This window comes from Macaca fascicularis, chromosome 8 (assembly GCF_037993035.2).
Source record: "Macaca fascicularis isolate 582-1 chromosome 8, T2T-MFA8v1.1".
NCBI classification, from domain to species: Eukaryota; Metazoa; Chordata; class Mammalia; order Primates; family Cercopithecidae; genus Macaca; species Macaca fascicularis.
This window is the reverse complement of record NC_088382.1, coordinates 77349357-77913300: the sequence shown is the minus strand read 5'-3', so window position 1 is coordinate 77913300 and position 563944 is coordinate 77349357. Positions and strand designations below refer to the sequence as shown.

The following is a 563944-nucleotide window of genomic DNA, read 5'->3' as shown; positions in this document are numbered from 1 at the left end:
CCTCAGGTCTTGTTAAAATGAACATTACTGGATCCCACAAATTTGTTGAATGAGAATCCCAGAGATGTCTGCCCTAAATTCTCTTATCAAGGTCCTCAGATTGTTCTTAAACTCACTAACATTTGAGAACACCACCTAAAGACTTACAATTAAGTCAGGAAGAGGGTGAAAGTGACATGTAACTCTGTTTAAAAGGTAAGATGCAATGAATGCTTTGCAAAAAAACAAAAACAAAAACTAGTGTGATGGAAGCTAGCAGAAAAATATTCATTTTTAACTGTGTAAATTCAAATGTCTCTCGGAAGTGCTTGTGTAGGAATTCTTAAGATATTTAAAGTTTCTGAACACACTTCTACTCCTTGGTCTACTCCTCAATATCATTTATAATTAATGAACAACCTCAGGACACCATGTAGTGCTTTCTGCCAACCAGCTCTCAATGTCTTCTGTTGTGCTGGCTAGAGTTCTTAATTCCTCATCAAAGACCTAAGAGCATAAGAAAACAGGGCTGGAGTATCTGGAAACCTTCACTTTGATGGTAAATAAGGTCTTTCATAAACTCTGAATGTGCTATATCCCTCCCCACTTCCTCTATTGAAACTTTAGGCCCTGTCTGCCAGGAAAAGGAAAGCAACAACCAAAATGATGGACAGGATCCAGTTTTTTTCCTCAAATACTAATGAGGTTGAAGCATCCAGTGAAAAGGAGATGGGAGAAAAGAAAATAGAGGGGAGACTGAGTAGGAAACTAGCTCAGCCATTGAATGTATTCCATATGCATGAACTTGATGTGGTTAGAATCCATTATCATATGGGAGGTTAAGGCTGGAGAATCACTTGTGCCCAGGAGATCAAGGCCACAGTGAACTATGATCACACCACTGCACTTCAGCCTGGGTGACAGAGCAAGACCTTGTCTCCAAAAAGAAAATAATGATGATAATATGTTATCATAAGGTTCAAAGAGTCAAAGCACAGGGCACAGTAAGCTTCCTTTGGTCAGGCCCAGAGAAGGGCTACTCCGACACTAAAAGCCTAAAAAATACAAAGCTGCCTTTTTAGAAAAAGAGAACTCCTTGGTCATATTTCAGATAGAGGTCATTTTGGCCTTTCTGCCATTTCACTAGATCAAATTTGATGCTAAACTTCAGGAAAAGATACAGCACAGAAAAAAATAGAAGGTTGCTTTGTTACATGGCTGTCTGGCTAAATAGGGAACTCTAAGAGTCAGCTCTTTATCAGTAAATTATACAGTAAAGCTCTTTATACAGTAAAACTGATTCTGTCATTTTGTTTACTATTCTGGCCTATGATAGACAACTCTAGATCATACACACACACACACAAATGTATATATTTCCATACATATTTTATATATGATATCATATATGTTTATATATGTAAGTATACATATATGTGTATATATGATTATATATCATATACATATAATTATATAGAGAAGACTATCATAGACACATTGGAACTATATTAATACGTGTTTAAGACTCTTGGACAATAAGTCATTCTAAAAATATTTATTAATTTTGTTTACAGTTCATGCTTAATCCCCTGGTTACTTCCACTTAATTTTTTTGGAAATTTACTCATAACAAGCACAGGATGTTCTAGAGCATGTAATTAATTCTACCATGCCAGTATAACAAGTTTAGAATATGTATTGCTTAAAGCATGAAATGCAGTTTTCATAAACCATATTTTATTCTCTAATACAATGTTTTATGGCAAACTAAATCAATGTTTGGATAGTATTACTTTAGCAAGAATCTAAAGTTCTTAAAGATGCAATCATTTTCAGATCAGACTAGCTTTAGACCAAATCATCATCATAGCCATCATCTAACATGTAATGGATAATCACTTTCTCATTCTGAAAACTTAATCTACAATCATCACAGTAAAATAAACAGCCAATTTTTGTCTGTGAGTTGTCTCTGAAGAATATCATCCTTCCAGTGTCCATCTGCCTTCTAAGTCTTCGCTCCCCATCACTTCCTTAAAAAATCTGCAACCACACATGCCTTCAAGCTATTACTTCAAGCTATTACATTACTCTTCTTCCTGGAAAAAATTCGGAAGAGTTCTACTCATTGTCTGTGACAGGCAGAATAATGGCAGCCCAAAGATATTTGCATCTTCAGCCCAAGAACTATAAATGTCACTTTACATGGCAAAAGGCAATTACCTGCTGATATGACTAAGTTAGGGAACTGGAGAAAGGAGAGATTTTTCTGAATTATATGGGAGTTGGGGGTGGGCAGTATAAGCACATGAACCGTTAAAAGCAGAGAAGCTTTTCAGGTATGATTTCAGAGGGAGATGTGACTGGAGGAATGGTCAGAGAGATGCAACATTACTGACTTTGAAAATGGAGGAAGGGGCCATAAGTCAAGGATCATGGGTTGCCTCTAGAATCTGGAAAGGGTCCTCCAGAACCCCCCGAAGGAACGCAGTCCTGCTAACACTTTGATTTTAGCCCAGTAGGAACCTACAAAACAATAAGATAATAAGTGTGTTGTTGTTTTAAACTGCTGAATTTGTTATAATTTGTTACTACAGCAACAAAAAACTAATACATTGTCCTTACTTCTTTACCTCCCAATCTTTTCTCAATCCCTATAATGTGGCTACTCTCTCACTGCTGCAGTGACACTCATCTGATACAGATCACTAATGTCTTTATGTTTTTCATTCCAATGCATGCTTCTCATTTATTGTCTTATTTGACCTTCCGCAGCATTTAACAGTGTTGGTTCCTTCTCATCCTAGGAAAACTCTCTTCCTCTGCCTTCTAAGATGTCAATGTTCTTTCTTTGGATCCCTGTACCCTTTCCTAGCGGAGTTCTCTTTCTGGACCCATCTCTAAATCTTTAAATTCTTAAATTGTTTTCTACAAGTTGATGTTCTTTGGGGCTTGCTCCTCAGCCTTCTTTTTCTTAGTCTCTCTGGGTCATTTATTCAACATCTCCCATTCCCAATTAGTCAAGGATTGCCCCATTGGGCATTAATTGACTCCTGTACTTCCCTGTTACCCATGCATGAGTGCCAAGAGGCTTCCACAGATAAGATTTGAGTCAGGAAGCAAGAAGGGTAAAACACTCTTTGCTTGTTCTTGTATGCAGTTGTGGAAGCACCTGTGGAACTGGTCTCATGGTCATCAGGAATAAGAGAAAAGGTCAAGAGAGTTTTTCCTGGAATACAAGAAGGGGTCTGACCCTGCTCCAAATCCTTCAGAATAGAGGCAAATGTCTTGTATCACATGAGGACTCTCTGGCCTCATTCCATGCCACTTTCCACTTTGCAGTGTGCACCCCTGCCACCATAGAGCACTTTGACAAGTCTTACAATGTCAAGCTCCATAGTGCAGTCTTTTTCTCTTGACAAAGCACTGAGTACACTTTATCATGATTGCAGATCAATTGATGAGATTCTCTACAGACAGACAACAGCGTCTTGTAGGAAAGGACCCAGAGCCTTCCCAGAACCTGGCATGTGATTGTAATTCAATAAACACTTGCTAACTGAATATATGAATGAATTGATGGAAGAATAGAACACAATAGAACTCTGTTGGCCTTCTAGAGCTTAATCACTCTATCTCTAAACAAGGATAGGTCTGACTTTGTTTTTTGTTTTTCCTTTATCCATTCTTTAATAAGAGAAGCCAACATAAATATTTGTGTAGTTTCCTCAGAGAAAAATGTTCTATAAGTAAACAATCTTTGCTGTGGATTGTGAGCCTGTGTAGAGGAAAAGAGGAACCTACAAATATCATGTTTATTTTATTATATTCTCAAGGAAGTATCACTCATCTTACCTGAAATGTGCTAATCACGTAATCAAATCAATCTATCTTGCACCCAAACGAACCATAAAAAACAGAGTGAAAGAAATGTATGATAATAAGTTCAGGAGAACAATCACAATTGCCAAAGTACAAAAACAAGTTTACTGAAAACAGATATTAAATATATTAGACCTCTTTTAGTAATGGAGAATAATCTCTGTCTTCTGGAATACTTCAAGAGTCATGTAAGTATAAAAGAGAACCATGTAAAATAGCTTTCTTCTACCATTTTTTAAAAAAATAGACTTTATATTTTGAACAGTTTTAGCTTTACAGAACAACAGAGTGGAAAATACAGAGGTTCCATATGGACCCTCATGTGTCTCCACCTAGTTTCCCCTATTAATATTTTGCATTAATGTGATAAATTTGTTACAGTTGATGAGCCAACATTTATATAGTATTATTAACTAAAGTCTGTAATTTACGTTAGGATTCACTCTTTATGTTGTGCAGTCTATCGGTTTTGACAAATGTATAATGACATGTTTCCACCATTATAGTATCTTACAGAATGGTTACACTGTCCTAAAAATCTCCTATGTTCCACCTATTCAGTTTTACCTCCCCCGTCCAAGTCCCTGGCAACCACTGACCTTTTTATTGTCTCCTTAATCTTGCCCTTTTCAGCATGTCATGTAGCTGGAATCATAGAGTATGAAGCCAAGATAAAATATCTCTGTCTAGATTCTCCTTTTTTTATATGTGGATATCTAGTTTTCTAGGGCTATTGGTTGAAAAAAAAGTATCCTCTCTCTATTGAATTACCTTTACTACTTTTCTCAAAATCTATTGACCATATTTTTATGTGTCTATATCTGGCTCTCTATTCTATTCCATTGATCTAATTTATTCTTTTGCCAGTACCATACTATCGTGACTACTGTACATCTCTATAGAAAGCTTTATAGTATGTGTTAAGGCCAGGTAGTGTCAATGCTCTGACTTTGCTCTTCTCTTTCAATATTGAGTTGGCTATAATAAGCCTTTTGCCTCTCTAAATGAACTTTGGAATCAGTTTGCTGACATCCACAAAATAACTTGCTGGGATTCTGATTGGGATTGCATTGAACCTATAGATCAAATTGGGGGAACTGACATCCCGACAGTATTGAGTCTTCCTATGTATGTACATAGAATATCTCTCCATTTATTTAGATCTTTTTTCTTTCATCTAAGTTTTGTATTTTTCCTCTTTCATAACTTATACATATTTCCTTGAATTTCTACCTAAAGTATTTTTTTCTTTCTTTTTTGGTGCTAATGCAGTCTCATGTTTTTAATTCTAAATTCCAATTGTTCGTTGCTGCTATGGAAGAAAGCAATTGATTTTCTCATATTAACCTTGTATCTCACAAGCTTGCTGTAATTACTCATTAGTTCCAGGAGTCTTTTTTGTTAATTTGGGGGATTTTCTAAATAGACCATAATGTCTTTGGCAAACAAAGACAGTTTTATTTATGTCTTCTTTTCCAATCTTCTATTTTCATTTTATTTCTTTTTCTTGTCTTATTTGGTTAGTTAGCACTTGCAGTATGATGCTGAAAAGGAGACCTGAAAGCTGACATTATTACATTATTTCTGGTCTTAGTGAGAAAGCATCTAGTTTCTCACCATTAAGTATGATGTTAGCTGTAGGTTTTTGCAAATGTTCCTTAGCCAGTTGAGGAAGGTTGTGTCCATTTTTAGTTACAATTTTAATTCTGATGTTGATAACCTCATGCCAATGTATAATACACTTAAGCTACTATTTCTTGTTTTTGAAAATTTAGGCAATGTCTCTGGTCTGCACACCATACCCAATGAGACAATTAGCAATTCTGCCCGTCTCCCTGCCTCTCGCCACCTTCCACTTCTACCTTCTGAGTTGTATCTTTAGTAGCAGATTTGGTAATATTTAACTTGTAACCACAGGTAAGTCACCCATATTTCTTTCTAAAAGCTTAAAATTAATAAACAGCATATATATTATATAATTATTTTAATAATGTGAACTGCAGAAACAAATAATATAAGATTGCCTCTCATTCTCTCTGTGACCAAAGTCATAACCTTCACGACAGAGGGATCACTTCTAGATTAAATGGTTTGTGTTTCATAACACACCATCATTGCTGAAAGGCATGCATGACGTCTCTTAGTTTCCTTCATATTTGAACCATGACTTTGTTACACAGCCTGTTTGTTCATTTTCTGTTTTTGGTAGGGATCCTAAGTGGAAAGAAGAAATGTATATTGTTTCTTCATATACTTATTAACATTATCTAGCTCCTTAGGCTAAATTTCATTTGTTTTGGTTCTTCTGTTCTTCATTTTCCTCAGAGCGCTCTGATTCTGTTCCCAACCTGGAATGATTGCTTCAGAACCTGACAGATATTTGTCACCAGGGGATCGTTTTTCCAAAGCCTCTGGGTGAAATCTATCATCTTTTCCATCAGAAATCTTCTCTCTGAGGCCAGGCACGGTGGTTCATGCCTGTAATCCCAAAACTTTGGGAGGCCAAGGTGGGCAGATCACCTGAAGTCAGGAGTTGGAGACCAGCCTGGCCAACATGGTGAAACCCCATCTCTGCTAAAAATACAAAAATTAGCCGGGCTTAGTGGTGAGCACCTGTAATCCCAGCTACTCAGGAGACTGAGGCAGGAGAATTGCTGGATCCCTGGAGGTGGAGGTTGCAGTGAGCCGAGATCGCACCACTGCACTCCAGCCTGGGTGACTCCTTCTCAAAAAAACAAAAGAAAGAAAAGAAAAGAAAAGAGAGAAATCTCTCTGGATGTATTAATTTCCTGGGGCTGCTTTAACAAAATATCAATATCTTACAGTTCTGGAGGCTAGAAGTTCAAGATCAGGGTGTCCACAGTATGGGGGAGAATTCATTCATGCCTCTTTCCTATTTTCTAATAGCCTCATGTACTGCTTATCTCATAGATGGTGTTCTCCCTGGGTCTTCACGTCACCTTTCATCTACGCTGTCTGTCTCTCTGTTCAAATTTTCCCTTTTTATGAAGATACCATCATATTAAACTAGGGCTTGCCCTAATGACCTCATTTTAACTTGATAATCCGCAAAGACCTTATTTCCAAATAAAGTGGCATGCACAGGTACTGGAGGTTAGGACTTCAACATCTTTTGGGAAGACAGTTCGACCAACATCACTTGATATCTGCATTCATTTTTTTGAGTTATATCTCAGGTAACTTCCTAAAAAAGAGATATACATTTTCTGAGTCCTAGTGTGTCCAAAATATAATCATTTTGCCATCATGCCTTGTTGATATTCTGTGTAAGAATGCTAGGTTCAGAATTATTGCCTGTTAGAATTTTGAATTTTGAATGCATTGCTCATTCTTCTACCATTCAGTGTTGTTGATGAGAGTTAATGCTAGCCTTACTCTCCATCCTTTGTAAACGATCTGTTTTATCTATCTGAAAGTGTTCAGGAGTCTTTTCTTTATCTTTTGTGGTCAAAAAAAAAAGAGAGAGAGATTTCAGGACTATGTTTACATGAGTATTCTTTCAATTATTTAGAATCTTTCAAACAGAAAAGTGATCTCTTTTGACCTTTGGCCAAATTTTTATATTATATCTTTAAAATGTCTTCCCTTCTGTAATTGCATGGCCATTTCCCTGAACTACTATTAGTTGAGTTGCGCTTCTTAGAAATATTCTCTGCATCTCTTATCTAACTCAAGTGTTCAACATTTTTATTTTGTTTTTTTTTTTTTGTCTCTGTTTTCTCCAATCTCTTTGCTGTTCTTTCTCTATGTTTTGAGAGACTTACTTTATATTCAAACTCTTATTTGAAATTTTCATTTGGCATATGATTATATGTATAACAAATGTTCTAATTTGATCCCCAATTGTTTCTTTCTCACAGCACTGCTTTTGTACTTTGGGGACACTACCTTCTTAAATTTTTCTCTGAAATGTCTTTGTTTCTTCTAGAGACAGTTTTGTTTCTTAGTCTTATCCTTTCTTTAATGGGTTGATGGTCTTCAGACATCCATTCTATTTAAGAGAGAGGAATGGAATAATTTCTTTCTGTAGCAGAGATGTTTCCTCTATTGTTGTATGTGGGTCTGTTTTCCTGCTTAGTCTCTGTCATTGACAGGAAGGCTAAATGGGGACTTTATGTATGTGTCCAGGGCTTGTCTAGATGAAGTGAAGCCTTCAGGAGGAACAGGCAGGGAGCAGATCATTCGCTGTAGAAGTTCCAACTGCCAAAATGGAAGAACTTTACTCTGAGGTATGGCATGAAGTTCTAATGCTGCCTATGTAGATATTCACATTTCAGTAGAGGAGAAGCATTGGGTATTTTTGGAGATTGAAGCTTCATTCCTATGCTAAAGATCAGAAAACACAGAGAAGAGAAGCAAGGAAATGGATATGTCAGGAAGAGAGCAGTAAGCTGCCCTGCAGATAAGTTTCTCAATCGATCCACCCACCAACACTCCCCGCTGCAGGCCCCTCCTGTCATTCTGTTCTACCACTTCCTTGCTCTCTTTTCTTTGTCAGAAAGGCTTCATTGTCTTTTTATCTTGCAGATATTTGTAGACATTTCTTTGCTGCACAAGTTCTTTCTCTTTATGGCAATGAGTTTTCTCCTTTTATCTATTGGTGGTGGAGGGATGGTTTGAAGAGAGTCAGGAAAAACACATAACCTCAGCCAAGTATCTTGAACCATCCTCAACTAGAAATTTCAAACGTCATGTAATACAGCTGCCAGTGAAACATATAAATACCAAGATTTATGATTGCCAGAAAACAGGACCAGTGGTGTCTTCATATCTTAATTAATGACAGGTGCACTTACTCTTAAATGCAGGTACACATGAAGAAACGTGGTAGAACGGAACACCAGTTCTGAAGGGAAAGTAATGAAAACTGGAATACACTCTAGACCGGGGTATCCAATCTTTTGGTTTCCCTGGACCACACTTGCAGAAGAAGAATTGTCTTGGGCCACACGTAAAGCAGACTAACACTAATAGCTAATGAACTAAAAAACATCACCAACAAATCTCATAATGTTTTAAGAAAGTTTATGAATTTGTGTTGGGCCACATTCAAAACCATCCTGGGCTGCATGTGGCCCAGGGCCATGGGTTGGACAAGCTTGCTCTAGATGAAGGAATCCACATGATAATTTTTAAAAGATAATAGTGGATAATTTGTTGAGCAATCTATGTTAATTTCACTGCAGAACTTACCTCGATCAATCATTGTAGATAGTAGGTAATGTCCAGTAATAAATTATGGCACCTTGTGTCCTCACCCCTTTGTAATTTGACAATCCTGCTGTTTCTATTAAGAGATAGGGTCTATTTTTTCCATCCTTTTAAATCTTAGCTGGCCTTGGGAATTGCTTTTACTAACAGAATATAATAGAAGTGATGACATACAAGTTTCAGAGATTAAACCTTAAAACAAGTTGTAACTTTCACTTTTCCTCTCTAGAAAACCTGCAACCACCATGCTTAGGCAAAAGCCTAGTGAAGCTTACTAAAGGATAGCAAGCCACGTAAAGGAAGACCAAGATACTCCAACCAGCAGTCACCATCAATTGCCAGACATGGGAATGAGGCCATCGAGACCCTCCAGTTCCAACTGAGCTGTCAGATGACTGCAACTATGTGAATGACCTCAGGCTAGACCAGAAGAACCACTCACAGGGCCAACTCAAAAAACTGAGAGAAATAATGAATCATGGATGTTTTAAGACACTAAGTTTTGAGGACTTTGTTCTTGAGCAATGGTTTACTGAAACAACATCTAACAGAAGTTCTGAATTTTTGTTTCTATTTAGACAATTTTAATGATATGTGCTGATCCATTGAGCAATCACTGTGGCTAAATTCCATGCACTTATTGGCATAAGCCTGAGTTTTTGTGTATCCTTGAACTAACTGTTGTAGCAAGAGATTGCAATGAGGGGCTTAGGTAAAATCGGGTCCTATTCCTAGAGCTGAAAGTGAGTTTAATCCCACCCAAAATGAGGAGGGAGTGAAATGGATACTAGAGAGGCACAGGTTGGGGAGGGTAGCAACTGACCATGGAAAAGTCCCTTTCCCTGAGCATTATTCATCCCCTGCTTCTACTGAGGCCAATGCTGTCACCATGGAAGCAGCTTCTACCTTTGTCTCACCTGCCACCATGAGAATTACCACCTCTGACTCTGCCATAGTTGTGGCCAATATTTCAAGCTCCTTGCTTCCACATTACAAAGCTATTCCACATTTGAGTGACCATAATGTTTAACATGAGCTGCAGCTACTGCCAAAGTGCTGGACTGCTTTCAGTCTAAACTAAGCTGAGAACAGTGTGTCAAGAGGGTCTAACCAAATAAATAAATAAATAAATAAAGTTGGAAAGACAGAAGATATGACACAGCAATAAGGGACAAAATGAGAAAGAGGAAGGAAGTACTCAATCCTAGCTTGGTTGTACAGGTAGAGATCTCATGAATGGTCTAGGAAAGGCTACATGTTCCTTCCATGAAAACCAATGGCAGTTTTGGAGGTGGCAAGAACACCTTGGACTGCAAAATCAGCTATAAACGAGACATGTTGATGCACAGGAGAAGAGCCAGGGTTTTAGAAGTTCCAAACTTCCAAAGTTCCAGGACAACCACCACAGCTACCACACAGAATAATGTGTGGGCTTGTGTTACAGGTCACACATCCGGGTCTCTAAAGAGTGTCTCTTTAGATATAAGGATGTCCTTATCCCCTGGCATTCATGCATTCCTTGAGGGAGTACAGAGAAGGATTGCTCATTTTAACAACTGCCAAGCCCTAAGAGACTCTGTATATTCCAGTTGCTTAGATTTAGCTGCAACAAAAGTACAGTACTGCTCTGTAACTGCAGCCCAGCTCAGGTTAACCTGTGGATAGTGAGAAGAGTATCAAGGATGAGGGAAAGGGAGGGCATGCTCTCAGCAAGAAAACGGAAAAATATGCGTATCATGGATGGGATTCTGTCAGTGCTCACATCCTTTCCTCACACATTTGTATGTGTTCAAGCCATACAATACCAACTTAATGGATTCCACTTGATATTTTGCTTTTTAGGATTTTGCATCTATATTCATAAGAGCAGTGGCTAAGTAGTTTTCTGGGCTCCCTTTAACAAGCTCTGCCATAAAGGTTAAACTGGATTGTTAATATCAACAAGGAGATGTCTAGAAAAATCTGTGGTCTGGAACAGGTTAAATAACACTCAAATGACCTGTTTTGAAACACTAGCTAGGAGTCAGTGATTAAGCCATCCCATCCACACAAGGTGGCCTGGTACCTTTCAATAGTAGAGATTAACCTAATTAACAACCCCTTTTGATATTTTCTCCTTTTTGCTATAAAGATTTTGATAATTTATACTTTGTTTGGTATTCCTTTATTTCTTTCTAGTTTTTCAATTTGTTGCTATGTAAATTATATAAATATTATCATATTTTAATCTCTCCCACATCAGTGTAATGTCACCATTCTTACTGATAATATCTTATATATTTTCTGTGTCCTATTCTTCTTAACCATGTTTGTGAGAGAGTTCTAATTCACTGGTCTGTGCATGCCACCAGCTTTTGGAAATTTTAGTGTTTATAATTGTTTTCTCTTTATTTTTGTTTCTTATCTTTACTGATTTCCTCTTCCAATATTCCTCACATTTTCCTTGTTGCTGTTTTTCTAATTTTCTAAGATGAGTGCTACATTGCTTCATAATGAGGAATTATATTTATCATTTTTCTTTGATTATGAAGGCATTTAAAGGTACACCTGTTTATATGCACAGCTCTTTTATGCATCTCATTGGTTTTAACACTCTTCTTCTTACGACTTTCTTGAGAGTTTGCAATTTCTATTTTGATTTCTTAATTCCATGGCTATTTAGGAGTGTGTTTCTTAATTTCCAACTCATTCATCTTATTCATCTCATTTATTTATTTATTTATTTATTTATTTATTTATTTATTTGAGACAGAATCTTGCTCTGTTGCCCAGGCTGGAGTGCAGTGGTGCAATCTCGGCTCACTGCAAGCTCTGCCTCCCGGGTTCACGCCATTCTCCTGCCTCAGCCTCCCTAGTAGCTGGTTCTACAGGAGCCCCCCACCACGCCTGGCTAATTTTTTGTATTTTTAGTAGAGATGAGGTTTCACCGTGTTAGCCAGGATGGTCTTGATCTCCTGACCTCGTGATCCACCCGCCTTGGCCTCCCAAAGTGCTGAGATTTTGTTCATCTCTTTAATATTTATTTCTAATTTAAAAAATTATAATCAATGATATATACTTTTTAAAATATGTTAAATATTTATTTGTGGGCACCTCTATGATCACTTTTTATAAATGTGCATGATCATTTAGTGGGAAAATGGTATATTCTCAATTTTGAAAATGTAACATTACACATGAATAAAATTGAGGTTTTGTTGAATTGTGTAATTCCATCATATTCTTAATTAATTTTGGCCTTCCAAATTTATCCAGTTCTGAAAGAGCTATATTAAAATATTCACTATAATTAGTTATCATGATCTTGATCATGATCGATCTTGTTAAATTTATAATTGTTAGTATTTTATGTATTTAACTGCTACATTTTAGGTACAAGAAAGTTTATTGCTGTTTTATATTCTTTATAAATTATGTCCTTAATTATAACATTATAATTATAATCCTATGTTTTATAAGTATTTATGACATTTAAAATTTTTCATTTTAAATTCTACCAATCTGATATCAGCATTATCACACCCATGTTCTTTTATTTGTGTTTTCCTGACCTCTCTTTGCCCATCTGTTTATCTTCATTATTTTTTACTACTAGTTTTAAGAGTTCTTGAAATAAGCAAGCTCTGGGTTTGCTTTCTAATACAACCTAACGGGATCTGACTTTTAATAATAGAATTCAATCCTGTCATAAACAGTATATCAAAGTAATCAAGTAGAATTTATTTTATGAATGGAAGTGTGATTCAAAACCAAAATATTCCAATTAACATAACTCACTAATTAACAAATTAAAGAAGAAAAACTTTCTGATTATTTCAATAGATTCTGAAATGGCACTTGATAAAATGTAGGAACGATTTATAATAAAAACTCTCAAAAGGATTAAAAGAATTGGCTTCAATATGATAGAGGATAGGGACTCCAACCCACTCACAAATATTATTCCAAATGGTGAAACACTAAAGCCATTTTCATCAAGATGGGAACAAGAAATGAATGCTCTCTGTTGTCGTAATTAAGCAATATTGATTTAGTGGTTCTCGGGAATATATAATATTAAGATAAGGTAACTGCTATTGTCTGTTTGTATTCCCTCCAAATTCACATGTTGAAACCTAAGCCCCAAGGTCATGGTAATAAGAGTTGGGGTCTTTGGGAGGTGACTAGGTTATGAGGGAGCTCATGAATGGGATTAGTGCCCTCATGAAAGAGGCAGGAGGGAGTCTGTTTGCCTCTCAGCCCCACTCTGTGAGGACACAGTGAGAAGGCGCCATCTGTGAGAAACAGGACCTCACCAGACACCAAATCGGCTGGCACCTTGATCTTGAAATTCCCAGCCTCCAGAACAGTGAGCAATAAATTTATGCTGTTTGTAAATTACCCACTCTAAGGTATTTTGTTAATAGCAGCCCAAATGGACTAAGACAGAAATAAAATATCAGTAGACATTAAGAAGGGATGAAGAGATTAAACTATCTTTCTGCTGATATGATTGTATGCTATAATAGCATATGATTGTATACTATAATAAGGAGATTACTTTTTAAAGATAAATATGCAAAAATATAGCTTTATTGTATACTAGGAGTAAAGAGCAAGAAATAGAAATAGAAAATATACTTTATAATATGGTTCAAAATATATAATATGCAAAATTTATTTCTAACAAAATACTTATTTGAACATAATCATAAGTAGGCCAGAAGCAATGGCTCACACCTGTAATCCCAGCACTTTTTGAGGCCAAGGCAGGTGGATCACTTGAGGTTGGGAGTTCAAGACCAGCCTGTCCAACATGGTGAAACCCCATCTCTACTAAAAATACAAAAATTAGTCACGCATGGTGGCACATGCCTGCAATCCCAGGTACTTGTGATGCTGAGGCAGGAGAATTGCTTGAACCCAGGAGGCAGAGGCTGCAGTGAGCCGAGATCATACCACTGAACTCCAGCCTGGGTGACAGAGCAAGACTCTGTCTCAAAAAGGAAAGAAAAAAAAAAAGAATATAATCATAAGCTATTATTAATGATCACATAAAATCTTTAAAAGAGAGTCTTTATATCATAAAATACTTGATGGAAAGGGCAAAAGAGATTTGCCTTGCAAACACTACAACTTAATACAAAGCCACTCTAATCAAAAGAATATGACATTAGCAATAGGCAACTATATTAGAGTAATAGAATAAATAGCCAATAAAAATGTACATGTAGAAATTTAATAGCTAGCAAATGCAGTATTCAAAGACAGCGAGGAAATTACTTCCTCACTTCAGGCTATGATGGAATAAGGACTGGATTTAGTCTCTCATCTTAAACAACCAGATAAGCAGACCTGGTATATGAAACAACAGTTCTTAGATGTGTGATCCCCAAGAAGGGTGAAATAAACAACATGAGACCTCTGAGTTGAGGAAGCTTGGTACCCAAGTGCAACAATTCAGAAAAACAGGTTTAGATGGTTCCTACCGCCAAACCACTGGAACATCCTTACTTCTTCCGGGTTAAACAGTTTGAGGGGGCCCTTGGGCATGGCGACTCATGCCTGTAATCCCAGCACTTTGGGAAGCCAAGGCAGGCGGACCACCTGAGATTGGGGGTTCAAGACCAGCCTGACCAACATGGAGAAACCCCGTCTCTACTAAAACTACAAAATTAGCCGGGTGTGGTGGAGCATGCCTGTAACCCCAGCTACTCAGGAGGCTGAGGCAGGAGAATCGCTTGAACCCAGGAGGTGGAGGTTGCAGTGAGCTGAGATTGCACCATTGTACTCCAGCCTGGGCAACAAGAGTGAAACTCTGTCTCAAAACAAACAAACAAAAATAGTCTGAGGGGGCTAAGCACAGAGTGCTGTGAATACAGTGCTGGTCATCTCACTCCGACTTGGAAGTGGTTAAAGAAGGCTTCATAGAAGACATTTCTAAAAGTGTCCTGGATCATAAGAAAGGTTTCACTAAAGAAGGAAAAGGAAGGGAAAGGGAAGAATGGCCCAGTCAGGAACAACATCATGAGAAAAGGCCTGCAGACAAGAAAGTGTGCTGTGTACTTAGACAAAAAGTAGTTTGTTGTATGTGGGGAATGGGAGCTAGAAGGAGGGAAGATAAAGAGACTGAAGGTAAAGGAAAGAAAGAAAACTGATAGAAAAGGTTTCCTGAGAATAAATGAGATATAGAATCCAAAACACAGAGGGAGGAATTAGCAGATTATGAACACCTTTTCTGTTGTACCGGAAGAAAACAGTAGGCATGAACGTGGTGCAGGTGAGTCTGAACATGTTTGGGCAAAAGGGAGTTTCTTCTGATGCTTGCTCTGTGAGATAAAATGTGAATTCATCTGTTGGGTTGTAGTATCAGAGCTGAGGAAGGAGACAATTGAGGATCCAGACGAGACTATAAATCATAGCTTCATAGAGGCTGCAGCCTGGCTTGTGTGTGATTTGCTCAGCAATATTCCTGTGTTAGTCTGTTCTTGTGTTGCTATAAAGAAATACCTGAGACTGGGTAATTTATAGAGAAGAGAGGTTTAATTGGCTCATGGTTCTGTGGCTGTACAGGAAGCTTGGTGCCGGTATCTGCTCGACCTCTGATGACACCTCAGGAAGCTTACAATCATGGCAGAATGTGAAGGGAGAGCAGGTGTCTCACACGGCAGAGCGAGAGCAAGTGAGAGAGGAGGAGTTACTATACATTCTTAAACAATCAGATCCCACAAGAACCTACTATCATGAAGACAGCACCAAGCCACGAGGGATCTGCTCCCATGACCCAAACACCTCCCACTACGTCCCACCTTCAACACTGGGGACCATATTTCAACATGCGATTTAGAGGGGACAACATCCAAACCATATTAACTCCTGATACTCAGAGCAAACGAACCACAGAAGTGACACCTGAACACAGTAGAAACCCCATTCCCCACATTTCCCTATGCCACTTTCTCCTTCTTCAAGTGTCAAGGAACATCCATTGAGTTTCCAAGGGTTTGAGTGCTGTAATAAAGGAGGCAGAGAGACAGGTCAGTAATTCCCAAGGTTTTCACATGAAAGAGAACCTCAGATTCATCTACTGCGGTAGGCAGTGCTGGCTCAGAATGCTTCACCTCTCCCACATCCCTTAAATTGCCCATCACTCCTTCATGGAGAGAGATGATTTAACCTGGTGGATTCATTTTGAAAGTCTTGTTCATTTGTTGCTATTGAATACATTACATAGTACCCTTCTCTCTTCTGCGTATTTTAAAAACAATTTTATACCTATTTTTATAGTTTTTAGAATGTTCCTAAGTGTTAAAGTTAATAATGTGTCTGTATTTTCAGGAATCAATCTCTCATAGTTTGACTCATTAAAAGATTTGTGTAACTTACTGAGAAGAATATTGAAGGCAAGGATTATGTTGACTTCACTAAAACTTGTATTCTACAGGAGCATTAGGCAGCCAGCAGGTTGTTAGGGAAACTCTGAAAGAGAGAAAAAATCTAACCTGGATGTGGGCTTTTCCTAAGCATCTCACAGAATAAATGAAATAGACTGACCGGGCACAGTGGTTCACGCCTGTAATCCCAGCACTTTGGGAGGCCGAGGCAGGCGGATCACAAGGTCAGGAGATCGAGACCATCCTGGCTAACACGGTGAAACCCCATCTCTACTAAAAATACAAAAATTAGCCAGGTGTGGTGGCAGGCGCCTGTGGTACCAGCTACTCAGGAGCCTGAGGCAGGAGAATGGCGTGAACCCGGGAGGCGGAGCTTGCAGTGAGCCAAGATCGCGCCACTGCACTCCAGTCTGGGCGACAGAGGGAGACTCCACCTCAAAAAAAAAAAAAAAAAGGAAGAAAAAAGAAATAGACCATCCAGAAGGTTTAGACAGTATTTCATGTCCTCTATTCACACTTCACTTTTACACTGAAAACAGAGGCAGAGAATGATTGAGAAAACTGAAATAATAGACAAGAGGAAAACTGGAAAGGAAGTCTCCTCTTATTTTCCTGACATAAATATTTTTGTTCACCATTTTGAACAACACTTTGCAGTCAAAATTACAGCAGCTTCTCAATTGTCTGACTTATTTTAAATTTTCTAAGAAGCAGAATCAGAAACTGTTCAGGCCAATGGATAAAAAGGTTATTTTTTTTGTATGTGCTAAAATCAAAACTTATGAGACAAACACGGAGACAAGCAACAAGAATATGTGAAGTCTGGATAGTTCTGAAAAGTCTGGATGGTTTGGACTCCAAATCAGTTAGGAACTACTATCTATCGAGAATCTGTGGACATTCTATGGAATTCTTAAGAGTTCAACTTTTTTTAAGAGTGATCAGCAAATTTGAGAACTCTCATTAGACCTATCTTATGATTTTCCTAATTGAAAAGAATACTTTATTTTCACTTTTAACTAATGAATGATTAAATTCCATGTCCAGAGTTGTTTTCCAAGTTAAAAAAGGATCCTCAAGAGAAAGGAAATACCACATCATATTTGCATACTGAAAGATGAGACACGTAATCAGTTATTTGCAAATCAATAATTTAAAAGTCAATGGGCTGGGAATGGTGGCTCTCACAGCTGAACTGTAATCCCAGAACTTTGGGGGCTGAGGTGGGCAGATCGCTTGAACCTACAAGGTCAAGACCAGCCTGGGTGACATGGCAAAACCCTCTGCTACAAATATTACAAAAATTAGTCAGGCATGGTGGCACACACCTGTAGTCCCAGCTACTCGGGAGGCTGAGGCAGGAGGATCACCTAAGCTGGGGGTGTTCAAGGCTGCAGTGACCTGTAATCAGCCGGTGCTCTTCAGCCTGGGCAACTGAGCAAGACCCTGTCTCAAAAAAAAAAGTTACTCAACAGTCACTATTGTTCCTTAAAAGAATATACAATGTTCTTTCAAGATAGTCTTTACAGGACAATACATGTTTATTCAAAGTTTAGAGTTAATACCTCTAGTGTTCTTAAAACAGTGTGCCCAGTTCGTGTTTTAGCCCTATATAATGATTGGCAAATAAAATAAAATAAATATTTTTTATTTTTTAAAGCTAAGTATCCTTTTGTCTTATTTCCATGTCTCCTCAACTACAGACTCTAAAGATTTTTAAAATGCTGTTTTATTAAGTAAAGTGTTCTTACTGTGCTTTAAAATCGAAATATACCTCAACTGTAGTCACAAAAAAGATGTTTATGTTGACTTAAATCCCTAATCTTTATGAATAGAGGAAAGCATTTTTCACTTTAAATTTCCTTCCTGTAATTCAAAAAGGAGAGAACTATTTTTAATATGATTGACATGGTCTTTGAAATTTTAGTTTAAGGCATTAGAGAATATATCTGAGAGCTTCTTTTAAGGAATCTTTGAGAAATACCTAATACTTAGCACAAACCTCCCTTTCTTGTAAGAAGTTTGGAGAAGCTATAATCAGATTAGATGCCATGGAAAATTCATCGTTGATTTTGACCAGAAATTTCCAGTATGCCAATTTTCACAAGGAAGACTATTTTCATTAGACTCTAAGAAAAATTTGGGATGGATCAAGCGTGGGAGTTTCTAGTGTATGCTTGTTTGTTTTTAACTAAATATGAAGATGACTTAAGAAGTTGCTTCAGGCATTTTTTCCCGGGTTTCTCACTAAAGCGAGGATGAAAGCATATTTGGGAAGTCCAGATGATTCTTATTTTTCAAAAATTGAGTCAATTGGCACACAAGTCTCCTAGCCAAGAAAAAAAAAAAGTGTTCATGACACTGAAACTTGCCATTTTATTTCCATCTCTCACTCTCTTTCTGTATCATCCTTATCACAACCATGATCTCTATCATCCTGCAACTGCCCCAAACCTCTCATTCTTTGGCACATGCAGCTGACTTTTCCTCAGTTTTATGTAATGATTTACCTAACATGCTGTACGTTCACAGTCTCAAGGCAGGTCCCCAAGTTTTCCCATCCCATCTGATTCACCCTCTGTAGATTCTCCTCTACACAAATGTAAGGCCACCACTGTGGTCTTCTCAAGGGACCTCACCTGTCTTGCATCAACTGGTGTGGACTTCCTTGCCACACGTCTTCGTTTGTGACAAAGAAAATATTAATGGTTACCATATGTTTCAACCCCACACACGTATAGAAAAGATCAAAGAAAATAGCAGACCTTGCCTCAAATCAAAATGAAATGTATCAGTGGCAATATTGACCCCACTAAAGACAAAAACTGGATAAAACAGGCAACCTAGAAACCAAATTTGCCACTTAAATCTTAAAAGACTCTAGGGCCAAAGATTTATTAATATACATATGTACATAAGTAGCGTATTAATATACTTTCAAGTATAGTAGATATTTCATTCAGACTAGGTTGATGGTATCAACATATCTATTTGCAACTAATGTTTGTGTTTAACTCTAATATATTTGTTTTATGTCAGAAATGCAGTTAATTTAGAAGAGTCTTACTTCCTAATGAATGTCATTGTATTCGGCCTGGGTGGGTGGGTTGGTGTGTGTAGGGGTTTGTGTGTGTGTGTGTGTGTGTGTGTGTGTGTGTGTGTGTATAAAACTATGTTTGGCTGGGCACAGTGGTTCACGCCTATAATCCCAGCACTTTGGGAGGCTGAGGCAGGCGGATCATGAGGTCAGGAGATCAAGACCATCCTGATCCTGGCTAACATGGTGAAACTCCGTCTCTACTAAAAATACAAAAAATTAGCCAGGCGTGGTGGCAGGCACCTGTAGTTCCAGCTATTTGGGAGGCTGAGGCAGGAGAATGTCGTGAATCCAGAGGATGGAACTTGCAGTGATCATACACAACTAATCATATAGAACTTATCTATATGGTAAGTTCTATTATACACACACACACATTAGGAATGTAAGCCAAGAGGGGGGCGGAGCAAGATGGCCGAATAGGAACAGCTCCAGTCTCCAACTCCAGCGCGAGCGACACAGAAGACCAGTGATTTCTGCATTTTCAACTGAGGTACTGGGTTCATCTCACTGGGGAGTGCCGGACGATCGGTGCTGGTCAGCTGCTGCAGCCTGACCAGCGAGAGCTGAAGCAGGGTGAGGCATTGCCTCACCTGGGAAGCACAAGGGGGAGAGAATCCCTTTTCCTAGCCAGGGGAACTGAGACACACAACACCTGGAAAATCGGGTAACTCCCACCCCAATACTGCGCTTTAAGCAAACAGGCACACCAGGAGATCATATCCCACACCTGGCCGGGAGGGTCCCACACCCACGGAGCCTCCCTCATTGCTAGCACAGCAGTCTGTGATCTACCGGCAAGGCAGCAGCGAGGCTGGGGGAGGGGCACCCGCCATTGCTGAGGCTTAAGTAGGTAAACAAAGCTGCTGGGAAGCTTGAGCTGGGTGGAGCTCACAGCAGCTCAAGGAAACCTGCCTGTCTCTGTAGACTCCACCTCTGGGGACAGGGCAATAACAAACACAGCCGAAACCTCTGCAGACGCAAACGACTCTGTCTGACAGCTTTGAAGAGAGCAGTGGATCTCCCAACACGGAGGTTGAGATCTGAGAAGGGACAGACTCCCTGCTCAAGTGGGTCCCTGGGGACAGGGACCTGGGGACAGGGCAATAACAAACACAGCTGAAACCTCTGCAGACGCAAACGACTCTGTCTGACAGCTTTGAAGAGAGCAGTGGATCTCCCAACACGGAGGTTGAGATCTGAGAAGGGACAGACTCCCTGCTCAAGTGGGTCCCTGACCCCTGAGTAGCCTAACTGGGAGACATCCCCCACTAGGGGCAGTCTGACACCCCACACCTCACAGGGTTGAGTACACCCCTGAGAGGAAGCTTCCAAAGCAAGAATCAGACAGGTACACTCGCTGTTCAGAAATATTCTATCTTCTGCAGCCTCTGCTGCTGAAACCCAGGCAAACAGGATCTGGAGTGGACCTCAAGCAATCTCCGACAGACCTACAGCTGAGGGTCCTGACTATTAGAAGGAAAACTATCAAACAGGAAGGACACCTACACCAAAACCCCATCAGTACATCACCATCATCAAAGACCAGAGGCAGATAAAACCACAAAGATGGGGAAAAAGCAGGGCAGAAAAGCTGGAAATTCAAAAAATAAGAGCGCATCTCCCCCGGCAAAGGAGCGCAGCTCATCGCCAGCAACGGATCAAAGCTGGACGGAGAATGACTTTGACGAGATGAGAGAAGAAGGCTTCAGTCCATCAAATTTCTCAGAGCTAAAGGAGGAATTACGTACCCAGCGCAAAGAAACTAAAAATCTTGAAAAAAAAGTGGAAGAATTGATGGCTAGAGTAATTAATGCAGAGAAGGTCCTAAACGAAATGAAAGAGATGAAAACCATGACACGAGAAATACGTGACAAATGCACAAGCTTCAGTAACCGACTCGATCAACTGGAAGAAAGAGTATCTGCGATTGAGGATCAAATGAATGAAATGAAGCGAGAAGAGAAACCAAAAGAAAAAAGAAGAAAAAGAAATGAACAAAGCCTGCAAGAAGTATGGGATTATGTAAAAAGACCAAATCTACGTCTGATTGGGGTGCCTGAAAGTGAGGGGGAAAATGGAACCAAGTTGGAAAACACTCTTCAGGATATCATCCAGGAGAACTTCCCCAACCTAGTAGGGCAGGCCAACATTCAAATCCAGGAAATACAGAGAATGCCACAAAGATACTCCTCGAGAAGAGCAACTCCAAGACACATAATTGCCAGATTCACCAAAGTTGAAATGAAGGAAAAAATCTTAAGGGCAGCCAGAGAGAAAGGTCGGGTTACCCACAAAGGGAAGCCCATCAGACTAACAGCAGATCTCTCGGCAGAAACTCTCCAAGCCAGAAGAGAGTGGGGGCCAATATTCAACATTCTTAAAGAAAAGAATTTTCAACCCAGAATTTCATATCCAGCCAAACTAAGTTTCATAAGTGAAGGAGAAATAAAATCCTTTACAGATAAGCAAATGCTTAGAGATTTTGTCACCACTAGGCCTGCCTTACAAGAGACCCTGAAGGAAGCACTAAACATGGAAAGGAACAACCGGTACCAGCCATTGCAAAAACATGCCAAAATGTAAAGACCATCGAGGCTAGGAAGAAACTGCATCAACTAACGAGCAAAATAACCAGTTAATATCATAATGGCAGGATCAAGTTCACACATAACAATCTTAACCTTAAATGTAAATGGACTAAATGCTCCAATTAAAAGACACAGACTGGCAAACTGGATAAAGAGTCAAGACCCATCAGTCTGCTGTATTCAGGAGACCCATCTCACACGCAGAGACATACATAGGCTCAAAATAAAGGGATGGAGGAAGATTTACCAAGCAAATGGAGAACAAAAAAAAGCGGGGGTTGCAATACTAGTCTCTGATAAAACAGACTTTAAACCATCAAAGATCAAAAGAGACAAAGAAGGCCATTACATAATGGTAAAGGGATCAATTCAACAGGAAGAGCTAACTATCCTAAATATATATGCACCCAATACAGGAGCACCCAGATTCATCAAGCAAGTCCTTAGAGACTTACAAAGAGACTCAGACTCCCATACAATAATAATGGGAGACTTCAACACTCCACTGTCAACATTAGACAGATCAACGAGACAGAAAGTTAACAAGGATATCCAGGAATTGAACTCATCTCTGCAGCAAGCAGACCTAATAGACATCTATAGAATTCTCCACCCCAAATCAACAGAATATACATTCTTCTCAGCACCACATCGCACTTACTCCAAAATCGACCATGTAATTGGAAGTAAAGCACTCCTCAGCAAATGTACAAGAACAGAAATTATAACAAACTGTCTCTCAGACCACAGTGCAATCAAACTAGAACTCAGGACTAAGAAACTCAATCAAAACCGCTCAACTACATGGAAACTGAACAACCTGCTCCTGAATGACTACTGGGTACATAACAAAATGAAGGCAGAAATAAAGATGTTCTTTGAAACCAATGAGAACAAAGATACAACATACCAGAATCTCTGGGACACATTTAAAGCAGTGTGTAGAGGGAAATTTATAGCACTAAATGCCCACAAGAGAAACCAGGAAAGATCTAAAATTGACACTCTAACATCACAATTAAAAGAACTAGAGAAGCAAGAGCAAACACATTCGAAAGCTAGCAGAAGGCTAGAAATAACTAAGATCAGAGCAGAACTGAAGGAGATAGAGACACAAAAAACCCTCCAAAAAATCAATGAATCCAGGAGTTGGTTTTTTGAAAAGATCAACAAAATTGACAGACCACTAGCAAGACTAATAAAGAAGAAAAGAGAGAAGAATCAAATCGACGCAATTAAAAATGATAAAGGGGATATCACCACCGACCCCACAGAAATACAAATTACCATCAGAGAATACTATAAACACCTCTACGCAAATAAACTGGAAAATCTAGAAGAAATGGATAATTTCCTGGACACTTACACTCTTCCAAGACTAAACCAGGAAGAAGTTGAATCCCTGAATAGACCAATAGCAGGCTCTGAAATTGAGGCAATAATTAATAGCCTACCAACCAAAAAAAGTCCAGGACCAGATGGATTCACAGCTGAATTCTACCAGAGGTACAAGGAGGAGTTGGTACCATTCCTTCTGAAACTATTCCAATCAATAGAAAAAGAGGGAATCCTCCCTAACTCATTTTATGAGGCCAACATCATCCTGATACCAAAGCCTGGCAGAGACACAACAAAAAAAGAGAATTTTAGACCAATATCCCTGATGAACATCGATGCAAAAATCCTCAATAAAATACTGGCAAACCGGATTCAGCAACACATCAAAAAGCTTATCCACCATGATCAAGTGGGCTTCATCCCTGGGATGCAAGGCTGGTTCAACATTCGCAAATCAATAAACATAATCCAGCATATAAACAGAACCAAAGACAAGAACCACATGATTATCTCAATAGATGCAGAAAAGGCTTTTGACAAAATTCAACAGCCCTTCATGCTAAAAACGCTCAATAAATTCGGTATTGATGGAACGTACCTCAAAATAATAAGAGCTATTTATGACAAACCCACAGCCAATATCATACTGAATGGGCAAAAACTGGAAAAATTCCCTTTGAAAACTGGCACAAGACAGGGATGCCCTCTCTCACCACTCCTATTCAACATAGTGTTGGAAGTTCTGGCTAGGGCAATTAGGCAAGAGAAAGAAATCAAGGGTATTCAGTTAGGAAAAGAAGAAGTCAAACTGTCCCTGTTTGCAGATGACATGATTGTATATTTAGAAAACCCCATTGTCTCAGCCCAAAATCTCCTTAAGCTGATAAGCAACTTCAGCAAAGTCTCAGGATACAAAATTAATGTGCAAAAATCACAAGCATTCTTATACACCAGTAACAGACAAACAGAGAGCCAAATCAGGAATGAACTTCCATTCACAATTGCTTCAAAGAGAATCAAATACCTAGGAATCCAACTTACAAGGGATGTAAAGGACCTCTTCAAGGAGAACTACAAACCACTGCTCAGTGAAATCAAAGAGGACACAAACAAATGGAAGAACATACCATGCTCATGGATAGGAAGAATCAATATCGTGAAAATGGCCATACTGCCCAAGGTAATTTATAGATTCAATGCCATCCCCATCAAGCTACCAATGAGTTTCTTCACAGAATTGGAAAAAACTGCTTTAAAGTTCATATGGAACCAAAAAAGAGCCCGCATCTCCAAGACAATCCTAAGTCAAAAGAACAAAGCTGGAGGCATCACGCTACCTGACTTCAAACTATACTACAAGGCTACAGTAACCAAAACAGCATGGTACTGGTACCAAAACAGAGATATAGACCAATGGAACAGAACAGAGTCCTCAGAAATAATACCACACATCTACAGCCATCTGATCTTTGACAAACCTGAGAGAAACAAGAAATGGGGAAAGGATTCCCTATTTAATAAATGGTGCTGGGAAAATTGGCTAGCCATAAGTAGAAAGCTGAAACTGGATCCTTTCCTTACTCCTTATACGAAAATTAATTCAAGATGGATTAGAGACTTAAATGTTAGACCTAATACCATAAAAACCCTAGAGGAAAACCTAGGTAGTACCATTCAAGACATAGGCATGGGCAAAGACTTCATGTCTAAAACACCAAAAGCAACGGCAGCAAAAGCCAAAATTGACAAATGGGATCTCATTAAACTAAAGAGCTTCTGCACAGCAAAAGAAACTACCATCAGAGTGAACAGGCAACCTACAGAATGGGAGAAAATTTTTGCAATCTACTCATCTGACAAAGGGCTAATATCCAGAACCTACAAAGAACTCAAACAAATTTACAAGAAAAAAACAAACAACCCCATCAAAAAGTGGGCAAAGGATATGAACAGACACTTCTCAAAAGAAGACATTCATATAGCCAACAGACACATGAAAAAATGCTCATCATCACTGGCCATCAGAGAAATGCAAATCAAAACCACAATGAGATACCATCTCACACCAGTTAGAATGGCGATCATTAAAAAGTCAGGAAACAACAGGTGCTGGAGAGGATGTGGAGAAATAGGAACACTTTTACACTGTTGGTGGGATTGTAAACTAGTTCAACCATTATGGAAAACAGTATGGCGATTCCTCAAGGATCTAGAACTAGATGTACCATATGACCCAGCCATCCCATTACTGGGTATATACCCAAAGGATTATAAATTATGCTGCTATAAAGACACATGCACACGTATGTTTATTGCAGCACTATTCACAATAGCAAAGACTTGGAATCAACCCAAATGTCCATCAGTGACAGATTGGATTAAGAAAATGTGGCACATATACACCATGGAATACTATGCAGCCATCAAAAAGGATGAGTTTGTGTCCTTTGTAGGGACATGGATGCAGCTGGAAACCATCATTCTTAGCAAACTATCACAAGAACAGAAAACCAAACACCGCATGTTCTCACTCATAGGTGGGAACTGAACAATGAGATCACTTGGACTCAGGAAGGGGAACATCACACACAGGGGCCTATCATGGGGAGGGGGGAGGGGGGAGGGATTGCATTGGGAGTTATACCTGATGTAAATGACGAGTTGATGGGTGCAGCACACCAACATGGCACAAGTATACATATGTAACAAACCTGCACGTTATGCACATGTACCCTACAACTTAAAGTATAATAATAATAAATTAATTTAAAAAAAAAAAGGAATGTAAGCCAAGACAAATAATCTTACCTTCTAATTGGAATAAATAATAAAATATTTATGGCATTATTTTTTTACATAAACTTTGCACAGTTGTCATTCTCCTGTCTTAAGCAATGACAATCATTTCACCCCCCTCGTGTGAGCTTTTGCATGATTAAATCTTCATTTTAAGATGAGCCCAGTTGATTCAAACCTCAAGTGAATTGAATTATTTAGAAAAGTTGAACTTAGAAGTAAAGACTTCTTTCCTCCAGACTTCTGAATGTATACCCAGAATTAACATTAATGGGAATTCTCAGACTTTTCAAGTGGAGAAGAGCCCCCTGAAAAGACGGCAGGAGGATACACTCAGAAAATCTCAGTCATAGCCACTTTATATTGTTTTCTCCAATCAAAGGCTAAAATTGCATTTCTAAAATGATGGGTGTTGGGAATAAAAACATTTACATAGAATAGCTTAAAGCAAGTAGCTTAATTTGCAGAATGTAATAAATAGAACTAAGAATAAAATCATGTCTTTGTGGATACATGCACTATAAGGGAAATAAATGCATTAAAATTAAAATATCATTTTATGAAAATGAGATTTTCTAAACTGGTAAGTGTACTGTTCAAAGAAAAATGTTTCAAAGGCATGCTTCCCTACATGATTAAGATTCTTTCCAATTAAAAACCTCTGTCTTAAACTATTCTTCAAAGACATTGCTAGTCAGGAAATCCCCCTGGACTCCTTGGTGACACTTCTTATTTTTTTCAGTCATAGAAAATTACAATAACAAAATACAACAGAGCCCACACATATGTTAGCCACTTTTGCCGTAGGTCCTCAATTGATGCAAGATGTGCCCATTGGAAAAAGGGGGAGTGCCAAAGGAATGCAACCTGCAGACTCAAGCACTAACTCCAGAGAGAGAATGGTAAGTGGGAGCAAGAAAAGTGAAACAGCCAATGTGTATGCATTTTAAAGTTTATCTGTATAAGTATGTTTGTGTTATGGGTATATTTTATCTGGGCACAAAGATACTCAATAAATATTGGTTGAATGATCACTTTTTGTTCTACAAAAGAAACAGCCCTCAAGAGACAGAAGTGAAATAGTCACTTCTCAAAGAGTAGCTTTCCTATTAATGTAATCAGGATCAAAACAAAAGGCCTGTTTACTCAACTTTCTCAATATATGTGAATATATAAATTAATGTATTGAGAGAAGCATAATGCTTTCAATGATACCTTCATCATCAAACATTCCAAGTAGTAACAACAGATTCAAAGTATTAGATACATAATCTGTTCCAGATATTGTGGCAAGCACTGCATGGAATTCTAGCAGCAACCCCATATATTACTCCATTTTACAGATTAAAAAATTAAAGTTGTACCCAAGTTCCCAGAGTGAATTGATAGCAGAGATGGGTTTTATTCAGGTGTACCTGACCTGAAGGGATGTTTGTTCACCTATACAAAAAATTTTTAGAGTGGTCCCCTGACCAGAGGCAATAGCATTATCTGGGAACTTGTGAGAAATGCAAATTTCTAGGCCCTGTCCCAGATCCACTAAACAGAAATCTGAGGGTAGGGCCCAGCAATTGATTTCTTAACAAGATCTGTAGGAAATTTTAATGCCTGCTCAAATTTAAGAATAATTGCATATTCTACGCTACTTCTAACATATACTATCATGTTATGATTGAATATATATGAATATATTAGCCATGACTCAAACTCTCTAGAAATTGCACAGCTTAGTTATGGTTTGCAAAGCATTACAAATATCCTTATAAGTGGCAATACAATAATTTTAAGAGTATCAAATCTAGAACTGACTCCAATCATTTTTTTTAGCATTTCAAAAAGTGAAGAGATTGACTCTATATATTAGTCAGAATTGAATTGGAATATCCAGGATCTTTCTTTTTTTTTTTTCTTTTTTTTTTTTTTTGAGATAGAGTCTCTCTCTGTTGCCCAGGTTGGAGTGCAGTGGTGCAATCTTAGCTCAATGCAACCTCCATCTTCTGAGTTCAAGCAATTTTCATGCCTCAGCCTCCCAAGTAGCTGGAATTACAGGCATGCGCCACTGCGCCCAGCTAATTTTTTGTATTTTTGGTAGAGCTGGGGTTTCGCCATGTTGGTGAGGCTGGTCTTGAACTCCTGACCTCAGGTGATCTGCCTGCCTTGGTCTCCCAGTGCTGGGATTACAGGCGTGAGCCACCATGCCTGGCCCATGGATCTTTCATTTTTAAAGTATTATGAGATGGAAATGAAAGTTAAAAGATAATAAACATAATTCTGAAATTAAAATTTTTTTGTTGACCATTGTTAATTGAACTGTTGATTGACATATAGATATCAGCTTATGTATAGATGATTAAGTTTCCTTAGATTGATTGTAATCAGCCATAGTCATTATGTATAGTTAACCACTCTAAAATTTCTTAAACATATTTATCTATTTAATTTAAAATAAGTTATTTTTATATATTGTACAAAGAAATATCTATTCCTAGATTGGTAAAGAATAAACAGAAATATACATCTATGAGAAAAATAAATGGTGAATTTTTGAGAAATCATGTCATCTAGGACAACACCAGCATTTTATAAATAAGAAACACTAGGTCCAATGAGATAGCATGAATTTACTACAAGTAGCCTAATTATTACCTTGTACATGGTTGATACTTGTTACAGCTACTTTCCAAGGGCACCATGCAACTAATTTCTTCTCTCCCTGAATGCACATGCCATTTCTCAAATGAAGAAATGAGATGGATTTACTCTCCCTTTGTCTGAGGAAGCCTTTATTGCTCCTGCACTTTTCAAGGATATTTCCACTAGATATAGAATTGCTCTCAAGCACATTAAAGATGCTATTCCATTGTCTTCTTTCTTACATGGTTTCTGGTAAGAAACCTGCTGTAAGTTTTCTTATTGTTACTTGGTAGATGAGTCTTCTCTGATTGCTCCCAACATTTTCTCTTTGTGATTTTTGGCAGTTTAAATATGATGGCCTTGGCTTATTTTTGTTTGTTTGTTTGTTTGGGAGGTTTATTTACAAAGTCATTCTTCATAGATTTCTCTGAGCCTCTTAGATCTATGGTTTGATATCTGTAATTTTGAAAATATTCCAGACATGATTTCTTTAAATGTTTCTTATGCCCCACTCTCTCTTCCTTCTTCTTTTGGGATTCCAAGCATGCATATGTTATACCATTTAATATTATCACATGGCTATAAGATGCTCTGTTTGGGTCTTCACTTTTCTTTCTCTTTATGTTCCAGTTTGAATAATTTCTACTGACTGTCTTCAAGTTCACTTATTCTCTTCTGGACTATGTAAAGTCTACTAACAAGCCCATCAAAGTCACTTTTCATCTCTTTGACTGTTTTTTTTTTAACTTCCAGAATTTCCATTTGATTCTTTCTTATAGTCTGTATCTCTCTGCTGAAATTGCATATCTGACTTGGTATGTTTCTGTTTCATTAGAGCCTTTAACAAATTAATTTGTATTTATTCTAAATTCTCTCTCTCATAGCTCCAATATTTGTCTTATATGTGAGTCTGCTTGTGAGGACTGCTTTTTTTTTCTTTTCAGACAGTTTTTTTCCTTGCCATTTTGTATACCCCATAAGTTTCTTGTTGAAATCTGTCATGTTGTATAAGATACCAGATACTGAAGTAATTTTTGAAGTTTGCAGCTAAGCATGCCTTTCCTTCTGCTAAACTTTTAGAGTTGGAGTTTGTGTAATCTAGTCAGAAGCTGGGCTACATTTGACGTGTATTATTGTTATGGTTACCCTCAGTGAAGTAGAGCTTCAAATCCCCTCTAGTGATGTCTTCTGTTTATGGCATGGGTTAATTGGTCAGTGGGTTTTCTCAACACCTGCTCCCTACTTGTTCTTGAGTCTTCTCCTTGTACTGTGCTGTTATTTGTACTCAACACTTGTTAGTGTTATGATCAGGGCGGGGGTGGGGTGGGGCGGGGGTTCTTTCTAATGCAGTGATTAAGCCTCAGTCTTTGGCAGGTGGTGTGAACCTGGGTCTCAGGAGTATGCCCTTTGAAAGTATTCTTGCATCTTCTTCAGATGTAATGCTGGGCCTAGCACATATTTTTGCCCTTCTCCATTGGTATTTTTTCTTGTTTCCCTCTCTAACTACAGTGAGTTTTCATGTTACTGGGAGTACCCCTATGTTACAATTTTTATCACCCTTTTCCCTTTAGATTAAGGACTTTGTGCCATAAAGGATCTAGGGGAGATCTATCTGGGAAGAGCTGTGGCAGTAGTTGATGCTCCCTGCATCAGGAAGCACCTGAAGGAGTTTTTTTCAGGATTCCCCGGGTCTTCCCTATGAACACCTGGTAGAAATCTTGGAGGGAAAGCCTGCAAGAGGATGTGATTCCTCCATGCCTGTAATCTCCAGGGGCTTCATACTTCCATTCTAGCTAATACTTGACCTCCAGCAATTTATCGAAAGTAGCTAGCTGAATCTTCTTACCAGCTAATATGGTATTTGGTAGTGTGTGTCCCAGGTAAACAAATGCTCAAGTTTTAGTTCTCCCTGAAGGTACTCATCTCTCTCTAGATTTCAAGTAGTTGTTTTCCCACTGACCTCAGATCGCTAAAGGGTCCACAAAAATGTCATTAGTTTGCAATTTGTCCTGCTTTTGTCTTATTATAAGAGTGGAAGTGATGTCTTATTAAGCTCTCTAATCTCTGAAAGAAAATCCTCTTTTCCTTCCTTTAAAATGCTTTTTATTTGCTCTTATCTGTGATTGGCTGTGACCAATAGAATATAGTGGAAGTAATATCTTGAAGCTTTGAGACCAGACCTAAAAAAGAGTGGCAGCTTCCATTAACTGCCTCTCAAAGCCCTGAGCCACAATGTAAGAAATTTTACCTGCCCAGTGGAAAGAGAAGCCATATGTAGGAACCCTGTGGTGCCAAACATGTGAGTAAAGAAGCCATCTTGAATAATTCAGCCCTACCTGCCACATGCCTGTAACCTCATGGGTGACTTCAAACAAGACTAGTAGAACAACTGCCCAGTGGAGCCCTAGCCAACCCACAGAATCCTGAAAAACAAGATTACAGTTATTTTGAGCCACTAAGTTTTGGGGTGGCTTGTTATTCAGCAATAGATAGCTGAAGCAGTGCAGAGTAAATATTTATGGAATAAATAAATGAAAATGTTAGACATATTACCATATTACCAATCATAATTCTCTAAATACCATAGCTTTCTCCAAACAGCTTCAGGCAGCCAAGCATGTTAGGCAAAGGACCATTGAGAGAAAAAAATCAACACTAAGGACTAAGGGATCTTAAAAATGAACACCATGTGGTTATTTTTTTCCACTGGATCTGAATCACTTTAAAGGCTGCGCGTGGTGACTCACACCCGTAATCTCAGCACCTCGGGAGGCCAAGGTGGGTGGATCACCTCAGGTCAGTAGTTTGAGACCTACCTGGCTAACATGGCAAAACCCTGTCTCTACTAAAAATACAAAAATTAGCCAGGTGTGGTGGCAGGTGCCTGTAATCCCAGCTACTATGGAGGCTGAGCAGAAGAATCACTTGAATCTGGGAGGCAGAGGTTGCAGTGAGCCGAGATCATGCCACTGCACTCCAGCCTGGGCCACAGACAGAGCGAGACTCTGTCTCAAAAAAAAACAAAAACAAAAACAAAAACAAAAAACTTCATTTATTTACTTATTTTATTTTTTGCAGTTGGAAGACTTAATAGAGTGAAAACAGAGCTCCCATACAAAGGGAGGGGACCCAAAGAGGGTAGCCATTGCCGGCTCGAATGCCTGGGTTTGTATCCCGATCATTGTCCCTCCCACTGTGCTCTCAGATAATAGATGATTGGCTATTTTACCTCCTGTTTTTGCCTAATTTGCATTTTAGTGAACTCTCTTTACTACCTGATTGGTCGGGTGCGAGCTAAGTTGCAAGCCCCATGTTTAAAGGTGGATGCAGTTACCTTCCCAGCTAAGCTGAGGGATTCTTAGTCAGCCTAGAAATCCAGCTAGTGCTGTCTCTCAGTCCCGCCTCTCAATAGAAAAACCCAAGTGCTGTTGGGGAGGTGGCCAAGACCACTCTTAACTGCTTCCTGCTGAACTGGGGCATAGGAGGGAATGTGCAGTTGAGATTTCCTCGGGAGGGATGCCTCCAATGTCATTAACATTGGAGCATGGGCTAGGAGGCCAGTCCAGGGGTCCACAGTAGATCTTAGTCACGGACTGCATCTGGGGTTCCATTTGAAGAACGATTTGTAGTTTTACAGCTTCGATTCTGGGAAGAGACAAACTTAACAAGGAGGTTAAAGACACAGGGATTGAAATGTATGGCCTGCAGTGGAGGGGATTATTTCTTTGGCACACTTCATAGGCCCTGACTATCTGCTTGATAGTTTTGAAAAGGCCTGGTCCGGTAAATAATAATTTGGCCATCTGATGGATGCTATCAATGCCTAAGTGAAAGGTTTGGTGAAGGGTTTTAAGTAATTTCCATTGGTTAGCTGCAGGCAAAAGTATTTTTCCTTCTTCGGTGGCTAGCCATCCTGGGGGGAGATCTATATCCTCGTGAGGTTCCCCATTGTATTTCTTCTACTGAGTACTGGGACTTGGTTTCCTGGAGGGGATTACCCCGTACTGGGGGTCCTTCTATAAGCATTTCTAGTGGAGGGTCCTGCCTTGTGGCTCTTTTTGCTTCAATATCCGCTTGGCAGTTCCCTTCTATTTCCCTTTCCTTTCCTTCCTGATGACCCCGGCAGTGTAAGACTGCCACCTCTTTAGGTTTCTGTACTGCCAATAATAATCTCCTAATGGCTTCCTGACGTTTGATAGGTGTTCTCTCGGAAGTTAGCAATTCCCTTTCTCTCCATATTGCTGCATGGGCATGGAGGACTAGGTAAGCATACTTAGAGTCTGTACATGTATTTACCCATTTTCCCTTCTCCTAATTCTAGTGGCCCCAGTGAGGGCTATTAGTTCTGCTAGCTGAGCGCTAGTTCCTGGAGTGAGGGGATTACCAAGTATTCCATTATCACTGACCACTGCATACCCCGCTTTTCGAAGTCCTTTTTCTACAAAGGAACTTCCATCAGTATATAAGTTGAGGTCAGGATCAGTCAAGGAAACCTCTAGAAGGTCCCCTCGAGCGGCATAGATTTGAGCAATTACTTGTTGACAGTTATGTTCTATCTTTTCTTCATTGTCTGGAGGAAATGTGGCTAGGTTAAGAGTTGCACAAGTGTGCAGTCGTAGCACTGGCCCTTCAAGTAATAGAGCCTAATATTTAAGTAAACGGTTGTCTGACAGCCACAAGTCTCCTTTAGCAGTGAGTATGTCATTCACATCATGAGATGTCCACACAGTAAGATCTCTTAACGATGAGAGAATCTGTGTGTTATCTTGACCAAAGCATTCACTTGACAAAGTGCTGTCACATTAAACTTAAAGTTAGTTTGCCTGGAACTGAGAAGCCATTCTATTTGACTAGAACCGGAAAAACCCAAAACTGCACTGTAATACAAGCTCTTTAAAAACCAATCTTTATAAATCATGATTAAAATAAGATCTAAATAAATCATAATCATACCAAGGAAATCACACCAAAAGTGTATATAATATTCTCAAGGTATTTCCACACTTATTCCAATTGTAAATTACCCTATTTACTTAAAAAACAATTTATTTAAAATTTCAACCAGTCTGAAGAGAGTCAAAAAATAACTAAAAATGATGAAAACAGAGACATTTTTACCAACTCAGAAATCAAATTATGCCACACTACAATTAGTGCTGTTCTCTAACGATAGACTCTCTTAAAACTTAATTAAAGTTTAACAAAGAAGGACTAATGAGATAAATGAGTCAAAGGCTGGTCAGCACAAAGCATAAATAAATTCCAGGAATTTAGATAAATAGGGCAAATTTACAATTGGGATAAATTCAGAAATCTTTCTGAAGTATTATATTTGTTCCCTTATCAAGATTCCTTTAAAACACTTCCTCTTACAAATCTTTTACTCCTGATGATAAGGAGAAAAATTATAACCATAATCCTATTAATTTTATAAGATGATACTCCTATCTGCCCCAGGCCTAGGTAGATAAAAGTCAATGAAGCGTGCCTTCCAACAAGGACTGATTTCTAGGGCTACACATGAGGAACCACGTGCATACTTTATGACACTTGGAATTTAAAAAAAAAAATCACTTTAAATTTAACTTTCTAAATTTAATCTTTGACTTTCCAGGTTCCCCAGCTTAATTCAACCTGGCTGTCTAGGACAAGTATTGCAATTATCAGGATTGGCATGCAGCAATAGTGCTTTGCTTTAAGGAGATAAAAATACCATAAAACACATGTCTCTGTTTGTACCACAGTTAAAACAATGGTCAAAGCAGTAACAACAAGTGAATAGAGGCAACTGTGAGAATTTGTGCTTGGAATTTCCTGTGGAAGTTGTAGATTTTTTTTTCCTCTTTCTCTTTTTTGTTGGTAGTCAATGATTAAGACTTTGTTTATGTGCTATAATGCTTCCTGTACAGGTGTAGATTAAAGTTTAGGGAGGAACTTGAAGAGAATACGAACCTACCATTTGTTTTATTGTTACAGATGGTTGTGTTGTAGTTGAAATTTTAAGTTCTTTCTCAAAGAGAACAACGTAAGTGTAAATTGGATCACAGGACTCATTTTAGAGCTACAGTGGATTTTAAAAGAGGATAAAAGATAATGTATGACTTATTAAAATTTTACTATTTGCCAGACACTGTATATGGTGTAGCTCTTTCAATTCCATTATTCTCAAAAATAATGTTGCTCCCATTTAAAAATGCCAAGGCTGAGACTCAGAAATAAGGAATTTCTTTAAGTTCCTAAAACAAAATTGGTAGCCAAATTACAATAAGAAACCAATTGCTCCAAGGTTGATGTTTTATTCCGGGACACACTGTGGCAATTAGGTGGCTTACCTCATTCATTCATTCATTCATAAGGTAACTATTGCATGCCCACTATATTGTAGGCACTTTGTAAAGCTTTGTGTAGGCAATAGAGAATGATCGAGATGTAGTCTTTTCCTCAGAGAGCTTATGCTCCAATTTCTGTTAGTTTGGCCCAGTGAATTGTTTCTCCTTGGTCAGACCAACAACATTCATTCATTCATTCATTGAATAAAAATGTATTGAGAACCTGATCTGAGCCAGACCCTATTTTAAATACTTTATAAGTAGTAAATAAATTAAAATTTAAAAATCCCAAAACCTGCCCTCATGAACTTCACAAGAGACAGTTAACATGATAAATAAGTAAAATATGTAGAATATTATTTCATAATAATTACTAAGGAGAAATGAATAAATGAGGGGAGGGGGAAGGCATGCGAGGCTTGCAATAGCAAAAAGGATAGCAGGAGTAATCCACAATGAGGGGATGACAGTCTCATGAAGACCTTAAGAAAGTGAAGAAAGAAAGCATGAAGATATCTGGGCTAAGAAGAGCCTCGTAGGCAGATGTGGAGTGAGTGTTCGGGCCTGGAGGCAGGAGTTTGCATGTGGGAAGCCGGTACAAGGAAGGGAAGGACAGCAGGAGATGAGGCCAGGGCAAAAAAACAAGGCCTGTTGTGCAGGTCTCTGTGGATCAGACTGAGGGCTTAAGTAAGGTGGGGTGCCACTGGGAGGGTTTGAGAGGTGGGATGCATGACTTGGCATTTGTTTAACCATTGATTCAATACCATATGCTCATCCTGCAGCCCAAACCAAAGGCAATATGTTCCTTTACACTTGAAACACAACAAACGTAGTATGATATAGATTTTTAAGAATGATTTAGATTCAGCACAGATCATGCTGCCTGAAGAAAAGATACATTAACTTCTCTTGAATAAAGTATTTCCTGTATTATGTTCAACCTGCCCATAGCAAGTTGGAGGCTCTAGGCCAACGGCTACAACACCAAGTATCATTTTTAGCAACTGCTTTAGGGGGTGTGCATAGAGCTAGGGAAATAAGTGTTTTTCAAACTTTGTGAAAATGGGTCCTTTGGGCTCTTCCCCCACTTGCCCCAGGCAACCTATTTTTAAATAGTGAATCACTCAAAAAAATAATAGCCACAATAGACATTTCCCTACGGGAATAGGCCAGCCTGAAAATAGTTGATATTCTCACCAAAGGACTCTTCACATCTCCCAACAGCCTCACCACTGTGGTTACTGTGGAGGCTGCAGACCCCAGGTTTGGCTGGTGATAACAGCAGTTTAAGTGGCTTTCTTAAAGTTAGGCACTTAAGCGTTGGCAGAGGTAGAACTATACCTAATTAATAACATCTTTTGTTACTGAACATCTTCACCATGTCAGGCACTTTGCCAGGAGCTCTGATGTCCAGGGGCAGGAGAAGATGGATGTCCCAGCTCCAGAAGAGACCAAGAATTCATCTTTCCTCTGTCATTTTATTCCATTCAGGCCCTCAGTGGATTGCAGGAGCCCTCCCGCACTGGCGAGAGTGGATCATCTTTTCTCAGTCTACTGACTCAAATACCAATCTCTTTAGGAAACACCTCACAGACACACCCAGAAATAATGTCTCACCAGCTATGTGGGCATCCTCAGCCTATTCAATTGACATAGAAACTTCACCATTACTCCATCTCTGAAGCAGAGTTTAAGAAATTATTTCATAAGATGGGACTCTGACTCAACTCATCCCTAAGCATTTGCTAAGTATAAACCTGGAAACTGTTAAGATAGACCTTTCAGGCTTCTGTTTAGTCTTTTAGTTACCCATGGGTGGGCTATTTGGGATAGAATCTGGTAGAAATCACTCAATGATTTAAGGGAATTTCCTAGATCTTGATTATCTGTCAAGATTTTTTTTTCTGGAATACATTATTTTACTTACATAAAAAGACTATAGGCTTGGCAATGGGAGAGCATCCTTTCCAAATCCAGATAAATACATAAGTTCAGTTTCCCAGGCACAGTCCAAAAGACTTTGCATATTAACCATCAACATATATACATTAACTTGCATTAAGAAAAATACATAAAGAAGGTTTCATTTAACAATACCCTAGTTGGAGACACCATCCTAACCACACCCTCATTGTTCTCCAGAGTATGCTAAGTAACCAGAGATGCTAAGTATTTACTGGTATGCCATTTCAAATAATGCTTTGAAATAAAATCCCACATGCAGAAGACTGTGCTTTAGCAATATTGAAAGAAAGGGAAGACATACCAAAAAAAAAAAAAAAAAAAGACCTCTGCCTTTAAGAATTTTTTTCAATTTTGAAATCAAACCAAACGAACATCATATGCATACATGAAATAATGTCGATCATTCTAAATAACAATTAGAAGGTGATGAAAAGCAAGTAGGTAACTTATTCATCCAATAAACATTTGTTTGACACTTAACTGACCTATTTTGCTCCAGGCATTTGCTCAGCTGAGATAAAAGGGATTTTGTGAACTATATCTTACTGCCTGCCCTTAAAGTACTTGTCATCTCGGGAAAGGATGCAGAATGACAGATAAATGTGCAGGTGGCAAGGACTAGCATTTAAAGGTAGCACAGGGTTTGCATGGAGACACAAAGAAGAACTGTTGGACCTAGTTTGGGGGTTTACAGAACACTCAAAGGAGGTTATATCTCATACTGAAGGACAAGCAGGAGTTGGCCAGTGCTGATGATGTGGTGGGAAGGGTGAGAGCTATTCCAGAAGTGGGAAGAGACAGCATGCGTTAGAACTCCAAGGACTGAGATGACAGCAGTTGTTCTCAAGCTTGAGCTGCACCAGAACCCCCCGAAGGGCTTGTTAAAAAACTGATTTGGGGGCTTTATCCCAGAGTTCCTGATTCAGGTCTAGGGTAAGCCCCAAGAAATCTACATTGCTAACAAGTTCCCAGGTGTCACTGACTCTGCTAGCCAGGGGACCCCACCCTGAAGTCTCTGGATTAAAACACGGTGTGCGAAGTGAGTCACGGTACAAGTTGTGTCTGGAGCCATAAATTGGGCTTCTGTCCTTTCCCAAAGGAGCTGCAGGCAAAGAGATGGAAGGTAGAGAATGATGGGTTGAAATTTGAGTTTTAAGAAGACATTTCTGGATGATTGGAAGTAATGGAGAGGAGAATGGCAAGACTGAAGATTAATTTGGGCTTTTACAGTAATTCAGGAGGAAAATGTGGTCATCAGAGCAAGAAGACAGGGAATCTTCTGTTTGACATTATCAGAGAAACTAGTCAGAGCAATATGTAAAGCTGAGTCCAGAGGGCCAGAGAAGGGACTCAAAATACACCACCAAATTAAGGTTCCAAGAATAAAAAACCAGGCAGAGAAGCAAAGGGCAGATGGCACAAGTGATCCTGGAAGCAACCTGAACAGCCATTTTTGTCTGCTTTATTTCGGCATCCTTAGTGGGGGCAGCCATGTTTTTTTTTTAAAAAAAAAAAAAAAAAAAAAAAAGAAGGTGAGGGAGCAAAAGTTGGGGAGCAGTTTTTCTAGTATTTGGGCCCTTGGGAGTCTGACAGTTTTTGGTTTTTATAGTAGGCTTCTTTGAGTTCCAAATAAACTATAAAAAAAATTCCAGATCAGTCAATGAAACTGAACTAAAGCAAAATGACAAGCCGACTAGACTCGTACTTTATTTTTTATCTCATCTCCATGGGGATACTGGTATGATCAAAACTACCATTTCCTAATTCTTTCATACATTTAACTGTAGTTAGAGCATTTAGCCATAAATCGGGAGGAAAGTGAGATCTTAAACTAACAGGATATAGTGATTAAGAATGTCAAGGAACTGCTGCTCTCATTAATCATACTAAAATAACTTAAACCTCTAAAAATGAAACAATGGCCAAAGGTACTTTCCATTTAAAGAATTACTATTAGCTAGAGGAAATATGTCTTATTACTCTGTATTGATTTCCAAACAAGGACAATTACAAATTATACTAAAATAATCCCATGAGTCTACAACAGATGCAGGGAAACACACACACACACACACACACACACACACACACAAAAACATGCACACTTATATACACATTAAAGGAGTTTGTTGCAAATGTGTATTTTTTCTTATTGAAGGACAGATTAAGCATTCCACTAAAGAAATTACATTCTTAATACACTTTTTATCACTTACTCTCATATGTGCACTAAGTAACTTGCACAAAGATAAAACCTGGAAATACTTGGAAACTATAGAGGAATAGGCATTAAAAGCACATTTTTCAATCCACTTAATGCTTAAGACTGGAAATTTTTTGGGAGAGAGAGAAAAATACATCAATTTTCCAAAAGAAAAAAACAGTTGGCAAATTGAGAGAAAAACAATGTGGAATTGTCATTAATGCTAATGAGAGCTGCCTTCTCATCAAGAGAAAAATACAAATTCCGTCAGATGCTATGAGCTAAACTATCCAATCACCCTGATCATAGAAACAAACAGAACAACTTAAAAAGTCATCAAAAATGAAATAACAGCATGCCTCAAATAACACAACAGAGGTGCCCAAAAATAGCAAATCTCCATTTTCCTTTTTCTCTCCTTTTCTGTTTGCTTGCTTTTCTCTGGCCTGCAGTTGCAAACAAAGCCTGCTAAGGAGGCTGTTTTTCCACCAGCAGCGAGCTTTTGCTGGTGTTAGGCCACCTCCCGTCATTGCATTACCAGGCCCAGTCATTGATGCTTGCTCTAATCAGAGTTTTGTTCTCTCGCTGAGCTTCAGGACAAGATTCTACAGCTAGTCTGAGAACAGCAGCAAGCAATTAGAACAAATTCTTCACAAGCTCACTTCCCCTGCAAGGGCTGGAACGGTGCCCATTTCAGAGAAACCTCTCACTCAGCTTGCAAAGACTCAGACTCAGTAGATATGGGCTGGGTTTGGGGCAAAGAAAACTCAGTTCTTTGTAATAAATTCTTAGAATTATAGTGTTAAAAGATAAACTTAGGCACATTAAAATTTTAACAAATTCATTTGAACATTCAGTTATTTGTGAATGGGCAGCCCCAGACCAGGAGTAGTTCCATAATCCAAGTGTGTAGCAGAAGAAATTTTTATAAGGTGTTTGCGAAGCAAGACAAGAAAAATATAATTAATAGATTTAAAGTGAAGAGATCTAGTTAGAGATTAGTTTGGCATTTTTGGATTGGTTAAGTTTAAGTTCCACTTTACATTGAGTTGGGCTTTGGTTTGCTTACATGGGAACGCAAGATGCTAGAGCCATTTCAGCCTAGTGGCCTCTGAAATAATTTCAATGATAGATTTGGAAGCTACCTTAGAGAAATTCTGGCCCATATTACTAATTTGATATATTCCATGGCATTGTCAAACCATACAGTCTTGCAAGTTACTCCATGCCCATTTTTCCATGCCAATATGTAATCTCCACGAATCTTGTTCATATTCAGGTTGGCTCTGAGAAGTAAACTATGTCTGTGTCAATATCAGCTGTACTAAAACTAAAATTCACTGTATTCACTATATTCACAAGCTGACTACAATGTTTCATAGCACCCTGTACCACCATCACCTTCCAAGTGCAGAGGAAAATGTGTGCTTCAGTGGAAAACTATGTACTGTGTAGACCTTTAGCACAGTCTTCAGGGTTATCTGCCTGATTCCATGGGGACTGTGTGGTCTCCATTGCCTCTGAGCTATTTTTTTACAACTGTGAGTTGTAGAAAAGTGATAGCAATGTAAAAATTCTTGTCTATAGATACACAAATAAATTCGGTCCAGTGGAGAGAACTCCCTCCCCCACACCCTACTCTCAGAGGGCAGGGAAAAAACAAGGGGAGGAAGGCTGGGTTGCATTCATTTGCACATTTACTCCAATATTTCTTACCTATAAATGGCTCTGCTTTTTGACACCTTTGGACCAGTTATAACGTCTATTCAGTCTTGCATTTGATTAATGAGATAAATAAAAATTTTTGATATGTTTATATTATATTTGTGTAAGAATCATGCCAATACTTTAGAAAAACATATATTCTCTAACAACACTATGATTTTTAAGTAATTTCGGATCACAGTAATGGAAATTCATCAAATCCATTTTTTCAACTCTTATATTGTTTTCTTTGTACTGCAATAGTCTAGTTAAAAACAATAAATTGGCCAAAAAATGTTTGATTTCAGTTATGTTCTCATATTGTCTGTGTACTGAAAAAGTTTTTAAAGTGCTACCAAATAGGCTGATGAGAAACTAAACTCTGTGTGTGTGTGTGTGTGTGTGTGTGTGTGTGTGTGTGCATGTCTATTGGGGTAAAAGGAAAAAATCCATTACACACTAGATATTAAAAACACTAACACAGGAGCAGAGTGTGTATTTGCCATGTTGCAATGATCAGAATTCTGAAATACTCCATCTAAAGTATTAGAAAAGCTAAATTAGAAGAAAGTATTCATCACAAGAGAGACAGTATAAGACTCTGTTATCTTAAAAGAAGTTACTCCAATGCTATTAAAGATGATTTCCAACTTTATAAAGATTTAACACTATGAATATAGTTCAGCTTTCTTTCAATTTGTATAGCAAATAGGCTTCATGTTTAAGTACTTTGACGATCATGAATAAAAAAGTAAAAAGAGTGTTAGGCTTCTGCCACACTTAGTAATATTCTTAGATAAACTCATTTATTTGACAAACATGGGAAATTTATTATGTATAAGGCATCATGCTGAATATTATTAGTTTATCTAAGATTCATTTCTATGTGCATAGTTTTAGCCCAGTTGATACACTGCAGGGTACTGAGAGAGCCTCCTCCAACACTCAGCTGAGGTTGAAGAAGGCCCCCAGCAATTCTCCTCCTTATCAAAAATAGGGGTACATCTTGTCAAGTGGATGGTTATGCCAAGGATAAAACTAGATAACATATATAAAAAGTTGCAAAATCCTGTCCACATTTGAATTACTATTGTATCTAATTAGAAATGCATCCATTTTAGAAACACATCAGTACCAAGAAGAAGCTTTTGAACCTGACCTGGAATTGAATTATTGTTACTTTAATGGCTACCAGATATTTTCCATACATTATCCCATTTAATGATCACAGTAACCCTATGAGAAAAGCATAACCAAAACGAGTTTATGGGTGATAAAGTGAGAATCAGGAAAATTCAATCACCGCCTCCTATTTATTATGAATTAGCCACAATGAACAAGCGGCTGAATTACTATTTGAATATGGGCTTGCCTAGTTTCAAAGCACATGCCTTTCTACTGTTCTACACTGTTGGTTTTTACACTGTGTGATTTTAAACTGGTTAACTTTATTCCTCTAAGAAATCTTCTCCTATCTAGGATCAACTAAGTTGATTTCTTGTGTATCCTAATCAACTGGGACTTTCAGTCTGCTTGATTCAGTAGCAAACAGGACTCCTTCATAACCATAAACCAGGACTCCTTCACTCTATGGACATTTCTCAATACTCACACACACACAGGGATCTAAGAAATGTCATTCCTAGTTAGGTAAATGTTTCCTGAAGTAATAGAGTAGTCATACTGCCTGAACTTACCATCTGCTAGTCCATTCAACTGCAAAGTATTAAATTGCACTAAAAAGTTTGGAGAATTTTCTAGAGTAAATATTTTAACTAGTTCTTCCAACAGAGAGCTAATCTTGAATAAATAATGCCTGGAAAGGTAAAATGGTTATCAAGTATCTTGGCAATAAAAATAAGTCAAAAGACTAGAAATTTGTCCCCTCCTTATAAGGAAATAAGCAATGATCTAAGAAATAGCCTTTTGAAGCTAAAATAAGAACTTTATAAATAAACCAAAGATACTTCAAGTGCTGTCACACTGAATCCTGTGCAAGGCTGAATTATGAATCTTTCAAAATTCCTCAAAGAGCTCATGGTCTGTTAAAGAAGCCGCCTTTTTAATTATTTGCCCATGTGAGAATGTAATGGCAAGACATTGGTCCCCTTCTGTGAGTATTTCCCTGTAAAGAGAAAGGTTTCCCTGAAATAGGACGCCAAAACCTTCATTACATTTATTGGCATTTAAATTAATCTTTTGGGAAAAGATGGTCAGTAAAACCTCTGCAAATGTGAGTGCATGAGGGAGTGTGAAATAAGGACAGAAGAGGGGACCAAGCCAAAAGCAACTGCCACCTAGCGCTTCAGTTGAAATGCAGGAGAAACATTCAGAAGAGAAGGCTGGGCAGGAGTGCCCAGAGAAGTCAGAGTGAACCCAGAGGAGTGGGGGGTGTTGAAGCCACAGGAGTCAGGCTCTACAGAAGGAAAGGATGGCCTCCTGTGAGCAACCAGGTGAAATGAAAGCCCAAGAGTGTGCATGCATGTCAGCGAAGGTCGCTGGTGATCTTAGAGCCATTTTGGAGGAATCATGGGAATGGAAATCAGATGGTGGGTGTAGAGGAAGAAATGAGATGTGATAAAACAGAAGCAGGGAACGTAGAGGATGTTTTGTTAAGTTTGGCTGTGAAAAGTCAGACAAACATAGAAAGGTTGCAGGAAGGGAGTGTGGAGCTGAGGTGTTTTGGTTCTTTTTTAATAGGAAAGGTTAGAGCATATTTAAATGCTGATGGGATGGGTCAAAATTGAAAATATAAGAGAAGGAGGAAACAATGCATAGAATAAATTGTTTTAGAAGGTGAGAGAGGATGGCATCCCAACCACACATGGAGATGCCCTGATGAGAAACGGAGCATGAGGACAGGAGAGGGTGCAGGCAGAGGCTGATGGGTCTGTTGCTGGTAGAGGGAAAGGAGCAAGTTTCTTCAGGTAGCTTCTGCTTTTTAATCAGGAAAGTGGAGAGTATATCTGTCAAGAATACAGGAGCTAGAAGAGAATTAATTGTTTATTTTATTTATTCTTTATCACTGATTATCCCAACTATGTGCAGATTCCAACAATTAACTGTGCTGTTTAACAACATTTCCTGGTGATGCTTTAGTGGAATTTTTGTATTCTTTTCTCTCTCTCTCTCTCTTTTTTTTTTTCAAATGGATAAATCTTAAAATAGGGAGACTAGAAACTATGTTTGAAATAGCTCATTCTGCCTTACGAATAGATTTACTAACAGAGTCTAACTTCCAAGTCAAAAATTCAGACAGGGATCTTCAAAATAAATGGTGGGTTAGTTTAGAAAAGAGAATATCAATTAGCATAGACTTGGCCTGATAAATGCAGTGTGAAGAATCAGATCATTAAAAGAACATTCCCTAACACAGAAGATATAGAAAAGTAAAATTATGCCTTCTGTTTTTTTTTTTAATCGGCAAATGTCAACAGACATGAGTTACATTATGGAGACCGATTTGATCAGAAGCAGAGGGAAGCAATGTTAACTACAGAAAATCTCTGAACTAACACAGAGGAACCTTTTAAATTAATCTATGACAGTCAACAGAAAAAAAAAAGTCTAGTAAAAAAAAATGACAGTAAAGAATAAGAAGCAGGAAAAGGAAATTGCCCATCAGTTAAGGTATAATTTTGCTTCTCTGTTATGAGGGCTAGCTGCCAAGAGATGAAATTTCTAGCTATGAGAAAGAGAAACTAGATAATAAACAGGTAGAGAATAAAACATATGTATGCAAACATATACATATACAAATAATTATGCATATGAAAAGAAAAAATATAAAACTATATATAGTATGGAGTGGACAGAGGAACAAATCTAACACATATGTGTTATACAACACCAGGGTTTTTAAGTGATACTAAACATCATCACAAATAAGGAAACAATACACATTGTGCATAATAGAATCAGATTTTTCAAAAGCCTTATTTAGTAAGGAACTGGTTTCATTTTTCAAAACATGGAAACTCACAAAAACATACCATTCATTAGATGTCATTAATTTCACACGAAGTTTCCTGAAAGTAACTACAGGAAAACCAAGCTGTGGCTTATACTGAACATGCTTAGGTTAAAATAATGAGAAAAAACAGCCACTAAAGAAAAAGAAAAGATACACTCAAATATTTGTTATGTTAGCTATGTGTTGTTACAGGTGTAATCTACACATCAGTTGTGTTCTCCTGCACTCTTGAAACCTCAGCAGGTCTAGACCTGAACTCTCAGTTTGCACAGTATGGAAATCCAAAGCCTTCTCATCCTTGAAGAACAACCTTCATGAGGTCCAATCTGTTTCTGGGTTTTTACCTCTGGGCCTGATGTCTCTATTTAACATTGAGTTAATTAAGATGTAAAAATCATATCTGCCTTCAAGTCCACTTGCACATGTATTTGTGAGTGTGATATACTTTGGCATTTGGTACTGGATGGGCCATCTCACTGTAGCAATGCAGACAGTTGCCACTGAGCGTTCAGCAGTCCTCCTTGGAAACCTTTCAGCCACCCCATATTTTCCACTAGCTGCTCTGCCTCCTGTCATCCAGCATGTCAGAATTTCCTTTTTCTAACCCCCTCTCTCCTCTTTCTCCTCTTGGCCTCCCTCTCTACTCTACCCCTCCTTCTCAAAAACAAAAGAAATTCCTTTATAATTCTGATAGGAGCAATTTGACCATTCTCTTTTGTGGCTTTGGCTTTGTCAAACACCACACCCCACAGGGTCCCACCTTCTACCTAGTGGCTAATCAAGACATTTCCTCAAACAAAAATAGTTTCCTCCCCAAAAGCCATTCTGGTGCCAATTGTCAAAAAAAATACATTCAATACCTAAATTACACAAATGCTTTAAAGAGTAGATTCAGCACAAAAGAAAACAATATATTGATTGAAAAATCCATTTCATGTTATAATAATGTACAATGTTACCTGCAATTATTGAGACTAAAATCTTTCCTAGAATAGGTAGTGCCTATAAGAATTTTTCTGTTTTAGGAAATTCTCAGTGAGATTGGCAGTCATGTACAAGAAAGCTTTCAAAAAATTAAATGAAACTTGAGGGAAGACTGCATGTTGTGAGTGGGGCTAACTGCCATTGAGCATACACTTCCATCAGCTAGGAGTCCTCCTCCATCTGCCTCAGTAGAGCTTCAGAAACAAACAGCAACTTCCCCCACACCTGTGGGCTAAGGCAGGACCATAGCAAATTGCCTACCTTCCTGTTGTGGTGAGTTCTTCATGCCTTTTAATCCTGTTTGTCTCAGGTTTCCCAGCAGTGAAGGCACCTGACTCACTCCACATCCTGGCTTTGCTTGCTACACAATCAGGGCTTTCTCTTTGTCCCCTGGGTATTCTCGTCAGCTCTCCCCTCTGAGAGATGTGTTCTTCCCTAGATTCCAAGGCTTTCTAATGCTGTTCATAGTTTCCATGAATGCCATTCTGAGTCTAGCTTTTGTATATGACCGGATTTTTCTCTCTAGAATCATCTGGGATGATGATGATGATGATGATGATGATGATGAAGATGATGATGATGATTTTTGGGGAGGTGGAGGGACCTTATTTGCCTTTCTTTTCATTTGTCTGGCTGAACATCCAATGGGTCATTTTAATCCACAAACTCATGTCCTTCAATCCTAGGAATTTTTAAATGTTATTTCCTTCACATATTCTTCTCTCTGTTTTCTTTCTGGGACTATTATTATTTAGAAGATGGATATCCTACCCTGATCTTTGAAAATTGTTTTACCTTTCTTCTCCTATTTTCCGTTTCTTTTCCATCCATTTGCAGGATCTTCTTGACTTTACCTTCCAATGCTCCTGTTGATTCTTTTAGTTCCCCTGCAGTTTGACTGTCCAAGAACCCACTCTTGTGCTTTGATAATTCACTTTTTTATCACATTCTATTCTTGTTTTGTGGATGTGATATCTCCTAACTCTTTGAGAATATTATTAAAACATTTTTGGAGTTTCTTTATTGCTCTTGTAGTTTCTATTTTCCCTAAGTTTTTTATGTGTTTTTCTTTCTGTATTTTATGTGAAAAGCTCTATTTGCATGAAGAGGATTTGTCAATGGCAGATATCACTTGATGGTAAGCTAGCTTTTTCATTGAGGGATAAGCAAATATCCCAATCTTTTTGTCTTTTCCACAGATCAGTCAATTTTCCCTGAAAGGCATCTTCTGTTCTTCAACCTGGGTAGTATAAATGAGGCTGGAAGTATTCTCATTATTGTTTAGTAGAGAAATTTAACCTTTCGAGAGAGTAAAATTCCAGCCTTCTGTGGCGTGAAGATGGGCTACCCACTGGCTGAAGATTGGAGGACAAGATGCAAAGACCTGTTCATAGACACATTTTCATGGGTCTGGTACCCTGATGCCATCAGTTTTCAAGTCCTTCCAGGGTTCTGAGACATAAATCATCTTTCTTTTTCTCTACCTGCCCTTAACACTACGGTCTGCCCTTTTACCTTTTTCTAGACTGCTAATCAGTTACCCCGGTCCCTTCATTTTCCATCTTTCAAAAGCTTGTTGAAATCTCTCATCTACTGTTCTCTTCCGCTCAGTTCTTGTGAGCTCCTGAATTCATCCCTTAAAAAAAAAAAAAACCCTCTGTTACTTTTTTTTTTTTTTTTTTTTTTTTTTTTTGAGATGGATTCTCACTCTGTCGCCCAGGCTGGAGTGCAGTGGTGCAATCTTGGCTCACTGCAAGCTCCACCTCCCAGATTCATGCCATTCTCCTGCCTCAGCCTCCCAAGTAGCTGGGACTACAGGCACCCACCACCACACCCAGCTAATTTTTTGTATTTTTAGTAGAGACAAGGTTTGACCGTGTTAGCCAGGATGGTCTCGATCTCCTGACCTCGTAATCTGCCTGCCTCAGCCTCCCAAAGTGCTGGGATTACAGGCATGAGCCACCATGCCCAGCCAGTTACTGTCTTTTCAATGGTATTATGAAAGGAATCTGAAGTGACCACTTGTACTCAATATACCTTGTTAATCAGAAGTACAATTCTCTCTTTAATTTTTATAATCTGGCTTCTATTCTTATCACTTCAGTGAAATTACTCCTGCCAAGGTCACAACCAAGTTCCTTATTGCTGAATACATTGGAAATTGCCTTGATCCCATCCTTCTTGATGTTTTAGCATTTAATCAACTGATGACTCCTTGAAACTCTTTTTGGGGGTTGACTGATGCTTTCCTCTGACGTCATCCTCTGATCCTCAGTCTTCTTTGCTAGATCTTCCTCTTTTGTCTTCTCCTAAATGTCTTAAGTTCCTAAAATTTGTTCCTGGACCCCCTGCACATATTTTCCCCTGCTCTCTTCTTAAGATGTCTCATGTTGACCCTTTGCTTTCAGTACCATTTATTAAGCTGATGATTCCCAAATGTGTAGGTCCACTTCAGCCTGCCTCATGGGCTCCAACTCATGTAAAACAATAGCCACCACAACTAATGACTACTGTATACTTGCTATATATCAAGCACTGTTCTGATGTTTTATGAGCTATTTTAGTTGATTCTATCAATGACTTGATTTTGAAGTTCTTATTAATATCCACATTTTAGCAGATGGGGAAACGAGACATGAGGAGGTTCAATAAATGCCCATGGTAGTTAAGTCAATGTTCAACTTCAGGAAGTCTGACCCTGAAATTACCTCATTGTAACTGTACTCTGCTGCCTAACAGTTCTCTCCAACTGCCTGGTTAACAGGCATCCAAAGTGTATCTACTAAAAGTTAACTTCCCCATGCCCCCCTCTCTAAATAACTCTCTACTACTATTCTCTACCTTGTAGTAGTGGTTCATGCTGAAAACCTAAGAGCCTTTTCTAATTTCTCCCTTCTTTGTCTTCATTTCCACTGAATCCATCATACAAGTTCTACTGATTATATTCTTCAAAATGCCTCATATTGGCTCCCTCCTTTGTTTCCATAGTCATAACACACATCCATCTACCCTGCTGCCATAGTCTTCTGATAAGTTTCTTCTCCTGTGTTCTTAAATTTATTCTCTATGCAACCTACAGAATTATCTTTACAACCCCAAATTAAATCACACTTCAGCTTTCTAGCGCCTTCCCAGTGCTTACAATAAAATCCCAAGCCATTACCATGAACTACAGCACTCTACACAGTCTGATTTCCACCTATATTAGAACTCTAACTGATGCAATTGTCCTTCCTTCTGGTTCACCATGGTGCAGTCACATAGCCCTTCCTGAAGTAAGCTCACTCCTTTACATACTTTCTTTCCCTTACCAGCTAATCTAAAGTTTCCCCCACTTACCCACTCTGCCCCACTTCAGTTTTCTAATGTTTTATTAACAGTAATTACAAATAGTAATTATCTCATTCAGTTGCTTGATTACTTGACTGTCTTCCCCCACAAGAATGTAAGGTCTATGAGGAAAGAATTTTAATTTTTTTTAAAAAAAAGACTGTTAGAATAAAAATGGACACTTTAATAAAATAGAATATGAGTTTATTCTTGGGATGCCAAAGGGTACATCTCAGAGAGGCTAGAATGAGAGTTAAAGTTTTCAAATTACATATTTGAAGGCAATCAAAACTTGAGGAAAGAGACTTTGTCTGTGCCACTCAGTCAATTCTAGAAATTGCCCTAGACTGTGTCTAGAAATATCCTAGACCATGACAAAACAAGACTCATTAGATTTTGTAGAAGTCCTCTTATCTAATATGAACTATACCAGTACATGCAGAATAACAGATGTTTTTATATAGATACAAAAATATTTGTTACAAGCAATGCGTTTACATAATTATCAAGACTGAGATATCCCAAGATCTGCAATTGGCAAGCTGAAGACCCAGGAGAACTGATGATGTAGTTCCAGTCCAAAAATCAGCAGAGTTCTATTGTTTCCCCTGAAGTCCAAAGGCAGGAAAAAACCAATGTCCCAGCTCAAAAAGTCAGGCAAGAGGAGTCTCCTCTTACTCACAGAAGAGTCAGCCTTTATGTTCTATTCAAACCTTGAATAAGGCCACACACATTAGGGAAGGCAATTTACTCAGTTTGATTCAGATATTCATCTCACCTAAAAACACCCTCACCAAAACACCCAGAATAATGTTTGACCAAATATCTGGGCACCCCAAAACTCAGTCAACTTGACACATAAAATCAACTATCACAGTTGGTTAATCAAAAAATGTCCATCATATTAGACAATAATGAAAGAGACACATAGAGACCTTTAACTTTTTATTTTGCTTCAAATATTTAAATGCAAATTCATTTCCCAATCATTTATAGCAGGCTCAAAGCCTTTTCTTTGAGCATGAATCTAGTAATTGGAGTACCAGATCATCTTGCCACAAAACTATACTCGTAATTCATCTTCTACATTTCCAGTGTCTGTTTCCTAACATGAAAAAAGAACTTAGAGACAATTATAATACAATCTAAGAGCACAAGTTGTTCTAGGTTTTTAAAGTTATTTTTTCCAATTTCTTAATAGTTATTTGATTTGATTTCATTTTTAAAACGCAATTTGCTTTCTAAAGTATTTAATTGGGTTTTCACAGTGACAGCATTTTTAAAAACTTGACATAGTAGGTAGTTTTAAATTATTACAAGGACAAAGTTTGGGGTCAAACATAACTGAATCTAGGGAATCATACAACTCAGCTTGTGGGAGCACAGCACATGGGCAGAATACGGAGTTAGTGTACAATGGTGAAGGTTCAGTTTTCTGTGGGGAAAAACAGTTATGATTCACAGAGAGATGGGGTCGAGTCAGTTAGTCAGGACAATCAGCTCAGTGGAGCCTGCTCAAAGAGTTGTTCCCAATAATAGCCAGGCTAAAAGGATGTTAAATATTAACATCTGTTTGCCTCAAATTTATTCAGGAGTCCCCAAAGGACGCAGATTATCATGAAAACTAAAATAAACAAGAAGAGGAAGAGAAGCCACTTCCAGAACCTTCTAGAAGCTTTCTCTGTTCTATTTGGCTATATTTGCCACTTCCTATTTCCATGATTGCCTTCCAGTATGTAATTTGAAGACTTTGACTGTCATTCTAGCCTCTCTGAGATATACCTTTTGGCATCCCAAGAATAAACTCATATGTTATTTTATTAAAGTGTCCATTTTTATTCTAACAGTCTTTTAAAAAAATTAAAATTCTCCTTTAATCTACTTAGATGATAAAATAATCTGTGCTGCACAGTGAAAACAATTTATAGATGACCCCTTTGGTTAATAACATCATGCCAAGGCAAGTCCCATTTTTCACTTTTCTGTAATGATAAAATGTAATTTAACAATTTCATGTAATGAGATGACACTATAAAGAAATTTTATTACTTTTGTTAATTACCTCCATGACTTATTTGTAAATGTAAGTGACAAAAGTCTGTAAAAATTAAACTTAAGACATGTAAAAACTGGATTATTTAGTAACTTTATTTCTGAATAGCTAAAAAGATAATAATGTTCTGCCATTATTATCTAACCCAAGCCATCAGGGACTGCACTAAATGCTCTAACCACCAAGCAGTAACATTTGTGCTGGGTAACTTGTTGCATTTTCCTTTGGAAGTTGTAGTACATTGGAGGCAAAATAATGTGCTGTCTATGAAAGGGCTCTAGGGTCAAATTACCTGGGTTTGAATTTCAACTCTGCTTCTTCATGTTTCAATATGTGGAAATTATTTATTTAAGTTCCATAGGTATGTCTTGTCAAATGCTGGATCCTTGAAAATATCACTAGAATAATGTATTTATAAGGTAAATCTGAGTTTATTGTTTACCTCAGTAAGGCAGAATGCTACTTTGACAATGAATTAGTGGCATCTTGGAAAAGAGACAGAAAAGTTGTGATATTTATGAGGTTTTGGGGTTTGATTTAAGACAGGTCTTTCAATGCAAGGGGTATATGGGCTTGTTGGGAATTGAGTAAAAGTCACGATAGAACGCTTTAGGATTGGTGGGTGCTGCAAAATGAGGGCTTGGAGGTGTGGGTATCGAAGAGTCTTAGAGAGTGAAGAGTAGTTTGATCATATTTGTTGAAAAGTCAGCCAGGCGTGGTGGCTCATGCTTACAGTCCCAGCACTTTGGGAGCTGATGTGGGACGATCTCTTGAACCCAGGAGTTCGAGACCAGGCTGGGTAACATGGAGAGATCCAATCTCTACAAAAAAATACAAAAATTAGCCAGACATGGTGGTGTGCCCCTGTAGTCCAGACTACTTGGGGGGTTGAGGTGGGAGGATTGCCTGAGCCCAGGAGGTGGAGGCTGCAGTGAGCTGTGATTGTGCCACTGCATTCCGGCCTGGGTGACAGAGTGAAACCTTTTCTCAAAGAAGAAAAAAAAGAGAAAAGTCAACCAGTCCTGTGTTTATTAAAAATGATTTTTTTTCAGATGTTCCTGAAAGGAACATTAAAGTTATTTTTAGTTTTTATCTCCCTGGACAAATACTTCCTGGAATAGGAAAGTCATAGCAGTGAAGATAGTGGTGGAATACAATCATGATAATGTGGACAGTGAGCTCTGCTTGTTGGGGGAGAGGGTGGGGGAGATGATTTTGATTCTGTTTCTCATTTGCAAATGGGAATAATACCAGTGCATTTATGGGTGGTGGTACTAATAGAGAAGTACTAGCAAACCTTACAGGAGGAAAGTACATACAGTGGAAGGAGCAAGGGTTTGGAGTCAGTCAAATCTAAATATAAATCAGAGCTACAACTCAGCCACAAAGAAGAATGAAATCGTGTCTTTTGCAGCAATATGGATGAAACTGGAGGTGATTATCCTAAGTGAAATGATTAATAGACACAGAAAGTGAAATACTGCATGTTCTCACTTGTAAGTGGTAACCACATAATATGTGCATATGAACATAGAAAGTAGAATAATAGACACTGGAGACTCAGAAAGATGGGGTTGGAAAGGGGGTGAGAGATGAGAAATTACCTTTTGGGTCCAATGTACATTATTCAGATGATGATTACACTGAAAGCCCAGACTTCACTGTTATGCAATATATCTATATAATAAAATTGTACTCATACCCCATTAAATCTATACAAATTAAAACTAAAAAAATAAATCTGAGCTACAATTTTTTAGTAAGTATCATCCTGTTTTGTAACCTCTAGAATGAGAGCTCTTTCACAGGGGTGCTGCGAAAATTAATAAAATAATGAATGAGAAAATAATCTGTGGGAGATACGTGTTTCAGAAAGATACCTACAGCTCATTCCAGTGGGGGACTTGAAGAGGGTTTGAGGAAGGGACTAATTGCATAGGTTAAGGAACCAACAGAGAGGATGCTGAGGCAAAGCAGGAAGACCTGTTACCATTCCTAGGCCAGAAGGAGCAAGGGAAGGAACTGTCCTGGAGCCTGGTAAGAGCTGTAACACTGGATGGGAAGCCACTTGACTACCCGACAAGACCCGAGATCGCAGGTAAAGGAATGTGCACTCTGCAAAACCAGGAAGGGAGCAGCAGGAATAAATACCCTGGCCTCTTCCTCCTCCTGTTGTCCAATCGCCTGCATTGCATTCATCAAACCCAACTAAAAGCCGAAGGCAGATGAGCCTGGGTAACACACTCCTTCCAGATCAGCCTCCTGGGGCAGGGAGAATCACAAAGAGTACATCAGGAGACACACACACTGAGAATGACCCCGTCTCGTAAGTACTTTTAAAGTCTTAGTTCCTACTGTGATTAATTCAAGAATGAGGATACAGTTGAACTAGAGTATGCCAGTATAGTGCTGAGGACACCTCTATATGTCTTTTTGGAGGTGGAGGGCAGGGGGCTTTTAAGCACTAACCACGTAGAGTCTGTGGTGTAATAAGTGTGGCTAATGCAAGAATGTTGACTGACTGGGCTTGTTCACTCTAAAAGAGCACCAACATTATATCTGCTTCTTGGCATATTAGGATGTAAGAATATACAATGCCCGTTAGGTTCAGAAACACAAAGTCCATTCATAATGTCCATTCAGTTCTAGAAACTCCCCTTAGCAAAATATGCAGATGTTTCTTTTCACTTGGAACAAAAATGAATTGGTTGAATAGAAGGTAACTCACATTGTGGAATAAATTATATATTTATGTATAATTTTTATATATAATTTTATTAGCTATAATATATAATAATTTTATTATATATAAATTACATATGATATTATATATATAAATATATATAAAATGTAAGTAATCTATGAGTACTTCTATACATGGCAGTGATGTTAACCATCAATCTGTCATCATAGGACAAGCTGAAAGGCTTAGCCAGAAGCAGAGTAGAGGGCCTTTCTGGAGCCTCTTCCTTATGTCCGGGTTCTGTGTTAGCCTCAATCTCACTTATTTTGAACTTTAACCTGGTCCCCATTGAGTGGCCTTTTACTGATGCCAATACTTATGATTGAATGCAGGCCCTTCTCAAAGGCATGGAGTAGATAAGCCTTACTTCTCTTGCCATCTAAATTTCTTATGAATGTCCTAGAATGCTCACAAATGTCTTCTCCATATGCTTGTTTTTGCTGGATAACGAAGTATTAGACCACTACTCACTCCCACCACCCTGACAGCTTTAAGCAGGGAGAGGAATATCTTCCAGAATGAGTCCTATCTGATGGCCTTTCCCCTATTATTAAAATTTGCTTCCTTTTGTGGTTGGTTGTTTCTCATTGCAGAAATATCCCACACACTGGGATCAGAGCTTGACCTAACCCTCTGAACTGGGATGTTACTAGTCAAATGCTCCCCTTGTATCAGCTATTCTTAACCTTGTGATTATCTCACGTAGAAAATGTTGAATGGAGGATGTTCCCTATTAAGTAGATGATGGAAAGGGTTCCTTATGGATTATCACCCCTTTTCAGAAACCAGTCATGTACTTTTAGGGCATTTTACATCCCAGTGCTTCTCAGTGATACCTTTCCCATTACTTTATCCTCAAAACTCATTCTTTAATTAAACAACTTTTGAAAAATGACAATGAGTACTTTCCAGGGAACCCCTTTAAAAAGACAATACCAATTTGGGTGTGTAATTTCAGATATGCTTATTTTAAAAAACAAGTCCTATTTCTTTACAGTGCACCTGAGTTTCGTATCCTGCACTCTCTTTTGCACAAATCTATTCATCTTCTCTAGAGGATTGCAAACTCCTTCAAGGCTGGGGCTATACTTCACTTATTCCTTTTATTCTACCAATGTATTCCTTTCCTTAATAACTTTAATTGATTTGCAAAATGCTGCCGCCAAGTGAAGAGTCATTAAATGGGGAAAAAATTCCATTAAATTTAATGGGAAAAATTATGGTGCTTGTCATCAGAGCTCAAGATATCCAGACAATTTTCTTAGACAGAAAAATATATGAATTGGACAATAAAAACAAAGCCTTGCAATTAATAAATATTTTAAAGTAAATAAATACACATTGCATTTAAAATGTGGTGAAGGTTATTTGCTGATATGGTTTGACTGTGTCCCCACCCAAATCTCATCTTGAATTGTAATAATCCCTACTTGTCAAGGGTAGGGCCAGGTGGAGATAATTGAATCATAGGGGTGATTTCCCTCATACTGTTCCTGTGGTAGTGAATAAGTCTCACAAGATCTGATGGCTTTATAAATGGGGAGTTCCCCTGCCCAAGCCCTCTTCCCTGCCACCATGTAAGACATGACTTTGCTCCTCCTTTGCCTTCTGCCATGCTTGTGAGACCTCCCCAGTCATGTGGAACTGTGAGTCAATTAAACCTCTCTCCTTTATAAATTACCCAGTCTTGGATCTGTCTTTATTAGCAGCGTGCAAACAGACTAATACATTTGCCAAAGAAGATAAAAGACTAGGGGTGGTGAAGGAGGGGTGTCAGAAAGATATTCTTTGGAGGATGAATTCTTACTTATGTATCATTCTCTTCACCAATTTTTCAGCATTTTCCAGGCTCATGGTTGCCTTGCGTTCAAGTCTACACTTATAATTAGTTACAGCACAGAAACATATCTTTAGTGCAAACTAAAGTCTAACTAACCATGACAATGCTTTAAAATACTTCAAAGTAGCCCACACGAACAACATGCTGAAGAAGCTGCCTTCCCATCCCGTTTGCTTGTCTCATGTACACAAAGGAAAACATTTTGGGTGCATCCATCATGGTGTGCAAAGTAAATTTGTTCCATATGCTATTCACTGACTAAAATGTTGTTCTGAGTGAATTTTAAATGTGTCATTGCCTGAAATTATAATGTTGAAATACCACTTATAGCATATTTATTCATTTTGCTTCAGGGTAAAAATCTCTTTATCCTGGAAAAAATAAAGTCATTGTCTGAAAAGTAGTATAACTTTTCAAGATACTTTTTGTTGAAAAGTCACTAAGCACTCATTAGGTAAACTAAGTTGTAGCATATTACAAGTCATGTACTCAAATCGATGAATGGATGAATCAAGAATAAAACACCATTATTTTAGTTTTTTTTTTCTAAGACATCTTGTTATAGCATAAAACACTATTCTAATAACCTTATTAGAAGATCATTTAAATCAATGGTTTAACTAGTCAGTTTCCTACAATGAAGAAGTTGTTTTGGTTGCAACAGTCAAAATGTCTTCAAAATTTTTGACTTCCTATGTAGGCTATTTATCCCCATGTATTGAGGTGTTTTAGATTTCTAAGTCTAGAGTGGAGCCCTCACATTGGTTTTCAGCAATTTCCAAGCAGAAACTAGAGCAGCATAACATGAATACTTACAGATGTCAGAGGGTGAGGAGGGTCCTTATTTTATGAAGAAGTCAGAGCAAAGAAACAGTCTTGAAGAGCAAAAGACCCTCATAACCCAGCACACCACCATGCTCTGGCCACTTGAAATTATGTGAGAAGGGCACCAGCACCCACTCCCACCCATTCCATGTCAATCTTTGAAGAGCCCCTACTTTTTTGTACTCATTTATCTTTCTTTATCTGTCCTTCTTTTATGCTCACCTGTTGTGCTGAAGTAGAAGTCACCAGGTTCAAGAGACAGAAGAAGAGACCCAGAGCCAGCAAACAAAACATGGGGTTTCACTGGGAACTTACATACAGAGGAGAGAGTCCAGTGGTAGTGAGCTGGACAAGATACCCTCACACCCAGTGGGGGCAAGCTGGGCAGGAAAACCACACCTGCATACAGTTTACATGGCATTTTCACTTACCAGCCTCCTCTTAATGACCTCCACCTGGCAACTTTCATTTGACCCAAAACACATTTGACCCATCTGCTATAGAGCCTGAGTTCCACGACACAAGCTGGGGGCTAAGATGCTCATCATAGACAAGGAACAAATCTCTAGGCTGGTCATTCCCAGATTCCCTAGCTCGGAGCACACACTCAGGTGCATCGACCATACAGCGTTATTCTCAGGGCTTGCTTAAATTATTGCTATCAGCTGCGTTTACTTCATCACCCTAGCTGTTTTCGTTCTAACACTAATCAAAGTCACCTCCCTTTATATATGCTCGCCTAATTTCTCACATCATCAGTACTTTATCCTACTTGGCAGGTCTCTCTTCCTTTCTTTCCTTCAGGCCCTCGTCATGCCCTTTCCAAGACCATGGCAGGAGGACAAGCCTGTGAGACTACCTGGCGTTGTGATATGCCTATATGTGTTTCTCTGCATACACTTTTATCTCTAATGTACCACTTTATGAGGCCTTTATGTGATCACTCAGACCTGAACTTACAATTTCTTATTTCCAGCAAGAACGTTATTGCAAATGGCAAATAAGGATTTGTTAGCACCAAGAAGCACAGTCCCAGAGATTTTTTGAATGTCTGATCAATTGCCATGTAGGCCAAGAAAAACTTTAGCTATTGGCTATTTCTTACTATTTCTCCCACTTCCATTACCTTCCTTATCCTCCCCCAAGGTTATGATTACAAGACAAATTGAAACAAAGAAATCTAAGGATTTCAAATTTCCCTGAGAAACGGTATTATAGATTTATGAAGGTTTAATCCTAATCTGAATGGTCATCCAAACACAAAGTAGTTATTTGAAAGTAGTAGATCCTGTCACCGATTTCATACAGAAAAAAAGGAAGAAAAGTTGATCTAAGGTTTTTGCCTCCATGAGAGCTATTATATTTTATGAATATTGACTTGTTAACAAAGACAATAAAATTTAGAATCTAATAAAAGCATATATAAACATTTGTAAAGGGATTTAAAATTTTTCCTGTAGAATAACTTACATGAAGTTAATAGAAACCTTCCATCATCCCAAGTACCCTCTGGTGTGCGTATCTTAATCAGCTGTCCATATCAACAGGGCTCAAGTGAACCTTCTATGCCTCTTTCATATAAGTCTCTTTTAAGAATAGAAACCTACTAAACAAAGAATAAAATACTTCTTTCCTCTCCTGGTTCTTATAAAGTACTGATGTTTCGGCCGGGCGCGGTGGCTCAAGCCTGTAATCCCAGCACTTTGGGAGGCCGAGACGGGTGGATCACGAGGTCAGGAGATCGAGACCATCCTGGCTAACACGGTGAAACCCCGTCTCTACTAAAAAATACAAAAAACTAGCCGGGCGAGGTGGCGGGCGCCTGTAGTCCCAGCTATTCGGGAGGCTGAGGCAGGAGAATGGCGTAAACCCGGGAGGTGGAGCTTGCAGTGAGCTGAGTTCCGGCCACTGCACTCCAGCCCAGGAGACAGAGCAAGACTCCGTCTCAAAAAAAAAAAAAAGTACTGATGTTTCTATTTTGCCTATTACAATCACTCTTGCTAGGTGTGGTGGCTCATGCCTGTAATCCCAGTACTTTGGGGGGGGCGATGTGGGCAGATCACTTGAGGTCAGGAGTTCAAGACCAGCCTAGGCAACATGGCAAAACCCCATCTCTACAAAAAAAATACAAAAATTTGCTGGGCATGGTGGTGCATGCCTGTAGTCCTAGCTACTCCAGAGGCTGAGGTGGGAGGATGGCTTGAGCCTGGGAGGTGGAGGTTGCAATAAGCTGAGCTTGTACCACTGCACTCCAGCCTGGGCAACAGAATGAGACCCTGTCTCAAAAAAAAAAAAAAAAAAAAAAAAAAAAAAAAAAAAAAAAACACTCTCAAATTATTTTTCTGGGAATAAATACTCATTTCTGCTAGGCTTAAACTAAAACTCAAACCCACTTTTCAAATCCTGCTAGTCTACTTGGTATAGGTGAATGAAGTCACCTATTTATCTAGTACTTACTGCCATTTTACTCATTTTCAAGTGTACAATTCAGTGGTATTAACTACATCCATGATGTTGTGCAGCCATCACCATTATCACTGTATTTCCAAACGTTTTCTTTACTCCAAACAGAAATTCTGTAACCATTGGGTAATAACTCCCCATTTTTCACTCATACCAGCTCCTGGTAACCTCTAATCTACTTTCTGTCTCAAAGAATTTGCCTATTCTAGATATTTCATATAAGTGGAATATTTAGCTTTTTGAGAAATCATCAAACTCTTTTCCACAAAAGCTATGCCATTTTACATTTTTATTAGCAACACAGGGTTCCAATTGTTTCACATGCTTGTCAACACTTATAATTTTCCATTTCTTTGAAGTTATAGCCATCCTAGTAGGTATGAATTGGCATCACAAGGTGGTTTTGATTTTACATTTTTCTAATAATTAGTGACGTTGAGGGTCTTTTTATGTGCTTATCGCCCATTTGTATATATTATTTCAAGAAATGTCTATTCAAGTCCTTCACCCATTTTTAATTGGGTTGTCTTCCCATCGTTGAGTTTTGGGAGTTCTTTACATATTCTAGATATTAAACCCTTATAAGATAAATAATTTGAAAATATTTTCTCCCATTCTGTAGGTTATAGTTTCACTTTTTTTTTTTTTTTTTTTTTTTTAATTTATTTATTATTATTATACTTTAAGTTGTAGGGTACATGTGCATAACGTGCAGTTTTGTTACATATGTATACTTGTGCCATGTTGCTGTGCTGCACCCATCAACTCGTCATTTACATCAGGTATAACTCCCAATGCAATCCCTCCCCCCTCCCCCCTCCCCATGATAGGCCTCGGTGTGTGATGTTCCCCTTCCTGAGTCCGAGTGATCTCATTGTTCAGTTCCCACCTATGAGTGAGAACATGCGGTGTTTGGTTTTCTGTTCTTGTGATAGTTTGCTAAGAATGATGGATTCCAGCTGCATCCAAGTCCCTACAAAGGAGTCAAACTCATCCTTTTTTATGGCTGCATAGTATTCCATGGTGTATATGTGCCACATTTTCTTAATCCAATCTGTCACTGATGGACATTTGGGTTGATTCCAAGTCTTTGCTATTGTGAATAGTGCTGCAATAAACATACGTGTGCATGTGTCTTTATAGCAGCATAATTTATAATCCTTTGGGTATATACCCAGTAATGGGATGGCTGGGTCATATGGTACATCTAGTTCTAGATCCTTGAGGAATCGCCATACTGTTTTCCATAATGGTTGAACTAGCTTACAATCCCACCAACAGTGTAAAAGTGTTCCTATTTCTCCACATCCTCTCCAGCACCTGTTGTTTCCTGACTTTTTAATGATTGCCATTCTAACTGGTGTGAGATGGTATCTCATTGTGGTTTTGATTTGCATTTCTCTGATGGCCAGTGATGATGAGCATTTTTTCATGTGTCTGTTGGCTGTATGAATGTCTTCTTTTGAGAAATATCTGTTCATGTCCTTTGCCCACTTTTTGATGGGGTTGTTTGTTTTTTTCTTGTAAATTTGTTTGAGGCATGAAAGTTTTAAATTTATCTATTTTTTGTTTTCTTGCTTATGCATTAATGTCAGATCTAAAAATCCATTGTCAAAATCTAAGGTCATGAAGATTTATTTACTCCTACGTTTTCTTCTAAGAGTTTCTGGTTTTAGCTGTTATATTTCCATTGTTGGTCCATTGTTTGTTAACTTCATGTAAGTTGATAATAATGAGTTCTTGTTTTTTAATAGACAGGGTTTCACTATCATCCAGTCTGGAGTGCGGTGGTACAATCACAACTCACTACAACCTCACAGTGATCCTCTGCCTCAGTGTCCTGAGTAGCGAGGACTACAGGTCAACAACACCACACCTGACTAATTTTTAGAAGAAAATGTTTTTTAGAGGTGGAGTTTGCTATATTGTACAGGCTGGTCTCAAACTCCAGGCCTCAAGTGATCCTTCTACCTCAGCTTCCCAAAGGGCTGAGATTACAGGAACGAGCCATCATGCACATTCAGCTGTTTTGAGTTAATTTTTTTATATGTTATGAATTACCTATTTATTTTTGAAGATCATGTCTTAATATAGGTGGCTTGCTGACATGTGGAATATTGTAAGAATCTTCCAAACACATACAAATTTATCTCCATTCATTGGAGTATTGATGTTTGCTCTGAATTGGAATAATAAAAGAAGTAGAGAACAAAATTAATATTTCTTTTAATGTTTTAATGCAGAATACTAGATTCCTATGTAAAAGAAGAAAAAACATGGAAGTTTCAATCAGGTAAAATTTGTATTCCCTGTCATCTACAACACACTGCTTCTCCGTACATAAAATGCTTCCAGCTGAATAAAGGAAGGGAATTAGAGAGGAGAGTTTAGATAAGACAGACTCTAGAGAAAAATCTATGCTTACCTCCCAAACAGATTCATAGCAAAAGGAAGACATAGAATCCCATATTTAGGGGATCTGAAAGCAGAGGAGTGACTGTTATGCTTTTTACCTGGCTATACACGGAGGCTGTAAACCCCACTGACCAGTCCCTGCATCCTTGTGATGAAAAATGCTGGTGGAAATGGCCCTATAAGGCACCATATATATAGCCATATAGAGACAAATGAGCCAGAGAGGAACCTCAGAAATATTTACGTCATTTTACTCCCAGTGCTTGAGGAGCTGCCAAACTTCTCATATGAAACATTGTAAATTGCCCTAAGACTAGAGAGTTTCTGCTGCTATGACTTTAAAATCAAGGTCAAATCATAGTCAATTATATCTAGTACAATTACATATATCCAACAGAGAGATAATATATTTTGCAGGAATAAAGAAGACACAGTGAGCCCTATGTTCAGCCCTGCCTCACCTTATGGCTCACCAAAGTTCACCACTCCACCAGAATTTGGAGGGTTTTCCAATTTAAGTAATTCTATAGCAACTAGCAACTACATACAGTTGAATTTGTTTATAGGAAGTTGTATCAAGATGTTTTAGAAGAACACCAATATTTTATATGCTGCTTTTAGGAAGCTTTAAAATGATCATTTGAGACACTATTGCATGCAGATAAATTCTCTAGTCTGCTTGTGTATCTCCAGTGCAATTTAAAACACAGATGCAGGCAAGAGAGAAGGGCTGGAGGCTAACAGAATTTGGCAGCAGCCATAAGTCTCTCTTTTCCTGTAATAGCTTTGTAGATGTCAGCATGAAAGGACAAGACCTGGTCTCTGCTCTCACTTCAAAGGAGTCTAGGCATTAAATCTCCAACAGTCTCATGCCTTTAGCAGAAGGCTTGTGAAGACAGGAGCAACTGATGTGAATCCCTGGGGAGGAAAAGGTCATTTTCTAACACACAAACACAAATCATCCCGATGGATATTAATAAGTTGAGTATGAGGGGAAAGATGCTAAGATAATGTAGAAAATGCTACAACATATTGAGAAGGAGAATGGAATGTGGAGTTCAGTATTCCCTTTGGATGGAACTCCAGGGAAAACTCATAGGTAACATCTGTTTCTGTGCCCAGAGCCTAGAGTTATACTTTTAAGTTCAAAGACTCAGTTGACTAATCTTAAATCATTAATGGTTGCCTTTTTAAAAAGTACTTGTGCAGAAAATTACATAGTATTATAATAGTATTTGTTGGCAGTCAAGAAAAGGCAAAAGAGCTAAAGCAATCCCCACTGGTGGACTCTCACTTGAGCTTCCCCTTTGAATAGTCAGCAATGGAGAAAGCAGTTGACATTCAGCTCAATGAACACACATTGAGTATGTAGCATGATCTAGGCACTGATTAGTTTCTTTGAAAGGGAAGGGACCTACATACCCATAAAACACAGAGCTTCCCCCAAGTGACAAATCAAGAAGTCTAGAAGCATCTTAGACTTATGAGTACTTGTAAGTAAAGTTCCACAAGGCTGTTGGGGAGTCCTCAACCAAAGTCACCCATCAGAGGAGTCCCACATGTCCCAGGAATGTGGGATTTCTTATCATACTCAGTCACTGATGGAGAGCAGCACATGGGAAGTGTGGCTGTTGTGCAAACGTGGTGATGGATTTCGGAGCCAGGTAAAAGGTCTCTTGGTCAGTTACGCTCCCTGCTCTGACAGGCAAGTTCCCATCATGGTCACACCAGTGAGTCAGCTCCCTGGAATGTCAGTATAACACGTGTATGTTGGTGCATCATTTAGTATTATAAATTTGTTTGTTTAAATAAGAAGAAAATTAGTTCATGTGTTTACTTGATAGAGAAATGAGTGTTTTCGACCTCAAAAAGATGAAGTAATTTATTACTTAGAGAATCTTTGCACCTACTGGGCTCCTTTAACAACCACTGGATGGTTTTTAGTTCACAGAAAGTTGCCACTTCTCGGAAAATGGTAAAGGGGGAGAGAAAGATTTGCTGTTGTACTAATACAAAGAAGTAGCAGCTCTGTTCATTTCTTTTAGTTTTCTCTGACGTGAGCTTTTCTTCTTCATGGCAAATGATTGTTCTGCCTGAAGCTATTTGACACTAGGATGGGAACAGAAGGGTGGAGTAGCCATGTATGCAATATTCTTAGCATCTCTTTATTATAGTCTAATTCTTCACATCTGTCTCCTACAGAGAAACCTCTCCTTAAAATGGTAGCATCCACTTTACAAGTTAGGAAGAGTAAGAAGTGAGCAGCACATGGCGTTCTATTACGGCATTGCAATTTGCAGCAATGATTTCTTTGTTGTCTTGATATCAAAATTTCACTCTATCATGGTATAAATTGATCTTATCATTGTGACCCATGAACACTTACTGAATATTTATGATATGTTTACCAATGAGAATGTAAAGAGGTTTCAGACTCTTTATCTCAAGAGGCTTATCTATATTTAGGGGGAAAACGCATGTGTATGAAAGCTCTCCAGATAGTATAGTCTATCAAGCCTGGATTTTATTTATTTCACTTATAAGCTATAGAATTAACCTGTAATGCTTTACCGGAAGCGTAGCAGAAGACACAAGATCCCAGGTCAGAAATGAAGGACTTTGTGATTTACAGCACAGCAAGCAGCAGTGGAGCTTGGGGACCCACTGCTTTTCCCACAAGCAGAAAGTTAGCCTGATCTTTGTTGAAGGCGGATACATTACCTCATCTTGCAGGTAACCAGCTGCATAAATGAGTATGAGAAATGATGTGAGTATCAGGGCCTTGCAGCCTTAGCTTACCCAGCAGGACGTGGAGGAACTCAAGAGGCACAAGGAAGGCTGCCTCCTCCAACACAGGCAGAAAGTCAAATAATCATTACCAGTGACAGCACCACTGAAGTTTGGAAATCAGAAATAACAGGATGCTCATGACACAGGAGAAATGGATGGTTTTGTTGGTGAATATAAACCAAAAATAAAATTCTAAGCCCCTCAACCATCTGAATAGACCATTCCTTTTGGCTAGAGCACTCCAAAGTTAATCTGAAAAACTAATTCAGGTCATGATAGGAAGTGGAGGTCAGACATGCCTCATTAAACTCTCCTCCCTTTTGGAATTCAGGAAAAACTGGACCAGCATTAACATCAACACAGACCTTAAGTCTGATAAACATTTACAGTCTATTCTCTCTGAAGCCCTACTACCTGGAGGCTTCATCTGCATAGTAAAACCTTGATCTCAACAACCCCTTATCATAACCCAGACATTCCTTTCTATTGATAATAATTCCTTCAACCAATTGCCAATCAGAAAATTTAAAAATCTCTCCAGGATCTGGAACCCCCACCCCCACCTCCTCATGCTTTGAGTTGTCCTACCTTTCCAGGTCAAACCAATGTACATCTTACATGTATTGATTGATGACTTGTGTCTCCCTAAAATGCACAAAAGCAAGCTGTACCCCTACCATCTTGGGCACATGTCATCAGGACCTCCTGAGGTTGTGTCACAGTTGCGTCCTTAACCTTGGCAAAATAAACTTTCTAAATTGATTGAGACCTGCCTCACATACTTTTGGGTTCACGCTACAAAAAAGAAGAAAAGATTACTGCCTATAGTAAAATATTTATTATTAGCTTACCTCAACAGGCAGCAGTGGTTTGCTTATGAAAAAGAAAACACTAGGGTAGAAAGAGAGGGAACAGGCCTTTGGGAGTTTTAATACTTATTAACAATGATGAGACTGGATGAACTGCATTGCGAAGCACAATGTAAAACTATCATTCATTGTCAGTGATTTAAGGAAGGAATGTTAGATGCAGGAATCTGATTATAATTAAGTGAATTGAAATGTTATCTCCACCCAGAAATTTCTACATGTTTTCTATTGAATGCCCCTCCTAAGCCACAATAGAAACAGTAGAAACAATGCCCAGCATTTTAAGCTTCAATTAGCTGCATACTGGTTGATGGGAGTATGGGGATTTAAAATCCTTTATGCTTCCATTAGATAAAAATCTGTGACATGTAAGTCATGATTATTCATCAGCATGGGGCCAAGCCCTGCTCCACACCCTTGTCTGCTTGGCCCATTTTCCTCCATGAGCTCCAGAGCCACACAAGAGGTTGTAGCCAATAGTGACCTTTTGTACCAGAAGCTTCACTGATTCTAGCAGGAAACTGAGTTTCCTCCACTTGGTTCCAGAGGACACTGTACATGACCTTGAAGTATTTTGTGATCCTATTGTGTGGCCAACAGCAATGAAGCAGCAACATTTCCCAGAACAAAAGTAGATGACCTCAGGCAGAAACAAGACTGATGGGCAGTCGGGAAGCAGGCCTGGCCTCCCTGCTTTATAGAAGAGAAATGGAGCCATTATTACAGGCACTGACTCTCTAAACTTATAAATTCCTGGAAAAAGAACACTAAAAAGTAGAAGTTATTGGCTAGCCCCAAAGTATTATTTAATGTGGAAAAGAGGCCCAAGTAAAATATGTAAAAGTCAATGTTTTTTCCAAAGGTAGTGTCAGTCAACTTTCTTATTCATAGTTTACTTATAGTGTCTTTGATTATGAAAAAGGCTCTGTGCATGTGTGTGTGTGTGTGTGTATGTAATTCTAGAATCCATTTGTAACTTTTTAAATTAAAATCCCATTTTAGGAGGAGAAAATATAAACTTTCATCTCCATACAAAAGAAAAGAGCTTTGGGAGATCTCTGTTACTTAATTTGAGTAGCTTTTCTCCATTCTCTAAAATTGCCTCTTCCTTCCTCATATTTTCTCTAATTATCCCGGTTCCTGGTTTACAACCTGTGCTAGCTTACCTAAACACCTTCTTCTTCAGGGATTTTCAAGTATCTAATGATAAAATATTGTGACCCCTCTCAGCCATATTTGCACTTTAAAAGGGAAATTTTGTTTCCAAATACAAAGGGGTCTATTATTAACAGTGGATTTTTTAGGAATGAATGGATGACATTTGCAGCAACCTAGATGAGATTGGAGAATATTATTCTAAGTGAAGTAACTCAAGATGGAAAACCAAACATTGTATGTTCTCACTCATAAGTAGGAGCTAAGCTATGAGGATGCAAAGGCATAAGAATGATACAATGGACTTTGGGGACTCAGGGGAAAAGGGTGGGAAGGGGGTGATGGATAAAAGACTACAAATTGGGTTCAATACACACGCTCAGGTGACGGGTGCACCAAAATCTCACAAATCACCACTAAAGAACTTACTCATGTTACCAACCACCATCTTTTCCTCAATAACCTATGGAAATAAAAAATTTAAAATAAAAATAAAAGCTGTCCTTCCCAGGTTAAAACACACACACATGCGCATGCACGCACACACACACACACCAAAAAAACCCCAAACAAACAAACAAAAACCAGTGGATTTTTTTAAGGGTTATCTTTTGGGACAAGGAGAATCTTCTCCCATTTCTGGAGCTACAAAACATTTAACAAAATATCTAGTTTGCTTCTGTGTAAGTCTACCTCTGGTTCCCTTCACCAAACAGTATTTCTATGTCCAAACTCAGACTGTATTCTTGACTTTAGGCCTATTTGTGGACAATGCTAAATGCCCAGTGAGCAGTTTCCAGTCTCAGCAATAAACCAGATGTTTTGTCTGATATCAAACAACCAGAATTTATGTGAGAACACATAGATGTTTGATTGAATTTTTCATTTGTCATCCAGATATTTGGCACTAAATACAAACAGTCTTTAGAAATCACAGAAGGAATTCATTCTCCAGGCATTTCATATAATCTGTCCTACAATGTCGTCTTTCTGTTCTAAAAGAGTTTCTATGTCCATTGAAAGTGTCAGTAGCGTGGAGATCCGTCATAGTAGAGGCATTAGATATTTGGAAGGCTGCTTTGCTCTTTTGGGAAGTCAGTGCCAGTCAGGAGCTGGAGTTGCTCACTGCGCCACTCAGGGTAGGCTAGGTTGGCAGTGGTCACCAAAAATGTCCCAAATCTTAGTGACTGAAGCAGTAAGGGTTTATTTTTCACTTATGTTCCTGTCTGATGTGGGTATGGAGTAGTAGTAGGTAGGATGGAGGGATGGAGGGTGAGTCTCTGCTCAGTAGTTACTGTGGAACCCAGACTGAAGAAGCTTTGCTCTCAGCATAAATGGATTTCTGCATTTGCCCAGCAGGGGAAGAGCAGAGCTGGTCGGTGTCCTTCAGGCATTTTGTAAAACCTTGAGTTGGAAAGTTTTCTCACCAGAGCTAGTAACATGGACAACATGGACACATCTAACTTCAAGCAGTCAGGACAGCACCGTCCCCCAGAGTGTGCCCCAGCAAGGGAATGGGGACCAAAGAGGGGTGCACAGCATTAATGTCTATCACACACCCATGCACGTCTCAAGAGGAGAAAGTCACCAAAACAGGATTTCCTCAAAGCTAGGTTTCTTCTTAGGGCAAAATCAAACATTCCTTGGTTTCCTCAGCCTAAATACAGGGTAAAAATTTATCAATATTTTATTATATGTAATTATCTATGTTTTTACATTACATACATTTTATTATTACATTGATAGAGTCATGGGAAGTATGTGCTTTTTTTTTTTGGAATTTAAAAGTTTATTATCTCCTTCCCTTTGGGAAAAGCAAATACCTAAAGTTAAGGTGTCCCAGAAAGTTCTGCAAAATAGACACAGAGACAAATAATTAACATGTATAGTTGATATATCAACTCCATGAGAGAAGAAACAATATTTATTTTGTTTACGTCACCCTGAGGCTTATAATACCCACCCCTCAGAGGTCCGCACAATGCCAGTAACCTACATGCAATAAATATTTGTTATATATGAAACAATATATATTAAATCAAATAAAATGGAGATCTGTAATGAACAAGACAATGATTTAGGTCCCAGGACACTAGACAGAGGGTCTACCCAACACATCAACTGTACAATTTGAGGGGTGACAATTTCATGTCTTCCAAAACATTTCCCCACAAACAACTAATGATAAAGTATTCATCTTTCACTAGACCTAAAATTTTCAACTGTTAGTACAATTCTCATGAATTTGATAACAAAGGTGGGGAAATCGTCTGCATTCTATTTTGGCTTGAAATATTTCTTAGTTTAAAAAAATACCTAAAAAACACTGGCTGCATATGTGTTCTAACAGTAACAAATACTTCTGCGGTACTGATTTTGTGCAATGCACTCTTCTGAACACTTAACCTTATCCTACGTTAAATACTTTGAGACATCAGAACCCTTTAAGGTAAGTACTATTATTATTATTTTCATTTTAAAGATAAGGAAGCCGAGACAAGTGAGTGCAATTAACTTGTCCAAGATCACACAGCTCAGATGTGATGCCGTGATGCAGCTCTGATTAGAACCCAGACCCTCCAACTTCAAACTAAACTGTTGCTCTCGATTCTGTGTGGCGGCAATAAAGATGAAAAAGATCCTACCCTTGTCTCTGGAATAAACTCACATTAGAGCCACGGTGTGCAGGAACAAAACAAAGGTGCCTGCTTTTGTCACTTCCATTCAGCATAGTGTTGGAAATTCTAGAGAGGGTAGTAAGCACTAGACTCTCCCCTACACTGATCCCACGCTATTACCCCTCTTGTCCCCTAAATTTTTTCCCAACCTGTCCTCCACATGACTCACACATATGGTCCCCTACACTGTCTCCCACCCTCTCGCCTACAATGTGACTCCACACTGTCCCCTACACTGTCCCCTACATTGTGTAACCAATCTCCACAACTCCTTTTATCTTGCAAATCTGAAACTCTGTCTATTTGGTTCTTTTTATCCTTTCCATTTCTCTGTTGACTTTGTTCATTTATTCTGAACGCGTTTTCCTTGACCCCCATGAACATATTTATAATGGCTGCTTTCAAAGCCTTGTCTGCTAATTACAACATCTTGGAACGTTTTGAGATTAGTTTCTACTGCCTGCTTACTGTCTTGTGTATGGATTACATTTTCCTGTAGCTTCATACATCTCCTGATTTTTTTTTTTTTTTTTTTTTTTTTTTTTTTTTTTTTTTTTTTTTTTTGAGACGGAGTCTCGCTCTGTCGCCCAGGCTAGAGTGCAGTGGCCGGATCTCAGCTCACTGCAAGCTCCGCCTCCCAGGTTTACGCCATTCTCCTGCCTCAGCCTCCCGAGTAGCTGGGACTACAGGTGCCCGCCACCTCGACCGGCTAAGTTTTTTGTGTTTTTAGTAGGGACAGGGTTTCACCATGTCAGCCAGGATAGTCTCCACCTCCTGACCTCTTGATCTGCCCGCCTCGGCCTGCGAAAGTGCTGGGATTACAGGCATGAGCAACCACGCCCGGCCACATTTCCTGATTTTTTTAAGTGTGTGCTAGACCCTATGAATGACAGCTACAGAGACTGGATTCTGTTGTATTTTTTTGAATAGGGTTGATTTTTTCTAACAGTGAATTAACTCGGCTGGACTCAAACCCCAATCTCCAGCTTTCCTACAGTGGGCACAACTGAAATCCGCATTCGGTTCATTCAGAGTCCAACGATTGTTTTTATGCTTGTCCCCTGGGTTCTGCCCTGTATATATGTAGCTCAAAGATTCACCAATCATTTGCAGGCAACTTAACACACATATTTTTGGGATTCACCCCTTTGTGTTTCCCTCCCCTCCAAAATATCTCCCCTAAACCTCCAGCAAGACCCAAAAATCCTCTGACACAACAAGTAAGACTCTGGTTTTCTGCCTGCCTGGACCACATACAGATTGTCAAGTATTTGAAGCAAAAATTCAAATTTGTAAATATTTTCTGTTCTAATTCTCATCTCTCAAGGTTAGACTCCTTCACAATTTTATTTGTTTTTTGGAGATCAAAAAGCAATTATATATTGTATATATAAATTATATTTAATATATAACAGAAACATAATATATAATTATGTAAATTATATATGTAATATGTAATTTCATATATAATATATGCAAGATAGAATTTCATATATATAATATATACAGATACATCTCTGCATAGATACATAGAAATGACTATAGATACAGACATATTATTTGTCAACATTTTATCACTATTATCTGTAGGAGTGTTAGTCATCAAGCTACATCACCATTGTTGTGTTCAACAGGACACCAGAACCTGTTTCATTTGATTTCTGGATTTTACACAATTGGAATTATATAGGAAGTATACTTTTGCATCTGGCTTTATTTACACATTATGTTTGTGATAGTCATCAATGACACTAATGTAGGTATTGTTTGATCCATTTTAATTGCTGCATAGTATTCTATTATATGAACGTACTACACTTTATTCATTCTACTCTTGATAATCATCATTTGGATGTTTTAAATTAATAGGTTACTTTTAGAGCAGTTTTAGATTTACAGAAAAAAATGAGTGGAAAGTACAAAGGGTTTCCATATGCTTCTTCTCATTCCTCCTGTGGGTTCACTGTCATTAACATCTTGCAAAATATGGTAGATTTGTTACAGCTGATTAACAAATGTCAATGCATTATTATTAACCAAAACCCATAGTTTACATTAGAGTTCACTCCTTGCATTGTACATTCTACGAACTTTGAAAAATGTGCAATGACATGTATCCACCACTGCAGTATCATACAAAATAGTTCCACTGACTTAAATGTCCTACGTGCTCCACCATTGGTCTTTCTTTTCCTCCCTCTGAACTTCTGGCAACCACTGATCTTTTTACCATCTCCATAGTTTTGCCTTTTACAAAATATCAAATAGTTGGAATTATATACTATGTAGCTTGTCCAGGTTTGGGTAAATACTGAGGAGTACAGCTGCTGGATCATATGATGAGAATATAGTTACTTTTGTAAGAAACTGCCAAACTGTCCTCCAAGTGGGTATACTATTTTTGTATTCCCATCAGTAATACATGAGAGTTCCTGTTGTTTCACATACTTGCCAACATTTAGTGTTGTCAGTGCTTTGGATTTTACCCATTTTCATAAGCACGTGGTGATATCTCGTTGTTGTTTTAATTTGCAATTCCCTAGTGACATACCACCTTGAGCATTTTCATACATTGATTTGTCATCCATATGTCTTTGGTGAGGTATTAGTTCAGAACTTCTGTTCACTCTATAATTGGGTTTTCAATTTTCTTTTTCTTTTATTTTTATTTTTTGGAGATGGAGTCTTGCTCTGCTACCCAGGCTGGAGTGCAGTTGCATGATCTCGGCTCACTGCAACCTCTGCGTCCCGGGTTCAAGCGATTCTCCTGCCTCAGCCTCCCAAGTAACTGAGATTACAGGCATGTGCCATCACACCTGGCTAATTTTTGTATTTTTAGTAGAGACGGGGTTTCACCATGTTGACCAGGCTGGTCTCAAACTCCTGACCTCAGATAATCTGCCCACCTCAGCCTCCCAAAGTGTTGGGATTACCGGGGTGAGCCACCACACCCTGTCCCATTTTCTTATTGTTTCATTTTAACAGTTCTTTGTGTGTTTTGGATCCTGGTCTGTCTTGTCAGTTTGGACTATAATAAACATACCAGGTCAATAAGCATTTATTTCTAACAGTTCTGGATACTGGGAAGTCCAAGATCAAGGAGTCAGCAGAGCTAGTGTCTGGCAAGAGCCTGCTTCCTGGTTTGCAGTTAACTGTCTTCTTTTGGCAGATAGCAGAGAGAGAGAAAAAAATGCATACTCTTGTGTCTCTTCTTATAATAGCACTAATCTCTCTTCAAAAGGGCTCCATCCTCATGACCTAAGAACCCCACCAAAGGCTCCTCGCCTAAAACCATCACAGTGGGGTTAAGACTTCAACATACGAACTTTTGAAGGACACAAACATTCAGTCTATAACATTCCACCTCTAGCCCTCCAAAATTCATGACTTTCTCACTTTTAAAATACATTCTTTCCATCCCAACAACCCCAAAAGTCTTAATTCATTTCAACATCAACTCTAAATTGCAAAGTCGATTGTAAATATCCTCTAAACTAGAGATTTGTGATACTTAAGCTACATTCATCCTGTTGCAAAATTCCTCTCCATCTGTGGACCTGTGAAACCAAACAAGTTATGTGCCTCCAAGATACAGTGATGAGACAGGCATAGAATAAACATTCCATTCTCATTCTCATTTCAAAAGGGAAAATATGAAAGAAGGAAGTAGTGACAGGTCCCAAGCAAATCCAAAACCTACCAAGGCAAATCCCAAGAGATCTTTAAAAAGTCAAGAATAATTCTCTTTGGCTCAATACTCTGCCCTCCAAGCCTACTAGGACAGTGATCCTGCCCGCAGAGACCCACTGGGACAGCAGTCACACCCCATGGCTCTGTCAGGTGCCCTCATGACTCTCTTAGGTCGCAGTCCCACTCTTGGAAACCAAGGTGGATACAGCCTATTTCCATAGATCCACGCATTCTGGACTTGTGGTGGGAGTGGCAGCCCTATTGACCCCTGAATCACCTTGGGGGTTCTTTTTTAAAAAATTACAGATTCAAGGAGTACATATCCAAGTTTGTTACATAGGTATATTGCAGAACACTGGGATTTGGACTTCTAATGAATGCATTACCCAAATAGTGAAAATAGTACCCAATAGGTAGTTTTTCAACACTTGCCATTCTCCCATCCTTCCCCCTTTTTGGAGGCTCCAGTGTCTATTATTTCTATCTTTATTACCATATGTACTCATTATTTAGCTCCCACTTATAAGTGAGAACATTCAGTATTCGATTTTCAGTTTCTGAGTCATTTCATTTAGGATAATGGCCTCCAGCTTCATCTGTGTTGCTGTGAATGATATTATCTCTTCCTTTCTTTATATACATTTTTTTCAACTTTTATTTTAGAATTTTATTACCTATGTAATAAACGTAGGTATGTTGTGTGATGTTAAGTTTGGAGTATGAATGCATCCATCACCTAGGTTGTGAGCATAGTACCTGATAGTTTCTTTCAACCCATATCCTCCTTCCTCCCTCCTCCTTCTTGTATTCCCAGTATCTGTTGTTCCTATTTTTATGACCATGTATACCTAATGTTTAGCTCCCACTTATAAGTGAGAACATGCAGTGTTTGGTTTTCTGTTTCTGTGTTAGTTTGCTTAGCATAATGGTTTCCAGCTGCATTCACGTTGCTGCAAAGGACATAATTTCATACTTTTTGTTGCTGCATAGTATTCCATGGTGCAATGAAAGGAAAATGAAGTCTCAGGACCCCAATTTACTATGCCTACAGAAAAAAATTAAGCTGAAAACTAAATCATGCAAGAGACTGCCTTTCCTTTTGTTCTTAAGAAGATAACTGCAGATAAAAGGCCAGATGCATTTTATTAAAGGTCAGATACATGCTTGTACCTAGGCAAATACTTACAGGTAAAAGGTCAGATACAGATATGTTCACTTTGCCTTATGTGAAGTGTCAATTTACTGAGCATGAGATGAATGCATAATTGACTATTCCCCTGCCTTCTTTTCTCTTGCAACATGTGGATTCAGTAATGTGACTCTATCCTTCTCTTTCCCCTCTACCCTGATTTTCCTCTTGAAATACTGAAGCTCTCAAATCATCTTTGGAAAAAGGCATGGACCACAGACTGGTCCTATGGTTTTATGTTCCTTTTTTGGGGGGAGGGGGGCAATATCCTTAACTTTGGCTAAATAAACCTCTAACTTGATCAAGAACTGTTGCATATACTTTTTAGTTTACAGTGTATACATAACTCATTTTCTTTATCCAGTCCACCACGGATGGACACCTGGATTGATTCCATGACTTCTCTATTGTGAATAGTGCTGCAATAAACATGAGTGCCAGTGTCTTTTGTAAAATTATTTCTTTTCCTTTGGGTAGATACCCAGTAGTGGGATTGCTGGATTGAATGGCAGTTCTATTTTTAGTTCTTTGAAAAATCCCCAAACAGTTTTCCACTGTGGTTGAACTAATTTACATTCCCACCAACAGTGTATAAGTGTTCCTTTTTCTCTACAGCCTTGCTACCATCTGTTGTTTTTTGACTTTTTAATAAAAGCCATTCTGACTGGTGTGAGATGGTATCTCAATGTGGTTTTAATTTGCATTTCTCTGATGATTAGTGATTCTGAGCATTTTTTCAAATGTTTGTTGGCTGCTTGTATGTCTTCTTTTAATAAGTGTCTGTTCACGTCCTTTGCCCACTTTTTAATGGGATTATTTGGTTTTATTTCCTCTTGATTTGTTTAAGTTTCTTATAGATTCTGGGTATTAGTCATTTGTCAGATGCATAGTTTGCATATATTCTCTCTTACTCTGTAGCTTGTCTGTCTACCCTTCTTGGTGGTTCTTTTTGCTATGCATAAGCTATTTAGTTTAATTAAGTCTCATTTGTCTATTTTTTGTTTTGTTACAATTGCTTTTGAGGTGTTAATCACAAATTTTTTATCTAGGCCAATGTCTGGAGATTTTTCCCAGGTTTTCTTCTAGGACTTTTATAATTTCTGGTCTTACAGTTAAACCTTTAATCCATATTGAGTTAATTTTTATATGTTGAAAGTAAGGGGTCCAGTTTCATTCTTCTGAGTATAGCTAGCCAGTTTTCCCAGCACCATTAATTGAATATGGTGTCCTTTCCCCACTGTTTCTTTTGACTTTGTTGATCATCAGTTTGTTGTACAGCTGTGGTTTTATTTCTGACTTCTCTACTCTGTTCCATTGATCTATGTGTCTGTTTTTGTACCATGCTGTTTGGGTTACTATAGCCTTGAAGTGTAATTTGAAGTTGGGTGATGTGATGCCTTTGACTTTGTTTTTTGTGCTTAGGATTGCTCTGTCTGTTCTGACTCTTAGTTTGAGGTTGGGTAATGCATGCCTCTGGCTTTGTTCTTTGTGCTTAGGATTGCTCTCTCTGTTCTGGCTCTCTTTTTGTTCCATGTAAATTTTAGAATGGTTTTTCTAATTCCGTGGAAAGTGATGTTGGTAATTTGATAGAATTTTCATTGAAGTTGTAGATTGCTTTGGGAAGTATAGTCATTTTAATTATATTAATTCTTCCTATCCATGAACATGGTATGTTTTTCCATTCATTTGTGTCATCTACATCAGTATTTTGTAGTTCTCCTTGTAGAGCTCTTTCGCCTTCTCAGTTAAATATATTCCCAGGGTTTTTTATTTGTGTGTGTGACAATTGTAAATGGGGTTGAGTTCTTGATTTCATTCTTAGAGGGTTTTTGGTATATAAAAATGCAACTGATTTTTGTGCAGTAATTTTGAATCCTGAAACTTTACTCAAGTTGTCAGGGTTCTTCTCTGTCCTTTAAGGGTAGTTCACATTCACATCCTTCCTTCATTCCATCCCATTTTCTCTCTTTCCTTTAGTCTCAGCTTACAGTCTTTCTTCTGGCATACTTCCATCTCTATTTCTGACTTCTGTTGAAATGGCTGATTAAGTTCATGGTTCACAGATATGCTGATTGTATCAAATCATTGATCATCTTTGTGTTCCCTTCCAAATACACTTCTTTTTTTTTTTCTTTTTTCTTTTTTCTTTTTTTTTTTTTTATGGAGTTTCACTCTTGTTGCCCAGGCTAGAGTGCAATCTCAGTTCACTACAACCTCCACCTCCTGGGTTCAAGCAATTCTCTAGCCTCTGCCTCCCGAGTAGCTGGGATTACAGGCACCTGCCACCACACCCAGCTAATTTTTGTATTTTTAGTAGAGACAGGGTTTCACCATGTTGGTCAAGCTGGTCTTGAACTCCTGACTTCAGGTGATCTGCCTGCCTCGGCCTCCCAAAATGCTGGGAATACAGGCATGAGCCACAGCACCTGGCCCCAAACACATTTTTTAAATTTTTTCTTTTTTTTTTTTTTTTTGCAATATGAACATGGTGAAATTTTGCTTAATTTTAAGTTCTACTTCCTTTGCTTTAGCAATTTTGTCTTCAATTCATTTATCTTTTCTCACATTTTACTACAAGTAGCCAGGAGAAACCAAGCCACTCTTGCAACACTTTGCTTATAATCTCCTTAGCTAAATGTCCAATTTCATCACTCAAAAATTCTACTTTCCTCAAAACACTAGAACATGAAGACAATTTAACCAAGTGTTTGCCACTTTATAACAAGGGTCATCTTTTTTCCATTATCCAATAATATGTTATTCATTGATTAATGAGTTCCATGTGAGACCTCATCAGAATCACCCTTAACATGCATATTTCTGCCAACATTCTGTACCTGATTATCTATGTATTCTCTAAGTACCTATTTTCCCACCAATAAGTGTGATGTTAGCTGAAGACCTTTTGTAGACATTCTTTATTACATTGAGGAAATTTTCCTTTTATTTCTCGTTTGATGAAAGCTTTTTTTAATCATAAATCAGAGTTGAATTTTGTCAAACGCTTTTTCTGCATCTATTGATATGATTGTGTGATTTTCTTCATTAGCCTATTGATATTATGGGTTACATTAATTGATTTTTGAATAATGATCCAGCCTTGTAGGCCTGAGATAAATCCCAACTGGTCTTGGTGTATAAGTCTTTTTATACATTGTTGGATTTAATTTGCTTTAATAATATTTTGTTGAGGATTTTTGTATCTGTGTTCATGAAAGGCATTTGTCTGTAGTTTTTTATGGTATCATCTTTGTCTAATTTTAGTATTGGTGTAATGCTCCCCTCATTGAAAGAGTTAGAAAGTGTTTACTTTGCTTTTGTTTTCTGGCAGAGATTGTTGAGAATTCAGATAATTTCTTCCTGGAATGTCTGGTAAAATTCACCAATGAACCCATGTGGGGCTTGTGTTTTTTATTTGGGAAGGGTATTAATTTGATTTCTTTCATAGATACAGGTCTATTCAGGTTATCTATTTCTTCTTATGTGAATTTTGGTAGATTATGTTGTTCAAATAATTGATCGATTTCAGATGGTTATTAATTTTTTTATCCTTTTAACATCCATGGGATTAGCAGTAATCATTTCTCTTTCATTTCTGACCTCGGTATTTGTGTCTTTTCTCTTTTTTTAATTATCCTGATCAGAAATTTATCAACTTTATTAATATTTTCAAAGGGTCAGCTTTTGCTTCCCTTGATTTTTAATTTCCTATTTTCAATTTTACTGATGACTGCTCTAATTTTTATTATTTCTTTTCTTCTGTTTATTTTGGTTTTAACTTGCTCTTCTTTTTCTAGTTTCTTGAGGTAGAAGGCTAGATTATTGATTTTAGATTTTTTTCCTTTCTAATATATGCTTTCAATGCGATGTACTTTCATTTTCATCTAGTTCAAGATAATTTTTAATTCTTCTTGATACTTCTTTGATCCATGTGTTATTTATGAGTGTGATGTTTAATATCAAGTATCTGAGGATTTTCCAGCTCTCTTTCTGTTTTTTAATATCTACTTCAATTTCATTGAGATCTGAGAGCATATCTTGTATGCTTACTATTTGTTTAAATTTGTTGGCCAGATGCAGTGCCTCATGCCTGTAATCCCAGCACTTTGGGAAGCCAAGGCAGGTGGATTACTTGAGATCAGGAGTTCACAACCAGCCCAGTCAACATGGTAAAACTCATCTCTACTGAAAATACAGAAATTAGCAGAAGAATTGCTTGAACCTGGGAGGCAGTGGGAGAGACAGCCTCTTATTTTGACACATAAAAATGAGCCAAATGGTGTTGCCAGTACAGATGCAGCATAAGCTACATCTTCTTCCCTCATGGGGCCTAAAACCTAATTCAAGATTAACTAAAAAAAAAATCAGTGGGACAAGACAGTGCCTAATCAAGTAGGCCCAAAACATGTGCAAAGAAGGGGAAATCACAGAAGTAAAAAATTGAGGACCTAGTGGATGAATAAGATTTAGTAGAGCAGAGGACATGATGGCACCCCAACCATGGCAGGGCAATGAGCAGAGTCAATCAGAGACACTAGTGAGTTCATTCTAGACTTCACTCATGTTCATAATTTTGAACTATCACTCTGATGTTGGCAGAAATTGAGCTAAAATAGGGCACATGACTTATTTTAAAAATCAGTATGCTATAGTAACTCTGTAAAAGTATTTGACAGCACAACAGGGTGACTATAGTCAATAATTTAATTGTACATTTTTAAATAATTTAAAGAGTATAATTGGATTGTTTGTACCTCAAAGGATAAATGCTTGAGGGGATGGATACCCCATTCTCTATGATGTGCTTATTTTATATCACATGCCTGTATCAAAACATCTCACATACCCCATAAATACATACACCTATGTACCCACAATTTTTTTAAATTTTAAAAATAAAAAACTAATATTGCACTAGGTAGTGTACCCTAAAGTGTAAAAAATTACCTTCCATCAACTTATTTATGGGTTGTTTGGCAGCCATACATTTTATATAGAAACAATGTTCATCTGAGTATTGGATTTGGAAATTCAGATTAGGCCAAGTAAAGAGATCAGGCTGTCATGTAATGGAAACACAGCACTCTATTACCACAGAACTTTCCCATCACATAGAATGGGACCATTTTGGAAAGGTATGTTCTGACCTTGGAGTCTAGATAGCTGCACTAGAGACTTTCCCTCACTTTGACTTCTTAGCCAGGGCTCTCTCTCTGTCTAAGGCCAAGAGTGGTGAATTTTTACCATGGCTGCCCTTCATTGTAAAATTTGGCTGGTAAAGATTTATTAGCTCATGTCCTGGGAGGACTAGTGGGAAAAAAAAAAGAGTTCTTTACCACAGAACTGAACTCATTTGCAATAAGTAAACTTCCCCATTATTGACAGGTTCACAGTAGATGGTTCTAGACCCTAAGACTACAATAGGAAAGCACACCGGGGCAATGATTCAGAAGTTGTTCTTACTACAAAAGGATTCCATAATACTGTGAAAGCCACCCAGGTGGAGTGGTTCACACCAGTGCTTCAGGAGGCTGAGGCAGGAGGATTGCTTGAGACCAGGTGTTTGAGATGAGCTTGGACAACATAGCAAGACCCCATCTCTAAAAAAAAAAAAAAAAAAATTTTAATTAGCCAGACTTGGTGGTGCAAGCCTGTAGTCCTAGCTACCCAGAAAGCTGAGGCAGATGGATTGCTTGAGCCCAGGAGGTCAGGCTGCAATGAATTATGATCGGGTCACTGCACTCCAGCCTGGGTGACAAAGTGAGACCCTGTCTCTTAAAAGAAAAAAGTAGACTTAGTATATGTCATAGGTATGACTAAGAAATGGAGGCAGAGAATGCAAATTGTCATATGGGAACTCTTGGGAACAGAGCTCAGTTAAAACCTGGGTCTCCTGATTTCAAGATGTTATTCTTTCTTGGCATGGTATTGCCAATGAAGAGGCTGATTCAAGGCCCCCGATTAGTTTTGAAAAAGAGAGGATGCTCCTTTCTTTATATCACTCAGTTTTCCTGTCCAGCTTCATTCTGCAGCACTTTCACATCACCGCATATACCTCTCCCCAACTGAACTACTTTTTTAGTTTTTCAAATAATTCGTGCTTTGTCTCCCTGGAAGCATTCCACGTGTTACCTCAGCATGACTTTCTTGCTCCTGACCTCTGTCCTTCACCACCACTCCCCACACACCAGAAATACAGACTTCAAATATATCATTCATGCTCCAAACTCATGGGGCAGCAGAACTGCTCTGCAAGACCACACTATTATTTCTTAAACAGTCCTCCAATAGCTGTGCCCACACTGGACTGGATGGCTGAGAGGGAGGGAGACTGAGCAGTTTCTGCTGTAATGGACTGAAAGTTTGTGTCTCCCCAAAATTCATATCTTGAAACCCCAACCCCAAGCGTTGATGTATTTAAAGATGGAGCCTCAAAGGGAGTAATTAAAGTTAAATGAGGTCATAAGGTTGGTGCTCAATCCCATAGGGTTGGTATCTTTATTAGAGGAGATATCAGGGACCTCTTGCTCACTGCCCCCACCGCCCCACATTCACTGAGCAAAGGCCACATGAAGACATAGTGAGAAGGCAGCCATCAGCTCACCAGGAACCTCCTCTGCAGTACTTTGATCTGGAACTTTTACCTCCAGAACTGTGAGAAATACATTTCCATTCTTTAAGCCACCCAGCCTCTAGTATTTTGTTACGGCAGCCCAAGGAGACTAATGCTCCTGATAAAATTAAAATATTTTTTTCTTCTTAATTGATTCTCCCACAGTTTCCATGGAAAGAAGAACTTATGAATGCTGACCTGTGCTGGACTCCAGTATAAATGGGTATATAATTTAACTGCAACCAAAACAAAAGCTAATCATTTAGTTATTTTAGGACCTATTAAGACCAGTATTTTCAGGTGACCCAAAAAGACTAGAGAATTTTAAGAATTATTTGACTGCTTGAGAACATATTCCTTCTACTCACTGATCTCTGAAGAGGGTAAATTTCTCACTGAGGGTGGGGAAATTCAAAGCTCTAGCGTCAGTTATGCATCTTGTACCCTGAAAACCCTAACAGCTGCTCTTAACTTAATCTGCAATGTGACCTTCTCTGTGTGTTTCTTCTTTTCATTAACCAACTTCACTACATCGATTTCTTATTAGACAATAAAATAAATGTGAAATAATAACTATGGCACCATTAACACAGTGGCTGTTAAATGAAAGACAGTCAATAGTTTCTTTTCCTTGTTCTGAACTCAACTGACTATTAAGCAGGCATAGTTTGGGAGAGTTTGTTAATTGAGATTATCACTCCAACATGAGGAATCAGAGCTATGGAGCAGCTAATGCCACCTGCATTTGGCCTGAGCTCATTCACCATTATCATGATTATGTTTCTGTAAATCTATTTAGTATTTCCTGTGTGTAATGCCCTTAATACCGGGTTTGGCTGCAACCGTGGTTAGCCACATTAATTAGCTGAATTCAGAGAAGAGCACTTGGAGTGAGTTGTTTGAGGTTTATATGTAAATTAGTGCAAAGTGTATGTAAGTAGGTTTCTAATTCCAAATGCTGCCTCTTGAAAAAAGTCCACAACACAACTATGTGATCCCCACATTCACTGCTCTGACCATTTAATGACATTTGCACATGGAGACATCATTAATCATTACAGATCGAAGCACTGCTGCTATGAGGGCACACGCAGGGTCTCCCATGTGGCAAACATGCTCAGTCACGTGTTTCTAAAGGGAATGGAAGCTCTGACAACAATGGCAGGGTAGGGAGAAAAAAATAGGAGTCTGGCTGTTTCCTCAGCAACCCAACACCCATCCAACCTCTAGTCCCTGGTGCCAGTCAGAGAGGGAGAAACCCAACCTGTCCTAGATAAGGACCTACACCCACGTTGAGCCCTGGGGAAAGCTGCCACTTGGGTGAGGCTTCATCTGGAGACCATTATCCCAACTGCCATGTGCAAGATGTTAATGATTTAAATCAGGTTGCAGGAAATGAAAAGTGGCTCTTTCAAAAAATTGGAGGGGGTGGTGCACCAGCTTCAGAATCTGTGTGATCATTCTGTCAGGAATATATAAAATGTCTTTTCAGTTACCAGCACAGTAAGATGGGCTTACTTTGGGACTAAGCCCTGAATCTAGTGAGCTACACATCAGAAGAAATGGGAGGCAGAGTAAACTCACCACTGAGAGTCACATGAAAATAATACTGTACTTGATAATCTCAGATCATTCCCCTTTGGTTGTTCATTTATATTAGGATGAGTTAGGAGATAGGAAATTATGTCAAAAAATGTGAATGTGTAACCAGTCATAATGCATTACCAAATTGCCTTTAAAAACCTTGTCCTTATGAATGCTCCTATTGGTATATGAGAAGTATTGAGAAAGCACGTCTCTGATTTCCTCACTGACACTGAGTATTGTGAGTTTAAAAAAAATCTTTGCTAATTTCATGCTTAAAAATGTATATTTTTATGGTCATTACTTTCTTTGTTGTGTTAAAAGAGAAATGAAAGCATGTGAAAATGTTAGAGTTTATTAGAGCAAACAACAATTCATGAATCAGGCAGCACAACACTGCAGGTGGTTCAGGGTTCCAATGAAAGGGTAGAGGCCGGGGATCTTTTTTGGGGTGAATGCAGAAGCAAGGTAAAGAAAATATTTGATTGCTTGAAGAGAAGCAGTGGCCTTATTTAGTAAAATCCCCGGTTAGGGGTTAGCTAGTAATTTCTAATTGGCCTAGAATATGACGATTTACTGAGTTGGGTTCGGTTTGCTTACCTAAGAACCCAGGGTGCTGGAGGCCCCCTCAGTCTAATGGCATCCCAGTTAATTTTTTAAAATATTAGTGATGTTTAGAATCTTTAATAATAAAAGATGAATAAAATCTTTAATCTAATAAAAATATATTAGACATTTGTACTTCTTTTTGTAAACTGCCTATTCTTGACATTTTACGACTAGGATGTTCCTTGTTTTCTTACTAACTTGTCCATCACATGTATTGCAAATATTGGTTGATTTGTCTTTTATCCTTGCTTACAGTGTTTAATAATTAAAGAAAAGTAACCATTTAAAAAATTGTATTGCAAAGCACAAATCATGGCACCTTTCTAAACAAGTGGACAATTTTTTCATGGCTATCCTGAAACTGTATGCAAAATAGTTCTCCCTGATACTCACTTTTCAGGAAGCTCTTGCTTGAGTTGTAGGAGTACTGCACCTATAATAAGCTATAAGCGGAGCTCTTGCCCTTCAGCAACTGTGGTATCCTTTGTAGTCTTAAAGCTTGGAGCCTGGACACAGCCAAATCCAGCCCTGCACACAGTAGGCAGGCCAAGCAGTTGGAACTATTCTAGTCCCTGCCTGCTGCTGGATGACAGAGAAGATGCAGTACTCAGCAAACCCGCTAGGTGTACTTAGCATCAGGGAGCAAAAATATTAATAACATATTACTCTGGAAGTTTCCTTAGCTTTGATATTCAACCTGGAAACAGATTTGCTTCGAGTGCTCTGGCATCTAGTATATCAGCAATTTCTCTTCCGTTCGCCTGAGGAAAGCAAAACATTTAAAAAGCATCCACCAGACCTGCCATCTTACAAGGAGATGAGATAACCAAAAGGAACTGCTATGTTATATATCAATGGAGAAATCAGGCAACATTTCTTCCCCTCAATTATTCCTAAAAAAAAGTAGTGATCACCAGGTAAGGGAAGAGAAAGGTAGAATAGAGTATGTATTAGTTAGTAAAGAGGACAAAAATCCCAGAAGTAAAGCGTCAACCAGTTTCAAGCAGGCATAATGTATGCATTATCCCTGCTCTTTTCTGAATAATTTTACAGCCTGTACAATAGGAGCTGCTGTCATTGCAGAACGAGGGTCAGCTGTGGAAAGTCCTTGGTGCAGCCAGCTTCCTCCCAGCTCTTCCCTAAGGCCCAGCAGTAATTAGCCCTTCTTCCACTGGGTCATTGTACTCTGCCTTCTCAGTTGACTGGCAGAAAATCCTGGTAAGATTCCAGGTGGTAGCTGTTTTCCATCGTAGATGTTCATATCTTAACAGGAACTCATTATGAAAAGTCTCCAAGACTTAAAAGCATAAGTCTCTAATGGTATAATTTGGGTATAAGGAAAGCAGTGACAGGTATTTTCAGCATCTCTAAAATCACAATGTGAAAATAGCCTCATCTTCATAAGGCCAGCCCTTGGTATCTCTATTGTGCAAAGTAGGGTGAGTCCAAGATGGCATAAAAGACGGTTTGTATGCAACACTATCTTCAGTTCAACTGCCTCACTTTAAGTGACCCAGTGAGTCTTTAAAATAAGTATAGAACACAGAAAAGGAAAAAAAGTTATCAGATATGAAATTTTACAGATCAGAGGAAAATCTTCTAGAATTTCCACATCTTATATGTCCTATTCTATTTATATGACTATGTTATCAGCACTTCTATAATAAAGTTAGTTTCCAGCTTGAAAACCTTCAGCTACTTACATAAACAAGCAAATTCTGGAAACAGAATTTAGTTTTAGCTGATAAAAGTAATAACACATCAATGGCTTCCAAGGGAAAAGCTTTCAAACAAACCATTTTGGGTTGAGATTATAGAAGATGGTAGGTATCACCCTGAAATAGTAGAACTAATCCAGAACACTCCAGACTTTGATTAATGATTCAGGAGTTTAATCAGATGCCCAGGAATCAAACTCCCATCATCATCCCTGGAAGCATTTCTGAAACTTTCCCTTTGGACACAAAATGCCAGGCAAAAAATAAAAAATAAACAGCAGAGAAAGATTCATCCTGCTTGGGCAGACACTTAAAGCAAATTAGTGCCCATACCTCACATCTCTCAGAGCCGTACTATGAAGTTTTCACCAGAACCCTCCTTTGTCCCACTCAACAGGAGCCTTCTCCTTACTCCCCACCTCGTTAAAACAAAAATGAAACAGCCCAAGGACAGAGAAAGAATCAATGTGAAAACTTTAGTTCCTCATTTAAAACATGTAAAGGATTTAACTGGAAATTCAAACAAATACACTAACCTCCTGGTAAAAACACTACGCTTAAGAGAACATGCGCTATGCTTTATAATCATCACCAGCAAGAGCCACTGGTTAATGTGGTATATAATCACTTTTCCTATACCTACATAAGCATTATTTGTTTTATAAAATATAAATTATATTCTATACTTTCTACCCTACTTTTTAAATTATGTTATTATAATTATTTAACAATTCTTTGAAATAATTTTGATGGCTACAAAATATTAAATGAAACAAACATATGATTTATTTCACCATTTTCCTTTTGGACATTTTAGTTGTTCCCATGTAAGTTTACATTTATACAACTATTTGATGAATGTTTGTTTACCTCACCAGATTGCAAACCTTTTGTGTGTGTGGTCACCATTATATTCTCATTCCATAGGAGTACCTGAAGTACAGTCAGTAAGCTATAGCGTCAGCATCTGTAGAACAGATGCATTCTTGGCTCAAATCAGCCTCATCCACAAAACACTTGTAACCTCAGCCATACATAGTACTTCTGTCTTCTAAAATTTCACTCTAATTCTTTTATTTACAACTCCTTTACTGGAAAAGAGGAAACAAAATATTTATTGAGCACTCTTATGTGCCAGGCACTGTGCTAAACATATTCGAGAAAAAGTCCACACCAAAAAGGTGTACTGCAACTTTAAAGGATATAAGAAATTTCATGCCATGAAATTTTCAAACAAGAAACCTTTCAGAACTCTTCAGTAACCTCACTAATCTGGAAAGAGCTTCAGATTCCCACCCCACAAAAAAAGTATCTCAGCCCCTGTACCTGGGGACTGTCTGAGAGGACAGAAGCCCCGCACATACTGCAGCTTGGAGGACCTGACACACAGGCTGGTCCCGGCACAGGGAGGTGTGACCCAGCAGCTCAGGAGTGAGTGCTCTAAAGTGAGTTGTGAACAGTTCTGATTATCAAAGAGGGTGTCACCAGGACTTTACGACATTATCTGCAAAGAGATGGAGAAAAAATGTAAAGGAGAAAGCCTAAAGGATAAGCCATTAACTCATTCTGGAACTATTGAAGAAGGGAAAAGAAAGTAACATTGTAAGACGTTCCTGCCTTGTTAACCTATTTCACTTATTTTCCGAGATTCATATCTAAAATAAAGACATCATTCCCCTAAACTCTCAAATTGCAAGCGAGAAATAAAAGTGTAAATAATCATTCACTGAAATAAACAGAGGTCTCTATTTTCTTCTCTTTTGAATGATACTTTAAAAACTAATGAATGTCTCAGAAAATTTTTTACCTTCCTTATGGGAGACACAAAAACTGTAATCCTTCAACCTTAAGAGTTAACAAAAAAAAATGTAAAACGTTTACCCTCCTTCACACCATAAATTTTGAGTAGCTCTATTTTTTGGGTATCATAACACACATGTTTAAGCAGCTGAGCAGGTGTTTAATTAATCTTTACTAATGACTCCAGGTAAATGCAACCTCACTTTCTGAGGATAAGTGAACGTGTCTGAGGGATTTAGAGAGTGAGGGAGGAAAACATGGTAGCTGAGGTTCCAACATCCAATCAGATTTGATTTTAGAGACAATATAACCTTTCAAAAGTTAAGCAATTTATGGGCTGGGCACGGTGGTTCACACCTGTAATCCCAGCACTTTGGGAGGCCAAGGCGGGTAGATAATTTCAAGACCACCCTGGCCAACACGGTGAAACCCTGTCTCTACTAAAAGCAATAAAAAATACAAAAATTAGCCAGGCATGGTGGCATGCACCTGTAATCCCAGCTTCTTAGGAGGCTGAGGCAGGAGAATCGCTTGAACCCGGGAGTCGGAGGTTGCAGTGAACCGAGATCACGCCACTGCACTCCAGCCTAGGTGACGAGAGTAAAACTCTGCCTCTAAAAAAAAAAAAAAAAAAAAAAAAAAAAAAGCTAAGCAATTTATATGATATGTTACTATATGGATGAAAACGTGATACTAGGATATAAGCTAAACAAGGCAGGGACATAGGCAAATGGAGGTGAAGTAGATACAACAAATCTTAGTACATTTTGCTCTCTATTCATTTCCCTATCTGAATACTCTCACCCCATCCTCCCTGCTCTGACCTAACCTCCTCTCCTACAAGGCACAGAGGCCATGGTCAATGCTGCTTGGAGAGAAAAATAAATATAAGAACTACTCTTTTCAACACATCCCACATGCCGACCCCATCTCTCTTCCCAGTTTTTTTCCCTCTTCGTACATCCAAGTCCTACCCATCCTGGTAGATGTACCTTAAAGGTAACTTCTACAGACAATGCAAGAACACACTCAAACTGAATGCACTATCCTACATGATCTGTGAAGACTCTTCTACATATAGGATTTTAAATGTATATGATCATCATAAAAACTACAAATCAAATAGCTTTTAACACTTGGGAGATATATACTGATGTCAGGGTAGCAACTGGGGCAACTGCCACTTTGTACAGTGACTCAAGGGCAGAGGCTCTGTGGAATCAGGAGAAATCTATTACTTTCTTTCCTTTTGATGTCCATGAGTAAGTCAGTTCCTCCCTGAATGACCAGCACTGATAATCCTGGCATTTGTAATGTAAATGAGAGATGACACTTACGTAGCTTTCACTTTAAAACTTCAGCTCCCTTCTTTTGACTCTAAAATCCAAAATTCTGAGAAGGCACAATTCTCTCAAGTGTCAAGGGACCAAAATAGGTCAAATTCTTTTCCAACCAACCTCTTCTATCTCAATCAAGAATTCCTGTTTTCTCCCAATCAATAGACCAGCAATAAAAATGGCTGTTACCTTTAATATCCATGTGAGTCATTGTACTGCCTTAAGAGGTTAAAAGGATACAAAAGAATCAGAGAAGAAAAGGGCACATGCTTTTTTAGCTACAGCATGAAGCTGATACTTTGGAGAGCTGGAGGGCTTACAATTCCCAGCACAGAACAGATGAGCAGTGGCTTAAGTTAAAGGTCAACTAGAAAACTTTTACTCTCCATTTTTGCATCTTCCCATCAGCACATCTGCAACTGCCTCTTTCCAGCCTGCCTCTGGCTTGCGTTGATCTCTGGGAAGAATCAGCATAACTTCAGGGAGAGTTGGACCTATTAAACCAACCAGGCAGCATCCATGCTACATAAGTGCTGACATGGCATTTTTTAGCACTAGTTTGTCAAGATACCCAGGTGAAAACCTGCTCAAACCTTCCAGAAAACTGTGGACTTCGTGCCTTCTTACGAAGTATACAATGGATACATGTATTTTCTGTATTAATTTGACCTTGGGATCTATTTATCAAGCTGCACTAATTAATATCCCAAGCATCTTGAGTTCTACAGAGCATGTTCTGGCAAACACTGCTTTCTTCCTCTGTTGGCTGCCAACAGCCCAGAATATATTTCTTCTGCCCTATTTTCTAGATGAAAGGAATGCTGTTTTTGTCATATACACAGCTCTTTGTTCATTGCTGAAATGTACTCCTGAAATGTATATTCTACTGTCTTTCTCAGTGCCAGGTCTCTAAAGATCTGCCTCACTCTTATCCTTTCTTGGCCAGCCAACTTCCACTCATCCATTAAGACCATTCAATTATCACTTTATTTAGTGACACTTTCCACCGTCTACTTTCCACCAACCTAACCTCCCTCCTCTCCAGGCTGGATTAAGTGCCCCTCCTATTTACATATCACCACTAGTCATCTAATTAAAGAAATACATCTTTGTCATTGGCTTGGTGCTAGGCACTTAAAGGTGCTCAATAAATACTTGTGAATAAATCTCCAACTAGTATATTTGCTCCTTGAAGTCAAGTATTATAGTTTACCTATCTTTCTGGCTCTAGCACCATGCAAGCAGATAGTGGCTGCCAATAAATATATTTGTTTGACAAACATTTATTATTCATATTATACACTCATACAGCTCCTAACATCTCAAGAGTCAAAATACTGACTACTTGAGTAAATTAATTTGTTCATTAATAGAAAAGGATTGGAATAAGGAAAGGAACTCTTCCAGTTTAGTGGGTAGAGATGAACAAGAGATGCTCATTCTGAAGACATTGCTCTGCGTTTGCTATTTAACTCTTAAGAATTTTTGACACGAGGTAGGAGAGAAGTGAAGAGGCCACTTTGCTAGTCACCATCCTCTGGTTTATATTTAAATTGGGCTCCTTCTAAAGCTGTAATACCAGAGGGGTCAAGGTGTGTGCCAAAGACCTACAGACACCAAAGTCCAGGCTATATAGTATTAATATGTAATGTTCCATTCACCAGTAGCATTTTCAGCACTCTGGACAGCATCATTTTTCTTTCATGTTTTCGAGATAGAATTTGTACTTCAGAACTATGACCTGATTATGCAGAGGAGGACTTAGGGGACAGCACACAAATTAATTCACAAGGACCAGGGAAAAGTGCTACACAAAGCAGTTGGTTGTGTCATCTCTTTTATGACTTTGAATTATCCATTTAAGAGTCACAGTAAACCAACCTCAAAAGGATGCACGAACAAAACAAAACAAAAACAGGACTCTAGAGGTCCATAGACCTGAGCCAAGGGAGGTCTGATAGCACTGAGGTTGAGAGCACAAGCTCACAACATAAGCTCTGCCATTCACCAGTTCAGTGATTTTCAACAAGCTCCTTAACCTCCCTCACTATTCATTTTCAAATCTGTTAAGTGGCCTTGTGTGGCTAACATAAGCAGAATGGTATAGAAAGACTTTGGCCAGTAGTAGATGCTAATTTGTTGATGTTAATGTCATTGTTATAAAGCCAGCTGAAGGGAGTGACAACCTTATGTTCCCTAAGAACATAAATAAGAACCATTCAAATCAATAATTACCTCCCACAATCCACATTAAATACAACTCAGAAAAAAGATATTAAATACTTCACCATTAAAATTTTTATAAATTATGCTGCTATAAAGACACATGCACACGTATGTTTATTGCAGCACTATTCACAATAGCAAAGACTTGGAATCAACCCAAATGTCCATCAGTGACAGATTGGATTAAGAAAATGTGGCACATATACACCATGGAATACTATGCAGCCATCAAAAAGATGAGTTTGTGTCCTTTGTAGGGACATGGATGCAGCTGGAAACCATCATTCTTAGCAAACTATCACAAGAACAGAAAACCAAACACCGCATGTTCTCACTCATAGGTGGGAACTGAACAATGAGATCACTTGGACTCAGGAAGGGGAACATCACACACCGGGGCCTATCATGGGGAGGGGGGAGGGGGGAGGGATTGCATTGGGAGTTATACCTGATGTAAATGACGAGTTGATGGGTGCAGCACAGCAACATGGCACAAGTATACATATGTAACAAACCTGCACGTTATGCACATGTACCCTACAACTTAAAGTATAATAATAATAAATTAATTTAAAAAAAAATTTATTGTGTTTATTTCTATAGAACCACTTCCCTCCCCAACAAACATGGAATAAAAGAAAGAGAGGATCAGAGTATGGGAGAAGTGCCTCAGGAAATAGTCTATTCTCTTTCAGTTTCACCCAGGCTGGAGTGGAGGGGTGAGCCTGTACTTTCTAGCAAGCCTCTCCTCATGTCTCCCAGGTGGCTCACAGCACTCTTTTAAACTTAAAACCACAGTTATTTTGGACACAATGCTTTTGAATGCCATGGGGATGCCAAATACTTTGAACCCATGGAGGGAATGCCACAACAGTTTGCACACCATCATCCTCCACTGCTGGGATCCTCTTGGCCAGGCATGCCATGCACACACAGCTGATGGACTTCCCACACAGCTCTTTTCCACAGTTGTCTCCATCCAGCACTTGGTGCTTCTAGACTTTGTGGAACAGTCTCAGAGCCTAGATGCATTCTGCTGACTTGTGTTAATGATCTGCACAGCCCCCACTTTTGAAGTGCCAGGCCATCTTCACCTTGATAAAGATACTCTTGCTGTCTTGAGGAGCTGGTCATGGCCAATATGGGTCTCCTCCTGAGCAGAGACGGCTGAGAGGCCCTGCAGCAAGGTGAACTTGCTGCTAACAATACTAACAAACTAACAAAAGAAGAAAATGAGAACAAAGAACAAAGAAAAAAGTAAGAAAACAAAAGAAAAGAAAAAATGTGAAAAAGATAAAATGAGAAAAAAAGAATAAAGAAAGAAAATGAGTAGGCATTTGTATTCAATGACATGAGTAGGGTGGTCAAGTTTCAGGGAATGGTGCTAGTACTTCAAGGAGGGAACAGAGAAGCCCTTCAGTTATTCCTCCTCTAACACTCGTTCCTTCTTTATGTAAATCCAAATTTCTGTCCTCTATCACTTTCCTCCATCTCGGAAGAACTTTTTTAACCTTTTTTATTTGTGACGCAGATTGATGGGTGACAAATTCCCCTACTATTTCTTTGTCTAGGAAAGTTTTTATATCTTGTTCACTTTTGAAGCATAATTTTGCTGGATACAGAATTCTAGGTTGGTGGATTTTTTTTTTTTTTTTCTTGCTTGTCTGCATGGTTTCAGAAAAAAAGTCTGATATAATTCTCATCTTTGTCCCTGTACAGGTGAAGTATTTTTTCCTCCCTCTGGTTTCTTTCAAGATTTTCTCTTTTTCTTTGATTTTCTGTACTTTGACTATGACTAACTGTAGAGTGTTTTAGTATTTCCCTGCTTAATGTTCTTTCGGATTCCTGGGCCTGTGATTTTGTGTCTGTCATTAATTCTAGAACATTGTGGCCATTGTTACTTCAAATAATTCTTCTGTTTCTTTCTCTCTTCTGCTTTTCATATTGTCATTATGAATATGTCACACCTTTTAAAATTGTCCCACATTTCTTGGATATTCTGTTCTGTCTCTTCCATTCTTTTTTCTCTTTGCTTTTCAATTTGGGGAAGTTCCTATTGACATATCTTTGAGCTCACTGATTCTTTCCTCAGCTGTGTTCCATCTACTCATGAACCCATTAAAGGCATTCTTCATTTCTGTTACACTGTTTTTGATTTCTACCATTTCCTTTTGGTGCTTTCTTGGAGTTTCCATCTCTCTGTTTACATTACTTATCTGTTTTTGCATGTTGTGTACTTTTTCCTTTCAAGCCCTTAGTATATTAATCACAGCTATTTTAAATTCTCAGCCTGATAACTCCAAAATTACAGCTATGTCTGAGTCTGATTCTGATTTCTCTATCTTGTTGAGCTGTGTTTTTGCCTTGGATATTTTTGTTGAAAGCTGTTCATGACATACTGAGGTTTTATGCTTCTTCAGCTAGGAGTTAAACTGTGTTGATTCTTTGTCATAGCTATGGATGTTAAAGACCAACATTTTCTTTGGTGTCCTTATTTTTTCCTCCTCTGTTGTCTTTGGATTCTCCCTTGAGACTTCTTAAATAAGGACTGAGGCTTGCAGTTCTTTCAGTTTAATCTGCTATTACGCAGAAGCCCTATTGATGTGGTAGAAGGGTGAAGGGGGAGGGAAAGCATGATGCCATCCTATGATTAGGTTTCAGTCTTTTATGGAGCCTGTGCCCCTGTGACCTGCACAAGTGCCTTATAGTCATGCTGTACTCTTACAACAAGGCTTAGGTGAGACAGGAAGGCTAGAAGGGACTGGAGTTGGATGTTCTCACTTCCTTTCTCTTTCTGTTAGGTTCTGATAAAACCCAAGGTGGTTAGGCTCTGCTAAAGTAGTTTTCCTTAAGGGCACATTTTTGTTAAACTGAACACTGGATGTATTTCAGAATGGTTACTTTTCTTTATTTCCTGCAGGAAGCAGGAGGGAGTTTTCCTTTGATCTTTACCCTGAGCATCTGATGGGGCTGTTGGTGATAAAACTCATGAAGGTATGGGGTCCCCAAAGACTGGGCATACCTACCTCCCTGAATTTCCAACTCTCAAGCTTAGGCACACTGAGCTCTAGCAATTTATTGATTGCAAGTTAAGCTTTTATACCCTAGTACCAGCTCCAGTAGTGGTTTTTGCTCCTGGGCTTATATTCCTAGTAAACTATGATTCTCTGTACTCACCCATCTCTCTGATTTTGGGGGCAGTGGTTTGCCTTGTGACCTCAATCCTCTGATGGAGCTAAGAAAAGATGTTGGCTTTCAGTTTGTTCATCACTTTTCTTGTTCTAAGAATGGGAATGATTACTTCCAAGCTGGAAACCAGAAGTCTCATACAGATTTCTTCAAGGTTTTTTTTTTCTATGAAAAATAACAATGCTTCACACATTCTTTTATGTCTTTTGCTGTACATATACATGCATTTCAGTTACAACAGGAGTTAAATATCTGGGTCCTAGGATATGCCAATTTTTAGATCTAATGTACAATACCAAACAAAATACACTCCCTTCTACAATAAATGACAGCTTTCATTGCTCTATATCTTCACCAACACTTGGTATTGTCAGACTTTTAAGTTTTAGCTATTCTGTTCCATGTATGGTGGTATCTTATTGTGATTTTAATTTGCATTGGCATGATTATTAATGAAGTTGAAAACCATTTGGAGATCTTCTTTTGTAAATTACCTGTTCAAGTCTTCTACCTATTTTCTGTAGATATCTTTTGCTAATTGATTTACAGAAGTTCTTTACATATTCTGAATGTGAGCCCTTTACTTTTGTAACCAAATTATATATTTTTATGCCCCAAATTGCAAGAAGACAAATCAGAGAAAGTGACAGGTAAATTTCTCGATGTATCCACATCAAGAGCCACAGATTCACCAGAAACTTGTAAACATCAATTCACCTAGTTGACTTGAAATACCTACTGGAAAGGGGCTTTAAGTTGCTCATTGGTTTATTTTATTTATCAGTACACTGTAGAATCACTTACCAGACTCTGATGATAATTGACATTATTATTTTTAAATATGAGGACGGATTGCCACAATGAGAGTGAATATGCCTTTAGAAAATCTACTTCAGTCTTACAAATTAATAGTATGACAAATGTTTTCATTTCATTTCATAATGAATGTGTGATCCTGAGGCTGAATTCAATAACCACAGCATGCCTGAAGTTGCTCAGACACTTCACTACACCTGTTTTAACAGTGAGATAAATCTAATATAGCTGACTCCTTCTTGTTTCTAACCTTACAAGCTGTCTTTGCTCATTCCTGCACATGGGCCAAGGGAAGAATTCAGTTTACCATGTAACTTTAAAGCAAGGATAAAAATAGTTGCTTCCCAAAACTAACCCCCAGGAGATAAGGAAGTATGCCCACAAATAACTATACTATCTTAAAGATTTATAGGAACAAGGTGGATCTGAAAAACAGTTAACCACAAACAAAGAAGTTCTGCAACCTCCTCAGATCCTTGCTGATGCCCAGATGGGTGTGCTCACTAGTCACCTATGGACCTTAACCCCTCTCTGTTTTCCCTTCCCCTAACATAAAAGGAGCCTAAAAACCTATCAACTTAAGTGGGTTCTTTAGGACATTAGTTTGCCATCTTCTTGGTTTGCTGGCTCCCTGAAATAAAGATGCCCTCCTTTCCTTAACACCTTATCTGTTGACTTATGAGAGCCCTCATGCAGCGAGCAATATGAGCTTTGGACTCAATAACACTGTGAGTCAATCAATGTCTAAGGTTGAACTATCCATCAGACAATGGAACATAAGGGTGACTTCTAGGTGAATCTGACTATTGGTTCATTTTCCAGGGAAACAGAAGGTCAGAAGTGCCTTCCTCCTGGTGAAACTGCCCAAATATCACAGGGCACTCACATTCACTATTGGAGATTATAATACCATCTAAATTGGGAACAGTTAGGGGGTGTGTGTGTTTGTGTGTGTGTGTGTGTGTGTGCGTGTGTTGACTAATTCTGTGGAAAAATGGTTGTGGGGCCAACGATGTGGGGATAATTTGGTAGAGGCAACAGAATATACACATTGTGTCAGAATACAGAAGCAGAGTTGGATGATGGCTCAAAGGCTGTAATTCCATCTCCTGTTGTATTTATTAATTAATTTATTTTGTTATTTTTAAAAATTTTGTGGGTACATAGTAGGTTTACATATTTATGGGGTACATGAGATATTTTGATATAGACATGCAATGTGAAATAAGCACATCATGGGGAATGGGGCATCCATACCCTGAAACATGTATACTTTGAGTTACAAACAATCCAATTACATTGTTTGAGTTATTTAACAATATACAATTAAGTTACTATTGACTATTATCACCCTATTGTGCTATCAAATAGTAGGTCTTATTCATTCTTTCTATTCTTTTGGTACCCATTAACCATCCTCGCCTCCCCCTGAACCCTCCACTACCCTTCCCAGCCTCTGGTAACCATCCTTCTGCTGCATCTCCCATTTTAAATAAGGTGATATTACATGAATAGAAACTGTTCGGGTGGGGTCCAAGGTTTGACTTTTGGGCATAATACCTTTTCGGTTTCAAGATTAACGTGGTCTTCATCAGTTGTCCCTGATGCTCATTTGATGCCCTGGGTAATGGAGTCTCCCCACAGGAATCTAAGCCATCACCAGTTTTAAGGGATGAGCAGTAGATGTGGAGTGATATCTGCCATGCTTTCCAGAGATCTCCTGCTGAGGCGCCACTGCTTGAAGCACACCCTCCCTGGTGCCAAGTAACAACAGGATGGAGCATCCACTCACGGGCCTGTACTTTGGGTGTTTTAATGAGTTACAAAGAAACTGTTTGGTGAGCAGAAATGAATCTGCTACCAAAAAAAAGTCAAAGCTGGAAGCAGGGCAGGTCCTTTCATGCTAGCCTGGGGCTGAATAACTGGGAAGGACACAGGCTGAGTCAATAACAAGTCTTTTGTGATGGAAACTGGTAACTACTCAGGCCTATAGGGCCTGAGACTTCATCATACACCATGGGGTTTACGAAAGCTTGAAATCAACCTAATAATAAAGATGTGGACTGCTAGTTATTTGCTGTTTTTTTTTTTTTTTTTAAATCTTTTTAGTCAGGGGAAATGACAGTGTGGGGAGGAGGAAAAGGAAGAAACCCCAATGGGCAACAAGACCATTTAATATTAAAAACATCCTTATGGCATTATTCTGACCCACAGCTTGCTTGAAGTTGGAGTTAAATTGCCTTTTTGTTTGTTTGAGACAGGGTCTCACTCTATCACCCAGGTTGGAGTGCAGTGGCACAGTCACAGCTCACCGAAGCCTCGACCTCCTGAGCTCAAGCAGTGCTCCTACCTCAGCCTCCTGAGTAGCTGGGACTACAGGCACACAGCACCACACTCAGCTATTTTTTTTTTTTTTTTTTTTTTTTTTTTTTGTAGAGATGGAGTCTCACTATGTTGCCAAGGCTGTTCTCAAACTCCTGGCCTCAATTGATCCCCCAACCTTGGCCTCCTCAAACACTGGGATTACAGGAATGAGCCACTACATCCAACCAAATTGCCATTTGTAATGTTCAAATTACTTATTTGGTTGCAAAAAGTCTTTCATTTATACTTCATTTAGAAAACATTGAGGCAGGGTTTTAGGACTTAGTTTTAACCCCTGAGTCTACCCCTTGCTCTACTCTTCATCATCCTAAAAACATGGGAAACTGAAGTCAATAGAGTACATACTATTTAAGTTCCATGAGAGCAGAGACTACATTTCCCTTATTCACTGCTATATTTCCAGGGCTTAGTGCAGTGTCTCACACATAGTTCGTTCTGATAAATATCAATTGAATAAATTTCTATTTTCCCTATTCCCTTATGTCAAACTTCTAAAACAAAGTAATACTAATAGCTTCTAAGTAACTACAGATTCTGGTAAGCTTCATGCCCATTTCCCTTGCAATGTTACATATTTGTTTATAAAGCAGCAACTCATCTGTTTAGATTAAGGAAAACAAATGAAAATTATCTGCTGTGGGCTTATTTATTCATGTTCCAATGATATCAGACATCCTTATTTTGTAATCATAAATAATTCGGATAAAAGACACAGGGGCAGTATAGTCAGAGGCATGTGAACCAGAGCAACTCCATCTTGAATAGGGGGCTAAAATAAAGCTGAGACCTGTTGGTCTCATTCCTAGGAGGTTAGACGTTCTTAGTTACAGCATGAGACAGGAGGTTGGCAGGACTGGTATCACAAGCTACAGGTCATAAAGACCCTGCTGATAAAATAGGATGCAGTAAAGAAGCTAGCCAAAACCCACCAAAACCAAGATGGCCACAAAAGTGACATCTGGTCATCCTCACTGCTCATTATATGTTAATTATAATGCATTGGCATGCTAAAAGACACTCCCACCAGCACCAAAACAGTTTACAAACACCATAGTAACATGGGGAAGTTACCCTATATAGTCTAAAAAGGGGAGGAACCCTCAGTTCCTGAGTATAAATGAGTGTACTCAGTCCAGCAGCCCATGCTGCTACTCTGCCTATGGAGTAGCAATTCCTTTGTTTCTTTACTTTCTTTGTAAACTTGCTTTCACCTTATAGATTCACCCCAAATTCTTTCTTGCATAAGATCTAAGAACCCTCTCTTGGGTCTGGATGTGTTTGTTAATGCAGCCTTTAAAGATTTAATCAAAACATTTGTAGTGGGTCAAAAGGAACAAACCAGAGACCAGATTTCTGAATATTGGGGTGATGATGTGCTTCAGAGACCTAGATCAGAGTGGGCTTTAAAAAGAACACTCCTTGGAAAGGTCCACCTAACCTTTCAGGCTTCACTTTCTGCTTCTTGAATCAGGGAGGAGTGCCAAGCGGTGTGACTTGCGTGCATTCCACCCACACAGGCCTTCTAAGAAGGTGGACCATGTCTTCTCACCATCCTGGCTCAAGGAGGAGGTGCTTGCTTCAAGGACAGCTAATTTGTAAGGGGGTCACCATCTTAGCAGGTGGACTAGGGTCAGATCTCTGCCTGGCAGGAAGGAGATTAACTGTCTGAAAACTTCAGAGCCTATCTTTGTGGAGGTTTGAAATCAAGACCCAGAGAGACCATCAGCAGTTGCCGGTCTGGGCAGAGAACAAGCAGGCAGACAGAATAATGGCAGAAGTAATGAGTCAAGACAAACCATGAACAAGCAGAGGCTGGAGTAGCCCATTTTCCATAACAGCAGCCTGAGTTCCAGAAGTAGTCAATGTCTACTCATAAGGAGACAGCTAGGAGTTGTTCAATCACAGAGCTGCTGTCAGAATGCTGGACCCAGGTCTCCTTGAATGACCTTCCTTTAAGGCCCCAGAAGGTCTGGTAAGGAGTATTCCTGTTCTTTTCCCCTCCTATCTCTTTCGTTAACCTTGAAGAGCCTAATTAACACTTGTATAAGTTGGGATCTCCTCTGGCTTTAATATTCTAGAATTGCACTGAGTACAGTAAAAAACTCATTAATTCAGATGGCACAGTACGAATTCCTAATTAGTCTATTTGGACCAAGCTGAAGTTTATTTTTTCCTCAGCAAAATTTTATTAAGTTAGTTCAAACCACAAAGAAAAGGGGTAGAGAAATTGTTTAGAATGATTAATTTACTAGTTTAAAATTATTTTGTCTTTTTATTAAAAATGTATGACCCAAGGAACTTTAATTGGGTAGAACAAATAAATGTTCTTAACCTTCATGCTTTGTTTCAAATATTTATTGAACCTCTCTGTGGGCCAGACACTGTGCTAAGTTACCAGAACATAGAAATATAGAATCAATTATATATGGCATGCTATTGTATGTTAATTTTAAAAATAAAGTAAAAGGGCGACAGAAGAAATATCTTGGAATGTTGGTATTTGCCACCCACCAAATTGTGTGTGTATGTGTGTGTAATGGGCTTTGTCCTCAAGCAGCTTAGAGACTAGTGGGAATGCAGAAAAATCAATACATTTGTGTGATAAATGCTGAGACAGGGGTACATGCATGGTGTGTTAACAAGCATAGATGATGATTATCTCAGTCACCCTCATGGTGGGGGCACAGAGAAATTTCCTGGGGATGACTGGGGCTGAGACTTGAAGGATGAAGAGGAGAAAGCATCTCAGGAAAAGCATTTTCAGGCAACTACAAATAGGTCCGTGAGGCTAAAACCTGTGCTGCAAGAAGCACAGTGAACTCTCATTATTCATGGTAGCTACATCTTATAAACTTGCCGTGAGCACTAGGTGATCAGATACTGAACCATTGCTCCTAGAGGCCATGCAGCATTAGATTCCTATAAGCCTCTGGTTACAGCTTTATTAACCGAAATGCCATGTGTGTTTTATAGGCTACTTTGCCAGAGTCCTTGAAAAAAAGCCAGTCTCATCAGTATTGCAAACCTGTTCCACATGACACTTAGCAGTATTTTTAAAAGGCTTCTGCAGCCTCCTGATTCCTTTGGCCACACTTATCTCTGATGTGTATAACATGGAAATGGTATTCTATTTAACACAGTGCTGGAAGTCCACGCCAGAGCAACTAAGCAAGAAAAATAAATAAAAGGATCCAAATTGGAAAGGAATAAGTAAAATTATGTGTGCCCAGATAACATGACTTTATATATGTATAGAAAATGCTAAAAGTCTCACAAAAAAACTATTAGAAACAAAAAACAAATTCAGCCATGTTACAAGTTACAAAATTAACATGAAAAAATTATTTGCATTTTTATATACTATTAATGAACAATCGAAAAAAGAAATTAAGAAATAATCCTATTTAAAATAGCATCATAAAAATAAAATACTTAGGAATAACATTAATTAAGGAGATAAAAGACTTCTACACTGAAAACTACAAAATGTTGTTGGAAAAAAATAGAGAGGACATAAATAAATGGAAAAATAACCAGTGTTCATGGATCGAACAGCTTAATATTTGTAAGATGTCAATACTACCCAAAGTGATCTACAGATTCAATGCAATCCCTATAAAATCCCAATGACAATTTTTTGCAGAAATAGAAAAATCCATTCTAAATTTATGTGAAATCTCAAAGGACCCTAAATAGTCAAAACATTCTTGAAAAAGAACAAAGTTGGAGGTCTTACAATTCCTAATTTCAAAACTTATTACAAATCTACAGTAATCAAAATAGTGTCATACTGGCATAAAGATAGACATATAGACCAATGGAATAGAATAGAAAACCTGGAAATAAGTGTCACATATATGGTCAAATGATTTTTGACAGGGGAGCCAAGACTATTCAATGGGAAAACATTCTGCAACATGGATGAATCTTGAAGACATTATGCTCACTAAGCCAGTCACAAAAGGACAAATATGTATGTTTCTACTTATAGGGGGTACCTAGAATAGCCAAATTCATAGAGATGGAAAGTGGAATAGTGGTTACCAGGGGCTAGGAGGAAAGGGGATGGTTATTGCTTAAGGAGTACAACATTTCAGTTTTGTATGATGAAAAAGTACTGGAGATGGATGGATAGTGGTGATGGTTGCACAATATGAATGTACTTAATTCCACTGAACCTCTTAAAAGTGGTTAAAATGGTAAGTTTTACATATTTTGCCACAATAAACAAACAAATAAAGACAGTTGTCCATGTACATGATAGCGGCTCTCAAAGAATATTATTAATCAGAATTTATGTGTACACAGGTCCTTTCATTAATACCATGTGGGATGGTTAGTTCTGGGTGTCAACTTGGCTGGATACCTAAGTAGCTGGTAAAGCACTATTTCTTTGTGTATCTGTGAGAGTGTTTCCAGAGCAGATTGGCATGTGAATTGGTGGACTGAGTGGGGATGATCCTTTCTTAATGTGGGCAGGCATCATCTAATCAGCTGTGAGCCTGGATAAAACAAAAAGGTGGATGAAGGATTCATTTTAGCTCTCTCTCTCTCTCTTCTGAAACTGGATGCCCTTCTCCTAGCCTTGGACATCAGAACTCTCGGTTTTTGGGCATGTGGACAACAGACGCTCACCAGCAGTCTCCTGAGCTCTCTAGCCTTCAGCCTCAAACTGAGAGTTACATCATTGGCTTCTCTGGTTCTGAGGCCTTGGAACTTGTACTGAGCAATACTGAGGGCTTTCCTGGTTTTCCAGCTTGCAGGAAGCCTATCATGGGACCTCTCAGCCTCCATAATCATGTGAGCCAATTCCTCTAATGAATCTCCTCTCATCTATATATATCTATGTCTATCTGTCTATCTGTCTATCTATCTATCTATCTATCTATCTATCTATCTATCTATCTATCTATCCTATTGGTCTGCCTCTCCAGAGAACCCTTACTAATACACCACATAATGCTTTTTGCTACAGGAAAAGAGTATCATGAAACCCAAAGTTATGTTTTATTTATGTATTTATTGATGTATTTATTTCAGGATGAAGCAAACCTTTACTTTTACACACTTTGACAAATAGTTTTCACTAAACAATCTTTCCAGTGGAGAATAGAGAACATGAAATTTAGCCTCCAGACATCAGCAGTGGCTCTGCTCGGGCCTAGGATCCCCCTTGCCCAAGCAGTGAGGGGGAAGGGTGTACTTCCCTTCCCTTATTAGCTTATCCCGCAACATCTTGATGGCTCTCACACGTCCCATCATTTTCTGCTGAAGCATGCACTCTATGAAATCATCAGATTCTGTCTTACACTCTTTCTCTTCTCAGATACTTCCTATTCCATGTTCACATTCTATCCATTTTTTTCCCAAAAACATGGCACTGAGCAGGAATCTTGCAGGGTTTTGGATTTTCACCCATGGATCTATGCCAAGGCCCGTCCTTTTTGCACATCTAAGAAAGGCATGGTGTTCCACCGCAGTGCCCTTCATTCTTCTCTGGTTGCCACTTCGGGATGACTCCAAAGCTATATTTTAGAATCTTCTATTTCTTTGTTTTAAAAAAATGAGTATTTTATACTTCAGATTTTTTCCCCAGAAATTCCAAACTTTTAAGATAGTAAACCTTTATACAGTATAAGATTCCCATACAAATAGATTTTAAAAACTAAAATATATAGTATGTATGTAAATATATTTAAAAGGTAAATATTTACCTCCCTTCCCACCATCGAAGTCTTTATCCACCCTATTTGCAGATGTCTAAACAGTCCTCACATTCACTGGAAAAGTAAAAATCAATACCAATATTTTTCCTCCTGCTGGATCCAGAATTGAAATTCATTTTCTTTTTTCTGTAATATGATAGAAAACTCTCACTAGCACACAAAGCTACAGTGGAAGTTCATTGAAATGATAATCCCCTCTTAAGATATCAGAATAAGAAACCACCTCAAAATTCAACTTGAAATCAAAATATCCTGTTGTGCCAAACCCAAACTATACCGAGAGGGATGTTCAAAAGTTTAGATGATGTTCTATAGTCTTATTTTTATGTTCTTTGGTTATTGCTATTTTTACCCTGTGAGAGCTATTTTTCTGTACTCCCACACAGTTCAATTTTCAGCGACATTTCCAATCAAACCAAACTCAAGACAGGAAAGCATATATTAAGGTGTTCATTCTTGGGACTTCACACTACAAACCAAAATGGAGAACTAAATAAATAACAGAAAGTTGGTTCTAACTCACACAAGCCAACTGGGCTTTAAAACATTTGGATTTCCTTGAATATTTGCACTGAGCATGAGTTAGATACTGAAATAATTAATTAGTAGGAAAGGGCAGCAATACAGAGTTAACCATTTCTACTTTATATAGAAAAGTATGAGTCAGAGGAGCTGCCACACAACTTTCTTAATATCTTAACAGCGTAATAATAGATGCAATCATCTCTGTAAACTGTCATCCTTAGGTAATCCAAATAAGTTATTTCCCAGACATTTTTTTTCTTCAGTTATATCTGGAGCTCATCAAATGTGCAAAAAAAAAATTAAGGGTGTGCATCATAGGCTGGGTGCAGTGGCTCACATCTGTAATCCCACCACTTTGGGAGGCCAAGGTGGGTGGACTGCTTGAGGCCAGGAGATTAAGACCAGCCTGGCCAACATGGCAAAATCCTGTCTCTACTAAAAATACAAAAATTAGCCAGACACAGTGGAAGCACACCTGTAATCCCAACTACTCAGGAGTTTGAGGCATGAGAACTGTTTGAACCCGCAAGACTGAGTTTGCAGTGAGCCAAGATCATGCCACTGCATCTAGCCTGGGTGACAGAGCGAGACTTTGTCAAAAAAAAAAAAAAAAAGCAGGCATCAAAATGATTACTCATTTAAGCCAATTTAGGAAAAAAGTATAGGTTCTTCTTCATACTGTACAAGATTAATTGATCATAATGAAAGAGTTAAAGCTAAAATGAAATTATAGGGCCGGGCACGGTGGCTCACACCTGTAATCCCTGCACTTTGGGAGGCCGAGGTGGGTGGATCACAAGGTCAGGAGATTGAGACCATCCTGGCTAACACGGTGAAACCCCATCTCTACTAAAAATACAAAAAATTAGACGTGGTGGCGGGTGCCTGTAGTCCCAGCTACTCGGGAGGCTGAGGCAGAAGAATGGTGTGAACCCAGGAGGCAGAGCTTGCAGTGAGCCAAGATTGTGCCACTGCACTCGAGCCTGGGCGAGACTCCGTCTCAAAAAAAAAAAAAATGAAATTATAAAGGCACTATAGGACAACAAATACTCATGCATTGAGAACTGGCTAAGTATTGAAAACAGAAATTTAAAACAACCACAACAACAAAATCACAGATTTTTACTAGGAAGCACTCAAGTTGAAAAAAATAAATAACAACAAAAAATATAAACAGTGACCTTTGTGGGCTAAGCCCAGAGGAGGAAAAGGGTGCTGAGATTGTGGCTTGTAACCAAAATTTCTAGAGTCAGTTCCTGCAGCACTCACATTAAAATGTTTTAAATACTATTACTCAGAAATTTTACCTTATGCTCAGAAAAATATTCATTTAAGAAAAATTTATTACATGCTAATTACATGCCAGACGCCTGTGATAGACACAGAGCTGAGCTGCCAAGATGCCCCTGCAGGAGAGGACTTGTTGCCTCCAGCTGTCAGCCCCTGCAGCGGTGCCCTCAGCTGTAGAGCCACCCTGCCCAGGTCAGGCGACCTCAATGTCTGATATAGGTGGGTGGGAAAGTTCTGATCACTCATGTGGGATGATGCTGCCATGTTATTTTATGTCAAGAGCTAAGGCACTGGGGCCAGCACTGCAGCTCCACTCCTGACTTGGCTTGATCTTGCTTCTGCCTCTTCCCTTCCACTGGTGTTGGTCCAAAGGGCTTGATCTACTGAGCAACCTGCACAGAAACTCCCTCCAGCATCTGCTCCCTGACAACCCTGCCAGCAACAGTTCCATTCTAGATGTTGGGGATGCTATAGTGAACAAGATAAAGACCTCTCATCTTAAGCACTTACACCTGGTGTAGAGGAAACATAAAATAAAAAAATGAACAAGAAAAATGAACAGAATCATTGCAGAGAGTAATTGTGTAGAGAAGAAAATAAAAGAGCAGAATTCGAGAGAGTAACTAGGATTGTATGGGGACTATTTTTTTATTGAGAGGCCAGATAAGGAGGTAACATTTGAACAGAAAGCTGATGGGAGAGAAAGAGTCAGCCAGGAAGAGATACAGCAGCAAATATTAGAGGAAGTTGTAAGGACAAAGACACTACCATCCAAAAAACTAAAAATTTAAAGCTATTGGGAGAAAATGTCAAAAAATGTCTGCATGACCTTGAAATTGGAAAGGATGTTTTTAAACAAGTAATAAATTTACACCACACACAAAAAAATTAACTGCATTAAATTTTAAAACATCTTGTGAACCCCAAATATCTGAGACAGGTCTCAGTTAATTTAGAAAGTTTATTCTGTCAAGGTTGAGGACAAGCACCCTTCACACAGCTTCAGGAGGTCCTAATGACATGTGCCCAAGGTGGTCAGAGCACAATTTGGTTTTATACATTTGAAGCAGACATGAGACATCAATCAATATATGTCATATGTCCATTGGTTCCTGGAAAGGTGGGACAACTCAAGCAGGGAGGGGGCTACCAGGTGACATGTAGGTGAGAGACAAACAGTTGCATTCTTTTGAGTTTTTGATTAGAATTTCCAAAACAGGAAATAAGATATTCAGTTAGCTCAGTGAGCAAAGGGATCACTTTGAGTAGAATGGGAGGCAGGTTTGCCCTAAGCAGTTCCCAGCTTGACTTTTCTCTTTAGCTTAGTGATTTTGGGGCTCCTAGATTTTCCTTTCACAATTCCCCCCTTTTCTTTTTAAAAATTCTTTTGGAGAAAGCATTTTAGAAGAAAATGAGTCTCTGATCTCAGGTTTCATCTGATCCTTTATGGCTAGGATGAGTTATTCCTAGATGGGTAGATCCTGAGTTACTAGGAAAGCTCATTTTTAGCAAGTTGAGAAATCTCATGTCCTGTGAAGAGAAAACAGGGGAAGAAAGGGAGAAAAACAACAACAAACAAAAGAATAATCCTGCAAAATCAATACAGGCCACATTACTCTGAAATCCATACATCAGTAGGCAGGTTCAAAAGTGGCCCATGTATGTAAATAGGTTGCTGTCATTTTCTTCTGAAGTTTGAGTTGTCTAGATTCAGTTTGCAGGGGAAAAAAGGAAAAGGAACAAGAAAAAAAAAGTGAAAACATTATTTTGAAAACTTGTAGCCAGGAAAAATTAGAATTCAGTGCAAACCATAGAAAATAATAAAAACTGAAAAAATTAGGCCAAACTAGAATCAAAAATAGGTGTACTGTAGTTTTTGAAACATAATTTTTCTCTCTCCAGCTTCCCATTTTTACTAAAGACACATCATGATAGACTAATTTGCTTTATTATACTTGACCAGATTATTTGTATAAAGTGCAGCAAGAATAATTATTTTTCACATAGGCTTTATAAATTGGCTTTGATGGAACTTTGTTCCATAGAAGGAATCTCAGATAAGACTCTTCAAAAGCCAAGCCCAGCTATAGATTTGTTACCATCAAATACCAGGGAGTTTGGTGAATTCTTCTCCTCAAGATAACTTGGGGTTCCTGCACTTGTCAGGAAGTGATATTCTTTGCTTACTACAGGTCAGGAACCCTGTACAGAGACTGTATAGACAAGGTATGAGGCCAGTTTTCCTACTTATTGGTTCTATAAGTCAGGTTTGATTCCTTAAAGGAAAGCACACCATTCCAGTCAAAGTCTTGGTAAAATAACCAGTTTCTCCAACTGTGTCATGTTACAAATGAAAACAGATTCCTATTGCACTTATGCAAATAACTATATTGCCATAAATTAAGAATATTCACAAATAATTTCCAAATTCTGGAGAAATCAGGTAGAGAGAAACAAATACACTCCACATTTTGTTCATAGGAGCATACTTAATTGTTAAAAAGCTGTTAATAGCTCAAAAAAAAAGTTTCCTTCACTCTAAAAAACAAAACAAAGGATCAGCAACATTTTAAGCAAAAAGTCAAAAAGATCACTTCAGTCTTCTATTAGTTCAGTCCATGAAGCTAATTACTGTTCTGATATTCATGAACATTTCAGCTCTCCACGAATCCTGAAACTTTTTTCCTGTATTCTGCCATCACAATTTCCAAAGTTATCAGAAACCTGCATTCAAGAGCACCTGTTAGGGTTTTATAGCTGTATGTAAGATCATCTTCTAAACAGGACCAAAACAAGACAACAATTTTCTGTGGAGGACAAAACGTTTTAGGGCAGCCATAGTCAAAGACACAATTGACAAGGAGATTTGTTACCTCTGTGGCACACAATAATTTAACATAACAATTATAATTATTACTGATAATGTACACTAAGTCATATCAGAATTATAGGAGTTTACCATAATTTTAGAAAACATACCAAATAACATATGTATTTAAATACAGCCCAAAGAAAACCAAACACCATTTCATGTTTGACAATGCTTCCTGTACAACTTTTATCCCAAATAAGCCAAATATGTCATCTTTGGACTATAGGGAACCTATTAATAATATCTTAAAGGATTAATTAGGTCAGGAAAAGATATAATTTATCATTTGATTTTGGAACATTTGTCAAATATCAAAGGTTTATCATACTTGATGTCACAAAATAGGATCACAGATCATTGTAAAGTAAACCATTCACTTAACCAAAGTGATAACTCAAGGATTTCAAAAAAAGATGAAAACCTTCATTCTTTGAAAAGACAGACTTAATTTTCCAAACAATAAGCCCTAAAAAATGTATAAAGCCAATTAAATTTTTTCCAGAATTGTATAAACAATTTTAAAAATTTTTAATCTTGATCATAAGATATAACTTTCATAACCTTTATTAAGGAGTCAGTTAATGCTTCGAAACACCTTGTTAATCTAATACAGGAGCCCATATGCTTGTCTTGCATTGGTGTGTTTTTGACATTAATGGTTAATATATAAAGAAACTGAACTTATTTTATCTTTAAAAATATGCCCTTTCAATCTCACATACACAATAGTCCCTGGGCCTGAGGAGTTGAATAGCTTTAATTTCTGGCCCTGTGTCTCAGGAATGCAGTTTATTTTGATTGGCATCTTCTACCAGGCCTGAAGATGAAGCTTTAATTACTGTCAGTGTTTAAGATTTAGCAGGACTTGGTGTCCATTTTAGACATAGGAGTCAAAGCCCTGTAACTCAGTGTCACAAGGACTTTACAGGAAGATACATAGATGTAATAACCTTAATTTTTAAAAAAATGTTTTTGTTGTTGTTGTTGTTTTGTGTTTTTTTGAGATGGAGTTTCACTCTTTCTGTCCAGGCTGGAGTGCAATGGTGGGCTCTTGGCTCACTGCAACCTCCGCCTCCCAGGTTCAAATGATTCTCCTACCTCAGCCTCCCAAGTACCTGGGATTACAGGCAAAATAAAATCTTTTTTCATCTCTGTTTTTTCTAAGCAATGCAAGCTTAATAATAATGGCATAGGAATTATTTTTGATAAAATGTAAAACCTATTAGGCCAGTTACCAAAAGGCAAAAGAAAAGACCTTCTACAGTGCACAGAATATTATGTCAGAAGAAAGTATTTCCTTTAGACCCTTAAGAAAACATTGCTAGCATCAGGCCACAACAAACAGAACCTGAGAAAAAAAAAACGTGTATGAGCTGAAAATTAGTTGAAGGAGAGCATTACTATTTCATGCCTTTTAAAAAGGAAGAGAAAACCGATGCTTCTAATCCCAACACTTTGGGAGACCGAGGGAGGTGGACTCCTTGAGCTCAGGCGTTCAAGATCAGCCTGGGCAACATGGTGAAACCCTGTCTCTATCAAAAGAGAAAAGTCAGCATTACTATTTCATGCCTTTTAAAAGGGAAGAGAAAACCGATGCTTCTAATCCCAACCGGGGAAATCAGCCTGGGCAACATGGTGAAACCCTCTCTCTATCAAAAGAGAAAAGTCAGGCATGGCAGCATGTGCCTGTATTCCCAGATACTTGGGAGGCTGAGGCAGAAGGATAACTTGAGCCCAGGAGGTTGAGGCTGCAGTGAGTCATGATTGCGCCACTACACTCCAGCCTGGGTGACAGAGAGAGAGAGAGAGAGACCCTCTCTATAAATAAATAAATAAACTAACAAACAAACAAACTCCCTGAAATAACTTTTTATTTACAAAATTCTGCATGATATCATTTCAGAAGAATAGATATGCCACTAGGAGAATATTATGGTATATTTTGACAATATTATAAGAATTTTGAGTATAAAAATTATATTTTAATGTTTAATGTTATTCATTTAAATGTTAATCTGTTTCTTCTCTGTTTGAATAGCATTAAAAATAAAATTTACCTCCTACATTCTCTGCTGAGCAGATCTTTTAGAGCGACTTTTTCACCTCCTCCATTCAAACATGACTCAATCCATTTCTTGAAATTGAAGATGGCTTCCAAATACCACTATCATTTTCCTAGTCTAATTTTCATAGGCACTTCACAGAATGCTAATTAAGTCCCACTTACAATTTTTGTATTTATTTCATTCATTAATGCAGCCATACAATTTGTATTTGACCAAGTAACTGACAGACAAGAAGAGATGATTTCTTAATATATTATACCACAAATGTTTTTGTGAATTTTACTTTTTTATAATGATGGAAAGTTATTTCTGTGAAGTTCAGAAATTTGATAACAGTCATATTTGAAAATACATAAATGAATTATCTATGTGATGGGTGGGGGTGTTTTAGTGGCCAAGTTTTATACCACTGCTAAATCCTAACTGAATACAGTACACATTATCATGTTGGGTTGCCTAACATCAACTCCTCTATTCTTCTGGTGAAGCAGAATTGATGAATCTATCAAGACAAGATGCTTTGCCCTGCTCAACCTGTTATATTCTGAATATTTGTGTCCCTGCCCCCAAATTTATTTGTTGAAACTTAATCACCAATGTGATAGTATTAAGAGGTGGGGCCTTTAGAAACTGATCAAGTCATGAGGGTAGAGGCCTCATATATAGAATTAGTGACTTCATAAAAGAGCTGTGCCCTTCCTGCCATGCAAGAGTGCAGTATGAGGTACCATGTATGAAGCAGAGAGCACCCCTCACCAGACACTAAATGTGCTCGTGCCTTGATCTTGGACTTCCCAGCCTCTACAACTATGAGCAAGAAGTTTCTATTATTTATGAACTACCCGGTCTAAGGTATTTTGTTATAGCCACAGAAACAGACTAAGACACTGCCCAAGGCTTTTTATTTCCTAGGACTTCACATTTTTAGTAGAGAGACAAAAGGATTTGAAAAACTGTGGAGCTGACTTACTGAAATAATAGATGAGTCGCTGCTACTGGATGCCCAGAGCATCCTACTTTCTGCCCTTTCCGGGCCCAGCTCTTCAGCAAAGCTTTTGTTTAGTAAGTCATGCCAGATCCTTCCAAAGGTTAACTTTTCTTTATCAAAGTCAGTTTTTCCTGCTTTCCACCAAGAGCCCTAACTGGCACACAGGTTTCAACATGAGTGAGCTATCTAGGGTTACATAAAATGTCACCACTCCCTAAATAACCACAGTAGTCTTTGAGGGTGGGAATGGTATTTCTCATTCATGTATACTTAGTGCCTGAAACAAACTCCTGGAACCTCTCTAATTTATTTTTTCCAGATTTCCATGCCCACCTTTTGGCTTCTCTCAATTAAAGGTGATACATGTCTCCCACCTCCACCCTACCTTCATGCTTCAACTTCCCTGAATTCAGCAATTTTTAAACTGAGAAGTTGAAGAACCCAGACTGTTTTTCAGCAAATATTTGTTCATCAAAATTATTCTTTGGGGGCCATATTAAACTTATGGCCTTGTATTAATAAAATACATACCAACTAATTGAAAGAAAGTTGTCCCAGAAGAAAAACGTGTGCCAAAGTTCTTTTCACCTAGGATGGCAATCTATACAGAATGATAAATATTGACTTAGACAAAGAAAATTGAGTCTTTCTTAAATCTAAGTTAGCTTAAAAGAAAGTAAGAGGATTATTCTAAAATCATCGTGGGTATTGTCCACTACCAAAACGGCTTGAACAAGATATAGGAATAAATTGTTTCTTTAAGAGAATATATTATTTATCTGCAAAGTAAAAGTAAATATTCAGACGCAACATAAAGAAAAAAACAAAATTTCTCAACACCCCAAATAAGGAAAAAAAGTCATCAGTATCATCTTGGAGAACTGAAAACAATTTTGCGACATTTACTGGGGAGTGGGGATGGGATTTTGTTTGTGGTCATTATATTCATCATAGAAAAAAATGAAAAATATAGTAAAATACTAAGGACATAATCTTCCATGATTCGTAAATGGTTAAGACTCTCTTTCTACTGCAGGCAGCCGTAAAACCCAATTCAAATTGCTTTAGCATAAAGGGAATCTCTTGGCTCCTAGAACTGAAAAGAGCAGGGTTTGAACTAACTTCAGGTGCCACTTGATCTGAGGTCAAATGGTGTCACCAGCTCCAGATTTCTGTCTTGCCTCGTCTGACTCTGATGTCCATGAGGCTGGTTCCATTCCCAGTCAGACTGCTTTTTCAGGGTGGCTGGGCTCAGGACACATTAACCCAAAATATGGCACATTGGCATTTGAGAAAACAGCAGAAGCAGAAAGGTTTCTTTCATCTTCCCTTTGTTCTTCTCCTCTGAAGCAGGTCATAAGACCCTCATTCCAGGGTTGCCCTCCCTATACCTGGAGGAAACACACATCCTCACCTCTGAAGACATAGGGACACAGAGAAGAATCTGAGTAAGCAGGCCTTGCTAAGTCCCCCCAGTTTATTACCATTAGATCACATTTCGTTGGTCCACTCATACTTCACCACTGTGTATCTCTTTATTCAACCTAAGCATAAAAATACACAGGTTTTCCTAACTCTTTGTGTCTTAATTTCTAAAGGTTCTCATAAAGCTTATATTAAATAAATTTGTATGCTTTTCTCTTGTTAATCTTTTTTATAAGTGCCTCATCCATGAACCTAGTAATGGGTGAGGAAAGAAATCTTTTCTCCCCGACAGAGACTGCAGTGTGACTCTACTGCAACAATGCCAGTACTGCCTTACCTCCAGCTCCACATCCCATGGGAAAGGCTCTGCAGCCTTGATGGCTGAAACCAAAGCTTTGGCAATGAGATACGTTGGTTCAGGGCCTGGCCCTGAATCCTCCCCTAGCTCAGTATGCCAACAACACACTGGGGAAACCGGGGGTGGAGCCCACCTCCCAGACCACAAGGGCTGTAAGTAGTGGAGACCTTGATACCATTAGTGAGACTGGGGGCTAAAACCTGAAGGAGAAGGAATGGGGATGGGAGCCAAACCACAAATGTCTGCTACTATACCACCATCACTGGAGGATAACAACCATTGACATGTTGTCACATATATGTGCGTAAGAAATTAGAGCATTTATGTGCCCACCAAAAATGTACAACTATGGCATATCAATTTTAAAATGTTAGAAAGAAATTACAGCATTTAAAAATGGATGTACAGTCTTCTCCTTTTACTTTATAATGTGCAAAAGCCATTATTATGTGAGAAGAAAGTGCCTTTAATTTGAAAATTAGCACATAGTCCAAACATCATAGATTCAGTAGAGCCAAGTTAAAATTTAAAATCAAGGTCGGGAACATGTGAAAGACTTAGGAAAAAAAAGTTAAAAAAAAGAATTCGAGTTCATGAATTTTGCATCTGAGAGTCAGAGCTACTAATCTATCAAATACTTTGTTTATAGCATCGGAGCAAACTGTTCATCAGTAATTTTAACAAGTTTTTCTTCATTCAAGGGGTCAGTATAATGAAAACTAAAGTAGGGTTACAGACAGGCCAGAATGGAATGAGAGAATGAGCATGATGAGTTATCTGTATTCATTTTACATGACTGACACATTGAAAATTTTCCTCAGTCAAAAACAAATTCCATATGATATCATACTGGTCAGGGATGGTGGCAACTGATACTAAATATTACAGGAAAAAAGTTGGTTAGAAAAGTCAGTTTCATATTAAAATGGCAATGTAGCAAACATGCATGCATCTGGTTAAGATTTATTAAGAATAAAATATCTAACATAAGAGGAAGTTTCCACCAATGCTATTAACCGTGCATATTTGATTTCATCTTCAATGCCATGACTGTCAGACTGCATTTATTACTTAGAGGATCTCATTACTTTTCCTAGACTTCCTTCCTTTAATTGAATTTTGTGATCTTATAACCCATGACATGTAGCACTCACACCATACTACAGTGATATGTGCTAGACATATATGTATGACAAAGCTCTGTGATCAAAGAATAACAAGATCTGCCATCCTCCAGATACTGCAGTCAGGGTCAGTTCTTAACTGTTTCTCCTTGGGAACAGGGGTATGTTTACTGTTGCTATTACTAAGTATTTATGTGACAAATGAGATGCTCAAAGTCTCCAATTTTTTTGTGTCATCTTCTCAAAGGCTTGCCTCAATGGAATGCATTCCTATGCACATTTTGCAAAAGGACGACTAAGTCAACATCAATGGGCACATCAAAACCAGGAGGCAGCCATGACTTCAGGAGAAGGATCATGATTCCTTCCAAGAAATAACCATTGTGGACTTTGGGCAGGAGAGGGAGTTTTTAGCAGAAAACATGTTTGTTTTTGTTTCTGTTTTCTTTTAGAGAGATAACTTTGACAAAGTATCAGGGTGAATAGGTGTGTGAAGAGAGTGGATATAAACAAGGCAGACAAAACAGTTGGAGTGAACTACAATAGGTCAGGCTTGAGGGGACAAGGGCCAGATAACGGATTTAGCATTTGCAAGTACAAATGTAAAGCAAAATGGTGAAGAGATACATGGTCTGGAAGCACCAATGTAGACAAAGGTTTGAGCCTCTTCTTCCTGCCCAGTGAATCAGGGCAAGAGTCACAACTGAGTGGGACAAAGCAATGGCATCACCATGGGGAAGCCAGGATTCAGGTATGGGGATGGGGAATGAGGTCGAGAGCTTGAACATCTTATTTCAATAGGTTGGACAGAACAGAAAAGTCAAGGTCTGGAGCCAGAAATACCTACCTGGTGGCCAGACCGACTTTCCAAAATGGGAGTAAGTTTATTTAGGTAGATGGATTCCAGACAAGGTAATGACAATCAACAGATGGAAAGCTAGCCCAGGAGCTGACATCAGGCTGGCCTAAAGAAGTAAAAGAATATTATCAAAATTGGATGACCCAAAGGGTGAATGTGAGCCAGCAATTTGTAGAGATCCAGGCAACAGACAGCATTATGCACATCTGATGTTGCCCCTTCCAAGGAGTGAGAATTGACAGGGATGAGGCGTAACCTGTTCCAGGTGACCAGAACATTAGACAGGTTATTTGATACAGGGGCTCCAGCAAGAGGAACGGGTCATGAGGCTGGTGGAATGAGAGGACAAACAGAGAGCTGGGTGTTAACGCCCAACTATGAAAATTGAGACACAAAGTCAGAGTGAGGTTGACGTAGAGCAGAAGCACTTGAATATTGAAGACTAAGGACAAAAATTGGCCACAGTCTCCAGAGTCAGTGGTCTCTTCCATGGAGCGAGAAAGGAGTACAAAGCTAAAGAGACACTAGGGTGTTTTTTGAAGTATTTGAAGGAGTGGTTAAGATAAAGGATAGTTTGTTCAAGACAAATTGGGGCTTCTAGGCACACTGAAAAGAATCAGATGTGACAAATGTCTAGAGAGTAATTTGTGAAGAAAATATCATTTTCCCAATAGACACCTAAAAAGAAACTTCTCTTTTTCCCTTGGTCTATAACATAGCAAGCAAAAATAAGAAAGGAAGGAAGGAAGGGAGGAAGGAAGGAAGGTAAAAGGGGAGGAAGGGAGGAAGGAAGGAATGGAGGTAGGGAGGAAAGAAGGGAGGGAAGGAAAAGAAGAGAAGAGAGGAGAGGAGAGGGGAGGAGGGGAGAAGAGAGAAAAAAAGGGGGGGAGGGGAGGAAAGGGATTCTACAAGTAAGAGGCTCAAGGAACTTCATCCTTGATGTTATTATGTTATTACAATTATTGGTAGTAGTATATGGTGTCATTGGTATCATATTATTTCTCCTTATCACCAGGATTGCCCAGTTTTTTAATTGTACAATTGTTGTCATGTATAATCTTCTTGAAGACACTCATTAAAAGTTTCCATTTTAATTTGGACCAGTGATTTCCAGGCTTGCTGCACAGTAGCTGTCATCCTAGGTCTCTTTTTGTTGTACTTCTGGGTTACACCCAGTAACTCGGATCCCTTGTCTTTTTTTTTTTTTTTTTTTTTTTTGTATACATTTTTCATTTTTCTGGTAAATATCTTCTGGCACTTTTCTAAGAGTAGATGTATCAGTACTAAATTCTGAATTGTTACAAATACAAAACTGTTTCATTTTGCCCTCATCTTTGATTGGTGATTTGGTTAGAAACAAAAGATGGTATTAAAATTATTTCCCCTTGGCATTTGCATGGCATTACTACATGTTTTTAGTGTCACTGGTTCTTTCCAGCAGGTCTCACTTTGAAGATATCACTCCATTTTCTATAGAATCTAGTGGTAATGGTGACAAGTTTGATGCTGATATGATTCTTGTTCCTTTATAAATTACCTGTGTTTTGCTCCAAAACCTTTCATATGTTCATTTTACATTTCATGTGCTGGAATTTCACAAGGGTGGAGTTGAATGTGGCTCTTTCAAAATAATTATTATTATTTGTATTATTCATTCTTCCTGATGTTCAGGGGGTCCTTTCCACCTGCATGTGGGTCCTCATCTCTGGGAATGCCTGCTCCTATAATTTCTTTGAATTTTCTCTCCTTTTTCTGGAAATAATTAAATGGATTATTTAGACTCAACCACTTTCTCATCTTTTCTCTCTCATTTTCTATCGCTTGGTCATTTTGCTCTAAAATCTGAGACTTTCTAGACTTTTTCTGATGGTTCTTTGTGGTAATTTGTGTCTTTCTTATCTTTCTTTTAAGAAATAATTTCAAACTTAATAGAAAAGTTTGCGAGAACAGTATAACAAACATCTGCCTATCCTTTACCCAGCTTCACCAATTGTTAACATTTTGTCCCATTTGCTTTATCATTTGCATGTATGGACACGTGGTCTCTGTGTGCATGTATACATGTATGTATAAGTCAAGGAGAAAAGCCTGGGATACAGATCTTTCCCCAACAGCCCTCCAAAGGAACCAAGCTTGCCCACACTTTGATCTTGGACTTCCTGCCTCCAGAACTGTGAGACAGTACATTCTGTTGTTTATATCACCCAGTTTGTGGTACTTTGTTACAGCAGCCCCCACAAACTGACAAAGCACTCAGTGCTCATTTGCCCTTCGATGGTAGTCACTTTTGATCAAAGGTAATCAAAAGTGGAGACATATGGGTTCTTCACTGTATAATCACTGTTTCTCTCTGGCAACTAATAAGCCACATGTGGGGAGATAAATTTAACATCACATAAGCATCCTGTTCTTTGTTACAGCCGCATAGTACTCCATTGTGTTTATTCAAACAATCTTCTACATTTAGAACGCAAGGAATTCTCAATATTTACTGGAAGTTTTTTGGTTATCCACTCACATGCAATTTGACAACCATAATATTCTCTGTCACCTTGAAATGCTGAAATTATGAGTCTGTGTGATTTTATTTACTTTCATTGTTGATTTTACGTCATCTAGGGAAGGTATGGGAAAATTCAAAATTGAGTGGCCACACTTTGAAAACACACTAGTTGTGTTTTTAAATTTCAAAATTTATTTTTTAATCCTTTTTTATAGCAACCTATTCCTATTTTATGGATCAATATCTCTCCAAGTCTCTCAGAAGATATTACTAGCATATATGTTTTAATTTCCCTTCTGATTCTTTAATCTCGTTTTCTCCAGGGTCAATTATCTTTTCCTTTTGTACCTTTTTTTGCCCTTGAAAAAGGATGGTTGTTGATTGTCCATTCCCATTTGTGGATAAAGGACTGAGTTGCTTAATGGGTATATGGCACGGATGTCCTATGAATACATAAAGTCTCATTTCCCTACTACTCATCTGAATGGAAAGGCTGGCTGTAGTTTCTGTATACATGGTGCACCCATCAACTGGCAAGGCCTGCTTTAGGGTACACAGTGGGCACCCCAACTCCTATCCCTACCAACTCTAACAAAGAGGGTTTTCTTTAGGGGGGTGCCATACCCACACTCTGAACCCTAGGATTCCTCACTTATATTAGCTGACCTATTTTAGAGGCCATTGCTCCAGTTTTATCCTAGAAACAAATGTCATAATTCATTGAGGAGATGATGGTGAGGGGTGGGAGTGACAGCCCAAGCTCAAAACCAGTCTAGAAACACTGTCTAGATAACTCCTGAGTTAATCGCCTACCAATTCTTATTCTCTATTCTCATCACTCTTAGTCTGTAGTCTTCCTATGATCATGTCGCCAGCTTCTGCTTCCACCGTAGACACTTTGATGATGATTCTTTTGGAATTTGGCTCCTGCTTTAGTTTATCTTTCAGTGTTGTCCATTTGGTTTTCCATCTTCAGGAAACTGGTTGCAATCTCTGATCTCCACTGTTCTCACATCTCAGGGCTATCATGATTAATTCTGTTTTAAATTTCCTTGTAATCATTTCAGTGGAATATGTGAAGGGAAGAGAAGTCAATGTGGATATTCAGTTAGACAAGCTTGGCTAATGCTCTTTGTTAGAGCATGGATAGCACCATGAACTCCACATAGATTGTATAGGGTGAGACTGAACTGCATATGGCAAGGGTTAAAAAGCATGAAGGTTTGCACCCCGGGTAGGAACTGTGGTCAGTTGCCCTGGTCAGTCCAGAGGGTCCCAGTGAAATGTTTTGCATTCCAGCAAATTTACCCTATGTATATTACAACAATTAAAAACCACCATCCTAGAACAATAAAGGCTTAATATAATGATAGATCTGTAAGTAGATAAAAGGAAATCAGTCTGCTAATCGTCTCATTTTCTGATGTTTCCGTACACAGAGAACATCTGAAAATCTGCTTATCTCACTACACTAATAATATCCATCCTCCATCCTTGACCATTTCAGATACAGAGTCACCTGGACTGAATCAGCCTCAGGATTTATATACCAGGAAACACTAGGCTGCCTCTCCTATTTCTATACTACTTCTGCACATTTATTTTATAACAGTAGCAACAATAGTCCACTTTTAACATCTTTATTAGGTTAAAGAGAAGGCTATTTCTCAAAGAGCATTCATGATAATGGCATTCTACTTTTTGAAGTAAACTTTAAGGATTTCACCTGGAATCACTTCAACTTTTCAGCATTAGCTGTGAAAACAGAAAGATCCTAGAAGATGAATGCTATTTTTCTTAACACACCCAGAAAGGGAAGGAATTTTAACATTTGATAATGACCAACATTCATTTCATTACTGAACTGTCTTGCATTCATTCTACAAAAAGAACTGGAGAGACTGATCCCTCCTCCTCAGGTTCTCCTGTGGGATTTTTGACTCTCCCTGTTGCATTGTGCCTATTATAGTGATTGATCACCAATATTTTTCATTCTCTAGTTCACATTTTCATTTTCATATCCCTATATGAAGTTTCTAACTGTTCAGTTTATTTTCTCCTTTCTTCCTGAAGCTGGCCTTCTCTTGCTTTATAGATTTCTCATTAATGACCACATGTAAAAAGTTTGCTGCAGGGAATCTGAGCTCAGATTAAGGATGATTTGCTTTCTCATGAATCTGGTTCACATTCTCCTTAGTTGATGTCTTCTTTTTGATCTGCGATGTGTCATGTATTAACTTGGATTCACATTCATAGAGAAAAGACTTGTCACTGTCATCATCATGCTTTCAAAAATATGCAAAGGGAAGGAAATCAAGCATGGGTTTCTAATGCCATCTAAAATTCTGTCTGATTTCTCAGCTCTCTTGTCTTGCATACCTGTTCACCCGTCAGAGAGCATACTTTAAAGGTAAGTTTTCAAAAAGGCTTAAAGAACAGATTTAGAGATAAAGTTGATGGGAGCTTACCAAACTCCAGCAAAGATTTTGATATAAATAGAGTTTTCAAAATAACAATAAAGGGTATTTAGAATTTCAGCAGCAAAGTCTTATCACCATATCCCTAGAAGTTAAATCAAAGATTAAAAAAGTAGTAGCTCATGACGATGAAGACTTTTAAGAAGATTACTTTATTGAGTCTAGAGCCACCCACTCATTCTATTTGTACTCAATTTTATCCTAGAGTGGTTAAGAATGTGGGTTTTATATTCAGAGAAACTTGATTTCAAATACACCTCTAACATATTAATTATATTATTTGTAGCATGTTAATTTTTCTGAGCTTCATTTTTCTAAGGTATAAAAGGGGGATGATAATATCTACTTCATGGAGTGGATACAATGATTGAATTAGATAACTATGCAAAGTGCTTAGCAGAGAGTCTGACCTATAGGAAATAGAGAAAAATATTAGCAGGTGCAAAGAAATACTGTTTGAATAACATTTCTATCATATTACAAAATATAACTTGGAAATTGCTACCCTTATTTATTTGCCATTGCAACATCTTTATTTCATGAATGGAATGTATACCCTATCCTAATGTAACTTCTCTTTTTTTTTTTTTTTTGAGACAGTGTCTGGCTCTGTCGCCCAGGCTGGAATGCGGTGACTTGATCTCTGCTCACTGCAAGCTCCGCCTCCCGGGTTCAAGTCATTCTCCTGCCTCAGCCTCCCAAGTAGCTGGGACTACAGGCACCTGCCACCACGCCTGGCTAATTTTTTGTATTTTTAGTAGAGACGGGGTTTCACCGTGTTAGCCAGGATGGTCTCGATCTCCTGACCTGGTGATCCGCCCGCCTCGGCCTCCCAAAGTGCTGGGATTACAGGTGTGAGTCACCGCGCCTGGCCCCCTAATGTAACTTCTAAAAATTATATATATATATATATATAATTTATATAAATATATATATATGCCCTTTTGAAAGATTGACTATGCCTGTGAGAAAGTGTGGGGGGAAAACTCAGAGAAGAGGAGCAAAGCGGAAGCATGTGAGGAGGGGAGCGAGTGAGCCCAAAATCTGCAGAATGCTCTGGCATCGCCCCACCCTTCTGAAGCCTGGAGTGTCAGTACACAGGGAGTCCAGGGACAAAGCCTTGGGTCTTTGTAGAGAAGGGAGCTGGATCAAAGTTCATCTCACTTAATGTCAGGATCTTGGAGAAACATTCTCTCAGAAACAGGGCGAACTAGGAAAATAACATCCTTTCCACAAAAGCAGTTGGCAAGAAAGTTTTCTGTGTCGGCCTTGCTTCGAGGTAGAGGTTAAAAGACAAATCTTTCCTGAGTGTTCTTGATTACCAGCCAGATCTCCTGTGGGTGTAGAACCTGATTTACAGTATTTTCATGGCCCTAAAAACTACAAACCAAAAATTATAAAGTTTATAATGTTTGCAAGTTTATAGTGCCCCCAGGTACTGGTAGGAGTAAAAATAAATACTCCCTGACTGTTCCCACATGTTCGTGCCCAGATTTAAAGAATTCTCAGAAACATTTCCAACAAATACAAGTTCACAATAAAAATAATAATAAAATACACAAGACAATATGTCACTACAAGTGAGGCATAGAAAAAACAACCAGCAACAGAATCAGACACCAGAAACCTAAGACACTATAATTTCCAGGTACAGAACATAAAACACAAAATAATTATGATATGTCTATATATATCATATATATCTATAAAACAGGAGCAAGAGATTATAAAAAATGAACTGGCAAATTGTTTTAAAGAACCAAAGAGATGTTTTAGAAATAAATAACATAATAATTTAAATCTTAGAACTATTTGGAATGGTTAAACAGCATACATAAGATAAGAATGAGTACATTTGTAGATGTTGGACTAAACTACACAGAATGCAGAAAACACAGAAAGTAAATAAATGGAAAATACTAAAGGTATTAGGTTGGTGCAAAAGTAATTGCGGTTTTGGCTATTACTTTTAATGGCCAAAATTGCAATTACTTTTTTGTTGTTGTTTTTTTGTTTTTTGAGATGGAGTCTCGCTGTCACCCAGGCTGGAGTGCAGTGGGACGATCTCGGCTCACTGCAAGCTCCACCTCCCGGGTTCATGCCCTTCTCCTGCCTCAGCCTCCCAAGTAGCTGGGACTACAGGTGCCCACCACCACACTCAGCTAATTTTTTTGTATTTTTAGTAGAGACAGGGTTTCACCATGTTAGCCAGGATGGTCTTGATCTCCTGACCTCAAAACTGCAATTACTTTTGCACCAACCTGATAGGTACCTAGGAATTGGAAACCTAGCAAGCAGATATAATATTTATATCATTTGCACTACTCTTCCCACTGCATTCCAACCCTGATACAGAAGCAACTTCTTGCTGGTGCTCGGTGCTACATTGCCATCCTCCCTACAGCTTAGCATTCCATCACTTCTGTAACCAATTCCCTATATTAAATTCTTCGTAGTAAAAGATTAAAAGTGATTTCTTTTTTCCTTGTTGGACCCAGAATGATTAAAATGGCATTTTAATTTTAATTTTCAAATTTTAACTTTCTATATTAAGTATGTCTATTATAGAAATTTAAGAGCAAGTGGAAGGAAGGAAATAAATAGCTCCCAACCAATTGAAAAATGGGCAGGCAATAAAGAGAAAAAAAGAAACAGAAATACCAAAATAAAATAAAAATCACGAAATAAAATGGTAGGGATAAATACGTATATATTAAGTATTTTCAATAAATTGAAGTAGATTAATGGAAATAGTTGAAATCATCAGTTAATGGCACAAATGTTCATAAGAGGGTCAGAATTCAGCTACATGCAAAGAGGAAGAGATACATAAGATACTCCAAAAAGGGTTTAAAAATAAAAAGATGGAAGTAGCTATAAAAGTCAAATGCCAGCCAAAAGAAAATTTGGGTATACCAAACTAACATCATACAAAACAGAAATTAAGGCAAAAATGTTTTTACTCTTTATGATAAAAGTCTCAGCTCACTGGAAGGATGAAACAATTCTAAATTTACATATTTGCACTTAGGAGCACAACTTGAAAAATAATAAGTAGAAAATGACAGGAGAAACAGGCAAATCCACCATCACAGAAGGAAATGTATTGACAAATCTTTCCTAATGGATAGAACCAGAAGATTTTTCAAAAGGTAAAAATCACCATTTACCATCACGATTAACAAGCACACCCTAATAGATGTACACAGAACCTTAAACCAATAAGTGTAGAATATTCTTTTCTTTCTAATATACATCGAACATTCCCAAAACTCCTACTAATAGAGAACTCCTCCTTGAGTTATGTTGCAGCAGAAACACAGCTCTGGCCAGGATTCTATGGTTTCTACCAGCTTGCCTAGCTACTCTTGTACTCTGCAGACTGAAATGGCAATGCCACCCTGGAGCAGTCTAACTCGTTGAGCATTTTTCAAAACTGTTATTCACATCTAATTTCCCTGGGTCCCTGGTGTTCTCACAGGTGCCAAACAAAGCCTGCATCTGCTCCTGCATCCTCAAAGCTCCGCTTCAGAAAAGGCTAAAATTGTCTATTGTAAGAGATACCCAGGTGTCCTGGCCAGTGATCTCTTAATCATGGCAGACATTTCTAGAACGTGTCTACTCGTCCTTAAAATCTTTTAAATTTCCTACCTTAAAAGCTCAGTGGGAAAATAAGTTAAAGTCTGGTTTTCTGGTTAGTAATTTACTTTTCATACTGTCTCTAAAAATGTTTGTAAGCAGCAAATGAGGCTTTCTTTTTAAAAATTTAAATACATAGAGGCATGCAGTACATTTAAAATTGTTTTAAAGACTACAAGAATGTCCATATACTACCTGATGTTACAAGACATAAAAAGTCCTCCCAAGGATACTATGATCTGCTTGTGTGAATCAGGTTTTCACGGTCAAGGAAGTGATAAAGCCAAGAGCTTATTATAAAATGACAGACAATGTTGAACTTCACCTGATCCCTCTCCTTATGGAAAATAATTGAGACAGTTGAGAAACCCTCCACCCTTTGTGATCCTTTTATGTTGTTAGAAACAGCAAAATGACTAAGCAGCTAACCAGCCAACTCCAAAGAGCCACCATGTCCTCATATATTTCTAGATTAGACTTAACCTCCACTCCACTCTTCCTCAATGACTCCATTTCATAAAACCCCAAGTTTTCTTTCTCTTCTTTGAGACAGTCATCATTAATCAATGTTTTCCCTGTTGCAATAGCCTGAGTGAAATCATTCTTTAAATTGTCTAGTGCATTTTGTCTTTCACAGTTTGGTGCCATGACTCAGATAGGATTGGTCCTTACCTTCAGATCTCTGTCTGCTCCCACCAGGAAATAAGGTTTTTCAGAGCCCTGTGTGCTCTGTTCCTGAGTAGTGATAAGTGAGTGAAGCTCTTGGTCCTGTCTTCTGAACTCTTGTCCATCTGTAGCATTACAAGAATTCAATTTAACTCCTCTTGAGTATTCATTTTAAATCTGGTGTCAGCTTCTTTTGGTTTCATCATTGTGATCACTTGGTGATTTCTATAAATGTATTAATCATTTATAGGGATCCTGTTTCTCTTGGTTGAAAGGCAACAGAGAATCTGGTATATTAACTTTTTCTGTTTATCTTTTTGTCTGTTAGAGCTCAAATAAAGAATTTATACCTAGTGGGAAAAAACAGCTCAACAGATATGGACAAGTAAGATGTGTACTTTTGTGTTTATACTTAACAGATGGCTAAATTTTAAAAAATAAAGCTATAAACTTTCTATTTGTGTCTGTCTGCATGTTTATGTCTGTCATTCAGTAAGGTTGTTGTGTCTCATTGCACAAGTATGTAATATTTTATTCCTCTGATGGTAATAAATTAGACTATAAACTCTCTTGAAAGAGCCTTATTCTAATTAACTTAAAGATTTAAAAAACACTTATTAATGGGACATTCCTAAAATTACCATAAATTAAGAAAATTCACCCTCAAATATTTTCAATGTAAATAAAAAAGAACTGAAATTCCAGCTACTCAGGAGGCTGAGATGGGGGATTGCTTGAGTCCAGGAGTTCAAGACCAGCCTGGGCAATAGAGTGAGACCCCATCTCTCTATTAAAAAAGAAAAGAAATGAAGTATCCTTATAAAAATGAACTCAGAAATTTTTTAAGAATTCAAGTTCATATAATTTACATAAATATTTGGCAAACAAGACTGCTTTAATTGTTTTGAGTTAATTAAAAACAGCTATATATTATCCAATAGACCAGGTCGAAGGATAATATACATACAGACCTTTGTCTACTTAGGTATGTTTTTCCAAAACATGTAGTTTACTGATTGAATAATGTAGCATTACTTCTACTGAATGTTTAGGATTTAAAAATGTAAACTGAATCACTATTTTGACAGATTGTATTTCAACAGTGTTGTGGACACACTGCAAAGAGCGAATGGACACCCACCCAAAATGTGGTTCAGATCGCAGACTGATGATGTCACACAAACACCAAGAACGTATCAGAAGGTTTATTACTCATATAAAGAGGCTTTCTGGAGACAACAAGGAGGGAAGCCCTTCCAAATAGGCCTAAACTGACTTGGCAGAGGGCAAGGAAAGGAGACCAGTTTGAGGTTTTGATGGTGGTTAGGGGGTGGGCATGGAGCAATGTTTCCCACTTGCAAGCAGGGGCTTGATGGGCTTGAACTTCCCATCAGCACCAAGGAAGGAAGAACACAAGTTTTCTCTTCAGTTTGCTCACATGTGGGACAGATGAAGAGGGAGAGGTGAGGCTTAAAAGCTGTCAGCTGGCCAGGTGCAGTGGCTCATCCCTGTAATCCCAGCAGCACTTTGGGCGGCCAAGGTGGGTGGATCACTTGAGGTCAGGAGTTCAAGACCAGCCTGGCCAACATGGTGAAACACCATCTCTGCTACAAATACAAAAATTAGCCGGGTGTGGTGGTGTGTGCCTGTAATCCCAGCTACTCAGGAGGCTGAGGCAGGAGAATTGCTTTAACCCAGGAGGCAGAGGTTGCAATGAGCTGAGGCCATGCCACTGCACTCCAGCCTGGGGGCAGAAAAAAAAAAAAAGAAAAGTTGTCAGCAGTCAAATATTAATGTAGGCAGTCTCTTTATTACAAATAGCACTATGTTTTGTAGTATGTCAACTTGAAGATGATTTCCAAGATGTTTAGGTAACAAAATTTTGCACTGATACTACATTGAGTTAATCAATATTCACTAGAAGCCTAGGTCATTTTTAAGTAAGATAAAATGCTGAAATGTTAGTTACTAAGCACAATTTAAACTTATGTATTTTTGTCTCTTATTTTTGTGATACATAAAGGGTATGTATTTGGATCTATTAAAGAGAAGGTTCATTTTTGCTACTTTGATAAGTTGTAGTGTAAGAGATATATTTGTGTTAAGGAAATGAGCATAGTTCTGTCCTAAGTTCTGTTCTAAGAAATGACCGGCTAATAGCAGAGGACCACCCTGTGCTTGCAAGGTTAGAGATAGGACCTACTTCCTCCTTTCCTCAGTGACTCCCTTGTTTTATGAAATTCAAAGTTCTTTCTCTCTTCTGTGAGGTGTTCATTACTGAACATTCTCCCTGGTGCAATAGCCTGAGTAAAGCATTTCCTTAATGTCTAGTCCATTTTATCCTTCAGAAAAACAAAGTCATCCTGTAATTACTTGTTTTGTCAACTAACATTTGCTTCACTTGAAACCACTGCTCCTCAAGGGCTTGGTTAGTATTCTGGAGCATGAGGTCTGGAGTGAGTCTCAAACTCTGGCTCTACTGTTCATGCTGTGTAACCATGGGCAAGGGATATGACCTCTTTGTCTTAATCCACTCACCTATAAATGGGAATGATGGTGGTGGTGGTGGTGGTGGTGGAGACTACATCATAGGGTTGTTATGTAAAGTTCATAACAAGTGCCCCGTTGTTATTATTTGAAAAACACCTTAGGCTCATCAAGTCCTGATATTCTGAAGAGAGTTTATTTCTTATTCCATATCTCTAAACTGAAATTTCACACTCATTTTTTAACCCCAGAGCTTGCACAATGGCATACATCCTTGACCAATAATAAATATTGAACAAATCAATGGATAGATGCGTGAATAGATGGATGGATGGATAGATGGTTGGATGGATGGATGGATGGATGGATGGATGGATGGATGGATGGATGGATAGATGGATGAAGGAAGAAACTTTGGGAGAGGAGGCAACTATTATTATAAGCAAAAAAAAAAAAAAAAGATTGTTTTTAATTAAAGGTAGAATTTCTTTCCACAGTTAAATGAACAAGTTGAATTCCAAGCTGTATCTCACAGATGTTCGTTAATAGTCAGACATCAAATCAAATACATTTTATTAGGTATGTGTGATAGGGCTACACTGGCAGCTGATGTGATCCAGAACATTGCATCCAGTGTTCTGAGGTTAAGGAATGTGAGGCAGTGTGATCTAACTTCAATCAATGACAGCTATCTCTGGGAACTTGGTTTCTTTCCTTGGGGAAATAGAGTACAAATTAAAGTCTAGCCAGATTGAAATGCATCACTGTTCAACCAAGTGCAGAAACTTGAATTCACACTTTTTGATTTGTCAGTAAGACAGAAACACTTTCAACATACAATCAGCTCCATCATGCCTCACAGCAAATGGAAACACATAGACTTATCCAGACACTAAATGTGGGAAATCTTTTTAAACTTTAAAACAGACAGTAGAACTGTATGTCACTTTTAAAAATTAAGCTGTAATGTGATATTGGGCTTATATTCTGAAACAAATCAGTATTTCAGGCAACCAGCCATAATTCTTACGATATACTGCCCTCCAGTGGACTCCTGTCAGACATAACCTCTGAAAATTATTTTAAATAACCTTTACCTAAGCTTTCTTTTAGCTGTGATATTTAATCTTTGACATAAACTTTAAAAATCCTCTTGCAAATACTAAGCAATAATCTTCAAACCTTTTTTTCAAGAACAGTTTTGCATTTAAATTACCAGATGTCAAGTGGAATAATAGACACTGGAGACTCCAAAAGTAGGAGGGAGGTGAGAGATGAAAAATTGCCTACTGGGTGCAATGTTCACTATTCAGGTGATATGGGTGCACTAAAAGCCCAGACTTCACCACGATGCAATATATGCATGTAAGAAATCAGCACTTCTACCCTCTAAATCTATCAAAATAAAAAATAAAATAAAATAAATTCCCTCATGTCAAGGTAAAATACCTTGTTAATTTCCCCCAGAGCTTGACTCCCTCACTAGCTTGCCATAGTGCGTTTTTGTTTGTTTGCTTGCTTGATTGCTTGTTTTTGCACCTTTCTCATTAGTGGATTCAGAGCCTACGACTACTTTTTCCTTTTTTCTTTTTTTTTTTTTTTTTTTGACATGGTCTCACTTTGTCGTCCAGGCTGTAGTGCATTGGCAGTCTTGGCTCACTGCAACCTCTGCCTCCCAGGCTCAGGTGATCCCACCTCAGCCCCCCAGGTAGCTGGGATTACAGGTGCATGGCACCACACCTGGCTAATTTTTGTTTGTTTGGTTTGGTTTGGTTTTTTGTTTTTGAGACGGAGTCTTGCTCCATCCCCCAGGGTGGAATACAGCGAGGAGATCTTGGCTCACTGCAACCTCTGCCTCCTGGGTTCAAGGGATTCTACTGCCTCAGCCTCCCCAGTAGCTGGGATTACAGGGAGCATGCCATCATGCCTGGCTAATTTTTGTATTTTTGTAGAGATGGGGTCTCACCATGTTGCCCAGGCTGGTCTCAAACTTCTGACCTCAAGTGATCTTCCCGCCTTGGCTGCCCAAAGTGCTGGGATTACAGGCCTGAGCCACCATGCCCTGCCTGGAGCCTACTGCTACTTCTAACTAAATTCACTGTGTAAGAGAGAAATAATTTTGTGCCTCTACTGCCTTTCTTATTAGAAGAAACTCAAATAGCTTCTTTAAGTGCTACCTTGACACTCCTAGGTAAGCAAACAACAATTTCTTCTCGTTTGATAAATGACAGTCACAGATCAATGGTAAAGTTTAGAGCAAAACTTAGATGTTCCTATTTCTGGTAAGCCCTAGATGTGTAAGTTTCTGTGAACAGCAAGATGACTTCTGACACACCATGATTCTGACCTGCGCTACTCAGAATTTGGTTTGGTGAATTTTTTCCTGTCTTTTGTTGTCTACCTGGTTTCTTAACATCTCCATTTTAGTGTTTGAACACCACAACATTTTCTGTTGTTTTAAAGTAATATGTTTTGGCTGAACACGGTGGCTCACCCCTGTAATCCCAGCACTTTGGGAGGCTGACGTGAAAGGATCACTTGACCCCAGGAGTTCTAGACAATCCTGGGCAATATGGCAAAATTCCATCTCTGCAAAAAACACAAAAATTAGCCGGGCATAGTGGCACATGCCTGTAGTTCCAGCTACTTGGGAGGCTGAGGTGGTAGGACTGCCTGAACCCGGGAGATGAGGCTGTGGTGAGCTGTGATCGTGCCATTGCACTCCAGCCTGGGTGACAGAGTAAGACCCAGTCTCAATAAAATAAAATAAAATAAAATAAAATAAAATAAAACCTCAGTCTAGGGCTGTTCCTCCTCAGATAATCTTTTCCATTGTTCTCTGATGGACATTGTTTGACAAACATTCCATAAGGAATTGGAAATTTAGTGCATGTGATTTTTTTTCAGGGCAAGTATTTATAATAAATACTAACCAAACAACAGAACTCTTCTAGGTAACTAATTAGATAAAAAAGAAAATGACCAGAAAGACATTTCCGGAAGAAAGTTACTGTTTTTTTCCTTTAAAATAAGCATGACTGAAGTTAAGTTCAATTTAGTCCTCTTAAATGTACATATAAAGTGTTAAATCATTCAGTGGAAACTAGCGTTTTCCTAGGTAGTAGAAGACATTTTTAGAAGTGGAATTTTAAAATCTTGTTCTAGCAGTAATTCACCATCAGATTATTAGAAAATGAAAATGTGCTTGCTGGCTAATGAAATTTTGAAGTCCTTCAGTACTTCAAGTCACACTGTTTATTTTGAATGCACTTCTAAAATATTCCCTCCACACTCACAAAAATGAACATGGGGAATTGTTCATATTTGTTCCTTCACACTCATGAAAATGAACATGGGAAATTATCTGTTTAATTTATAATGAAATTATAATTATAAAAATATATAATTTATAAAATATATAATTTTTATATTATATAATTATAATTGTATATGGATAACATAATTATGGATAATATAAATATATGTAATATATATTATGCATAATATATAATAATATATAAAATATATTATATAAATATATAATTTTATATAATTGAAATTATAAAATTTCAATTACATTTTAAATATGCCCCAACTGAACCTTGAGATAAATCTCCTTTACAGAATGCTTTAATGAAAAAGACTAAGTTAATCAAGAGGAGCTTTAGAAAGTGATGAATTAAATTTGACTTTAGTGTAATTTTTATGTATTCAACATGTTTTCACTTATTCATCCTCTTGCTCTAAAAATATTCCTTGAGCATACCAGAAAGTATATAATATGTGATGAATTCGAACATGAACATAATAAGGTCCTGCTAAGCGTAAGTCCCACATTTAGTGGGAAAGTCAAATGAGTAGATAGATCATTAGAGGGCAGGTAAGTGTTGCAGGAAAGGCACACAGAAGTCATTGTGAGAACGTAGAAGGAGCATATAACTGAAAGTGGGGAAGCTTCAGAGAAGCAGCATTACTTGTGTCTTAACAGATGAATGAATAACATTCCATTGTGTATATAGTCCACATTTTCTTTATCCATTCATCTGTTGTTGGACACTTTTGAATGTTTTCAACACAAACAAATGATAAATGTATGAGGTGGTGAGTAAGCTAACTACCCTGAATTAATCATTATACAGCATAGACTACATCAAGACATCACATTGTACCCCATAAATATGCACAATTACAATGTGCCAATTATATATTTTTTCATTTTTAAAGATGGAGAAAAAAAAGATAAGTGAGTCTACTGAGTACACAAGCTACAATGAGGCTTTCTCGAATGCAGGTGCCACCACACACTAAACAGGCTGGCTTGTGAGGAAAACTGCAAATCCTTTCATTTGGCCTGAGCCTGGGCAGCCTATAGAGGGAGGTGGAGCTTCCAGGGTGGGCAGGGGCCAGACGTGAAGGGTCTTAGGTGTTTCCACAGCCACTTTGGAAAGTAATAGAAACAGTTGAAGAATCTTAAGCAGGATAATGGCATGGTCAGATTTAAATTTTAGAAAGCATACTCTGATAGTAATGTGGAAAAAAAAAACTGCCAGGGACATTTATTTCATTACTGGCAAGAAGCCAGTTAAGAGGCTATTGGGAGTAATCCAAGTAAAAGATGATGAGAAATGCAAGGTCAAGAAGACACTATATGCAGTGAAATGTCTTCAGATACATACATTAAATCTCTTTCCACATATATAAATTCTCTAAAGTTTTTGTATGAATCACATCAAATTGTGTTGCAGATGAAAAATTTTGCAAAAGTGAATTTCTAATCCGAAACACAACCACACATCATTAATAGAAGCAGTTGCTACTCACATTTGCTTAATTTTTCTTTCACTTTAGAGTATCAACCTGCATAACTATTTGTTTCTGCACATGTCTCTAACTCTTCTAATCTATTATACAATCAAATCTGAATCTTGCCTTCTCAAGTATATCCCATCCCCTCCCAGGTTATTTTAGTCACTTAAAAGCATTATTCATGGGCCAAAAGAAATCTCTAGAATAAAAATTAGTGAGAGAAAGAGTTGATAGAAAAAGTGACAAGCTACAATGACAGACACTTAGGATAATATGCTGGTACTTCCACAATGACTGAAGATGTTCTAGAACACAACACACTTGTTCTATATTAGACGGAGCTAATCAGAAAATCATTTATTAAAAATACCCCAATCTTGGGCCAAAAATAAAGTGAAAATGAGCCCAGTTTCAATGCTTAGATGAAGTTGTATTGAGAAAGAAAAGCCAAGCTCTTTGTGTTCTCCACCGCCGCTGAACTACATTCTAGTGGGGGTAAAACTAAACAAGAGCGCTCAGTTTACAGGAAAAAAGAGGCTACGCCTGGTTGTGTTATCATGACCTAGGTGCACTGAGGGCCTGTTTTACAGACTGGATGAGGAAGGCTGCCTATCCAGACACCCCTGGATGCAGAGTGCTGCTCAGCCACTTGCTGGCTTTGGGGACTTGAACACTACATAGCTTATCTAGACCAAATTTCTTCATCTGTAGCAGAGCTTCTTAACCTCGGCACTGTTGACATTTTGGGCTGGATAATTCTTATCATGCGGCATAATCTGGAACATAATCCCAGGTGAAGTCTACGCAGGAGATTCTCAGCATATTTCCTCTAGCATAAGGTAAAGCTCCTGCCTGCACACAGCCTCACCTCCACGCGTGACTGCTACACACACAGTTCCATGAAAACAAGCCAAATTTTGCAGGTAGACACCCTGCATCCAGACTACATGTGTGCCATAAAGAACAATATTTCCCAAAAAAGTAAAGTCTGCAAGAATGGCACTCTGGCCAAAACAAAAGGAATTCATATTACAAAGAGAACTCACAGGTTTTTACTCTGAAACATCTGCATTCAAGCCACTTCATAATTTTCCCAAAGAAGAGTAGAATGGATTATTTATATTTGTGTAACCAACGAGTCTATTTATTTTTGTCCACACAAAAAAGCACAGTCCGAATTCAAGCTTTTCTCTCTCACTAGACAGAAACTGTCAGCAGGGTTGAAATCAGAGTCTGCCAGAGCTTCTAGTCGTCAACTTTTCTCTGCATTCATTTGGTTCATTGGTTGATTTTTAGGAACTGACTTTTCATCTGGGCATCTGACTACAAATGTGAATTTTATCTTTTTTGATTTATGTCTAAATTATGTATTTATTCACTTATTTATTTTAATTAACAAAAATTACATGTATTTATCATGTATAATATGCTTTAAAATACATATACACTATGGTGAAGCCAAATCAAGCTAATTAACATATGCATTATTTCACACACTCATTTTTTGCAGCGAAAGCACAAAATCTATTTACTTAGCAATTTTCAAGAATGCAATCCGTTAACTACAGTCACCATATTGTACAATAGATCTCTGGAACTTACTCCTCTTAATTGCAATTTTGTGTTCTTTGTCCAATATCTCCCCAATCCCCACCCCACTCCCTGCACCAGTTCCTGGTAATCACCACTCTACTCTCTAATTGTGAGTTCAACTTTTTTAGATTTCACATATAAGTAAAATCATGCAGTATTTGTCTTTCTGTGACTGGCTTGTTTTACTTAACATAATCCTCTATGTTCATCCATGTTATCACAAATGACAGCATTCCCTTCTTTTTTAAGGCTGAATAGTACTCCATTCTGTCACATACCACATTTTCTTTATCCATTCATCCCTTGATAGATACTTAGATTGATTTTATATCTTAACTATTGTGAATAATGCTGCAGTCAACAGGGGAATGCAGATATATCTTTGACACACTGATTTCATTTCCTTTAGATACATACCTAGTAGTAGGATTGCTGGATCATATGATAGTTCTATTTTTAATTTGCTGAGGAACCCCTCTACTCCTTTCCATAATGGCTGTACTAATTTATATCCCCACCAACAATGTGCCAGTGTTCCCTTTTCTCCACATCTTTGTCAACACTTGTTATGTTTCATCTTTTTGACAATAGCCATTCTAGCAGGTGTGAGATGATAGTTTGTTTTAATTTACATTTCCCTGATGTTAGTGATGTTTAGCATTATTTTTAATATACCTGTTGGCCATGTTTACTTCTGTTGAGACGTGTCCATTCAGATCCTTTACCCATTTTTAATCAAGTTATTTGTTATCTTGCTATTTAGTTATTTGTGTTCCTTATGTATTTTGGATATTAACCCCTTGTCCAACATATGGTTTGCAAATATTTTCTCCCATCCCTTATAGTTTCCTCTACTGAGCAGAGCTTTTCATTTGATGTAATTCTATTTGTTTTTTTTTGTTTTTTTTGTTTTTTTTTTTTTTTTTTGCTTTTGTTGCCTATGCTTTTGGGGTCACATACAAAAAAATCATTGCCCAGACCAATGTAATGAATTTTTCTTTCTATGTTTTCTTCTAGTAGTTTTATAGTTTCAGCTCTTACATTAAAGTCTTTTATTCACTTCGAATTGACTTTTGTGTATCTTGAGAGATAGGGGGTCTAATTTCATTCTTCTGCATGTTGATATCCAGCTTTCCCAACACCGTTTATTAAAGAGAGTGTCTTTCCCTGTTATGTGTTCTTGGCACTTCTGTTAAAAATCAATTGATCATAAGTTTGTGAATTTATGTTAGGGTTCTCTATTCTATTCTACTGGTCTTTGTGCCTGTTTTTATACCAGTGCCATGTTATTTTGATTACCATGATTTTGTAGTCTAGTGTGAAGTCAGATAATATGATGCCTCCAGTTTAGTTCTTTTTCACAAGACTGTTTTGGCTATTTGGGGTCTTTTGTGATTCCATATAAGTTTTTAGGATAGTTTTTTTCTATTTCTATGAAAAATGTCATCGGAACTTTGATAGAGATTGAATCTGTAGGTCACTTCAGGTAGCATGGACATTTTAATAATATTACTTCTTCCAATCCATAATTATGGGATTTCTTACCATTTATCTGTGTTCTTCAGTTTCTTTCATCTATGTTTCATAATTTTCAGTGTACAGGTCTTTCACCTCCTGAGGGACTTATTCCTAAGTATCTTATTTTTTTGTAGCTATTGTAAATGGGATTGTTTTCTTGATTTCCTTCTTGGACAGAAACACTACGGGGTTTTCTATGTTTATTTTTTAAGTAACAAAATGTCTGGTTGTTTAATAAAATGTTTTTAGAAACTTACGATATAATTTTCAAAACCAAAGAATAAAAATATTAAATATATCACTTCATGGCACAGGACAACATAAATTTATTTCTGCAACACAGCAGGCAAACTTTTGTGCTAGAAACAGAGTGGAGAAAAATCTAAATTAAAGCAAAAAATCAGGAAATGGGTGTTCATAAATTTCTGGTTAACTGAGGCTGTTTATTGTAATAAACAGGGGGCTTTGAACATCAGATTTTGTTTGAAAAAATAAAAACTTTCTCAAATATCAGATATTTTCATCTCAGCAAATATTTTTTCCTTTGATAATTCATAATCCTGCTGTTCATTTGTCACATTTATGAATATCTGGTATGTTTATTTTATATCCTGCAAATGTACTAAATTTGTTTATTAGTTTTAACAGTTTTTTGGTGGACGTTTTAGGGGTTTCTCTATATAAGATTATATCACCTGCAAATAAAGACAATTTAACTTCTTTCTTTTCAATTTGGATGCCTTTTATTTCTTCCTCTTGCCTAATTGCTCTCAATGTGACTTCCAGTACTGTGTTGAATTAACGTGGCAAGTGCGGGCATCCTTGTTTGTTCATTTTTAAACATGAACTACTAATTTTAGCTTCTTTTTCAGTGTTGCAAGGTACAAAGCCAAATTTGATGGCCAATTGAATATAAGAAAGCTTCAAGCTCCACTGTTAGGAGATTTTTCCCTTACAGTCACATTTTTCCTACTTTTGCACAATTTGAAAACATCTTGAGCTTTTCTTTTCTTTCTTTCTTGTTTTTTTCCAAGATGGGTTCTCACTAGGCTGGAGTACAGTGGTGCAAGCACAGCTCACTGCAGCCTTGATATCTCAATCTCAAGCAATCCTCCCACTTCAGCCTCTCAAGCAGCTGGGACTACAGGCATGTGTCACCACACCCAGCTAATTTTTTGTGTTGTTTGTAGAGAAGAGTTTCACCATATTGCCTAGGCTGGTCTTGAATTCCTAAAGTCAAGCAATCCACCCACCTTGGCCTCTCAAAGTGTTAGTATTCCAGGCATGAGCCACGGCGCCTGGCTGAGCTTTTCTTTTATTAACACATCTTCTCTATCACTACCTTCCCTGGGAGAAAAATTGAACTACTGGAGCTACAAGATAACAAGACATATATATATACAATTTTTTTATCAAGAAAATATTTTATGATTTTTAATACTTAGCAACACTCTCAATTTCCAGTGTAAATTAGTTCAACCATTGTGAAAGACAGTGTGGTGATTCCTCAAAGACCTAAAGACAGAAATACTATTCAAATCAGCAGTCTCATTACCTGGTGACTACCCAAAGGAAGAACTCTTTCTGTCATAAAGATACATGCATGCCTATGTTCATTGCAGCACTATTCACAATAGCAAAGACATGGAATCAACCTAAATGCCCATCAATTGTAGACTGGATACAGAAAATGTGGCACATATATACCATGGAATACTATGCAGCCACAAAATAGAATGAATCATGTCCTTTGCAGGAACATGGATGAAGCTGAAGGCCATTTTCCTTAGCAAACTTAGCAAATGCAGGAACAGAAAACCAAATACCACATGTTCTCACTTACAAATGGAAGCTAAATGATGAGAACACATAGACAAACACAGGGGAATAACACACGCAGGGGCCTATCAGATGGTGAAGAGTGGGAAGAGGGAGAGGATCAGGAAAAATAATGGCTACTAGGCTTAATAATCTGTACAACAAACCCCCATGAGACAAGTTTGCCTATATAACAAACCTGCTCATGTACCCCTGAACTTAAAATAAAAGTTAAGTTAAAAAATAAATAAAATGCATTTTTAAATAAGATACACAAAATTTAAAGCAAAAAACCAAAAATGACTTGTGTGGTCAAAAATGCAGCTGAGGGATTCCAAAACTCCCCAAAAATGTTATCTGCTGTCAACTCTGAGTTTTTCAGATATTGCTTCAAGTATCGCGACAAAAGAAGTCAGCCCGAGCCCCCTTAAAAAAAGCTAAGCCATGTGGGAAGGAGAGAAGGTATTTAAACATCTCCTTTAGTGACATGCACCATTTCTCTAGGCAGAGCAACCTCAAACAGCTCCATGTGGTGTAATCAATTATGTAAATAAAAATTATTCAGGCCGGGCGCGGTGGCTCAAGCCTGTAATCCCAGCACTTTGGGAGGCCAAGACGGGCGGATCACAAGGTCAGGAGATCGAGACCATCCTGGCTGACCCGGTGAAACCCCGTCTCTACTAAAAAAAACTACAAAAAACTAGCCGGGCGAGGTGGCGGGCGCCTGTAGTCCCAGCTACTCGGGAGGCTGAGGCAGGAGAATGGCGGGAACCCGGGAGGCGGAGCTTGCAGTGAGCTGAGATCTGGCCACAGCACTCCAGCCTGGGCGACAGAGCGAGACTCCGTCTCAAAAAAAAAAAAAAAAAAAAAAAAAATTATTCAGAGAAGTATGGCTATACTTCTATCTGTACTCATCAAGAATAACAGTATTAATAATTATAACTCAAAGCCCACTCCAAACTTCACAAAACATTCTAATAGTCTCAGTAATTGTAATAGTCTCAAGGCCAAGTAACCCTTGCCTCCTCCCTTATTCTCATAACCATGTGCTGATTTTGCCAAAAATGGAAATGCTTCTTTTCCAACAAATCTAACCAATGCCCACCTTTGTGTATGAGGAATCAGCTACCAACATGGTAGGAATTTATGGGTACAAAGAAAAGTTTCCTCTTCCAAATCTTTCTGGTACCCTTGTCCCAGGAATTCAGGTTCTATTTCTTTGGCATAAGGGGTTTCTTCATAAACAAAGTGATGGTAACAATAGGTACTCACTCTGCCAACAAGACAGAGTGGAGATGCATTCAAAGGAGCAGAAACTTAATGGTGCTGGCCACTGACAAGAGAAGGAAGAATAAAACCTAAAACGAATGTGGACAAATGTTAAAGAACAGCTTGCTCACTACACAATTTTTCCAAGGGCCAACTCATTTCAAATCCTATAATTTACCTCTTCTTACCTATTGAAGTGAACATTGTGAGATTTCAAAAGATCTTCTTGGATAAGTAAACAGGCCACTCACCCTATTAACCATATTTACCCATCAGGTAAATTGCCAACTCTTCTATTCATTGCTTGTGAAGAATAATTAGAAAAATGTTATAGCCACCAGCAGCATTAAGGGCTTGAAGGTTCTGCAAAAGTAAACATGCCACTTGAAATGCCATAGAGCTTGGAGTATGTGCGATACCCTGATAAGGTTTCTAAATGTCATTGTTTATTACTGTTTTTCTACAAGGCAATATAGGAACAAAAAATCCTTTTATAAATATAAATGTACTTTCTCTAGGGATTTGGTTCAGGATCTATTTCACATTGAAGCTTGATTCAGAGACCGATATTATTTCCTAAAATTTTCAAGTAACGTGATCCCCAATATTTTACTTTTCAATCAAAATGCAAAATAATATTGTGTGTAGGAGATAAAAGACCCTAAGCCAATAAGATGGAGGATGTCAGTAGTAATGCGTATCAGCATTGTTCATCTACCAAGTGCTTTGTCATCATATCTGTGGCAGAGACTTTAGTTGTTTCTAATATTCATGATGTCCTTCTTATATAGTATTAATAAAATAACAAGTATTTTTAACTGAAGTCATAACTGCCCAGCAGAAGGTTATGTTTTCAAGGCTGCACTTGCAGCAAAAGTATGGGAACCTGGCTAACTTCTAGACATGGGAGCATGAATGGAAATGAGGTGTACAACTCCAGGTCTGGCCCTTAAAGGAAAAGCCACACCGCTCATTTCCCCTCATCCAGTTCCCACTGACTTGGATTTGGAAATACTCATCTTAGGCTCCATGTGGAAGCTGAATGTTGAAAACTGTCATGCAACAAGGTAGGAGTCTGGACTCTGAGGAAGGTAGACCCACCATGCCAAGCCTGAACTGCACATTAGGACTTTTGCATTACAAAGAAATCAACTTTAATCTTGATTAAGTGGCAATTATTTTGGATCTGCCATTAGCATTAACCCAAATTTCTCAATCCATCTTCACAGCAATCTTAAAAGGAAAATGTTATTTCCATGTTACAAATCAGGAAAAATTTAAAAGCCTGTTCTACTGCCAGAACCATTAGCTGACAACCCTAAGTTGAAAACTCAAAACCAACTTTCCACTATACCACTGAAACCTTTACTGGGCTGAAACAGTCTAACTCTAGGCCTAGGTTTTTACGACCTGGGAACATCTGTGTTTCTCTCATTTCAGCCTCAATTTTGTCACCTGTAAAGTCTTGTGCCACTCTAGGAATTTAAAGTAACATGGGATTAATACAGAAATGATCATTCTTACAAAAGTCTGAAAGCTCTGAAATTGCTGCCACTGGATTTTGGGTTTTAAGGTCACATCATCTTAGATGTCATCAGGAAATCGCTGCTTCTACTGTTAACCCTGCCGCCACCAAAACTTCACATCCATGGAGATGATTTGAAGGCAGGGTCCACCTAGAACTGCAGCTGCAAAAGAAGCTGGGATATGTCATTTTTACCCTTCTAACTCCTTCATGCAGGGGGAGATATACAGGGAAATGAGGATGAATGCACAGAGAGGATTGGAAAAGACAGTCTGTAAGAATCCTGGCCCCACTTCTTACTTGCTGTGTATCCTTAAGTAAGTAACTTAACCTATCTGTGCCTCAATTTCCTCATCTAAAAATAAGGATAGTGTGGTGTGCTCCTCTAGTCCCAGCTTCTTGGAAGGCTGAGATGGGAAGATCACCTGAGCCTGGGAGGTCAAGACTGCAGTGAGCTGTGATTGCGCCACTGCACTCCAGCCTGGGTGACAGAGTGAGAACTTGTCTCAAATAAATAAATAAATAAGGATAATAATAGTACCTACTGCACAGGGTTGTGGTGAAGATTAAAGGAGCGTAAAAATATGTGAAATGTTTAGACAGTGACTGGCACACAGTATTACAAGTGTTATCTGTTATAATTATTATCATTAACATTATTAAGCCTCTTCTAATTCCAAAATTCTCTTTGTTTTCCAGTGAGTCCAAAGGGTGAAGTACATAGGCGACGCACTTCAAACAACCTGAGCTAAAAGAATAAATGGTTACTGCTACATTTACCTTCAACTGAAGAAACTGTAAGAACAATCACCCAGCATGTCCTGGGGTGTCATCTGCATGGGGAATTCTTGACTGTCAGAGGAAGTCTGTGACTTATCTCTCTTTATTTATTACCTTCTCGATGCTGAGATTTCTAAGAGCCTCTCCGATAAAATTCACTCTCATTTTTCTAGTTATTTTTTAAATAAAATTGTGGCAGAGACTGGATAACTTTCAAGCACTAAGCATTCTCTCTCTCTTTATCCTGGTGATAAATTCCCTGGTATTGTGGCTGGATACATGGCTGTTTAGAATAAACACTGCATTTCAGCCTCCCCTGTAGCTAAGGTGAACATGGGACTAAGTTTTGGCCAGTGAGGCTGAAGAGAAGTGAAATGTCATTTTGTCCTTCAACAAAAGGTTGTATCTTTTCCTTCCCGTTCTGTCGATATGCTGCAGCCCACTAATACTGACTTACAAGGGACAAATGGTAAATATTCAGAAATTTTGTAAGCCAGCTAGCTGTTAACTGTTGGCAGTTTCACATCAGCCATGGCAGGAGTATTTAAAACATGAGAATCTGCAAACACTACAAATCTGGGCTTTTAAAAAATGTTCTTTTCTTTTATTTTTTCCAGAGTCTGTTTACCAGTCCACCATTGTCTGTGCCCTCCTAGAATTGAGACTCTTGAGTGAGATGTAGGCGTCCAGGTGATGAGGACACCTCGTACGATTTGCAAAGTAAGGAGGAGCCTGGGCTCCCAGAGCACAGCAGAGCCACCAAGCCAGCTTGGACTCTCCATGTGTGAGATGTAAGTTTCTATCTAGCCCAGTGGTACTTCGATGGGGACAATTTTGCCCTCTAAGGAGCATTTGACAATGTCGGGAGATATTTTTGGTTGTCAAAACCAGAGAGTGTGGTTGTTACTTGCATCTGTTGTCACCTCTGGAGGGTATCATTGCTTCTGGAGGGTATAGCAGCTATATTCATTGCTTCTGGAGGGTACAGCAGCTACATACTTACATATATATACACACACATATATACATAAACATATATATATGGCTGCATTTAATAATGTATTAATACACTATTTAATAATGTATGGCTGTATTTAATAATGTGTGGCTTATTTAAAATAAAATTGGAAAGAAATCATTTATATGATGGTGTTTCTTAGCATTTTCCGACTTTTAAAGCATTCATTCCTTGAAATCTCTGAGGCACTCTTCTGGGCAGTGGTAGAGTTAATTTACCAAGTGACTCGAGGGGTCCAAAGAGTTACTGCTCCTTCAGAAAATGAGTAACTCACTCCGCCCACCACCTAATATTGGGAGCAAGAGGTGAGAGTGTTAATATTTCCCCACCAAGAAAGTGATGGACTTCAATTGCTCCCCGTAATTTCCTCCGAAATTATGCCGAGGGTGTTATTGAACTTGACCAACAAGAGTTTCTCTGGTAACAAAGAAACAAAAATAAATTTTGCAGAAATGTCCACTGGGGAAATACAAATGTTGACAAAGATAAGGAAGCAGAAATTTTAGCTATCCATGGATATTTTGTTGAAATAAAAATGAAAATGCATATTCTATGAGACCAGAGTAAGCCCAAGAAAGAGAAAGCAGTCGTACTCTCTAGTTTTTATGTAGGAGAAATGGACAGAGTTCTGATCTCTCCAAGGTAAATGAATTATTTTGGCATTAAGTATAAACAAAAGTTTATCTCTGTTATTTTTATAATATATAATATGAATAATATATTTATAATATAAATTATGTAGATATGTATGCATATGTTTGTTCATACCTACTGATGAATTCTAAAATTTTAAATGTAATTATAATAAATCAATTTAACCTGATTTGTGCCTCTGATATTTTACCTAATCAAAGGATCACACTTTTGCACATAACAGTAATTTTTCTTCCCAGCTTTCCAGATTCACCCAGATTTCTCTCTTAAGTCTGTCTGATTTTTTTTCTGTCTGATTTTTTTGTTCTTTCTTCATCCTTTTCTTTCTTTCCCTCTAAAATTCATTCAAGTTTATGACTTTGTCTACCCCTTACCTCTTGAACAAAATGACTTCTGATGATTCTCCCTTGGATTCCTTCTGACATTTTATAAACACCTTATTTGTGTTCTGCCAGATACTCAAAATTATCAAGAATGCTTCTCCTCAAAAAACATTTAATATTTATCATCATGATCATTTTTAACCAGAAAACTTTTTTCCCTGCCCCTCAATTCAAATAATTTACCAATTCATCAAGTTTTAATACTATTATTAATCTAATCATCACCAAACATTTATTTATTGAATACATTCTATATGCAAATGCTCTCAAGGAAACAAAAATGAATCAGACAGATCCTCCCCTAAAGAGACTTACTGTCTGGTAAGGGAATATAGATGTTTTAAAGAAATCATATATTATTTATATTATGTTTCAAGAGGAAGTTGTTATGGTTTAATAAATCAGCATAATATTAAAGCAACACATGTGAGTCCATTATCCCTATCATATATTCATATATCCTCTTTTTATAGCTGAGTTCTTTTGTTGAAAGAGTTATTCATTTCTCATCTCTATAAGTGGCTTTGTCTATGGAGACAAATCAAGCACTACTACCAGGAAATCCCCAATTAGGGCTGCTGTTCTGCCATCCTGAGGCCCAATGGGTGTGATTAGGATGCCTTGGTCACTCAGAATCTTGCGTAAAAATATAACTGGAGAGACTGATGGTGGGAGAAAAGTGTCCATGGATACAGCCTAGAGCTTCGTAAAGAAGCACCTCTTCAACACTCTGATGTATCCCCCAAGGGTGCTGACTCTTCAAGGCACGTCCTCTGCTCCCTCACCGCTGTTTGCATCGCCAATCCCACCTCCAGAACACCAGCTTATATTTGCGTCAGTCCCTTCTAGGGCTTCTGCAGGCTATATGGCTGTCTCCACCCCCAGATGAAAGCCTCTATCTCTTCCTGGCTATTCACGCTGGGGAACATGCAATCAGATTTGTAAATTTAAAATGACATTATAGGCCGGGCGCAGTAGCTCATGCCTGTAATCTCAGCACTTTGAGAGGCCAAGGTAGGCAAATCACCTGAGGTCAGGAGTTCAAGACCAGCCTGACCAACATGGTTTCACCCCATCTCTACTAAAAATACAATAATTAGCCAGGCATTGTGGCACACGCCTGTAATCCCAGCTACTCGGGAGGCTGAGGCAGGAGACTCTCTTGAACCTGGTAGGCAGAGGTTGCAGTGAGCCAAGATCATGTCACTACACTCCAGCCTGGGCAACAAAGCAAGATTCTGTCTCGAAAAATAAAATAAAATGACATTATAAAGTTATATCAAGTGAACATTTTATTAATAATTTGACATGTGGTATAATTGTTGTGTAGTATGCAGTTACAACATCTGAGATCAATAACATCTATATTTTACAAATATTCACAAAATTTGCTCAGATGGCTAACTTCTTTTAAGACCTTGTTTTCTTCACTTCTTGACTTTAGATTCTCTTCCATAATCAAGAGTATGACCGACCATGTGAACCTAAAGCCTGCTCTGACAGTCTTGTATTTCTGAATTAAGAAATGTACATCTCAGTCACAATAGCCTTTCTCAAACTGTGAAGAATGAAATATGCATTACTTCCCTAGAATGGAAATAATCACCGCCCCCAGGTTCCCACAAATGTTCAGACTATATCTTACTTTTATGGCACCACTTTATCTTTCCAGCGTTTTACATGAGAAAAAAAGTTTTCTATTGCTGTAGGAAAAAAAACTCTTGTGTTTTTTCCTTTCATTTTTGCATTAATTTAAAATCCTAATTGGAATTTAAAAGAAGAATATAGTTTCAATACTGAAAATTGGATTCCAAATATGGCCACCGAAAAGGTTTGGGAATTCAAGAGTAGCCCAACGTGCCAAGCCTGGATGTGGGTCAGAATCATCTAGGGGGTTGGTTAAACTGTGCCTCATCCTCCTAGGTTCTGACTCAGTAGATTCAGGGACTGATCCAGCATCTGTCTGATAAAGGATGGTGTCCCCAGTACATACTCAGATGGCACAGTGAGAGAAGAATCAGTATGGGGATCAGTGAGCCCACAGGTGGTTCAAGCCACTCACATTCAACTGGTACCCACGATGAAAGATCACCAGCCAGTGGGATGAGTCATCTGAATGGTGTGCACTGTAAATACATCTTTATCTGCTTCTGGAATCACTGCTATTCCATTTCCCAATTTAAATGAGGAATGAGGTCTTCATGCAGAAGAATACCCTCTTGCTATAGAGCAAATGGGTTCTCCCTAAATTTGTATGTTGAAACCCTAATCCCCAATGTGATAGTATTTGGAGGTGGGATTTTGGGGGGTGTAGCTGAGGTCATGAAGGTAGAGGCTTCAGGATGGGATTAGTACCCTTATAAAAAGAGAACGAGAACAGAGAGCTAGCTCAGTCTCTCCACCGCAGGAGAACGGGGTAAGAAGGCAGACATCTGTAACCAGGAAGAGGGTTCTCACCAGAACCTGACCATGTGGGCATGCTGATCTCTGACTTCCAGGCTTTAGAACTGTGAAAACTAAACGTTTCTTGTTTAAGCCACCCAGTCTATGGTATCTTGTGATAATATCCCAAAATAACTAAGACACCCCTGATTGTGTCAGGGGTCTGCAGGAACCAGATGGCCACACTCAAACTGGGCAGTTGAGTTTAATAAAGGAATTATTTACAAAGGAATGGTCAGGATCTAGGGTGGTTACAAGGGATGTTGGTGAACAAAGGAATAACAAAGTAACAAAGAAGAGCATGGAACTAGGTCTGTAGGGACAGGGGAGATAGAGGTATGAAAAAGGCCACCTACTAAGAACCATGGCTTTCAGTAGAGAAATGCTACTCTCTACTGAAGGAGGGAGCCAAGGGGATCAAATCTGTCTCATTCATTGCAGAGATTATAATCCAAAAAGACTGAGATTCAATCATTAGCAAATATTTATATAGCACCAACTAGATGTCGGGCTCTGTTCTAGGTGTGTGGAAGATATTAATGAACAAAGATGACAAAGATTTATGTTCTTGGGAAGTTCAATTCTTATGAGTACAATTCATGTAAAAGTAAATGAATTTTATTATATGGTAGAGGGCAATAAATGCTATAGAAAAAAGTGGACGGGACGGGCGCAGTGGGTCACGCCTGTAATCCCAGCACTTTGGGAGGCCGAGGTGGGTGGATCACCTGTAGTCAGGAGTGATGACCAACCTGACCAACATGGTAAAACCCCTCTCTACAAAAAATACTAAAAAATACCACTAGGGGAAGCCAAGGCCTCTTTCTGATCTCCACTGTCACCTTCCAGAAGCCGAACCCAGCAGGAAGCCAGAGAACAAGGGAGCTCATGATGCAGTCCACACTCATCTCATGTCCTTATCCTCAGGCAATTCCTTCATTTAATTATCAGATTTCATTCTCTCTAGTCTATCCGAGGAAATTATTTCAATAACTCTCCCATAATTTTTTTACTCCCTCCTAGATCATCTCATGAGAAAACAAACATGAATAACTTTTCCAAGCATAAAAAAATAATTTTTCTCTTAACTTACCTTCTCCCATCAGCTGTACACTACAGTTCTGTTCCGTTTGCAGCAAAACTTTGTTGAAGAATTATCAATACCTGTTGCTTCCAATGCCTGTTCTCTGAATCCATTTCAATCAGGCTTTTGCTTCCCATGTTTCCATTAAAGTTTCTTTTTCCAGCTCGGGGCGGTGGCTCACGCCTATAATCCCAGCACTTTGGGAGGCCAAGGAAGGTGGATCATTTGAGGTCAGGAGTTCAAGACCAGCCTGGCCAACACAGTGAAACCCCATCTCTACTAAAAGTACAAAAATTAGCTGGGCCTGGTGATGCATGCTTCTCGGGAGGCTGAGGCAGGAAAATCGCTTGAACCTGGGAGATGGAGGCTGCAGTGAGCTGAGATTGCACCACTCTATGCCAGCCTGGAAGACGGAGTGAGACTCCGTCTAAAAAAAAATCAAAAATAAAAACAAAACTTCTTTTTCCTTTGGCCACTGGTTTTCATCTCATGTAATCTATTAGCAGCATTTCACACAGTTGATTACTCTCATTTTTGAAACACCCTTTTTCACTCATCTTCCGAGACATCACATTCTCTTCCTTTCTTTTCAACACCCTTGGTTGCTTCTCATCAGTCTTCTTTGCGGTTTCCGAGTCTTCTCCTTTGTCTTTTAATATTGCAATCACCCAGGACTCAATCTTTAGTCTTCTTTTCTTCTCAGTCTGCATTTGTTTCCTTGGAGATTCCATTCAGCTTATGGTGTTCAATGCCATCTGTATGCTGAGAGTTCCCACATTTAAATTTCTCACCAGACTCCTCTTTCTAACTCCAGACTCCTATATAAGACTGTGTTATAGGCATCTCAATCTCAATATACCCCATATTGAACTTCTAATCTTCATTCTCTCAAACCTGGTACAGCATTCCATGTCTCCCTTGATAAGAATTCCATTGTTCTCATTGATCTGGACAATATTCTTAAAGCATCCTTGACTCTTTTCTTCCTTCACTCAATTGGATCTATTAAGAATTCATATTGGTTCTGTCTGCAAAAATAGATATATCACTTTTCTACCTTCTCACTGCCTCCTCTGCTACCACTCTGATAAGAAACACCATAATCTCTTGCTGGATTATCCCAGTAACCTCCTAACTGGTCTCTCCCTATACCTTATTTTATGTTATTTTATGTTTTGGGGACAGCAGCTCACTCTGTTGCTCAGGCTGGAGTGCAGTGGTACAATCAAAGCTCACTGCAGCCTTGACCTCCCAGGCTCAAGTGGTCCTCCCACCTCAGCCTGCTGAGCAGCTGGGACAGGCATGCACCACCAAGCTCGGCTAATTTCTTAATTTATTTGTAAAGAGGGGATCTGGTTTTATTGTTCAGGCTGCACTCAAATTCCTGGTCTCCAGAGATCCTCTCACCTCGGCCTTTCAAAGTGCTGGGATTACAGGTGTGAGCCACGGCACCCAGCCTTCCTGTTTCTATTCTCCTGCTCTACAGTCTATCTTCAACATACTATCTAGAATGTACCTCACATCTCTGTAATATGTGTCCATTTCAAAAAACTCTTCACAGTGCCCTATAAAACCCCAAAGAGCTACTACCCCATTCCCAACATCTCTTTTACCTCTTCCTACCAACTCCCTGCCACTTATTGATCTCTGTGCTATTTCTCAAACAAGCCAGGCACAAACCCCGTGAAGACCCTGAAGATATTAGCATCAGCTGTTCCTTCCACCGAGCATGTTTTTCCTCAGGTGTGTGCTTGGTACCTGTTTCAAGATGTTAATCAAACCTTACTTCTTCCATGAGGCCTACCCTAAATACCCATTTAATACCACAAACTGCCTGTTAGCATCCCTGAACTGCTTTATCTCCCTCTACTTTTTTTTTTTTTTTTTTTTTTTTTTGAGATGGAGTTTTACTCTTGTCACCCAGGCTCGAGTGCAGTGGCGTGATCTCGGCTCACTTCAACCTCCTCCTCCCGGGTTCCAGCAACTCTCCTGCCTCAGCCTCCCAGTAGCTGGGATTACAGGTGCTCACTACCACACCTGGTGGTATTTTTTAGGTTTTTTTTTGTAGAGACAGGTTTCACTATGTTTGTCAGGCTGGTCTTGAACTCCTGGCTCCAGGTGATCCACCCACCTCAGCCTCCCAAAGTGCTGGGATTACAGACATGACCCACCGTGCCCGGCCTGTCTACTTTTTCCTATAGCATTTATTGTCCTCTATCATATAGTAGAATTCATTTACCTTTACATGAATTGTGCTCACAAGAATTTAACTTCCCAAGAATATAAATATTTGCTATCTTTGTTAACTAGTATATTCCACACACCTAGAACAGTGCCTGGCATCTAGTTGGTGCTGTATAAATATTTGCTAATGATTGAATCTCAGTCTTTTTGGACTAGAATCTCTGCAGTTAATTTAACTATTTTATACCTGGTTGGGAAAACCTGTCCCCACCTTACCAAACAATTACCAATTAATCATCACCAAAATAAAGTACCATCCTTTTTCTATTGGTTAATGTAAGGTCTCTGAACTTCTTTTCTCACAAACTCGGCTTTTCAAGTTTGCAGAAGTTGGCAGCATCACATAGTATTCTAGGCCACAGGTACAACTGTTTTGGGCTTTGGGGTTCTCCTTGCATTCTCACATGTCTCCCCAGCCTTAACTTAAAAATCCAATATAACAACGCATCTTCGGGTGCTTTGGGACTGTCCTAACCTAGAGTGAGAATATTACCTTCTACTTGTGAGGTATTCACATTAACATTCCTATCCAAGAATAAGTGGGGAGCAAGTGGCCTAGCAAGAAAGGCATCATCCACACCACTGGAGCCTGCCTCATATGAGCAAAACAGTCAGGAAGTTTTGCAGATGCCAAGTTCACCTGGGAAACTACAGTGGGTTTAGGGCCCAAAGCCTCAATGAAGAATCAAATGTTCCCCTGTGCATATCCTCCCTCAAGGACCCAGAAGAGGTGGCAGCAACCACTCTTGTCTCTTGATCCTGGTCACTGCCCAAAGGCGTCCTCTCTACCTTTCTCCCTTTTTTGTTTGTTTGTTTGCCTGCTTGTTTGTTTGTTTGTTTGTTTTTGAGATGGAGTCTCCCTCTGTCACCTAGGCTGGAGTGAAGTGGCGCAATCTTAGCTCACTGCAGCCTCCTCCTGCAGGGTTTAAGCATTCAAGCGATTCTCCTGCCTCAGTCTCCCAAGTAGCTGGTATTACAGGCGTGCACCACCATGCCCAGCTAATTTTTGTATTTTTAGTAAAGACGGGGTTTCACCATGTTGGCCAAGCAGGTCTCAAACTCCTGAACTCAAGTGATCCACCCACCTTGGTCCCTTTTAAACCTACTAGTGCATTGAGAAGCCAGGGCAGAACCAGGGCATTCCAGATTTGGGCTCTCTCACTCTCTTCACTTGGGTTCCCTTTGGACTTGTGCCTAACACATATTACTGCACAGTTTTTGAGAGCTGAATTGGAATGAAGGTAAGAATAGGAAACTATTAGCTAATTCGGAATGTGAGATTATCTTCAGATTTCAGTGACATGTGCTTTTTCTCTCCTGTTTTTGCGTTGGCCTTTACTATGGTTGGTTACAATTGTGAAAAATTGTATTAGACTGGTAGGGAAGAAAAAATATTAACCATTAAAACATCTATAATTTTCTGCTGAGGCAACACCGAAATCTTATTTCAGCTTTGAAAAAACAAGATCTCTAGTCCTGCCTGATACCGATCTTTCTGTTGAGAACGTAGGTTCGCACAACAACTTACTCTGGGTCAGACATTAATAATGTTTGTACTCATCTCCATCGACCTTTCACTTATTGTCCCCAGCAAGTTGTGACTTGGAAGACACTAATTTCCATCTCCACCCAGTCAATAAGAACCCCACTGCCCAAAGATAAAGATTTAAAACCAGGTACTATGTCCTGTATCAAAGATGTAACCAGGGCACTCAACTTAAAAGGTTTCATGAAATATCCATGCATAAAAATGCATAGCCAAGGTTTAAAGGAATAAGGGGGCGCTCCTGGTATTAAAAAAAAACTTGTCCCCCGGTGTTAAAAACCCTAAAGGACTCCCACACAGCCAAGTTCAAGAAAGCATTTTTCAATGTGTGCTTAGTATAGAGGCATTTAAAGCATCGATCTCATGCTATAATGCTCAACAGCTGCAGCGGTAACCTTCCATGTGTTCCATATGGAGCTGGGGTTATAATCAACTCCTTTTGGAAAGGTTCCCTCGGACTTCTTCTTTAATTAGGATTCAAATGTGCTGAAGGCCTACAGGAGATGCAAGAGACGCCTTTTATTTTAGTCATTATCATTTCTCTCAGGCAAGATCACCTTTCAGAAAAAGACCTTTAGACTCTCTCTAATCTTCACAAAAAGAGGTCCAGCCTGTTAAACTAATTTCCCTCTTTTTTTTAATCATCTGAAAATAACTTTAAGGCAGCGAACTTCAGCAGACTGGCAATTGTTCACTGCTGCACTAAAAGATAATGCTGGGATCAGTAGTGAGTGGTCTGGGGTATTTGTGAAAAAAAATCAAAGCATATTTCATTAGGAAAGGCGGACACAGGAACCTGAGAAGGAAAAGTGACAGGTCATTTTAATGAGACAATGTTCCCCCAAATGGACATAAGGCAATTATGTAAATTAATATACATTGAAGGCTTGAAAGATAACAGCAAAAAAGCTCCCAGAAATCACGTATGCATGCAAAAGCAGAATTCATAAAAGGAACACATAGATTAATTGACTACTATATATATAAACCTTCTATAAGACAGAACACGATAAGCAAATTTATAAGGCAAACAACAAACTTAGTGGGGTGACTGCAATATACATGTCAAACTGAGGGTTAATATTCTTAACATAGAAAAAGTTCTTAGAACTCAATAAGGAAAAAAAATATATAAAACACCTCAAGGCTGGGTGCAGTGGTTCACACCTGTAATCCCAGCACTTTGGGAGGCTGACGTGGGCGGATCACTTGAGGTCAGGAGTTCATGACCAGCCTGGCCATGATGGTGAAACCTTGTCTCTACTAAAAATGCAAACATTATCTAGGTGTGGTGGTGGGCATCTATAATTCCAGCTACTCAGGAGGCTGAGGCAGGAGAATCGCTTGAACCTGGGAGGTGGAGGTTGCAGTGAACTAAGATCACACCACTGCACTCCAGCCTGGGTGATAGAGTGAGACTTCATCTCAAAAGAAGAAAGAAATAAAACGCCTCAAAAGAAAACTTAGGAAAGCCAAAGAACAAAAACTTTACAAAAGAAGAAACACCAATTGTATTACTCAAGGTTCCCTAGAGGAACAGAACTAATAAAATTTATACATATATATATGGGAGTATACATATATATGGGAGTATGTCTAGATATATGGGAGTGTATGTATATATGGGAGTGTGCGTGTGGGTGTGGGTGTGTGTGTGTGTGTGTGTATATATATATATATATGGGAGTTTATTAAGTTTTAACTTACATGATCACAAGGTCCCACAATAGGCTGTCTGCAAGCTTGAGGAGCAAAGGGAGCCAGTCCAAGTCCCAAAACTGAAGAATTTGGAGTCTGATGTTTGAGGGCAGGAAGCATCCAACACAGGAGAAAGATGTAGGCTGGGAGGCTGGGCCCGTCTCACCTTTTCACATTTTTCTGCCGGCTTTATATTCGCTGGCAGCTGACTAGATGGTGCCCACCAGATTAAGGGTGGGTCTGCCTTCCCCAGCCCACTGACTCAAATGTTAATCTCCTTTGGCAACACCCTCACAGACACACCCAGGATCAAGACGTTGTATCCTTCAATCCAATCAAGTTGACACTCAGTATTAACCATCACAGCAATACATACAACAAAAAAGATAGACTTCATAATTAAACTCAAAGCAACAAGGAGAGATCAGTTTCTGCTATTAAATGCATGCAGAATTCAACACATTTTTTAAATACAGATACTTTGAGAAAAATTTTTTAAGAAGAGTTACTTCCAACATGGCAAGAGTATCAGGAAGAAAAAGTAGAGGGAAAATAAATTGTTACAAAAATGTAGAACAATCTGGCAGTAAATATTTATATGCAATAAATATTGCCAGATATCTCAAAAGTTTCACTGTTAGGAGCAATTCCCCCAGAGATGTATTCATTCATTCATTCACCTTGTAGAGGTGAGACAGAGCTTTTGTTTTTAATGTGATGAATCTGATTTTGTTTTTTTGTTTGTTTGTTTTTTGAGATGGGGTCTCCTTGTGTCACCCAGGCTGGAGTGCAGCGGCACCATCACAGCTCACTGCAACCTCCGCCTCCTGGGCTCAAGCAATCCTCCCACCTCAACCTCCTGAGTAGCTGGGACTACACGCGTGTGCCACCACTGCTGGCTAATTTTTGTACTTTTTATAGAGATGAGGTTTCACCATATTGCCCAGGCTGGTCTCAAACTCATGGACTCAAGCAATCCACCCACTTTGGCCTCTCAAAGTGCTGGGATTACAAGTGTGGGTCAGAATTTTAATATTACATTAGCAACAATGGAAGTTTAGACACCCACATTTAAGGCATCAATAGGCAGTAAAGTAGAAAGACAAGAATAATGTTTATTTATAAATATTTTATGTAAGGATTACCCTTTATTAAGTGTTTAGGATGAGGCAGGACCTGTACTAAAAATGCAGAGAAGAAAGCACACCCTCTTACAACAAGCACCCTCAGAATCCAGGGTCATCCTTTCACAGCCCCTTGTGATGAAGGCCACAGAACCTCTCTAGGTCCATAGAGAGAGTATAATATTCTGCAAACTCAGGAAGCTAGAAAACATCACATTTTTCCCCAACACAAAAAGTCAGAATCAGGAAGCTCTGGATTAAAACTTCCGAGTCAGAAATATGGGTTAGGGCCCAGCAATCTGTGTTTTTACTAGTCTTCCGGGTTATTCTGATGCCCTAAAGTTTGAGAACTACTGATCTATCCCATTATAATTTTTTTCTCCATCTTCAGCTGAGTCTGAGATATGTTCACAAGGCCATCATCTCACCAGCAACTTACAAAGAGCCCCCTACTTGTTTTTCTCTATTACATCTGTCTATGAGAGGCTCTATCTCACCTAAATAATACAATATGTTAAGTTACAGTAATGTTTATTCTGCCACAGCCGTGTGTGTGTGTGTGTGTGTGTGTGTGTGTGTGTGTTCGTGCGTGTCTACCCAAACATAGGGGAGTCAGCTGGAAAACTGAAGCGTGAGGCCCCTGAGATTTTAAAAGTGCCTTCTAACAACAACAAAAAAAAAGTGCGTTCTAATATAATGAGCATCTGATCAAGGAGTGACTACGTTGCATCAACACGATCTGTATGATTCTTCCCTATAGCTTATTCTTGTAGTCACACTTCATTCCAATTTTATAATCCCTAGTAATAATTCACTCAGCATCCATTTCTTTACATCTTTTTTTAATAGTACATTGAATGCATTCTCAAGCATTTGGTGTCAAGGTCTAGCTGCTCTATCTGGTCAGTGTTAGTCAAGCTTAGGTGTAATTTCCCAATCATCCCAAGTGTGCTTATTTTTTAGAGCCTAGTAACTAAAAGTCAGAAAGGTAAATGACCTTTGGGTCTTCATCCCACCATTGTGGCTGAATAGCATTTTCTAATGGGTTCTGCTGTAACGTTTGTATATGATACAGTCTTAGATGTCCTGGCCACCATTCAAAGCACTTGCTTTGCTCAGGGAAAAGAGCCCACATTTAATAGGAGTTGAAATAGTTTTCCAAAGGAGCTAACACCAAGACTGATACAACTTTGAGCTGCTGAAGTCTGCTTTTATCAAATGAATGCTATACAGTCTTTGCAATTAGATTCACAAGAAAATGAATTTACCCATGAGGATTTTTGCTTCCTTTCTAATGGCATTCTATCCAGAAAGCAATTTCCAATTGAGCTCCATAGCAAGTTGCCAGGGATGACATAACTCACGCCAGGGACTGTGGTGGCGCTCTGTCCTCAGCAAAGCACACACTGCTTCTTCAGCACAGGAATGCTTTCTGTTTCAACCTAGGAGCAAAGCCTGTGTCTCCGTGTGCTTTCCTCCCCAGGTCATAGAACCCGGAGCCATGGGGCTGCTTTCCAAACTGTCTCTCATGGCAAGAACTAAAATATTCGGCTTAAAAAATTATCCACAATCTCTACAGAATAGAATGGAATGGAATGGAATAGAATAGAATAGAATAGAATAGAATAGAATAGAATAGAATAGACATGCTTTGCAATAATGGACCAAATAATCCATTATTCCACAGATCAGTGGCTGAATAACACAGCTCAATCTGGCAATGTCTAAAGTGCAGCCACCAGGACTGCCAACAAGATGGTGGTTCAATGACGTCCACGGCTACTTGGCATCATTTGGTGGTTAAACTGCTGCACCCATGCAGTGTATTGAAATCTAGGCCATTTTCATGGTGTCCCCAGAATCCGCTATTCTTCCTCACCCCATTTCTCCGGTGGTCCAGCCACATCTCGCTGAGATTCCACAGGCTGAAATTCAATGGAATGCTGCTTTCACTTCCCCAAGCCTCAGTAGTAGAATTCCACAGATCAGAGATTCCATGGGAGGAAGCTCAGAGGCTGGGCTTGTTCTCTGCCCCATTTGAAGCCATCCTGGCAATTTTCAGTGTACCCTAATGTTCAGCCTTCACCCTCTAACCTTCCCACTGACCACACAGTCACATAACAAGTATGTGTATCTGACCCTAGGCCTTCAAATTCACAATAAAACATCGTAAGAATCTATGTGCCTGAATGTGCTCCAAGTACAGCATTTTCTTGCATATGGACTCAGTGTGCTTTGGCATTCACTGTTGTATGTGGTGTCATTACATTCCTGCTCTCGACCTACACTAAGGCATCCTCCATGGCACTATTTTCCCACCTTTGTCACACCATGACACCTTGCCAGGTGGAGGAGGGCAGCCCAAGCCCACCTCCTAGTGGTCATTCAAGGGTCGAGCCATCTGTCCCGGCATCTTGCCTTCCACCTCCAGTTGCTTTATTTGAACACATACAATTCCAGACACCAGCTGTCCTCATCTTCTGTGGTTTTCTAACCAACCATACCGGGAGACAAAACTTGGCAAAGAAAAAAGAAAGACTTCAGGCAGAACAGGACCATATCGAGATAAAGTTGTGAGGTTGACAAGGTCTCCCTTGGCTGCCTTTGCATTTCAGAATTCTCCTTCCATCCGGGCTGCCCACACAGCCTTGTGCTATTCTCCAGTAGCTGCAGGTTACCACTGTGGGGTCCTGCCTGCACTTGGCCTTCCTGAATAGCACCTGGTTCTCTGAATAATCCTCTTCTCTTCTCATAAACACAGTGAAATGTTATACATTCTATTTCATTCTTATCCCCGAGAATCTTGGTATGTTCTAGCTTCTCAGAAAAAAATCTATAATGCAATTAAGAAGTATTAATGAATGAATGTTCTGTCTCCCTGGAGAAGAGTTCATTTTCTTTTCCCATGTTTCTTAACTAACATCTACTAAGTACTTACTGTGAAGGAAACTCAATTTTACAAAAATGAGTAAGACAGGATCTCTGCATTTAAAGACTTTACACTATGGCTAAAAGGAAGGGTGCTAACCAAAAACACTATTAAATAAACTGTAACACAAGGTCATTAAGTGCTGTAATAAAAGTGTACAAAAACTAATATGCAGACTCTGAACAGGAAAAAGAATGAGGAGAAGGGACAAGAGCATTTGGAAGTGAAGCTAAAAATATATATATCTAAAGAACAGTTGTAAAAATCTTTGTGTCATTCTACTAAGTTAGACCTTTCTCTCTTCCTGAGAGTGTAAAATGTAAACAATCATTTTCTGAGGATAACTTGGCCTATGAGGTGACTGTAAGAGAAAGGTTTTAGGCATCTCGCTGGTGGAGAATATGCTTTGGGTCAGGGACTTCTGGCAGAGACCCCTATAGCACTGGTCTGGTTCCTCTACCATTCTGACACTGTTTGGGAAGGATTTTATTGTTTGGTTGGTTGTTTTTTAGAAATGGGGTCTCACTCCGACACCCAGGCTGGAGTACAGTGGCACAATCAGCTCACTGCAGCCTTGAGCTCCTGATCTCAAGTAATCCTCCCAGCTCAGTCTCCCAGTAGCTGAGACTAGAGGTGTGCCATGGCTCCTGGCTAAATTTTTATTTTGTATTTTGTAGAGACAGAGTCTGGCTATGTTGTTCTCAAATTCCTGGCCTCAAGTGGTCCTTCCACCTTGGCCTCCCAAAGTGCTGAGATGACAGAAGGAAGTCTTTTTTTTAAAATATCATTTTAAAATATCTTTCACTCTGTGTAGCCCTTTCCTCTCATCTGATTTTAAGAAAAAGACCAAATAAACATCAAGAAGAATGAGGGGCAATGTTATCTAAAAGAAGTTTGGGAGCACAATATTCTAACTTGTTTGGAAACAGCAATGTTACAATCCATCAATAACAATACTAAAAAAACAGAAATCTCAAATTAAATTGACAGATTATTAGAGATCGCATGAAAAATAATAAAAAATGCATGGAATAAAAGGTATGCAATAAAAACTATAATTTAGAAATTAGTAATAGATCTTTCTGTTTTCTTCATATAATGCTTGGAAACCCAGCATGTAAATGCGATAAAACATAGCATTTAACATTGTACATTTCCTTGTAAATTTTTAAAACCACTACCCACAATTTTGACAACCACAGCTATGCACCATGGGAAAATCTGAGCCAAAATATATGGGAATGTGAGCCAATAAGAGAGGGACAGACACAGACAGAGAGATTGGTGTATATTAAAGTCGTGAAGAAAAAAAAAATTGAGGATTTTCCAAAAGTGCGGAACTAAATTCAGTCCTACAGCTACATAAGGAAACTCTTAACTGTAATAGATATACCGTCCGGTATTTTGAAACCCTAAGTGGTCTCTCAGCATTATTTTGCATTTAGTCTCCTTTAACTATTAATCTGGAAATACCAGCCTCTACCAATGTGCCTTCCCTGTGCCCTCATTACTTTCTTCAGTATACATGAATTTCAAATTTTTGCTGAATGACTTCAAGTGCATTCTAAATAGGATTATACGCATTTGCACACACAAGAATGCTACTAAGCAGCCATGGGCAGGTCCCAATTTAAAACATGATTGCCTCCCAAAAATGTATTTGAAAGTTGGCTAACTGAAGGTATTTTCAGTTGACTCAGAAGGTATTTTCTTGTGGAAATACCATTTGAGAGACCAAATTGTCATTGACAGCATTAGATACACATTTACAGTTAGTTCCAGTTATATTAGAAGCAGCCATTCCTCTAATTGCTTCTTCTGGCTTTTGAGAGATCAAAATGTCATTAAGAAAAAAAATCAATACATTATTTGGTGCTAATGGTAAACAGTTTCCTGGACTGCCCACCAGAGTAAAGCCAGGCCACAACACACCTCAGCCGTAGTTCCAACAGCGCGGTCGAAACTGGCTCCAGGGAACAGGGCCTTTTTGGTAGAGTGGGAGGAAAGGACTATTGAGACAGGAAGACATTGGAAGGTCTGCTCCTCGCTCCTAGTCTCTTAAGTCTCTTATGGTATTTTGCAAAACAAAATACCATACACTGAGTGGTTTATACACAACAGAAATGTCTGTTGCACAGTTCTGGGACATCCAAAACCAGGTCACCAGCAGATTCGGTGTCTGGTGAGGGCCCTCTTCCTCGCAGACAGTTACCTTCTTACTCCAACCTCACATGGTTGAAGGAACTAGGAACCTCTCTCAGGCCTCTTTTATTTATTTATTTTTACATTTATTTTTATTGCATATCTTTGAGGTGTACATGTCTTAATAAACATGCTGAAATGACTATTACAGTCAAACAAATTACATGTCCATGCCCTTCCGCAGTTACGTGTGTGTGTGTGTGTGTGTGTATGTATCGTAGGAACACCTAAAATCTACTGTCTTCGCAAATGTTCAGTATACAATATCATTAACTATAAAGCTCATGCTGTCCATTACATCTCTAGACTTATTCATCCTACAGATCTGCATTTATACCCTTTGATCTACTTTTCCCCATTTTCTCCCCCTGGTAGCAACTATGGTTTTATTCTGTTTCTATTTATTCCACTTTTCAAAATTCCAAATATAAGGGAAATCATACAGTATTTTTCTTTCTGTGCCTGGCTTATTTCACTTAGCATAATGTCCCCTAGATTCATTCATGTTGTCATAAATGGCAGGATCTCCATTTTTAAGGATGAATCTTTTATATATATAAACATTTGTTGGCTGGGCATGGTGGCTCACGCCTGTAATCCCAACACTTTGGGAGGCCGAGGTGGGCGGATCTTTTGAGGTCAGCAGTTCAAAGTCAGCCTGGCCAACATGGTGAAACCCCGTCTCTACTAAAAATACAAAAATTAGCCAGGCACGGTGGTGCATGCCGATAATCCCAGCTACTCGGAAGGCTGAGGCAGGAGAATTGTTTGAACTGGGAAGCAGAAGTTGCAGTGAGCCGCGGTTGCACCACTGCGCTTAGCCTGGGTGACGGAGCAAGATTCCGTCTCAAAAAGAAAATTTGTTAACCTGCTCATCTGTTGATGGACGCTTAGGCTGTTTCCATAACTTGGCTATTGTGAAGTGCTGCAATGAATATGGGGGTGCAGCTATCTCTTCCATATGCTAATTTCATTTTCTTTGGTTATGTACCAAGCAGAAGAATTGCTGGGTTATATAACAGTTTCTATTTTTAATCTTCAAAGGAACCTCTATACTGTTTTCCATAATGAATGCTCCAATTTACAGTCCCACTAACAGTCTACAAGCGTTCCCTTTTCTCCACACCATTGTGGACACTTGTGATCTCTTGACTTTTTGACAATAGACATTCTAACAGGTATGAAATAATATCCCATTATGGTTTTGATTTGCATTTCCGTGATGACTGGTGACGTTGAGCACATTGATATAGTATGTGTTGGACATTTTTACATCTTCTGGGAAAATGTCTATTCAGGTCTTTTGCTCATTTTATTAATTGGGTTACCCATTCATGACCTTATCACCTTCCAAAGGCTTCACCTGTTATTGTAATCACCTTGGGGGTGAGGATTCCAATATGAATTTTGGAGGGACATAAACATTCAGACCATAGTATCTAGGATTCTTACATTACATATGAAATAGATTGAGTGTTTTGGCCATTCTCTTGCCTCTCATTTAGTATTCCCGCTCCTTGCTAGGGATCCTCTCCTCTGGGCCACCATGGGTCACCAGCTAGCTTCTATGGCACTCCCAGACCCCTTCCCTACCAGAAAAGTGCTCCAAGTTTCAAAAGTACCTTCGTTGCCTTCACCCCAACCCAACCCTCTGTCTGAATGCCGAGACCTTAGCAGGATCGGGGACAGCATTAGAGACACATTTACAGTTAGTTCCAGTTACATTAGGAACAGCTATTCCTCTAATTACTTCTTCTGCCTTTTGAGACATCAAATTGTCATTAAGAAAAAAATCAATACATTATCAAGTTCTTGGCAGTAAAATGACCCTGGCAGGTGTCTAGATAGCAAAGTCCCGGCAGCCATTATTTCTTGTTCCTGTGCCACCTTTAACACTTGTAAAAGCTGTCTATGGCTTATCTCTCCTTTTGTCTTTCCTTAAATGTTCTTCAGCATATTCTCTCTAAATACACAGTGCTTTTTAAAAATGAGAACTTCCTTCAAAGGAGGTGTCATTTGTCACTGTCCTATTCTAATCATGATGCTCATTGTATGAGTCCATGCTGCATGCTATCCTTGAAACAGGGTCGCACTCAGGCTGGAGTGCAGTGGTGTGATCACAGCTCACTGCAGCCTCCACCTCCCGGACTCAGGTGATCCTCCCACCTCAGCCTCCTGAGCAGCTGGGACTACAGGCATGCATGACCACACCCAGCTAATTTCTTAAAATTTTATGTAGAGATGGGGTCTCACTTTGTTGCTCAGGCTGGTCTCAAACTCCTGGGTTCAAGTGGCCCTCCCACCTGATTGCATGCAGGGTAAACTTAGGTCGAGAGAAGCAGATGAAGAACATGGATAGTGGGGAAGGCTCAGCTTAGTGCAAAGTCTGACTGATTGGTGGTGCAGGCTGGAGGATTGGCCAGCAGGTGGGACCTCACACATTCATTTGCACTCTCAACGTGCAGTCAGATGGGCCTGGGTTCAAATCTGAATTTTTCCACTCACTAGCTGTGTCTTGGGCAAGTTACTTTAACTTTAGTTTCTTTGCTTGAAAACAGAGAAAAAAATCTTCTTTAAAAAATCCTTGTGAAATAAAAAAAGAGAATCTATGACCATAGACATGAAAAAAAATCCTTGTGATAAAGTTGACTTTTGTAAGGATATTAAAATGCCTATTAATTCTCATACCCTTCTTATACACAGTCTGCCTTTGTCTGTTCATCAACTGAGTTCACAAGGATTGGTCCCAGCCCTTTTTTGTTGTTATTTTCTCTCAAATGTGTGACTCTTTTTGTTACTTAAATTTTAACAAATGTATTTTTATCTCTACAATGATTATTTGGAGCACACCATATGTCTTTCTTTCACATAATCCCTTACTTCTAACATGGCACTCATTGTAAAATGTCTTGAATTAAGTTTATAACAGTTTTTTGATGGGGATGGGAATGTACACATTCAGAAGATATAATGTACACCTTATCTGTACATTAAAAATTCCTAATTTTCAGAAAGGCTAAAAGTGAGATTTCTAAAACTCAAGTAAATCAATTTGTTTCTTCTCTATTTTGTTACCTATCAAGAAACAAGTTATATAAAGCAATGCAATGCTAGCCGAGTCCCTTTGCTCTTCAAATGTTTAAGTGAAACTGCAACTGCACAAATTTGAGAATTTGTACAAATCCGGATTCCCCTACAGTTTTGCAAATTCTCAACTTCTCAGCTTTTTTTAGGATTCCATCTGCAACCTGGGCATCCCAACAGGGCTGGGCTGTGTGCTCTGCTCCCTTTGACTCTGATATAAACAGGACAGGGCTCAACAGTCCTAAGAATTCTATATGGCTTGGATCTGTGTTGGATCGTAATCCCCAATATTGAATGGAGGTGGGGGCCTGATGGGAGGTGATTGGATCATGGGGGCAGTTTCTAATGAATAGTTTAGTACCATTCCTTGGTACTGCCCTCACAATAGTGAGTGAGTTCTGAGATCTGGTCGTTTGGAAGTGTGCAGCACCTCCCATCCTCACTCTTGCTCCTGCCCTCACTATGTGACATGCAAGCTTCTGCTTTATCTTCCGCCATGACTGTAAGCTTCCTGAGGCCTCTCCAAAAGCAGATGTCGCCATGCTTCCTGTACAGCCTGCAGAACTGTGAGCCAATTAAATCTCTTTTCTTATAAATTACCCAGTCTCAGATCTTTCTTTATAGTCATGCAAGAACAGTCTGACACAAATTCCACTCCGCAAAGTAAGCATGAGCAGCCCCCAAAGTTTCCCAAGCACATACAAAAATCATGTCACTATGCACCATAGGCATCCTTGTTTTCAAAACATCTGTCAGGCAGCCACCACTCTGGAGCTTCCCTTGTCCCAGACTTATCAGCTCCACAGGCTTCCTCCTGTTCTTCCTCTCTCCTCCTCCCTTCCACCAGTGAGGCTGTAGAATTCCTGCTGAGACTCAGGAGAGCATGTCCACTCTCCTGTTCAGGCTTGGTCCTGCCATTACTGGGACTGTCCTCTGTACCCAGCTCTTATTAAGACCTTCCAAGAAAGAATGATGTGCTCCCTAAGAAGTAATGCTCCTCTTCCCAGAAGCCTCCTAACCAAAAGGCCCATTGTGCCGAGAGGTGGCCCCAGTCTTGAAAACACGATCATGAAAATTGTTCGGAGACAGTGGATTCTCAAGTCCCAGATATCTAACAAACTTCACATATTTTGCTCTTCAAAATTGTACTAAAAATTAGTCTGTCTTTTTATATATTCTAGACTTTAGGTGACTCTACTTACTATGGCTATTTCAGATACAATTACATGTGAAGTTGTAGAAATGATGTGGATTTGGTCAAACCTGTGTTGGGTCCCAGTTCCGCCATTTAGCAAGTGACTCTAGTAGGTTTTTTAACTTTTTTTTTTTTTGGCTCATTTTAAAATTATTATTCTGAGCCTCAGTTTCCTTATCTCTCAAGTGGGAATAATAAATGTGGCCTCAGGTGGGTTTTTCCCTGGTTGTTTTTATTTTTTATTTGTTTTGTTTATGGGGAGAATGTTAGCCTTATTCCCTTGCTTCTCTCTTGTCATGTATTCTTCCCTATGTACTAAATGTAACAATATTGAAATTGTCTGTTCCTAAAGCCTAAATGGAAGCTATCAGTCCTTTTCATTTTCTAAAAAATTAATAAAATCAACATTAAATGATAGAAAGATGACAAGCTTAGGAGCCAGACAGATGGCCATGGGTTCTTTTATTTTCTTTAGATCTTTTTTCTTTTGGGCAAATAAAAATTGTATACATTTGTGGTATACAATGTGATATTTTGATACATGTATACATTGTGGAATGGTTAAATCAAGCTAACATATCCATCACCTCACACACTTACCCTTTTTTGAGGTGAGAACGTTTACAATCTACTCTCTTAACAATTTTCAAAGATACAATCTTTTTAAAGATACAATCTATTATCATTACCTCTAGTCACCATGCTTGGCCAGATGTGGGTTCAGAAGGTAACCTTGGATAGAGTCTTCTCTCTGTCAGTTTCTCCTCTATAAGTGGGGTTGATAACAGCCTTTGCCAAACGGGTATAAGGAGTGGAGATGCTGACATGGAACTCCAGCACACACTGAGTGACTGAGAGCCCAGAGATGGAGTGTGCCAGTCCCCACCTCACTTCCTGTCACATTCGGATGGAATGCCAAGCCCCCTCCCCTGCCATTCATGCAGGGACCATCACAGGGATGCCAGTGGGAAACTCATATACTTCTAAGGGACCCTCTGACTGTGCTTGGTAAAGAGAGGCACTGTGTCAACCACTGTGCTTGTCAATAAGGAGGAGCCACAGAAACAGCTGGCTCCGGAGCTTGCATTTCTAAGTAGGCCCTCCATCTGCAACCAAACATGTTTCTGTCCTCAGTCCTAACCCACGTGTCCCATGAGGCAGGGTCATGTGTTTCAAAGGATCTCTGCAGATGAGAGTCAGTGACCCAGTCTGCACTGCATCTGGTGTTATTTCCATGTCAGCATTCAGGAAGCCAGAGCTCCAGCCACGCCTGAGCAGTGTGGTGTATGGAATGAGCTCCTCCACCTGTAAGTTCAGTCATTTAGCGCCAACCACAGTGTCTAGCACAGAGTAGACACTCAATGATGTGTCTATAAATTAATGGCACAAGCACCACTGACTCCTGATTATGTTCCCCAGGAATGCCAAAATGTTCAGAAAGTGAAAGCAGTGAAGCAGTCAGTAATTAGAATTCCAAAAACTTTTAATGCCACACTTAAGCAAATCGAGCAGTTCCTCCTTATTTAGTCCTATTATAACCATCAACCACTTTGGTTATTTTTGTCTCTGGCTTAAACTCCCAGGCTGGTTATCCCACCAACTATCAGGTAAATTTAAAGATTCAACTGCGTACAATATTTAGGGGTCGTTTTTTAGAAGTAGTAAATTTCTTTCAATTATGATATTTGATTAAAGATACTAAAATTATCCATTTTCTGGTTGTTACCAGAGTTTTCTATAGTATATACCTTATAATTTTAAATATATAGGCCATGTATAGCCAAGTGAAAGCTAGAAGCAATATGCTGACTTTTAATTAAGTAACAATTTTAAAGTCATACATAAGACTCCAAATAAAATGCTTTATCCAAATAAAAATGGTATATATTATACTAAAGTTCAAACTTTAGAGCATTAATAATAGCCAGACTTTCTCATCTTTCTTGTCTCCAAATTCTCTAATATAATTATTTGCTGATACTAAAGCACACAGAATTTATTCAATATAAAGGCGTGAGTGCATTATTTTTGTCACTAGAGGGCAGGAAATTAAAGTACATTATTTCCAAAACCTCTTAGAGATAAAAATGCTGTATTCAGGGAATCGTGATGATTTTCTAAAAGAAGGAAAGAATTCAGGAAATAAATATTATCCTAGTGAATAATTCATGAGCAGTAATAAATGTAACAAATGGTCAACTCAATTGGTTTTGCCTTAATAATTTTTATAGGAAAGAAATATGAATTTTTATTGGAGGATAATCTTAAGAATAAATATTTTCCTAACACACAATACATCTCTTGTTTAAGAGTTTCAATTTGCTGTAAAAGAAAAACTCTCTTCTTGCTTTCTTCTGTGGCTATTCATGTGGGGTTTCTCAAAAATTTAACTAATCTGTTAACTCTTTAGCTAATTGTTTAAATTTTAAATAATGGAACTCCTTCTGTTGACTTTCAGTTACTTTCTAAGCAGCTTTCCAAGTGTTCTTCCATAACTGGCACTCAATGTATGCCTCCTTGCCCTAGATCTCCAGTTAAACCTCCTAAGAAGTTTTTCACACCTAACATTTCTGGAAGCACCCACTAAATGAACCAGATGGGGCTCAGTGGCTTTCTATACTCTTTGGATCCCAAACACATAGCTAGAATTAGACATTTAAATAACAAAATAATACAAAGAAAAATGACCAAAGGTTAATGCTGCGGACAGAGAATTCAAAGCAAGTAATCTTGGGAGTTAATGGTCCTTTTGTCTCAATGCTAGTGGGGTAGGCAGAATAATGTCCTCCTAGAACCTGTGAATATGTTACTTATATGGCAAAGGGATGTGCAGAGATGATTAAGGTGAAAAATCTGGAGATGGGGAGCATTTCTTCCAGATTGTCCAGTTGGACCTAATGAAATCACACAGCTCATAAAATCAGATGAAGGAAGCAGAAGAGGAGATAGATGAGATGGAAGAAGAAGAGATTGGAAGCATAAGAGGGAATTGACCCACCCTTCCTGGCTTTATAGATGTGGAAGTGTGGTTACCCTCAAGGAATGTGGGTGGCCTCTAGGACCTGTAAGGGGCCTGCAGCTGATGACAGCAAGAAAATGAGGACCAGGGTTCCATGGCTGTAAGGAACAGAATACTTCCAATGACCTGAATGAGCAAGGAAATAGATTCTTCCTTAGGGCCCCAGAGAGGGGCACAGCCTGCCCACACCTTGATTTTAGTCCTGTGAGACCCGTGTTGGACTTCTGGCCGGCAGAACTGCAGGACAATATTTTTGTGTTATTTAAGTGGCTAAATTTTGTGTTATGATACTCTAGGAAATGAATGTGCCTGACCATTAATGATGGGATGGGAGTTTCCCTTGCCTGGTCTCACCCACAACCTTGGCTTTGCACGCTGTTCCCAGCGTCTGGAACATACCCCCAAGTTTTTCTGTTTACTCACGACTCCACTAAGCTTTCCTGTAAACAATAGTGCATGAACTGAGTCCTGTGGGAGGAGTTAGCCAGAAGAAATGGGAGCTGTTCTGATCCTGCCCTGCCTAGGCTTTGAGGGCAGGGGGGCTCTTATCTAGAGAAATGCCCTCAAAGGGCAACCAGTAGGTGTGACATAGAGTTGGCCAGTGTTAGTGTCTACAGCCATCACCAAGAAATGTATCCACTGCCACTGCCTGCCCAAGGGCCTTCTAAGGTTGCAGAGGGTATCAGGAGGGAGGCCGCCCAGGCTGTTTTCCAGAAGAGGCCACAGAAGAAAGGGAGCCTATTCAGGGGCATTTAAAGAAATCTTTTGTGCCCAGGGGCTTCTTTTCATTACAGCAGGGAAGTATATTTCGATGACTTCTTAACCATTCACTGGACAGACTTGAGTGTGAGGGAGGTTTTAAGCCAGGCAGAAAGTTAATTTCGAATACTAGTTAATAAATCTATTTTTTATTTTCTTTTATTGCACAGAAGCTGGTAATCTAGGACCTACATGTGAACAATTTTATATGAATATTTTTTCTACTTGGTTTACTTGGGTTGGTACGATACATTATATGTAAGCTCCTTGAACACTGTGGATTACCCCTAATGTGTATGATTCCTTGAACACTGTGGATCACCCCTAATGTGTATGAATGTCTGAGGTTTTGTAAATTAAGGGATGTTTGTGTGAATAAAGTTACTTGATAGGGTCAAAAGAGCAAAAAAAGAAATAAAGAGAAAAAAAGAAATAGCTGTCTCAGGCAGAAGGGTCAGTGTTAATAAGGCACAGAGACAAGGAATTGAATGATGTGTGTGAAGGAACTGAAGGCTGCTTGCATGTTGAACCATAAAGTAAGGGAGCAAAAAGAATGAAGCTGAATGAACCAAACCAAAAAAAATTGCATGTTCAATGTCACTTCAACCTATAAGCAATAAAGAGTGATATGGTTTGGCTGTGTTCCCACCCAAATCTCATCTTGAATTGTAGTTCCCATAATCCCCACCTGTAGTGGGAGGGACCAGGTGGGGGTAATTGAATCATGGGCATGGCTTTCCCCATCCTGTTCTCATGATAGTGAGTTAGTTCTCATGAGATCTGATGGTTTTATAAGGGGCTTCTGTCTTCACTGGACACTCATCCTTTTCCTTGCTGCAGCCATGTGATAAAGGATGTGTTTGCTTCCCCTTCTGCCATAACTGTAAGTTTCCTGAGGCCTCCCAGCCCTGCAGAACTGTGATTCAATTAAACATCTTTCCTTTATAATTTACCCAGTCTCAGGTATATCTTGTTAGCAGCATGAGACCAGACAAATACAGGGAGCCATTCATGGACTTTTAGGCAGAGTTGAACAGGGTTTAAGCATGATGATCATAGGCAATCATTCTTGTAGCTGTAAGGAAGACAGAGGCATTGGAATGTCCCTGTAAAAGGCCAGGTAAGATAAGACAATGGTAGTAAGGATAAGGACAGCTGTTTGAGGATGAATCCAACTAGTATGTAGTTCATGAGATCAACAGAATAGTTAGTTATTATTGTAGTCTCCATTTCTTTTTTCAAATGAAGAAAACAAAGCCAGACAAATTATGTAACTTTCCCAAGATTGCCCACAAATATTCATGTAAGAGTTCGAATTCAGGAGATCTGGCTTCAGATTGTGTGCATTTCACTATGACATACGACAATAAGGAAAGGTGTAATAGAATAGGGGTCAGGAGAGAGAAACCATGAAGCACTTTGGGCATTCAGAGTAGAGAGAAAATAACTTTTGCTGATGGAATCAAAAAAGGGTTCTTGAGGAGGTAGCATTAGGTTAAGCCATAGTGGACACAAGATGCCTGGAGCATTGACAGAGAGGGGACGATGCTGAAGGAGGGAGGTGACTAAAGGTCCAGGGGTGAGCTTGTACATGGGAGGCACAAGGAAGAGCTGTGTCTGGTTTGGTGTAAAAGGAACAACAGCATGTAACAGGGCTGAAAGGGAGGTATGGCCAGAATTTGGAGGAAGCTAATTAGGCCTTTTTAAAGTAATCAAACAAAATCTGCAGAGGATTTTGAGCAGGGTTAAGATTATGATCAATGGTGTCTTTTTAGGGGGAATTCATTCAGCAGCAGTGTTTAGGGAGAGTTAAAATAGCATTTTGAGGCCAGGCGCAGTGGCTCACACCCATAATCCCAACATTTTGCGAGGCCAAGGTGGAAGTATTTTTTGAGGCCAGGAGTTTGAGACCAGCCTGGACAATATAGCAAGATCCCATTGCTACCAAAAATTAAAAATGTAGCCAGGCATGGTGGCACTCACTTGTAGTCTTAGCTACTTGGGAGGCTGAGGCAGGAAGAGTGCTTGAGCCCAGGAATTTTAGGTTACAGTGAGCTGTAATGGTGCCATCTCATTCCAACCTGGGTGACAGAGTGAGACCCTGTCCCCAAATAATCATCTCTCTTTAATGCTACCTGCCTCCCAACATTGCCCTGTCAGAAGTTATCCAAGAATTCTATATTGGTTTCCTATGATGCTATAACTAATTACTACGGACTTGGTAGCTTAGACAATACACATTTACTCTGTTAGAGTTCTTGAGGCTAGTAAGTCCAAAATCAAAGTGCCACCACATTCGGTATCTGGTGAAGACCTGATTTCTGGTTCATATATGGCCCCTTCTTGCTGTATCCTCACATGGTAGAAGGGGCAAAGAAGCTCTCTAGGGCCTGTTTTATCAGGGCACCAATCCCATTCATCCCTTTAATCCCTGTCACCTCCTAAAGGCCTCACCTCTTAATAGCATCACACTGGGGATTAGCAACATATAAATTTGGGGGGACACAAACATTCAGTCCATAGAAGCTACCATATTGATAAATCTCAGAAATGGAAAGGCAATTATCTAGCTTGGAAACCCAACTATCTGTCTATGAAGAGGTCTACAACTAGATGCCTTGAAGTCCTGAAATAAAACAGATGGCATCATCAGCTGGGGTTTTGAAGGAGATCGTTTTGGTGAAGGAATTGGTGTAGATAGGGTTAAGGGAACCACCAGGGGTGCTGAAGCACACTCAAGGGCTATCTATGACTGGAAACCATTACCACTGGTAGGCCTGAGGGAAGAAGGGGAAAAAGATGGGCCAGGTTGGTAGCTCACGCCTGTAATCCCAGCAATTTAGGAGGCTGAGGTTGAGATCACTTGAGATCAGGAGTTAGAGACCAGGCTGGGCAACATGGTGAGACTCCATCTCTACAAAAAAGTTAAAAATTAGCTGAGTGTGGTAGCATGTGCCTGTAGTCCCAGCTACTCAGAAAGCTGAAGTGGGAGGATCACCTGAGCTTAGGGAGGTCGAGGCTGCAGTGAACCGTGATCACACCACTGCACTCCAGCCTTGGTGACAGAGTGAGACCTTGTCTCAAAAAAAAAAAAAAAAAATGTTGAAGAGGGAGGCTTTTCTGGAATCAGGCATGACCAAGCCGTTGGGAGAACAGAGAATAATAATCATGCTCACCAATAACATACATTTTCTTAAGGCTTGGAGATGTCAAGAACTAAAACTAAGCCACATCACCCCTTTTCCCACCAGCCGTAATATATAATATCCTGCTTTGATCTCTAAGAGTTGGCTACAACCCCAAACACAGATGTTCTCTGGAGATCACTTTTGAAAGACTGCGTGCAGTAACACCCTCAATTTCATCCAAATGAATTAAGGTGTCTCTTAGCAGCCTTATGTTCATCAGAGCTCTGAGCTGGTTTGATACAAACTGGATAAGGTTAGAGGAACCTGAAACGTGTACAGTTCCATCTTGTCACCAACCCTATATGACATGCTGATCCTCATGTAGGCCCTGAGCAACAGTCTCACTCTATCTAGTGAGGATAAGAAATGGACCTTATGTCTCATTTCCAGGCCACAATGTCACGAGATTTTGTACAGCGTGTTGTCAAAAGTGAGTCTTGAGTGCAAAGACTGGGAGGAGGCTGGTCACTCCTCAGTGCAGCAGACAATTCCTGCAGGATTCAAACCCCAAAGACACTTCCCTGAAAGGTGATAGAAAAGCTGTAAACAGGAAACCAACACTTATACAAAAGGATTCCACATATTCTAAAAACCTAAAATATTGTTTTTATTGTCATTATTGTTACCTTCACTGAAACTCTTACAAGAAAATCATCGCACATGAACTTCACAGCTGAACAATTTTTTTGTTCTGTTTTTCAGTTCCTTTGTAGGGCCCAAAATAGGTAATTACGGAGGCAAATGAAACCCTTTGTACAATCCAAAGGTTTTGAGGGAGCCACCACCACCTACACACCAGGCAGCAGGTCCCATGGGAAACATTAAGTGTGAACCACATCTGAATGAAAGTGGAAACCGACAGCTTTAGTTCTGGCTTTGAAACATATGGTGCAATATATTATCAGCATGCACACTATAATTAAGGACACAGTTTCTTAATAATAATGCCTAAATGTGCCTGTCCTCGGCTATATATTGCCTTCTGGAATGGAATCGGATATGGTCAAGCTTTGGTCTTGGGACAACACTGAAGTTTGTTGACTGCAGTGATCAGGCTCCAAGTGATATGTGCCTCCCTCACCCACCGCCACCAGCCTTCAAGCAGCCAGCAGTATTTCCTTGCCCATGAGTTTCATATTTTGTGTTATATGACCCCATTATCTTGATCCCAAGCAAATGGGATCAGGGCCTGGAGTCTGAGTCAGTGACTTTTTTGTGGTCAGTAGCCTATGAGGTGGTATAGCCTGAGAATCTCTCAGAGGCACTCTGCACTGAGAGTGTCAACCCCATGCAATTAAATATTCTCTCTAGAGAAACCTCAATGGTGGCAGAAGCCGGGTAGCAGAAGCACCCAGGAGTAGGCACAAGCCGTGATGTAAAGAATAGTCGTGAAGAAGGCGGTGGGAAGTGGCAGAGAAGCTGTAGCTTGGCATGAAGCACTGCCATGGAAGCTGAGGCTCCAAATAATTCTGTAAGCAGAAAAGAGAGTAGGGAGCTGTGGATGCCCGATGCTGATGCAGCTACTGCAGCACGCTGAGCAGCCATGAATGACATTTCACCTCCTTAGTCCCTCTCTGTGAAATTGTGTTTCCCTATGTATCCTGATAAAAACTCCTCTCACTGAGGTAGCATGTGCACATCTCTGTGCCTTGCAACTGGGAAAAAATAAAATGAACACAGAAGACTTGGTGTTGAAACCACATTTGTACACATGAAAGTCATTCCCATCAGGAACATTCTTTTGGCACACATAGGACAGTGGGTAAGTACAGGCCTTGGAGAAATAAAGCGGCAAGCACCATGCTACAGTTTTGCCAAAGCAGTCAAATGCCTCCCGTGTGCCAGAAACTCTACCAGGACAAAATTGGTCACAATTTGGGGAAATTGTTGCAAGTAATTTGAAAGAAACATTAACTATTAAAGATTTTAATTCCTACTGAGCGTAACACTACAATATTTGTAGCAACACAACTGCATTGTGGGCTCCCTTAGTGCCAGAAATGCGTCCTATTGTTTATGCATGACCTTGCATACCTATTGGACTGTGTGACGCTGGTCACTTGACGTAAGCGTCTAGGTTGTCAAGGCACCTGGTCCAACATTTAGGTAGACATAGCCATGAAACAGCAATGCCTTGGGTTTATGGCTGTGTAGAATTCCCCACCTGGAAACTAATGAAAGGACAAAGAGTAATCTCTTTCTATTATAAATGTTTACATATATCTTATTATTAAGAGCAGCAAAAGATAGCTTCCACCAATTTCTTCATAGGAATAGCATTGTGGCTTGCAGTGGAGGTAGTTCTTTCTCAGAAGGCTGGCTAGTTGACTGGCTGCTTCCAAAATGGCAGTAAATTCTGATTAATTCCCCAACAGCACAAGATCTCCTCCTCAGTTTTGCAGACTCACATAGATGGATGTATAGAAACTAGAATGTCAGCTTATTAATTCACATTGGCAATGTAACCACCAGATGGTGGACATTTACATCTGCCTGAGCACGGCTCCAAATGATAGGTACATAGAAAGCCATATTCCAGGCAGTTCCTTAGTTTGAACAGATTGAAGGAACCATGGTACATTATACCTTTATGTTTTATGACATCTGTCGTCTCATCGCAGTCATATCCACAATGGGCAGGTCTTTACCAGGCATACACTGGACTCACACTGGCACCATGGGGCAAGCTTTCTTCTAAGCAGGGCTTGGATGAGCATGGCCACCAAGTTCTAGCCTTTTGAGGTCTCTTTTTATGTTATAGAGCCTGGAATTATTAACTTTGATGGCCACCTACCTCTTTGGCAGTCTGACAAAGCCCATAAATCCCTGCTTAGAATAATACTTTTAAATGCTTAAAATAATATGTAAGGTTGCAAATGAAACCAATCATAATGAAATGGTTCCATCCACTCGGTTTAAGGTCCCCTGAAAACTGGCCCATTCACACAGTCTTTCTCCAAATCAGGTAAATAAAATCGATCACATTTTTCTTACTAAACTAAACTCATATTTTTGCCCAGCCTCTTGGAGATTATTTCGGGATTGCCTTGGTTAGAATTTGGGAAATTTCCAACTCTTCTGTTCTGCCGCATAATCACAAACTGTTTCCTGATCATGCCAACACATGGCTCACACCAACACATGGCTGACAGAAAACATCATTTCTTCTATCTTCAATTCCTAGGTTCCTCACTATCACTCCCAAGTACTGATACACAGCAGAAAAAAAATTAAGAAGCAATGCTGTACAGTGATAACAGTCTAGATGGAACCTCCTCATCTTAACTTGCCTAATATTTACTAAATACCAACTGTATATTGAACATGACAGAGATCCACCCCTTGTTCTCTGGAGCATCCGGAGTCCAGACAGCACTTCTTCAATTCAATCTCATCCCCCAAGAGACTCTAGGCAAAACACTTAACTCTCTGGGCTTTAATTTTCTCCTGTGTAAAATATGTAAATAACAGCAATATCTCTACAGATGGTTGTGAATGAGATAAATGGAAGAATGTATGTGAAAATTGTGTGTATTACCAAATAGAACATTGAAAAATACAAACACCTAGATACTTTGAGAACATTTATCACACCTAACTTCCACTCCTGCTAATTACCACTACGCAGACCCCACATCCCCAACATTCTTCAAGGTAAGAGGCGTCAGGACCTTATCCTCTTTCAATTTGTCATACCATTTTTTCTGTTTTATGTCTTAAAGTATAATTTGCCATTAAAATAGCAGCATCTTAAAATATCCTTGGTCCTTCTAAGATATTTTAGACCAGAAAACCACTGTGGGTGGTTAAGCTCCATGACTTTAACTACCTGCTATTGACTTCTCAGAAACTGAGCTCCCCATTCTTACAGGTGATCAGGCAGGAGCTTACAGCATTTCCTGGGAGGGTCTGATCTGTGTGCCCTGCATGCCAGGAAGCCAACAACCTACACTCTCTTTGTTTTACAGATCTCCTAATGAGGACTTCTGAAACAGTCTGCCCGCCCTCTCTCCACAAAGCTGGTGTTAGACATTTTCCTCTTAGGTATCCTTTCATATTGCCTCTTTACTCAATCTGTTGGTGTCACAGATAGGTTACAAGCTGCACTCACATATACAAGGACAGGCAAAATATCCCAAGAACATTTCTTCCTATAAAACTGCTGAACATATACCAACTGTGTAAAAAATCATCACTGAAACCTAAGTCTTGATAAGCTCAGAAAGGACTGTGAGTCTCTTCCTATGCTCTCCATTTCAGACTTTTTTCTTTTACACCAGAAAAAGCTGGTTTTTCTCCCTCTCTCTAAAACATAAGAGAAAACTTATGTTTACACCTCATAGACATGGCAATCATCATACAGTCCTCACCACTGTCTTACTCATGGTGAGGAAAATCTCCCCTATTTGAAATAAATTCATAAGAAATAAATTCTGCTACATACAACATCAGATTCCCAGAAATGTCACATTTTCTAGAAATGTTGTTTAAAAGTTTTAAAAAAAAGACCTTTTTTTTTTTTCATGAGACCTTGACTACAACAGATCAGCACTTATGCCATGTTTCCTCACATTGTTATTGCTGAGCTCTAACCTTTCGGTTACCTCTCTGGCAGGTGTGTGCTGTGCTGGCCGTGCAACCATAAGGAAGATGTGATCCCTACCCTCAGGGAACTTACTATCTATCTGCAGCTTCCAACATTGACATCATGGCACACCCATTAAGAGGTAATTTGTTACCATCAATAGTACCATTACTAATCTACTGAAGTTAGTGCATGATTTTACTTTCCTCTTTGTCAACTGGATCACGTTTGAAATTGTTCCTAAAATACATGCAATCATTCTGATTTGCTTTCTTGAGTGGGAGACAATGGGGAGAGTTACAGTGACACCCAGATTTTGCTCGAGAGATATGTGAACATCACCTTTCATGAGTGTCACAGAAGAGGAAGAGGGGTTGAGAACAGCTTGCCTGGCACGTCCAATGATGTGTTGGCCTTGACAATCATGAGATTAAGATGTAGCTCCTACCCTTAAGGAGCTTATAATATAACTGGCAAGACAATTTAAACACAAATCTATCCGATACCCAATGGGTTAGATATAATTCAGAGCTAAATTATGGGATTTGGGTAATGGAAATGAAAGAAAGCAGAACTCAGTGAGGAATGACTTCATATAGGTCTTGGCACATTTTGTGAAGGTGGAGAGACTTCAAGGATGGGAAAACTTTGACTGGGCCATAGGCTCAACAGGTGAGAGTCACAGAGAAAAGAATATTGAAGAGGCGTGGGCTTCCTCCAAAGTGAGAATGACTGAGCCTACTCTTGCTGCTTTCAATAGTCTTTCCACATCTCCCACTAATCCACTCAGAGCTACAGCTCTCATTAGGTCAAATCTCAAATCTATCCATTTCTCCTCAACCCCACAGCCTTCACCTTAACTCAAGAATTCTTCAAGGCTCACCTCTTTTCCTGTAACAACTTCCTAATGGCTCTTCCTGACTCTACTCTTGGCTGGCTCATCCTCTACAGAATGACCCTCCCAATATCAAATTGACCACGAAACTAACTCCTCTACTTAAAACTGCTCCATGACTCTCCTCTTGCCTCTGGAGAAAGCTCAACATGAGGCTTATGATAGTGTAGTTTTCACTCACCTCTTCAGCCTCGTCTCTTGCCCTTCTCCACTCTGCATTCTCCTCCCCAGCCACAGACTTATTTGATATTTTCTGAGTGCACTATGTTTCCCACAAAACCCTACGCCTTTATATAAAGTACCTAGGTGTTTGTATTTCTCAGTGTATAAGCTGTTACTCCTACTTGGCATGCTCTTCTCTGAATCACTCCTCAACCTCCCATCTGCCACCTCACCCACCTGTTGGCTTTGTTTGGCCAATTCCTTTCTATGTCTTGAGTTCAGGTTGGGCTAGGTGTTCCTCCTATGGCTTCCCATGGAGCCTTATGTGCTCAGCACTATCCTGTACCTGTTTGATAAAAGGATTATAATTTCCCTCTGGACAGGAACAATGTCTTATCTATCATCATATCCCTATTGCTTTGCACAAAGCTTGTTACATGTTTGTTGCATGAATGAATGAAAGGAAAGGAAAAGCCATGATATGGGAAAAAAATGAAGCAGAAAATCGAGGCTCAATTAAATAAGTAGCATGAAGTCCTTATATATTCTTCAGCAGAAAAATATGATTCAAGTGGTTTTAGAAGGATGATTAGAAGGTTCATTCAAGAGAAATAGGTGATGCATAAGAATACTAGCTAGGAGAACATCATAATAATTGCATACTGATGTAATGACATTGGAAGTAATAATAGTAACAATCATGTCTCACATTTACTAGGCACTCAATAAATGCCAGGTACTGCTGTGTCTTAAATGTATTAACTTATGCTCACAACAACCCCTGCCTAGAAGATAAAGGGAGATTTCCAAGAAAGAAAAAATACATAGTTTTTATCTCATTCTACACATGAGGAAGACTAGGTACGGAGGGGTTAAGTAACTCACCCAAGATAGTAAAGCTACAAAGTGGCAGAGATTAGAAGCAACTTATAAAAATTATTTCAAAGGGAGAAGAAACACAACTTGAGAGCCAGGCTATTAGAAGATAATGGCATAGGAGAATCAAAAATAACTTTCAGGTTTCTAACCTAGAAAAACATGGAAGAAGTTGGGAAGATAAGTCAACTTGTTGGGAGATACAGTGATCATTGGGGATAGACTGGACTTAATGTCATGGCTAGACATCCTGGTCAAAATGACCCGTAAACAGTGATAATTACTCACGGCAGCCCCACACAAGCTTCCTGCAAGCCTATTGCCATAAACTTGCATGGGTTTGAGGAGTTGCAAACATGAACTTGAAATGATATTTTTTAAAGTATTGACTTAATGATGTTCAGTAGGTAAAGAGGAGTCAGTGAAGGGTTTTAAATAGCAGGGTGACATGGTTTTAGTTCACTTGGGTGACCAAGCGAAAGGTGGCTTTGAGGAGGACTTTCTGAAGTCAGGAGCACAGGTTAAGAGTTGAAAAGCTTTGTACACTTAAAAATGGCTAAAATGGTAAATTAAAAGTATGTTCATTTAACCACAATTTAAAAAAAAAAAAAGACTTGAGAGGTTGTTTCAGGGGTCCAGATAAGAAAGAATAAAGGCAGAAACTGGGACAAGGTCAAGGGAAACTTAAAGATTTATTTTGTCATCAATCCTCCCAGTTATTCTAGCTAGAAATATAGGAGTGATTTATTATTTAATACTTATTGATCTAGTGCTACATGCCTGGCACTGTGCTAAGACACAAAGATGGATAACAATCTGTGCTTAGATTGCATAATGCAGTCAATTGTCTAGTGAAGTAAACAGATCTCTCTCTATATATACAATATTCAGAATACACCATGTCAGAGCAGCATTAGAGACAAGTAAAAGCCATTATGGAAGCACGGTGGAGGGCACCCAACCCCTATAAGTTGGGAAAATAGTTGTTGAAGTGTTCTGAGACATAGTGGTCCCTGACTTGGATCTTAAACAGTGAAGAAGACCTTACCAAGTAAAGGAGAACTGGAGGAATCAAAGGCATTCCAAGTTTTTTTAAAAAGAGAGAGAAAAGAAAAGAAAAAAAGAGCACATGAGGTATTGTTAAGGCATTTTCTGGTAGGCATGGGGGTAAAGGAAGAGACTGAGGGGTCTGGCTCCTGAAGGTTCCAGCATACTTGCTGTTCTCATGACACAGCCATTCCCTTTTCCTGCTGTATTAGTTCGTTCTTGCACTGCTAATAAAGACATAACTGACACTGGGTAATTTTTCAAGGAAAGAGGTTTAATTGACTCACAGTCCCACATGGCTGGGGAGGCCTCACAATCGTGGCAGAAGGCAAAGGGGAAGCAAGAGACGTCTACATGGCAGCAGGCAAGAAAACCTTGTATGGGGAACTCCCCTTTATAAAGCCATCAGATCTCAGGAGACTTATTCACTGCCACAAGAATAGCATGGGAAAGACTGCTCCCATGATTCAATTATCTCCCGGCAGGTCCCTCCCATGACACATGGGAATTACAGGAGCTACAATTCAAGATGAGATCTGTGGGGGGACACAGCCAAACCGTATCACCTGCATAGGTGGTGATGGTGCCCAGAACCCTCATGACTCTGATGGAGAGGGCAGCACCATCAGGCAGGGTAGACAGCTTGTACCTTTGGGAGATGTTAGGAGACAGCCCCCATGACATGCTTTCATCCTCCCTCCAGAAGAGGGAGCAGGGAGGAGGCTTCTTCAGAAGATTCTGAGGATGGAGCAGGCCTTGGCAATAGTCATCACTGACATAAGATTGAGTAAGAGTGGAGAAATGGAAGTTTCCCAGAGCTAACTGTAGAGTTATGAATGAGTACCCATGAGGTACATCTTAGAGACTCCGAGGACAAACATAGGAGTCACCACCTGCAGGGGAAATGAAGTTCTAGGGATGTCTTCGATGGTGGCAAAAGTCAGAAAAATGTATTACATAGCACTTAAGAGCAGGTATCTGAAGTCAGACACTTATTTTAATATTCAGACTTTATCAGTTGATAACTGTCTGAGCTTGGCAGTGCTGTTAACCTCTCTGATCTTATGCTTCTTTTTCTACAAAATGGTGATAAAAATAGCACCTGCTTTACGGTGCTGCCACGAAGACTGAATGTGATGACACCATGTGCTTTGTCCAGTCCCTGACACATGAGAAGAGGCCCAGGATTTGTTACTACAACCATTACTACTCAAGATACTCCCATTTTATCCTCCCCAGTCAGAAGGACAAGACACTCAGAAATGTAGATCCCACTGGTATCATTTTCGAATTGATCATGTAAATCAGTATTTTTTAAGAGTTAGTTTTCTAGAAGGTTTTCATCCATAGAGTGAAGGACACCCACTAGTTACTCTTACATAGCTGAGTGTCTCTACATAAAGCAAAAAAAAGGAAAAAATGCTTACTATTTACTGGTAATACAAAATAAAATACGCCAAATATGGCTTCTTAGCACTAATTTTAGAGTGAACTAATTAATGAGACTTTCTCTCTTTCTGTCCTATAGTTTCCTTATTTAGTAAAAAATTAAGCAATCTTGTTATAAAATTAGTTCAATAGACAGAGTTGATGTCCTTGGAGATGACTTCAGGGGAAGGTCTGGTATTTCACACACAAGATGAAAGAGCACATAGCAGCTATTTCTGGAACTGAAAAAAGGGGCCATTAACACATTTCAGTGAGTTTTTCCCTTGGGAAATTGTGCCAGGTACACATTTTACATTTTCACTTACTAAGAAAATGAATATCTTAAAATACAAGAATGAATTTAACTCCAGTGTTATACACTAACAATCCCAAGTCACCCTTATCATATGAATGATTCAAAAGTTAAGTGAAATGAAGATTTCTACATTTTTTTAAAATAATTTCAGGCAGAAAAATGTTACTTGCCATCAGAAATGTATGAACCCTAATGAATAAAAATATAATTGACAGGGAAAACACAAAATTTGTCTAAGTGAAATTGAATCTGGTAATCATATTGTCAAACAATACTCCAAATTTTATATAGAAACTGACGCCTTAAAATAATTGAGAGTACAAAACTATCTGGCAATGTTAACTTCTGAAATGATCTTCAAACTGTGTAGAAAGGACTAATGTTGTTAAGCAGGAACTGAATCCCAAGATACAGAGGAAAGTAAAGTACTCAGTCACAGTAGATGGCATCAAACTTTCAGACCAAGATATATTATATCTCAGGATACAAAGGGAATGTGCAGGTGCAATCAGGGACCCAAATAGACGCCCCAGGAGAAATCAGAGAAATGAAAACAATATTAAGACTTGGAGTAAAATGCCTCTCTCTTCCAAAAGATAAGCTGTAGAAAATACCAAAGAATAAAACTTATATCTATATCTAGAAAAATTCTAAAATGGTTTATAGCTAGCCAATATTTAGGAAAGAAAGAGGTGGTCAAGAGGTTCCATATGTTCCAAGTGGGTTCACTAAGGAAAGGAATTGCCCGACTAACCATCAGTTTAGGGAGTTGTCATAGATACCACATAGGATTTTAGCAAAGCAGTTTAAAAGCTTTCAAAAGCTTTTCTACATGATCCAAGGATAAATATACTATATGAATCAAGGCCATATTTGCATGCCCATTGTAACCAGATTTGTAGATGGTTGAAAAATGTTAAATATGGATAAGAACCCACCTGAAAGGAGGTCTCTAGGGTTTTGAATCTAGTCTTGTTATTTCTTATAATGTTGTCAATGGCCTAAATCAATACCTAAAAAGGTACATAAATATCCACTGAATTTTAGAATAAAGATTTTAGTAGATTTTGCCTTTTCTTTCCCCAGACTGAGGAAAAAATTGGGGCCAAAATAAATAAGAGGAAATTTATGAAATTTACATAGAAACTTTTATGTATTGATTCAAAACACAAATACACAAGGCATTTTATTTCAGAATGACCCTGTGATGTGGGTATTATACTTGCATGTTGTAGGTGATAAAACTGAGGTTTGCCAAGTTAGTAACTTCCCCAAGTCATTTACAATCTCTTGCTTCCATCATCACGTCTCTTTCTACACAATCTGATCCTCCTGCAACCCTCTTATAAGGAAACTTGTGATTACTTCAGGCCCACTATTATAAACTAAATGTGTGTATCCCCCCAGAATCCATATGTTGAAGCTTAAATCCCTCAATGTTATGGTATTTAAAGGTGGAAACTTTGAGGACAATTAGGTCGTGAGGGTAGAGCCCTCTTGAATGGGATTAGTGCCCTTATAAAAAGAAACAAGAGAGGTAATCTTTACTTTTCCACCATGTGAGGACAGAACAAGAAAACAGCCATCTACACACCAGGAATAGTGTCTTCATCAAACACCAAATCTGCTGGCACCTTGATCTTGGACTCCCCACCATCGTAACTGTAAAATATTAATTTCTGTTTTTTAAGCCACCCAGTCTACAGGATTGGATTATAGCAGCCCAAACTTAGTAAGATGTCCACGCAAATAAATCAGGATGACCTCCCTACTCAAAATATTTAACTTAATCCCATCTGATATGGGTTGGATCTGTGTCCCTGTCCAAATCTCATGTCGAATTGTAATCCCCAGTGTTGGAGATGGGGCCTGATGGAAGGTGACTGTATCATGGGGACAGTTTCTCGTGGTTTAACACCATCCCCCATGGTGCTGTCATCACAATAGTGAGTTCTCATGAGATCTGGTCATTTAAAAGTGTGTGGCATCTCCTCCTTCTTGCTCTTGCTCCTATTCCAGTCATGTAAGATGTGCCTGCTTCCCTTTCACCTTCTGCCATGATTGTAAGTTGCCTGAAGCCTCCCCAGAAGTCAAGCAGATGCCAGCATCATGCTTCCTGTATAGCCTTTGTAACTCTAGCCAATTAAACCTCTTTTCTTTATAAATAACTCAGTCTTAGTTATTTCTTTACAGCAGTATGAGAACGGACTAATATATAATAGGCAAAGTTCCTTTTGTTATGTAAGGTCACATTCACAGGTCCCAGGGATTTGGATATGAACATCATTGGGAGACATTATTCAGCCAATCATACTGGTACAGAATGATCAGTGGTGTAAGCATTACAGATGAGGTCAGAGAAGTGACTAGGAACTCAACCACATGGGCCCTGAAGGTCACTATAAGAATCTTGGGTTTTATCATGAGTTAAGTGGAAAGACATGCAGAGAAATGACACAATTGAACTTGTATCTTTAAAGGACCACTATAGCCAATGCATTGAGAGGGGTCTACAGGGAGCCATGATATATGTAGGAAAAACAGTAAGAAGGCACCTACAGTGATCTAGGTGAGAAACGAAGGCAACTCGCACCAGGGTGGTATCAGTGGAGGTGGTCAGAAATCATTGGATTTGGAGATACCTTGAAGAGCAGAGCCAAAAGTATATTTCGACTGATTCAATGTGCTCAGAGAAAGAGTGGTCAAGGATGATTTCTTTTTAACCTGAGCAATTAATATAATGGAATTGCCACCAACTCAAATGGAAACTTCTGTAGAAAGAGTAGGTTTAGAGGCAGATGTTAGGATAGAACTGTGCATTCTGTTTGGGATATGTTAATGTTATCATTACTGTCAGACATCAAAGTAGAGCTATCAAATAGGAAGTTGGATTTAGGAATCTGGCGTTTAGGAAAAAATCATGAGCTAGAAATATAAATATGGGAACATGGGAATTGTCAGCATATCAGTGGTATTTTCAGCTATGAGACTGGATGAGATCATCAAGGGGATACATGTAAAAATAAATAAGAGATGATTAAGAAATGAGTTCTGGAGCATGTCCATGTTCAGAGGACAGGGAGAAGAAGGGGAGCTATAAATAGGGACCAAAAGAAAGTGACTGTGCACGAGCAGTTTCTTGGAAGACAAGTGAAAAAGTATACTAAGGATGATGAGTTATCCTCTCCAACACATGGGGTGAGCACTGAGAACTGGATTGACCAATCTCTGCGACCTGGAATAGTCTGATAACTCTGAGTAGTAAAAGCCAAGACAGCTTTGCCAGTGCTTCAGCTGGGGTCAAACCAGCTACAAGCAACACAATCTACATGCCATACAGGGCTTTACATAATCCATAAGCTGGGTTCCTTTACTTTCAGTCTACTGAAACCAATGGGCTATTTTCAGGGTTTATCTTATTTGGATTCTCAGTAAGGAAAATTTTAGTTGACCACTCCCAGCTTGAAATGCTCTCTCCCTTGGTGCTACCATTCTCTTTGTTAGAGAACCATGGTTTGGGCTGGGTGCAGTGGTTCATGCCTGTAATCCCAGCACTTTGGGAAGCTGAGGTGGGTGGATCACAAGGTCAGGAGACGGAGACCATCCTGGCCAACATGGTGAAACATGGTGGTGCATGGCTATAGTTCCAGCTACTTAGGAGGCTGAGGCAGGAGAATTGCTTGAACCCGGGAAGCGGAGGGTTGCAGTGAACCTAGATTGCACTGACACAGCGAGACTCCATCTAAAAAAAAAAAAAAAAAAAAAAAAAACATGGTTTGGGAAAATTACTAGAGCATTTTAGGCAAAGAAATGACATGACTGTATTTTACACTTTGGAAAAAAATCACTCTGAAGGTATGTTGAGCCATGCAGAGAAGTAGAGAAGTAGTATAGGAGGATCTCAGGGAAGAGACTGAAAGAAAGCAAGGCATGTGAGAGCCAGCTGCATGGAGATGGTTCAAGGATGAGAAGAAAAACAGTAGGTAAATGTGTTGGAAGTAGAGGGGATTAGACCAGAAAACCCAGTTTGATGTGAGGACAGTGGAGGATGTGAGTTCAAACATGACTACTAAACATATGAATAAATAGCAGATGATTGCGTCCATGGGAAACATTTTTAAGAAATAAGATTTCTGTGCCCCATTTTCAGAGACTCTGATTCAGTAGGTCTGAGGTGGAGCCTGGGATTCTGCATTTGTAGTGAACATCCCAAGTTAACCTGGTCCAGACATCTGTGCAACATACTCTGAGAAACACTCATACAGGCAATGCTTGAATCCATGATAGGATGTGCAATGCTCATTCTCTTAAGACAAATTTACTAGGCTGGGTGTGGTGGCTCATCACACCTGTAATCCCAGCACTTTGGGAGGCCGAGGCGGGTGGATTGCCTGAGGTCAGGAGTTTGAGACCAACTTGGGCAACATGGTGAAACCCCATCTCTACTAAAAATACAAAAATTAGCTGGGTGTGGTGGCACGTGCCTGTAGTCCCAGCTACTTGGGAGGCTGAAGCAGAAGAATCGCTTCAACCCAGGAGGCGAAGGTTGCAGTGAGCTGAGATCGCACCATTGCACTCCAGCTTGAGCGACAAGAGAAAAACTCCGTCTCCAAAAAAAAAAAAAAAAAAGAAAAGAAAAAGAAAAAAAAGACATATTTATTAAGCTCCTATAAGGTAGCACATACGGTGCTAATTGATGGAGATGCAAAAATAAAAACAAAAACGGACAAGGCACCTGTACTACAGACTGGTGGAAGGGACAGACATACAAATTTATCATTACAGACTCTGAGAAGTGCTTTAAGAAAAAGCAAAAAGCCTTGTGGGAATATAGAACAGGAGAACCAGAGATAGTTTCAGGAAATTAGGAAAAGCCTCTCAGAGGAGGCAGCATTTGGGCTGAGATCAAACAAACGCCTAGGAGTTAACTTGGAAGTTAAGTGGGCAAGGAGGTAAGATTATAAAGAGTGAGAAGGAAAGAGGGCTGAGGCAGAACTTCGGGAAAGCTATTGTCAGAAGTCAGGCAGCAGAAAAGGATAATGAGAAGGAACAACCAGAGAGACAGGAGGAAAACAGGGAGAGAATGATGTCATGGGACCTGCAGCAGAACATACAGAAAAAGAAAAGAGTGGCCAATAGTGTCTAGTCCCAAGGAGAGTCCAGTGAAGTCAGGACTGAAGAGTGACCTTATGCCAGGACACTGTGGGACTGCAGAAGAGAGGCAGAAAGGTGTGGAGGCTAGGAGGGTGGATTCTGAGGTCACCTGCTCCCAAATCCCAGCCCTACCACTTACTATCAGTGAGAACTTTAGGAAGTCTCCTCACATTTCTAGTTTCAGTGATCCCACTTGTAAAATCTAATATGGTGGGAGGCTCATTAGAACAGAGCTATTTATCTGGCTTATTCAATGGAGTATCTCCAATACCTAGTATATGCCCAATATATTGAAGATGATAAATATTTATTGAATGAATAAGTATAGTAATAGTAATACCTCACAGTGTAGCATTCAGTGAGTTAGTATGGATAAATCACTTAGAACAATGGTTTCCAAACTTTGCTATATTTGGGGATCATCTAAGAATCTTTACAACATAATGATACCTGGCTACCTCCCTACACACTGATTAAGAGTTCAAAAAACTCCTCAGGTGAATTCAATGTGCAGCAAACTTTGGGATCCATTAGTTTAGAGCAATGCGCAGCATATAGAAAGCATTTTCCAATAAACTTAAGTTGAGGAAGCTTGCAGGAAGAGACAGAATTCAAGGGGAGGGTGGAAATCAGTGTGCAACTGACAAATTACATGTACAATGTAATTGTGAACTGGTTGCTCATTATCCAAGGGTTACCCCTGCTAGTGTAATTGCAGACTTTTCCCCACTTGGTGCATTGAATTCTTTGGTCTTTCTACCAAAATTAAGTAGGTATTATTTCTGCTCAGCATCTGTTGGAAAGAAGCAAAGAAAGTGTCTATAAGAGTGAGACCTGTCTCTCCAAAAGGTGGGTAAGGCCAAAATACACACTGTAAAAAAAAAGAAAAGAAAAAGCCTGTGAAGTCACCTGCAGTCCCAGTGGTACTATGTACCAATGTTTCCCAAGCAGTTTTGAAAACGATTCCTACCATCACTTCAGACCAGCTGAAGAATTCAGATCACAGATAGGTGATCTGAATTATGTTTTCTGTAGTGGATGTAACCCTATCCAGACTGTATTTTCTCCCTTCTAGAAATCTTGCAGCTGTGAGATTAATGCCAAGTTGTGTGTTTCAAATACAATTCAATAAAGAAGGCTTCACTCAGATAACAAGAGGCTCTCTGAGATTATTTATACAACAGCTGCTAACTTTTGTGTTGAATTCTGCTTGGATATTTGATGCTTTCCTTTAATTCAGAAAAGCACTTAAAGCACTTAGAAAGGCACCGGATTGATTTTCAGTTCGGGAATCCCATGTTGGCAGAGCAAGTTAGACACAGTTCAATAAAATTTTGGGAGCAAATTTTCTGCTCTAGCAAGCAGGTAAAAAATGGAGTTAGAAATGCATTCTGGACAGACAAGAATTTGCTTATGATGGAATAAGGAGTTCACACTGAAGGAAACGTGGACAAAACTGAGAGGGAAGTCAGATGGAAGTAGAGATAGAGGATTTCAAGGTTAGTGGAGAAGGTCAAAGATTAGGAATCAGGGTGGCATTTGCAAAGGAAAAGTCCTGGAAAAAGGAGGAGAGAGGATGAGGAGGGTCCCAGATCAGGGAGAAGGGGTAGATAACATACTTAAAAATTATTCATTGGGAACATAAGAGAGAAGAAATGAACGAAACAGGCAAAGAAGAGGCTTCCCAAACAAGGGAGAAAATGAATAAGTAGGCCAGTTAACATGAAAAAGTCTGGGGCAGGGGCCAGGCACGGTGGTGTGGTGGTGTTAGGATTACACGCCTGTAATCCCAACACTTTGGGAGACCAAGGTGGGCGGATCACATGAGCCCAGGAGCTGGAGACCAGACTGGGTAATATGGAGAAATCCTGTTTCTAAAAAAAAAAAAAAAAAAAAAAAAAGAAAATGCAATAATTAGCCTAGCATAGTGGCACACACTTGTAGTCCCAGCTATTTGGGAGGCTGAGGCAGGAGGATCACTTGAGCCTGGGAGGCGGAGATTACGTAAACTGATATGGCGCCACTGTACCCCAGCCTGGGCAACAGAGCAAGACCCTGTCAGAGAAGAGAAGAGAAGAGAAGAAGAGAAGAAGCGAAGCTATTAGCATAAAACGCTTTTATCATTGCTACCTTTGAACAAATCTCTAAGTAAGCATTTTCAAAAGTTCTTAGTTTCAATTTCCAATAGAGTCAATATCAGTAGTTGTAACCCACATAAAAGAAAAGAAAAGAAAAGAAGGGAGGAGGGAGGGAGAGAGAGAGAGAGAAAGAGAAAGGAAGGAAGAAAGAAAGAAATGTTGATGTGTAAACAAGATGATAAGGGCAGTTAAGTCAGGAGCCTAGGAGAGCCTGGGTCATGTTCTGATTTGAAAGAGGAAGGAGAAGGAGGAAAGAGAATCGAACTCACTGTTCTCTGCCACCGTTGATGACTTTTCCATTTGTCCTGCCTGCAGCAAAAAGCAGAGTAAAACGAAAGCTATCTGTGGATGACAGAGATTTAAATAGTTGTGGTTAATTTATTACTGATAATTTTCAAATGTGAAAGTTCTGATAAGTACTCATATAAGAATAATGCAACTGACAAGCAAATTTGGTGGCATGAAAAACGAGGTAATAAAACCATTCCAATAAACTTAAATGCCTTAAAGGACCGTGATTAAACCTATTTTCAAAGAAGTCAGCAAAAGTTAAACTTAATTTATAAAATTAGATGAACATACCGTTTTTGTACTTTTTTTGTGTTTTTTTATTACACTTTAAGTTCTGGGGTACATGTGCAAAATGTGCAGTTTTGTTACATGGTATACACGTGCCATGGTGGTTTGCTGCACCCATCAACCTGTCATCTACAGTAGGTATTTCTCCTAATGCTATCCCTCCCCTATCCCCCCACCCCCGACAGGCCCCAGTGTGTGATGTTCCCCTCCCTGTGTCCTTGTGTTCTCATTGTTCAACTCCTACTTATGAGTGAGGACATGTGGTATTTGATTTTCTGTTCTTGTGTTACCTTGCTGAGAATTATGGTTTCCCACTTCATCCATGTCCCCGCAAAGTACATGAACTCATCCTTTTTTATGGCTTCATAGTATTCCATGGTGTATATGTGCCACATTTTCTTAATCCAGTCTATCATTGATGAACATTTGGGTTGGTTCAAAGTCTTTGCTATTATGAATAGTGCTGCAATAAACATATGTGTGCATGTGTTTTTATAGTAGAATGATTTATAATCCTTTGGGTATACACCCAATAATGGGATGGCTGGGTCAAATTATATTTCTAGTCTAGATCCTTGAGGAATTGCCACACTGTCTTCCACAATGGTTGAGCTAATTTACACTCCCACCAACAGTGTAAAAGTGTTCCTATTTCTCCACATCCTCTCCAACATCTGTTGTTTCCTGATGTTTTAATGATCGCCATTCTAACTGGTGTGAGATGGTATCTCATTGTGATTTTGATTTGCATTTCTCTGATGACCAGTGATGACGAGCATTTTTTCATGTGTCTGTTGGCTGCATTAATGTCTTCTTTTGAGAAGTGTCTGTTCATATCCTTTGCCCACTTTTTGATGGAGTTGTTTGTTTTTTTCTTGTAAATTTGTTTAAGTTCTTTGTAGATTCTGGATATTACTCCTTTGTCAGATGAATGGATTGCAAAAATTTTCTCCCATTCTATAGGTTGCCTGTTCACTCTGATGAGGTCCACTCCAGCCCCTGTTTGCCTGGGTATCACCAGTGGAGGCTGCAGAACAGCAAAGATTGTTCTTTCTTCTGGAAGCTTTGTCCCTGAGGGACACCTGCCAGATGCCAGCCAGAGCTCTCCTGTATGAGGTGTCTCTCAGCGCCTACTGGGAGGCATCTCCCAGTCAGGATACACGGGGGTCAGGGACCCACTTGAGGAGGCAGTCTGATCCTTAGCAGAGCTCGGATGCTGTGCTGGGAGGTTCACTGCTCTCTTCAGAGCCGTCAGGCAGGGAGGTTTAAGTCTGCTGAAGCTGCACCCACAGCTATCCTTTCCCCCAGGTGCTCTGTCCCAGGGAGATGGGGGTTTTATCTGTAAGTCCCCGACTGGAGCTGCTGCCTTTTTTTCAGAGATGCCCTGCCCAGAGAGGAGAAATCTGGCAATCTGGCCACAGGGGCCTTGCTGAGATGCCATGGGCTCCCCCCAGTTCTTACTTCCTGGTGGCTTTGTTTACACTGTTAGGTAAAACCGCCTACTCAAGCCTCAGCAATGGGGGATGCCCCTCCCCACACCAAGCTCCCAGTATGGATCGCAGTGTCCCAGGTGGATCGCAGACTGCTGCTGTGCTGGCAGCGAGAATTTCAAGTCAGTGGATCTTAGTTTACTGGGCTGCATGGGGATGGGACCCACCGAGCCAGACCACTTGGCTCCCTGGCTTTAGCCCCCTTTCCAATGGGGTGAACCGTACTGTCTCGCTGGCATTCCAGGTGCCACTGGGGTATGGAAAAAAAACTCCTGCAGCTAGTTTAGTGTCTGCCCAAATGGCCACCCAGTTTTGTGCTTGAAACGCAGGGCCCTGGTGGGGTAGGCACCAGAGGGGATCTCCTGGTCTGCAGGTTGCAAAGGCTGTGGGAAAAGTGCAGTATCTGGGCCGGAGTGCACAGTTCCTCAGGCTGATTCACTCAGGGCTTCCCTTGGGTAGGGGAGAAAATTCCCCGAACCCTTGCGCTTCCCTGGCGAGGCAATGCCACACCCTTCTCTGGCTCGCCCTCCTTGGGCTGCACCCACTGTCCAACCAGTCCCAATGAGATAAACCGGGTACCTCAATTGGAAACGCAGAAATCACCTGTCTTCTGTGTTGATCACGCTGGAAGCTGCAGACCAGAGCTGTTCCTATTCAGCCATCTTGCCAGCAATCTCCTCATACAGGAGAGCTCTGGCTGGCATCTGGCAGGTGCCCCTCTGGGAGGAAGCTTCCATTGGAAAGAACAGGCAGCAATCTTCGCTGTTCTGCAGCTTCCGCTGGTGATACCCAGGCAAACAGGGTCTGGAGTGGACCTCCAGCAAACTCCAGCAGACCTGCAGCAGGGAGGCCTGACTGTTAGAAGGAAAACTAACAAAACAGAATGGAAGAGCACGTTCACTTTATCTGAAGGTCACCAACATCAAAGACCAAGGTAGATAAATCCACAAAGATAGGGAGAAACCAGCACAAAAAGGCTGAAAATTCCAAAAACCAGAACGCCTCTTCTCCAAAGGATTGCAATTCCTCGCCAGCAAGGGAACAAAACTGGACGGAGAATGAGTTTGACGAATTGACAGAAATAGCCTTCAGAAGGTGGGTAATAACAAACTCCTCCGAGCTAAAGGGGCATGTTCTAACCCAATGCAAGGAAGTTAAGAACCTTGAAAAAGGGTTAGAGGAATTGCTAACTAGATTAACCAGTTTAGAGAAGGACATGAATGACCTGATGGAGCTGAAAAACACAGCACGAGAACTTCGTGAAGCATACACAAGTATCAATAGCCAAATTGATCAAGTGGAAGAAAGGATATCAGAGATTGAAGATCAACTTAATGAAATAAAGTGTGAAGACAACATTAGAGAAAAAAGAATAAAAGGGAACAAACAAAGCCTCCAAGAAATATGGGACTATGTGAAAAGACTAAATCTACATTTGATTGGTGTACCTGAAAGTGACGGGGAGAATGGAACCGAGTTGGAAAACACTCTTTAGGATATTATCCAGGAGAACTTCCCCAACTAGCAAAGACAGGCCAACATTCAAATTCAGGAAATACAGAGAACACCACAAAGATACTCCTCAAGAAGAGCAACCCCAAGACACATAATTATCAGATTCACCAAGGTTGAAATGAAGGAAAAAATGCTAAGGGCAGCCAGAGAGAAAGGTCGGGTAACCCACAAAGGGAAGCCCATCAGACTAACAGCGGATTTCTCTGCAGAAACCCTACAAACCAGAAGAGAGTGGGGGCCAGTATTCAACATTCTTAAAGAAAAGAATTTTCAACCCAGAATTTCATATCCAGGTGAACATACTTTTTACAGAGGAAATAATTTTGATATATAACATAATTCTGAGACATAATTCATAAAATATATCAACAATTTACAAAGCATAGGCTAAGAGCATCCCAAGGTTGTCAAGTAAAGAGATTTGGTAAGTTTGGATTACAGTTTAGATATCATATTTTTATAAAACTTTATGCATGCATCTGAGGTTCATCCCCATCTGAGAACCTCTGACCTAAAAAATAGTAGACTTAAATTAAGAATAAGCTTGTAGCCAATAAGCATTTAAACAATAACTAAAATTCATGACTGATAACACTTTACTATTGATGCCCAGTATCATCAGGCAAAATAGCACCAAGGCTCTGATAAATGGAAACATATCACAGACATCAAGAGCTTTGAAAAATCCCTTGGAACTTCACATGCAGAATTTCCACAATTTCTGAAATATTTATGTTGACAACATTTTACTTACGAGAATTCCACCTGGGAAGGAGAAGCATCTCTTTTGATTTGACAACTCTTCTCATGCAATACATCAATAGCAGTGTAGATTTTAAAAAACAAAAACAAACTAATTATTTCTAGTACTTTTCAAGGTGAAGAAACAAATCCTTGTGATTTTGCAAGGGTCCTCTGGGAAATCAGAAATACTGTTTTAAGTTCAATTCTGAAAGTTTTACTTTACAGTTTTTTCTATAATTGAGGGTCTAATTTTAGGGAGACAAAGATAAAAAATATTATCAGAGGAAATTAGGCACTTGATTAAGGTTAGATCATAAATGCCTGAAAAGTAATTATTACCTATTTAATTGAAAGAACAAAAAATTCAAAAATAAGCATTGACGGTAACATAATTATCAAAATGTTAGTTATTATAGAAGTGAGGATTCTTTGTTTTTCTCTTTTCTGTTGTTTTCTGAAGTAATGTAGGATGTAATAAAGTCAAGTTAAAGCACAGAAAGCCATTCTGATAAGACACAGAATCTTTGCTTTGTAGGAGGATGACACAAGAAGATTAACCCTTCATATTGTAAGCAAAAGCAAGAAGCAGTAAATCAAGGAAGCAAGCCCATCAACGCTGAACAAACTTTGCTAAACTACTAACACATTCCATAACCTTTCAGACACAGGGATTATAAACCAAGGCAAAGAAAATTTACATTCCAAGCTTTGCCTTTCATTGTGCTCTTTAATATTCTGGAACAAACTGGTGCTTTAAGACAGATCTCACAAGACCACAAGAACTAATTTCATAAGATGCTATTAGCATAGAATGCTTTTATCATTGCTACCTTTGAACATATCCCTAAGTGAGCATTTTCAAAAGTTCTTAGTTTCAATTTCCAAGAGTCAATATCAGTAGCTGTAACCCACATGAACAAAACTCCTCGGGGTTGTCAATAAGTTTTAAGAGTATAAATGGGTCTGAAGAACAGAAAAAAAGAAAAAGAGAAAAGAAAAAATAACAGAGAAGTACTATTTTAGGAGAAAACTATTCTTTTTCTTAAAAAACAGAAGTACATACAGAGTCATATTTTCTCTGTCATTATTGCTCCTAGTATATTCTCAACCACCAATACTAATTACAACTTAAGCAAAGTAAATAATTATTATTTCACAAATAACACTTGGGAGTAGATAATAGAGAACAGTCTGTAGCAAGCGTTCATTTTAGCAACAAGCAGAACTCATAAACACACATAACACAATTTTCTATGGCCACATACTTGCTGTAGCCCTCCATGCCCTCTGAAATTGGCAAAAATTAACCAAGGAGATAGCCTATCTGTAGTACATAAAAAGCAAAAGCCTGTAAACATAAAATTATGTTCATTAATAAATGTTTCAGTGTTCTATCTTACTTAGATGTAATTTATGTATCCAGTGATCATTCATTAATCAGTTTAAGGCTCTAAATTCCCTAAAGATCTTTTTTGATTTGAGATATAATTCGCCTACCATAAAAGTCACCATTTTAATGTGTAGAGTTCGTTGGTTTTTAGTACATTCATAAGGTTAAGCAACCACCACCATTATCCAATTCCAGAATATTTACATCACCCCAATTCCAGAATATTTACATCACCCCAAAGGGAAACCCTGTATTCATTAGCAGTCACTCCCCATCCCTCCTTTCCCCTTGGCAACTGCTAATATAATATAGTCTATATATATGTTTTTAACTATTCTAGACATTTTATGTCAAATCATATAATATGTGACCTTATGTCTGGCTCTTTGCACTCAGCATTTTTTCAAGGTTTATTCATGCTACTGCAAATGTCAATACTTCATTCCTTTTTCTAGCCAAATAATATTCCACTGCATGGATATGCCACTTTTATCTATTCATCAATTGATGGACATTTTGGTTTACTTCCACTCTTAGGCCATTATGAATAATGCTGCTATGAACGTTTGTGTGCAAGTTGTGATATAAACATATGTTTTGAATTTTCTTGGTGGAAGCTAGAAATGAAATTTCTAGATCATATGGCAACTCTACATTTAATTTTTGAAGGATTATAAAACTGTTTTTCACAGAAGCTACATCAGTTTATTTTCATATCAACAATGTCTGAGAGTTCTGATTTCTCCGCATTCTTGCTAACACTTGTTATTGTCTGTCTTTGATTGTAGCCATCTTAGTGTGTGTGAAGTGGCACCTCATTGTGGTTTTGGTTTGTGTTTCTCTAATGACTAATTTTGTTGAGCATCTTTTCATGTGCTTATTGGATAATTTGTATATTATCTTTGGAGAAATGTCTGTGTAGATACTTTGCCCACTTTTAAATTGGGTTATTTGTCCTCTTATTGTTAAGCTCCCTAAAGGTCTGAGAAATTATCTTCAAGCTGACATATGACAAAATATGACTCCTACGGAAATAAAGTGTTTTTCAGAATAAGGTTTCAATTAGTATTTATATTGTTTGAAACCAGTCAAGACACCTATATGAGTTTAGGAAAAGCATGCCCAAACAAGATTTTTTAAATGTAACTCTTATATTATTGGTAAACTAGTGAAAATTTTGCTATTTTTTATTATATAAAAATTATTAAACTTGTCTTATTTGCCAAAGACTTACCTTAATTGGATGAACTTGGATTCATAAAATATTTTTGAGTTATTTCCTACAAGAGTACTTTTTAAAAAATTATAGCACATTGAAAGTAGTCTTGGTTCAAGTTCCCTATTTTCTTGGAATTTTAGGGATATTCAGTGTACATTTATTTTTCTCTATAGGACAATTGGAACAGAGTTCCATCAGTAAGAGTCTCTTACATCTCATTTATTAGAACTCCCTGGGGAGAGAAAACCATTGCACAGTCGATGAGAGATAAAATCCTTTCCAGATTACAAACATGTATCACACAGACCCACAGATACCTTAAAGCTTCAATTCTGCCATTTTAGTCATAGATCAAGAGTAAATACACAAATACAGAAATTCACTAGTACAGATATCAAAAAGCTGTTCTCCTTTGTAGACGTGATATTCTGAAATAATCTGAATTCAAAATAGGCAAATAGACAAATACAAGAGAATCAAGATTTCTATCATCTCTCACTCAAGAGAGAATGGATCTCTATAAACCATAAATCCATTTAGAGAGCTTACCAAATGATTAGATCATAAACCAAATTCACAATCACTGCTTCCATCAATGGGGAATAATTTATTAGCTGTACACAAAGAGATAACAAAAACAGAAGACAAATTAGTGGAGAGGAAAATTAAAATTAGAAAACAGAAAATAAGCAAAGTTCTATTACCCCTTCAGATTCACCTCTATAAACCAAGAAAAGACGTCCCTGGGGAAAGGGAGCCTCTGACTTGCCCCGATTCTAGTGATGACTTTCATCCAACTCTGTCAGAGTAGGGCATCTCAGTGGAACCTCCAAAATGACTAAAGAATCTTTTTTTTAAGGTTCTCATACAAACAGAAAATGAACAGGCATCAAAGATTTTGTCTCACTATTAATTAAATGAGATAACTGGGGAAGATGTTACTACTAGTTCAAAAGAGAAGTCAAAGAACCGCAAATTTATATGGAGTAAAGAACTGGTGGAATTATTTTACAAATGGAAGCAAAGCTGACTTTTTTCACAGGGCAGCGGGGGAAGGTCATCCCTCTACCAGTCAGAAGTTATTCGGATGTCTATAAAAATAATAATCATTTAAAATGGGCAAGAATTACTTACACTCTAACTGGTTTCTTAAATTTATAGGACTGTAAAATAGTCTAGTTGAGACAAAGTTGCAGACAATCTCCATAGACTCCAGCATTCCATTGAAAAATAGGTTTGGTAATATTGTTTGTTTGTTTGTTTGCTTATTTCAAAGTCTTAAATCTCTTCTTGCAAGATCAAATACAAATACAAGTTCTTAAAATAATCTGGTAAATTCTTCTTCTACAGTCTTGAGAAGCATTTGACCTTTGACAGCAAATAAAATCTTTGCATTAAATAGATTAAATATTAAATAATTGCATTAAGTATTAAATAATTGTGCTGTCTCCATCATGTGTTTTCTCATGTGGCCCTTTAGGAAACTTACTTAATCACCTCCTCCTATGAGTGTTTTTCAATGTTAATTTGTATCTAAGATTTCTACAAGCTACGCCATTCTTCCAATTGGTACTTTTGCATAAAAGAAAATTCCTGTGTTTATTTTGTCTGTTTATATTCAATATAATTATGATCCACAGTTCCTAAAATTGTCTTTTGAATGTAAATACATTCCTTTAGCTATTGACTTTGTGATTTTATTATGTCTCTAAAAGTCAGCAAATTCTTTAGAAAATTTTAGTTTTGTATTTCTCCTTCATTTTCAATAAATTAATACCTCCTTGTGATACCTTGCAGCCAATCTCAATGTCTTCTACCATGTATTCTTCAGTTCAGACTGAAACAAATTCTCACATGATTTTTATTTTTCTATGTAGTTTTGAGGATGTAGAAATGGATGTCCCTCAGCACCAAGAGAACTTTTTCCTCCTTCCACCTTTATGATTTTCCAATATGTGCCACGGTGAAACATTTCTGCTTGTCTGGCTTCCCTCATTCTTGGTAACAGCTTTACTCTGTAAAGCGAATTTTCTCACCTATTCTTTTCATTATTGTTATATCTGAAATTTCCCCTCTACTTAGTCTTTTTTGCTTGCAATTGAATCTTTTCTATCATTAAACTGTTTTCATTCTTATTTGGTATTTTTCTCCATCATCTCTCACTGCCCTAGGTAAATGAATAAGAAAGTAGTTTTTCATTCATTTGCTTGAACAGTGTTTTTGACTTTAATCAAACTTCTAAAATCTCTGTCTTCTGCTCCATCCCTCTCATATTTCTCTTAATTTGCATTAAAATATTTAATATCACAAGTGGTAAAACATACACATCCTTTCCCTGTCACTAGATATAGTAATTTTTAAAAGCAATTTTAAAATTTTTAGGATATTTTTATCCATTATGTTTTCCCTATTTATTCCTCTATAAGAGTCTTGGGACCAGGTATCAGGAAAGATGGGAAAGTAGGAGGTAGAATGTGAGACAAAGGAGAAGGGAAAGAAGAAAAAACAAGTGATATAGACAGGAGACAGAGAAATACTGGAAGAGGGTGGTTCCCCGGCAAAGGCCCTATCCTCAAGCCTGGAGACCTGGGGCCCTAAATGGGGACAGGCATTCCTGTTTTCACGCCCAAAAGTTGCCTTTCGGCCCACCATGCCCCTATCCTGTACCCATATAAACCGTGAACCCCAGGCTCTAGAAGCAGACAAACAGACGAGGAGATGAGACAAGCAGACTAACAGTGGAATGTTTCAGCAGAGAAAGAGAGGAAGAACATCTGAACACTGTTCGGTGTCTTGTTCCAGTGTCTTCAGGGGAAGATCATCTTCCCATTCCATCCCCCATTTGGCCCCCATCCATCCCACTGAGAGCCACCTCTACCACTCAATAAAACTCTACATTCATCCTTCAAGCCCATGCATAACCCAATTCTTCTGGGATGCTGGGTAAGAGTTCAGGATACAGAAAGCTGCCACACTGGCCCTCTGCCCTTGCAAAAAGTCAGAGGGTCCATTGAGCTGGTTAAACCATCTGTGGATGGCAAGGCTAAGAGGGCGCTGTAACACTGAGGTCACAGGCACCCACCCCTAGACACTACCGTGGGGCCAGAGCCAAAGCACTTGCCCTGGCTCCTGCACCTGCCCGTCTGCGTGCTCCCCCTGCCATCAGGGTTTTAAGGAGCAGTGACAGAACAAGCGGGCCACACCCCTGTCACATGTCCTGTGAGATGGATCAAGGAACTCTCCCATTTCACAAGGACAGAGAGAAGATGGAAGCCTCCTGCTGCTTTGAGTCAGCAGGTAGATCTCTTTATTCCCACCTTCCTAAATTAAAGTACTTTAGTTTTGCTCTATAAAGTCTATAAAACTTCATCGTAACCTAACTATAAGGATGTAAATGTATAATAATTGGCTTGCCCATTAACAAGACTTACTCTTCCAATTGCTTTTACATCAGAGTGAGCCGAACTCTTCTTGTGAGACACCTGGCTGAAGACAAAGGTGCAGACCGGGGCTCTGGATGACAGCTCCCAGAAAGGGAAGAGGTCCTAGCAACTCTGGGCTGAAAGGTATGCCAAGGCTTTGTTAGCAGATGTCTGCCCCAGGCACTGTGGAGTACAAAGGACTGTAGAGTACAAAGGACCCAGCACTGCCCCAGGCACTGTGGAGTACAAAGACGGACATAATCCAGTGCTTGGCATGGAGGAGTTTTTCATAAATGGTAATACTGAATTGTGTCAACACAGTCAAACACAAGGGTGGATATGAATAAATGCTGTCCACTCAGAGAAGGGGTGACCATTGCAGATAGAAATGGACAGGAAGAGCTTCATGGGAGAGACTGACTTGAGCTGGGTCTGGTAGGGATGGAAGGATTTGGCCAGATAAAGACGGGAAGACTGGATGGAGATGGCCACTGGTATCAAGGAAACACTGTAAACAAACACAGAGGAAGGACATAGGTGGAGATGATACAGATTCTTTAGAGAATATTGAGGAAGATAAAAATGAAAATGTTTTCGGGGGCCTCGAATGCCAAGCTGAGGAGCCCGAATGCCACTCTTCATCCTTTCGAGATTCACTAGCAGACAGCTCCTGCTGTTCCCTGTGCCTGCAATGGTCTCATCCCATCCCTCACTCTCTGCATACCACCATCCTCCTCTGGGCATGACTGGCTTCTTGTCATCCTTGGTTTAGACATCCACTTCCTCCAAACACTCTACACATGCAATCCGTACCTGCCCTCTTAACTTTCTATCACAGCATCTTCTATTTGTTCCTGTAGGTTAATGGAATCACCAAATGTAACAAGGAGTTTATGTATCTACCCAGCCCCTCCACCAGCACTGAGTGTCACAAAGTCAGAAACCATATCTGCAGCAATAGATCAAGAAGAGAAGAAGGCAGGCAGAGGCCTCATAAAATGTCTACTATTTAAGCAGACAGAAATTAGAGAGGAACCCCAGGAAGGACAGGAACAGAAGAAGAGAATCTCGGAGCCCAAGGGAGAAGAGAGTTTCAAACAGCAACTGGCAAGCAGCCTCAGAAGCCATGGAGATGTGGAGTGGGGTGAGAACAAAGCATTTTTCCATTTAGAAATCACCACTGATATTTGAGAGAAAGTTTCAGCGGGGTGGTAGGGAGGCAAAGCCATGGTCAGGGTTCAAGAATGCACTTCTGAGAAGCCTGGGAAAAGAAAAAGAAAAAATAAGCCAGGCGGCTTGTGTTTAAGGATGGAAGACCTGTGGCTAGCTGACGAGAGACAGACTAAAGACACAGGATCAAGATGGGGTAGCTGATGGTGCCGAAGACAGTTGCGAGGGAATCGTCAGTAAGGTGTTGTTAAGGGAAGCTTGCCAAGACCGCATAGGGCAGTGGCCTACCTTCACATTTGCTGTTTCCTCGCCTGTTGGAATAGCGGCAGAAAGCCATAAAAGAGAAGTGACAGGTGATAAGGTCTATGCAAATAGGACGTTGAGGAATGATCACGAACTGCAACAGGAAGGTTGTCTGTACAACTTCTGTCTGAAGAAAGTGCTACCACACTGTTTATCTTCTCCAGATAACTTTAACAACATAAATCTAAGTAGCTCTGACTCATATACCTGAGAAAAGAATTTGCAAAATCTTCCTCCATGGTATCATAGAATTTCAGATCTGGAAGAGACATTAAAAATGATTATCATCAACAGCGGACTCGAATCAAGGATGATATTTTCTTTTCCCAATTGTAGTTTCATTTCTTTCTGTGCATGGTAATATTTCTTTTAATAAAGTTCACTCTTCCACTCAACTATGACAAAGGCATAGCCAATAAATAGAACTTCTTGTCTTCCCATCTCCAAATCCCTAACTGGTTTAATAATTCACTCCCTCTCAATGCCTTAAAAATGGAACTTTTATCTTTGAATTCATCTATAAAACTGTTCTCTCCTCCTCCCATTTGCTAAATGGACTCCATTTATCTCTCATTTTATGGGAGCTTATCTACTCCAAGAGAAGTTTGATCAGATAACCTGGTCCTTAGTAAAACAGAGAATGATTGCTAGGAATGGCTTCTATTGTTTGAGAACCTCTCTTTGATCTGAAATTTTTAGGAAGGTTACAGGATGTCACCGGCATTTCTGGCATTTTTGATGGTCCAGGAAATGATTCCTTTGGTCTCAGCGTCTGGAGAGCCTCTGCTGAACATGCTTGCAGGATCCAATCCTTCAGAATGATTTGAGGATGAGTTTAATTCCCAGTCAGAGACTGAACATTCCTAGTTTAATGTTGTGATATAATATGACAGATTTATACATTGTTCTGACATAGCGAAATGCAAAGAGATGAAGTGTTTTATTTACACAGTAACCTCTTGTTTCCACGGATCATTGGCTTTCCTGGGCTCATCTAAAAGGCCTCTGAGAACTGCTGTGAGTCTTGCAGAGCAGCCTGACCAGTTTAGGAAGACCAAAGTACGAGGCCAGGAAGTCAGGAAAGAAGGCAACATAAAAAAGAAATGAAAACAGACATGATCACCTGGGGAACTTCCACTCTCCAAAAGTGCCCATAGTGTTCTCTCCTCCCAAGGTGCTCTCTCCTCTATCCGGACATAGAAGCGTCTATGTTAATATTTGTGGAACGAATTTCTTCCCTGGTTCATCATTCATGCAACAGACGTTGTTGATCACTCCTTCAGTAAACATTGTATTCCCTCGAGGAGGTATAAGGAAGTGCACAGGAAGACCAAAAGGATACAGTCTGTATTCAAGGAGAAAGCTGCCTCATGAGGAAACAAGACAAGAAATTCGATGTGGTAATTCCTACAGTAGAGGACATGCCAGGACTTGTGAAGGACACAGACAAGGCATTAACCAGACTGATGCTGAGAAAGTTGCAGGAAACTTCAGAGCATCATTTCAAATGAAAACCATTTCAGCTGTGTCATGAACCTGACATTGAATCTGTCAAAGGAGTTTTGGTTCAACTCCCCAGGTAGAGAAGATGGGAAAGATTGGGTGTTCTCTCTTCTAACAGGGACTCTGGCTATATAGTATGAGAGGGTACAGGAGTTCTTGGCCATGACTCGTCAGGAAACCTGAAAAGTTTTGTGAGTGTGATGAAGAAATAGTGACTCACTCTTTTAGAGCACAACCAGGACTCGGCATGGAGGATAACAGGAGACACCCTAGGTAACACTATGCTTATTTGATAGGGCAAGGCACATTCCCTTAATGGGTTTGGTGGCGTATTCGAATAGGAGCTTTTGAAAAGCTTTCATTATCAACATGGGAAAAAAGAAAAGGAAATGGTTTTCTCTAAGGTTTGCTTGGAAGAAAAAGCAGACCTCATTCTAACGTGAAGTCTTGCTACTCCAAGTGTGGCTGAAGAGCCAGCAGCATCAGCATCACCTGGAAGCTTCTTTAGAAATGCAGGCTCTTGGCCAGGTGCAGTGGCTCACGCCTATAATCCCAGCACTTTGGGAGGCCGAGGCGAGCAGATTGCCTGAGGTCAGGAGTTCAAGACCAGCCTGACTGACATGGTAAAACCTCGTCTCTACTAAAAATACAAAAATTAGCCAGGCATGATGGCAGGCACCTGTAATCCCACTTACTCGGGAGGCTGAGGCAGGAGAATCGCTTGAACCCAGGAGGCGGAGGTTGCAGTGAGCCGAGATGGGGCCTTGGCACTCCATCCAGCCTGGGTAACAAGAGCGAAACTCTGTCAAAAAGGAAGGAAGGAGGGAAGGAGGGAAGGAGGGAAGACCCTAAGGCCTCTGTTGCAACCTACTGAGTCAGAGCTGCAGTTTAATGAGATCCCCAGGTGACTTCTATGCATGTGGAGCTCTGAGAAGCCCTGCTCCAGACCAGCATAGTGGTTGAATATTGGAATCATCTGAGGAGCTTTTTAAACCACTGATCCTGCCACCACAGTTTCTATTTTCAAGGTCTGGCTCCCTAAATGATTCTAAATGTGCAGCCAAGGTGGCAAAGCACTCGAAGGCCTCCTATTCCCCATGAGAACCTCTGAAACAGCAGCAGGTCTGGGTGCTGCTGATGCAGAATGAGTACCAAGAGCTCCCTGAAGCCCAGTAAAGCTGCTGCCCACTCCTATAAGTCAGGAGCAGGGAACTGAAGCCAGCTGTTTGGGTTTAGGTGCTATAGGTACCCCTGCACGCGTTCTCATCAAGATTATTGACTGTGCATTTCATTAGGTGGAATCCATTTGGGAATCTGTCATGAGAGATCAAAATATTAAGCTTGGAATGATCCGTGTCTGCTTGGTTAGCCCATCAGACAAACTGTTTGCAATTAGGTAGGATCCTCATGCTGAAGAAGGTAGTAGAGAACAAAAGCTTGCACAGAAAAGTTAGGAGCCTCAAGTTGGGAAAGCAAACAAACCAAAAGCAGAGAGGAGTCACCCAAAGGAAGCAGCACCCAGTGAATCCCCGCTGTGAGTCAGCACGAGGGAGGCCCAGCCCTTTCTAGGGGAACCTGATTAAAGATCAGGCTCAGCTGCTGCTGCTGCTGCTGCTTGTCCCAAGACCAAGCCGTAATAGCAACTTCCCTTCCTCAGCTGCCTAAACTTTTTTTTCTCTTGTAGCTGGAGAGAAGTGTCACATTTTGCTCACTCTCAGCCTTCCTCGCCCACCCCCTTCCCAGAGAACGTGTGTGGTGTGTAGGGGGTGCTGCGAGCCACCTCCAGCCTCGGGTGGCTGCTTAAGTAACTTTCAACTCCTCTCTTCTTAACACTATGAAGTGTCTCGGGAAGCACAGGGGCCGGGCAGCTGCTTTCCTGCCTCTTTGCTGGCTCTTTTTGAAGATTCTGCAACCGGGGCACAGCCACCTTTATAACAACTGCTATGCTGGGTAAGTGGAGCGACATTCATGCCCTACACAGCTTTGATTTGGATCTGGGGGCTGGTTTGTTCCAGAGTGTGCCTCACTTTTTCTGACTTGGGGGTCTCTGAGTGAATCTGCACACTTTCCCGGTCCCCTATATAAAATGTACACACAGCTCTCTGCTCTTGGCTGTAGCTCACTGAGAGAATGTGGTGGGCTCCAGCCTGGCTTTTTATACTTCTTATCATCTGCCAACCTCAGCTGTGGACCCAGGTTGAATGGGATTCTGTCTTTGGAGCAGCCGTGGTCGGTATTTGCAGTGTTTGCCTTGGTTGATGCTTGGTGATGCCGTTGTCCCACATGAATTATGACCTGAAAACTAAGCCTTTCCTTTACAACTGTATGTAGGAACAGTGGGTTGAAATTCATCAGTGATTAAGTTTAAGAACTGAGTGTGAATTTTTTTTTTTTAGCCTGTGCTTATTAGTCTGTAGAGTGGTTATTAGATTTTTAAATCTGAGCAATGCAAATGATTCAACTCAAAATAAGCAGAATAAAAGTAGTCAACTGTAAAATTATGGGTAGTTTTTCTGAAGGAAAAACATAGGAGTAAAACAATCAGTTTTGTCCCCCCTCTGTAGGTTAGCATGCTTTCTATATGCATTTCTTCAGGAGGCAGAGGGCTGGAAGCCGTGTGTTACTATGCACATTCTTATTATCCTGAAGGCTTGCTGTGGTATAGACAGCATGTGATTTGCTCACATATGCAGGGGGTCTTTCTTTGAATCTGGAAATTATGGCTTGCCTGCATTTTAGAGCTAGAAAAACCTTAAATAGTTCCTCTAGTTCAATTCCTTTTTACAGAGGAGTAAACTCAGTGTCTTAAATATTTTTAAATAGCCTACTATCATTCAAGGATCACCACCTGAGAAAAGTTTTCATGTAGATCTGGATGATGACAAGGTAGTGTACAGTGTCTTAAAACCAAGTTGTTCTTTTCAGAAATAGTGAAAAAGAATTTGTAAGTGTGACCCTGGTAAGAGAATCGCATTTCTCTTTCTCTCCCAAAGAATCTTGGCACTGCCTTTAGGGTTCCCCTGAATACAGTGCTTACAGAGGAAATTTTCGAAACATGTCCTCAGTTTTAGGGGAGGCAGGATGGGATAGAGATGCTGGTTGAGTTAGGGGCTATAGATGGTAATGTGATCATGGATTTTTCCATCCCAGTATTTCTGGGAGGAAACAGAAAGGAGTTAACATCCCAGGGCTGCCTTTTGGCCTGGACATACAAGATCTCGGCTTTACCTCCGATCATTTGTGACCCCTTTAGAGATCTGGAAAAAAGAAGCTCGTGTTTAAAGACTGATGGTGTAGGCTTGGGTTATTGGGGAGTTAACTCTGACTCTCCTGGCTGATGTCATGTCAGATGATAAACATATATCACAGATTTAGACACGTCTGTGTGACCTAGGCCCTCACTCCTCCACTCAGCTGTGGCTCTGTGCGTAATTATTTCAGCGTGTGGCACTCCTCCGTGATAAGTTACCAGGCCTGCTTCAGCTGAGCAGGTGTGCACCCTTCCCTAAGCACCACTTTGTAGAGGAAATGAGGCCAATGGTGGCACCCTTTTCGTATAGAATTTGTAGCGACTGGAACCCTTCAGGAAAAAGTTTCATTACCTTCTCTGTTTTCAGCAATGGATGTAATAATTGCTATTTTCTCTTCCGTTGCTACATAAGTTAATCCCAAGTGTATAAATTACCAGATGTCTAAAAGTAGGAGGGAAGAAAAAGATGAAAGAATGAAGTGAGTCTCACTCACCCGTTGCAATAGAAGCCTAGAGCTTCTTTAAAAGCAAAAATATTTCTGAGCATATTCACTGTTAAAAATGGGGAATTTTAACCTACGTTCGTTAGATATCATTTTCTCGTCACTAAAGACAGAAATGCTGCTCAGCTTTGAGAATGTTTTGCTTTGTTTACTCCGAAACTACTTTCTGCAAGTTTAGCCTTCTGGTGAACGAGAATCTGATGGGAGGACATGGTAGAAGAGTATTTAGCACTTTTTTTGGGCTGGTTTCATCCATCCAAAGTTATTCTGAGCCACCTCATTTTTATTCCTTAATAATTTTTCTTTTTTTTTTTTTGTTACTAATGAATGGGCAGCCCTATTTCTTGCATTCATGTAAAAATATTTTTGTAGGTCTTTGTAGAATCCAATAATATGTGATTATCATTTACAGGACCCTGAGCATGAATAAAAAATAGAACACACAGGGCAGGCCAGCATGCCTCCTGAGAGCAGCTAATGAGGCCAGTCCTTTAGACATAAACTAGTAACAATTGGATAGTGCCAAGTGTGTAACAGATGCTTAGTAAATGGCAAATTTAAGTGTCTCAGAAAAAAAAAAATTGCCTTGGAACGGGTAGGGGGAGATTCAGGGGGAGACAGGGATGATTAATGGTCATTTAAAAAGGTTAGAAAGAGTAAGAACTACTATTTGGTTGCACAACACGGTAACTATAGTCAATAATAATCTAATTGTACATTTTGAAATGACTAACAGTGTAACTGAATTGTTGTGACACACAGAATAAACGTTTGAGGGGATGGATACCCCATTCTCTATGATGTGCTTATTTCACATTGCATGCCAGTGCCAAAATATCTCATGTACCCCATAAATATATATGAGGTACATAGAAGTATATACATACTATGTACCCACAAAAATTAAAAACTTAAAAGTGTAGAAAGACTACAAGAAAAATCTGATGACAAAAGCTAGTGCCTTTTTTGATAACTATATTAAACACTTACAAGACAGATCTTTAAATGCATGGAAAAGGAATGAAGCGAAGTGGAAAATGACAACTTCAATTATATTTATTGGTACTTTATGCCAAGGGCTTCAGGGGTTACAAATACCAAGTCAGACATTTCGGGGATAAATAAATGTCCATCGGTAAGTGAGACGCCCATACAAGCAAACATCATTCTGTGTTCTTTTTTTTCTCCCTCATCTCCCTGTTTTCCCAAAAGCAGACCTGGTTATTATACTATGACACTGAAACCTGCATCACAGAAAATTAGGGTAGATTTTTAAAATAATGGTAAAAGAGAGATCTCAGACAGTAACAATAAATTCTGGCAAAACTCTAGTACTAACATAGCTATGATTTTTGAAAACTACTTATTGAGTGCCTTCTTCATGTGTCAACGTAGCATAAGTCTGAGCGTTAACTGCCCGGGTCTCATTTTTTGCTTTTCCACATTTAGTAGCTCTGTTATCTTAGACAAGTTATTTAACTTCTTTGAACCTCAGTTTCCTTATCTGGGACAATGGAGGTAATATTAGACCTTCCTCACCAAGTTGCTGGGAGGATTCAAGAATAGCATGGATATTGCATGGTTCTTGGCACTTAGTAAGAACTTAACAGGATGGTAAAATACTTACCGAGACTTAATATAAACATTTATAAAAATATTAATTCTAAGAACAACTTGATGCATTTGTTATCTTCATTTTACAAATAGGCTAAATGAAGTACAGTCCAGGTAGCCCAAGTTCAGGGCTAACTAACTCAAGAACACACTTGAGATTCTCACCCAGCTCTGCCTGACTCCACCACTGTACTTCTCACTCTGCTACTTATTCAGGCATAGAGAATTGCTTTTAAGAAAAACTGGAAGATTTAATCTTGTTTGGGGAACTGATAGTTTCAGAACAATAAAGGAAAAGAGATTATATAGGTAAAATTGGAGGTTTAATCTTGGTTACCTTCTCTAGGGTGGTGATGAGTCACTGATAGTGAATCATTATTAGAAAAGCATGCACGGCCCATAAGGGACAGAAAACAGAAGATGAAAGAACTTTCTATTGTCTCTCTCTCTCACACACACACAGAGAAAACAAAAGTGGCACAGAAAGTAGCTGTGATCATGTGCCTTTGTTCATTCAAGTATTTGGATGCCCATTGTGTGCTGAGAACTTGACCAACAGAGTGAATTCCCTCTAATAGCTTGCCGTATAGTAGAGAAAATTGCCCACACATCAAATTACTATATAATGTGTAAGTGCTGTATGGTAGCAGTCGCCGACCTTTTTGGCACCAGGGACTGGTTTTGTGGAAGATAATTTTTCTATGGACAGTGGCGGGGGGTGGTTTCAGAATGATTCAAGCACATTACATTTATTGCACACTTTTTTTCTATTGTTACTATGTTGTAATAGGTAATGAAATAATTATAGGACTCCCCATAACAAACAATCAGTGGAAGCCCTGAACTTGTTTTCCTGCAACTAGGCAGACCCATCTGGGGCTGATGTGAGACAGTGACAGATCATCAGGCATTAGATTTTTATAAGGAGCGTGCAACCTAGATCCCTCACATGGGCAGTTCACCATAGGATTCTTGCTCCTGTGAGAATCTAATGCTGCTGGTAATTGACAGGAAGCAGAGCTCAGGTGGAAATGCAAGCAATGGGGAGCAGCTGCAAATACAGATGAAGCTTTGCTGGATAGCCTGCTACTCACCTCCTGCTGTGTGACCTGGTTTCTAACAGGCCACCAACTGGAATCAGTCTGTGGCCAGGGGTTTTGGGACCCCTGCTGTATGGGATGAGCAGATTCCTGAGGGCTGACAGAAGAGCTCACTGAACCAAGAAGGAGAGGTGAACATCCTTTCTATGTCCTTGCCAATTCTGATTATCTAACCCTGCTGTATGTAGGCTGAGGGTGCAGAGAGAACTGGCTGCCTACCATCATGACTGCTTCTTGGAACCAAGTAATGCGCTCGTATTAATCTACTTGTACTGCATCTGCTTGCAAAGTTCCATGGACTCCTTTTTTCTCATGACAGCCCTGCATTTATTGAAGATGTCTCTTAGGTCTTGGAAGAGTTTCTTCCCCTTCTTTGTGTCTCAGGGAAGCCACTTTGATGAATGGCATACCCTTTTTTCCCATGACCATATGTATGAGCAGGGCTGGGTATCACCCACTTATGGTTATTTGTCCACAAGTCAATAGTCATCCATGGAAACAGGATGTGACTATTCACAGAAGTAGACTTGAAGTAAGATTATTTTTGAAAAGTAGTTTGGGGCCAGGCATGGTGGCTCACGTCTGTAATCCCAGCACTTTTGGAGGCTGAGGCAGGTGAATCACCTGAGGTCAAGTGTTCGAGACCATCCTGGCCAACAAGGCAAAACCCTGTCTCTACTAAAAATATAAAAATTAGCCGGGCATGGTAGCGTGCACCTGTAGTCTCCGCTACTCCGGAGGCTGTGGCAGGAGAATCGCTTGAACCTGGGAGGTGGCAGTTGTAGTGAGACAAGATCACGCCGTTGCACTCCAGCCTGGGCAACAGAGCAAGACTCCATCTCAAGAAAAAAGGAAAAAAAGTAGTTTGGTCCTTGAAATCCTATAAGCAAAGAGACTGCACATTGGATGTGGCATACTGAAGACAAAAGGATTGTGAGGAATAGTGACTCAGTAGAGCAGTTTCAACCCGAGACATCATACTTGTTTTCTACCCTACCTCTCTGGCTATTCCCCACCTCTCTCTCAAGAGCAGCTTTTTGTTCTTTTATGTCCTGATGTTGGCTTCCTTTGAGTGTTCTCTGAGCTTTAGAAACCTAGGTCTAGAGCACAAGAAATCAGAGCTAATCATGTGAATCTGAGTTGCCTTCTATACTGGTAGTTAAGGATCTTTTCAGATTTGAAGGACATAAGTCCCCCTTTTCCCAGGACTGGCCCGGGGTTGCCAGGGATTGTCTCAGTTTGCACGTGCTGTTCTGGTGTAGTCATCAGCAGTACCTCCTTCCCAGCTGAGAAGGGTCCTGATTTGATGGTAAATTGTTGATTTGACCTTTTATATTCTTCACTAAGTTTGCATCCTTAATGAGTTTTATTCCATGTCTTCAAATATGCCTCTTGTCTCACTCCTAAGGAAGAAATGCATCTCTAGTTCCTTCTGTTCCTATAAAAAGTATCCCATTTGTACTCTCCTCTCCCTTGTAAGGACCACCAGCCACATATAGGACTTTTTGTTTTAATCTCAGTCTGAGTTAAGGTAGTTTTCTCCTAACTGATCTGCCATTCTCTAATCCTTTCTCATACTGATGAGCTTATTAAAATAAGACTTTTCATCATGTCACTCCCTTGCTCAAAGACCTACTTTGGCTCCCCATTGTCAACTACATCAAAGGCAGAATCCTCTTCGTGGCTTTTAAGGCCTCTATCATCAAACTCTGGTTTTCCTGCCTCTCTCTCACTTATCCTCAGCCCTGAAACCAGATCTAGTCAGATCAGAGAAGTAGAGAGCTTCATTCAGCATTGCACACATTGAATAAACAAAGCAAGCAGGCCCCATTCATAGTAAGAGCCTAAAGCAGGAAAGGACCATGTCAGCTCATGAATGATAGGCTGAAATACGTGCTCTACATTTGGGGGCATTAGGACGTGTCCTTGGTTCTAAGGTTGGTTATGAACGTTTCCCCACAAGTTAGTGTGTAGTTAATGAAATAGTTCTCCCATGCCTTCTGGAACTTCCTTCTAGCTCTTGCCCCTTGTTAATGGTAGAATATTTTTAGTTTTCCTTATCCACTAGCTCAAAGTACAGCCACTAAGTGCTGATTGTTTATCAGCTCATTATACCCAAAGCTTTCTTCCCTGCAGTATGTTCTGCGTGTTGGGGTCTCCTGCTTTGCTTGTTAAAGACATGCAATACTGCAGTCTGACCCAAATTCACAGATAGCTAGTACTCCATGGGGGTCAGCATTTCCTCTGCCCACTGAGCTAATGGAAGGAGGATTGTTTCAAATGCTTCTGGGCTCCACTCTCCTTGAAGCCCAATCTGATAATGGACCCTTTATTTTATAGCATCAAGGTACTTTCTGGTTAATACCATTAAGCATAATCACTTCAAACCCCTGAAAAGCAGCAAAGGATGTTAATGTTTCATAACTTCACAGCCTATATTGTGTGAGCTACAAAAGCATTATTTTTTTGTCTTTGTAAATGGAATGACTGAACAGAAAAGAAAAATGCTTTTGGTGACTTGTTTTAGAGTTTTCATTATGATCAATCAGTAGATAACTGGTTTATTGGATTAGAATTTGCTTTGCTAGATTAATGGCTTCTCAACCTGCCTCTAGGTGTTAACTTCTTTATGATACAGTGGAATGCGGAATACAAAGCTTTAGGATCTTGTGCTGGGTAGTGTTGTAAATTTCCTAAAAAATTATTTTATGAAAGGTTGAAGCAAACTTCTAAGAGTTTCTCTTCAACATAATTATAACCTTTGTTCTTTTTTCCCCCAGTGTACTTTGAAAATAGTAAAACATTTTAGCATCAATTTTAGTAAGGATACTATTGGGTTGTTTTGTTTTGTTCTGTATTTTCTGTTTGTTTGTTTCTTAGATTTGCAATGACAAAGAATCCTAAACCTCCATGGCTTAAACAAGAAATCCATTTCTCTCTCATGTAAAACTCCAGAACAGCTATAGCTGGTTGTTGGTGCCAGAGAACCAGGCTGTTTCTGTCTTGTAGCTCTGCCATACTCAACATTCAACTTCCAAAGGAGGAGTCTTCCATGTCTCATAGTCCAGCCAGCAGGAAAGTGGAAAGAAAAGTCACTCTCCTGTAATGCCACAGACCAGAAGTTCAAACATCATTTCCTGCAGGCCAGAATCAACTAGACAGCCCTAGCTGCAAGGGAGGCTGTGAAATATAGCCTTTAGCCAGTGGGGCCAGATCCAGGAGAACATATTAGAGATAACTACAGCAGTCTCTCTGAGTGGTTACACTGATATCCAATGACTACCCTTCCGCTTGTTGTTTTCTTGAAATAACAGTCTCTCCAAGTGGATGTTTAGAATTTTGGACTTCCAGCTAATTAAAAGTTGCATTTTTCTTCTATAAATGGCATTTTTTAAAGTCATAGAAGGTCAGGACTGGAAGGGACAAAAAAATGTATCAATCCCTTTGTATAATATATGAGGAAGCAGAACTCCATAAAGGTAAAAGGATTGGCAGAGCTAGCATTAGAGTTAAGACTAAAACCCAGGCCACCTGAGTTCACAGCATCGTTTACGGTCGACAACACCACCTTTGGTGACTCCAGAAATCTTCTTACCCTTTCCTATTCTCTGGAGTCACTGGGAATGAAGTAAAGTGATTTGGCAAGGCTGAGAAGTGTTTAACAAGGGAGGATTTCATTTCATATCTATAAATATTTGCAAGGTGTCTGGCCGACTGCTAGTCTAGGACTACAGAGATGAAAGGGCAGCCCATGTGCACAGCATAATGAGTAACTCAGGCAGGTAAACAGTCCCAACCCTGGGATCCTTGTGCCTCCAGAGAAAACTCTTGATATCAGATATCAAGTGAGTGCAGGAGAGGGTCACCTAACCCAGACTGAAGAATGGACAGAAGGCTAGAGAAGTCATCTTAGATGTGACAATTGCAAAGGAAAAAAAAAATTTGAGTGGTTTATTAAATATGCAAGATATTTTGACTTTTTCTTTTAAATGGCTGGTACTGAAAGGACATGGTCCTGATCTCAGTCATCAAGAACAACTAGAAATTAGGTTAAGGCTTTCCAGATACAGGGAATATATTGGTTCAAAGAACTACAGGTGAGAGAGCTTGGTCAAGTCTAGAAAATCAGGGCAATTGAGTATGGCTATAATAGAAGGCATCTTTCTCTGAGGAAGTCAGGAGCAGGGAGGGAAGGCTGCAGAGGTAGGTGAGGTCCCATAACACATGGTTCAGATTTCTCCCAAAGTCAACAGCATGCTCATGAACAATTTTAAGCAGGGAATTTAGTTGATTCAATTTTTAAGAGAAAGTTCCCTCTGCCATCATTGAAATGGGAAGACTAGAGGGCTAAAGACTGGTGTCAAGATGACTGGGATGTTATGGTGACCTTAGCAATATGAGGCAGGGCCTGGTTAATGGCAGTGACACCGCAAGAAAAAGGAGGGAACCAATCAAATATTTAGGAGGTAGAATTTTCACAATTTTTCCACTATTTCACAGAGGGAATAGTGTAAATTGAATCTCAGAATCAAGTAAGTAGACTGAGCTCTTTGCAGAGAAGATAAGCACTTTTTTGGATATGTATTTGAGGTGCCTATAAAGTGCCCAGTTGGATAGATGGGTCTGAAGCTCAAGAGAGACCTCTAGGCTATGAAATAGATTCCAGAAACTGATGTGTCAATATGTCAATAGAATTTCTTGAAATATTTGGTACAGGATGGGGTACCCTGGAAGAACTCATTACATGAAAAGAGGGCCAAAGATTCAATAGAGCAGGAGGGGAAAGGCAGAGAAGAAAGTAGCAGAAAGGTCTAGAAACGGAGTAAGAAACACAGGAGATGTCAGTTAAAGGAAAATAAGAGATCCAAGAAGGGAGAGATTAGTCATATCAAGTGCTGCAGAGTCATATCCATTGGGCAGGCCATTCAGGACATCATTTGTATCTTCAAAAGTGCTTTTGGTGGAGTGGTGAATGGAAACTAGAGCAGGTAGGTTGAGAAAGGAATGGGTTGTCACAAAATTAGCAGTGAAAGGAGACCATAATTTCAAGAAGCTTGTCCATGAAGTGGAGGTGAGGGCAGTGTGAGGAGGTGATAGATTTAAAGAAGTGTTTTGCCATTTTGCTTTTACTCCTTAAGATAGGAAAGATATGCTCGTATTTTACACCAGGTGGTAGAAATAAGGAAAGGGAGAGACCAGTGATAAAGGAGAGACCACAGGAAAGTGATGGAGTCAGGTCTCCACAGACACTGAAAGCTGGCTGGCCTCTCCTTTCTCTGTAAAGTAGGAGGTGGGTCCTGGTCCCATGAAAAGAGAGGGGAGATGACTTGGGACCTTCAGAGGGATCACCAGCATCACTGAGGGGCCAGCTGATGATAAGGATGATGAGTCCATAGAGGAACCATAAACCCAGCTCCATGGGTTTTCTCCAGGATCATTTTTGAAGAATATTACCTGGAATGTGCTCCTGGAGGGAAAGGGGAGGGAAGGCTGCAGAGGAAGATGAGGTCCCGTAACATATGCTTCTGATTTCTCCCAAAGGTGACAGCATGCTCATGAACAACTTTAAGCCAAGAACTTAGTTGATTCAATTTTTAAGAGAAAGTTCCCTCTGCCATCATTGAGAAAGGAAGAGCAATTTCTGGAGCTCTATAAGGAAAGAGGGCAGAAATGTAGTAGCAATAGAAGAAAGAAAAGAAAAAGGCTGCCACTAATTTGTATTTCTCTAACAGTTAATAATATAGTACTTTGCAAATCAGAATATAATACAAGGTATTGGGTAATTTATGCTATTAGTGGGAAAGTCTCTCATGTAGACACATCCTGTCACAAAGTCGACAATTTTTTTCATTACCTTCTATCTTCCTAAGGAATTAAGTAAAAGACTGAAAGTGTCTTAGTGTCTTCTTAGCCAAATGAATGGGTCTATTCTCTTCCTCATTAAGTTATCAGAAAACTGGAGGTGCCATCTCCTCATCCATCTTCCCAGTTCCCTCATCCTTCCTCATTCCACAAACACTTACTGACCCAATACCAGGAAAGTAGCCATTATCACATCCTGTCATTTCTTATCCCCAAGGATGGTTAAGAATCTTTAAAGTAGCTGTACCAGGCAGGGTCTTGCAGAGGAAACGACAGTCTGTGTCTCCTGAGGGCTTATGTTTTAATCCACAGTCTAAACTGAAAAAGGGAGAGATTTAAAAAAAATGAACAAGTATTTAAAACCAATAAAAATGCAAGTATATTAGGTCAAAAATTCTTCCTGCTTTTTTCAACCTTTGTTTTCTTAACACACACTTCATGTATTTTTATAGCATTTCAATCTCAGCAACTGATAAAAGATAAAAGTTCTAGGGTACCACACTCTTTATCACTAGATGAGAACCCTGGTCTATGTTTGCACTTACAGAAGCTGGAACCATTTGCACATGTGACCTCATTGGTCATATTTTCATTTCCCCCATCTCCCTTTCAGAATGTCTTTATCTTACCAGACTAATTCATGAATCACCAACTTATCAACTAGGTTCCTTTTTCTGATTTTGTGACTGTAATGAGAACACAAGATTTATAATGAGATGATTGGGGTCTTATTATAACCTCTCCATCATGTTTGCATGGGATGTCTGATGATGTGATAGCAATATATTTGGCATCAAAACTGCTAAACATATTGAAGGTTGGAGGCATTTGGGATGAGTCTCTATAGCAAAGTATTTGGAGTAGTTAAAAATTTGCTGCAGAAAAAAATATTCTAAGCCCTCGACTTACAGGGCAGAAAAAAGGATACATATGAGGGAGTCCAGTTCTCCCTAAGTTTTCAGACCTCTTTGTGGAAGCAAAGGAAAATGTAAGTCATTTTAATGTAATATCTGACAGAAATCTTCTTAATGTAATATCTTACATCTTAATGTAATATCTGACAGAAAAAATTACTTCAGTGTTTTGGAGAGAAATTTAGTCTGCTTTGTTTTTCTCTGCCTAAAATAAGGGTTTTCTTTCTCTTTTTCCATGGGGCCCTGGTTTGCTGAGGTCATGCACCCTCCACACTACCATTCTAAAAACTCTCCAATTACTTCAAGCACCGACACACACCTGTACCCTCTCTTCCCCCAGTGCCTGACACCACACCTTTTACAATAAGAGCAAATAAATGCATCTTTCTTGATAAGAGGGAGGCTGGTGGCTCACACTTGTAATCCCAGTACTTAGAGAGGCCAAGGTGGGAGGATCACTTGAGCCCAGGAGTTGGAGACCCAGCCTGGCCAACATGGGAAAACCCTGAATTTAAAAAAAAAAAAAAATTAAGTTTGCCGGATGTGGTGGCGCATGCCTGCAGTTCCGCTACTAGGGACACCAAGGTGGGAGGATCACTTGAGCCCAGGAGAATGAAGCTGCAGTGAGCCATGACGGCACCACTGCACTCCAGCCTGTGTGACAGAGGGCGCCACTGCACTCCAGCCTGGGCGACAGCCTGTCTCAAAAAAAAAAAAAAAAAAAAAAAAATGGATGCAGCATTTGACCTGAGTTATCTCAGCTTCCATCCTTCCTACCACCAACTCTACAGGTTCCTGATCCCACCCCTCCTTTCCAAGGCACAATACCTTGTGTATTGTCAGCACTATTCATTGAGTGCCTACCATGTGTCCCTTTTAAGGCCCAGGCATATAGCACTGTAGGTGCTAGGAATACAGCATTTCTTTAAGTCCTAGTGAATAAAACAAAGTATCTGGTGAAGTTTATATTCTAATGGAATGACAGTAAATTAATATGCCGTAGTAGTGAGTTCTGATAAGGACTCTGAACGGAGATAAAATGTAGAAAGGCAATAGAGTGTCAGGAGAGGAGATGAGAAGAATAAAGTGAGACTCCTGATTATGTGAAGATCTGAGGGTAGAAACCTCCACACATGGGAAACAGCAGGTGAGGTGGAAGCTCGTGTGGCATGTCCCTGGACAGCGGGTCTCAGACCAGCAACATCAGCACCACCTGGGCACTTGTGAGAAACTAAAACTTCTCAGGCCACCTCCCCCTCCCAAATCAGGAGTTCTGGGGGTGGGGCCCAGCAGTCGGGTTTAACAAGCCCACCAGGTGACAGAAGCTAAAATTTGAGAACTGTTGAGGACAAGCAGCAGGGTGACATGGCTGGAGCCTATGGGTCGATGGAATAGTCGTCACTCACGCTTGGTTCCTGCGCTCTGGTCCAGACAGTGTTCAATTTCCTTTTGTTTATCACTGTGAAACCTCAAAATCACCTACAGCTTTCTTCCTCTGTCCTTCGTCTATTCTGTGCATGTTCCTCCACATCTGCCCACCTTTATCAAACCATTTCAAACTCGTACCTCCTCCAGTGCGAGTTCCCAGATTCCACCATCAGCCGTGACCACGCCCTCCTCTGAGAGCCCATGCCACTCTGTCGTGTATAACACTAAGCACGTGCAGCTCTTTATTACAGTTGTGTGTGGATGTCCTATCTTTCAGGAAATAAGTAAGTTGAGAGTAAGACGTTGTATCTTCTTATCTATATTCTTACAGTCCCCAAAGAATGTTTGGCATATTCAGTAAAGACTTTCAAAGGAAAAAGGATGGAGGAAGAGGAGGAAGGAATGAGAGAGAGCGAGGAAGCAATGGGGGGCAGGAAACTAACAAACTGGGAATCGAATTGCTGACACCTGCAGGCAGTTTTATCACACTGGATTTCATCAATGACAAGCAGTGAAAAACAGGAACCATTTGCCCTTATGGCTTTCGGAGGAATGTGGGGATCCCACAGCTGCCACCTGTATGTGCTTAAGGGCAATATTCCCACCCTCCTGCTGATTTCTCCCTGTTCAATGTGTTTTGGGTATCACTCACACCATTACCCAAATTTGGTCTCAGATATTTTATTTATACAGGCTCCTAAAAGTGACTGGACCGGCATTCTGCTTGGGGGAGGAGATCTCTGAGGCAAAACTGCTGTTTCCTGGCTAGCCTAGAATGGGCACCAGCTGGTCAATACATTTCTTGGCTATTACCTTTTACCAAATTTAGAGAAGCGACCCTTGCCTTTTTGTCATTGCTGCTTTATCCTCTAAGGAATAGACATGAAGTCATCTGACATTATAGATCACTCCTCAATCATTTATTTTGAGCCTAACATCCTCTCTAGTTTTTGACTAATTTTTACAAACCAAAGAATTTCCAGTGTATCTTTCAAAACTTTATTGGTTGTGTTCTTCCTGTAACTCATCTTTTCCTATCTCTTAGATGCCGTGATTCAATAAGAAGAAAGTTTGCTTGCAATTACTATACTTGGTTCCCCTACTCAGATGCCCATACAAATTCCAAGTACCACAGAAACAGAATGGTCCTGGAGAGTACAGTCAGGCTTCCTTTAAAATAAGGCAACAATAAAAATTCAAACACAGAGAGTTGATCAAATAGAGTGCTATGTGGTTTGAAGAGTCGTCAGAATGGGCATTTTCTGAGTCAAGCTCAGCATACTACGCAGACAGCAGTCCAGCTTGAGGGAAAGCAGGAAATATTCAGACAGAGGTGGTGTGAAATCAGGTAGTCCGTATGAGAAAGGCTTAAAGCCTTAGCCTTGAGTTAAGGAGCTGTGGAAGAAGTGAGAGGATGGGCACTAGCTGAGAAATAGCAAAAAGGAAGGGACTCTCCAAGGGTGAAACCACACTGCATAGTTTCTCAAGAAAAAGCATGGCATGCCAAAGGACTTGCCACCATCTTGGCCTCTTTTTGTGTGTGTGAAAAAGCATTTGTTTTTTTCCTTCAAATGCAACTTGTATAGACAGCATTTAATTACAGGGTGAATAGCTCACCATGGACCCAGCTATTGGTAGCTTGGTTCTTTCTAGGAAAGGAATCTTAATAAGAAAAAAGATGAAATGGTAAAGTAGAATTATCGCCAATTCAAAGATTCAACCAACTATCCCCAAATTAGGTATTCTAAACCAACTAGTGGAAAGATGCAAAATCCACATGGTCACCCAGTCTCATTTCTATAATAGCAGGATTGCAAATACTTAATGATTTCCTAAGAATGGATAAATTTTATGGTGACTACTTAGCAAGAATTTTGTGCCCTTGAACATACAGTATAATTTATAGTTATTATTCATAGCCTCTGGTAAACATATTGTATTTTTAAGTATTAATCACTCCAAAGATTCTTCTGTTCATTACATAGGACAATGGAAAGCATTACTCATTTCACTCAATCTAAAGATATCCACTATGATATTCTCATAGTAGAAATAAATATATTTGGTCTTCATCCCCATTTTCTGGCTAACAGCTCCTAAAATCCTTGACTCTCCAAAGTGATATGTCTTTGTGTATGCTAATGAGATGACTGATGATGGGGGCTCCTGGATAGCCTTAGGATGGGAGCTGGTTGCCAGGGAAACCCACCATGTGATTAGAGGGCTGGGACTTTCAGCCCCATCCCCCAACCTCCAGGGAAGTAAAAGGGACTGCAGGTTGAGCTAATCACCAGCGGTCAATGATTTAATCAATTGTGCCCTCATAACCCTTCATAAAAACCCAAAATGGACTGGGTTCAGAGAGCTTCCATGTTGCTGAACATATGGAAGTGCTGGGAGGTTGGTATCCCCAGAGAGGGTCTGGAAGTTCTGGGACCCCCTCCTACATACCTTGCTCTATGCCTCTCTTCCATCTGGCTCTGTATCTGTATCTTTTATAATAAATGGGTAAACATAAGTGTTTACCTAAGTTCTGTGAGCCATCCTAGCAAATGACCAAACCCAAGGGAGGGGATTATGGGAACCCCTAATTTAAAGCTGGTTGGTCAGAATTTCCAACACCTGAGCTTGAGATTGGCCTGTGAAGTAGGAGGTAGTTATGTGGGACTGGGCCACTAACCTATGAGATCTGGTGCTAGTTCTGGTTAATGTCAGAATTGAATTGAGTTATAGGACGCCCAGCTGGTGTGAGAGAATTGCTCGTTGGGGGAATCCTCCCCCACCCTACATCTGCTAGCAGAAGTGTTCTGTGTTGAATGTTGAGTATAGCAGGAGAAAACGGTTCTTTTCCAACATCACATCTGCTGATTTCAAAAAATAGAAATGGCCAAATTGGGGCCCGTGAGAATAGCACACAAGTCCTAAGCCCTGTAACTTTCTTTACCTGCTATTACCATTAAGAACAGTACAGCTGTTTTGCTTAGGCAGTCCAAGTGATTTATATCTCCTATATTTACATCTCCTATATTTTATAATCTTAAACTATTTGTTTCATCAGGCTCTGAGCAGCTTACAGGGATATTTATTTAATAATTTGACTAAGCCTTGCATACCCATCTTCGTTGCCGTTAATAGAAGATAGTAACTGTTTTCTTCCATCGCTCTTGTTTTCCAGAACATCACTTAACTTCCTCCTGAGCACTCAGAATGCTCTACAGTAGCACTTATTATTTTGTACTTTGTTTAATTGTTTATTCTTCATGACTAAGCTGTACTCTCTTTGGGGGAAGGCACTTCATCTTATTCTTCAAGTCAAGCCTCTACAGAGATTAACAGACACACAGTTTTGTTATTGTTACTCCTGTAGCCACTGAAGTTGAACCACAATAAATTGCCAGTACATGACAGTTTTTAAGTCTTAAAATAACAGTAATTTCAGATGGCTCAATTTAATATAAACTTCAACTCTGAAAAATTAGGGCTTTTTTTCTTGCTATAAAAATATGAGCAGTTTATGTGCAGATTTTCCATTAACGTATCATCAAAGCTTCATCAAGTTTACAGAGAATATTGCCAGAGCTAATGAATTTTAATGTGCAAATGAAACATTAGGTGATCTTATTGACAATGCAGATTCAGCTGCAGTCCCAGGTAGGGCCTGCGACTCTGCATTTCTAATGGGCTTCCAGGTGATGCTGACACTATGGCTCAGGGTAGTAGCAAGTTACTGAATTGCAGGATAAGGAGTCAGGTGATGTGTTAAGTACTAGATCTGCTACTAGCTATCTGTGCTACTTTAGTAAAATCACTTCATCTTTCTGGGCCTTGCTTTCTGTGATGTCCAAGAATTGGGTGGTCTCTTCCTTCTAAGTCCCAGGTTTATGATCCACTGGGGTCACATCTACACATGTGGTTAGAAAGTCCACACAAAATACAGGTTTGGACCACCAGCTCCATCCTCAGCCTGCCTGGGTTCATGTCCTAGTTCTTCCACTTACTAGTGATGTGATAATTGGAAGGGGTTACTTAATATCCCTGTGCCTCAATTTTCTCATCTCTAAAATTGAACTAATATTGAATTAGTTTATATATGTAAAATGCTTAGGCAGAGACTAGGACAAATAAACTCAATAAATGTAAGCTATTTGCAATATTAATATTCTCTGCAGTTTCATTTCTAAAAAGCTTTCCTAAGGGGATTATCTGAAATGTAGACAAAGATTTAGAGTGCATAGAAAGATGTTTATTACCAATTTATTTCATCTATCAAAACGTGGGATGCTACCTATGTGTTCAACAATGAGAAAGGCTAATTATAGTGCAAATTATAGACCCTTTTGTGCCTGCTGTAAATGTCTATAAATAATTTTTAATGCTCAAGATTCTATAGAAGTAAAGAAAACTTCTCACTCCCCCTCCGAAGGTTGGCAAATGCTGAAAAAAAAGGTATACAAATGTATTAATGTGCATAAACACAGGGGAATCACAGGAGAATGATAACCCAATTCCCCGACGAAGTTTAGAAGTTCATATACTCTTTTGCATAGAGGAGAGGTTAAGTGGGGAGTGTAGGAAATTTTAAGGGATAGTAAATGAATTTTAGGGGAATTGAATGGGCCCAAAGGATAGATAATAGGTTTTTTGTTTTGTTTTGTGTTTTTTTTTTTTTTTTTTGAGACAGAGTCTTGCTCTGCCACCTAGGCTGGAGTGCAGTGGCGCGATCTCAGCTCACTGCAAGCTCTGCCTCCTGGGTTCATGCTATTCTCCTGCCTCAGCCTCCTGAGTAGCTGGGACTACAGGCACCCACCCCCATGCCCAGCTAATTTTTTTTTGTATTTTTAGTAGAGACGGGGTTTCACCGTGTTAGCTAGAGTGGTCTTAATCTCCTGACCTCGTGATCCGCCCGCCTCAGCCTCCCAAAGTGCTGGGATTACAGGCATGAGCCACCATGCCCGGCCAGATAATAGTTTTTAAATGATTCTAATGGGATGAAGAATAGATAATAGTTTGTGGACAAGTCCTAGGAAGGTAAGGGGCATAACTGCCCTGTGAACAAAGGTTTTCTTATTATGCAGATAAATTCTCCCAGGCAATCTCTCAGAGCAGACCTCAAAAGAATAGATGCAAAGCCTGTCTGGGCATGATGAGAAAGATTTTTAGTCTTTCCTTTTCTCTGGTGATTAATCCTTCCTGGTTAGTTGAGATGCCTGGGGGAGAGGATTTCAAGACAATTGCACTTCTTTTGGAAGAAGTTTTCTGAGTCAGATAAGGGAAGTTCCAGAGACAGCCCCTCCCTGTGGGGGTTAAGGGGGGCAGTGGGGAGCTGCAGATGAGAGGGTTAGAAAGTTCTTGGTTCTGAGAAACCACTAAGGTCTTCCAATTTCCTTTAATTCAAAAGTGTTCAGCATGCCAAAGCACCACACTTCGGGGTATTCTGTGAGCCCCAACAATACAATAAAAAAAGAAAATAGGATACAAAGGTATCAATAGTTTCCGTTTTGCTATATGATATAGTTAACTATATCTGGGGGGAAAAGCCACAAAATAACAAGTGGTTACTAGGTCCAAGTGACACTGTAACATAGGGGTTTTTTTTTTCTTTCTCCCTATACCTTTTTCTCTATTTACTAATTCTTCTGCATGAAGCATAAACAACTTTTATATTCAGATTAAAAGTAATTTTAAGCATGTGTAAATTCTCAAAGAGATTTTTTATAATTAACCCTATAGCAAGAATTTCAGCTTCTGTGGTGCCTTGTGCCAAAACCATTCTAGAATCATTGCAAATAAGAATCAGAAGTTAGTAAATTTAACAATACAACACTCAGTGCCAAACTAATGACGGAAAAGAAAAACAAGCATGTTCCTCCTTTATTTCTAACTGAAAACGAGATTGTTGAATATTCCAATGAAGCATTAAATGGCCAAAGTGGCTGTCTTGCTGAGTGTCACATAGATAGTGGAGAGATGTGAAACAGAGGAGCAGGGCTCGAGGCCTTTCAGCTTAGAATAATGCCAGAACTTCCCTGCATCATGCTGATATATGCATTTGGGTAAATGGATTTTCAAATAGATATTCTTCAGTGGTCTCAATATCACAGTATGATTAAATCTGTATTTAGATTTTTATTTAAAAGCTAGGAAAAAAGCATTTGAAATGACTGGAGGGAGAATTCATTACATTTTCATATGTATTCCACTATAAACATGTATTTTTCCAAGCCTGAACAAGCCCATTTTAAGAAGACTTTCTGGAAAAAATATTTGCCAGCAGTTTCTTGCACCATCAATTACTTTTTAAAACTACAATAATAGCGATCATTAGAACCTAGTCTAGGTTAAACGTCTTCATTTGCCAAAGAAGGCTAGGGGCTATTTTTTCTTGCCTCTATGAGGTATGGATTGAGAGGAAAGTTTGTCTGCATAAATTTTCTACTGCTACTCCACTGCTTGATAAAATTCCTCTTCCTTAATCTTTTCTGACTTTTCATCACTTTGAACTTCTCGCTGTTTGAGTAGACATCACCAGTGATCTACACATACTTCATTATCTCCCTAACCAGTAACCTCAACCTGAAAACTATAAGAAAAAGAATTTCTGAATAAAAATTATTTTTCAATCACTTACAAGTCATTTTTCTTCTTGGCCTCTCTCTTGCTCTCATGAATTCTAGAACCTTGATCAAAAAGGCTTTTGTCTTAAAACTCAGGCTTTTGGTTAAAGAATGTTGAAAAATCTTAAATTTGCAGCTTAGTGACAGATCATAGCATAAATCTGGGGTACCCACTGTATTCAAGAAAAAAAATTATCTCCAAAGTAGAATGGTCAAAAAAACATTACATATCTAAAATTTATTTTATCTCATTCTTATGTACATTTTAATTTTTCATGTTTTATAATATAAATAGGCCAAGCATGGTGGCTTATGCATGTAATCCCAGCACTTTGGGAGGCTGAGGCAGGAGGATTGCTGAACCAGGAGGATTGCTTGAGGCCAAGATTGCTTGAGACCAGCCTGAGCGACACAGCAAGACCTTGTCTCTACAAAAACAATTTTAAAATAAAACCCAGGCACAGTGGCCCAAGCCTGTGGTCCTAGCTACTCTAGAGGCAGAGGTGAGAGGATCCCTTGAGCCCAGGAGTTCAAGGCTGCAGCATGGTTGTGCCACTGCACTCCAGCCTGGGTGACAGAGTGACTCCATCTCTAAAAAAAACAAAATGTAAAATACTGGTACACTTAAAGTCTATGGAGATTGAAGTTGCTCACAATTTTCAGTCATGAAGTTTTGAAAATGGAGGTGATGATGATCTCAAAGTTCTCTTGTTCGCCAACAACAGCATATACTGAGGCCTATATTCATTTATTTGTTAAATTTGTATTGAGAACCTACATGTCCCAAATTTTTTTAGATATTAGGAATATAAAGGGCTCACACTAAGGCAGAAAAAAAGCACCTGTTTTGTTAAGCCCATAATTTCATGAGGAAAACAAACAATGCACAAGTAAACAGTTATAAACTCTTACAACAGCTATGATGTAAATAAACAAGATACTGTGGCTTTTATTTACTCATTCAACAAATGTTTATTGATCATCCAATACATACCTGGAACCATGCTAAGCACTCTACACAAAATGGACATGATCCTTGCTTTCACTGAATTTCCACTCTAGCCCAGGTAGCAGACTATTCTAGCCCAGGTAACTCAGATTAATTACAACTGTGACTGAAGTTATAAAGGAGTTCTCATTTATAACTTGGTAGCACAGAATGCTAACAACTCGGAAGGAACTGATGACCAAAAATTGGGGGATGAGTCTAAGATGGAAGAGGCCTTCCTGAAGATGTTATCCTTGAGGCAGGGCCTTGAATGTTGAGGAATTTGTTGGGCATGGCTGTGAGAACAGATCAGAGCTGTTGAGAGAAGTGTAGTCTCCAACTTGGGAAAAGGAAGCAAGGGGTACGTGATTGCTCCCGTTGTTTATTGATTATTTTTAATTGTGTGGTTTTAAGGGAAACTGGGCCGAATGGCTTACTGTCAGTTGTATACAGGACTTTAGACTTCGCAAAGCACTTTCTCTTGGGTTGTCTCAGTTGTTCCTCATCTATGTCTGTGGTATGCAAGTAGTTGCTTTCAATTCTCATAGATGTAAGTGCTACACAGGTGCCTTCTCAAAACTTATTTCTAAACTCTGCAAGTAGATGTGCCCTTCCGTTGTAGGGCACACCTGAAACTGGTGAAGTGGTGCTCAGTGGGGCCTTTTGCTTTGTGTACAGAGCTTTGTGAATATAAGCTTTTGGCTTCAAGAAGCATTGAGCTGCCGTAGGTTGGCTGCAGAGTTGAAAGGGGACAGTGGGGGCACACGTCAAAAGGACGACTCAGCTGTGATTAGAAGGTACATGACATTTACCAAAGGCAACACACCTCATGAGGAAATCAGACCCTGGTGCCAAGAGGCCCTACAGCTCGAGAAAGGAGGTGGGTGTGAGAAGGCCATGTAGGAGGAGACACACCCACTCATTGATGTATCTGATGTAAACAAGCACAGGGTCTACATTTTAAACACGGGGGGCTTCAGAAACAGTGTGTCAGAGAGGGAAAAAAGTCAGTAAATTTGTATCCTTTGCTCATTTTTTTTATTTTTAATTTTGCATTTTCTCACCAGTTTTTGAGAGAACCATGTATTAGAGGTATTAATCCTTCGTGTATCATATCTGTAACCCATGCTTCTTTATCAATCTGTCATTTGTCTTTTGACTTTGTCTATGAGAAAAAGAGCAATAGAAACCATATTAATGGTTATAATTCAAATCTACCGTTAGTTTTTCTTTCTTTGTGGTATTTAGTTTTAGCTTGTTCAAAAAGATCAAATATTGCTCCCACTCAAAACTATATAAATATTCTAGGATTGTTTTCCTGCTGATTTTGCATAATTTTTCTTTTTTACGTTTAGATCTTTATATGGAATTATTTTTTTGTGCACAGTGTAAGGAAGAATGTAACTTAATTTTATCCCAGAGGGCCATTTACAGAAGAGAATATGCAAAGAAAAACTAACTTACATAAAAAGGCACATTTCACTCACAAGGGAATGCAAATTAAAACAATTAAGTGTTTTAATTTTTCCCATAGATAGAAAATGCTTAGTGCTGGTGAGGATGAGGAAGCAACTGGAACTGTAGTGCCAGAGAGAAGGTGAAATTGTTATAACTGCTTCAGAAAGTAATCAGCTGAATCTAATAAAAGTTATGCTCCTCCGCCGCACACGGTGGCTTACGCCTGTAATCCTAACACTTTGGGAGGCCAAAGAGGGTGGATTCCTTGAGCCTAGGAGGTCGAGACAAGTCTAGGCAACGTGGTGAGACCCTGGTCTCTATTTAAATAAAAATTTCTATATGTAAAAAAAAGTTTTAAGAGTTAAGATCCTCACACCCTTTTGATAAATCCTGTTAGAAAATACCTGTCTAAAATAATTAGCTTGTGTGTTAAAATTGTAGCACTGTATGTGGTGATTTTTTTAAAAGCTGAAAACAAAGTCCATCAATAAGGGAACAATAGAAAAATCATGATATATCTGTAATATGGAATGTTATGAGGCTATTACAAAGAATGAGTTATGGCATATATTGAACTACAGGGGTGCGAGTGATATATTTTTAAATGAAAATGGAGTTTGAGAGTAATATGTATGATTCTATTTTGGAAATGTGCTAATTTTTAGAGTGGAGGGAAGTTTTAGGGGATGTTTAGGTTTTTCTTTTGGTGGGGAGGAAATGGTGGCAGTGGTAATTTGTGAGCATACATCAACTTCCCCCTTTAACATTAAAATGGTCTGGTATACCAACATGAGAGATTTAGTTTTATTATATAGTGATGTATTTCATACTAACTGAACTAAGAAGAAACCTGGGTTCCATTTTGATTTACACGTCTTGGACGTGTCATTGTGTTCCTGGCATCTCTTCTTCCCAACACATGATGAGGAAATAAAGAAAAAATATCAAGTGCTCCAAATGTCCCTGAAATAAGGGTATCATAGGGCTAGAGGATAATCTGTACCCTACAATTTGTAAGCTCTGGTTAAAGGCCAAGATTTCCAAGTTTATAAATTAGTATCTCAGTTTCAGCCCACCAGGGAAGGACCATCATTTTTTTCATTTGAGCAAGGTTTGGTACCATGATGCTCATACTTAGCATATAGGAAATGTAAGCTCAGACCAGGTCACAGCCTGGTTTACTTCACTGAACACATCTAGAAGGAACTGAGCAGCTCTCAAAGCTGATTTTTTTATAGAATTACCTGCAGAAAAAATGCAACTACAAACACCCTGGGCTTGCCGCAGATGTACTGAATTGGAGTATCCAGAAATTGGACCCAGGAATTTATTTTTTTAAGTGATTACCAGGTGGTTCTGATGCATCTCATCTATAGATAATTTGGGAACTATTGATGAAATCTAGTAAATGAAGTCAAGCTGCCTGCTGAAGGTAAAATATAGGCTGTGATAGCAATGTTAAAAGAGAAACCTTAGACAAATTTAACAGAGTTTAGCTGAGCAAAGAATAATTCCAAAATCAGGCAGTTCCGGAAACACAATAGATTCAGAGAGGCTCCAATGCTACCTCGTGGTCCAAGATTTATGAGCAGAGAAAGGAATATGACATACAAAAAATGTAAGTGAGGTACAGAAACATTCAGGTTGGTTACAGCTTGGCATTTGCCTTACTTGAACCCAGTTTGAACAATTGGCTTCCACTGACTGGCCAAAACTACTACTTTGGCCATTGACTGGCCAAAACTACTCTTGGCACAAGAGTAGGCTACAGTCCAGTTACATCTCTAGTTAAGTTATGGTTCCCTATGTTTGGAGAAACCTTTAAGATATGTAAATAGGCAGGTTTAGGCTAAACATAATGGCAACAGGCATTTTGAAAGCCCCTACCATAAGAAAGTACCTTTTAGTGCTAAGTCCCCGTGAACAGCAGGCAAAATTTGTAAAATTCAAACATGCAAAATTTCTGGGTTTTTTTTCTCACTTTTGAGAAGCCATTGATCTGTGATAGGGTTTTTTTGTTAAAGTAACTTACCAGCCTTGCCACAGAAAGTATAACGCTGCACCTCTATCATTCATCTGCACCTGACCTTCCCTGTCAGTGTCCTGATACTAGTTATATTGTGGTGTCCAGCCTATACTTTGTTTCAAAAACTCAGTCATCTGGGGGACAAGGTACTTCAAAAACTTTGCAAAAGTAAAGCTAGTATGCAAATCCTAGTTGTATATTCCCCTGCTTCTTCTCTGAGTAGTGGATGTGTGACTTATTTAAAAGTCAAAAGAAAATCTGTTAACACCAGACCTTCAATATCTGAAACCCTTAAAGACTATTACCACTAACAGAGAAAGACCAAGTTGAAAGGGAACCTTTTAGAAAGACTGCGACAAAGCAAATGGCACGCATGGTATTTCTCTTTAGCCTCTAAGGCAGTAAAGTACCAGATGTCATACAACAAAGTCCGAGAAGACCTTGTAACCTAATGGGCGTAGCCAGAGTACTCAGCTTTAAAAAGCTCTTGTGCTTATAAAAGGAAGTGAGTTGGCATCATTAACTCCATATGTTAGACTTAGGAATTTTTTGGCCAGCCTGCTTTGATTTATTCAAACAGTTGTAATGTTTAACCTTTATATTAAAATGGAGAGTATAAGTAAATGTTTGTTCAACCCTTAATATGGAGTTTCTCACATAGTGAGTTGCTTCGTAAATATTTGGTGCCTCCCAATTGTGCAGTTGGAAGAGGAGAGATCAACTCAGGTTGATGTTTCTTAGGTTGAATAAGCTATGCGAAGTATACATTGACTGCGTCTCTCGTGGAGGCAGCCGGGAAGTGATCAACATGGTAAAGAGACTCTGGAGCAGAACTATATCTGAACGCACAGCCCCTCATTCAAAGAAGTTAAAAGTGAGCCGTTTGTCAAGGTTCAGGGTACACAATGCAGCAATATAAAATTACCCAAGGGCCTATCCGTTTTGACCACTCTTTTCTTTTGTTAAATTCTGTTTCCTTGAAGTCTGTGGACTAATGTAAATAAATGTGGCCCTCACACTTTTCTGACCACTTCTCCTTTTTCTCCATCACTGGATTCCATCCCTTCCCGCCCCTTTCTGATGCTTAGGTGACCATTTGGGGCTCAGCGTCTGTAAGCACTGAGTTCTCTGTCTCAGGGTCATTGGTCATTTTCATGGCTTAGCTATTGCCTGTGTTCTGATGACTCTCGAGCCTGCATTTCCTGCCCTGGCTTCTTACCTACAACTCAGTACCATATGTCCAGTTGGCTGCTGGACACTCATGTGGATGCATGGACGCCAACTTCTCTAAAATAGTTCATCATTTTATTCCACATACAATCTTCCCTGCCGTGTTTCGTTATTCTCATTCAATTTAGAGAAACCCAGCCACCCGGAATCAAAACCTCATTTTTCTTTCTCCCCTAGTTCAGTCACTTACTAAGTCTTGTCGCTCCTGTCACAGTCTTTTCCCAGGGCTTCATTTCTCTCATGCCGCCGTCATTATTTCATGCCTGCATGGCTGTCACAGCCTCCTACCTTGCCTCTCTGCTTCCAGTTTCACCCCCTCCAATCCACTGTGCACATCAGTACCAACTTAATCTTCTGAAAGCGCCTTTTTGTTATGTCGCTCTGCTGATCCAAAACACTTCAGTGGATCATGACAACTCAAGAATCAAGTCCAAACTCATTTGTCTGACATCCAAGGCCCTCCATAACTTGGCCCACTGCAGTCCTTGACTTTCCCCTTTAATTTTTTTTTTTCCCTGAAATAAATCCTGTTCTGGTCAGAGTGGTCTTTCCCCAATACTGACCACAGCATGCCCACACCCCATTCCCTCCATCTGTATCCACTCGGGATGCTACCCTCATTCTTTCCTCCTGAGTTGTCCCTGACCTTCAGCCACTCATTTTAATGCTCCAAAAAGATGTATTGCTTTGACTAGATTTGGAGCCTAGCTTGTTGTCTTGATGATGATTTTCAATTCAACTTGCCCAAAAGAATAAGAGAGGAAAAAAAAAAAAAAAAACAACATATAGGCAGCAAGACTCAGCTTTTCCCCCTACCTAAGGTTCAAACAGCGAGATAGATCCATGGATTAAATTTAACCCTTGGCCAGGTGTGGTGGCTCACGCCTGTAATCCCTGCACTTTGGGAGGCCAAGGTAGGCAGATCACAAGGTCAGGAGATTGAGACCAGCCTGGCCAATATGGTGAAACCCCGTCTCTACTAAAAATACAAAAATTAGCTGGGCATGGTGATGTGTGCCTGTAATCCCAGCTACTCGGGAAGTTGAGGCAGGAGAATCACTTGAACCCAAGAGTTGGAGGTTGCAGTGAGCCGAGATCATGCCACTGCACTCCAGCCTGGTGACGGAGTGACACTCCATCTCAAAAACAAAAAACCTTCAACTGTCTATGCGCGGATAACCCATATCTCCTACAATTGGAAAATCTGTACTTGGGGAAAGGTATCAGTCCAGATTAAGATGTGGAGAAGAGACTTTTGGCAGAGAAACACTTTCTGAGTCACCAAATGAAAAAATGCCTGTATGGGTATTATCTGACATGCACATGTACCTTTCTCCATAGCCGGTACATAACCGATAGTCCTAGCCTAGGTGAATGAGGCAACAGGCATAGACCTGAAAGATTTTCATAAGATTTTGCAAATTCTGTGCTCCTGACCCTTATCCAGAAAAGTAACTTCTTATTTTCTCTGGCTATAATTTTCTTAACCCAAACTGGCTTTTAAAACATTAAAAAAATACCTCACAATTCTTAAAACCCTTGCACGAGTTTCTGGATAGTTACCTTGTTTTCTCAATTGTGACAACCAGGAGTCATTAGGACTTAAAATATTTTGTTGTGTGAGTTGGGGGGTCTTTAAGAATAAGTTAGGTATTCTAGAAAATGGTGGACCCGGAGAATGAACCAAGGTAGGCTGGCTTAGGAGAGGACAATTGTAGCTCTTCTAAGAGGCAAAACATAATGAATGTCACACACACACGTCTGTGGTCTTTTAGTGTTATAGACTCAGCCGCAAAGGTGTTTATCTCCCGAAAGCCTGCTTCCGCTAACAGTATACCCACTAGACTAGAATCAAGGTGTTAACAGGGCCATATTCCCATTGAACTCTCAGGGAGAATCAGGCCCTTGCCTCTGCCACTTTCTGGTAACAGCCAGTTTATGGCCAACTCCCTCCTGGCTCTTCCTCCATGGTCCTATTGCCCTCCCTTCTCTTCTGTATCAAATCTCCCTCAGCCTCTCTCTTAAAAGTACACTAGCAATTGCACCGAAGGCCCACTAGGACACTCCAGAGTCATGTCCCATTTCAAAATCCTTAACTTAATCGCATCTGCAAGTGTCCTCTCTTTTGCCACAAAAGGTAATATTTACAGATCCCAGGGATATCTTTTGGGAGGCCATTCTTTAGCCTACCACAATGATGAACTATTATTATTTTGTCTAGCTCAAATACCACATAGTTAAGCTCTTAAATCATAAAGCAGCAAGATGTCAAAGAATATATACCATATGGGTAACAGTGGTTATCTCTTGGGAGTGCTTGGTGGGGGATTTTCATTTTCAATATATGTTTTTGAAGAATTTTATAGAGAGCGTGTGATTGGTATGTCTGTATTTGGGGATAAAACAGTAAGGATTAAAGCAGAGAAAAGATACTTCCGGCAATTCTAAAAGAAGCCAACAATGTCCCAATTGGGTACCTCTACTCTTGTTGTCATAGCACTTATTTCCAGCTCTCTCTCCCTCCCCTGTACAGCTGTGCTCTTTTCTCTCATCCGTACAGTTTGGATTGAAAACACACTTCAGGCAATTACATCCAAACTGGGTGTACTTGGCCTCAGAGTCCCTGCTGTTCCCTCTGTTGCAGGCTATTTTTCCTAATTTCCTCCTTCAAAGACCAAAGAAGTGTACAGAAGGAAGGGGATGAGGAGAATAATTAGAAGAAATAAGAAATTTCTTTTTTTTTTTTTTTACACACACTGTGAGATCTCTTCATTCTGTTATTGTTCCTTTTTTTTTTTTTTCTTCCCTCAAGAAGGGCTGCAATATCCTACTACATAGAAACAAATATACTCCACCCTCATTTCCAAAACCCTACCATTTGTGGAATGGTATGCTGCTAACTGTATATCATTATTCATTTTCTCAACCTGTATTTGTGAAGCAGTTGGCTATTTTTCAGGTACTATGAACAGCTGGCTGAACATACAGTGATGAATAAGATAAAGACTGCAAAAGGAAAATAAATCTGGGTGCCCCAAAATTACTAAGCCAAAAGGAAAAGTCAAACTGGGAACAGCATCAGGCAAACCTGCCTCCCACTTTATTCCTAAATAAGATAGCTACAAATATTTAAAAATAAAAGAAGCTACATACGTCCCTTACAATGTGCCTACAAGGAAATTCCTCGTGGACAAAGGACAGAAATCAAAGCCATTCTTCTGTTCACCTTTGACAAATTCATATCTGATTGCTTCCTCTGCCCTATTGTTTCACTAAGATAGACTCTGAGGCATAAGTGATTATTCCTCTACCCTCCTCTTGCATGTAAATTGTGTATTCAGTGAAAAGCTAATCAGAGACTCATAAGTATGTAACATTTGTTGCCTATCTGCCTCTGACCTGGAAACCGCCTTCCCTGCCTTTCCAGACCAAATCAATGTACACCTTACATGTATTGATTGATGTCTCATCTCTCCCTAAAATGTATAGGACCTGTATCTTGTGCCGACCTATCTCATCCTATGACTTAGAATGTCTAACCTCCTGGGAATGCAACCCAGTAGGTCTCAGACTCATTTTACCCAGCACCTATTCAAGGTGGAGTTGCTTTGGCTCAAGCGCCTCTGACACTTCTTTTTTTTTTTTTTTTTTTTTTTTGAGATGGAGTCTCACTCTGTCACCCAGGCTGGAATACAATGGCATGGGCTCACTGCAACCTCCGCCTCCCGGGTTCAAGTGATTCTCCTGCCTTGGCCTTTTGAGTAGCTGGAATTGCAGGTGCCTGCCACCATACCCAGCTAATTTTTGTATTTTTAGTAGAGATGGGGTTTCACCGTGTTGGTCCGGCTGATCTTGAACTCCTGACCTCAGGTGATCCAGCTGCCTTGGGCTCCCAAAGTGTTGGAATGACAGGCCTGAGCCACCATACCCGGCCCACTGCTATTTCTTTAACATCCAGTTTCTTTTCAAGTGCCTTAGAAAGTCTGAAGGGTCCATATGTCTGATAACCCAAGTATACATTTTGAATTACAAATGTTTCCTTCTAAAGGAGATTTTGTTATGCTAATGGACAAATGTGTAAACCCCATAATTAGTCTATAAATTCATTAAAGAACTATAGTCACTATTATGTTATGACCATTTGGCCATACCGAAAAGGCATTTGTACTTATGAGCAACAGAGGACATTTTCCACTGTTTTGGAAATAACCGAGTGTTTTTACTTGTATGTGTAATCAGACTTTTAATTAAATCAACTTGGTTTATCACTAGGTGCAATCACAGAGGTAAACACAGCTGGTGTGGGCATGTGGCTGGAATACACTGGAAAATGGAAGTGAGAGATCTGTTAAAAAACTGCCAATAAATCTTCCTTTTATTCACTTCAAACATTGCAGAGAGTTGCTAGTTTTCACTAAATGAAGGCAGCAGTAAAGTGACTTCCTGAGTGGCATGAGCCATCTAGCAAATTATGGAACCTGAGAAGGGGGTCATGGGAACCCCCAGTTTATAGCCAATTGGTCAGAAATAAGGGAGGCCCAGAACTTAGAATTGGCACTGGAAGTAGAGGCAGGCTTGTGAGGCTGAGCCCTTAAATCTGCAGCAGGGTCTGTGCTAACTCTGGGTAGTCAGCATCAGACTGGAATTTAATCACAGGACACCCAGTTGGTAGCAGTTGCGTTAGAGAATTGGTTGGTATGGAGAAAAAAAAAAAGCCCACATTTGGTGTCAGAAATATTGTGGGTAAAAATGGCTAAGCTGCCAAAGAGTAGTTCTCTTATCGGTAACTTAAGGAGGATCTCATCCCAAGGGAGGTGCCTTTTCTAATACTGGAAGCCTATGATAGCTCCTTGTGTCTTTTAGTTGCTTGGTTTAGTCTGGGCTTTAAAAATGTATGTATTTTTAAATTCTCAAATGACATTATAAGCTCAATGAGAGTAGAAAGGAATCCCAACAGTATTGGATGCAACATAAAGTTTTTATCATACTTGTCTCTAATTGAGTGTTACCACTCCTGTTTCTACGAAGTCTATTTCCAGTAAGCCCAGTCTGTGAGCTGTCACTTTGCCAATAAAACAACTGAGAGAGCTAAGGCAGGCACTTAATTCTGAGCTTTATTTATTTATTTACTCACTTTACTTACTCTGTCACCCAGACCAGAGTGCAGTGGTGCTATCATGGCTGACTGCAGCCTCTGACCTCAGCCTTCCAAGTAGCTGGGACTACAGGTACACACCACCACACCTGGCTAATTTTTTTTTTTTTAACCTTTCTAGAGACAGGGTCTCCCTATGTTGCCCAAATTGGGCTCATGTGAACCTCCTGCCTCTGCCTCCCAAAGTGCTGGGATTACAATTTAAGCTTTAAACATTAATGAATGAAGGCAGACTTTAGCTCAGAATTAGGATACTAGGAGATACTCTTAAGATCTTTGGGGAATCATCACCACCTGAACACAGTTTTCTCTATCTTCAGTCAACACCCTTCTCATTTCTCCTCAGTTGGGGCAAATTCTCCTTTTTAGTCACTTTCCACTCTGATTTTGAGTATCCCTAATACCCGAGGGATTTCATTACTGGACTAATCCTCTATAGAGTGGAGACAGGGTGAAGAAATAATGTGTAACTTATGTACCCCATAATATATTTCATTTGGGTGTAATAAATAGATGTATTTATGATCAGAATTCAAACTTATGGATGCTTGGAACACTTAAATGCAACCTTCTAAAGAGCCCTGTTTCCAGGCAAAAATTTTAACCTTGATATTAAAAAAAATTTTTTTTAACATGGCAATTATTTTAATTTGGTGCTTATGTAAAACCAGAAGGATTAAAATTCATATGTAGCTGGCTTTTAACAGTCACCAGAGCACCTGAATTTCAGCTTAGTCCCTGTGCTAAGAAAGAAAAGCGGAAAGTAAATAGCAATTGAATGCTGCTATAAATCAGAAATGTATGCAACAGTTAATTTAAGGTAGAAAACTAAAGCAGCGCTTCCACTGGCCAGTATATTGTAAAATCTGTCTTCTCTTAGAATTAAAGAAAAACTAAATGAGGCCATTTGGAGGCTGGAAACACTTTAGAAATGTTCACTGTGTCAAATGCTATGATGGAAACTGCAATTATAAATCTGAGTGACTCAGAAACAATGGATGAAATATTCCCAGGCTGCCTATAAACTACCCAGGGCATTTACTGTCTACTACTTGTTACACAAAATGTGTGTGTTCCAAGTTCTACCAAGCTTAATTGCTAGTGCAGGGAGAGGTTTCTCCCCACTCTTTTTTACTAAAGCAGAGCCACGAGCTGATTACATGGAATACATGGCTTGTTAGGACCAATGATAAAACCCAAAACAAAGAAATGACATTGCTAAATATCCATGCAGACCCGCTACTTAATCGGGTTCTCTCTATTTAGACTTCATCCTCTACCAAAACAAAACTTCAGGTACGGTAGTCACCCCCACTTATCCACGGTTTCACTTGTTTGTTACCTGAGATCAACTGGTTTCAGTTTGTTACCTGAGATCGACTGTGGTCTGAAAATATTAAATGCTGATCATTTTAACAGACAAAAGGTACAGTAGTCCTCCCTTGTTCATGGGGGATATGTTCCAGAATCCCCAGTGGATGCCTGAAACTGAGGCCAGTACTGAACCTTGTTTACACACACACACACACACACACACACACACACACACACGCCTATAAAGTTTAATGTGTACATTACAAAGAGATTAATGACTAATAATAAATAGAACCATTTATTATTTTAATCTTGACTCTTCGCACTTTGGGGCCATGATTGAGGGAAATAAGGGTTCCTGGAACCCAAAGACTGCAATACTGTGACAGTGGACCTGATAACCAAGAGGGCGGCTAAGTGACTCACAGGTGGGTCCATGTACAGTGTGGGGATGCTGGACAAAGGGATGATTCACATCACAGGTGGGACAGAGCAGGACAGCATGAAATTTCTTCACACTACTGAGAACGGCATGAAATTTAAAACTTAGGAATGGTTTATTTCTGGAATTTTCCATTCATGGCTATTGAAAAATTAGGTGTTCCTAGAGAAGGAGCTAGTTTTTTAAACAAATTTGCTTTTTATGTGAGACGGCTTTCTGAGCATCCCAAATCTCTGTCCCCATATGTAGGCCCCATCTCTGACCTTCTGGAAGGAATTCTTATATCCCTTATGAGGATTCATGCTCCCAGTTTAAGCTTTCCCAAAACAGGTTCAGAGATTGCTCCTTGGTGGATCTTTATCTTGCTGCTTGTGTGTAAATACTGTCCTACCCCGCGGCAGATCCACAGGCACTTGAAATAGGTTCCATGTGCCTCTGTACCTTGTGGCAGCATGGGAAGCTGTGTTGATTCGTATGATTTGCTGATTTTAGTCCCCGATGAAATTCTCTGTTGCTACCCCAGTATGGCTGACAGTTCCCTGAGGGTGCAAACGTATATCCACGAATTGATCTGGTGCTTCTCCTGACAGTGCTAGACCCTCCAAGACATAAGGTTGTAGCTCCAATGGCCCCGACACACTATTTCTGTCTACCCAATCTGAACCGAGGCCTCCATGGGCTAGAGCTTTGTCCACACCGTGTCCCACTTTGGCCATGGAAGATTGCTATTCCCTGGGGCTGAGCCATCCCTCCTGCACAGGTCAAGCTGGCTGGCACAAGCGCACATGTCAGTGTGGGTCACTGCAGACCTAGGCCAAATGGACTCAAGAGAGGTAGGGGGAGGGGGCAGATAGGAGGGGTAATTCTTCTTATGTGGATCTGGGATCTGTCCCAATGCAGATCGGCTTGGACCTCAAAGTATTGCATGGCTCTGTGGATTTGACCACAGCTCTGTTTCTCCTTGGGGCAACAGTGCCACCAGGGTATTGACTGGTGTAGAACCAGACTGTCTTCCTTCAACCACCACCTTCCACTTGATGTTTAAAACTTACAATGCTGCATGGCTCGTGATTAGACTCCCTCTTTATCCTGAATTCTCTCATATAGGCTGTAACACCCCTCTCTGAGGAATGGCTTATGTAAGGTGCCCCTCCATCTTTCAGACAAGTTGTGTGTGTGTGTGTACACAGGCATACATATACCACATGCATACATATACCACAACATATACCACACACATACATATACCACACACATACATATACCACACACACACGTATACCACATGCATACATATACCACATACATATACCACACACATACATATACCACATGCATACATATACCACACACATATACCACACACATACATATACCACACACATACATATACCACATGCATACATATACACACTGCCCTTGGGGACAGGGTTCAGATCATGCCTGTCATCCCACCCAAACCAAGAGCCACATCAGGCTGTCAATGAGCTCATGCAGATAGACAAGAGGAGGGCTAGTGCCCACTCCACAAACTGGATCTATCTAAATTTCATCACCAGACAAAACAGGGCCCTGGAAATCAGTACCATGACTTATAACAAGCTTGTTTCAAATGCTGTGTGGAAACCCTGACGAATCTGATATTTTCTGTACTATTTGCCAAAGATAGTCTGAGTTTTCTAGCAAATTAACATCTGAATTGTGCATTTGTTAAGGGTTTATTGTGTGCATGTAACAAAAACCAGTTCCAGCCACTTTAGACCAAAATGGGTAATTTGTTGTAAGGTTTCAAGCCCAGGCTCTGGGAATTTCAAAGTAGGATTGTGGATCTTTCCTCAAGAACCCTGTGCTTAACTGAACTCTCTGCAGTCTCTTTGTGTGACAGTTCAAGTCCTAAACTCTGAGCAGAAAGAATTGGGTGTCTGCTTATCCATGCTCCAGTCAACTAAGACCAAGAATGCAGTCCCAGGTAACTCAAACCAGGCACTTGGGACCTAGCCCTCTGAGCAAGATGCAAAGATAGGAATCTCTGTGGTCTGAGCTACAAAAAGTATACACTACGGAGAGCATTACTTTGTATTATTTTTACTACTAAGACAACAGTCATTACCAAATGATTACAACTCTATCTTATGATTCATATGGGACTATTTTACATTTTTTGTAATGGAAAGTAATCTTGAAAATAAATCCATTTCTTCTCAACTTGAGAGACCTAAGCCCCTAAAGGTGTACACAAGGGGTTTCTTAACCAAAAATAAAATTCTAAGCCCCCCAACAGACTAAACAGACCCCCTAAGGGCCAATGGGACCCTAGAGAAAACTGAAAAATTAAATTCCCCTCCAAAACAGGAAGGGAGGTTGAACATGCTTCATTACACTCCCTCCCTTTTGAAGTTTAGGCACAGCTAATCAGCATTAATATTAAAACAGAGATCATAAGACTGACAAAACAGACTCTATTTGGCAATAAGATGCAAATTCCAACCTGACTCTGGTATAACATCACATGCCAGATAGCGGACTGAAAAAAATAAAAATATTTTACCCCAAAATATATTTCTCTGACATATTTTGAAAAGGCCCTGCAAAGCCATCTTTCAAGGGGGAAATTTGCACCTGCAGAGAATCTACATTAATGCAGCTGGGGCTTTCCCAGATCTAAGAGAGATTAACTAACACGATGACACCTTTTATGCTCTGGTAAGAAACATTTACCAATTATTCTCTCTGGTGGTTACCTACAGGCTTCATCTACATAACAAGAACTTTTGGTCCACAACCGCCATCTTAAGCATTTCTTTCTACTGATTTCAAGTCTTTAGACAAAGCTTAATTCTTTTAACAAATTTCCAATCAGAAAATCTTTTTTGTTTTTTTGAGACAGAGTCTTGCTCTGCCACCCAGGCTGAGGTGCAATGGTGCATTCTCAGCTCACTGCAACCTCTGCCTCCTGGGTTCAAGCAATTCTCCTTCCTCAGCCTCCTGAGTAGCTGGGATTACAGGCATGCACCACCATGCCCAGCTAATGTTTGTATGTTTGTAGTAGGGAGGGTTTCGCCATTGGCCAGGCTGGTCTCAAACTCCTGACCTCAGGTGATCCCACCTGCCTCAGCCTCCCAAAGTGCTAGGATTACAGGTGTGAGCCACCACACCAAGCCAGAAAATCTTTTAATCCACCTATGACCTGTATGAGCTCCCCACCCACACTGCAAGATGTCCTGCCCTTTTAGGCTGAACCAATGTATATCTTCCACATATGAATTTATGATTTTTACTTGCAATTCCTGTTTCCCTGGAATGTCTAAAACCAAATTATGACCTGACCACTTCAGGTTCACTTTCTCAAGACATATTCAGATTGTTCCCTGGACCATGGTCACTCATATTGGCTCCGAATCAAATTCTAAATATTTTAGAGTTTGATTTTGTTCATCAACAGGTTTTAAATATTCAACTGCTCACTAATTCAGAAAGGCCCTGCTTTATTTATCATTGTTAGTAGTGACAAAACCATATGAGTATGCAGCAACTTGATTCTTGCCTCCTCAGAGGAAAGAATTCATCCAAGGGACAGAAGGCAGAGTGAGAGACTGAGGCAGGTTTTGGAGCAGGAGTAAAAGTTTATTAAAAAGTTTTAGAGCATGAATGAAAGAAGGTAAAGTACACTTGAGAGATCCAAGTGTGCTGTTCAGCCCTTGACTTGGGGTTTTATACATTGACATGATTCCAGAATCTGTGTTTCTTCTCACCTGATTCTTCCCTTAGGGTGGGCTGCCCACATGCACAGTGGCCTGCTAGCATGTGAGAGGGGATGCAGTGTGCTTACTGAGGTTGTGCACATGCTCATTTGAGGTGTTTTTCCCTTATCAGTTGAGTGTTCCCAGACGAAGGTTATATACCAGTTAAATGCCACCATTTTGCCTCTTAGTGTGCATGCTTGAGCCCACTTTCCCAACTCCTGAGAGCTTATCAGGAAGCTGCTGATCACCAGATTCAGGTGTTTTCTAACTATTGGTAGACTGCCTTTCCCTGGAACCAGCCACAACCAATTAGTATTTTAGAGAGACATTTTAAAAACCACCTGACCATCTCCTGATGTTTCTGGTGTGGGGTTGGACACCCTCTCCTGCTTTGCTCGTCTGCCTAGCTCCCTACTCTAATATTTCCTCCCTCAGGAGTCCGAGACCCAATTCTTTGGGAACCTGTATGAAGATTAGTCATCTGTAACTGTTTCCTGCTGGCAGAGGGGCATTGATGATTGTTCTGTGGGTCTTGGCCTCTTACTAGCTCTCAGGGCAGGGTGGCTCCATGGGTTGGTGAAAGTAGTATCCCGCCAGTTCTAAGGGAGACACAGGCAAGATTTCACCTCTGTTGTGCTCCTCTGATGGGCAGTCTATGGGTCTTCTGTAGAAGGGTGACTCTTGAATATTGAGAGGACGGTATCCCTTACTGAGGATCATCTGGAGTTTGATGGCCCATCCCTCTTCTTTCTCCTGAGCTGCAGCCAGAGATCACTAGCTAGTTCAAAGGAGTAAGTAGGGTCATTCTAAATTGCAGACAAAAACTCAAAAACAATTTTATTAGACTTATTAGAATCTAATAAAAGGTATACCATTGTTGTTGAAACATAAATTTTTTCTCTCCTGCTCTCATTTTTATTAAAAACAAATTCATGATAGGACTCATTTGTTTGCAGAATAAACTGAAGCCTTATGAACTTTCACCTGATTATTTGCATAAAGCACAGCAAGAGTAATTATTTGCTACATAGGCTTCTTTTTAAATTGGCTTTGATGAAACTTTGTTCCCTAAGGAATCTCAGATAAGACTTTTTAAAGCCATAAACTTTGCCATGGGTTTTTGCCATCAAAAACCTGTATGAGTTGGGTGAATTCCTCTCTTCATGAGGTCCCAAGATTAGTTGGGGCTCCTGGGCCTGTCAGAAAGTAACATTCTTTATTGTCACAGGTCAGAAACCTTGTACAAGGTTTGAGGTCGGTTTTCCCAAGGGTCTTTTATTGGCTCTATAAGTCAAATTTGATTTTTTTTTTTTTTTGAGATGGAGTCTCACCCTGTAGCCCAGGCTGGAGTGCAGTGGCATGATCTCAGCTCACTGCCACTGCTTCCTCCCAGGTCCCAGTTCAAGCAATTCTCCTGCATCAGCCTCCCAAGTAACTGGGACTACAGGAACATGCCACAATGCCCAGCTAATTTTTGTATTTTTTTAGCACAGATGGAGTTTCACCATGTTGGCCAGGCTGGTCTTGAACTCTTGACTTTGTGGTCCACCTGCCTCAGCCTCCCAATCATGCTGGGATTATAGGCATGAGCCACCACACCCAGCCTCAAGTTTGATTTTTTAAAGGAAAGCACAGCATTCTAGTCAAAGCCTTGGTAAAATAACCAGTTTCTCTAATTGTGTCCTACTGCAAAGAAAACATTTTTATTGCACTTATGCAAATAACTATATTTCCGTAAGTTAAGAATACTCACAAATAGTTTCTAAATTTTAGAGAAATAAGGTAGAGAGGAATATGCTCAAAATTTTGTTTATAGGAGTATACTTAATTGCTAAAAGCTGTAAATAGCTTAAAAGAAAAGTTTCCTTGACTTTGAAAAAGAATCAGCAACGTTTTAAGCAAAAAGTCATGAAAGGATTATGTCAGTCTTCTCTTAGTTCCGTCCATGCAGTTAACTCCTGTTGTGCTTAGTATTCATGAATGTTTCAGCTCTCCATGAGAGTCCTGAAAGTTTTTTCACCTATTCTAATGTCACAATCTCTAAAGTTATCAGAAATCTGCACTTAAGAGCACCTGTTAGGGTCCTATAGCTGATTATAAAGCCATCTTTTGAAGAGGATCAAAACAAGACAATAATTGTCTGTGGATGACAAAAAGTCTTAGGCAAGCCACAGTCAAAGAACAATTGACAAGGAAATGTGTTACCTCTGAGGCACACAATAATTTAACATAACAATGATAATTATTAGTGATAACATATACTAAATTATATCAGAATTATAGGAATTTTGCATAATTTTGGAACACATACCAATAACACATTTATACAGATTCAGTACAAAGAAAACCAAACTTTACATTTGCATTAGTGTACTATTGATGTCAGACCCAATTCTTAATAAATCCTATAGACAAATCTATGCAATCTTAATCAGTTTGACTGTAAGGTAAGATTTTCATAAACCTTTTATAACCCTTTGCAATTTTGTGTTAAAGAGTAGAACATTCGTCTAAGAAAACCATGTTGTGATTTTATTCCAATGTTCAATTACAGATAAACTGTAAATATTAGGTATACTTAGTAATAATCCTTTAATTTTCGCTAATATGTTCACACAGAATTTCTTTTACAAATTAATTTTTCACAAACCTTCCACAACTTGCTCAAACCTTTGACCTAACCCTAACTTAAAATGATATTTTAACCCTCTAGGCCAAAAAAAAAAAATCTACATTCCCATGTCTTGTAATCCTTTACCAGAAGCACATTCTACTTTCTTCACATGCCTTTCATGTGAAACTGTTTTTTTCAGTGGTCTTACATACAAATTACACCATTAACTCTTAGCAACTTTTACTTTTGGTGAAAAACCTGATAGAAGATTCTGATTATGTCCTAGATTTGGAGCCTAGGACATCAGACAGAAGTGCAGATAAGGTTTTACTCACCAGCACAGCTTCGGGGCATGGCAAACTCTGTATGTCCACAGGCCTTACCTAGAATTAAATGGCTTTACAGCAGACAAGTTGTACAATTAAAAGTCATAGTAGTTGTTTATTAAGCATTTAGTAGGCCTAATAACCTTTAAAATTGTATAACACTGTTTTCATAAATTCCTTTCATGAATCTTTTTATGACTCAGACCATTACAACATGTTTGGACTTTTTTGGTCCTAAGCATTCCTCTTTTTAAACAACCAGTTATTTTACTTTAGGACAAGAATTTACCTTAAAAGATCCTTTTTCATACAAAATTTTTCTTTATAAATTTTCTTACCAAAAATACCTCTTTACCTTTATAACTTTTGAATTAGACAAAATTCATTTTCCTTCTGTTAGGAAGTTGTGGTTTGTACTTCATGTTGCCGTGTGAGCCCTGTGAAAGGAGAGCGTATAAGGAGGTTATTCACGTACTGTAGAAGTTATGCCCACCTCAAGAGATTGCTCAGTTAGATTTTTGCTAGAGCTTGTCTCAATAAATGTGGGCAATTTCTAAGCCCCTGAGTTAGGACTGACCGGGTTGAAGTTATTGGATAAAGATTTAGGTAGCTTTCCCAGGAGAAATAGAGCTATTAAAGGCAAAGATGAATTCAGAGATCATGTGAATATTAAGCAGATACCCATCTTGGAAAGTATATTTTTGGACCAAAGAGGTGTCGGGTATTTAGATATTCATTACCCAGGGACAGATGGGAGAATGGTAATTGGTCCCTTAAGTAATATAAAGCAGTGTGAATCTTTTCTTTTGGAGGGAAGTGGTGCCATTTGCCCCCATTACCTGGCAGGATTCGGAGGAGAGTTGTTTAGAAAAGATTAGCACAGAGTGGGCAGCTCTTGAACCCAAAGGGAAATTTATAATTTTACTTGCCACCTCCAGAGTTGCCCTTGGCTTTGTTCTATTGATGATGAGGTCTGATTTGGAAGCCAGCCAGAGCAGAGAGCTCCTTCAGCTCAAGGTCATTAGGGGTTTGGATTCTGTCCTAGGCAACCTTCAGCCTTCAAGGCAGCCCCATTTCTAGTGCCCAAGCTTGTGGCAGAGGTGGCAAACTGTGCGGACCTTTTTCCCACTTACCCATTGGGACACATTGCCTTCCAGTGGCCTGGCTTCCCACACCAATGGCGGTTACCTGGGAGGGTATTCTGGGGGCAACCTGGAGGGGCCGGAGGACTTGTAAAACAGCCAATAGTTGAGCCTATTTCTTATTTCTCCTTCTTCTTAGCCCTGCCCTCCTTATTCTACTCTCATTTATAAAATACTGAAGAGGCTAAATTGAGGATTTCCTGCATAGGGGCACTGGGTTCTAAGCCTTTGAGAATTTTCTCCCACTTCTTGAGGATGCATCCAAGGAGCATGTTATGTGGTATGGAGACACGATTACTCATCTGCAAAGAGAGAACAGAGAAGAAAACAAAGGAAAAAAGATGTTACCTGTTATCTACCTATTATCCTTTCCTGAACATGGTGACCCTCATTCATCCTTAGGGTTCTAGAATGAACCAGTCCTACCGTATACCTTAACTTTGGTCCCATCTCATCACAATTACCCACTTGAGAACAGAGGAGATACTGGAATGAGAAGGAGCCCCCTATTCATCCTTGGGGTTCCAGAATGAACCAGTCTTACCAGGTACCCCTAACCTTGCCTTCTTCTCTGTTCTAATGGTAATCTGTCCTTGGACCAGCCTTCATCTCTGTCCTATGGGAACTTTTTATTCTGTTGCACCTGCAGCCTTTAGCTGGCCTATATTCTTGTCCTCATGAACTTATAGTGACTCTCATTCACAGCATTTTAGCACAAAATGATTCTCTTTTCTTATAATTCCATTTCCCATGTTTTTTTAAGCAGACAAGAAGCCTGTTTTTCAGCTAACTGCTGCAAGGGGCTGGACTTCCCTCCCTTCAAATATGACGTTGAAGGTCTTGATGCATATTGAAAAGGGCATGGAAGTGATTAGAGAAATGGAGGAAAATTTCTATTTAGGGTTCCTCGTCCTCACCAAGGTAACATGCAGAACAAATGCTTGAAAAGACAGGTTAATCCCTCTGCTACAGGAGGAAGTGGGAAGAAGCCAGAGGAATACTCATGGAAAGCCTTCATTTGTTTGCCAAAACGGTAGTTCTTGGATTTGAGAGGGCAATGTTGATTTGCCCACCTGATATAAAGGAGGAACCTCTGAAGGGAGGGTAAGGGGCCTGGGATAAGAGATAGCAAATGGTAAAGAAAGAATTTCCCTTCCTCCCAAAGTGGGTGGTAACTCAAAACAAACAAACAAAAAACAGCATGTAAGTGGGGTCCTTAAAGGGCCACAGAGTGAGGCCTTATGCAGACAGAAAAATTGCTTCATAAAGCAAAAAATCTTGGCCCTGGAGCATAACAGGGATGCAAAGAAAAGTATATGGAAAGTCATAAGGAGCTGGCAGAGCTGGAGTTATGATTAGTGTCTATCCTAGCAATGAGCCAAGAGACAGGGAAAGAGTTGGAGGTCATTTGAGCTGGTAGAGTAAAAACAAGTATAAATCTCAGGGGATATCTCCAAGGGAGTCCATGTCTTCACTGCCAGATAAATGCAGCAATAGCTGTGGGTGCGCAAATAGTGGGGAGTGTATTTAAGGCAGAGAAGGAAGTCATGCAGCATGCAAAGTAAAAGCAGAGAAAACGCAGACTTGCCCCCAAGGCAGACGATCTGGCAGGTGCACAAGGCCATTTCAGAATACCTACGGAGAAAACAAGAGAATAAGTGGTGTGGATTTTTGGGAAAGAGCCAATTTTAGTTGAAAAAGCAGAGGATATTGCATGGTCTTAGGCTTTAGCCTCACCACTCTTGCTGCCCTCCTGTTTAGGAGGGCCACTAGGGCCTCAGATCTACGCAGTGTGGACTCCAAAGTCCTTTCCACCCCCACAAGCCACCCATCAGGGTGAGCTGAGAGATCAGCTTGAGGGGAGCAGAGCCACTGAGACCAAGACAAATTGTCCTGGGGACTGGTTAATAAGCAGGAAAGTGACAGGCAGGAAAGAAACTGAGTACAGGGATTGAACACATCCAGCCAAAGGAGGGGAGAGGGATAGAGGTATCTCACCACTGGGAAACATATCCAAGTCACATGGCACCAAGAAATGTTAGCAATAGTAAATCTGCCCAGGTCCTCAGCAACTTGATTCTTGCCTCCTCAGAGGAAAGAATTCATCCAAGGGGCATAAGGCAGAGTGAGAGACTGAGGCAGGTTTTGGAGTAGCAATGAAAGTTTACTAAAAAGTTTTAGAGCAAGAATGAAAGGAAGTAAAGTACACTTGGAAGAGGGCCAAGCAGGCAACTTGAGAGATTCAAGTGCACTGTTCAGCCTTTGACTTGGGGTTTTATACATTGGCATAATTCTGGGATTTGTGTCTCTTCTCCCCTGATTCTTCCTTTGAGGTGGGCTGTCCACATGCACAGTGGCCTGCTAGCACCTGAGAGAGGCCATATGTGCAGTGTGCTTATTGAAGTTGTATCTATACTCACTTGAGGCGTTTTTCCCTTACTATTCAAGTATTCTTGGAAGAAGGCCATATACCTGTTAAACACCACCATTTTTCCTTAGTGTGCATGTTTGAGCCCACTCGCCCAACTTCTAAGATCTTATTGGGAAGCTACTGATCACCAGCTTCAAGTGTTTTCTATCTATTGGGACACTGCCCTTTTCTGGTGCTGGCAGCAATCAATTATTATTTTACAGAGACATTTTAACAACCACCTGACCATCTCCCGACAATCGCCTGACATTCCTGGTTGTGGGTAGGAGCCCTCCCCTGCCCTGCTCATGTCTGCCTGGCTACCTACTCTAACATGATAAAGCTACATGGAATCATGAGGACCTTAAGTTTCTTTGCTTTTGACTACAAGGGTATTATCTCCATGTAGTAATGCTGGTTTTGTCCTCAATGAGGAATATTCATTCTTTATAATTTTCTTGAATAAATACTTGAGAAATTATTTAAATTTAGCATGGTACAGATAGCAAACATGCATGCAGTGTTTTCTGTGTCATTATTTTGTCTTAGTGTGCATGTTTGAGCCCACTCATCCAAGTCCTAAGATCTTATTGGGAAGCTGCTAATCACCAAACTCAGGTGTTTTCTACCTGTTGGGAGACTACCGGTCCCTGGAGCCAGCTGCAATCAATTATTCTTTTAGAGAGACAGTTTAACAACCACTTGAGAGTAGGAGAGCCCCCTACTCTCCTGAGCACTGCACACCCCATCTTCCCAAACCTAGGGTTCATGGGGGTGAATACAAAAGGGGTCCTTGGGTGGAAATGAGGATTGGGAGCCAGTGAATTGTAAGCGACTGCATTTAGGGTTTAGCCTCTGCAGTAGTCTTAATGCAGACATAAAAACATTCTGCTCTTTATAAGAAGTTACAGTTCTTCCCAGGAAAAACTTCATAAATGAGCCTTCTCTTGTTTGGCACCCTGAGGTTGGTTCCAGCCAGTTTCACACATTCCTAAGTTGCAGTTTTGGTCTGTCCATAAAGTAATTCTTCAGTGATTTGCATTTCTCTTATAGGACATCTGAATAACCACACAGAACTTTCACTATAGTTCTCTGTTGTGTTGATGAAAGGGATGGCTGTCAGGTTAGATGCAGTTTAGCAAAATAAAATAATCACTAGATCATAGAACACTTTCATTAAGTCATCATGTGGGATGGTTGTGTACTTTTGTTCTCTAAAGATTTTGAAATGTGTTCCTTTACCTCTCACACAGTTCCACAGTCACAGTGTATCTGTCCCTTCAAAACTAAGAAATGACTGTCTAGCAATAATTCAGATTTAAATATTACTTGTTTATTAGATGTGGAACCAGTCACTTTTTCATATATACTCTTCATGACACCCTGAGAGATGAGTGATATTACCTTCTTTTACAAATGAGGCAACTGAGAGGCTTAACAAGATTAACTTGATTCATGAGTGCTCAGTAGCACCCTAAAATTGAAGCTACAAAGTTCCAGGCAGCAAGGATTGTATCTATAAGTTTCTTCTTGTATTCTCAGTACTTAGCCCAAAACAGGCCCGTAATAAATATATAAGTAAAGAATGAATCTATCTTCAAACTGCATGCTGTTTCCACTATACCGTGTTTCCTCTGAGATGGTACTGGGATGTACTTTGCCCCTAAGTGAGGAAACAATTGTATCTATCTGTAGTAATTATATATTATGTATATGATTATGTCTATAATATTCTAAAGTCATAGAATATATGTATATTCCCAGTCATTGTCATATCTTTGTGTTGCTGGCATAAAGAAGGTTAGTTGGAGAATATGAAAATAAATCATCAAAAATCAATGATTGAGGATTATTATTTTATGTTTGAATGCTAGCATGTTATTATTGGACTTACCAAAATAGAACTGTGAATGCTGGGATATTGTTCTTCCCTCCTAACAATATATAAAATGCAACTCCCCTGAAGCAAAATTATTTTACGTTTTCTTTTGTCAATATGTTTAGTCATTGATGTTTTACAGCAGTAAAAATATACTTAATGCAAACCTCAACTAAAGTTGCTGGAAGGAAAGATGAAGACAGGATCACCCATGCTACAAAAATTATCCTTAAGGGAAAATTGCTCCAACTTTATACATTTGTTGATTATACATTATTTTAAACCTGGATTCTAGCTCAAATGATTGACTTGTCTCCCCAAAATACCAAAAGAATTACAACATCTATTAACTTACAAGTCCTTTGCAAACCCCCAAATTGCAAAAGACTTTCTTTGTCTGAGGAAATGCCACCAGTAATTATCGGAGAAAATTGACTTAGAACAATGATTCACATTAGCTTAGCAAATACAGTTTGGGGTCAATTACCAGATAGTAGTTTTTCTTTTAGAGTTTATAACTCCTTAGTATGTATAAAACTGAAAGAATGTGTGCTATTCAACTCGTAACCATTATTATTCTGTAAGCCACTTTAAGTAAACACATAAACATAAACCATAGAACAGAAGACATCAGAGCCGCAGGCCTGTACACAGTGCCTCTCTATTAAAGCTGTCTATTCAAGTGTTTAAAACAATGTTGCTTAGAGAAGTATGTTTTAAAAAACACAGTTTTATAAACTTCACAATCATATGAGGCAAAATAATAGAGTTTGATAAACTCCTTTTGAGTTGTGGATCTCTTTGTGATTCTAATGAATATTAGGTACCTGTTTCCCCCAAGTGGAAATGCATACAGAATTTTACGTACAATTTTAGAGGATTCCCTAATTTCTGAAACTCTTCCATCTCAGTTCAGAATATAAATCATGGCCAGGCACGGTGGCTCATGCCTGTAATCCTAATGCTCTGGGAGGCTGAGGCAGGTGGATCGCATGAGGTCAGGAGTTTGAGACCAGCCTGGCCAACATGGTGAAACCTCATCTCTACTAAAAATACAAAAAATTAGCTGGGCGTGGTGGTGCACACCTGCAATCCCAGCTATTCAGGAGGCTGAGACAGGAGAATTGCTTGAACCTGGAAGGTGGAGATTGCAGTGAGCCTGGATCGTGACATTGCACTCCAACCTGGGCAAAAAGAGTAAAACTTTGTCTCAAGAAAAAAAAAGAAGAAGAAGAAAAAATAATAAATCACCTCAATTTTTAGATCACAAGTTAACATGGACTTAATATTGTATGTAAATGTTATTTATTTATTTATTTATTTGCCAGTTTTTCTATGTAACACCCGCCCTCCGTTTTGTTTTGTTTTGTTTTGTTTTGAGAGAGGGTCTGGCTCTGTCACCCAGACTAGAGTGCAGTGGGGTGATCTGGGCTCACTGCAACCTCCACCTCCCGGGTTCAGGCCATCCTCCCACCTCAGCCTTCCAAGTAGCTGGGACTATAGGTGCATGCCACCACACTTGGATAATTTTTTTATTTTTGGTAGGCAGGACTTCACCACATTGCCCAGGCTGGTCTCAAACTCCTGAGGTCAAGTAATCCACCCATCTCGGCCTCCCAAAGTGCTGGGATTAAAGGCATGAGCCACTGCACCAGGCCTGTAACACTTTTTCATTGTATTTGTTTGGCTCCGAGTGCCCAGAAGTCATAATAATGTAGCATTTGGGAAAGTTATTCTAGCAATGTGGCATTAGAGACCATCGCATTCTTCCAGGCCTTTTTCCTTCCAACTACATAGTGGATTGCACTGCTTACCTTGTGCAGAGTGGCCTGCCATGTGCTTCTGGACTTTCCAGTGTATAGTTTCCTCTGGAACCTTATTTGAAGCCACATTCAGGAAATAAGATGGAACTAGACTCAGAATAGTAATAGAACTTCTGGGCACCATTCTTGCCTCAGTTAATTTCACTGTGATATCCATTAGTTAAAATAGTATAGGGGTGTCATTGCCTTTCCCCAGCACTAACAGTGATCAAGTAGGCCCTATGTGACAAAAAGGGTTTTAAAAATACCTAGCTGTCTCGAGGATCTTATAAATCCAGTCAGGGAGAGGAGACCTCATGAAACAGGCAATAAAATAAGAAAATGCTGTATTATTCAGTATAGACACAGAACAGGAAGACATATCGACTTATATTGATTGATGCTGACAGCAAATAGAAAACTAGACGATAATTACAGATGAAGTGAGTATTTCTTAGAATGTGTTCCCAAACTTTCTTGGTCACAAAGCCTGTTTTATAGCACAAAATAATATCCCAAAGAGCACATTGGAGAATCCCAACTGGAATAATCATAGGAAATTCTCCTGGAAAAAAGAGGGCCTTGAGAAGTAGGATATAAGTTAAGTAAGGTCTAGAATCACCTTCTCTAGAATCACCAGGGGTTGTTTAAAAGAAAAGACACCAATTACTGAGCCCTACCCTTGCCCTACAAAATCGTCATTTCTGGTGTGAGAGCCCTGGAAATCAGAATTTTTATACCAGGTTATTTGTATGCAGTCAGGTATAAGAACCCCCATCTGGACAGACACAATGAAGAGGGAAGGCTTTTCATTACTACCTAGTCAAAGACTCTTCGTTACTACCTAGTCAAATAATTATATACAATGCTTTGGGCTCTTTGAGTTTAATCTCAAACTTTGATAAAATTTCTTAAAAGTTGTAAGATTTTGCATATAGTGACAGCTACCAGGTTCTCATTTCCTGGACCTAATAGAATAAACACCTGATACTTCTGATGTAGTCATTTAGGATTCCATTGTACAGTTTTTAACATTTACTTGCTGCCATACAACCATGATTCAAATAATGCATGTTTTTTTGTGTGTGTGTGTGAAAGTTACATACACAGACATACTTTTTAATATTTTTATTCACATGTACAAATGTTCACAGTTTAATAAACATCAGTCTTCATAGAAACAAAGGAAGGGAAGGAAATAATTATAAAATTAATGAATTTTTTTTTCCTGCAACTGCAACATTCTGAGTAGAATTTGAGGGCCAGGTAACTCTAATGCCTAGGAGAGTACCTGATGAAAGATTTCTATTTATTTTTCCTCAGTAAAAAGCAATTTTTAAAAGGCAATCTCATTCTCTCTGGTTATTAAACAGTGGATGAGACTGAGTGCCTTTTCCCTCAAGAGGTGAAGCAGAAGAGAATTTTACTAAGTATTTCCTAAGGCACAGGTCCTTTATAGCATGTATTTCATTTAATACACAAAACAATTCAGTAAGAAAGGTGGTTCATCTTTGAGTCACTTTCAGAGATTAAGAAACCCAAGTTGAAAGAATTCAGATGGCCTCCTTAAGGTCTTATGACTATTGAGTGGGAAAGTCAGAAGTTCAACCTCTATCTGCCTTCTTTTTCACATGAGAGCACTTTGCCTCTGAGAACAGCAGAAGTCTCTAGACAGCATTTGTAACCCAGGAGTCACTCCAGTCTTCCTAGCAACAAACTACTACTTTGGAGAGCAGCAGCCCCCAGTGGCTTTAGCTCAGTGGAGTTTGCCATCCCTGGGAGCTCCCACGGCTCTCGTGGTGTTCCCAGGGTCTCCCATACCCCCACAAGTACAACAGAGCAGTGACTACCAACATGGATTGGGTTTGACAGTGTCTATCTGCTTAACCTTAAGCATATTACCCAATCTCTCTGAGACTATTTCCTGAGGAACAAAATGGGGGTAATGTCCACCTTATAGAATGGTGTGGGAGTCTTTAACAGCTTTAATGAAATATAATTTACATATAATAAAATCATTCAACTTAAGTATGCAGTTCAATGAACTAGACTAATGTATTTAGTTGGGCAACTGCTTCCAAAGTCTAGTTTTAGGACATTTCCATGACCCCATAAAGTATCACAGGGTCCTCTTCCAGTCAATTCCCAGGTCTACCCTTCTTGATCCCAGCAATCATTTAATCTTTCTAACAACAGGTTTACCTTTTCTAGGATATGGTATAAATGGAAACATGTAGTCTTGTCTGTCTACTATCTTTCACTTAGTTTGATGGTTTGTAGTTCATATATTTGTAACTTATTCAATCCTTTTATTGCTGAGTGGTATTCCATGTATGGATATACCGCATTTTTTTCATCTCTTCACCATTTGATGCACATTTGGGTTGTTTCCATTTTTGGCTATTATGAATAATGCTGCTTGAATATTATGCACACTTCTGTGGACATAGGCTTTCATTTCTCTTGGGTAGACTCCTCGAAGTAGAATTGCTAGACCATATAGTAAATTTATGTTGAACCTAAGATGCCATCAAACTGTCCAAAGTAGCTGTACCATTTTGAATTCCCACAATGCTCCATGACCTTGCAATACTTGATATTGTCAATCTTTTTAATATTGGCTATTCTAGTGAATGTACTATGGCTTCTCAGTGTGGCTTTAATTTGCATTTCCCTAATGATTAATGATTTTGAACTTCATTGTACGTGCATTTATATATTCTTTATGGAGTCCATGTTCAAATTATCTATATTATGAGTGTTTATTCAAATCATACATCTACATCTGTTTTGTGGTTTGTTTTATAACCAAGCATATGATTATCCTGGTGAATATCTAATGTGACTTCAAAAGAATGAATATTTTTGCCTCTATTGTGGAACAGTAGTCCAACTTCCCCTTGGTGGTCAGGATCCATCACTTCAGCCAAGACTGTAACTCCCTTTTTGGACTGTTGATTCAGAGGCATCAGGAGCCCAAAGTGGTCAGATGGCAGTCTTAACTTCCAGTTCAATAGAGTTATTGTTATCTTCTGGTGGGAGCCCTCCTCCCTTTGGAACTATCATCTCTAAGCCAGAAGACCATAAAGTAAGGGGAAGAGGAAGCAAATATTTTGCTAGTGGGTCACTAGGGGTAATAGTGAATGGTACCCCTTCCAACTGCACCCCTTAATTCCTGGACCTGTAAATCCTGGCTATGCAAGAAACAGCACCATATATTGGACACTGATTTAAAACATGTAGAACCTTCTGGAGAACCTTGCCTCAGTCCTGCAAGGTATTATCACATAGCTGGCACTGTAACTGAATCTTCAAAATGCCATTTCACCATTTATCAAGCCAGCTGCTTCAAGACGGTGGGAACATGGTAAGACCAATGAATTCCATGAGCATGAGCCAGTTGCCACACTTATTTTGCTGTGAAGTGAATTCCTGGAGCAGAAGTAATGCTATGTAGAATACCATGACAGTGGATAAAGCATTCTGTAAGTCCAACGATGGTAGTTTTGGCAGAAGCATTGTGTGCACAGAAGGCAAATTTATATCCAAAGTAAGTGTCTATTTGGGTAATAACAAAATGCTGTCCCTTCCATGATGTAAGAGGTCCAGTATAATCAACTTGCCACCAGGGAGCTGGTTGATCATCCCAGGAAATGATGCCTTACTGGGGACTCAGTGTTGGTCTCTGCTGCTGGATTATTGGGCACTCAGTGGTGGCCATAGCCAGGCCAGCCTTGGTGAGTAGAAGTCCATGTTACTGAGCCCATGCCTAGCCTGCATCCCTGCCACAATGGCCCATTATGTTCATGAGCTCATTGGATGATAACAGGAGTGGCTAGGGAAAGAGGCTGAGTGGCATCTAATGAATGGGTCATTCTATCCACTTGATTATTAAAATCCTCCCCTGATGAGGTCACCCTTTGGTAAGCATTCACAAGGGATACAAATATCTTCACATTTTTTTGCCCATTCAAAGAGGTCTATCCCCATATGTCTTCAAATTTTTTGTTCACCAATTTTCCAATCATATTCCTTCCAAGCTCCTAACCATTCAGCCAAGCCACTGGGTACAGCTCATGAATCAGTATAAAATCACACATCTGGACATCTGGACGTTTCTCTCCAAGCAAAGTGAATAACCAGATGCACTGCTCAAAGTTCTGCCCACTGGGAAGATTTTCCTTCACTACTGTCTTTCAAGGATGCCCTAGACAGGGGCTGTAGCGCTGCAGCTGTCCACTTTCAGATAGTGCCCGCATATCGTACAGAATCATCTGTAAATCAGGCCCTAGTCTGTAAACCAGGCCCTTCCTCTGTAAACTGATTTTAGAGAACTCCCCATGAGGCCATAGGTGCGGGCTGGGAGAGAGAAGGCAGTATACCATGAGTGGAGACCATGGACATTGACTCCTTCATGTAACTTAATTGTGCCTTCAGGGCCTGCTCAGGCCCAACGTCGTATAAGCCACTTCAATTTGATGATGGAGGGTTGGCTGTGCACACTAAACTTTATGGCTTGGTGGGTCAGATAACGCTCAGTTCATGATGGGAAGCTCAGGCCGCATGGTAACTTGGTGACACATGGTCGATGTTCAGTGTCTACTAAGGCCCAGTAGCAGGCCAAGAGCTGTCTCTCAGAAAGAAAGCAGTTATCTACAGATAATGGCAAGGCCTTTCTCTAAAACCCTAAAAGCCTATGGTGTGATTTACCTATACAGGCCTGCCAAAGGCTCCAAACAGCATCCCTATCTGCCACTGACACTTTAAGCACCACTGGATCTGCTGCATCACACGGTCCAAGTGGCAGAGCAGTTTGCACAGCTGCCTGGCCTGTTACAGAGCCTTCTCTTGTTCTGGGCCTCACTCAAAACTAGCAGCTTTTTAGATCACTCAGTAAATGGGTCAGAGTAATACACCCAAATGAAAAATACATTGCTACCAAAATCCAGAGGTCTGTTAGGCATTTTGCCTCTTTCTTTGTTATAGGAGGGACCAAATGCAATAACTTATCCTTCACTTTAGAAAGGATACCTTGATCTGCTCCACACCACTGGATCCCTAGAAATTTCACTGAGGCAGAAGGCCCCTGAATTTTAGTTGGGTTTATTTCCCACCCTCTGACACACAAATGTCTTACCCGTAAGTCTAGAATAGTTGCTACTTCTTGGTCCCATCTGAGTCTGTTCAGGATGCTATAACAAACTATCATTAAACAACAGAACTGTATCTCTCACAGTTCTGGAGGCTGGAAAGTATGAGACGAAAGGGCCAGCAGATTTGGGGTCTGGTGAGGACCCACCTCCTGGTTCATAGGTGGCAGTCTTCCACTCCGTCCTCACATGGCAGAAGTGAGGGAGCTCTCCAGGGCCTCTTTCATGAGGGCACTAATCCCATTCGTGGGGCTCTGCCTTTATAACCTAATCACTTCCCCAAAGTCCCATTTCCTAATACCTTCACATTGGGGTTAGGATTTTAGCATATGAAATTTACAGGGACAAAAACATTCAGTTTATGGCACCATCCATTCCACAAATAATTTTTGATGTTTGCAATGTGCCAGCCTCTTCTCCCACATTTCACTAAGTAAATTCTGACTCCAACGTGGTCAACCCAAGTACGTTCCACATTCCGTGAGTGCCCTGTTCTTCCTGGTAGCTTATACACTTAGGGGATTGAAAACAGCCCAACTAAACTCATTTGCCTTTCCAAAGACATTTACATGAGGAGAACCCTAGTAATAGCTCTGAGTAGGCTAGCATTTGTTCCCCAAGATACGGCTACAGAATAAAGAAACAGTGGTCCCAGGTCACACAGTCTACTAATGCTGAATGGAAAACAGAAGGAATTTCATTTCATAGCTATTTTCCTATTTGGAATGAGTCTTTTCACATTTGCCAGGGCTTTGATATTGTGCAGTCATCAGCCTTAATAACTAGTGATGTACAATATCTAGAGACGGCAGTGTTCTGAGTCATCATTGGAATTTTTATTGAGGTTTCTCTTCCTGCTTGCATGAATAAGTCCCCTGCCAGTGTCCTTTGTGCCTTAGGTCTATGGGTCTATGCTAATGGGTATGACTCTTAGTGAATATATGTCTACATGTAAACTCTGTATATCATCGGCTTAAAATGTTTACACATGAGCTACCTTGGGTATTAATTTGCACTCATTATCTGTGCCCCAATTTGAAGCGAAGAGGTCAACACTTTCACAGAGACCTATGATATAATGGTGAAGAAATAATACTAACTTCCCACTAATAGGACCGTTTTTGCTGTTGCCACTTCATAAACCCAGCAGGTAAAAGACAGCACTTCTGTGTGATTCTAGTTTTAATGAAAAATAGTTTATCCTGCACACTTTTGATATAATATAGCTTAGGAAGACATGATTTAAGCATAATAGATTATAGCAAGAAAGATAAGCTTCACTGTTAAAAATCTTAATTAGGAAAAAATGCTTACTATTGATCATTAAAACGTTTTATAGAGAATCTTCAATAAAATAAAATAGTACAGTGGTGAAATGTATTATGTTAGACTCATGGAAAGAAATTATATGTTCAAGCAGCTGCCAGCACATAATTCACACTTTAGGAAGTGAGATATGCCTTCCTCACACTCAAGTTTTACCAATCTCTTGTTCTTTTTTTTTTTTTTTTTTTTTTTTTTTTTTTTTTTTTTTTTTTTTTGAGACGGAGTTTCGCTCTTGTTGCCCAGGCTGGAGTGCAGTCTCGGCTCACTGCAACCTCCGCCTCCCAGATTCAAGTGATTCGTGATTCTCCTGCCTCAGCCACCCAAGTAGCTGGGATTACAGGCGTGCACCACCACACCCGGCTAATTTTGTATTTTTAGTAGAGATAAGGTTTCTCCATGTTGGTCAGGCTGGTCTCGAACTCCCAATCTCAGGTGATCCGCTGGCCTCGACCTCCCAAAGTGCTGGGATTACAGGCTTGAGCCACTGCACCCAGCCCAATCTCTTGTTCTTTAAAATTGTTTTTCATCTCTGCGTGGGCAACTGCCAGGACAAAAAGATAACGTGTTAATTAAACAACTCCAACATGGTTCATAAGGAAGTTATTCTCTATCAACCAAAAAAGGATCTGGGTTAGTATTAAATGTTTGGAGTTTAGTCTTAATTTATTGATTCACGTTTTGGTGTCAAACAAATAACACTTCCAGGTACTATCCCCCTTCTAAAATGAGCCTGTACTAATATAGTACTTCATTATTTTTACTTAAAGCCAATTCCCTGAAATCTACTCAGCATTTCAAAGTGCTGTGTAGACATAAGATATATTTTTAATTTGTCTGTGAAGAAACTTGGTAAGGTGTTTTACAGAGATATTCACATCTTGAATTTGAATATCACAGACCAACATAGTCACAGAAATATATGAGGAGGACTAAAAGCATGTTTGTTGCTCCTGACAGTGTGATGGGGGCTGGGCGGGCTCAGCTCCCACAGACGCTCAGGGATCCAGGCTCTTTTTGCTTCCCACCATCTTCTCAGGCCTCAGTCTCGCAGTGGATCCTCTGCACCCATCAGCAAATGAGGAAAAAGAAAGGCAAAGATTATTTCAAGGGCAGTTTTGGGGGTCAGGCCTGAAAGATACATAAATTGCTTTCTACCCACGTGCCAGTGACAAGACTGGTCGCCCAGGGCCACCTAAATTAAGGGAGCTGAAAAATATAGTCCACAGTGTACCAAGGAAGGAGAGGAACACAAAGATACTGATATATTGTCACCGCTAACCTCAATCACAGGTGTAGAGCTGTGCACTTACATAAATCCATGGCATGTACTCTACTTGAACAGATGTATGAAGTCAACATGAGTTATTTCAAGAAGGCTGAGAGATAAATGTTTGGTTCTTGTGTGAATTTCCTCGTTTCCTTTGTTTTTTAAATGTTTTCTTTTGTATCACTAAGTGAAGGGGAAAAAGAAAAGTAACAAATGCTTGTAGTTACCAGAATGTAATTTTCAAGTTAATGTTCAGAATTTTTTCCTTCAGGGAACGCCATTTATTTAGGTGTTAGTCACTCATTGTTTATTATTGTGTTTATACAAAAACTGATTTGTACACTAAACTTACTATAGATGAACTTGTACCATGCTAACTTGGTAGAAAAGTTATATTTGTCATCTCAAGTTTGTATTCATTGACATTTCATTGTTTCTTGAAATATATCCCACACTTGAATATGGAGTATGACATATTTCCTGCAATCTAGCCAAAAATTAAATAAGTACTGAAGTTGAAAATTTTAAATCTGTTGATTCACTATTTCTGACTTGTATTTTTTTTCGCTGATAAAGAGTTTCCTTCTAATGCTTCCTCTTCTAATATTCTTTTCTAATATTTCCTCTTCTAATGTGTCTTATATCAGCTCCTCCAGTTGATGTAGCTGTTTATATTGCTTTTCAGAGTTTAATAGGGGTCTAAATTTCAGGAGTTCTGACTCTGAACACTAATATTGCTTCCCACAGCATTTATGGTTTAAATAACATGCCTTAGAACAAGCACTGATGTGCTGTTTTGAATGTGTGACTGAAAATATCACACATCTCAAGTAGATTGCTAGAACCAAATTTCTCGACAAATTTATTGATGTGCTGAGAATTAGTCATATAGACCTTTAAACTTCTAATTTATAATAGTAATTAATATTCATTAACTCTTTTTGTTGCCATCAACATCTTAAAAATATTAACTTCTGATATATCAAAAATTGATTCTAAAAAATGAGAATTCTATGCAGACCAGTCCACTTAGCTACCAGATGAAATGTTATAGAATTTTATTAACATTAATTGAACCACCTGTAAGATACAGAACTGAGTAACACACAGTTCCTCTGCACGAGAAGCTTATATCTTCAGAAAAACAAATAACCCTATTAAAAAGTGGGCAAAGGACATACACAGACATTTCTCTAAAAAAGACATAAAAGCAGCCAACAAACATATTTAAAAATTGTCATTAATTATCAGAGAAATGCAAATCAAAACCACAATGAGACACCATCTCACATCAGTCAGAATGGCTATTATGAAAAAGTAAAAAACCAACGATGTTGGCAAGGCTGTAGAGAAAAGGCAATGCTTATTCACTGTTGGTGGGAATGTAAATTAGTTCAGCCAATGTGGAAAGCAGTTTGGAGATTTCTTGAAGAACTTAAAACGGAACTACCATTCAACCCAGTGATCCCATTACTGGGTATATACCCAAAGGAAAAGAAATCATTCTACCAAAAAGACACATGCACTTGTATGTTCATCGCAGCACTATTATCAATAGCAAAGACATGTACTCAAGCTTGGTGCCCATTAACAGTGGATTGGATGAAGAAAATGTGGTACATATATACCATGGAATACTATGCAGCTATATAAAAGAGTGAAATCACATCCTTTGCAGCAACATGGATGCAGCTAGAGGTCATTATCCTAAACAAATTAATGCTGGAACAGAAAACCAAATATCACATGTTCTCACTTATCAGTGGGAGCTAAACATTGGGCACTCATGGCCATAAAGATGGAAACAATAGACACTGGGAACTGCTAGAGTGTGGAGGTAGGGGTGGGCTGAAAAGCTACCTGTTGGGTACTGTGCTCACTACCTGGGTGACAGAATCATCTGTACCCCAAACCTCAGTATCACACAAACCTGCATGTGTATGTAACAAACCTGCATGTGTACCCACTGAATCTAAAATAAAAGTATAATTTTTTTTTGAAAGAAGCTCATATCCGAAGTTCTACGTGGGTGTGTATGCTAATATGTACACGTCTATAACTAGAGAGCCAGGAGTAAAAGTAACGTCCAAAACAAAAAGTTATGGGAATCCGTCAAGTCATCTGTGGGTTTTTGTAGATTGAATTATGAAATACTACACAGAGGAGCTGAGGCTGAGGCAGGAGAATCGCTCAAACCCAGGAGGCAGAGGTTAGCTTGAGCCGAGATTGCACCACTGCATTCCAGCCTGGGCGACAGAGTGAGACTCCATCTCAAAAATAATAGTAATAATAATAATAATAGGATTACAACAACAAATGGGATGGTATATTCAAATCTGAGAAAACTACACTAGTCTATGGGAGCCTTTTTAATACTAGATCTTCTTTCTCTCTCTAAATTTTATAAAAATAGGATGAGTAAGTTGTTCTTTGTCAATGTGCAGCATACTGCCAGCATCATAAGAGCTGCTTCTAGAGATAAGGGGATGGGTGGATAGAAAAAGAAAGGAATGTTAAAATCATTTGTTCTCTTTTTCACTTATTCATTCAAACAAAACACAAACCAAAACTAGGAGAGAAGTGTGCAATGTCATGAAAAATGAGGCAGAAAAGAATTTTAAGATTGGGGCACTCTCTGAAGTTGATGTCACAAAAGTGTCTTTGACACAAACCTCATCGTTAATGATACAGCCTGAAATATAATTCCCTTAATAAACACGTGCATAGACGGTCCACAGTAAGGCAGCTAGAACTTTGTGCAGTTGTTTATGTTTCTAAGCTTCCGATTTTAGTTAACTGAGTCCTGTGAGTTGATTACTGAAGTAATAAGGAGTGTTCCCTTTGTATTTGCCCTAAAACTTGTCCCGTTCAAGAATCGAGGGGTGTTCCCTTTCCTTGACCTTCTCAAACATTCATTATTTCCTAAATTTGAATCATCTGGTCATTCTGCATCTCATCTGTCCCCTTGGTTATTTGGGTTACCCTTCTCTAGACTCTATTTAAATCTGTTTTGTCTTTCTTGAAGTGAAACAACCAAAACCACACACAGTATCCTCAGTGATGATTTTTTGTTTTTTGGTTTTCGGTTTTTGAGACATGTTCTCACACTGACGCCCAGGCTGGAGTTCAGTGATGTGATTTCAGCTCACTGCAGCCTCATATTCTGGTGATCCTCCCACCTCAGCCTCTCAAGTAGCTGGGACTATAGGCATGTGTCACCATGCTGGGCTAACTTTTGTATTTTTTGTAGGAATGGGGTTTTGCCATGTTACCCAGGTTCAAATGATCATTTTTAATAAATGTAACTGCTATTATCTATTTCAAACCAGGAGTTCCAGTTCCTTATTTAGGGCTGACTGTAATATTAAATCTTAAAAAACCTTGCATTTGAATCATGCTTTGGTTTACATTGTTCCTTAAAACTGCATCGTCTCATTTACTATAATCCTCTGGGACAAAGATAGCTGCTATTCTTATCTTCACTTTATAGACAAGGAAACGGTCTTAGAGAAGTGAACTGACTTGCCTAGGGTCACAACAATAAGTAAATGAAAGAGCCGGAAACTGAATCGCTGACCCCAAAACCCACCGTGATGATGATGAGCATCTATTGCAACTCATTAGGTACATGCTTCCTAAATACGAGGCAGAGCACTAAGTATATTCCATGTTTCTATACTTAATTCATACAACCAACAACCCCATCAGCAGAGGCTCAGAACAGTTAAATGATTTGCGAAAGGTCACAGGACTGATAAACAGCAAAAACGGCATATGACTCCATGTCTGCCTGACCCCAAAGCTCTTGCTTTTAATAGCCCTTCCCCCATCCTGCCCAGACCCTCTCACCACAAGTCCACTGCATTGCTCTTGGTACATCAGATAATGACTTCATACAATTCAGAAAACAATCCTGGGTCATATCTCACAACTTAAGGCTTATCATCCTGCAAGAAGGTATCTCAAGGGAGACCAACCATCCTGGTTTGCTCAGGACTGAGGCCCTTCCCTGCTCATAGTACTTTCAGTGCTAAAACTGGAAAGTCCTGAGTAAATATCTGGTTTTTTTTTCTGTGAGTTTCCTGTTATTTATCGCAATTAATTTGCTATTTTATTTCCTGGAAATGCTAACTTATCACTGGAGTTAAGATGTTGCTTCTAAGAAGCCATCAGAAAGGAACTTGAGCCCTGACAGGTGCAGGTGGCTTTGAGGAGGCTGAGAGATTATCTTGGCCTCTGAAGACCTCGAGTAAATACTGCATGTGGGTATCCATCACCTGGCAGAATTTAGTTTAACTGAATTTCATTCTTGAGAATTCTGTTTCTGAACTCTCCCACGCTGAACATATAAAAATCAGTTCTATGTATTTTTCCCATCCCCTAACCTCTAAAATTTTATGATTTCTTTTATCTCTTTCAGAAGCCACTCCCAACCTCTCCCCTCTTGTATTTAACTTGTGTTCATAAATCTGTTCCTTAGCTGACATGTACCCTGAGAACAACCTCAGCTTGTAAACTGTTCTTTCATACAGTTTGAAATAGCAGAATCCCAGCTTGGAGCACAACCATTAAACATGTAAACACAAAATTGAATAATGTTCTGTTTTGTTTTAGTGAGGAACCCACATACTAAGGCAAGTCGTTTTCTTTTGCAATATAGAATGGGTTTGCGGTCAGCTGGGGCAGAAGCCCTAGGCCCAGAAGTTATAATTTCTGCTATCACCACTAGCCTCCTCCCCAGTTATATGTGGGCAATTCTTACTTCCTTTTTGGCTACACGCATATATGTACATGTAAATAAAAGAGGTTTTTGTTAATGTTTATGCGGAACCAGGTTTTATATGAAAGTTGAGTAATTTACTGACAGATGGGTGACAGCAGCCCACCAAGGGGAATATATGATGAAAAAATTAAGACCCTAATGGCTTGGTTTTCTGTCTTGGTGATGTCTCTCAAACAGATAGTTGAGCTGAGCCAAGGCACTGCTTGATGACAGAGGTCAGTGATTAGAAGGAAGTTATGTAATCCTCTGCTGGCGCCAAAGAGATTGTGTGTTGTTCAGAACATGAAAGAATTTTGCCTAAACAAAAATGACCAAGGAAAACAGGGTCTGGTCATTCATTTATTTAACCAGTATTTTTTGAACACCTACTATATGCTATGCATTATTCTAGTCACATAGGCCCTACCGATGACAGCAGAAAAGAAGCAAATTACAAATGGCAGTGAGTGCTGTGATGAAACCTAACAGGGTAAGGAGATAGAAATTGAAAGGTAGGATGGAGTGCTGTCTAGTGTGGTTGGGGAAGCCCTCTCCAATCATATAGTGACAGATTAGAGATATGAATGAAATAAGAGAGCAAACCGTGTCTATATCTGGGAGAACATTCCAGGCAGAAACAATGGTCAAGATAAAGACCAGCACCTTTGGTGGCCTCATGATAACATAATAATTCAGGGAGATGATGTGGTAATATGCCACAAAGACACGTAGCTAACAGTTGATTATGAGAATGACAACTGTGAATTTTTTACAGGCACGATGAGCTGGTTCATGCCATTCTCCTGCTTCAGCCTCTGGAGTAGCTGGGACTACAGGTGCCCGCCACCATGCCTGGCTAATTTTTTTGTATTTTTAGTAGAGACAGTTTCACCATGCTAGCCAGGATGGTCCTGATCTCCTGACCTCGTGATCCACCTGCCTCTGCCTCCCAAAGTGCTGGGATTACAGGCGTGAGCCACCGCGCCCGACCAGCAATTCTAGTCTTTAAATGTGTGACACACATACAAAAAGTTAAGATCCTCTGGGCTAGCAACATCAGGAGGATGGCTGAGAATCTCAGAAGATCGAGAAAATAATTATCTTAAGAGTTTTAGAAGCTGTTTGATTTATCTGGATACCCAGCCAAAAAGCACACAGCTTCTTGGGTATCAATAGCTCCTGAGAATGTTAAAGAAAAAATTATTCGATGATACTTGTTGTAGGATGGTAAGAAAGACTTTATTTAGGGCCATTGATATAGGGTATAGGTATAGGGACTATTGCAATGAGGCCTTGCAATGGGGAGAGAAATTGGGCTCAACTCTGAACACAGAATGGGCAAGTGGGGATGTAGAGCCAAGGAGCAGGGCAGGGTAAGTGGGTGGAAAATTACTAAGAGGAAACATCAGGGGGAAGGATTCTGGCTAAACAGACCTGATGGGATTCTTGCTGAAGACAGGCCTGGGTGGTCAGACCTCACCTAGGGGATGGTAGAGAATAAGAAGCCAGATAGGATATAGAAGGTGATCAGATACTGAGGATGGCAGGTTCTTCACTAAAACTGGATTTTACAAGGAAATGGACAGATGAGCCTAGGAGAAGGCTCAGGGGCCTGACTACACTTTGGCAGAGCAGAGAATCTTTGTCAGAAGAGGGTGAGCAAGCCCCGCTTCTCTAGGTTTAAAGTTCACTGGAGTCTGTACGGAAGCCCAGATTTCTAGGTGTCAGGCCAGTCTTGAGCTAGAGAGAGGCCCGGTGTGCATGCTGTGTTTCATTGTCATTCCTCAGCCTGTGGTGAAACCGTTCCACATGTGGGCTCCTGGGGACTGTTTCTGAGAGGGAGATGGCAAGGGAAGGGAGAACTTAAGGGAAGAGGTTCTACACCCCATCACCTCGAAGCTGTGTGGAACTGGCAGGTTGTCAGGAATAGGAAACTTGTATTTGCATTTTTAGCAAAAGAACATGGACAGGATAGAGAATGACCATGAAATATTTATTAAACTCCTACAAGGCACATGACAGACAATAATCTGGGCTGATGATGTGCAAGACAAGCTCCTAACATCAAGAGAAATGTCATCTGGTGAGGAAAATAAGACTTGCCTAGGAAAAAATAAATTTTAAGAATATAAAGAGGCCGGGCACAATGGCTCATGCCTTTAACCCCAGTACTTTGCAGGGGCTGAGGCAGGAGGATCACTTGAGGCCAGGAGTTTGAGACCAGCCTGGGCAACATAGCAAAACCCCATCTCTACAAAAAATATATATATGTAATATAATATATTATATATTATATATAATAAATATATAATATATATTATATAAAATAACATATATTAAATAAATATATGTTAATGATGTATAATATATTGCATATATTATGTATATATGTGTATATGTATATATTCTGTATGTATAGTCTGTATATATTATGTATATTATACATATAATACATGTATATATTACATATATATTATATATGTATAATATACATATATGTATATATTATATATAATATATATTACCTATATTATATACTATATATAATACATAATATATGATATATACATATACACATATGTTATATATGTATATGTATGCATGTATATGTACATGTATGCTACTCAAGAAGCTGAGGTGGGAGGATGGCTTAAGCCCAGAAGTTTTAGGTCACAGCGAGCCATGATCGCACCACAGCACTCCAGCCTGGGCAACAGAGCAAGACCCTGTCCCTTCTCCCTAAGATAAAGAATAGGAAAAAGGAAATTGGTAGATAAATCAGTAATCTGGGTAATAAGAGCAAAAATATATAGACGTGTCATAAACTACAGTGTTAAAGGATCTGTAGAGAAAGTAGGACTTACTGAAAATGGAGAGAATTTGAATAGGCAAAAAGGAGAGGGTTTCTCTTGGGCCAAATAAATATAAGGCAAAGAGACTGTGATATACAAATAACATTGATGAGTCCTTTTTAGTTCAGCTTAGCTGAACTAAAAAAGTAAGTTTGTATAGATAAATGGTGGGCAGATTGTAGAGGATCTCGTATGTCAGAGTAGGAGTTTGAATTTCATCCTGTGGCCAAAGGGGAGCCTTCACTGGTTTTGAAGAAAGCCAAGCTGTGTAAAAATTACCATGACTAAATTAGAGCAAATGAATTGCAAATAGCAGAGCCTGAGGATAGGGAGAGTAGATAGAAAAAATTCCAGTAGTTCAAATGTCAAGTGATATGATGAGACAAATTAAGTGAGTGGTGCAAAGATTGACATAAGAGGCTTAAAAAGTTATGGCAACTTCTGCTTCTGACCAAGATGGAGTAGTAGGGATTGAAGACACCCTCCTGCCTAAAACAACTAAGAGAACACATGAAACAATGGTTTCAAATATGGAACATCAGGTACGACAGGACAGTGATCCCACGGCGGGGAATAAGCAAACAGCACTAAGATTGCTCCAGCTACTGCTAGAGGGACTCTCCAGGAAGCAGCAGAGGAAGGGGAGCCCGGGTGGACCAGACATCACCCTGAGTTGAGGAAATGAAATTGAAAGTCCAAGAACTTACAAGGCGGAGTACAAGAAGACAAAGAGCATTCTGCAGATCTGTAGGGGATCACCCAGGTCTTCCAGCTAAGCATCCATCAACAAATATATGTGAAGAAAGAACCCAAGCCAGCAGAAAGAACCACCAAAAAGGCTAGAAGGAATACTCTAGGGAATATCCCATGTAGGGAAGGAGTAGTTTATGTTCCCAAAGGCCAGAGTAGAAAATCCTCATAATTCACAGGCTCTCAGCGAGAGCACACAGAAGGATCTACCTTCAATGGAACAAAAGTAGCCGTAGAAAAGAGGCTGCTCTAATAAATCCTGGAAAGTTTTTAAGCAAGCCTTAAAGGAGTCACATTGTTTCCAAGTAGCTTTGGTTCTGCAAACAAACTCGGAAATATAAGAATACAAAAAAAAAAGTCCAAGACCCAACAAAGTCAAATTCCCATCAAATATTAGCGTCCCATCAAATATTAGCAGGAATGCAAAAGTGTAGGAAAATATGAGCTGTAATAAGTTCAACAGAAACAGTCTCACAAATGACACCAATGATAGAATAAGTAGACAAGAACATTAACCCAGTCATCATAGCAGTACAACAATGTTCAAGAAGATAGAAGAGTAAACATGTAAGTAGAGACATAGAAAATACGAAAAAGACACAAATTGAAATTAAAGAGATAAGTACAGTTTCAAAAATGGAAAACATAGTGAATGGGGTGAATAGCAGATTAGACAAGGCAGAATAAAAGACTAGTGAGCTTGAAGAAGAATAAAAGACTAGTGAGCTTGAAGAAGCCATGGCAACAGAAACAATCCTACCCGAAATACACAGAGAAAAAGAGAGGCCAAATAATTAGGTAATGGCCAGAAACTACAAATTAGATCAAAACTTAAAGCCACAGATCTAACAAGTTCAATAAACCTGGAGTACAAGAAGCTTGAAAAAAAAAACACTAAGGTCAAACATTATCAAATTACTTAAAACCACAAATAAACAGAAAATCTTAACAGAAGCTGGAGGAAAAAAAGGCAAGTTACATACAGAGAAACAAAATAACAGATTTCCCTCACCCCCCAAATTATTGATCTATAGATTCAATGCAAAAAATCCCAGAAACCATTTTTTCTTTTTTTTTTTTTTTTTTTGTAGAAATTGACATGCTGATTTTAAAATTCATATGGAAATGAAAGAGCCTGGAAAAGCCAAATAACTCTGAAAAAAACAAAGCTGAAGGATTTATTGATACCTGATTTTGAGACTGTTTATAAAGTTGTGGTAATGAAGATGGTGTGTTATTGGCAAAAGATAATGAATACAATAATGATATAGATAATTCAGAAATGGAAACACGTGTATGGCCAATTGGTTCTTCTCTAAAGTGCAAGGATAATGAAGTAAAAAAAGGATAGTTTTTCAACAAATGGTGTTGAATATCTGTATTCCAGGAGAAAGCCCCAAAAGCTTATATGTATACCTTGTACCATTTTGAAAAAAAATAAGTCAAAATGAATTATAAGCAAAATTTAAAACTATAGGATTTCTAGACAACATAAAAGAAAATCTTTGTGACCTTGGGTTAAGGAAAGATTTCTTAGATATGACACCAAAAGCATGATCTATAAAGGAAAAAGGGAAGATAAATTGACTTCAGAAAATTAAAACTTCTGCTCTTGGACAGACATTGTTAAGTGAATAAAAGGACAAGCCACAAATGAAGAGAATATATTTATGAAGCATATATTTGATAAAAGACTTGCATCCAGAATATAAAAAGAACTCTTGAAACTCAAGAAAACATTCAATCCAGCCCAAAAGAAAACAAAAATGAGCAAAGTATTTCAACAGACACTTCACCAAATTAGCATATGAAAGGTATTCAATATAATTAGTCATTAGAGAAATGCAAATTATAACAACAATGAGAATAAAAGTTAATTTCAAGCTTTGGACTTTGGGTAACTGGAGGATTGAGGTCATCTATGATTGCTAAAACCAGAAAGCCAATCAGGGCTGGAGGTAAAGAACTGAGTTTTAGACATGTTCCTTTTGAGGTAATAGACATTCAGAGTGGAATTATCTAGCAGACAGATGAAGATTTAAGGCTAACACTAGGAAGGCAGGTTATGTCTGAATACCTGATTGTTAAAAATAATCTATACCCGAATGATGTATCTCCTTGATGATAGTTGTTTCTGGGTATGTTTGTCTGTGTGTTTTGTGTATGTTCACATGTATAATCATGAGAAAAGCGAAAAGCTTTTTTTTCTTTTTTTCTTTTTTCTTTTTTCTTTTTTTTTTTTTTATAGAGGGTCTCACTCTGTTGCCCAGGCAGCTGGAGTGCAGTGGCACTTTCCTGGCTCATGGCAGCCTTGACCTCCCACCTCAGCCTCCTTCTAAATAGCTGGGACTACAGACACACATCACCACACCTAGCTAATTTCTTTGTTTTTTTGTAGAAATGGGGTCTCCCAATGTTGCCCCGGCTGTTCTTAAAGTCCTGGGCTCAAGCAATCCATGCACTTCAGTCTCCCAAAGTGCTGGAATTACAGACCTGACCCACTGAGCCAAGCCGAAAAGCTTACAGTTACTTCATTGCCTTGGAAGTAGTAAGCACTCAATAAATGTTTGTAAATTATTACATTTAGTTTGAATAGGAAACCAATGGCGTTTTCACCTCTAACCTACTCCTCTGTTCAGAGTGACATGAAGATAGGAATCCTGGGGAAAATGCATTTTAAGACTAATCTTCAGAAAGGACAATAGATAACTTTAAGTCCAAGTGACATGCAAGTCAGTTTTTTATGTGTGCCTCATCCTCCATGGCTACCATCAAAAACAATACACAGCTCCTAATACACCATGTCTCCAAGTCTATGTCATGATCACCATTAACAGTTGTAGCCAGGTAACAACATGCTGTACCACTAACAGAGGAAGTGAGGCAATCAAGTCCTAACATCCTTAAATCTAAGCCTTAATGTTAAGTTGAACTATGGAAATGCTCTCTAAGTAGCAGACAGGTATTTCCACCAGAACAAACTAAAAGAACTCAATAGCACGCTGTTTAACTTGGTGAGGGTGTTTGGCCAAGCAGTTCCCCTTGGTTATGGCTTCCTATGCACCTAAAGCACGACAGCTATGGATACCCCTGGGGATTATACAGCTCGACTACTTTATCTAGTCAAATAGATTTCCACTCTGGCATCCCAAATATCAAAGTGACTAGCATAAGCATTTTAACGATCTTTGAGTAGTAACAAGCATAGTAATATTTGAGTCAATTATATGAAATTGAAAACTTGTAGCTTACTACATTATCAATAAAAAGACTTTCAGAGGCATTAAAATCCATTCAAAGCAGATGCCAAGAAGAATTTTGCCTCAATAGTGTTTTCTCTTCCAAATATCAAGTAAGGTTTTTAACACAAAAGCATATGTTTTATCTGAGCAAAACATATCCTTTTTTCAAAAACCCGGGTAACACCAGGGACTATTTAATCCATAAACTGAGATAGATAGAACACATATAAAACGCTTTTTATTTTCAGAATGTTTGGGGCTTTTGTAATGTGAACTTTTTATGGGTATAACGTACAAAAGTGCACAAATTACGTGTGTTCTGTTAAATGACTCCTCAGAAAGTATACACAATCATATAATTGATAACCAAACCATAGAACATTACCAGTACCCAGAGGTTTCTTTGAGTCTCCTCCCAGTCATGTGCCCACGGTTAACCACATCCTGACTTTTAACACCATACCTTAATTTTACCTCTGTCGGAATTGTTATATCAGTGGAAACAAACTCTTTCTGTCTGAGTTTTTTCCCTCAACATTCTGTTCCAGAGATGTGTCCACATATGCCTATGACTTATAGTTCATTCATCCTCATATCACAATATACCTACTCTAATTTTGGTAGACATTGGGTTATATCCGGTTTGAAGCTATGGCACATATTACTGCTATAAATATTCCTGTACATATCTGCTGGTAATTATATGTATGTATTTCTGTTGGGTATATGGTAGGAATTGCTGAGTCATTAGGTAGCTCTACTAGATGTTACCACCAACAGCTTTCTAAAATGGTTGTACCAATTTACACTTCCACCAGCAAGTGTTCTAGTTGTTGAACAACTTAACTAATTTTTGGTATTATCTGCCTTTCATTTGAGCCATTCCTCTGAATACATGATGGTGTTGCACTGAGTATTAATTTGCATATCTCTGATAGCTAATGACGTTGTGCCATTTTGTTATGTTTAGTGGCCATTTTATTATCTCTTTTCATAAAATGCCCATTCAAGTTCTTTGCTTATATTTTTACTGGATTATTGTTTCTTGTTGGGCTATAGAAGTCCTTTATATATTTTGGATATCAGACCTCATAGGATATATGTTATATAATTGTAATTATTATTTGTAACAAATTGTGAATATTCTCTCACTCTATAGTATATTTTGATGATCAGAATTTCTTAATTTTAATGTGCCTTATTTCATCAGGGTTTTTTGTGTGTGTGTGAGACGGAGTTTTACAATTATCGCCCAGGCTAGAGAGCAATGGTGTGATCTCAGCTTACTGCAACCTCTGCCTCCCAGGTTCAAGAGATTCTCCTGCCTCAGCCTCCCAAGTAGCAAGGACTACAGGCGCATGCCACCACACCCAGCTAATTTTTGTATTTTTAGTAGAAACAGGGTTTTGGCCAGGCTGGTCCTGGACCCCTAACCTCAGGTGATCTGCCTGCCTCACTCTCAAAGTGCCGGGATTACAAGCATGAGCTTATCAGGGATTTTTATGGTCAGCTTTTTTTGTTGTTGTTCTTTTTAAGAAATCTTTGCCTGCTCTGGGGAGTTGAAGATTTTTTTTTTTTTTTAAAGCTTTATTGTTTTACTTTTCCCATTTAGACCTACAATCTACCTGGAATTTATTTTTGTAGACTGTGTGAAAGAGAGAGTCAATATTTATTTTTCTCTGAGAGCCATCCACTCTTGCCTAGAATTTTTACCACTCTGGGTATTTGAAAGATTTGATTATTTCTTTCTAGTGGAGCAAGAATAATAACTCCCAGAAAATAACATCTTTATCTTTACACTTATATCTATGTCTCTTTTGATCTATATCAATATCTCACATATATATGGCACACATCTCACATACACACATATACAGAGAGAGAGGTGTGCAGACTGTGCGCTAAATATTCATTTGTGAGTTGGCTTTTTAAACTGTATACATCCAGTTTTGTTACTGATGGTTGATCCCAGGACAGCTTATAAGGGCTCCTTGATAACTACTGTTCTAAGTATACTATACCCTATATGGAAAAATGAAGTCAACTTCCAATTCTGGATCCCAGAACAATATCTTCCCCTTTTCCAGCAGCAGGATTGAAAAAAAAAAAAAAAAAAAAAAAGTGTTTTGAAAATGAATAAAGAGATGGATTTTCAGCAGAAATGACTAGGCAGTGGAGTAGCTGCTGTGGAACAGATAGAAATCATTCACTGATAATATATGGAAGTCTTCATCTCTTTCTAAATATTTTGAATTGAGAAATAGTATATAAATACCTCCTGTGACGTGGCAAGAATTATATTGGCAGATTCCAGAACCTCTGGGTAAACTGCGAAGGTTGTACCCTACGCAACTCCTGAGGGATGAGTCAGTATTAACAGATGACCTCAATGTGAATGATGTCCCTGGAGTTGTGCAGCACAGTTCAGGGAAGTAATCCTACTAGCATGCATACACGCACAGACACACATGGCACATACGCAAACACAGTCTGTGTGTATATACATATAAGTACGTACACGTATGCACACATTTTTTCCCAAGTTTTGAGGAAGAATTGTTGCTAGAATTGGAATGTCAAAATTGTAGTTATTATATCCATATTAAATAGTTATAAGTAAAGACTTCAGCGTTTAAAGGCTTTTATACTGGATACATTTTAAACAGCAGTGCACTTTTATAAATGAATGGGGTTTGTAATATACGATAACTCTTCAATTAACATAAACTTCTTCCTTTTACTGTTTCTGGTGGTAAAGTTCAGTCCTCTGAAGGAATGTCCACTAGGCATGTAAAAGCCTGTTTAGAGAAAGAAAAGAAAATGAACCTATTACAGTCGGTGCCAGTTATTTCTGTGCAATTAATCTATAAAAGTTTTATAGTGCAACTGAGTGTCCAAGTTGAAAGCTAAATGGCAATGCAGTAACCCTCTTCCCAAAACAGAGTGGTCTGACACGAGCTACGCCTTTTGAAGTTACTGCAGAGTTACTATCATCAGCTTAAAACATAAAATAATATCTGACATGTCCAAACAATCACAGGGAGTCATTAAAACTAAGGGGATTTAAAGAAGATGAAGACTTGCCAGAGCTTGGTACTTTAGTAAATGAGATCTGATTTCTTTTAAGCCCTATTTGAACGTGGGTTAAACCTTACAAATGCAGACTCTGTTGGATGCCACTTGGTGGGAAGTGAAAGCGCAGCTGCCTCTCCATGTTTATAAACTGTCCCAAAGATCCATATCTGTGCAGATGAAATAATAAATGTTCTTACATCTCCCTGCCAATACTTCCTTAACCCCACTAAAAAGCAAAAGACCAAGAAAATACTCATCTAGTGATACCATTGGTATAGGTATAGTGTGTCACATCCTAACTAAAGCACTGTAATTTAGAAATGTGACTGTTAGCAGAAAAATAAGATTTTGCTGATATAAAAACATACAGGTTGGTCATGGTAGTGTACACCTGTAATCCCAGCTACATGGGAGGCTGAGACTAGAGGATGGCTTTGGCCCAAGGTGTGGGGCTGCAGTGCACTTTGATCACACCTGTGAATAGTCCAGCACTCCAGCCTGGGCTGGGCAATGTAGTGAGACTCCATCTCTTAAAAAACGTACAGAAAGACCTTGAGCTCCGCACTATCCTCCAAAGGAGCAAATGTGCTTCAGATCAACAGTGCCCTGCAGCATGAGGCCTATAGGTAGATAATGCACAGGCAGTGCAATTTGAGGGCTTGCAAAAAGCCCCCTCCACAGCCCACAAATGACTCTCACATCAAATCAGACTGGCCTTTCGTTGTGAGAATGTCATTCCAGTGGGTTGAGAGATTACCCTCTTTTAAAAGGCAAATGCCTAAGAGAAGGGTCCCATGGAAATGCTGAGTGCCTTGGGCAATAGGGACCTCTCTACTCAAAATTAGTGGGTCAGTGAGTCAGTTTTGATGGGCAAGGGGAGGGGTGGAAGGACAAGGTACCAGAGTGGTAAGAAATGAATTAGAAAAATTCATTTTCTTAATGAAAATAAATTGTGGGGGATTGTGGGATGAATAAAAAGGGGGTAAAACCACCTCAAGCTGGTGCAGGTCCACCAGCACAGCTTCCAGAGTCACAGGCAGGCAGCCCCTTGATTGTGAAGGCAGGAGGAGAATCACAGCAGCAATGCCAAGAGCAACCAGCCCAGCATTGGGAGAGGTCTGTGTCTGGTGGGAAAAGGTGCCGAGAGCCAGTACTGCTATAGTTGTATCTTTGTTTAGGAGATTTTTTTTAGAATTTCAACTCTTTATTTAAGATACAGGGAGTACCTGTGCAGGTTTGTTACATGAGTATATCGCGTGATGCTGAAGTTTGGGGTATGGATCCTATCACCCAGGTAGTAGCATGGTACCTAATAGATATAGGTAATTTTTCAACCCATGCCCCCACTGCCTCCCTCTAGTAATCTGCAGTGTCTGTTATTCCCATGTTTATGTTCATGTGTACCCAACGTTTAGCTCCTACTTATAAGTGAGAACATGCAGTATTTGGTTTTCTGTTCCAGTGTAAATTCACTTAGAATTATGGCCTCCAGCTCCATCCATGTTGCTGCAAAAGACATGCTTTTGGTTTTTTTCATGGTTCTGTAGTATTCCGTGGTGTATATGTTCCACATTTTCTTTATCTAATCCATCATTAATGGACACCTAGCTTGATTCCATGTCTTTGCCATTGTAAATTGCATTGCGACAAACATATGAGTACATGTGTCTTTTTGGCATAATGATCTATTTTCCTTTAGGTATATGCCCAATAATGAAATTTCTGGGTCAAAGGATAGCTCTGTTTTCAGTTCTTCCAGAAATCTCCAAGCTGCTTTCCACAGTGACTTTACTAACTTACGTTCCCACCAACAGTGTATAAATGTTCCCTTTTCTCTACAGCCTCGCCAGCATCTGTTGTTTGGGAAATTTAATTTTTCAGTAAATCCACAAAAAGAATCCATCATACAGTTTCTATTCCTATTCAGAAGACTTTATGTAGTCATATTCCTGCTATGGATATGAAGCTGGACAAAAGTAGTTTTTCATTTGTGGTCCTTTGACAAATAACCAGCTTGCCTTATTACAGCTAAGGGGCTTTAGCATTAAAGCAATCTTGGAGTCGTAACATAACTTTGCACCCATGGCAGGCATTTTCTCTACATCATTTCTTGCAAATGCTCAGGTAGTCTCTGCAGTACAGCCTGACTCCTAAGCCTGAGCCCTGAAATCAGACTTCAGTTCAAATCCTGACTCTACCACTCACTAGCTATATGACGTTAGGCTTACTCTCTCTATCATGTCATCACAACTGTAGAATGGAGAGAATAGTTCCAGCTATTTCACAACTGTAGAATGGAGAGAATAGTTCCAGCCTCATAGGATTGTTCTATGACGGTAACACGGTACATATAAAATGGCACAGAATATGGCATATAGTAAATGTGCAATAAATGGTGGCTATGGTTGTCATCAACTCAAACAGCCTCCCTTTATTCATCTTTACCTCATAAAGCAACTCTTGCTAGAATGTTCTATAAATAACAATTGTATTAAAGGCTTCTTGAGGGAGAAGCCATTTGTTTGTGTCTTTGTTCAACACCAGGCTCCTGATGCTTTGAGTAGTGCCTGGTACACAGCAGGCATTTAAAAAATATTTGTTAAATGAATTTTATAGAATTAAATCTATCCTACTCTTTTGAGTACTAAAATGCTATTATATTCTGTGGATAAAAATAATAAAACAAGGCCGGGCGCAGTGGCTCACACCTGTAATCCCAGCACTTTGGGAGGCCAAGGCAGGTGGATCATGAGGTCAGGAGATCGAGACCATCTTGGCTAACACAGTGAAACCCCATCTCTACTAAAAATACAAAAAAAAAAAAAAAAATTAGCCAGCCGTGGTGGCGGGCACCTGTAGTCCCAGCTACTTAGGCGGCTGAGGCAGGAGAATGACATGAACCTGGGAGGCAGAGCTTGCAGTGAGCCGAGATCATGCCACTGCACTCCAGCCTGGGTGACAGAGCAAGACTCAGTCTCAAAAGAAAATTAATAATAGTAATAATAATAATAAAACAATTGAAAGAGATTACAAAATAAAAATCATGCAACACTGAACATTGAAATCCAAATTTAAAATCATTGTATATCATAGTATCCAAGGCGAATATCCTTTATTTTGCCCCTTCAGGATGCAGTTTGAATGAATGCTGCCAAATACAGTCAGAGAAGAGAGGTGGATGTAAGAAAAACAAGATCCAAAGAATTTAGACCTAGCATGGGATCTCTGTCTCTTTCATTGAGCAAGGAGGTTTTGTCTCCTTTTTTCTTTTCCATAGTTCATCTTCGTATATTTCTCTCTGGGCTACATTTGATTAGCTGCCCAGTGTACCAGTCCTTTCAAATCACACCTAGCTGCATTGTTCCTTACGATAGAATTTGCTATCGCTCCCAAGTTTCTATCGTCCATAATTTTTGAAACTCATTTGGCTACATAAAAAACTGATTTAAAAAAAAAAAAAAAAAAAACTTAGTGAAATAATACCTTCCTCTATAATGCCTACACCATCCTAGAAGCTTAAAGCTAATGAGGTATTTAGGGCTTATTTGTTCCAGGAAGACTCTGATTTGGCATTTCATCCATTTTAAAAGAAAAACATCATTTTGTGGGACTTAGAATAAAACATCTTGATTGTGTTCCAAGCAGGACTTTAGACCGGTTTGATGCCTAGGTTAATGGCATTTCAATTATACTGTTTCCAAAATGAAATATAAATTGTTCCGGGTTTTTGCCCCTATGTGTTCATATTGGGCCTGAGCTCTCTGAGAAACCTCCTCCCAAGTATTCTGGAAGACCCTGGGGTGCTGGAGACACATGGTTGGATTTGACTTGACGTGGGAGGGTGGAGTAAAAGGACTTGCTGATGGATTGGCTGAGTGAGGAGGAGAAGGAGAGGAGGACTTGTAGGTTACTGGCTTGAGGAGTGGGATAGATAGTGGTGCCTTTTAGTGAGATGAGGGGAAGAAATGGGAAGAGGAACTGATTTGGGTTGCACAGGAATATAATGGCAATCTAGAAAGTTTGTAGGCATTGGAAGAAAATTTTACACGAGTGGAATGAAAATATGAGTTCAAAGACAAAATTATGACATAAAATGTTCCAGTTTTATGATATTTAGACTCCTTTGGATACACTGAAAATTGTGATATATTTTTAAATGTTAATATTTACAATATACTGAAATACTTTATTTGTTACTGCCATTAAACTGATAATGAAAAATATTAGAGCCAACTTAAAAATGCATGAGAAGGCTGGGTGTGGTGACTCATGCCTACAATCCCAGCACTTTGGGAGGCTGAGGTGGGTGGATCACCTGAGGTCAGGAGTTCGAGACCAGCCTGGCCAATATGGTGAAACCCCGTCTCTACTAAAAATACAAAAATTAACTGGTTATGGTGGTGGTGTGCACCTGTAATCCCAGCTACTCGGGAGGCTGAGGCAGGAGAATCGCTTGGACCCGGGAGACAGAGTTTGCAGTGAGCCAAGATTGCACCACTGCACTCCAGCCTAGACAATAGAGCGAAATCCCTTCTAAAAAACAAAATAAAATAAAATTTGATTTAAAATAATTAAATAAAATGCTAGTTCTCCAAAGTTATTTTGGGAGTACATAAGCAAAAGTGTTTGAAGACCACTGCAAAAGAAAACCTAGGAAACATCCTAGCCTGCACAAAGGAGTTCTAATGTCAAATGTTTTCTTAGCAATAGGGAAGTAAAAGCATTTTTCAGAAGCCTCCTGCTTCTGAAGCAAACTATACATTAGTGTCAGATTCGAGGACAGCAACCCTTTAGTCAAGTAGCAGAATGGGCACACAGGTATAGACAATATAAGGCCAGAATCATACAGAAGCAGTATTTTATCTTGTTTCATGTATTTTTATAGCTTAGGTATCTCAGCCTGATTCTTAACTATTTCCATTAGCATCACAAATGAACCCTACTGAACACTGCAGCAAGGTGATCCTGCTGAACAGGAGCTTGGTGAAGAGCCACTCCTGCCGAGTGGGCTGCAGTAGGGGTGGGGAGGAGTACAATGATAGAAAATAAAAGGATGGCAAAGCCTAGGATAGGGGAGGTGGTACCACAGCTGCAGACAACTTAAAGATGAGTGTGCCAGCAGATTTTAATTTCAGCAGATATTTAATGAGTCCCTAATCTGAGATAGACACCACTGTGGGGTATCAGCAAGATTGAGGTGATTGTTCTCCAGGCTGACGACATGACAGAGCATTTTTTAAAACAGCTCTGGGCTCCCTGTCAACTGCAGTAAACCAGCCAGAATAAGAACTCCAATTAGTGGATAGAAAAATACTATTTTCCATCGCCAAATGAAACTGAAGATACCTCCAGATCTATCATCTTGAATTGTCCAGAGGATAAAGATGATAGAATGTATGTGAGTTTATGTGTTTGTGTCTATAGATGAATTATTAACACTCAGAATCATGACAATGATGCAGAGGAAATGTGTATACTAAAATTGGTATTTGATGTTTCATTTCTGGTATCCCCTACTGGGTTTTCTTGCAACTTCCCCTTCCTTTATTTCCGCGTCCTCTGAATCACCTTCCAGTCCACAAAGCATTTCACCTAATTGGAAGAAAATGCTGGGTAAAGACACGTACTTGATGTTGATTTGCGTCTGTACACACCGTTGCTAGTAGGCCCAATCATTAATAGATACTATAATTTTTACTGGTTTTCTTAGTAATTGTGATAAACTGTTTTTTCTTTTATTCCCTCAGACTATCCCTATTGAGCTCCCAAGTCCTAGAAAACACTGGCTATGAGGAGAGTAAGGTTTGCCTACACCAGTAGTGAATGGCTTGTCAGTGATATAATCTGTAAATAGCCTTCATTTTAAGAGCAGTTTGAGATTAGCACTAACTATGCTGCTATGGTTTGGATCTGTGTCGCCGTCCAAATCTCATGGTGAACTGTAATCCCCCAAGTGTTGGAGGCGATTGGATCATTGGGGCAGATTTTTCCCTCGGTGCTGCTCTTGTGATAGTAAGTGTTCACCAGATCTGGTTGTTTAAAAGTGGGTGGCACCTTCCGCCTGCCACCTCCTGCTCTGGCCAGGTAAGACCTGCCTGCTTCTGCTTCTCCTTCCTCCACGATGGAAAGTATCCTGAGGTGTCCCCAGAAGCCATTATGTTTCCTGTACAGCCTGCAGAACCGTAAGCCAATTAAACCTCTTTTCTTTATAAATTACATAGTCTCGTGTATTTCTTTATAGCAGTGACAATGGACTAATATGTGTGCTAATAGGCATGTGTTCTACATCTTCGATGGGTAATTGGAGAGATTCTTTACACCTCTCAAAGGAGTGCTATTCTATATAGATTAGTTCAACCAGAAAGTGAAAACAATAGAAATATTTTAATTTTAACTTATTGTAGTAGGAAATCACCCTAAATGTAAATACATTCTAACTGAACACAAGGCTGATATTTAACCTTTTGTGACCTAGAGTGATTATAATCATCATCAGTTGTTATTTACAGATACTGAAGTGCTGGGTCTTCTTGATTTTTCCATGTCCTGTGGCTCCCAGATGCTCTGTTTTTGGGGATTTTTTTTTTTTTTTTTGGTCTTTAGATCATTTTTCATATTTCCTTTTGCTCTTAGTTACATGACACGTTTAAGAAGTGTCAGACGTCTGTGGTGAAATCTTTAGCTACCTTCTGAAGATCTGCCCTTCTAAGTTACTGTAACACAGTGATAGGAAAGTATAGACCTTCATTAGGAAGGGAAGAGGAGAGGTGAGGAAGTTGTTACCTAAGAAACTAGATTATAACACTAATTGGATGATTTCTAAATTAAACATAAATTCCTGAAGAATTCTATTACTTCAGCTTAAAGTCTGTAGCATTGCTCTTGGCAACCTGGAAATGCTTTTGCTTACCTTTTGCTGGTGGGATGGGTTATAGAAAGACTGTGTGTGTCTACAGGTGTGCGTGTATAATTTGATCAAATCAACCATCAAACCACTTTTAAAACTCACCTCTTACTCTCTTCAGTCCACATGGAAAGATATATGGAAAGAAACTTCTGAAATAATAATCAGTTGCCTGGAGTACTGCTCAATGATATTGCCACACTTAAGAACAAGCATACAGATAAGGGACTAGTTACAGTCTCTGGTAATAAAAGCACTCATGACTGTTGCCATGAGTAGTCAGTTTGAGATTAGCACTGGAACAAATGGTAATTCACATTATCTTTCCTGTGTAATTTTGACAATAGATCTTTGTCTGCCATGGAAGAAACACTAATTGATAACTGTACTGGATTTCTAGGATCTGTCCCAGTCCATCCTTTCATTGACCCATGAGTGATTCTTCCTACATGCAAGCTGACTATGGATCCTGCCTTACTCAACATTCTCCCATGACTTCCTTCACCTGCAGCTGCCCCTTTCTTTAGCTACCTGCAGGCAAGCATTCACTTCTCATTCAAGCCTTAGCTCAAACTCTGCCTCTTTTAAGAAACTTCCTCCCAGGAAGATTTGGGTGTTCTTCTCTCTTTGCTGTCATGGTACTCCATATACATTTGTAATATAGTTGTGAATTTGAATGTCAGTTTCCTCTCTTCATTATGTGTTTCTTGATTGAGGCTTTCATTTTTGCGTGCCTAATACACAGTATAATCCTGGGGTCCCGGAAGGCATTTAAAAATGCTTTTTAATGGCTGAATATCCAGATTTTTTTTATCATTAGAACTCCAGATGAACCTCTGAAATCAATCTATCACCATCCAACAGGTATCCTTTGTTCCTACTAGAGCACATTTTTTGTGGGGTATGTGCTACATATCACTGAGATATATTAGTTTTGAAATAAGTAACTGGAGAGCAGCTATTAAACTATGAAAAAAGAGCTGGCTCTGCATTTATAAATACTTCTAACTATCATAACTTGGAAAAGTTGCTTAACTCATTCTAATTGAAGTAACTATTTCACACTAGCAAAGCAGTAGAGAACTGCCTGTGTGTGAAACTAATGGACAACAGATGAGGAACTGTGATGGAGAAGCTTTTATTGAGGGTGAATATATTTTGATTCTGACTATGTTAACTGTTGAAGTAGGTGTAGAAAATATAGATGTTTAATTCATTGGAAGCTATCAGTTACTTTGATAAAGTATGTTTTATCAGTTTATTGCAACAAAAACAATCTCCTAGCCATAAAAGGAATAATTTTAAATTTCATAATTTGGAGGCAAAGCATGTTGAGCAAAGCCTTTTTAACCAGATTAATGATGTCATCTTGTGCATATACACATAAAGTCTTCTGTTCAAACAGGACACTTTTAGTAATATGTGAATATGGCTCTTTTTTAAAACCCATGTGTGTGACCAGCACCAGCCCAAGTCAAATATTGACGAGCCTCCTGTACACAGAATAGATGTGTGGCCGTGACTACTGCTAGCTAGACATGTTGGCATTTGAGAAGCTCGCTTCTTCCCAGCAGCCTGGAAGACTAGAAGCATCCTGTTCATCTTTCTGTCCCTGGTGCCCCACACCCCTTGAGGTCTTCCTAAGGGTGAGCAGCCCAGTCTTGGCAGCTGTTGGGGCTGGGCACACAGTAATCTCCTATTCCATGCTGTGCCACATCCATTAAAGCTAAGAAATACCTTGTATTCAGTTGAGATTAAACTGATTTCAGATTCTCACACTGAAAGAAATCAGATGGAAAGTCAGTGGGTTAGAAATTGAATTTCAATTTCACTCCTAACTCTGAGGTCCCCCCTCAGATGTCACCTTACCTTGCCAATCCTCCTTTTAAATCTGCAAAATGAGAGGAAAGGAGAAGATTGGACCCAAAGTCCTCTAAGCTTTAAAATTAGCAGCTTTAAAATTTTTTTGTCTCTAATGTTTAGTGGGGAAGTTGTAAAAAGATTTGTATGATGTTGGCATGGGGGTCTTTCCAGTAGGCTGTTAGGACATCCAGGCCCTGGTTTTGGCTCTGATATTAGTTCTGTGACACTGGCCTACTCAGCCTGTTCTTGGGGAAACTTGGAGGCTAACAGGCTAAACTGGTGATCTCTGAGGTCCTTTTCAGATCTAAGAGGCAAAGACCCAGTCAGCAAGCTGTCTGTGGCATCGTTAAACATAAAGCCTTCACCCCTAATCTGAAATGGCACTGGGCTCCATCAACCTTTTCTTGACATGCTGAACCAATGATTTCTTTCTCAAAGGTCATCAAAGCAGCAGTGGGAGTCCACCAGCAAGTTTCAATGTTTTAAAATACTTGAGTCTGTGTAAATGCCAAATGATAAGTTTTTTGGTTGCAGGTAATTAAAGAAACATTTATTGAACATCTGTGGGCCAGGTTCTACCCAACACTGAAGACAGTAATAACCACATGCCTATGTGATTTAAGGAGTCCTAAAGAAAAGGGAATGCAGATATGTAAACCTTGTGCATAGCAGGTTTTTCCCCAGGCTTGCCATTCTGGACATAGCGATAACAAATATTTCTCAGGCCTAAGGCCCAACCAGTGAAATGCTTAGAGGGCACTCAAGAATGATCGTGAATGTCAACCATTCTTGTCAACCCATAGATTCCCCCATCCTGTCACCAGGTTTTGGCCCTTCCCTTTCCGCCAGTGCCCCAGAGAAGAGAGCTGCCCTTCCCTTTCCCCCAGTGCCCCAGAGAAGAGGCTCAGGGCCATCGTGTCATGAGCCTGTATCACGGTCACACCACCAAGCAGCCCCTGTTCCCATCAGTGCTGCACGGAGACCCTGATCTCCAGGCACCTTGCCTGGAGATTTTCTGAGAATCCTTCCAAGACCTGCCTGTCACTGGGCTGCTATTCCACATGCTTCCTCCTTCCCGTTCCCATTAGCAAAGAGGAGCCAAGGGGGACTTTCTGTTTGGGTTCCAGAACTATAAGTTCCCAGACCATGTCTCCCTCCTGCCCAGCTTTACTGGCTGCTACCAGAGCCCTCCACTGGTAAGAGTGCCCCTCCAACCCTCTCTCAATGAATCCTTGACCCTGAGATCTCCTTGGACCTGTTTTCCCAAAAGGAATGGGTAGCACTGTACACTGGAGAGCTTGCTGCAAGTCTTCTGCCCACTTCTGTGATTCTATTTACCAGGCAAGGCCTCAGGTTACCATCAATTGTGCATCCTCTACATAAGTTCTCACAGTGGGGAAGAGTAGTAAAATAGATGTAGAAGTAGCACCAAGGAGGAAGAGAAAGGGGTCATCACCTGTGTCTCAGCAAGGAGGAGAACTCTTGAAGAGGTCATGTCTCTGCCCAGTTCTTTACAAATGAGTGGAGTCTGCCATCCTACCAGAAGGAACAGTGGAGCACGTTCATAAAACTCTAAATAGTTCCGTAGTTCTGAAATGCAAATGATAAGCCTGGAATAGCAAGAGTTGAGCCTATAGAGATGGAAGAGAGGCATGGACTCTAAGGGGACATGTATATTTTGTTAACTACTTATTGAAGGTTTAACATTTGTCAGGAACTGCACTAAACCTTCACCTTTAATTCATCTAATCTGCACCACAACCCAGTGTGACAGGCCCATTTTACAGATGAGGAAACTAGAGACTAGAGAGGTTAAGTAGCTTGTCAGTGGAAGAACTAGAACTTATTATGCCCAGAGCTTTTGGATTCCAAAGCTCATGCTCAAACTTTATTGCCTGCATGCTTGAGAATCATTTACATAGCAAACAAATCATTGCTGTCCCACTGGAAGGTCTAGGGCAAAGAAAATGGTACAATTAAAGCCATAAAAAGAAAAATGCCACACATGGGGGAGTCTAGAAAGAAGCAAGAAGATGAGGAAAATTGACATAAAGTTGGACTTTATTTTTTAGCCATGATCAACTTGAAGAGGTTTCCTACTTATTTTTAAAGAATTTTCAAAATAGTTATGCCCAAACAGTACGTTTCATCTTTTGTTTTCAGTCCTTGTACTTGGAGATACTTACACTGACCATTTCCTGAGAGATGTGCTCCTGTGCCATTTTCCCATTCTGTTGGTGTCATACTAGTCAATTTCAGCACTGGAAATTGAGATTAGCAAATGGGAAATTACCACTTCATGAAGAAACTTGGTCATGCAAGGTCCTAAATATCATTGTTGCATATAGATGTACCTACTAAGGAACTCAGAAGACAAACATAATGGAACAAAAGTTTAGCAGACTTTTAACCTGAATGCTTTTTGGATGTTGTTGGTGTTTGGTTTTGTTTTTCCTGTGAAGAAATAGAAATCTTATAGAACAAAGCTACAAAATAGGCATTGATAGTCTACTTGGCCTTTAAAAGTGAAAACTTTTCCATTTTTTTTTTCATAAGCATAAGCAGTTTTAACTTCAGAAGTAAGAAGAAAAGTCGCCTGGGATTTTCTGGCTTACTGTAACCATTGCTTTCTGCCTTGTCCTTTCCTAGGTAGTACCTAGGTAATTTTAATCTCTTTTGGTTTAGTGTATAAGTAAACTGAGTATAAGCTTCCTTTTCTATTCCTTAATACATTAAACTTGCCTTTTGTAATAACATGATACATGATTGCCCAAGTACAACCAGAGTAACAGTTTTTCCTAGTATCACAGCTGGTATCACAGGTTAATTCCTGGGTGAGACAGACCCATGCCCTTTGTGTCATGCTCTGCCCTCCTCCACTTGAACCCCATCCTACTCAAAGTGTATCCTTTCCATTGACTGTTTTGGAAATTTGAGGCCCTGTGAAACCCATACCCAAACAACTTCAAACCCACTTCTAGAGCCCACATGAGCCTTGCAGTCTTAGGCCCAAATGGTTAAAAGAAAAAAAGTCGGCCGGGCGCGGTGGCTCACGCCTGTAATCCTAGCACTTTGGGAGCCTGAGGCGGGTGGACCACCAGGCCAGGAGATCGAGACCATCCTGGCTAACACGGTGAAACCCCATCTCTACTAAAAAATACAAAAAAAGTTAGCCAGGTGTGGTGGTGGGTGCCTGTAGTCCCAGCTACTCGGGAGACTGAGGCAGGAGAATGTCATGAACCTGGGAGGTAGAGCTTACAGTGAGCCGAGATCGCAGCACTGCACTCCAGCCTGGGCAACAGAGTGAGACTCTGTCTCAAAAAAAAAAAAAAAAAAGAAAGGCAGGGCGCAGGAGATTTGAGGGGCTGTTTCTGGAGCTTGGATATATAAAATGCATAAGCCAGGTGTGGGGGAAGGCAGCAGGTGGGCAGTGGGCTAGAGGCCAGCCCTCTCTCTGTGTTGCTACATTTGGGCACAGTACCCCACGGAATCCAAAAATTCTAAATTTGAACCTGGACTCCCAGGCTGTTAGGAAAGTATACCTGTCAAAAGAATAGAACATTTTGTCATCTTATTGCCTGATTTGTAACTTTTATAATATTTACACATTTGGCTTGAAAGTCTCCAATTACACTCTTGATCCAGCTCCTACAAATGCTAGGGGTAGGTCTGGGTGATCCCTGACCCTGAACCATCAAATCAAAGTCTCTCACCTTGCAAGGTGGAATTTAAGAATGGCAGTCTTAGTTTCTGCTGGTCGCTTGAACGGAAAGTGTCTAAACTTAGGAACTGAGTCCCATCATTTGTGAGACCACCACAATGAATGAATGTCTGTAAACTTTAAGATGAGAACTTTAAAACTTTAAAATGAAAACCTTCATTTATGTCCTGTCCAAGACTTAGTTGCTCAACTTTTCCTTAAAAGATTCTCTAAGATGCCCCTGTATCCTTCCTATAAAGGGCCTCTCCTTCTTCACTATCTTGGAAGGGTTTTCCATTACTTACATCATGTAACCTATGTTTCCATCTAGTTAGCAAGAATTAAGGAATTCATTGTCTAGTAGCCCAAAACATTATGCTGGAGGCTTTCAATGTTGTCCATAAAATTTGTGCTTGCCTATTCACAATAGCCAAGATGTGGAATCAACCCAAATGCCCATCAATGATAGACTGGACAAAGAAAATATGGGACATATACACCATGAAATCCTATGCAGTCATAAAAAAGGAATGAGATCATGTCCTTTGCAGGAACATTGATGGAGCTGGAAGCCATTATCCTCAGCCAACTAACACAGAACAGAAAACCAAACACCTCATGTTCTCACTTGTAAGTGGGAGCTGAACAATGAGAACACATGGACACAAGGAAAGGAACAACACACACTGGGGCCTCTTGGGGAGTGGAGTGGGGGGAATGAGAGTATTAGGAAAAATAGCTAATGCATGTTGGGCTTAATACCTAAGTGATGGGTTGATAGGTGCAGCAAACCACCATGGCACACATTTAACTATGTAACAAACCTGCACATCCTGCACATGTACCCCAGAACTTAAAAATTAAAAAAAAGTAACCGAATCCATGGTACCTACACATTATAAATTTTGAAAGCTCTTTACTGGTTATCAGTTGTTATTTCATCTCTGTTTTATATTTGCCTTGAGGTTTAGAGCTGTTTTTCTCTGAGTTAGTTAACGCAGCACATACATTTAGTTTTTATTTTTCAAGTCCTGAGTAGAGAACTCTTCATAGAAAGAGCATGTAGTAGGTAGGGAATTGCCATGATGTCTTCTGGAGAGTTGTCAGGGAATGGGCTTTGTCACCAACAGTGGCCCACAGCCTCACTTGCCTGTTTCTTAGAGAAGAGACTTTGACTGCACCAGTTCTTCTTTTTCCTCTCATCTGCCTTCTCCTGCTTCCTCTCACCTCAGTGTGATTCAGCTCGAATTGAGGTTGTTAAGAAACTGCTTTGTTCAGAGAGTTAGTGGTGGAGAGGAGAGATCTGCCTCCGTATTACTGACATCAAATAACTTTCCAAGGTGCTCCTGGAGCACATTGTGTCCCTTTGAGACATACGTTAAAACAACACAATAATAAAGTGCTTTATCATAAAGACCAAATAAACAATAAATCATTAATCTCAGGAGTAGTATTCCCTACTTTAGAATATATATGTAGTCTGAGATCTCATTTTCTAGAATAACATCACTGTTTATGACATTGTTCCACAAAACTGGAAGAACAGGGCTGGTACTCAAGATGGAGACAGAATTGGGATGGACTGTCCTGGGAGATTGTAGGTTTCTTGTCACCTGGTGCATTCTTTGTAAATTAACTTCTTCCTCCAAGAAGAAATAGAAGCCTTCAGGAGATAACACTCTCACATGCTACTCTCTCTAACTCTAAAACTTATATCCAGTGCCATCCATCCTGAATGCTTTCCTTCTTTCCCGTGATTTCAGCTACCTGCCTCCCCCAGAACCTGCACCAAAATCATGGTCTTAGGAAGGGGTTGTGGTGAATGGATGAAGGAAACTTCAAGATGGTGTTGCTGGGCTGAAGGAGTAGACTTTCAAAAAGCTTAGGTGTATCCATGCAATGGAATATGACTCAGCCTTAGAAAGGAAGGAAATTCTTACACACGCTACAACATGGATGAACCATAAAGACATTATGCTACGTGAAGTAAACTAGACACAGAAAAACAAAGATTATATGATTCCACTTATATGAGGTACCCAGAGTAGTCAAGTTCACAGAGACAGACAGTAGAATAGCGGTTGCCAGGGCCTGGGAGGAAGGGGAATGAGGAGTTACTGTTTATTCTCTCTATCCCTGCTTGCTCTGTTTAAGATTTCCCATTTCTCAAAAAGTTCTAGAACATATGCTGCGGAACTGACTTGACTCTTCTAGCTTTTACCCCCAATTCTCTTGCACTATAATAGAGCAGTCTCTGGGTTGAGATGGCTTTATAGTGACCCACAGTTTGCATGGGATCCAAAGGACTCATTGGACACTTGAGCTTTGAGGGAACCTGCTGAGGGGCCAGCCCTGAAGGCAGGCTGCAGAAACTGCAGGAGCAAGATGCTTCCTGCTGCCTGAGAAGGCTAGCCTTCCTGAAGTTCCTTTGTTCCACTCAGATCACACAGCGGTTTCCTCGGTCCCTTGGATTAAAGCCACAGTCCTTGCAACAGCCTTCCAGGCCTGCCTCCCTCCTCCCCCTGCACCACTCTCCCACCCTACTCCACTCCATTCCGGCGACAGTGGCCACCTCTTCAATCACCAGCTGTGTTCCCATATCTTGGCCTCTGCATTTGCTCTTCTCCCTGCCTGAAACATTCCTCCCCCAGAGGTCCATGTGGCTTTCCTCTGATACCTTCTTAATTACACCTTTCTCGACCACCATATTTAAAATTAGAAGACCCCCACCTGGCACTCTGTGTTCTCCTTCCCTGCTTTGTTCTTCACCATCTTTCACTCTGTATATTTTACTTATTATGTGTGAGCGTTTCCTTAGAACAGTATGTGGTGTGTGTTACACATTCAGTAAATACTTGAATAAATGACTAAAGGGATGAACTAGTACTTTGCTTTCCAGAAAGGCCAGAAATCATATAGTTACACAAAAAGCTCTGTCCCTTTAGAATGAAATTATAAATGGAAGCCATATAGGTCAACAGTAATCCCAGAATTCTGTGACAACCAGGGGATGTTAATCCAGATTACTGGCAATAGTCCTAAGGCCAAAGTCACTATACTTTCAAGTGAACCATAACAAAATAAACCTGTCCTTTCCAGAAAATTCACATCTTTTGGGGAACCAACGGAATTAATCACCACATCAACTGTAACTACTCAGTCTGTAACTACTCAGTGATATGAATACCAAAGGCTGCTTGGCATTTTCCTTAGCAAACAGGATTACGAGAAGGTGGAAAGCACTCTTACAATTCATTCAAACTGTAATACAGGCCAGGCGTGGATGTTCATGCCTATAATCCTTCCTAGCCTTGTGGGAGCCTGAGGCAGGCACATCACTTGAGCCCAGGAGTTCAAGACCAGCCTGGGCAATACAGTGAAACCTCATCTCTACAAAAAATACAAAAATGATCCAGGCATGGTGCCATGTGCCTGCAGTCCCAGCTATTCAAAAGCCTGAGGTGGGAGGATCACTTGAGCCTGGGAGGTCAAGGCTGCAGTGAGCCAAGATTGAGCCACTGTGCTCCAGCCTGGGTGACAGAGTGAGACTCTGTCTCAAGAAAAAAAAAAAAAAAAACTGTAATAATTAACTTTTACCATGTGCCAAATACTACATTGGTGGATAAGGTCATTTAATTCTCACTGTTTTACTAGCAGATATAATAATCTCCAGAGAAACCTGGGGCACAAAAAAATCTGCCCAAATTTATGCTGCCATAAGTGAATCAGACTTAGGTTTTCTGAATCCAAAATCTGAAGCCTTTCCGTTATGCTACACTGCCTCCCTTACATAATAAAATCCGACCACTTGGGAGTTGCTTTTGCTGATTCTGAACTAGATTTGAAATTACCATACCTCTATAACTGCTTTCTACCTAGATTATTAAAACACTGACCGCAGCAATGAAACTTTTATACAGTAGAGGGAAATAACATTTTAAAGGTTGCTATCTTATCCAATTCATTTTTTGAAAATCATTTTGCCTTATCACTGGGTAAAATCTCTAAGCAATAAAAGAAATGCAATGAAGGGAATAGGCAACGTTTTATAAAATGTGCTTTGCATCTTGATAACAACATGTGATTTATTTATTATGATAAATGTGAAAATATATTGCATTGGTGGAATTCATGAATAGGACAGTTTGGGGAATGTAAAGTTTTGCTTCTAGCATTCAGCTGATTGACTACCTTGTTGAAATGTAGAGTAGGACCTCAGGGCAGTTTTGCAAATGTAATTAGGTTTGTGGTTTATTAAAGCATAGCCTTTCTCCTACATATAATATATTTTCAATAATAATCCAAGCACCAGGAGACTCCAAAAGAGATTGGAAAGAAAGTGATAATATTTTATTAGTATGCATCAGAGGAGAAAGACTTATCTATCTTAGAGCAGCCAATGTTATAACTTAATCCCGTTTTTTTCCAAGATAAATTATATCCAAAATGACTCTAGCTAATTTTAACTCAAATAAATAGGTTGGTAAATTCCTTTCCCACTTTACATGTAGTGCTGAGTTGCGCATATATAGCATTGCTTTGTCTCTTAATTAGCAATTTCTCTAGTATGCATAATGACTGGCAGCCATGATTTAATCCAGTGAATCTCAGCATCCCCTGATGACTGGTATAATCTGAATTTGAACTCTATTAAGTATCTGTTTCCATTTGAAAAGGAGAATCCAGGCCCTTTATAGAGCAAAAAGAAGCCTGTCTATCTGGAGCATAAAGAGAACAGTGGGAGGGGAACAAGAAATGCTTGGAGAGGAAGGCAGGGGCAGCCAGCATAGGGTTTGCAGCCCATGCTAAGAATTTGAGAAGAGTTTTATCTTTCATGAATGGCAACATACTGAAGAAATTTAATCCAAAGGGATAGGGTGCCATTTGTAGTTTTTAAAAATACAATTTTCCTGCTTGTGGAGAGCAGATTGAAAGGGGCAAGATGATATCAGAGAGACTAGTTAGGAGGCTGCCGTGTAGTCCAGACAAGAGAGAATGGGAGAGGAGCAGCAGAGGGGGAGAGGAGGAGAAAAGACTGAAGTTCTGTGTGACAAGCAAAATGTCCTAGATTTGGTGATGGATGAGATGTTGGGTTGAAAGAGAGGGAACTTTCAAAGACAGGACCTCACTTTCTGGCTTAGGGGTCTGGATTTTTAGTAACAAAATGGAAAAGTGGGTTTTAAGGGAAGATTAACTTCATTGTTGGCCATTCTGTTTGAGATGTCTGTCTGGGAGACATCAGGAAGAGATGAGCAGTTAGACATACACTTGAATATGTGAGCAGGAACTAGGAAGAGAGGTTTGATGCAGAGATAAATGATGGGGCATTATCAACATAAAGAGTGTTGAAGTAATGAGATTAGATTGAGACTCCCTAGGGAGAGAGTCGTGGAGTGAGAAGAGAATGAGGCCCTGAGAAATGACGTTCAGAGGTGGGTACAGGGGAGGATCTACAGGGAAGCTGATTTTGTAAATTACATCTGTGCAGCTATTCGTTTAACAAATGTATATGACATACCTTATTATGTACCACTGAAGGTTCTGGGCACACCAAGGTGCATAAGAACTAACCCCTGACCTAAGAAAGTTTGTGCTGCAACCAGGGAGACAGTCATAAAAAGAAAGCATTACAATCAGTACGATACATGTTGCAGCACTTATGATACACAAAGCTGTGGCGAACCTCAGATGGAGTTAGATAGGAAGAAAGATCAAGAAGCCTTTTAAAAAATTCTGTTAGGTGGGTGTTACAAGATGAATAGGAATTCTTCAGACCAGTATGGTGGGGAAGAGTATTCGCTGTAGAGGGAACGACAAAGACAAGAAAGACTGAGTCAGCACACCACTCTCAGGAAGTGAAAAGCACGCCAGTGTGACTGAAAAACCAGCATGTGGGATGGGTGAGGAAGGCAGGAGAGGAGGTTGGTAACAGGATCTTCAGAACCTAGAGTCGTGGCTGGCAGGAGGCGGGAACTCAGGAAATATTTATTTAGTGAATACATGATCAAATGTGCATCTCACAAAGCCTGTCCTGGTGGCCGCAGGGAGAATACACTGGCACAAGGAGAAAGTAGAGTAGGGAGTCCACTTGGCAGATCCTGCAGAACCAGTGGAGTCATTAGAGCTTGTGTGCAGGGAGGACAAAAAGACAGGAGAAAGAGAAGACAAGGTATTGGAAGAGCATTCCGCTATCCCGAGTATCAGTATTCTACCTACAAAAAGTAGTTTAGTACCTTCTAGGTTTAAAGAAACTTTGATTCAACAGACATTTGCTGAAGGCCTATCAGGAAGCAAGGGCTGGGCTGGTTGCTGGAGATACCAGTGAACACAACACGTCAGGTGTGGAGAGAGCCTACCCTTAGCAAGGAAGATGGATTGAACAATTTATTGTTGCTATTGACTTACAAAACCTCTTCTTCTGATACTTCTCATCTTTTAGAGAAAGTAAAGGATGTTTTTTAAACTGCTAGGTTTATAACACAGATATTTGTTGGTTTGTGTGTTTACTTCTTTGTGCTGGTTAAGAATTATATAGTTACGTTTTCTTTATTCTCCAGGAACATGGGATTATTTTCCAGAGATATGCAATAGTTGATTCCTATTCACAATCACAAGTCTGTTGTAATCATGAAGGACTTCCTATCAAGTATTTTAAAAGTTACTTTTTTAATATTTTTATCACTATTTTTCTGGTTGAAAATAGAAGAAGAAGAAATAATTTGTAATCAAATATTTCCCAGTTTGTATCTTCCTCGCCCTAGTTGAGATTTGCAACCATACTCTTCTGAGCCATTGCTCCGGTTCCTGCCCGTCCTGAATCCGCAGATACCATGTGTTTAAGCAAAATAAATTGAGAGTTTAAGGGTAGGGATATGGGAGGTAGAAATAAAACAGAGGATCATATTCTTCATTTTTTGGTTTTATACTTTGGAAAAAATGGCATCGTACTACCTCAGCTCCCTTAGGTGAGTTAGGCTTTGATGCCAAATTACTTGGAAATACTTTGCCTAGATCCAAAGGCCTAGCCCCAGTGACACATCCACTTGGCTCCAGCACTCTGTTCTTCTGGACCACTAAGAAACTCCACCAAACTCACAAATACCATCTTTAAAATCCCATGGGGTGTAGGCCCCTACAGATCCTCATTTTCATATAGCATATGACTTCTTTACAAGGAGCCTTCATTTCTATTCTCATTGAATCCTTCCAAGGCTGTCTTACAGAGGTGAGTTTACACTCTTTTATAGATAACCAGACATTGGGGATGTTAAAGACTGAACCGGCCTTGAACTCCACACTGATGACATGAACTTGAGAACTCTTTCCACCTCAATGTGGTCATAAAGTCAGGCTCACAACCCGGCATCACATGGGGATATCACATCACCAAGAGTCCTCTGAGTTCTTTGTCATGATCTGTGCTCCATGAGCCTTAAATTAGAAGTGACTGAGGTCTGGAGCTAACCAGTCATTGCTATGCTCATCCATGTTTCCTGCCCTGTAACATTTGTGGGAATAGTTGAAGAGAGTAGAATGGGATACTGGAAAAAGAAATGTCTCAAACAGAAACTACTTTAAATCAACAGTGTTTACAATTATGGGTTTCATGGGAAAGTAGAATGGTTTCTGAACTCAGGGATGTGAGAAAGTCAGTTGTGACTTTGGTTGATGAGATTAAATGACCCAGGCCAGGAGAGGACACCCAGCCAGCCCTTTCTTCTCCAGAATTCTTTTCTCACACAACTCTGTTTAGAGTCTGGGCAAAGGAGGCAAAAACAAAAACAAAGCAAAAGAAAAACCCCAACTTCTCCAATTGCCTGCCCTTCTTTGTTTCTCTCCTTCCACAGAGGCTAGAAGAAGATTACAATGCACACCAAAACTCATAAAGCCCATAAGCCTCATGGTGATAGCAACACCAAGTATTTTATGTCGAGGTAGGGAGATGGGTAAGATGTAACCTTGGGAAAAACAGAGCCAGAGATGAATGAAGGGAAAAATTCTATACAAAGACATTTTCTTTTTAAAATCCTTTCAGATACTGTCTTCCATCTTTCGCCTCCTCAGTGTTGTGTCTCTCTGCCTTCCAATTTACACAGTGGTGGTAGTTTTAAAATCAGGGATTGCAGAGATTGAACATTCCTTTTTAATGATGCCCTTAGAGTCACACAGGGGCCTCTTGGCTATTTCCAGCTGAGCTCACCCCTCCTCTTTTCCTGGAACTTCTGAAAGGGCCCCAGAATCAGCCTATGTGATCTGCTGCAGCATTAGATTGAGAGGAAGGTTTGCTTTTTCCATAGATCCTGATTAATGCAGGACAAAAGAATTCCACTAGAATAAAATGTTATTTTTTAGCAGTTTTGAGTAAGGACTTTAAATGGTTTTCATGACAAACCATATTAGGGGTTTAGAATTAATCTCAAGAAGGACATAGCTCCTCATCCCTTTCCATCAAAATCCTTCTCTCCTGATTCCTAAGTTTTGTACGTCACAGTAGGCATTCTCTCTCCCCAGCTCATTAGAGCACATGACATCACAGACACTGTGCTAATGGTAGCTGGATCTCTGTTGTGAGATTTTACTGCTATTCTATTTATAAAATGACAGCCAAAAGACTTGCATATGCTTTTTTCCCAGTATGTAAATGTATAAAGTAGAAACATGTTAGTACTGTCTTTTTATTAGAATGATCAAAGTATATCAATAAGAATTGTATCAAGGATTCAATAAGAATCCCTGTTATAACAAAGAAACCCCAGGTGCATTCAAGGACTGCCTGGCTGAAACACTCCAGACCATTTTACATGTTTGAGAGATTAAATAATTATCTTTCATTGTGTAACCCTGTAACATTCAAAGAATGCCGGTATGCTAAATAATTTTACTCTACTGATTATACTGTAATAAAGGGGCAGCATTATCTGTGTCTTATAGAAAGAGTACAAAAATTAAATCATTCGCCTCAAGTTTCACAACGAGCAATAGAAAGCTAGTACTAAATCCAAAGAGCAGAAACAGAAAATTAGACAAATCTGGCCACCTGTCATCGTAAGCCCTTGAGGCCTGGGGCAGTGTAGAAAAAGAAGAGACCAGTTTAAGTATGTTAGAATGATTTCATGATGCCTGCAGAACCACGTTTTCAGCCTCACTTGGAGAAGGACATTGTCACAGAGATTTTACAGATTGGCACCATCCTGTACAAAACTCTTCATCAGTTGCCCTAAATTCTGCTCCAACTCACGTCATGTTATAAAAGGAAGAGGCATGTGGTGTGAGGCAGAAGAGAAGCCAGTATAGGGGCCAAGGTTTCTGATGTTTGCCATCAGGCAATTCCATGCTGCATAATACAAATAAAGCCATTTCTACTAAAAAATCTCTCACTGTTCTAGACTTCCAGAATCTCAGAGCATTTAAATCAGTGTTTCAGGATTTGGTACTTATACATTAAAAAGTCCTACAACACATAAATTTTACTCACCAAATGAGAAAAATTACCTAGTAAGAAAGCCCTAAAAAATGCAGCCTGAAGGAAAGCAAACACCTTCATGTAATCACAAAGCTGTTAAGTAAAAATCACAAAGCCGAATTTCATGTAAATTCCTCATGGGGAGACAAGGAAAAGAAACATGTTAGTTTTTACCTTTGAACATAGCTTACAACAATTCTTTGATTCTTTGGTTTCTCAGTGGTTAATTTTAGACTGCTACTATTAACATCCCCTCACTGATTATTCTTAAACTTCTGAGCTGCTGTTAAAGGCCAAAAATCCGCAGCCTCAGAACATTCTTCCAGAGGGCTTTGGCTTATAGGAGCCTGACAAGATTATTCCCTACTCCCACTCCTGCAGTCCCTGTACATTAAAACCTACCAAGTGGTCCCCCGCAGGCAAACTGTCAATCCTCTGTGCAATTTGTGAAAGACAGTAAGACAATAGTATAGTGCATGTGGGATCAGGTCTTGATTTGTATATATGAACATCGTAGACAGTCTCCCATCCCTCTTTCCTCATCGTGAAGCTGCCATGAATTTTTAAGGTGTATCCCTCCACTCCCACCACCTCCCCAGCTACAATGCAGAAGTGAGCCTCAATAGACATGAATCAGCCAGCACATGTCATTTCTCTGGCACCATGATTGATTCAAGGATGTCCATGGCACCTTACTTGGTCCAAGTAGAGTGACGTTCAAGGCTTTTGCTTTTAGTAATTGGAGTAGTACCTCCTCCTCCTTGACAGTGGGGTGTATGGATGTGAGGCCTACAACTGCTGCAGCCCTTTTGTGACAATAAGGGAAGCCTGCTTAAATGAACAGATGAACAGAGCTGAGAGAATTGCAGAGAAATGAGCTGGAGTCCTGATGAAACCCCACTGACCTACTGCTGGCCCTTTCATCTATATACAAATAATTTTCAATTGTAATTTCATCCAATTTGAGGTGGTTTTCTGTTAATTTGGAACCAAAAGCATGCTGGTTGATATGATTACACAATCATATTTCTTAACCATTGAAGAACTTGTTCCAGAATTGGTTACATTTATACAGCCAGCAGTCCCACCACCCAAAAAGAAAAGTAAGTTCAATCTTTCCTCCAGGAAAGGGTCTCAAAGGCCTAAACCACATACAGCCCCCATATAAATTTAATAGAGGAAATAATAAATGAAAAAGGAAGGATAGATCCAGGTTTTGGAGACTTTCCATGTGAAAATGACAGTCTGACTTCCTCAGTCTCAGCCTCACTCTTTAGACTTTACTTATTCTTTGTCCTCATTTCCCTTCAACTGGTGGTGTTACTTCTCCATAGGCTGCTTGCAGTGTTGTCACTTTGCCACATTCCCTTTCATTTTCCTTAAGTGTTCATTCACAGCATCCACCACTATTCAAGGAGCATTTTTTTGGTCAGACTGAGCTTAAATTTCAAGATTGTTTTTGTTTCCTAGAAATTTCCAGATTCAAAAGAACAAGTTACAGGCAGTCATAGCTATACAGTTCTCATGCCAACCATGGTTTATAAACATAATGAACAATTTGGTACAAACTACTGACCATCCTTCTAAAACATTGAGTGACCCTCACAAAATTCAACCTTAGTTCTCAATACTCTTATGTATATACAAATAATCATTGCCTTAGTTTACTATTTCTTCAAATCCTTAAAAGTAGAAAGAATCAAATATACTGCCAAAAACTGTGGCCAATTGCTAAAAAATCGTAAGAGGACCAAATGAGATAATACATGGAAAGTCTTTAGAAAAAGCTTAAAAATAGTAAGAATGAAAAAAACTATTGGGCATCATTGTAATTTATTACTGTTGGATATTCTGTGTTTAGGATTAAAGTAAAAACATCAAACATTACAATGAGACAAGTTCCTTGCAGACTCTTTAGTTAGGTTAGTTGTCACTAATAAGCCTAATTATTCTTTACCAAAAAAAACAGATAATTCCAGATTCACGTTGCATGCAGATGTTTCCAATACCATTTGAAATAAATTCTAGACACTTTTGTCAACATGCCAAGGATTTTTAAGCAGAAAAAAATGTAGGAATTTAGAGAGATTAAGATTTTGTGCAGTTATCTTCGTCTTTGCATGAAAAAAAATCCAATGTCTTACACTGCTCTTTTGCATTCTGTGTGAAATGTGCATCCATCAAGAGGTAAAAACAATCACCTCCAAAGAGGTAAAGATCATTCACATATTGCAATATGTGTGTGTTTACCATTAAAAAAAATCCTTCCCCAAACCAAACTAAAATTATCAAAAAAGAAAATCCCCAAACCGAGGAACACATTTGGCAAGAACATAAACAGAGCCTAGTTTGTTTTCCCAGTTTCATTGATGATATTCCCCAGTTCTGTTCTAACAAGTCATTTCAACCAACTCTTATTTTTGGTTAACAAATAAAAGGCTAGTTTGGAAATCTGGCTCACAGCTTCCAATGGAGCTTTTCCACAGCTTTCTGTAGCTGCTTTATCCTTTTAACACACCAAAAGAAAAACAAAATCCTGCATGAAGTTTCAAATAAAAATTCTTAACATCTCTGGTAGAGTTAAAGCCTCATAGAAATGAGTACTCCCATTTTTCTCACCGAGGTAGCAGACCCTGGATTGGCTTACTCAGAGTCTGTTCCAACCTCTTCCTTCTGGGCCTTTCTTGCCTGCAGAGGCTACCATAACCCAAGCACCCTTGCAGTGAGGGTTCCAGATGTGACTTATGTTTCATTTGCTCAAGACTTGAATTTGGAGCTAAGTCTGGAGCTGGCAATGTGATACCAGCACAGCCTTCTGTGTTGGGCCTAAAGGCTTAGCAATGCCATTATCTAACCCCTCTCTCTCATTCCTCAAAGGATTTCGACTGAGAATGTAAATCCTAATTTTATACACGGAATGAAGGAATAACTAAGAAAAGAGAAGATCCAGCAAAAAAAAAAAAACCCTATTCTAATCTAGGAAATTTGAATTTCTGATCTTTCATCTATTCTCTAAACAGTCTCTGCAGTACATAGGCAGAGTATAAAAGTGAAATGAGTATCATGGTTTTAAATACTAATTATATGTTGATGACTCCTCAATTTATATCTCCAGCCCTAACCTCCACCTAAACCCCCTGTAGGGTCCAAAGGAACTTCCCCTTTGTCCTCTGAAAATTCTCTGAAACAAATCAACTGACAAAAGGCAAATTAATAGGAGGAAAAGCATACAAATTTATTAGCATGCACAGGGGAAAATCATAGAGTGATACCCAATATCCCAATGGAGTACAGATGCTTCTATACCCTACTTCTTAGGGAAAAGGGAGATAGGTGTAGATGATTTTTAGGGGGGTAGTAAATGGTTTTTAGGGGGATTCAGTGGGCTCGAAGAACATACAATGGCCTGGAACATACTCTGTTGGGCCTATAGAGTAGACAGTGGTTTGTGACAAAAGTCTGTCCAGGTACATTGACAGACTTCAGCCCTTCTTCCTGTAATGTAAGGTTATTGAAAACTCAGAGAAAGAACCAGAGGTAATTGTTTTCTTCTTTGGTGCATCCAGACTTGAGGCAGATAAGGGAACTTCAGAGAACAATTTCATTACATTCCTTGGAAGACGATTGAGAGACAGGAGTCAGGGAAGGTCAGAGAGACCTTGAGGCTGCTTCTTCAGTTCAGCATATCAAAGCATCATATTTTGTGGCATTGGTTTCTGAGCCGCAACACCTCAAATTCACATATCCAAGATTATCCTGTCAAATCCAGGCATGGTGTTATGCACCTGTAATCCCTGCTACTTGGGAGGCTCAAGCAAGAGGATTGCTTGAACCCAGGAGTTCAAGGCCACCCTGGGCAACATAGTGAGGCCCTGTCTCAATAACAAATTTAAAAAAAAAAGATTATCCTATCATTGTCTAATAGCATCTCAAACTTAACATACCCAAAAAGGAAAAGGAGCTTGATATTTGCTGTCAAACCTGGCTCCAATGTTCTCAAACTCATTTAATGGCCAAAACATATACATCCTCTGTAACTCCTCTTTTTCTCCCTCTCCTGTGGTCATGTAAATTCAGCAGTGGACTCTGTTAGTTCTCCCTCTGATAGATCCTAGATCTTGCCTCCTCGTTTACTTCTTTAGATAAGCCATTTTCCTCCTAGGCCGTGTCAATTGTCTCCTAACTGCTCATCCCTACTCTCCCCTTTCTCTTCCCTTTCCCTGTAATCCATTTTCCACATAGCAGCCAGAGTGAGCTTAAAACTATAAATTAGATATTATTCTGATTTAAACCCTCTAAGAGCTTTCCTATAGGGCCTGCCTCCCTCCCTAACACTGCCTCTTTCCAGTCTCAGCTGCAGAAACATGGACTGTCTCCCTGTCCTCCAACAGGCCCAGCCTGTTCCATCTGAGGGCCTTTGTACCTGTGTTTCCTTTGCCTGGAGCCCTCCTCCCTCAAATCTTCCCCTGCTCGCTCCTCCTCATCCATGTTTTAATTCAAAAGTTGATCCATGGGATCCTTCCTTGGCCACCCAATTTGAATTAGCACATCTGCCCCCCCTCCAGTTACAATCAAATTACTTCTTCTCTTATTCGTGACCCTCATCACTATCTAAAATGATGTTGTTTTAATTGTTATTCATTATCTCACCTGTTAACAGTAATGTCTTTTTTCTCTCCCAAGATCTTCTCCTTGACGACTCCACAGCACCTTCAGAGAGGTTTGCTCAGGTGGAGTGTTACCAACAAAGTCGGCCCCCCACCAAAAATGGGGTATTTCCCTGTTCGATCTCGTTAAGCCAACAAGCAAACCAAAAGTGAATGTCTAGCAGTGCAGGCTTTATTCGATGGCCATAGGATTGAGAAGCAGAAGCTTGGTTCAAAAATCAACTTTCTCAGCCCATGAGAGCCAGGAATCTGCAGATACAGGTCATCTTTAATGAAGAGGTTGAGCATTAAAAAGGGGAGGAATCTTCAGGTTTTTTCTGAGAGTTGGTAGAGAACTCCTAGAAACTGGAATGCTGCCTGCCTTTTTGTCCTTTTATGGTTTCTTCCAGTCATTGTCATGGTGATTGTCACCTGCTGTGATGCTGGTTGGAGTGTTACATAGCATAGAGATCAGACTATAAAGAAATTAGAGGTCCTTCAGAGATCAAGTGAGCTGCCATCTTGGATGCCACCAGTCTCTCTCCACCATTTTGGTCAGGAGAGAGAACTTTTTATTTCAGGCATTTTCTTTCCTAAAGATAAGCAGAGTTAAGGCAGGGTAGATATGCACCTAGGTCATGTAGGCATCACACTGGGTAACATGAGGAGTTACCATCTTCTCAAAGAAAGAACTGGAAACCAGTACAGATAGCTAAGAAAGTGGTTTCTCAACTTCTCTACTCATGTCCACCAAGAAGAAATCTGGAAAGCAATGTATCCCTTATCCATTTTTGTTTAACTTGATAAGATCAGAAGACCTGGGAAAATTAAAATGTTGACATCATTATATTTGTTCCAACACAATAACATTTGACAAAAAAGTATTATATTCTTTAAAAAATAATTTTTTTCTAAACCTTGAAGCTGCAAATATAGCTTTTTTAGGAGACCATGTGTTATATCGTTTAATTGGCAAAGGCAAACTTCATTATTATACTAGTCAGCCCAATCGCTTACTTTCTGTCAGGAAAATCGGCCTTCATCTTTCAATTTATACTTTTCTGTTTAATACACAGTCCCATTCACAACCCTTTTCCTTCTTAAACTGAATTCTAGGATATGCCGGTAGATAAGATATAAAGCTCTGTCCTGCGTTTGTTGCCTGAATGAAATTCATGCTGTGATCTTCAATATTTTTTTACTGGTTCTCTGATTCACTCTTAGGGGACTCACCTTCAGGAGCAAGGCATTTTGTCATTAATAGGTGACAGAAAAAGTGAGGTTGTTAGACATAAATTATCAAGTCCCACTCCTCTCAACATGATATATTTGAATATAGACTTTCCCATCCCATTTTTAACACCATACTTACCCTTATGATCTGATGTGATATATGATACAATATGATGTGATGATGGAGAAAGACATGAAGTCCTGCCTCGAGCTTGCAGTGCCTCATTTAATTATTACTTTTTTTGATACCCCTGAGAATTATTCACCCCCAGAGCAAGGCACTACAGTAATATATAGGATAGAGGAAAGTTTTGCCTTTATTCTGAAAAGTATTAGGGGTGTGATTGTAAAGGATGGGGATAGGGTGATAGGAGAAGTAGAGTAACAAAACCTCATCCATAGATGCATTCTGAGATAGGTGTGTTTTAGGCAAGAGTACATGTGAATGCTAAAGAACTGGAAATTCACTGCCTTTAAAAGATCAGTTTCTTTATTCCCCTTGGAAAGTCTCCACATACCCCAAGGGGTGTGAGTACCACAGCTTAATGACAGCTGGGCCAAGAAGCCTGGTTCCTTTTGGCCGTTGTTGCTGTTAGGGCCACGTAGTATTGCTCCTGACATGTGCAAGCCGGCAAGAGTCTGTTCCCCTTCTTCACTGCTCATCAATCTGGGAAAATACCACTCCCAAATCCTAAAAGTCCCCACAGTCTGCAATCCCTCTTCAAGTTGCAGTGCACAGACCTGAATGTATATCTAGCAGCAAGAACATGCTTGTAAGAGCTCTGCCTGTGCAAAAAGTCTGGAATTTGCCTCTATTCACACAGAACCCAGGACTTCACGTGTTAAGGGTTACTGTGCTTTTGGGGTTGTGCAAGCTCTCACACACCCTGCCATTTTACCCAGGGCATCCCTGCAAGCCCAGACAGCCATAATGAAATGAGTTTACGGTGGCACCCATGCAGTCTTTAAGGTACTGCCAACCCCCTCAATCTGCACTGTGATATGAAGAGTGGAAGATGTCCCTTTTTCTCCGTTGCTCAACTGAGTCTCATTTTCTTTCTCAGGATAAGTGTTAATTCTTTCAGTGTAGTAAATCCACGTTGTTAAAATAAGACAGCGTCTATTTCTATGTGATCTATAAACATCCCTACCTCAGAATCACCTGGGATGCTCATCAGACCGACTGAATTCAAATTTATGGGATGGGGCCTGAGAATCTACATTTTCTATCAGTACTAGGTCAGTCTCTTTGATGAAATATCATATGTAAATAAGTACATATAAACATATATGCAAGTTTTAACAAAAAATTATACAACAAACACCTATATGTCCACCACTCAGCTAAAAATGTGAAACATTGCCAATGTATTTGAATCCTCCCATATGTACTTCCTTCTTAATCACATCTCTCTCCCTCTCCCCTTCCTTCTGAGGTTACCTGTAGCCTTGTTTTTATTGTTCAGTTGATTTTTAAAAATTACCATATATACTTGTATCCCTAAAATCTTATAGTCACTTCTGAAATCTATTAAAATGTAATTATACATTATGTATTCCTCTGTGACTTGTTTTAATCATCAGTAGGATGACTGCAAGATTCATCCTTGTTGATATATGATAGCTGTGGTTCACCTATTTTCACTGCTATATAGTATTCCATTTTGTGGAGAGGTACAGTTTAATTTTCTACTGTTGATAGAAGTTTAGGTTGTTTCTAGTGTAGTTTCGTGATTATGACATAGAGCTGCTATTCCCGTATGACTCTCCTGGACCCATGTGCATGAGCATTTTCAGGAGTGGAATTGTTCAGACATTAGGTATGGACATGTTGACGTTTTACCAGTTAACACCAAATTGTTTTCTTCCAAAGTGCTACAGTAGTTTATATTCTGTTGAGCAAAGATGTGAGTTTCCATAGCTACCTCTTGGTGCTATGGAAATTTCATTGAGAAACTGGTAGTTGTGAAATGATGTCTCCCTGTGGTTTTAATTTGCATCTTCCTGCTTATTAAGAATGATATGCATCTCTGGGAGGCTGAGGCAGGCAGATCACAAGGTCAGGAGATTGAGACCATCCTGGCTAATACAGTGAAACCCCGTCTCTACTAAAAATACAAAAAAATTAGCCGGGCATGGTGGTGGGCACCTGTAGTGCCAGCTACTCAGGAGGCTGAGGCAGGAGAATGGCGTGAACCCAGGAGGCGGAGCTTGCAGTGAGCCAAGATTGCACCACTGCACTCCAGCCTGGGCGACAGAGTAAGACTTCATCTCAAAAAAAAAAAAAAAAAAAAAGAATGATATGCATCTATTCATATTTTTGTTCATTTGCTTCCTGTTAATTTCATGTTTATATATCTTGCACTTTTTTAAGGTAATGCATCTTTTTCATATTGATGCTAATCTCCTGCTTTTATGTTTTAAATATCTCCTCTCTATGGCTTGCCTTTTGACTTTATGGAATATTTTGATGAAAAGTTCCTAATTTTAATATAATTGAATTAATCTTTATGGTTTTTCCATCTTGTTTTATAAATACTACCCTATCCCAGAGTCATAAAGATAATTTATGTTTTCTTCTTAATCTTTAAAGGTTTTCCCTTTCAGTTGAGTTCTTAATTCGTTTTGACATGGGGTGGGTGGGTGTGTGTGTGTGTGTAAGATAAAGGCCTAAGTTAATTATTTTCCCACATGGATAATTAGTTGTTCCAGTTCTATTTATGAAAGAGTTCATCCTTTCCCTGTTGATCTGCCATACTACCTCTGTCATTGATGTTTCTCTCTACGTAAGGATCTGCTTCTCATATATTGGACTACCCTCCTGCCAATTCCACAGTCCTAATTACTGTAACTTTATACTAAGTCTTGATGTTTGGTTACTCACCTTCTTCACAAGTGCGTTGCCTGTTTCTGATTCTTTGTTCTTCTATTATGGTTTCACTTCAGCTTGTCCAATTCCATGAAAAAAAGTTGAAATTTTGTTTGGAATTGCGTAGACTCTATAGATAAATTTGAGGAAAACTGACATCTTTACAATATTGTCTTCTAAAATGTGAATATGGTGTGTCTCTGTTTACATCGCCTTTAATGTCTTTTAATCAAATTTTTTTTTTTTTTTGAGATGGAGTCACGCTCTATTGCCCAGGCTGGAGTGCAGTGATATGATCTCAGCTCACTGCAACCTCTGCCTCCCAAGTTCAAGTGATTCTCCTGCCTCAGCCTCCCAAATAGCTGGGATTACAGGCGCTCACCACCACACCCAGCTAATTCTTGTATTTTTGGTACAGTTGGGGTTTCACCATGTTGGCCAGACTGGTTTCAAGCTCCTGACCTCATCTGCCCACTTTGGCCTCCCAAAGTGCTGGGATTACAGGCGTGAGCCACCATGCCTGACCTAATGCCCTTTAATCAAATTTTATAATTTCCTCACTAAATAACTTGTGTATCTTTTGTTATATGAATTGCTAGGTACCTTATATTTTAGAGAATTATATATTTGTATATAATCTCTGTATGTTGCTAATGTATAGAAATTCAAATGATGTAAATTTTAATTATATATTAGTTTGCCATGCTAAATTCTCTCACTAGTTTTATAACTGTTAGTTTTTTTTTTTAAGTTTGCTATGTGGTTAATTGTATCATCTATGAAAACTGGCTGTTTGGTTCCTTCTTTCCAATTCCACTAGTTTTTATGTTTTGTTCTTATTTGCACTGATTCTGTTGAATACAAACAATGGTCATAGCATCCTTTTCTTGTTCTTGACTTTGAAGAAAAGTGTTGAGCACTTTGCTGCTGAACATGATGTTTGCAGAATGGAAACAGAATAGACTCTCTCTAGCTTACATGACACTTTGCTCTTTTTTAGCTTATACCTTTGTTACACTCCGTACTGTACTTTCAATAATTTTTAAAGATATACTTTCTGGTTCACTAATCCTTGTCTGGGTACATCTAATCTGCTATTTAACCTGTCCATCAAGTTTCTAGTTTTATTTATTATATAATTTAATTCTAGAAATTTAATCTGGTCATTTTATAGTTCCTTGATTATTGGTAACATTTTGGATCCCCTCCTTCATTTTCTAAGTATATTACATGATATATGTATACTCCATCTCAGGGTGTTTGTTAGCTATGGCCCACAGGCCAAGGACAGCCCAACCAAATCCAATCCAAACTGTTTTTGTAAACAGTGTTTTATTGAAACCCAGCCAAAGCTGTCTATTTAATATTATCTTGGTAAGTTCACTCTGTAATGGCAGAATTGAGAAGTAGTGATGGCAGTGGCAGGCCATCTGGAGCATCTGCTGCCATCATGCTGGCTGCAGCAGAAAGACATGAGTGGTGGCAGCAGGAGCAGCTGCACGATCAGCAGTGGCAGCGGTGTGTCCCCTGTGCCCCGCGTCCCTGAGGCAGCCAACTGCATGACCCCACCCTTGCATGGCTGGGCAGGACATGCTCCCAGGCCCAGAGCCTCTGTCACTGCCTCAACCTCACTCCCTGCCACATCCCATGAGCACCCTGCTGAAGGCACACAGAATTCACAGGGCCGCAGGAGTGTCGGGTTCTCTCCTGTGGGGTTGGTCAGGGGCTGCCACTGCTGTTGCTAGGGAAAATGCAGAGAGAAGGTAGGGCTGGGACTGCACACTCCACAGAGCGGGCAGGAGCTGTGGACAAGTGGGAGCCCAGGACAAGCTGAAGGGCCGCCCCTTCCAAGTTGGCGGGGCAGGAGCTCCCCAGGCACAACTATAGCTACCCGAGCTGAGGCTGAGACCCAGGCACCCCTGTGCTCTTGGGAGCCAGGAACAGGAAGGAGTCCCACCCTCCCAGGCACAGCTACAGTTGCCCAACCCGCAGGTGCAGACCCAGGCATCTCTATAGTCCTGGGGGCCTGCTCCTGTTGTCTGGCTTCTCCCCGTTGTTAGTTCTTGCTCCAATCATGGAGCAAAGTTGAGGCTGATCCCAGGCAATTCTGAAAGCCGACCAAATGTGTACACACTCAGGGCAGTGCTGACACGCCAGCTCCCTGCCACCTTGACCCCCTCTGGATTTTGGGCACCAACAAGCACTGGAGGGAGGCCAAAGGGGTGCTGAGGGCAGCTCAGTGCTGGCCTGCAAGCACCCCTTGGCACAAATAGCCTGGGTGCCATAAATGGCAGCAGGAGGCAGACAGGCTCCTGGGCAGAAGGGGGCAGGTCCCTGGTGAAGCCGCAACTCCAAGCTGGGGAGGGCCTGAAGCCTGGGGGCCAGGCTACCAGTCCCTCGGACCAGAGTGGGAACTTGTGGTGCCTTTTCCAGGCCCACCCATGGCTGTCCATGGACCAACTGGCACAGAGTACTTTCCCTCTGAGGCCCATAAAAGCCCCAGACTCAAGGAGATGATGGGATGACCAGCTACAGAGAGAAGCTACCCACCCCAGGGTCTCCTCTCTGCTGAGAGCTGAAGAGACAGGATGACCAGCTACAGAGAGGAGCTACCCTCTCTGCTGAGAGCTGAACACTTGTCAGGACACCCTGGCTACAGAGAGGAACTATCAACTATAGGTCTCCTCTGAGCTATTCTATCACTCAATAAAGCTCCTCTTCGTCTTACCCTACACTTGTCTGTGTACCTCATTCTTCCTGGACACAGGACAATAACTCGGGACCTGCCAAATGGTGGAGCTAAAAGAGCTGTAACACAAATAGGGCTGAAACACACCCCTTGCCCACCATGTTATGGGTGACAAGAAAGAAGGAGAGAAGAGCTGCAGCCCTTCAGGGAGCCCAGACCTAGGAGTTCCCCAAGCCAGGGCTGTGATACCCTCTTTAGGGCTCTGCAATTCCTGGCATCCCAAGCTTCCGGGCACCACACCATGTTCCCTGGTGTCAGCTGTGGAAGCTGCTTATGGTACACTTTGTCCAGCCACAGCCTTGCAGGGAGCTGGTGCCCATACCAGCGTCTGCAGCTGCCTGACCTGCTGCAGTCAGTGTGCCTAGGTGTGTACAGTAGCTGGACCCCACATTCACTCACATACCCCTTGTAGCTCCATGTCTGGCTCACCCTTGGCAGGCATGGGATCCAGGCCGGTAGTGAGAGCTGAGCACAGCCTGCCAGGCTGAGAGGACAGAAGGAGCCTAGCAGGCCAAAACAAAACTCAGGCAAAGGCACCATTGGCCACAGAGGTTTCCAGCTGGTGAAGCAACACCCCAAGAATCCCATAACAGTAGCAACAGAGACTGTATGACCAGCAAACCTAAAATATTTACCATGGGGTTCTTTACAGAAAAACTTTCCAACCCCTGCACCATCTGACAATTTCAACATCAGTAGGCTCTGCAGGCCTAATTCTGCTCTTTGTTGTTTCTACTGACTTTTGCTCTTGTTGGCTTATTTTCTGATGTGCTTTATAATTCTTGATAGTGAGCTCCTATTTGTTGGAACTTTATGGGAGTTATTTGAGACCCGGTTTTAAGATAGATTCCTCCTCCGCATTTGTTTTGGGGCCCTAGGGACAGGGCACATCACAGGCTAAGGTCCCCCAGGAAGTAGACTCTGAGAGAGAGGCTTGCATGGAGTCACTTTATTAGGGAGTACTCTCACAAACAACATCTGCGAGGAAATGAAAGAAACTGAGCACAGAGGGATATTTGAACTGAAATGTCTTCTCAACAGTTTTCATGGGAAACTCTAAAGCTGGATTGGTCCTTCAGTAACGTCTCAAATTGAGAAAAGGGGGCCAGGCCTTTGCACCTCAGCATACACTGCCCCTGGGGGAGTGGTCTTCCTCCTAGATGAAGGACTTCCTTTCAGCCAAAGGCAATTGCTTAAGAAGGACTCAGCTGTGAGCCATCAGCAGGCAACACTTTGCAGCTAGGACAATGAATACGTCTGTTCTGCAGGGGTGATTTGAGCAGCACACCACAGTAAGGACTATGGGGAACTTCTAACCAGAAGACTACATTAACATAAATTCTTAGTTTGGAGATTTTTGGACCATATAGATTTAAATTTTATTAGGTTTATTAGGTTTATTTTTTAGGTTGAATTTCATTCCTAATCCTGCTGGAGGGCTAGCTATGGTTTTAAATTCTCACTATTGACTATATTTTTCCTACCTAGAGCCAAGTTCAAGACAAACACGTTTTCCTCCTTTCTCCTGTCACAAGGCTTTTTTTTCTAGTCATCTTTTCACTAAGGTTGTTATCTTTAAGGCTTTATATGGGAGTCTGTGGTCTGAATTCCCACCTTGCTCAAACTCTAGGGCATCCAGGGGCTACCAAGGTGCTCCTCAATTAGGATAACCACTGGCCCCAGTGTTAGCTTCACTCATCGTGTTGGGCATCTTAGAATTTCTCTTACTGTATTGCCACTCATGCATATTGTGATATACCACATACATACACAAACATGCATGCTTGCATGCACGCGCATGCACACACACACACACACACACACAATTTCTAGCATTACTAAGGGCTTTCTTCTGGAAGGATATTTCAGGGTATGGAGCCCAACAAATTATGCTGGCAGATAAATTCCTAGGTGAATCTTACATAGGCTCTAATTTCAAAACCACTAAACTAATGTATTGCTGATGGCTATCAATCTACTGAGCCCCCAAATCTTCTTAGTTTTAAGTATCAAATCTTTTCATATGGTTTTCTCTGATCACTGCAGCTAAACCTTTTTACTACATATTTTCTATGTAGTTTATGAAACATTTGCCATGTTACCTTGTAATAATAAGGTATTATTTCTCTTATGTACCCAATTAGATTATATATCTTTGAAAAATTTTCCCCTGTGCTTTGTAACTCCTTTCCCTTTTCCTCACACCAGAAACTTGCATGGAATAATTTGCTGCATGGATAACTATTGAATAAATAGTTTGTTCTCCACTGTGGTAACATTTTTCTCAGACTGAGTCCCATCCTTAAATACAACAAGAAAGAACTAAATTGAAGTGTGATACAATGATCTCACACAATATATAGCAAGTCCTTGAGACATAGTGAAGATCATATCTTATTATAAGAAATTAATTTCATGACATTATTATATTTTATTGCTTTTTCTCCTCTCTGATTTATGCTAATGGGAGAAGAAATTCTCAAAGCAAATAATGGAAGCCCATTTCAGGCATTTAAAAAGATGATGTGGTTTACAAAAAGCCAATTTCAATTCAACTCAACAAATATTTATTGATCAACCATTACATGTGAGATACTATGAGAAAATTTCTGTTATAAAGTGAAATGCATCTGTGAGGCTTCTGAAGACTGTGTGTTTTTCTTTTCTCTGCTGTTAAATTAACTGCAACAACAGCAACCACCAAAAATAAAGTCATTACTTCTGCCTAACTTTAATCCAAGAGTGAAGTCTAAATCTTCACGTCCTAAGCAAACTGCCACAGGGAGATTCTTCATGTTCCAAGTACTTTATATTGCCACTATAAACCATAACTGAAGAAGGGAGAATCCATTTAGCTCTCTAGAGCGTGCTCTGCCAAGTTGTCTCTTATTTATTGCTTTTTAATGAAATTTTTCATGTGCATCAAAACATAATCTTTCAACAAAGGAAATGCAGCTCTGAGACCCAAGCACTTTATAATAGAGAATCTACATGTGAACATTAATTTTTCTAGGTGGAATTACCTAATGGATTTCTTTGTGCTTGGGGATGACATTATTTTTAAGTAAGTGAACATCCTATTATTAACTTTTCCACAGGATACAAGCTTTCATAAAGTTCATCAAATATTTTAAACTGTCCTATTTTCCTTGAGAATATGAGATGAGCCTTAGTTTTGGAGTACCCTAAATCTTTCCTTCTGAAAACACATGGTTTTTTAAGCTGCCATCAAAATTAAAGGGATGTTTTAGAGAGAGGGACTTGGGGAGGAAATAGAGAGTGCCAATATGTATATTCTCACCTGTGAAGACTGATTTAACAGTGAATTTAATTATTCCATTGGTTTTTCTTATTCCTCTAAAAATATCCAAAGTAAACTTACTGTTTTACAGGGTGCTTTTGGTTACAAGTAAGAAAAAACCTGACTCAAACTGCCCTACATAATTTTAAAATGTATTATACAACAGGAAGTCCAGCAGCAGAACAAGCTTAAAAGTTGGTTGATTCAACAAGATCATTGCAGACCCAGATTCATTTTGTCTCTCCACTTGAGAGTCCACAGTGAGCTTAGGGTGAATCTGCCTCATAATTGTAGGCTAGCAATGGCATGCATAATTGCATATTTGCTTGTTTACATTCAATGAGAGAGAATCCTTCCACCCCCTTTGAATAATCCTTCCCTTAAATCTGATTGGGCCAATTTATACCTCACATCTACCCCCAAACTAACAAAAGTTACCAAGGGATATCCAAGCTCTAAGTGGCTAATCGGGACTCAGTCCTGATATGGGGATAGGGTGAATATCTGAGCAGAGTCAGAGTCCTTTTAGGGTTTCAGACAGGAAAATAGATTTGGAGGAGCAGCCAAAAACATCACTGCAGTCATCTATTCTGGTCCCTTGTGAAGGCCAACATTAGAAATCCTTTACTACATCTAGGTAAGTTTGGTCTTTGGAAGTACTGAAAAATTGAACATGTGTGACTTACACCAATAGAGAAAACCTCTTTACAGGACTTTATCTGACATTATTTTTCCTTTTTCTTTTGAGTTTCACTCTTTGTTGCCCAGGCTGGGGTGCAGTGGCATGATCTCAGCTCACTGCAACCTCCACCTTCCAGGTTCAAGTGATTCTTCTGCCTCAGCCTCCCGAGTAGCTGGGATTACAGGCATGCACCACCACGCCCAGCTAATTTTGTGTTTTTAGTAGAGACGGGGTTTCGCCATGTTGGTCAGGCTGGTCTCAAACTCCTGACCTCAGGTGATCCCCCCTCCTTGGCATCCCAAAGTGCTGGGATTACAGGAGTGAGCCACCATGCCCGGCCCCTTTTTCTTTTATATAAAGTGTTCCATATACCCAGTTACCATTGTAGAAAATGAGACCATCCAATATGTGCATTTCTCAGATGCCAAAGAGCTGCCTGAGCAGAGAGAAAACAGTAAATCTCAAATTAAGGCACTGATCAGAGATTAATGCAAATATCCATGCAAAGGGCAAGAAAAAATGCCAGCAGCAACAACAAAAATGTTGAATGTATTCAGAATCAAATTGTGTCATGTTTTTTGTGGTGTTCACAGTGGAGCAAACTTGGAAAAGCATCTTATTTCAGTGCATTAAGTTCTAGGCTGGGTGCAGTGGTTCATGGCTGTAAACTCAACACTTTAAGAGGCCGAGGTGGAAGGATCAGTTGAGCGCAGGAGAACAGCCTGGGCAACATAACGAGACCCTGTCTACAAAATTTTTTTTTTTTTAATAGCAGGGCATAGTGGTTCACACCTGTTGTTCTAGCTACCTGGGAGGCTGAGACAGGAGGATGCTTGAGCCTGAAAGGTTGAGGCTGTAGTGAGTCATGATGGTGCCACTGTACTCCAGCCTGGGCAACAGAGTGAGACCATTTCTAAAAAAGAACTAGAAGAATATTTTCCCATAGAAGTAATGACAGTAGCTACTATGTATTGAGAGGCTATAAATTAGGTATTTCCCAGGCAATATCTCACAGGGATTGTGATTATAAACTCATCACCAGCAGTTCCTGCTGTCTCCCTGGCATCTACCACTGTGCCTGGAACATAATGTAACCTTCATTAATGTGCTGGATGAAATAATTTTCACAAAAAACCTATGCGATGGTACATTGGTGCTTCCCCTCAATTTAAGGATTAGGACTCATTGGCTGTAAGTGTTTAAGCATTTTGGTCAAGGGCGCACATCAAGTGGTGGATCCCAGATTTGTAATCTAACCTTACTCTCTTTCTCCCCCAAAGTGAAGAAGGAAGTGGATCCTGAAAAATAAATCCAGTGTGGCTCACGCCTGTAGTCCCAGCTACTCCGGAGGCTGAGGCAGGAGAATTGCGAGAACCCGGGAGGCGGAGCTTGCAGTGAGCTGAGATCGTGCCACTGCACTCTAGCCTGGGCGATAGAGCGAGATTCTGTCTCAAAAATAATAATAATAAATTCAGTGACTTGGAGAAAAGAATAAAACAATGAAATATCTGAAGTTTAAGTGTTTTTAATACTAGTGGATTAGGAAAAACACCCTAATGATGTCATTTTAATTGAATTCCCTCTTTAAAGACCCTATCTTCAAATGCAGTCACATTCTTGGATTGAGGGAGTTAGGATTTCAACGTTTGAACTTCAAGGGGAAACAACTCACATATCTGCACTTAGACACAATATACAACAAAAATTCCAGATGATTTTGACAAAACATGGAGCAAAGAAGGAGGAAAACATTTGAGGGGAGAAGGACAGAGAAAAAAAGATTCTTAAGGTCTTATCTTGTTCAAGGGGACAAATTACAGAGGCATTCTAGACATGAAGAAAAAGCTATCTCAAAGTATGTTTGTAAAATACGAAAAAATCACTAATACATAGAAGATGCATAACTTGCAAACCGCTAGATGAGAAAAAGCTAACGAAGAAAATTGATTAATCCAAGAAAGAGGAAGAAAAGGGCAAATAAGAACCTACGACAAGCAAAAAGATAAAAATTATAAGAATAAAGTCACATATATTATGTATTACAATTAATGTGAATAAGTAAAATTTCCAATTAAAAATGCCAGGCAAACAAAAAGCAGGAGTGGCAATCCTATGGGGGAAAAATGGAATTCATGATAAAGAGCATAAAATAAACCAAAGAAGAGTTTCTCTAAGGAAACTTTATAGAAGTAAAAGTTTTATTCTATCCAGAAGATGTAGTAGTCATGAGCTTATATACAGTTACACACATCAAAATACATGAATCAAAAGTTTTTATATTCAAAAGTAAATTGACAAATCCAAAATTATAGTGGGTATATTGAGTAAAATTGGCTCAAATTGTCAAATTCAGTGGAAAACTAAAGACAGAGAAAATGAAAATCATATAATTAATATGCTTAATAAGTGTATATATAAAAATTTATAAGAACTTCTTTTCAAATATTTGTGCACTATTTATAGAACTTGAATACATATTAGGCCATAAATACCAATGCAATGAAGTCTACAAAGTAGGTATCATAATGGGCCACCTTCTCTTACTTCAAGATAATAAAACAGTAACAAAAATAAATCTTCCCACCCAAAATACATCTAAGTGCTTGATATATTTTTTAACATTCTTCAAAATAGCTCTTTAGTAAAGAAGGACTAAAAACTCAATTGTCAACTATTAGATCTGAACATCAATGAGAACACCACATATTAAAATACAAGGCTTGCTGCAGTGGTTCATGCCTGTAAGCCCAGCACTTTGGGAAGCCAAGGTAGGAGGATTACTTGAGTCCAGGAGTTCGAGAGTAGCCGGGGCAATACAATGAGACCCCATCTCTAAAAAAAAAGTTTTTTAATTAACTGGGCATGGTGGCACACATCTGTAGTACCAGCTACTCAGGAGGCTGAGGTGGGAGGATCACTTGAGTCCAGGAGTTTGAGAGTAGCCTGGGCAACATAGTAAGACCCCATTTCAAAAAAAAAAAGTTTTTAATTAGCTGGGCATGATGGTGTACACCTGTAGTCCCAGCTACTTGGGAGGCTGAGATAGGAGGATCACTTGAGCACAGAAGTTCGAGATTACGGTGAGCTGTGATCATGCCACTCCACTCCAGCCTGCACGACAGAGCGAGACTGTCTCTGAGAACACACACACACACACACACACACACACACACACACACACACAGCATCATTTTTTAAAGGTTTATAAAAAGTTTATTTTTTAAAAAAAGCCTTCCTTATGAGTATAGTTATAAAACTCTGAAATAAAATATTAGCATATAAAATCCAGCCATTTATTTAAAACGTGGTACAGCAGGTCCTAGAATAACATTGTTTTATCATTCAACATCATTTTGCTGTAACTTTGACAAGAAAAAAAATCAATTCCCACCAGGTCCACTGTCTGAGGAATTGGCATGTTCTCCCTATGTCTGTGTGGGTTTTCTCTAGGTACTCAGTTTCCAACCCCCATCCCAAAGCTGCACCTGTTAGGTTCATCAGCATGCCTACATGGTCCCAGGCTGAGTGAGCATGGGTGTGTGAGTGCACCCTGCAATGGATGGCGTCCTATCCAGAGTCAGTTTCCACTTTGTGTCCTGAGCTGCGGGGAAAAGCTCCGGCCACCCACAACCCTAAACTACAATAAGTGGGTTGGAAAACGAATTAAGGAATGAATACAAATTATTATAATTATTATTATTATTAATTGAGACGGAGTCTCCCTCTGTTGCCCAGGCTGGAGTGCAGTGGTGCGATCTTGGCTCACTACAAGTTCCGCCTCCCAGGTTCACGCCATTCTCCTGCCTCAGCCTCCCGAGTAGCTGGGACTACAGATGCCTGCCACTACGCCTGGCTAATTTTTGTATTTTTAGTAGAGACGGGGTTTTACTGTGTTGGCCAGGATGGTCTCAATCTCTTGACCTTGTGATCCAACTGCCTCGGCCTCCCAAAGTGCTGGGATTACAGGCGTGAGCCACAGCGCTCAGCCAGGAATGAATACAAAGTATTTTAAAATAAAAACTCATAGACAAAATCATACAAAGGCATGACAATAAATGATGCAGTACAAAAGCCCTCAGCAGACCCATTGTATTTGTTATTGTTTATTTCAACTGCACATTGGGAAGAGGTGTTCATATTTTAGCTTTGCAAACATTTATTCCTTGATTTAACCCACCACTGCAACAACCACTATCCCTCTCAGATTCGCCAAAAATTGAGTGCATAATCTTGTCTTTATTAATTTTTCTTAAATATATATATAGTTCATATTTATTTCAATGTTTAATATTAGAAGTACTTCGAGTCTTTTTTTTTTTTCTTTTTTTTTGAGACAGGGTCTCATTTTGTCACCCAGGCTGGACAAAGTACCTTGATCATAGCTCACTGCAGCCTCCAACTCCTTAGTTTGAGTGATTCTCCTGCCTCAGCCTCCCAGGTAGCTGGGACTATATGTGTGTGCCATGATGCCCAGCTAGTTATTTATTTATTTATTTATTTTTGCAGAGACAGGGTCTCACTATGTTATCCAAGCTGGTCTCAAACTCCTAGCCTCAAGCTATTCTCCTACCTCAGCCTCCCAAGTCCTGGAATTGCAGGTATGAGTCACACCCAGCTATGGGTCTTTATTTAGAAATTTGGCGTTTTTTTGTTTTGTTTTGTTTTTTGAGATGGAGTCTCACTCTGTCGTCAGGCTGGAGTGCAGTGGCACAATCTCGGCTTACTGCAACCTCTGCCTGCCAGGTTCAAGCAATTCTCCTGCCTCAGCCTCCAGAGTAGCCGGGACCACAGGCATGTGCCACCGCACCCAGATAATTTTTGTATTTTTAGTAGACATGGGGTTTTACCATGTTGGCCAGGATGGTCTCAATCTCTTGACCTCGTGATCCGCCCACCTCGGCCTCCCAAAGTACTGGGATTACAGGCATGAGCCACCGCACCCTGCCTGGTGATTTTTTCATGACCAGAAATATGCCCATAGGAACTTAACTTGCTTATATCAGTTAGTTTATGGTAAAATCAGTTTTGTTATATACTGTTTCACATAAAATCACAGTTTCCAAGAACTTATCATTGATGTTAATCAAGGACTTATGTTTTTAAATCAACATATGAAGTAAAAGATAAAAGCAAACTAGTGTTACAAAATGCTGTAAAACAAACACTGCGTGTATGTGTATTAATGCAGAAAAGAGTTCAGAGTGATACACAAGTAACTATTAACAGTGGCTACAAAGGGAAGATAGAAGGCTTGGGGTTGGAAGAGAACGTTCTCATTTCATATGCTATATAATATTTTAATTTTTCAAGTGTAGGTTCATAAATTCTGTAGCATACAAAGAAGTTTAGGATTTCATAATGGAATCAGTTGTGAAAGGTCATGCCAGGAGCCACAAGGAAACATCTGAAGCTTCGTATCTCTGTCTTTCAACAGGACTTTCAGGTTGCCTAGAGGACAAAGATACTCTTCCTTTGCTGCTGCACAGTCAAGGCACAGAAGAATGGCAATCAATATGGGACATGTCAAACCCAGGCAACACAGTCTTAGAACTTTTTTTTTTTTTTCTTTGAGGCAGAGTCTCACTCTGTTGCCCAGGCTGGAGTGCAGTGGCACAATCTTGGCTCACTGCAATCTCCACCTCCCAGGTTCAAGCAATTCTCCTGCCTCAGCCTGCTAAGTAGCTGGGACTACAGGCACATGCCACCATGCCCGGCTAATTTTTGTATTTTTAGTAGAGACGGGTTTTCACCATGTTGGAAGGCAGCTAGGAGATCATCCCTCACTTCTCTAGTGAAGAAACTGAGACCCAGACGTAGTATAGAGTTGGAGATTATGTTCCCTTTCTGAATTTTCTCTCGGTGCATACATGCTCAGGAGGCATTTGGTAATACTTTTTGAACTGATTACATTTATTTACTATTGTCTTATTCATGTGGTTGCTACCGTACAGCAGGATTATTAGTCAAACTCACAACCAAACTCAACGTGGGCTTTATAGCTACATAATCTCATTTGTCTTGTAGGGCAAAGGAACAAAATGTGAACATATCATGGATTAATAAGTATTAGTAATTCCTGGGAGACTAGTTATCTGGAATATCCTGCTTCCTCTATAAGACATCCTTAAACTAAAATTAAAAATGCTTATGCTGTCTTTCTTTGGACAACTTTATATAGGCTAAGTTAGAAATATATGTGCATATGAGCAGCTGCTTGCCCAGTAGTCTTTCTAACCTGAACCCATATTCAATACTGTGATTCCCTCATCTTAACCCCAAAGGGTAGCCAAAGGGTCTTAAGTTGATGTTGCCACCTAACGGTGAGAAAAAAAAAAAAACCTGATAAGTTATAAGGAAAAGCCTCTAAGCTCACCTCCTCTGATAGTTTTGTATGGTTAGTTTTTCTAAGTTCCAGTAGACTACCTGAAACTTCCCTGTTTCTAGCACCAAATTATTCACCACTTCAAAAAACACTAGCTGTCAGATTCAGGGAGAGTAAGCTTTTTGTTTGGTGAAACAAACAGGGCATTTGGGGGTCATGTGGTTTTCACATGCTGAATAAAGAGCTCTTGTTGGGCTTTGGTTACCCGTCATGCCATCAATATAATTTACTGGTTCACAAAAGAGTATGACATTTCATGGATCTTTCTACATTGCCTTCCTTATTCTCTGTCCTTTGATAAGTTATCAAACAGTAATAAACTCATTTCTAAAGTCACACCTGAGAATTTCTAAAGGCTAGGAAGAAGTTAACTTTTTGTAACAAAAATGAGAAAACTGGGTTTGAGCAATCACTTTCAGGGTTAAATAATCCCAAGGGTAGTTTCTTTGTATCCTGTACTTATTTGCAGAAGAGGAACTGATTGCCAGGTTGAATTATCTGTCTTTAAAAGAAAAAAAGTTCTTCTTATGGCTGTAAAACAGCTACAGATTGCTTTTCTTGCACTCTTGAGGAGCTGACAAGGCCCCAGATGGAGGTGTTTTTCAGCAAGCTGTCAAGTGATCCATCCATCAAAAACAGCCATATCACCCAGCCGAGCTTGCTTTCTCTGCCAAGAATTGTATTGGGTCAGATGAGAAAGGCCAGGGTATGATGAATCCAGGAAAAACACAGGTCAGAGAAATGTATACCAGAAAAGAGAAGAGGTTTAAATTCCAAAGGTTATGTTTAGATTTGTTTTACAGTGACTTGATAATTTTTTCCCAGTACTTTCTTTTATTCTTTCCAGAAATATGAACTTCATGACATTGGTACTGAGGGGTGGTTTGTGTGATTTTGAGAAAATCAAAGCTGTAAAGCTCTATTAGAGTAGCAGTCCATAAAACACAGTAATTTATCATCAGCAAGCCAAGAGCCTTTTTATTCATAGGCCTAAAGGAGCTATTACAAGATCATTTGAAATAATAAAGCTATTGTGGTTGGAAATAAACACAAAGCCCTAAAAATCATTGCCCAGCAAGTCCAGAAATATCCCTAGGGATCTGATGCCCTCTATATTAGCCTTACTTCGTCTTTGAAACTGCTATCCCTCTGTATTAGCCCTCTCTCACACCACTATAAAGAAATACCTGAGACTGGTAATTTATGAAGAAAATAGATTTAATTGACTCACAGTTCCACAGGCTTAACAGAAAGCATGCCTTGGAGGCCTCAGGAAACTTACAATCATAGCAGAAGAGGAAGCAGGGACCTCCACATGGTGGCAGGAGAATGCAAGAGCAAAGAAGGAGGTGACACACTTTTAAACCATCAGATCTTGTGAGAACTCACTCACTGTCATGAGAACAACAAGGGGAAAATATGCCACCATGAACCAATCACCTCCCAGAAAGCCCCTCCTCCAATTCAACATGAGATTTGGGTGGGGACATACTCCAAATCATATCATCATCTAAGAAGTAAAATGACAGAAAATCATGCAAATTCTATTCTTATTCCTGGTGCACCTTTGGGGTTGGAGAGACAAGTTGTGGGTAAACTAGTAGCGTTTTTGTTTTCTGCTTTATATTCTATTAATAATATTCTACCTTATCTTTAATCATTGTAAAATGCCATAGAGAGTTATGAAAAGTATTAATTCCTACTGTGCTTTATTTACTTAGTTTTTCCTTTATATTTCCTCTGGAAGCCAATTACTCTCAGCAATCTCCTTTATGCCAATCCATTAATATTTAATAAGCATCTACTCTATGCAAAAGGCATTGGATAGTTGTGATTATTATGGGCTAGTGCTGGGCTTCCCAACCTGTCCTCATCATGACACACCTAGAAATTGATAGACTACTTTTCTGGCACACCTGGGAGACAAGGCCCCCAAAAAGAAACTTTCTGAAAGACACAGCAACACCTTAAGTCATCTTAGGTAATTCGGGACCTTTACAGAAAGAACCTTAAAATGTGTTCAAATATAATTTCTTTTTTTTTTGAGATAGAGTCTCGCTCTGTTGCCCAGGCTGGAGAGCAGTGGCACGATCTCGGCTCACTGCAAGCTCTGCCTCCCTGGTTAACACCCTTCTCCTGCCTCAGCCTCCCAAGTAGCTGGGACTACAGGCACCCACCACCACGTCCAGCTAATTTTTTGTATTTTTAGTAGAGACGGGGTTTCACTGTGTTAGCCAGAATAGCCAGGATTGTCTCAATCTCCTGACCTCATGATCCACCCACCTCAGCCTCCCAAAGCGCTAGGATTACAGGTGTGAGCTACCGTGCCCGGCCCAAATATAATTTCAACTGTGGTAAAACCTTTGTGGTTGTGAAACTGACCCAGTAGTCCTATAGAGAGTTTTTTTGATAAGCACACATGGATTCTTCTGGTCTTAAAGATTGAAACTTATATTCGTTTTATCCGAGTTGCTTCCTCAGAAAGCGACCTTCAGGCCTATTGAAACTCACCAGATCACCACATCCTGACAGTAAGATGCAAGACCCCTCATTCATTATGATTGCTTCCTGGCTCCTCCCTAGTTTCTGTTTTGTACACATTGCTACATTTCTTCCCTGCTATATATACCTCTAGTTTTTGTCCATCAGGGAGATGGATTTGAGACTGAGCTCCCATCTCCCTGGTTGCAGCACCTGATTAAAGCCTTCTTTCTTAGTAATAATCATCTTCTCAGTGATTGCTTTATGTGGGAAAGCAGCAGGACCTAGACCAAACCCCTGGTGTTTCTGTAACAGTTGTAAACATTGACTTTTAATTTGTATCACTAAAAAATTTACAGCCATCAGTGTCTAACACTGATGGCCCTCTTGTTTGGCCCCACGAGCCAGGCAGGAAGCTCTGTACCAGAGAAATGAGATGCCTGCACCATAGAGATGGGCTTCTCCTTACTGTTCTCCATATGGGAAGAATTCAAACGAGAAGCTTTCCCTAGTGTGTGGATTCACATCCTCTTACTGAAAGTCACATTCCTTTTCAGCATTATGTTTTGAAAAAGAATGACTTTTCTTTCTTCTGTCATCAGAAATTTTCCTTCTTGGTATCTGCTCTGAGCAGCTCATGAAAGTTTCTGTCTCTTGTTGCCACCACTCTTCCTGTATTTTTGGCCTTTTTCTGCATTTATAACATTAAATGTGAGTTTGTAATCTTCAAAAGCTGATTAAATACCAAATAGCTTTAAGACAAGAAGAAAAGAACAATGCAATCAGAGAATAAACTGGATAAAATACTGGGCCAGTGAAAAGTTTTGCTGTTTTCCTTCTTAAAAGCAGAGGCAGTTTTTTAAGAGGTAAGAAAGAGATGACTAATATCTTTATTTTTGAAAAGTAATTATCATCTTTCTTTTCTTATAGCGATAAAGTGATAAGATTTATTCCCAAAACAGAAGAGGAAGTATACGCACTGAAGAAAATATCCCATCAACTTAAGGTAATAGAGCGTCTACTCACTTATAGTGGAATTGTGCTTGTGGTGTGTTTACAGGGATTTGCTGACTGGAGTTGAATAATTGGAATTTATTAACCAAGAAAGTAAAGGCTAAGGACATAACTTGAAAGGTTTTTATTTTATTTTGTTTTATTTGATTTGATTTTATTTTATTTGAGATAAAGTCTCACTCTGTTGTCCAAGCTGGGGTGCAGTGGTGCGATCTCAGCTCCTGGGTTCAAGCAGTTCTCCTGCCTCTTAGTACAGACGGGGTTTCACTGTGTTGGCCAGGCTGGTCTCAAACTCCTGACCTCGTGATCCACCTGCCTTGGCCTCTCAAAGTGCTGGCATTACAGTCATGAGTCACTGTGCCCAACCGAAAGAGCTTTTAAAGAATATTTAAGGCTACTCAAAAATTTTCTGGCTGTGTGCAGTGGCTCATGCCTGTAATCTCAGCACTTTGGGAGGCTGAGGCAGGCAGATCACTTGAGCCCAGGAGTTCAAGGCCAGCCTGGGCAACATGGTAAAACACCATCTCTACAAAAAAATATAAAAATTTAACCAGGTGTGGTGTCACATGCCTGTAGTCCCAGCTACTAGAGAGGCTGAGATGGGAGGATCACTTGAGCCTAGGAGGTTGCAGTGAGCTCTAGTGTCTCTTTTTTTTTTTTTTTTGAGACAGGGCCTTGTTCTGTCGCCACTGCTCTCTAGCCTGGGCAACAGAGCGAAACCCTGTCTCAAAAAAAAAAAAAAGAAAAAAGATAGTATTCTATCTGACACATTATCTATTCATTACCCATCTCCAAGGTAGAATATAAATTTCATGAGATAGTTTATCTATTTTTTGTTCATTGCTGTATTTCTAGTTAGTGTCTGGAATATCCTAGAAGTTCAATACATAGTTTTGTCATTATTTTTCCTTAATGAATGAATGAATTCAGTTTCCTATTTTCTAGAACTTCTCTTTTTCTTCTTGGATCTTCCTACTGATCATCTAGGCACTTTCCTCTTAATTAAAACTTTAAGCAGAAGTGAGTTGAGTAAAAATTAAAGCCAGAAATTCAAGTTAATTAGTTTTGCTATGTTTCAGTGGGTCTGATAAGAGAGTTTTCTTGGCAAAGATTGAAGGCTCTGATTATTCAATCTTTGATAAACTTTATGAATTTTAGAGTTAGAGCATTTCTCTAACTCCATCAGTGCATATAATTGAGTGTTAACTTTTACCTGAAAGTTATGATGAGAAGTGTGGTGTGACTGGTTCTTTTCCATGCCTACCAAAATACAAGCAAGTCCAAAAACTATGTGGTGGTTTAGGGTTCATTTTAATGGACAGCAAAGCAGATTACCAAACAGGCCTCATTATTCTTTAATATGAAATAGAAAAATGTTTTTCCTATATGACTGAAGTGCAGTCCTACCTGAAGGAGTGTTAGGGAATGAGGAAGGAAGGAGACATTGTGGCTTCTGGAGATGCTTGTAATTAACAAACTTTTTTTCTTTTATTTATGGTTTGATTTTTCTCTTTGGCATGTTCCCCTTCAAATATTGAATTTATTTGCAAATGATGTCTTGAACATTGAGTTTATTGATTCCCTGTCTTCTCCTCATTCCCAGCCGCTACACAAACAGTACTGAGTTCAAGCACGGTGTCTCATTACAAGGGCCCAGGGTGAGGATGCAGGAACCCATCCCCAAATTGTGGTTGTTTTATGCAGTACCAGAGAGACCATGCTCACTGGGCATTTCCTAAACCTCCTTTTCTTCTCGCAGGAATCTGCTTCTAGGAGGCTATCGTTAACCTCTTCTGGTCACATATGGACATACACCCCACAACATCCTTTTCAGCAGTTGTAGCTGAACACTTTCTGAATAGTCCACCAGGAACTTAATAATTGCAAAGAAGCAAAGAAAGTTTTGAGTGGAAATTTCCGTCTCCACTGAAATCGTGTTTTCATATAACACCAGAAAAATAGCCACTTTTCACTTTGGAGTTCAGTGTTTTAGGGAACAGATATTCTGAACCAAATATTGGAGCAAAATATTTCTCAAAGGATGTTTCTACCATTAGTGAATCTATTTACGTATTAGGCCTTACAAAGTAATGAACTCGCACTGTTATATTTGTGATAATCACTTACCATTATCAAAAGCAATAAAATTACATCTGTGAGGACTGTAGGGGTTACTTAAAAACTCTCAGAAATCATCATAGATGGAACCAAAAGCTATAGACCATAAATAGGGCTGCTGGCACTGATGACCACACATTTACATTGAGCCCTTTTTGGTAAGCATTTAAAGAAAATCATTCCCGCAGATTGTTTACTTTTAGTCCTCAAGGAAAGGTAGCCACCTGGAGGAGGAAATGGTTTAGATGTAAAGGAGCTTAGGGGACAACTGAGAGAATGGAGGGAAAGGGATCTGATGAGGAAAGGGGAGCAGAGTGAAGGGGAGGAAGAAGCTTAATATTAGGATATCAACTGTGCTCTAGTGATTCCACTCCACACAGAGTTACATCCAGCTCCTCTCAGCCACAGTGCTACATGCTTCTACAAATTGCCTTATTTTAACAATCCCATGAAGTGAGTATATTGTTATTGCTGTTTTACAGACGAAGAAACTGAGAGAGACAGAGTTAAGTAACTTGTCCCCAGGCCACAGTATGGGATTGGAACATGGATCTAGTCAGTGTCAAGCCCTCTAGGACCCAAATGAGGCCTGCCTCTTGCCTCTAGTCAGTTTATTCTGATTATCTTCACAATGGAGAGTATTGAAGCCAAGTTTGCAGGGCAGTGGAGCCTAGACTCAGAATGTGAGCGTTATCATTATCATTTACTTTAACCCTAGAATCAGGGGTCACCAAGACCATGCCCGCATTCAATGGGTTGCATAAGGACTCACCCAACTCAGCATATAGTCTGACTAACAGCTATGATTGGTCACGGCAAAAGGATACAAAGCAAAATCAGCAAAGGGAAAAGGAGTATTGGGTGAAGTCCAGGGAAAATGAGGCACAAGCTTCTAGAGGCCTCTCCCAATAGAGTCACACAGGATGTGCTCAATTCCATCAGTAACAACTTGTGACAACAAACATACAGTGTTGTCTACCAGGGAAATTCATTAAAGACTCAATGCCCAAGGTTTTTATTGGAGTAAAGTTACATAGATACCCTCTGCCTGGCACATACCCAAATTCCAGACTCCCAGAAAAAAAGTAGGTGTTCAGCATGAACTATATTATTTGCATAATCTAAGCACATTGAGTCACTCTTATTAGTTAGGGTGGTAGTAATCCTCTTGATATCCAACTTTCCAAATGCCAGCCAAAGGGCCAATTTTACAAGCAGGCCTTTCTAAAGATAGTATTTTTCAGGCCTGCTCTATTAAATCTTTTTTGTACATTTCTTCATTTCCTTTCACTAAAGAAATAGTTTTATTGGATTGAAGTTGGAGGTATTGAGTTTAGATAAATTTCTACCTAAAAGCATCATGTTACCTTGATGTGATTTTAAATTCAAATGATTTCAACCAAGCAAACCATTTGTACTATGGAAAGCAGCAATTCTAGCCAGGCAGAGAAAGCAGCCTGCAGAGAAAAAAGAATATGACTGTGTGTCATCTTCTGGCCTGTGGAGCTAATGGGACAGAATTATGGGCATTGCTAACAGCTTCTTTGCATTCCCTGTGCATTGCCTCTAGAAGGGAAAAAGGAGGGTTTGCCAGGAAACCTTTAGTTGCCTTCCTTCCCTAGATCACACTGTGTTAGACGGAATTCTAAGATAGCCCCCCAAGACTTCTCTCCCCCCGGTGTACATGCCCTGAATAATCACTCCCCTGAGGATGAGGGGGGCCTGTGAATATGATGGGACAGCCATTCCTTTGATGATGCTACATTATATGGCAGAGGGGACATGACATAGGGCAGACCTGACCTAATCAGATGAACACTTTAAAAGCAAAGAGTTTCCTCTAGCTGTTCACAGAAGACGTCAGAGAAGTGCTCCTACTGGTCTCAAGATAGCAGTTCATAAACTACAACGTTGTGAACTATCCATGAGAGTCACGTGCTAAGGAATTCCAATGGCCCCTAGGAAGTGAGAATGGTTTTCAGCTGATAGGCAGCAAGGAAATTGAGGTATCAGTCCTCCAACCACAAGGAACTGGATTCTGCCACATAAGCCTGGAAGAGGCAGCCCAGCGGATACTGTTGTAGAACCACTAGGTTTGATTGCCCATTGTGTAGTAACAACCAATACACTGAGACAAGAGTTGCAGCAGAGAAATGGTTTGGTAACTGTAGGGCAGCCAAACAAGGAGATGAGAGGAAACCTCAAATCTGCCTCCCCAAGGAGGTTGCGTAGGGGTCTGAACAGGTGATGAGCTGAACAGGAGTTGGGATCACAGATTGATTGAGAAGTGAGGAGTGAAGTCATGGGACAGGGAGATGAAAAAACATTTCGTACACTTCTTTGCGGGGTTTGTTTCTTGGTGAAGGTCTTCAGACTAGTTGGTGTCAGCTATTCTGCTGGAATTCAAGATCTGAAAAACACTTTAAGCAATTCTTGGACAGAAAGGTCCAGTGCCAGAGATTCCATCTATAGGAACAATGCAGGGAGCAGGTGCTCAGGTGCTCCCCACAACGTGGCTCTCAGTTAGCAGCTGCAGGGACTTGGGTAGACGTGTACCAGCACACCCTGGTCAATGCCCAACTATAACTCTGCCTAAAGCCTGGCTTGTAATTCTCATGAGGGCTGTTTTCACAGCTTGATTTTAGCCCATTGATACCTGAAGAGAGAATCCAGGCAGCCATGTTGGGACTTCTGACCTAGAAAACTGTGAGGTGATAAATAGGTATTGTTTTAAGCTGCTACGTTTGTGGTAATCTATTCTGCAGTAGGAGAAAACTCACACACACAGCAAACTAACAACCTACATTTTGGCCTTTGGCTCTCAGATTCATATATGAATCTTTGTTAATTTTCCTGATTTCACTAGCTGTAACCAGGCATCTTAGGGAAAGTGGAAAGTAATTGGACTACATGCATAGGCTATAAATTCACAATGTCTTCTCTGAAACATGAACAAATGCAAAATGCATGTGCAATGTTGAACGGAATCTGAGAAGAGACGGTCAAAGCATAGTTAATTAGACATAGAACTGCTGTTACAAAGCTGGTTACTTTCCTAATTAAATTTTATGGTTTTGCTGAAGAATTAAAACAAGAAAGTTAAACAGAAAACCATGCCCCCAGAGAACTGGATTGAGAAAGCACCAACCAATTAAATTGTTAATTAAGAGCATAACCATGATTTAAATAAAGTTATGATGGAAAGGGAACAGTCTGCAGGTAAGTAAATTAAATTCCCAACACCACATTCTGCCTACATCTCTTTGCAAATTCTTTGTACTCTGAAGTAATAGAAATGGCTTTATGTAGGATCACAAAGTTTCCATTACAGAATTGACACACTCTTGTATAAAGAACAATTAATGACATTTCTGTTTCCAATTTTCTCATCAGAGAGCTGTAGGATAGGAAACTGTCCTATTTGACCGAAAGTTTGCCATTTTTTTCAAACTGAAGCACAATCTCATAAATATTAGTTGGTTTGTCAGGTGTCATTGAATGACATGTCAAAAGTCGTAAAATCACATGGGGAAAATTGTCCTTGCTAGGAGGAAGGCTTCATCTCTCTTCCCTTGCTTTGTACATGAAATGTGCTGCTGCTGTCCCAGGTGTGGCCTCCCTCCCTCACACCCCAGTATTGTGCTGTAGTTGACTGCTGTCTTCTCTAATCCTCCTTGGAGCACGCCCAAGTCATACACCGGACCTACAGGAGCTCTAGAACACCTGTGATTACAGGAGTTTATGAAGTCAAACATCCAACTGGACAGTTTAATCAATTGGAAAACTTATGAGGAGAAAATGGATGGTAGAATTCATGCTGTGGAAGATATTTGTTCCCAACTTAATTAGAATCTGGTCGTGTGATTGTAGGATCCCTTAATCATGGCTATGGTAGGCAGAATTCTAGAATGGCCCCCAGGACTCCCGGCCCTGGTGCACACACATCTCTCCTGACACGCTAATCTAGGCACGATTGTAAAAGGATTTTGCAGATGTAATTAGGGTCCCAAATCAGTTAACCTCAAAATAGAGAGATTGCCCAGGTGGGTCTGATCTAGTCAAGTGAGCCCTTTAAAATCGGTCTTTCCTCCAGCTGGTTGCAGAAGAGGCACTCAGACTACTCCTGCTAGCCTGCAAAAACAAACAGCCATGCTGTGAACTGCCCCGAGGCAAGAAATTGTGGGTGGCCTCTAGCTGCTGAGAACTATCTAAAGCCTACTAAAAGGAAAACGGGGGCCTCAGTCCTTCAGCCACAAGGAAATAAATTTTGCCAACAGTGAGAATCTAAGCACATATAAACCCCAAATGAAACTACAGCCCAACTGACACCTTGATTTCAGCCCAGTGACACCTTGAGCACAGAATCCACACCATGCCCATACTTCTGACCTACAGAAACAACAAAATAATAAAATTGAGCTGCTAACCTTGTGGTAATTTAGCAATAAAAATCTAATACCTTAAATACCCAGTGGCTTGGTATGTTGGCTGAAGATACACAGGAGCATTATGAATGATACTTCATAAAAGGTAAAAGTGAGGAAGAGACCAAGAATTTGGCCTGTCAGTATGTTTTGGGTAGGAAATTACATTTCCACTTTTTTGTTAAAGGCTTTGTAAAGTAATGAAAGAACACGGACTTTTGCTTTCTGTGGCATGATTTTTGAGAGAAAAAGCTGCTTATTATCCAGGCAGATGTCCAAATGCAGTTATGGGTTAAATTTCAGGAATATAATTTTCAAGCATGGCTTGCATTGATCTCCATGTGTATATTGATGAAACAATATAGTATGTTTTAAAAAGAAATACATTAGAAACATTCTTTCAAAAGCAAAAAAAAAAACCCTCTACCATGTTATGATGATGATGATCTACCCCAGTGATCCTTTATTTAATTTACTCAACTGAGTTGGCATGACCTTGGGCTTATGCTGTAGTATTTTAAGCTGATTGTGTTTCCTTTCTGTTATAAGAATTTCTAAGTTTTGACATTGAAACAATCTGTTTTGAAACTATTTTAAACTTTAAGAGGAATTGCTCCTGCCGGATGTAGTACTGGCCATTCCTAAGAGGACAGCTGAACACTGGGTCTAGCAGTCTTTTATAGAAAGTAATCTCCACTGGGCTCTTTCATGTACCTGCCATCACCTGTGATTGCCTCCTTTGCATGTCTAGTGGTTGGCAGGCTGTAGGCTGGGATGACAGACAACTGGACCATGTGTCTCTCGTTGTCTAGCTGTCTAGGATAGGCTTATTTACTTGGGAGTCACAGGGTTCTAAGAGTGAGAGAACAAACTTACACAACTCCTTGAACCTAAGCTTAGAGTGCTCAGTAAATGTCACTTCTGCCACATTATCCTAGCCAAAGAAAGTCACAGCTCAGATTCAAAAAGTGGAAAAACAGATTCTAATGCTTAGTGAGAGAATGGTAAGGTATGTACAGGAGAGTCTGTGGTCATTTTTGTAATCCACCACGTCTTCTATTCCCCACCACCCCCACAACACACACACACACATATTCGATTTGCCAGCAAATCCCAGATGGAAGATGACAGCTACCTAACTTCTCCTCTGCAGTCTCAAGGCCACTTCCATAGTTCCGGCCCTGATATCTTTAACCTGAACTGCACCAGCCTCCCCAGTGTCTTTTCTGCAGCCCTCACACGTGGTTCTTATTTGTTCTCCATACTGTGAGAGTGATCTTTCTGAAATGAGAAACTGACCAAGTCACATCTCTACTTAAAACCTTTTAAGTGTTCACCATAGTCAACAGCAGTAATTCCCAACCCAGGATACTCATAGGAAGCTTTTTATAAAAGGCTGACATCTAACCCCACTGCTAGAGATTCTGACTCAGTTGCTCAGGTGAGACTTGGTGGTTAAAACTTCTTTAAGCTCCCTAGGGGATTCTGGATGTAGCCAAGGGAGTAAGCCACTGGCCTAGGGTGTAGACTTCAAACTCTTTGGTGTGACCTGTAGGGCCTGTCAAGATTGCACCTCCCTGCCTAACACTTCTCAGCCTCTGTCACTGTCCTTGGCTTAGTGTCCATCACCCGAACCATACTGAACCAGTTGTAGTTTCTCACCTAAGTGCCTTTGCTCAAGCTGTTCCTCTTGTCTGGAATGCTATTCTCTTCTTTGACCACCTACTGAACAGCACTTATCTTTGAAACTAGGCTAAAACACTGGATTCTGCTTGAGTTATTTGACCCTCACTGAATTCTATAGACTATTATACTCTAACATCAATATCCCTTTGTGCTTTCTGCACCCACCCATCCCCAGGAGGCTTTCTTACAGATCTGAAATGTCATTAATTCTCTGAATTGCATATGGTGGATAGGGAGGCACTGACGGAAGAGAAAGGACTGGTGACTCTTCAGCTGGTACTAAGAGGCTTATGTGCACAGTCAGGCCACTAGCTTCAGGAACACAGCCCAGCAAAGGCTTAAAAGAGACCTTTACTTTTTTTTACCCACCCTTCTGGTTTCTTTTTATTTCCTGTTTTTTTAATAGGTCACCTTTTATATTTATCCTTGTAATTTCACCTGAAAATTACAAATATTGGAGAGAATGATTTGTGCTTTGTTAAATGTGAATCTAACCATTTCCGCTTTTAAAGGACGTTAACATGTGATCAAAGATACAGGGATAGACGAAGTTCCTTTTTCAAGGGCAAAGATGGCACTTCTTGGTGAGTGAGAGGTTTTCTATCAAGTGTACAGACAATACTTTGGTGCCATTTCTTAGACCCACAGCTCCAAAGATAAAAGTTTAAGTGAAGATTCTTTTAATTAAAGTTTCCTATTTTCAACCATTTCATTTTTCTAGCTGTATAAATGTGCAGAGATTTCCCCTGCCTTGCTTGGTTTTAGAGGTTAATGTTGCTGAGAAGTGTGGAACCTGGACCCCACAACCCTTTTTAGAGAAGTGCACCATTGTCCAGATCACTGGCATTAGGGCACAGCCATAAAAACGAGTATCAATAACCTAAAAGAATTCACTAACACCATTCAAATTTATTTATTAAATATTCAACCATGTGAGGTCTTGTACAGGGCGAATATGGAAAGCAGTTAGCATGGTGCTTAAGACTAAGACCCCTGGAGACATAATGTCACTGGTCAATTGTGTTCTTTGCCTACTTCACATTGGCTGTGGCCAAAGAATGGAGAAGGGGAGCTCATGTTCCAAAGGCACCATCTTTCTGGAGGCATGAGAGTTTTAGAGTTGGGTGCAAGCCTGGGGAAGTATGTAGGCATGCACTGGATGGAGTTGCAAACAAGCATGGTACATAAACATGTTTCTACACACATTGCATGTAGACAAAATGGGGGCAATTTTCTCTTAGGGGAAAGTTTTGTAGTATTATAATGATATGTTCATTAACATATCTTAAAGGTAACTGGAGACTTAAAGGTAGCTGGAGGTCACCTGCTCTGGTCTACACCAGTTTCATGTGGGTCTGAACTTCCTCGGTTATTCAGCAGGGGCTACTTGTGGCATCCAGACCATCTGTTTTCTTTAAACAGCTGTGCCTATAAACAGACTTAAAAAAAAAAAAACAGTTTTCCCACTGTCAGTAGGGGCCATCCTGGTGACAATAATTCTTGGGTTCATATCCAGACTCTTCCATGTACTGATGACATGGGAGAGTTCCCTGATCCCCCTCGCAGAAGTTGTGACAGGTGTGTCTCACCTGTTCAATCGCCCCACTGCTCAAACCCCATGTGGGATGGGGAGCATGCAGACAGGCAAGTGCAGAGGCTGGGGTGAGTGCTTTGGGCTCTGGCCCGTGGTAATGTCCAGGAGTTACAAAGCTCTTTCAGCTTTGCCATCCACAGCTCAATGGTCCCTCTGCCTTTTTGCAAGGGCAGAGGGCCAGTGTGACAGCTTTCTGTATCTCGAGCTCTTGCCCAGCATCCCAGAAAAATCCAGTCACACACAGGATTGAAGGATGAATGCAAGGTTTTATTGAGTGGTGGAGGTGGCTTTCAGTGGGATGGATAGGGAGCAGGACTAGGCCCGACTCCTCTCCAACCACCCCACAGCCGAACTCCTTTTGGAGTTCAGATGTTCCTCTTCTCTCTCTCTCTCTGCCGCATCGTTCTGCCATCTGTCTGCTGGTCTGTTTCTGAAGCCTGCTGTTCAGGGTTTATATGGGTGCAGGATAGGGGGCATTGCAGGCCAAAAGGCAACTTTTTGGGCACAAAAACAGGAATGCCTGATCTCATTTAGGGCCATGGGTGTACAGGCTTGAGGGTGGGGTCTTTGCCTAGGAACTGCTCTCTTCTACCCAGTATTTCCTGGTCTCCTGTCCATATCACTAGTTGTATGAGTGTCAGCAAGTTACCTAATTTCTCGGTGCTTCCATTTCCTGATCTGTAAAGTAGAGAACCACAGAAAGAGTCAATCATTTCCACATTTGTACTAACCTGCAGCTGGCATGTACATATATATCTCTATATACACTGTAGCAATTTGTCCACATATTGTGTCTCCCTTACCAGATTGAGAACTCCCTGAGAGAAGGATGACTTACCATTCTTCTTTGGATAGGACTGTTGTCTGACTCATCTTTGTTTCCCTAGTGCCTGGCAATAATAGGCAGTCAACAAATACTGCCTGAATGAATGAGCATATGTAGTTCATTCATCCATCTATTTGCCTAATAATTATAATACAAACAACACTAACTTGGATTCTCATCAGGAATATGTGCATAATTTTCAACAGATTAAAAAAAGGTAGGTGTAAATAAAAACTATTGTAAAATGATGGAGGAAGCGGGTATCATGAAATAGGCAAGGGTATGAGGTAGGGGAAATTATCCATTTCCTCAATTACTAAGGAAGTTTTATGGAGGAAGTGGGATTTCTGTAATAGCTTGATGATAAACTTCTTAGAGAACTATCTTTGAGATCTGCAATCTTCCATTAGAGCCTCACCTAACTTTAAGATTTTTGCCTTTGGGTGTTGACTAACTCAATGAATACAGCAATGCTGATTATCAGAAACATTTGAATTTGACAGTCAGAGCTCAGGTGTTCTGCTTGGAGTCAATTTGTGATTTTGTATCATCAAAAATGTCTGTATCTCTTTAAGCCTCTGGCATACTTGATTAGCAAACCCATTCCTTTCTAATAACCTAAAAACAGCTATTAGGGATGCATATGTGGCAATACTTTGTGCCCTAAAAAAATTCAGAGCAGCTTTTGCATATTCATCAGCCATAACCACAAAGACTTTGCTTGATTAAAGAAGTTTCCTGTTTTCTACCATTTTGTTTTTCGAGTTGTATGAATGTGGAATGATTAAAATTCCCATGGTCCCACAAATACATCTCTCAGATGTTTTGCTGATAATTGGATTTGCTTTGAGGCTATCTGATCATCAGTGTTTCTTCTACTCTTTCACATTCCAGTTACATTTTGAATATGGACCATGATCTGGGTCCATATTCAAATCAGCATCATATTGAGAAAGAAGAAAGGAAAAGGTACGGAGAGCATGGAGCATAAGGGAAAAGACATTGACCCAGTACAGGGATTGTGATCTTTGAGAAGCTGCATCACAAGGATTGTTTACTCCCTTAGAGGGATGATATTGGGAGCACAGGCAGAAGATGCCTGTGTTTATGGGGCCAGGCTGAGCCTTTTGATAATACAGACACATAGCCTTTTGAGCATATATGGAAGAAGCAACCTTTGGGCTTTCAGACAAGGGGAGAACAGGTGGGAGGATAAACAATGGAATGGCAGGATATACTTTTCTTTCCTCCTTCCCTTCTTCCATATCCCTCTCTGCCCTAAAACTTCAGCCACCATATCCAGAGCCATACTTAGACAGTCCATTCATTTTGTCAATGAATTTGTAATGTGCAACCAAGATTAGTCAATGTCCAGTCAGGAGACAGAAACCACACCAATAATTTGAACAGAAAATTTTTAATATAAAGTAATATTAGCTAGTAAATGGCAACTGATTACTAAAAGACATAAGACAGGAAATATAAATGCAGAGAACTACTGCTCTTTGGCATTAGGAAGAGTGTCCAAGGAAGGGAATAAGAACTTGATGGAGCATCTTCCCCTTCATCAGAAGGGTGAGATTCAGGCCTTCTTGGAATCCATGGACCATAAAGTAAGACATTTGCTGTGCTGCCAGCAGGCTAGGGCTGGCCTCTTGCTTTGGTATCAGCAAAACTTGCCAGAGAGTAAGTGTCACTGGGTCTTTCACACAGCACCAGTTGCCATGTCATAGGAAAGAAAAAAAGCGTATCAGAACTAGGAAAAGAATTTCCTTCCTTCCCAGTGTCTTGCAAAGTCCTCTCTTGATGAAGCCTAACATTGACCAGCTATCAAAGGAGAAATATTTATGGAGTCTAGCTTGAGTTTCACAAGGCAAGACAAAAAGAGGGTAGATCTGAAATTGAGAGGCAGTCTATTGGTACCTGGAATAACACCTTGCTGGCCCAGAGGTATGGTGATTAACAAGATAAAGTAAGGTTCTGGTCGGGTGATTAACAAAATAAAGTAAGGTTCTCCTTGTCACCCTACCATCTAAAGTGAATATAGAGAAGTGAAAAGGTGAGGCCAGGCGTGTAATCCCTCACACCTATAATCCCAGCACTTTGGGAGGCTGAGGCAGGCAGATCACCTGAGGTCAAGTGTTTGAGACCAGCCTGGCCAACATGGCAAAACCCTGTCTCTACTAAAAATATAAAAAATTAGCCGGGCATGGTGGTGTGTGCCTGTAATCCCAGCTACTAGGGAAGCTGAGGCGGGAGAATCACCTGAACCTGGGAGGCAGAGGTTACAGTGAGCCAACATTGTGCCATCCAGGCAGCAGAGCAAGACTCTATCTCAAAAAAAAAAAAAAAAAAAGGAGAAGTGAAAAGGCCATGGCCAAGGTAGGTATTAAGGGATAACATAAAATCCTTCTACCTACCAAGAAAAGGTATGTATAATAACAACCTTTATATACTACTGTGTGCTAAGTACTCTGCTAAATGCCAAATATATATTATTTAATGTAATCCTCAGTTCAAAGAGAGATTCGCATCCCAATTTTATAGATGAAAAAAATTAAACTACTCTGTTTTTCCATTCTGCAGAAGACTTTTCCAATTCAAATTCCTTTCTAACATGACTTAACAAGAAGTTTCACCTGAAATCTTTATCAAGCTAAAAAAACAAATGTTTTTAGTGAGATTATTTGGTGGCCAGCTGAGAGTGAGAAAAGACACTAGAAATGTACATGTGCTGAGGAAGGGAGCCTGGATGGGGAAGCTGGAACTTCGCCATAGACAAACATGGTTCCTTTCATGAGGTTACCTGAAAATGGCATGGCCCTGGGAAGTCGGCCATCTCTCCTGTCACCTCCAGCAACCTGCTTAGCTTTCTTATTTCTGCCTTGATTAATTATGTGTTTAAGCCAACTAAGCATGTTTCATTTTAGTATATTTAGATAATTGGCAGCAAACGTTAAAAAGTCATAGAATAATGTGGATAATTGAGGAGGTGCTGAGAGACTGCAGGGGAAATGGTAACAATGAGTATGGTATTTTTTACTCTCTCTCCTTTTTTTTCTTAAAAAGAGAAAGAGTCTCAGTCTGTCACCCAAGCTGGAGTGTGGAATGCAGTGGTGCGATCATAGTTCATTGCAGCCTCTGACTCCTGGGCTGAAGCGATCCTCCTGAGTAGCTGGAACTATAGGGGCATATCACCATGCCCAGATAAATTTCTAAAAAGTTTTTTGTAGAGTCAGAGTCTTGCCATGTTGCCCAGGTTGGTCTCGAACTTCTGGGCTCAAGCAGTCCTCCTACCTCAGCCTCCTGAAGCACTGGGTTACACGTGTGAGCCACTGTGACTGGCCTAAGTATGATTTTTGGGTTTTGGGTGGGGGGTTTGTTTTGTTTTTTTGAGACAGAGTCTCACTCTGTCACCCAGGCTGGAGTGCAGTGGTGCAATGTTGGCTCACTGCAACCTCCACCTCCCAGGTTCAAGCGATTCTCCTGTCACAGCCTCCCAAGTAGCTGGGATTACGGGCACACACCACCATGCCCAGCTAAGTTTTGTATTTTTAGTAGAGACAAGGTTTCACCATATTGTCCAGGTTGGTCTCAAACTCCTGACCTCAAGTGATCCACCTGCCTTGGTCTCCCAAAGTTCTGGGATTACAGGCATGAGCCACTGTGCCCGGCCAGTATTTCTATTTTAGCAAATCTAAGACTGACTCTACATATCACAGATCTAATTGTTTATCATAAGTATTTGAAAATACTGGGGAGAACAATTGATAGATTATAAATAAAACACAACATTGTTTCTGGAATAGTAAAATCTCTCAGGGTTACCTAATTTCTTTCAGGAACATAAGAGCCCTTATGAATCAGGAGACCACTTGGACAAGGTTGGTCAAGGAAAATGATGTATATTCAATGTTGACTTTCACAGGACTTGGGATATTGCTTAGCATAATTTATTATTTAATAACTTGTAAAAATAAGGTCTATATCACACAACCATAAGTGAATTCAGTTTCAGGTCAGGAATATAAGAAACAGCCATTAAAGTTAATTCTCCTACCAGTAATATTTAGCCTCTTTTTCATCATCAAATCCTTGAATAATGTTCTCTACAGGAGGTCCATGAAATGGGAAGGTGGCATCAATGAATATTAAGTGAGCAGTTATTTGAAGGTGTTGTAATCAGGATTCCAGGTAACGTTAATAAAACAGTAGAAGGTTCAGAAACACAGAAATTAAGGTTATCTCAAGGACAGATACAAAGTGATGCTTGCAAACATTTAGACTACAAGCCGCACAGAAGGGAAGAATCAAAGGACACGGTGCAATGCGAGTCTAGGGTAAACAGATACCATAGAGTGAGACATGTACAAGCTGGCATACTCATTGGGATGGGAGGACTCTGGGCTTTCAGGGCTTCCCGAAATGGTCTTTGTATGGCAGACTATTAGTAACTCAACAAAATTCTGTCTTCTCTTTCACATGGGTGCTGTATTTCACAACCTTCCCTACAGTTAGTTAAGTGGGGCCATACAACTGATCATGACCAATGGAACTGAGATGGCACAATTCCCTTGGCCGCTTCATGGGACCCCTCACAAAGGGGATGGCTCATTTACTCAGCAACCATGCGCTCAAACCCCTTACAGGAAGCAGAGCATGCAGGTGAGCTGGGGTGAGTGCTGTTGGGCTCCAGCCCCATGGCAGTATCTAGGGGTGTTACAGTGCTCCTTTAGCTTTGCCATCCATGGACAGCTAAGTGTTAACCAGCTCAGTGGAGAGTCAGGGTGACAGCTTTTTACACCCTGCCCTCTTGGTACCTGGGTCCTTGTCCAGCATCCAGGAAGAATCAGGTCACACAGACTTGAAACATGGTGAATGCAGGAATTGAATTGAGTGATGGAGGTGGCTGTCAGCAAGGTGGACAGGGAGCTGGAAAGGGGATGGAGTGGGAAGATGATCTTCCCCTGGAGTTTGACCTTCCTGTGGCCAATCTCCCCTATGACCATTCCCCAGCCAAACTCCTCTCAATGTTCAGATGTTCCTCTTCTTTTCTTCTCTGCCATGTCATTCTGCTGTTCTTCTGCTCATGGAGTCTGGGGTTTGGGTTTTATATGGACACAGGATAGGGGGGCATGGTGGGCCAAAAAGCAACATTTTGGCATGAAAACCGCAATGCCTGTTCTCATTTAGGGCTGTGGGTCCAGGCTTGAGGGTAGAGCCCTTGCCAGGGACCCTACTCTCCTGCCTCCTGTCTGTATCAGAATGTACACAAAAGTGATGTGGGCTTTTTCTCAGCAGAAACTTTAAAGAATGAAAGTTCTTCCTCCACTCCTTCCTTCCTCTTCTGCAGCCTGGATAACAATAAAAACAGGACCCAAGAGGATGAAAGAGCCAGACATGGAAAATTTCTGGATCCTCAAATCACTCCATAGAGGAAAGCTGCCCACTCACAAGAAATAACCACCTTTGTCTGTTATGTGACCAAGAAATAAACGTCTCTTATATTTGAGACATTATATTGTTTTTGAGCATCACCACAACTAGAAGAGAAAATGGTACATTGAAGTAGAGTGCTATCTTAACAGAAACGAAAATGGTGTATAGCCTGAGCTTAGCAATTGGGCAGTAGACAAAGGAACACAGATGCCACAATGTGGAAAGAAAGATTACCAGTGTAACGTAGTGACGAAACATTTGATAAAGGTATCAGTTGAACTTGGAAGATAAGGCAAGTGTCTGTTGACACTACAGCTCTAAGGAAAGTAGTAGGAAATACCTGGGATGTTAGTATATCTTGGTCCTTCTCACTCGTAGAAAGGTATTACAAGACATAGCTGAATTCAGGAAGAAATAGACAGGTTTACAAGCAGAAATAAAAAGGAATCTGGGGTCTGAAAGGACAGGAAAATCAGGCTGATTCTAGATCCTAAACACACACAAAAAAAGACTAAAGATGGTTTCAAGCAAAGAAGATCCACTAAGATTTCTCAGGTTTGCAAAGTAGCTTAGATTAGGGAGTTACTTTTCTACCTTTCCACCCCAGCCTACTCTTTCAGATGTCCTCAAAGTAGCTTCCATTAAGTTGAAGAGAGGGGGAAAGCCATGGGGGCCAGGAAGCAAAATAATAATAATAATAATAATACAGATTTGAGAATTACATCTAGGAAAGAACTTAAAGTGTGGTTACTTAATGAAACTTCCTAGGAGAAAATAAACCAGAAGCACATATAGTTTCTGAGACGTGGCCCACAATATCACAGACCTGACCAAAATATAAAATAAAATAAAATTTTGCAAGATAAAGCATTATACAACTATCAGGACCTCAAACCTGAACAAACCAGAAGTTGACTGTGAAAGCTGCTTGCCTCCAAGGAGTGCATACTCACCTATATCCACTTCAGATGTGGCCAGGAAGAATAATGAGCAAAGGAGAACCTCCTAGAGAAAACCAGAGAACAGGACAGTTAGTTCCAGAGATACCAGAGAGCAGATGCTGGGTCCAACTAAGAACCTTTCTCCACTGCCAAATCAGGGAGTCTTTGCCATGCCCACGGAGACAGGTGTCATCATGACCTGAGTCTGTGATCGCACACCTCTGCGTTCCTCCTGTTCTGAAAGGGAGATGTTATTGTGGATATCCTGTCTCTGCCGAGCACCATAAATGGTAGAAGGGAGGGTGCAGGGGGCAGGTAATCTGCTTGTTAGTTTGTTTGTCTTAGAGCGTAAAGAGCCATACCTGGACTTATTGGAGAAAACTGCTTCTGAAGAGCCTTTGGGTGGTCCCCTCAAGCAGATATATAGTGAGTAAAAGAGCACAGTGACTAGTCATCAAAAATTGAATTCTTCTGGGCCCATATCCCATAGGCTTTTTACAAGTAGGAGTGATGCTGTGTATAAGAGACAGCCAGTGGAGAGGAAGCAGAAGTGATGAGTGCCCCCCATAGTCCAAGGCTTTGTAACCCTCCTTCCTATCCACTGGCTGTGCATGACTATGACAAAGCCTTAGGGTATAGTGGATCTGTAAACTGAACAAGGCCTAGTCTTCAAATCACCACATGGTGCAAAATCATCCACCAGCAAGGAATATTGACCTCAGAAATGAGGGAAAACTATTTAGTTTGAGCTGATATACATTCTGGTCTATCTGTTGCCATAGCTGGTGTTACTTTAATAGAAACAGTATCTCTAAAACTGACCCTTTTTGTGGGACTTCTAGCCATAAACCTTGTAGATCCACTGACTATCACAGATCAGTAGGTCCCCACATCCATGGGTTCCATATTCACATATTCAAACAACCATGCATGGAAAACATGCAAAAAAAAAAAAAAAAAAAAACCAATACCATAATACAAAAATACAAATTTTTAAAATATAACAGCTATATAGCATTTACATTGTATTAGGCATTATAAGGAATCTAGAGATGTTTTAAGGTATACAGGAGAATGTGTGTAGGTTGTATGCAAATACTAGTCCATTTTATATCAGGAACTTGAGCATCTGCAAATTTTGGTATCCATGCGGATCCTGGAACCAATCCCCCTTCCATACCAAGGGATGACTGTAGTTTATATTTTAAAAAAGCTAACGCAGACTGAGAACTTAACAAGCATACTCATTCCACAAACAGATCTAAATGGAATACTCTATGTTGGGCATTGGATGAATCACACATGGCATTGTGAGGACACGGCCATGAGTAGAAACTGGAACTTCAGACAAGGAGCTTAGAGAGGTTTATGAGGTCATCCGGAGCAAAAAAGAGAGAGCAAAAAAACGCACCTGGGTGTGGTGGCTCACGGCTGTAATCCCAACACTTTTGGAGGCCAAGGAGGGTGGATCACCTGAGGTCAGGAGTTCGAGAGCAGCCCAGCCAACATGGTGAAACCCCCTCTCTACTAAAAATACAAAAAAATTAGGCGTAGTGGCAGGTGCCTATAATCCCAAGCTATCTGGGAGGCTGAGGCAGGAGAATCGCTTGAACCCAGGAGGTAGAGGTTGCAGTGAGCCGAGACCGCACCATTGCACTCCAGTCTGGGCAAAAAGAGTGAAACTCAATCTAAAAAAAATAAATAAAAAGTAAAAATAAAAAAAAAAATAAAAAAACGCAAAGTTGATAGAACCTCTCTACAGATTTTTCTCTAATCTCCAAATATGTCCTATGTTTCCCAGTCTCTGAGCCTTGTATGTACATATGTAGAAACAAATTCCACAAATGTTTATTAAGGGACTCTGTGCCTGTTCTAGATGCTGAGGGATACAGCAGGAAACACAGCGAACAATCCCTATCCTTAAGAAACTTCATATTGTAATGGAGGGAGATTAACAAAAAATAAGTAAAAAATATAGTATATCAGTTGGTCATAGTTGTAGAGAAAAGTAAAGCAGGGGAAAAGGTGAGGGAGCTAGAATGTGATTTTAAATGGAATGAATAGTCAGGGAAGACAACATTGACAAGGTGGCATTTGAGCAAAGCTCTGAAGGAGGCGAGGGTGAGCTGTTATTGCCACATCTTTGGGAATAACCACCCCTTCCTTCTTTACCAGGCAGAAGGGCCAGTCTCAGACACTAGCTCATCAGAAAGCTTTTGCTAACTGCTACAACCAGATGTGTTCCTTCTATTTTTTCGAGTCCTTGAAGATCTTTGTTATTCTCTCACACGATCTGTTCTCAGATTCTGGTTGCCTTACTGAAACACATGTTCTCATTCACTCCAGTGTTTTGAGGAACAACAAACCAATTTGATTAGGATAACCCAAGGTTAATAAGTTGTAGCTCTATTTACCTTAACCCCACACAACCTCCATCACCAGCTGACATATTTTGAAATTGACAATTGACATTTTCTCAACATCATTTCACCCTTTCCAATCAAATTACTGTTCACACACCCTTTCCACATACAAATTCTGCCTTTCATGCCTAATATACGAAGGAAACTTTTTTTAAAAAGATGTAAGCTTTTTAATCAGAAGGACAAAAAATGTTAATAACACCATATGAAAGAGACTGGAGGCAAAAGCAGAGCAAAACCAAACTATTGCAGAACTGCAGTTTCAGTTTGATCTGAGGTTAGCAAAGAGAAGTTTTAGAAATAACCTAGCACTGAGTGTTTCAGTGTTTTGGCTACTCTCAAAAGGAAGGTAGAAGGGAAAAATCTAATTTGTCTGGGTACTTTTTTCAGACTATCTTACCAAATATGTACTACCACAACCCCAGGTGATCATAAAGGAATACTTAGTAAATACTTATTATAGATCTGAGGGTTTCCAATACTGTTCAAAGAATCCACAGTTATCTATCTTAAACTTTTTTCAACAAAAATCTATGGACATGCTTTAGGGACTATGAGTTTCACTTAGTAGCCATTTTAAACGTATAGATCCTTTCTTCCATTTAATAACATTCTTCATTCCACTTAGAAAATCATCATTCTGAAAGAAGTATAATAAAGTACAGATCTCTTTAAAGAATAAATGTGTTTGTAATTTAATGAGAAGTTAAATACATTGCTAAATGTTTCACTCAAAGAGTTGTAAAAAAAAAAAAATGTTAAAATTGAAAGAGTTTGTGACAAATGCTGTATCCATCTCCACTTGGGAGGTAAAGAGTACATGTATGTTACTGAAAGCTGAAAGTAACCTCCTGTACTTAATTTGGAAACATTTCAAGAATATAATTCTTGTGCCATATAGAAGCATTATTCATAAAAACAAAATGACCCTTGGAACCAAAAGCATTTTCTTAAAGTAATAGGTCAGATTGAACCTCAAAAATAGGAACTTATTTCTTTTCAGTATGGTCACACAAAAATCATTTTTGTCATGCTTAGCTTCTTGCTTATAATGGGACCATTGGCTTTTGGGCTCTTTTTTTTTTCTTTTCTTTTCTTTTTTCCTTTTTAAGGAAGATAGAGAAAGCACAGAATTATAAAACTCTACTTATGTAACACTTTTCTATTAAGGGGTTCCAAATTATTTATAAAATGTTAGCTCATTTAATTCTCACAGCTCCCAAGCAGGTTCAGAAATGACATGTGGTATTTATGATGGGCTTTGTCTCAGTTTCTTCTGGGGAACATGAGTCACTTCTACTCTTGCAGCGGAAATGAAGCTATAATTTCCTGACATCCGGTCGAGGCGCTAACCTGACCTCATTCCAACTCTCCAAGTTCAGCAGTTGTGTTCCAATTTTGGTTTTATTTATATTTCTCTAAGATCTGGCAGTGAACTGTCATAAATCATGGCTTCATGCAGGACTTGATGAGATGAGGGACAGGAAGGAAACCTTTTAGTAGATATCAGCTTTTGTTTCTGTTTTAAGGGAAGTAAACATTTAGGGTACTTCACTCTTAGCACATCAGTTACTCCTCCAATGAGTAACTCCTTTGTGTTCTGACATAGGTAGGATTCAAATGGACTTACAAAAAGTTGGGCATATTTATTTTTGAATAGGTAACAATGTATTGATGTTCAGAATTCAAGATGTTCAAAGGATATACAATTTTTAAAACCCCCTCCTATTCGTCTTCTCCAGTCACCCAATTCCTTTTGTAGAGGCAAGCAGTGTCACTAGCTTCTTACAGAGGTATGCTATACAAATCCAAGAAGATAACAGATAGACACAAATATGTATCTCTGCATAAATATGTAGGTATATACATAATACATTAATATGTTATTATACTTATATATCCCTATGTATTAGTGTATATCTTTAGATATATTTCTCTTCTCCTTTTTTCCATAAATTATGACAAACTATACACACAGTTTTACTACTTGCTTTCTTCACTTAACATGTCTATGATAATCCATAACAGAATCTAAAAAGCTTCTTCCTTTTTACAACTGCATGTTCTTCTGTTGCCATAGATATACCAGATTTCCTTAACCAGTCTTCTACTGGTATTAGATTTCAAATCTTACGCTGTTATAAACATTGTTGCAAGGAAGAACCTGATAGAAAGTTGTTTCACATATGTACAAATAGAATAAGTTCTCAGAAATAGAATTTTTTGGCCAAAGAGGATATGTACTTTCTTTTATAGATATGTTTCAAATTGCCCTCCATAGAGGTTTTGTCAGTTCACACTCCCACCAGAAATGTATGAAAATTCCTATTTCGCTACTCCCTTGCCAACATATGGTACAATCAAGCTATTTAACTCAGAGACAAAATATACTGAATAATGAGTTTTCCAGTTCTTGAAAAGGATATGTGAGATATCAAATGATTTATATTTTCACACATCCACACATTTAAAATAATTTGTACATTATCTTCAAAAACCCTATCATTTTTAGAATATTACTAACCTTAATTTAAAAGTGCTTAAAAGTATGGATCATTTCCCGTTAGCGATGACCATTGCTTTGCCAAAACGATTCTGTGTGGCACATTTCTAAACCTCAGCCAGCTGATAGGTGGTTTTAATAAATACTTGATACTGAATGTTTCCAGTGCTGTCAAAGAACCTGAACAATACTGGAGCTTCTTAGACTAAGATTTGGTGACTATCAAGAAAGTTTGAAAATAATTATTTTCTATGCTGTTTTTTTAAAGTATGTATCTATAGCAGGGTTAAGCATTTCAAAAGGATGTGTGGGTTGATGTTTGTGATATTACGGGTTGAGCCAGAGAGTTCTGCCAAGTGAGAAAGTAGCGTTTATGAGATGTTTAAATGTATGTTGCATGTGCCAGCACAGCTATTCTACTACACATTATTTATGTAGCATTTATAAAGGCGTAATCAAGATATCTGATATTACAAATGAGGATTTGTACTCAACTGTAAATTATGTCACAGATGTCTTGTAATAGTTCTTTCCATTTTCAGCAACTACAGGAAATGCTCAAGATTTTATTATATACATACATGTACACGTATGCCCAGAGCTTTGCTGCTCTCCATAAAGAGTAGTGTTTTCACAAAGTTCTGAAGTATTAGACCTTATTCAGTTATATAAAATATTTGATTAATATTGCAACCTTAGCTTCTGCATTTATGAAAAAGTATCCATCACCTTCTCTTGTGAACCTTTGTTCTTACAAAATGAGGTTCATTGAGAAAACATTTTTTGTTACATTCAACTGGAACGATTAAAAACGTATCTAAATTGGTATCAGTAGACATTCATGTGGTATAAACACTGCCTCTCACTTGTACCCTTTTAACGCAAGACACCATTTGATACTATTTGACTTGGCTACTAAGAGAAAATGGTTCTTTTTAAAAAAAAATTTTTTTCTTTTTTTTTTTTTTTTTTTTTTTTTGAGAAGGAGTCTCGCTCTGTCGCCCAGGCTGGAGTGTAGTGGCATGATCTCAGCTCACTGCAAGCTCTGCCTCCCAGGTTCAAACCATTCTCCTGGCTCAGCCCCACAAATAGCTGGGACTACAGGCACCCGCCACCACGTCCAACTAATTTTTTTGTATTTTTAGTAGAGACAGGGTTTCACCATGTTAGCCAGGATGGTCTCAGGATCACGATCTCCTGACCTTGTGATCTGCCTGCCTCGGCCTCGGCCTCCCAAAGTGCTGGGATTACAGGCTTGAGCCACCATGCCCGGCATTTAAAAATTATTTTTAATTGACAAAAAATTATATATAGATCATATACAACATGATGTTTTGAGAAATGGCTCATTCAAGCTAATTAATATATGTGTTACCTCGCATACTTATTTTTTGTAGTGAGAACACTTAACATCTACTCTCTCAGCGATTTTCAGGAATACAATACGTTGTTATTAACTATAGTCATCACACTGTACAGTAGATCTTTTGAACTTATTTCTCCTAACTGAATTTTGTATCTTTTGACCAACATCTTTCTATCTACCCACCCCCAGGCCCTAGTAACTACCATTCTACTCTTTGCTTTATGAATTCAACTTTTTTAAATTCCACATATAAGTGAGAGCATGCGGTATTTGTCTTTTTGTGCCTGGTTTATTTCACTTAATATAATGTCCTCCAGGAAAATGGTTCTTTGACGCTCTTAAGAAAAGTGTCCTTAAAAGTATTGCCTTGTGCCATTACTAATTCATGTCAGTTAGCCAGGGTTTGATAACTGTTGTTACCAAAATGTGGTGTCAGAAGAAATCTAGTTTCTACCATCTTTCTGAAGTCAGTCCCTTTGTTAAACCTAAGATTAAGAAATATTTTATACTAGACATACTACTGTATTTAGTAATGACTATGAATTATTATTTTCCTCTGGCAGATTTTTGCAGAGGCACTTCCCTCTAGCTGAGCATTTCTCCACTGTGAGAACCTCCAAAGTATCATCATGGCATTCTTCAGATTGCAGTTTGTTCCTCATGGCGATGGCATCTATTGCTAAATGCTATAAAATAAAATAACATAAACCTTTAAACACTCTTTACTTCAAATGGGATAGTTTTAGAGCTTTCAAATTCTTACCAAATCAGCATGGGCTCATACTTGTTTTAATAGATTTTATTATTTTTCAGGTATGGTGAGGCCAACAGATCAGGAGACAGCTGCCATTGAAACAATAGTTGATTATACTCAGGGACCTCAAGAGAGGGAGTATCTATTAGGCCATAAGGGGAAGCACATGGGGAATCACCAAGACTCTGGCTTGGCGGGTTTGTATTTGGCCGGCAACCCCAGGGAGGAGGATTCTTCCAGAAGGGAGTTGGGCAACCAGGGAGGCAGGAAGCAAAGCTAAGATGATTCAGGCTTTTTATGTGATTGTCCAGAACACAGAACACGTCCGGCATGTGCATGCAAGGTGGAAGTGGAAGCATCAAGTTTACAGAAGCATGGTAAAAGCATCGAGTTTATAGAAAGATATAAATGCACTAACGTAGTCAGTTTTAGGCGAGCACTACTAGCTCTTTGCTATGGCTGTTTGATCATTGTGGCATTTATCAGCTACTCTCAGTGCTTTTACATACAATTATTTATGTATGCATGATTGAAAAAATTACATTTTGACATCATGTCATTCATTCCATAATGAAACCTTAAACCAAGTAGCTTAAAGTACACTGATGTTAAAATACCATGTTAAGTATTATAATAATAATTCAGCAAATTCTTTTGAAGAAATTTTTTACCAGATTTATAAATTGCTCAAATCTGGTTTTTAAATACTATATAATATTTTTAGATGGGCCTAGTATTTAAAAAAAAAAAAAAAAAAAAAAAACAGTTAAAGGAATTATCACAATATCTTCTACTTTTTCTTTATTGGTAATATGGTTATATATATGATATGTTAAATGTATGGAAGGGCTTATAAATAGGAGTCTGAAACCTCACTGAGCTCATTATCTAAAGAAAAATGTATTTGAAACAAGTTTTTTTTTTTTTTTTTTTTTTTTTTTGAGACTGAGCCTCACTCTGTCTCCCAGGCTGGGGTGCAGTGGCGCCAACTCAGCTCACTGCAAGCTCCGCCTCCCAGGTTCACGCCATTCTCCTGCGTTAGCCTCCCGAGTAGCTGGGACTACAGGCTGCCGCCACCTCGCCCGGCTAATTTTTTTGTATTTTTAGTAGAGACAGGCTTTCACCGTGTTAGCCAGGATGGTCTCCATCTCCTGACCTCGTGATCTGCCTGCCTCGGCCTCCCAAAGTGCTGGGATTACAGGCGTGAGCCACTGCGCCGGGCCGAAACAAAAGTTATTTTTAAGAAAGTAAATATGTTGCTTTTTTAAGTGCAAAATTGAAGAATCCCAAACATCAAAACATGAAAGAAGTCTGTGTCTATTTTTGATGCCATAACAGGAAGACTAATTTTCATCTACATTTTAATATGTATTTGGTCCCCAAATCAAACTCAATACAATGTTATTTTAAAACATATGTCAGCAAATTTTGTTACCCTTAAATTAAGTAGCGGTTATTACTTGATAAATAGGAAAAGTAAAAATTTTGTTTTTCCATGTTACTGAAAGCTGAATTTAAAACTAATTTTACAATACATAAACTTTAATATTATGATCCATAATAAACTATTTAACATAGAAAATACTTAAGTAATGCAGACCAGGTGTTTTGAACCAAAACTCCCATTCAAGACAACTAAATCTGCATTAAAAATAAATATTTTCTTTAAAACATCAAAAAGCAAACAAGGTGATGAGAATTACTGGCTGAAAGTCCAAAAGATGAAGATCCAGATAGATAAACCCAAAGTTTGTAGCTACTTTTGCTCTGGAGGTGTTTGCTGACCTAAAAATGACAGCTAAAATGTTAAGTGGCCATTTTGTCAGCTTCACAGGGATTGCCAGGGTGGAGACTCTGGTAAGTCAGCCTAGGCTTTGGGTTGGGGTGCTAAAAGATTGCATTCTAGAAGTAAGGGTGGACCAAAAATAAGTATCCCTGCTTTGAAACATCTCAATGGTCCAGAAAAATCTCACATTCTAAAATTAGTTTAAGGTGATTTCAGATAAGAGCTAGTGGCCCCAGAAAACAAAAGTCTTCTCTGAAAGATACCACCATTGTAGGTCTCAAATTATTTCTACAAATAACTTTTAAAATGCGATGTCCACACATAAAGCGAGCCAAATATATAAGGCAATAAGATAACATGAACAAAGGAACAAAAATCTGCCTGGTTCCAGAGAGTAAAGACATTGTACAGCATTTAAGCTTACTAAGCTACTGGAGATAAAAAGAATGGCAGCAAGAATAGTTTTCATAACCAAAAACTATACAAAGTGATATTGCAGAATTAAAACAAAAGTAGAAAATATAGAACTGAAAAACACAATAACTGAAATTAAGAACTCAGTATATAGGTTTAACAGCATATTAGACACAGCTGAAGAAAGAAATGGTGAAATGAAGGGCAGAAGAAAATACCCAGAGAGAAACATAAATAAACTGAAAACTGAAAATTAAAAATGCAAGATAAAAGACACAGAGGGGACAGGCGCGGTGGCTCATGCACTAGACATACTACTGTATTTATACTAGACATACTACTGTATTTAGTAATGACTATGAATTATTATTTTCCTCTGGCAGATTTTTGCAGAGGTACTTCCCTCTAGCTGAGCATTTCTCCACTGTGAGAACCTCCAAAGTATCATCATGGCATTCTTCAGATTGCAGTTTGTTCCTTATGGTGATGGCATCTATTGCTAAATGCTATAAAATAAAATAACATAAACCTTTAAACACTCTTTACTTCAAATGGGATAGTTTTAGAGCTTTCAAATTCTTACCAAATCAGCATGGGCTCATACTTGTTTTAATAGATTTTATTATTTTTCAGGTATGGTGAGGCCAACAGATCAGGAGACAGCTGCCATTGAAACAATAGTTGATTATATTCAGGCTCATACCTGTAATCCCAGCACTTTGGGAGGCCAAGGCGGGTAGATCACAAGGTCAAGAGATCAAGACTCTCCTGGTCAACATGGTGAAACCCCATCTCTAAAAATACAAAAATTAGCTGGGTTTGGTGGTGTGTGCTTGTAGTCCCAGCTACTCAGGAGGCTGAGGCAGGAGAATTGCTTGAACCTGGGAGGTGGAGGTTGCAGTGAGCCAAGATTGCGCCACTACACTTCAGTCTGGGCGACAGACTCTGTCTCAAAAAAAAAAAAAGAACACAGAGGATACAATAAAAAGACATAATTGGAGTTTCAGAAGGGAAGGAAAAAAAAGAAAAAGTATGTGAAGAAGTAATGCATAGTCACAAATTATGCTACCACAATATATTTATTGATTACAAAGGCAATACCACGTAAACCAAGTGATCAAGGTTAACATCACCAATAATAGGATAAGTCAATATCATGTGCCTCCTGAAATGATGCACTGAGAAGGACATATCACTTTGTAATATTCCTGCCAAAAATGCTTAATCAGCATCTAATCATGAGGAAAATATCAGATAAACTCAAATTTTTAAAAATACTTGACCTGTATTCTTCCACAATGTCAAGGTCATGAAACACAAAGACCAAGGCACTGTTCTAAATTAAAGGATACCAAAGACAGATGTCCACTGAATAAAACTGTGATTCTGAGTTGAATCCTGTGCCAGAAAAAGAACATTAGTGGTATAACTTGCAAAATCTGAATATGGTCTATAGATTTAGATTGTACTATTGAATAGCCTTTATTCTGATTTTTGTGATTGTGCTATGGTTATATAAGAGAATACCCTTGATTTTGTGAAATACAGCCTACATTATGAGATAATTGGGTTTCATGTCTGCAACCTAAAATTTCAAAGTAGGGTAAAAAAGTAAATAAATACCCAAATATAGTGAAACTACAGAGAGGCGATGACAGAAAATGTTTAAAGATGGAAAGGAACAATAGGAATGAAATGGGGAATGTAATCTGTTTTCATTCACTAAAACAAACAGATTAACAGCTAATTTCTCAGCAGAAGCAATGGACGCAGAAGTCTGTGGAATGGTAGTTTTAATTGCAAAATAATAAGAATAGGTACAACAATAAATGCTAACTTTTAAGTATATATACCCAGTAAACAATATCTTTCAAGAAGACTGTGAAATAAAGATATGTTTAGACAAAACTGGGAGAGTTTATCAATAACAGACACTCACTAAAGGAAATGTTAAAAGGTGTTCCTCAGGAGAAGCTATAACTTCCAAACCAATGGAGAAAAAAAACAGAACATAAAATATCAATTCCCAAAAATTAAAGAATGTTGAGAAAAAGCATCAAAGGGTAGATGATAACATTTAGAAAGCACTTAGCAATCAACACTACACAGAATATACACACAGAAGAGCAATTGCTATAAAAATCAGGAGAATGATCTTCTTTAGGGATGACAAGGAGAGGATGCCTAGGGGGAAGGGCATAAGGAAGCTTTCTAGTGATGTTTTGCTGCTTGACCTAGGTGTGGTTACATAGTTTTTCACTTTATAATAATACCTTCAGATGTAAACTTGATTCAACATGATTATTTATAGCAAGGATGTTTATAAAACTTGACAATTCTATATCAGTATCTCCTTACCGTACACCACATAAAAATGATGATAAGGCCCCTATAACTTCTGAAGGAGCTCACAAAATTAGATATATTTGAGGTTTAGAAATGGTCTTACCTGTCCCCCAGTAAAGAGCAACCCTGATCATCTAGCCAGCTGCTTTCAGAGGTTCATAAAATCTGATTTCCTGTAAACAAAGATTTTGCTCTGATATTAAATGTCTTTCTGTATTTCCTTCTCCATCCCATAGCCAATAAACCTTTGAAGATTCTTCCACAAAGTATATTGTTCATTAGCCAGTGTATTACTTCATTTGCACAAAGTTCTTTTGAAGAGGAACTCTTTATCAAGGTAGTTTTGATCAAATCCTTTTTAAGAAATAAACTGATTTACAGAAATCTTGAAATAGCCTAATATTATAAAACTACCACATTCTTAGCTACCACCTGAAGGTTTTCTTTCTTTATGGCATCTCAACATCAATTTTCTTTTTTTTAAGACAGAGTCTTGCTCTGTCACTCATGCTGGAGTGCAATGGCACAATCTTGGCTCACTGCAACCTCTGCCTCCTGGGCTCTGGTGATCCTCCTACCTCAGCCTCTTGAGTTTCTGGTATTACAGGTGTGCACCACCATGCCCAGCTTATTTTTGTATTTCTAATAGAAACAGGGTTTCACCATATTGGCCTGGCTGGTCTTAAATCCCTGGGCTCAAGTGAGTGCTGGGATTGCATGCATTAGCCACCATCCCTGGCCCCACATCAATCTTTAATATAAACCTGGCTTCTAGTCTCCATCACTCGTGATCTTGATAAACAAATCACACTTTGGGGCTGGGCCCAAATGAAAGCAAAATGTAAGAAACACCACATTCTGACTCAGCAAAGTGCTCTCATTTTGTTTTAGAAGAGTTTGCTATTACAAGGCATTTAGAGTTGCCCTTTCATTGAGCATTTCTCTTTTTAAAACAGATATAGCTATTTTTAAAGTGTAGTTTATATAAGCCATGGAAGAGCTATAGAATTTCTGCCATGCTTTCAGCATAGTAATTAGGGATTACATTTATTTTAGCCCTCAGGTGAATTTTCCCTCTCTGTACAAATTTTGCCCTCTCCTATTCTAATAAGTTTGCCTCCTTCCTTCTCTATTGCAAGAGACCCAAAATAACCCAAAAATAATCAAAACACAAAAACATAAAACCCCTTGAGAATTAAAATGAACAAAAATCTATTCACTTCTTTTATTACCCCAACAATTCTAGTCCTACCCACAGTAGTATTAATCATTTTATTTCCCACCATACTATTTCCAACCTCCAGTTATCTAATCAGTAACCGACTGACTTCCATTCAACAGTGACTAATTCAACTTGTGCTAAAACAAATAATAATAATCCATAATGTTAAACGGCAAACCTGATCCCTTATACTGATCTCCCTAATTCTCTTCATTGCTTCAACCAGTCTCCTCAGGCTTCTACCCCATTCATTACACCAACTACCCAGTTATCAATAAATCTAGGAATAGCAATCTCCCTATGAGCTGGCGCAGTAATTACAGGCTTCCGCTTTAAGACGAAAGCTTCCTTAGCTCACTTTTTACCACAAGGCACACCTATACCACTTCTCCCTATGCTAGTGATCATTGAAACTATTAGCCTATTCATTCAACCAATGGCACTAGCTGTGCGATTAACAGCCAACATTATAGCTGGACGCCTACTAATGCGTTTAATTGGAGAAGCCACACTAGTACTATCAACTCAGTCTTCCCACAGCTTCAGTCGCTCTCATCATTCTAATCCTACAAACCATCCTCGAATTTGCCGTAGCCCTTATTCAGGCCTATGTCTTTACATGACTAGTAAGCCTTTACCTACACAACACCAAACACACACCTACCACATAGTTAAACCCAGCCCCGACCACTAACAGGAACTCTCTCAGCTCTCAACTTCTGGCCTGTGATTTCACTTTATTACCCTCTTAACCCTAGGCCTACTGACCAATAAACTAACCATTTGCCAATGATGACGTGACATTACCTGAGAAAGTACATTTCAAGGCCACCTCACATCAATTGTCAATCATTCCTCTGATACGGAATAATTCTATTTATTATCTCAGAGGTATTCTTTTTTGCTGGTTTCTTCTGGGCATTCTACTACTCCAGTCTAGCCCCGACTCCAGAATTAGGAGGATACTGACCCCCAACAGGCATTTTTCCCCTCAGCCCCTTAGAAGTCCCCCTCCTGAGTACATCTGTACTACTCACATCAAGTGTGTCAATTACTTGGGCTCACTACAGCCTAATAGAAGGTAGTCGAAAGGAAATACTTCAAGCACTGTCCATCACAATTACCTTAGGTATTTACCCTTCTACAAGCCTCAGAATATTTTGAGGCCTCCTTTACTATCGCTGATGGAATGTACGCCTCCACATTCTTTATAGCCACAGGCTTTCAAGGACTTCACGTTACTGTTGGATCAACATTTCTCACCATCTGCCTCCTCCGCCGATTAAAATTCTACTTTACATCCGACCAACACTTTGGCTTTGAAGACGCCACCTGGTATTGACATTTTGTAGATGTGGTATGACTATTCTTATACATCTCTATCTATTGATGAGGGTCTTACTCTTTTGGTATAAACAGTACCATTGACTTCCAATCAATTAGTTTCAATAATATCTGAAAGAGAGCAGTCAACCTGACGCTAGCCCTAGTAACCAATGCCTTACTGGCTGTCTTACTAATAATCGCAGTTTGGCTCCCACAGCTTAATATCTATGTAGAAAAATCCAGCTCCTTTGAATGTGAATTTGACCCAATAGCCTCTGCTCGCCTCCCCTTTTCCATAAAATTCTTCCTACTAGCCATCACATTCCTCCTCTTCGTCTTAGAGATCGCTCTACTACTGCCCCTGCCATGAACCCTTCAACCAACCAACCTGACACTAATAATCAGTACAGCCTTTATACTAGTTACCATTTTAATCCTAGGCTTGGTTTATGAATGAGCCCAAAAAGGATTACACTCGGTCGAATTGGTAAATAGTTTAAGTCAAAATAAATGATTTTGACTCATTAGATTACGGTAGACCATAATTACCAAATGCCCTCTATTTATATTAACATATTAGCATTTACCATATCATTGCTAGGAGTATTAGTCTATCATTCCCACCTAATATCATCCCTATTATGCCTAGAAGGCATAAACTATCAATATTTATCATAAATACTCATAAGTTTAAATATACATTTCGCTCTAGCAAACATAATACCAATTATCCTCCTAGTATTTGTTGCCTGCAAAGCCGCAGTGGCCCTTGCCTTACTAGTTTCAATCTCCAGTACATATGGCCTAGATTACATACAAAATCTAAATTTACTTCAGTGCTAAAAATTATTATTCCAACAATCATACTATTACCAATAACATGGTTCTCTAAAAATTCTATAATCTGAATCAACATGGTTACCCACAGCCTGCTCATCAGCCTACTATTTTTTAACCAACTCAATAACTCATTCAACTTCTCATTAATCTCTCCTGACCCACTGACATCACCCCTTCTAATCTTAACAACCTGACTGCTACCTCTTATACTTCTAGCAAGCCAATATCACCTGTCTAATGAGTCACTTCCATGAAAAAAGCTCTATATTTCTATGCTGATCTCCCTACAGACTTTTTAAATCGTAATATTTACAGCCACAGAGCTAATTATATTCTATATCCTCTTTGAAGCCATGCTAGTTCCTACCCTCATTATCATTACCCACTGAGGTAATCAAACAGAACGCCTTAATGCAGGCTCATACTTCATATTTTACACACTAGTAGGATCCCTACCTCCACTCGTAGCACTTGTTTATACTCAAAATACTTCAGGTTCACTAAACATACTAGTAGTAATACTTACTACCCAAGAGCTGTTAACCTCCTGATCCAACAATCTTCTATGACTAGCATGCATCATGGCTTTTATAGTAAAAATACCTCTGTATGGACTTCACCTATGACTCCCCAAAGCCCACGTAGAAGCCCCTGTTGGTGGCTCAACAGTACTTGCAGCAGAACTCCTAAAGCTAGGCAGTTACGGAATAATACGACTTACTCTCATCCTCAACCCACTAGCAGAACATATAGCCTACCCTTTCCTCATGCTATCCCTATGAGGAATAATCATGACAAGTTCTATTTGTCTATGACAAACCAATTTAAAATCACTTACTGCCTACTCCTCCGTAAGCCACATAGCACTTGTTATTATGGCTATTCTCCTCCAGACCCCTTGGAGTTGTACAGGTGTGGTCACCCCTATAATTGCTCACAGACTCACTTCATCCCTACTATTCTGCCTAGCAAACTCAAACTACAAGCAAGCCCATAGCTGAACCATATTACTTACCCAGGCCTTCAAACACTACTCCCACTAATAGCCTCATGATGACTTCTAGCAAATCTGACTAACTCTGCCTTACCCCCTACCATTAATCTAGTAGGGGAACTCTTTATGACTGTGGCCTCATTCTCCTGATCAAATATCACTATTATGCTTATAGGACTTAATATACCAATTACAGCCCTTTACTCCCTGTATATGCTAATCACAACACAATGAGGGACACTTACATATCATATCAATGTATCAAACCTTCCTTTACACGAGAAAAACACATTAATGCTTATACATCTAGCACCTATCTTCCTACTATCCTTAGACCCTAAAATTATTTTGGAGTTTGCATGCTGTAGCTGTAGTTTAAGCAAAACATTAGATTGTGGATCTAACAATAAAAGTCTGCCACTTCTTTTTTTTTTTTTTTTTTTTTTTGAGACGGAGTCTCGCTCTGTCACCCAGGCTGGAGTGCGGTGGCCGGATCTCAGCTCACTGCAAGCTCCGCCTCCCGGGTTCACGCCATTTTCCTGCCTCAGCCTCCCGAGTAGCTGGGACTACAGGCGCCTGCCACCTCGCCCGGCTAGTTTTTTGTATTTTTTAATAGAGACGGGGTTTCACCGTGTTAGCCAGGATGGTCTCGATCTCCTGACCTCGTGATCCGCCCGTCTCGGCCTCCCAAAGTGCTGGGATTACAGGCGTGAGCCACCGCGCCCGGCCAAAAGTCTGCCACTTCTTATCTACCGAGAAAGTATGCAAGAACTGCTAACTCATGTCCCCATGTCTAACAACATGGCTTTCTCAACTTCTGAAGGATGAGAGTCGTCCATTGGTCTTAGGAATCAAAAACACTGGTGCAACTCCAAATAAAAGTAACAAGCATGTATTTTTCCACTGCTACAACAGCCCTAGTCCCCTTAATCCTACCAATTACTACTACCTTAACCAACACCTGCAAAAGAGGTTCATACCCAAATTAAGGAAAAACATCCATCACATGTGCCTTCATCATTAGCCTCATCCCTGCAACAACGTTTATATGCACAGACCAAGAAGTCATTATCTCAAACTGACATTGAATGATGATCCAGACCCTCAAACTCTCACTAAGCTTCAAACTAGACTACTTCTCTACAATATTTATCCCAGTAGCAGTATTCATCACCTGATCTATTATAGAATTCTCAATATGATATATAAACTCAGACCCTAACATGAATCAATTTTTCAGATGTTTACTTATTTTCCTTATCACAATATTCCAGTTACTGCCAACAACCTCTTTCAGCTCTTTATCAGATGAGAAGGCATAGGTATCATATCCTTGCTAATCAGCTGATGGTACGGCTGAGCAGATGCTAAAACAGCAGCCCTCCAGGAAGTCCTGTACAACCGCATTGGCGATATTGGCTTTATCTTAGCTATGGCATGGTTCCTCCCGTCCTCCAACACATGAGAATTTCAGCAAATGTTTATTCCAGATCCTACCTCTAACTCCCTTCCATTGATTAGCCTTCTTTTAGCAGCAGCAGGAAAGTCAGCTCCATTCAGCCTCCATCCCTGATTTCCATCACCATAGAAGGTCCAACCCCAGTCTCAGCCCTACTCCACTCCAGCACTATAGTCGGAGGAGGAGTTTTCCTGCTTATCCGCTTCTACCCTTTAATAGAAAATAATTTATCAATCCAAACCCTTACATTATGTCTGGGGGCTGTTACTACCTTATTCCCAGTAATCTGTGTCTAACACAAAATGATATCAAAAAAATCATAGCATTCTCCACCTCAAGTCAACTAGGCCTTGTAATAGTCACAATTGGCATTAGTCAGCCACACCTAGCATTCCTTCACATGTGCACCCACGCCTTTTTTAAAGCTATATTATTTATATGTTCAGGGTCCATCATCCACAGCCTCAATGATGAACAAGACATCTGAAAAATAGGAGGGCTAGTCAAGATTTTGCCCCTCACTTCCTCCTCCCTTATTATCGGCAGATTCTCACAAGTATACCTTTCCTCATAGGCTTCTACTCTAAAGACCTCCTCATTGAACTGCAAACACATCACACACCAACACCTGAGCCCTTTTTGTTTTTGTTTTTTTGTTTTGAGACTGAGTCTTGCACTGTCTCCTGGGCTAGAGTGCTGTGATGCAATCTCAGCTCACTGCAACCTCTGACTCCCTGGTTCAAGCAATTCTCCTGCTTCAGCCTCCCAAGTAGCTGGGATTATAGGCACATGCTACCATGCCCAGCTAATTTTTTTGTATTTTTAGTGGAGACTGGGTTTCACCATGTTGGCCAGGATGATCTTGATCTCCTGACCTCGTGATCCTCCTGCTTTGGCCTCCCAAAGTGCTGGGATTACAGGCGTAAGCCACCGCTCCCAGTCATGAGCCCTTTTTATTACCCTGTTTCCACCGCCTTGACAGCTGTCTATAGTACCCGTATTATTTTCTTCGTGCACTAATAGGACAACCTCGCTTCACGACTCTAATAACTATTAACGAAAATAACCTCTTCCTAATTAACTCAATCAAGCACCTAACAATCAGTAGCATCTTCACCAGATTCCTCATTACCAGTGGTAACATTCCTGTTTCATCCCCGCAAACAATCATGCCACCCCACCTGAAATTCACAGTCCTCAGCGTGACCATCTTAGGTTTCTCGCTAGCAGTGGAACTTAATTTTATAACTAATAATCTTAAACTAAAATGCCCCCATAGACATTCAACTTCTCCAACATACTAGGATTTTATTCAGCCACAATTCACTGTACAATCCCCCACTTAGGCCTATTCGCAAGCCAAAATCTGGCCTCACTTCTACTAGACCCAATTTGACTAGAAAAATCTATACCAAAGACCATCACACAAACCCAAATTTCACCCTCCATTATGGTATCCACTCAGAAAGGCCTAGTTAAACTCTACTTTGTCTCCTTTTTTATTTCATCCCTTCTAACCCTAATCCTAATTATCTATTACCCTGAGTAATTTCAATCACTACATAAATACTAACAAATAATGATCAACCAGCAACTACCACTAACCAACACCTATAGCTGCACAAGGCAGCTGCACCCACAGAATCTTCACGCAACTACCCAGCCCCCTCGCCCTAAAAAATCATCCAACTCTCTACACTATTGAAATCAATTGTGATCCCCACTTCATCGTGCTCAACTATTCACCAAACCAGCATCAACTCCATTAACAATCCTAATAAACCCCTCACATATCAGTACTTGATCCTCATGTTTCAGGATACTACTCAGTAGCCATCGCCGTAGTATAACCAAAAACAACCATCATGCCACCCAGATAAATAAAAAAGACTATCAACCCCACAGAAGCCCCACCAAAATTCAACACAATACCACAACCCACAGCACCACTGATAATTAGCCCTAGACCTCCATAAATAAGAGAAGGTTTTGGAGAGAAACCTACAAACCCTATAACCAAAAGGACACTTAATAAAAATGCAGTATATGCCATTATTCCCACATGGACTATTATCATGACTAATGACATGAAAAATCTTCATTGTATTTCAACTATAAGAATGCTAATGACCAATCCCTGCAAAACACACCTGCTAATAAAAATTATTAATCACTCATTCATCAATCTTCCCACACCATCTAAAATTTCTACATGATGAAACTTCAGCTCACTTCTTGGTGCCTGCCTAAGCCTCCAGATCATTACAGGACTATTTATAGCCATACATTACACATCAGACACCTCAACCACCTTCTCTTCAGTCACTCACATCTGCCGAGATGTAAACTATGGATGAATAGTCCACTATTTTCATGCTAATGGAGCTTCAATTGTATTCATCTGCCTCTTCTTAGTCGTCGGCTGGGGCTTATACTATGGATCATTTGCATTTCTAGAAACCTGAAATATCGGTATTATCCTCCTACTCACAACTGTGGCTACAGCGTTCATAGGCTACATGCTCCTGTGAGGCCAGATATCATTCTTAGGCGCTACAATAATTACAAATCTATCAGCCATCCCGTATATTGGAACTGACCTTGTGCGATGAATCTGAGGTGGGTTCTCAGTTGACAAAGCCACCCTTACATGGTTTTACGCCTTCCACTTCATCTTACCCTTCATAATTACAGCTCTAGCAGCTGTTCACCTTTTATTTCTACATGAAACAGAATCTAATAACCCTTCAGGGGTTTCATCAGACCCTGACAAAATAACTTTCCACCCCTACTACACAACCAAAGATATTTTAGGTTTAATTTTTCTCCTTCTCCTTCTAATAACTCTAGTACTATTTTCACCTGACTTCCTGAATGGCCCAGATAACTACACTTTAGCCAACCCCCTCAACACCCCACTTCACATTAAACCAGAGTGGTACTTTTTGTTTGCCTATGCAATCTTATGATCCTTCCCTACTGAACTAGGAGACATACTGGCCCTTGTGTTCTCCATTCTCATTCTGGCAGTTATTCCTGTACTTCACATGTCCAAACAACAAAGCATAATGTTCCAACCATTGAGTCAAGGCCTATTCTGAATCTTAGTAGCTGACCTCTTTACACTCACATGAATTGGGGGGCCGCCAGTCCAATACCCTTTTATCACCATCGGATGGACAGCATCTGTTGTGTACTTCTCTATTATCCTTACCCTTATGCCACTCACTGGCCTAATTGAAAATAAACTGCTTTAATGAAGACGCCCTTGTAGTATAATTCAATACTCTGGTCTTGTAAACCAGAAATGGAGGATTCTTCCCCAGGACAACTCAGGGAAAAAGCATCCCGCTTCACTGTCAACACCCAAAGCTGAAATTCTAATTACACAATTCCCCGAATTCTTTCTTAGCATATACTTTACTATGTCAGTATTAATCAACTAGCACTATTATAATAGTGCTTTTATGTACTTCGTGCATTACTGATAGTCCCCCATGAATAATATATAGTACTATAAATGTTTAACAGTACCTAGTACATTCATGTAAAATAATACATTAAAAATTCAGTCCACATGCATATAAGCATGTACCAATAATCCCTTAATCAACTCTCGCACATCCACTGTCATTAACCGTACAATAAAACCTACCCCACATGGATATTGATCAGTTCTGTAAATCCTTCAGATGACATAGTACACATACTCGTTCATCAGACATAGCACATTTCAGTCAAGACATCCCTCATCAACATGGATATCTCCTACCAGTTTTTGGTCTCTTAATCTACCAACCTCTGAGAAATCATCATCCCACTCGGGAGTGCTACCCTGCTCGCTCTGGGCCCATAACACTTGGGTGTGACTATACTGAAACTATACCTGGCATCTGGTTCTTACTTCAGGGCCGTAAAACTAAGACTGCCAACACGTTCCCCTTAAATAAGACGTCTTGATGGACTAATGACTACCACCCTATTAACCAATCATGGGAGCACTGTCATGCATTTGGTATTTTTTAACTTTGGGGGTGCTGCGACTCAGCATGGCCGGAGCCTGATTCCTGCTAAATCCATTGCAGCTGAACTTACCTTGAATATTCCAGGCTGGTATGGTGACCACAAGGTGCTAATTAATTCATGCTTGGAGGACACAACAGTCAATAGATGCTCACACACACATGTAGGTACGCTCACTCAATTTCAAGAACTATTTCCAATTAAATCTTCAAGCCCCTATCTCTGACTTTATTATCAACTTAGGTAAACATACTCTTGCCAAACCCCAAAAACAAGAGACTAAAATACAACCCAGTTTTGATTATTTTTTTCTTACTTTAAAGACATTAAAACTACTAAAATAGGAAAACTGGACCCTGAATAATAGTCTTTTCATGAGGTTACTGAAAGGCAAAGCTAATGGCAACCAAAGGGTCAGAACTTTCTTCTCACCTAAATGATGCTATCACAACTTGTGTTGGTAGAAAGATTAGGGAAACCACCGTTTCATACCACTTCCTCCTAAGCATGCTATGAGAAGCACCCCCACAGCCTAACAGCTGCCAGTAGGCTCTAAACTGCTCAGAAACGTATCACTTGCATTGGAGGAGGGGGAAGGTAGGTGGCCATATGGGGGGAGGGGATCTCTGTTTTTATACCAAAAGAGAGTTTTTCTTCCCTCTTTCCTGTCCTCAACCTCTGTTGTTAGTTCTCTGGGTAAGAGGAGGAGGGTGGACAATAAACAAGCTTCTGAAAGACACTCTCTGCCTTTAGTCTCAAATTCCTTTCAGGCAAAAGTTTCTGTTGCAATGATCCTTTATTTAGGTTTCTTCTAAATAAAAAAAGAGGATTAACAAACTTTCTGTAAAGATACAGAGAGTAAATATTTTTGGTTTGAGGGCCATATGCGTCTCTGTGTTAACCACTCAACTCTGATGTTGTAGCCCCAAAGCAGCCATAGGCAATATGGAAATGAATGAGCATAGCTATGTTCCTATAAAACTTTATGGGTGTTGAAATCATCTTCTTTCACTTTTCTTTCTTAACTATTTAAAACTGCAGAAACCATTCTTAGCTTGGGGTCATAGAAAAACAGGCAGCAGGCCAGATATGACAGGTCAGTTTGCTGACCCCTGACTTAAAAGTCTTTCTACCCTAGAATGTTTAAAACTTAGTGAAGGTAATTTGACCCATATTATTTGTATTTGGGGGATTAAGTTTAAGTGTAGGTTTTATAATCACTGGAACAATCTATGTATTTGGTATTTATTATGCTTATAATGTTTAAGAGAATTTGACATGATAATCTGATGGATTAGTTGGGGGATTTCACTTTAAAATATGTGACTATAAACTTACGATTTTTTTTTTTTTTTTTTTTTTTTTTTGACACGGAATCCCACTGTCACCCAGGCTGGAGTGCAGTGGCACAATCTCGGCTCACTGCAACCTCCAACTCCCAGGTTCAGGCAATTCTCTTGCCTCAGCCTCCTGAGCAGCTGGGATTACAGGCGCCCAAGACCATGCCCAGCTAATTTTTTTGTATTTTTAGTAGAGATGGGGTTTGGCCAGGCTGGTCTCGAACTCCTGACCTCAGGTGATCCGCCTGCTTCCACCTCCTAAAGTGCTGGGATTACAGGCGTGAGCCACTGTGCCCAACCTAAACTTATGATTTTTAAGTTGAAAGTTGGAATGCTTAAAAGAACTCTTGGGTTTCTATATTTATACATTTAATTTACATTGTTTAAATACATTAAAGGTTTTATTGTTTGGGTGGTAGGCTTTCCTGGTCAGACATTTGAAGTAAAAGTCATTGAATAAATTTACAAGTGTAATATAAAATGCTTAAGGGAATTTGATAAACTACAGGCTGATTATTTAAGGATGTTTATCCTGTGTTACTTAAAGTAATCAAACATTAATCAAAGAGCAAGGAAAGGTAAAATTCTTATTTTAGATATAGATTTATAAATGGAATTAAGATTTATATGCTGAACTTAAGTTAATGAAAATGATGTTTTTAATTATGTAACATGTTTTTCACTATGTAAATGATGTTTTTAATTATTCCTAAATTGATGTTTCTTGAAAATGCAAGTAACTGGAACCAATCCTTTCTGTGCAAAAGCTTCTTGAACTTCAAAACTCATTCTAGTAAGAGGGACCCATAAGGAGCACAGTGGCAGGAAGAGGACACCAGATGCAGACAGGGTGGCCAGTCCATCCTGGTAATCAAGGTGCTGCCCACTTGGCTGCCAGGGATCTCGTGCCAAATTGGGTTGTGCCCATGGTGCTGCATTGGTACCGTGTCTCTATAAGATACACTATTAATTCAAACCAATAGCCACAACAAGCCAAATCACCAACAGCCAATCAAAAGTCATGGGTTAGGAAGGTGATTGTGTTGCATCTGAGCACTTTGAGGGAGGAGATCCACATCATTCATTTTAGATCTCCAGCATGGCACCTACCAAACAGCTGATATAGAGCATTATTTATAATTCGAGAAATATCTTCTGCATAGAAATGGACAACAGAAAAGTGGTGTCCTTCTAAACCTACCATCAGCTTTAATCCCAAATCCTTTCTCTGTGTATTTTAGAACAAAGGTCAGTAAACAAAAGTCCAGGGAAAAATCTGACATGCCACCTGTTTTTGTACAGCCTTCAAACTAAAAAATTGTTTACATTTTTTAATAGTCAAAAACATCAAAATAAAAATATTTTGTGACACATGAAAATGTTATGCAATTCTAATTTTAGCCTCCATAAATATTTGAAATATTTACTATATTTGGTTCTTTATAGACAATGTTTGCTAAATCCTACTCTAAGGGAACGATTTTATCATCTCACGTGAGTTGATGTACTGGGTAGACGATTCATAGACTGCAACATATTTCTTATCCCACATGACCCGGAATTACTTCTCAGCAAGAGGCTCGAGGTCAGGATACAGCCCCTGAGCTGCAAACATCCAGGGTGGTTGTGCCTGACACACAGGTACTCCTCATTCATATTATTTAAATGACATTTATTTCTTCTGGGAGTGAGTTACTCTCTTATGGAATTATTTTTACTGCTTAATTTAGGTAGCAGGTTACAGCTAACTCATGCTTTCCTTTTGCTTTCAAGAAATATTAATATCACATCTGATGCAAAAGACAATGTAATATTACCTATTTGGATCCTGACTATTACACCTTTGTGATCTTTAGAGAGCATAAGAATGATGCCTATTCTTCAATCAGTATAAGGGAATAGCGAATCTTCCCTATTAGGAAACTCCAGATTACATGCTAGGCAAGCTTTTCAAGCCAAAATGGAGAGATGAGTTTACTACAAAGCTAATGAAGGTTAAGCTTTAGGACCCCTCCCTGGACAGGCCCTTCCCATGTGTTCACATGCTCATATATAAAAGTAAAATGTTTAATCTGTTTAGACTGGTGTCTCATTCCACTTAGAGTTACCATCTATCACTCATACCTTCATGTCTTTTAAATGGTCATGGTACTGGGGGGATTCAGCTAAAGTGGAATTTGGGATATAATTAGTTTGGGTTAAATGGGATTAAGTTTAAATGACTTAGGCTGGGCTTGGTGGCTCATGCCTATAATCCCAGCACTTTGGGAGTCCGAGGCAGGTGGATCCCTTGAGGCCAGGAGTTTGTGACCAGCCTGGCCAACATGGTGAAACCCAGTCTCTACTAAAATTAGCCAGGCGTGGTGGCAGGCACCTGTAATCCCAGCTACTGGGGAGGCTAAGGCAGGAGAATCGCTTGAACCCCGGAGGTGGAAGGTTGCAGTGAGCTGAGATCGTGCCACTGCACTCCAGCCTGGGCAACGGAGCAAGACTGTCTCAAAAAAAAAAAAGTTTCTATGACTTGAAGTCCCTTGGCTATAGTTACACTACCTGTCTCCTTTCATGCACCATGCCAACACACAACACGGGGGTTTTATGTTAGGGGAAACGTTGTAAAGTGGTAAGAATGCATCCTATAGCACTCAGTACCATAAGCAGAGTTAAAGAAGCAAGGTTTGAAATTTATGAAGCCAGAAGCTACTCTGTAGAATGTTTTTCATATCATGAGATATGTATAATTGTAAGAAAAAGATTTGTTTCTCATCACCATCTTGTCAAAATGAACATTCCCTGCTGTCAGAAATATGCTTGATAGTGGAGCACATATGATTAAATGCTCCATATATTTTATGGAAATTATGTCAAATTGAATTTCTACATTTTTAGAGTATACACCTCTAGCACTTCTACTAGCAGTGGGATTTATATCTATGTGAGAGGTCATATGTTTTATACATCCCAATGTATCAAATCAAATCTTAGTGTGCAGCTAGCACGTCTTGACCTGATTAAGTCTGGTGGTTCCAGATAAAATTTTTTAAATTATATACATATAGACAAATTATAGTTGTATATATTTATGGAGTATAAAGTTATGCTAGGATTTTTTTAATACAATGGAATGGTTAAATGAAGCTAATAAACTTATCCATCACCTCAAATATTTGAAATGTTTGTGATGAGAGCATTTGACATTTATTGTCTTAAGTGATGTTAAAATGTACAGTACTCAATTACTAGCTGTATTTACCATGTTGTGCAGTACATCTCAAAACAATCCAACTTATTCCTACTATGTAGCTGAGGTTTTGATTATCATCTCCCCATTCCCCCAAACTTCAGCCTCTGGTAACCACCATTCTACTCTCAGTTCCCATGAATTCAATTGTTTTTGATACCAAAATCAAGTGAGAACATGTATTATTTGTCTTGTGTTATTTGTTTTTCTGTGTTTGGTTTATTTCACTTCACATGATTTTTTCCAATTACATCCATGTTGACAAAATTTCTTCCTTCTTTTTGAGATGCAGTCTCACTCTGTTGTCCAGGCTGGAGCGGCTCACTGCAACTTCCACCTCCGGGATTCAAGCAATTCTCCTGCCTCAGCCTCCCAAGTAGCTGGGATTACAGGCGCCCACCAGCATGCCTGGCTAATTTTTTGTATTTTTAGTAGTGACGGGGTTTCACCATGTTGGCCAGGCTGGTCTCGAACTCTTGACCTCAGGTGATCCTCTCACCTTGGCCTCCCAAAGTGCTGGGATGACAGGCGTGAGCCACCGCACCTGGCCTCTTTCCTTGATATTTTATAGTTTTTTGTGTACAGTTCTTTCACTTTCTTGGTTAAATTTATTTCTGAGTGTTTCATTTTTTACAACTATTGTAAATGGGATTGTTCTCTTGATTTCTTTTTCAGAAAGTTTGTTGTGAATGTAGAGAAATGCCGCTGATTTTTGTGTGTTAATTTTATATTCTGCAACTTCGCTGAATTTGTATATCAGTTCTAACAGATTTTTGGTGGAATCTATAGGATTTTCTATGTATAAGATCATGTTGTCAGCCAACAGTGACAATTTCACTTCTTCTTTCCTGTTTGGATGCTTTTTATTTCTTTCTCTTGACCGAGTGCTCTGGCAAGGACTTTCAATATAAGTTAAACAGAGGTGGCATGAATGAACATTCTTGCCTTGTTCAGCATCTTAGAGGAAGGCTTCTAATTTTTCACCATTGTGTATAATGTTAGCTGTGAGCTTGTTGTATATGGCTTTTATTGTATTGAAGTACATTTTATCTATACCTAATTTGTTAAGTGGTTTTATCATGAAAAGATGTTGAATTTTGTCAAATGTGTTTTTTTGCATTTCATGAAATAATCATGCTTTTTCCTTGATTATGTTAATGTGGTGTCTCTCATTTATTGATCTGTGAATGTTGAACCATCCTTGTGCATCCCAGGAATAAATCCCACTTGATGGTGATTGATCCTTCTAATGCATTGTTGAGTTTGCTAGCATTTTGTTGAGGGTTTCTGCATCTATATTCATCAAAGATATTGGTCTGTAGTTTTCTTATTTTATGATTTTATTGTCTGGCTTTGGTGTCAGGTTATTGCTGGCCTTGCAAAAAGAATTTGGAAGTATTCTCTCCTCTTCAATTTTTTTTTTTTTTTTTTTGGAAGTCTGTAGATAATTAGCATTAGTTTTTATTTAAACATTTGGTAGAATTCAGTCATGAAGACATCAGGTTCTGGATTTTTCTTTGATGGGTGTCTTAGTCCATTTTGTGTTGCTATTAAAGAATACCTGAGACTGGGTAATTTATATACAAAAGAGGTTATTTAGCTCACACTTCTGCAGGCTGAGAAGTTTAAGGGCATGCATGGCCCTGGCCTCTAGAGAGGACTTTCATGCTGCATCACAACATGGCAGAGAAGATCAAAGAAAAAGCAGACATGGGCACAGAGCCGGGAACTTGAGGGGCATTCTGGCTTTACAATAGCCTCCTCTCATAGGAACGAATCCATTCTTGTGGGAATTAGCCTAGTCTTTCAAAAGCAAGAACTTACTCACTACTAGGAGAATGGCACCAAGCCATTCATGAGGGATCTGCCTCCATTAACCCCAGCACCTGCCATTGAGCCCCACATCCCGACACCACCATATTAGGGATCAAATTTCAGCATGAGTTTTGGTGAGAATAAACAAACCGTATTCAAACGATAGCAATGGGAGACTTTTTATTGCTGATTCAGTCTCCTCACTCCATTATCAGTCTGTTCAGATTTTCTACTTCTTGTGATTCAGTCTTAGCAGGTTGTATATGTTTAGGAATTTATCCATTTCCTCTAAGTTTCTCCATTGCTTGTCCTATAATTTTTCATAATAGTCTCTTATTTTTCTTTGTATTTCTGTGGTGTCAGTTGTAATGTTTCCACTTTCATTTCTGATTTTATTTTAGTCTTTTTTCTTTTTTCTTGGTTAGTCTAGCTAAAGGTTTGTCAATTTTGTTCATCTTTTTAAAAAACCAACTCTTAGTTTCATCAATCTTCCATATTGTTTTTCTAGTCTCTATTTAATTTATTTGTCCTGATCTTTACTCTTTACTTCTGCTAGCATTGGGCTTAGTTTGTTCTTCTTTTTGTGTTTCCTTTAGATGTGATATTAGATTGTTTATTTGCAATCTTTCTTCTCTTTTGATGTAGGCATTTATTGCTACAAACTTTCCTTTTACAACTGCTTTTGCTGCATTACACAAGTTTTGGTATGCTATGTTTCCATTTTCATTTCTCTCAAGATATTTTTTAATTTCCTAATTTCTATATTGACCTTGATTGCTAAGTTGTATCATTTTTGACATTTATTTGTGAATTTTCTGAAATTCCTCCTGTTATTAATTTTTAGTTTCATACCATTATGGTTGAAAGAATATTTGATATTATTTCAATCTTCTTAAATTTGCTAAGATTTGTCTTGTGGCCTAACAAATGATCTTCCCTAGAGAATGTTCTCTGTGTTCTTAAAATGAATACATATTCTGTTGCTGTTGGCTGGAATGTTCTGCATATGTCTGTTAGGTCCATTTGGTCTAAAGAGTTCTTCAAGTCCAATGGTTCCTCAATAACTTTCTTTCTACGTGATCTGTTCTATATTGAAAGCACTGTATTGAAGTCCCCTACTGTTATTGAACGGCACTCTCTTCTCTCCCTTCAGATTCTTTAATATTTGCTTTATATATTTAGGTGCTCCACTGTGGGGTGTGTATGTGTTTATAATTTTTATATCCTCTTGATGAAGTGACTTCCTTTTCATTATAGAATGTCATTCTTTGTCTCTCTGTATAATTTTCTACTTAAAATCTATTTTGTCTGACACAAGCAAGTATCGCTACCTCTGCTCTCTTTTGGTTTCCTTTTTTTGTGAAATATCTTTTTTCATCCCTCCTCTTTCAGTCTATGTGTGTCCTTAAAAATGAAGTGAATCTCTTGTAGGTAACATATAGTTGTCTCTTGTTCTTTATCCATTCATTCACTCTATGTCTTTGAATTGGAGAATTTAATACAGGTATATTCAAGGTAATTAATGCTAGGTAAGAACTTACAATTACTATTTTGTTCATCATTTTCTGGTTGTTTTATAGATACTTTGTTTCTTTCTTCCTCTCTTGATGTCTTCCTTTGTGATTTGATGGTTTTCTGTAGTGGTATGTTTTGAATCTTTTTAAATTTTGTTTTTTCCATCTCTTCTTTACTTTTGCTTTTTGGTTATCATGAAGTTTACACAGAATATCTTATAACAGTCTATTTCAAGCTGATAACAGCTTAACTTTTATTGCATACAACTCTAAACTCTTACTCCCCTCCCACATTTATGTTTTTGATGTCTGAATTTACATCATTTTGTGATATGTATCCCTTGATAATTTATTTTAGCTGTAGTTGTTATTAACAGTTTTGCCCTTTAACCCTCATACTAGGAATATAATTATATATCACCATTACAGTACTATTCTGATTATTGCTCTGTATTACCTACACCATTAGGTTTTGTGCTTTCGTATGTTTAACATTATTATTTAGCAGCCTTTTGTTTCCGTTTAAAGAACTCCCTTTAGCAATTCCTATAAAGGTAAGTCTAGTGGTGATAAACTTCTTTAGCTTTTGTTTGTCTGGGAAAACTTTAATTTCTTCTTCACTTCTGAAAGACAGCTTTGCTGGATATAATACTCCTTTTTATCTAACAAGAAACTATAACTTTATTAATGATAGAAAGAGTATAAATTTCAAGTCAAGCTGCAGTTACTCTTTTGAAACACCAAAAAAAACAAAAAAGTTCTTGTTTTCAGATGGTTACATTGCTAATTCCATAATCACATTAACCATATCATTACTTTGTTCTTCAGGGCTTGAACTGCCATTGTTCTTAATACATTTGCTTGCAACATGACCAATTCTGTATTCTTAATTTTCACACCTGTTTCATCAACTTCCTCACCTATTTCATCAACTTCCTCTTTACTCTCCTCTTGTAAAGTTAGAAGAGGCTATATGTTTCCTTGAATGTTTGAGAGAGCTTCGCCTTGAAGTTTGAATTTCTCAGTAGCTGCTAGCTGTGCTTGCTGAGATAAATCCTCAATCTCAGCTTCCCTTAAAAACCATGTTGGTATTTGAAGCTGGGATCTTACAGACATCTAGTTTTGTGATGACAGAGTATTCTTAGATTTCCAAATAGTGTCTCTAGTAACCCCTGTAACCTGCTTAAAACCCAGTTTGGACATAAGCTTCTGTGCCTTCTTTTCACTCCAACTCTGTTTTGCTTTATTGACTGGTTCTTCATCAATTTCAGCTGCTGCTGACAACTGGGCTTGTTGTGTGGTTGTTGCCTGTGTGGAATTTTGTTCCTCAAGCTCTGGTACTGATTCATCACTGTTAGATTCTGTTACAGACCCTGTCTCAGCCCGTGGCTCTGGCTAGTCATGCTCCGTAGCAGAGACGACTTCTGTGTCTTTATTGGGCCTTTTGTCGGGGGGAACATGGAACGAAGATGGTGGCAGAAAGTAATGAATAAAGTATTCCTGGTTGGCAGTCTTTTTTTTCTTCAACACTTTGAATATGTTATCCTACTGTCTCCTGGCCTGCAAGACTTCTGCTGAGACGTCCATCTATAGTCATATTAGGACTTCATGGTATATGATATATTTCTTATCTCTTTCTGCTCTCAGAACTCTGTCTTTAATTTTTGACAGTTTGGTTATTATATATCTTGGTAAACTCCTCTTTGGGTTGAATTTAATTGGGACTTCTGTGCTTCCTGTACCTGGTTGTTACCTTCTTTCCTCAAATTAGGGAAGTTTTCATTCATTATTTTTCAAAAAATACTCTTCCTGCCAGGCACGGTGGCTCACACCTATAATCCCAGCACTTTGAGAGGCCACAGCGGGTGGATCACCTGAGGTCAGGAGTTCGAGACCAGCCTGGCCAACATGGTGAAACCCCTTCTCTACTAAAAATACAAAAATTAGCTGGGCATGATGGTGGGTGCCTGTAATCCCAGCCACTAGGGAGGCTGAGGCAGGAGAATCACTTGAACCCAGGAAGCAGAGGCTGCAGCGAGCCAAGATTGTGCCACTGCACTTCAGCCTGGGCAACAAGAGCAAAACTCTGCCTCTAAATAAAAAAATAATAAAAACTCTTCTTGGCCCTTTCTCTCTTTCTTCTGTTTCTTGAATGCCTATTATGCATAGGTTAGGTCTCTTGATGGTGTCATGTAATTCCCATAGGCTTTCTTCATCTTTTTCATTCTTGTTTCTTTTTGCTTCTCTGATTAAGTAGTTAAAATGTTCTGTCTCTGAGTTCACTGATTCTTCAACTTGATGAGCCAGCTGTTGAAGCTTCCTATTACATTTTTCAGTGCAGTCATTGAAATCTTCATCTCTAGGATTTCTAATTGTTTCTTTGCATATTGTCTCTATTTGTCAAATTTCTGGTATTGTTTGTGTATTTTCCTAATTTCATTTAATTTTTTATCTGTATTTTCTTGAAATTTACTGAACTTTTAAAAGTAGATTATTCTCCATTTTTTTTGTCATTTCATAGATCTGCCTTTCTCTAGGGTCCATTTCTGGAGCTTTCTCATTGTTTTTTTCTTTGTTTGTTTTGGAGGTATCATGATTTCTTAAATCTTTGTAATCCTTATGTCTTTGTATTGGTGTTTATGCCTTTACAGAGAGAGCCAACTTTCCTGGCTTTTACAGGAGTTCTTTGGCAGGGATAGACCTTTGCTAGTCAGTCTAGCCTATGATTTTGGATGGGCCAGCTGGTAATGACCCCGAGCAGACAGAGTTTGCTTTCAGGTTATCTAGAAGCCTGAGCTGCTCCCTTTGCCCTGAATTCAGGTGAGGCATCTGGCTAGGCCCTTCTATCCAGCAAGACAGGTACATTCACAAAACTCTGTGTGCCGACCTCTGTGGGCCCCACCTCCTTGCTTTGTTTCTGCCTGACCCCAGGTGGCCTAACTGCACTGTTTCCCCCTATGTTCCTCAGTCCCCATGAGGTAAGGACAGAGTGGGCTTCCTGGGAAGCATCTCAGAATGCTAGGGAAGCTGGCTGTCCACTTCCCTGGTTCTCTTTTCTCACTATAGAAACCATGAGCCCTGGGGAGTACCCTGTGTGGCATTGCGCCAACTTATGGAAGGCAGAGGGGTAACATAGTCAAAGTGAAACTGATTCTCCTGCCTTTTCAATGTAGATTTTTATTCAATTCCATGGAACACACAAGTGGTTCAGGTTTATTCCCATGTTTTGGGGTTTTCACCAAGGTGTTTTTGTCTATGGATAGTTCTAGTTGATTTTCCTGTGGAGGGGAATGAAACCCATGACTTCCTTTTTCACCATCTTGCTGACCTCCAGACAAAAAGCATTGCAACACTGCCACTGACCCAGTTAAATGTCCTGAAGAAAGCAATGTTTTGGTGGCAAAACTCCTATGTTTATTCATTGGTAAGTCAATGATTGCCATATAAGAGTAATTTGATTACACTATTATGTAGCTCAATACAAAGTAGCAGCAATTTTTAAATGCATTTGATTGCCTTTGTGCCTATGTTAAATTTGTATTCCTTTTTAAGAGGACATCTCAAAACTGTACAAACTTCAGGTCTCACAAGACCTAAATCTGCCCTGGCCAGGCCCATGCATCTATATCCCATAAGAGAGAGGAGTTGCACAGGTTTGTCTATTCCCTTGAACCTATTGTCCAAATAATCATACACATTTAAGAAGAAAGAGGTGGGTAAGGTAGAGGCTCTCCTCTACCATTACTGTAAGTCTACTACTCTCTACATGTCTGCTTCTCTTTCAGTCAAAGTGCCAACTGATAAATTTTTTCCATTCTTATAGTTCAGATTGCTAGTGCAGGGTGTCCAACTTGCCTTTTCATGCCAGGTCACAGTTGAGGTTATATACTGTGGCCTAAAGAGTGGCCACCTTTCTACTCCAAACAATGGCCGTTCTTATGTAAAGAACAACCTTCTACTTTCCCACCATTCCTGGGCATATCATTTGATTATCTGCAGTACATGAACATTAAGCATCCTGAAGAGGTTGGAGATCATGCAATGGAACCAATCTACACATTCCCTGTGCTTCTCCAGCAGCTCCTGCTCTCTGGGCATAGGGATGGAAAGGGTGAATTGGTGTATTGATCTAGGGTTAGGGTTTGGTGGTGAGGGTGCAGCATGCAGCTAGACCATGAGACAGTTATACATGTTATCAACCAAAATGTCCACTTTGGGCAGAGAAAGAATGAAGGCTAAGAGGGAATGGAAGTCAGGAAACAGCAGAAGTATCTAGGGACCAGATATCTGAATGATATTAAAAATCAGAAAGGTGAAAACATAGCCAGGAACTTGTGGTCCAAGAGTGAGAAATTAAAATTTAAAGTTTTAGAGGTGACACAAGATATTGTCCTTAAAGTGGATTAATAAAGTGGACTGGAGATTCACTCCATTGGCATTGAGAAGGTGGAGGCTCAGGTGTCAGACATGGACATTGACAGCTTCCTGGGTATTGCCTGCTGGTGGGACACTCTCTGTACACTATGAGGAGATGCCCATCCCAGTGCAAGAGGGAAAGTCACTGCAAGGTCCGAACAGGGCAGCAATGAGTCAGAACCAATAGTGTTATATCCAAACAGCATTATCTTTGGAGGAAGATGTTCTTCTGCAGGAAAACTAATGACTAATACTATTGAAACAACAATGGGGAGAGAGGAGAATGCCAAACAAGAGAACACTGGAGAATTGGCTATTATCTCCTCTGAGATTCGAGCTATTTATCCAGAGGTGAGGATTTGCTTTTGCCTTGGAAGGCCCTTCAAAAACCATTTGAGTGTCTGGCAAAGAAATGAAAATCATGAATCAGCTGTAACCATTTAGGAGTGAAATTCTCTCTGAAAATTTAATTTGGTCTTGGCAACAGAAAGGAAGTTTCCCTTGGCATGGTGACCCTTGTTTTCCAAGTATTTGCAGGAGGCATTCTCCAAAGTGGCACACGAGGAGCCTTGTATTTTTTGAAAACTTTGTCAAGGTGAAGATGACATCTCAGAGAAATCTTATCTTCCTGAGAGTCAGGGTGCTGAGACAAACTGACATTAGAAATCAAGCCACATTTCAGAGGAGAAATTGATCCATACCAACTAATGACTTGCTCATTCTATTTTCTCTTGGGGAAAAAAACTAAACAGTTTGGCAAGGAACTATCCTTGACTATGCAGTCCTAAAGGTCTTTTTCAAAGTAGTTTATCCTGTAAGAAATGAAAGAAGTGGTATTTTGTGATGGTAATTTGGCTGCATGTTCATAGCCTGCTCTGTTGTTCTGTGTCTGTAGTGGCTTGTGCTAGTCATGCACCTCAGACAGTGCAAGGTGCTTCCTTTGATCTGTCATGTCAGCAGTGGGAGAGGTCCTTAGCCTAACAGAGGTCTGACTAAAAGAACAGCCTTCAAAATGAGTGTCATTTTCAGAAATAACCATGCTCTGCCTGATCTGTATGGGGTTTTTTCATCGCATGCTGCTGACAGAACGTTTCTTGTCATTTTTGTTTTTCTGCGTCCCATTATCCTCTTTGTCTTTATCCTTTGAAGTATTTACACACAGTCTCAATCTCTACATCTGGGTTTTGAGGATTCTGCAGCAGTTTACAACATACCTAATGACAGAGCAAGATCCTAAAAAACAATAACAACAACAACAAAAATACGCCATGGCATAGTCCCAGTTCTTTCTCTCTCATTACCTCCCACCTGCTCTCCATTATCCAATATATTTGTTTCGGGGTCATGCTGATTTAGATAGCCATCTCTAGCTTTAATTCAGATGGCGTAACTGATCTGACCGCATGTTACATACTAAATGATTTAGAAGACCACGCTGTGGTTCTCAGTTCATCTTTCAGTAAGCATGTTTTGACATTGAGTCAAATAATCCTATGAAAATCCTTTCATAAGGATTATTTGTCATGACGACAGTGTTATCCTTTGTTGTTTGCAGCTGATTGTTCTGATCATCGTTTAATTGAGATAGGCATATTGTCACATTACAGATCATTTTACATAAAAAGAAACCACAGAAATCTATCAGCAATATTAAGCCCTAATTAAAATACACTGACATCATACTTAATGTATGGAAAGAGCTGAATTAAGCCTTTTTAAATTAGAAAACTCACTTTAGGCAGAAATAGTGACTGGAAACATAGACATTTTTCTCTTCTAGTGGACAATGATGAGTATACTTTTACCGGTATGACAGCTACAAGAACATGCTCTGCCTTCGATTCAGCTCTGTACTGTTCTTCCTATGACCTTGAGAACTCACTTGTGTAAGAGAATTCAGTTTTGTAAAAGGATATATTCTTGAGTCACAAGTAGGAGGCCTGAATTAAATAAGCTAACACCTTAGATGTAGTTCTCTATCTCCAAAACATAAAAAAAAAAAAAAACAAGGAATACTTTGAATTGTCACTGCTCAGCTTGCATCCCAGAGAAAGAAACAGAAGCACAGGCTGTCGAAAAGAAACCCCAAGCAAATAAACAAAAAAAGCTTTAGAAGCATCACAGGCAGAGACTAGAGAGAAAAATCTGGGTTTTACCACGATAGACCTCTCCAGGAAATGGCAAACTTTAATCTTAGAACCAGAGACCAGTTGCATAGTGCTTTCTGTTTCCTATTCATGGATTTTGTCTTGCTAGCAAGACGATAAACTCTTCTGGGGAAGTGATGTCCTTTTTGCAATGCCAAGCACCTATCATGTGGCAGGTGTCCTTCTACATCCTGAATATACAGCTGTGAACAATTTATGCAAAGTCCCTTCCCCAGGACCTCCTAACATCCATTCAGTGGAAGTATATTAGGATCAGTACAAAGCACTATGAAATGTTCTTCCATATTGAAACCTTTGAAGAGGCAGCTTATCAATGAGCTGCTCATACCCCAAAATATGGAATAGCCTTGCAGCCTAAGATGACTGCTTCAGTCATGGGAGTGAGGGAAGGTAGATAAATCATTCTGTGACTCATACAATGTGGTAGAAATCAGTAAAATTAGTATCAAGGACAGCCTTGAAGGACATGGACTAAACATGCAGATTTGCAGATTTGAAGAGAAAGCATGGGAAAAGCAGTTGGAGGGAAGTGGCCTTCCTAGGGGAAAGGAGTGAGATTTTAAGGCTACAAAATATCAGATCTTTTTGTATCAATCAGTCATCCCTGAGCCCCACAGCCTACTTTGTGTAAAGGTAGTCAGAAGGAGCTGGATATGAGATTCCTTCTCCCTACCCAAACTCTGGATGGGTTGTTCCAACAGCAGGTTTCCCAGCTGAGGCCTCTTAAAGAATGAGCTCCCTGAAAGAATTTCAGAGCTGTGCCTTCCCATTTTCTGTCCAAGATTTTTAGGAAAAAAGGTGATGTGTAGCTAATCTTCCTAAGTTGTTACAATTTGCCAATCACTCATGTTCTTTACATATATGATCTCACTTAATACAAAAACCTCAGGCAGTGAATGATGCTGATAATCCCAGGAAGGTAGAGCTCATAAGAGTCAGAGCCATCAGTCAAATGCAACCCAGGCAGCTGTCTCCAGGTCTGTGTTCTCGATTAGCATGCTTAATTTACTCAGGAACAGTTACTTTGTGTTTTAGTTAACACACCAAAACATACATTTTTATGGTTCCTATTTTAATTAAATAAGTAAAGCATGTTGTCACATCCTATTTGGCCCTGGTTATGTCTTTTTTTTCTCTCTCTTCATTCTAATTGTTGACTCAGTTTAGTTCTATAAACATTCATTGAGCAACTACTCCATGCTCATCACAGTGATCATTGCTATGGAGACCCATCATCTGCCCTGGAATAGCTTGCCATCCTTTAGGGGAGACAAAACGTATACAGAGAAAACAGAGGGTCATACCATTGCAATATAGTATATCAGGAAATACAAGAATGTGTAATATCAACTGTCTTAGTCCATTGGAGCTGCTCTAACAAAAATACCACAAAGAGTAGGTGGCTTAAACAATAAACATTTATTTCTCACAGTTCTGGATTCAGGGTAATCCAAGATCAAGGTGCCAACAGATTTGATATCTGTTCAGTGAGGGCTTTTTCCAGATTGAGAGATGGCATCTTCCCACTGTGTCCTTACATGGTAGAAGTTACGTGAGAGCTCCTCGGGGTCTCTTTTATAAGAGCACTAATCCAATTCCTGAGGGCTCCACACTCTTGACCTAATCACCTCCCAAAAGCGTCACCTCCTAAAAGCCTCACCTCCTAATACCATCACCTTGGGGGTTAGGATTCAACATATGAAGTTGGGAGGACACAGTCAGACATAGCACCAACTGTATGTAGAACTACAAAACAAATGCAGAGTAAGGAGCTGCATTGGTAATAGCATCTGCCTTACAACAGCCACCGGAGGACTTAGCGCTTTCAACCACCAAATACTTGCTGTGTGCTTACGTCAGACATTCTATCAGAGCCAGGAAGGGTGCAAATCTTAACCAAACCCTGAACAAAATGTAGGACTGTGAGTGCCCAAGTAGACTGTGAAGGGAGGAAGTGACAGAGACATAGAGAGTTGATAAAGGTACAGCAAGAGAAAAGAAGACAAAACAAGCCAAAAAGTACATGTTTATGTATTTGAGGTTGGAAGGGCCTAGATGGGGAAAATTGGACTTTAAGCTCTTAAGGAGCTATCAGCTTCTGGTTCCTCTCATCACATTGACACTGCTCTTCTCTGTGCAGGAGACCGCATCTCAGAACAGTCTGTAACTTCCCAGAGATCATCCTGAGCTCTAATTTTCTGTTTTAAACCTGTAGAATTCACCATTACAAACTCTTATGGACTCACGTCCTTCCATTCCAACAGCCATTGCTCTACTGTCATCTAGACAATTGCTAATAGTGTCCTAGCTGCTCAGCCTTCTTTATGTAGAAGCAGAATAGTAAATGAAAAGCATATCTCTTTAATAGCTTCTTATCTTGAAATAAACTTACAGAAAATTTGAAAGTATAGTATAAAGAAATTTTGTCCTGGACCATTCAAAAGTAAGATGCCCCATCATGCTGAATTCTTTAGAGTACACTTCCTTTAAACAAGGGCATTCTCCTAATAATCACAATAGGACCCTCAAAATCAGAAATTAACATTGCTGTATTACTTAATCCTCAGACCCTACTCAACCTTCACCAGTTCTCCCAATAATGGCCTTTATGGTAAAAGCATCTAATACAGAATCACATGATGGGATTAAGTTGCCATATCTCTTTAGTTTCCCTCAGTCTTTCCTTGACTTTCATAACCTTGATACTTTTGAAGATTTCATGCCAGCTCTTTTAAAGTATGTTTCTTGGTTGGGCTTTGTCCGACGTTTCCTTATGACTAGAATCTTGTTATGCTGCTTTGGCAGGAACACAAGAAAATCATGCTATGTTTTCATCTCATCCAATCAAGTAGCGTGAGTGTCTATGTGTGCCATGACTGATGATGCTCACTGTGATTACTTGATTGAAAAGGTGTCTGCCAAGCCAGGGTTCTTTGCTATTTTTCCTTTAAGTGCTTTATGGGGAGGTACTTTGAAACCATATTTTGTCCTGTTCCTCATTTGTATTCTTAGCAATGCCTAGTGGAGTTCCTGGCATCCAGTTTTTTAACTAAATTAATGGAGAGCTTCAAATCACCAAGATTAAAATTTTGAAGTTTGTTCTATAAGCAATTTGTAGTAATTATAAATTTGGGGAGTATGGTAGAGACACTGAAAGTGGTTGTAATAGAATGATTAATTGGACTGCTCCATGTAAGATGAATTAGAATAGGAATTTTAAAAGGAGATTTTGTTGTCTTTATTTGGTTAACTAGACAGAATCATCGACATTTTTGTTTATAATATGATTTCAAATAATCAGGGTTGGGTAGGCCAAGCACCATTTACTCTCCAAATGATAATTATTTGTTTTAAATGTGGGTGGGGAAGATGACTTTAGTTATAATGTCCACATAAACAGAAATAGGGATGGGGCTGAGCAGGGGAGAGTATAAAGATGATGAATCACAGAACAGGTGGGAAAAGGACTATGAAAGGAAATGGGAGGTGGCCTAGTGACCTATTTCCATTTTGCTCAAGGCCCTGGTGTCAGCTGCTATCCCATATAGGATGCAAATACCCAAGTTTAAAAGACAGGAACAGTTGGAAAGGGAGCAAACCTCAGCTTCCTCCAATTCAGCCCTTTCCTCCCTTTTCTAGCCACTTCTAGAAGGAAGAGAAAAGAATGAGAATGAGCAGTGATTCTACAGTCCCTCACCCTTGTGCCTCTGCTCCCTACCTCCCTTATTTACACAGTTTATTGCTTTATACAAAGGCTTTCCCTGTCACAGGAACCAGTGCTCTGTGCCTCTGTGAAGATCAAAGGACTTGCAGAAGACTGTTAACTTATTTCCTACCTTGGAAAGCTTTGTATTTCTTCCTTGCTCCTGTGTGTACTAAAGGATAGGAAGTTTGAGAAGGTGTAGCTTTGTCCCACTGAGGAAGAGTTTAAATCAAGTTAACAATGCCCAGTGTCATAAATTATGATGATGTCTAGCAAGCGCTTTGGGAGATGCAGTGTTTCCTTTGTAATTAGGGTATTCTCTCCATTTCCTTGCACTGTTTTTTGCAAACATAGCCCTGCCAAAAGTACATCTGGAATATATATCTATCAGGAAATACAAGAAGGTGTAATACCAGCTGTCTTAGTCCACTGGGGCTGCTCTAACAAAAATACCAAAGGGTAGGTAACTTAAACAATAAACATTTATCTCTCACAGTTCTGGATTCAGGGTAATCCAAGATCAAGGTGCCAACAGATTTGACGTCTGTTGAGTGAGGGCTTTTTCCAGATTGACAGATGGCATCTTCCCACTCATGTCCTTCTACCTGTGGTAGAAGTTACATGAGAGCTCCTTGGGGCCTCTCGTAGTAGAGCACTATATATATATACACACATATATATATACACACACACATACACATACACACACACACACACACACACATATATATATATTGTCCAACGCATTAGCAGTAGAAAGCCCAAGTGTACAGAATCCTGTGGATGAGGCTACAAATTTCCCATCTTGTTGCCTTCTCTGAATGGCTCAGAGCATGATGCCTACAATTGCGTGCTGTGATATGGAAAGGTTTTATACTAAGGTTCATCAAGCCTTAAAAGGACAAACAGAGTAGAAAAAGAAAGAAAGTTTGCCTGTATCTTCACACATGCAAAACTTGAGTGGGGTTGGGATATTGGCAATGGACTGTCAGGTCTCCTTTTCCTTTAAAACTATAATGAGAGAACATGGGTAAAAATCTGAAGATTGTATATTTCTAAATCTAAATCCTGTACCCCAGAAAGGACAGACAGTAGGATATCATGGCCATGGGGTAGTGCAGGGGTGTGTGGCAGGCTAGTGTCATTGTCCTGAGGCTGAATTCACAAATAAGACTTGTCTGGGTTTCTTCTTCCACCTGTTCTCCTATGTGTGTGTGTGTTTGTCGGGGAGGAGTAATTAATGCTTTCATTGGTAGACGTATAAGACCTGGATAATCTATCCCTGGAAAATCTTTCCCTGAACAGTCTAGATAAAATTTGATACTGATTTTATTAGGTCACATATATAAAAATATTAAATGGTTTAGAAACAAATATTGATGGTATAGTTAAGTTAGAACAAGAGTGGGACAAAGAGAAATTTCAATAGACTCTTATGAAATACAACATCCCAAAAGTCTGAACATTTTGAACAAAACCCCAAACACTGGTGCCCTGACACTCTAATAGTCAACCCTCTGGTTCACCTGGGCCCCAAGACATATTTTGAAAAGCAACATGAGTCGACATTAGACAGGGTGGTAAAATTTGGGGGCCAATATAATTTGCCAGGGCTTTGTTAAAAGAAGATTTCACCAATTTCACTGACACGTGCACTTTGCCTTAAACTTTTGCTTATTTGACAAGATTATACGTTTTTTCTTTTGAGTTAGTACTCAGGGCTTATTTACGGGTACCCTCAGGTTCATGACAGAATGTGACCAGATGGGATGAGCAGACATAATCCTGCAAGATTTGTGATGTGCATTTGCCTGGATCAAACACATCAGTGAACGGTTTGCAGCAGCCTTTCTTCAGTCTGACAGTCTCTTGTATTGACAGTGTTTTCCATCAAAACTATGCTTAACCCTCTTGTTGCCAAGCCCTTTTCCCCAGATGACTTACTGTAATGCATGAATGGTTCATCCAATGAAAACAGTTGCCCACTTGTTCTGAGTAGGCTTAGAACAATGGAAGTTATATATTTAGGTACTTTGAGTTTCTGGGTTCATTTGTAGGATAAAAGTAATAGATTTACATTGATTTTCACATTTTAGATAGCACTGAAAACTAAATGTATTCTTTGTTCAATAAAAAAGAGGTAGGGTAGAAAACAAGATAGATGCCCTCATGGAGTTTATATTATTCTCCTCATAGAGAATAAAATCAGCAAGTAAAAAAGATAGCTACAGATTGTGATAAAGGCTATGAAAGAAATAAACAGAATTATATAGAAGAAATGCAATTCTTTGGGTGTTCAGAAAAGACCTCTCTAGAAAGGTGATAATGAGCTTATTAGTTGAAGAATAAGAAATCAGCCATGCAAAGGTCTCAAGAGAGAACATTCCAGGCAAAAATCATAGCAAGTGCAAAGGCGAATTTGCCAAGCTGAGCTTAGCTGATTGATGGAAATAAATAAAGCTGTTCTGGCTGGAGTGAAGAGAACGGAAGGGGGAAAAGTAAGATATGCAGTCTGAGAGCTACAGCTGGGGCCAGCTCATACAGTGGTTTAGAGGACAGAAGAAAAATGTAGGGCTTTGTTCTAAGGGCAATGGGAAGCCACCAGAACTCTTGTTTTTAAGCAGAGATGTGGTGTGATCTAAACACTCTTGCCTCTAGGGACTGGGAGAGTCTCAGCCATGACACAAAATCAATATTGAAAATGCTCTACCCCAAGGCTCAATAACTTTGACTAGAAGCCTAGTTTCTCCTGAAAATTTAATACAACTAGTGTTTAGTGTCTATTCCTTACTTAGTGCTGAACTTATAACCAAAGGCAATAGGCTAGGATTATTACAATTTAGAAGTTTGCAGGAAGGCTCCTATGGAGCCAGAATTCAGACCTCTGAGGGGGGCACTGGCTGATATTGGTGCCCCAGGAGCTCGAGCAGACACCCTGCATAACTGAGATCAGACCTCAGAAAATTGGTGGTGGGGGAGGTTTGCTGGCCAGATGGTGCTGATCTCTCGGAAGTTGTACAGTGTTGCTGGTTCAGATAGGGTAAGAAAAACTGCAGATTGAATCCAACTGCTGCTACTAGAGCCAACTGATGCAATCACAGATATGTAAGAGGCAGCAGCAAAGCAAACTTCATTTTCAAGGAGTGAAATGGAAGCTGCATGCATCACTTTCGTTCATATCCTATTGTTCTTACAGGCATAAACACAACTAACTCTTGGTAAACATGCAACTCAATGGGTGGGAGCAGAGATGCACATATGTTCAACAGAGAATAACCTGCAGGCTTCACCTTCCACTAGTCAGTTTCCTTTATATTGAGAACATGCAGAGTGTCCATTAGTCTGGCAAATTGATTACACGTGGTACAATTAAATCTGTTCAGCACATTCTGTAACCTCTGTGGCACTCAAGCCTCATCACTCAGCTCTGTTTCCAAAAACAAAGAATCCTATTATATAAACCAAAGATAAACTGTAGCCCGCAAAGAGGTACAAATCAGAGGGGGTGTTCAGAACCATAAATGCAATTTACTAGGAATAAAACTCCTTTTTATTATCATCTCCCCCAACCATGGCAAGGTCTGGGAGGACCAGGGCAAGAAGACATGGAAAGAGGTGGCTCAGTGAAGCTCAGCCTCAGGCCTTAGGAGGAAAGAGTCCTATTCTCCTCATGGTCCAAGTGCTAATCTCAAGGGCCAAGGTCAGGTACGTTCCTAGATAAAAAGCCTATGCAGCAAACCCTTAGCCCTGCTCTTGTCTATGTTTTGGGCTAAAGAAAGCAAGAGGATCTTGACATTCACAAATAGTCCCTCTCAGTTCACCAAAGTCTGAGTCCAGATAGGGGTTTGGGAGCAGAGCTCTAACTGATAATAGAATAGCATTTTTTCCTGGAGTGTACTCATAGCTGGGGTGCTTTCGTATGCATCAGTGTAGCTAAGCTGAAAGTAGACTTCCCATAATTCCCATCCACTCTGAGTGAGGGTTGGCCCCAGGAGAAATTGCTGGAGATTTGGAAGGCAGAGGTAAAGAGATAGCAAGTCCTCTCTAAGGTCTGAGCTAGGGGCCAAGTACCCACAGGTCACACACATGATTACTGACCTCCCAGCTGAATCTCCTCATTCACCTTCTTCAAGTTCTGTGTAGGCGTGTGTGTGGAAGTGCAGGATGTCAGCTGCTTCTACAGGTAGCCACATGCTGGAGGTCGAGGCAGTGAGACAGGCGGTTCTACTCTGTCCTTCCTTTCCCCTCTTGAAGCCCAGAGGATCTACAGGGACTCCAGCCCCAGACCAGAGGCAACACTCTTTCCTAAACTTGTTCCCAAGTTCCCATGAATACAGAAACCCCATCTCCCCTAATAAATCCCTTATTCCATATCACCTGAATTTTAACTAATATAATCCAGGTCATGTTATGAAATCAAGTTATGCCTAAACCTTAACAAGGTTTGATTCTTGCTCATGATCCATCCACATCTCTGTTCTGCATGGTGCTCACTCTGGGGCCCAGGCTGAAGGAACAGCCTCTGTTTAGAACATTGCCAGTTACCATGGCAGATGGAAGCAAGATGGAACTGCACACTGCTTCAGGCTCTGCCTTGCAGGGACTCATAGTTCCTTACATAGTTCTTGGCGAAAGCAATTCCAACAAAAATGCTTGTATTCAACAGAAAAATGAGTGAATGTAATGTAATATGTGTATGGGCTTTCCTGACACCAAATATGTGTGATTTTTCCATGCCAGTTCTGCAGTTCTGTAACACCAGCTGTGTGTCCAACAATCCAATCCAATTCTGACACTAACACCCAGAGTTAGCAGAGACCTCACAAGTTAAGGGCTCAGTCCTGCAATTCTGCCCCACTTCAGACTCCAGCTACAAATGGGATACTTCTGCCTGGCTGGCTACAAATTCAGAGGTTTCCTTGACCCCCTCCTTAGGTTCAATAATTTGCTAGAATGACTCATAGAACTCAGGAAAGTGCTTTACTTAAAATTACTAGTTTAATTTAAAGACTACAACTCAGGAACAGCCAGATGGAGAGACGCATAGGGCAAGGTACGGCGATGAGGGGGGTTCCATGTCCTCTTTGGGTGCCACCTTCCCAGCTCCTCCATATGTTCATCAACTCTAACTCCCCAGACGCCATCATTTAGGGGTCTTTGTAAAGGTTTCATTATGCAGACATGATTGATCAAATCATTGGCCATCGATGACTGAACTCAATCTCTGGCCCCTCTCCCTTTCTTGGAAGTTAGAGGACAAAGCTCAAAGTTTCAACCTCCAGTCACACGGTTGGTTTTTCTGGTGACCAGTCACCATATTGAAGCTATCTTGGGTCCTCCCCAACTCCAAGAGTTAGCATATGTAAGATAATAAATTCCAAGGGTTTAAGAAGCTCTGTACCAGGAACTGGGGACAAAAACCAAATGTTTATTGTGGGTTTATTTGGGGTTGTCGACTTGACCAAATTAAGGGATACTAGCTGGTATAGCATTGTTTATTCTCAGTGCTTCAGTAGGCACTGAGCCCATCCCTCTTCTGCTGATAGCAAAAAACTAAGTGTTTTTGCTTGTGATTCAGATGATTGGACTGCCCCACGTGTGTCTGTGAGGGTGTTTCTGGAGATTGGCGTGTGAGTCAGTGGACTGAGTGGAGAAGATCTACCCTCAATGCAGGCAAGGGCCATCTAGCAGGCTGCGGCCAAATGGAGCAAAAAGGCAGAGGAAGGATGAATTTGGGCACTCTCTCCCAGAGTTGGGTCACTCCTCTTCTACTCTCGGATGGAAGAACTCCAGATTCTTCAGCCTTTGGCCTCTGTGACTCACACCAACAGCCCCCAGGCTCTCAGGCCTTGAGCTCAGACTGAGAATTACACCATTGGCTTCCTTGGTTCAGAGGCCTTTGGACTTGGACTGAGTAATGCTGAGGGCTTTCCTGGTTCTCCAGCTTGCAGACAGCCTATCATGGGACTTCTCAGCCTCCCTGATACAGTTTGAATATATGTCCCTGCCAAATCTTATGTTGAATTTTAATCCCCAGTATTGGAGGTGAAACCTAGTAGGAGGTGACTGGACCATGGTGGCGGATTTCTCATGAATGATTTAGCTGTTTCCTCTTGGTGCTGCCCTCATGACAGTGAGTGACTTTTCATGAAACCTGGTTGTTTAGAATTGTGTGGCACTTCTCTTATTCTCTCTTGCTCCCATTCTTGCCATGTGAGACACCAGCTCCCTCTTCACTTTCCACCATGAGTAAAAGCTCCCTGAGGCCTCCCTAGAAGCCCAGCAGATGCTGGTCCATGCTTCCTGTACAGCCTGCAGAATCCTAAGCCAATTAAATCTCTTTTCTTTATAAATTACCCAGTCTCAGGTATCTTTATAGCAGTGCAAGAATGACCTATTACACTCCCTAATCAAGAGAGCCAATTCCTCTACATTCTTTTTAATGTATCTCTCCATATGCTGTATCAGTTCTGTCTCTCTGGAGAACCTTTACTAAAACATTTATTTTTCATTATACCACAATATGTCACAGTAATAGGTAAGTAGACAGACACACAAGCACATATACATACATCCTTCAGGAATAGCACATGGTTTGCTGCAAGCCAAAAATTCAAGTTTGAAAATCACCACTGTCTTTCTCTCTCCATCACAAATAACTAATTATATTGTTCATTCAGCAATATTTTGGGGACCTAAGTTAGGCATAAGCATGGTATTTGGTGTTGTTTTAAGACTAAGTCATTCATGTTGTTTATTTTTATTATTTTTTAGTAGTTCTCATTTGAGACTAAAATGCTACATTTTATTTCAGCTACAAGATGAGAAAATATTTATTGGAAAAATGCTTGAGTTAAGTATTAGGTCACTTCTGAATCTTGAGACTCAAGAGGAAAATGATTATTTTTTCCACTCTAATGTCTCAAAAGTAGACAAATACTGAAGTGGCTGTGAGGAATTGATATTATAAGCCCTTGAGAAATGAAGGACTATATGCTCATAAAACTACTTCTAGTTTATAGCTATGGTATAATCAATACCCCTTACGTAATAATATTACCAGTAGGTTTCTCTGTGTATTTCAAACAAACAGAAAGTTAGCTTGAGAACTTACAGGATCATTACTCTTTACCATAAAATTGTTGATCTGTTTTTCTCCTACTAGGCAACAAGTTTGCTGAATTGATGGGCTGCATCATGTTCATTTCTGTATCCCCAGCAGTTATCATGGCGCTTGGTATAGAATAGATGCTCAACAAATGTTTTACCAATTTTAAGATGCACACATTTTTTATATTTTAACACCTCTCTGAAATTGGGATGCATCTTACAATTGATAGTGGCTTAAGTCACTGTCAGCCAGGTGTGAAAATCTTTAATTTATAACTCCTGATAAAAATCAAGAAAGCATCAACTTCACAGCATACTCAATTTGATAACATATGGGTAATTAATAAATGATTAAAAGGTTAACTTCCTAGAGTTGTTTATTATAATATTGTTTCAAACATATTTTAAAAGGCGATGTCATGAGTATGACATTAGCATTTTGTAATTTCACAGATTCATAAATTATACAGTTTAAATCAAAATCTACTTATTGTCATCCTTTTTTTAAACAAATTCAAACAAAAATGCAACTCTACAAATGTAACTTATTGTAACCAAATTGATTGCCTTTATCCTTCATGTTACAATGTAATTAAGAAACAGGCCCTTCTCTTCAGAGATTTTATATTGTTCTTTTCTTTTCTTTTCTTTTCTTTTGTTCTTTTCTTTTCTTTTGAGAGGGAGTCTCGCTCTGTCACTCAGGCTGGAGTGCAGGGGCGCCATCTTGGTTCACTGCAAGCTCCACCTCCCGGGTTCACGCCATTCTCCTGCCTCAGCCTCCCGAGTAGCTGGGACTACAAGGGCGTGCCACAATGCCCAGCTAATTTTTTGTATTTTTAGTAGAGGCAGGGTTTCACTGTGTTAGCCAGGATGGTCTTGATCTCCTGCTCTCGTGATCTGCCCGCCTCAGCCTTTCAAAGTGCTGGAATTACAGGCATGAGCCACCGCACCCGGCCATCATATTTTATAATATGCTCAAAAGTACTAAGATGTGTTTCACATTAATTTGTGTTTTGTATTAACCCCATTGATATATATTGAGCACCTATACTCAGCACATAGTCTGCTAAAAGCCATGAAGACAAAAGTTATTTTTCTATCCCCATGACATCTGAGGCCCTTAAGCCACAGGCAAAACTTCCACTAGGCAAATAGCATTTTGTCTCCCAAGCTTTAGTAGGTAACCTGCTACTGCTCCTATTCCGTTTATGAATTTCAGTCTACTTAGATAGGTATGCTGCCATTTCTCTGTTTCTTCACTTTTAAGCTTGGTTGTTTTAATAGGTGGGGGGCAAGGGACAAATTTTATTATAAACTCCATGACCATGTTTGTTTAATTTGGAAGGATTTGGAAGAAAGAGAACCAAGAGAATTTTTTTTAACAGTGTGTTTACATATTGTGCATAAAGTATTGAGATAAAAAGGAGAAAAGTCTGATTTTAAAGCAGCAATCCTCTTATTACATCAGATGATCAGAAATGCCAGCTTGAGTTCTTCACTGCCCATTTCATCAGCTGCAGTCATTATAGGCTTTAATATAATTCCTGTAGTCTGTAAATTGACACCAAGGCAACTCCTCATATAATATATAAAAAGAATATTCAAATGTGCCCACTCTTTTCCAATATTTTAGTAAAAATCAAGAATGCAATCCCATTTCCAATAGCCACACACACAAAAATAAAATACCTAGAAATACATCTAACCAAGGAAGTGAAAGTTCTGTGCAAGAGGAACTACAAAACACTGCTAAAAGAAATCATAGGTGATATAAACAAATGGAAAAACATTCCATGTTCAAGAATCGGAAGAATCAATTTCATTAAAACAGCCACACTGCCCAAAGCAGTCTACAGATTCCATGTGATTCCTATCAAACTGCCAACATCATTTTTCACAGAACTAGGAAAAACTATTCTAAAATTTATATGGAACCATAAAAGAGCCTGAATAACCAAAGCAATCCTAAGCAAAAAGAACAAAGCTGGAAGCTTCACATTACCTGATTTCAAACTATACTATAAGGCTACTGTGGCCAAAACAGCATGGTACTGGTACAAAACAGACACATAGACCAATGGAACACAATAGAGAGCCAAGAAATAAAGCAGCACACATAAAGCCATCTCATCTTCGATAAAAAATAAGCAATGGAGAAAGGACTCCCTATTCAATAAATGGTGCTGGGATAGCTGGCTAGCCATATGCAGAAGAATGAAACTGGTCCCCTACCTTTCACCACATTAAAAATTAGCTCAAGAGGGATTAAAGATTTCAATGTAAGACCTCAAACTATAAGAATTCTAGAAGAAAACCTAGGAAACACCATTCTGGACATTAGCCTTAGGAAAGAGGTTGTGACTAAGCCCTCAAAAGCAATTACAACAAAAATAAAAATTGATGAGTGGAACCTAATTAAAGAGCCCCTGCATAGCAAAATAAACTATCAACAGAGTAAACAGACAACTTACAGAATGGAAGAAAATATTCACAAAGTATGCATTTGACAAAGGTCTAAATATCCAGGCTCTATAAGAAACTCAATTCAACAAGCAAAAAGCAAATAACCCCATTAAAAATGGGCAAAAGACATGAACAGACATTTCTCAAAAGAAGATATACAAGTGGCCAATAAACATGTGAAAAAATGTTCCACATCACTAATCATCAGAGAAATGCAAATCAAAACCACATGAGATATCATCTCATACCAGTCAGAATGGCTATTATTAAAAAGTCAAAAAATAATGATGCTGGCAAGGCTGAGGAGAAAAAGGAATGTTTATACCCTGCTGGTGGGAATATAAATTAGTGCAGCCACTGTGGAAAGCAGTTTTTGAGATTTCTCAGAGAACTAGGATGAATGGTTCTTAGGGATCCCATTACTGGGTATATATCCAAAAAAAACAAATTGTTTTACCAAAAAGACACATGCACTCACATATTCACTGTAGCACTATTCACAATATCCAAGTCATGGAATCAACCTAGATGCCCATCAATGGTGGATTGAATAAAGAAAATGTGGTACATATATACCATGGAATACTATGCAACCATAAAAAATAATTGAAATAATGTCCTCTGCAGCAACATAGATGCAGCTGGAGGCCATTATCCTAAGCAAATTAACACAGGAACAGAAAACCAAACCTCATGTTCTCACTTATAAGTGGGAGCTAAACATCAAGTACTCATGGACATAAAGATGGCAACAATGGACACTAGGGACTAACAAAAAGGGGAGAAAGGGAGGGGGGAAAGGGTTGAAAAACTAACGGTTGGATACTATGCCCAATACCTGGGTGATGGGATCATTCATACCCTAAACCTCAACATCACACAATATACCCAGGTAACAAACCTGCACATGTACCCCCAAATCTAAAATAAAAGTTGAAAAAGAAAAAAAAAACAATAGAGCTATCAAATGATCCCGCAATTTCACTTCTGAGTATTTATCCAATAGAATTGAAATCAGGATCTCAAAGAGATATTTGCACTCCTGTATTCATGGCAGCATTATTTACAATAGCCACAACATGGAAACAACTTAAATGTCCATTGATGGAATAATGGGCATAGAAAACGTGGTTTATATATGTACAATGGAATATTATTCAGCCTTCACAAGGAAGGAAATCCTACCATTTAGGACACCATGGATGAACACTGAGGACATTATGCTAAGTGAAATAAACCAGACACAGAGGAAAAAATACTATGTGATACCACTTATGTGAGGAATCTAAAATAGTCAAATTTACAGAAGCAGAGAGTAAAATGGTGGTTTCCAGGGACTGGAGAGATGGGGGGAAATGGAGATCATTAGTCAAAAGGTACAAAGCTTCAACTGTACATGATGAATAAGTCCTAGGGATCTACCACATAGCATAGGGCCTATAGTTAGTGATACTGTATTGTATACTTAAAATTTTTCTGAGAGGGTAAATTTTATGTTAAGTGTTTCTGTCACAAAAACAAGAGTGGAAGGAAACTTCAGAAGGTGATGAACATGTTTATGGCATAGATTGTGGTGATGGTTTCACAGATGTATACTGTACAGCTTTTGTATGTCAATCATACCTCAATAATGTGGTTTAAAAGGAAAATAAATGATACTACAAGTAAGACTGCCTAGGCTTCATGATCTTTCAAACACTCTTGTTACTTTAGTCTTGCTCCCTCCTTATCTCCTTATTTTCTTCCTTTTACCTCTCAAAAAATTATCTAAATCCTTAGATAAGCAAAATCAGTATATTTCTGATTATTTCTGTAGGCATAAATATGATTGCTGTACATTTTTAAAAGCCTTCTCTTCTTAATTTTCTTATTCATAACATTTTCCTAACATTATGCTCCACTTCATTTTCTTTTGCTTTTTCAAAATTATAATATATTAGTCTCAATATCATTATGTAGATCCTAAACACCATGCAATTTTTAAATTAAATTTCAGACAGCCGTAAATTCTGTTCTGTCTCACAAAGCACTGCATCCTTTGGACCCCACAGGGATGCACAGACCCTGGTCCCCTGACATGAGGGTCACAGGACCCAAATCTACAGGTGACTCAAACTCGACTAATCTCTAGAACCACAGTATCCGGGACCTCACCTGAGCTGGTGTTTCTGCACACAGATGCCAACTACAGAGTGGACACAGAGGCAGTGGGAAATCCCTCAGACCTTGCCCACCACCCCTGTTCCTGAGCTGAATTTACCTCCCCTCCCTGAAGACAGGCATGTGGCATTAGCAGCATGGAATTTAATATTTTGTTTGTGCTACAGAACATTTTTTGTACATTAAAAACATATTCTGGATATAATTTTAATCACGTACCATCTCATAGGTGTTCTTCCTTTTTTTTTTTTTGGTTGTTATCTTTCTTATAAGAAAAATAATATTCTACTGGGCACACTGGCTCATGCCTGTAATCCCAGCACTTCGGGAGGCTGAGATGAGCAGATCACCTGAGGAAAAAGACCAGCCTGGCCAACATGGTGAAACCCTGTCTCTTCTGAAAATACAAAAAAAAATTAGCCGGGTATGGTGGCACGTACCTGTAGTCCCAGCTGCTCAGGAGGCTGAGGCAGAAGTGTTTGAACTCAGGAGGTGAAGGTTGCAGTGAGCAGAGATCATGCCGCTGTGCTCCAGGCTGGGCAATAGAGTGAGACTCTGTCTCAAAAAAAAAAAAAAAAGGAGAGAGAGAGGAGAAAGAAGAGAGGAGAGGAGAGGAGAAGAGAGGAGAAAGAAGAGAGGAGAGGAGAGGAGAAGAGAGGAGAGGAGAGGAGAGGAGAGGAGAGGGGAGGAGAGGGGAGGGGAGGGGAGGGGAGGGGAGGGGGAAGAAAGGAAAGGGAAGGAAAGGAAGGAAGAGAGACGGGGAGAGAGAGAAAGGAAGGAATGGGAAAGGGAAAGGGAAAGGAGGAAAGGAAGGAAGGGAGGGAGGGAGGGAGGGAGGATGGGAGGGAGGGAAGGAGGAGAAAAGAAAAGAGAAAATAAATATTCGCTGGCCTAAAACAAGAATCTGGTAACTCCATTGCTAAAGGTTTTCCTAAGCATTGTATAGAATATATAATACAAGGAATAGAATGAACCTTTAAAAATCAATGTCCTTCTTTCCTTTTAAAACGTGGTCTAGGAGTAGAAGCACTATGTATTATTAATTTGCAAAGTAATATATAATCACCGGTAAATATTGTAAATTAACTATGAATGGAGAATTCTACTTTTAAAGACCATGTATAAGACTATAATTCATGGGGCTGAGCATGGTGACTCACACTAGTAATCCCAACACTTTGGGAGGCTGAGGTAGGAGGACTGCATGAGCCCAGGAGTTCGAGACCACCCTAGGCAACAGGAGGAGACTTCATCTCCACAAAAAATTAAAAAATAACTGAGCATGGTGGCATTCACCTGTGGTCCCAGCTACTCCAGAGGCTGAGGTGGGAGGACTACTTGTGCCCGGGAGGTCGCTGCAGTGAGCCATTATTGCACCACTGCACTCCAGCCTGGGGGACAGAGTGAGAACCTGTCTTTAAAAAAAAAAAAAAAAAAAGACTATAATTCAGTACTTGTTAAAAGTGTAGAAAGTTAAAAGTTTGTATGTTTATCTTAGTCTTTTTTCACTTTTATATATTTAAACACCTACCATGTACCAGGAATATGCTTAGAGTGAATCAGGTATAGTTCATTTAAAACTTGGCCTTCGGCTGGGCGCAGTGGCTCATGCCTGTAATCCCAGCACTTTGGGAGGCCAAGGCAGGCAGATCACAAGGTCAGGAGATCAAGACCATCCTGGCTAACACAGTGAAACCCCGTCTCTACTAAAAATACAAAAAATTAGCCGGGCATGGTGGCGGGTGCCTGTAGTCCCACCTGCTGGGGAGGCTGAGGCAGGAGAATGGTGTGAACCCAGGAGGTGGAGCTTGCAGTAAGCCAAGATCGCGCCACTGTACTCCAGCCTGGGCGACAGAGCAAGACTCCATCTCACAAAAAAAAAAAATAATAATAAAAATAAAAATAAAAAAAATTGGGCTTCAGCATCACCTGGGATTTTGTTAAAAATGTAAATTCAGCTGGGTGCGGTGGTTCACACCTGCAACTTGGAAGGCTGAGGCAGAAGGATCACTTGTGCCCAGGAGGCCACAGCGAGCTGTGATCATGCTACTGCACCCTAGCTTGGGCAACAGAGCAAGACCATGTCTCAAAAAAAAAAAAAAAGATAAAGTAAATCCTCAAGCTAAGCATGGTGGCACACACCTGTAGTCTCTGCTACTTGGGAGGCCGAGGTGAGAGGATTTCTTGAGCCCAAGTTTGGGGCCAGCCTGGGCAACACAGAGAGACCCCCATCTCTAAAAATAAATAAATGTAAATTCCTAGACTGCGCCACTGGTTTACTGAATAAAGAACTCTGGACATGGGGCCCAGCAATCAGTGGTTTAACAAGCTCTTCAAGCTGATCCTGATGTACCTTAAGGTTTAGAACCAGTGGTATACAAGAAACAAAAGCAATTACATGCAATGTTGAAAGTTCCATAATAAATGTATCTACAAAGACTATGGGAAAAGGAAGAAACAGCAAATAACTATCAGGGAAAATTAAGGAAGGCTATACAGAAGACGCAACATTTGAACCAACCTTGAGGGACAGTAAGGTTTTATTCTTTAACAACAAATCTTTAATGAGCATATGCTATCCTAGTCACTCGGCCAGACTGAGAATGCTTAATAAACAATCATTTCATAAAACTATTGAGCAATAACTCAGGGGCAGATTTACCAGGAAGCTAACCAAGCTGAAGCTTCAGGTTCTCTCACTTGCCTGGAGCCCTTCCAATCTCATTTATATTTTTGTAATCATAATTGTGTACTCTCTTTCTTACATTAGACCCCACATTGTATAAGCCTCAGGCTCCCACACAACCCAAAACCACCTCACCCTTGACATGTTTTGGAGTGGGAGGGGTATAGTAAGGAAGCAAGCAAGACCTTCCAGCAAAGAAACTCATCCTGCCAGGGGATGCAAGCAGAGGGGGATGAGTCTGGGAGAGGAGATGATGAAAAGGTGCATGACCAGAGAGCTCAGATGTGCTGTCAAGGAGTTTGGACTTTATCTTCTACCTGATGGATGACAGAGATTTTTCAGTAGGTGGCTGCATTTTAAAAAGATAACGGTAGGCCAGGCGAGGTGGCTCACGCCTGTAATCCCAGCACTTTGGGAGGATCACCTGATGTCAGGAATTCGAGACCAGCCTGACCAACATGGAGAAACCTCATCTCTACTAAAAACACAAAAATTATCTGGGCCTAGTGGCACATGCCTGTAGTCCCAGCTACTTGGGAAGCTGAGGCAGGAGAATTGCTTGAACCCAGGAGGCAGAGTACAGTGAGCCAAGATCGCACCATTGCACTCCAGCCTGTGCAACAAGAGCAAAACTCCGTCTCAAAAAAAAAAAAAGAAAAAGTAACGGTAGCAACTGTGTAGGGAAACAGATTAATGAAAGACTAGAGCCAAGGTCATGAGCCAGCAGCATAATGAAAGAGACCAGCAAGAAAACATTGAAGGTGTAGGTTCAGGCAATGGGGCTGCATGTGAGGGACATTTCAGAGGGAGAATCTACCTGGGGACCCATTGGAAGTTGACCAGGAAGTAGCATTAAAAGTGGCCTTCAGATTTCTAGTTTGGGTGCATTATAATGTGGATAACAAATATCTCGACTCAAAGAAAAATATGGGAGGAGTACTGGGGCTTGTGGAGAAATTAATGAGCTGTATTCTGGATAAGGTGAATTTTTCTACATTATTCTGTCATTCTGGAAACATATATAAAATTCTAATTTAACTACTTTTTAAAAAGAGCTGCTACACATTTGAAAGAAAAATCACTTCTACATAACCTGGTACTTTATAATTATAAAATGTCATTATTCCAAAAAGCCTTATACTCTGTAGTCATTAATTAAATCAAAATTTCTTTCTAAAAATATAAAATGGAATTTAAGTATACAAGCAAAAGTCTTTCTTGTTGATAAATTATGAATCAAACAGGCTTTAAAATAATTTGGCATCCTCTTTGATGGCCCCCCAAAAAAATAGATCTAAAATATCTGCAAATAGCTTCTAGGATGAAAAAGGGCAGAAGACTCCCCACGTATATCATTAAGTGAAAGGCAGCTGAGTGGGTAAGGAGGGGGAGTAACAGTAAGCTCTGCTTGCATCCTGGTAGAAGTTGGGATTAAGGGAAGAAAGTTTAAGTTGCACAAAAGATATATACATGGCAGAAGCAGTGAATTACATCTGTAATCCACATCAAAGAACCAGAAACAGATTTGGTGCCTTGATAAAAATTATATGAACTAGACATTTAGCAAAGCATAAAGCAACATGATGTCTCAAGAAAAAGGTCATCTAAATGTCCCTAAAGGACCGTTCACTGAGATTATTCAGAAAGACTCAACTCCTCGAGGATGAGGGACATCTGTTTTTGATGCATGAGCTTTTACAGCGCCCATTAGACTTCATGACTTATTCATTGCCATTTAACAGGAAAACGCTTGCCAGGGTGCCCCACTCCTAATTTAGTGCTCTGTTTGCTGGGCCATGACACTGCTGTACACAACAGAAAGAAGCAATGGGTGCTCCAGAGTGACCATGAAAGTCATCAGGTCAGCTTAACATCCATGGAAGCATTGCTTCCTGTAACTATGAATTGGTACACTGGGATTCTGACAGTACACTCTAACCACATTTCTGCTCTTAGGATTAGGTGTTACCCCCTTTTCCTGGATTTATCTCAAACTTGATTAAAGTTAATTCTCCTGGTAATCCTGCAAGCTAAAGGTTATTTTAGATATTCATAGAGTCACCACCTGCTCAATCAAATGGTCGGGAATTTTTTAAAATAATAGTGGAGGCCGGGTGCCATGGCTCATATCTATAATCCCAACACTTTGGGGGTCCTAGGCAGCAGGATCACTTGACACCAGGAGTTCAAGACTAGCCTGGGCAACATAGCAAGACTCCATCTCTACAAGAAAACATTTTTCTAATCAGCCAAGCATGGTGGCATGCACCTGAAGTCTCAGCTACTCAAGAGGCTGAGTCAGGAGGATCACTTGAATTTAGGAGTTGGAGGCTGCAGTGAGCTATGATCACACTACTGCACTCCAGCCTGAGAAACACAGCAGGACCCTGTCTCTTAATAATAATAATAATAATAATAATAATAATAGTGGAGGGGGGAAGGGAATTGTTGTTTGATGGGTATAAATGAAAAAGGTCTGGAGATGTGTTTCACAACAATGTGAATATATACATACACAGTACTGAACTGTATAGTGAAAATGGTCCATGGTAAAAATAACATTAGGGCAAAAGTTCTCATTATTTATCAAGTATTTTGCCACAAGAAACCCCCAGGCCCTTAATGGATGCCTCAGAACCACAAGCTCTCCCAAGGAAATCTGTCTTCCCATTGCTATTTTTGTGTAGTTTCTGGTCTGATTGTTGAATCTTTAACTGTGTATTTGTCAAACAGAAATTGAGCAGTACATTCAACTGATAGCATATAATCTGAAGCTACATTAAAAAGAATTACGTGTCTGCTGCTGTAAGAAGTTGTGTAATTCATAAACCAAGCTCCTTGATATCGTGCTGCAAAGCAGGGGTTGGTGATTCCAAAATCAAAGCCAAAAACTGTCTATTCTTCAGCATTCCTCATCACAGAGGAAAACAAAAACGTAAGTGATTGAAATAGCATGAAGATAGACAATCATTTCTATTTTGCTTGAGAATATAAGTGGCTTTGCTGTAATGAAGTATATGCATTCCAGAAAATCTTGTGTTCTATAACATTATACATGAAAAATAGCAGGGCTTTCGAGAAAAATTGGATTAGCCACAGACTACTCAAACCTATGACAGAATACTAACAAGAAGAAGAAGAAATCCTAATAAAATACTAGCACAGTTTAAAAGATGTGTCAAGTTCCTAACAAATGCCACAAATACTAAATAATTAATATAGATGTGGTTAATATATGTTCTTATTCTAGTAAATAGCAATTTGATGAAAAGGGGTGATGGAGGGCTGGGGCCTCTGAGCTTTGTAGAAACAAGGACAATATTCAGAAGGATCAGGGAAAACCAAGCAAAGGGGACTTCCAAGGCAGAGCAGTGGCCAAGCTGAGCTTAGAGTGAGAATATGGGTTGAATAGGGATCAAGTAATGCCTGTCTTCCTCTGTACCTTGCTGGGCTCTACTGCATCAGTACATCTTATGTTCAGCTGCTGTTATCTGGCAGTGTAAAAGATTAATGTGCTGGGTGGATCATGTATGAAGCAATGTAAATTTGGTATTCTTTTGATATTACCCTAAATTACCAATCATGGCAAAGCTCCTTTGAATTATAGAAATACATATTCTACCAGAATAGACTGTACCTGCATTTGAACATTTTCTGACAAAGCATTTGAACAGATTTGACTCAGGACAAATTAGGAATCGACTCGGTTCCAATCCCTGCATCTGTACCTGTCCGCAAATCCGTCTCTGCAGCCAAATAAGTGAATTTTCATCTAAAACTGGTGGAAGACTTAACCTTTCTCAAACAGCCACTGAAACTAAGTAGCTGGTTTAGTGCTGCTAAGAGCATCTGATATACAAAGTAAGCAGAGAAAATTTCAGTGTCTTCAAAACTGTTGTTAAATTTGATGTTAATTTGTCAGTAATGACTACTGGAAAAGAGTAGTCATTAAATGCAGAGGACTTTCATAAAGTGTGGTCCTCAGGCCAATGACTGCAGAGCTGCCTACTGGACTTGTTAAAAAGGTAGATTCATGGGCCCAACCCAGAGCCCTTGACATCAGGTGAGCTAGCAGTAAATAGGTAATAGGTGCTGAAATCTTAACTTTGTTGAGATACCCAAATGAGTCTGGTGCTCTCTAAAGTTTGAGAAGAAATATTATACTGGTTTCTTGCCAGATAATACAAATGGACATAGTGGATAATCATTGTCTCATAAGATATTTTTCAGGTCGCACGGGCAAGATGCCCAAATAGGAACAGCTCCAGTCTGCAGCTCACAGTGAGACCAAGGCAGAAGGCAGGTGATTTCTGCATTTCCAGTTGAGGTACCCAGTTCTTCTCATTGGGACTGGTTAGACAGAGGGTGCAGCCCATGGAGGGTGAGCCAAAGCGGGGTGGGCTGTCACCTCACCAGGGAAGTGCAAGGGGTTCAGGAACTCCCTCCCCTAGCCAAGGGAAGCCCTGAGGGACTGTGCCATTGTACAGGACAAGCCACAGACAAAACCCCTCAGACACTGAGTTCAAGAAGGAAGGGCTTTATTTGGCCAGGAGCTTCAGCAAGACTCTCGTCTCCAACAACTGAGCTCCCCGAGTGAGCAATTCCTGTCCCTTTTAAGGGCTCACAACTCTAAGGGGGTCCGCCTAAGAGGGTTGTGATCGCTTGAGCAAGCAGGGGGTACATGACTGGGGGCTGCATGCACTGGCAATTAGAATGGAACAGAAGAGGACAGGGATCTTCACAGTACTTTTTTTATGCAAATAACTGATTAGGTCAGGGGTCGATCTTTACTAGGCCCAGGGTGTGGTGCTGGGTTGTCTACTTATGGATTTCATTTCTGCCTTTTAGTTTTTACTTCTTTCTTTGGAGGCAGAAATTGGGCCTAAGACAACGTGAGGGGTGTCTCCTCCCTTACCATGAGAGACTGTGCCATGGGGGATGGTACACTCCAGCCCAGATACTATGCTTTACCCATGGTCTTCGCAAGCCACAGACCAGGAGATTCCCTCAGGTGCCTATACCACCAGGGCCCTGGGTTTCAAACACAAAATTGGGGGCCCATTTGGGCAGACACCAAGCTAGCTGCAGGAGTTTTTTTTCGTACCCAGTGGTGCCTGGAATGCCAGTGAGACAGAAATGTTCCCAGTGGTGCCTGGAGCACCAGCGACACAGAATCATTCGCTCCCCGGGATGGGGGCTGAAGCCAGGCAGCCAAGTGGTCTAGCTCAGTGGATCCCACCCCCATGGAGCCCAGCAAGCTAAGATCCACTGACTTGAAATTCTCACTGCCAGCACAGCAGTCTGAAGTCGACCTGGGACACTGGAGCTTGGTCAGGGGAGGGATGTCCACCATTACTGAGGCTTAAGTCGGTAGTTTTCCCTCACAGTGTAAACAAAGCTGCTGGGAAGTGTGAACTCAGTGGAGCCCACCACAGCTCTGCAAAGCTGCTGTAGCCAGACTGCCTCTCTAGATTCCTCCTCTCTGGGCAGGGCATCTCTGAAAGAAAGGCAGCAGCCCCAGTAAGGGGCTTATAGATAAAACTCCCATCTCTCTGGGACAAAGCACCTGGGAGAAAGGGCAGCTGGCACAGCTTAAGCAGACTTAAACATTCCTGCCTGCCAGCTCTGAAGAGAGCAACAGATCTCCCAGCACAGCACTTGAGCGCTGCTAAGGGACAGACTGCTTTCTCAAGTGGGTCCCTGACCCCCATGCCTCCTGACTGGAAGACACCTCCCAGCAGGGTTCGACAGACACCTCATACAGGAGAGCACTGGCTGGCATCTGGCAGGTGCTCCTCTGGGATGAAGCTTCCAGAGGAAGGAACAGGCAGCAATCTGTGCTGTTCTGCAGACTCCACTGGTGATACCCAGACAAACAGGGTCTGGAGTGGATCTCCAGCAAACTCCAGCAGACCTGCAGAAGAGAGACCTGTTAGAAAAAAAACTAACAAATGAAAAGCAAAAGCATCAACATCAAGAAAAAGGGACACCCATTAAAAAAAAAAAAAAAAAAAAAAAAAAAAAAACCCATCCAAAGGTCACCAACATCAAAGACCAAAGGCAGATAAATCTATGAAAATGAGGAAAAACCAGTGCCAAAAGGCTGAAAATTCCAAAAACTAGAATGCCTCTTCTCCTCCAAAGAATCACAACTCGTCACCAGCAAGGGAACAAAACTGGACGGAGAATGAGTTCGATGAATTGGCAGAAGTAGGCTTCAGAAGGTGGGTAATAACAAACTCCTCCAAACAAAAGGAGCATGTTCTAACCCAGTGCAAGGAAGCTAAGAACCTTGAGGAAAAGTTACAGGAACTGCTAACCAGAAAAACCATTTTAGAGAAGAACATAAATGATCTGATGGAAATGAAAAACACAGCACAAGAACTTTGTGACGTATACACAACTATCAATAGCTGAATTGATCAAGCGGAAGAAAGGATACCAGAGTTGAAGATCAACTTAATGAAATAAAGCATGAAGACAATATTAGAGAAAAAAGAATGAAAAGGAATGAACAAAGCCTCCAAGAAATATGGGACTATGTGAAAAGACCAAACCTACGTTTGAGTGGTGTACCTGAAAGTGATGGGGAGAATGGAACCAAGTTGGAAAGCACTCTTCAGGATAGTATCCAGGAGAACTTCCCCAACCTAGCAAGAGAGGCCAACACTGAAATTCAGGAAATGCAGAGAACTCCACAAACATACTCCTTGAGAAGAGCTACCCCAAGACACATAATTGCCAGATTCACCAAGGTTGAAATGAAGGGAAAAATGTTAAGGGCTGCCAGACAGAAAGGTCAGGTTGCCCACAAAGGGAAGCTCATCAAACTAATAGCAGATCTCTCTGCAGAAACCCTACAAGCCAGAAGAGAGTAGGAGCCAATATTCAACATTCTTAAAGAAAAGAATTTTCAACCCAGAATTTCATATCCAGCCAAACTAAGCTTCATAAGTGAAGGAGAAATAAAATCCTTTACAGACAAGTAAATGCTGGAGGACTTTGTCACCACCAGGCCTGCCTTACAAGAGCTCCTGAAGGAAGCACTAAATATGGAAAGGAAAAACCAGTACCAGCCACTGCAAAAGCATACCAAAATGTAAAGACCATCGACACTATGAAGAAACTGCATCAACTAATGGGCAAAATAACCAAGTAGTATCATAATGACAGGATCAAATTCACACATAGCATTATTAACCATAAATGTAAATGGACCAAATGCCCCAATTAAAAGACACAGACTGGGCCAGGCGTGGTGGCTGATGCCTGTAATCCCAGCAGTTGGGGAGGCCAAGGCAGGCAGATCACAAGGTCAGGAGATCAAGACCATCCTAGCTAACACGGTGAAACCCCGTCTCTACTAAAAATACAAAAAATTAGCCAGGCATAGTGGCAGACGCCTGTAGCCCCAGCTACTCAGGAGGCTGAGGCAGGAGAATGGCATGAACCTGAGAGGTGGAGCTTGCAGTGAGCGAGATTGCACCACTGTGCTCCAACCTGGGCAACAGAGTGAGACTCTATCTTAAAAAAAAAAACCACACACACACACACAGACTGACAAATTGGATAAAGACTCAAGACCCATTGGTGTGCTGTATTTAGGAGACCCATCTCACGTGCAAAGACACACACAGGCTCCAAGTAAAGGGGATGGAGGAATGTTTACCAAGCAAATGGGGGGGAAAAAAAAAAACGGGTTGCAATCCTAGTTGCTGATAAAACAGACTTTATACCAACAAAGATCAAAAGAGACAAACATGGGCATTACATAATGGTAAAGGGATCAATGCAACAAGAAGAGAAAATATCCTAAATACATATGCACCCAATACAGGAGCACCCAGATTCATAAAGCAAGTTCTTAGAGACCTACAAAGAGACTTAGACTCCCACACAATAATAGTGGGAGACTTTAACACCCCACTGTCAACATTAGACAGATCACAAGACAGAAAATTAGCAAAGATATTCAGGATTTGAACTCAACTCTGGACAAAGCAGACCTAATAGACATCTATAGAACTCTCTACCATGAATCAACAGAATATACATTCTTCTCAGTACCACGTCACATTTATTCTAAAATTGACCACATAATTGGAAGTAAAACATTCCTCAGCAAATGCAAAAGAACGGAAATCATAACAGTCTCTCAGAACACGGTGTAATCAAATTAGAACTCAGGATTAAGAAACTCACTCAAAACTACACAACTACATGGAAACTGAACAGCCTGCTTCTGAATGACTGTGGGTAAATAATGAAATAAAGGCAGAAATAAATAAATTATTTGAAACCTATGAGAACAAAGACACAATGTGCCAGAATCTCTGGGACACAGTTAAGCAGTGTTTAGAGGGAAATTTACAGCACTAAATGTCCACAAGAGAAAGCGGGAAAGATCTAAATTTGACACCCTAACATCACGATTAAAAAAACTAGAGAAGCAAGAGCAAACAAATTCAAAAATTAGCAGAAGACAAGGAATAACTAAGATCAGAGAAGAATTGGAGATAGAGACATGAAAAATCCTTCAAAAAAATCAATGAATCCAGGAGCTGGTTTTTTGAAAAGATTAACAAAATAGACCGTTAGCCACACTAATAAGAGAGAAAAATCAAACAGAAGCAATGACAAATGACAAAGGGGATATCACCACTGATCCCACAGAAATACAAACTACCATCAGAGAATACTATAAACACCTCTACACAAATAAACTAGAAAATCTAGAAGAAATGGATAAATTCCTAGACCCATACACTCTCTCAAGACTAAACCAGGAAGAAGTCAAATCCCTGAATAGACCAATAACAAGTTCTGAAATTGAGGCGGTAATTAATAGGCTACCAACTAAAAACACCCTAGGACCAAACAGATTCATGCCTAATTCTACCAGAGGTACAAAGAGGAGCTGGCACTATTCCTTCTGAAACTATTCCAAACAATAGAAAAAGAGAGACTCCTCCCTAACTCATTTTGTGAGGCCAGCATCATCCTGATACCAAAACCTGGCAGAGTCACAACAAAACAAGAAAATTTCAGGCCAATATCCCTGATGGACATCAATGTGAAAATCCTCGATAAAATACAAGTAAACAGAATCCAGCAGCACATCAAAAAGCTTAATCCACCACGATCAAGTCGGCTTCATCCCTGGGATGCAAGTCTGGTTTAACATACACAAATCAGTAAATGTAATTCATCATACAAACAGAAACAATGACAAAAACCACATGATTATCAATAAATGCAGAAAACTCCTTCAATAAAATTCAACACCCCTTCATGCTAAAAACACTAAATAAACTAGGTATTGATGGAATGTATCTCAAAATAATAAGAGCTATTTATGACAAACCCACAGCGAATATCATATTGAATGGGCAAAAGCTGGAAGCATTCCCTTTAAAAACTGGCACGAGACAAGGATGCCTTCTCATCGATCCTATTCAACATAGTATTGGAAGTTCTAGCCAGGGCAACCAGTCAGGAGAAAGAAATAAATGGTATTCAAATAGGAAGAGAGGAAGTCAAGTTGTCTCTGTTTGCAGATGACTGGATTGTATATTTAGAAAATCCCATCGTCTCAGCCCCAAAACTCCTTAAGCTGATAAGCAACTTCAGCAAAGTCTCAGGATACAAAATCAATATGCAAAAATCACAAGCATTCCTATACACCAATAATAGACCAACAGAGAGCCAAATCATGAGTGAGTTCCCATTCACAATTGCTACAAAGAGAATAAAATACGTAAGAATACCACTTACAAGGGATACGAAGGACCTCTTCAAGAAGAACTACAAACCAATGCTCAAGGAAATAAGAGAGTACACAAACAAATGGAAAAAGATTCCATGCTCGTGGATAGGAAGAATCAATATGGTGAAAATAGCCATACTGCCCAAAGTAATGTATAGATTCAATGCTATTCCCATCAAGCTACCATTGACTTTCTTCACAGAATTAGATGAAACTACTTTAAATTTCATATGGAACCAAAAAACAGCCCACACAGCCAAGACAATCCTAAGCAAAAACAACAAAACTGGAGGCATCACGCTACCTGACTTCAAACTATACTACAAGGCTACAGTAACCAAAACAGCATGGTACTGGTACCAAAACAGATATATAGACCAATGGAACAGAACAGAGGCCTCAGAAATAACACCACACATCTACAACCATCTGATCTGCGACACACCTGAAACAAGTGATGGGGAAATGATTCCCTATTTAATAAATGGTGCTGGGAAAACTGGCTAGCCATATGCAGAAAACTGAAACTGGACCCTTTCCTTACACTTTATACAAAAATTAACTCAGGATGGCTTAAAGATTTAAAAGTAAGACCTAAAACCATAAAAACCCTAGAAGAAAACCTAGGCAATACCATTCAGGACATAGGCATGGGCAAATACTTCGTGACTAAAACACCAAAATTAACTGCAACAAAAGTCAAAATTGACAAATGGGATCTAATTAAACTAAAGAGATTCTGCACAGCAAAAGAAATTATCATCAGAATGAACAGGCAACCTACAGAATGGAGAAAATTTTTGCAATCTATCCATCTGACAGAGAGCTAATATCCAGAATCTACAAAGAACTTAAACAAATTTACGAGGAAAAAAAAAAAAAAAATCCAAAAGTGGGCGAAGGATATGAACAGACACTTCTCAATAGAAGACATTTATGCAGCCAACAAACCCATGAAAAAAGCTCAGCTCATCATCACTGGTCACCAGAGAAATGCAAATCAAAACCACAGTGAGATACCATCTCACACCAGTTAGAATGGTGATCATTAAAAAGTCAAGAAACAACAGATGCTGGAGAGAATTTGGAGAAATAGAAACGCTTTTACACTGTTGGTGGAAGTGTAAATTAGTTCAATCATTGTGAAAGAGAGTGTGGTGATTCCTCAAGGATCTAGAACCAGAAATACCATTTGACCCAGCAATCCCATTACTGGGTATATACCCAAAGGATTATAAATCATTCTACTATAAAGACACATGCACACCTATGTTTATTGCAGCACTGTTCCCAATAGCAACCCAACCAACCCAAATGCCCATCAATGATAGACTGGATAAAGAAAGTGTGGCACATATACACCATGGAGTACTATGCAGCCATGAAAAAGAATGAGTTCGTGTCCTTTGCAGGGAGATGGATGAAGCTGAAAACCATCATTCTCAGCAATCTAATGCAGGAGCAGAAAACCAAACACCACATGTTCTCATAAGTGGCAGTTGAATAATGAAAGCATATGGGCACAGGGCAGGGAACATCACCAGGGACTGTGGGGGTGGGGGGGCAAGGGGAGGGATAGCATTTGGAGAAATATCTAATGTAGATGACGGGTTGATGGGTGCAGCAAACCACCATGGCACGTGTATACCTATGTAACAAACCTGCACATTCAGCACATGTATCTTAGAACTTAAAGTATAATAAAAAAAATTTTTCAAAGCATGTGCTACTAATTATCTGATACAACCTCATAACAGGCACTGGATAAGGGGAAGGCAGTACAAGAATAGACTTAGACAAGCACTGCCTGATACTGCCAAAGGATATTACACACGAGACATTAACCTTCAATGTGCATCTTTTCTATGAGTGAACATTCAGGAAAGTACAGGTTATTCACATATTGGGTCAATTTTTGTAAGCATTCTATGTATGCTTGGGAAGAAAGAAAGTCTGTTGAGACTTTCGGTTATTGAGATGTAATTGAATATTTATCATTTACAATCCTTATGATATTGTCAATTTTGCCATATATATTTTGATGCTGTTGTATCGATGTTGGATGTGTTCAGATTATTAGTATTTATATCTTCCTGGTAAATGGAATGGTTTATCAGTGTATGTAAATGTACATAGGTGCATACATATGTATATATGAATACATTTATATTCATATATGTTCACTGTATATAGTGATATATACTGCTATATTATTCTTAAAAATGATTTTGTCCTAACATTTTGCTGCTATTAATATAGCTGCACCAGCTTTTTGCTTTAGTATTTGAATGATTTATATTTTTTCATTATTTCATTTTCAGCCATTCTAGTTTTATGTGTCTCTGGTAACCAGCATGTAAGAGGATATTTTTATTCAACATACATGTTATTTTACCTAGAGAATGTAATCCTTGTTTATTTACTGTGCTTACTGATATAATTCCTTATTTCTTTTTGATGCTTTTTTCTTTTCTGCTTTGTAGATACCTTACGTCCCTTTAAGTCTCTTTACCCTTCCCCTGTAGATAATATGATTGTCTTCAATATTTATCTACATACATTGAAAACCACATCAAGATATCTTCAACTATTCCAAGATGTCCTCATTTCCTTTTTGTTTTGGAAACTTCCTCTAGCAATTTTTTAAGATACCATAAAACTAGTATCTGAAAATCTCAGGTTTATAATCCTGCTACGTGTTGAATCTGTTAGCTTTCGCATATGGTGGCTTGAATGCTCATGTGTTTTGTAATTTTTTTTATCACGAACTCTTCTTTTGCAAGGTTAGATATAGGAACTATGAGCACCCTGACTTGAGGGTGTATCTTTCTCTATCTGGAGAGGTTTTGCATTTGCATTTATTACTACAAAGTGCATCCTTATCAAATTTTCCTGGTGTGTAGACTTTTTTTCCATCCCCACTCTTTAGCTGAGGCTATTGCCCTTTGAAGGTTTTAGTTTTATGCTAGAATGGCAGTTCCAACTGCCAACTTTGGGCCCAAAATCTTGATCCTGTTCCTTGTGTGGTGATGACAGAAATCTACAACTTTTAACCAGGACTGCCATCATATCACCTCACATGCTTACAGCTTTCGTTGACATTTTATTTCAGACTCCTGGGGATTTCCTTGTATTTCTGGGCACTCCACTCTACTGTCAAAGGGGTGTTTGTTATATTTTATTCAGCATTTTCTAGCTATATTAGAGTGGGAGAGTGTTCCAGTTTTCTAGTTCTCTGTATTGCTAGAAATGTAAATCCCAGGACTAGTTTATCATTACTCCTCTGAAATTTTATGATGATGTAATTTGGTGTGGGTCTATTTTCATTCACTGTGAATTCAGCAGCCCCTTTCAATTTGGAAATTCATGTTTTTCAGTTCCGAAAATTTTTCTTGTATTAATTTTCTGATAATGTTCTCTCTTCTTCTTTTTCTGTTCTATTGGTATGATTTTTTCAATTTATCAGATGTTGGACTACACGCCTTTTTTTCTCTATTTCCTGTCTTTTTACCATTTTGTTCTACTCTCTGGGAAATGTCCTCAACTTTGTTCTCCAATTATTCTATGGATTTTAAGTTTCTGCTCTTTTAAATTTTCTAATCGTTCCTTTATTAGGGCATTCTGCTCTTCTTTCTTTGTTTTGTTTTGTTTTTTTTTTTTTTTGAGACGGAGTCTCGCTGTGTCTCCCAGGCTGGAGTGCAGTGGCCTGATCTCGGCTCACTGCAAGCTCCGCCTCCCGGGTTCACGCCATTCTCCCGCCTCAGCCTCCCAAGTAGCTGAGACTACAGGCGCCCGCCACCACGCCCGGCTAGTTTTTTGTATTTTTAGTAGAGACGGGGTTTCACCATGTTAGCCAGGATAGTCTCGATCTCCTGACCTCGTGATCCACCCGCCTCGGCCTCCCAAAGTGCTGGGATTACAGGCTTGAGCCACCGCGCCCGGCCTGCTCTTCTTTCTTGAATATATCCTCTTTTACCTGAGAAACATCAATTGTGCTTATTAATTACAGTTTCTTTAAAAATCATCTTCTGCTCTCCAGCATGCATTATGTCTATTTCTACAAAACTCTTTTCTGTTTTCTGGTGCCTGTGTCTGGTTGGAAGATTCTAGGAAATATCTGGTGAGCCTCGACTGCCCATTCACAGTAGAGTTGGGCATTGAAAAGCTGATAGGAAGACTGGCATACATGGCTGGAACTTGCCAAAGAGTGGACCTCGTGGGTTATGATTGGATCATTGGGCCACCCCTGTGACACTATTATTTTTCTTCTTTGGGGGGAGTTGTTTTCTCCAATTTCCTACCTGGAGTGTATATCCCTGGTTTTCATGTCCTTGCTTTACGTGAGAAAAATAGCCAATCAGTGTGTTCATTTTCACTTGACCTACTTATTTTCTATCCAATAGATCCCAGCCTCTTCTGTGTCCTGTGTCACTACTTGAAAATCCCTCTGTTTTAATTTCTTCAGAAAATATATTTCTCTGGGGATATTGGAGTGACCATTATCTAAGAGTGGGGTTGGTACATAGACAATTTAGAGTCCTTACTCAGATTTTCATATTGTCTCTTTGTTTTCTTATTATCTTCCATACTCCTCAGTGATACTGATTCCTGAGCCTGTGTAGGGCTTCTGTGAAGCTAATCAACTTGCTTTTCTTTGATATCCCACCTTTCATCGCTACCTGATTAGGTTTAAACTCTCTCTGATCAACCAAGTCATTTCTCATTCTCCTATTTGCTTTTTATCTTTATATTTTATTGCTCAGGTCTACAGCTTGTTTCATCAAAGATAAAGTGAGCATTTCTCTTTTGAGGTCTCCTTGTTATTTTGGAGCAAGAGGCATTCTTATTCCAGCATTTTTTTTTTTAATAGGAAGTTTTGTCAATAGAGAAGAACATCAAGTTGGGATCCATTAAGTAGAAGTTGGTTAAAAGAACTTCTGTACTTATAACTCTCCAAATCATGAGCATGCTCTTGTAGTGTCAAATAAAAAACAAATCTGGACTTATGTAAGGAGAGACTGTTGAAAAGGATTATTGCAAGAGTGGGGAAAGACTATTCCCCTCTCTTGCAATAATCCTTTTCAACAGTTTCTCCTTAGACTTTTCAATAGTCTCTCCTGTCCTTGGTAGAACAGGCCAGATCTACATATCTTAAAGATCAGGCAGAAAAGTGACTTTAATAGGGAAGAATAATAAAGCTAGAAAGTGCCAGGTGTCGGCCAGGTGCAGTGGCTCATGCCTGTAATCCCAGCACTGTGGGAGGCCAAGGTGGGTGGATCATGAGGTCAGGAGTTCGAGACCAGCCTGGCCAAGATGGTGAAACCCCGTCTCTACTAAAAAAAACAAAAATTAGCCAGGCGCGGTGGCGGACACCTGTAATCCCAGCCACTGGGGAGACGGAGGCAGGAGAATTGCTTGAACCTGGGAGGCAGAGTCTGCAGTGAGCCAAGATCATGTCACTGCACTCTAGCCTAGGCAACAGAGCAAGACTCCATCTCAAAAAAAAAAAAAAAAAAGAAAAAGAAAGAAAGTGCCAGGTGTCGTGAAGTGGGATGAACAAGTGGTGATGGTTTTATTGGACAGTGGATCAGAAAATGTTTTACCCTGAGGTCAGCTGACACTCAGGATAGGGCATTACAGAGAGGCTGAAATGCCAGCTCAGGCTGAGGATGGGTAAAAGTTTAGGGATGTGGAGGAAAGAGAGAAGCTTAACTCAGGTTTCATCAAGTCATGGTAGTATTATCCAGATTGGTCTATGAGGCAAAGAATGGGAATTTGGAGGGTCTGTGTCTAGACTGGTCATAGGAAAACAAGGGAGGAATCAGCAGTCTTTCCTGAGTGCTAGGGGAAATGATGGCCCCTGAAGAAAGCCATTTCTGGGACACAATGGAGCAGTGGAATTCATATAACTGCCTTTGTCTTTTATGATCACAGGGCTCAGGTAAATGCCAACACTCCTAGTCCATTCTCTCTCTCTCCTCTCTTCTATCCCTGACCCAACCAGCCTCTGCATGGAAGCCTCTGAATGGAGCCTCTCACTCCCACTCCCTTCACCTTTGCCTGGCCAACTCCTGCTCATCATTTGGTAGTATGCATAGGCAATGCCTCTCCTGGGAAGGTGTCCCAAACTACCTCTCAAAATACATCTGAACAGTAGTGTGTCCTCTCTGTAGAGTAATCACACTGCACGCCATATCTGCTTAGTCCTTGAGGACAGAGCTGTCTTGGTCACTGTTGTGCCCTCAGCACTTAGCTCAATGGCTGAAGTTCTTCAGGCTTTCAGTAAACAGTGAATAAAAGCTTATTGGGGGAAGTGGGGGAGTTACCAAAGCTGTGACTTTTGGAAGTCAGCCTGTTCTCTCAGACAGCCGAGAGACGGAATCATCTCCGGATCCTCCGCACGTTCACAGAGTGATGATTCAGCGGCTTAATCAGCCAGCCCTCCACCCTGGGGATTCTTCACTGGCTTTTCACGTCAGCTGACAATTAATGTGAAGGAAAATGGAAGAAAAAACAATGTACTGATTTCCATTTCATCTTCTTAGCTGTTATGAAAAAGTGCTTTCAGCAAAAGGGTTGAAATTAACTTTTTAAAAATGGAATAGTTATCTGGTTTAATGTAACTGATCACTGAATGATGATTCTGGCACTATATTATTGAGAGTCTTTTTTTCTGACCTTCAAAGTAGGGAGAAAAATATGCGTGAACTTGAGAAATATTTTCCAAGGGAAATGTAAACTTTTATGCTCAAAAAAGCACATTGAGTCTAGCATGATTATAGAGTTTAAGGGGTACATGGAAATCATGTAGTTCAACCCCTTTATTTGTAATTAAGAAAATTAAGGCTCTGAGATGTGACATATCAATGTTTACATAGGACCAGGAAAAAACCATGTCTTTTGTTTCCCAAGTTGGGAATATTTTTTCACTAAACCAAAGATGAGCTTTATTTGATTTTTTTGGTTAATACACAGAAGAATTCTTAAGCTGACAGCTGAAAGAGGAAATGCATAACAAAACCTAAAGTAATTCAGGTTTTCATTTCATCAAATATTAGACCCCAGAAAAGGGCCAGAATTTTTAAGTGTAAATGCAATATCATACTGTTGTTGAGAACACCAAATGGAATACTTCTGAATGTAATGATCAAATATCAAGGAGAGATCATCAGTGTTAAGATTATAAGTCATCAAAAGAGAGTAGAGGAAAATCTCTATTACTTGATGAGATACAGCCCAGGGGCTCTTGTCTTCCAATGTACTTCTAATGGGTCATGCCAGGTGATCTCTAATTATTTCCATCTATTCTACCTCGGAGCCAGGCTGAAAATGCTAACTCGAATTTCAGGTAGAGGATTATTTTAAACTAGCAAAACATAGTGAACTATTTTTTCCCTTATCTAATGGGTTTCCTGAGGGGTTGCTAAGTTCTCAAAACCTCTAACGTAGGAGTCAGAAACCTTTCATTAGTACTTATAAGTCATCTAATGTTCACTTAGAGGGCAGGAAGTAAGGTGGTATTGGCTCTTTTATATGAAAAGGGTAGTGGTGTGTTGATGCTACAGAAAGATGCAGGGTGCCAAAGTCAGGGGTCTTTGGGTTCGTAATTTCTCCTGGGTGGACCAGCACAGGCCTGCATCTTCCTCCCATAGCCCCTAAATCACCTCCCAACCACCTGGCCTGATAGTGCTGGAAGTTCCCACCCATCCTGTCATACCATTAATTGTCACACAGCCTCAGGAGAATGGTGGTTACCCTGAAAAAAGGAAGAGCCAGCCTGGCATTAACACCTGAACTTTGGTGCTCCTAGGAGGCAGCCCAGCTCCCACAGCAAGACTATAATGTTCCTCTGTTGAACATAAACCATTTCACAGGACACCAACATTAGACAGGGCCACCCTATGTTCACCATGAAATAAGAACAAGACCATTGTGATCATGTCTAAACACAGACCAAGAAAGAAAAAAGACATTGTCTATTTCAGAAAAATCACTAAGCTTACCCCTTTTCTGGCTAATGTCAGTGACCACTGCTCCTTTATCAATCATGGTTTTAGACCCATTTTGTTTCTCCCACCTTCTAGATAAAAGTATTAAAATATCAAATGACAGAATTACTCTCCTTCCTCACAGCATTCAGTCCACAGAAAAACCTCAGTTCCTTAAGCCCTCCACAAATCTCCTAAAGCAAATCCAAATTCCATAATAAGTCCTTTCTAAGTCTCTCTTACTGAGATTGTCTGTTGTTTCCCCTGCTGTGTTGCCCCCACTCGTTGCAACAAGCTAATGAGCAAGGCGAGGGGGAGGGGGGTCGCATAAATTTAAGAAATACAATTACAGTTTTGTTACATGGATATATTGCATTGTGGTGAAATCTGGACTTTCAGTGTTACCATCACCCAAATAATATACATTGTACCCATTAAGTAATTTCTCATGCCTCACCCCACCACCCCTCTGCCTTTCTGGGTTTCCAATGTCTATTATTTCACACACTATGTTCTGTGTATGCATTATTTAGCTCCCAATTATAAGCGAGAACATGCAATATTTAACTTTCTGTTTGAGATGTTTCACTTAAGATAATGACCTGTCTTGACAGTCTTTTTGATTGATGGGCTTCAACAATCATTTCAGATTGGTGATGTATCAATTAGTAGTTCAGAGAAATGTTAAGAGTCTTTTTCTTTTCCAACACATGTGCTTTGTTTTGATAAATGAGAGATACTATCCCATTATGGCAATCAGCATTCAGCCTTGAAGAGAATTAAGGGGAAAACGGGCACCAAAAGAGAGTTTTACCAGAACTTCTACCTTTACTAATGCTGTAGGAATAATGCTTGACTTATAACTAGTACTCAGGCTGGTGGCATTAATTTCTATTATATTGAAATTTATATTCTTAAGCAATGCTTTCATTTGGACTGGTCTAATTTTATTTCGCTGTTGGGACCCCACCAATTTTTTATAATTTCAATGCCTAGTTAGTTGTTAGTTGAAATATTTTCATTTTTCTTTAATGACAAAACAACCAGAGCTTTAGTTTGCCTAAATTTCCAGGGTCTTTTGTTGGAATTATTGGGGCTATGCTTTAGGAAAGTGATTTGCAAATTACTTCTGTGGTTGGAAAGAAAGGATGGGCCTAAATAAAATTAGTCCCAGAATTTCAACAACCTAACCTGAACTTTTGGTTCACAGAAGACCATAATCTTCGGCCAAGTTTCCCTGTCAGCAGCCCACAAATATTTGAAATGTTGGCAAGTCATAATGAGAGGTGACAATGTGCTAACAGCCCTCACTCTCAGCGCCTCCTTGGCCTCGGCTTCCACTCTGGCAGCGCTTGAGGAGCCCTTCAGCACGCCACTGCACAGTGGGAGCCCGTCTCTGGGCTGGCGAAGGCTGGAGCCAGCTCCCTCTGCTTCGCGGAGGTGTGGAGGGAGAGGCGCGGGTGGGAACCCGGGCTGAGCGCAGCGCTCACAGGCCAGCACGAGTCCCGGCGGGCGCGGGCTTGGCGGGCCCCACACTCAAAGCAGCCTGCCGGCACCGCGGGCCCAGGGCAGTGAGAGGCTTACCACCTGGGCCAGCAGCTGCGGAGGTTACGCCGGGTTCCCCAGCACTGCCCACCCGCATGCACTGCGCTCAAATTCTCGCGGGGACTCAGCTGCCTCCCCGCGGGGCAGGGCTGGGGACCTGCAGCCCGCCATGTCCGAGCCCTCCCTCCGCGGTGGGCTCCCGGGCAGCCCGAGCCTCCCGGACGGGCACCGCTCGCTGCTCTGTGGCGCCCGGTCCCATCTACCGCCCAAGGGCTGAGGAATGCAGGGCAGCTCCACCTGAAGCCTCAGTGCGGAATCCATTAGGTGAAGCCAGCTGGGCTCCTGAGTCTAGTGGGGACTTGGAAAACTTTTATGTCTAGCTAAAGGATTGTAAATACAGCAATCAGCACCCTGTGTCTAGCTCAAGGTTTGTAAATGCACCAATCAGTACTCTGTATCTAGCTAGCCTAGTGGGGACTTGGATAACTTTTCTGTCTAGCACTCTGTGTCTAGCTAAAGGATTGTAAAGGCACCAGTCAGCAGTCTGTCAAAACGGACCAATCAGCTCTCTGTAAAATGGGCCAATCAGCAGGATGTGGGTGGGGTCAGATAAGGGAATAAATGCAGGCTGCCCGCACTAACCAGCGGCAAGCAGCTCAGGTCCTTTTCTGTGCTGTGGAGTCTCTTCTTCTGCTCTTTACAATACATTTTGCTACTGTTCACTCTTTGGGCCCACGCAGTCTTTATGAGCTGTAACACTCACAGCAAAGGTCTGCAGCTTCACTCCTGAAGCCAGTGAGACCACGAACCCACCAGGAAGAATGAACAAGTCCAGATGCGCTGCTTTTAAGAGTTGTAACACCGCAAGGGTCTGTAGCTTCACTCCTGAAGTCAGCAAGACCACGAACCCACGCTAAAGGAAGAAACTGCAGACACATCTGGATATCTGAAGGAACTCCAGACACATCTGGATATCTGAAGGAACAAACTCCGGACACACCATCTTTCAGAACTGTAACACTCATTGCAAGGGTCCACAGCTTCGTTCTTGAAGTCAGTGAGAGCAAGAACCCACCAATTCCAGACACAATAAGTAGAGCAAGGAAAAATAATACAGTGAAAAATAAGCGTTTTTTTAACTGTATGACTACAGTGGCTGTTGCAGTCCTCAGAAGATAATACAGTACTGTGACCTATGAAGCAGTATAGTCTAGGATTATATCTAAATGTAGTAAAAATTCAAAATTAAGGACATGTAAGGTGAGAAATGGGATGAGTGGGCAAAATTCAAATGGACTACCTTGTCAGTTCCCTGGTAAGGGGAAGTAGGATTCAGAATCTAGAAATGCTCTAGAGAAATCTTGGGGAGAGGATGTATTTAAAGAAAATATATCAGTCCATACTGTCATAGAGAATGGGGGAAACAAATACTAACATGACAATTGTAGTAGGTTGAATGGTGTCGTCAAAAAAGACATGTCTGTGTCCTAACCACATTCAAGACCTGTGAATGTGACCTAATTTGCAAAAAAAAAAAAAAAAAAAAGTATTTTCAAATGTACTTAAGAATCTGGAGATAAAGTCATCCTTGGCAAGTGACAGAAGAGGAGAAGACACAGAAGAGAAGACCATGTGAAGATGGAGACGTAAGTTGGAGTGATGTGGCCACAAGCCAACGAATGCCTAGAGCCACCAGAAGCTAGAAACAGCTAGTGAAAAATCGCCCCTAGAGCCTCTGGGGAAGCACAGCCTGGCCAACAACTTGATTTTGGACTTCTGGACTCTAAAACTGTGAGAGAATAGATTTATATTGTTTTAAACCATCCCCGTCTTTTGCAATTTGTTATGGCGGCCCCTAGGAAACTCATAACAATTACTCATGCAAATAAGACATAATTAAAAGTTGCGGACTGTGAAAAAAAAAATTCTATGAAAGCAGACAACAAACATACCTTGACCCAAACTTGGAGGGCAGAGAAGCTCTCCAAGAATCCATAGCAAAAGATCCTAAAAGATCATCCAAGAAAGCTAAATGGGTGCAGACCCAAAAGAATTTTAAGAGTAGCCGGGCGCGGTGGCTCAAGCCTGTAATCCCAGCACTTTGGGAGGCTGAGACGGGCAGATCACGAGGTCAGGAGATCGAGACCATCCTGGCTAACATGGTGAAACCCCGTCTCTACTAAAAAAAAATACAAAAAACTAGCCGGGGGAGGTGGCGGGCGCCTGTAGTCCCAGCTACTCGGGAGGCTGAGGCAGGAGAATGGCGTGAACCTGGGAGGCGGAGCTTGCAGTGAGCTGAGATCCGGCCACTGCACTCCAGCCCGGGCGACCGAGCGAGACTCCGTCTCAAAAAAAAAAAAGAATTTTAAGAGTAAATAAGGTATTTTGCAGGATATTAAGTTTTGTGTAAACTAATATTGAATTGATATGGTTATGTAAATTAAACACTAGTCAAAGACAAACTTGATATGAAGTTTTCTTATTCAGAATCCTATGACATGGCACATAAGTGCCCTGCCTAACCCTTTTCCAAACCAACAAAAAATGAGAATGAATATAGAGCAGGAAGGTCCGCCTCTGTACTATTTTGGGCAACTAGGAAGCCAGCCATCTGTTACCAAGTTTACAGAGCACCTTCTGCATCTTCCCACATCCACGTATAGGACTCAACACTGAAGCTGCTGGAGGACACTGAGAGCCCCATCCTGTGCTACCTGAACCAGGTGTGTAATTAGCCCTGGACTAAAAGATAGGCAGGTGCTTCTCAGAAGTAGGCCAGGCCAATAAGTAAGCACAGCACAAGAACCAGAAAGAGCCATGACATTGGTGCTCAGTGGAATTATGACTTCTTTTCATTGCAAAGAAAATTTTTTTGAATTTTGAATTATTTATCATTTAATGAATGCTCCAAGTCACCAAGACTTTTTTTTTTTTTTTTTTTTTTTTTTTTTTTTTTTGAGGTGGAGTCTCGCTCTGTGCCCTAGTCTGGAATGCAATGGCATCATCTCAGCTCACTGCAAGCTCCACCTCCCGGGTTCATGCCATTCTCCTGCCTCAGCCTCCCGAATAGCTGGGACTACAGGCGCCAGCCACCACACTCGGCTAATTTTTTTGTATTTTTAGCAGAGACAGAGTTTCACTGTGTTAGCCAGGATGGTCTCAATCTCCTGACCTCGTGATCCGCCTGCCTCGGCCTCCCAAAGTGCTGGGATTACAGGCGTGAGCTAACGCGGCCGGCCCATCAGGACTATTTTAAGTACTTTGTGTGTATGTATTCATTTAAGCCTAACAAATATATTTAAAATATTCTATTTATAGTCCCATTTCATAAATGAGGAAACTGAAGTGCTGAGAGCTAAGTAGATTGCCTGCAGTCAAACAGCCTACAAGTGGCAGAACTGGGATTCAAACACAGGCTGCCTGGCTATAGAATTCATACTCCTAATCACTGTATTTTCTATAATCTCTCTAATCTCCGTGATAATAATAACAAAAATAACTACCACTATCATAGGATTCCTTCGGTGCCACTTTGTCAGCCAGAAATCTCTGCAGCCACTATGACCTCTGCCCGAGGTCTCAGGCCGCCAGGCCCACTCCACTCACTCAGCCCAGTAGGTTACACTCAGCTTGTCCCCCAGCCTGGATCCCGTGCCCGCCCGCTGCATCTGCCACAGCCCACGTCTGGACCAGGCATGTTGCAGCAGGCTTCCACCTTGGGCGCCAGCATCTGGATGACAGGAATGCAGTGGCACTCAAAAACTGGGAGATGCCAGCAACTGCAAAGCCCCAGGGATATTACAGCTGTCGCCCAGGGAGTCCCAAGGTCTGAGCCCCCAAGAAATGGGGGCTTTCTCTTTTTCCTGCTATTGGTAGCTTGGTGAATGGCAGTGTGTCACAGCTTGTTCATTCCCACTGCCTCGCAGTTCAGAGAAAGGAGGCATGTCACAGCTTGTTCAGTCCTGTGCCTGCAACTTGGCAAATGGGGGCATGTAACAGCCAGCAGTTTTTTCTCACTCCTGTAGCTCAGTGAGCAGGAGCACGTGTTACAGTAGTTTGGTGGGTTCCAGCTTCTTGTCCCACGACTAAGAGGAATGAGGTACACAGACACTGGAGAGTGAGCAAGGCAGAGAAAAATTTTGTTGAGCCACAGGAAACTCCAAACACCAGAGGGGACCCGAAGTGAGTAGCCCACTGTGTGAGAGGGCGCCCGAAAGTGGGTAGCCATCTGTGAGACTGAGTCCAGCGTTTATATGGGCTCAGAATGGGGGACCAATCATGCTGATTGGTCCATGGGCGGGCCGGAAAAAAGCACCATTTAATTAGCTAAAAAGGCATCAAGGAAGTTCTCACTCAGCTCGTGGAGTCCACCCAGAACTGGCAGCTCAGTTTTCAGGCTTCAGGCTGTCTTTGGCGTGAAGGTCGGGTTTCACCAGGTACCTATCCCTGTCTGCCTAGGAATAGGTCTGTCTCCTGCTGCTATCACTACTAACATTATTAAATATTGACCAATAAGGAAGATATAATTATCACCTTCAATTTACCAAAGAAGAAAGCAAGGCCCAGAAAGTTGACGAACCTGCCCAAAATCACACAGAGACTAAATGGGAGACTACATCAGATCCTAGGGAGTCAGACTCCAGGGCCTATGGAATTTACCACCACTATAGTGGCTTCCAATTCAGCCATTTGACTTTGGGCTAGGAAACATTCCTGCATTGTTTATATTTTTCATTTATTTATTGCTTCCTGCCCCCACACCCCTAAAGCCATCTCTAGGTTTTAATCTCTGAGTAGGGACACAATCTCACCACATTCTTCATCTTAACCACACGAAGTTGAACTCTGTCCTTATTCCAACCAGTCTTTCTTTTCATACGCTTTTCAAATAGCAATAATAATAAACACTGGTTGTCTTCTGAGCTCCTGCTATGTGACAGACCCTCTGCTATTTTGCTTCTGTGATTCCAATTAATCCTCCAAGAAAGCCTGTTGGGTATGTTTTTAAGATTATCTTCACAGTACACATGAGGATACTGAGGCTCAGAAATGTTAAAAGCCTCCCCTAAGCCACACAGCCGAAGCTGCCAGAGCTAGGATTCCAGCCCATGGCTGTCAGATTGAGCATGACACTGAAATACCTCGGCCTCTTAAACATGTCTGTATATATGCGACTAGTAATCATGTGAGGAAAGGAACACATGGGAACAGTCACCAGGTTCCTAGGGCAGAAGGCTGTACAAAGGGGAGTATCCTTTCCTGTGGAGTATCAGGTGGCTGCTTGCAGCAAAGACCTGGAATGGTTGGCAAACAGCCTTGGACTACCCTGATAAGGTTCTTGATACTTTTGTTACGTTGTAGCGCAGAATCACACAGTTTTGCAGTTCAGAACTACTAACTATCTCATCCAGATGTGATCAGGCTCTAAGGAAATGATTGATAGGAACCTACACACAGGGGGCTGATTGGAACCTTGAAATACTTGCATATGAATTTACAGGACAAATAACCCCACAGGAAAGACCAGAATGTGAGACCTACTGACCAGACCTCCCCAAATGCTAGATCAGGAAGTTGGAAGATGCTTATTTTTCTGGCATATTCTCAGAAGATCCTGAAGACAAGAACCGGGTCAGTAAATTAGGGGCACTGCTGTGAAGCATGTCCTGTATCAGCCATTTTGTACCTGTGCAACCTTGGGGAAATGACTTAGCCTCTATGAACCTGAATCTTTTCCTTCATTAAATGTATCTACAATTAATTCCTCCTCAAAGTGTTATTGAAAAGATTAGAGATTTCTATAAAGCAGATGAAACATTATAAATCTCAGATGGTAATTACTGTCCCATATGTCTTCTATAGGCACCTGCCTGCCACCACCCCAACTGAAATATCCATGCTGCTTATTCAGATACCCTTTCTTTAAAATATTACTGGAGAAAAACCAATAATTCATTTTCATTTACTTTCATAATATCACACCAGAATAGAATTCCTGATTTTGCAAGTTCTTTTTTATCAGTGTCCTTTAGGCCAACAGCTTTCTGAGCACATTTCTAAGCACACTTTCTGAGAAGGTTTCCCAGGGAGCCTTCTCCAAGCCTTGCTGTAGGGTCCGTTTCATGGAACTTTCCTGTGGAGAAGCTGCTGTCTTCTGTGGGATGAGGATTCTTATTTCAGCATGTACCCCCAGAAAATAGCACTTACAGACTCATCTCCAGAGTGGTAATTTATATTATTTTAGCTACCTGTGCCTCTCTATCCTCTGAATACAGCACAATTTCCTCATATTCACTGGCATTAAGAGGTGGCAGCAAACTGTTATCCTTAATATCAAAAGTCTGTCTCTGTAATGGGTTTAGAGGCAAGTCCCAAAGATTCAATCTTCTAAAGGATTAGAAAATCTAATATACAAAGAAAAGTGAAAGATACCAAGATGCTTTTTCTTATAAAGGCAAGAAACCAGCTATTCCTCACTGAAGAACAGAACACCAAAAAAAAAAAAAAAACTATGCTGCAATAGAAGGGATTAAGAAAAATGTCTGACAATCTTGTTAAATGTGAATGAGTTCAATTGGGATATTGTTGACTCTCCTTTATTTGAAGACTTTAAAGATTTGGTTTAGACACACCTACTGGGGACAGTTTGGTGCAGTCCTAGATGTGTCCTTGCCCAAGGGCTGACAGATGGATTGAATGACCTCTCAGCATCCCTTCCAGCCTCACACTTCTGTTGTGCACTGATTGTTGGACTGGCATGTTAGCTGAGTCAGATTTGCCCTTGCAAGCCAGTGGAGGAGTCAGCTGCGTGAAAGAAAACAGGTAGACTCTTTGTCCCCAAAATAAAAGCCTCTCTACCCTGTTCCAGACTAAATTGTATCATTAGAGGTTTATTTTCCTGAGTCACAAAGTATTTTTGGTCTTCTAGAGTTCCTCACAGAATGCAGACACTGACACTTAAGTGAAGATAAAGTAACTAAACCTTATCAGATAAGGGCTTAGCAGAGATCAAGGCCCTGCAGCATCCTCCAAGACTGGAGATGCAGGAAGAGGGAGGCCCAGAGCAGTCAGGGGCAGACAGAGGCAGGACTGTGAAGACAAACGGTGCCTAATTAGAAATGATGCTCCAAGCTCCTGCAGAGATAGGGCTTTCCTCCCTTCCATCTGCGTTCCATCATGCCTTTGATGAAGGCCAAGCTCCTACCAGGCGCAGAGCACTGGCTAAGGCACTGGGGACACTATAGTAAGGAAACAGATGTGGCTTCTGCTCTCCTGCAAAATACTGAACACGTAGTGAATTACTAAATAGGGGGAGGTCTACACTCATGCAACAAATACTGAGTCGCTAATTTACGTAAGGCACTGTTCCAGGATGGGTGGCAACCAAATAGGCAAACCCTTCGCCCTCCCAGAGCTTACTTTCTGGCAAGAGGAAGTTACATCATGAAAGAAGCACCAGGTTCTCTAAGAGCTACGACAAGGAGATCTACCCTAGCAGCCAAGTCTTCCTTGAAAAGGGACGTTTATATTGACAAGTGAAGGCTGAGTAGGAATTGGAGAAAGGCATGTGTCGGAGGAAGAACAGGCATCTAGAGAATGTTCCATCTAGGCGGGGCGCCGTGGCTCACATGTTTAATCCCAGCACTTCAGGAGGCCAAGGAAAGTGGATCACTTGAGGTCAGGAGTTCAAGACAAGCCTGGCCAATATGATGAAACCCTGTCTCTACTAAAAAAAAAAACAAAAAACAAAAATTAGCTGGACCTGGTGGCATGCACCTATAATCCCAGCTACTTGGGAAGCTGAGGCAGGAGAATCGCTTAAACCCGGGAGGCGGAGATTGCGGGGAACTGAGATCACGCCGCTGCACTCCAGCCTGGGTGACAGAGAAAGACTCTGTCTCAAAAAAAAGAAAAAAGAAAGAAAAGAAAAAGACCAAGAATGAGAGACCGTTCCATTTTAAATTACCAAATACTCCCCAGCTACCACAGTGTTTTTGTGTGGTAGGATGAAGGGTGATTTATATCTTTTTTTCTTGTAGTTTTTCAACTATTTGCATGGCAAATAATTTTAAAACAATATCAAAATTATACCTAAAATTATTTTATCTCATTTTTACCTTGTAGCTTTAATATATTGGTCTTCAAACTATTACTTGCCAATTATGATCAAATTCTATATGGATATGATATAATTTGGAAACTCAAATTCAAGATAAAATAGTTTTACCCTGATGATGAAAGCGTTAAGTCTAATTCCAAAATATGTTTGGTTACTATATGCAAACAAAAGAATGTGTTTGACATCGTGACACAGATTTTCCCCCACTAAGTTGGACATGAATTATAGGTTGGTTCCTGCACTACAGGTGGACCTGTGGCAGCCCAGCAGTATCTCCTATGTATCAGAGGGAACAGTTACTGATGTCCATATCCCCCAAAACGGTTCCCGAGCCCTGTTAGCCTTCTTACAGGAAGCCAACATCCAGTACAAGTAAGCATTCCTTTTCACTTGCTATAAAATTTGTTTGTACTAAACTGAACCAAATGGTAGTTATATGTAGGTTATTTATCAAGCGCTTATGACAGTGTGTTTGGTACAATTTTTCATATGGGGAAAACTGACGTGAATATATTCACCTTGAAGAGCTTATTAGTCCAGTGGGGGATGGGAGCAACCATGTGGACCTTTCATTTCACTATTCACTGTTACCGCTAAGTGATCAGTGAAACAACAGACATTTTTCTGTGAAGAAAGGAGAGCAGCCTAGCAAGGCCTAGAGAGTGGATGAGAAGGCAGGAGTGGAAAAGGCTTTCTGCAGGAGCTATGCCAGCCAGACAGAGGCAGAGGGGACCACACAAGCAAAGGAAGAAGCAGCATATGAGTGCAGAGTGGTTAGTGTATGAAGTGCAAGTCAAAGGGCAGAAAGAAATGATGCTGGAGAAATAGGGAGTTCCAATGGTGGGAAATCTTATGTGCAGGGGCAGCAGCTCAGACTTTGTCTTGTGGGTGGTGCTGCCCCATTGCAAAGGAGGTGCATGCCACTGGGTGGAGGGGATAGGAAACACTAGTCCAGGGAAGAGGGAATGAGGCTCTGAGTAGGACCAGAGTAGTAGGATCATGAGAGCATTAAAAAAATATGTCAGAGCTGACTCTCCTCATGTTGGATGGTAAGTAGGAAAGGAAGAAGTGAAAGGATGACTCCAAGTTTTCTAGCTTGGGTAACTGAGTAGACAAACTTGAACAGATTTAGATATTTTGCGGGTTAGTTTAAAAAAAAATGGTTAGAGGAGTAAGAAAAGAGCAGGTGGGGCCAGGTGCGGTGGCTGACACCTGTAATCCCAGACTTTGGGAGGCTGAGGTGGTCGGATCACCTGAGGTCAGGAGTTCAAGACCAGCCTGACCAACATGGTGAAACCCTGTCTCTACTAAAAATACAAAAATTAGCCAGGCATGGTGATGCACGCCTGTAATCCCAGCTACTCGGAGGGCTAAGCAGAAGAATCACTTGAACCCAGGAGGCGGAGGTTGCAGTGAGCTGAGATCGCACCACTGCACTCCAGCCTGGGCAACAGAGTGAGACCCTGTCTCAAAAAAAAAGAAAAGAGCAAGTAGAAGATAGTCAGAGGAGTTGAAGAAGAAAAGCAAGACTTTAAAGAAAGAGATGGCCGGGCGCGGTGGCTCAAGCCTGTAATCCCAGCACTTTGGGAGGCCGAGACGGGCGGATCACGAGGTCAGCAGATCGAGACCATCCTGGTTAACTCGGTGAAATCCCGTCTCTACTAAAAAATACAAAAAACTAGCCGGGCGAGGTGGCGGGCGCCTGTAGTCCCAGCTACTCGGGAGGCTGAGGCAGGAGAATGGCGTGAACCCGGGAGGCGGAGCTTGCAGTGAGCTGAGATCCGGCCACTGCACTCCAGCCTGGGTGACAGAGCGAGACTCCGTCTCAAAAAAAAAAAAAAAAAAGAAAGAGATGGGTCCAGAGCACCAAGTGCTGCAGTGATATCCAGCAAGCAAAGGACCAACCAGTTTCCTTTGGATCTGGCAATAGAAAGAACATTGATGACTCTAAAGGTGGATTAGAATGTTCGCACTAGAAGACATAGATGTGAACAGGAGGTGAGAACACACAGCAGCAGAGTCTATTCCTGTTCTTAGCAGTTAGAATAAGAGAAGCAGAGAATGAGAAGTGACTGGGAAGAGATGCATCACTGATGCCTACCTGGTAGATATGGGATTTGTTTGTGTAGGAGGGAAGTCTTGATGTATTTGTAGGCTGAGGGAAGAGCCTGTAGGGAGGAAGACATCCATGATGCCAGAGAGAATGTGCAGAAAGAAGTGTCTGAACAGCAGGAAGTATACCTCATTTTCTAAAACTAAAGAGAGAAATGTGGTGGATCTACTTAAGATTGTAGAGAGGAAAGTGGACACGTCAAAAAAGATTACAGCCAATGGCTAAATTTTCTGGATGAATGAAGAAGCAAAATTATCTACTGAAAGTAAGGAAGTAGGGGTTAAAGGGTATTACCAAAAGAAAAACTGGGGTATGAACAAAGAGAAGTGATTGTTGCAGAGAAGAGAGATTGTAACACTGATACAGAGTGGAGGTTCTGTTGGATAGGCCCATGGAAAGGTCAGGGTGGCAAGAAAGTTGAGGTCCTTAGTGAGATACTAGTTCAAGTATTCATCCCTGGGTCTAATATGGATTGGAAGGCAGGAGCATCTAGGAGGGATAAGGGGACCAAATGGAAGAATCAGGGAAGATATTAAGGTCTTTGTATTGAAAACAATGTAGTGTTACTGAGGGAAACAAATGGGAAGGAAAGAAGTTCTGACAAAATGTGAGTAGTTGGATGCTCAGAGTGCTAGGGTAGAATGTTTATGGCTGGTGACAAGATCCACAGGGTAGCCACAGAGATTACTGAAGGGGAGTGTTGTGTGGATATCTTTGAGGCTGGTGCAGTCAAGAACAGGTGACCTAAATCACCAGAGAATCATCTTGAATCTCCTTGGCTGATGGCAAGATTAGAGGACGAAGGAGAAAATGTACTTCTGGGGCAGGAACATCGAGGCAGAGCCAAGAGTTTGAGGAAAGCAGCAAGAAGTGGCATGATGTTGCAGAGAGAATGAGCGTTCCCTGGAAGCCAGAAGATTCATGGCATACAGGAGAATATGCTGACCTTCCTCCCTTCTACCCCACGGTAGGCAGGTGGAGAGGGAGACTGGGAATAGAACGCCACAAAAGAATGTGTATCCTTTAAAGAGTCAAATGTCTGATGAGAAAAAAGAGTTCCCTGAAGAGGCTAGAGAATGTAAGAAGTTAATTTACAAAGGAAGGGAGACTCCAGCGGGCATAGGGAAAAGCAGGTGGAGAAGAGAAGGGACGTCAGTGGAAGATCTAGGAGAAGTGTAGTGTGGTGACTTAATGAGATGAGACAGAGAGGAAGGGAGTCACTTACCCTTTGCTGGGAATCCTAAGATTTTGGGGTTGAGAGGCATGAGTGTAAGTGACTACTCCACCTACCCAAACTTTTTAGCAAGTTGTTGTACTGTCAAAACTGGCACAGAGTTTGGGGGTCTGGGAGGGCCTGGGACCTAGGGTGGGCTGATGGCTCTGTGAGTTAATAGTGAGGGCCCAGGCTCTCTGGAGGGCTGAGCCAAGAGGTGCCAAATGGCAGTGACATCTCTGGTCCACACAGAGACTGCCCTGCGAGAAGGATATTTACAGCTTTATTAAAGTACTGATATGCTTTTTACAGAAAGGTATTTTATCTGTGCTTCTAGAATAGAATCACAGCTGTGCATAAAACTATTGTTCATACTGGACACATTTTAGTCATTGCTCTAGCTTTGAAGGCCTACTCTGATTCTCTGCCTGACAGGAAACAGCTTGGCAATTATATCTATAGGTGCTCAGTAACCGCTCACATGCTTCATTAATTACTATTCAGTAGAAAAGAATATACCAGTTAGTTTAACAAATCTCTATTTCCTGTCATTAAATATAGGTCATGTGGAACTGATATAGAATAAAATATCACACTTCATGTCACAGAGAATAAAGTCTAAAAAATGAGTGTTTTAAACCAGTTGCCTCTTCATGGAGAACAGTCATTTAGAATTATTCATTTCATTGGTCTCAAGATAATAACATATGAGTCAATTAAATTCCATGGGCCCAGTAGGTAGAGATCATTTTAATTGACTTTTAGTATTGTAGCCTGGAGTATTTTCAAAAGATTGTCATTTACTCTGTACGAGAATACATAATGTATAGCTATAGTGATTTTTAAAGTGGAGGTAATGTGACTCCATGTGTCCGGCCCCTAGGTGATCAGTTCCCCTCTAAGGAATGATTCATTCTACCATAAAACATTTTGATCATTCTATAAAGTAAATACCTGTAAAAGCTGGTGATGAAATTTCTATTTTTTGGCCAGGCGTGGTGGCTCACACCTGTAATCCCAGCACTTTGGGAAGCTGAGCTGGTGGATTACCTAAGGTTAGAAGTTTAAGACCAGCTTGGCCAACATGGTGAAACCTGGTCTCTACTGAAAATACAATTAGCCGGGCATGGTGGTGCGTGGCTATAATCCCAGCTACTTGGGAGGCTGAGACACAAGAATCACTTGAACTTGGGAGGTGGAGTTGCAGTGAGCCAAGTTCACACCACTGCACTCCAGCCTGGGTGACAGAGCAAGACTCCTCAAAAAAAAAAAAAAAAAAAAAAAAAAATTCTATTTTTTGAGGGTCCCTCCCCACCCTGGAAACTTTGAGGAGGTGGTTTTGTACTGAGTAATGGCATCACTCAGAAAGTTTATAATAGTTCTAGTCACCATTACAGGAATATACACAACTGGAGTAGGAATCATCACAGGCTGAGAAGAAGTAAGAAACTACAACAGCTTACAAAGACCATTCTGAGACTCCATTTCATAGGTTTGTCATGGATATGCTAGTTTCTAGTCAACTACTTAACAAGGAAAATGGGACTTGACCTCCAGTGTCACAATTATTTTTTAATTTAAGGCTGATCTAGGGCCTGCATTTGGGTGCCATGTAAGTTACTGAACAGAGACCTGGGTTGGTTTGCTGGGGCCACCATAACAAAGTACCACAAAATTTAACAATTGGAAATTCAGAAGGAGATTCTAGTATAGATTTCTGCCTTTGGCAAATCCATCTACATTTTTTTTCCCTTAGTTTCTTGGGATCAAAAAAAGTAGCCAGGAGAAATAATAGATGATCTTGGTGAGGGAAACATACCTGAAGGTTCCCTGCAGTATTGGAATACGTTGACAATTTGTAACCACCCCAGCCCTAGTCAAACTCGCATCCCTCTTGACCATCCCAGATTCTCTCCTAACACAAGGAAGTTAGAAAATTGACATGGAGGTTCATTTGGCTCAAGACTTACCTTAGCAATATTGTAAAATTCTTTAACCCATACAAGCCTAATCATCTGTAGCTTCTTAGTTTGAGGGTAAAAAAGAAAGCACTAATACAGATGGTGTTCAAACCAACAACAACCTCCCATTCACATTTTGAGCCACTGCAAGCAGCCATCAGGGACTTAACCAAGCTTTGAACCTCCTCACCTTACCTTGATTTCTAAAATGTTTTCAATTTTAAAATCAAAAATAGAAACAAAAAAAGCAGTAAGCCAATGATCAATTCCTGATTAAGTGCTTTGTCCATAGTAGGTGCTCAATAAATAACAAATAAATAAATGAAAAAGAATGTCCTATACCCAGTATGACCCTAAGTTAATTTACTTCCTTCACAGAATGGAAAATATTTCTTTAGGTGATTCAAGATAATTTTTAAAAATAATTTTTAAAACAATATTAAAGGCTTTAAATAACTTTCAGCCTTGAAAGTTATTTCAAGATGCCATTATATGTTCTTTTAATAGCACTTAAACCATTAAACAACAGGTTCTTTTGGAAAATAAAATACGAAAGCAAAGCTTTTTAGCCACCTGCCAGGCCCAGTAAAATCACTGGGAGGCTTTCTAACATCTTTAAGTAATGCAAATGACTGAAGTGCTTTGCTACCGTGTGGAACTCTAGTTAGTGGAGGCTGGTGAGCATTGAGAAGACAGGCCTGTATTTATCTGACTCACATGTCACATCAAGAACACTAATGACTCCACCTGGAGCTGGTTCCACAAAGCCTGAAGTCTCCCGCCCTGGCCTCAGCCTTTAATTTCCAAATGCATTCACTATAATTGGCTGAGCTTCTCTTCTCTTGGCATTCTTGACACTGGCAGGTAGTGAAATCACTTTTTCCAACTCTGGGTATTTCTTCAGTTTCCTCTTGAGGACTGTAGCTTCTTTTCCCCTTTCCCTTTTCTCTCTGTCTTGGGTCAGGGGTGCTGGGTAGTGACGTGAGCACAGTCTCTTGGTGATGGAAGGGATGTGCGCAGGAAGAAGTAGCAGGAAAAAGAAGGTGGTGAGGGCACGGAAGAGAAGCCTAGGCTCAGTTTTCATGAAATGACCCTGGACCTAGAATCTCAAGACTGGAATTTGGGTTCACCTTCCAAGTTCAAATTCTGGCATGGCACTGACCAGAAAAGTGATATTGGTGAGTTCTTAACCCTTTTGAGACTCAGTTTCCCCATTTTAAAAATACCAATAACAAGAAAATCTACCACATAGACTATAGGGCTATTAACTAAGATTTTGTACATAAAATACATAGCACAGTGCCTGGCTGCTGGTAGGTAAGTAGTACTCAGTAAATCTAAGCGCTCGTAGCCATCATTCGGTTGTTGTGGCTGTGAATCAACAGCTATTGTTACTACTACTGTCACTGGAGGACATCTGCCTATAATTTTACACTTTAAATTCATTACACCACTTATGTAACAGTTTTCATTTCCTGAAAAATAACATTTTCCCAACATTTGGTATTTTTAGAAATATTGATCACCACAGTCTTTCTTTACATAGATGCGTATGATTTTCTTTGGATGTTGGCTGATTTTTGCAATATCTCAATTTACTTTTCATCATGTCTGTCGTTCCAAATCCAGGATCCTCATAGAAGATCTTCAGAAAACACTAGAGAAGGGAAGCAACTTGCAAACCCAGAGAAACCGAAGATCCCTCTCTGGATATAATTACGAAGTTTATCACTCCTTAGAAGAGGTATGTAATCAAAAGAGCTTTTTCTGGTTTTTTACAGAGGTGTCTTTATCATTTAGGTCTAAGGGAGAAAATGATGTGCTTTATGCTTCTGGGGGAGAAGCATAAAGACAGAGAAGGTACTATGTGAAGAATAGGTGTAGCTTTTAAATGGCCCAGGCACCTTATCTCTTCTATTAAGTCTTTGATGGTATCTAAGAAGTATCAAAATAATTTTAATTTCACTTGCTTTACCCATACCACTTTTACATAGGATGTAGGAAGTGCAATGAAAGAGTGGGGAAATGTTGCTATAATTATAGCTATAATGGCCTCCACTAAGAAGTCAAGAAATGTAAAGCTAACCAGAGTTTAGGAAAATGATGAGTAGAGTGGACCTTACTTGCACCCTCTGCAAAGTTGAGAACTCTCAAAGGCAAAGCTTCATTTGTGGCACCTCTGCACCTTTGAACATGCATTTTTATCCTACCTGGAGAACTGACAGCCCCCTCATCCACACTGCCTCATCCTTTACTATTCACCTGGACAGCTTGTTGTTCTGCAAATCTCAGCTTAAGCAAAAAGGTAGCTGTTCCTGTTCTCCTATATTGGATTTAAACCCCTCCTCCACCAACACCCAGTGAATTACATGCCCCCGTAGCACAGGGAAAGGCATTAATAAAATAATCACATAATTACATAATTAAAAACTATCACAGTATGTGATTATTTTATTAATGCCTTTCACCCCTAATAAGCTACAAGTTCCATGAAGGCAGGCCATTTCTTTCTTATTCACCACTATAACCCCAGTGGCAGGCAAATAGAGACCTCCAAATACATAGTTGTTGACAGAGGAATAAATGAATGAATCCTACATTTTCCATGCTTCCTCTGAATTGAACAAAGGAATGCCAGACATAAAATAAATGAGATGCTACTCTCTTCTTAAGACGGTTTTTGGTTCTCTTGATGACAACTCTCCTTTCAAAATTATCTTCACATATTTCATGTCTCAACGTGTTTTGAAGCTTAGAAGCAATAGAAAGGTTTTAGATAACTTTGCACACAGAAGTACTGCTAACATGCACGAAAAAAAGGTCAAATTTTACAAATATAATATAGATATGCATAATGTATGTGTATATACACACACACAAACATCCTGCTCATTAGATTAAATACGAATAGAAAGAAAAGAATGTATGGGCACTTTCCTGAATATATTTAGCTATTTTTTTCAACGTCGATCCTTTTATACCATAAAATGGTAGGACACTTTTGTGGTTTTTTTTATACCTTATAAGGCTTTTAAGTCAGGAATGAAGCACATTATTCATTCAAATGTATCTTTTCCTGATGACAGGTAAGTGTATATGAATGGATCAATGCAAATGTGTCACTATCACTGGAGAAATTATTCAGAGTTTGCCCTCTGATGTGTAGCTCAGTAGAAGAACCTTTTAATGAAAAAAGATAATGCCTTTTTCTTAGCATCCTCTGTTCAGTGGCAAATTGTAATATATGGGACTTTAAGGAACACTTTCAAGTAGTTTGGACAGTTTTCCTAAAGTTGATTTATTTCTTTCCCTCTTAAATACTTGTGGAAAATAGAAATAAATTCTGATTTTCAAAAAGAAACCAGAACACATCAATTTTTAATAAAAATTTGTAACTAGTATATTAATGATATATGGTAGATAATGGAAGAACAATATAAAGCCATGAGCTACTATCTGTAAAGGCAGAAAATTAAATGTAATTTTAAGTATCCCAAAGAAAATTAAAAATAGAAAGTAGGTTTTTGTTCAATTTTATATTCCATGTGCACTCCTTGAATTCTAAGACCTACTGTTGTCTTTTTGTTTCCTTTTATTCTCTAGAAGCTCCATTATTGTGAGAGAGTCTAACATAGTTTTTATTTATTTGCTCTTAGATTCAAAATTGGATGCATCATCTGAATAAAACTCACTCAGACCTCATTCACATGTTCTCTATTGGAAGATCATACGAGGGAAGATCTCTTTTTATTTTAAAGGTAAAAATAAGCAATTGCTATGTAAATACATAATATTTACCAAATATTCATCTTTTTCAACTTTGACTTATGTGGAAAAGAAATGAAGTGATCTTTTATAGAGTCTCATATTTAACATTATCTGATAATCTCAGAAATATTTTCCCTTAGGTTTCTGAGCCATATTTCATTTTTGCCATTGGATATTCCAGAGAATACTGTTGCTAACATTTTCAGTTATCGATGCGAAGTATTTGTGAGTTGGTGCTGCTTAAGATGAACCAACGCAAAACTATATAAATGTGTAAGAAACTGATATGGTTTGGCTCTGTGTCCCCACCCAAATCTCACATCAAATTGTAATTTCCAATGTTGCGGGAGGAACCTGGTAGGAGGTGATTGAATCATGAGGGCAGATTTCCCCCTGCTCTTCTTGTGATAGTGAGGGAGTTCTCATGAGATCTGGTTGTTTAAAAGTGTGTAGCCCTTCCCCCTTCACTCTCTTCCTCCTGCTCCACCATGTAAGATGTGCATCCTTCCTCTCCACCTTCCGCTGTGACTCTAAGTTTCCTGAGGCCTCCCCAGCCGTGCTTCCTGTACAGCCTGCAGGACTCTGAGCCAATTAAACCTCTTTTATTTGTAACTACCCAGTTTCAGGTAGTTCTTTATAGCGACATGAGTACTAACTAATGCAGAAGCTACGCATTATTCTCATTCATCTCTTGACCCTGAATTCTCTTCTGTCTACTGACCTATAGCTCTCCATTCTTTCTCAGCCAAACTTCTAAAAAGACTGACCTCTAATCACCATCTCTATTTCCTCTCCTATCATTCAGACTTTGACTCACCAGCCTTTGCCCCCACAGCTCTTCTAAAACTTCTTTCCAAGGCCAGCAGCCACTCCTAGTTGATTCTCCTCCTGTCTCTCTGACCATCTGGGTCTCACTCACTGGCTCCTTTCCCCTTGTTCTTTCTTAGGTTCAGGTAATCCCTGAGACTCTATCCTCAGCCCTACTTTCATACCACAAACACTCTCTAGATAGACACAGCTAGCCCATAATTTCAGCAGTCATCCCAGACCTCTGTATCCATTGCAGTCCACCCTCTGGAACCTTAAATTCACCCCCATTGCCTACTTGACACTCTTCCCTGGATATTCAGAAAAGCACCTCAGATTCAGAATGGCATCCCTCTCCTCCCAATTCAGAAACATGGGCATCATCCTAAATTCCTCTTCTTTAACTATTCACTTTAAATTACCACCAAAAGCTGACCATTTTTTCTTCTGAAAATTTCAGATCTGCCCCAGTTGCTTCTCTTGTTCTCATAGCTATTACCCTGACTTCTCTCTGTGTCTGTTCTCCCTGGACTATTGCAGTAGTTGCCTCACTGCTGAGCTTCCTTGGAGCCCCCATTCTTGACCCTCTCATGCTCTAATCCATCCTCCACACACAATATGAGCCCTCAAACATGAGCAAGCAAAAAAAAAAAACACACACACACACACACATACACACACACACAGCCCGCCATAGAATACAGGAGGAAGCTCATCTCCTTTATTTAGTATCCAGGGAATCCACGTTGAGCTTTATCTGCTGTTCCTTCCTCAAACTGCAGGCACAGTTCCTCCAATATGGTGTGCTCAGATTCTCTTCCAGGATTGACATGCCTTCCTCCAACTTGTCTGCCAAACAAGCTTTATGTCTTGCTGAAATACTCAAGTGCTCCTCTTCTGAGAAGCCACCTTTTATTACTTAGGAAAATTCAACATAACACTCTTATGTTCCCATGGTAACTTATAGATATTTACATCATAATTGTTGATTGATTGCTTACATGTTTGCCCTCCCCACTAGCATATAAATTCCTTGTCTGTTCATGTTTGAATCTCCAGTACTGAGCACAATGTTTGGCATTAAAAAGGATTTCCTGAAATATTCGTGGAGTGAATTATTGAATGAATGAAAATTAGATCGCCTGTAATTATAATGATAGAAGCTCCTATTGATTTCTCGGCTAGCAACCAGGTTAAAAGTAATATTGATATAGTTGGATTGTAAAGAAAAATCTGCCACTTGATTCTAGAAACCAAGTTGTTTTATGTTTTCATTTCATGGTATAATAAAATTTGACTTTATCCACCTATAAAATATAGCTATTATTTAAGAACTATTCCTTGGGATGGAGAGAGAAAGGGGATGAGGGAGGACTTAGCTTTTCACTTAACAGTCACATACTATATTACAATGAAGAAGCAGGCTGAGCCAGGAGGATTGCAAGAGACCAGGAGTTCAAGACCAGCCTTGGCAACATAGCAAGAACTCATCTCTTAAAAATTAATTAATTAATTAAAATAAAAAATTTTTAAAAATAAAGAAGCAACCTATTTTAGGGATTTTCCTTTCCCTTTTGTGCTTTCTGGTTCTTTTATTATAATTAGGACAATAAATGTATTGTTTCTGCATAAACAAGCCTGGACTTTCGAGATAGATAGGAACTCCCTTTGTCCTTTTTATGCGTTACCTAATGAACCACACTATAATGAAGAATTATGCTGAAACCTTATTAAATTATGCTGGTCAGTGAATCTAAAAGCCTGAGTTGGTTACTGTGAATGCTCTTGTTTTCAGCTGGGCAGACGTTCACGACTCAAAAGAGCTGTTTGGATAGACTGTGGTATTCATGCCAGAGAATGGATCGGTCCTGCCTTTTGTCAGTGGTTTGTAAAAGAAGTAAGTTAAACCCTTTACACAATGTCCATTTCAGCTAGTCAGTGCTTCCCTGTGTTTTTATTCTGCTTAACAAATGAAGTGGGAATTTGAAACCAATGATACCTGATTGAATAACAGTAACACCTTGATTCCATGGGCTACTTTCATGTTTATGAAGACCTCTTGTAACCCTGGCTCAGCTTATCCTCACCTGTGCCCATGGAAGTGGGAATTGGCAGCTCTCATTACAGAGAAAGAAACTGAAGTTCAGAGCCTTTTTGAATTTGTGACAAATTAGGAACTAACCTAGCAATGCATATATGGCACAGCTAAAAACCCAATCTGTGGTGTTCCAAATAATTTCTTACAAGATATCCAGCTCAGAAAGTTCTACATTACTTGACTTCCTCCTCAAAATCATTCCACATATGCTCTAACAATAAAGAGATGAACAAGGGGTTGCTTGTGCCCTCCTGCTATAGGTCTATAATTTAGATACCAGAAGACCTTTAGCATCTGTGGATTTAACATTCTTAGTTTCAGTTATTTTTCAGTAACCCTAATCGTTGATGACTCATAGTGATTTCTCATTTTCTTAATGCTTCATTTGAGTCACAGGCCCTCTGAGCTAGTGCATTGAGTGGGTCCCTATCCCAAGAGTGGGCCAGCCTTTTGTGCCAACACTTTTGTATGTTCTGATACTTTTCTATTCATTGTCAAGGATGTAGTATCTTTCATGGTTTTTTTTTTTTTTAACCTTGACTTTTAGTTTTGGGAGTTGAGGGGTGACTAATACTGGCAATGAAAGTGAAAGTCGAAGGATATGAAGGGTCTTAGCCACAAAACAACTCGACAAATTTTTTAGCCCTGTACTTATAGAAAACCATTAAAGACACAAAGGATATTTAAATGTATCAGTTATATTTTACCGTGTTTTATGGGGAAATTATGTGCTGTAGTGGAATTTGTAACTCTGAAAACTCTCCTAGGTCTTAGAAAACATAGCTCACAAATGTCAAGAATGTACTGAATTTACAAAATGTCTCTCTGGCACTACCAAAACCACAAAAGTATGCTTAATCTTATAAGTATTGAGGAATAAAATTTTCTAAACATTCCTACTCAGTTTATTGAGTAATTTGCATTCTCTTAAAACCCTATTTCATCCTGCTAGGACAAATGCAAAAGCTAATAAGAAATTAACTCTATTACGTTGCATCAAATACCCAATGTATACATATCAACATGTTGTCTGCTATTTCAGGTTTAAAAAAAAAAAGAAATAGTTAAGTACAGAACATCTGTTGTTGACAGGATATGGTCGTGTAGATTATTGAAGAACACGAGAATGTATCTCCCTAGCATTCCAGCTAAAGTTTTCCCTCACCCCCAACATATGCAACTTTTTCTTTATAACATCTAAATTTACTTTGTCTATTATATGGTTATCATCTTATTCCTGTACCAACTCCTACAAGAGAAACTGCATCCATCTTGTTCACTGCTAAATCCCCAACATGTAGAAAAACACTTGGCACTTAATAGATGTTCAAATATTTGTTAATGCACTGAAATGATGAGAATTCAGTGGTAATAATGTGGAAAGATTTCTGGATGATGACTTCTCAGATCTTCTCATAGGATATGAATGGTTCCATCTGGATTTTTATAGCATACAATCTGTGGAGCCATATACAGCAGCACTGTAACCTGGGCTACATTTCCAAGGAAGAGAAGGACAGTGTAACCACAGGTACACAGGAAAAGGAAGAGGCATGTGCAATGACTGTCAACTGAGGGCAGTTGATTTTGGAGCAAGAGCAAGAAGCAATTGAGATTAGGCTCCATTTCCACCGATACATTGTTGGGAGGAGAGGCTTTCCTCTCCATCCTCCTCCCTCCTGCATAGGGCCATCATGTGTGCAGAAGAGTGAGGCCATTCCTGTGCCTCTGCTACCTTTCCCACACCTCTTTCACTCCTCCAGATTATGGCTGCCATTTGCTCCTCCACTTTACCACTCCATTTTCTGTCTGAGCCATGGAAGCAACCAGAAATGAAACAAAGGAGGCCTAGAGGTCATTCACCCCAGTGTCACAGTCAAGGTGTCAGCTGGAGCCCTGGGCATGAGGACGTGTGGCTTCCTTGGGGGATGATGTGCTTCCAAGCTCACTCACATGGCTCGTGGTAAGCCTTAGGTCCTCATTGGCTGTGGGCCAGAGATATCAGCTCTTTGCCACATAAACTTCTTCCTAGGCCAGCTCAAAACATGGCACCTGGCTTCACTCAAAGCAGGTGAGAGTGAAAGCAAGAGAAAACAGGCCCCAGATGGAAACTACGGTTCTTTTGTAACCTAGTCTTAGAAGTGACCTCATATCACTTTTGCCATATTTTCTTCATTAGAAGTGAGTCACTTGGTCCAGCCCATACTCAAGAGGAAGGAATTATGCAGGGACAGATACTAAGAAGCAGGAATTGTTGGGGATCACATTAAAGTCTGCTTACCACTCCTTGATGAGATTTCCCCCATAACCACTTACATCCTTATGCAAATGTGAACTGGAAGAAAACTTATCAGCCCTTCTAGGATCCTGATAGAACCTCAGATTGCATAGGTGTTATGTGCACACAGTTGGAAGTCAGGCAACCCCACACTGATGTCAGGGTAATGTCAGCTCTGCCACTTACTGTCTGTATTATCTTGGTATCAAGTCACTTAACCTTTCTGAGCCTCAGCAAAATGACGATAATGATAGTATGTAACACATTGGCTTATTGGGAGGATTAAATAATATACTGCATGTGTTCTCTCATAAGTGGGAGTTGAACAATGAGAACACATGGACACAGGGAGGGGAACATCACACACTGGGGCCTGTCGGGGGATGGGGGAAAAGAGGAGGGAGAGCATTAGAACAAATACCTAATGCATGCGGAGCTTAAACCTAGATAATCGGTTGATAGGTACAGCAAATCACCGTGGCACATGTAAACCTATGTAACAAACCTGCACGTTCAGCACATGTGTCCCAGAACTTAAAATAATAATAATAATAATAAGATAATGCATGCAAAAGACTTAACAGAATGTTTTGCATATAATAAACACTTAATAAAATCAATTATTATTACTATTATATCAGCAATTTGGTATTTTTAAATAACTAATGAAAAGGGAACAATTAAAAAGAAAATCAAGCCAGGCATGGTGGCTCACACCTGTAATTCCAGCACTTTGGGAGGCCGAGGCAGGAGGATCACTTGAGCCCAGGAATTTGAGATCAGCCTGGGCAACATAGTGAGACCCTGTCTCTACAAAAAAAAAAAAAAAAAATTAGCTCGGTGTAGTGGTGCATGCCTGTAGTCCCAGCTACTCCAAAGGCTGAGGAGGGAGAACCTGTTGAACTCAGGACATCAAGGCTGCAGTGAGCTGTGATGATGCCACTGCACTCCAGCCTGGGCAACAGAATGAGACCCTGTCTCCATAAATAAATAAATAAAAAGACTCTGGGAGGCCTAGGCAGGTGGGTCACTTGAGGTCAGGAGTTCAAGACCAGCCTGGTCAATATGGTCAAACCCTGTCTCTACTAAAATTACAAAAAATAGCTGGGTGTGGTGGCACACACCTGTAGTCCCGGGTACTCAGGAGGCTGAAGCAGGAGAATTCCTTGAACCTAGGGGGCAGAGGTTGCAGTGAGCCAAGATCATGCCACTACACTCCAGCCTGGGCAACAAAGTGAGACTCCATCTCAAAAATAAACAAATAAAAATAAATAAATAAATAGAAATTTAAAAATCAAGGATATAAAGGAACTCAACAACACTATCAACCAACAGGATCTAATAGACTGTACCCAACAACAGCAGAATATACTTTCAAGTGCCTATGGAACATATTCTAAAATATACCATATCCTCTTCCAAAACATAGACCTCAACAAATGTAAAATAATTGAAATCATAAGATGTGTTCTGTAACCACAGTGAAACCAAACTAGTAATTGATGGCAGAAAGATAACAGGAAAATCTCCAAACACTTGGAAATTAAACACATTTCTAAATGATCCATGGGTCAAAGATAAAATCTCAAGGGAAGTTTTGATAATACCTTGAACTGGATAAAAGTGAAAATACAACATATCAAAATGTGTGGGGCATAGCTAAAGCAGTGCTGAGAGGGAAATGTATAGCACTAAAGGTATACATTAGAAAAGAGGGAAAGTCTCAAAACAATAAGCTCTTCCTTCATTGACCTAGAAAAATAGAAAATAAACCCAAAGCATGCAGAAGGAAGGAAATAATAGAAATAAGAGCAAAAATTAATGAAATTGAAAACAGAGTTATTAGAGAAAATCAATAACACAATAAGCTGACTGGAGTGCAGTAGCATGATCATGGCTCAATGCAGCCTTGATTTCCCAGGCCCAAGCAAACCTCTCACCTCAGCCTCCAGAGCAGTTGGGACCACAGGTGTGTGCCATCAATTCAGGCTAACTTTTTTTAATTATTTTTTGTATAGACAGGGTCTCCCTATGTTTCCCAAGGTTATCTCGAACTCCTAGGCTCAACTCCCACCTCAGCCTCCCAGAGTCCTGGGATTATAGGCATGAGCCATGCACCTGGCCTAGTTCTTTTAAAAGATAGATAAAATTGGCAAAGCTCTAGCGTGAGAGACAAAGACAATAAGAAGATGCAAATTACCAATATCAGGAATGAAATGGAATATCACTACAAACTCTGAAGATATAAAAAAGGTTAATAAGGGAATACTGGGAATAATTCTACCCTTGTAAATTTGACAATGTAGACAAAATGAACCAATTAATTGAAAAACACTAACTACTACAACTTACCTATTAGAAAGTAGAGAATTTGAATATCCCTGTAACTATTACACATTTTAATTTATGATTTTTAAATGCTCCAAAAAGGAAATTTCAAGGCACAGAAGCTTTCACTGGAGAATTCTACCAAATGTTTAAAGAAGAATTAACACCAATTCAACACAGTCTTTTCAGAAAATAGAAGAGGTTGGAACACTTCCAATTCTTTTTATGAAGCCTGGTACCAAAACCAGAGACAGCACATGAAAAAGAAACTCAGACCAATATCCTTCTTGAAAATAGATACAGAAATCCTGAATAAAGTATTAACAGATAGAATTTAGCAATCAAGAGAAACAATTTTATACCATAGCTAAGTGAGATTTACTTCAGGGATGCAATCCCAGTTTAATACTCAAAAGTTAGTCATTGTAATCCACTGTATTAAAAGCTAAAGAAGAAAAATTATATAATTTTATCAATTGATGCAGAGAAAGCATTTGACAAAATTTAACATATATCCATGGTAAAACTCTTAAAGAAAGAAAGGGGAAATTTTTCAACAGGATACAAGATAAACATACAAAATCAATTTTGTTTCCATACACATAATAGCAATGAACACATGGACACTGGAATTTTTAAAATACAAGATTATATACAATTACTCAAAAAACTGTAATACTTTTAGGTGTAAATCCAGCAAAACATGTACAGGACTTACATGCTGAAAACTACAAAATGCTGGTGAAATAAAGAAAATTGAAGTGGAGACACATACCACATTCATAGATTGGGAGATTTCAAAATAGTAAAGATGGCAATTCTACTCAAATTGATATAGAGATTTAACACAATTCCTATCAAAATTTCAGCAAGACTTTTTGTAGCTGTAGATAAGATTATTCTTAAAAGTGTATGAAATGGCAAAGAAAGTAGGAGAGCTAAAACTTTTTTGAAAAAGAAGAATGAAATGGGAGGGAGGATTCGTTCTATCTAATTTCAAGACATACCATATACCTACAATAATTAAGAGCGTGTGGTATTGGTGAAGGGACAGACATAGATAAATGGAACAGAATAGAAACCCAAAAATAGATCCACACAAATATTTCCAACTGACTTTTGACAAAAATGCAAAACCAATTCAAGGGAGGAAAGACAGCCTTTTCAACAAACGGTACTGGAGTAATTGGATATTCACTGCAAAAAAAAACGAATCTTTTTTTGTATATGGTATGAGTCTAAGTCTCATACCATATACAAAAATTAGCTCAAAATTGATCATGAATTTAAATGTAAAACGATAAAACTTTTAGGGGAAAAAAGCATAGAAGAAAATCTTGAGGATCTAAAACCAAGGCAAAGAGTTCTTTGATTTGACACCAAAAACATGCTCCATAAAAGGAAAAGTAGCTACATTGTACATTATCAAACTTAATCAAAATTTTAAACTTTTGCCTATGAAAAACTGTTAAGAGGATGAAAATGATAAGCTGCAGACTGAGAAAAGATATGCAAATCACATATCTAATAAAAGACTCATTTGGAATATATAAACTCAAAACTTGACAGTAAAAAGCAAGCAATCCAATGAGAAAATGGGCAAAAGACAAGAAGAGACATTTAACCAAAGTGTATACATACAGATGGCAAATAAGCACATACAAAAAAGATGTTGGGAAAATTAAAGCCACAGTGAGCTATCACTACACACCTATCTGAATGGCTAAAAATAATCAGATGGATAGATTTATATCTATAGATGTATAGGTAGATCTATACATCTACACATATATATCACCAATATCACCAAATGCCAGGGAGGATGCAGGAAACTAGAGCACTCATATGTTGCAGGTGCAGATGTAAAACGGTAGAGCTATTCTTGAAAACAGTTGGCAGTCTCTTTTCAAACTAGGCATGCAACTACCATATGACCCAGTAATTGCACTCTTGGCATTTATCCCAGAGAAATTAAAACTTATGTTTGCTCAAAAACCCGTGCACAAATGTTTATAGCAGCTTTATTTATAATAGCCCCAAACTGGAAACAACCCAGGTATCCATCAACAGACAAATGGTTAAACAAACTGTAGTACATCCATACCATGGAAAACTACTCAACAATTAAGAGGAACAGATTCTTGATAAACGCAGCAACCTGGATGAATCTCCAGAGAATTATGCTGAATGAAAAAGTCAATCTTAAATGTCTATTGTATTATTTCACTTATATATTGCTTTCTAAATGACAAAATTATGGAAATGGAGAACAGACAAGTGACTGCTCAGGGTTAGGGAAGGGGTGGAGTTGGAAGGAAAGTGGATGTGGCTGTAAAAGGGCAACATGAGGAATGTGTGTGAGGATGGAAATGTTCTGTATCTTGCCCGTATCAATGCCAATACTGTAATGGTAATATTATACTACAGTTTGGCAAGATACTACAGTTTACCAATGGGGAAAAATAGGTAAAGGGTATATGGTATCTATCTGTATTCTTATAATTACATGTGGACCCTCATTTATCTCCAAATCAGAAGTTTATTATAAAAAGAATAGCCAGGCTGCATATCCCTGGTTTCCATTCTCTTTGGAACCAGGTGCTATCTCTTGCCTAGAGAAACAGTCAATTTCATCTCTGCTCTCTCTTCCCTGCTGTGTAATCCTCATCAGCTGGCCCTGACTCTCTCTGCCATGGAAACCAGAAGTATCAAGGGGGGCTCTGGCTCTCTAAGTTCGTCTCCTCTTTGGCCAGCGTTACTGTCCCATGCCATGCCCTGAGAGCCACTTCTACTTCTGCCTCCATTCCAATTTAGTGGATTGATCTGTGGATGTCAATTTTGAAAACACAAAGCTCAGAAAACAGTGATACAGAAGCAAACTACCACAATTAAATGACTGGTAAATTGGGCTTCATTATTTTGTTATTTTGAAAAATGCATAAATGAATTCATTATCTCAACAAATAATTTCTAGTTCCTAGTTGACAGACATTTTTAAAATGCCAGATATACCACAAAACTTATGGGCTTTAGTCTTTTAAGTTGATAGTCATTTAGTTCTGTTGGAAAATGTAGAGCCATCACCTTTCTGTTTGCAGTACATGCTACCTCTCTTTCTTTCCTAATATTCACATAGCACAAATTGTTTTTAATCTCATAAGTAGAATTAAGAAAACAAATGGTGGGTACACTTAGATTGCAAAATCTCTGTCTCTTGCCGAATGCTTGCTTATACCAGGTTAGCAAAACCATTGACAATATCATATGATATTTATGGTGCCATGGGACTTTGAGGGGAGAGGAAAAAGATGAGCACAGACATGCTGGACTTACTGTTGAAATGCATACTACAGATGCTCCCTTCATCACAAAATTAAAAAGGAGTTTTAAGAAATATTCCTTTTTGATGCTAAAATTTTCTTTTCTTTTTTTTTTTTTTTTTTTTTGAGATGGAGTCTCACTCTGTCACCCAGGTTGGAGTGTAGTGGCGCGATCTTGGCTCACTGCAACCTCTGCCTTCCGGGTTCAAGCGATACTCCTGCCTCAACCTCCTGAGCAGCTGGGATTACAGGTGTGCACCACCACACACTGCTAATTTTTGTATTTTTAGTAGAGACGGGGTTTCACCAGGTTGGCCAGGCTGGTCCCGAACTCCTGACCTCAAGTGATCCACCCACCTCAGCCTCCCAAAGGGCTGGGATTACAGACGTGAGCCACCACGCCCAGCCTAAAGTTTTCTTAAATTTGTCATGGGCCAAGAGGGATGATACAGATACTAAATTCATCAAAGAAAGAAAACTAGAATAGATACATAAGGAGAAATAAGCAGAGATACACATACAGAACTTGGAAGTTATCTTTCTGCAAACGTGAACAGATATCTACAGAAGAGCAAGAGACTTAAACCTGAGAATGGGCAGGCCAGGGAACAAAGAGAATAGATAGCAAGGAGATACTTGTAAAGAGGGACACTTACAAAACTTAAAAGCAATGGGCTTGAAAATTAAATTTAAAAATAGAGGATGGCTCACACCTGAGGCAGATGGATCACTTGAGGCCAGGAGTTCAAGACCAGCCTGGACAACATGGCAAAACCCCTTCTCTACTAAAAATACAAAAATTAGCTGGCCATGGTGGTGCATGCCTATAATCCCAGCTATTCAGGAGGCTGAGGCAGGAGAATTGCTTGAACCCAGGAGGCGGAGGTTGCAGTGAGCCGAGATCACACCACTGCACTCCAGCCTGGGTGACAGAGCAAGACTCCATTTAAAAAAAAAAAAAAAAAGTAGAGGAAATCACCAAGTTAAAATAGGGTTGAAAACAGTATGGCAGTTCTTCCAAAAGTTAAACATAGAGTTACTACGTGACCCCAAAATTCCACTCCTATGTGTGTACCAAAGAGAACTGAAAACATATCCACACAGAAACTTGTACATGAATGCTCATAGCAGCATTATTCATAATAGCCAAAGAGTGGCCATCAATTGATGAATAGTTTTTTATTGGTATAACCATACAACAGGGCATTATTCAGCCATAAAAGGAATGACGGTTTTAAGATACAGTAGTGATGGACCTTGAAGACATTGTGCTAAATGAAATGAGGCAGACACAGAGGCTCATATGTTGTATCACTCTGTTCATATGAAATATTCAGAGAGTAGGCAAATCCACAAAAACAGGAAGCAGATTAGTACTTGCAAGGGGATGGGGTAAGAGGGAATTGGAACTAACAACTACCAGGTTCTTTTTGGAGTGGTGGAAATGTCCTAGAATTCAATAGTGATGGTGATTGTACAGCACTGCGAATATACTAAAAACCACTGAATTGTGCACTGTAAAATGGTGAATTTTATGTTCTGTGAATCATATCTCAATAGGAAGTAAATGAAGTGCTGATACGTGCTACAACATACTTGAATCTTGAAAACATGCTAAATGAAAGAAGTCAATCACAAAATATTACGTATTACCTGATTCCATACATATGCAGTGCCCCAAATCGGTAAATTTCTGGAAAAAGGAAGTAGATTAGTGGTTGCCTATGGTGAGGGAAGAGGATAGGATTATGGGGTTGATAGCTAAAGAGTATGGGCTCCCTTTTTGGATAATGAAAGTATAAGGCCAGGCACCACGGCTCTCGCCTGTAATCCTAGCACTTTAGGAGGTCAAGGTGAGCAGATCATGAGGTCAGGAGTTCAAGACCAACCTGGCCAATATGGTAAAACCCCAATTCTACTAAAAATACAAAAATTAGCCAAGCATGGTGGCACATGCCTGTAATCCCAGCTGTTGGGGAGGCTGAGGCAGGAGAATTGCTTGAACTGGGGAGGTGGAGGTTGCAGTGTGCCTAGATTGTGCCACTGCACTCTAATCTAGGTGACAGACACTCCATCTAAAAAAAAAAAGGAAAATATAAAACTATATAGTGGTGATGGTTGCACAACTCTAAATATACTAAAACACACTAAATTGCACACTATAAAAGGATGAATTGTAAGGTGTGTGAATTATATCCCAATAAAGCTGTTATTTTTTAAATTAGGGTTAAATAGCATTCCCCCAGAAGATATTTATATTAATCAGTTCAACAAATTATTGTTGATCACCACATTTTTAGCACTCTGCTTATATTATGGCCATCAACAGAAGTATAAATCATGGTCCCTGCGCTCAAGGGGTCTGCATTCTATTTGAGGAGGAATATTTATGTGCAGGAAACAACATAAAATAGTGTGTCTTTGGAGGCCTAAGTGTACTGATTATAGTACCTGAAGAAATTAAGGAATCAGAAAAATCCATTAAGGCCAAAAAGATAAGGTTTGGGGAAGCTTTGTGGAGGAAATGATTCTCAAGCCTTGACTTGGAAGTTGGAATTTGATCAGAGAAATGAAAGTATTCCAAGAAAGAGAAAAGATTAATGTTGAGAATGAACATGCTATGTGTGTCATTGTAGATTTAGTGAGGCAACAACCTATAGTCTGTGTGTGTAGACTCTAATTCCATATAATACTGCTTGAAAAATTATAGTAAGCCTTGGAAGCCAAGCAGAGTTTGGTCCAATAAAGTGAAATGAGAAAACACTGGCCAGATGCGGTGACTCACACCCGTAATCCCAGCACTTTGGGAGGCCAAGGTGGGAGGATCACTTGAGCTCAGGAGGTCAAGGCTGCAGTGAGCTGTGATCGCACCACTGCGCTCCAGCCTGGGTGACAGAGTGAGATCTTGTCTCAAAAAAAAAAAAGAAAGAAAAAGAAAACACTGATAAGGAGCAAAAAGCACGTCCCATTGTCAGAGAGCTTAAAGATGAAAGGCAATGATATATGGATGAAAGGAAGGAGAAAGAACCCAGAGTGAGGGTGACTAACTAGAAATTTCTAGGACAGGAATCTACACATAGACAGTGAAAAAACCATGTAAGAAAGTTCAAAGAGGCCGGGCGCGGTGGCTCACGCCTGTAATCCCAGCACTTGGGGAGGCCAAGGCGGGCAGATCACAAGGTCATCAGATCGAGACCATCCTGGCTAACACGGTGAAACCCCCTCCCTACTAAAAACACAAAAAATTAGCCGGGCGCGGTGGCAGGCACCTGTAGTCCCAGCTACTCGGCAGGCTGAGGCAGGAGAATGGCGGGAGCCTGGGAGGCGGAGCTTGCATTGAGCAGAGATCGTGCCACTGCACTCCAGCCTGGGCAACAGAGCGAGACTCCCTCTCAAAAAAAAAAAAAAAAAAAAAGAACAAAGAAAATATTCATTCATTCTATCAAAAGCTTATTGAGCACTTCCTTTTATATGAAAGCAGCATGCTAAGTCCTGTAATGGCACAAGTGCTGTCCTACAGTGCACAAAACGTTAACCCTTTCCTCAGTGCATTTGCAGTTCTACTTGGGAGAAGAGACACACACACACAAAAGAAGGCAGTGATAAAGAAAGTCTTTAGGAATTTAGGAATTGATGATTGGCTTGATATGGGAATGGAAGAGGAGAATGGGTCAAAGATAAGATGCCCAAGAGATTAGTGGTGTCATTGAAGTTGGGGGAGCATCAGTTGAAGTGTTGGCAGGACCATTAGTCTGAAGGGAAGTACCCAACACAACACTACACTAAGCTGGTGGAATGATTAATTTGTTCAGCAAGTAATTATCAAGTGTTTACTACTATGCATCAGGCCAGGCCCTGTTAAGACACTGGATACTGGATAATGGGGAGGTAAAATCAAAAACTCTGCTGTTATCCAACTCATGGATTCTCATGGACCAAAAGAGTGAATGCTGTTTGACAAGAGGTGAAAGATCAAGCAAGCTGTCAAAATGAATGAATACCTGATTCACAGGTCTAATTTGGGCAGCAGTCAACCAAGAATAAATTCCAGTGATTTTGTCCACCATAACAAAGTTGTGTGTAAGTACTTTTCTTGTCTGTATCACATAAGCTGATAAGAAGAGACAAGCAAAGGGATGGAAGATTGTAGAAGTACACCATTGAGGTCCTGGTACAAATTCAGGGCAACTAATACCTATATTTAGGATTGCCTAGTAATTTTCAGTGGCAGCTCATTTTTACATCTTTTTGTCTTTTTAATTGTGGAAAGGCCACTTGAATTATTTGTTGCCAATGCAAGTGGAATAGCATTTGCTTCATTTTTCAGAATAACCTCCAACCGAATGAGGCAATTTGGGCTTTGTTCGCTTTCGCTAGTTTGAGATTGTCAACCTCCCAGATTGAGTATCTCAAGCCATGGTTGGTGCTTGCTGGCCCAGAGTTCTGCATAGCACTTCAGTTTTTTCCTCAAATAATTCTACATCGCTGGGATGAATTTGACCAGAGTCATTATTTGTATAATATTAAGAAAGTGACTCAGGGAAATATTTGTTTGACTTCTAAATGAGGAAGACATTTCCAAGCATAAAAGCAAAGAAAGAAGGCATAAAGGAATGACTGATAGCCCTGACTACGTAAAAAGATTTTAGTGTAATATTTATTGATGAAGGAAACTCTTCATGACACGTTGCTATGTTTTGAAAAAAACAAGCATGGACAATATAATTTCAATTTTGCAAAATCTATGTCTGAGAGTTATATAGCTATATATCTGAAAAATATGCCAAACGTTAAAAGAAGATAGGATTATGGGTAATTTTTGTTTTATTCTTTATGCATTTCTGAATTTCTCAAAATTTTCTGTATAAAACAGGACAAAAACTGACTATATTTTTAAAATAAATTTTACTCAGACAAAACAGAATGCATTTCATTCTCACACTAAACTCAGTTATGTTTGAGTCATATATTTCTACAGGTATTTTAGAATCAGCAGTTGAATTATATTTAACTCAGTGGAAGACCAAAGATAAAGCAAGGGTTTGCGAAAAAATGTTTGGGACTAAAATGACCTGAAATGGAAAGTTCTCCCAGACATTGAAGATGTATAATATACAGGTGGATCTAATTTGATCCTGTTACAGAAAGGCAGCAGTACAACAGAAGAAAGGAAAAGCAATAAAACATCCTTAATTCTCCAAGTAAGCCACAATATTCATCTGCTGTCTATGTAATGTGAAACCTCGCCCTTCCAGGCCCAGTTTGATTATTGGAAAACCATCTCCATTGTGCATTCCCACCCATCTACACTCGGCACTGCAGTGATGGCTAATCCTAGTGCCAACATCTGGCATGTGATTCAGATGTACTATGCAGATGATTCAAATAAAAATAAGAATAGGAGACTTTCAGGGAAGCAGGTTATTTTCCAGGCAGAGTATGTAGTAATATGTGAGGGCTATGGTGGGTTGTGTGTTTAGGACAGAGCTCTAAGAACGACTTAGAGCTGTGGTTGTAGGAGAAGTCCTCCAACTGTGAAGTCTTTCCAGAAGGGGAAGGCTCTTCTCCAAGGATCCAAAAGTTCTCCAGGGAATAGTCCTTTTGGATAATCATCTCTTTCAGTCTCATTATGTCTTGCTGCTCATTAAAGGTAAAATATAAGCCCTCAGACATAGGCATGAAACACCAAGGTCTTGGTTAAAAAATAGATCACTAAAAATAAACCTTTTTAAGAAGAGAACTTAAATTGCATGTATGTGCCAAAAAATGGAATAAATCAGACAACTACTAAGCCCAGATCAAGTATCTAATGAGTTCAGCTGAGTAAGCAAACACATCTTTGTTCTTAATTACGTAATGGAAAACAGCTCATCATATGAAAATGATCTTCATTTTTTAAATTGTCTGACTTTGGTTCACTGCCATTCTGAGTAATTACGATATTTTGGTTTGCTTTTTCCTGGCCTTCAGTACCGTTAGTTCCCCGTGTTCTCCCATGCTCACTCTCCCCAATCTCCTTCATTCTTCACGTCCTCCAGCCTATCTCTTTCTCCCCTTCTATCCAATTTATAATGCCTTGAACATAGCAGAGTTTTTATTTAATATTTGTTGAGTTTCAGTTTAACTAAACTGAAATCCATTGCATCAGTTGTACTCCACTACCTAATAATAGGGAGTGTTCTGGCCATTGTGAGCACAGACAATGCTCGCTTTCCACCAGTAGCACCGAACTATAAAAGTGGCCACACAGGCTGAAGCCAGACAGAGCAGTCTTCATAATCAATGAGAGAAATTATTTGTTCTGTGATCCTAACAGCTTTTGTCAAAATATTTAAAACTCTCTTACTTTGTTATACATGTATTGGGAAATGATTTTAAGTGGTAAAACTAGTATGCTGTGTTTTAAATCATGAGAAATACTGAGAATTAAAACATCTTATTTCTTTGTTAAAAAAAAAACTTATAAAGGGTAGTTTGGGTTGTGTTCATTGTCTTCTCTCTGTATAGCTTGCAATATGAAATGAGCATCTTTCATAAAAAAAAATTTGCCTTGGCAGATTGTCATACTCCTTTCTTCACTGAATCAGCTTCCAGTACTTTTTTTTCCTTTATACTTTCAATGTCACGAAATATCTTAGAGTTCCTTTAATGTGAAGTGTTGCCAGGTCACTTCTTCTGGAATATCATCATCCTTTTCATCCCAACCTCTTGTCTCATCTGTATTGGTAAATTGGTCCTCACTGTATTCCTCTGGCTGCATATCTAGAGCTGAATGGTGCAGTGTCAACATTCCTAGTCAGCTATTTGTTCTAAGCTCCATTTATATTTGGTTCAGATCTCACCTCCAGCATTAGCACTTTTCATTTCTTTGCTGCACTTTCACCTTTGTTGGACAATTTCCTCCTTCCACCATCCATTATTGTAAATTACCTTGTAGATTTATCACCGGGAAACAAGGACACAACACAACTACACACTTTGCTGTCTGTGTGTAAACTGATTATGAGTTATGCAGTAGTAACCAATCACCCACTGACAGACTTTCAGAGAAATGGTATAATGGATCACAGATCTTGATGCTCATTTTTACTTATATAGTGATTTGTAGACTGGAGATCTAGCAGTGGTAACCAAAACTCACACTTCTGTGGGAGGACTAGTGTTATTTAACTAAAGTACAGTAACAAATTTGTGTATATAAGAGCCATGCAAAGTGAAGACACCTGTACTTTCTTTTTTGGTAGGTAAAATATACTTATAGAGTAGATCTTCATAATACCAAAGTAGTCCTGGCTTCTTCTCATGAGCAAATACAACAACTGAACCACTGTTTTTAGGCTATCTCTGTGTGAAATGTGAAGTGGCATTACTTAGGAAAAAGAATAGACATGTATCTAGCAGTATATTCTTCCTGGTGACACAAAACATTTCAAATATTTATGTCTCTTATTAGAAAATGTAGAATAATTGACAACATTTTCTAGTCTTCACCTGCTCTGTTAGATTAGTCACTCTGGGTGGTTCTAAGTATAAGTATAAAAATAACTATAATATACAAGATTAGGAGATGATTTTCAGTTTTTCACCCTTCATTTATGGAGCCTTTTCTTCTTGTTACTTTCAAACTGTTATCTGATTGACCATTTTGTATTTAATGAGTATCATGTAGTGTGATATCAGCTATTTTTATAGATTAAGATCCCCTTAAAAAAAAAAAAAAAAAAAACAAAAAAAAAAAAAAAAAAAAAAAAAAACTTCCCTGTAAACTCTCCCCCACTCTAATTAATTCTCCTGGTGTTGAATTTTAAATACCTCCTTTGTGTTGAGATGCACCCACTTTGGTGCCGCAGTGTTTACCTGTCCTAAGTGATATTCCTGTCCAGTCCAGTTGAGGCTGGTCTTCAGCTTGATGGTGGCTGTGCCCCTTTCTTTGGCCTTAGCTGTAACAGGCTTCGTTCTGCCAGTGTGTCCTGCGTTGGATGTGTGGTTATTTTTAGGTCCTCTGCAGTGATTCTAAAATAAAAATAGAGGAAAGTTTTAAAGCTATCTTTTTAAAAGCCATTAACACCAATCCTCAAAAAAAATGATCTCCATATTCCTTGCTGTCATGAGCTCTAAGAAAGCAACATCCAACCACATAAATCCAAAAACATTGAAAAGGAGGGAGACCCTTCACCTCACTTTGTCATTTCACACAAAGGCATTAGTCATGGCAAAATTTGTCTTTGATTTTAACCAAAGTGTATTTGGTGAATTCCGATATATAACATGTACATCAGTATGTAGAGGCCAAAATAGTCTTGGCAGATGGTGAATACCAAATAGATTCATTCTATGTCTTTCTTAATTAACTTCAGAAATGCTCCAATCAGTTCCAAACTTATCGTTTGCCTGGCAGAAGATAATACTAAAAACTTTCTTTAATATCTTTTAATTGAACAAATCGGTTTGGTGAAGCCTCTTTAAAATAAATTGAAGTGAGGTGATGCAGTACCTAGGGACCGCCACACTGAGGCGTGTGGTGCATTGTTTTGCAACAGGCTTTCGGATCGCGACTACTTAAGTCTTCTTCATAAGCAACAATAGTGATAAAGAAATTAGACTTTGTAGGTCCAGATGCAACTTGATTATTGGGCATCTCCTTTTCAATGTGTATGGGGGGTATCTATCAATTGCTAAAAATAGTTCTACACATTAGAAGAAAAGCACACCCCTGTGTTCTTGATGGTTATCATATGTTAGAATAATAGGAAATAGAGACACATGGTCATGTTTCTTCTAGAAACCGCCACCTCAATGATCTGTGTCCTATTATTTAAGGCACTCAAGCAAGGAGTTCTCCTAAACGTCCTGTTCAGTATTTAACAGTCGTCACATCGTGATGATTCTTGCTTTGTGTGACCAGATGGAGAATAGCTAAAATTCTTAGAGAGTTATAAAAATCACGAATATAGCATATGCAATACAATGACACCCTGCTTGTTTGTCAGAGGAAGAACACGTTCTGACAAGTCTTGGAAATTAAACTGTTTCCAGAATAGAATACTACAGAACAGCTTCTTTGATTAATAGATTACTTAGAAATGAAAAAATTGTAAATGATGTCAATGGCCTCAAAATATATAAAACAAAAATTGATAGCATGTAAGAGAAGCCAATAAGGCCAAAATAACAATATGAGGTTTTAACACAATTCTCAGTGATTAAAATAGCAGACAAATGTTTAGTAAGAATATAGGTGATACAAACAGTAATAGCATAATCCAATGAACACATATAGTACTTTTACCCAATCATTAGAGAATGTATATTTTTTTCAAGCACAACTGTAACATTCACAAAAATTCATTATATTCTAGTCCACAAAGCAAGTATCAACAAATACCAAATAATCTGTTAAGAATACCATGTTCTCTAACTGTAATGCAGTTGTCAGAAATCACTTATTTTAAAAAAAAGATTAGCATATTTAGAAACAAAAACATTTATAAATAAAATTTAAATCAAGGAAATTCAGTATTTAGAACTGAATGGTAACAAAACTACTATATATCATAGGCAATTTCATCTTGATAGACATATAGAATGCAACTAAAGTAGTATTAAAGGGAAATTTATAATTTTAAATCAATATGTTAGAAAAGAATAGTCTCTGAGTTAGTGAGCTGATCTATCCACTCAAGAAATTAGAAAAAGAACAAAAGTGTCAATGACAGGTCAGGTCTGGTAGCTCATGCCTGTAATCCCAGCACTTTAGGAATCTGAGAAGGGAGGATTGCTTGAGCCCAAGAGTCTGAGACCAGCCTGAGCAACATAGGGAGACCCTGTCTCTACCAAAAAAAAAAAAAAAACCACTCCTATTCAACATAGTGTTGGAAGTACTAGCCAGGGCAATCAGGCAGGAGAAAGAAATAAAGGGTATTCAACTAGGAAAAGAGGAAGTCAAATTGTCCCTGTTTGCAGATGACATGATTGTATATTTAAAAAACCCCATCGTCTCAGCCCAAAATCTCCTAAGCAACTTCTACAACGTCTCAGGATACAAAACCAATGTGCAAAAATCACAAGGATTCCTATACACCATTAACAGACAGAGAGCCAAATCATGAATGAACTCCCTTTCGCAATTACTACAGAGCGAATAAAATACCTAGGAATATAACTTACAAGGGATGTGAAGGACCTCTTCAAGGAGAACTGCAAACCACTGCTCAACAAAATAAAAGAGGACACAAACAGATGGAAGAACATTCCATGCTCATGGATAGGAAGAATCAATATCATGAAAATGGCAATAGTGCCCAAAGTAATTTATAGATTCAGTGCCATCCCATCAAGCTACGAGTGACTTTCTTCACAGAATTGGAAAAACTTCTTTAAAGTTCATGTGGAACCAAAAAGAGCCCACATTGCCAAGACAATCCTAAACAAAAACAACAAAGCTGGAGACATCACGCTACCTGACTTCAAACTATATTACAAGGCTGCAGTAATCAAAACAGCATAGTACTGGTACCAAAACAGATATATACACCAAAGGAACAGAACTAGAGGCCTCAGAAATAACACCACACACTTATAACCATATGATCTTTGACAAACCTGACAGAAACAAGAAATGGGGAAAGGATTCCCTATTTAATAAATGGTGCTGGGAAAATGGCTAGCCATATGTAGAAAGCTGAAACTGGATCCCTTCCTTACACCTTATACAAAAATTAATTCAAGATGGATTAAAGACTTAAATGTTAAACCTAAAACCATAAAAACCCTAGGAGAAAACCTAGGCAATACCATTGAGGACATAGGCATGGGCAAGAACCTCATGACTATAACACCAAAAGCAATGGCAACAAAAGCTAAAATTGACAGATGGGATCTAATTAAACGAAAGAACTTCTGCATGGCAAAAGAAACTATCATCAGAGTGAACAGGCAACCTACAGAATGGGAGAAAAGTTTTGCAATCTACCCATCTGACAAAGGGCTAATATCCAGAATCTACAAAGAACTCAAACAAATTTACAAGAAAAAAACAAACAACCCCATCAAAAAGTAGATATGAACAGACAAAGGATATGAACAGACCCTTCTCAAAAGAAGACATTTATGCAACCAACAGACATATGAAAAAATGGTCATCATCACTAGTCATCAGAGAAATGCAAATCAAAACCACAATGAGATACCATCTCACGCAAGTTAGAATGGCAATCATTGAACAGTCAGGAAACAACAGATGCTGGAGAGGATGTGGAGAAATAGGAACACTTTTACGCTGTTGGTGGGAGTGTAAACTAGTTCAACCATTGTGGAAGACAGTGTGGTGATTCCTCAAGGATCTAGAACTAGAAATACCATTTGACCCCAGCGATCCAATTACTGGATATGTACCCAAAGGATTATAAATCATGCTACTATGAAGACACAAGCACACGTATGTTTATTGTGGCACCATTCACAATAGCAAAGACTTGGAACCAACCCAAATGTCCATCAATGATAGACTGGATTAAGAAAATGTGGCACGTATGCCCCATGGAATACTATGCAGCCATTAAAAAGTATGAGTTCATGTCCTTTGCAGGGACTTGGATGAAGCTGGAAACCATCATTCTGAGCAAACTATCTCAAGGACAGAAAACCAAACACTGCATATTCTCATTCATAGATGGGAATTGAACAATGAGATCAGCTGGACACAGGGTGGGAAACATCATGCACCAGGGCCTGTCCTGAGGTGAGGGTCAAGGGGAGTGATAGCATTAGGAGAAATACCTAATGTAAATGATGAGTTAATAGGTGCAGCAAACCAACATGGCACACGTATACCTATGTAACAAACCTGCACGTTGTGTACATGTACCCTAGAACAAGTATAATTTAAAAAAAAAAAAAAGATTCAGAAAAAAAAATATTTAGCTGAGTGCCTCCTGCCTGTAGTCCCAGCTACTTGGGAGGCTGTGGCAGGAGGATCACTTGAGCCCAGGAGTTTGAGGGTGCAGGGAGCTATGATCGTACCACTGCACTCCAGCCTGGGTGACAGAGCAAGACGTCTCAAAAAAAAAAAAAAATTGTTAAGTCAACAACAAAATGATAAAGAGCAGAAGTCAATAAAAGAGAAAACAAGAATATATCTTTCTTAGTGTATCTTCATTTTATATTTCATTAACTTCTGCTCTAGACCTAAATGATCTTAGAACTGAGTTCTACCATTCAGGGAACTAATAATTCAAATATATTAAAAAAATATTCTACAAATATAATTTTTAGATACCCCCAAATCACAATAGGGTAATGTAACGCTTGTAGCAAAACCAGACAAGGACAAAATACGAAAGAAAATCATACACTTAGCTCATGTAGAAATGCGGATGTTAATACAGTCATGCATTGCTTGACAACGAGGATACGTTCTGGGAAATGTGTTATTAGGCGATTTCATCATTGTGTGAACATCATAGAGTGTACTTAGGCAAACCTAGATGGTATTTTATTTATGTATATTTTTTCATGTGGAAAACCAAATGCCCCGGCATCATTACTGAATTTCAGCCATTTTCCCTATTGATCTGCAATGCAAATATCAAGTGTCACATAGCAGATTTCTCTACATGTTCCATTATAATCCTGTGGATCCACAGAGGCATATGCAATCCATTGTTGACCAGAACATCGTTATATAGTGTATGACTGCATTAGCAACCTGAATAAAATATGGCAACATTTAGTAAAATTAAAAACATGTAAATTCATGACCCAACAAATCCATTCCTGGCTATATGTTATAAACAAACTCTCACATGTCTAGGAGAAATATGCAAGAATATTTATTGCAATATTATAACAGTGAAATACCAAACTCAATCTTACTGTCCATCAACAAAATAAGTTGTGTATTTACCTATAATGGAATACCATTTAACAGTTAAAATGAATAAATCCTCAACTTAATAAACATCAACATTATATTGGGAGGAAAGCAGATCACAGATTAACATATCTCACTTACATATAATGTTAAGGCATACACACAATATCATACATTGTTCTCATGCTACATATATATGTAGCAATCATGCATGGAAAGGATAATGTCAAACTTAGGATAGGAATTACGTTGGTGGAGGGAAAGCAAATGGAATCAGGAAGTAATAAAAAGGGAGTTTTTGTTTATAATATCTCAATTTTTTTAAAGCTTTCATAAATATGGCAAGATGTATTGGTGGGCTCATAAGTGCAATAGACTTCTCTTTATTTTTTCTATTTGCTTAAAATATGTCATAGTTTTTCAAAAGGAAGTTAGCAGTTTATTTTAAATATAAAGTTATGGAGGTCACCTGCACTGGAGAGGATAGAATAAGATGCAAGCATTGTCATGCAGGTCTCTAGACCAGTTGGCCATGTAAGTACTAACATCCGTGCTTGGAAAAGATGAGACTTCCTCAATTTGGACTGAGACAAAAGAGCTGTGGTCCCCAATGGTAGAAGAGGAGGGAGAGAAATTACCATAGCTTTTTTCTACCCCTTCTTTCGTGGCTTGTTGCCCCAGCTCCTTTCTTCCGCCATCTCTTTTCTCTTCCTCTCTAGAGTGACATGGAAAGCCACAGCTAAGGAAGAATGTAGCCAATCACGTACCTCTGTCCCTGCCATCCCAGCAGGAGACTTCATCCAAGCATTGAGGAATCTCCATTTATCTGGGGGAAAAAGTTCTACCATTTTACAGCTGATTGCATACTAGGGATTTCTCCCTAGTTTGAGGCTTCAGATAATAGAAATTCAAGCATATAGGAAAGTCCCATTGAAGTTAGTTGCCCAACAAATTATTATTGAGTCTTAAACAAAAGGACAAGAGAGAAAGGGTATTAATGTTTATAAACTTGTGTTACCCTCATAGATATTTAGATTATATATAAGATTATATTTAACTCATGTTCTTGAGTGTATCCCTATATTTTCAATATTATTTCTAATATAGTGATAGTTTCTAACAAATTGTATTATTAGATTTCCTCTCGATGAATAGAATTCTTATGTAAATACAGAATGCTGCTTATGTGGGTTGAGAAATCCTACTTAACTAGATGTTAAAGAAGATTGAAATTTCAAGGATTTAATTTTGCAAGGCAGTTTATACATAATTTTAGAATTCTTTTATTTGGGGAGGGGGAAACAGGGTTTTTGTTATGTGAGTTGAATAAGTCCTGGAGATCGACTGTACAGCATAGTGCCTACAGTTAACAATACTGTACTATATACTTAAAAACTTTCTAAGAGGGTAGAGCTTATGTTAAGTGTTCTTATCACAAAAAATAATAATGATAATCTATAAAAAGAGCAGGAGGAAACTATTAAAGTGATGGATATGTTTATGGCATAAATTATGGTGATGGTTTATGGGTATATACTTACCTCAAGATGCATCAAGTTATATACATTAATTACATATGTACAACTCTTTGTATGTCAGCAATACCCCAATAAAGTGGGGGTTGTTGTTGTTGTTGTTGTTTTGAGACGGAGTCTCACTCTGCCGCCCAGGCTGGAGTGCGATGGCAAGATGTCAGCTCACTGCAAGCTCCGCCCCCCGGGTTCACGCCATTCTCCTGTCTCAGCCTCCCGAGTAGCTGGGACTACAGGCGCCCGCCACCACGCCGGGCTAGTTTTTCGTATTTTTAGTAGAGACGGGGTTTCACCTTGTTAGCCAGGATGGTCTCGATGTCCTAACCTCGTGATCCGCCCACATCGACCGTCCCAAGTATTGGGATTACAGGCGTGAGCCACCGCGCCCAGCCACGTGGGGTTTTTTTAAACAAATTCATTTATCTGAATTGTGTTTTTAATATGGTAAAAATGCAAACAATCCAAATAAGTGTAAAATGAGAGATAGGCCGGGCGTGGTGTCTCATGCCTGCAATCCCAGCACTTTGGGAGGCCAAGGCGGGTGGATCACGCACGAGGTGAGAAATTTGGGACCAGTCTGGCCAACATTGTGAAACCCTGTCTCTACTAAAAATACAAAAAATTAGCCCGGTGTGGTGGTGTGCCTGCTTGTAATCCCAGCTTCCCCGGAGGCTGAGGCAAGAGAATTGCGTGAACCTGGGAGGCTGAGGTTGCAGTGAGCCAAGATTGCTCCATTGTACTCCAGCCCAGGCAACAGTGCAAGACTCCATCTCAAAAAAAAAAAGAGAGAGAGAGAAAGATAATTCTCCTTCCCACACATTGTCCCCTAGTCCCCCTCCACAAAGACAACCACTGTTATAAATGGCCTGTGTGCTCCTCCAAGATGTTCTATACATAGACAAACATGCATCATAAATAACTTTTTAAAAGGTTCATTCCATAAGAATGGTATTTCAAAATGTCTATCTTCTTGAAAGCACATACAATATTTTTCTATTTGAGGCCAATCTGTAGTGCAGAATCTTCAGACTTGGGGCCAGGCACCATATAAGTAAAACCCAATCACAAGAGCAAGACTTCAAAGGAGCCACAATGAAGATGGCAAAGATGTTGTATTGTTCATTAAATTCTTTATAGAAAAGTAAGGAGAAAAGAATAGAGTCTCAATGCAGTAGGTTCCAAGGTTTGAGGCTGCTACTAATTAGACAATTAAATGACATGCAGCTGGTCTGTGTTATGATCTATCGGGTAAAGCTATCAAATAGATTTAGGTAATGATTTTGTCCACAATTGAATGGAATCTAAAAACAGATGGTTATACAAAAGCCTATCTATGTTGTTGCTTTCTTAATCAGCCTAAAACTTTAACCAGATCTTAAATACATTCAAGAGGCTGCCCAATTGATCTTTTTTAACAGCTCTGCTAAAAGATTATTGGTAATAAAGAGTTTAATTCAGACAGAAGTCTTAACAGAGAATTTATGATGTCGAAGAGTAAAGTTCATGTTAGTTTATTACTTTTTAAACCACAGTATTTGGTATTTCTCATGGGTACAAAGGATATCTCACACTCTTTTTTCCTCCTTTTTTGGGAACCAATTTAAAAGAAAAATCTCACCTTTGTCTTTTAGGCTCTTCTAACACATAAGAGTGACCCAGCCATGAGAAAAATGTTGAATCATCTATATTTCTATATCATGCCTGTGTTTAACGTCGATGGATACCATTTTAGTTGGACCAATGTAAGTCACTTTGCCTATCCAATTGAAAAGATGACTAAATAAATCTTAGAAAAGAGAGTCACAAACTTCCAGGACAGGAAGGAAGCTGGACAGACAGTCAGCTGAGTGATTCTCGAGATGCAAAAGAGACCTTCACTCTTTCCCCAATCAGAGCACCAACAATTTGATTTCATTTTCACGTGTAGATTTTGTAGAGATTTCACATAAATAAAGATTTCTTCTTCCAAATAAATAGTGAAAAATCACTGGTCTAGTCCAGCCTATTCAATTTTGCCTATAAAGAAATGGGGCCAAGAGAAGGCAAAATACAGAAAGTTTGTAGCAGAAATTGGAGCGTGAACCTGGGTCTCCACTACTAATCCAGTCTTCTTTTTCACTCCCCGGGCTTGTCTATCCACAGGAGAACTCTCTCCTCAGCGGTATGACTCGTTCATTGATTGAGCTATTAAAATGCATGCGAATAACCTTTTGAGTATTTTTCTCTACACCTGTTTTCTTAATTATGTCTAGGATCGATTTTGGAGAAAAACAAGGTCAAGGAACTCAAGGTTTCGCTGCCGTGGAGTGGATGCCAATCGGAACTGGAAAGTGAAGTGGTGTGGTAAGTTTGGGACCAACTGGGATCCAGATCCAAAGTTTTCTGCAGGTTTTACTCTGCAAAATATGAGCCCAGAGGATGCTCATGGGAGACTGATGTTTTTCTCTATGTGAAAACCTGGTAGAGAAAGGTACAGACACATACATGATAGCTATAATTGGCAAAAGAAAATGAAAGAATTCTTTTTTAATATATAAAAATCAAGGATTTTAAATCTGTCAACTCAGTCCTGAAAACTGAAAATTTAAATACATATGTAAAAGCAGAAAACTGAGGAATATTTGTCATTCCCCAAATTAAAACATGAACCGTGGTGTAGTATAATTCTGGTTAAATCTTTTTATCCTTTTCATACAAGCACCACTGATCCTCCCTTCGTCTGTCTGTCGTGGTCAAAGCTGTCACAACCTTGTCTATATCGTACCACTCTGCTGGTCATAAGTGGATTGACCACGCACGTCGGGAATGTATTTCTGCTGCATTCCATGTTTCATTAATAATCACCTTTAAAATAAAAGGAAGATGTCATTTTAAGGAAGGAAATCCTTTTACTGAAGAAAGAAGCAGGCAAGTATCAGGGAGAAATGAGAAAATTAGTCATGGCTAGTTTAGTTGCAGCAAAAAAAGGAGAGGATGGAAAACTATTATCAAAATGCAGTTGTTAGGAGCTGCCTTTTTATTGAGACTTTCTATAGGTCCCTCAAAATATAGACCCTTGTTTAATGGAAATCCTTCCTTTAGACCCTTAGAAATGAGGCCTATTCCACATTCACTCATTCTACAATGAGGGTTAGGTTCTATGTGAGATGCCAATCCTCCCATCCCACTAGCATCAGCTAGAATAACTGGGCGTGGGCTTTGATTCCTTCCACACATCCCTCCAAGCAAGAGGCTTCAGTTGATTAGAATTGGCAAATAAGAGCATGACATAGCTAAAAGAATATGGCTCTAAAATAAGACAAATGTAGTCTGATTCTACCATTACTAGCTGAGTGATCTGGGCAATTTTATTTAATCTATGAAATCATAATGCCAACCACCTTGTGGGGTTCTTAGAGGGACTAAAGAAATTTATATATGTGAAATGTCTAATTTAGTTCCTAGCTCCAAACTGGGATCTAAGTATCAGTAACCCATTCCTCGTTCCCTGACCTCCAAAACAGGGTCAGTTCTCTTCTAAGCCTCACATCAATTGGTGAAACAACCTCTTATCTTCATGGGAATGTTGTGATGATGAGCAATAATGTATACTTAAAAGCACTTGCATTTATGAAGGGGGGGAAAAGCATTGTATAAATACTATGATGTGGTGTTATAGATGGCTATTTCTATTTAGAAATTGTTTTCTCCAACCTATACTAAGACAACAAGTATGTTAACTCCTGAAATCCACTAATTTAAAGAAAACTTTTCACTTTCCCTTCTCTCTGATGGGGCCATTTTCCGTACTCATAACCACAGGGATGTTTCACCTGTAAGCGGAGACTCTCATCCACATATGTGTCATATGCATGCCTACAGGCATCTGCATGAGTGCCCTGGATGGGTAATTGAGCTGAGTAACTCTAGCAGCAGCCAGTTCTGCCTGTGTAAACTTAGACTCCTGTTTATATCAGGTTGCAAGTAAGGTCTTGCTTCCCTTTGTTGTTCTTCCTTTACCCACCTTGCTTCCTTCATACACTTGCCTTCTTTGGTTTTTCAGTTTCAGCTGCAGCCCCAACTAGAATTCCTTTGATTCTTCCCAGTTTTGAATCATTCTGATTTTTGCTGTGAGCCAACACTCAAGATATACAAGGGATTATGTCAAATGCAGTTGCAAAATGATCTTGATAGACTGTTGGGAGTGATAGGGAAGTGCGGGCAGCCTGGCTGGTACTGTGTCAGCTGCAAGGTCTCCAGAGTGGGTTCAGCTGATCCCATAGGCAGGCAGCCAAGTGTGACCTGCCTCCCTCCCAGGGTCAGGTCCATCCCCCCGCAGCTATGTGCTACATGAAGGGGACAGGGAACTACAATGTAGGAATCACTCTGAGGTCAGGGATATTGAGGTAAGTATGAAATTCCCTAAAGTGAACCTCCAAATAAACATCCATAGCATAAATGACATAGAAATGCCCAGACCATTGAAAATACTGTAGGGTCAGCATGGAAGTGACAAAAACAGCTGTTTCTCTCTCCTAAGTCAGTGATTCTTGAAATTAAAGAGCAGAACATGAAACTGCTTTTTACCGTGAAGAATGTGTGGATCCCCATGTGATAGTGGTTATGCTTTAGTGTGTGCATGTGGAATAGTCCAGCATGCACGTAGAGACAGGCATACTTTTTGAATACTTCATAGCTCTCCTGAGGGTGTTTCACCCATAAGATGAATATCACTCTTCTGAAAGTCCCCCAGAGGGACTCGACAAGTCAGAGTAGTGGTAGGAACCAGGAATAAATGCATAAATTTAATTCATTCATTTGCCAAAGTTAATCGAGCACATTCTCTCTGTGAAGCACTGTGCTTTTTCTTTCCTCTGTGCACTCTTTTTAAAATATGCTGTAAGCACTGATTTTCCAAATTGGAACAAATCCAGGAGAAAGGTAAAGGGTTTGAATAATATCCATACTTAATCTTTAACTTCTGAATAATTCAAGTGTTGCCTAAATACAAATTACTATTTAGAAAAGCCTATGGAACATAAGACAGTTTCACAAATCATGTATCTACTAAGAGACTTGTATTCAAAACATAGAAAGAATTCTCTCAACTCACAATAAAAACACAAGTAACCCAATTTAAAAGTGCATAAATGATTTGAACAGATACTCTCCAAAGAAGATATATAAAAGGGAATAAGGACATGAAAATATGCTCACCATCATTAGCCAACAGAGAAATGTACATCAAAACCACAATAGGATTAGGTGCCACTTCACACCCACTAAGATGGCTGTAATAAAAAGACAATAACGTGTTTGTGAGAGTGTGAAAAAACTGGGACATTCATACTTGCTGGTGAGAATGTAAAATGGTGCAGCCACTTTGGAAAACAGTTTGGCATTTCCCTAAAAAGTTAAACATATGACCCAGCAACTCCACTCTTAGATATATATACCCAAGAGAAATGAAAACATTTGCCCACATGATGACTTGAACATGAATGTTCATAGCAGCATTATTCATAATAGCCAAAAATTGGAAACAACCCAAATGTCTATCAACCGATGAACAGATAAAATGTGGTATATTTATAGAATGGAATATTATTTGGGCATAAAAAGAATGAAGTATTGATACATTCTGCAACATAGATGATACTTAAAAATATTATGCTAAGTGAAAAAAGTCACAAAAGAGCAAATTAAATGTCCAGAACGGGCAAATCTATATAGAGCGTAGATTAGTGGTTGCCACCGGCTGAGGAGAGGGGAAAATTAGGGAGTGACTGCTAAGGGGAAAGGGGTTTCTTTTGGAGGTGATGGAAACATTCTAGAATGAGATGTGACAATTGTGAGTATCCTGAAAGTCATTGAATTATACATTTTAAAAGGGTAGATTTCATAATATGTGAATTATAGCTGATTATAAAACAAAGCTATTATAAAAATGTTTTTGTTTCTATTTAGGAGCAAGTTAGGCACTTATTGAAACATAGTAACTCTTTTAGAACACTCAGTTACCTAATATTATAAATTAGATGTAATATGGAGAAAACTATATGATTTTTTTTAGCAGCCGAACCACATGTTCCCCTCTCTATATATGCCCTTCTCTGACCACTACCCTCCCACTCTATCCAAAAAAAAAAGTGGAGCAGGGGGCAGTTCTGCTTGGGGAATCATTTGGGTAGATCATCTGGGGTGAAGAGAGAAACCATTACAAATTGGTGGTTTTCAGCCAATCCCTATGAAATAAACAGTAGATGGCCACTGGCCTGCTTTCTAAAACGATGAGTTCCTCCAGCTGAGTGGCTTTTGTTTGGAGAGAGCTATACTAGCTAAGGACCTAAACTGAATTGTTCTGAAAACATAGAGAATTTCAGAGCCTAAATTTGGGGCAAGGAGAGCAATAAAAAGAGGTAATGTTGCTAGACTGTATGGAAAGAGACTTTAGTACTCAAAAATGCCTATAGAGGATTGCAATTAAATTTTGCCGTGAAGTATGCAAATTCTCCAGCATTTCACAACCACCACCACAGGTGATATTCAGTACAACCTACTTCACCAAGTGTAGAGTCAAGGGAAAACTCTCTTCGCCCTCTGAAGGTTCGCTGAAAATCAGCTGACAAAAGGCAGATTCATAGGATGAAAGGCATACAAATTTTATTTTAACATGCATAGCATGAGAGAATCACAGAAGGATGATTACCCAATAATCCAATGGGGTACAGATGTTTATAAACCCTTCTTTAAAGGGGTAGGGAGAAATGTGGCAGTTTGAGGCATGGTGAAATATTTTTAGGGGAATTCAATGGGCTTGTAGAACATACAGCAGACAATAGTTGATGACAAATGCTTGTCCAGGTGTGTTGACAAACCTCAGTCTCTTCCTGCAATATGAGTTAAATTAATGAAAACTCAGAGAAAGGACTACAGGTAACTGTTTTCTTCTTTGGCGGGTCTGGACTTGTGCTAGATAAGGAAATATCAGCATAAAGCTTCTTCCAGGATCTGCTGTTCTTCAAGGGCCATTAATTGAAAATAATTAGCATGCCAGGGTGCTATATTGGAGGTGTCAATTTCTTTCTTTCTTTTCTTTTCTTTTAGACAGAGTCTTACTCTGTCGCCCAGTCTGGAGTGCAGTGACGTGATCTCAGCTTACTGCAACCTCCGCCTCCCAGATTCAAGCGATTGTCCTGACTCAGCCTCCTAAACTGGGATTACAGGCACCCGCCACCACACCTGGCTAATTTTTGTATTTTTAGTAGAGATGTGGTTTCACCACGTTGGCCAGGCTGGTCTCAAACTCCTGACCTCAAGTGATCCACCTGCCTCAGCCTCCCAAAGTGCTGGGATTACAAGTGTAAGCCACCACACCCAGGCAGGGGTGTCAATTTCTAAGCCCCAACATAAGGATTTGTGGTATTGGATCTGTTCTCTGGGTAAGGAATGATCAGAAAAACCCAAAGTGTTTTTACTTTTCTTAGTACAACACTTCTGACACCAGATGTTTGAGGTTTTCTTGCTAAACCCCAAGCAGCTCTGCAGTGGACGCCAGCTGGGTGTCTTATAATTCAATTCAGTTCTGACACTCTCTACTTAAAGGGAGTGTCTGATTCCTCAGGTTAAAGGCTCAGTGCCACAAGACTGCCCCCAACCTCAAATACCAGTCACAAATGTCAGCTTGCGACCTGTACTTCTGACTGACTGGTTATAAATCAGGGTTCCCAAGACCCCCTCTTTCAGTTCGATCTGCTACAATGATTCATAGAAACACTTTATATATGTTAGTCAGTTTATTATAAAGGATACAGATAAACAGCCAGATGAAAGAGATGTATAGAGCAAGGTATGTGGGAAGGGCATGAAAGCTCCATGCCCTTTCCATGGGCACCACCCTCCATGAACCTCCATGTGTCCAGCTATCCAGAGCTCTCTGAATCCAATTCTTTTGGGTTTTTACAGAGGCTTGATCATGTGGACATGCTTGATTAAATCACCGGCCATTAGTGATTGGCTCAACCTTAAGCCTTCCCAAGAGGTTGGGGAGGTGGCACTGAAAGTCCCAACCCTCTCATGGCTTGGTCTTTCAGCGACCTGTCCCCGTTCTGAAGCTGCCTAGGGACCCCCAGCCACAAGTCATCCTATTAGCATACAAAGATACTCATCACTCCAGAGTCTAAAGATTTTAGGAGCTGTATGTGTTCCAGGAAACAGGATAAAGACCAAATACATATTTCACAATATCACCCTGGGGATGTGATGAAGTGCTGAGTCTGGCTTCAAGGTAAGCTGAGGGAGAGAACTAATCCACATCAAATTTCAGAGGCATGGGACAGCAAGAATGCACTGCCTTAGAAGAGTTAATTTCTGTCACTGGAGATTAGTAGACAAGCTCTGCTCCAGATAACTTCTGGCTGAGAATGACATGTTGATGGGGATTAAACATCAACTAACTGGTCAGACTAGGCCCTTAAGATTCCTGCCACCTCTGTTAGCGATGACTCTAACATACATTAATCCACTTTTGTATCCAAACAAATGTATTGAGCCCCTTCTATATTGCAAAGTGCTAGAAATTATATAAGACAGTCTCGAAAGATTTAATGAGTTCACATCCTACTCCTAAGAAATTATTTGGGATCCTGGAGAAATACAAAGTGAAGAGATCTGTTGGCTTATCATATTCTTTGCTTAACAACCAATTTAATATGAAAAGATATAAATCATCTAATATCTATCAAAGTTGGTAGAAAATTTTAAAACTAGAAGATCAATGAGCTAAACCATAATGCTTAGTTATGCTTTTTATAAAGAAAGCTAAGGACCTAGAATCCTGGATATTTAGAAATTTAGGTCATAAGGATTTGCACAGCATTGTTGATACATGGCTGGCATTTCTTAAGGACTTATTATGTGCCAAGTAAGTGCTAAATGCCCAACATGAACTTCTCATTGGTAGATGCTATTATTATCCCTATTTGGCTGATGAAACGAAGAGAGAAGTTATGGAGCTTGCTCAAGATTATGAATTGAGCTCGAATGAAAAGTCAAATCTGACTGACTTTAATGTCTATTTCTAACCGTAGTCTGACTCCTTAGGGATCAAGTTGCTATGAATGATTTCTGTTACTCATTTGGTCGAAGAGTTAAACAATGTGAAACTGCAGAGGAGTAGTTTAGGTATCAGAATAACAATATGAATGAAACTGTTTTATCCGAAATGAAATAGATTTAAAAAAAAAAAATGAGAGATTGGGAATGTATGGTGTAAGAGGGAAGCAGAGGAAGATCCCCCAGGCACTATTTCTGATCTTGGACCACCACACACCATGCAAATAGTTTGAATTTACAAACCCATGAGATGTCAGGCATATGGTTATGAATTCTCCAGGAAGACCTTTTTCTTTCCCAGCCAGAGTTTGGCATCTTCCCATGAAGGCCGATTTTTTGTAGCCCACATTTTCATGGAAAGTGTCCTACTTTGGGGCAGGCACAGTGGCTCACACCTGTAATCCCAGCACTTTGGGAGGCCGAGTTGGGCGGATCACTTGAGGCCAGGAGTTCGAGACCAGCCTGGCCAACATGGTGAAACCCCATATCTACTAAATGTATGAACATTAGCCAGGTGTGGTGGCACATGTCTATAATCCCAGCTACTTGGGAGGCTGAGGCACAGGAATGGCTTGAACAGTTGCAGTGAGCCGAGATCACACCACCGCACTCCAACCTGGGCAACAGAGCAGGACTCTGTATTTTTAAAAAAAAAAAAAGAAGAAGAAGAAAGAAAGAAAGTGTCCTACTCTGAGACTCCCAGGTGTATGTCTGGGTCTTGCTCCCTTTTCCTGCATACTGAGAACCCAAATGCTGATCCCCTGCCTCCACCACTTGTGGCCACTGAAACAAGTCTCCAGGTCAGAGACCAGCAAACACCCCAAGCATGCCTGCAGCTTTTGCTTCGGCTTCAGCCATTATTCCAGCTCCCTCTTCACACTTGTACCCTCGGGAACATTTTTGAGAACTTTGCCATGTATATACGTTGTTTTATTGATCCTTTAGATGTGTTTATAGCAGGAGCTTTTATCACAGTATCTGCCACAATTCTGTCATATTGCTGGAAAACCCAGCTATCATTTTAGACATTAACACAATTAGAATTAGTGCTGGCCTGACTTCTTGATGATGGTTTTAGGGCCTTTTATCCTCATCATAGTGTATCTAAAACAATCTTATCTGCACTTGGTTCTCCAGAACTTACCAATGCCAGACAACTTACTTTCTTCTTTGCTGCCTCCTACAAGTAACAGTGTCACAATAGTATCACAGTTTCCAAATAAAAGTGTGTAGCCTGAAGGTATTTCTTATTTTAAATGTTGTCTTTCAAATCCTGTATAACAGTCCTTTTGATACTTAAGAAGAGCTAACAGTGAATGCTGAAACTTAGGAAGAACTGGTTTTTGGGGATTTTTTGTTTTTCTTTTTGAGATAGGATCTAGCTCTGTTGCCCAGGTTGGAGTGCAGTGGTGTAATCCTGGCTCACTGCAGCCTCTACTAAAAGCCTCAACATCTTGGGTTCAATCAATCCTTCCACCTCAGCCTTCTGAGAGTAGCTGCAATTACCAGTGTGAGCCACCACACCTGGCTAATTTATTTTTTATTTTTCATAGAGGAAAATTTCTCACTATATTGCCCAGGCTGGTCTCAAGTTCCTGCGCTTAAACAATCTTTCCAACTCAGCCTCCCAAAGTGCTGGAATTACCGATGTGAGCCACCATGTCCAGCCAGAAGAACTGGTTCTTAATGATCTTTCTGATTTTGTTATTTTAGGTGTTTTCCTTTCAGTTTCTCTAAGAATGAAGTCAGTAGTGTACATTATGGGTATGGGCACTCTCCATCCATTCCAAACTCTTTCTAAGTGCCTACCTGTACTGCTGAGGCCAAAAAGATAAAAGCTGCAGCCAGCCGTGGTGGCTCACGTCTGTAATCCCAGCACTTTGGGAGGCCGAGGTGGGCAGATCACGAGGTCAGGAATTTGAGACCAGCCTGGCCAATATGGTGAAACCCATCTCTACTAAAAATACAAAAAATTAGCCGGGCGTGGTGGCCCACACCTGTAGTCCCAGCTACTCAGGAGGCTGAGGCAGGAGAATCGCTTGAACCCAGGAGGTGGAGGTTGTAGTAAGCCAAGATCGCACCACTGCACTCAAGCCTGGGCAACAGAGCAAGACTCCATCTCAAAAAAAAAAAAAATTTAAGAACAGAAAACCAAACACCGCATGTTCTCACTCATAGGTAGGAACTGAACAATGAGATCACTTGGACTCAGGAAGGGGAACATCACACACCGGGGCCTATCATGGGGAGGGGGGCGGGGGGAGGGATTGCATTGGGAGTTATACCTGATGTAAATGACGAGTTGATGGGTGCAGCACACCAACATGGCACAAGTATACATATGTAACAAACCTGCACGTTATGCACATGTACCCTACAACTTAAAGTATAATAATAATAAATAAATTTTAAAAAAATTAAAATTAAAATAAATAAAAGCTGCATTTCTAGAACTCCTTTAGTTAGGGATCTGGGTCTGACTTAGGTTCTACCTCTTTGGTGCGCTCACCTCGGCTTAAAGCATGGAAGAAAGATGGAAGTTGCTTTTCTGTGCCTTCCATGGTCCTACTGTCTGCTACCATTATGGAAGTGTGTGGTTCATCCAAAGCAGCTCACCTTCTTGGCTCTCCGCTGAATGTGCTGCTTCCTCATCTTGGAAGAGACAGTAGCCTTCTTGGTCAAGTCTTCCAAGAAGGCTCTGAAAAATGTTTTATACTTTTTTTTTTTTTTTAAATATCCTCTGCTAACAGTCATGGTGGCTCAAGCGTGTAATCCCAGCACTTTGGGAGGCCTAGGCAGGCAGATCACTTGAGCCCAGGAGTTCGAGACCAGCTGGGCAACAATAGTGAAACCCCATCTCGACAAAAAAAAATACAAAAATTAGCCAGGCATGGTGGCATGTGCCTGTAATCCCAGTTACTCGGAGGATGAGGCAGAAGGATTGCCTGAGCCTGGGAGGTGGAGGTCGCAGTCAGCCAAGATCAAACCACTATACTCCAGCGGGGGTGACAGAGTGAGACCTTGTCTCAAAAAATAAAAGTAAAAATAAAATCCCCTCTGCTTAAAACTAGCCATAGTGGATTCTGTGCCCTTTCATGAAACTCTGACCAGTACAGAGTCTTTTATAAACATTTAATTTCCTACCTTGTATCTATTACTTTGACCAAGAATTCTTTCATAAGCTTTGTCTAACATTCAGCTCAATTTTTCTTTTTCCTTGTATTCATTACTGCTATCTTACCTTTTCATATTTCATTGCCATCTACCATGCTAATTTGTCCTTTTAAAACAATGTATCTACTAGAAATATTAGTAAGCTATTATCTCCCTCCTTAGCACTACTCAACTAAGGAATATATTAATCCCTTTCAGCACTCCTGTCTCATCAACCTTAAACATATTTTTGCTAACTTCATTCTTTCTAGGATAGAAGATCACAGGCTAACTGGAAATCTTTTGTTTCTAAGATTTAAAGAAAATACGAAAAGCTTTCCTTTTCTTCTCTTCCTATTCAAACCTATTTTCCAGCTAATACACTGCTAAAAAGAGCTATCTTTTGTGAAGTTGCTCTTAAGTTGTTCTTTTCCTGATCTAAAACACTGATTATATGCAAAAATCATTTCCTCTCCCTGTTTTATATTTCATGATCCTTAGGCAGAACATGCCCAAAAGCTTTTTAAAATGAATTTTTTGTAACAACAGATTATAAATAATTCTTGGGACTCATTTTGTGTGTATACACAGTACACTATATTGTTGTTTTATATCTCTGATTATTCTTGTGGGTAAATATGTAAGAATTTGCATTTGAAGGACAATATCTAGTTATTTTTAACATCTATTGCAACATCATGAATAAATATATTTGCTGAAGTTTTTGATAATGACATTATAAACAACATTTAAAAACCTTTTACAGGCCAGGTGCAATGGTTCATGCCTATACTCCCAGCATTTGGGGAGGCCAAGGCAAGCGGATCACTTGAGCTTGGGAGTTTGAGACCAGCCTGGGCAACATGACAAAACCCTGTCTGTACCAAAAAAATACAAAAATTAGTTGGGCATGGTGACATGTTCCTGTAGTCCCAGCTACTAGGAAGGCTGAGGTGGTTAGGATCGCTTGAGCCTGGGAGGCAGAGGTTGCAGTGAGCCCAGACTGTGCCACTGCACTCCAGCCTGGGTGACAGAGCCAGACTCTGTCTCAATAAAATAAAATAAAAATATTTTACAAATAACTTAGTTTTGAAAGTCAATGAGTGAGCAGCACATAAAAATGCTATTTTTGAAGTGAGACATGGGGGAGGTGGCAGAATCACTCCCTTGGCTCTTGGGACACTAAGCTACTGATTTTTTATTTGGTACTGATTATTAAGTCCAGTAATTTTATTGTCCCTGTTTCAGCAGGTAACGCTCCCATGCTGCTCAATCTTTAGGAGGCCTCCAGTCTGTCCGTCAGCATATGAGTAAGGTTTTCAAAAAACCTTTACCTACTAATTCCTTTTCCACTATACTGGCTGCTTTTCAGTGCATTTCTGATTTCACTGATAACAAACTATATCTCTCTGATAATTTTCCTCCAGCTGTACCATTTGCATTTGAGAAGTCATGCTGTTTTTTATTTTCATAAATTTCATGCCTATAGAACTGCTTTGATTTTTGGGGTCCTTGTTACCATTTTATCGTTTCATAAGCATTATAGCATTATATTCCTCCTGGGTCACTAATGTTATTAAATATTTTCCTTATTTTCAGATTCCCAATTCCCTTTCAATTTATATTCTTGTTTTTAATCCAAACTCCTTATGATGTAACTTTTCTGTTATTAAAACCATCTCTTCTGAATGCTATTCTCAAACACAGATGTGAGTAAATGATGATATTCTTTTTATCTACCACCTTTTATAATTGTTTGAAAAGCTGAGGTATGCTGAATAATGACAAGAGACAGAAGGGCAGTCACCTTGCCTTTATTCTGTCTTCCAGAAGAGCATTTCCCAAGCTCCACAAAACTCTAGTGAACAATAGAACACAGAAGGTGCCAAAAAACAAAACAAAACAAACAAAAAAACCAACGTAATGTTAGGAGTGTTTTTAATATGTAAGAAAAAAGGATTTCTTTTTACAACAAAAATAATACCAAATGCATTTTATATAGTTGTCACCTCAGAGGTTATCAGATGCATCCTTGAATTTAGTCATTCACTTATTTAACTAGCTGAGTATTGGGAAAACAGCAATGAAGAAAACAAAGAAAGTCAAGTTGTTACACATGCCAGACAGTGTAGGGTGGGAGTTGGTGAGCTATTTTAGGTGGCCTAGGGAAGCCCACTCTGATGATACTTGGGAGGGGAGGAGGTCTAGAGAAAGGACAGTGCACATAGAAGGAACAGTCATGTAAAGGTCCACGATGGGAGCATCTTTGGTGGGTTTCAGGGAGAGGGTGTCTGGCTAGAGCTGAGGGAGGAAGAGAGAGAGGAGTAGAAGAGGCAGACGTGGTCAGAGGCAAGATAATGGAGGTTCTGTGTCCAAGGAAGGACTTTGGATTTTACTCTGCATGAGATGGGAGAGCACTGGAGAGTTTTGAACCAAGGAACAACATGACCTTACTTTTTAAGAGACTCCTTCTGGCTATTGCATACCAAATGGATCATCAAGGGCAGATATTTGGATTCTAATTAAACCTTCCCATTTGATTGTACTGCTTTCAAAATATAATAAAAGCCTAATCTATGAATATTATTATCTGCACCTTTAGAGAATCATGACATATAGCACATTGAATTATACATATAAATATACCTTTATTATGTGAAGAATTGTTATTTTAAAAGGTACCAAAATGGAGATAAGCAACCATGTGAAAAAAAGTATTTGCAGCAAATACAGCAGAGAATGTTTTATTATCATTTTTATATAAATACTTCAGAATCAAACATTACATAAAAATAATTTTAACAGTCCACACAAAATATGAAGAAAATCTCCAAGACTCTCGTAGATTAAAGAACTTTAAAAAGCATAGAGTCTCAATTCATGAAAATAAACAAACATGAGAAAATGAGCAGCCTCCTCAAAATCAAAAATATATTAAAATAAAATGGTGTAACATTTATCTATTAGGTTATTGCCCAAAATGTTTGATGTGATCAGCTAAGCTGGACGCTATGAGTGGGATGGCATGTATCTCTTGGGGCACGAGAAAGCAACTTGGTGAGGCATATCAGAAACACGATCCAAGGCCGGGTGTGGCTCACACCTGTAATCCCAGCACTTCAGGAGGTTGAGGCGGGTGGATCACTTGAGGTCAGGAGTTTGAGACCAGCCTGACCAATATGGGGAATCTCCGTCTCTACTAAAAATACAAAAATTAGCCGGGCATGGTGGTGCACACCTGTAATCCCAGATACTCGGGAGACTGAGGTGGGAGAATTGCTTGAAACCGGGGCGGGCGGAGGTTGCAATGAGCCGAGATCATGCTCCAGCCTGGCTGACAGAGTGAGACTCTGCCTCAAAAAAAAAAAAAAAAGGGAAACATGATCCATTCCTCCATTTATTCAAAAATATGGAATGAATGCCTTCTATCTGCCACATTGTGAGCTAGGTACTTGGGAAGCAGAGACAGATGCCATAGATTCCGTGTTTTCATGGGGCTTCAAATCACTGAGGTTAGAATAAGTGAAGGGAAGGGGGAAAAAAAGACAGAGGGAGTGGAGAAGGGAAAAGAGACAAACAGAACCAATTGGATGTATAGAGAGAGACAGTGTTGTTAAGGCGTTGGTTCACACAGTTACAGAGGTTGGCAAGTCCAAACTCTACAGGGTAGGCCAGCAGGCTGGAAACCCAGGGATGTACCCACGTTGCAGTTCAAATCTGATGGTGGAATTCACTCTTGCTCAGTAGAAGAGCAGGAGCAGGAGGGTTGGGGGTGGGCATTCCTTTTTTTTTTTTTTTTTTTTTTTTTTGAGACAGTCTCACTCTGTCACCCAGGCTGGAGTGCAGTGGCACAATCTCACCTCACTGCAACCTCTGCCTCCTGGGTTCAAGCGCCTCTCCTGCCTTAGCCTCTCAAGTAGCTGGGATTACAGGCATGCACTGCCATGCCCAACTAATTTTCATATTTTTATTACGGATGGGGTTTCACCATGTTGACCAGACTGTTCTTGAACTCCTGACCTCAGGTGATCTCCCTGCCTCAGCTGCTCACAGTGCTGGGATTACAGGCCCGAGCAACCGTGCCCAGCCTCTTTTTGTTCTATTCAGGCCTTTAACTGATTGGATGAGGCCCACCCAGTTTATGGAGGGTAATCTGCCTTACCCAAAGCCCCCTGATTTAAATGTTAATTTCATCCATAAATACCCTCACAAAACATTAAGAGTAACATTTGACCAAATATTATATGGGTGCTGTGGCCTAGCCAAATTGACACATAAAGTTAACCATCACACATACTATAACAGAAATAGATATATATAAATACATACAAATATATTCACACTTGGTTAAGTCAGAAAAGTCTTCATAGGGGATAGAAGGGCAGATTTGAATATTAAGAATGTATTTGATACCAGGGTAGACTAAACAGTGGGGCAGAAGGTAAATAAAGGATGCAGGGTCAAGAGGGCATTCTAGGTAAGGGACACAGGTGAAGACCTGAGGAAAATATGTGGCATGTCAACAGGATGGAACATGGTGAGGACAGCAAGAGGCCCTGTATGGCTCTGATGAAGGATAACAGGAAGCAGTAGTGAGAAGTGAGGACCCAGAGATACAGTACATGCTGAGGTTCCATGCTATGATGAGCTATGAAGATTTTATTCTAGAAGCCATGTTATTCAAACTGGTATGTTTGCAAGTGGGGTTACGTCACAGAGAAAGTCATAAAAGGTTATTGCCCACTTATAGGACACATGAATTTCTTTTTCTTTTCCTTTTTTTTTTTTTTTTTTTTGAGACAGAGTCTTGCTCTTGTTGCCCAGGCTACAGTGCAATGACATGCTCTCGGCTCACTGCAACCTCCACCTCCCAGGTTCAAGCGATTCTCCTGCCTCAGCCTCCCAAGTAGCTGGGATTACAGGCCCCTGCCACCACACCCAGTGGTATTTTTTAGTATTTTTAGAGACAGGGTTTCACCATGTTGGCCAGGCTGGTCTTGAACTCCTGACCTCAGGTGATCTGCCCGCTTCGGTCTCCCAAAGTGCTGGGATTACAGGCGTGAGCCACCGCACCCAGCCAGGGAGCATCAATTTCACTGAAAGATTTTGGAAGCAGAATTATTTTATATGGAGATAAACCCAAACATATAATCAGATAAACCTTACAGTTCACATTGATTTTTAAGATAAAACAAGGATTTCAAAGGAGTTCTTAACTAACAGTCTATGTTGGCACTGCCTGTTAAGGGGTATTTTAGTGGAAATGTTTGACAAACACAAAATAATTGGGAGCCCTTAGAGACTGCTTTTTGGGGTTGTTTGTTTGAAACAGCATCTTGCTCTGTCGCCAAGGCTGGAGTGCAGTGGCGTGATCTCAGCTCCACTGTAACCTCCACCTTCTGGGTTTAAGTGATTCTCCTGCCTCAGCCTCCCAGCTAACTGGGATTACAGGAGCATGCCACCACACCAGACTAATTTTTTTTTTTTTTTTTTTTTTTTTTTTGAGAAGGAGTTTCGCTCTTGTCGCCCAGGCTCAATTTTTGTATTTTTAATAGAGATGGGTTTTCACCATGTTGGCCAGTCTGGTCTCGAATTCTTGACCTCAAGTGATTTGCCCGCCTCAGCCTCCAAAAGTCCTGGGATTACAGACATGAACCACCATGCCTGGTCACCCTTACAGATTTTAAAGCTGGAAGAAAACAACTGATCCCTGAGTATCACTTGAGTGACAGTGTCAACCGAAGGACTGGTTAGGAAACTACAGCAGGACCATAAACCATGATGCAATAAAGCAGATGAAGAGAAACCGTGCTCACAAGGAATGTGGAAGCAGCACTTATTAAGACACCAGCAAGACAGAGAAGCAGAGGGAAAGGGAGGTATCCAGGATGACTCTGTTCTTGGTTAGAGTACCTGGTGGATAGAGGCACTACTTACCAAGATTTGGCAGCTAGTAGGAGGTTAGAATCTGGTGAAAAACATGAGTCCGATTGTGAGTAGTGGATTTGAGGTGCTTGTGGGAATGGAGGGGAAGATAGACAATGGTAATTATATATAGATCTGGAGTATTATAAAAGGTCTAGCCTAAACAGATAGACTTGTGGGTCGTCAACACAAAGGGAGTGATTGAAGCTTTGCAGGCAGATTGGATTGCCCAGGTACACATGAGTAGTGAACAGAGAAGAGACTCGAGGCAGAACCTTGAGCCTGTTTGTACCCTTTGTTCTAAATTTTCTGTTTTGAAAATACATTATAAGGAAACAGAAAAAGATGCTGACCATAATGTCATTTATAATAAGAAGAGTGACCCAAATGTTGAACAAGGCAATGTTCAAATAAATTAATATATATTCAGCTGGTAAAGTTTTAGGAAGCCACAAAAATTAACAAGAAGTTTATTTTAAAATAATAAAAGAATGTATATTATTGAGCCTAATGCTGGCAATGTAATTATTTTTTCACTGGTTTTAATTCTATAAAATACATAATGATGAATCTATATGTATATGTGACAGATATGTGTATATGATACATACACATTACATAGAAACATAGGGAGTGAAAAGACTGAGGAAAAATATACTAAAATGCCAGAATTGGAGGCCTAGTGTTGTTTTTCCTTCTTTCAAATGTTTTCTCAACCACACAGTCACATGGAAATTAACCAACTTGTTCTTGAATGATTTTTGGGTAAACAACAAAATTAACACAGAAATCATAAAATTCTTGAAAATAAATGAAAACAGGAAGAGAACATACAAAATCTCTGGGATGCAGCAAAGGCAGTGTTAAGAGGACAGTTTATAGTGCTAAAAGCATACCTTAAAAAGTTAGCCCAAATTAATGATCTAACATAACACCTATAGCAACTAGAAAAACGAGATAAAACTAACTTCAAAACTAGCAGACGAAATTTAAAATATAAAATCAGAGCAGAACTGAATGAAATTGAGACCCAAAAATTCATACAAACAACAAACAAAACCAAAAAATTGATTCCTTGATAGGATAAACCAGATCGATAGACTGCTAGCTAGATTAACAAAGAAAAAAAGATGATCCAAATAAGTACAATCAGAAACAACAGAAGTGACATTACAAGTGATCTCACAGAAATACAAAAGGTCCTCAGAGACTGTAATGAGCACCTCTATGCACACAAACTAGGGAATCTAGAGAAAGTGGATAAATTCCTAGAAATACACAATCTCCCAAGATTGAATCAGTAGGAAATTGAAACCCTGAACAGACCAATATGGAATTCCAAACTTGAAGCAGTAATTAAAAACCTACCAACCGAAAAAAAAAAAAAGCCTCAGACCAGATGAATCCATAGCTAAATTCTACCAGAAGAAGAGCTGGTACCAATTCTACTGAAACTTTTCCAAAAAATTGAGGAGGTAGGATTCCTCCCTAACTTACTCTATGAAGCCAGCATCACCCTGATATCAAATTCTGGCAGAGACACAATGAAAAAGAAAACTACAGGCCAATATCCCTGATGAACATAGATGCAAAAATCCTTAACAAAATACTAGCAAACAAAACCCAACAGCACATTAAAAAGTTAATTCATCATCATCAAGTAGGCTTCATTCATGGGATGCAAGTTTTGTTCAACATATACAAATCAATAAATGTGATTCACCACATAAACAGAATTAAAACCATATGTGTATCTTAATAAACTAGGAAAAGCTTTTAATAAAATCCAGCATCCCCTCATGATAAAAATCCTCCAGAAACTAGCCATCTATGACAAACCCAGGGCCAACATCATACTGAATGGGAAAAACTAGGGCACTCCCCTTGTGAACTGGAACAAGACAGGAATGCCCATCTCACCACTCCTATTCAACATAGTACTGGAAGTGCTAGCCAGAGCAAGCAAGCGAGAGAAAGAAATAAAAGGCATCCAAATAGAAAAAGAAGTTAAACTAGCTCTCTTTGCAAATAATGTGATTCTATACCTAGAAAACTCTAAAGACTCTACCAAAAGCATCCTGGAACTGATAAACGACTTCAGTTAAGTTTCAAGATAAAAAATTGATGCACAAAACACTGCTAAAAGAAACATTACATGACACAAAAAAATGGAAAAACATTCCATGCTCATGGATTAGAAAACTTAATATTAAAATGGCCATACTGCCCAAAGCAGTTTACAGATTCCATACTATTCCTATCAAACTACCAACATCATTTTTCACAGAATTAGAAAAAAACTATTCTAAAATTCATATGGAACCCAAAAGGAGCCTGAATAGCCACAGCAATTCTAAGCAAAAAGAACAAAGCTGGCACCTTCACATTACCTGACTTCAAACTATACTATGAGACTACAGTAACCAAAACAGTATGGTACTGGTACAAAAACAGATGTATCAACCAATGGAACAAAATAGAGAACCCAGAATAAAGCCACACACCTACAGCCATCTGATCTTCAACTAAGTCGACAGAAATAAGCAATGGGGATAGGACTCCCTATTCAATAAATGGTGCTAAGGTAGCTGACTAGCCATATGCAGAAGAACAAAACTGGACCTCTATCTGTCACCATATACAAAAATTAAGTTGGATTAAGTGTTTAAATGTAAGACCTCAAACTTTTAAAATTCTAGAAGAAAACCTAGGAAACACCATTCTGGACATGGGCTGTGGGATAGAATTTGTGACTAAGTCCTCAAAAGCAATTGCAACGAAAACAAAAATTGACAAGTGGGACCTGATTAAAGAACTTCTGCACAGCAAAAGAAACTGTCAATACAGTAAACAGACAATCTACAAAGTGGGAGAAAATATTCACAAACTATGTATCTGACAAAGGTCTAATATCTAGAATCTATAGAACTTAAACAACTCGACAAGCAAAAACCAAATAACCTCATTTAAAAATGGGCAAAAGACATGAACAGATATTTCTACATTTCTCAAAAAAAGATATATAAACAGCCAACAAACATGTGAAAAAATGCTCCACATCACTAATCATCAGAGTAATGCAAATCAAAACTACAACGAGATAAGATCTCACACCAATCAAAATGGCTATTAAAAAATAATAAAAATAACATGCTGGCAAGGCTGCAGTGTAAAAGGAATGCTAATACACTGCTGGTGGGAATGTAAATTAGTTCAGCCACTGTGGAAAGCAGTTTTGTAATTTCTCAAAGAACTTAGAACTAGCATTTGACCCAGCAATCCCATTATTGGATATAGATCCAAAAGAAAACAAATTGTTTTACCAAAAAGACACATGCACTCGCATGTTCATTGAAGCACTATTCACAATAACAAAGTTAAGGAATCAACCTAGATGCCCATCAACAGTGAACTGGATTTTAAAAATGTGGTACATATATACCATGAAATATTATGCAGCCATAAAAAAGAATGAAATCAAGTCCTTTGCAGCAACATGGATTAGGTTGGAGGCCATTATCCTAAGCAAATTAATGCAGGAACAGAAACCCAAGTACCATATGTTCTCACTTATAAGTGGGAGCTAAATATTAGGTACTCAGAGACGTAAAGATTGCAACAATAGAAATTGAAACAACTAGAGGTGGGAGGGAAGGAGAGGGACAAGAGTTGAAAAACTAACTGTTGGGTCGTTTGCTCAGTATGTGAGCGACGGTATCATTCATACTCCAAACCTTAGAGTGATGCAACATAGGTAGCAAACCTGCACATATATCTCCAAATTTAAAATAAAAGTTGGAGAAAAAAAGTTTTCTAAACTTCTAAACTTAGTTTTAGGATTCTTCTCTTTTTTTTTTTTTTTTTTTTTTTCCAAGAAAGTTTCACTCTTTCACCCAGGCTGGAGTGCTGTGGTGCAATCTCGGCTCACTGCAACCTCTGCCTCCTGGGTTCAAGAAATCCTCCTGCCTCAGCCTCCCAAGCAGCTAGGATTACAAGCGTGTGCCACCACACCTGGCTAATGTTTTTATTTTTAGTGGAGACGGGGTTTCACCACGTTGGCCAGGCTGGTCTCGAACTCCTGACCTCAAGTGATCCACCTACCTCGACCTCCAAAGTGCTGGGATTACAGCCATGAGCCACGGTGCCCAGCCAGAATTCTTCTTTAAAGAACAAATTTGCCTTTAATAGTATGTTTTCTGCATTTATTTTTCCCATACAACCTACAAGTGGTTAGCCAAATAACCAATTAAGCTGAATAATTCTTAAAAGACGCATATATTAAAATGAATTCCAGAGATAAATATAATTTAAATGTAAAATCTTGTTACCACTATGAGACTTTAAGTTAGGTCATTCGACTATACCTCTCCAAGAATTTATCAAAAGTCAATAGAGCCACAGGAGTCATTCTACAAATATTTATTGAGCACCATCTATATGCAGGCACTCTGCTTGAATGCTACTCTGGAATGTTTCTTCAGTCAGTACTGAGATCTTCACTGTATTTTTCTCTACCTATCTATATGCAAATGATACTTAAAAACACCTTTTCTTACAAGCTAACTTGGATGTATTGATACTCTTACAATTTTCTGATACAGCACAGCTCTATATGTTTGTTAAAAGAGAAAGAGACAAGAGAATTGGAAGGATGTGGGAAAACAGGCAATATTACACATTGCTTTTGAGTGTGAATGGGTCTTTGGCAATGTCCATCCAAAACAAAATACTTGTGCCTTTTGAATAATTGAGTGATTCTTTGAGGAATATATCCTACTACTATACTCACATATGTGGGAAATAATATAAGTACAAGGATATTCATTGCAGTCCTCTGCATAATAGCAAGAGATTAGAAGCATTCCAAATGCTCAACAGAGGACTAGTTAAGTAAATTAGGCTCCAATTATATAGTAAAATACTGTATTTAGCCAGAATGAGACTGGCTAAATATATTTTATGCACTGACATGGAAATTCTCCAGGATTGCATAGACACACACAGTTGAACAAAGCAAGGTAAGATCAATAGATGTAAAAAAATACTGCTGCTTGTATAGAAAAGATTTTTTTTCACAGATGGATATAATAAAACTGGCTTTTTGCTTAAAAACACAGACTATCCCTGGATTTATACCCAAAAAAGCGGTGAATGTGGTTGCTTCTGGGGAAAAAAAATAGATGGCTAGACAGACGAAGGCGAAAGCAATCTGTGTGGCATACCATGTACGTCCATTGGCCATTCAAAAAAATATTTTAAACAGTAAAAATAGGTCAGTGTTCTTTTTTTTTTTTTTTTTTTTTTTTTTTTTGAGACAGAGTCTTGCTCTGTCGCCCAGGCTGGAGCGCAGTGGCCGGATCTCGGCTCACTGCAAGCTCCGCCTCCCGGGTTTACGCCATTCTCCTGCCTCAGCCTCCCGAGTAGCTGGGACTACAGGCGCCCGCCACCTCGCCCGGCTAGTTTTTTGTATTTTTTAGTAGAGACGGGGTTTCACTGTGTTAGCCAGGATGGTCTCGATCTCCTGACCTCGTGATCCGCCCGTCTCGGCCTCCCAAAGTGCTGGGATTACAGGCTTGAGCCACCGCGCCCGGCCGTCAGTGTTCTTTTAAAAAAAAAAAAAAACCTGAAAATTTTAACTAAAGCCTCTAGAATGCACTACCACTATTCAAAACACTTCTCCTTCCTTGCATATTAGCTTTTGTTATTCAGCTTAATTTGTTTTTGTTAGTAAAACAGGGAAGAGGCAAAAAGAGGCCTCATGGGCCTATAAAGAAATCGTATTATGCTCCCTCCACCACCATTCCTCATGCCTCGGCTCACTACCCCCACCAAATGGGAAAGGGGTGGGGAAGAGCAAAATAGAGTTCCCACTGAGTTATATTTAATCTAGTCTAATCAACACCAAGTCACTGCTTCCTGTGCCTGTGGCCTCTCCCATCTTCTCTCCTGGTACTTCCCTAGAGGTGCTGACTGTGAAATAGATTGAGAGAAAGTGAACAGTTTTACACTGATTCAAAACATTTCACAAAAATATATTATTTTATTATATACATAAATAGAACAAGCATATCAGCAAAAACAATTTCTTTAGTGTGATGTATTTTATTAGAATGCAATAAATTTGTTTTATTATACTGGCATCTATTTAAAATGAGGTTTTGGCATGTCATTCTAGCCCGCATAATTCTGAGAGAAAGATTCCAGAATGGCCTTCCAGCAAATTCCACAATTGAGAAATAAGCTAGCACTAATTCATCTCATCCACTACTCCTAGATTGGGAATGTAGATTGGTGACAACCAAAGACAAAGTAATAATATGATTCAAAACTATTGATTCCCTTTCCTTATTATTCATTCATGTTTGCTGGTATCTCTACCTTTATTTGCACATGTATCAGGTTATGCCATAATGGTAGAAAACAGCATGATTGTTCAGGCTTTTATGCAATCTCTTGCCTTTTATTATAACCTTATATTATAATAACTGAGCTTCAAATGTAAAACACAAATGGAATTTTTATGTGATAGACTAAGAGGGACCTTGCTGTGGGGCAGATTGATTCACTCAGTAAACATCTATTGAGCCCCTGCTATGAGCAAAGCACAATGCTGGGCCAGTATGAATAATACTCGGTTCTTGTTCTTAGGAATAGTCTAGTGAGGTTGACAAGCCAGCTGCGTTTCAAGGCTGAGTATTAATAAAAGCCGAGAAATAGAGACACCCAGGTCACACTCCCAGAGGAAGGAGAAATTCTGACTGGGTGAGAGTGGGAAAGCTGTAGACAAGTGCCTTTTTTTCCCCCAAGACTTTATTTCTTTAGAGCAGTTTCTGGTTCACAGTAAAATTAAAAGGAAGATATGGAGATTTTCCATGTACCTACTGCCCCTACACATGCATAGCCTCCCCCATTGTCAACTACCCCCACCAGGATGGTATATTTATTACAATGGATAAAAACCTATATTGACACATCATTACCCAAAGTTCATAGTTCACATTGGAATTCATGCGTGCAATAAATACTTGGGAATTGGAATGTATTACATTGGAATGTTGGAATGCATAGTTTACATTGGAATTCATTCTATGGGTTTGGTCAAATGGATAATGACATGTATCCCTCACTATAGTATCTTACAGAGTATCTTCATTGCCCTAAAAACCTTCTGTACTCTGCCTACTCATCCCTCCCTCCACCAACCCCATGACAACCATGAATCCTTTTACTTCCCCGATGGTTTTACCTTTTCCAGAATGTCATCTAGTTGGAACCACAGTAGGTAACCTTTTCAGATTGGCTTCTTTCGCTTAGTAACACATGTTTATGTTTCTTCTATGTCTTTTTATTGCTCGATAGCTCATTCCTTTTCAGTGCTGAATAATACCCCATTCCCTGCATGTACCACAGTTCATTCATCTGTTCATCTACTAAAGGACATCTTGGTTGCTTCCAAATTTTGTCAATTATAAAGAAAGCTGTCGGCTGGGTGTGGTGGCACACACCTATAATCCCAGCACTTTAGGAGGCCAAAGCAGGCAAATCGCTTGAGCCCAGGAGTTTGAGACCAGCCTGGGCAACATGGCGAAACCCCATCTCTACCAAAAGTACAAAAATTAAACCCAGTCTCATAACTGGGTCTCAAAATAAATAAATAGATAAAAATTTTAAAATAAAATAATTTTTTTAAAAAAGGAAAGCTGTTGTAAACATCCATGTGCATGCTTGTGTGGGTATAAGTTTTCAGCTCCTTTAAATAAATTGCAAGGAGCATAATTGCTGGATCATATGGCAAGAGTATGTTTAGTTTTGTATAAAATTGCCAAACTCTCTTTCAAAGTGGCTGCACAATTTCGTATTACCACAGTCAATGAATGAAAGTTCCTGTTGCTCCATATCTTCACCACCATTTGCTGTTGTCAGTGTTCTGGATTTTGACCCCTCAAATTGGTGTGTAGTGGCATTTCATTGTTGTTTTAATTGGAATTTCCCTGATGACATATGATGTGGGGCATCTTTTCATTTGCTTATTTGCATTTGTGTGCTTTCTTTGGTGATCTGTCTGTTAAGATCTTTAGCCCATTTTAAAATTGTTTTCTTATTGCTGAGTTCTAAGAGCTCTTTGTATATTTTTGATAACAATATTTTAAAAGATGCATCTTTTGCAAATGTTCTCTCCCATTCTGTGGCCTGTCTTTTCATTCTCTCGACATTGTCTTTCACAGAACAGAAGTTTTTAATTTGAAAGTCCCACTTATCAATTATTTCTTTCAAGGATTGTGCCTTTTGTGTTGTATTTTAAAAGTGATTGCTGGCCAGGCATGGTGGCTCACTCCTGTAATCCCAGCACTTTGGGAGGCCGAGGCAGGTGGATCACCTGAGCTGAGGAGTTCAAGACCAGCCTGGCCAATATGGTAAAACCCCGTTTCTACTAAAAATACAGAAAGTAGCTGGGTGTGGTGGTGGGCGCCTGTAATTCCAGCTACTCAGGGAGGCTGAGGCACGAGAATCACCTGAACCCAGAAGGTGGAGGTTGCAGTGAGCCGAGATCGCACCACTGCACTCCAACCTAGGCAACAGAGTGAGACTCCATCTCAAAAAAAAAAAAAAGTGGTTGCCATAGCTAACATTGTCTAGATTTTCTCCTACATTATTTTCTACGAGTTTTAGAGTTTTTCTTTTTCATTTAGGTCTATGATCCATTTTGAGTTATTTTTGCGAAGGGTGTAAGCTCTGTGTCTAGATTCACTTTTTCGTATGTGGATGTTCAGTTGTTCCAGCATCATTTGTTAAAAAGACTACCTTTGCTGCATTGTATTGCCTGACAAGTAGCTTTTGAGCTGACCCTTCCCAGTGTGGAAGGATTTCAATAGGTTTCAAGAGAGGAAATGAACAGCCTGAGCTGAAGGAAGAACAGGAACAAAGGCAAAGAGATGGGGAGGGAATGGCAGAGCAGGAATTGGCAAGTGAGGGGTGGGGCTGTGGCTGTTTGTGGGGTCTGCAGAAGAGAACATGAGCCTAGAAATGTTCGATCAGTAGGGGCTTGGACACCATGGTGAGGAACTGACACTGATGTTGCCCATAAGGAGCCAGTGAGCATTTTTCTTTTCTGGGGTTGGGAAAATAACATGATCTATTTTGGTTATAGAAAAGTGCTCTGAGAGCAAGATGAAGGATGGATTAAAGTGTGAGGGAAACCAGTTTAGAGGCCATGGTACTATCCAGGTGAGAGGTGATGAAACCAGGATAGAAGCAGAGAGGACGGAAAGAAGATGGCATTGGAAAGGTAGAATGATGGAACTCAGTGACTGAGTGGAGGAAAGACGAAGGGATCAGATTGCTGTAGAGCTGAAGATCTTCAGCCAAAAAAATAAGTCCCCCATATATCCAGTTAAAGGGCTTTGGCTAAACACCAAAGAATATTAATAGACAGGAAAAAATGAGAATTTTGGAGGGCATCCACTAGTCTGAATCACATTAATAAATTCATTCATTTACTTAATAAATTTTTAAGAACAGTATGCTAGGCACAGGAGATAAAAACATGAAAAGCACATAATTCCTGCCCTGAAGATTGACAGCTTAGTAAAAATGTTATGCTGTGCTAAATGCCATGTAGGGATAAATAAAGAGTGCTTGTGAAAGCTTATTAGTGCCCCATTGCTGCTGTAACAAATTACAAACTTGGTGACCTAAAACATGACAACTGTGTTCTTTTACAGTTCTGGAGGCCAGAGTCCAAAGTGGGTTTTGCCAGGCTGAAGGCGTGGCAAGGCCACATTCCCTCAGGCAGCTCTTGAGAGAATCTGTTTCCTTCCCTTTTCCAGCTCCTAGAGGCCACTATATTCCTTACCCTGAGAGCTCTTCCTCCACAGTCAAAGCCTGTGGCACGCCATCTTGTCTCTCTGAATCCGTCCCCTCTTCTCCTGTCTCATAGCCTTCTCTTCTGCCGGTATTCAAATCTCTGTCTTATAAGGGTACTTGTAATTACATATAGGGTCTATCCAGATAATCCAGAATAATCTCCTCATCTCAAGATCCTTAATGTATCACATCTACAGAGGCCCTTTTCCACATAAGGTAGCATTCACAATTTCCATGGATTAGGACCTGGTGATTTGGGGGGGCATTATTTCACCTACCACAGGGGTATAGAGCAAAGACCCCTCATCTAGCCCCTTTATCTTGAAGGCTGTGGTGAACCATTATAAAGTTTAAGCAGAGGAATTACATGGTAAGATTTGCATTTTAGCAAAATTAACTTGGGACTTCTGAAGATATAGACTGAAGAAGAGGCTGGGGTCACAGGACCCCTACAGTAATTCAGAAAAGGTTTGACTGCTCATAGGAGTTAGGCTGAGTGTACTGAAGGGAAATTGAGACAATGTACCAACTGCTCTTTGCAAATTGTTGGATGTAGTAGATGATTTCTGGTTTGGGCAATCAGTTGCCATACACCACAATTTGTAATAAAAGATAAGCCAGTTTGAGAGGGATTTGGGAGACCTTGAGCAAGGAAGAAAGTTTTATCCAAGGAAAAGTGCATTCTGAGAAATAAACATTTGCTTACTACGTTTTAGAATGCAATCCATCCTCAGAGACTGCCTCTAAGAACAAAACCAGAAATCAATTAAGTTACACAACTGTTATTACTAAATTTTGTCCTCAGATCTTTAAGATAGAATCTAAGCATGCTGAGGAAAGGTAAGTGTGTAATTACATTAAAATTTTTGTTTCACCTGGACTGGAACCATAAACTCAGTGCTGTAAAGAATCTTAGGGCTGAGTACAGTCACAGTGGTTCATGCTTATAATCCTAGCACTTTGGGATGCTGAGGCAAGAGGATCACCTGAGGCCAGGAGGTCAAGATCAACTCAGATAATATGGCAAGACCGCATCTTTACAAAACCCTCAAAAATTAGCTGAACATTCTAGTGCATGCCTGTAGTCTCAACTACTCAAGAGACTGAGCTGGGAGGATCACCTAAGCCCAGGAGTTGATGTCTACAGAGTACACTACTGCACTCCAGCCTGGGCAACAAAATGAGACCTTATCTTTTAAAAAGCAAAAAACAAACAAACAACAAAAAAAAACAGTCTAGGCAATCATTTTCTTTCTTCTTCTTTTTTTTTTTTTTTTTTTTTTGCTTTTGTAGAGAAGCGGACCTCACTATGTTTCCCAGGCTGGTCTCAAACTCCTGGCCTCCTTAGCACTCATTTTCTAATCCAACAATTTTCAAACTTTTTCTCTGTGCTACATACCCTATTGATGATGAAAGCATAGTCCTGTGGTCAATTCCAAGCACACCCATACTAATTTCACCTTTTTTACCTTCTTGTTGATAAAAGTGTATTAAAGTAAGAGTTATTTATCAAGATAACCAAACCCATTTTTTTTTTTTTTTTAGTTAAGTAATTTTATAACATGTAACAAATTACTGTGAGACATCCCCCACTACTGATAGCAACACATTTTTCCAACACCACAGTGAGAACCCTGGATTCAGTTCTCAAGTCCACCCGGGACAAATGCAGCCAGAGTAGTGGAATGCTGTCACTGAGCTGATTAGTGATGCAGTTGTAACTAGAGCCCAGCCTCATGATTTTTTAGCCCATTGCACCCTCTGGTACCCCTCCATTCTTTGTTTCTCCTCTAAAGCCTAGTTTACATCTTATTTTATCATCCAGAAAAGCTAGGGTTCACAGAAGCAACAAAACCTTTTCTTTGTTGTCCTTTATTTCTTAAGTAAAATCATATTCTTTTGAGCTCCCTCCATCTTGAGCTCCATTGAGTCTCTTCTTTGCCACTGTAGTTACCCCAGGGCTCCTAATCTTCCCAGCTCTCTCCCCTCCTCTGTGCTCTGTGCACTTAGAGTCTGCACTGCACACTTTACGATTATATCCCGCATTGTCGTGTTCTCTAATTTTCTCATGTGTGCATGTCTTGTCTCCTTTCTAGATTTATGAGGTCCTTGTAGAGTTTTACATCTCAATACTCAAAAACTAAAACGGTGATGTATGGTATGGAGGTTAAATCGCTGAAGTGTTCAGAACAGAGATGTATGCCGTTTTATTAGACAAAACTAAAACCTCCTCTCCGCTCTGCACTGCAGAAATCTGTTATATATTCTGCAGTTGTTCTGCATGTGAAGATGAGAAAGAGAATTTTGTCTCTTTCAGAAACAATATATTGGTTCCCGTAAACTAAGGGAAAACTAATAACTTTTAGATTCTCATATTCCTAAAACATTAAGAACGATGGGTTTGATGCTGCTTGCTCCTTTTCCCTAGAAGAAGTCTATTTTATCACATTTGCTGTTGTTTTTTGCTTGTTTCCTTGAAATGCTATGTCCTGATGCTTTAGCTTTCTGCTATCTTGATCTTTCATAGTACTGCAGACATTTCTCACCAGAATCTGCATAACTGAGGCCAGATCTGGACAGGACTCTTAAAATAATGTGTCCATCCAACACAGCTACATAAAATCCAGAAGGGACTTAGTATTCAACAGTATTTGTGAGCTGTTTCTTTGCATTTTAGTAAAACCTAGATAGTGCCCCCAGAAGGCTATAAATAAAAATAGATGGTTTTAGTGATCTTCTTTCCACCCAAATTAATTTATTTCCATGTTAGAGACACAACCATTCAGGATTCTGATTTTATTTTGTAAAGACAGTGTTGGTATAGAAGATGAGTAAGGCAACATTTCAGAAATAAACACTGGCAAAAAGAATTTTGGATATTATATCCCATTCTGCTGAATCAATACTTAATCTGCAGTAAATAACATTGGCAGGATGCCAATCCATAAAATCAACCATAAAATGCTGTAGAATATTCCAGTGTCTAATGTGCTTCTCAGGCAAACAGCATCAACTCAAGGCACAGTCCTTCTGAATATTACACCATGTAGCTCATGTATGATAATAATGAAATAAAATGCTTTCTCATTTTATTATGTCTCTAATATTAGTCAAATGCTAGGCCCAATCAAGTAGAGAAATGGGTATATATACAATTTTAATGCAGGATACTACGTTTTCGACAAATGCAGTTAAAGGGCATTATAAGCACATTTAGAAAAAGCACCTAACCCAGCCTCGGGGTGTTAGAGAAGACACCAAATCTATTTTGTTGGTCCTGTTCTTTTCCCTACACTCTTAATGTTGGAATGCCCAGGGTTCAGCCTTTGTCTTTTTCTCTTCTCTATCTACATTCATTCCCTTAGACATGTCATCATTCTCTACTGTGTGCCTGTGACCCCCCAAATCTCCAGATGTAAAACTCTCTCCCAAGCTCCATATATAATATCTATTAGCATCTTCGCTGGGGGTATCTAATAGACATCTCAACTCAAAATATCCAGAAATGAACTCCTGACCTGCACTCTGCCAAATCTGGTCTTCCCGTAGCCATTCTCAACTCAGTTGGTGGCAACTCCATCCTTCCAGTTGCTGAGGCCTTAAACCCATGGATCAATCTTTAACATTGCTCTTTCTCTTACACCATACATCCAACCAATTATGAAATCCCTTTGGTTTTACCTTAAGAATGCTCCAGATGGCCGGGTGCGGTGGCTCAAGCCTGTAATCCCAGCACTTTGGGAGGCCGAGACGGGCGGATCACGAGGTCAGGAGATCGAGACCATCCTGGCTAACACGGTGAAACCCCGTCTCTACTAAAAAATACAGAAAACTAGCCGGGCGCGGTGGCGGGCGCCTGTAGTCCCAACTACTCGGGAGGCTGAGGCAGGAGAATGGCATGAACCCGGGAGGTGGAGCTTGCAGTGAGCTGAGATCTGGCCACTGCACTCCAGCCTGGGCGACAGAGTGAGACTCCGTCTTAAAAAAAAAAAAAAAAAAGAATGCTCCAGATTCCAACCCTTTCTGACCACTTCTGTTACTACCAACCCAGTCTAAGTTACCATCTTCTCTCATGGGTTACTGCAGGAGCCTTCTAACTACTCTCACAGCTGCTACGCTTGCCCCCCCCTGCCACCCACAAAAACACACAAACACTCTCTATCCTCATCCACCATGAACCTTTTAAAATATAAGTTAGATGATGTTAACTGCTGAAAATGCTGCAGTGGCTCCAAATTTTACTTGCCTAAGGGACTTAATATAGCCTATAAACTTCACATAATCTGGTCTCCCATTGATCGATCTCATCTATTTCTATCCCCATTTCCCACTTGGCTCCAGCCACATTGGCCTCAGGGTCTTTGCACTGGCTGTTCCCTCTGCTTAAAACTCTTCCCTGGATGCCATAGCTGACTCCTTGAATTCTACAAGTCTGCTCAAAAGCCAGCATCTGGGAACAACGTCGTCACCATCTCTATCATTGCAACCCAACTCCCCAGTACTCCTAATCTTTCTCACACTGTTCTTTTTCTTGTTTCCATGGCACTTTTCTCCTACACAGTAGAATTCTCACTCTCACTGTGTCTAGTGTTTATTGTCTTGCCACCACCACTGGAATGGAAGTTCTCTACAAGGCAAAAACCTTTGGTTCATGATGTATCCCAGTGTGTGAGGCATGGTGTGTACATAGTAAAGATGTGTTGAATACATGAAAGTATCTACATGTAAGTAATAGTTGAGGCTGCCATGCTCAAATGAAGAGAGTGACCACTGAAGAACATGGCTAAGAGCAGAACAATTGGATTCCCCTTCATTTAAGGGACTAATAGAAGAGAACCCCATAAAGGGGGTTGAGAAGGAAAGAACAGAGAGACTGGAAGAAAAGCTTGAGGGAACAGTGTGTTAAAAGCCAAGGGAGGAGAATATTTCAAGTAGGAGGTCAAGTCCTATGAAAAGCCAGGTAAAATAGGTCCCCTGGCCCTCTTGAAGTCATTGCCCTGTTTCCCTGCTCCACATCCCAGCCTGTCCCTTTTGTGGCCCTGCCCATCTTTCACACACTTCTGCTCTCTCTGCATGTTCCTTAAAACCTTCCTGTTGTAAATGACCCTCTCCAATTGCACATCTCCCTCCATTGATTCTTTGGAGGAAAGCTCATCAGCACACAATTACAGTTTTTATACAGTCTGGGAGGAAACTTAATGATCCCATTTTTCTCTATGAAAATGCTTAGTCATGAAGTTATCAGTCCATATTTTGTTGATCATAAGCATTGATTTGTACCCATGTACACAAACAACTTGGGACTTACTGCCCATATAAAAAGATTGTTTAAGTATCTCATTTTCTTTTGGAAACATTTTTTAAAGTACCTACAATTTAGGAAAAACTCAGTGTTTCAAATTTTAAGTTATTAAAGAAATATTTAGGTGACGATAATATTCTCATGGACCAACAGGCTTATTTGAAAATATTTTGTGGTGGTGGTGGTGACATCCCTGGTGTGTCCTCAGCCTTCCATAGAGATGAACTGGAGTTTAGTTGTCTAATCAAAGCCTAAATGTTAATCAAATAGTCTAAGGCAGCAGTCCCCAACCTTTGTGGCACCAAGGACCAATTTCATGGAAGACAATTTTTCCACAGACCGGAGAGGGGGGAGGGGATGGTTTCAGGATGATTCACGCACATTACATTTATTGTGCACTTTAATTATATTATTACTACATTGTGATATATAATGAAATAATTATACAGCTCACCATAATGTAGAGTCAGTGGGAGCCCTGAACTTGTTTCCTGAAACTAGACAGTCCCATCTGGGGGTGATGGGAGACAGTGACAGATCATCAGGCATTAGATTCTCATAAGGAGCACACAACCTAGATCCCTCGCATGCACAGTTCACAATACTCCTATGAGAATCTAATGTTGCCACTGATCTGATGGGAGGCAGAGCTCACCTAGTAATGTGGACAATGGGAAGCAGCTATAAATACAGATGAAGCTTTGCTTGCTCACATGCCACTCACTTTCTGCTGTGTGGCCCAGTTCCTAATAAGCCATGGACTGGTACTAGTTCGTGGCCCAGAGATTAGGGATCCCTGTTCTAAGGTACAAGCACCTTCCCTGAACAGGGTCAGCTCCACTTACTCATTTAAGTAACATTTAAAGGGTAGTGAGGGTGTCTGTTTTGCTAAGTCCTAGGAAACTGTAGTCCATGACCTCTGTCCTCAGGGAGCTCACCCTCTAAAGGAGAGGAGAGTCTATATAAATAAATAGCTTCAGTGCAACATAAGTGCTATCACTTTTACAGCCTTCTACAGCCAAACACACCTACTTCTAAAATTAGTCTATATTCTCTACTCTGCCACTCTTCACACATCATGTTGGGTCTGTACTGTACCACCTGAGCTAGTATGGGATGTTATAAAGACCCCAAGTTTACCTAGAGAAAGTTGGTGTTGGTTGGATCTAGCGAGGATTCTATGGATAAAGCAAGTAGCCTCAGGTCAAGAGGAGTGCTCCTCTGTGGCTATACAGCCAATAGATACAAGGCAAAATTGTCACCCACTCACATCTTCACCTGTAGCCTGATTGCCTTCCACTCCAGAAAGGAACAATAGCACTGGTCCTGTTTTCAGTACAAAATAGTTACCCTTTTTCTTGCTCAATCTTGAAGAAGAAAATTAATGTTTGGTTTTTCTCTCCTTAAAAAGGATAAAAGGTAGCAATTCCTATCCTTTGTTAATTGACATGAGTCTCTAGACTCTTCAGGAGTGGCTTAGAAATAGTTACAAATCTACAGAGAAGATGGAAATTAGATTACTCCATCTTTGCCTTCTTCTTTGAACTTTGAATAAAGCAACTAATTTATCTTTAGTAACTTAGAATATTTAGTTATTTACAAGAGAGTCTGATTTTCTAAGGAAACATCAATAGAGAGCCATTACTTGTTATTCCAAATATGAAGTAAGCATATTACCTATAAGTAAAGTTATCTGGAATTTTTTTAACTCTCAGAACACTATGTTTACAGGGTTATATTTTTATATTGATATCACATAAGCCTCCAAAATGAAGTTTAAAGAGATGGCTTGGGTGACTGATTCCCCAGATTGCATTTGATGGAGGTGGAGGTGGAGGACAGGAAGGCAGAACATGAGAGAAACATTGATGGCATCGTGAAGTGGCTTCTACCTCACTGTTCTGAGAAGACCATCTGAAAAATGGCTGTCTAGTCACAATAATGACAACAGCAACAACAGTCAAGAATCTGAACAAATGGAACAGCATATAACTGTCCTTGGATAGGATGACTCAATGTAATAAGATCCTCCCCAAATCAGTACAAATTGAATGCAATTCCAATTAGAATCTCAAGGTTTTTTAAATTTTGTATTCTGCTTTTAGGAATTGGATAAAATGATCATAAAGTTTACATGGAAAAATAAGTAGACAAAAAAGCCGATAAAACTGTAAAAAGAATAACGAGGGGACTGTCTCTTGCCTGTATCAGAGCATACTTTAATGCTGCTATAGATTGTTGGGGTAACAACATGAGAATAGACACACAGAATAGCAGAACAGAACAGAGAGTCCAAGAATTGATCCACACATGTGTTACACTTTTATTTTGCTTTTTTGAGACAGTCTCGCTGTGTCGCCCAGGCTGGAGTGCAGTGGCATGATCTTGGCTCGTTGCAACCTCTGCCTCCCGGGTTCAAGTAATTCTCATGCCTCAGCCTCTTTGAGTAGCTGGTATTATAAGCATGCACCACCACACCTGGCTAATTTTTGTATTTGTAGTAGAGATGGAGTTTTACCTTGTTGGCCAGGCTGGTCTCGAACTCCTGGCCTCAAGTGATCCTCCCTCTTCAGCCTCCCAAAGTGCTGCGATTACAGGCATGAGCCACCATCCCTGGCTGCATTACACTTTAATATATAACCAAAGTAATGTTTTAATTCGGTAGGAAAATGACAGGATATTTAATAAATGATGCTGACAGAATTGGCTATTCCTCTAGAAAAACTGAAGGGATAACATTACATATGTACAAAAATAAATCCAGAAGGATTAAAGACTTCCATGGAAAAAAATAAAGTGATAAAATTCTTAGAAGAAAATCTAGAAAGTACCTATAATCTTTAAGGATAGGGAAAACTGGCCGGGCGCGGTGGCTCAAGCCTGTAATCTCAGCACTTTGGGAGGCCGAGACGGGCGGATCACGAGGTCAGGAGATCCAGACCATCCTGGCTAACACGGTGAAACCCCGTCTCTGCTAAAAAATACAAAAAACTAGCCGGGCGCGGTGGCGGGCGCCTGTAGTCCCAACTACTCGGGAGGCTGAGGCAGGATAATGGCGTGAACCCGGGAGGCGGAGCTTGCAGTGAGCTGAGATCCGGCCACTGCACTCCAGCCTGGGCGGCAGAGCCAGACTCTGTCTCAAAAAAAAAAAAAAAAAAAAAAAAAAAAAAAAAAAAAAAAAAGGATAGGGAAAACTTTATTTTTCTTTCTTTTTTTTTTTTTTTTTGTCTTTTTTGAGATAGGGTCTCACTCTGTCACCCAGGCTGGAATGCAGTGGCACAATCATAGCTCACAGTAACCTTGACTTTCTGGTCTGAGGTGATACTCCCACCTCAGCCTACCAAGTAGCTGGGACCACAGGTGCACACCATCACAACCAGCTAATTTTTTGTATTTTTAGCAGAGACATGGTTTCGCCATGTTGCCCAGGCTGGTCTCAAACTCCTAAATGGAAGTGATCTGCCCACCTCAGCCTCCCAAGGGAAAACTTTCTTAACCAAGACCAAAAAACAAAAGCCATGTTTTACAAAGACATAGTGATTATATGAAATGTAAAATGTCTAAAATGATAAAGTTTCCATAAATGATTAAATAGAAAAATTGCAGATTTGAGGATAAAATGCAATGCAAGTGACAGTCTTTACAAAGTCCTTTCTACATGGGTAAGGAAAAGATGAATAGCCCAGCAGAAAACAAAATGAGCTAAGAATGTGATTAAGCAATTCAGAGAGTCCAGTCTAAAGTATGAACACAAACACACTTCCAGTAATGAAGGCAAATTGGCCGGGCACGGTGGCTCACGCCTATAATCCCAGCACTTTGGGAGGCCGAGGCGGGCGGATCACCTGAGGTTGGGAGTTCGAGACCAGCCTGGCTGACATGGTGAAACCCTGTCTTTACTAAAAATACAAAAATTAGCCTGGCATAGTGGCACACGTCTATAATCCCAGCTATTCAGGAGGCTGAGGCAGGAGAATTGCTTAAACCCGGGAGGTGATGGTTGCAGTAAACTGAGATTGTGCCACTGCACTCCAGCCAGCCTGGGTGACAGAGCAAGACTCTGTCTCAAAAGAAAAAAGAAAAAAAAAAAGGAAGTAAAATTAATTTTTGCCGTCAAACTGGCAAAAATCAAAAGGTGATACACTTGTAGAGTATTGCTAGTAGGGATGAAGGAGAGATGGTACTCTTACATACTACTTGTGGAAATATAAATAGTAGCAATCTTAGTGAGCAATCTGGCAAAAAATCTATGAGAATTAAAAATATCCTTTTATAACTTTAGATACTTGAATCATGTGAATTTATCATCTATTTAAAATGTGTGTGTGTGTGTGTGTGTGTGTGTGTGTGTGTGTGTGTGTGTGTATACACACATATCTCCTTCGACCCAAGGCCCTATTCCTATAAGTCTATCCCATAGAAATAAAAGCACTCAGATGTAAGGATACGTATACTTTGATGCTTATTGCATTATTGTTTCTTTCAGATCAGTAGTAATGCCTCCACCTTCTTTATTGTGGTATTGTTTCATCATGGTAAAGAGAGAGAAATGAGCATGATTCCCAACAATAGACAGGCGGGAGACTAAATTATGTTACAATAGAATGAATTTAAAAGAATGAATTCAAATCTGTATGGAAGAAGTTCCACAAAATATCATTGAAGAAAAAAGCAAGAGGCAAAAAAATTGTATGATTATGATCTTGTTTTGTGAGTAAAAATAGCTCTCATATATATGTGTGTGTATATATATAAACGTGTAATTTGAACCTATATAGCTATATCAAGATACATATATGCACGGTGTGTGAGTACATATATGCACACCAGTGTGTGTATTTGTAAACTATATTAACTACCCTCAGTTTTTAACATGGGTCATTCCAGGATAAGTTGGCAGTGGGAGATGCAAGTGAAAAAGAAATCTTTTGCATTGCGTTTTTTTTTTTTTGTTTTTTTTTTTTTTTTTGAGACGGAGTCTTGCTCTGTCGCCCAGCCCAGGCTGGAGTGCAGTGGCGCGATCTCGGCTCACTGCAAGCTCCGCCTCCCGGGGTCACGCCATTCTCCTGCCTCAGCCTCCCGAGTAGCTGGGACTACAGGTGCCCACAACCGCGCCCGGCTAATTTTTTTGTATTTTTAGTAGAGACGGGGTTTCACCGTGGTCTCGATCTCCTGACCTTGTGATCCGCCCGCCTCGGCCTCCCAAAGTGCTGGGATTACAGGCGTGAGCCTCCGCGCCCGGCCGAAAAAGAAATCTTTTAAAAGATGACAATTTTAAAATTAGCATTGTGATTCCATTTATGAGAAATTTAAAAGCTATAAATGAAAAACATTGAAAGTGATAATATAACAATGAAAACATGTCACAATAACCATGACTTCCCAATACTGCTTACTACAGGATTCAGCTGCAACTGTCAAGTCAATTTCCACAGGGACTAGTTGCTGTCAAATGTAAAATAAAACCAAATATTTCTGCTGCTTTTCTGTTTTCACTTATTTTCTTTAAAAATTTTTAATTTTTTAAAAAATATATTTCAGATCTCTATTTTTCTTTTCTAATTTTTTTACTTATAAATTGAGATAATATGACAGAAATAAAACATTGAAAAAATAATTAGGCTAGACGTGATGACTTACACCTGTAACCCCAGTACTTTGGAAGGCCAAGGACCAGGCTGGATGATATATCGAGACTATAAAAAAAAAGAAATAAATAAATAATACCATTATTGCCAGCCTAGCAAATGACTATTAATCTTTACTTCTTTATTTTTTTCCTTTGTTTTTAACCATCTCATTTATACAATTGCATGCTCTTTTTTCCATTAAATATTTAATTCTAGGCCGGGCGCGGTGGCTCAAGCCTGTAATCCCAGCACTTTGGGAGGCCGAGACGGGCGGATCACGAGGTCAGGAGTTCAAGACCATCCTGGCTAACACGGTGAAACCCCGTCTCTACTAAAAAATACAAAAAACTAGCCGGGCGAGGTGGCGGGCGCCTGTAGTCCCGGCTACTTGGGAGGCTGAGGCAGGAGAATGGCGTGAACCCAGGAGGCGGAGCTTGCAGTGAGCTGAGATCCGGCCACTGCACTCCAGCCTGGGCGACACAGCGAGACTCCGTCTCAAAAAAAAAAAAAAAATTTAATTCTAATCATTTTTCCATGTATTTATTGAATTCACTCTCCAATGTTTATTTTTAGAGAAATAAAAAGGTGTTTTGAATGTCCGGAGAGACAACAGATTGCAATACATATACTTTTGCCAGTTAGGAGATCAACCAAGAACTTTATGTTCTCACATTCTTTTTTTTTTTTTTTTTTTTTTTTTTTGAGACGGAGTCTCGCTCTGTCACCCAGGCTGGAGTGCAGTGGCGCGATCTTGGCTCACTGCAAGCTCTGCCTCCCGGGCCCACGCCATTCTCCTGCCTCAGCCTCCCGAGTAGCTGGGACCACAGGTGCCCGCCACCACACCCGGCTAATTTTTTGTATTTTTAGTAGAGACGAGGTTTCACCGTGTTAGCCAGGAAGGTCTCGATCTCCTGACCTTGTGATCCGCCCGCCTCAGCCTCCCAAAGTGCTGGGATTACAGGCGTGAGCCACCACGCCCGGCTGTTCTCACATTCTTTTATATCATCATTTACATCATGAATTCATTGAAGAAAAACAACAGGTAGACACTGCTAAGGTATTTAAATTAGATTTCATCTATCTTTCTAATCCTTATTTTAAGAGAATTAATGCCTTTCTAAACAATTAATTTAAAAATTAAAAATATTTTAATTATAGTTTAATTCATCTCTAAACATTCTAAATATTATTTTGGTATGTTTTAGATGATATTAGACTACAAATAAGACATATATAAATTAAAAATATATATCAGGGATATGCAAAAAGTTTCTTACTGATGGGATGAGGAATCAAAGACATTTGAAGAAAACAGGAAATCCGAAGCCCCATCTCCTTTTCAAGGCCTGTCACTACAGCTGGATGCTGATTCCACCCATTCACATCTTTTCTAGAACTTTCTCCTATCAAATAATCTCTCTTTTTCTTTTTTCATCTATACTTTTCCCCTTTCTTTCTTTAGATATGCTTGTCCTCCCTAAAAAAAGAAAACTTAAATCTGCTTCTTATCCCCAAGGTTACCTCTAGCCATCATTGTATATATTTTCTTCCCTTGTAGACCAAGCTTCCCAAAAAAGATAGTCTATACTTACTATCTCCTTCTCCTTTCTTCACATTCATTCCTCTAAGTGCATATAGCATCTGGCTTTTGCCCCTACCACTCCACTAATTTTCCTAAAGCAAAAATCCCCAGTTACTTTGTTACTATAAAATTAAATGAAATTCTTTTCTGCATTTTACAGGCTAACCACACTCTCCTTGAAACATCAAGCCCCTGGATTCCTTAGCATCAGCATCTTGTGGTCCTCCTACTTTCCTGACAATTCCTTCCTAGTGTGAATGACAGAGTCCTCTTATACTCCTTGTGTCTTTTAAATACTGATATTCCCCACAGTTTAAAGCTTTGTATTCATTTTGAGTGATTTCACTTTTTTTTTTTTTTTTTTTTTTTTTTTTTTTGAGACGGAGTCTCACTCTGTTGCCCAGAGTGGGGTGCAGTGGCTCACTGCAACCTCTGCCTCCTGGGTTCAAAGGATTCTTCTGCCTCAGCCTCCCAAGTAGTTGGAATTGCAGGCACCCACCACAGCACCCAGCTAATTTTTGTATTTTTACTAGAGACAGGGTTTTAGCATGTTGGTCAGACTGATCTCGAACTCCTGATCTCAAGTGATCCGCCTACCTCGGCCTCCCAAAGTGCTGGTATTACAGTCATGAGCAGCCGATTTTACTTTCACAAAATGATAATGACCCCCAAATCTTTTTCTCTAGCCTAGTATTTCCTTTGAGCTTCATATTTATCTTCAGTACCCCATTAGAAATATCTATTGGCAGCCAAACTTAACATGTCCAAAATGAAATAAACATCTTCCTTTTCTCCCTATATGTCCACATCCCTTTTCATCTATTCAACGTTTCATTCAAAACAGCTACTGTTGGCCGGGCACGGTGCCTCACGCCTGTAATCCCAGCACTTTGGGAGGCCGAGGCGGGTGGATCACGAGGTCAGGAGATCGAGACCATCCTGTCTAACACGGTGAAACCCCATCTCTACTAAAAATACAAAAAAAAAAAAAAAATTAGCCGGGCATGGTGGCAGGCGCCTGTAGTCCCAGCTACTCAGGAGGCTGAGGCAGGAGAATGGCGTGAACCCGGGAGGCGGAGCTTGCAGTGAGCCGAGATCGTGCCACTGCACTCCAGCCTGGGCGACAGAGTGAGACTCCGTCTCAAAAAAAAAAAAATAATACTGTCGACTAAGTTGACCAAGCCAGAGAGGTAAGATGTTATCAAACCCTGCCTCATTGCCCTACATATTCAACCAGTCACCAAGTCCAATTAGTTAATCTTCCAAATATTTCTTTAATGCACCCCCTTGGTACTGTTCCTAATACCACAGCCCTAACTCCAGCTGTCAATATCTCTGGCCCAGATTGTTGTAATTGTGTCTTGATTTGGTCTCCCTGATTATAGACTTGCCTCTTACAAATCTATCCTATAAACTTTTACAAAATAAATCTAAAATAAAAATCTGCCCATGCCTTAAAATCCTTCATGGTTAAGAGACTGAGAGGAAGAGAAATGTGAAATGACTGCTAAAAAGTGTGGGATTTCTTTTTGGAATTGAACGTTATAAAATTAGATAATGGTGATGGTTGCACAGCTCAGTAAATATACTAAAAACTTCTGAATTATCCACTTTAAAAGGGTGAATTTATCATATGTAAATTATATCTCAATAAAGTGGTGATTAAAAAAGAACTTCAGTTATGGTAGCTCAAGACCTCCAGGAAGCAGGAATCAACTCAGGATTAGATGACAAGAGATATATTTGAAGGAAATACTTTTCAAGAATAAAGAAGAGGAACCAAGAATAGGCTAGGACACGGGCCAGGAGCAGTGGCTCACGCCTGTAATCCCAGAACTTTGGGAGGCTAAGGCGGGTGGATCACTTGATGCCAGGAGTTGGAGACCAGCCTGGCCAGCATGGTGAAACCCCGTCTCTACTAAAAATACAAAATTAGCCAGGCATGGTGGTGCGCACCTATAATCTCAGCTACTCGGGAGGCTGAGGCAGGAGAATCACTTGAATACAGGAGGTGGAGGTTCCAGTGAGCCAAGATCGTGCCACCGCACTCCTGCCTGGGTGGCAGAGCAAGACTCTGTCTCAAAAAAAAAAAAAAGAATAGGCTAGGACAGCTTTTTTGCCATGATGCCGGTCAGAAACCTATGAAAGGAGAGGGGAGAAAAGGATGGGGCTGGAAGAGTCTCAGACTAACGTGCAACTCTAAGAAAGGCTTTGGCAGGCCTATAGGGATGCATCAAGCCAAAGTTGCCTTGTAAAGGATACCTGCATCTGGCAAGAACGGGCCTGCACTAATGCCTCTACTATGATCAGTCACTGGCAAAGAGCAACTGTGGGGAAATGTGGGCTTGATGAGAATGCAGTGATGGATCCAGAGGGTAGCAAGTGGAGCTGTCAGTCAACTATGCTCATGGCAGCAAGAAGTCTCAGTAGTGTATTTTCTGGGCACCACAGAGGTTCTTCACTGCCTAGAGGACACTACAAGCTCCTTTGCATAATATATAAGATGTTCCATGAACTAGTTCCTAATTACTACTCTAGGCGCATCCACCAGAATTATCTGACTCACGTTTTATGTTGAACCTTACTACCAAATGTCTCTTGCCTTTACACTGTTGTTGATGTTGTTCTTACTACCTGAAATTATCTTCTAACTCATATCTATCCCTCTAGATTTGTCTCTTCCAGGGGACATTATCTCCTCTAAGAAGATTTTCCTGAACACTCACACAGGATGATTGCCTCTTTGCCCTGTCTTCTAAATATATTGTAGCATTTACCACATTATATTGATTTTTTCTGTTAACTTTATGTGTTCCAGCATAATCTTTATGTTCCTCAACTCAGGGTCTGTGGCTTCTTCATATTTGATTCCCAGTATATAACATAGTGTCTAGAACAGAAGTATTCAAAAATTTTTGTTAAGTTGAATTCAACATCAGCTTGTAATTTTAAAATATAAGCCCTTTATATTATTACATTATTACACATAGTCTGACTTATGTTGTCATGTATATTTGTGTTACTTTGTATTTCCTTGCTCTTTTTGGTGAAATTGTGATTATAATACTAAAAACTTCTTAATTCATTCTACATTCATTATATATGACCAAACATACATAAGGACCTTTTTCCCCACTGTTCACCCTGCATATAATCTTGTGGAAAAACTTAGTTATTAAAGAGCACCTCTTTTATATATCCATCCCCACATTCTGTAAGTCCATCTAGAAGGATGATATGAAGGAAAAGGGTTAAGGAAAGCCCCTAACAACAACCAAACCCTTATATTTTTTTCTGCTTACCATGTCTTATTTTTGCTATTTAAATTATTAAACCATTTAGAATTTACTTTTGTACATTTATGTGCTAAGGATCCAACTCTGGTTTCTCCATATTATATGCTAGTTTCTCAACATCATTTACTAAACAATCATTTTCTTGGTGATTCTGTTCCATTGGTCTACTAGTTTATTTCTGACTTTATATCATATTGTTTCTATGATTATACCTATGTATGTTTTAATGCCTGATAGGATAAGCCCTTCTCTACTCTTCTTTTCCAAGATTTTCTGAGCTATTTACTCTCCTCAAAACTTTCAGAGTTCTTTAGTTGACTTTTCTCCCAAAATCCTGCTGCTGATATTTTTGTCAAAATTGAATTGAACAAAATAACTAAATAAATAGGGAAGAATGAATATCTTTACACTACCAAGTCATCATATTCATGAACATGGTATAGTTCTCTAATTCAATTCTGAAATTATAGATCTTTTAGTAGAGTTTTAATATTTTCTTTCTAATAGTCAGGCATTATTTAATAGCTTAATTCCTAGATATTGTGAATAATACCTTATTTTCTACTATACAATCTTGTAAGTAATATTGTCAAGAGTAGAATTACACTATTGAATTTTTTAAGTTGATCTTTTATCCAGGTATCTTGGAGACTCCTCTACTTCTTGCAAGAAAAACAGTGTCTCAGAGAAAGTATCCTATGCAGGATCTAGTTTTTCCGCAACAGGATAATTCCTCAAAACTGTGGTGGGATAGTGTTCCCCACAAATTCATGTCCACTGAAACCTTGGAATATGATCTTATTTGGAAAAAGGTTATTTGTGGAAGTAATTAGTTAAATTCAGTGAGTTGTCCTTATAAGAAGAAGAGAGGACACATAGAGAAACACAGGGAAGAAAGCCATGTGAACATACAAGAAGAGACTGGAGTACAGTCATGCACCACATGACAATGTTTTAGTCAACAGTGATTGTATATATGACAGAGGTCCCATAAGATTATAATACTGAATTTTTGCTCCACTGTTTCCATGTTTAGATACACAAATATTTATCATCTTGTTATAATTGCCTACAGTATTCAGATATAGAATGATATACTGTATAGGTTTACAGCCTAGAGCAATGGGCTACACCATCTACATTTGCATAAGTACATTCTATGATGTTCGCTCACTGTTGAAATTTTCTAATGATGTATTTCTCAGAACATATTATTTTTTATTTATTTATTTGTTTTTGAGATAGGGTCTTTCTCTGTCACCCAGGCTGGAGTACAGTGGCATGATCTTGGCTCACTGCAAACTCCACCCCCTGGGTTCAGGCAATTCTCATGCCTCAGCCTCCTGAGTAACTGAGATTACAGGTGCATGCCACCACGCCCAGCCAATTTTTGTATTTTCAGTAGAGACAGAGTTTCACCATGTTGGCCAGCCTGGTCTCAAACTCCTGACCTCAAGTGATCCACCCACCTCAGCCTCCCAAAGTGTTGTGATTACAGGCGTGAGCCACCATACCTGGCATGTCTTTCTTTAAGTGATACATGGCTGGAATGCATCCACAAACCAAGAAATGCCAAGGATTGCCAAGAACCACCAGAAGCTAGGAAGAAGCAAGGAAGGATTCTTCCGTAGAGAATTCAGAAGGTAGATGGCTCTGCTGACACCTTGATTTCAGACTTTTAGCCTCAAGAACTGTAAGAGAATAAATTTCTGTTATTTTAAGTGGCTTACTTTGTAGTAATGTGTTATGGCAGCCTTAGGAAACTAATACAAATACCAAGGCTGCCCCAGTACTAAAAGTAGACATCTGGTATATCTACTTACACCACATGTTTTTCTATGGATCTTCTTTATTTTTCTATATGAAAACATCAGGCCAGGCACTATGGCTCATGCCTGTAATCTCAGTATTTTGGGAATCCAGGGTGGAAGGATTGCTTGAGCTCAGGAATTCAACACTAGCCTGGGCAACATAGCAAGACCTCACCTCTATTAAAAATAATTTTTAAATCATTTTCTGCAGGATTGGAGGTAAAAAAATAAATAAAATCAGTCATTTGATCAAGTAGTTCACCTATTAGCATTCTTCATAATCACTGTTACTTTAAGACTTATTTCTGCCGTCTTAATTCCTGTATTCCTGTTCTCTGTTTTCCAGTGTTTCTTTTCTTTCTTTTTTTTTGAGATGGAGTCTCGCTCTTGTCACCCAGGCTGGAGTGCAATGGTGTGATCTCAGTTCACTTAAACTTCTGCCTCCCGGGTTCAAGTGATTCTCCTGCCTCAGCCTTCCAAGTAACTGGAATTACAGACATGCACCACCACACCTGGCTAATTTTTTTGTATTTTTAGTAGAAATGGGGTTTCACCATGTTGGCCAGGCAGGTCTCAAGCTCCTTACCTCAGGTGATCCACCTGCCCTGGCTCCCAAAGTGCTGGGATTACACGCATGAGCCACCACACTCAGCCTCTTTTCTTTTAAGACACAGTATTGCTCTGTCACCCAGACTAGAGTGCAATGTCACCATCACAACTCACTGTAACTTCGAACTCCTGGGCTCAGGCGATCCTGCCTCTGCCTTTCGAGTAGCTAGGACTACTATGGTGTGTGCCACCATACCTGGCTAACTTTTTTTAATTTTTGTAGAGATGGGATCTCACTGTGTTGGCCAGGCTGGTCTCAAATTCCTGGTCTCAAGCAGTCCTCCAACCTTGGCCTCCCAAAGTGCTGGGATTAAGGTATAAGCCATTGCAGCTGGCCCTGTTTCTTCTTTTTTCTTTTTTCCTTCTTTACTACCTTCAATTAAATGGTTCAAAGTTAATTCCATTAGTTATGAAGTCTGTGTGCTATTTTTCTGATTCTGGTGGTTATTCCTAACTTAATACCCATACTTAGGTTTGTTTTTTCCCATCAATTTCTAAATTTAATCAGTATCTATATCTCCTTTTCAAAATAGACCAACAATCTAGCATGCTTTTGGCTTCCCTGCCCACCCCCCTCTTTATTTTTCCATCAATTTGTTGTTTCCTAGGATTTGATACCTAGATCATTATATTTCCCACCCCTCCACCCTTTCAATATTGCTTATTTAGATAGCAGATGTTACTAAGCTACTTATTAACCTGCAATTCTCATACCAGATAGGCTCTCTGGAGTTACTCATTATTTTGTTGGAATACTTTCTTCAGGGGTGTTTTCAAAGTATGTCAGTGTATGGTATATTCTTTTGAGGCCTTTTAGATGCTAGAGAACATCGTTATTTCACTCTCACATTGCAGTGAGAATCCAGCTGACTGGATTCTAGGCTTCTAGATATAGAAGCCTAGATTCAAAATTCCTTTTTAATAAATACATTGGATTTATTACTTTAATGTTGCTGTTGAAAAGTCAAATGTGAATGGAATTCTTGTTCCTTTCTAAATGACCTGCTTTTTCTCTCTAGAATTGTTTTCTTTTCTTAAATTTCACTATAATTTGTCAAAGTGTTGATATTTTCCTCTCTATCTCTTTTGTTTGGTGCACAATAAGTCTGTTCAATCTTTCCTTAATTGTGGAGACGTTTTTAGCTGGGCATGGTGGCTCATGCCTGTAATCCCAGCACTTTCAGAGACCAAGGCAGGCAGATCACTTGAGGTCAGGAGTTCAAGACCAGCCTGGCCAACATGGTGGAACCCCGTCTCCCCCCAAAATACAAAAATTAGCCAGGTGTGGTGGCAGGGCATCTGTAATCTCAGGTACCCAGGAGGCTGAGGCAAGAGAATCACTTGAACCCAAGGAGGCAGAGGTTGCAGTGAGCTGAGATTGCACCACTGCATGCCAGCCTGAGTGACAAAGTGAGACTCCATCCCCCCCACACAAAAAAAAAAATTGTGGAAAAATTTTAATTAGCAGTTCTTCAAATATTTAACTTTATTTTTTCCTTTCGTTCTAGGGCTCCCATTAATCACATATTGATATTTGTTTTATTTTTCATGCCCTTTCATTTTTCTCTCATTTTTCCTATTCTTTACTCTTCCCAATGCCTTCTGGGAATGTTTCAAACCACTCTCCGTCTTATTAATTCATTCATCAACTGTATTCATTCAACCCTGAATTAAATAGTTTGTTTCTACTATATCTGATTGGTCCTTTTTTTATAACTCCTTGTCCCTATTTGTTTCCAGTGCCCTCCTACATGCCCTTGAGAATATTTATTAGGATTATTGTAAATTCTTGTTTTCTCTGGCTCATCAGTTCTGCTCCCTCCAGAATTAGTTGTTTAGTTTGTGATCTTGCCTTTCCAGTGCTTTGGGTCTGTATTCCACAGATCTCTCTTTATTTTTTCCATTCCCTCCAGAGTATCAGCTATGGTTTTTTTTTGTATTGTTTTGTTTTGAGACGGAGTCTTCTCTGTAGCCCAGGCTGGAGTGCAATGGTGCAAGCTCCGCTCACTGCAAGTCCGCCTCCTGGGTTCACACCATTCTCCTGCCTCAGCCTCCTGAGTAGCTGGGACTACAGGTGCCCGCCACCATGCCCGACTAATTTTTTTGTATTTTTAGTAGAGATGGGGTTTCACCGTGTTAGCCAGGATGGTCTCCTGACTTTGTGATCCACCCGCCTCAGCCTCCCAAAGTGCTGGGATTACAAGCCTAAGCCACCACACCCTGCCCAGCTATAGTTTTTATGTTACATTCTGAGTTCCACCTATAGCCCACTTGCTTCTGAGGCATCTCCAGGATGAGATTCAAAGGAGGAAAACCCCAATTGCTGTAAGTTCCCCATCTTGACTCTTGTCTTCACTGCAGCATAAACTACACTTATGGTCCTCAAGATGTAGCCCAATTTGACTGGGCTGTCTTTTTATGTTCAGTAGAATTTGACTACATCACAGAACCACCAAACATTTTCTACTAGTTTGTGGAGAGAATTATCATTTTCTAGAGGTAGGGAAGAGACATTAGTGGCCTCATATGGCAAATAACTATGGAAAATGTAATTATTTCCAAATTTTCTTAGAACCGTAATACTTTGTGATTGTTCTAGTGATTCTTATTTTCCTTCCTTCCTTCCTTGGACCTCTTAAGTATACGCTATATAATTTGACTTTTAATTGAAAAGTTATTAAAATTTTGTTTTGAAGGTTTCATAACTAAACTCTAACCAAGATAACTAGAAAAGCCTCCTGGTTTTACAAAACTAGTTTGGATAGTGCTGTTCTAAAAGTATAATAGAAATTGGTGAAATTATTTCTGGCCTGTCTTTATGTTCTTGCTATATCAGTATTTGTATCTTATCAGATACCTTTACATATGTCTAGCCTTTTCTTTCTAACTGACATTAACTTATTCAACAAATATTTGTTGAACACTTGCTGTACTATTGTTCAAGTTGCTAGGTGCAGCTAGAAGTGACAGCTGATAGAACAATTTCTTTAGAGTAGTTTGTGCAGGTTCAAACTTGAAAAATCAGTACCTGGTTTCCATTCAGGCCCTCCTATTGTGCATGGGAACTTGAGTCACCTTGGAACTTTTGTATTGATTTCCATAAATGAGAAGTTAGATGAATTGCTTAATAATACCATATGTTTGCAGAAATAAAAGCAAAATCACAGCTTAACAGTGCTGATTTGTGTTTCTTGTTTCTTCTCTGCCTACTTCCTTACCCCATTTTCTTTTCTGACTTGCAGATGAAGGAGCTTCTATGCACCCTTGTGACGATACATACTGTGGCCCTTTTCCAGAATCTGAGCCAGAAGTGAAGGCTGTAGCTAACTTCCTTCGAAAACACAGAAAGCACATTAGGGCTTATCTCTCCTTTCATGCATATGCTCAGATGTTGCTGTATCCCTATTCTTACAAATATGCAACAATTCCCAATTTTAGCTGTGTGGTAAGTATTTGACCCTGTGCATGTGCATCAGGCTTCATGCTGCTTTTCTGAAGCTAAGATGGTTCTAAGTACTAATGATAATGGCAAACAAATGTTTGTGTTATCCTAATAAGTATTTTACATGTATTGATTCATTTATTCTTCATAACAATCATATGAGGCAGCTTTTATTATCCCCACTTTATAGATAAAGAAGCTAGAAGCTAAGAGATTAAGTAATTAGATGGAGAACACACAACTACTAAGTCTCATAGCCAGGATTCAGCCCCAACTCTAGTTCCATAGCTGTTGCTTTTAACCGTAGTGCTGCTTCTCAAATACAATCCTTTCAAACCTATTTGTATTCTTACCACAGGTTACACAGAAAATGTCAGGGTGGATTTGATTAGTATCATAGCTCTGGTCATGTATGCAAGGCTGTAATTAACTTTATTGAGTAAATGATTGTTCATAAATTATAGATTGACTCTCATTAGTTAAAAGCAGGTTTTAATTTATAAGTGCTGTTTGCTTAATGCTACTAAGTCTTTGGGTATGTATCTGACAAGTTAGTACTTGTCTAACAGAATGAACAGACTTTCAGGCTTAAGATTACTTAAAAACGAAAAAGCAGAGTTTCTTTCTCTCCTTATATCAGAAACCCAACAAGCTGTTCACTATGGGGCATCATTCATCACTAAGTGAGTCATTTCAGAGCCTATAGCATCTAAAAGCCTATGAAGTTCAAAAACCAAGAAAAACTAATATACAGTGCTAGAAGTCAGGTGGCACTTACCTTTGGGAAAAAGGAGGGGGTACAGTGATTGGGAGGAAATTGGGTTGCTGCTAAAGTTCTATTCCTTGACCTGGGTGGTGGTTACATGAATGTGTTCAATTTGTGATCATTTGTCGAGCAATCAACTCAAAAACGGTGTACTCTTCTACATGTATATTTTAGGGCTTTTTTGGCCTCTTGACACCAAATGTGTAATGTCTTTTTCCAGTACCACTTCTCCAACACCACTTGGGTGTCCAACAATTCAATTCCATTTGGTCACTCACTACCCAGAGTTAGCATCAGACTCCACAGGTTTAAGGACTCAGTCCCACACGACTGCCCTCACTTCAGTCACCAGTAGCAAGTAGGGGGTTCCCAAGTTAACCACATTCCTGTCTGACTTGGCTGCAGAATTGCAGGTTCCTACCAGCCCACCTCTCATTTGATAATTCACTAGAATGACTCACAGAGCTCAGGAAAGAGCTTTACATACTATCACCGGTTTTTTTAAGATACACAATTGGCTGGATACAGTGGCTCACTCCTATAATCCCAGTACTTTGGAAGGCCCAGGCAGGTGTATCATTTGAGCCCAGACATTTGAGACCAGCCTGCACAACATGGTGAGACCCCCATCTCTACAAAAAAATTAAAAATTAGCCAGGCATGGTGGTGGCACATACCTGTGGTCCCAGCTACTCAGGAGGCTGGAACAGGAGGATCACTTGAGCTCAGGAGGTCAGGGCTGCAGTGAGTCATGTTCATGCCACTGCCCTGCAGCCACGGAGACAGAGTGAGACCCTATCTTCTCAATCCATCAATCACACAACTCAGGAACCGCCAAATGGAAGAGATGCATAAGCCAAGGTACGGGGGAAGGGCTTCTGTGCCTTCTCTGGGTGCATCAACCTCCCAGCACATCAAGTGCTCATTAACCCAAATGCTCTCCAAATCCCGCTGTTTAGGGGTATTCATGGCGATTTCATTATGGAGGTCTAATTGATTAAGTCATTAGCCATTGGAGTTTTTACTCAATCTCTGGCCCCTCTCTTCTCCTCAGAGGGTGAAGGATGGAGCTAAAAGTTCTAACTCTCTAATCACGAAGTTTGGTCTTTCTGGCAGCACCCTGCATCCTGAAGCTACTTAGGGACCTCCAGCCACAAGTCATCTCATTACCATCCAAAAGACACCCTTAGCACTCTGGAGATTCCAGGAGGTTTTAGAAACTGTGTGCCAAGAACCAGGGACAAGGACCAAATATTTATTTTTTTTATAAAAATGTTATACTTGAATTTAAAATTTTATTGAAGAGAATCATTCCCTTTCTCCCTACACCTTAAACTCCAAATCCTGCACCAATTGCTTGGGGTTTTAGGAATTTCTGATCTAGATGTCTAAGACTTTAGGAGGGCCTGGGGAAGACTTATTCTGTCCAAAAAGAGAATTTTGTTCTTGGCCTTCCAAGAATTCTGAGCAAATTCTCCCTCTTTAGAACTATTGTAAAAGTGATAATTATATTCTATACTGCTATTCTTTAGCTGCTCTGTGGGTCAAATATACTTTGTTTTTGTTGCTGCTGCTGCTATAGCTGTTGTTGTGTTGACCTGGCATCCTAACAATTTGTATCACAGTATTCCTATAGGCAAATGTTCAACTTTTCTTACGTGGGCACTGTGTCTGTTTGTATTCATACAGCAGATGATGTGGACTATATAATATATAAAAATTATTGTATGAGGGCCGGGCAGAGTGGCTGACACCTGTAATCCCAGCACTTTGGGAGGCCAAGCCGCCAGGAATTTGAGAGCAGCCTGGGCAACATGGTGAAACCCCATCTCTAAAATAAAAAATATAAAAATTAGCCGGGCCTGGTGGCAGACACCTGTAGTCCCAGCTACTTGGGAGGCTGAGGCAGGATAATCACTTGAACCTGGGAGATGGAGGTTTGCAGTGAGCCGAGATAGCACCACTGCATTCTAGCCTGAGCAACAGAGTAAGACTCCGTCTTAAAAAAAAAAAAAAAAAAAAAAATTATCATAGGAGAATGTTCTTCGTATTTTAAGTTTATCTTCCCACTTTAAGTTAAGCCTATTTTCCTTTGTCTTGGATTGGAAGATGTGGCATAAAATAGATCATTAGTGCCTGTAATCCCAGCACTTTGGGAGGCCCAGGCTGGAGGATTACTTGGGCCTAGGAGTTCAAGAACATCCTGATTAATGTAGTAAGACCTCATCTCTACAAAATATTTTTAAAAATTAGCCAGGCATAGTGGTGCATACCTGTAGTCCCAGCAACTCAGGAGGCAGAGGTGAGAGGATTGCTTGAGTCCAGGAGGCAGAGGTTACAGTAAGCTAAGGTTGTGCTACTGCACTCCGGCCTGGGTGATAGAGTGAGACCCTGTCTCAAAGAAAGGAAAAAAAAAAGAAAAGGATGAATTTGCCTCCCCGTGGACATCTGGCAATGTCTAGAGACATGTTTCATTGGCACAACAGGGTTGGGGGATGCTACTGGCATCTAGCAGGTATAGGCCAAGGATGCTGCTAAACACCCTACAGTGCACAGGACAGAACCCACAGCAAAGAATTATTCAGTCTAAGATGTCAACAATGCCATTGTTGAGAAATCCTGGAGAGAGTTAATCGTAAACTTAGTCACTAAAATCATGATTATAATTCTCAGGAACTAGACAGTCCCTGAATGTTAAGCAGAAACCATTAAATTTGATTAAAATTGTTTAAAAATATTCCATCAATATGTAAGATTCAGTATTTCTGGCAATGTTTTTTAAGTCATTAAGTTGCTTTAAATATGGAAATATTTAAATAAAAATGTACACCATTTTGGGAGGCCAAGGCAGGCAGATCACCTGAAGTCAGGAGTTTGAGACCAGCCTGGCCAACATGGTGAAACCGCATCTCTACTAAAAATACAAAAATTAGCCAGGCGTGGTCACGGGTACCTGTAATCCCAGCTACAGGATTAGCTGAGGCAGGAGAATCGCTTGAACCTGGTAGGCAGAGGTTGCAGTAAGCCAAGATCACGCCATTTTACTCCAGCCTGGGCGACAAGAGCAAAACTCTGTCTAAAAAAAAAATATATATATATATACACACACACGTACACACATACACACACACACACACACACACACACACCATTTACTTAGCTGAGGACCAATAACTGATGTCTAGGTACTTTTTGACAATTGGAAACAGGATAGAGTAGAGAAAAGAGGAATCACTTCAGTAAGTCCTTTCAATTAGGTGTCTAGCTGTGGCCCCCTGTAAAATAATTCTTTGAAAAAATGATGGAGTTTTGTTTTTGTGGAGAGATCACATCTAAACCCTAGTCAACATGCACCAGTACCCAAGTGGCAGAGGTGCAGTGAGCTCAAAAGGCTAAAACTGTGCCTCTCCTTTGTGTAAATAGGCAAAGTGATTTTTTTTTTTTTTTTAGATTTGTTTGCCTTGGGTTTAGTCAGCCTAAATAATGAGAAGCAAAGTTCTCTCACTAGCAGAGTGCAATAATCTTCTAAATGTAGAAATATCTGTCCTTGCCATGGAATGTTGCTGAGACCATTGGAGAAGATGTTAAAATCTTAGAACAATCTCCATAAAGGTATTTAATTATGGTGTTTATATTCCTTTTCTGTTGGCTCCCATGAGAAGAATGTCGTCATCAGTGAGATCAATAGTAAATAGTCTGCCAGCTTCTGGAGCCTGGTCCCTGAATATCCACAAATGGTGACATTTGCTGCAAATACTGCCTCATGCATTTCTGAGCTGAATGAGGACAGCAAACTGAAACTCAGTCCAGTACACACCACCATGTTGTCCGGAGTGCTCCAATTTAAGTGTTAAATTATTCATAAGCAAGTTGAAATGGGAGAGTTGTATTCTGGTTTCAGCATTCTTCTTTTCCTCTCACTTGTCATATAATACTTCTCTAACTCCTTGTTGAAACCAGTGTTTTTATACCATATTTAAAGGATAGTGAGTATCATTCTAGTTCATGTTAGAATATGCATCTTTTAGTATTTCGATTGTGTTGAATATTTTTCCTAATTTTTTCCATTGGTAGGAAAAGTTCACCTTAGACTTTCTGCCTCTTAGCAGTACTTGTCTAACCTCTGTGGGAGGCATATGTAACCTTATAAGTCATGAGCATTCTGAAATTGTTTCCATTCCCAGTGAGGATAAGCACATAGCATAAGAGAAGTCATTCTTACTGAATTAAAGGGTTTCTTAATTGATTCAGATGTGTTCTAAATACCTTGTACATACCCAGTGAAAAGTATACTTATCTTAATACTCTTTCAGATTTATGCTTATTCAACATTCATATAAGAAATATTGATCAAGCATCTGTTGTATACAGGCATATTGCTAAGTACTGATTGTGAGCTATGACTGAGACTGACATGGTCCCTGCCCTGCCAAGTATTTTGTAACTTATAGAAATAGGTGTCCCTGGCCGGGTGCAGTGGCTCACGTCTGTAATACCAGCACTTTGGGAGGCCAAGATGGGCCGATCACAAGGCCAGGAGATCTAGACCATCCTGGCTAGCATGGTGAAACTCCACCTATACTAAGAATACAAAAAATTAGCCAGGCATGGTGGCACATGCCTGTAGTCCCAGCGACTCAGGAGGCTGAGGCAGGAAAATCACTTGAACCCGGGAGGCAGAGGTTTCAGTGAGCTGAAATTGCGCCACTGCACTCCAGTGTGAGCGATAGAGCGAGACTCCGTCTCAAAAAAAAAAAAAAAGAAAGAAAGAAAAAATAGGTGTCCTTGAACCAAAGTGAAGAGAATAGAACACTAAGTCAGCCTCAGAAAATGTGAGTGCTTAGCTCAACCACTCTGCATACCCATTTAACCTTGCTGAGCCTTCCTTCTCTCAACTATAAAATAGAAATATTATTGATCACTGGTTTGTTGTGAGATCAATGAAATGTGTTCTAAAACATGTCGCAAAATGTAGTGTGTGACATAAGAGTAATATAATATTATTAATGAATATAGATCTTAACCAATGAAGCCATCTGTTGATGACCGATAAGGCTCAAACAACATAGCAGTGTATGTAAAAAGTTTCAATGCAACAATGTATAAAATTTCTCCATTTTCCCTCGTAGGAATCTGCAGCCTATAAAGCTGTGAATGCACTTCAGTCAGTATATGGGGTACGATACAGATATGGACCAGCCTCCACAACATTGTGTAAGTTTCCTGCGTACATTGTGTTAGAATCCTCTCTCTTGAACCAATATCCTGTATGATTTCCTTTTAGAAGGGAGAAAGTGTGTTCTCCCTAAAGTAAAATTTTTGACTATCAAATTAGCTGAGGAAAATAGGAGTTTATATCTGATTAGTTTTACACAGCTTGACAGAAATCACTCTACCCATTTAAACAAATTCAAAGCAGAGAATATGCTAAGCGTGCAGTAATGACTGCAAGCTCAGTTGAGATCTTATGACAGTAGAACATACCAAAATGGGCTCCTTAAGCAATTCTAACTACTACAAGGGTGGAAGTGGGCCATGGGAAGATAATGAAGTAAATGTTTCAGCCCTACAACTGCTTCCCTTTTACTCCTTTCTGCTACTGTTCTTGTTATGAAATGCTGTTTCTTATGTAGCACCTTCCATTGAATTATCCCTTAAAAGGTGATTTTAAAGTATTTCTTTTTTTACATGGAGAAAAATGTATAGTGGAGCCAGAGATCACTTCCAATCCCCCGTCACCTCCCATCTTTCACTCCAAGTAGGCCCTGCAGCTGGATCTAGAAACCAAATTGACACCACGCAGGTTAAACAAGAGAAAAGTATACAAATTTTATTAATTCTGTGTGTACAGGATCTTCACAACAGAGTGAAGTCCAAAGAGGTGGCCAAAGCAAGATGATTTTATACTTTTTGGACAAGGAATGATAAATTTGAGAATAGATAACAGGACAAAAAAAATCTGGCTAAGGGCAGTAAATTTTCTAGGGAAATAGGAAATAAATAGGGGGTATGTAAAACCAATGGAAGATAGGGGTTACTTTGTTGAGTATATTTAGGCCCGCTGCAGCCTTGAATTCCAAGTCTGTGGTGATAAAGGGCTATTTTCTCACCCTTCTCATAGTGAGAATACCCCTCCTAGAGGAATCTTCACTGTTTGCTGCGTGTAGGAAGAAACAAGTCGGCTTACCCTTTCTGTAGCTACAATCTCCAATGTTTTCAACAATTAATATACCGATCTGGCTTATTTAGGGATGGCACGTCCTTCCAAGTGGGTATATGGCAAGAACTTAGACAAAGAATCATAATATATGCATTCTAGTCCTAATTCTGCCAGGTCTGTCAACCAGGCCAAGGTATTTATTAATCCTGGGCCTCAGTTTCCACAACTGTAACAAGAATTGGATTCAGGGCCTTTTAAACTCTAAAATGTATTCACTATATGACTTGGAAAATCTAGTAAGAAATCATGTATATATGAATGTGTGTGCAAATGAAGGTAAACACACACATGTTGTATGTATATGTGTAGGTAGTGACATCTGATTATGCTTCTAAGTAGCAAAATTCTCCTTGACTTCTTTAATCTACCTATCATTGTATTCCTAATATTTTACCACTCACTTTCTTCAGCCTTCAGAGTAAACACTCGGTTTGTCAATTAACATTGACAAATAAGTTTATTCTAATAATGAGAATGTCAGGAGTATCAATAGTTTTATTTATTTTTTCAAAGTCCATGATCATTGGTCTCATGTTGACCTTTTTAGAACTGGTTTTCAGTGGCCACCTTGAAAGGGAAAAAAAACTGTATTTTAAAAATCATATTACCAATGAATGCCAACATAATATATATAAACAATTTTTAAACATTAATTTTTTTAGATCTTACTGTTTACCTTTTCAACTTTGTATAGAGGCACAGTCAGAGTATTACATTTACTGAGAACAATCTATTACCACAGGAATGAGGTAGTCGGCCGGGTTCTGTGGCTCATGCCTGTAATCCTAGCACTTTGGGAGGCCAAAGCAGTTGCATCATCTGAGGTCAGGAGTTCGAGACTAGCCTGGCCAACATGGCAAAACCCCTTCTCTACTAAAAAGACAAAAATTAGCCAGGCATGGAGGCATATGCCTGTAATCCCAGCTACTCAGTTGGCTGAGGCGGGAGAATCGCTTGAACCAGGGAAGCAGAGGTAGGGAGCACCTGTAATCACAGCTAATTGGGAGGCTGAGGCGGGAGAATCTCTTGAACCCCAGGAGCAGAGATTGCAGTGAGCCAAGATGGTGCCATTGTGCTCCAGCCTGGGTGACAGAGCGAGACTCCGTTTCAAAAAAAAAAAAAGAAATGAGGCTGTCACATCACCATGATGTAACTGTTGGCACATGTTGTCTCTGACTTGGCTACTATGACTACTATTTGTAGTTCCAATGTACCCTAACCAGAGGGACACTGAAGCCACAGCCTATTTTCTGTCCTTAACTGAAGCAAAGGGAATCTGAGAAACAGTCATTTTAATTGTCATCTTTATATAATAATTCCATCTCTGGCCTGGCACGGTGGCTCACGCCTATAATCCCAGCACTTTGGAAGGTCGAGGTGGGTGGATCACCTGAGCAGGACTTCAAGACCAGCCTGGCCAACATGGTGAAACCCTGTCTCTACTAAAACTACAAAAAATTAGCTTGGTATGGTGAGGGGCGCCTGTAATCCCAGCTACTTAGTTGACTGAGACAGGAAAATCGCCTGAACCAGGAGGACAGAGGTTGCAGTGTGTCAAGATCGCACCACTGCACTCCAGCCTGGGTGACAGAGGGAGACTCTGGCTCAAGAAAAAATAACAATAATAATAATAATTCCATCTCTAACTTGTCCTAGGAAAAATAGCATAAAAGCAATATTTTTTGAGTAAATGACCATGCTTTGAAAATTTAATGATAATAATAGTAGGATTATCTCAAGCTGGATTATATCAATTTCAGGAAAAATGTATACAAAGGTTTTTCCATGAAACATTTATCATTTAATGAATTATTATTAAAAGCCTGTTAGACTAAAAACTACATATGCACTTGGGGGTATAAAGAGGCAAAATAATAACAGTTAATATATCTTGAGTACTTTCAAGTGATTTATTACTTTATTTAATTTTCCCAACAACCCTATGCTATGCAGGTACTGTATTATCATCAGTCTCTTTTTCAAAAAGGGAGACTGAGGCACAGAGAAGTTACCCACTATGTGGTGGGATCAGATACAGCCCAGGCTGCAGGGTACGTCTAGTTCCCTGCTTTCAACTCTGTGCTGAAAAGCTAAAGAGTGTAAGGTCACAGGAGCCAGAAGGAGAGAGTAGCCAGAGGGCTTGTCAGCTGTGTTAAAGGCTGTGGAGACACTGAAAGTGGGATCTGAGGGGAAAACAAAAAAACAGAAAAAGAGGCTAGACCTGCGGTCATTGGTAATCTTCAAAAAGGAAGTTTAATACACGGGTAGAGGCAATAGCCAGAATGAAAGTGGTTGAGGATGTAGACACAGTATATATAGGTTCTCCCTCGGGTTCTAAAGCAAAAGAAAGAGGAAAAAGAAGAGGGTAACCAAGGGCATATGGTAGGGTAATGTGAAGGAAGTGCTGTAGGAAAGGGGTCCTTGAGTACTTGGACCAATGCAGATGCATAATTAATAGCACAAAGTCATGGAAAAGGGCGTTTTACTACCAGAGACTTCAATAACCAACAGTATCAAGGGGTGACACATGTGAAAGACAGGGAGCATTTCTTCCTCTGAGCTCAAAGGGGGAAAGTCAGAGGGCTCTAATGTCAGTAGAGGAGGCAATGGGGCAATCATCTACAGCTGCAGTCCCCAACCTTTTTGGCACCAGGGACTGGTTTCATGGAAGACAGTTATTCCACAGACAGCGGTGGGGTGGGGGAGGGATGGTTTTGGGATGATTCAAGTGCATTACATTTGTTGTGTACTTTATTTCCATTATTATTACATTGTAATATATAATGAAATAATTATATAATTCACCATAATGTAGAATCATTGGGAGCCCTGAGCTTGTTTTCCTGCAACTAGACAGTCCCATCTAGGGGTGATGGGAGACGGTGACAGATCATCAGGCATACGATTCTTAAAAGGAGCGCACAACCTAGATCCCTCACATGTGCAGTTCAGGATAGGGCTCATGCTCTTATGAGAATCTAATGCTGCCACTGATCTGATAAGAGGCAGAGCTCAGGCGGTAATGCAAGTGATAGTGAGTGGCTGTAAATACAGGTGAAGCTTCACTGGCTCACCCACCACTCACCTCCTACTGTGCAGCCCAAGTTCTAACAGGCCACGGACCGGTACCAATGCATGGAACTTATAGAGCACACCAGTACCGGTCTGTGGCCTGGGGGTTTGGACCCCTGATCTAGAGTAGTGGGACAGTGTAGAGTGAAGATGAGAAGAGAATGGGAAAGTTTCAGTAAGCCAACTAGAAAAGGAACCTAGAGCAGCATGGGGGCAGAAAGAGACTTCAGTAACGAGGTAGTGTGACTTCATAGGATCTCTGCTCAGCAAAGACTTTCTCTAGCTCCCTCACCTAGCGGAAGCAGAGAAACTGGGCCAGGGATTGAGGATGAGCCAAACAAAGGCAGAAAAAGGACAGGAATCAGGCATGTTGAGGGTCTGGAGAGAAATTCAGTGAAATAAATGACCATGGCCAACTAGAGAATCAAATGAAACTACAAGAAAACAGGGAGGAATCTGGAAACTACCAATCTAAGTAAAGGCACAGAATAGGTTAGGCCGGAGTGGAAACACAGGGAGGTGGAAGAAATAGGAGGTTTTCTGGGGCCAGGAGCAGTGGCTCACACCTGTAATCCCAGCACTTTGGGAGGCCAAGGCGGGAGGATCAATTGAGCCCAGGAGTTCAAGACCAACATAGCCAACATGGTAAAACCCTGTCTCTACTACAAATACAAAAATCAGCTGGGCATGGTGGTGAGTCCCTGTAATCCCAGACACTTGGGAGGCTGAGGCAGGAGAATCACTGGAACCCAGGAGGCAGAGGTTGCGGTGAGCCAAGATCGTGACACTGCACTCCAGCCTGGGTGACAGAGTGAGACTCCATCTCAAAAAATAAAAAAAATTTAAAAAAACGTTTCTGGGAACACAATTTCAGTATTCTAGACATTGAAGTAGAGAAGAACTGAGTGATAACTAAAAACAAAAAGAGTTCCCAGTATAGGTTGTTTGTAGGTGAATAAAGTGGGGATGAACATAAATGTTTTTGGAATTGAGGTTGAGAAATTTTGAGGTCTTCATGCTGGTAAGGCATTCACACGTAGACTGGATCCTTAAAGATGGTTGAAGGGATGATTTATAAGTTCCATGCACCAGATGCCAAGGAGCTCCTGTTAAATCATTCTTATTGAAACAGTATTTAATTGGAAGGATTTAGTAAAGCTTAATAAGCAGATACTATACAGTATATACATTTACAAAATTATACCAACTCTTTAGTGAGGCTGATCTTTTTTTTGTTTTAACTTTTAGATGTGAGCTCTGGTAGCTCAATGGATTGGGCCTACAAAAATGGAATACCTTATGCATTTGCTTTCGAACTACGTGACACTGGGCATTTTGGATTTTTACTCCCAGAGATGCTCATCAAACCCACCTGTACAGAAACTATGCTGGCTGTGAAAAATATCACAATGCACCTGCTAAAGAAATGTCCCTGAGACAGCCCAAGGCTCAGGTCAACTGCCATAGGATTCTGAGCAAGGCCTACTTGGGCCTGGATAGAAACTGTTTTCAAAGAGAAGGGCAGCTGCTTAGAGCGAACATATCTATGGACTTTAAAAAGACCCCACACAATTTGACTTTGTGGCAATAGAAAACAGTAAAAAATAGGGCATAGCCTGCTTTATTATAAGAAAAAGTATCCATTTTCTATCCCTGTAGAGTCTTATTTGATTATGGTGGGAGGGAATATTTTCAAATTTCCCATTTCTCAAGAAATGTACAAATTAATTGAGGATTTCCCTTCAATAAATTTCATGTTCTCAATTAAGATCTAGGCTAGTAATGATGTTTAATTACTTGGTTTGCATTGGAAATGGAAAATTATGAAATGGAAAAAGCCAACTATGTTTCTTAATATAATAAACATAGGCCGGGAGCGGTGGCTCACGCCTGTAATCCCAGGAATTTGGGCTGAGGCGGGCGGATGATGAGGTCAAGAGATCAAGACCATACTGGCTAACATGGTGAAACCCCGTCTCTACTAAAAATACAAAAATTAGCTGGACATGGTGGCGCACGCCTGTAGTCCCAGCTACTTGGGAAACTGAGGCAGGAGAATCGCTTGAACCCAGGAGGCGGAGGCTGCAGTGAGCTGAGATCGCACAACAGAGCAATACTCCATCTCATATATATATAACATAAAATTTATTAGAACCTTAGATTATTCACTTCTTCATTTCCTTGGTATTAGGTGCACCATATATGAATAAAAATATAGCAAGACAGAGCAATGTATGTTTAGACTCTGAGAATGCCATTTAAAAAAAAATAAGTAAACATTAATTAAAGTGCAGGCACAGAATTAAGAGCTTTACACTAATCATCTCACTTATTCCCCACAATAGTACAATACTATGAGGTATAAACTATCCTCATTTTTCTTTTTTTCTTTTTTTTTTTTTTTTTTTTTTTTGAGACAGAGTCCCGCTCTGCCGCCCAGGCTGGAGTGCAGTGGCCGGATCTCAGCTCACTGCAAGCTCCGCCTCCCGGGTTTATGCCATTCTCCTGCCTCAGCCTCCCAAGTAGCTGGGACTACAGGCGCCCACCACCTCGCCCGGCTAGTTTTTTGTATTTTTCAGTAGAGACGGGGTTTCCCCATGTTAGCCAGGATGGTCTCGATCTCCTGACCTTGTGATCCACCCGTCTCGGCCTCCCAAAGTGCTGGGATTACAGGCTTGAGCCACCACGCCCGGCCCTCATTTTTCAAATGAGGACATTGAGGCTTAGAAATATATTTAAAATCATAGACTTCCATTTCTAGGGCAATGACAAGGTAGGTATCTGGACTGCTGGAAATAACTAAAACTTCTAGACAAAATATCATATTTTAGGCCAGGCACAGTGGCTCATACCTATGATCCCAACACTTTGGGAGGCCAAGGTAGGAAGATCACTTGAGCCCAGGAATTCAAGATCAGCCTGGGCAACATGGTGAAACCCCATCACTACATGATATAGAAGAAAAAAAAATAAAAATCAGTCAGGCATGCACATGCCTGCAGTCCCAGCTACCTGGGAGGCTAAGGCGGGAGGATCACTTGAGCCTGGAAAGGCTGAGGCTGCAGTGAGCTATGATTGCACCACTGCACTCCAGCCTGGGCAACAGAGTGAGACCCTGTCTCAAAAAAAAGGAAGAAAAAATATATGTAATTTTTTAAAAATCATCTTAAAGTTATCAGACAAAAAAGAAAATCCACGCCAGCCAGCTATCGAGTGAAGAAATCTAGAAAGGCAAGTGCACCACTGTTATCCTGAGAGTGTTTGTCAAACCAGCTGAGTGTGGGCATTTTGAGGAACGGAGCCAGAGAGCCAAGCCCAGGGCTACCGCAAGTTGGGAAGTCTAATAAATTCTCCTTCTACCAGAATTCTGGGATTCCAAAGAATGATACCTCCAGTGTAAGGGTAAATTAGAAATAAGCCTCCATAGTACTTCTAATGGGCCACAAGAAAAATTGACCATTTCAAATTTTGGCAAGAGTGGAGAAGAGAGAAATTGCCACTGAGAATTTGGAACCATGAGGCAGCCTCACACAAGTTTGTGGTCCAAAATCAGACTATCTAAATGGTCTGATAAACCTCTAGCCAAGAATTTAATTCAGTTTAATCCCAGACTGGCAATACCCCCCAAGCATTTGGTACAAGCAAATACAAATCCTCTCAGAGGATTTGCCTGACCAGAGCATATCATGAACACCAGGATAAAGAGATGAGCCTAAAAACTTCTAGGGTGTTGGGGGGTGGGGGACACAGACAACATAATGAGGACTAGAGTAGCGTGCAGCTGCTCAACAGCACCATTATAGCTGAAAGGCAATGGAGAAATGCCTTCAGAGTTTTTGAGGAAAAATTAGACAAAAAAAAAAATCTAAACTTAGAAAAATTGTCATTGAATTGTAAGGGTAGAATCTCAACATTTTCATAGAAGTGAGGCCCTAAGTTACTTACCTTTCTCAGGAAAACCCTGGAGAATGTGATCTACCAAAAAGAGGGAGTATAGCAAGAGAAAGACAAAGGATTTAGGAACACAGGGAAACCAATAAAAACATCTGAAGATCGCGGTGAACGGATCTACAGGTAGTAGCTATATGTCAAACTTACAGAACAACTAACTTGGGGTAGCAGGAGGAGAACTGAAGACTTCAGATGAAATTTCTCAAGATAAATATGCAACAGATAGAACATTTAAACATGTTCAAAGGCCATTTTTACTTACATTAGAGAACCATGGTATGAATGAGTAATAAAAGCACACAAAACCAAGCAAATAAAAAAAATGTATTTATTAACTAGTGGAAACAATGGGTTATACAAGAGAAGAAATAGAATCATGATGTACTCTGTGACTTAGCTATAAATAATACTTATATAATCAAAATAATATTAGCCCTAGATATTAATTTAACCAAAAATTATGATATAAATATATCAGAAGGATAGGAGGAACTGAAATGTATGCAAGAATGCAGGAAGAGGAGGTATAGGAGGGTAAATCCTCATCTTCCATAGAAGGAAGTCAATAGACAAAAAAAAAAAGGAAGTCAATGGACAAAAAGACTGAAAAATCAGGAAGTATCTATATATGTATGTTATTTAGAAATAAGAAAGAAAATACTAGAAGAAATAACTAAAAAGATTTAAAATACCAGGCAATGAGAGGGAATAAGTAAGGAGTAAATAATTGTAATTAGTAAGACGAGATGAAACAAAATACTTGTTTTAAGTATTAGCCTTACCATATTATTTAACTTTTTTGTAATATTGTTTTTATTTTGTAATATTGATATATACATACCAAAGAGTATATTCCTTTTAAAGGAAAATAATTTTTAAAAACCAACTCCCAACTACTCACCACTCAATTGTTCTGATGTTTATAAAATATATCAAAATTAAATTGAAAAGAAATATCAAGTGATATTATATGCAGAGTGCTTAGCACGGAAACTAGAATATTGTAGTCAGTATATCATAGTTTGTCTATGTTTTATCAATCTTAGTTATCTTTTTATTTTGTAGTCCTAGTTATATATCTGTAGGAATGGATCTCAGGCAGTTTTGAGGCTTGGTCCTGCTAAGGAGTACTACACCTGGGAATTTAAACTTCAGTTCATGCCATCTGTGGAATTCATCCTTCCATCTCAAATGATCTGGGGTGGGGGGTTGTATTATATTAGCTATTTCTACCAGGTATAATAGGCAAAAACCAAAATGTCCAGAACAATCCTGAGGGCTGGAGGCTTGTGAAGACCTTGAAGAATGGAAAGGTGCTGCTCCTCAATGGACCTGACAAGATGCACAGCAATTCAGCTAGTGCCTGGTGGCCTTCCAGGACACTTGATGCCAGGAGACTTTCCCCTCTGGTTGGGAGCGTGCTGCCGTAGTGCCTGCTCTGAGAGCTGCTTGCTTCCAGATCCTTTGCAGGTATCCACTAATGTCTTTCCAGCAAATGTCATCACTCTTGTGACACACTCTTGTGATAACAAAACAATAGTCAACTCGGGTATTCAGGGGAAACAAAAATCAAAGAATTTACAAATGATACCACCAAATTTTTTTTTTTTTTTTTTTTTTTTTTTTTTTTTTTTTGAGACAGAATCTTGCTCTGTCGCCCAGGCTGGAGTGCAGTGGCACGATCTTGGCTCACTGCAACCTCCGCCTCCCGGGTTCAAGGTATTCTCCTGCCTCAGCCTCCCAAATAGCTGTGACTACAGGCATGCGTCACCACGCCTGGCTAATTTTTGTGGGTTTTTTTTTAGTAGAGACAGGGTTTTGCCATATCAGCCAGGCTGGTCTCAAACTCCTGGCCTCAAGTGATCCACCCACCTTGGCCTCCCAAAGTGCTGGGATTACAGGCATGAGTCACTACACCCAGCCCCAAATTTGGTTTTCATTATATTTTTAATTTTCATCCTTACCAAATCTATGTAATAAGGTCTGTTAGCAAGTTAATGCCAAAAACTAAAATGCATGTTCTTTTATTTGGCCCTGCACATCACGTAGTATTAGTGCTAAGAGTATTTTTTTCAAAGCCAAAATAAGGCAACAGAAAATATAAAATCTGAATAATCCACAAACTGCAGGGCATATAGTTTCTTTATTATTCATATATACATTCAAGATGAAATTTTGCCTTGATGAACCTCATGCAAATTCTTTTCAATGATTACTCTCACGTTTCAGTAGTTCCGTATGTATTTTATGGCTCATATTCTATAAGAGAGTATTTTAGTATTTATGGGCTATTTTCATTTTTAATCTTTTTAAATGAAGCCACAAAATATACTGTGGAATGATTTATGTTTAAGGCATTCTGCTAGTTGCTGTGTCTGAGGAACAAAAGTGTTATATTTATGTCAATACTTAAGAATAAAAAGGTTTACTTCAACTAAAAACGGCATATGCACTTTTAAAAATAGTTCAGCAAGATACTTTTTTCCTCACTATTATAAAAAAGTAATTTCATAAATTCTGGTTATATTGAGTTTAAATTTTCAGCTTCTTCAGTTTTAGCAAGTATTTTAGTTTCTTAGGGCCGCTGTAACCAAGGACCACAAATTGGATTGCTTAAAACAACACAAATTTGGCCAAGCTTGGTGGCTCACACCTATAATTCCAGCACTTTGAGGGGCTGAGGCAGGAGGATTGCATGAAGCCAGGAGTTTGAGACCAGCCTGGGCAACATAGTGAGACCCTGTCTCTATAAAAGCTAAAAATGAAAAAATTAGCCAGATGTGGTGGCATGCACCTGTAGTCCCAGCTACTCACAAGGCTGAAGTGGAACGATTGCTTGACACCAGGAATTCAAGGCTGCAGTAAGCTATGATTACAACACTGTATTCCAGCCTGGGTGACAGAGTGAGACCCTGTCTCTAAAACCAAATCAGACCAAACCAAACCAAATGCACATTTTGTCTCTCACAGTTCTGGAGCCTAGAAGTCCAAAATCAAGATGTCAGTGGGGCCATGTTTGCTGTGAAACCTGTAGGAGAACCCCTCCCTTGCCTCTTCCTAGCTTCTAGTTGGTTACCAGCAGTCCTTAGCATTCCTTGGCTTGCAGGTACAAAACACTAAGCTCTGCCTTGAACTTCTATGTCCTTCTCTTTGTGTGTTTCTGCTGTCACATTCATCTTAGAAAGACAACAGTCATATTGGATCAGGGTCCCACCTTATTCCAGTATGACCTCATCCTGACTATATCTGCAATGACCCTACATTCTGAGGTACTGGAAGTTAAAACTTCAACATATCTCTTTGCGGGGAAGGGGGAGATAAAATTTAACCTATAACATTGAGAAACATCATGAGATACTGATGTTAATGAGACTATTGACCGTGCACGGTGGCTCAAGCCTGTAATCCCAGCACTTTGGGAGGCCAAGGCGGGCGGATCACAAGGTCAGGAGACAAGACCATTCTGGCTAACACGGTGAAACCCCGTCTCTACTAAAAATACAAAAAATTAGCCAGGCGTGGTAGGCGCCTGTAGTCCCAGCTACTCGGGAGGCTGAGGCAGAAGAATGGCGTGAACGCAGGAGGTGGAGCCTGCAGTGAGCCGAGATCACGGCAGTGTACTCCAGCCTGGGTGACAGAGTGAGCCTCTGTCTCAAAAAAACAAAAAAACAAACAAACAAACAAAAAAGACTATTTACACAGCCAAAAAGCAGTGACTCTTGTTTGAGTTTAATCTTTAAAAAATAAAACATATTTTTTAAGTTCTAACACTCCCAATGAGATTTTTTAAATAGGCTATTAGTTGAAATGGAATGATCTATTCTTTATAGTTTACTTTTGTAAATAATAAAATTATAGTTCAAATTATGATGCGCTATTCTCAACATAGGAAATGTGTTAGTTTTAGAGTTGTATATTACCCTAGGTCTCAATAATTATTTTGGGCAGCTGCATCATAAAAAGTATTTACAGCTAAGTTGCACTAGATCAAATCTAATTGATTAAATCAGAATTCTGTGCAGTGTTAATTAAAGTATGCTGTAGATTAAGCACAGTAATTACATGAGCGATTGTAATGCAATATTTTCATGAATCAGAATCAGAATATTGCATAATAAACCTGGAAACAGCTACACGGAATGCCTAACATATTTCACAAAACACATTGCACCAGGAACTGCTAAGACGTCTGAATAATGCATGTGAAAATAAGGCAGCTTGAAGATCTTTTAAGGCAGACCCTAATTAAGTCCTCATTTTCCACCCTCTGACTCTGTTTCTACAGTTATGACTTCTAGGACTATTTCCTCTTTCCCCAGTGGATGCCCAACAGGAGTCTCTGTCCAGGGCATCCATCCTTGTTTTACTAGCCCAGGCTAGGCAAGGCAAGCACATCCAATTACAACTTAGGATGTTATAGCATATACACCGAGTATTATTAACCTTACAATTTAGTTATGAGTTAAACTAAGAAGCTAGCTTCATGACCTATCCATATGACACTGAAACAGTATGTTTTAAGTTTCAAACTGACTCAACAGCAAATGCTTCTGCAGTTGGGAAGAACTGAAAGGTAGCAGCAATACCTAGCCCTTCCATGAATGTGAGCCAGCAGTCCAGTGGAAGAAATTATTTGCAATAACCAAATGACTGGTGTTAGGTTCAGTTCTTGTGTTTCTGTGACAGCTATCCTTTTGGCAGAGACAAAAATCCCTACTATCCTAGATGGAATTCTTCAGTAATTTGGAGTTGTATTCAGTGTTCTAAGGGAAACAATCTGATATCTGCTAAGCAGAAATGGTGTTGCTGGATGTATTTAGATGCAGCTGTCTATCTCAAGCAATGCTGATCAGAAATATTGTGTAAAGTTTTCATTTGATGGAGCAGTAAATGTGAGTAGACAGTTAAATAGCTTTGTGTCAGGGTCAAGAAAATGTCATAAAGGAATGAATATTTGAAGTGTCATTGTGCTTGTCACAAACTATCAAGGAAGACACATGAGAATATCCTAAAGAGGTAGCACTGAGCTCACTAGGAGCATCTGAGAATCACCTAACTATCTGTGACAATAATTTATAGTAACTCTTAGTAGAATTTACTGCTAAAGAATTAATTCTGTACTGGGAACCTGAAATCAAATTAATGTTCTTTTTAGACTCATAAATGTGAACACTAGTCTTTATCTTTCCTTTAAAATAGCTGTGAGTCTGCTCCTTTTAATTTATTATCTTTAGCCAAGCTGCTTTCCTATACAAGACACTTGGAACTACGATCAACATTTCAACCCCAGATCTGACAGCATTCTGCATGTTTTAAGACCAGTCAATTATTCCAAGTAGTGCTTAAGGATCACTAATAAAAGTGTCCATCCTGTGACTGGTTACAAGCTTTTAGTGTACCAGTGTCTCTCCCTTTCCCATCCCTTCTCTTAAAGATAATTCTAGTTTTGCCGGCCTTAATCTCTTTCCTCTGCCTCCCTCTAAGGTGGCTTCTGTCTTACTAGACCAGTTCTTGAGCTTTTGCCATGGGAAATTGGGAGGAGGGCTGAGGAAAGCAGGAGGGAAAGAAGAGAGTCTTTAGACAAGGAATGGGAGCTTTCTCAGGGGCTTTGAGTGGAGGAGGCACAGGCAGCTGCAGTTTGTAGGATACTGGATAGGAGTGTAAAAAAGGAATTTTTAGGACTCATTGCTGAGATTATATATTGCTTTTACAGTGTTCAAATCAATAATTTGAAATTTTGAAATTACTAGTCATTGTTATTTTGGGATGAACCATTTGGATTCCAGTTTTGTCAATTAAAATCTGTAGTGGACATTTGCCGTAATTTCTGCGTGGCTAGCACCTTTGGATGCTTTTGTCACGTATAAGAATGTGAAGCTTTAAGAATCCTGCCTTCCTAAGATAGAACCCAAAAAATGTAGTTCTGTGATCTGTTTTACAAAATATAGGCAGATGACTTAGGCTCTCCCAGTAAGAATCTGTTCCAGAGTGATGGTTGCTACTCAATGGGTCAAATTTTCAATTATGCAAGATGAATAAGTTCTAGAGATCCACTGTACAATATCGTGCCTATAGTTAATAATACTGGATTGTATGCTTAAAAATACTTGAGAGTAGATCTCATGTTAAATGTCCTTATCACAATAAAAAGAAATCAATATAGGGTTTAAAAAAAAATAAGTATAGGAAATTTCAGGGAAACAAAGTAGAGCAACTTGAGGAAGGAAATGCCATACAGAATCCTTATGATGGCAAAAATGGTGGCCAAGTTGCTGCTGTGGAAATGGCAGTGTTGGGTGGGGGTACCAGCAATGTCCCTCAATGCTTGTAGGACAGTCGTGGGGGCCATGGTTAAACACCTCAGGCCAGTTCTGCAGCCTGTAGTTGGATGTTATTCCTAAACTCTAAGGCTTGAGCTCATTCTCTCCTAAATATCCACATAATAAACTCCTTTTCTGCTTAATCAGCTAGCACCAACTTTTGGTACAGGTTGAGCAACCCTAATTTGAAAATTCAAAATCCAAAATGCCCCAAAATTTGAAACTTTGTGAGAACTGACATGACACCACAAGTGGAAAATTCCACATCTGACCTCATGTGACAAGTTGCAGTCAAAACACAGTCACAACTTTGTGTCATGCATAAAAGTATTTAAAATATTGTATAGGATTACCTCCATATAAGGTATATAAGAAATACACATAAATTTTGCATTTAGACTTCGGTCTCATCCTCCAAGATATTTTATTATGTATATGTAAACATCCCAAAATCCAAGAAAACCCAAAATCTGGAACACTTCTGCATCCCAAGCATTTTGGATAAGGGATACTCAGCCTGTATCTATCTATCTATCTATCTATCTATCTATCTATCTATCTACATATACTTTTTTTTTTTTTTGAGATGGAGTCTCACTCTGTCACCTAGGCTAGAGTGCAGTGGTGGCATCTTGGCTCAGTGCAACCTCCACCTCCCAGGTTTGAGCAATTCTCCTGCCTTAGCCACCTGAGTAGCTGGGATTACAGGCATGTGCCACTACACCCAGCTGATATTTAATTTTTGTATTTTTAGTAGAGGGGGGTTTCACCATGTTGGCCAAATTGGTCTCGAACTCCTGACCTCAAGCCATCCATCCGCCTCAGTCTCCCAAAGTGCTGAAATTACAGGCATGAGTTACCTTGCCTGGCCCCTGTATACGTGTGTGTGTGTGTGTGTGTATTTTTTTTTTTTTTTTTTTTTTTTTTGAGACAGAGTTTTGCTCTTGTTGCCCAGGCTGCAGTGCAATGGTGTGATCTCAGTTCTCTGCAACCTCTGCCTCCCAGGTTCAAGTGATTCTCCTGCCTCAGCCTCCTGAGTAGCTGGGATTACAGGTGCCTGCCACCATGCCCGGATAATTTTTGTATTTTTAGTAGAGACGAGGTTTTACCATGTTGGCCAGGCTGGTCACGAACTCCTGACCTTGTGTTTCACCCGCCTCGGCCTCCCAAAGTGCTGGGATTACAGGCGTGAGCCACACACCAGGCCCTTTCAGTATATTTTATTAGAAACCTTTAGCAGTTGAATATGAACATAATGGCTCAGTTTTCCATACTATCTAATTTTATATTTAGCCCAGTCATTCTTTGCAGGATCACATAGATTTTAATCTGTGCCTTTAGTTCTAGAACACTAAGGGGAAAAAAGAAGTAAGATTTTGTTTCCAAAAGATCAATGAAAATGGCTAGAGTAAACCATGGAATAGACGTTTTCAAAATTTCAAAGTAATTCCTCTTGTAAAAGTAGAGCAGAATAAGACAAGTGTATGTTTGGCTTTTCATGTAGAAAAAAGAAAATGTTCTGATTATCAGGCCTGGCTCTCTAACTTGCCCTCCAGAGGAGGCCTCCTTTGGTTTTTACCTGCAAAATGGGAATAACAAGACCTATATCACAGATGTATTATAAGGATTAAAGGAGGTAACATGGAAAACAGTAGCAAAGAACCTGAGTTCACATTGTCCATACCATGCAAGGTTTTCTAAATTTTACAAATACGTAAGAATATAAGGTAGAGAATGCAGGTAAGCCCTGTCACTGGAGGAAAAAAATACTAGTCTAGTAAAAGTATGCAGATCAGATGAGACACCACTGAGTTAGAAAATGTTTTTTTAATATGCAGCGATCTTCAGTGATTATGATCTTTATTGACAATGGGGAAATCATTAGGTTTCCACCTTGATCTACTTTTCTCACAGTCAAACTACCAGACACACAAGCTACTTGTCTAATTAGGAAGTTCATTTTTTTTCTATAGCCCACTGTTAACAAATTTGTCAACTTGGAGAAAAACTGTTTCAATAAATATCTCCTCTAAAAGGAGGAGAATGTCATTTAAATACAGGCTTCCATGTGAAGAAATATCTCTATTTGGCACTCTGGAATAATAAGCGTTTTATTCTTATAAGTCTAAAGTATCAAAACTAGGGCTGGGTGTGGTGGCTCATGCCTGTAATCCCAGCACTTTGGGAGGCCAAGGCAAGAGGATCACTTGAGCCTGGGAGGTAGAGGCTGCAGTTAGCTATGATCACACCACTGCACTGGGCGACAGAGCAAGACCTTGTCTCAAATATAAATAAAGTAACAAAACTAAAATAGTTTATGGATATACTTACCAGTCTGAGTATATAACAATCTGCCAGAGAAAAATTCCCAAGGGAATTCGTGCATTTGTTCAATAAGTGTTTATTGAGTAACTACAGTGTGATTGATACTGCCTCCTGTCAAGGTAATCTACAGGCAAAATTGTAAAGAAGGTAAGCTTTGCATCGATATTTAGCAGCTTCTCTCTTAGCAACTTCTCTGTTGCCTCTGGATAACCAGCACCCTCTCTTGCCTTCCACTGCTCAGAAAACTCCCCCACCTCCATCACCATCCCCAGCTGAAGCCCTCCCATCCTGCCTGCCATTCCAGGTAGGTCTCAAACTGGATATGTCTCCACTCTTTCTTCTAAAACTAACCCTTCTAGTATGCTCTCATCTGTGGAAAGGGACAGGTAGCTCAGACATGCCACATCATGAAAGAATTTTAACCCTCTGCACTGAACGCACCTTCGAGCGGGGGATAATTGCTTAACAACCACAGGAAACGATTTCTAACTATTCAGGAGGATTAGTACACCCTACACTTATCATTTCATACCTGTGTCTACCCCTTCTCTACTGATGTGCAAGGCACATCTCATCCTTGTTTGCCGTCGTTTTGCTTTTCCTGCTTCTTCAGCAACAGTCAGGGACATGCAGTCTACCAGTCCACTAAAGGCCAAGTGTGTGACCATGCACTCATTTTCCAGGTCCTCAGGTGGCGGGTCATTCTGGACCTCAACCATACCCATGGCTTCAAGCCTATAAATAGGAAAAGGGATGTTATGTTTCCTATTCTGGCAGTGTGCCACACAGCCACACCTGGACTGTAGTCCAAAATTTTTAAATCGTTTATGCTTGTGCACACATACAGCAACAGACGTGCAAGCTTGCAAATTTTTACCCTTTAAGTTTTTCCTTTGATATTTACCTGTCTTTTGGGGAACTGACCACAAAAAAAAGTCCAAATTAAATAATACAATGTTATTTACACAGTAATATAACCATGTAGTAGATACAGATGGTATTTAGAAATCTTAAAGGTTGCTTTGCTTTTTCCTCGGAAGCATAAAAGGAGCCAAGATGTGTAACATACTATTTTTTTTTCTGTCCTATTCTCAACGTAGGAGTCTGAGCAGCTGCTATCTCAACAAATACCTAACCTAAATAACTATTTTTAAGCATGAAAAAGAGAAGCTTTCAGGAACCTTCATTTACTGACGATCTGTGCTCCAAGCATTTGTACTCAAATAATTTCAATGTGGATAATAATACATAAAAAGTGGTTTAAATTTTTAAAAGTACATTACACTTTTCAGTTATCTAACAACATACCTGGGAATTTAGGTAGCAACATCAGAATGCTCCCTACACAGTAAGCCAATCCAATACCTATGCTGATTGAATAATTGCTATACCATCATTTATAAAAATTGAGGCACAGTATATCTATGTGATTCGAGTATGGTTTCTTGTCCTATTAGTGACAGCGGTAAGAATACATGCCAAGCCTTATACTTTTTTTAACTTATTGAAATTTTCAAATATATACAAAAGTAGTATATCATAATAAACCCCATCATAGTTTCAACAATTATTAACATTTTATTTTGCCAAACTTATTTCATCTTTCCTCTTGCAACTTTTTGCTTGTTTCAGTATTTTACTTTTTATTTTATTTTTTTGTCTTTTCTTTTTCTTTTTTTCTTTTCTTTTTTTTTTTTTTTTTTCAGCCTCCCTACTAGCTGGGACCAGAGGCCGGTGCTACCACACCTGGCTAATTTTTTATTTTTTGTAGGAATAGGGTTTTGCCATGTTGCCCAGGCTGGCTTGTTCATTTTTAGAGACAGGGTCTTGCTGTGTTACTCAGGCTGGTCTTCAGTGACATGATCATAGCTCACTGTAACCTCTAACTCCTGGGCTCAAGGGATTCTCCTGTCTCAGCCTCCTGAGTAGCCGGGATTACAGGCACGCACCACCATGTCCAGCTAATTAAAAAAAAAAAAAAATTTTGTGGAGACAGTCTCGCTATATTGTCCCAGCTGCTCTCAAATTCCTGGGCTTAAAGTAATCCTCCCACCTGGCCTCCCAAAGCCCTGGGATTACAGGCATGAGCCACTATGCCCAGCTGCATGTTGCAGTATTTTAAAGCAAATCACAGATGTCTCATATCATCCATAAATTATTCAGTATACATATATCTCTTAAAGTAGTCCTTGCATTCTATGTGTATTTGTGGTCAGTGATCTCCCAACAGTGGCCAAAGGACTCAGACACTCAGCAAAAATTTCTAGTACTTTATTTCTTTCTTTTCCTATATATGTCTCTCCTGTGTGTCATTCTCCCTCAAAAGAGAAAATCCAAATCAGTAGGCCAAGAAATAGAAAAGTTAAAAAAAAAAAAAAAGAAAAGAAAGAAAAAATAGCCAGGCGCAGTAGCTCACGCCTGTAATCCCAGCACTTTGGGAGGCCGAGGCGGGCAGATCACGAGGTCAGGAGATCAAGACCATCTTGGCTGACATGGTGAAACCCCGTCTTTACTAAGAGCACAAAAAATTAGCCAGGCATGGTGGCATGCACCTGTAGTCCCATCTACTTGGGAGGCTGAGGCAGGAGAATTGCTTGAACCCAGGAGGCGGAGGTTGCAGTGAGCCGAGATCATGCCATTGTACTCCAGCCTGGTGACAGAGTGAGATCCAGTCTCAAAAAAAAAAAGAAAAAAGAAATGCAAAAGTTTTGATGGTGAAAATATGAAATGTCAGCTTCAAAGTTACTTTAGAACATTTCGGTATTTTTCAGTTCTATGGATAGCACAAGCAAAAGCCTCTTATATCTTTCTCCAACAAGACCAGGTCCCTAGAGAAGTCATGGTGTAGAAACTGCATCCCGGGTACTCCAAAAATCCTGAGGTTGTATAGTCACTCTGTGTATAAATAATATGTTGTGGAAATTGTGGTGTTTAATAAAATATAAATAAAATTCCTGAGTGTCACACCTTGTTAAATATTTATTTGGTATATAATTTAACAAAGGTTCTCTGATATTATTATTTTATGGGTTTATCGAAGTTTGGGTTCTATTCTAATTTTAACATGGAATTTTAATTTCACACTCATTAAAAGGCAATCCTTTCACTACAGAGGCAAATAGCTTCCCTACAGAGTGGCCACAAAGTCTGGAAACATAGGCAACTATGCATAATAAATGGTTTATTGCTATTACATTACAGTATATTATATGTTTGATGTGTTGTCCCTCATTAGCAATGCATAGTTCAATGTGCTAGGCAGAATCACAATGAACAGGATACATTAACATGGTATTTCTAGCAATCCCTGCACATGGATCTGTAATGCATCACCTCAGATCAGTAGTTCTCAGATATGACCCCTGGAATCAGCAGGATCAGCAATGCCTGGGAATGTTAAGAAATGCAAATTTTCAGGGCCTCACCCCAGACCTACTGAATCAGAAACTCTGACTAATAATCTGGGTTTTGACAAGCTCTACAAGTGATTCTGATGCAAGCTAAAGTTCGAAAACCACTGAGTCAGATTTTGTCTCTGGTTTTCATGGTGGGTGGCAAGGAGGAGCCTGCCTTTTTAGGGTACCTCATGCTTACCAGACTTTGCACATAAAAATGCAGGAGGACACTCAATTAAACTTATTTTTTTTAATTTATATTTCTTTTTTTTTTTTTGAAACAGTGTTTTGCTCTTGTTGCCCAGGCTGGAGTGTAGTGGTGTGATCTCGGCTCACTGCAGCCTCCACTTCCCGGGTTCAAGAAAATCTCCTGCCTCTGTCTCCCAAGTAGCTGGGATTATAAGCACCCGCCACCATGCCCGGCTAATTTTTGATATTTTTAATAGAGACAGGGTTTCGCCATGTTGGCCAGGCTGGTCTCAAACTCTGGTCTCAGGTGATCCACCCTCCTCAGCCTCCCAAAGTGCTAGCATTACAGGCATGAGCCACCGCACCCAGTCACAATTAAATTTAACTTTCAGATTAAAAACCAGATACGTTTTTAGTATAATTATGTCCCTTGCAAGTAGGTCCATGCATATACATCCGAAATATGCAAGGGATATATAAGTATCCTTATATACTTATATATATGTATACTTATACAAAAAGTTATTTGTTGCTTATCCAGTATTCAAATTCAACTTTTCATTCCGTGTCCTAATTTTTTCTGGCTTACGCGATACCCAGGGGTGTTCTGATCTGGCCATCATGCAGCATACTCCACAGGGCTACGTCATCCAATCTAATTTTAGGTATGATCATCCTACCAGTTCCTCACCACCCTGGGGTCATGTGGTGGTGCTCTCCAGGTGACCTTTCCTCCTGTGTTAAGTGCAGGCACTAATTGGTGGTCACTTAACATAGTGAGATAGGGCAGAGAGCCGCCTATATTTCTAAACTTAGTGACCACTCTGTAGGTAGAAACATTGGGGGTCAGCTGTTGACAAAAGCTACAGAAATGTGCACTGAATCTCGTCTAGTAACCTTTTTTTTTTTTTTTTTTTTACCTTTGTCTTTATTTGTGCTTAATTTATTCCCGTGTCATATGTTTTTGCCTCTTCAGTTTCTACTGGGATATCTTCTTTTTCTGTGCAACCTCCTCTTCTGGTTCAATGTGTTCCTTTTCAGGAAAGATCATCTCGATGTGGCAGGGAGAGCTCACGTACGGGTTGGTCTGACCATGAGCTCTGTAAGTCCGATGGCGCATCTTAAATGCTTTGTTCACCTGGCTGTGCTCAATGACCAGAGCATCTACATCTAAACCCTGAAGTTCAGCATTACTGTCTGCATTTTAAAGCACGTGCAGCAAAAATTCAAGACTCTCTGGGTCACCAGCCGTGTGCCCAGCCACAATGTTTGTCCTGGGAGCACCTACCCACTCCACAATTGTAACTTCGGAACGGTACACAGTTTCTGTAAAGTGACATCTTTCCGATACTTGGTGGCTTTCCATATAGGCAAAGCCTTCATGGCCTTGGCAGTTTCACAGGTGTTCTTAAAGTGAACATGAAGATTTGAACCTCTTCATGATTTCGCGGAGTTTTCTGGGTCAAGTGAGTGGCAAACCGTTTTCACAGATCACCTCAGGCCACTTAGGGGAAGAGGAAGAGCGGTGAGTTCTAGCTAACTTTTAAACATATGCAATGTGCAAACATTTCTCCTCTATTTAAAGAGCTTGACTAATAAGAAATCATTGCCTGTGGATAAAAATGTTGTTATATCCCTTAGCAGAGCTACATGCTGCTAGTGGGGCCTTTCCTGTAAAGGCCCTAATAAAGGCCTTTATTATGGCCCTAATAAAGTCAGAAATTTAAAACCAAACCATTTTGACATCTAAATATTTGCTGAATTATTCTCACATGGACATTTCTCTTTCATTTTTGAACTATTTGTCATCCTGCTTTATCTGTTTAAATGTACATAAAATAAATGCATAGTTTAAATATATAGTTCAATAAATTTTGACAAACATATACCCCCACTCCCTTCAAGAACATTTCCTTCATTCTAGAAATGATCCTCATGCCTCTTTCCAGTCAATACTCCCTCCAGAGGCAACCACTATTCTGATATTTATCATCACAGAGAGGTTTTGTTCGTTCTAGAACTTCGTGTAAATGGAATTGCTTTCATTTTTTACATATTCAAACCATATATTGCTATATGGCAGGAAATTTAAACTATATATTGTTTTCCTCTGAAATCACCTAGAAAGTGCTAAAGAGAGTGATAGTCCTTTCAATCTCAAGGAGAAAGGAGGGTATTTGATTATAATCTGGCCTGAGGGGAGGCATCAAAACCTGAGGAAGTGACTAGAGGAAGGGCAAAAGAGAGCTTTAGGTCAGGGATCCCTGGACTGCCTTCAAAGAGGAGTCCCCAAGTCAGGGTGCACTTGAGCCAGGGAACCCAGGAAGGGATGTCTGTGAGGAGCTGTGCCAGATGGGGATACTTCCAGCACTTCAGTGGGGTCTGCAGAGCAACTGCTCAGTTGCCTGGATAGCAACAACCATCACTAAGCCTCTGGCTCTTAGAAACTGGAACCACACCATCTACCATGTCCTCCAAGATACCTGTAATAAGGACAGGTATCTATAGCATCTCAGGACCATTAGCAGGGGGAAGGAGCTTCTGTATCTGTATTTTGGGGGCAGACTGGATCGTAGTAGTACACCTTACAGTAAGGACAGAGAAATGTAGTTACCCTCATTCCAGCTAAGTTAAACATTCATCAAGTTATTTAATATTTTAATGCTTTATAAAGTACCCACTGGAGTAGCATCTAATTATATTTTTAAAAGTCTACTGCCCAGACAGAACATAAAATTTTAAATGCCAGCAGTATGGAATCTGATATTATCCTCTATGGAAAAAGTATTTCTGTGATGTTCCATTTTGCTCACAGTCCTGGGAGAGCCCGTGGATAAAAGAACACATAAATCCAAATAGCCAGATTACTAATATAGTTAATTTATATAACCATATACAAATGGTATCACTCGAGACAAATTTAGAAAAATACATACAAAGAATAAAAAGCCTTTTTTTTTTTTTTTTTTGTGATAGAGTCTTACTCTGTCACCCAGCCTGGAGTGCAGTGGTGCGATCTTGGCTCACTGCAACCTTTGTCTCCCAGGTTCAAGCAATTCTCCTGCCTCAGCCTCCCACATAGCTGAGATTATAGGTGCTAACCCAGCTAATTTAATAAAAACCCAGCTAATTTAATAAAAAGCATTTTAAATGTACCCCCAAAATGTTTATACTCCAAAAATCCTTACTCCCCCTGAATTCTCTGAATTCAAAAATCTCTCAACTTACATGTTGCAAACTTATGTGTAAATCCTTCAGTGAGGACTCCGAAGTTGTTCTTTTTTTTTTTTTTTTTTTTTTTGAGACGGAGTCTCGCTCTGCCGCCCAGGCTGGAGTGCAGTGGCCAGATTTCGGCTCACTGCAAGCTCTGCCTCCCGGGTTCACGCCATTCTCCTGCCTCAGCCTCCTGAGTAGCTGGGACTACAGGCGCCCGCCACCTCGCCCGGCTAGTTTTTTTTGTATTTTTTTAGTAGAGACGGGGTTTCACCGTGTCAGCCAGGATGGTCTCGATCTCCTGACCTCGTGATCCGCCCGTCTCGGCCTCCCAAAGTGCTGGGATTACAGGCTTGAGCCACCGCGCCCGGCCTCCGAAGTTGTTCTTGCTCCCCAAAAGTATAGTCCATCCCTCTCAGGACATAAGAGCCCTCACCTTTGTTGCGTTTTAGGAGATACTTGGTAATATTATCACCCATGATACAAAGCCTTCTTGTTTCACTGCTATGGGACGTAGAGTTCTCTGGGAATAGGTTTTAACAGTTTGAGGCAAGATGTTTATCAAGAATCAACACCTGCAAAGGGGAGTAGGCCAAAGCAGGACTGGACTGAGGAAGTAATTGAACTGTGTTGTAGACCCAGCAAACTCAGCCGGGAGCTCTGGGTTGACTACTGCCCGTCAGAATGTCCCCCACAAGGGGAATATTCACAAACTATGCATCCAGCAAAGGACTAATAACGAGAATCCACAAGGAACTCAAAGAAATCAGCAAGAAACAAACAAATAATCCCATCAAAAAGTGGGCAAAGGACATGAATAGGCAATTCTCAAAACAAGATATACAAATGGCCAACAAACATGAAAAAATGCTCAACATCACTAATTATCAGGGAAATACAAATCAAAACCACAATGCAATACCACCTTACTCCTGCAAGAATGGTCACAATTTAAAAAAATCAAAAAATACTAGATGTTGGCATGGATGTGGTAAAAAGGGAACACTTTTACACTGCTAGTGGGAATGTAAACAAGTACAACCACTATGGAAAACAGTATGGAGATTCCTTAAAGAACTAAAAATAGATTTACCATTTGATCCAGCAATCCCACTACTGGATATCTACCCAGAGGAAAAGAAGTCATTATATGAGAAAAACACTTGCACACACATGTTTATTGCAGCACATTTGCAATTGCAAAATATGGAATCAGCCTAAATGCCCATCAATCAACGAGTGGATGAAAAAAATGTGGTATATGTGTGTGTATATTATATATAATATATACCATGATATATATGTTACATATATAACATATATGCCATGGTATATATATTATATACATTATATATATACCATGATGTATATATATTATATATACACACACCATGGCATATATTATATATTATATATAAACACTATGGTATATATTATATATTATATATAGTGTATATATATTATGGTATATATATTGATATGTATCATACATATATCATGGTATATATTATATATGGTATATATTACATATAATATATATCATGGAATATTACTCAACCATAAAAGGAACAAAATAATGGCATTCGCAGCAACCTGGATGGAATTGGAGACCATTATTCTAAGTGAAGTAACTCAGGAATGGAAAACCAAATATCATATATCCTTACTTAACAGTGGGAGCTAAGCTACGAGGTTGCAAAGGCATAAGAATGATACAATGGACTTTTGGGACTTGGGGAAAGGGCTGGGAATGGGGAGAAGGATAAAAGACTATATATTGGGTACAGTGGACACTGCTCGAGTGACAGGTGCACAAAATCTCAGGAATTACCACTAAAGGCCAGGCGCGGTGGCTCACGCCTGTAATCCCAGCACTTTGGGAGGTTGAGACAGGCAGATCACCTGAGGTCAGGAGTTCGAGACCAGCCTGGCCAACATGGTGAAACTCCGTCTCTACTAAAAATACAAAAATTAGCCAGTGACGCACACCTGTAATCCTAGCTACTGGGGAGGCTAAGCCAGGAGAATCGTTTGAACCCAGGAGATGGAGCTTGCAGTGAGCTGAGATCGTGCCGTTGCACTCCAGCCTGGGAGACAAGAGCAAAACTCTGTCCCCAAAAAAAAGAAAAAAGAAAAGAAAAGAAATTACCATTAAAGAACTTATCTATGTAGCCAAAAACCACCTGTTCCCCAAAAACTACTGAAAGAAAAAAAATTGAAATACAGCATGTTAACCAATTTTTCTTCTTAAATTTTAGTATATAATATATTAATGCTTAAAATTTTTAAAGAAGAATGTCCCCCATAAGGCCAGACAGCTGGGCCTCTATATCCCATTGTTGCTTGGTCACCAGATGCAGGCTGCTCTAGAAAGGGCGTGACCTTGGTCAAGGCAGCTCTGAGGAGCTGAGGCCGACCTGAACCAGCTAACAGCTGTAGACTGTCTGCCGACCATGCGCTCCACAGCTGGACATCAAGTCTTTCCTTGAAGGTAAAGTATCTACCTCAGCTATTTTCCTCCAACTCTTTCTGCAAGAGTCATATGGTTTTCTCACGATCTCCCAAAGCACCAGGTTCATCCTTATCTGGGAGTGGGTTTGTGTGCCTGGAAAATTTTCCCCACCCTCTTCTCTAGGAAAACTGCTTCCCATTCTTCAGGTCTCATTCTTAATTAAGAAGGCCTTCCCTCACCCACTACTTTGTAATACTCATCTCTCTTGTAATTTGCTTAATGCCTTTATTACCTGCTTCAACACCCTCCATGAGAACGGAAAGGATGCCTAACTTGTTTGCGCTGAATCTTCAGCATTGAACAATGTGCCAAGCACAGAGTAAATATTCAGTGTATCTTTGATGAATTGATTAATTAGCTAGATATGCTTAGTATTTAGTTTGGGTTCCCCAAGAAGCAGATTCCAAAGCAAGGATTCTAGTACAGGCACTTTCTTTGAGAGGTGATCCCAGAAACACCAGCGGATAAACAGGGAAGTGAGGCAGGAAAGGAAGGGCAGCCAATTCATTGCCCAGTGCCACTATGGGCAACTGGAGCTTAATCATGCTGGGGAAGTCAGACAACCAGCCTGAACTGGTGTCTTGATGATATCCATCTAAGAAATGAGGAACCACATGTTGTTTGGTTCCATTTTTTGTGTTAGTGCTTTGCAGTACTGTAAAGGAACACCTGAGACTGGGTAGTTTATAAAGAAAAGAGGTGTGAGTGGATCACTGTTCTGCAGGGTGTACAGGAAATGTGGTGCTGGCATTTGCTTCTGGTGAGGGCCTCAGAAGTTTTCAACTATGGAAACTGAAGTTTTCAGTGGTGAAAAGTGAAGGGGGAGCAGGTGCATCACATGGCAACAGCAGGAGCAAGAGAGATAGGTGGGGTGGGGAGTGGGGAAACAGACTGGTTTTGTTTTGTTTTGTTATTTTTTTGAGACAGGGTCTCACTCACTCTGTCACCCAGGATGAAGTGCAGTGACATGATCTCAACTCACTGCAACCTCCGCCTCTCAGATTCAAGCGATTTTCGTGCCTCAGCCTCCAGAGTAGCTGGGATTACAGGTGCCTGCCTGTAAGCTGGACCACACCTGGCTAATTTTTGTATTTTTAGTAGAGATGCAGTTTCACCATGTTGGCCAGGCTGAACTCCTGACCTCCAGTGATCCGCCCACCTCAACTCCCAAAGTGCTAGGATTACAGGCGTGAGCCACCACGCCCGGTTGGGAACCAGGCTTTTAAACAACCGGATTTCACATGAACCGAGCAAGAACTCACTTATCATTAAGGGGATGGTGCTAAACCATTCATGAGGACTCTGGCCATGGTCTATTCACCTCCTACCAGGTGCCACCTCCAACATTGGGAATCATATTTCAACATGAGATCTGGAGGGGACAAGCATCCAAACTATATCACATTTCTATGAAGCGTCCAGGATAGGCCAATTCATAGAGACAGAAAGTAGGGAAAAAGGATGGTACTAACAGGTATAGGCTTCTTTGGAGGGATGGAAACATTCTGGAAGTCGATAGTAGTGAAGCTTGTACAACATTGTGAATATACTAAAAACCACTGAACGGTATTCTTTAATATGGTGTGTTTTTTTGTTTGTTTGTTTGTTACCTAGGCTGGAGTACAGAGGCACAATCTCGGCTCACTGCAACCTCTGCCTCCCAGGTTCAAGTGATTCTCCTGCCCCAGCCTCCTAAGTAGCTGGGACTACAGGCACTCGCCACCACGCCTGGCTAATTTTTTTTTTTTTTGTATTTTTAGTAGAGACGGGATTTCACTTTTGTTGGCCAGGCTGATCTCGGACTCCTGACTTCGTGATCCGCCCACCTCGGCCTCCCAAAGTGCTGGGATTACAGGCGTGAGCCACCACACCAGGCCTAATATGATGAGTTTTATGTTATGTGAATTATATCTCAATAAAACAAGTGGCAAAAATGAAATGAGGGGGGCTGGGATATTTATACACTACTTCATTCATGATTGAAGGCTACTAGGGGATATGGGTATTCATTCCCATAGCATTTCCAGTCTTTTCTATGCTCAGATGGAACAGGCTCCAGAGATTAGGGTAAACCTTGCAGCAAAAAGATGCAGATACCAGCCATTTGCAGTGTGAAAGCATGATGCACTGAAGTGAGAAGGCTGAGGCGTCCAGATAGGGCAGAGACAGGGGTTGCAAGTGAGAGATGGAGATAGTGAACCTGCCTGGCGTATTCAAAGATGAGTCATTCTGTGGGGAAGAAGGATTCCCTCAGAAGCCTACAGTTCCAAGAACTTACTATTCTAAACTTATTCTAAAACAGATCAATACACGGATGACAGGTCTAGGGAGCCCAATTATCTCAGCTGTAACCCCAAATCAAGTAACGCTATAGAAAGAAAAAAAAGCACTAATTTCAGTAGGAGGAGGAATTGGGGTTGGCTGGATAATGAAGCCCCACAGTATATGTCTTTCTTCTAATCTTCAGAACCTGTGAATGTTTCCCTCTAAGCAAAAGAGAATTTGCAGGTGTGATTAGGTTAAGGATCTTGAAGTCGGGAGGTTATTCTGGATTTCTGGGTGGGCCTGTTGTAATAATATGATCTTTAGAAGAAGAGTGAAGGAAGAGCCAGAGTCAGAGAAAGATGCGATGAAGGAAAGAGACTGGAATGATGTTCTCTGAAGATTGAGAAAGAGAGCTGGGTGCAGTGGCTCACACCTGTAATCTCAACACTTTGGGACGCCGAAGTGGGCAATCACTTGAGGTCAGGAGTTTGAGAACAGCCTGACCAACATGGGGAAACATCGTGAAACCCTGTCTCTACTAAAACACAAAAATTAGCTGGGTGTGGGGGTGCACACCTGTAATCCCAGTTACTCAGGAGGATGAGTCAGGTGAATTGCTTGAACCTGGGAGGCAGAGGTTGCAGTGAGCCAAGATGGCGCTACTGCACTCCAGCCTGGGCTACAAGCATGAAACTGTCTCAAAAAAAAAAAAAAAAAAGGCCGGGCACGGTGGCTCACGCCTGTAAACCCAGCACTTTGGGAGGCCAAGGCAGGCAGATCACAAGGTCAAGAGATGGAGACCATCCTGGCCAACATGGTGAAACCCCGTCTCTACTAAAAGTACAAAAATTAGCTGGGCATAGTGGCATGCGCCTGTAATCCCAACTACTCAGGAGGCTGAGACAGGAGAATTGCTTGAACCAGGGAGGCAGAGGTTGCAGTCAGCCAAAATCGCACCACTGCACTACAGCCTGGCGACAGAGCAAGACTCCGTCTCAAAAAAAAAAAAAAAGATTGTATTGTTTTAAACCACTAAATGGGCTTTAAAAATCATCACTTCTGCCCCAGAATACATTGCAAAATACATTGGAAGGGTCTTGAAATCATAAAGAAAATAAATATTTTGTATTTTGACTTTGTTATGTTCAATGTAGTCCATTTCTATCTTTTAGTCTCTTAAAATATCATACTCATACTTGTCTTCATATCCTCTTTAGAATAAATACTATTTGGAATAGAGTGTATGTGTTTATTTTAATAAATTGAATGTTACAATTTACCTCTTAGACTTGAATTTATAAATTATGTTATGCCAAGTAAAAAATTCTTACTAGAATATTGGCATATGGAAAAAAAAGTAGATAAATTCTCAGAAAATAACATGTTTACAACTCTAAAAATATTGAGAAATTCAGTAAGTTAAATAGAAATATTCCTACCCTGTATCAGCTCATATCAGCATATTCAACGTGGGTGGAAGGGAGAGGGCTGCCAGGCATGAAGGTAAGTGTGTGAGGTCCTTGAAGGTGAAAATGAGACATAGGGTACGATAAGGTAGTGAAGTCTTAGAAAAATAGGAAAAAAATGCAAAGGGTTTAAAAAACACTTAAAAAGCAAGGTGTTTCAAGGACACTTGGTAAAAGGCCCATAGAGCTTATCTCTGATTAGCTATTATCCAGTCTCTTCTCTACACTATATCACCAGATAATAGCAAATAAATTCAGGCTGGGCATGGTGGCTCACACCTATAATCCCAGCACTTTGGGAGGCCGAGGCAGGCAGATCATTTGAGGTCAGGAGTTCAAGAGCAGCCTGGCCAACACGGTGAAACCCCCCTCTCTACTAAAAACACAAAAATTAGCCAGGCTTGGTGGTGGGCACCTGTAATCCAGTTACTCATGAGGCTGAGGCAGGAGAATCCCTTGAACCCAGGAGGCAGAGGTTGCAGTGAGCCGAGATCACACCACTGGCTCTCCAGCCTGGGCAACAAGAACACAACTCCATCTCAAAAATAATGATAATAATAATAATAATAATTTAAAAATTCAATCATGGCATTCCTCTGCTTAAAATGTTCTGAAATTTGTTGGGTCAAAATAAAACAAAAAGCCATACACCATAATCTCAATAGCATGCAAAGCCCTTGATGAATGGTTGCCAGCCTACTTGTCTAACCTTTTTTTTTTTTTTTTTTTTTTTTTTTTTTTTGAGACAGAGTCTCGCTCTGTCACCCAGGCTGGAGTGCAGTGGCCGGATCTCAGCTCACTGCAAGCTCCGCCTCCCAGGTTCACGCCATTCTCCTGCCTCAGCCTCCCGAGTAGCTGGGACTACAGGCGCCCGCCACCTCGCCCGGCTAGTTTTTTTTTTTGTATTTCTTAATAGAGACGAGGTTTCACCGTGTTAGCCAGGATGGTCTCGATCTCCTGACCTCCTGATCCGCCCGTCTCGGCCTCCCAAAGTGCTGGGATTACAGGCTTGAGCCACCGCGCCCGGCCTACTTGTCTAACCTTAAGATCATCATCCCAATCATGCCAGAGAGTCCGTTGTTCGCTCAGTGTCCCTCATGCCTCAGGGCCTTTGCAAATCCTGTTTCCTCTGACTGCAATGAGTCCTCTTTGCTCTCATCAAGTATCTATTCATCCCAGCCTATGTGTCTTCTCAGTGACGTGTTTGCTGGAAGAAGCAATTCCTTGTGAGCTTTAAGCATCCATCCCTGCACGTTCTTGCCAGGTATACCAAGAACACAAGGCCCTGACTGCTCTTCACCAGGGCTGTTTTTCAGCTCCGTGGGACTAGGGGGATGGGGGTGGGGAATGGGGACCCAGCACCAATGTCATGCTCATGCCACTCACGGTGCTATCAATCATAAAGTCATTTGTCCCTGACCTAGAGTTCTTATGTCTTCTGCCAGCATCCATTAAACATTACCAGGTGTATTAGTCTGTTCTCACACTGCTATAAAGAAACACCTAAGTCGGGCCCAGTGGCTCATGCCTGTAATGCACTTTGGGAGGCTGAGGTGGGTGTATCACCTGAGGTCAGGAATTCAAGGCCAGCCTGGCCAACATAGCAAAACCTCATCTCTACTAAAACTACAAAATTTAGCCAGGTGTGGTGGCACACACCTGTAGTCCCAGCTACTGGGGAGGGTGAGGCAGGAAAATCACTTCAACCCGGGAAGTGGAGGTTGCAGTGAGCCGAGACCACACCGCTGCACTCCAGCCTGGGTGACAGAGTGAGACTCTGTCTCAAAAAATAAAAGAAAATACCAAAGACCAGCTAATTTATAAAGGAAAGAGGTTTAATTGATTCACAGTTCTGCATGACTGGGGTAACCTCAGGAAACTTACAATCATGGCGGAAGGGGAAGAGGTACATCTTACATGGACACAGGCAAGAGAGAGTGGTACACAAAGGGGGAAGAGCCCCTTATAAAACCATCAGATCTTGTGAGAACTCACTCATTATCACGAGGACAGCAAGGGTGAGACCACCTCAATGATCAAATCACCTCCCACCAGGTCTCTCCCTAGACATGTGGGGATTATGGGGATTACAATTTAAGATGAGATTTGGGTAGGGACACAAAGCCTAACCATATCACCAGGCTAGCTGGTTAGCTTGCAAGTAGGGTAAAATTCCAGATTCTTCACAGTCCTTGACAGTTCTCTAACTCTCCACACAGGGTTTGTGGCCTTTTCTATCTGTGATCCCACAATATTTGCTCAAATAAAGTAAGTTATGTTGTTATAATACGGCATAGGATATGGCCCACAAGAGATATATGGAAAAATGTTTGTCAAAGAAATAAAATAAAATATTTCCAGTTCAGTAAAGGTCTCTGCTCTGTTAGCGGTGTCATTTGTCCTTAATTAAAACTCAACCCATTTAAATGGAACAGACAAGATGAGAATACCCTTTTATTGTCAGAAGAGATCCTAAAATGACTAATGCTCTGAAGACCTTGGAGAATCTAAAACTGACAGTATTAGGCTCTTACAGTCTCTCTTCATGTCAATTAAATTTGGCTGGCATGATCCTCTTAATAATTCCTAGACTTTTGAAAAAAAACATTTTTAAAGCATTCTTTCTGTAGTCCAGAGAACCATATGTTTCCTGTCCTTAAGAGTTGAAGGTTATATCTACATTCTAAGATTTTTTAATAAGGTTTTCTTTTCTGAATGCTGTAAACTGAGGGAGAAAAACTCTCATTAATTATTGAATTCTTTTCCCAGTGATTTTTTCATATTTTTGCAGCCAGGAGGCATGGCAGTATATTAATAAGCTGAAAAAAAAAAGAATAAATAGAATCTCACTTGGTTATGAGATTGTGAAGAGAAATTGGGAAAATGCAAAACAGCAAACAGAAGCAGCTGTTAGAAAGTCCCCGAAATGAGGATATTATAAAATAACAAACATCTCTCTAGCTGAGGGCAATAGTTTGGCTTACAAGATGGAAGCCAGAGTTACCCCACTAATGAGCTATACAAAAAACTCATACTTCCTCTTGTCCAAGTGGTAGGGAAAGAAGGAATAACATTTTATTCAATTCAAAATTAGCAAAACAGCTGTATTTAAATGAAGAACTGAACTCAAAGGCTCTAATAATTGAAATCTGATTTATATTGATGAAATGTGCATGTTGTTTTTCAGATATCTATGGGAGGGACTGAGTTACTACTGAAAATGAACCCTGGCTAAATGGAGGAGGCTGATCCAGCCTCTCCATCCCTGCTGGCACAGTTACCTGCAAGGACACACCAAGGTTAGGGTAACTGAGGTTTATGCTCCAAGCAGTGCCATGGACCTCACATCCTGGCTCCAGGGCTTGATCTGTGCAGAAAGTTAAAAAGCCAGTTAGATGTTTTGCCAAAACCTTCCAATATTTGGAATGGCTTGAGAGAACACTGCACATTTCATTCAGTCTTAATCTACTTTCCTTAATGTTATCCTACATTTGAAGGTGTGAAACTGACCCTATGGAAACATCATTAATCAAAGCAACATAGGTAAAGGAGAGATGAGTCTCCTAACATTCAGAGAAAAGGATTCTACGTAGCCTCATAATTTTGTCAGCTGTGCCGAACTGCCCTTATTGTGGCTCAAGTCAGAATGCTCAGGCTGTATCTTGGGGCTGTAAGAGGAGGTTAAATAATTCCCACTAGCTTTACCCAGGCATTCGATACTTCTGTGAATACAACTGACACAGAAGAGGGGGAAAAGCAGAAATGATCAAGACCCAGTTCTTACTTCAGCCATTGCCAATGCGCACCAATGGCCCCCACCAGCCTTTTCACTGCAAAGCCAGAAAACCACAGTATCTTCTACTTTAAAGTTCCATGTGCCAGCTATTTCTCTCTTCACCAACACCTTCATTACCGATCAGGGGCTGGGAAAAGTGAAATCTTGTTGCACCATTATTCTTTGATAATTAAATGGTTCATTTGGAGAACTCTGGGTTCAGCAGTGGATGAAGTGGGGGGAAATGCCATGGAAAACAAAACAGCTTGGAAAACAAAACAGCTTGTTGCTAGTCTCAACACCCCTTCTCCACCCTTTTGCCTTCCCTCTCCTGTGAGGGAGAGGCCTTTATCTCAAACTCCAAACTCCTCTCACCCTGTAGATTCCCACTGGCAGCTCCTGCAGGGAATGCAGCTAAGGTTCAAGACTGCCAAGGATGTGGATTTTTTGTTGTTGCTTTTGTTTTTAGAAACAGGGTCTCACTCTGTCACTCAGACTGCAGTGCAGTGGTGCAATCATAGTTCACTGAAGCGTTGACTTCCTGGGCTCAGGTCATCCTCCCACCTCAGCCTTCCTAGTAGCTAGGACAACAGGCGTATGCCTCCATGCCCAGCTATTTTTTTTTCTTTTTCTTATCTTTTTTTTTAGAGGCAAGGTCTTGCTATGTTGCCCAGGCTAGTCTCAAACTCCTGACCTCAAGCAATCCTCCTGCCTCAGGCTCCCAAAGTGCTGGGATTGCAGGCATGAGCCACCGCACCTGGCCCAAGGATGTGTGTTTCGATATGTTCTGTGTTGCAAACGGATCTAGTGATATGAATGCCAATGAAACCATCTCCTGTACCATTTTGGGTACCTGCGTAATAAGATGAGCACCACTGACAAAGACATCATCGGGGCACCCCAGGGAAATCTGGAGCTCCTGGTTCTGGTTTGCAAATCATAAGAAAAGGCTTTTTGACCCAATCACTCAAATTTGTGCTTGGGTTCACTAAACTGTGGGTTTGGGTTACTCAGGTGGTTTTGTTTCTGTTTTTTCAAACTGGGGAAATAACTAACAAGTAAAAGTTGTTTTTCACTTCCTCATTTGTAGTAAGAGAACAACAGAGCTCAAAATTAGAGTCGCCTAGTTACAAATCTGCAGCCTTTAACTCCTGGGCTCAAGCAATCCTCCTGCCTCAGCCTCCCTAGTAGCTGGGACTACAGGCACATGCCACCAAGCCTGGCTAAAGTTTCTGGACTTTTAATCCTTTCCACTATCCTGCCAAAAATTCTAGCATTTAAAATATTGAAAATCACAAGCTGAAAAGACTTAAGTCCAACGTTCCTTAGCACAATGCATGAGGCCCTTCTCATTTTGACCCTGACCTCTCTTTACAGCCTTAATTCCGAATACTTCCCCCTTGAGTCACATTGGATCACAGTTTGTTCTTTGATTAAGCCAGCTCTACCAAGTTAGAATATTTGCTGTTGCTATGCTCATGATTCAAAGGATTCTTTTATTTGGAACATTTACCCTGTCTCCATGATAGCCACCTGCAATAAACCTACCCATTCCTGATGACCCAGTTCAAATTCATGTTCTCCCAAAAAGTCATCCCTCATACCCAGGCTAAGCATTTTCTCTAAACTCTTTCATATTTTAGTTATATAGCTTTCAGGACACTGGGCACAAACTGCTCTGGATTGTAGTCACTTTAGCATATTTTACTTCCCTTACAAGATTATGATCTCCTTGAGGCAGGAATGATGCCTTGATAATCTGTTTCCTCATTGGTACCTACACAATATGTTGCACATGAAGCTTTTCCAAATGCGTGAACGAATAAAATGATATACATATGTCTAGTATATCATTTATTCACAGTAGTCTGTTTACACACGCTATCATACAATTAAAGAATGGCTTAATTAATAGGGTAGTTTCAGCACTTCCTTGGTACATTATGCAACTGTTATTCCGTGTTGCAAATTCTTGTATCACACTCTCAATGCTATTGCAGGCCTATTTGCTTAATGAGATAAATTTTTTTAAATGTGTGTGTGTGTGTGTGTGTGTGTGTGTATATATATATATATTTTTTTTTTTTTTTTTTTTTTTTTTTTTGAGACAGAGTCTTGCTCTGTCACCCAGGCTGGAGTGCAGTGGTGCTATCTCTGCTCACTGCAACCTCTGCCTCCTGGGTTCAAGTGATTCTCCTGCCTCAGCCTCCTGAGTAGCTGGGATTACAGGCGCGTGCCACCACACCCGGCTAATTTTTTGTATTTTTAGTAGAGATGGAGTTTCACCATGTTAGCCAGGATGGTCTCGATCTCCTGACCTCGTGATCCGCCCGCCTCGGCCCCCCAAAGTGCTGGGATTACAGGCACCCAGCCAAGATGAATTTTTAAAACCTTATACAGATGTTCCCCTCTTACGTTGGAATGTGAAAATTGTGATTTATAAAATAGAGTAATAATAAGTCCCAATATAAGTTAATTCCTTTTTTTCTCTTCTGGGCAAAGTTAGTTTCTCCACTTTGCTTCAGTTCACATATCCATTATGGCAATTATTTCTATTGCATTGTAATGATATGTTTTCACTTTTATCTCCCCTCCCAGATTTTAAACTTCTGAAGGCTAAAAATCATGTCTTATATATCTATCTCTATCTCCCTGCTGATTGATCTATAGTAATTAGTTTACATATATAAATATATGTATAGATATTTTACTGACTTTATACTTATACATAAACATGTATTTAATATGTATATTAGTCTATTATTTTCCCATTGCTCTAAAGAAATACCCGAGACTGGGTAATTTATAAAGAAAAGAGGTTTAATTGGCTTATGGTTCCACATGTTTCACAGGAAGCATGGCAGCATCTGTTTCTAGGGAGGCTTCAGGGAGCTTTTACTCATGGCAAAAGGCAGCAAGAGCAGGCGTCTTACATGGCAGGAGCAGGAGGAGGAGGGAGCGGGGGAGGTACCACACACTTTTTTTTTTTTGAGATGGAGTCTCACTCTGTCACCCAGGCTGGAGTCCGGTGGCACAATCTCGCCTCACTGCAACCTCAGCCTCCCGGGTTCAAGCGATTCTCCTGCCTCAGCCTCCCGAGTAGCTGGGGTTACAGGCGCCCACCACCTCGCCTGGCTAATTTTTATATTTTTATTAGAGACGGGGTTTCACCATGTTGGCCAGGCTGGTCTTGAACTGTGACCTCAAATGATCTGCCCTCCTCGGCCTCCCAAAATGCTGGGATTACAGGCGTGAGTCACCGCGCCCGGTCACTTAGCACTTTTAAAAGCATTGATAAGAGTGCAGCATTCTGTATGTGAACCTGTGTTTCTTCCACCGTGGATTGCTTCTCTCTCTTCTGTCCTCCTCCACTTCTCAATTCACCCTACTTTCTTTACCCACTGGTTTATCTATTCTTCTCTCTTCCAACTTTCGTGTTTCTTCTCTTTTTGTCTTCTCTCTTTGAACTGGACATTAGATAAAATTGAAGTATACTTCCAAATTATTTTAGGCACGCTCTTTACTTTTGATAGATTCTGTAAGGAGTACTAGCCATGAATAGGAAAAAAAAAAAAAAAAAGAATGTTTTCCCATCCCTGGTGGCATGGTGAGATGCAAAGCATCTAACATCAAGGGTGAGTGGCTTATGTTCTGATCCCAGTTTCCCAGTTTCCACAAGTGCCACTCTGGGAAGACTGGGTTGTTTTAATTTTATATGGAAAAAAAAAAAACAAATCTCTTACTTCCATTTTTTTCCATGCAGCAATGTTTAATGGAAATGGCTGAAATCTCTACTTACTTGTTACTGAAGATCCTTATCTTATCCAGAACAAAATATTTCCTCTTAAGACAGGCCTGCTGTCTTCAAACCAATAATGGTTTCTGCACTTCTACAGGTCATTTAGGCTCAGTGGCAGACGAAAAAGCTCCCTTAGACAGAGATCTGCAAATTTCCAGAAACATTGTTCCTTTCTCCATCTCTCCACGGACTACAAAGAAATGGGGGTGAGGCCAGAGTGTCTGGGCATCCTCCAAGCCTTAGTCCTCTGAAAGCGGAAATGCTTTCTGCTTGAACTGACTGGAGAGCCATCTACTAAAAAAGCAAACTGTGACTGCAGTGAAATGGGGTTGATTATCCTGTGATGCAAAATAGGATCCAGACGTAATTTCTAAAATATTTTGCACATCAGCCCCATCAGTGGAATGAAAACACAACTTCCTAAGCAGATATCTTTGAAAGACAATGCTGGTAATTTCTTTTTTTAAAAGATTCTTCTTGATAGGACTTAAATCAAATGCCACTTCTTTTTAAAGCTTTCCTTGATCCTTCTTATCAAAATTCATTGTTCTGTCCTTTTTACTTCCATAAATATACTTCTACTGAAGAATAGCCTCTGGAAATTGGCAATTAACTTTAATCATATTTGTATACCTGAGGTTCTGTGCTGGTGACTACAAATAGCAGGTGTTCCATGCCTGCTTGTTGATCGGACTAAAAATCTGCTAAGTTGTTATTTTGGCCATTAACAATTACAGTACAAGGGTTGTGAGTCTATGTCACATGGTCATTAAAACTAGCTGTGTTCGCTGAAAAGTTAAGCTTTCAAAACAGAATACACAACAACTTGCTTTTTTTTTTTTTTTACACATCTACCACCTAAGATTTTAGGACATCTTTGGAAGCCATAGAATGTTATATAAATGCTAGTGTTACTGTCAGGCTCAGAGATGAACAGAAGGTATAGTGTTTCTGTGGCTATGCAGTCTAGAAATATATTTTTGTTAAATGTAGTTATTTAAAATAAAATGTAGTATAATAAAACTTCATTGCTATGATTAATATGTCCTCTACTAAAATCAGAATTCATCGTTAGGAGTAACTGTTTGGTAGGCCAAGGCGGGCAGATCACTTGTGCCCAGGAGTTCACGACCAGCCTGGGCAACATGGTGAAACCCTGCCTCTACAAAAAAAAAGGAAAAAGGGAAAAAAAACTAGCTGGGCATGGTGGCATGTGCCTGTGGTCCTAATTACTCGGGAGGCTGAAGTAGGAGGTTTGCTTGAGCCTGGGGGACGGAGGTTACAGTGAGCCAAGATTGTAAGATTGTGCCACTGCATTCCAGCCTGGGTGATAAAGCAAGACCCTGTCTCAAAAAAAAAAAAAAGGATTATATGAACTTAAGTGTATGCTTGCTCTACCGATAGAAAATTGTTGAGCCTGGGGGACGGAGGTTACAGTGAGCCAAGATTGTAAGATTGTGCCACTGCATTCCAGCCTGGGTGATAAAGCAAGACCCTGTCTCAAAAAAAAAAAAAAGGATTATATGAACTTAAGTGTATGCTTGCTCTACCGATAGAAAATTGTTTTGCTAAAAAAAAAAAAAAAAAAGAAAGAAAAAAAGGAAGAAGAACAAGAAAGCAAGCTGTCTTGAAAGAATTTTATAGGTTTCAAATACAAATAATAACACAGCAATGGCTGTTGTAAAAAACTGTTTTTCCAAAGTAGGTATCAATGATTTTTTTTTTTTTTTTTTTTTTTTTTTTTGGAGACAGAGTCTCACTCTGTCACCCAGACTGGACTGTATTGGCACAATCTCAGCTCACTGCAACCTCCACCTCTCAGGTTCAAGCAATTCTCCTGCCTTAGCCTCCCGAGTAGCTGGGACTATAGGCACGTGCCACCATGCCTGGCTAATTTTTTCGTATTTTTAGTAGAGACGGGGTTTCACTGTTTTAGCAAGGATGGTTGCAATCTCCTGACCTCGTGATCCACCCGCCTTGGCCTCCCAAAGTGCTGGGATTACAGGCGTGAGCCACTGTGCCCGGCCCAATGATTTCTTGCCAACACCTTGGCCCAATGAAGGGGTATCTCTATGGCTACTCTGTCTGAAAGTATTAAAGCTGCCTAGTTGTAAAAATACCTTTTATTTTGTTTTATTTTATTTTTGAGATGGAGTCTCGCTCTGTGGCCCAGGCTGGAGTACAGTGGTGCGATCTCAGCTCATTACAACCTTTTCCTCCCTGGTTCAAGCAATTCTACTGCCTCAGCCTCCTGAGTAGCTGGAATTATAGGCACCCACCACCATGCTTGGCTAATTTTTTTGTATTTTTAGTAGAGACAGGGTTTTACCATGTTGGTCTGGCTAGTCTTGAACTCCAGACCTCAAATGATCCGCCCACCTTGGCCTCCCGAAGTGCTGGGATTACAGGTGTGAGCCACTGCGCTTGGCCTAAAAATAGCTTTTTATTCACACTTTTCCTTTAGCATAATTAGTAAGGTATATATTTTCTACACAGTTTATTTAAAATTGTTTTGGACATGGATCATCAGAGGACCTAGGAAATCTAAGCTATTTAATACAATAGTGACAGAAAATCATTTTGAAAAATAGACAGTAATAAACAAGAGGAAAAAATCTTCAGTTTTTGCGAGCATACAAGTAAAAAGACTGATTACATTTACAGCAATCTACTGTCGTAAAACATTACATGAAATTTAAAATTCAAAGGATTCCTTTAAATTAACAAAGGAAGTGCAGAAAGACCAAGATTTCAGAGAACTTAAAAGCTGCACTGCTATAGTCAGAAAATCACAAATACTAGTCCATCGACATTTGATCAGATATGCTATTGTTATTGAAAAGCTAATATTTGAGGGACTTAACGCTTCACCCAATGGTCAAAGCCTTGAACTAAGTGTAAGTCTAGAACTGTGCAATGCTTTCAGAGCACAAATAGAGGAACAATGACCACAGAAAGATATCTGGAGCTCAGCTATATTCCACTGAATCTTAGTTCCCATTCTTCAAGTTGGTTTCATTGGAACTTTTAAGTGAAATGATCATAAAATGAATTTTCCAATCCTAATTCAAAACAATGAGGCAAGGTAACACAGTCGGAAGCACTCCCCAAGTGGGCACTCTAGAGGGAGATACTCTCACATTGAGTCTGAAAAAATGTTTGATTAAAGACATTGATACATTCAGGGAAAAGAGAAATACTGTGAACATTGTTTTAAGGAATACTATCTAAGTGATCACACTATTGGGTTTTCATTGCAAATTTTATGGAATAACATTTGAAATGTGCTGCAAAGTATTCATGTTTTTTTGGTTTTTTCTTGAGACAGAATCTTGTACTGTCGCCCAGGCTGGAGTGCAGTGGCGTGATCTCAGCTCACCACAAACTTCGTCTCCCAGGTTCAAGAGATTCTCCTGCCTCAGCCTCCCGAGTAGCTGGGATTACAGGCATGCACCACCACGCCCAGTTAATTTTGTATTTTTAGTGGAGACAGGGTTTCTCCATATTGGTCAGGCTGGTCTTGAACTCCTTACCTCAGAAGATTCACCCGCCTCTGCCTCCCAGAGTGCTGGGATTACAGGTGTGAGCCACCACACCCAGTAGTATTCATGTTTTGAAGTAAGCAATAGGTATAACTCTTGGTAAATGAAATGCCACACTTCTGTATTTAAATGTTTTCTCTGTCAGGCCATATTCTAATCTTATGTCTGGTGAACTTATTTTTACATGCCTTTTTTATTATTCAAGTAGAAAAACTAAAAAAAAGTAAGTAAGAAAAAAGGTGGAAAAAAGTCTATATTGCTACCACCAGGAGATAGACAATATAAACATTTTAGTTTATATATTTTAAGACTTTTTTGAAAAGAACAACACAGACATTATGTTATAACTTGACTCTCCCTCCTCTCCCTCAAATTACTTGTTGACCTAAAAGGAAAAAGCTGAGGCAAAATTAATATAGGTAGAAAGATTATGGCTGGGCACAGTGGCTCACACCTGTAATCCCAATACTTTGGGAGGCTGAGGTGGGAGGATCACCTAAAGTCAGGAGTTTGAGACCAGCCTGGCCAACATGGTGAAACCCCATTTCTATTAAAAATACAAAAAATTAGCCGGGCATAGTAGTAGGCGCCTATAATCCCAGCTACTCAGGAGGCTGAGGCAGAAGAATCACTTGAACCCGGGACGGGGAGGTTGCAGTGAGCCGAGATCGTGCCACTGTACTCCAGCCTGGGCAAGAAGAGCTAAACTCCATTAAAAAAAAAAAAAAAAAGTGATTATTTAGGGTAAACTTGAGGATTGCAACCCAATATCATAAATTCAAGTTGCCCTGAATATATACTCCAATTAGCCCCAGTTACAAGTGAATTTATTTATTTTATTTATTTTTTCTTATTTAGACAGCATCTCCCTCTGTCACCCAGGCTGGAGTTCACTAGAGAAATACAAGAGGATTTTTTTTTTTTTTTTTTGAGACAGAGTCTTACTCTGTCGCCTAGGCTGGAGTGCAGTGGTGTGATCTCAGCTCACTTCAAACTCTGCCTCCTGGGTTCACACCATTCTCCTGCCTCAGTCTCCGAGTAGCTGGGAAAACAGGCACACACCACCATGCCCGGCTAACTTTTGTATTTTTAGTAGAGATGGGGGTTTTACCATGTTGGCTAGGCTGGTCTTGAACTCCTGACCTCAGCCTCCTAAAGTGCTGGGATTACAGGCATGAGCCACCACGCCCAGCCTACAAGTGGATTTTTAAAGGCAAAAAAGGGGGATGGCAAGTCGACTGACAAAGTTGTTTGTCAGGAATTCTCATTGGTTTACAGAAATAGCAATGATTAGTTATTGGCTATATACTGATAACCTATAGGGTGTGGTTATAGTGCCCAGTGTGGCATAATTAGGTTAACTTATAATAGCTTGTGGCAATAGCAAGCAGTTTAATGGGATGAATACATAGATCAAAGTGGGGAGAAGGATGTGATTGATGGCTCATTTTAATGTCTCTTTGGGCCTGATAATTAAAAGGGCTTGCATTCCTCAGATAAAAGGTTTTTTTCTTTCCTCTTATTATAATGTGGACATCTGTCCATGCCAACATATATTCCTCTCACCATTTGTAATGGCTTCGTGCTAATTTCATTGCATGAAAACATACCATAATTTACTTAACCAATCGTGCATCTGTAGATGTTTAAGTTGTTTATTATACAACACTGGAATGCATAAGCAATCTATTCTCTATTCTGCACCTACAATAATCTTTTAAAACATAAATCAAGTAAGTCACTTCCCTATTGGTATCTCTAACTCCTCACCATGGCCTATTAGACTCTACCTAAAAAGGGTTCTGGCTCCACACCAAGAACTTCTCACCCCTCTTCCTCTCACTTACTTGCTGAAACCCCACTTGCCTCTTTCTGTGGTCAGACAAACCAGCGACATTGTTTCTGTCTCAGGGCCTTTGAACATACCTTTCCATTGGTTAAACACATTGTTTAGCAAACTCCTCACCATCCCATCCTCCACTCAGGAGCCCCTTCTTTGGCAAGACCTTCCCTGACCACCCACGCTGCCACCCTCCACACCCTTTCAGATAGTATTCAGAAATTTTCCTTTGTGGCATGTACCGCATTTGTTAATAAATTATTTGCAGCTGAGCACAGTGGCTCATGCCTGTAACCCCAACATTTTGGGAGGCCGAGGCGTGAGGATCACTTGAGGCCAGGAATTTGGAACCAGCATAGCCAAGATGGCAAAACCTCGTCTCTATCAAAAATACAAAAATTAGCCAGATGTGGTGGTGCACCCTGTGGTCCCAGCTACTCAGGGGCTGAGGCATGAGAACAACTTGAACCTGGGAGGCAGAGGTTGCAGTGAGCCGAGATCACACCACTGCACCCCAGCCTGGGCCACAGAGCAAGACTCTGTCTCCAAACAAACAAACAAACAAATAAATAAATAATTTGCATCATTATTTGTTTAGAATATTTCTCCTCCAGGAGACAGAAACTCCATGAGGGCCAGGATTGTGTCTAATTCCCACCGTGTTCTCAGCTCCAGCAATAAAGTCTGACATAAAATAAACACACCAAAACATATTTGTCAAATAAAAGAAATACTAGTTTTCTCTGTCCTGAAAACACTGGAGTTTAAAAATAAATTTTACAGGGTTGAAATTTTTATTTTTATTTTATTTTATTTATTTATTTATTTTTTTGAGACAGAGTCTCCCTCTGTCGCCCAGGCTGGAGTGCAGTGGCGCAGTCTCGGCTCACTGCAAGCTCCGCCTCCCAGGTTCACGCCATTCTCCTGCCTCAGCCTCCCAAGTAGCTGGGACTACAGGCACCCGCCACCAGGCCCAGCTTTTTTTTTTTTTGTATTTTCAGTAGAGACAGGGTTTCATCGTGTTAGGCAGGATGGTCTCAATCTCCTGACCTCGTGATCCGCCCTCCTCGGCCTCCCAAAGTGCTGGGATTACAGGCGTGAGCCACCACCCCCGGCCCGAAATTTTTATTATCTTAACAGCTGGCACCAGAACTCTTCTTAGGAAGGGAACAGTGCCTGGGGAAATACCTTGAAAAGCCATTTGTGGAAAGGAGCGCCCTGCCCCCAGGACTGTGGCAAAGAAAGAAAAGGCAGGTCAGTTCTGCATGACAAAACAAGAGGAATTTTTTGGCCTTGCAGAGGAAGGAGGGGCACCAGGTGAGGTAGAGAGAGACTGAGTGAAAATTCCTTTGGTGAAGTTGCCACTTTTCACGTGTTAGTGATGGTAAATCCATATGGGTCTACAGCAACCTCATTCCTTGCCTCCTCAGAAGAAAGAATTCCACCAAGGGGCATAAGGCAGAGTGAGAGACCCAGGCAAGTTTTAGAGCAGGAGTGAAAGTTTAATAAAAAGCATTAGAGCAGGAATGAAAGGAAGTAAAGTACACTTGGAAGAGGGCCAAGCAGGTGACTTGAGAGATTCAAATGCATGGTTCGACCTTTGACTTGGGGTCTTATATGTTGGCATGCTTCCGGGGTTGCATTACTCCTCCCCTTTCTTCCCTTGGGGTGGGCTGACCCCACGTGCAGTGGCCTGTCAGTACGAGGGAGGGGCTGCGCGCACAGTGTGTTTACTGGAGTTGTACATATGCTCACTTGAGGTGTTCTTCCCTTACCAGTGGAGTGTTCCAAGAAAGTCATATACCAGTTAAACTCCACCATTTTGCCTCTTAATGTGCATACTGGAGCCCACTCATCACACTCCTAAGATCCTATTGGGAAGCTGCTGATCACCAGTTTCAGGTGTTTTCTATGTATTGGGAGCCTGCCTTTCCCTGGCACTGGCTGTGACCAATTATTATTTTAGAGAGAGAGTTAACAACCGCCTGACCATCACCTGATGGTCGCCTGACGTTTCTGGTGAGTAGGGGGCCCTCTCCTGCCCTACTCATGTCTGCCTGACTACTTACTGTAACACATGTCTGTCTCTCAAATAGTCAATAAAGTCCACTTACCACACAAACGGCCTCTTAGGAGGTGTGTGTGTGTGTGCTTGCACATAGACTGGGAAAGAGCCTGAATGTGATATCTGAGTCAATGAATTGCTGAGCAGAAGAAGCAGGCCAGTGGAATTCCAGCACTTTGGGAGGCCGAGGCAGACAGATCACTTTTGTGAGCTCAGGAGTTCGAGACCAGCCACAGCAACATGGCAAAACCCCGTCTCTACAAAATATACAAAAATTAGCCAAGCGTTGGTGGCTCCCACCTGTAATCCCAGCTACTGGGGAAGCTGAGGCGGGAGGATCATTTGAGCCAGGTTGCAGGGAGCCGAGATCATGCCAACACCCTCCAGCCTGGGAGACAGAGCAAGACTGTGTAAAAAAAAAGAAAAAAATAGGAAGAACAAGGAGAAGGAAGAAGGAGAAGAAGGAGGAAGAAGGAGGAGAAGGAGAAGAAGAGAAGAAAGAGAAAGAGGAGAAGGGAGAGGGTCATGGGGAGGAGGGGGAGAGGGGGAGTGAGCGAGAAGAAGAAAGAAAATGAAAAGACACTGAAATAATCCATAAACTGAGGAAACAAGTTTGGAGCCAGAGGTGACTTTGAGAATGTAAACTGCTTAGGAATTTCTAGAAATCAACCACAAGCCTTGAAGTGGGGGGCAATGGGGTATTGATTTTACTTTATCTAGACCTCAAGGGACAGGGAGACCTCACATCAAACCTGGATTAAAACATCAATGAGTTTTTGCCTCTGAAAGAATCTATAGTTGGGAGCAAATGACACATTTAACTCCTCGCCCCATCTGGCCTTAACTGCTGCCCATCCTTTCGCCAGTTTAAAATTTTGGGTCTAAAGAGATGAGAAAAATGGAGAAGGAAAAAGGGGGAAAGTTGGACCAAGAGACTCTTCTCCCTTATCACCAGACAAGATAAACTTTACCAAAATGTCTCTTCCTACCTGTCTTTTACGATAACAGTAATTTAGTGATTTCGAGTCTTTCAGGCAAGACATGACCTGGCTGTGGGAGACCAAGACAGGCAGATCACTTGAGCCAAGCAGTTCGAGGCCAGCCTGGGCAACATGGCAAAAACCCATCTCTACAAAAAATAACAAATTATCCAGGTGTGGTGACATATGCCTTTGGTCCCAGGTACTCGGGAGGCTGAGGCAGGAGGATCCCTTGAGTCCAGGAGGTCAAATCTGCAATGAGCCATAATCATGCCACTGGACTCCAGCCAGAGAAAGACCTTGTCTCAAACAAAAAAAAAAAATATTTTGGGGAAAGGTACTCTATAAATAAATAGCATATCCCTTTGCAATTATAATTGCAAATGGTTTTCTTGATTTTTATTTGACCTACTCAAACAGATTTTACCATTTTGAAATATCTTCTGAGCATGAATTGCTTTACTCTTTGCAACTCCCTACCTAGAGAATAGCCTGTGAGTACAATTCTATAAAAAAAATTTGATGATGACTCATGAGTGTCCTGCTAGGAGAAAAAAAATCTGATATCAAATGTACTATTTGTCACGCGCGTCCGTGTGAAAAGAGTCCACTAACAGGCTTTGCGTGAGCAACAAGCCGGCTTATTTCACCTGCGTGCAGGCAGGCTGAGTCCGAAAAGAGAGTCAGCAAAGGGTGGTGGGATTATCATTAGTTCTTATAGGTTTTGGGATAGGCGGTGGAGTTGGCAGCAATGTTTTGTGGGCAGGGGGTGGATCTCACAAAGTAAGTTCTCAAGGGTGGTGAGAATTACAAAGAACCTTCTTAAGGGTGGGGGAGATTACAAAGTACATTGATCAGTTAGGGTGGGGCAGAAACAAATCACAATGGTGGAATGTCATCAGTTAAGGCTATTTTCACTTCTTTTGTGGATCTTCAGTTGCTTCAGGCCATCTGGATGTATACGTGCAGGTAACAGGGGATATAATGGCTTAACTTGGCCTCAGAGGCCTGACACTATTGTTTACATTTGTGTAATCTTAGAACACTGACCCAAATTATTAGACTGTATGTATAAAACAAGTTCTCTTTTTCACATAACTCAGTAGGCTGAAGCATGATTAATACAAGTGTGAACACCTCCAGGCTTCGTTACTGCCAATGACTCCTGTTTTCATTGGAACACCCTCTGATTCTTCCCATAAACAAAGCTTTCACTTTCTGGCCAAATTTGGTCAACTCATGAATCAGCACACACTAATACATTTACTCCACTTCTACAGGCAATTTGAATGGGAAATAGAGGAACCTTCACTGGCTTTTCAGTAGCCAATTATTATATTCAAAGTAGCCTTGTTGATTATTAGCTGATCTAAAAGTAGAGCATGTCTTACAGGTCTATAGTTATCCAGAAAACTCCACTCCCTATACGTGTATTATCCCACTTCAAAGTGGAGGAACAGCCTATTACATGTACAGCCACTTGCCAAACAACAACATTTTGGTCAACGGCACATAAGTAATCCCATCAGATAAAAGGTCCTATCGCCTAGTGACACTGTAGCCATCATAGCCATCACAGCCTTCACAGCCAGTGATGTAGCACAAGGCATTACTCACCTGTTTGTGGTGATGGTGTAAACAAACCTACTGCACTGCCAATTGTATAAAAGTATATCACACGGCCGGGCGCGGTGGCTCAAGCCTGTAATCCCAGCACTTTGGGAGGCCGAGACGGGCGGATCACGAGGTCAGGAGATAGAAACCATCCTGGCTAACACGGTGAAACCCCGTCTCTATTAAGAAATACAAAAAACTAGCCGGGCGAGGTGGCGGGCGCCTGTAGTCCCAGCTACTCGGGAGGCTGAGGCCGGAGAATGGCGTGAACCCGGGAGGCGGAGCTTGCAGTGAGCTGAGATCCGGCCACTGCACTCCAGCCTGGGCGACAGAGCGAGACTCCGTCTCAAAAAAAAAAAAAAAAAAAAAAAAGTATATCACACACAATTATGCACAGTACTTCATACTTGCTAGTGATAATAAATGACTGTTACTGGTTTACATATTTCAGGTCCTTTAGGTGGTATTCCGAAAGAAGACATTGTTGTCATAGGAGATGACAGCTCCATGCCTGTTATTGCCCCTGAAGACCTTCCAGTGGGACAAAATGTGGAGGTGTGGCATTGATGATCCCGGCCCAGTGTAGTCATAGGCTAATGTGTGTGCTTGTGTTTTAGTTTTTAACAAAAAAGCCTAAAAAGTAAAAATTAAAATAAAAAATTTTTAAAATAGATAAAGGTGTATTATAGATTCAAGATGTAAAGAAAGAAAATATTTTGTACAGCTGTACAATGTGTGTTTTAAGCTAAGTTTTATTACAAATGAGTGAAAAAGCTTTTCAAAATTTGAAAGTTTATAAAGCAAAAAAGTTATAGTAGGCAAAAAAAAAAAAAAAAAAAAAAAAAAAGTTGCTTAACAGTACACTTCTCAGAATGTATCCCAAAAGTTTATTATTGAAGAAAGACAAATATATTTTTAATAAATTGAGTGTAGCCTCAGTGTAACTGTAAGTGTAACTTTATGAAGTCTACAGTAGTGTGCAGTAATGGCCTCAGCCTTCACGTTCACTCACCACTCACTGACTCACCCAGAGCAACTTCCAGTCCTGCAGGCTCCATTCATGGCAAGTGCCCTATATAAGAGAACCATTTGAAACATCTTTTATGTCATATTTTTACTGTACCTTTTCGATGTTTAGATATATTTAGATACATAAATCCTAACCATTGTGTTACAGTTGCCTACAGTTTTCAGTACAGTAACGTGCTGTGCAGGTGCGTAGCTATACTAACTAGCCTAGGTGTGTAAGGCTATACCATCTAGGGTTATGTAAGTACACTCTATGACGTTCACACAGTGACAAAACTGCCTAATGGTGTATTTTTCAGCATGTAACCCCATGGTTAAGAGACACATGACTGCATTACATATTTGCATATATGTGAACCTTAAAAAGAACAGAAAGTCACATAATAAAATGTTTGTGATTACCATTTCTGAATACAGGGATTATTAGTGCCAACGACACCCCAAAGATGTTTGTGTCCTAATCCCTAGAATCTGTGAATTTGTTACTTCACATGGCAAAGAAGAATTAAGGTTACACATGCTAATCAGCAAACTGATAATCCTAGATTATCCTGGATCATTCATGTTGGCCCAATGTAATTGCAAGGGTCCTTAAAAGTTGAAAGAGGGAGGCAGAAGAGAGTCAGAGGAAGATGTGACTAATGATCAAAGAGACACAAAGTTGCTGGCTTTGAAGATGAATGAAGGGTCCACAAGCTAAAGAATGTGGGTAGGCTGGGCATGGTGGCTCATGCCCGTAATCCCAACACTTTGGGAGGGCAAGGTGGGCAGATTGCTTGAGCCTAGGAGTTTGAGTCCAGTCTGGGCAACATGGCAAAACCCTGCCTCTACAAAAAATTAAAGAAAAAAAAAATTAGCCAGGAGTGGTGACACACCTGTGTCCCAGCTACCCAGGAGGCTGAGGCAGAAGGATCACCTGAGCCCAGGAAATTAAGGCTGTAATGATGTAATTGCACTCCAGCCTGGGCAACAGAACAAGACCCTGTCTCAAAAAAAAAAAAAGCAGTGTAGGCAGCCCCCATGAGCTGGAAAAGGCAAAGAAACACATTCTCCAGTAGAGTCTCCAGAATGAACACAGCCCCGCTGATGCCTTGATTTTAGCTCAGTAAGACCTAGGTCAGACTTCTGACCTCCAGAACTGTAAGATGAATTTATGTTTGTTTTAAGCCATTAAATGTGTGGTAATTTGTGGCAGCAGCAGTAGGAAATGACTGCAATAGCTGATTCTGGTTGTTGTTTTTCTGGGGAACTTAAAAGCAAGATAGTTTGATATGTTCCAAATTTTATAGAATGTATATGTATTATCTTTATAACTGGGGAAATCTAATGCTTGTTTTTGAACATAATACTAAAATGGTAGTGAGGGCTGCGGTAGAAAGTATTGAACTTTTAGGATCACATTTAACAACACCACAGTTGCTCCTTGATGTCTAACTCCATTTATTGAGAAATTGGACTTATTATAATCAATAACTCACAGACAATTAAGACCCAATTTAACAGAAAGTTATTGAGGACCTGCAGAGTACCAGCCACCGTCTGGATCTGTCCACTGACATGGATCTTTTCCATGGAATTCCTTAGTTGGCAGAGGATGGCATTTCCTAGTGGGATAGTGTGCAGCCACTTCCTAGCACACTTTCCCTGTGCAAGCTTGCTCTGCTGTGCTGGGTGGCTGTGGTGTCGTTCTGGCAGTAGGGGCTGCTGCTGGTCCAGATTGAAGAGGAGGAGCTGATGGTTTGAGGGATGATGTCGGACAGAGTAGAAGTGGAGTTAATACTATGGGGATTGGTGGAAGAGGTAGTGGTGCTGATAGGAGAGGGGTCTGGGTGAGTAGAGGCGATGAACTGTTTCACAATTCGTCACAATTAGGACACTGCAGTGCTACAAAGATGTCCTTGTTGTTGCAACACATTGATTTCTGCATCCTTCTTTGGTTATTTCTGACCAGTTCAGGCGGACCAGAGAGAAGGTGGCGGTAATGTGTCTGAATGCAGAGGTTGAATAACCACCTTCTTCTTTTCTTCATTTCCTCCCAGCTCCGCAGCATGTTACACAAAGCTCCCGGTGCTTTGTCTAGCATAACTTTCAGACTCCTGTTTTCTCTCTCCAGGCACTGTTTACTAGCACACCATCAACTCTTCATTCCCCACCTTACTGCCGAGACTCAAACTGTCAACTCTGTCTCTACCTTGTTTCCTCAGCCTGGAACACCCTTCTCCCCACTTAAAATTATTTTATCCTTCAGAGCTCAAATCAAATGCTAACTGCTTCTTACAACAATAAGTGAAGCCATCTGCCAGGACTTTCCTATATATTATCTAATCCATTCCATTTTGAGTCTTAAGCTTTCTCATCTTCCTGTTGTGTGTGCGTTTGAACCTGGAATCCGTACGGTACTTGGTGCTGCTGTATAAAACCTCCCCTCAGTCAGAACCCGTTACTCTTGCCTCTTTGTTATCACTTATTTCATCCTGCTTCACAATTAGTTACTGTTTTATGTGTTTGCATCCTCCTTCTGCCTCTGCTGTCAGCTTTTTGAGGACTGGTACCTTGTCTTAGCCTGCTGCGAGATGCGTCTCTGTGGCATGTAAGATGTCGTGCTTTATAACAGGCAGGCAGGCAGGCCAATATGTACACATAAAATATACACATATATTAACTTACAGATCAAGGATTTCTTCTCCAGCTTCTTCTCCCAGCCGGGAATTTTTATAGAGTCCCAAGGTTTCGAAAAGGTTAGAATTTTCCACCCTACCACTTCCTCTTAATGTGGAAAGTTCATGGGTGTGTCACAGACTGGAGTTAGGAAATGTTGCTAAAACTGTCACTTGCTACTACTTTTTTTTTTTTTTTTAAGACTTTAGCTAGCAGGACCTGTTGCTTAATGAAGTGGAGTAATGAACCTTGTAGAAATGGCTCTAGGATTTCAAGGTGGGGTGGATAATGTCACTGGAAAGGAAGTATGAGAAAATAATTAACTCCAACACACAAGAGACCACCCCTTCCCCTCCCAGCTGAAGTCACCTTTGACTTATAAACATGTTTTTGGGTAGAGGTGGGAGGTGGGCAGACAGGATATGGGAGACTGGTTTGACTTGTTGGCTCTAATGCTCTGACCAATTAGGCAAGAGTAGTTGAAGTCAGATTTGAGACTCTTTGCAGGAGGTTATTGAAGAGTTTCTAACCCATTAAAAGAAGCATGGATATAAATGAAAACTAGGTAAATTTCACAGAAACGTTTTTGGTCATTGGAAGAGCAAGTGGGTCTGAATGAAACTTTTTTTTTTTTGAGACAGAGTCTCGCTCTGTCACCCAGGCTGGAGTGCAGTGGCGCAATCTTGGCTCACTGCAATCTCCGCCTCCCAGGCTCAAGCAATTCTCCTGCCTCTGCCTCCTGAGTAGGTGGGATTACAGGCGTGCACCACCACAGGTTTTCTCCATGTTGGTCAGGCTGGTCTCGAACTCCTGACCTTGTGATCTTCCCGCCTCGGCCTCCCAAAGTGCTGAGATTACAGGCGTGAGCCACTGCACCTGACCTTTTTTTTTTTTTTTCCCCCTGAGAGACAGTCTTGCTCTGTCGCCCAGGCTGGAGTGCAGTGGCACCATCTCAGCTCACTGCACTCTGCCTCCCTGGTTCAAGCAATTCTCCTGCCTCAGCTTCAGCTTCCCAAGTAGCTGGGACTACAGATGTGCGCCACCACACCTGGCTAATTTTTGTATTTTTTAGTAAAGATGGGATTTCACCATATGTTGGCCAGGCTGGTCTTGAACTCCTGACCTCAGGTCATCCACCCACCTGGGCCTCCCAAAGCGCTGTGATTACAAGCGTGAGCCACCGCACACGGCCCTGAATAATTAAAGCAAATAAATGTTTGATGTCCTGCAGCAATGGCATCTCTTCAAAATACACTGTTAGTTTGCCCCTAAGTGAGGCAAGACTAGTGTGTGCTCACAAAATAATCCTAATGTGAGAAATACAAAGATATACCTCTCTTGCCAAAATCTACATATTTCCAAAGTTCAGGATTATTTTTATGTCTCTATGCTTTGAAAGAATACTGTGTGTATGCATATGTGTAAATATTTTTTCATTTATTTCACTATATCATGTGTTTCACAAAATGACGTAAACATTTAACAAAGAAAAACAAGATAATATATTTCCCCAAAATAAAGCTTTCCTCATACCTTTTTTGTTTTTTTTCTAAAACAAGTGTTTCCAGAAACAAAGACTTCTTTTTGTGGAATGTATTTTTCCATTTACAAATGGGATGAAGGGATGAGTTAAAAGAGCCATAACTGTTGGGCACTGACTAGCATAGAAAGCAGTAGAACACTTCGGTTGTTTTTCCTCCCCTCTCTCCTAATGACCTTCTCTTCTCCATCCAGGGAGTGAATGATTGTCTACTTCCCCAGCACACCTCCTCCTACTCTCTGGGAATAAGAACAGGCTGGGCCAGGCGTGGTGGCTTACTCCTGTAATGCCAGCACTTTGAGAGGGCAAAGTGGGCGGATCACTTGAGGTCAGGAGTTCGAGACCAGCCTGGCCAACATGGTGAAACCCCTTCCCTACTAAAAATACAAAATTAGCTGGGCATGGTGGTGCATGCCACCAGCTGCTCGGGAGGCTAAGGCAGAATTACTTGAACCCAGGAGGTTGCAGTGAGTTGAGATCGTGCCACTGCCCTCAGCCTGGGCAACAAAACAAGACTCTGTCAAAAAAAAAAAAAAGAAAGAAAAAAGGAAGAGTCATACAAAAGTCGGGTTACATATTCTGGAACGAAACACACTTAATCTTCAACTATCAAAGTAGAAAGGAAAAGCAATAATTTATAAATTCCATCATTTTTCTTACCCAGACTTTCTCTCTGAAACATACATCTGGTTACAAAAAATGTTAGCCAAAGGGCATATTTTAGGATATTTAAGAATTTCTTTTTTTTTTTTTTTTTTTTTTGAGACGGAGTCTCGCTCTGTCGCCCAGGCTGGAGTGCAGTGGCCGGATCTCAGCTCACTGCAAGCTCCGCCTCCCGGGTTCGGGCCATTCTCCTGTCTCAGCCTCCTGAGTAGCTGGGACTACAGGCGCCCGCCACCTCGCCCGGCTAGTTTTTTGTATTTTTTAGTAGAGACGGGGTTTCACCGTGTTAGCCAGGATGGTCTCGATCTCCTGACCTAGTGATCCGCCCGTCTCGGCCTCCCAAAGTGCTGGGATTACAGGCTTGAGCCACCGTGCCCGGCCGATATTTAAGAATTTCTAAAGGGGGAAGAGTCTCGGATTCTACCCACCCTTTCCAATGGCCAGTGTTGTCACTGAAGTTTAGCAACAGTGTTACAGTTTTAAAGATAAATGGTGATTTCCAAGACTATTAGTGACCCAGGATCCTTCTAGTTCTCCTTTCAGAGAAAATATAGTGGGGAAAAAAAGCAGGGAAAGGGAGTGGAACAGGAGTAGGAAATTTTGCAGACACATTCTTCAGGTTAATGTTTATTGACATAACCAGGCTTCAAGTCACAGTTAACAACTATCAAAGTCCTAATTATATTACACAGAACAAATCTAACCTCCTCTAGCAGTGGTTCTCAAAGTTTAGTGCATCCAAATTACCATAAAGACTTGCTGAGACAGATTGCTGGCCCCACCCCCAAAATGTCAGATTCAGTAGGCAAGTTGGGGTGTGGGGGACAAGTATTTGCTTTTTTTTTTTTTTTGCGACAGTGTCTGGCTCTGTCACCCAGGCTGAAGTGCAGTGGCATGATCTGGCCTCACTGCAAGCTTCACCTCCCGGGTTCAAGCCATTCTCCTGCCTCAGCCTCCCGAGTAGTTGGCATTACAGGCATGTGTCACCATGCCCGACTAATTTTTGTATTTTTAGTAGAGATGGGATTTCACCATTTTGGCCAGGTTGGTCTCGAACTCCTGACTTCAGGTAATCCGCCTGCCTCAGCCTCCCAAAATAGTGGGATTACAGGCATGAGCTATGGCACCAGGCCAAGTATTTGCTTTTTTTTTTTTTTTTTTTGAGACGGAGTCTCTCTCTGTCGCCCAGGCTGGAGTGCGGTGGCACGATCTCGGCTCACTGCAAGCTCCGCCTCTCTGGTTCACGCCATTATCATTCCTCAGCCTCCCGAGTAGCTGGGACTATAGGCGCCCACCACTATGCCCGGCTAATTTTTTGTATTTTTAGTAGAGACGGAGTTTCACCGTGTTAGCCAGGAGGGTCTCGATCTCCTGACCTCGTGATCCGCCCGTCTCGGCCTCCCAAAGTGCTGGGATTACAGGCGTGAGCCACCGCACCCGGCCAAGTTTTTGCATTTCTAAGAAGTTCCCAGGTGATAAGGATGCTGTTAGCCTATAATCCCCACTTTCAGGGCCGCTGTCCTATAGTAGTTATTCTCAATTCTGATTCTGCATCAGAAGACTCTTGTGAGGTTTTTAATAAAATCTTAATACCTTGGCACCACCCCAGACCCACCAAGACAGAACCTCTGGGGTTGGTCTTGCCAAAGATTAAAAACAAAAAAAAATGCTGGTCACTAGTGAAAGTGGATAGTTAACAGAGAGTTAAAAGGTGGGGTGAAGTCTATGCATTGAAACTACTGCAGTAGGAAAGAGGGGGCAGTGTGAAGCCTCACTGGGGCACAAGGCAGATTTTTTTTTTTTTTTTTTGAGACGGAGTCTCTCTCTGTTGCCCAGACTGGAGTGCAATGGCGCGATCTCAGTTCACTGCAAACTCCGCCTCTAGGGTTCAAGCAATTGTCCTGCCTCAGCCTCCCCAGTAGCTGGAACTACAGGTGTGCACCACCATGCCCAGCTAATTTTTTGTATTTTTAGTAGAGACGGGGTTTCATCATTTTAGCCAGGATGGTCTCGATCTCCTGACCTCGTGATCTACCTGCTGCAGCCTCCCAGGGGTGCTGGGATTACAGGTATGAGGCACTACATCCAGCCAGGCAGGAGACTTTTTAAAGGCGGGTGGTGCTGAAGGCAAAGTGCTGAAGGGTGTGAACGGGGCACTGGTGCATGTGACTAGGCCATCTGGTGGTTTGTTAATTGGCACTACCTGGAGAAGAAACAAATGTCTGGTAGCTTCGTGATAGAAGAGGCAGCGGTGTAAGTTAGAATACTGCATCTACCAAGGTTAGGCCCTTCCCATCCACAGGGACAAGATCAAGAGTGAGAATTATCTCCTTGAAGGGCCTGAGAGCTTGAGAAGACAGTTCTGGGTGGTAGATTTACATTTCAAAGGGTCAGAGGAAGGATTTATAATTGCAGGCTTTCTAAAGTAACTGTTCTAAGAGGGGGTCCAGGGACCTATATGCCTGTCACCACGTTTTGGCTGGAACAAACAGTAAGTAATTCTCCTTGCAGCATGGAGCTTTCTCGTAGGCAGGAACTTAAGGGAGCTGGAGTTGTAATGCTAAGGATGTGGACTTGAGCTGTTAGAAACTATGCTACTATCTGTTCCAGTCTCTTAGTGCATGTGGGGTGGGGGTGGGAGGTAAATTGGGAGTGGGCAAAATCATTTGTACATAGAGTCAGCAGTTTCTACAGGCCAAGCTTGTGGTTCAGTTAAGAAGAGGGTTCAGAGGAACCTGGCTAGAGTTTGGGTAAGGAGAGAGTTTTTGTCCATCTGGTTATCTGTGGGTTGAAACAAGTCTATGGATGATTCTAGTAGTAACTGCCCAATGGGTTCACCTTGCCCGCTGCCTAGAGAGAGCTGATTTATCAAGACAAGGAAATTGCGATAGAGAAAGTAATTCACGTAGAGCAGCTGTGCAGGAGACCGGAGTTTTATTGTTACTTAAATCAGTCTCCCCAAGCATTTGGGGAGCAGAGTTTTCAAGGACAACTTAGTGGGTCGGGGGAAGCCAGTGAGCCAGGAGTGCTGATAGGTCCGGGATGAAATCAATTGAAGCTGTCTTCTTATGCTGAGTGGGGGCCACAAGATCAGATGAGCCAGTTAAGCGATCCAGGTGGTGCCAGCTAATCCATCAAGTGCAGGGTTTGCAAATATCTCAAGCACTGATTTTCGAAGCAGCTTAGGGAGGGTCAGAATCTTGTAGCCTCCAGCTTCATGACTCCTGAACCACAATTTCTAATCTTGTGGCTAATTTCTTACCCCTACAAAGGCAGCCTAGTCCCCAGGCAAGGAGGTTTGTTTTGGGAAAGGGCTGTTATTGTCTTTGTTTTTGTTTGTTTTTGAGACAGAGTCTCAGTCTCGCCCTGTAGCCCAGGTTGGAGTGCAGTGGTGTGATCTCGGCTCACTGCAACCTCCACCTCCTGGGTTCTAGTGATTCTCCTGCCTCAGCCTCCTGAGTAGCTGCGATTACAGGGATGCGCCACTACGGCCAGCTAATTTTTGTATTTTTAGTAGAGATAGGGTTTCGCCATGTTGGCCAGGATGGTCTCAAACTCCTGACCTTAAGTGATGTACCCACCTCGGCCTCCCAAAGTTCTGGGATTACAGGTGTGAGCCACTGCGCCCAGCCATCTTTGTTTTAAACTATAAACTATAAACTAAGTTTTTCCCAAGGTTAGTTCAGCCATTACATCCACTAATGAATAAGGACAGCATGGAGGTTAGAAGCAAGATGGAGTGGTTAGGTTAGATCTCTTTCACTGTCTCAGTCATAATTTTGCAAAGGCGGTTTCACAGTGATCAGGGTTGAAAACCAATTCCTATACAGTACTAGTATAGAGGTAAAGTTTGCTAAAATGCATTTATTTTATAAGTTGTTCCCGATACTTACACAACTGTAGATGCAATTAGCAAACAGGAAGGTTTTCTGCACTACAGTATGGTGTGGACATGTATGGAGAGTTTCAAAGCAGCTACAGTTACCTTGTATTTTATAAAGTGGCATTTTAGTCAAGTTGCAAATCAAGGAAGATAAGGGACTGAGCAGTAATTTTAACAAACACCCTGAGTTTGGTTTTCTTCCGCCTCAATATTTAAAAATGTATATTCACGAACATCTGACTATTGACTATGAGAGACCTACTGCAAGCCTCCAGACCACCCCCCTCCAAAAAAACAAAAACCACACATATCTCCAGGGCAAATCATATCAAATGATAAACCCTTGGTTTAAGCATTTTTGTTTAGGGGAATTAAATTAAAATAAACACCAAATAGAGCCTTGAAAGGGACAAAAATTAAAAAGAAAATGCGTGAGGGGAGAATTTCTTTGACGATGATAGGGCTGAGCTGGTTATGAGAACTGCTATCACCTGAACTGTGTTCCCTGCAATCCCAAATTCATATGTTGAAGCCCTACCCTGCAAAGTGATGGTATTTGGAGACAGGGCTTTTAGGAGATAGTTCAGATTCAATGTGATCATGTTTACTGGAAAGGGGTCCCAATCCAGACCCCAACAGAGGGCTCCTGGATCTCATGCAAGAAAGAATTCGAGGCAAGTCTATAAAGTGAAAGCAAGTTTATTAAGAAAGTAAAGGAATAACAGAATGGCTACTCCATAGGCCGAGCAGCAGCATGGGCCACTGGTTGCCCATTTTTATGGTTATTTCTTGATCATATGCTAAACAAGGGGGTGGATTATTCATGAGTTTTCTGGGAAAGGGGTGGGCAACTCCAGGAACTGAGAGTACCTTCCCATTTTAGACCATATAGGGTAACTTCCTGACGTTGCCATGGCATTTGTAAACTGTCGTGTGGCGCTGGTAGGAATGTCTCTTAGCAAGCTAATGTACTATAATTAGTGTATAATGAGCAGTGAGGATGATCAGAGGTCACTTTTGTCACCATCTTGGTTTTGGTGGGTTTTGGCCAGCCTCTTTTTTTATTTTTTTAGACAGAGTCTTGCTCTGTCACCCAGGCTGGAGTGCAGTGGAGCAATCTTGGCTCACTGCAACCTCTGCCTCCCAGGTTCAAGCGATTCTCCTGCCTCAGCCTTCCGAGTAGCTGGGACTACAGGTGTGTGCCACCACACCCAGCTTTTTTTTTACATTTTTTGTAGAGATAGGGTTTCACCATGTTGGCCAGGCTGGTCTCAAACTCCTAACCTCAAGTGATCTGTTCACCTCAGCCTCACAAAGTGCCGGATCACAGGGGTGAGCCACCGCGTCCCTTGGCCAGCTTCTTTACTGTAACCTGTTTTATCAGCAAGGTCTTTATGACCTGTATCTTGTGGTAACTTCCTATCTCCTCCTGTGACTCAGAATACCTTAACCTCCTAAGAATGCAGCCCAGAAGGTCTCAGCCTTATTTTACCCAGCCCCTATTCAAGATGGAGTCCCTCTGGTTTAAATGCCTCTGACAGTCATACATGTGGGATCCTAATGCAATGGGATTGGTGGCCTTATAAGAAGAGGAAGAGAGAGAAATCTTTCTCTCCATTGAGCATGACTGAGAAAAGGCCATGTGAGGACACAGTGAGAAGGCATCTGCAAGCCAGCAAGACAGCCCTCACCAGAAACCGAGTCAGCCAGCATTTGATCTTGAACTTCTCAACCTCCAGATCTGTGAGAAATACATTTCTATCATTTAAGCTACCCAGGCTATGGTACTTTGATATGGCATCCTTCACAAATTAAGACAGGATAATTTATTCGTTCATTAACTTCATTCATTAACCATCCCTTTTTTAAGGCACTAGAGATATGGCAATGACCAAATTAAAGCTCCAGTCTTTGAGGAGTTTATATTCTAGTAGGAAAAATAACAAGCAAGTCAACAAATAAAATAGTATTGTGTGAGAAATGATAAGTGATGGGGAGAAATAAAGCAGGGGAAAAAGGGGTGGGGAGCAGCTATTTTATGTAGAGTGGTCAAGGAAGACCTCGCTTATCAGATGATGTTTAAGCAGAGACCCGAAGGACATGAACTTTGGGTTCTCTGGAGGAACAGGATCCTGGGCAGAGGGAACAAGTGCAAAGGTCTGGAAACAGAGCATGCTAAGTTCAGGGAATAGCAAGGAGGCCAGTGTGTCTGGGGCTGAGCAAGCCAGGTGGAGAGTAGTAGCAGCTGAGTGACCATGGCAGGAGCTGTGTTGTGCAGAGCCTTATAGGCCTGTGTTAGGGCTCTGGCTCTAATTCTGAGTAAAATGAGAAGCCATTTGTCTTAATCCATTTTGTGTTGTCATAACAGAATACCACAGACTAGCTAACTTATAAAGAAAATAAATGTATTTCTTATAGTTCTAGAGGCTGAGAAATCCAAGAGCATGGTGCCAGCACCTAGCGAGGGCCTTCTTGCTGCATCATCCCATGGCAGAAGACATACAACAAGAGAGCCCTATGTGAGAGAGAGCAAAAGAGAAAGGGGGCCTGAACTTTTCTTTTTTTTTTTCTTTTTTTTTTTTTTGAGACAAAGTCTCATTCTTTCACCCAGGCTGGAGTGCAGTGGCGTGATCTCAGCTCACTGCAACCTCTGCCTCCTTGGTTCAAGCGAATCTCATGCCTCAGCCTCCAGAGTAGCTGGGACTACAGGCACATGTCACCACCCCCAGGTAATTTTTTTATTTTTAGTAGAGACAGGGTTTCACCATGTTGGCCAGGCTGGTCTCAAACTCCTGACCTCAAGTGATCTGCTTGCCTTGGCCTCACAAAGGGCTGGGATTACAGGCATGAACCACTGCACCCGGCCTTGAATTCACTTTTTTAACAAGTCTACTCCCATGATAACTAATTTACTCTTGCAATAACGACATTAATCCACTCTTGACCTAATCACCTCTTATTAGGCCCCACTCCGAATACTGCTGCAGTGGGGATTAAGTTTCCAATGCATGAATTTTGAGAGACGTATTCAAATCACAGCACCACTGAAGGGTGTAGAAGTCATGAGTGACATGATTTGACTTCCATTTAGAAGATACATTCTTATTGTTGGATAAACGGTGGTGGGATGGGGGAAAAAGTAGAAGCAGAGAGACTTGATTGAAAGTGGATAGATGGCTATCGAGAGTTTTAGTCTATTTTGGTTTGATTTTTGAGACAGCTAATGGTTTTATCTTTTTGCAGGCCTCAAACAATGATTTTGTTCATATTACTGGGTTATTTAAAAATTAAATAGAAAATATATTACATTTTTATTTATGCTTAGGAGCTATGATTTCTCTTTGACTTTAGGTTCTAGGGTATTTATAAGATTTCCATCAGTTCTCAACCTCATGGAAGCCTACTTGGTGCCCTTTTGCTCTCTATCCTGAAAAACCATCAATTTGCCTAATATCCTAGGGCTACTGGCATTGTCTTTATCCAACTCCATCCTGCCTGTTGGAGCAGTACTTCTCATACATACTTTCAAGTGCATGTAAATCCTCTGGGAGAACCTTGTTAAAGTGCTGATTGTGATTCTATAGGTCTAGGGTGGGGCACAATGATTCTG

The 563944-nt window shown here is 39.8% G+C and overlaps 1 protein-coding gene, 1 long non-coding RNA gene and 2 pseudogenes across 3 annotated transcripts; 2 read left to right on the top strand and 2 right to left on the bottom strand.

Moving 5' to 3' along the window:
* Positions 1 to 198820: 198820 nt before the first annotated feature.
* Positions 198821 to 509078, top strand: CPA6 (carboxypeptidase A6). 2 transcript variants are annotated; one of them, XM_005563488.4, is made up of 11 exons: positions 198821 to 199166; positions 314658 to 314733; positions 413504 to 413628; positions 420173 to 420287; positions 422200 to 422301; positions 424914 to 425015; positions 449177 to 449287; positions 449798 to 449888; positions 497053 to 497255; positions 503148 to 503232; positions 508559 to 509078. In XM_005563488.4, the coding sequence occupies exons 1-11, from the start codon at positions 199051 to 199053 to the stop codon at positions 508744 to 508746; spliced, it is 1314 nt and encodes a 437-aa protein (XP_005563545.1). In that variant the 5' UTR covers positions 198821 to 199050; the 3' UTR covers positions 508747 to 509078. The 2 variants fall into 2 exon arrangements, with proteins under 2 accessions (XP_005563545.1, XP_073855038.1); XM_073998937.1 differs by lacking the exon at positions 413504 to 413628.
* On the top strand, positions 356010 to 358949 carry LOC135964538 (uncharacterized). The gene is made up of 2 exons (XR_010577022.2): positions 356010 to 356206; positions 358096 to 358949. It is a non-coding gene; the product is annotated as an uncharacterized lncRNA (long non-coding RNA).
* Positions 361492 to 407841, bottom strand: LOC123575299 (nascent polypeptide-associated complex subunit alpha pseudogene; annotated as a pseudogene).
* A 15310-nt stretch (positions 509079 to 524388) lies between the features above and the next one.
* On the bottom strand, positions 524389 to 524957 carry LOC102122222 (large ribosomal subunit protein uL22 pseudogene; annotated as a pseudogene).
* Between the last annotated feature and the right edge of the window lie 38987 nt (positions 524958 to 563944).

What these genes read in the sequence shown, in the direction of transcription:
- CPA6 (XM_005563488.4), top strand. Translation starts at nt 199,051, where the DNA reads ATGAAGTGTCTCGGGAAGCACAGGGGCCGGGCAGCTGCTTTCCTGCCT. An exon ending in TATAACAACTGCTATGCTGG is followed by an intron (nt 199,167 to 314,657) that starts GTAAGTGGAGCG and finishes CTTTTCTTATAG; the next exon opens with CGATAAAGTGATAAGATTTA. An exon ending in AAATATCCCATCAACTTAAG is followed by an intron (nt 314,734 to 413,503) that starts GTAATAGAGCGT and finishes CCTGCACTACAG; the next exon opens with GTGGACCTGTGGCAGCCCAG.